General features: G+C 42.0%; 3 protein-coding genes and 1 long non-coding RNA gene across 8 annotated transcripts; 3 read left to right on the forward strand and 1 right to left on the reverse strand.

Moving 5' to 3' along the window:
* Window positions 1–1,313: 1,313 nt before the first annotated feature.
* On the reverse strand, window positions 1,314–11,568 carry LOC116043646 (transmembrane and death domain protein 1-like). Of its 2 annotated transcripts, none has more exons than XM_031290475.2 (5): window positions 8,942–9,027; window positions 7,285–7,476; window positions 3,203–3,322; window positions 2,189–2,347; window positions 1,314–1,674 (listed from the first exon to the last, which is right to left on the reverse strand). In XM_031290475.2, exons 1-5 carry the CDS (start codon window positions 9,012–9,014, stop codon window positions 1,385–1,387), a joined length of 834 nt encoding a protein of 277 aa, XP_031146335.1. In that variant the 5' UTR covers window positions 9,015–9,027; the 3' UTR covers window positions 1,314–1,384. The 2 variants fall into 2 exon arrangements, with proteins under 2 accessions (XP_031146335.1, XP_031146336.1); XM_031290476.2 differs by lacking the exon at window positions 8,942–9,027 and adding an exon at window positions 11,446–11,568 and having other exon boundaries at window positions 1,316–1,674.
* Window positions 11,569–183,934: 172,366 nt separating this feature from the next.
* On the forward strand, window positions 183,935–393,486 carry plxna2 (plexin A2). Its single transcript, XM_031290478.2, has 32 exons — window positions 183,935–184,915; window positions 217,388–218,721; window positions 226,135–226,317; window positions 268,125–268,259; window positions 294,281–294,381; window positions 308,091–308,214; window positions 312,336–312,489; window positions 315,547–315,643; window positions 318,683–318,797; window positions 320,545–320,745; window positions 322,820–322,916; window positions 323,220–323,419; window positions 331,066–331,217; window positions 334,849–334,966; window positions 336,800–336,936; window positions 338,933–339,100; window positions 341,399–341,492; window positions 348,444–348,683; window positions 350,068–350,211; window positions 351,073–351,307; window positions 353,961–354,103; window positions 356,406–356,674; window positions 367,357–367,423; window positions 367,663–367,809; window positions 370,325–370,484; window positions 372,555–372,658; window positions 378,371–378,470; window positions 382,659–382,849; window positions 384,008–384,177; window positions 384,303–384,515; window positions 384,824–384,974; window positions 390,719–393,486. Exons 2-32 carry the CDS (start codon window positions 217,522–217,524, stop codon window positions 390,812–390,814), a joined length of 5,706 nt encoding a protein of 1,901 aa, XP_031146338.1. The 5' UTR covers window positions 183,935–184,915; window positions 217,388–217,521; the 3' UTR covers window positions 390,815–393,486.
* A 3,188-nt stretch (window positions 393,487–396,674) lies between these two features.
* Window positions 396,675–440,721, forward strand: si:dkey-261h17.1. Its single transcript, XM_031290480.2, has 9 exons — window positions 396,675–396,904; window positions 413,753–413,867; window positions 430,453–430,521; window positions 431,313–431,542; window positions 431,814–431,891; window positions 436,539–436,650; window positions 436,768–436,820; window positions 437,611–437,757; window positions 438,960–440,721. Exons 2-9 carry the CDS (start codon window positions 413,786–413,788, stop codon window positions 439,149–439,151), a joined length of 963 nt encoding a protein of 320 aa, XP_031146340.1. The 5' UTR covers window positions 396,675–396,904; window positions 413,753–413,785; the 3' UTR covers window positions 439,152–440,721.
* Window positions 440,722–443,583: 2,862 nt separating this feature from the next.
* Window positions 443,584–471,332, forward strand: LOC116043730. Of its 4 annotated transcripts, XR_004103531.2 has the most exons (7): window positions 449,465–450,178; window positions 451,060–451,161; window positions 451,311–451,347; window positions 451,716–451,801; window positions 455,385–455,430; window positions 466,401–466,539; window positions 468,314–468,785. It is a non-coding gene; the product is annotated as an uncharacterized LOC116043730 (long non-coding RNA). The 4 variants fall into 4 exon arrangements; XR_004898995.1 differs by lacking the exons at window positions 449,465–450,178; window positions 466,401–466,539; window positions 468,314–468,785 and adding exons at window positions 443,584–443,737; window positions 470,250–471,332; XR_004898993.1 differs by lacking the exons at window positions 466,401–466,539; window positions 468,314–468,785 and adding an exon at window positions 470,250–471,332 and having other exon boundaries at window positions 449,461–450,178.
* The last annotated feature ends 16,255 nt before the right edge of the window (window positions 471,333–487,587 follow it).

Here is a 487,587-nt window from a genome sequence, read left to right on the forward strand (position 1 = left end):
TTCTGTCTAGCTGTTATGAAAACATACTCAGCAGAGTATGTGAAAATAGCCTTGTTATTGCAAATTATTTTCTTAATTTAAGCTTGCACATGTTAACCAAAGTTATTTTGAATCTTCTAATACAGACATTTTTTATTCTGTCCTTTTCCAATGCCAATTTCTGGACCCACTTTGCTGCAGCATCTCGTATATCAAGTAATTTCAGCTTGCTAACAATCCTCGCTACTTCACACGTTCCAAAAAAAATACAGCTCTGTGTTTTCTAGTTGGCTTCTGTCACCCACCAGAAGCTGCCATCACAACCAAGAGTGCTCCATTGTCTGCTAGCGTTGTCATTGTTATTAGTCTTTTGGATTGCCTGTGGAGGTATCGGCAGGCTCCGAAGGAAGCAGGCGCCAGGCTGGATAATTAGTTGTTCTTCGATGCCAGACGGGCACATTGCCGTCACTTGGAGGGGAAATAGAGAGTGGCATCACTATCACAGTAACACCGGAACAACCTTTGGTATGAGGGCTGGGTTCCAGCGCATCTGTCACACCACTAGTCATCTACCCACTGGCACGACAATAATGCCTACCACTCTAGCAATACACAGCATGGATAATTACTTTATCTGAAACGGCATTATACTTGTCATATTTGTCATAATTAGTTGTGGTGTGGTGGAATCGATATTGAGTTTCTATGTTGGCTTTGTTGATTGTTGTGGACAAAGAGATTGAAAGATTTTGGCATTTTAAATCTTCCATAAAAGAGACATCTGTAAAACAAATAGAAAGTCTATTTTGCCTTTTATTTACGTGTGTCCAGCAGTTGTGCATGTATTAAAGGTCCCATGACATGCTGCTTTTTGGATTCTTTTATATAGGCCTTAGTGGTCCCCTAATACTGTATCTGAAGTCTCTTTCCTGAAATTCAGCCTTGGTGCAGAATTACAGCCACTAGAGCCGGTCCCACAATGAGCTTTCCTTAGTATGTGCAATTTCTGTGTCTGTAGCTTTAAATGCTATTGAGGAGGAGAGAGGGGGGGCAAGGTGGAGGGTGGGGGTGTGGTCTTGACCAACTGCCACTTTGCTCATTTGAAAGCCATGATGTCTCTCTCTTTCTCATGGGGGGGCTAAATTCTCTGGGCGGGCAAAGCATTCCAGATCGGCCCATCTAAGCTTTCATTTTCTCAAAGGCAGAGCAGGATACCCAGGGCTCGGTTTACACCTAACGCCATTTCTAGCCACTGGGGGACCATAGGCAGGCTGGGGGAATGCATATTAATGTTAAAAAACCTCATAAAGTGAAATTTTCATGCCATGGGACCTTTAAATGTTGGGCGTGATGCCGACTTTATTTTTAAGGCTCCTTAGACCATTTAGACCAACCCCTAAGATGCTTATTTTGCAGCCTCTGACCTCCCAGAAGCTGCATCTTTCAATATTACATTTCCAACCATGAGCTTGCTGCTGGGGGTCCCGGTGACCCTGTGGTGACAGCTCTGCTGCTTTCTACGGGAGATGTGTATGATGACAGCAAGTATAGAAAGGCCTGCGAGCAAGGTTCCTCCAAAGCCCAGCAGGATGCCATACAAGAGGGGTAGAGCTACATCCGAAGGCCCCTTCTGATACACAGCAACTGGGGCCCGCTCCACGATCAGATCCAGGTCACGCCATGTCAGATCCCTTACTAACACACACGCACACACACACACACACACACACACACACACACACACACACACACACACACACAACACAAACAGCACAAACAGGATGGATACACTTATCATCTCAAAGGACAGTGGGAGCATTTTTGTCAAGTTTTAGCTTGAATGAAGCACCTGGGAGAAAATGTAAAAAATGGACAGGTGATAATTACATTTTTGAATTTTTAGGTATCCTGGGAAATACTACTCATATCGTGAGAGTGTTGATGTTGAGAAGTAATGAGTTGGAAGCATGCCCACGGCCACCAAATCTGGCATCTCATCTAAACACTTAATAGATTCAGGGTTCAGCGGAACATTTTATCATTTGTCATTCAGACAGTCTCCAGAGGGATAACCCAAAAATCTCCTCTTGACATCAATAGCCAAAGATATTTGGGCTTATACATGTTAAAAGACTCAGTTCTCCATCACTAATTCTATTTTATAGTGTGCTAAACTAATGTGACTCCTTCAAGCTTTAGGATAAATTACCTCTTCGTGTTCGTGTTCTGGCCTTCTGTTCTTCATGCGGTTGGCCCATTGTGTCTAATTGTACCGGTGGGAAGTTTAAAGAGTTGACATATTTGTGATAGTCTTCAACGTAGCGTTTCAAGCTCAAGGCTTTGTCCTGGTTGATGTTCTTCCCCACTTCTGTAAAACAAACAAAAAACACACACAAGCACAGGGCCAATCTAAAAGTATCTCTATGTCACATCAAATGCTGAAAGTGTATGCATTTCATCCTTTAAAAGAGTGAACATTTGAATTTAATTGTTGTTTTCTCGCCCTGAACCTAATTAGTTCTGCCAGGAGAGCAACTGCCGTCCTTCGGTTCAGAAAAAATTAACCACTCAAGTTTGTACGTATGAGTAGATCTCTTCAGAACTGCAATCAAGTGAACGATAATTGCTGCATTTTGCATCTACACAGTCTTTCTCATCAAAGCCACCACTGCCCCCCCAATGTCATAACTCATCTCTTCCCATCCTCTCCTTGTCTTTTTTTTTTTACTCCAAAGCTGCTGATGAAAGGAGCAGATGGTTTGTTCTGTGGCTGGTGTCAGCTCCACTGAGTCCTCTGTCAGATCATTTACACCTCCTTCTATCCAACGCCACTCGGCTGTGGAGTTGTGTACACACTGGACTGCAACACATGCCAGAGACTGGCAGTCTGCAAAATATGCCACTTTTGAAGTTCCAATTAAAACAAATCTCAAAGTAATGAAGCAATTATGCATGGTTGTTAAAGTCTCAAGGAGGCCTTCTTGACCGAAATAAACCAATTTTGAAAATACACCGCAATGTAGCCAAATTAAGGCTTTGTTCCAATTTCTTTTTGTCAAGGGACATGCTGAGACAACACTGTACTGTACATACAAAGTGAACTATTTTATTATGAAACCCATTGCCTTAGTGGCACCACACATAATTATTCTATTAGATGAAGAGAAAAGATTCAATGCTAAAGGAGTCACATGGGTTCTTTCTGTCTCCATTTGTTTCTCACCAATGGCAATGTCTGTTCTGCCGATGTGCTGCAAGGCGCGAGAAAGCCTGTCGTAGTAGGTCTGATCGCCGTACCTCAGCATCCAGTCTGTCAGGGCCGTCCGGCACTGAGCCTCACTATCTAGTAAACACAAAACATATGGCTCTCAGACGGGCAGGTCTCTGACAGTCAGCCTGCTGCCAGACACTTCCCAAGCTGAGCTGGACGTGTGAGAAACAGACAGGTCTGAGGGTGGACTTCATTTCTACCTTATTACAGCCAATAGCCTGTAACTCTTAGAGGATATGTTCACATTTTGCCAAGTCTATCTTAAAAATCATCATACTTTCTTTGTTCTATGTTGTTTTATGCCCCGGTAAAGCACTTTGTGACTTATGTCTGTGAAAAGCACTTTATACATAAATTGTACTTTTTTTACTTGCTTACTGGCCGTGAAGAAAGCCCTTCCTAAAGCAATTTCAAAGTTCTGTTACAAAAATGCATTCTAGAGTTCAGCTGAAGTGAATATGAGGCGTTAGTAGTCTGTATCTTTGTCCTTTTTTTTTTTTTTTTTATAAATACTGTATGTTTATTGCTTTTTGAAAAAAGTGCTTGGAGAAATAATACAATTACACAACAAACAGAACATAGCACTTCAGAATTTGGTCAAATAAGGTTGCAAGTTGGAATAAGTAACAAAAGACAAACAAACAACAAAATGGTGTCATTTCAAAAGGACAAGAAGTGGACATTGAAGAGTGCAAGAAAATGGACCAAAAAAAAAAAGATATATACACATACCCATACACATAAATGCACAGTGGGACACTAAATAACATCTGCAGCCTGCCCCTCAAAGAATCTCAGTACAGGGTAAAGTTATGATCTTTTAAGTAAAACGTTTCCTCTCAAAGAGGAAGTTACGTACTAAAAATAAACTTAAAAAAAAAATGTAACACAGTAATGTTATGTTATAGTGAGGATAATAGCATTATTATCTGGCATTGGTTAATAAAAAGGGTGCATCTATGTTAATCATTGATTTAATGCACCACTCGACAAGCATGCTAACTGACCCAAATCAAACGCACCTAGGTGAGCAACAGGTGCATGCTGGGTCAAGCTAAAACACTAAATGCTAATATTTTCATGGTGGGTCTGCCGGCTGTAACTTTATTTGCTTTAGAAGTTCTACCTTCAGTGAGGTTTGTGAGGCCTTTCTGCTATTTGTGACAGTCACAGCTGTGACTGCAGAGCCTCCCTCAGCTCCAAACTTTTTGAATTTGAAGAGGACAGCAAGGCTGAGTTGAGAGGTTGAACCTAGGGCAGATTGTGAAGGACTTTGCGGTGCACAAAACTCAGACTAATGTTCAGACAGGTGACTACAACAACAAACGCATTGACCTTTGTTACCATACGCATTACGCGGTGTGTAAAAACCGTGAAAGCTCTCTTTATGCTTTAATGTGTGTGTTTTGGGGCTGCTGTAGAGTTTATACAGTATTGCCTTTTCGTCTCTGTTGATGGGTGCCTTGGTGATGTTTCATTCTGCTGTTACAGAGGCAGGACATTTCATTTCTGCAGCCTGTTAATGCTTGTGGCACCCACCGTGGTGTACATACTGTAGCTCTTTTTGTTTATTTGCGAACGCAATATCTCAGGGAATCTCTTAAACTTTGGCACAAACATCCACTTGGACTCAGGGATGAATTGATTATGTAGGTACACATTGGCCATAACTCAATAATTCATATGTTAATTATGACAACATTTCACACAAATTGGATAAAATGATGAAGTGATGACATTTTACATTGAAAAGGTCAAAGGTCACAAACATACTTTTCTGCCCATTATTCAATGGTATAACTCAGGAAGAGAAGGGGAGAGATTTGGTTTGATAGTGAATTGGTGACACTAATCTTGAAACTTTGGCGATTGTATAGATCTTCTGTGCTGCCGGGTCGAAGATGTGTGTGAAGCATCCATGTTTCACCAAAAAATACACTTAATACCTTTTATTAAATTGCTTCAAAGTCTTAACTACATATTATATATGTCTGGACATACATGGACGTAAACTGCAACTTGACTGGTTGGCCGAGGCATATTACCGCAAGGCAGTAATTCTAGTTGTGTAATTGTCTGAGTTTTGTCCTCTTCTGGTTAATTATATCAAGGCTACACCGAAGAAGGTGGTTGTTTCTCTCTAACTGATAATCAGTTGTATTCACAGGCTGCAAATGTCCGTCTATAGAAAAGGAATGTATTGTTGTTTTTGACAATAAGAGGTTGTTGGTGCGGTTCACACCCAGAGACGGTGTGATTTGAGAAGAAGAAGACGAGGAAGAAGAGGATGAAGAAGGAAGAAGAAGAACCAGAAGAACCAGAACCAGAACCTTCATTTATCTCGTGAGTGGAAATTCACAATTTACTGTTAGTACAGTTGCACACACATCAAACACAGGCCTGAATTACACACATGCTCAGGACCTATTACATGCTACACACACACTAATGGAGAGATGTCAGAGTGAAGGGGCTTCTCCTTGGAGGAGCACCCCGAGCAGTTGGGGGTTCGGCGCCTTGCTCAAAGGCACCTTGGTAGAGGTCGACCGATATGGTTTTTCTCTGACCGATGCCGATGCCGTTCTTTAGAAATCAGGGTCAGCCGATGGCCGATTAATGCTGCCGATTTATTTTGGCCGATATTTGGCTGATATGTGCTTGTTTTTAAACCTCTATTTGAAAGATAAAATGTAACACTAATATACACAGAATTTCTCAACAAAAACATTTATTTAACACTTAACCAATCTACACTGTATAGGCTACTTCAATTAAAAATGTATAATGTAAAAATATATGCCTACTGTATATTGTATAAATAATGTATGAAAAATATATTAAATAAACGAAACAGGTAAGAAGAAAATAAACTTTGTCAAATAAACCTTTCAACGAAAAATAAAGTTTAGTGCACTTAGCAGCATTTATTAAACTTCTGAAAATACAAATCTGCAAGCTTCACAGAAAGTGACATGTTATTATTAATCTCAACACTATTTCCTCCTAACTCCTGTTGAATCACATAAGACTAGGGCTATCTAAAGTCAGTTCTTGTTCACCTTGTTTGTTAGATCATTCAAGTGTTTTGGGGATCCTACTGTTACATGTCCTGTTGTTCTCATTAGGAGCTTATCTGAGCACATTTCTGTCATTCAAACAACTCTTACTTGTAATTTAAAACTCATACAGCCAATTTAATAAAATTAAGGGTTTTATTCGTGCTCGAGTCCATAGATGCAGTTAATGGATACAGGCACGGAGAACTGAAGGCTCTGTTAGCAACGATTAGCTCCGTTAGCGGTTATCTCCGTTAGCGGTTAGCTCCAGTTAGCTCCGTTATAGGAGTGGATGAGACTGCCACGGACAGGGTAACAACCAGACCCTGATAAATGATATTCGGGGAGCTTCCACAGCGGTGTGGCCGCGGTGTTTTGTACGGTTTTATTAGTACAGTTAATCCCAAGGCAAGAACACCAGCAATATGCTACTACTAACGGTAGCGTCTGAACCTGAAGTGACTCTGCAAGACACACTGCGCAAGAATTCACGAGGGGAGGAGCTGGAGGCAGCTAGTCTGGGCGCGCTGTAAAAAATGTCGCCTATTCATGTTTTTAACACTAGGATGCCCGCAGATGCGCCTGCTTATTAATCGGCTTGATATTGGCCGATGCCGATTATGTAAAAAAATGCCAAAAATCGGCCGATTAATCGGTCGACCTCTACACCTTGGTAGTATTTTTTTTCTTTTAGTCAATAGTTTTATCATGTAACATAACATCAGATACCCCTCCCCCACCTCCCTTCAAAAATGTAACACAGTAACGTTTACTCAGAGTACATTTAAACTGACCTACTTTTTACTTTCATCTGAGTACATCTTTACACAAGTACTGTTACTGTTAGTAAAAGGTCTCTATTGTAACCGTACTTTTACTTGAGGAAATATTCTAGTACTCTTTCCATTTCTGCCTATAATGCACTCATTAGACATCTATGATTTCTGTGGTCTGAAGTGCCGGAGTTGTGTTACTGACCTGCAGCATATGAGGTGTCTCTCTTGGCTCGAGGCTTAAGATCGAGTAGATTTTTTTGTGGTGAGAGGCGCTCAACGTGCTGGAAGATGTTTTCCTCTGGGTGAGAGAGGGCGAACAGAAGCTCCTCGCACTCCGTAGACGTCAGCATCTCCACTAACCGCTCCAGCTGATGGACACTGATGTCTTCTGCCACTAAACAGCCAAAACACGCACTAATTACCGTAAGTAAATATAATGATGTAAATACTTACTAAATACTCTAGGAAGAACACCAGTTTAGCCGATAGGCAATGGGACCAAGGCTTGTACTCAACCGTTACATAAAGGCATGACCATACTGTAACACTGTACATTCCAGGTAATCAGTGGTGGAAGGAGTACTCAGATCTTTTACTTAAGTAAAAGTACTAATACCACACTGTAAAAATACTCTGTTACAAGTACAATTCCTGCATTGAAAATGTTACTTAAGTAAAAGTATGTAAGTATCATCAGGAAAATGTACTCAAAGTATTAAAAGTAAAAGTACACAATGCAATGAAACTGGAAACGATCAACTAAGTGTTTAATGGTCTTATCATTTCAGCTGGTCTTGTAGGCCTGTATATTGTTGGGTAGTTTATTATTTAATAAAACATCGTATTTTATAAACTACATGTGTTTTGTGTGCAAAAATCTTAATTTGGAAAGTAACTAGTAACTAAAGCTGTCAGATGAACGTATTGGAGTAAAAAGTACAATATTTCTCTCTGAAATGTAGTGGAGTAGAAGAAAGTGGCATGAAAACAAAAGACTTAAATCCCCATTATGTAATGTTTTGAGTTGATTCTTAGAAAAAAACTCTTTGTTCTTTGATAAATATGTGCTCATTCATGTGTAATTACTTCCACCAACTAATCAAAGTATTCTCGTAAGCGTAGAATCTGCCATTCAGAATCATTCAGAATACATCTGAATGATGAATGAACTCGAGTCACTGACCTCGCCAGACTGTCCAACGGCCGATTATCGGCTTGGTGTGTCTCGGGCTTTACACTCGGTGTCACCGTGACGAATGCCAGGGGGAGATTACTCGCCAGGGAAGCGAAAAAGAGAATTAAAACGACAACGCGACAGGCAAAGCAACAAGACCAAAGTTAATATTGGAGTGGCTAGAACAGCTGCGTGTAAACGATGGAGATACTAAGAGCTAATTTCGGATTCGGCCACCGTAGGAGTTAAAACGCGATCAGAATGGGAGGGGCTAGAAAGTAATATTCAGTTGGTTGTCATATACAATTTCACCGCTAGATGGGAGAAATTCTTACACAATGTAGCTTTAAGTAAAGTGCAAGTAGCTCAAAATTATACTTAAGTACAGTACTTGACTAAATGTACTTAGTTACATTCTTCCACTGCAGTTAATGAATGTAATGCTGACACTTCACAACATTTCTGCGGCATGTTTGTGCTTTCAATTAGCAAGTGCTGCTTGTGTTGCATGAAACTGTCATATAACCCTCCGCAGCTGCTTAGAATAGAAACTGAATAATCATCATTTCCCAAACACTGAACAATCAGCAATTTCACTCTCTCTGTGAGTGTCTTCAGCTTCATTTTTTTTTAACATGCTGGCTGCTGATATAACTGCACCTGCCGTAGGAACATTTGCTCTCACCTGTGTCCTCTCCGAGTGTTGAACTCAGAAATAGAAAGAAGAAGAAGAGGGGAGATAATTTCCAGACTTTCATGTCAGCTGAAGTAGTATAGACTCAATGCTGCTAACAATATATGGAGTTTATTTTCAAAACTTACAAATGATCTAGAATTGTTTGAAGTGTAAACAGTGTAAGTAGCATTCTTTGTCTTTTTTCAGAAGAGCCAATCACCATGCAAGAGATATTAATGCCATTGGGAATATGTTTATGAGGAGAAGCATTAGAAAAGTTTGCACTATTGACTGGAGGGTTGTAACAATTCTTTTACTTATTTACTTTTTTTATTAGTAAAGAGATAGTTTAGTCTATAAAATTTCCAAAAATAGTATCAAAATCCCGTTAAAAGTTCAGATCCCAGATCTTTCAAAATGCTTATTTAGTCTATATTCAATTCAAAAGTATACAACACGGTCAAAAGCAACAATTGACATCACACTACAGGCATGGCATTGCAAAGTTTTAGTAATGTACTAATATTATTATTGTGAGATAAATAAATATCAGGTGATATGTATTGTAAATTATTACGTGTGTGTGACAGTTGTTTTTTGGGGGAACCATTCCATGCCATTGAAACCAGGAGGGTGCATTTATATGTATGTGAATGTGTACACACATGTATAACCATGAGCAAAAAATATGTTTCTCTGCTCTGTGGTGTTAATAATATTTCACATTTTAAAATGTCTCCAAAGGAGATTGATTGTCAGGAGCCAAAAACACAACAGACACAGCAGTGAATGGACATGCTCACAAACCTCCAGATGCTCTGTTTGATTTAAAATTCTATTGAACTTAGAGGTTTTATTGATAAACCCTGCAGTTAGCTTTATAAAAACTATAAAGTCTAACCTACGAACGGAATATGTAGCAGGTAACGCACGCATTGTGGAGTATTGTGTGAAACACTGAGGTATGGAAAAGTAAAACAGCAAAAACTATTAATGTTTAGTATGTCTTTCCCTTTGATGTGCACTACTGGGGAGACGTGTACTGGGAGTACTTTAGATGCATCTCTCTAGCAAGGAGAAACATGTTTAATGACATTGTTGTGTGGGCTACAGTGAGGGCATGTTTTAAATTGTTAATCAGCTTCATTTGCCAAACAGTAAAGGTTGTTTGTGTGGGCTGAGTCTCAAATTCTCCATGTTGGCTAATGAAAAAAAATAATGCTGTGGGGCTGAAAACCACAGAAAGTTGGGTGTGGGTGGTATAATGGCTCTGTAATCATTTGAGATGCTCAAAGAAAGAAAAACTATGTTCAGGATATTTATTTATATTACAGAGTTGCTCAGTACAGTATCTTATTGATGAAAATACATGCATAACATATTTTGCACTACATGCTGCAAGAGAAACACATACAATATACAGTTCCCTATTAACAGTACAATCTTCCATGTAATTTCCAACATTCAGCATGCCGTCAAAATGGAACAAATTGAGTTACTTCTTTGACTTTTGAATTGGATGCCTTCTGATATTGTGAGTGTTAGCTTGTGAAGCAGTATCCCCATGTCTCGTACACTTCACACCACTGAAATCTGGTTTAATACAGATACAGACTCCGGTGGAATGAAGGATAGAACACATGGAATATTCTTGCAGAATGTGTCTTAAATATGAAACGCACATTTACATAACACAGCCTTGTTCATTTCTAAAAATGATTTTTATTGCGATTCTGATTCATTACAGTTTTCCCAAAGTGATGATTTTTAATGTTAAGCTGGAGGCCAGATGGAGGCTGACCCTGGCACCTAGTGCAGAGCAGGCGATTGGGACTGTATGATTTATGAGGAAGCCTCCGAGGTTGAGGGGGTGGCAGTGAATGCAGCAGGGGTTGGAGGTTGGCCTCTCCCTTTTCTTGAGTTGGAGTTTGAGCCTGAGCCTGAGCCTGAGCCTGAGCGAGACCAGGCCTGCCCTGCTCTGTGGCTCCAGGGTTTCATGCTGCTGTTGAAATCCTGAGCCCTGGCACGTTATCACAGGCCTGAGCTGAATGACTGTTTAGTCATCAGTGATGCAACCCCACCACAGCCCTCCTCAAGCCCCCCGCTGCCACCAGACACCCCGGCCAGCCCCGCTATCTGTCCGCCTCAGAGTCCCGCTCCTGGGGGAAGACAACACCAACACCAACACCAACACCAACACATCTCTCACTCCCCACACCTGAAGCTTTCTCCCTCCTTCATGCACACCTTTTCACTAACTACTCCCCTCCTACACCCAAAGATCTTCATTCGTCCTGCTGAATCTTCCAGTACAAATGTTGCTTCCAAGCCTGTGATTTCTCCAGGTGATCTTAATCTTTTAATAAATTCCCCACAGGTACTTTTGTACCAGGGTATAAGTTATAGCTACAGCTCTAGACAAATCTACTGTCTTAAATATTTGCAAGATTAAACTTTAAGCTTTGTTCTGTGCATAGATGAATGCCTCACCTCGCTTAAAATGCATCACTCACCTCATTTGCTGCGTAAGTTCCCCAGTGACTCTGTGAATGCAATGCAAATCAAACAACCAAATTGCTCAAAGCCGTCTTCACGAGGGACTGAAGGTTCAGCTGACAACGTGCCATCTGTCTTCTCTCTGGCTTTTTTCCCTACCTGAATCAGGTACTGGTGTTTTAGAGGACTGCATCGACCAATAAGAATCAAGCACCTGAGTAGGACAACCCTTTTTCCAACCATAAAAAGCAGCCCCACCCTGCCATGTGGCGTGGTTTTATTGCCAAGAATTTAGAAAAAGAACTAATAGACACATGAACTGGAATCAAAGTAAAGGTAGTATTCCCCAAAGTGTTGTGACCATACAACAGTTTTATTAAAATCATCAATTTCTTTTAAATCTCTTATTAACATAACAGACACAACATTGTATCCACTTCAAAGGCTTTGAGAGAAGACTCCAAGGAAGGCATACACATTTACAAATGAAATAAAGGAGTTTCATGTAATATTCATCTAATAAGGGCCTGGCGTTCATTGTTTGATGAGTCTCTGCTGTAATTCGCTCCTTTTTGTCTCACTCTCTAGGGTAAATCACATTCTTCATTAGACCAGAGCATCTCTAAAGCATTTCAGAAGCCCTTTCAACCCATCTTCATACAAATATTTGAATGTTAATTTGCAACTGTGATGAGAAAAAAAAGCCTTTGCATTAAGATAAAGTCTATTGTACCTCCTGAGTATCAGTCAGCCCTAAAATCACTATAATCCACACTGTAATATATTATCAAAATACACTCGAAACATCTGTTCAATAGGTAGTGTACTTTGTTTTCAGGCAGAAAAAACTAGAAAAAATACATTTTAAAAAAATCACAAGAAACTTTGCAGCTCAGTTCTCTAGCTGCAAGTATATATCCTCCTTTCAGCCTTAAATGAAAAATGGGGCGACACCCGACATCCCTCAATGTGAAAGGACCGACTTTTTGAAAAGCATTCCTTCCCCTCACAATGGCAGGGATGGGGGTGGGGGGGGGGGGATGGGTGAGGAAGAACAGCGCCCATACATTCCTGAGAGGTAGAGTGCTGCACCGAGCCTCACCTGACAAGATATTTCTCTGGAGAGCACATTCATTTGAGCCCAATCTTCTTTAGATGCGATTTTACTGACAAGGACACCAATATCTTTGAGTTATGAGCTGTTGTTCTCTGGAGACAGACAGTGCTTTGCCTCGGTGTTCTGTGTGGGCCAGATAGCTCTGGACAGTGTGACTTGTTCACGGTAATCTTTTGGACCTCTGGAAGGTGACAGCTGAAAAACGAGCCTTTAAAAAAAACACTGCTCGGAGGCAGCCCCGCATCTGGCTTCCTAACCACAGCTGAGAAAGACTTCATCGCACTGTGAACTGTCTGAACCAATACTGTTCTGCTCGCTTTAAAACGTACTACCCAACAATATAACGGCCTACAAGTACACCTGAAATGATAAGCCGATTAAACACTTAGTTGATTGACAGAACTGTTTTGATTTATCATTTCCAGTTTCTAAAAAAGATAGTAAAAAAAAGGATTTGTCTGCATTGAGTATGTTCTATTTCTTAGGCCGATTTGTCAAATCAAAGAATCTTTAGGGAGATCGGAAGGTGCCATAATAGATTTAATTCAATTATTCAATCCAAAGACCCTGAGTCATTTTTTTTTTTGCAGCATTCGTTCCTTTTACACATAGGTGCAAAACTTTTACTTTTAATACTAAGTACATGTTCCTGATGATACTTCCATACTTTTACTTAAGTAACATTTTCATTGCGGGGCCTTTAACTCTAACAGAGTATTTGTACAGTGTGGTATTAGTACTTTTACTTAAGTAGAGGATCTGAATACTTCTCCCACTACTGCGTGTATGCAAATAAATACATCAAATCTTTTTTTTCACAGCTAGACTTAGGGACCATCCACACGGAAACGCTTTTTGGTGCAAATGCACAGGTTTTGCATCATTTTGGCCGATCGTCCAAAAGAATCCTGTAAACGCACTGCCTGAAGACGCACTTTTTTGAAACCTGGTCCCAGGGTGAAAAAATTCGAAAACCCCGCCCTTGCGTCTTCGTTTGGACGGCGAAGCCGCATACTTGCGTATCGATGATGTCATCGCCACACCCCTCGATCTCTAGCCTTCAGCCTCTTATCCCGTGACGACGTCTCATAACAACAACAATGGCGGACTACATGCTTGCGTAGTTTCTGGTTTCCTTGTACTAGCCATTTTTGTCGTCTTCTTCTTCTTGTGTTTGGTTTCTTCTTCTACTGTCTGTTTGTATATAGCGTGCAAGCTTTATGCGCATGCTCCGCCTTTTCTTCTCAGTTTTTGGTGAATTTCTGTAGCAGAAACAGCGCCACCTATAGGCCTGTAATATGAAGTAGCGTGTTGAGTCATTCACAAATGTATCCATTTGGACGCATACGTATATTCTTGAAACGATGCCAGGGAAGACGGGGAAAAAACAGATTGTTTTGGTACGTGTGGACGTGGCTTTGGCTAGACCATACCGGCAGCATGTATCAGTGGGCATCAAATGCATTTTCTGATGTCTCCGAAGCTCTGACAAAGGTGTGTGCTGTTTTTTTGGGAAGCTGCCTCAGAGGAGATTAAACGCCCTGGTGTTAAACAGTTGCTGCAATCTACAAAAAAGTTGTTGTTTTTTCGTGTTTTTATTGATATAACTGAAACAATATTGCAAAAGTGTGAACATCAAGCAGTCCACAAAGTGTTTGCCTGTTTGTTTAACTAGCTTTGCCGAGTAGATTTGATTGCTGCTGGTTTATGACTGCGAGTCAGATCCGATCCGGTCTTACATAATTTGCAGTTTCATATGTTTCATACACTTAATATCCATCAGGGTTTCTGGAAAATAATCTCTTTAATGTATCTCTGTTTGCTTAATGTTTCAGGCAGGTTGGAGAGTTATGTTGTTGAATAAAACAACTTAAAACTGCTGTTCTGTTGAGTTTTAACATGTATTTCTGTCTCAGTGAGAGACGTGCCTCCAGGATCACAGGTTGGCCAACAGTGCTTTCAGTCCTTAGGTTGCTGAACACCTGCACCTCGATCTTTTGCTGGAATGAAGGAGCAAGACACAGTCATTCAGAGATGTTTTGGGTTGAGCGTTGACCCTTAAGACAGAGAGATTTGTTGAATGAAGAGGTGCTGTATTTCAGCACTACACTCCCTGAAGGCAGCACACCGAGTGAGGGCTCCGTTGAAACACGTCACACATGTTAGGAATGTGAGCTTCAACACAGAATTCACATTTGTAGATTCACATGAACATGCTAGTGTGAATAAGTGTACCGTGAGCCTCCACAGATGGCTGAAACACTATTATTATTATTATTATTATTATTACAGATCTGAGATCGTATTTTATAAAAATAGAAACGTAACAGTGCCAACATGTGGGAAACAGGACTTTATTTGACATAATGCCTGACATTAACATGACTGTTTGGTATTAAATTCATACCTGAACAATAATCACTAAAAACAGCTTTGTTGTAGTAAACAACAAGTAAAACTTCAAAATAAAAGCGCTACAAAATAATTTGGGGTTAGTTATGGTGTTAGGTGCTAACCCTGGTAGTCTTTACTAAATTAGTTTGCGCTTGTGCCATTCAGTCAAATTGATTAAAAAAAAGTAACTTATAAACAAAACAGATATTTTGAATGAAAATGTTATCTCTAAAATGAATCGCAAAACTTCTGTATGCTGTAGGAGTGTACCATCACTGCCGAAATTTGCATCAATCTGCATCTACATCAAAATACAAATTACAGTATGTTAGGCTACAACACTAATTCAGAAATGTGTTCACTAAGACAAACGTACATGAACATGCCACAGCTGTACCACATGCTTATTGTTTATTCATGTACATAGCATGCCACATGCTGCGTTATGAGCACAGATTATTGTATGTGTTATCGTCAATCTTAATATTTATGTTCTGCATATTGTATTCCCATGCTTCAATGTAGTGAAGACGCATCGCAGAACAAACGTCCCACTTTTGAGTAATGAAACAAAATTGCTTTTTCATTTAAAAAAGATGGTATTTACTTTGGCTTTTGACATTTATTGCAATTTTAATGTTTTTGTGTGAGATTCCTGGATGTCAGCCACTATAGCCTGAAGCCGCCCAGGGGTTGTCTTTCCACTTTGATACACCCCCAGCTCTCTCTCTCTCTCTCTCTCTCTCTCTCTCTCTCTGATGCCTCATTGGCTCATTCTGTTCGGACTTGCCCAAGCAGGAATGCACCTACCTTCTAATGCACTTTCATGTTCAAGCAAATTGACAATGAAGAGTGCCATCATTTTTGCAGAATAAATATTGCATTCTCCATTTGGATGCAGATTCGCGATGTCACACCCAGAATACAAATGGGCTGTCTGTCTCTCTCACGGAAAGTAACAGAACTGTGTGAATATGATTTGTGTGAGCTCTAGACAAATACTGTATGGCACAATGTGATTAGGTCTTATTGAGAATCACTGTCATGAACAAACAAAATAAGAAATAATACAGTCTGAAGCATAATTAAAGTCCACGATTTCAACTACTGGTAGCAGCCAGGAGATGCTATTCCCCCGATTGTCCAATGTTTCTGCAATTCTTCAAAATCCCCTTTGAAGTTCTTCTTTTCACTTCAATCTTCATCAAAATTGATCAAACAGCACCACGTAAAGAGAGCTTGAAAGTCAGTTTCTGTGAACTCTCTAAGAGATGACTGTGGAGCATGGATCTTCAACAGGGGGTCCAGGACCCCTAGGGGGGTCCTCAGAGTCAATGCCCCCTGCATTGACTCTGAGGCCTCCAAATTATTGTAAAATTTTTCATAAAATTAAAAAGTCCTAAAATGAATCCAACATATTATTAGCAAATATAAATCCCCACTGATGATAGGCTTACTGGCCTATAGATAAGGTAGTCTCTAAGGCCATCCACAGATACACCCTATGTTGACACATTTAAACATGAGTTATAAACCCTGCCAACAATTACTAGACAATTTTAATAGGTTATTATTCTATGCAAAAAAGTTATGTATAAAGGCTTTAGGCCACCCTACACGTTATTGTAGGCCCAATTTAATATGCAACTTAATTTTATACAATATATGTAGTAGGGGGTCCCTGCTCCATTTCTCATTCAGTTAAGGGATCCTTGGCTTAAAAAAGGTTGAAGACCCCTGCCGTAGATAATTCCTAAGCAAGTCTTTTGTTGTCATTTGGACTGTCCTGTGCAATACTCAGTGATCCTGGGTCATGGTACTGATATTGTGAATAAATGGGTAGTTAGACATAGACATGCAGTCGTTTTGATCTTTCAGTGATCGACTTTCTAACTGTAACAGATTACATTTTGCATACTATCTGGATCTAGATCCATGTTATCAAACAGAGACGGAAAGTACCACGTACATTCACTTAATTACTGTACTAAGGCATATTTTGAGATCCTTGTACTGTACTTTACTGAGGTATTTCCGCTTTACTCATACTTCCACTTAACTACATTTCAATGTACAAGTTTATTGTACATAAGTCTGAGTCTTTGGCAATTAGACTCCATCGTATAAATAATATTTAAAAGGGGTAGAAGTAACAGGACATACAGCGGGGAAAATAAGTATTGAACGCGTCAACATTTTTCTCAGTAAAGATATTTCTGATGGGGCTATCGGCATGAAATTTTCACCAGATTTCAGTAACATCCCGAGTAATCCACACATACAAAGATGTCAAAAATAAATAAGTCCATACATTAAGTTGTGTGTAATAAAGTGAAATGACACAGGGAAAAAATATTGAACACACTTGCTGAAATTTATTTAATACTTAAGAAAAAGTACGTAGAAAAGCCTTTGTTGGTAATGACAGCTTCAAGACGCCTCCTGTACGAAGAAAGTAGTCTCACACATTGCTCAGCTGTGATTTTTGGCCATTCTTCCACACAAACTGTCTTCAAATCTTGAAGGTTCCAGGGGCATCTTCTATGAACCTCTTCTTTCCAGAGGTTTTCAATTTGATTCAAGTCGGGTGATTGACTGGGCCATTCTAACAGCTTGATTTTCTTTCTCTGAAACCAATTGAGAGTTTCCTTGGCTGTGTGTTTGGGATCATTGTCTTGCTGAAATGTCCACCCTCGTTTCATTTTCAGCATCTTGGTGGATGGCAGCAGAGTCTTATCAAGAATGTCATGGTACATTTCTCCATTCATCCTTCCTTCAATTATATGAAGTCTGCAAGTGCCAGATGCTGAAAAACAGCCCCACACCATGATGCACCTACCTCCAAACGTCACTGTTGGTATGGTGTTTTTAGGGTGATGTGCAGTGCCATTTCTCTTCCAAACATGGTGTATGCTATGACAGCCAAAGAGTTTGATTTTCGTCTCATCTGACCAGATTATATTCTCCCAGTATGTCATTGGCTTGTCTCGATGTTGTGAAGCAAACTTTAAGCGAGCTTCCATATCCGTTTTCTTGAGCAGTGGTGCCTTGCGTGGTTTGTGCATAGAGGCCATGGCGGTTGAGTGCATTACTAATTGTTTTCTTTGAAACAACTGTACCTGCTTCTTCCAGGTCTTTTTGAAGATCTCCGCGAGTGGTCCTTGGTTCTTCGACAACTCTTCTAAGTATTCTATGGAGTCCTCTGTCAGAAATCTTGCGAGGAGCACCTGGTCGTGGCAGGTTAATGGTGAAATGATGTTCTTTCCACTTCCGGATAATGGCCCCAACAGTGCTCACTGGAACTTTCACTTTCAAGTTTAGATATTCGTCTGTAACCAATGCCATCCGTATGTTTTTCTACAATAAACTTGTGAAGGTCTTGGGACAGCTCTTTGCTTTTACCCATCATGAAATGCTTCTTGAGTGACACCTTGGTAATGAGAAACATTTTTATAGGCCATCAATTAGGACTAATCCAGCTGATATTAATTTGCACTAATAGGGGGCAGGATTGCTTCCTAAATACTGACAGATTTCAGCTGGTTTATTGGCTTCCCATGCCTTTTTACACCCCTCTTTCTTCATGTGTTCAATATTTATTCCCATTATCATTTCACTTTATTACACATAACTTTTGTCATGAACATACATGTTTTGATTTCTTTGTATGTGTGGATTACTTGGGTTGTTACTGACATCTGGTGAAATTTTCATTCCAATAGCCCCATTGGAAATATATTTACTGGGAAAAATGTTGACGTGTTCAATACTTATTTTCCTCGCTGTATCCCCCGATGGAGTCTAGACACTGGTGATGGTGGAGAAGGAACCCGAAGACTGCTGTCTGCCGGAAGGGTGCCTTGGTTGACAAGAGGTAGAAGGGGAGGAGGAGGGTTGCGTGTTTGCCTGAAAAGACAGCTGACAGCAACGGAGAGAAAACATTTAAAGCAGGATGACATGCTGTGATTGGATCATGAATTTCGTGGCCAGTTCTGATTGGTTTACTGAAATGTGAACTCCTCTAACCAGCTGAAAAGTTTTAGGAAGAGAGAGAGGTGATTGAAGTTATTTAGTTATTAATTTACGCTTAGCTTCATTTCAGAGCAAAATTTTGTAGCTACGGCTGAAAACAACGCTATGAGAGCTGTGAAAGTGAATCAAACCAGTAAAGATTTCGAGTAGGGAAGCCAAAATAAGGAAGCTATAAAGCTCATGGGAATGGGGAATGGGAATTTTGTTTTTCTTCTTAAACACAAATTTAGGATAGAGGCCAGGGGCTCTCCAGTGCCATCGAGTGTCCACTTCTGAGTGACTGCACATAGTAAATGCCTAAAAATCTTTTAAATCTAGTTCTTAAATGGAGCTGTGTGTGTGTGTGTGTGTGTGTGTGTGTGTGCAACATGTCAAAAGTTGCCTCCCAAAATGAATGTGTTGGGGCAGGATGGAGCTGGATAATTCTCCCATTCATGTGTGAGACAGGGGGTCTGTCAGTACCCTATGTTTATGTACTTCTCTCACTGACATGGTGTAATGGAACGTGCAGTAATAACAGTGGAGGGATGGCCTCGCAGCGGGAATCATTGAAAACGCTTCGTTCTGCTGCAACATTGTGCCTTATCTGAATATTACTGGAGCGTGATCGGCTAGTCAGAGCCATTACTACGGAGCACGACACCACAGACACCACATCAGTACTTTTTTTTGGTGTCCAAACCATCAACAAAACACGTCACTCCCCACTGTTGCCATGGGGATTCAACACATTAAGTTGTAATAGGAGGCATTGTTTCATTATGTTTGGCTGCGGTCACATTTTGCAGCATTTGCAACATTTTCTCTGCCAAGACCGTGTTCTTTCAGTGAGACTACAGACAAAAAAGCTCCCCAAAACACTCCCATGTTTTTTTTTATAATGGTGCCTGCAGCCTCATCAGTGAATGAGTCTGGGCTTGTTTTCTGTTCAGAATACCTGTCTGGCTCTATACTTCTATAGAAACTGGGGACATTCCAGCTGGATGGGGGTTGGTTTTGAACGCGAGTGTATAGAGCTTCTATGTCTGCGTTGTGGGAGGGGACCAGGGGCAGTCATAGTTGAGAGGTCAACACCCATCTATTGACAAAGGTGAGACAGACATGACCAACACCCTTTGATTAACTAGTCCATTAGTTAACCTGGTCACACAACAGAACAGACATGGAGCACCTGGGTCAAATATCGCACTGCTGGAATTTCGTCTTCCAAAAGGTCTGATGGTGATTAGGGCACATATTCTGGCTTCTGTGTGTGTGTGTGTGTGTGTGTGTGTGTGTGTGTGTGTGCGTGCGTGTGCGTGTGCGTGTGCGTGTGCGAGTGTGGTGTGTGAGTGTGAGTGTGAGTGCGTGTGTTGTGCATATTGTTGTGATTTATACCAAGCATTGAACTGTGCTGTCTGGCTAATATGGAAATAACTTATATCTTACATTCATGTGCAGTCGCACTTATCAATTCAGCAGCAACTTGAAACCTGAATTCCCCACTCACATAATAAAGCAAACGTTATTCAAGGTGTATTTCTTGAATCCCTGTTTTCCAAATACACACATTCACAGATGGATTGATTTTTCTTTTCTTTTCCTGTTAACCTCAGAGCACAGGGTGTTGGTACCTTGACGCAGAAAGTCAATACATTGTCTAAGGGGACTGAAAGGGGTCACTGAGAGCCAATTTAGATTCTTCAGCCTCTGCAGTCAAAAGTTAATCCGGAAACAAAACAAGCAGCAGAAAAAGTAAGCAAGGTGTGAAGGGATGCTCACTGCACCGGTTTGTCTCTTTGTAAATGTTTATTTGGTCAAACTATGCAGGTAAAGAATATGACAGTGGTCCTTTCTTGCTTAATACTGCATCCAAGTGATATCTCGAAAGGATAGTAAACCGGTCCTTCAACAAAGCACCAGCTCTTAATTAGATTTAGATTAATGGCTGTTGACAGGTGGTAAAAGTAAAACAATCTTAAAGGAGTAGTTGTTATGTTGAGTGAGGAATAGTGGACCCAAACGCAGAGAGAGAGAGGCAGGCAGGAGCAGCGTTGAAACACAAAGATTTATTTCCTCAAAAATCAAAAAACCAAACAAGGAGTCCTGTGAGCTGTAGGCAAAAACTAATACCAGGAGGAAAAAAGGAGAGACTGACGAAGACGAAGACGCGCGCACACACACACACACACACACACACACACACACACACACACACACACACACACACACACACACACACACACACACACACACACACACACACACACACACACACACTGACACAGGGGAATACAAAACGATCTGACACAAGACAAAGGGAACACAGGGGTTAAATACAAGAGGTAATGAACAAATGAGGGACAGGTGACACGACAGGTGAAACACATCAGGGTGGGGCAGGACAATCAACAAAGGCAAAAAGTAAAACTAGACATGACATCAAAATAAAACAGGAAACAGGAACCACTGACAAAAACCAGAAATCAACTAAACACAGAAACTTGACCACACAGAACACAGAACACAGGAATAAACCACACAATACACAATAAACGAGGAGATAACTAAACAGAAATATACAGAATATACAAACACAGGAAACATGCACAAATAAACAATAAAGACAACAGAAATGAACAAACAGGTAACAGAAATAACCTAAAACCATAACAGTAGTTTGACATTTTGGCAAGAGTTGGATGAAAAGATTGATGCCACTCTTATAACTGTCAACTGTTAAATATATATAGCAACAGCCAGCATCCAGGCTAGCTGTTTCCCCATGGATGTATTATAAGACCTGGATACAACGTTCATGGCGGAGCCCCGTTCATTCCTAGAGTTGCTCAGTGGTGCATCCGCCAAAAACGTTTCTAGTCTTTAAAAGTCTCTACTTCCGAGATATGCGAAAATGCGCAATAGTGTTTCTCCCGCTGGCCCAATCCTCAAGTTCCAGATTGGTTTTTAAATCGCTTTTCTCGGCTCAAGGAAAGTTTTTAAAATATTAATAGTCCATGGAATAAAAATTCATAACTGACCTCGTTTGCAGTTGGAGGTGTCCTGGCAGCAGTTTTACAGATGTCTCTTTTACAATGGTGGCCTATGGAGAAAGTTCTTCTGGGTTGCCATCCATCTTCGTCCGCTTATCCGGTCTCGGGTCGCGGGGGTAGCAGCTCCAGCAGGGGACCCCAAACTTCCCTTTCCCGAGCCACATTAACCAGCTCCGACTGGGGGATCCCGAGGTATTCCCAGGCCAGGTTGGAGATATAATCCCTCCACCTAGTCCTGAGTCTTCCCCGAGGCCTCCTCCCAGCTGGACGTGCCTGGAACACCTCCCAAGGTACACACAAACCTCTCCAGCACGATAAGGTGATGGTTCCCGGAGAGGTTCTGGGTTGCAGGTTTTTTTTTTCTTTGCAATACGGCGAGTGACCACTGGACAACATCAGCTGAATGGATGCCCGCTGTTCCTGGGGGCCTGTTTCCAAACTTTATGCTAAGCTAAAAGCTAAGCATATTATCCTACAGACATGAGAGTGGCATCTTCTTGTCTAACTGTCAATGATGTAACTAAACAGATTGCATTTGTCATGGTTGGCCAGCCAGTGGGAAAGCTCACTTCTATATCACACGGAATGGCCATCGGCCTGCTGTGATCCAAAAGTATTTGTACAATTTTGATGAAATGTCCGCTCCTTTCATCATGTTGCCAAGTTATGATGTGCAGAATGCTAGTTTGTCAGACTTCTGCACTTGTTTGTGTTAAAGTGCTAATATTATGCTCATTTTCAGGTTCATAATTGTATTTAGAGGTTGTACCAGAATAGGTTTATGTGGTTTAATCTTCAGAAAACACCATATATTTGTTGTACTGCACATTGCTGCAGCTCCTCTTTTCACCCTGTGTGTTGAGCTCTCTGTTTTAGCTACAGAGTGAGGCATCACACTTCTGTTCCATCTTTGTTGGGAGTCGCACATGCGCAGTAAGTACTGCAAGCTTGTCAGTTGCAGAGCATGAGGGAGTGCCACGCTAGCAGCTAGGCGAGCTTTACTTCCGTGACGAACGTGCGTCACTTTGTAACACACGTTCGTCACGGAAGTAAAGGCTGGACTACAATAGAGCTGTTTGGAGCAGTTTGTGAACAGTGTTTTCTGTTGGAGATGGTAAGTTCCTTTGGGGTGGACTTTGGGCTTTTTCACTTTGTAAACCTATAATGTGCACAAAAAAGATATATAACACAATAAAGGAAAGGGAAAAAGCCAAAAAGCATAATATGAGCACTTTAAAGAGAAATAATGATAAGTGATAGATGCAGTGGTAGCTATTCATTTCTTAATTGAAACGACATGCACCACCATTTGTGTGAAATGTGTAGGAGGTGTGACTGTGAAGCCACACAAAACAACAATTCAGCGGCAAGATTTTCTTTTTCATAAGTGGTCTGACAGAACAGAAGTAAATAGCGCCAGACTTTTCTCAAACACACAGTACAATCTCACCTGGAGGCATTTAAAGCTTCCTCATAAAGCAGCAGGAAAAATACCATGTGATAAAGTGTTATTGTGGGCGGATTATATAGGCATAGATGTGAAAATAACAAAGTTATAATAACTCTTGTAGTACTCTCCACAGTATTACAATATGCTTGATTTGTAATTATCCTCAACAACAACCAGCCTCTGTATGTTCTAACCATTCTAATTAAACCGAAGAGCCATCTGTTTTAAGGGACAGTTGGTTTAAAAACTGCTCAGATTTCAGATTGGACAGTCTAGCTAGCTGTCTGGATTTACCCTGCAGACATCTGAGGAGAAGTTAACCATAGTCCTCATAAATCCACCAGAGCTTAGAAAGCGGAAGGTAACGGACATCCTACAATAAACGTGACTTCAAAAATAGTTATGTAAAAAAAACCCTGAGAAAGATGTTTTGGCAAAGGTCAGCAGCAGCTTGTAACAAAACATCCCTGCTGTCACTCTGAAGCTCATAATCTATGAAAGGATTGGTGGTGGACCTGGACAGCTTTTAGGGTGTCGAGGCTGAAACTAACCCTCAGTGAGCTGTTTTCCTCAAAATCTCCACATTTCAGTTCTATATAGAGTTACAGGATTATCTGAGCTAAGCCAGAAAGAGCACATTAGTGGTGACACCAAATTTCTAGAGGCGATCCAGTTAAGACGTGAAGAGAACACGGATTCTCTGTGGATGTTGGCTGTGGATGCTCCATAACTACCTTTAGAAAAGTGGGAACATATCATGCTTGCGAACCTTGTTAAGCTTTTGTCTCAGCTCTCTATTTGATTTGTCAGTATTCATTTAATCATCTGTATTGTAACAGCCAAAGTGTTTTAACTTCATGTTTTGTTCAAGACGTTCAGCCTGTGTTCCTGTCCAAAATTGTCCACCCTGATAAAAGAGTAATACTTTAACCAGTAAGATTTTGTAAACCATTAAAAATTGTATTCCTCTTAACAAGAAGTTCAACACACTTTATGTAATTTGTTCTTTACATGTCTCAGTTTGTTGAAATTGTAGCACTGTCTCATGAGTTCATATGTTTGGACCATAGTTACTACATTATTGTGATAAGTGATCATTTCTGAATCTAATATGCCAAAGTTTGAACACCTTACAATAAAAAAGACAGTTTTGAACTTTAGACTTTTAGACGATGGTGAAATTTGTTTCTTTTTGGTCAAAACTTAATTCCATACTGTTTTTTAATGTGAACATTATCATCACAATTGATTTTAAATCCATCCATCTCTGCAGTCAAAGTGTAACGTAAACATAGATGTGTATTGTATGCACTTTGTGCAAAACAAAGTCTGATTGATTTATAATGCTGAAATAGTCATTAGATAGTTGCATGCCTGTTCTCATTTCTGAAGGTTTGAAGTATGGACGCCACTGTAAAGCTACTCAAGATGGGTTTCTCTCATGGTCAATCCGTGGTTGATCACATGATGAATAAGTGTGGCCCTGATCTCATCAGAGATGGCTCTCCTTCTTTCTCTTCTTGCCTCCTCGTCCTCGTCGTCATCCTCCTCCTTGTCCTCGTCCTCGTCCTCTTCCTCCTCGTCGTCCTCCTCCTCGTCATCGTCCTCCTCGTCATTGTCCTCCTCCTCCTCCTCGTCCTCCTCCTCGTAGTCGTCCCCTGTCTCTCCTTCCTCCTCCCCTTGCTATTGTTGGCATCCATTGTTCAAAACAGGTAATCTGACCTTTGACCTATGTATAGGCCTATACTAAAGCAGTGATTGGTTAGTGTTTAGTTAAGCATAATGTGTTTGCACATGTGAGGAGTGTGTGTATGTGTGTGTGTGCCCTGGTAAATAAGTGTAGCATTTTGATTGGTTGTGTTTGGAAAAGGAAAGCAAGTCACTTCCTGTTAGATTTTTGTGTCGTAGGTAGAGAATTGTGTGTAGTGTTTTGAAAAAAATGTTTTATGCAATTGAAAACTGAGTGAAAGGCTGAGAAATAGCTTATGGTTTTGGAGATTTGGTGTGTAGTTTTGCACTTTGAGTGAGAGGTTTCAAAAATCGTGTGACATTAAAGGTTTTGTGTGTAAGCAGTTGGAAAAAACTGTAATGTATAGATTTAAGATCAGAAGGCTATCAGCAATACCCTTTCGTCTGTTTTTACTTGACTCCTATTTCTTCAGGTTTGATATTCTCATCCTTATCAAGGCAGTGATTCAAAAAGCAATCAAATGCCTCGGTCACTTTCTGTCACCACAGAATCACATGAAAAGCCTTATTTGTAGATCCAAACTACGAGAACTAATCAGGTGTTAAAGCTATAGTGCGTAGTTTCTGTCGCCCCCATGAGAAATTCTAAGTAATGACAACAAAACTGTCTGCGCGTCCACATGATACAAGCCTTATGTGATCATACAGCGCCCCCACCCCTCCTCCACACAGTTCCTAGTAGCCAAGGAGGATTTAAAAAACATGATGGACTCTTCAGAAGAGGTAATTATCTTCACTCGAGTTTCTGTGCGGGAAAGTCACCAGACGACACAATCTTCTGAACATAGCCACACTGACAAATACAGAGAGAGTTGTGTGGAGCTGATAGTCTTAATTAGCTTTGTAGCAACTCATTTGGCAATGGCTTGGATGTAACGGACGTTCATTAATATCAAAAAGTAACGCACAAGGTTACGCACTAAAGCTTTAATAATGTGTTTGTTCCCATTGCTAACAGGTGGGATGTTTGGTTCCCATATGAGCTATAGATGTGAATTGTTGTGGATGTGTGACAGAAAGTTTTTATTCAGAATATTTAGCTGGGGATGTTTGGTTCTCGTCAGAGGGAAAAGTGTAGTAAGAGGCGAGATTGGTGCGTGACACATTGCAGATGTGTGTGTGTGTGTGTCGCTGTATTTTGAGGTACTTTACTTTGGTACTTACAATTTATGCTACTTTATACTTTTACTCCACTACATTTATTTGACAGCTTTACTTTGCAGATTCAGACTAAACAAACAGACAAAATATAAATCAGCTAATCAATCGTGATATATTGTTAAAGATTAAGCTACCCAGCAGTTTTAGAAAGGAGTTGCATGAGCTCCAATTTTACCAGCTGCAACACGAGTGACGCTTACACATTAAAGCATCACTAATTGTAATCCAGAAATATGATATATTTTTTTCTGAAATAAGTAATTTTTCAATGAGTACTTTTCATTTTTGTACTTTAAGTACATTTTATATATATATATATATATATATATATTATATACTTTGTAAGATTTTAAATGCATTATTTCTACGCTGTGGTATTGCTACTTTTTCTTAAGTAAATACTTCTTCCACCACTGCATGCTGGTGTATGTGTTCCACTTTTTAAAATCTGTTTTACAAGCATTTATTTGCTATGTTTATAATGTAGGCCTTCAAAAAAAATGTACATTTGAGTGAATGGATCATTTTATGGATGTGAATATCTTTAAAACTTTGAAAAGAACCCAACAGGAAAGATAAGTCGGAAACTTAGAAAGTGACTTTTCTGACTACTGTAAGGATTTTGAATCATGAGGAAAAAAAACATCAACATTGTCCTGAATGACAAAAACAGTCAGAAGGTGGTTGATATTTAGCTCAGAGACGATTCCCACATCATTCTATTTCCAGAAGTCATTGGCACTAAATTGGAGAGTTTGTAATCTGCCGTTGGTTATTTTTTAGCCTCTGCTTATCTGAATAGAACATGAGAAACCAAATGTGTTTCTTACTTTTGAAAATAATAGCTGCAGCTGCTGGCTTTACATATTTATTTGGTAGCAAAGGTTGGATAACGCAGATGGGACACTAAATTATGTATCAACATCTAATGCTGATTCCTCTTCATAGGCCAAGCTCTCAGGATGAGGAGAGGGCAACAGAGGATGGCAGATGTATGGGTCTGCAAGTGCCTATTTATCCCACTCAAGTACGCAGAGCCAGAATAAATACTTCCTACTTTACATACGTGGATAAGAGTGTTCAGGGCTTGGGATTTGATTGAAAGCACTGCTATCTAATCTGTAATAAATATTCATCCCATGGCCTTTTTTTATTCAGTTGTTGTGGAGCCCAGAATAAATAGGAATTCATCTGGTCAGCTCCAAGATGCGCTGTAGATTCATGACATTTGGATGTCTCCTGTGTGGAGAAGCCATTGTAGTCGAGAAGGGCTTTGCATCCTATTGGGGCCAGCAGCAGCTCCAAACTGCGCATATTTTCTCTGAATGAAGTAAAACTTTTGAAGGAAGGATCTTTCTTACTGTTCTCCATCCCCCACTCCCCTCTCTTCTTTGCTATCTGTCTGGAAGGTGTTTCTGTAGAAACTGTGGAATGCTGACAGGATGGAGCATGTCTCTGGTTCTCACACTATCTGCATAATATATGTCATAGACGTGTCTGTGCAAACATGCTCAGACATAAACATACAACTTGGAAGCAGGTGGATACGTTGTATATTAAAACCAACATCAACAAATCAGGGATTGTATAGGCCCTGGTTTTAACCATTCATAATAAATTGTGACATTTAGGCTACGTTCACACCGCAAGTCTTAATGCTTAATTTGGATTTTTTGCTCAGATCCGATTTTTTGTTTTTTAAAATGTGGCCTATATCTGATTCCAGTGTGAACTGTTTGCGGTTTCGAACTGACCCGCATGCGCAAAAGAACAATAACAATGACATCGGATGCAGCACGCTGTTGCGCTAAAGTTAGGGAGGTTATGGAGGAAGTAAGTATTTTCGCTTTTATTTCAAAATGTTTGTGTAATGGCAGCCGTAACAATAATGAGCAGGTGCTGAGGAGGAGAAGAATGAAGAGAAAGCGAGCCAAATTGGCTATTTTGGCCTTTTGCAGGGTTATGGCTTCAAATTCACTACAGAGGTCTGTGTGGATGCAGAGACGAAGCCAGGAGTGTTCTCCATTTTGTAGGCCTAGTCAAGTTTTTAATTTTACTGTCTGTGTCTAGGGCTAACTCCCGTCGGCACATAATTGTGACAAATGTCGATGTAGATTAATGTAAAAGTCACATCAAATCCGCCTTGGTTGTTCACACTGCGGCCGCATTGAAAAAAATCTGATCTGGGTCTGATTCAGGACCACATATGGAAGTGGTCTAAATCTGATTTGAAAAAATCAGATCTGGGCAAGATTTGAGTGTTCACACTACTTCTGAAGAAGTCTGACCTGGTCACTTGTTCCCAAAAAAAAATCAGATTTGGGCCACTTTTGCCTGCAGTCTGAATGTAGCCTCTATGTAATGACGAAGGCATGATACAAAATACGGTATCATCTTCTGCTGTGCTGATTGGTTACCTCAAACCTCTGATATACTGTATTTCAGAGGACAAATGACAGACAGGACAGACTTCATGCCATGCCACAGTGGGAGAGGAAAAAGGAGTTGCAGACTGATGTTTTACCAAAGAAATCAGACAAAGCTCTACATGTGCTTTGGGCTGACTCACACATGAATGTTTTGCTTGCACCTCCTCCTCTACCTTCATTCCTCACACACTAAAGTATCCTACTGAGGTTACTGCAGGAATTTGACAGAGAGGAGGATGCCTTTATTTTCTTCCGAACGATGCTGACACAGAGCAACATGAGCTGCAGCTTTGTAAAGCTTCCCGTCCTCTGTGATCAGCTCGGGCTAAGTCACTGGACCTGCCTGTCTGTGAAACCTGATCCAGTGGTGAGATTTTCTTTGAAATGGAAAGGCAATACAGTTTGCCTGCCTCAAGCGTAGATAACAGTTTGGCGCTTCTTGTCTCTCTCTCTCTCTCTCTCTCTCTCTCTCTCTCTCTCTCTCTCTCTCTCTCTCTCTCTCTCTATTATGTGGGAGTACCATCAAAATGCATCAGTGCAACACATCCCCATTTAGATAATGGGATCTGAGTCCCTGATAATGGTGTACAATTTGAAACCTCATTTTGGCAGGGTAGTTAAGCCTTAACACCGGCGACGTTTGACCATTATCTGCCTGGATGCTGATAAAGATTAGGAGAGATTACTGAATTAGGCAAACATGACAGCCATGTCCTTTTATAAGAAAAATACTTAGTGAAGAGTCATCCCGGAGTTGCCCAATTTATTCCTCTGGAAAATGAAACCAAGTGAGATACAAAAGGACAATAACAATCTCTGCAGCAGAACTACACTGATGACCTGCAGGAGGATCATCAAGTGTTTGTTATTTTGGCTGGCCAAATGAGATTGAAAATGCACTTGTGCGCCATCTACTGAAGCAGAGAGGGAAGTATAAGGGGGCAAAAGCTTGAATACACATGAGGCCACTGTGTTTTCAGGCAATTGACAGAATCCCAATACTGTAGGCTACACGTGACATGCAAGAATACTGTAGTTATTTTTTTTACTTTATTTTGTGCAATAAACTGTCTTATACAAGAGGACAGAGCAAACCCAAAATAGCACCACACTTCAACAGTAGCATGATGAGGGTCCCTACATGTAAACCGAAGCATTGAGAGAACTGTAAGTGTACAGACAGTTTATTAAAAAGATAGATTATAAAGACAGTAGCGTTCATGTTTACATGAGGGCGCCATCTTGGAAAAGAGTCATGAGCAGTCGAATCACGAACGCTATGTTTGAGCTATGTTACTGGTTACTGGTTGCACGGTGTTCGTCGTTCGACTGCTCATGACTGTTTTCCAAGATGGCGCCCGCATGTATACATGAACAGCTACAGTTTTTATAAACTATCTTTTTAATAAACCGTCTGTACACTTACAAAGTTCTCAATGCTTCGTTTTACACGTAGGGACCCTCATTATGCTACCATTGAAGTGTGGTGCTATTTTGAGCCTTGTTAGTGGTATAAATAGCGATTTACCATCTGCCCCGAAAGCTGGTGTTAGCAGCTAACCACCGGTTTGCGGAGCTTGTTTAAAGCTAGAGACACATTCGATTAGCATGAAAACATATCCCAGAGAACGTTCGACTCGGTACACATATGTTATTAACCCCTAGGTTCATTTTGCGCCGGAATTGTCCTTTAACTCTTTTTCTCCTTTAACCCGCAAGTTAAAGCGGTGAAAGTACTCTAAATATAGCGTACACTTAAACTGATATTGATTTTCTCGTTTAGGCTTTTTTAGGTTGCTAAAATACGTTAAGCTGCTGGACCAATCCTCTGCAGTACATTGCTTAGCTTCTGTGTTGGGAGTGTGCCGTCTACCATCAGTACGTAATACACTGACTATGGATAGGTAGTTCATACAACCCCACTTCAAAAAATCTGAACTATCCCTTTAAGTACAGTGCTTGAGTAAATGTACTCAGTTACTTGCCATCACTAGATAAGCCACTGGAATTACAGCTTATTTAAAACTTGACAATCTGTGGAATTCACCCTTGTACTCTCTGATTTATTGTGAGAAAATATCTTGGACTTTCGTCTGAGGCCTCACTAGAACTTCCATTTGATTACCATAAAAATTCACTGGGTGTCCACAGTGTGTGGCTGGAGAAATGTGAAATGAGCAGCCTACCCTGCACAAGTTTAATAGGTTCCAACTTTTCCTTCCTTTTTTGACAGCTAATTTCACTTTGCTCTTTAACTCACCCTAATACAGTTGACACAGAGTGTGAACACAGTGTAAACCAGCCCTGTGATTTCACACCAAAAGCTACTGTAATTGTAAAATCTAATTTGTAGAGAGACCACAATGCTGCAGAATAGTTCAGAAAAATTCCTCCAAAACCCCCCCCAGATCATTTATGTTTGTAGTAATTATTTAGGGTCAGGAGCTGTTGAATACTCTGCACAGTATATTCCTACACTTTCTTTCCTACGTCTTTCTCAGTATGTAGCCTATTTTTTACTCCTGAAATCTTTCTTTTGCCTTTGGAACTCAGATACGGATTTTGGATAAATGTGCAGGAATGAAATTCTTGTAACTTTTGAAAGTTACAAATGGTTTGTGCAATCTTTTTTCTCCATATGAGAGTGGGCGAGAGTTACACGGTGGTATTTTCTTCTGCCGGGGGAGACACATAAAAAAGACTGTTGGCAATATTATTTCTGAAACCGAGTTGACGTTATTGCAGTTTTATGTGTCATGGGAAATCATTGTGTCCTGGGCTGCAGCAAATGATTATTGAGAGCTAATAGTGTGCGATGTTTAATATAAAGGAAAGAACAGACAAAATCACTCATATCACCTCAGGGAATAAATTAAGGGTGAGGGAGAGTGAGGGTATGAAGCATCTCTGCAGAAAGAGAATCTTTATTACCACCTGCCTGGCTCTGTGTTGTGTCATTACTGGGACACAAGAAATGTCATACAGTACAGCTGCTTGAGAACTCGATTCCCAGACTCTGCTGGAATGAGCGCTGTGTGTGGACTGCAGTGTTTACTGAGACCAATACATCTAGCAAATATTGACCTGTGTGAAACATAGTGGGAAGCCATAGTGCCTGCAAACTCCTGAGGCAATCTGCAGCATTACTTCAATTTCCTTTGCCATATGTTTGACTTAACAAGTCCACTCTCCTTTCACCAAACACCTCATATTATCAAGTGTACGAAGCCAAACAAGGATACATTTGCTGTCTGCAAACCAGATCATATATAATTTACTTCTTTAACTGTTTGGGCTTGTGCAGCCCACTGGCCTGTGGTGTCAGGTCATTGAGTCTCCTCTGCATCCTGGTCCCCAGGCAAGCAGAGGGAGATTTGTCTCTCACTGACCTTCTGCAGGGCAGACTACCGCTCGTGGGTTGTGTGGAGAAAAGCAGCGTGGTCTCAGGAGGCTCGCCTGCGCCTGGGTGTGCTTATCAGCAAGCGTTAGAGAGAAGCTATTTTCTCCTATCCTTCAATGAAGGGCACCTGGAGAGGCTTCAGCAAACGTAGGACTAACTAACTGGCTACGGAAAGAGAGGAGACATTGGAATACATGATTATGCAAAATGATCGAGAAACAAAAACATATAATTCAATTTTATTTATAGTGTCAAATCATAACAGAAGTTATCTCAGGACACTTTACAGATAGAGTAGGTCTAAACCACACTATAATTTACAAAGAGCCAACCGTTCCACCACAAGAGCAAGCATTTGGTGCGACAGTGGCGAGGAAAAACCTCCCAGGCAGAAACCTCGGACTGACCCAGGCTCTTGGTGGGCGGCCATCTGTGGGACGCAGAGACACAGATACAGGTATACATAAATATGATTCAGACTAATTATAGCAGTTGGTATGATGAAGAGTGACAACTGTTGTAACAATTACGATAATACAGACAAAACAGAATCAATCATGTTTTTTTACATGCCTAATAATGAAAACTCAACACTGAACCATAGCCAAGGTATATTGAGGAAATCTTTGTTTTTAATTATATGTTAAAAAAAAAAAAAAAAAAAGCCAGATAAAGTGACAGCTCGTCACCATCCTCAAGGGCTGGTACAAACAGGAGTCTTGGTATATGTGTAAAATGGACTTACAGCTGAGAAACGTCAGCACATGACGGTTACGATGTCAAACGAGTCTACTGTTCTCGTCCGTAGCTGTCCACGAAGGCTGGCTATTAGACTCTAATCGGGCCTTAAAAGACAGAATTTGGCCCGAGCCCGACAAGTACATTTTGATTGACAGCTTTTTAAAAGCTCAAACCCGTTTACAGTCCGACATTATTCAAATGTGCGCACGCACACAGCTCTTTTGCCTTTTGTCAAGAGTCATTCTATTTATACATTTTTAAACATAATTTATTCATGACTAACGTAGGCTATAGGCCACTTGGAAGTTGGAACAAAGAAATAAAATAAGTCCTCCAGAGGCCAGCCTCCATTTGATCTCCTCAGCATCCATTTTCACGCTAACTGAAACGTATCACCTGACCGCTCATTTACCGCGCAACCCGGAGCAAAGGGTTGCGGGCAAAGATCTTCAGCTCTACTGGCTATCACCCGGCCCTGACCTCTGACCTCTGACCTCTGACCCCTGACCCCTGACCTCTGTGCTTCCTATTACCTGGGCTGCCGACACACCTACTGTAGAAAGATCCTTCTGCTTGAGTAAACGCCGGACCACGTTGTGAGATAAATGCCATGTCTCTGAGCCCAGTGGTCTCTAGTGTTCTTTTTAGAATCCATTTTCCATCATCAAGGAGATTATGTTTTTAATTGTTCTGGATTGAGGTACCCGAATCCTGCCATGAAAGTGATTTCACTGCAGCTTTCTAAAAGTTGTCAGAAATGAACCACCCAGTACACTTTTATGGTAATATATAAAACAATATTTGAAATATTAATATAATTTGTTCCACCAAAAACAAGTTTCTTCCTGAGGCTATTTTACAGCGACACCGTGGCTCTGTCCGGCGCTTGTTATTGGTTTAAAGAAATGCCAATAAATGGATGGATGTTGGGACCTTCAGGTTCAGTCTTCTGGGACAAAATGACCACCATAGTGGTGATGGTGGGGGGAGGTGGTGGGTCGCTGACTGATTGATTCAAAGAGCTCGGGAAGAATGTTAATTGGCCAGATATGGTGACATATGAGGAGCTTTAACAGCGTGAAAAAATGGAATTGATTGAGAGGCTGCAATGTATGAAAGAGGATCAGAGTGGGAAGAGAACAATAAAAAAAAAAATTGAGAAACAATCTAAACATTTGCAAAAACTTCATTTAGTTTACTAATATAGAACCATCAAAGGGAATCAAGTAAGTGTGTTATTCATTACTGTCTTTAGTAATTCCATTAATTATATTGCTTGTCTTCTTTGCATAGTTTTTTTACACCAGCTAAGCATTGTGTTCACACACTAAAAAATCAGACTTATACAGTACATGTGTATAATTATGCCTGACTCTTAATATCATGTTTCTGATTCTCCCTATGCAATGAAGCGCATGGGAACATATGGGAAGCATGCACTTTACAGTGAAGGTTTATATGCATTTATTAAATAACTTCAAATATTTGCAAAATCTCTAAATGAAGGAAGGACATTATACTGCATTTATTTTTGGGGAATTTTATTTTATAATTTTAAAATGTTAAACTTACAAAATACATTTTTAGAATAACAGTATAATAGTGGAACTCAGATGTATTTTTTAACAATTAGAAATGCCTCAATGATAGAAAAATTACATTATAAACTAATGTTCAAGTGTTTACATGTGTACAGGTACATACACATACTATCCATAATATATTAGCTTATTATGTTTTTTAGTTAGTTTAAAAGTTAAAAGTTGTGTTTTAGACACATTTTATATATATAGAAATGAGAGGTAGTCTGTTTGGGGGACTTATTGGCTTAGACATTGCTCTTAAATGGATAAAAAATGCTTACTGTAGCTTTCTCCAGTGTCTTTCTGCTCACTGCAGGCCTTGCCCTCTACCTCATCTCACAGTGCTGGTGGTCTCAACAGAGCAGAAGTGGAGCGAGTGGTTATTAAGTTGGAAGGTCAGGTGGAATTGATTATTTTCCCCGCAGTACCTCCTTGCAGCATTTAGACTGGAGACGAGTGTCAATTTGTTTTGGGAGCATAGGATTATTTTTGGAGACGCTGATTCTCCTTCTTTCCTTCATTTCCCTCCTCTCTCTCCTGGGGTTTTCATCTGCTCTAACTGGCTCTCTGGTGTTGCCCCAATGGGACAGACAGTGGTCAGACATAGGGAGAACAAGGCAAGCCCTATAGAGATACGCTTAATTGAGCTCAATTACTTCATGAGATGGCATGCTCTAACCCGGAATGATCTCTTCTAATGATTCATTAGTGCATTAATCACCCATTTAGCTAATGGGAATAACCCTCTCTGTTTTAATAGCTGCTACAAACTAAAATCATTTGCCCTTGGTGTGTAAGGCTTTTCTCGCATTGCCAGACCTTCCTCCACAATGCTGCGGAGGAAGGTCTGGCCAGTCCACACAGCATTCCTGGATTGGAGAACAACGTGCTCTGGTTTATTGGCATTTCTTTAAACCAATCACAATCGTCATGGGTGGCTCTGAGGGCCGGAGGAGCAACGGTGCCGCTGCAAAATAGCCTCAGGAAGGAACTTGTTTGGGTGGAACATGTGTACATTCAAATGTTGTTTTAGTCGTGCAACAGAAAACTCAGACTGGACAGATAGTCTAACTAGCTGTCTGGATTTACCCTGCAGAGATCTGTGGAGCAGTTAACCATAGTCCTCATAAATCCACCGGAGTTTAGAATGCCAACACAAAGAAAGAGGAAGGTGACGGACATTCAGCCGAAATGAGGGACATCTGGCAGAATTTCCGGCGGCACCTGAACAATCTCGGAAATGAAACGTCGTCGATATAGGCTAGGCTTTTCCAGTCTGTGTTGGGCGTCAGCAGGGCAATCCAGTGATGAGACCACCTCACAACGTTTCAATAGCTGGATCAAGTAGTACAGCACCAGCTTCTGTTTACGATGGAGCAACATCATTTTTGATTAAGTTGTCACACAATGTTCTCGCGTCTTTTATTTAAATTTATTTTTTACATTAAGATGTGTGGTCTGCCTGGTGCATTACGGGGGAAGCAAAGGCAGCCGTCATGCGTTTCATGTCATGTACACAATATCTGAGCAGCGCGAGCTTCAATCTGACAACTTGTTCTGTTGTCTTAATGCCTCATCAAGCAGTGACATGCACGCTGTAATTGTGGACCGAGCTTCTTGTTTTGATAGAGCTGACTGACACAGGGCTGACAGCTCATACAGCTTCCATCAGTTACGAAGCCACCGACATTGTCTACATGTTTATTGGATTGAGCTGATTCAAAGACACCTGAAGTGTATCAGACAAAAGCACAGAAAAATAGGCATCTTTAGCCATGGTTGCTTAAAAGATTTTGTTAAAGTCACATGAAACCACGGGCATAAATAATATGTAAACTGGAATACATACGTACAGTAACCCTCCACTAAAAAATGGGTTTTTCTTATGTTTATGTCCCCTAGAATGTCAGACCGACTATACTGACTTATATTCGTGCACAGTTTGTCACTAAAGAGGTGTTTTCACATTCCTCTACTAAAAGCAGAGATGTCTGTCACTTACCGGAACTTTGAGATTGAAAACTATCCCGGGCAAGCTTACTTAGGTATGTCAGTGACATTACTAATGCATAAACCAATTGCTGTCTAATATGGGAAACATTATTTGACAGGGACAATGACTATGACAACAACACCGGCAAAGAAACCGTAAACCTCCAGCGCAGAGCGGACTGTCGGTACAGAGAGGGAAAACACGCCATCGCCGTCAGCCACTGCAAGTTACAAGCTAGCAAGCTAACAAACAACATAAACAAATTAAAGATGCTAACTACACTTACCATTCTGATATGTCTGCTAAATGCTGATTGTAGTGCATAACAAACTCCTGCACGTGTGTGTGTGTGTGTGTGTGTGTGTGTGTGTGTGTGTGTGTGTGTGTGCGTGTGCGTGTGTGTGTGCGTGTGTGTGTGTGTGTGTGTGTGTGTGTGTGTGTGTGTGTGTGTGTGTGTGTGTGTGTAAGAGAGAGAAAGCGGTCCACTGGGACTGTATGTTTTTCTTTTTACAATTCATCCCTTCCCCTACAGATTGCTGCGCCATAGCTGCAAGTCAGCCAGCTGTTCCACCCCCTGTAGTGGGTGGTGGATGGAGGCACTCTGACAGTGTAGAAGGGGTGTAAAACGTGCTACTGCTAAACGCCTCTCCACGTATCCCAAAGGAAATGCGCACACACTGCACTCTCCCTCACCTTGCTTGGTTACATCGGTGGGTGGGTGGGTGGGTTGGTTGGTTGAACGGAGGGTTGGCAGAGCAACAAATGCAATCATGACACAGGTAGTTGCTGCTTGGAATGGTAATGCTATTATAATAATTCTGAGGGAATGTCTTCATAAATGTCTGCTCTCTGGGGAGGCAGCGGGGAGACGCGGGGCCCTTTTTGCGCGGATGGGCTCTTTTCACCATGAATAAATTCATGTCCACTCCTGCTGCCTCTGTTTGCTCATCTCGTATGCAGCTGGCTGTGCGGCCCATCCCTAGAGATGGAAGTTTGTAAACATGAATAATAATTAGGAACAGGTCGACGGGCAGGTAATCTGCATGTGGGTTCCACAGGCGTACTTGCCCAGTATGCATCAATATGGGTGGCCTTCTATTAGCATTTTGTTTGCACAGAGACGCAGGTAAACGTTTGATCTCTTATCAAGGCAAACAGAATACATGTAATTTCTAATTGCTTTTAAAGGAGATTAGACCTTAAATAAAGAGGGGAATGACAAATAGATTCTATGACTTCTGGGCATCCTTGGTTTTTGACTATAGACTTTGTTAAACATTTATGTAAGTTAGTCACTACACACACACACACACACACACACACACACACACACACACACACACACATACATACAGGTTTTAATAGTTTAAATAGGAAACAAACAGTGAGTCTGTCTTATCAGTGGGGTGCATACACTGTAATTTTATGCAGCATCGTTTGTGCACTAACGCTTTGTTTACCAAACGACATAGCTGTCCCATTTGGTTATGATTTGCAAATGTTCTCTGACCTCAGTGTTGAAAATCTGTGAATTGCCGAAATAGCAGACTGGCACACGGAGCAGGCTGGCGAGCATCTAAATTAGAACTCATGGGTTTTATAGATTTGATAGAGAGCCTCTGGTGGCACCAGGTTCCTGACTTGTTAATATAATGACAGGATGCTAATGATTAATTAAGAGCCTGATTTTCATTATTACTGTGGCAAGAGAGAAGTTTGATCTTGGAGTGACTTTGGAGCAGGCAGGGAGAAAAATCAAGGCTTTGCTATTCTGCAGCCATACCTTCTCCTGGCACTAACAAGCCTCTGACAGCAAACAAATCTCTGACAAGTCCCCCTTATTGCCCGAGCCCCTTTTATAGATAGTCTTAAGACTTTAATCCAGATCCAGTGACAGGCTCATCCTCAGTCAATAGGGTAAGGAGAAGCTCGTACGAGGCTTTTTTTGCACTTGTCCAAAGGCCGGTTCAAGCACACATGCTCCGAATGTTAAACTGGAGCTCACCTCATCAAGGGTATTGAAAGAAAGATTGACATAATGTTTTGTCGCTTAGATTTTGTTTTTCAATTCACTGCAATTTCATTCAACTTATTGGAACAGAAACATGTGTCTCCAGAAGTTTCTGCTTAGGGTAAACTTGGTTGATTATGATTATTAAGTTCTGAATTGAAATTTACTAGCTGTCTTTAACATGCTTTTGTAGATTTTCAAATGTGTGTTTGTTTAAATGTGTCTTTAATGAGCCTTGTTGAAGGAAAATTTCTGTTACTGCTTGGGACAGACAGTAAAGCTATCTATCTATCTATATATCCATCTATCCATCCATCCATCCATCCATCCATCCATCCATCCATCTATCCATCTATCCATCTATCTATCTATCTATCTATCTATCTATCTATGTATCCATCCATCCATCATCCATCTATCCATCTATCCATCTATCCATATATCTATCTATCTATCTATCTATCTAATCATCAACCTTTTAACTCCTTGCTATGTAATCCTTCTGACCTTTTAAAAACATATATTTCCTTGGGTATGTCCCCTGTGTATTATGTGCGTGGTATCTCTGTCCTGTCAGCAGTGATCCATACACAGTCACATTTGAGAGCTTTAAACTGGAGTGTGTGAGAGGATCTGCTGGTTATTGCTACGTGCTCTGCAGGTCCCAATCTGTCTTTGTTAGGCTTGCTGCGCGGCCTATCGCACCTGCCTAGGCTAAGACTGATCACCACCATCTCCACCGGCCTGTGCACCTGCACCTAAAATAACAATTCGCATGCACTTTGTAATTGTCACAAGTGGCACTTTAACTCTGCCCTTGTATATAGTGACAAGCCCTACCTTCATAAAACAAGTGCAATTGAAACAATAAAGCAGATTTATACTGTTTGAGGTGTTTGAGTAACATTTACTCAGGAACGGTTGCCTTACATTAAGTACCGGTGATTCATTTCAATTCTATGTGACTTCATATTTTACTCCACTAGCCTTTTTCACAGCAGACATTTTGACATTTAGCAACTGTAGCTACACTGCTACTTTGCAGAATAACATTTTATATGCAAAATACCCACACCCACAGATAGTTATCAACTGACTGCCAAGCACCAAATGCCAGACAAAGTAAATGGTGAACATTGTGGAGCATTTAGCAGTTAAAGAGCCAAATATTTCCCAGGAGTTAATGCAGAGCAAAAACAACTAAAAGGAGAGTGATTTTTGGACTTCCGTTCTTCAGGTGGACAGAAATGTGACTCTAAATAAATATTGATGTTGCTCTGTGTCTGCTGGATGCATATACAGGCAACTGTTCAACTTTAAAGCTGATAATATGTCAGCATTGTGCTTACAGCTGCTGTCCCCAAGTGGCTAAAAATAATCTGGTATTGACATTTTTAATCATAAAGGGTTTATATACAACAATCAGAACCACCAGTTGTCACACCAGAGTGATTTTAGTATAATAAATTAGTAATGTATATTCAGCTTGGTAAGGAGCTATTTCTTCGATCTCCCGAGTGATCTAACTCTTTGGAACGGGAATTATAAGCTTGCTAGCTATCCTGCTAATGCTAGCTACCTTAAACCTTTTTAGGTTTTCCTCGGTGGATGAAAACCTGGAAGGTCGCCTTCAGCTGAACGCTTCGAACTGCACTGTGCCATCTCGCTTTTACAATTCTGTGTGGGAGGTCATTCTCATTCTCTTAGTGTCTTTATAAATGCAGGGAGGGGCAACAGTTTTAAAGGGAGGAACTGACGCAGCCGACTAGGCTACCAAAACAAAGAACAGAGAACCTCATATCACAACACACACAGAGGGAGTGTAACTTCATTCTCTGCAGGACGCCATTACTCCACTACAACTTTACATGGCAAATAGTTGTTCTTAGCTGCAACGTTAATGTTCAAAATCTCAGAACCTTTAATGAATGGTTTGCATTGACTTATTTGTAATATTTGTATTTGCAGTAATTTTCCACTGTTGTACTGAAATACTTTTTTCCCACCACTAGTCAAATCATGAATCATTTAAAAAAAAATTAAAAAAAATAAAGTAGACTACATCTTCAAAATACCAACTTACTTTTAGCTTAAACAAGGCATTAATACTATGTTTCTTTTAAACCAGGGGTCTTCAACCTTTTTTAAGCCAAGGACCCTTTAACTGAAAGAGAGATGGAGCAGGGACCCCCTATTACATATATTGTATAAAATGAAATAGAAGGCCAGAAGCTGATCCCCCGATGGAGTCTAGACACTGATGGCGGTGTGAGGAACCCAAATATTGAACAGAGGAGCCGACGCAGTCTGGTTGGAGGAGGAACCAGGAGCCGTGCAGGATGAAGGCCGGAGGATCAAGGGGAGGAGGAGGGTTGTGTTCTTAGCCTGAAATGACAACTGAGCAGCAGAGAGAGACAGGTTTAAAACAGGGGTGTCGTGCTGTGATTGGCTTGAGAAATTCAAGGCCTCTTCTGATTGGTTAGATACAAGTGAGCGCCTCTAACAGCTGTTCAGAAGAGAAGAGAGAGAAATGTGTTTAAGTTGCTGAGCTCCATGTAGGCAACCTAAAGCCTTTATATATATTTATATATATTTTATATATATTTTTGCATAGAATACCAAGCTATTAAAATAATAATTGTTAGCATGATTTGATAAATCTAAAATAATTGACAATAATTTGGTGGCCCCCCTGCAGTGACTCTGAGGACCTCCTAGGGGTCCCGGACCCCCTGTTGAAGATCTATGTCTTAACACCAAAAATATTTAAAACATAAAATAATTATTTTTTTTAATTCAAACTAAACTGGAGTTATAGTACGTTTTCACATAGCAGCAGTGATATGTCTTGGGCTCTGTTTTTTTTTTTATTGTAAAAGGCTGTGCATTAAATTAAACAATTGCATCTGGATGAATCATACGCCAGCTGCCCCTCATTGTTTAAACATAAAGCACCTCTATATTGACTGGTTGTTAACTTTATCACGATGTCAATAGTCATTATTGTTTATCTTGTCTTGATTATCCTCTAGGCTGTAAAATCAATTAAGCATAATCCAATCCCATTCTGCAGACCAAAGGTTCATACTGTATGATGATTCACAATGTCAACCCTCTTTAAAATGCATTTCTCTCATACATTTCTTCTGAAGAGCAGCCGATTTTCTGAGCACTTCAAGAATGAATCTCATTTACTAACTAATGGCATCGCTTCACCTGCTTCTCAGTGGGAGAGCGCAGGTCACACAATGCTGATCACAAGGATTATAATGTTGGATACAGTTATAAGAAGGAGCTATGCAGAATGGCAATGATCAATACAGATGAGCCGGTGTGAGCAGAGCGACGCAAAATATTCGGTGCAGAGCGCACAGGTTAGAGGTGGACAACATGACCTAGCCTGGTTTAGCAGCTCACATGGGATATTTGTGAATTTCCATATCCAAGGACAGGCTTCCCCGCTGATCCACACACTCCACACTCACCACCCCAACAGAACCATCTTCAGCTTGTTACTCTGTAAGCTCTGTGAACGACTCCATCTTTCCTTGCCTGATTACATGATCAAACACACGAGTGACGCACTGTACAGAAACAGAACACTGAAGTAGTAATAATCCCTTTATTTCCCCCCAGCAAATCCAATTTTAACAGCATATTGTGTCCGGATAGGTGTTCATCCTTGACTGAATTTGATGGAAACCTGCAATAACGTGGGCATGCCTGAGCTAATGCAAAGTGACATTGCCATGAGTGGCTTTGTTTTCCCACTTATTTCCTGATGTAATTTAATGACCCATTGCGGAGTTAGAAATCACTGTGATTAAGAAAAAACACAGAGTCTAACAGGACACGATAATTATGCGGCTAAATCTGTGAATCAATAACAAACTGAGTACTCGTGAGATTAAAAAAACAAAAGTAAAAACAAGTGAATGTCGCCTATTTTAATAACCTACAGACAGTGGCGTTCATGGGGTGCAGAAAAGCTGCAGGTTATTGAAGAATTGTCCCTGCTGCCGCCCTGGCCTATAAGCCCTCCACGTCTCTGGATCAGAGTACACTAATTTGATTTCACGGCATGCCGTTGAAGATGCATTCATCTTTCCCAGACCATCGCATGCCCCTGAGCAGCTGGAGAAAGAGGGAGAGTGAGACACAGAGAGGGAAGTGGGGTCGGAGCGACGTGCCCCCCATGCTAACAATGTTCTCCTGCCGACAGAAGCGCATCCCTCCAGGCAGGCCATGTAAACAGTGCACACCATCTCTAAATCACATTCACACCCTCGGAGACTTGCTCGGCTCTCTGTCCCTCCCTCCCTCGGTCTGAGGACTGAGGCAGTGTGGTCAGTTGGCTATTGTCTTTTTCATTTGGAGATTTTGTCAATTACTTTGTTTATTTCTTTGTTTTGGTTTTTTGGCATTCAGTGCTGTTTCACACTAGTATGCGCATAACAGTATTCACGTTTAATCCCTTGAAAATGAATAGGAAAAATGTCACACCTTAACAAATTTACAACACATCCCTCCATCTAGTTGATGTTTAAAAAGTGTGAGTTTTATTATTTCAACAAACAGTGACTACAGTGCAGATAACATTAGTATTCCATGCAATGCATCTTCCCATTATGCATAGTCTGGACCCTATAGTTGGCCCCCGAGACAGCTGTGTGACACTGATAACTTCTGTCACATAATCAAAGCTAATCCATAGCTGTGAGGCAACTCCTCATATCTTACTTTAGAGCAAAGTGGAAATAAAAAGATCCATCAATGAGCAAATGTCCCCAAGTCGATTCTGGTCAACAGAAACCAAAGAGAGAGAGAGAAGAAGAAGAGAGGGAGGAGATAAAGGGGACCACCACCGAATCTTTTTTGTTGTTAACCCCCACCCACCTCCTGTCCCATTGGCCTACCCAACTGTCATCTCACCCTGGGGTACAGCATGGCTCCGCCAACAGCTTTCTTGTCTTGTTCCATTGATCCATTTTAACACACAGTGGTGAACGCATCAAACGCTGCGTGCCATGCAGGATCCATACCCCACCCCCCCTCCCTTCACGCTTTTCAAAAGAAATGATGAATGCATGAAAATATGAAAATGCTCTTCACAGGGGTCTGTGAAGGAGGCAATTTTCATCGTGCCCATGTCTATTTCCTATGTAGAGGCAAAAAACACATTTCTCTGATGTTCCTCCACACAGAGCAACAGTGACTCTACTTCTGCTGAAGCTTACAGAGAGCGTAGAACAGATTGGGGCTGTATTAAATTACTGTGGAGGCTGACTTTTTTCTTTTTTTTTAAACTCTTTATTTGGTTTACACCCCTGGGGTATGTAATCATAGCCACAGCAAATCCTTGGATTGGCATATTAGCATATTCATATATCCCGAGTTATTTGTTCAAATAAAACTTTGTGGTTGTCCTTGATAAGCATTTTAACTGGTTGTTTGATTACAACACAGTGGTGGTATATACTGTACACAGCAGAGAGGCAACACACTATGTAGTAAATGTGTTTACATATAAAATGTTACCCTCACATTACACATAATGTTTACATAATAGGGCTAGATTTGTGTGTGTGTGTGTGTGTGTGTGTGTGTGTGTGTGTGTGTGTGTGTTTTTATTGAGTTAAAGCACAGGATGTATCCTGGATAATCACTTCAATAAAATGTGTTTACTCCACCAACTTTTTTCCATTCCTGCTCTGCTAATGTAGTTTTAGGTTGCCAGGCTTGAAACAATGGCAAATCCCTTCTGCATTCATCCAGGTTGATTAGTCCTTTTAAACAAACATAGGGCCAAAGAGGGATCATGGTATCACGCAGTGAAGTGAGGTTCCAGTAAGGAGCCATTTGCATGGAGGAGATGTGCTCATCTCAGAATGTGATGAGCTGCACTTGCTTGGTAAATAAATGAATTAATCCTGTCTATTGTGCTTGAGATTTATTCTGCTGGTGTTCTCACAGGAGAGGAGAAGTTAATTAAGATCATCGTGAGGGATGCGGTTCTGTGTAGCTACTCATAAAGAGATTGTGCTTGAGTGGAGTAGCAGTCCTTGGGCTGACTGCAGTGTACACAATTCACTTTTTATCAAAAGGATTTTATTCCGTTTTTTAGGATGTAGCAAAACAATTTTTCAATTATCACTTTTTTACTTCAAACTACTTTTTATAGAAAAACAAGTTCTTGGAAATGTTCTCTGATGATTGTTCTGGTCAAATTTAAAGCCAGGATTTTTAGAAGATTGAGCTTTGTATAGATCATAAGCAAACCTTTGGTGTAATTGAAGATATATAGAAAATACCTCCTGGGATTGGAGTCTATCTGTTTGCTGATATTCCTATTCAGTTCTGTGTCAATATTTGTTCTGCTTTATAAGAATAAGTCCACAGTTTGAGACACTAAAAATGACTCAATTTCAAACATTATTTAATGATTATTTTATTTATTGCCTAATACTGTGCAATTTAATTTGCATGGAACAGAAAATGCATTGGCATTTAGGTGCAGGTGCAAGGACTTGTGGTAGGAGTTAAACTATGATGTGATAATATTGCTCCCCCCGTGACCCGACAAGACCCGATAAGCGGACGAAGATGGATGGATGAATGGATGATAATATGTTTTCTTGACTGTAAAAATTAACATATAGTCCCTCTCAGTCACGTTTTCAGAATATAATTATCGCCATTTTTACATGTTTTTGCCTATGTACAGATTCCAGTCTTCGGCAACCTTTTTATTCCTTAAAATGACCACATTTAATTTTGTTTTACATTTTTCATGTTTTCTTATTGTCTTTCAAGAGTTTTTATGACAGACTGTGAACGCAACACACTATGCAACAAAGGGTCAAATGGAGGGGGTTCCCATAAGCACTTGAATGCACCAACAGGAGACGTCTGTCAAAGTAGTCCTGCTGTCAACTCCATTACAATGCAATGTTATTTACAGTAAATATGACATCCAGAAGGCAACATGATGTTCACTGTGATTGCCCCTCTGAAGCAGGTTTGTCATACTGTACTAACATGAACCAACAGCAAGTCGGAAAATATACATTTGGCATTCTAAAAACGCATGCTGCTTTGAAGCACGTTGGCAGTAATGTCGACATGATTTGTTGTAAATGGACTGAACATGCAAAGCATCAGTATGGCCCTTCAAATTACTTTCTGGCTTTAGACCTGCTCTGTCCCCCTCGGTGCCAAGTCAGTAATTGAAAATAAAAGACTCAAACCTGCTGAACAGTAAAACAGCTGCTCCAGGGAGCTGACACCTGAATATGTCACCAGCATTATCACACCCTGCAGCACATTCACTCAGTTTATGCCAATCCCACTAGCAGATACTGGACTTTAACTCAGCAGTTAGGGGTCACATTTGTTCCCTTTAAACATTTGGACGTGCTGTTTTATAACCAAGTGCACTGCAATTAATATTGATTAACACCGATAACTCCTTACAAAGGTGACATATGGATGCTTAATCTTCAGTTTGCAATGTTAATAAGATGTACAGTTTGTTTTAGGACTCTGTATATGAACTACTGCAGAGCCCATTTAAAATGGGCCTGTTTGTGTCTAACGTTTTTCCAACTTACTTTAGATGACACCACGCCCACTTCCGTAGGACGAAAGCCTCGATGGCTGCGTCCCACGAAATATGACAGCTACAGTAGCTTGGAAAAGGCAGAAAATAGGCTGTAGCAATTCATCTAATTAAGTCAGCACAAACTCCAGCATCGGGGGTCTGATCCCGGACCGCCTTGACTCCCTGCTGGATCAGCAAACTTTCTGTTTTTGCCGTTCCAAAGGTTTAGACCCACCCCTGGTCACCACCCCGCTGTGACCCCCGGCGCTGGGTTTGCGCAGGCTAAATTTCAGTTGTTACAGCTGCTAATTGAAGCTCCATCTCCGGAGCTGCCGCCCACTCTCCTCCCATCAATGACTCCTAGCATCAAGGAGGGAGGCGGACAGACCACTGGATGTGCTAGCTTGTTAATTCTTGTCTCATTTGTGGTCTGATAAACATGTACCCTGCTAAATTTGTTTATTTCTTTGATATGTTTTTCTGTTCAAAAATACAGTAGGCCTATATCTTGAAATAGCCTATGGGCTGGGTTAATTATCCCTGTGTGTAATAATATTTGCATTAATATAGAGAATACTCAATGCTGTATAGAGTTTGGTAAGATGTTGAAATGTCCTCTGTTGTAAGTAGCTCTTGAACATGTCTGGTCCTTTCCTTCTGTGGCCAGGTGTCATATTTTTTTTATTTAGCCAATCAGTGAGGAGTCTTACCTACCTGGTTCTTTTGGGGGGGGCGCGGCGGGACTGAAAAGAACGGAGAAAGAGCGAGTAAAGTGTATTACAAAAATAGAGAGAGCTGGTTGGTAAGTTAAGCATGACTGGTTAAATTACTGTTAACCTTATTAAAGATTACCATCAAAGTTAGGAGTTAGGGTTTTATGTCAGTGTCTTACCCTGTTGAAACTTCAGAGTGAGCTGTGTTTTGGTGCAGTTTCAATCAGTAATTCTGAAGGGGAGCTAACACCATAGCCAAGTGTGGACTGTTGCCAATTAGCTAACTAAGCTAGTTAACCATCGCCTTTGCTAGCTGGGAGAAGAGACTGAGTGAGAGTGCCTGCGGAAACCCACTTTGCCAACGACTTTCTATGTGAGTAACTGTTATGGACGTTGAGGACTGTAATGTCTTGGACATTTATAGTTAAGGTAGCTATAGTAAGCTCGTAGTGTTTGTGAATTTCTGGGTAGTGTAGGTCGGATGCTGCCACCCATGCTGCGCAGTAGAGGTGCTCAGGACTTGCCGCTGCACGACAGAGGATCAGGACAGGTTTCTTCATCGTACAGCTCCCTGCTGGACAGAGGCTTCGAAAAGACTGTTACAGCTTGCAGCTTTCTAAGTTACCAAGGAGTTGTGAGTACAGATAGTATTTTCCCTTAAGAAATTTTAATGAGCTCCAACAAGCGCGCCAATATTTGTTTTTATTTCTTTTGGATCATCAGGGAATTTTTAAGGGGTGAATCACCTGGTTCTGGAATAAATATTTTCCCTGTATAGCATTCAGTCATTTTTTTTATTCATGTCTGATAGTAAGTTGATTTATGTGTTAGAATATGGGTTATAGTGGCTAAGAATGATTGCATGGGGGTTTTAGCTCATAATAACAGTAGGCCTATAGCTATATAGTAAGCTAACTAGGCCTCTCTTCACCGGTATACGTGCAGTTTAGTGTCCCAAATTATTTTCCAAAAACTGAGTGTCTCAAATGATGAGGGTCTTATTTGAGACAGGTTAGTTTATTATTTTCCAAAAAAATGAGTGTCCCAAAGCTACCATAAAGCTACCATCTGCTGGATTATGACTGAACGCCTCTAAGGCAGAATCTCTCCCAGACGTAGCGATACCCATGCGCCTAAGTGCTTCGGTTGGTCTGGAGTAGCCGGGGCCCTCGGGTCCAGGTGAGCAGAGCCGTTCGTGACTGGGTCAGGGTGCGGCCGGAAAAGAGCCACAGTGTTTTTAAAACGGGTTTTGAGGGGTGGGGGTTAAGCAAGTCATGATTTCTTTAGGCTACACTGTAAATTGTGACAACTGTGTGCGCATTAGTGCCGGGAAAACATTTGGCCTCATTTGCCATTGTCATTTGCCGTTTTCCGAAGAACGGGGTCGCCGTGCCATTTTTTTCGCTTGTAAATAATGCACATTTGCAACAAAATGACTTAATAAATGACTTTTTGAGCGGCAAACTTGTCATGCGCACATTCATTACTATAAAACACCTGTTAAACAGCACAGGTGGTTTAGCAGGTTCATAATTAAGGACATTGTATGGGGGAATTTGGGACACTAAACTGCACCCTACTCAGTCATATGCCCAAATTTGTTAGTTACTGTAATTCAACCTAATTTTACATTGTATTAACCGTCACCAATTAATTTGTCACCAATTAATTTCTCATGCAAAGGATCTCTTGGTTTAATCCTAACAAATTTAGAATTGAGTGGGTGTGCTACCTTCAAACAGTGAATCCATTATATTAAGTGTTCCCCATATCGTTTTTTTTCAAGCTACTGTAGCTGGCATATTCCGCAGTTTCCTGAAGTAGGCGTGGTTTCATCTCAAGTAGGTTGGAAAAACGATAAGCGCTGCCTGTTCGGAAGGGTTCGATTGCTTGGTCTCAGGTATATTCACCCGCCAAGTGTGAAGTAGATTGGACGAACAGTTGTTGAGATATGCCAAGGACACGCATACATAAAGACAGACAGACAAGAATCCTTGCTTTATATACTGTATACTAACATGGACATCAATTGAACAAAAAGTATGAATCTTGAGTTTTTACAACTAAATCAATTTTAGGCTACTGCATGTTTGCTGACATGCAATTAATTCACTGTTAGCAGTATAATTATGCTAACCTGACTCCCCAGATGGATTGCTTCGCATTTGCTCGGCATATCCATCTGGGAACTTTCCGTTGGAGAACTTTTGGGAAGGGGCGAAAATACTGGTTAGCTGATTGGATAAACCATCTATCACCACCTATGTTGGTGATAGACGGGCCAAATCAACCAATCAGATCAACGATATATCAAACTCTTGCCGAAACCAGTCGGGAGAAGAGCAAAAACATCTTTCCTCCGAGAAAAGTCTCCAGTGCCGTTTTTTTGCTCTTCTTTCAATGAAGGAATACTTTCTAATTCAGATAAAACTTGCGCAATAGCTACGTTCATCTCATCCGTGGAAGCCGCCATGTTGTTTAGACTGAACAGTCGCTTCTCGTTGCGTCACACCTAAACCCGCCTCAAAACCAACGCTGATTGGTCGGACGTATGGCGAATGGCTCCAAATTTTCTCTGTCTCAAGATGCCAGACTGATCTGCGAGTGGAAAACTGGAGCTCGCGAGATCAGGACGGTCTCACGAGGCTATAATTATGCAGCCATCGCAACACTGTGGATGGATGTGATAATGCTGACTTGAAATATAACCAATGTGACACAATTATCTGGTAAAATAATGGACTGAAATCAGTGCTTTTCATTAGCTTGATTATATGTAACTGCACTGCACAAGCTCTCATTTTTCTTCAAGTGTATTCCAGTGTACAACACGTTCAAACGTGTGTATATATATATATATATATATATATATATATAGTTTTAAACACATTTCAATTTTTCACCTACTGATATGTGACTACTGTCACATGTGGCCTATACTGCTTTGAGATTTTCACCAAGTGTATACCTTCTTTTTGTTTTTAAATTGATGCCACTTACTGATACTTGCATCTGTACTTTTTTTCCTTTTTCTTTCTTTATTCCCATAAAAGATTTAGGGTTATAAATTCCCAATATCTAAAACCTAATGCTGCGTAGTCCCGTTAGTCCTCATTACTGCTGGAAATTTGTAGCAGTCTTGTTTTTTGTTTTGCAGAAAATACCAGGCCCAATATATGTGCCCCAGGGTGTTTCAGAACATTACAGTACATTTAAATCATTTTTATTTTTTTCCATTACCAATATCTGTTGGGGCCACTGTTGGCTATGTGCCCCCCCCCCCCCAGCAGCTATTTATGTGGCTTAATAGCCAGGCACTGCAGCTATACCTAACATATATTTATTTTCTGTGCACTTATAGAGACCTGCAGTGGAGGCACAGCAGTGATTGAAGTGAAGCCCTTAGCGGTGACAGTTCCGGCCTTGATATTAATGGAGGCCCACATAATTGTGCATGCCATTAAGGAAGTACAGATGCTATCAGGGAGTGCACACATCGTTATTTCTCAGTGTAACACCTCATTAATATTTGTTTTTAATTTTTCTCACCGCCTCCCTCCCACTTTGTGAGGAGGAGGGCTGGATTGGATGCTGTGCAGGATAGAAAATGACAGAGAGATGAATCTTCCTGACTCCAGGCAGATGTTTCCTGTTCAGCATTCAAATTAGAGGCGCACCCTCACAAGAGCCTCAACAGCACGCCCACAGGAAAAAAAGTGAAACATTTCCGAAGAGCATAAAGTAGATTTAGGCACCTCTGTCGCATGCCTGAAACTTCCCCGACTATTTAAAGGTCAGATGGCTGAGAGCGTGGTGTGATCTATTCAGAGAAGTGGACAGGAACTGCAGCATCCCTCTGTAACCTTTTACTGCTCGGGCCCTTGTTGGGTTTGTTGTGGCCTGAGGTTGTCACAGTCTGTGGAACATCTTTAGACCTGAAGTGTTGGAGTGGTAAACATTGTAACACTATCATTTCACCAGCTAAGCAACAACTGCCTGAACGTTTTTACTAGGCAGTGCGTCGCTCAGTTTGGCTGATGGATGAACTCATTGCTCATATTCATCATATCTCATATCCATAAGCAATTACAGGGATGCATAGATGATCTTCATTCCCTCTGTGGGGGAATCCATTTTTCACTCATTGAAAGGCTGCACCGTGCTGTTAAACACATTTAAGCACACAGTGAGTCATGTTGTGCTTATATGTTGGTCGCCAAACAAGCTAGAGGTCTGTGCCCAACACATGTCCGGTGAAGTATATCTTTTCATTTCAAGTATGCAGAATGTGAACATTTTCATGCAGCTCTGCACAAGGACATTTGCAATTTCTCTTTTTCTAGGGCTGATTCTTTTGTTTTCTTTGATTCTTGTCCCTGCCTTGCACCCGATACACTGTCTAAGATTTGGAGCTGGATCTTTCTTAATTCAAGCAATGCTCGGCTGGGTGTTTTCATCTTGGATTTTCTTTACTGCCGATTTGAGTAAAAAGCTACTAGCACCTTTGCTGCTCGTGAGCTGACCATGGTACTGAAGCAACAATGGCTGTCATGAATGCGTGTTGCATTTGCGATTTCTGTCTGTTGTATGCTATGTCATGTCTGTTTTTATTTTTAGTTGCCACTTTGTGCAGTAAAATGGTTAATTAACAAAAACCTGTTTTTTGTCTATACTGTTGTGTACAGCCTTTACAGACTGAGTTCTGTTGGTTGAGCATGTTGTATACACAGTGTTTTGCTGTTATTGCCTTTGTCATGCTGAATGTTGCAAAGTAAAATTGTCTGGGTTTTTTTCCTTCTTTTTTAAAAGTAGTGTTGTTTTTTTTTCCTGGGGAAAGACTCCCTTTCGTACTGGCCCACCCAAAATACAATTTCTGCCAATGCTGCTTTTAACCATCCAGCTAAATCTGAATGACTAAAAAAAATGGCAAATTAGTTTTCAAAATCGTCAAAAAATAAGCAGTTCTCTCTGCTCTGTGACGCTGGGGTCCGCTGAAGGCACTGAGCCGCTACCATGTGCCGCTGCGCATTGACCTCCCCTTGCAGCTTTGTTAATTTGCTAGCACATATACTAAAAATGTAGCACACAGAGTCTATAGCACAGTACACACCCCTGAGCCGAAGAACAGTGCCGCTTCACGGTGACAGACAGCACAAAGCACACACCCACAGCAGTGAGCAGGTTAGCCGATTCACGCTGAAAAGCTACTTTGATCTCTGCAGGGTAAATCCAGACAGCTAGCTAGACTATCTGTCCAATTCGAGTTTTCTGTTGTTCTAAAACAACTTTTGAACGTACACACATTCCACCAAAACAAGGTCCATCCCGAGGCTATTTTACAGAGGCACCGTGGCTCCGCTCGGCACTTAGCGCCGCCCAAGACGATTGTGATTGGTTTAAAGAAATGGCAATAAACCAGAGCATGTTTTTCTCCCATCCCGCATTGCTATTTGGACTAGCCAGACCTTCCTCCGCAGCGCTGTGGAGGTATGTCTGGTAATGCGAGACTAGTTTAGAATTAAATAGGCAGTCCCTCCAGGATTTCGCGATGTCGCGATCGCGCCAATTCACGCAAATTCAACCAATCACCGCGAATTTGGTGCAACTCTCAATTTTGACCAATCAGTGCAAGTTTTCCGCAAATTTGACAAATAACCTGAAGTTTCCCGCAACTTCAACCAATCCCAGCAGTCCCACGTGCCATCAGTATGTGACTCTGAGAGCCAATGACCAAGCGGGAGTGAGAACGGCCACGGGTTGATCATTTCCTTGTTTCTGATGAAGACAAGACGTGTGTGACTGACTCGAACATCTCACATTTACCAACAAAACGTACAGCGAAAGACCGTGCAAAGCATTTCAGACCGTCCTGCCAACCTGTATACATTTTAACATCAATGTACGCTGTAACATTTTTTCACTCTAAAGTCGCTGAAAGCTGTTGCTGTTTCAATCCTGTCAGCTCTCTGCACCGGGCGGGGCTGCTGCTCCGTTCCCCCCGCGACTGACGCACACACACACACAAACGCACACGGTGGATGCAGGAAAAAACGGAGATGAGACAGGATTACCTAAATTGAGTACAGCTACGCTCGTTATTGTAAGTGCAATGATAAGTTAAAGTCCATTAAGTAACGTTACTTTATCAAACCATATGAATGTGTGTCCCAGGCCAGGATAGGAAATTAAATAATGTAAAGATCAACAAGCCACTGACAGTGACAGATATGTTCAGATTTGATTCATTCAATAAATTATTATTTTTTGTCTTAAAGGTCCCATGACATGGTGCTCTTTGGATGCTTTTATATAGACCTTAGTGGTCCCCTTAGTGTGGCCTTGACCAACTGCCACTTTGCTCATTTGAAAGCCATGATGTCTCTCTCTCTCATGGGTGGGCCAAATTCTCTGGGCGGGCAAAGCAGAGAAAGGGGAGGTAACCTTGCTCCTTATGACCTCATAAGGAGCAGATTCCAGATCGGCCCATCTGAGCTTTCATTTTCTCAAAGACAGAGCAGGATACCCAGTGCTCGGTTTACACCTATCGCCATTTCTAGCCACTGGGCAGGCAGGGGGGATGCATATTAATGTTAAAAAACCTCATGAAGTGAAATTTTCATGCCATGGGACCTTTAAATCCACCAGCCATTTTCACTATATATATATAAAAAAAAAAAAAAAATCGCAACTTTCACTGTCTCCCGCAACTTCATTGCAACAGACAAAAGACATTGCAACTTTTATCGCAACTTTTTACAAAAGCTGCCGCGAAATCAGGCATTTTGGGCTGCAACAATCTAAAAAAAAGGCCGAAATCCTGGAGGGACTGAATAGGGCTGCACGATATGAGGAAAACATCTAATTGCGATTTATTGACTGATTTTCCAATATAATTTACCATATTGGAGGGAATGATCATTTTTGTGTCATGTATAATATTAAAATAAAAAAATAAGTGATTTTTGCAAGGATCTGTACCAGATTTTTTTAAGTCTGTAGTAGAGGTGTGACGAGATCTAGTCCCCACGAGATCTCGCGAGATTAAACGTGACGACATTTCTTGTTGAGGTAAAAAGTGTCTTGCGCAATATCAGTACACAAGTGCAGAGCAGCAGCCTTGAAATTAGCATAGAAAATCCCCCGGCCGTTCTTCAAAGTTGACTGAGTTTACTTTTGCAGAGGGATAGCAGAAGAAAAAAGCTGCCTGTAAAACCCAGCGTAAGAACGTTAGAGGTCTCTCTCTCTCTCTCTCTCTCTCTCTCTCTCTCTCTCTCTCTCTCTCTCTCTCTCTCTCTCTCTCTCTCTCGGCCGAGACACACGTCCGCAGTGTGCAGTTCACGGTCGCGCAGACCCCTCTCTTTCTCTGTTAAAAATGAGTTGGGAAGCAGACTAGCAACCTAACTTTACTTTTAATGATAACAAAGAGAAATGTTCTCCCTTCGTCCTATAATGGTCATAAATCGATACTAGAGTAGCCTACTTCCTTGTTTAATGCTGCAATTAATAAAATGCAGAGGAGAAATAGCACCTGTCTTCACAAACATTTTATTTTTATTAACTTTATATTTCTCTCTGTCTACTGTACTGACAAATTCAAGTACAAAACAACTGATCTCAACTACTGCCAGAAAACGCTTGGTTATGTTCTCTGAGTGAAGAGACTCTCCACCGTATGTATGGAATAAGTAACGGTGTAACTGTTAGTTATACAGGAGAGAAGCCAGTCATTTGAGTTTATGGCAAAAACCTTTCAGTGCTCGGTTTTCATTTAGTGACTTTTGATTGAATAAAGGACTATTTTTCTATTTTTTTTGTCTTATTTCATCATTGAAGTTGTCTGTAAAATAGTTTTAAAATGTTGTCTCGACCTCGTGAACCCAATCTCGTGTCTCGTCTTGTTAGCTGGATTTCTCATCACACCTAGTCGGTAGGATATGATTTGTAGGCTGGGGCGTCTCTGCAGCACCACAGTACTTTATTCACACAGATCTTGCAGATCTTTAGCACCCCGCGATTTGGATGAAATTGCGATTAATTGTGCAGCCCCAGAAATACCTGTTTTACCTGTCCATTAAACTTGTATTTAAAGACAGGATTTCTGGTAATATAATGCACGCCTTGATGTTGTCATTGACATGGAGGAGAGGATGTTCATTACAGCTAATAATAATAGCGCTGCTTGGTCGTTTTTGGTTGCAGGGTTCACTGCATCAGCAGTTCCTATAGGTGACAAAAGAGTTAAGCAGCACATTAAATGAGCTGCAGTCTGACCCTGTGGAGCTAGTTATGTTCATTGCACCTCCTCAGTTCCCACCGGCACTTGAGACGTATGTGGCAGTTGAAGCAAAAGTGACTGTAAAAGTCAGTGAAAGCCTGAATTCAGCAAATTGACCATGCAGCTCTCTGTGTCAAGATTATAGCCTCCTTGACAGCACAGTTAACTGTTTCACAGGAATAAAGAGCGAGGCTGCATGCTGTAGTTACTTTTATGGTACAGATATGTTTGTGACATCTCTCATCTTTACAGTGCATTTTCTAAACACCGTTTATCATCAGATAATAAATTCTTCCACAGACATTAACAAATGTAGTCAATTAACTAAGGGTGGGGGGAAAAAATCGATTCAAGTATCGTGTTTACCAATTATTGACCTAAATATTTTCTGTTTGTACGGTACCGGCGACTACATCATATCGGTTTCCAGCAAAAGCAGAAAATCCATGTTATGTACAGTCATGTGAAAAAATTAGGACACCCATGCTAAAGTTGACTAAAAAGAGGAATAAAAAAAATCTTTTGGAAAGTGATCTTAATGCCTTAATTAAAAAAAAATGAGGAAAAATCCAATCTTTAAGGACACCAATTTTCTTTGTGAATGAATAATGTAGCGTAAATAAATAAATGTTCGTCCTTAAAATACAGGGGGCATAAGTAAGTACACCCCTATGTTAAATTCCCATAGAGGAAGGCAGATTTTTATTTTTAAAGGCCAGTTATTTCATGGATCCAGGATACTATGCATCCTGATAAAGTTCCCTTGGCCTTTGGAATTAAAATAGCCCCACATTATCACATGCCCTTCACCATACCTAGAGATTGGCACGGGGTACTTTCCATAAAATCATCTCTCAATGCAAATCAACTAACTGAAATAAAACCATGCCAATCTCTAGGTATGGTGAAGGGTATGTGATGATGTGGGGCTATTTTAAAGCAGCCATATTATGCTCATTTTCAGGTTCATAATTGTATTTTAAGGTTGTACCAGAATAGGTTTACATGGTTTAATTCTCAAAAAACACCATATTTGTGTTGTACTGCACCGCTCTCTCTCACTGCTGCAGATGCTCTTTTCAGCTGGTCTCTGTTTTAGCTACAGAGTGAGACCTCTTTTCTTCTTCTTCTTCTGTACTATCTTTGATTGCACTGCACATGCCCAGTAGCTCAGATGTAGATCATGTCAGCTAGCTAGCTCCATAGACAGTAAAAGAAAGGCTGTTTCTACAACTTTGGTCAGTTACAAGGCAGGATTAGCTGGGAGACTTCTAAATGAAGGCGCACATGTAAGTAGTTCTTTTGTAGATTATGGTGAACTTGTGTGTGTTGTAGCAGTGCTTTGCTATTGAGAACGAGGTAGCATGCTAGTGTTAGCATGCTAGCGTTAGCCATAGCGTTAGCATGCTAACGCTACGAGCTAATGGTTGCGGTTAGCCTGCTCGTTTCGGCTTGTGACGTCACAAGCCGTGCCGATTTTGAACAGCTCACCCAGAGACTGAAGGCAGGACACAATCAGAAACCGTATCTCACTCTAAACAGCATGGGTGGATTTTTTTCAAAGTTTGTATGTGTGTGGAAGCACCAGAGACACAACATAACACCCCAAATCCCAGAAAAAGTGATTTTTTCATAATATGGGCACTTTAATAAAAGAATGCGAAATAATGCAAATGTGATGTGCATTATTTTTAGAAAACAATTAGTTTTTAGAAATGTCTCATGATATATTGTCTCTAGACTTGTCTTCTACTGTCTCTAGAAGTGTATCATTCAACTTTGACTTTTGTTAAAGAAGGAAAAGAAAGCAATTCTCAATACTATCGAATCACCGTACTTCTTCTAATCTCAATAAATGAAAACCGCAATACAAATCTAATCAGCACCCATGTGTCATGAAAGAATCAAATCGCGACAAAAGCATATCGTCCCAGCCCTACAATTACCATGAGGATTCTCGTGTTTTTTCAGCCAGGTGTTCATTATCAAGTCTCTTGTCTTTTCCCAGCACAAGAACCCAATGGTTAAATTGCATGTATTCACTTAAACAGAGACATCACCAATGACAAACAAACTATTAAATGTAATATACAACATGTAGACCACATGCTGCAAATAATTGTTTCCCCACTAATAACCAAGCTACAGAGGCAGAGACAAAACATTCACCCTTTAATAACCTCCGTTTGGGCATTCTCAGCTTGTGTGGCAATCCCACATGGTAACATTACTGTAATATATGGCTTTGTTTACAGTTGGAACCCTTAGTGCCACTACAGTTATTCATCTCCACCACCTTATTACTGTTATTTGCAATGAGGTAACATTTTCAAGGCAATTTTCCTGCATCTAACTAGACCAACTGGGAATATGTTTGTTGAAAATGATATGACTGGGACACATCACCATCACTCCTCCCCATATTACTGTCATGTTATGGCGCTCCAATATAATTACTGTATATGAATAATGCTATGCAATATCTCTCTCTAAACGAAGCAGGCCCTAAATTGGCCCCAGAAGGAAATCTAAGTCCTTCAAATTGAGAAAGTATTTGATGAACTGGTCTCTGTTTTATATTATTGCTACTTGGAAATTCATTTTCTTTGTGTATATGCTCCTTGACAGTAGTTCAACCCAGTACACAGTATTGTATGTGCACTTGACTGTAAACACTGTGAACCACCAAAATCGGATTAGAGTGAATCAATGCCTTGATGCCTAATCCTTTAATATAAAGTTCATCACTTTAGAAGAGTCTCTTTATACTGCATTTTTCATTCAAGTCATGCACACCCATTACTTTCAGTGATAGCAGGTGCATCTTATTTCATTTCTCATATTTCTCTCCTCGCTTACGTCTCTTACTTGCTCCTCTGAACAGCATTAAGAGAATTGAGATGTCTGTAGTAATGGAGGACCAGATCGATTTCCAGGTCAAGTGCAGGACGGAGGACAAAGAAGAAATGAAATGAGAGAAAATTAGATGCACCGATGGCGTGACTGAAGCTAAAAAGAAAGTGGGAAGCCAAGAGTTTGCGAAAGTTAGTGTATATTCAAGGGCCATTCTTATATCACATTTTTGTTCCATATCTCCTGGTTATTAGCTCGGTACATGAAGGTAACTCGGATTATCATCACAATATGATGTGGAAGTCTCACTTTGAAAATGTAGAGGCCTAGAGAGAGAGCGAGAGAGAGAAAACTGCCTTTAAGTATTGTGAGCATAAGCATAATGTCCCCAAGGATTTGCTAGACTGGCCTAATGGTGACTTTGGGATAATTATTGGCATTGCTATTCCAGCCCAAATATTTAAATAGTGTTATCTTATAACTTGCTTTTCCCTGAGGAGATCACACCACCTGTGTCTGCTCCTCACGCCTCAGTCCCCTGTGGGCTGAAGCCTTCCTCCAAACAGCCCGGCCAAATGCAAACAGACTAATGAGGGATTTATCTACTTCCCTCCTTTTGACTCGTACACCCCAGCTCCACTTCTGCCCCGTATTAGCATAGTTTTTTTTAGTCTACAGTGAGATCATAATCCATTTGTACGTCCTTGAATGTAGCACAAGGAAATGGCAAAGTCTGTAATTTTCTTGTCAACAGCACTGAAATCACCCCAGTGTTCAGTAATCCAATTAAAATGATTCTTCTGCCCGATTTAAATGAGGGTCCTTCCCTTAGCGCTACCACCACCACCAGATCAACGATGTGGGGGGGTTGTGCACTGTGTGTGGTTCGCCACAAAGAGACGACGAGACCCCCATCTGATGACATGTTATACTGTGGCTTCATTACCCTCTGTGGACCCGTAACATTTCCCACAGCTAATAAGAGAAAATACTTTTGGTTTGACACCAAAATGTTTTTGCTGGGACCCAGACATGAAATTTCTGGTGGTGACATGTTCTCCCTGTAGTTTACATTATTCCTTTTTTTTGTCACCATTACCAACAAAAAAAAAAAATTGCTGTTAGCGCTACTGTGGACCAAGTTAATCTTACAAGAAAACATCAATTACAATCTATAATGAACATCCTGAGAGGGGATGGAGAATTCTCTCCACAATCATCCTAAATATCACTGCACTCTTATCCACTCCCATTTCCTCTGTTTCTCTTCCCCTCCCTCTTCATGTTTCCCTTTTTTCAGAGATCCATTCTTTCTAATTGAAGTTGATGAGGATGGGGATTTCATTACTGGCTTGCTATGAGTTATTACGTGGTGTAATTGGCCCTCCAGTCCCATAGGAGGTGCCCTGCTCCAGCTGGTCTAACTGGAGGAGGCTTTTCTGGCCCAGGCGGAGGCCTTTACACAGCTGAGGTCTAACTTTAATTCAGCAGCAATCTCATTTATCTAGATGTTGGAAAGTAAAACAGGATTCGTACTGGAATCCTTGGATTATATGCATTATAAATTATGAAGTGTTTCCAACAGATGGCTCTAGAATTGCCCACATTTATAGTCCTACTATCAAAGCTGGTGTTGATTGAAATCTCTGTTCCATAATCATGAGTTAATTAACATGTGTTAATGACTTCTGAGATGCTAAATAAGAGCCAGTGTTTACACCACAATAAGCAATGCATTGAGGCAGCGGAGGCGAGGCCATGACTGATGTCTGGCTGGCGAATGCTGCAAGGCCCATCGCGCTCTAAGACGTCTATTTAATAAATCATGTCGTCTGATAATTACCCCAAAGATCACACACTGAAACATTTCTAAAGGATTCCCGAATGTTTTCCTCTTTCACTCATTACACTTAGCGCTGTCTCCTCTCTCATTCACGCAGATTAGCAAGTCTGAATGCGACGTTGGTCTCAGAAAAAAAAAGAAAGTTGATTGCTAATTGAAAAATTAGAAAGTCAATTAGAGGCTAGAGATCTAATTAAACTGGAATTGAATGGAAATCTTGCTCCAGACTCAATTTCTCTCTCCCAATTTATAATCTCCTCAAGGCTCTGATTTGCCTGGTGAGTGAATGCAGCGCTCCTCTGTGTGTTGCTAAAATGCAATTGGCTCTTCTACCGTAGCCATCGGACAGATTGATTCGGATTCAATCACAGTCCCATTCCTGGCAGTGAGAAAGATGAAAATAATAATGTAAAGTCATTACGTGGATGGGAAGTCTCTAAACAAAGTATCTGCCCCCCTCCCCTGAGAGGCACACGTGGAGTCGTTTTCTAATTCAGGCCTGAAGCTTACAGGATAGTGGAACCTGCTATGAGCTGGCATGCTTGAGCAGCGCCTCAAATGTCTCAGTTAAGGACATCACCGTTATTCTTTAAGGAATTGATGGCAAAATGAAGATGTCACTCATGACAAACTGGTCTGTGTGCCGCTCATCAGTTATGTTGTCACACTCGGAGGCTAGCTGTGTCTGTCTTAGATCTATTGCATCCCTCTGTAACACTGTAGCCTCCACTTACATCATTGTTTACCTCTCTGTTAGTCGAACTCATGGAAAGGTGCGGGCAAGATTAGTTAATTATAAGTAACAACAGCCTGGAGCATTGCCAGATAATGAATTGACATGCCCAGGTTCTGATGCATGGGAGCCCAACAACAGTTTGTGGCTTCCCAGTGGGAGATCTTTGACAATCTATGAGATCTATAGTTTTCTTCTGCTTCATTGTGTATTTTAACGTAATATATTATTACTTTTTATGGGGTTTTATGGGTACTGCTGACTGCTGCAGTTTTTTTCCCTCTGCCCTAAACATTTTTCCTGCCTCTTGGCAATGACTGTAGAGATCCATGAAAGTGATTGATTGAGCGTTGGGTTGGATATCTGAATAGATGGAAAACAAGACACTCATCAAACCCAGACATGCCATACCAAGGCTACAATGTCTTAGGGTTAATGCCGATTCTTATAAATATTGGACTAATATACATATTGCTGTTGTTGGTTGGAAACCTTGTATCTGCAAAATTTCAAACAGCCTTGTGTTGAGCTTGACAATATTACATTTTTGACAAAATCAAAAAAATGTTTTAGGAATGTTTGTGGCATGGCTCTATAAATGTCAGTGTCTATACAAAAAGGTTTTGGGGTATTCTGAAAATATAGGCTATCACAAGTAGAGTAATATTATTTAGACACTATCTAATCCCCAAATGGAGCACACAACTCTGTTCTTTATTATGTAAAAAGCAAACTCAATAGTCATTTGTTCAGTTTGGGGTTGGCTCCACTGAGCCATTTATCCCCTCTCATTATCTAAGGCAGCCTCTCTCACTAACAGGGAAGGCAAGGACAAACGTTCACCTTCTCTTCTCTGCTTGATCTAGTTTTTCTCTTAGGTTGACAGAGATTGCTTAAGCAGGACAGACTGGATTTTGTCTGCAGCATTTCTTTAAAATTCCACTTTGAAACATCCAGGATGATGAATCAGACTCTCTCTTTTTGAAAACAAGACTGCAGGTTCTTGCTGTAATAATTAAAAAATAAATCACATTTTGATTTGAGTGACTTCTCGGCTGCACATTCAACCTGAAGATACTTGAGTTTTATAGTCTAGATATTATTATATAGATAAATGATGGTTTTCCTTTTAGCAATTGTTATACGTTACAAGAACAGGTCTTGTAACTGGCTGTATACAGACACTTGTGATTGTGTTACTATACTAATAATACAAATTAGTTCTACTGCAGCATTAACAGAGTACTACAGAATAGGTGTAATATATGGGGGCATCTTTAAAACCCATTAATGTGGGGGTGGGGTCGCGTGCGCGATAACGGAAGGCTGTATCATGTAGACGCGCCGACAGTGTTGTTGTCATTACTTTGAATTTCTCATGGGGGTGACAGAAACTACGCACTATAGCTTTAAGTTACCAGCTAACGCTAGCGCTACCTAGCTTGGTGGACAGAACGCAGAAAAAGACATTTCTAGGCGACCAAAGTGTTCCAATTAGCTTTGACAAAGTGAAAACACAGTGAGAGGGCCAAGGTTTAAGATGAAAACATGGACAATACCCCAAAGAAAAAGTTCAGGTCTATTTTAATGTACACAGTGCCATGGTTAGCATTGCTAAGCCTCTGTCTAGCCACGCCCCTAAAACATCCCCTACTTGATTGTCTATTTTAAAATAAATGGGACCATAATTTACAAAAAATGAACATCATGCTGTATTTAAGAAGACTTGAAAGTAGCGTTTGAGACCATCAACTTGTTTTTGAAAATGTTTATTGAGGTAATTTATCAAGTGAGAAGAAGGGTCATTTCCCTTCCATCTTCTTTTTAGAGTCAATGGAGTCGCCCCCTGCTGGAAATTGGATAGAATGTAGGTTTAAAGCAGCCATATTATGCTCATTTTCAGGTTCATAATTGTATTTTAAGGTTGTACCAGAATAGGTTTACATGGTTTAATTTTCAAAAAACACCATATTTTTGTTGTACTGCACCGCTCTCTCTCACTGCTGCAGATCCTCTTTTCACCTGGTCTCTGTTTTAGCTACAGAGTGAGACCTCTTTTCTTCTTCTTCTTCTGTACTATCTTTGATTGCACTGCACATGCCCAGTAGCTCAGATGTAGATCATGTCAGCTAGCTAGCTCCATAGACCGTAAAAGAAAGGCTGTTTCTACAACTTGGGTCAGTTACAAGGCAGGATTAGCTGGGAGACTTCTAAATGAAGGCGCACATGTAAGTAGTTCTTTTGTAGATTATGGTGAACTTGTGTGTGTTGTAGCAGTGCTTTGCTACTGAGAACGAGGTAGCATGCTAGCGTTAGCATGCTAGCGTTAGCATTAGCGTTAGCATGCTAACGCTACGAGCTAATGGTTGTGGTTAGCCTGCTCGTTTCGGCTTGTGACGTCACAAGCCGTGCCGATTTTGAACAGCTCACCCAGAGACTGAAGGCAGGACACAATCAGAAACCGTATCTCACTCTAAACAGCATGGATGGATTTATTTCAAAGTTTGTATGTGTGTGGAAGCACCAGAGACACAAGATAACACCCCAAATCCCAGAAAAAGTGATTTTTTCATAATATGGGCACTTTAAGGCACTTCGCACACCCTTGGTCCAGCTATTGTGATTTTAGTGGTATTTTTCTCTTTTCCTGACAGGAACTGAGTCTGAAATGGACTTCTAAGAATATCTTATATTTGGCACTCCAGCCTCTTAAGTAGACTGACTTGTGGCTATTACAGAAAAAAAATAGCAAGGGCTTTCTGTAATAGTCCGTTAAGAAGCCATAAGGGAGTCAACAGTAATAAATTATGAACAATACTGTAATGAGCTTGCAAGAGAAGAGCCCCATAGAACTTATTAATAATGACTGGCCACCGACACTTAATTTGAAGCATTAACTCTGAGTCATTTGTTAATATTTATCAGAATAGGGGGAGCGTATGAAAAATTACTTGGAGGAGCCAAAATGTTATTAATCTTGGAGCTGAAATTACTTCTGCTGCCATTTTCATGGCACAGGCAAGTCCACAAATGAACTCCCCTGCTCGAGTGCCATTAGGAGTTTGACCTTATCCACAGCCTGGTACTGCACATGTGCTACTGTTAGCCTTAGAAATCAAATGAGAGCAAAAGAGAGTGAAATAGAACGAAAAATATCTCCAAGGTTGTGTGTGAGCGTGACTTCCACAACCTTGGCGAGGGGTAAAAGGCCACATAGACGACCTATGGACTGCCTGAGGCGAGGCATACAGCCCCGGCACCTCCAGCAGAGTTCCAGCACCTAGACATTCAAATCATTTATGGAGCATTGAGTAAGAGACAGCTGACAGGAGATAAACAGCAAGGGTCACACAGTCTTACTCCACTCTCCGGTGGCTCATCTCCCTGCATCTGTGTATCCTGTGGGTTGACCAGCCTGCCCCGCCCCCCCACACTCTCCCTGCTGCTTTGTCCCTGCAGCTGTCGGTGACAGGGCCTGGAGAGAAGGGTGGGGGAAAAGTCACTCCCATCTGGTACAGTCGGATCAGCGTGGTCTGAGATGGGGGCGTTGGGGGTCATGTGTCCCTCTGTATCAGTGACAAGACCGTTCTGCCAATGATGACACTCTATCCACTGGGGATAGCCTGTTTTCTTTCCTTTTTGGGGTATTTATTTTTTCACATAACAATGCAGTTCCTTAGCTGGTTCACTGGGGAGATGAACCCTTGATTGCAATAATAATTGCCTACTGGTTGTAGCAAATTGCTAGTTTCCGCCCGTAGTCCCTGGGCAGGTAGATGGCGCAATAAAATACAAAGTATTTACAGTATACAATACAGATACATAAAGTCATAAAAATCCACAGACATTATTGTCCCCCTATCTCCCCCCCCCATAAACACACAGTAATTTAGCACATCAATTCACTGGTGGGAGCAAGTCTGCTTTGTTAACAACCAATGCTTTGCTAAGCGTGAGAATGAGTGCAAGTTAGTGCATGAAATTAGCTCTGTAGGAAGAGTATTCCACTGATTTATAGCCACAAAGGAGAATGATGTCCTCCCAAATGCAGTTTTGCATTGTGGAAGACTACATTCACTTAAAATAATATTTTTTCTATAACTATTGGTATCCTGTCACTGCAAAATTCCTTGGTTTTTACCCTTTTAGACTATCAATTTCAAAATAAGGACTGGATATGTATTCATTTTTTTTTTTATTAGATCTTTAAATCCACAGATCGGCCATTAGGGGGCGCTATTATCAAGGTAGATACGTTTGGGCCTTTAACTCAATCAGTGTAAATGGAAAAATCTGCATTTGCAATTTACTACAGACCTTGCAGCTCACACATTGCGATATTTTGTTTGCCTTGCCGCCATTGTTTGCCTCGCGCTTTGGTTTCCGCTTTAGCGGACTCAGCGGGTCGTCGGGGGCAACTTGTGCCGGTGAGGCTTGGACCCCGTCATTACTGCTTGCAGTTCTTGTTTTTTATTAGATCGGTAAATCCACAGTGTCAACGTTTTCTCTACAATAAGTCAACATGAATTTGAAACATTGAATATTTTTTTAATCGTGTTAAAGTTCCAAGTAGGGCAGATTCCACACACTTTAAAGTACCAAATATCAACATTCCTTGCAGGCATTTGTATGAATTGCTCTCATCTGATACTCAGGCCCTAACCAGACCAGCGGACACACTAAATTAAAGACTGTTTTCTTGTTAAACCTGTCACAAACACAGGCAAGCATTTCTAGCCAATATTTCTGATAACCATAGCTAGCTGTGATTGCGGTGGTCATTTTACATCAACTGTTCATCCATCTGAATCTGAATGCGTCTTTCGTCCTACAAGCTTTTTTTTTCACCCACACAGAAATAATGTTCTGCAAGCGATGCATTCTGCCAGGAAAATTCTGCCACCCACTTTTGAAGATAATGGATGGGATGTGTTTGTTTCCTGTAAAAGTACAAAAATCCAACCATAAATAAAACTCTTTTAAAACCACTTTAGATGAAAGCACAGAGAAGAAAAATTAATGAAGCAGCATCAGTACATGTTAGTTATAATATACTGTATATAATGGTCCTTGAGCACAAACTCCTCTCTTTCATATAACAAAATCAATACATTTTCAGTCATATTTCAGACTTAACCTCTCACTAAATACACTCAAGTCAAAAAAGTTACTATTTTCTGAAAGCAAAATGTATCATTACTGGGTATGTTTGCAATCACAGCTTTCACTTTTTTGTTGATGATTGTTCTTGCAGTATTTGAGTTTTTTTATATAACAGGCCCGGTATATTGATGTATGTTTAGGGTCCATGTCCAGTTGGAAATTACATTAATTTCCAAGCACATTTAACAAGAGTTTTTTGATAGTTACCATCTCCAGAATTAGTTAAATATTTCCACATTTTAGCAGCAACCATTCCAGTTTTTAAGCTAACTGGATTTATGTGGCTATCATAATTATTGCTGGGATTTATAATTGTTAAATGAAATCTCTCTCAGGATTAATTTGGAAGATAAAATGTCAATGAGAGCTATATCAATGAGAGCTATATATTGTATCTTCTCAAAATTAGAGACACTGATATTCAGTCCTTTTTTTTCACCCAGCTCCTATTTGCCCTTCTCTTTTGGTTCACTTTACCTCTGTGTCTAATCCCCTTTCTTTTTGGTGATGAGCCAGTCAGTAATTGCTTGATGAGCAGTCAGGGAATGTGAGCTACAATTCCACCTTGTTTTCAGAGGGATCTCAGTGTGAAGGGTGCAGACAGAACCTATAAGGTGACTTAAATGACTAATTATGCCCTGTGCTTGTAAGCTGGAGGGTCAGTGGACCATGCCAACTGCCCTGCCCTTTGCCCCCCCCAACTACCTCAGCTGTTAATCACAATGTCACAGAGACTGATTACTTGGCAGCACTCAACTTCCAATTTCCATTTGAAAAGAAATGGAATAACAGCAGAATGTTCAATTTAATTAAAACGGATTTGTAAGATATAATACAAAAATGCCAATTCGTATGATATCCTATGAAACTAGGCGACCGCCAGCTGGTCACGTGACAGCGGCTACAGAGCTCCGTGACCGGCTACAGAACTAGCCGCTACAGAGCTCCGCACGCCGGTTACAGAGCTCCGTCGTGTCAGCGGCAGTTGGTAGTTGTGTTTAGCCGCTACAGAGCTCCGTCGTATCAGTGGCAGTTGCTAGTTGTGTTTAGCCGCTACAGAGCTCCGTCGTATCAGTGGCAGTTGCTAGTTGTGTTTAGCCGCTACAAATCTCCGCACGCTGGTTACAGAGTTCTGTTGTGTCAGCGGCAGTTGCTATAACTGTTGTGTTTAGCTGCTACAGTGCTCCATCGTATCAGCGGCAGTTGGTAGTTGTGTTCGGTTTATTGTGGGGCTTACAGAAAAGAATACGTGGAATGCTCACGAATTATAGTGCTTCGCATTTCAGTTATATGTATGAATGGTTCATGAGAACTTTGTATAGATATGCTGCACAAATTCTGCAAATAGATAGAGAACCTTTTTTAAGCAGTTATCCAGCATCTATCCAATAATATGCATACTGAAAATGTTCCTGAATCTTTATTTCCGAGAGTTTAAAAAAGTAACTACATAAGTACTTGATGACAGTGGTTTCTCGGTGCCATTTCAAATAGATGTCTAACTTCCATGCATGGCCATTCCAGGAAATCAAAGTGAATAACAGTGATGAAAATGAACAAATGAAATCAAATAAAACAGGGTCACACATCACTGGAAGGGCAACAAATGGGCACTGAAATGGAAGTAATTTTTTCCCCTTGTATCTCAACAAAAACAGGAAAAAAAGCCATCAGCTCTGGTCAAAAAGCAAGTCGTCATTTTGCCTAAAGCACCGCTAACCGCATCAACAAAAATATAGGTCTGTGTAGAACTTTATGACAGAGGAGGGTCACTCATTTTAATGTAAAAGGACAGTTCTTTTGTGAAAAAGCGCTGAGCGATCCAAAACCCAGGCGAGGTAAAAGCGGTTTAAATAACCTGAATCTTATTCAATTTGATTCCTTTTCTGTTCTGCTGTGGCAGAGGTATTTTAGCGGACCGGGTTTTTCTCAAATTTGATCTGCTGCATATGGAAGAATATCTTCTACAATGTTTGCATATATACATTTTAATCCACTGTTTATTCTATTAGAGATTACGCTGGTAGAATTCCATGAAAGTGAATGCTGTAATAACAAAGAGGAAAAATATTGTACCAGTAAACTTCTGCATGCTTAATAGTTTCTTGAAGTCGTAAAAATGAATTATTAAATGAATCTTTCTATGATAATACTATGTTTTTACTACCACTTCTACCAAATAATGATAAACAAAATGAGCTTTAGCATTAAAACACATTATAATTATACATTTATTGTTATTTTTCTACAGATAACTTTAATAGTTCAAAACTTTAGGGTAGGAGAAATAGGCCCTCCACTGCTGTAAATAACTACTTCTGACAGTTGGGATGGAGCAGCATTTTAAAATGGAACAAATCATAGATATTGAATCCAGGGAAACCACTGAGGGAATGACTTGTCCAAACAGAGCTGTTCTCTCTTAGCGTGCTGATGACATTGCAGTGTTCTGCCTGCAGCTGTGTGTGCACAATTTTTTTTTTTTTTATGGCCTATGTTATAAAATCTTTTCGCCATAATTAGTATGTCGTTTTAGAATTCAGATACTGCCAGTGTTGTTAATGTAAATCTGAGAGTGCAAAAATCCACGTCTTGCCAATGTTTGTGTACACTTTGTCCCATCTGAGTTTATTTAACACTTATGACAGTTTTGAACAGCTGGCCCAGAACCACATCTGCTCTGAGCGGACAAACAACTCCCCAGTCAACTCAAAATAAATGACTGAAAAATAATTCCCATCCCAACTGAAAAATAAACAGTGAAAAGTTCTATATGCTATCATAAGGAATAAGACTCATCTGACATAATATCCTTCGTGAAAATAAGTAGGAAGCATTTTTTTTTCTTCATTGTTAGTGGGGACACATGTTCCTCGCTCATATTTTTTCCCATGTTTTTTTGATTTAAAGAAGGAACCCTTGCCCTGAAGAAAGCACAGGGATGTACAGTTTGTCTGCCCTGGCAGGCAGCTTTCTCTCGGGGGGGGTATGCAACATGCTGGAGCCCATTAAGAGTCAATGGCCACCATGTTAAGCACGGGGAATGTGGCCTCACTTCCTCTCTAATGATGTAAATGCTTGCTGACAGCATCCCCGCACACAGCTTGCATGATGAATCACACGGACCGGTTAAACAGTAAGTATTACCTGTCTCACTGTTGACGTACAATTACATGTATGTGAGCGCCCGCGGACATGTGGTAACAGCCCATATTATTTTCATACTGCAGCTAGTAAAAAGTCATACCATAATATTGTTTGCTGTATTTGTGTGGCAACTTTTCCTCTGCCTTCACTTATCACCAAACTGAGTGACAGTGCAATAGTGAAAATGAGGTTTAGTGCATGCTGTTATATGTTAAAATGTCACTCTTTTCACTTTTTCCCCACTCTCCTTTCCCATTTTTTATTATTCCCACTTGTTTTCTAAGGTTTCTTTTGTTTTATCTGTATACTGACTGGCATGCAGTCCTGACAGTTTCTATATGAGTCATCTGTGTGAGAGAAACTGGAGCAATGGCAGCGGCTGAGGGCCATGGCCCTTTGGGGGAGCTGAAACCCTCAGCATTAACAGACTCTGCGTTCCTCTCTCCTCCCCGCTGCACACCTCCCCTTCTGCCCCTGCAGGCCTGGCACATGTGTGACATATAATTGATTCATTAATAATGTGAACAGATGTTTCTAGTCCAGTCTGGCATCATGCCAGCAAACTATTTTACTGCCAGACTGCATCCATTAAATGCACATTGACACAGAATGGAAAAAGGTGATGCATTTTTGAGATTACATAGATTTACCGTACCTTTTATGCATGAGCATGCCAGGGGGATGTGTGAACCACCAACAAAAAAACACTTTGTCTTGGCACTCATGGAAATTGTCAATTTCACTGCGAATGTAGAGCGTAGCAAGGTGATTCAATACCAAATTACTGACTAAGTGGGCTTTTCTTTATGTGATGCACACGCTCTAATAATACTCCAGTTTGTATTGTAGACAAACTCAGGTGTGGTGCATTTACCCATTTCATGAAAGAGCCATTTATACTTGCATGACTGCACAACTATAACGGCCCTTTGATTACTTACACTGTAGTCTGAATCGACGACTGCTCATTTCCAGGATAATCGCCTGAACATCCGGTGGCCGGCGATGTGTGTTGCCGTTGTCTAACTCTGTTCTCTTTGGGAAACAACAACAAACTTCGAGCTAGCAGGCTAACTGCTGAAAATGGCAAGTTTTGAAGAAAATTTGGATCGTGCAACAAGGCAGGCCTGCTTGGTTCTTTCTGGAAATGATTGTAAAGATTTACAAAGATTTACAAAGAATTTGTTTATGGCATTTACTCTCTAACTAGGACCGAATGGCGGGGATTTGCTGTGGACAAAATACACACTGCGATACACTGGTAGGAGCAAATTACGTTTAACGATGTATCCAGCTAATTTAAATAGCTCACATTACTATATTGTGCGAACACTTCATTTAATATTGTATGTGGCGTTTTCTTTTGTGGGGAGCAAATGTTCCACCAAAACACCGTTGCTGCGTCCGGAGCTTAGCGCCGCCAAGATGATTGTGATTGGTTTAAAGAAATGCAAACAACCCAGAGCGTTTTTTCCTTACTATCCCAGAATGTATGTGTGGTGTAGTCAGACCTTACTCCACAGCGCTGTGGAGATAGGTCTGGCAATGCGACACAACTTACACCGTAACAATAATGGGACTGATGGGACTAATGGGAATGATTTTTATAAAGTTAAATATTGCACAGTAGAGTTATTCTCTGATATTAGTGTATGTGAGTGAATTTGTGTTGTTTGGGCATTTCCATTTGTGTGTAGTGACCATCATCATTATCACTTACTGCTGTTGCGAACCGCTGGACTGTTAGCAGTGGCGGATCTAGAAAATTTTACATGGGGTGGCAAAGGGGTAGAGATCTTGGCAGGTTGGCAGGGGAAGACGGAATTGTTGGGTCTTTTAAATTCTAGAGTGTGGTCTAAGACCTACTCTATCTGTAAAGTGTCTTGAGAAGAGTGAACTCTTGTTACGATTTGATACTATAAATAAAATTGAATTTAGCTAAAATTTAATTAAATGGCTCGATCATATTTACTGATACAGACAAATAGAACAGAAAATAGAACAGAATGTGTCTTATTTGATCAGTAATTATGATCAAACAAAAGTTCAACAAATGCTATGATAGAGAAACTGTAAAACATCATTAGATAATCTGTACATATGTAAATCTTTACATATCTGACCCTATAACCTATACAACCGAATGGAAATAGACAAAAACTGAAAACATGATTTCACTGAGTGACATGACATGTTATGCTACTGTACTGTAATTTATATGGAAGGAAAATATAAACAAACCATATGGTCCAGGGGTAATTGCAGGCCTCTTCCTCCCTGTCATCTTCATCTGCCTCCTGCTGATCACGCTCTGCCTCTGTTCCCTCTCTCTGAATCTGCAGCCTCCTCCATCCCTCACAGTCAATTCTTCCTTTCCCTCTTCTCTTTCACTTATTTCTGCATCTCCTTCTGTGGTCTTCTCCTGCTCTTACCCGCCTGGTCTCTCCAGTTTACTGCCTTCTCCATTTCCCTCCTTCTCTTCCTCCTGTGCACTTCTCAGAATTTTCTTGGCTGGCAATATCCCCACTTTTACGCTTCAGCTAATATCTGGCCTGCAAAAGTCAAGATGTGAAAAGCTCTGGTAAACCTTGTATTACATTACACTGTAGGACCGTGTAGCTAATAAGTAGCCTAACGAACATAAAATCTGAAGAGATTTATTACATAGTACACACAACGGTTATGTTTAGACTAGCCTTCTTAATCCCATTGTATTTGTTGTTTTCCCAGTTTGGACAGTAAAGGATGTCACCTGGTTTAATTTGTGCAGCCTTATTGCCGTGATATGTGAGAGGAAGTGGATTTTGTAGTACTCCTTAACTAATCACATACAAATAATCGGTCTCAGCGAGCACTGCGTAGTGTGTTGTAACACGACTCCACCGAAACGGCGACCCTCTGTAAATGTTATGAATTCAAACATGCCAGTTTGTAATATTTTATATTATGCTGTTCTTGTCTTTACTGAAATCAAAACTAATCAAAGGGCAGAATGCTCTTACAAATCACGAGGGAGCAATTTGACTTTTGTCTAACGTAATAGACGCTGTTGTTGATGCTCGCCTTTAGCATACATTACATTCATTACAAATTTGACTTTAAATTAAACGTGTGTTTAAACTTCACCTGGGGAAACTGACAGGTCAGCTACTCCCCCTTGCCCCCCTATAGATCCGCCCCTGGCTGTCAGACATACTGTCCTTGCTCTCACTGGTAGAATATCAGCTCACTATTAATCAGAGGGGGCTGAGATTGAGAGAAAACACAGTGGTAGGATGTGCAGCGGGAAGTAAAACAAAATGTCATCTCTATCCATGGTGGCAACACAGTGCACTCACATCTTATCATCAGGCAATTGTGCATGCAGAGAATATCAGTTTCCACTACTCCGAAAGGATAATAAGTATTGTAGCCAAGATGTGGGGGCTTTTGTTGTAATGAGATGGAAAGGAGAGGCTTTGGAGCTCATGGTGAAGGTCTAATTAATCAGTCTCTGTGGCACACACAGCTATCCATTAGGGTTTCATTCAACAAGACACCGGAGCTTCAATCTCACTTTCATTGTAGGAAATGGCTCCGTAATAATAACATGATTGTGGATTGATCACTGGAAGGCTCTGAGGGGAAATGCATGTGGTGAAGAATAATGATGCCCCACATATATCTGTGTGGATAGCACTCAACAAAAGGATATTATACAAATTCAGGAGTCATAACTAATTTGAAATTGTTCCAAATCAATTATGTTTTTCCATCAACTTGAAACAGCTTGACAGCAGCCACAAAGCATTTTCACAAGGCGTACTGTCACACTGTGCCTATGAAGCACTAGGAGAGCATAAATTTTTGTATGAGGTGAGAACTACTGCTGAGAGCTTTCTGGGCCTTCAACATAAAGTCTGAGCTCCCTGTGGCCAATATAGCACTCTCGGCATGGGAAGAGTCTGCTATATATTAAAGACGAGTAATACAGTCTGTTAACATCGGCTGTCCTGCAGGGTCTCGCCAAGATGTGTGGGTATGGGGCCAAAGACCTGGTTTAAAGGAAGGCTATATGTGGACATGTTTAAGAACTCTGATGTTATATTCAAGAAGGCTAGGTCTAAACTATTCTTCTTGAGGAAGCTTAGATCCTTTCATATCAGCAAGAAGCTTGTTCATATTTTTTTAATCAGTGAATCTTCACTAGTGTCCTCTTTTATGTTGTGCTCTGCTGGGGGGGGGGGGGGTAATAAAAACAGGATCAATAAGGCTACGTTTAGACTGCAGACAAATCCGATTTGAGAAACAAATCCGATTTCTTTAAAACAGACTTTTAAATCAGATTTGTGTGTCCAGACATCACCATCCTATCTGTATAGATTGCTGTGGTAACGACGTAGGCGTCAGTGTAGCTACGCTGGTGATGCGGCTTCCCAACGAGGAAGCTTGAGAAATGGTCCATCATTTTGCATCATTTGATCATCACTTACATCACTCTGGGTTTGACATTGTACTTGTGTGTTGCGTTGCGAGTAATGTTTTTTTTTTTTTTTTTCCAAAAGTATTTCTATTGTTTTAGAGAAGATACAATATACAGTGAAACATTACACTGTCAATTATAACGAGACATCTTTCTATTAACCCCATCCCACCCACAACAAACCCTTGTGCCGAGGAAAGGAGGACAGATAAAGAAAGAAAGAAACAAAAAAAAAAAAAAGAAGAAAAGAAACAAAAAAAAAATAACCCCTTTCTTCTATTACTCATGATAGCAAAATAGTGTAATCAGTGTGCTTTACAATTCTTAGCAGTTATTAAGAGGGAAGTGTAGTAAGTCTTTCAAAGTAAGCCAGTAAAGGGTCCCAATTTTTATAAAATTTTTGGGTTGATCCTATAAGAAAGTATTTGATTTTTTTCTATTTTTAGAAACATCATAATATCAGAAAGCCATGTGGAGGGTTTTAGTGGTGTAGATTTACATTCCATAAGTATTCTCCGTCGTGCTATTATTATTATACACTTTCCTTACTATTGGGCATTACAAAATCACCCCCTTGTACATCAGACACAGCCATTGTAGGGCTAGGTTGTAGATCCAAATCAAAGGCTTCATTTAAGACCTTAGATATTGATGCCCAGAACTCTCAACCTGGAACATGACCAAAACGTGAAGTAAATCTGCTCTGTCCATTCTACATCTGTCACAGATGTCATCCATGTCAGAGTATATTTTGGCCAGCTTAACCTTACTATAGTGCATATGGTGAAGAACTTTAAACTGAATCAAATTCAAACGTGCACAAGAAGAGGTCCCCTTCATCAAGCTTAGAGCTCTGTCCCATACAGCATCTGATATATTTGTTTGAAAGTGTCATTCATTTTAGCAGCCGGAAAAAGATGATTATTACAGACAGGACTGAGTATGGAAAGATCAGAGAGATGGAACGTTTGCCTAAATTGTATCCAAAAGTGTTGAACTTACTACTGGGCTGGAGGAGAAGCGTGATGGGGAGAGAGCGAGTTTTGACGTAATCAGTGCAGCAAGTGACGCCAGTTTACAAAACTTGGCCTCTGCACTACACCAGTCTGCTTCAGGAGATTGAAACCAGTAAACAATTTTTTTGTAAATTTGCAGCCCAATAATAAATCATTACATTTGGGAGGGCAAGCCCACCCCTCTGTTTTGGTCTTTCAAGGCATTTTTTACGTAGCCTTGAAGTTTTACCTCCCCATAAAAAACTTGAAAGTAACTTATCTGTTGCTCAGAAGATAGACTTTGGAAGGAAAACTGGAAAACTTTGAAATAAGTATAAAAATCGAGGCAACACATTCATTTTAACGCAGTTAACTCTTCCGGCTAAAGATAAATAAATGGTGCTCCATCGCTGGAGGTCAGATTTTAGTTTCTCAAGTATTGGAGTGAAGTTCGCATTAAACAAACCAGAAAAAGAGGGTGTGATGCATTCCTAGATACCCTGACTTTGATATATACGAAAGGGCAAGTCTGTATCTTGTATTTGATGCGCCTTCTCATTGATAGGGAAACACATGCTTTTTGAATAATTAATTTTATACCCTGAAAAGCTACTAAAGTCTCCTAGAATCTTTACAGGTGTAGAAGACAATGGGTCTGTTATATAAATTAAGAGATCATCAGCATACAAACATTTTCCATTCCCATCCTGCTAATACCGTGTATGGACTGTGCTAGAACGAACAGCAATGGACAGAGGGCAAAACTGACGCGTTCCTCTGGATAAAGAAAAATATTGTGAACATAATTTATTAGTGACTACTGCAGCCTTAGGAGAAGAATACAATAGTCGAACCCAAGAAACAAATTTTGGACCAAACCCGAACCTACCCAGCACGGAAAAGAGATGGCCCCATTCAAACCTGTCGAAAGCCTTCTCCGCGTCAAGGGACACCACCATTTCTGGTGCGACCCCAGACACTGGAGAATGCACCACATTTAAAAGTCTGCGGATGTTGATGAATGAATGACGCCCTCTCATAAAACCTGTCTGATCAATTGAAATTATATTGGCCTATAAGAGCTTCAGTCCATCGCATCTTTACCTTGCTTCAGTAAAACTGTGATAAGAGCCTCTGTGAGGCTCCGTGGGAGGGATGACTGTTCAAAAGAGTGGTTAAACATGTTAAGAAGCAGAGGTGTCAGCTGTGAAGAAAACTTTTTGAAAAACTCAATTGGATAGCCGTCCGGTCCAGGGGTCTTTCCGCTGTGAATATCTTTAATTAAGCTCTCTACTGCCTGTTTATCTAGAGGTCTTTCCAGGCTTTCACTTTGGTCTTGTGTAATTGTTGGAATATTCAAGTTTTCTAAAAATTCTGTCATATGAGAGGTATCATGAGGAAATTCTGATGAGTATAATTCTGAGTAATATTTTTTGAAAGTGCTGTTGATTTCTTGGTGTATTGTCACTTCTTGAGGTGCTTTCCTAATAATAGATATACGTCTGGGTGCAGATTTTTATCTTATGGAGTTTTGCTATATTACATATTACATGATTTTTGTCTGCTCCTAAAAACATCTAAAATGTGCTCCACGTGCTTTTCCCCTCACACTTAGTCAAGAACATTTACTAATAATACTAGACCGTCATCAAGACACTCTCCTTCAAACGTCCTCTTCCTCAGATCCTCCTGTGCTCAGTCTGGCTAAATGCTTGTGTCAGTAAAAGTTTGTGGCTTATTTTTGCAGGAGCTGGTGATTCGACCAAAAGCCACCCCTCAGGCTTAACACTGCAGGCCTCATTAATGCAAATCTAGCTTTAACAGACTGATGGGAAATTGGCTCCCTCCACTCCATAGCGAGGTCGTTGAAAAGGCAGGAACAAGGTGAGAACACCGAGAGGTTAAGTAGCCTGGGCACAGGCTTTCAAAGCAAAGGTTTGCATCAATCAACTGCTGCGCACATGGAAACCCAAACCTGTGAAAGCCTGAAATAATAAATATGGCGTATAAGTCCATTTTCAAGCAAGTTACTTGTAGGCTAAATTTGGAGACTAAATCTATTCCAGCATGTGAGACTGAAGCAGAGTGAACCAAACAATTAAAGTGACTCTGCTCACAAGATGCCTGTGCTGTTGTCTTGAGTGGAAGAAGAATGAAGAGAATAATCGTTTTAACAAAGGCAATGTTTCTATGTTACTAAAATTAGAAAATGTTAGTCAGTACGGTTGTTGTTTTTTTGGTTCTTGTCACTTCAAGGCACTAGGATGTTGTCCTGTCATGCTATTCAGATAAAGCTCACACGTACCAATTAAATTGACATGGCCCAAGAGTTTTGCCATCAGTTGGAGTATTTTATAATGAGAAGAACACGCTGTGCGCTGCCTGTTCAGTTTGGCTATTCACAACATCATTGAGCAGATACTATTCTAACAATATGTGCGGTAACATGTTTTTTTGAATGCATTGCACATATTAAAAGTTATATTTTTCTAAGCAAAGGACAGTAAAACCTAAATTTCAAGGATTCAGGGGAAGAGAGGTTTAGCACACTGCAATATTTTCCAACACAAAATTGTTCTATTTCTAAGGTTTAATTGCATCATGAGTTATCTGATTCTAACTACAACAACTAAGACATTACACCATGCAATATCTTGTTTTCAAACCATTTAAATATGTGTTAATAGTTGGTTTTATTGGTTACGCCCACCTTCAATAATTATTGCCATGTGATAGGCTAAAACCAGGTGAAGTTAGATATTGGCAGAAAATTAGATTGAGGACATGTTCACGGTTACAGCAGCATTACACTGGATAACAAAGATGAGCACAGAAAGCAGTAAATTACCTTTTACACTTACTATGTCAAAAGCTCACACTTTCAATGCATTATATTATCATAAAACACTGCAGATATAAACTGAATATTACAGAAAAGGGCGTTTTTGTTTGTCACCTAATGTTATAATATTGAAGCAATCACACAACAGCATAATATGGCCAGGAAAGTGAAGCCTCATCACTCATACAAATGAGTCATGATGTCACTTCAGGCACTTCAGTGTGGAATGCACTCTTTGTGTTTTTAACACATGGATAAACTAGTTCCTTTGGCGTGCTTAGACAGTGACATAAAGTAAAGACGAGCAGTCACATGATTTGTTTTCGGCGGGACGGGGGAGGCACTCACTTGGCCAGCCTGTGTCGATCGGTCACTGCCACTGTGTAATGAGGGGACACAGCAGCACTGCAGGTTAACATTCTGCCCATCTCCTGGAGACGCCATGTCAATATGGATTAGGGAACCGAAGTAGCCCTGGAGGCAAAAAAAAACCTCTCCCATCTTCTCTTCAATTACAATAAGCAAACGGCTCGTAGAAATGAAAGGGGGAGAGAGGGAGGAGATGCACTTCAGCAGCACTGGGTCCAACCCACACAAGACAAAGTAAACATTATTAGCGTAATAACATTTTCAATTAGCTGTAACCCGCATAACCGCAAGCTAATGGAACACGAAGCCCAAAATTAATTAGAAAAAAATCATTTGTAATTACAATGTGGTTTAAAGGCCTTCACAGGTCCCAGTTTGAATGATGGTACGGAGAATTTGGCCTAACTCTCTGCAGTCATCCACGCATGAATACTGTGAGTAACTATCCCTGTGCCATGCAGGACACTGCAACACCGCGCTCTTTCTTAGATAATAGTCCCATTACCAGTTCTTCTTTTACTTTCTTACCAATATGTCATGGGCTGTTACCACTGCCATATTGAAAACTGTGCCCCTATGATGTGTTTATAGCACATTACAGTGCAGATACACTTGTTTGAACAATAACTGTCTCCCCTCCAGTGTTCTAAATGACAAAAGGAGATTGAAGCCGTTTTATGATGAAGTGGAGTCCAGGTGCTGTATCTGCTGCATCACTTACCATCTGCTTCTACGAGCCTCATCTGCGTCTTTGTTGTTTTTTTTTCCTGTTCAGTTATAAAACGCTGAACATTTTCAACAAATGTTAATGCAAAAGAAAAGGTAATATCTTTGATTATCAGGACAAGATGTTTCGTGGTGTTTTCTTTCTCCCTGAATGAGCTTTCCATAGCTCATCTCCCACAGACTCGATCATTTCATGTTTCTCCCTTTTGAGTAATTCTCATTCTCAAGTCTAGTATTTGTTCAGTCGGCCGGCTGGCTGTTTTTTTTTCACAAGATGGAGGAGTTCCACGAAGCCGGCGAATGTGCTAATGGATTGGCTGCTGCTGTGCCGTGATGTATAATGAGCGCTAGTGGAAAGACATCACACTCATTTCCTTTTGTGTGTTTAAGGGCGGGGAGGATCTCACCACCTCAATGTCTGAGCTGTAGCCCAAGCTTAGCGTCCAGCACCAGCCACAGAATAGCTGTCCGGATTCTCTCAGCTGCTCATGCTGAGCGCCCGTCACAGCTGGCTGGAGCACGCCAAAACTCAATAGAACAATGTGGAAGCCCATTCATTCCCAAATGATGCAATTTAGTCCTCCAATTGAAAGCACGCTTCCATTCAGCAGTTTGGCATTACAATGCCTTATACAATGACATTTCCTAAACTTCTTTAGGCTTCATCTTCTTAAAAGTCTGTTCTCAGTGGCTTAGCTTTTATTTAGTCAATACCTGTATTTTTAGGAATCGCAAAGGCACACTTAGCAAGGTCGGTTTTTAAAGCAGGAGACAGCTGAGCTGTCTGGTGTGCTCAGCAGGGGGGGGAAGATGTTTGGGCTCCCATCTCTTCTGGGACTTGTTTTAAATGTTTTTAACTGAAGAGTCATTAATATTTTACAGAGCGTAATAGGCCCCAAGCCTTGGGACTGGCTTTGCACCACGATTACAGCACACATACCTATTAAAACTGATTAGCTCTCATGTGGGGGGGGAAAGCCTGTGTCCACAAAGTGCTTTGATTATAATTTAGTTCTAAGTATTAAATGTTGGGGCCTTTTGAGTCAAGTGTACAAACACAGCCTCATCATAGTCTGTGGAAGTGAAAACCCCATCCCCCGGTTACTAAACAACTTCCATCAAAGCTTGACAAATTATTTCACCACCTCTTTATTATGCATGCCATAACAGTAGGGAAAGAGAAGTGACTGCGTTTAAATTTGCCTGAGCACCGTGAAATGATAATACTGATACACAACGAGCCAGTTGTTCTGCTTCACAAATGTTCTGTTCAAGCATGTTGCATGGTTTGTTTCTCCGTATCACCTATCTTTAAATGTGTATAATCGGGCAGAAATGTTGTGGAGCAATAACCCCGTTGACTCATATTTCTGTATTGATGATTGAATTTTTGACTCTTGTTTTTGGTTGGTAAATTTAAAAGTAAAAATGACCTGAGTAAAACGGTGGTTACAAATAGATCTCAAACGCACAGGCGCAGTATTAACGGGAACCAGAGACTGCTACACAACAAATTTTAGATTTTATAAACATCACAGTATCAGTGAATGAATCTTGTGAATACAGACCATAAAGAGTGATGGCATCAAATATATAGCCACTACAATAAACAAGAGGGACAAGTTGATTTTGTTACCAAATATGAAGGCAATATATAGATTAACACGAGACACAAACCAATTCAAACCGTTCTACACAATCAAATTGCCTATTTATGGCACACTAAGGTGGCTTAAAGGGCAACTATTATATAGCATTTTCAGTTTAATCTATCAAGGTATTTGGTCAAAAATATCGTGGTATTTGATTTTCTCCATATTAGCCAGCTCTATAATGTAGCACCAGTCAACATGAGAGATGTGGTTCTATCCGCAGTATGTGCAAGTGCTTTGTTAATTCTGGTGAGTTGCTGTTTTTGCTTTGCACGACGAATGTGTGTTGTTTCCCGCAGCTGTATGGAGACCATGCTGCACTGCAAGCTGCGGGGCGGATTCCTGAGAGCTGGACACCATGTGGCAAAGACATGGCCATTACTGTCAGCAATCCCTCCAGTGCTGGAACAGGCCACATCAGTGTTTGGGCTCTGGGTCCTTGTTAACATTATTGGCAGGTGGTGCGTGAAGCCGGCTGTCCTTGTTGGGACCCTGAAGGCAACTTCTCACACTTAACTGGAACCCCTGTCAACTTCTTTTCAACCATAAGCAGGAGTGCCACGATGGATCAGGGGAGGTGATATTTAAAAAAAAAAAAAAAAAAAACACAAAAATATAAAATAGTATCTATTTAGGGCAGGGGTCTTCAACCTTTTTTAAGCCAAGGACCCCTTAACTGAATGAGAGATGGAGCAGGGACCCCCTACTACATATATTGTATAAAATGAAGTTGCATATTAAATTGGGCCTACAATAACGTGTAGGGTGGCCTAAAGCCTTTATACATAACTTTTTTGCATAGAATAATAAGCTATTAAAATCGTCTAGTAATTGTTGGCATGGTTTTATAAATCATGTTTAAATGTTAAACATACAGTCAATCCTTAGGATGAACTGTATCTGTGGATGGCCTTAGAGACTACCTTATCTATAGGCCAGTAATGTTGGATTCATTTTAGGACTTTTTAATTTCATGAAAAATTTTACAATAATTTGGAGGCCCCCCTGCATTGACTCTGAGAACCCCCTAGGGGTCCCGGACCCCCTGTTGAAGATCCATGATTTAGGGGAAACTAAACTTTATGCTCTGAAACTTGTCAAAACTCTATGATTCAGATGGTATTGAAATATGTGTGCAGCTAGTGTTATATCTCCTCATAAAGTACAGTGACTACTATGCTGTAACACGAGCAGGTGGTCTACAAACTTTCTATGAAATAGATTTAAAAACATTTCACATAAGGATGTTTCCCAGGACAGTGTATTACAGTATAACATCACTCAACTGACACAACAGTTTTGTGCTACTGTCATAACACTGCATACTTAACAATTCAAAATACACTACTGCAGCAAAATATGTAAGAATTAAGGTTTTAAAATCTTAGGATTGCATTCCCCATGAATGATGGTTGTGATAAGAAGGCTGTGAGAAGGGCTAAAGGGACATATAGTTCTGTCTGTTTCTCTGTCTTGCACACACACACACACACACATTAGCACACGCACAAGCTCTCACACACGGCTCGGTTTCTTTGTTCCTCAATCAGCCCTTACCTACACAAGGTTAAACTGTGCAAACATTTGCAGCTTCTAATTTAATGGCTGTTCAAACACGTGCCGATGTTCTTGCCACATCAGACAGATCACAGGAACGGGCTGTGATGGAGGTCAGTGTTGACAAAGCTGTGGGTGTGTGTGTGTTTGTGCGCGCGCTGTCTGCAAAAATCCATGTTATTCGACCTAGAGCCTTTAGTTGTTTTTTTTTTTTTTTTTTTTTTTTTTTAAATAATTGAAAGAGATTGTTTCAATATAGGGAGTCTTGTTTCTGGAAAATTCTGAGACGACTGAAAAAAGTGCAATAATTTATTTCCATGGTCACTTTTCACATTTTCTTGGTAGTAACAGAAAATAAATGCTCTTTAGGCAGTCTTTGGCAGAACAAAGAGAAACGTTTTATTTAAAAAAGAAAAGAAAAAAGCCCTTTAATAATAATCTGACACACTGATTGAAATGCCCACTAGTTTAGACCTTACAGCATCTTCATCAGTGCAAAGATAGTCTCGCTTTATTTGCCAGACCCTCCTCCAAAGCATGCTGAAGGAGGGTCTGGCTAGTCCACACAGCATTCGGGGATGGGAGGAAAACGTGCTCTGGTTTAGTGGCATTTCTTTAAACCAATCACAATCGTCTTGGGCGGTGCTAAATTCCGCAAAGAGCCGCAGCAAAATAGTCATGCGAGAGAAAACTCAGATTGGACAGATAGTCTAGCCAGCTGTCTGGATTTACCCTGCAGAGATCTGAGGAGCAGTTAACCATAGTCCTCATAAATCCACCGAATTTAAAATTCCAACACAAAGAAAGCGGAAGATAGCAGAAACTTAAAGTATGGAGTATGTTCGCATCTTTTTTCAATTTCATTTTTTTTTTTTCCTACTTTTTATTGATCCCCAGTGGGGAAATTGCACACACGCACATGCTCTTTGTTTGTGTGGGTGTGAGCTTGGTGGGAGATTGTGAATATGTCTCATCAGTTTTGTTTAATTAATAAATTGAATTAATTAATACAATAAAAAAAAAAAAAAAAATACAATAATGCATAAATCTATATCTTCAGCGGTTCAATGACACACCTACTTACTAAGTATGCTATATGTAATTATTTCTGTAGTGGAGGGACATTTTCCTGCCAGGATTTGGACAGAAAAGATTCTTTGTCAAAAGCCGTCATATATTTCATCAAATGTGCATCAAATGTTCACTTGAATTGAAAGTGCAAATAATTATTTGCCTCCCACTTACACCATGATGATTTGGCTTATTTGTCAAAAACAGTCCCTTCAGCCAACCTTCAGAAAAGAAAAAAAAAACCATCCCCACCAACTGTTGGACAAAATAAAAAAATCTCCAACAAGAGTTTGTCTCTCCCATTCTACTGACAGCCCATATGTTTGCTCCTAGATCTTCACTCCAGGGGCTTCTGAAGCTGTCAACGTGTCTTGGAGTCCAGGTGAAACCGAGAAAAAGACAGACGAACTGAGAACATCTCAGCAGATGACGTGCTTTAATGCTGGCTCAGAATCAAATCCAGATCCTCAGCCAGTGCGCCTCACACTCATTAGGGCGGAGGCTTGGATATACTGTATAAATATACATGCAGATGTTTATTTGCTCTCTTCCTCTGGCAGCTTATCTTGAACAGATTGTGTCTCCTTAGCGCTGACATAGGTGCTGACACAGACGGATGTGTTGCCGGTTGCTCCCTTGGTCTCCTGATGGCGTCTACGAGGATGGATGGGCTTATTTTTTAAGGTACAATTGGTCATCTCACATCCTGCTGTGTATTTAATCAGACATGTACTTGCATTGATCTTGTTTGCTCTTGGTAAATAACTTCTAATCATGAGCACATGCCGTGCTTACGGCAGAAGCCAAATAAATCCTGTTTGTGCATAGATGCACACGTATTGGAAGAAAAAAAAAAAAGGACGTGGCAGTGCACATAAAGACATTGTTTGGCCATTTGAGTGCTGTATTTTTACAACATGCTGGGATGCTTAACGTCTCTGCCACATGACACAGCTGTTCACACTTGATGCCAGTTAGAAACGACAATACAGAAAGTAGAAGCAAGCAGCTTTCTAAAGATGCTACTTTGCATTTCTGAGCTGCAGTATGGTGAGGCCAGTGTGTGTGTGTGTGCATGCGTCTGTCTGGCTGTCTGGCTGCTGTGCCAGGCTAGAGAGGGAGTCAGGAACAGTTCCACAGATCTAGGCATTAAACTAATGTGCTGGGATCAGGGGCCAGCGCCTCGCAAGCTGTCTCTTTGGCTGAAGGCTATAATACGAATGGGCGGTGGGTGAGCACTGGCGCCAGCGATGGCACAGAAACCAAACACCTGCCAAAGTCCTGTCCCAGGCCCCATAAACACATATATTTCCATCTATCCAATGTCTCCTCCGGTTGTGATTAGTGTGATCAACAATGGACCCAGGTGATGAGATTAATGCCCCCGCTTTGATGACCAGAGGGGCTGTTGAGAACCCACGACTGGTGGCAGCCATGGGTTGAATCATACAGCAACAATGGGCAACTCTGTTATACTTAAGCAAGCACATGGTGCCACTTATTAAATGTACATCTGTCACTATTTAGCTCTGATTTAGCTCTCACTGACCACAGCTGGGGAAATGTATAGTGTTCAATGACAACCAATCCATCGTTCTTTGTTACAAATCATTAATGTACTACTTACGAATGTATGAGAGAATTCTACCGGTAAACTGAAGAGTTTCTATCACATAAAAAACAGATTCATCTTAGAAAGAGCTCTGGACCTTTATTTTTTTTAAGATATAATATGAACTAGATGCTGTATTTTATCAGCAAGAATAACCGCTGCAGGAAGACTGAGCCTTTTATAACTCAATATAAAAAGGAGCTTTATTTTTTACTCCCAGTGATGAATTCCTTTTGACACGCTCACTGGCAAAGGAAGTTTCCTAACTGTGCTCCGGAGTGAAGCCATTTTCTTCAGTTCAAGTGTTTTTTTTTGTTTTTTTTTTCCAACATTTGAGTCACCTTTATGTCTCTCTAATTTCATCTCTGATCCGCCTCTGCCACAGCATTGGGCAGAAGCATTGCAGGAATGAAACAGGAGGAATGGATTTGTTGTCACATCGCCATCAACTTTTCAGCCCCTTGACACCAAGAGTAAGGTAAAGAAAATGAAACCCGGATCCCTCTGAGACCGAAAGTATTGTGTCTTTTCAAAAGGCTATGATGCAGAGTTTAGTTTCATTATATCAGCTGAGGTATGTTGCTCTTGCAGCATGGTGAAGTCTGCGGATAGATTCTTTTTCACTTCAAATTGTGACTTGCTGTGTATTTCTTTCCTAAGCTCGCTCCCAACGTCACAGGGTCCGTTCTCAGCGTTGCGTCTCGTAAGAGACTAACATTCTCTTCTCGTCTGGCATTAGCAATTACCGCCGCCGTGGAAAAAGGTCAGGACGTGTTTTTAAAATGCGACCCAGGCCTTTTCCTGACTGCTCCGCTGAATCGTCATGCATTTATTGGGTATCAAATGAGGCCTTTGCACATAGGGCCAAGTAGAAAGCCTTGACATTCTGACATTTTATAACCAAGGTGAAGGCCTGTCAGAAGATTCTCCCTCTCTCTCCGTCCTTTGTCTCTTATAGTGTAAACCTCAAAAATTAATTTGCAAGTGAACTGTGAGCATTTTAGAATATTTTACTATGAGAACTTAACGCGATGACTAGAATACAGACATAAAAAAAGAAGTTTTGATGTAGATTCAGCTTCTGTTTATATTCTTAATGTACTTTTTAATTTCTGCCATTGGTGACGGATTTATTAGATATGAATCTAATTGACTGCGCTCTATTTTAGAGATAATTATACAGACCTGGAGAGACAACACCATGTTCGGCAAGCTTGAAAAACATGTTTCATTTACTTTGAGGTTGATAACATAATTGTCAAATATGTGAAGTCAGCACATTACATTATCATAATTAGTCATTTCCACATTTCATACCAGATTACACACTCGTATTGTACAGAATATTACACACGTGCGTACAAATGCACACACATATATTTCAGGTAACCTATATTTTAGATAACCCTTCGCATTCTTATCTAAGTTTTTAATTGCTCTTAGTTTCATTCAAAGTTTTAATGTTATTTCAGCTGAGTCTGTGCTGCATTGCGTGGGCTTGCTCTGCAAAGGGATAATGCTCGCCCGCTTTCCTCCATTTTGATTGTAATGGTAAAGTGTAAACCCTAATGTGGGCCTAATTCACTTCACCCCTCAGCAGTTTAGGCTTTGCCTCATCCATCTCACTTAGAAACTGCACAGCTAGCCAGATCCCCGCTGTATAAAGACATCAGCTTTATTACACTCCCTAACACAAGGATGCTAAATTATTTATCATATTTAGCTATATGGCATTGCAAATAACTGCTAGAGTAGTGGGATTCCAGTTATAGTCTGTCCTGTCCACTATTCGGCTTTTCTGCTGGATTGTGAGGGAGGTGCTTGAATAATAAAGATAAAGAGAGAACCTTTTTCAAAGGTCACATCTGTATATATCACACATTTTGTTCATTTTGCATTGTGCTTGTCCATAAACACCGTGCTAACTGTAATTTAGCTGTCATGTTTTGGCAACCTGTTCTTTGTTTTTTTTTGTAAGTGAAATAATTCAGAAATGTATTCATGTATTAAAAAATCTAAAGAGATGTGACAGCAAAACAGGTGCTCTATTCACATCAGCAACTTGATAGGAATATTTAAAAGCAAGGATAAAGAGCACACACACACACACACACACACACACACACACACACACCACATAGGCTTACAAATGAGACGAGCCAGTCTTTGTAGCAAGAAAAGATGAATACAGCCCCATGTATAATGCCAAATGCATGCAGGGATCCAGATTAGCTCCAAGCTAAATAGAACACAAGATGGATCATGGCCTTTTGATGAATATGTTTTCCATGTCAAAACCATGAGAAAGCAGTTGATGCATCACATAGCAAAACTCTGTAGCTACAGCGTGTGGTTGCAGTTTTACATGCAATATGCATATGCATCACGTGTTGCTACTCATTAGGTAACCTTTTTGCGGCTTCACTGCAATATTTGAAATATTCAGATTATATTGTGAATGAATGCCTTTTAATAGAGCTTTTTTTCTGTAATAAATGAACTAATTGTAAGAAAGTAATTAGGTTAGATAGGTGTGTGGCTGAGAATGCAGAAATCCATAATTGTATGGATTGTCTGGATCATTATCATCTGGTCTGCTTAGGCTTCTCTCTGCTGGCTTTGTTTTCAGACTCTCTTGTTCCACCTCCTTGCAGCCAGGAAAAGATAAGGGCACAAGAACAATGGGAGAGCCAAGGTGCATCATTTGTTTAGTTGATAAATTATGGATAGCATTTCTGATAGGAGACCATGGCCTTTACTTGAGCGTGACACCCACCCTATGCCTTTATACTGCCATATTCGTCCTCTAGCATAACCACAATACTAATAAATAATGATAAGAGGGCCAACTCTAGTGGGTGGGGGGGTCCAAGGTTTGAAGAAGGAAACTAAATTCAAATGCCTTTATGATTTCTCTGTATACAGTGCTGATGTGCTGTAAGAATGCCGCAATGGACAGAGAGAGAATTCAGCTGTGTTTTTTTTTAAAATTATAATTCAGTGTCTGTCTTGTTTGAGTGCAGCCAGATTTTCAATTTGGTTGTGGATCTTTTGTTCCTTCCAATTCTCAGTTCAATCTTGGCTACTACTGCACCAGTTTCCCTTCCATACCGTTCTCATCTTGCAACACCTCATCCTGCTGTAATTGGCTTGGTTTTTTTCTATTTTGCTTTTTTACACCTCCTTAAGAGCCAATCTGAGCACTTGCAGCCACACACAGAGCTTCACCAAAGATAAATACACAAACTCTGTCCTCTACCAAGCTTGTTTGAGAGCTTTCGAACAATTAAGTTATGATAGTAACAGTAATAATTTGGGAAACGGGGGCTATGTGGGGTTTCTGTGAAAGAGTTATGAATCAAATGCCATTAAAAGGGTTGCTCTTTGAGAATGATAAAGAATGGTGCCCTAGCAGCAAGGACGTATGTATTAAAAAAAAAACAACAGCAAACACACTCCGAGGCATTTAGTACAATATTACCTTGAGTTTGTATGTGTTCACAATTTGGGGAGATGTGGGAAATCTACTTTTTAACAAGCATATCAACAAAACCCTGTGTGTGTGAAATAATATTAATAATATTACCCTGTGTGATACTAATATTTAAAGAAGTAGATAACATGATAAGTTCGTAAGACGAAAGACAAACAAAACCAAGTTAAATTTCACTTCATGATATTATACTTGCTACTTGATATTATGTCTTATTTGTATATTTGTATATTAAGTTGATATGTGCCTATATGTATATTGTTGTCTCTATTGTACAGTATGTGTCTATGTTCTATTTGTCTACTGAATGTTTACTACCTCATGTCTATTGGTTGAATGAATAGAGAGTTAACACCTACCAAAGTCAAATTCCTTGTGTATGTAAGTATACTTGGCCAATAAAACAGATTCTGATTCTGATACATGTCATGCAAACAAACAAACAACAAGAACTGGCCTCAAACAAGAGGCACATATCACTGGGGAAAAGTAATCAAAGCTCCCACACAGAAAATGGCAAAATAACACCTTAATTTACCGTGTGAGCAACAGCTACACCCCGTGAAAGCCATCCCTCTGAAAAGTATTTTTGGGAGTAACATGGACAAATGTGCAATTTCAGAGACTCAGTCAGAAGACAGACAGAGGGAGAAGAGGAAGCTTTTTTTCACTGTCACCCTGTTCCTTGTATTTTTATCTGCCTCTCAGTGTGATTAATGCCAGCTAAAAGCCCCTCTGACCTTTCTGATAGATTTATGGACTTCACGGTACAATAACTTAGTGTTTCTGTGTGCATTCATTTTCCCTACATTGATATTTGTCATTTACAGGGTTCAGAGATTGGCCTTTTGCCTCCTACACACAGTGTTTGCTTCCTAAGTTGATTGGCTCACAATCCCTCAGGCTTGTCACTGGAAGGTATGAGTGGCCTGGTGTCAGTATCCACAGATACAGCACAATTCACTGAAAAGGTTGTTAAGATTATGTGAACCACTGATCTTTAATGCAGCCAGTGTTGTAATGTACTTAAGTAGAATTTCCACGTATCTGTACTTGACTTCGTTATTTTTAGTTCCTTTTACTCCACTACATTTCCCCTAAGCATCTTCGTTACTCATTACTTGCAAGTAATGTTTCCGCACGTTGGAGTGAAAGATTCTTTTTCGCAAAAAATTAAAATTCTGTTCAAGAAGGATATGGAAACCTAGCCCTGCTTCGCCCTCCTACGTACTTCCGCTCAATTTTCATTTTCCTTCAGCACTACGTCTGGGTTTGCGGTATATTCTTGGGTTTTCTCCGGCCAAATTTTTTATTTATTTTATTTTATTTATTTATTTAATTGTTTATTTAGATAGGGACAGTGCATATTAATGGACATTAGTACAAGTACACAATGTAAATATGCTAGAGTTAGCACCATAGCTAATTTTCATCTATTGTCCCTAGGCAGATACATAAAAAGTAAAACATAAAAACAATAACAAGCATGCAACACCCTCATAGTTTGAGAGGCAAGACAAACACTAACAACAACAGACAAGACAACGGAACATGTCCAATCAGCGAACAGAGGGAGTGGCTGAGAACGATGACGTTGAGGTCGTGACCTGCGCTAGCTTGAGTTATAGTTCCGTAATGGCGGCGGAGAAAGATGCGGTCCGTTGTGGCAACGCTGCCGAATATCCAGAAGTTAAAGCCCGAGCCCTGAGCAACAATCTTTGCTGAGTTTTGTTGGTGGCCATGATGTTGTGGCCCTCCTCCCACGGGGTTCGGGAAAAGTTTGATTTTCCAGCTCGCTCCGTTAGTGGTGAAGGAGTTGGCTAAGGCTAACGCTAGCGATGCTAAGCCGATAGTTGTTGTTGTCTCCCCTCTTGTTAGCCTGATCCTACCCAAGGGGGTAAGCTTTGCTTCAGAGCTCGAACCTCCTATGGCGCCATTTTGATGCTACAAAGCGATCACCCGACGTTAGCATTCCCTTGACTGCCATTCATTTTGACGTCACTTTGACAGCGAATGACTTTACATCTGAAGCGTTTAAAGACTTTATTTGTCCATTGTTTATTTCTAAAGAAACACGACAATGTATAAAAGGCTCCATTACTTTGTACCTCACGTTATGACTCCGTAGCAGACGTTTTTGTAAAAATAGGCTAACGATTGTGTCATAACCACGCGACTTACTGTCGCATAGTAGAGGAATTACCGTATAGTACAGGAGAAGCTCGCAGGCAGTTTCGACTTACATTAGCTGTTTAAGTTTAATTACTAATGTTAACTAGCATTTTAGTTAGCAATAATTAGCCTGTGTCCATGTTATCTCCTTACATATACCTACGCTCTCCGTCTCTGCAAGATTGGGAATGATTGAGATTTCTCTTGGCACAGCTACCAGAAGACTTACAACTTTCAGACAGGTTGCTCACGTCACATCTACGTTGTCTCTCTCAGTTGGAGGCTGCGCAGTAACGCTCAGCGCTCACCAGAAAAGTGCTTCTAATATCCTTCACTGGTCTCCGTCCAGAGCAACGGGATCTGTTGGTCCATTCTTATATACTGTCTATGGTCCTACCAGACAGTACGTAGGAGGGCGGAGCCAGGCTACCAGAGTGGCTCTGGTACTTTTGATACTTAAGTACAGTAAATATCAGATACTTTAAGGGCTTCTGCACACTGCCTGCGTGGCGTGAGCGTGTCAGCTGCGTGGCGTGTCCGTTTTTATTTCGGCTCCCATGTTAACAGGTTAGAGCTTGCACACTGCCTGCCTGACACGCACGTCTCAGGCACGGCTCGAGCTAGAAATAGGACCGAACGACGCCTATTTTTCACACGACACGCAAGCGTGTTGGAAGTGTTTCCATTCAAAATAGAATAGGAAAAGATGTTTATGTCATTTTGACACAAATACATATTAATAAATGACATGTTGATGTTTGAAAGTCTCTAGGTTTCGACATAAATGCAGATATAAATGTAATTTAAAAAAATAATAATAAATAATTATCGATTTTCAAATATTGCACCTGTCAATACAGAACGAAATATTCTGTAGCCTATTTTGCCGTCAATACTGCCAACGTTGTCTTTGCTGTAATCAAATCAGTATATATTTATGTTTAACATGAAGTATACTACTGCTTGAGTGCAGTAAATTTCCACAACTCTCTCCCCATATGTCGAACAAGGGTGATCCAAATCACGTGACATAGAGTACATGTGTATAGACAAGGCTAGCAGCAGCAGCGCCGCGTCAGACACGTTTCTGGTGTGCAAAGACATAGAAAAATTCACGCACCCAACTGACACGCAACAGAAACGCCACGCAGCCAGTGTGCAGGGGCCCTAAGACTTTTACTCAAGTAATATTCAAAAAGGTGACTTTAACTTCTGCCAAAGTCATTTTCTGGTAATATACTTTTATTGTAGTAGGCTACTGCTTTCAAATACTTTATACTGAATACTTTAGACTGAATGCAGCTTGGTTCATATGTTCGTATTCTGAATCAGTGACTTGATTGTTTTGAGTATTGTTGTAAAGAATGTGCCATTTATAATGCATCTGTGTAGCTTTTTGCAGACTACAAACACATGCCATGTCATTTTTAGGCCCTAACATAATGTCAGTGGAATACTTGGATTGTGACATCACAGTTCTCACACATTACACTCAATCATATCCTGTACAGCATATTGGTATTCATGTATTTTGTGCTGAAAAGACTGAGGATCAAACAATACTGGATTTTGGAATGTTAATGTAAACTTTGTTTAAATGCATTAAGCAATTATTGAACAAATTAGAAACTTTCAACATAATACAGAGTAAAAGATAGTCAGATAGTGTTGTGAGCGGGACATTAAGTCAGACTCAGTGGAGAGTGAAACCAAAGCAGAGGGACAGACACAGAGCTGTAGCGGAGCCAAAGTAGCGCACTTTGTAATTAATTAACTTTATCGGTTATCAGGCAAATAAAATCGCCGATTCAGATCATCTGCAAACGGCCCGATAATAGGCCAGGGCCGATAATCGGTCTATCCCTAAAAAGACATATACTGTATCATCCCAAAGATCACACACGACATGTGTTAACGTTACATCATGTTTAAGAGTGTATGTACAGTATAGAAAGGGTCACATTTTTGATGGCCTTTAAGTATCCCTGTGATTGTCATCTCTTTGAGCATCATGGGTTTTCACCCCTCAGAACACTGTTGACCTGTGTAATGATTGATATCATATCTGAGTACTTCTCTTTCTCTCCTTAAAGCAAGATACGCTTCACTAAAGAAGTCCTGTGATTGGGAATTATTAGCATGACCAGCGTATATTCTTATAAATTCAAAAAAATATTCAAAGTTTGTGAAGAGAAAGAAGAAAAAAAACAAACAACTAAACACATGAATTGCCTGCATCACGGCACTGGGTAAGTACTGTATGTGGTCCTTACTGTACATGGCAGTAGTAGTCATTTACACATATTCATAAACTATTAATATTGAACTAAAATAAAATACAAATCAATTTGTGCTAATAAGTCAATATCCTTGGTGTTAGCTTATTTTTTGGTCCATGGCCAATGTAGACAGAAATAAATGACTTAATAAATACATCTAAATAAATAATCGTTTTGAAAATGTCATATTAAATTGTAAAATAAAACCATTAGGCGTAAGATGTTCACTGTTTTAATAAAGTTATTTGAAATACAAATATTTTTTCGCTCTGCATATAAAAGCATGTGCCTATTTCACATTCTAACCTCACTGATTCTAACCAATATGATAGAAAACAACCTACTGTTGTCTGTCTTTACATTTCTTTAATTGTATTGGTTGTCATAGGGAGCTTTCAGCCCAATGACCTGTCATTGCACAGGTGCACGTGAAGCAAGTAGGCCCTACGTGAGCCTCTTACTGTAATACGTCCATGCGTAAGAGGCGGGTTGTAGCAGCTAGCTAGTCAGGTTACGGCGCAGAGCAAAGCCACAGGTCAGTCAGACACATTGTTGATATCAGCTGAGAGTGAATACGCCACTTATTTCGGTTAACGCAGAATGATACCAACTGGTTGAGGATTTAATGCAATTCACGTAAGGTAAACACACAGTATACCAATTCTCTGCGGTTTGTAAAAATGGATGCTAATCGCGATTAGCGCGTGGGCATGCTAGCGACGTTAGCAGAGCTGCCAACTTTAGTTTGGAGTGAGATTTGGTATCGGTGAACTCGGTGCATATTATGTATGACTTTGAGCCTTCTGTGGCATTACCCACCGCAGAGGTTATCAGATAAGATAAGAATCTTTATTGTCATTGCAAATCAGGTTTACAATGAAATTGCTGTGCTTCTTCGGGCCAGTGCATAATAAATATAAAATATAAAAGACATAATAAATATAAAAGCGTAAGCAATATATACATCATCATTTACACATCATAGCACACACACACTTTATGAATTCAGGGACCTGATGGCCCAGGGAAAGAAACTAAAAACGAAAGTTTTTGAGTATGTTATAGTCCTGCTCTTGACGCACCTGCACTCCAGAGGGCAGGAGGTACAGGTGCTGTCCTGGGTGACTGCAGGGTGCGAACTACGGGGGAGCTAGGGGGAGCTCGGCTCCCCTTAACCCTTGTGTTGACTTTGGGTCAAATTGACCCGTTTTAAATTTTTGTTTTATATCAGAAAATATGGGACGTAGAAATAAGCGCTGAAAATGTGTAGAAGAAAAATTTTTAAATTTAAAATGTTGGAAAAAGCAAAAACAAACTGAAAAAGGCATCAAAAACGTTGAAAGGAAGACAACACAAGGGTAAGACATGGGCTCCCCTGAAAACGTGATTTGTGAAATTTTGGGGGGGTCTCAATATACTGACAATGTGTCATTTTGACGTGCAATTTCAGTTTTGTGTAATGTGATCATTGTGGATTATTGTGTGAAATTGCAAAAATATTCATTCATGCATGTCGGCGATTTAAACCTAATTCACTTCAATAAAGACATGCTAATCTTGTCATGAGCATCAAGGCGTGGCGGCACTGCCGTGCAAATTAGGCCTGGCAAACTCGATTCCTTTTAAGGATTCGGGTTATTCTGAGTCACTCACTAAACTGATCCGGGTTGTGCGAGTCACTTGAGTCAGTATTGTATGCTACATCCAAGGCGAGCTTTTGATTTGGATAAAATGCCATGTTTTCATTTAGAATCTTTTAATTTTATTTGGAAAACGTTATATCCATAAATCTAAATGGTCTGAAAGAAAACCAAATATTCATTTAAAAATGACATGAAATTATATTTTGAAACTTTAATAGGACTGACAAATAAGAAAGCCATCTGGACTCTGAACATTCACAATGACTTACAACCTCTTTAATGTAAATTCCACGTGCCCCTTTTTCATGTAGGTATGTATGTATGCATTTAATGTTTTCAATGTGTATATCTGTACTTGAATAATAAAGTTTTTTGAAGACAAAAAAAAAAACATGAGTTGTCGGCAAGGTGAGCTTAGTCTGCTCGCCCTAATTACATTTTAATATACTACATTTATACACCAAACCTACAGTAGGCCTAGCTAGGCTACGTGCAGAACATTGTATGTTATTTCAGAAGTGAAAGAATGGCTTTTGTTGTTGATTTGCTTTACCCTGAGCTCGAGGAGAGACTTCACTCACTTGCTATGCTCACTCGTCTGAATCAGATTCACTCATAACAACGTAGCCGGCTGATTCGGCTGCATCGGGGGAGTCAGTCAATCCCGCTTATCAGCCGAACAGACAACTCACGAGTCAACAACTCATGAGTCATCGAGGACTTGTGAGTTGTCGGCAACTCATGAGTTGTCTGCGAGCCGAGCAGAGACGAGCTTGTAATGTTTCGGACTGTCTGCTCAACCTAATTGCATTTAACGTACTACATTTATACACCGAAACCTACAGTAGGCCTAGCTAGGCTATGTGCAGAACATTGTATGTTATTTCAGAAGTGAAAGAATGGCTGTTGTGGATTTGCTTTACTCTGAGCTCAAGGAGAGACTTCACTCGCTCGTCTGAATCAGATCCACTCATATAGCCGGCTGATTCGCGCGACAACTCATGAATCACCGAGAACTCATGAGCCCTCGTTGACTCGTGAGTTCTCGAGTGAATCCCATGGTCTGCGAGCTTCCGGCTCTGATTCTGCAAGTCAGGACTGTCTCTCTGCTCACTCAGGCGCTTGAGTTGACTTGTGGAGTTGCTGTTGCCTACGAAATTGTAAGTTATAAAGCTTTTTGCAGCTAAGATGGCTAGCATAGCAGAAGCTAATGTTGCAAGAGGTTTGTGTGTGGCGCTGTTATCATTTTAGATTGAATTGTAGTAGGACTCAACTGAACCGGGTTAATGATACTAGAGACAAACGATTCGTGAGTCAGTTTAAAGACTCGGGTTAAAGATCCGAGTGAATCACGACTCGAACAGGTCTAGTGCAAATTGAACTCATGTTTAGTACATGTTAACTCAAAGATTCGTAGAAAAAATATAAACATTGGAGGCCATTAATTGGCACGCGAAGTCCTTGAAATCCATTCTGCAGTAAGCATCATATAGCCATGGCAAAAAGAAAACAAGGCAGTTTAATTTAATTTTTTTTTTTTAAAGAAATCGTGTAGCGATGACGTTAACAGCACGACCGATTCACCTGCTGCAAGCCCTGTTAGCACACCTCCTGCTGGAGTGACAACGCAAGAAGAAGCTGAAGAAATAACGTCCTCTCTGGCTGAAGATGGTGGTGGTAACAGCTCGTCACTTTCGTTTTTCACTTTCGTTTAAAAGCAGAATTAGGACGGAAACGCCACTTTTGAGATTTACCGTATTTTCGTTTTTCGGTCAAATGGCCTTTTGAATGGGAGAGCTCCAAGTATCACAGGGGCTCTACACATGAACTCCAGCATTGAGAACATTGTTTGTGTACACAGAGTTTACTAAAAAGAAAGGTTTTTGAACAACTCACTGTAGCTGTTGTTGTTTCCGGCCGCCACCATTTTGTCAGTCAAAAATAGTTGATCTCCGATGAATGGATGATGCAAAGGTATATACCTACCTGGAGTGGATAAGGCGCATGAGATCTCGCTGCGTAACTCCACAGCGCACCTTGTGCCACAGGTGTATGGTGCAATAGATGTGATTCACGTCCCGAGTAGACCCCTTGCCGAAGGCTGCAGGGATTTTGTCAATAGAAAGGGCTGGCCATCAATCGTATTACTACAGGCTGTAGTAGACGATCGTTGCATGATAAGGGATATTTGCGTTGGCACTCCCGGCAGTGCACATTGGGCACGCGGTCTTCACCACTTCTGACCCGAACAGGTGCGTCTGTTAAACCATAAAATGACCTAAAACTTAATCGCAATTCATGATTTATTCAGCAAATAACGTTTCCATCAGTGTTTATCGCGTAAGCCGGAAATCGATCAAGAGAAAATCCGATGAGCGTATAAACTTTGAGTCGATATCCATGAAATTCAATCGAATTTTACTGTTTCCATAAGCCATTTTTTTTAATTTGATATCACTTAATTTGCATAAAAACGTGTGGATGGAAACATAGCTATTTATTGGTAATCAGCCCATACTTATCTGTATGTTTGTCTGATATTTTTTGTTCGTTTAAGTATCCCTGATAATATGGATCATATTGTTTATCCTGCTGCTTTCAACACAAATTTCAGCTTTGTCAGCTGTTTAATTCTAAACATTAACATGCACACACACACACGCACAAGACGTCGCACACATGTAGTTATACAGGGGGCCGCCCAAGTAATCAGCTGTACTGTTTTTTTGTTTTTCTCTGCGTGAGAAAATGGACGTGTGGCATGAGAACGTGTGAAAAGTGTCACAAAAATGTGTGTGATACTTAGGGTCAATTCGTGAGAGTTGGCAGCCCCGGCAAAGGGCTCAATGCGGTAGCAGCCCATGTAACTTCTATTGTTACTGTGTGTTACTAATGTCAGCTAAGCTAAAACTAACTCAGTGTGAAATAGCACATTGTTGATTATGGTGACTAAGGAGACGGATATTTGTACTTATTAGACAGAGAGGACCAGGAGCCTTTCCTTGGACCCTGTGAGGAGAGGATGTGTCCCGCGTCCGCCTGCTGCTGCTCTGGACTCTCCCTGTTTCAGAGGTCAGCCTGGAATCCACCCACAGCCTCTTCCTCGCCATTCCCTCCTCCACTGTGCACCTTGCCCATGCTGCAGGTAGTACTTTATGGATTTGTGAGTACCAGCCAGTATTACACCTGTGTTTTATTTTGGACTTGCACTAGCAAGTAATTAGGTTCACAATGCTCCCAAGCCTCGACTCAGGCCTGCAATGTTTTATTTTATCTTAATGCAGGGGTTTTCAAAATTATTGTGTGTGTGTGTGGACCACTATTTGTAAACAAGAATTTACGTACCACCTCATAGTACACATAATAAAATATGTCTACACACAGTCCTACCTGAATTAATCCGCACCTCTTAATAGGCCTACTAGCACTAAAACTATAACTGGTCATCGCATGAGTACAACAAGCTTGTTAAAAGAAAGTTTACTGCACACAACGGCTGCCACATATTTTATTTATTTATTTATTTACTCAAGTGCCCGAGGGCATAATCAGGTTCTTTTGAACAACAGGCTTATTTCCATAGCAATGGATTATTACATCTATACAGTAATAAGAACACTTGGATATAGTCAAAATTTCAAAACCTTTGGCGATTTTAGGTTTAGGGTTAGGGGAGTGCCACTAGCCTATTTTAGTAATCACACAATAACTTGACAGTTTAATTTCAATATACATATTCTTAATTTCTATGGGAATTTCCTGATAAAATGAAGGTTAAAAAACTATTATTTTATATTTTATTTTGCTTTTCCACGGACCACCTGCAGTACCCTCACGGACCACTCTTGGTCCACGGACCACAGTTTGGGAATGACAGTCTTAATGGACAGTTAAGTAAGTTAGTTAGTTAGTTAGTTAGTTAGTTAGTTGAGTGTTTGGATGTGACAGTGCGGGCCCATTAGATGAGTGGGCTATTGGAAATTTGGTAAATAATTAGGGCTGTGCAATTAATTGAATTTCAGTTTCGATTTTGATTTTGGCTCCCAACGATCACCAAAATAGTACAATCGAGAAAAAACGATTATTTTTGCCATGTTCTGTTTTTGCAAGAACACTCTTATTTTGTCTTGTGTTCTGAATGACACATCCGCACGTGCACAGCCGCCCCTCCCGAAGCCATAAAGTCTCTCAGCCTATACAGCCCATACAGTCAGGGAGTCAAGATGGCAGAAGGAGGGCAGCCACAGCAGTGTTTGGTGAGCAAAAAAAGTTAACGTTAGCTAACCCTGCGGTCCCTCTAACTTTGCCTCCCCACTGTAGTAGTCGTCGTATTCCCCCGACACGCTGTATTCACTTACTGTTTAAAACTTTTTCCAGCTTAGTGACATGAAAATACATAGTGATGTTCCCTCAGCATTTTGTTTTGTTGTTAAACTGTATGTAAAATGAGCAGGGACGTTAAATCCCCTGTTTCACGTAACGTTATTCTAAGGTACCGTCTATGTGCTGGATTTTTCCTTAGGTTAGCTAGCAAATAAGCCCACTGACGGCGACATCATTGTTCATATTTTGGCACAATGTTTAGTAATGACAGTAGTAGTGGTCATAGTGAGTGAAAATGTGATGTGAGATGCACATTGTGTTATGTATCTGGAATTGTTCATTAGCTGTGTAACGTTATGTGTGATATCTGTAAAGCTGAACAGATTTTATTCCGATCCAAAGACTCTTTCTGTGAGATAAAGGACACTAACATTATACCCTGGACACTATCCATTATATCCAAAGGTTAATGAGTAATCATGTTAAATAATCGTGATTTCAATATTGACCAAAAATAATCTGGATTATTATTTTTTCCATAATCGAGCAGCCCTATAAATAATTTAATTTAGCGGATCATTCCTAAGACACGGTATATTGAAACTTTTGGGGGTACACATAGAACTACAACACCCTTTAGCCAGCAAACTAGGACTAATCTAGCACCATGGGTTGGGTGCTACACCAAACAGAAGAGAAAAGTTTTTAAAAAATATTTTTGCAGTGACAGCACCCCCCTACAGTGTTAGCAACTGACGGTGTTTGTAATAGCACTTAATTTCCAACACACTTATACACAGGCAGTTAATGAGGATTGCTCCCTGCATTACTCTGCGACTCTGTACATTAGTTATTCTGTGTTGTGATTTGAAATTAGAGTAGTGTGCAGTGTTTTACTGAAGCATAAAGTGAAGATCAGATGGCAAGACTTCAGACTTTTCCCAATGAGAGCAGTTAAGAGTAATTGACTAATCTGCTTACCATACTGGCAGAAAGCTGCTCTCATCATCAAAGATGGGGCGTAATGCATATTAACACACATTAGGAAGAGTATTCACACAATATGTGGTTTTGTTATTCAAAAATGTCCAATAGCACATCAGAAGAGATCATTGTACTGTGAGTCATTTACTTAATAATAAAGTGTTTTATCGCCCCATGGTAGAGAAGAGACAGTTTATATTAACATTATACATTTATGTTGGAGTGACATTAACACAAGGATATCATTAATGAGGGATTCTGTCCTGCTGTGTTATTACATAAAGGATGATGAAGCTTTTTCCTCAGGATGCCAAAGGGCTCTACTAGTCCTAGTAATCTTGTCTTGACTCCATATTGTTGGGGGGGAGGGGGGGACTTTTCCAAAGCGGAAAACGAGGGTTGACAACTAAATGTGCAACCAGTGTTTTCCCTAGGTTTGTAGAAGACTTACATGTAGGTGCACGTATTTGGCAGGGGGCTTAGGGGTCCTCCTTTAAACGTTTTTCACACAAAAAAAACAAAAAACAAAAAAAAATTGCAATTTCACATCATTTTGGACTATTATTATTTCCATATCTGTGTCTAAAACATTGGAAAAGCTAGAGCAGATAATGCATAAATAAAACTCAAAAAGCTTAAAGACAAAAAGTCCACTGGGGACCGACTACAATCATTAGATCTGAGAAAAGTAATTTAGTTACTTTTGATGCTCACATTGAATTTACATTTGGCTTAAGCCTGGTTCACACGGGACGATTTTAAAATTGTCGGCCGATTTTCCAATCCTGAGAGACCCCACACACGGCGATAAAAAATCACGGGTCTAACAGTTTTGGTCGTACAGTGTGTGGTGCGCGGCACACGGCAAAATCAACACATCACACACGAACCGATTTAACTCCCGAGCATTCCCAGGTCAGACGGGAAATCTCGCAAAATCCCTCGAGATCAAACGTGACTTCAGAGTAAACAATCATGGCGGACGAAGAGGATGCAGTGCCGATAGTTTGTAGTTTGTTTTTAACCGAAAAAAAACGTTGTCAAAAGAAAAGGCGATGGTCAAAGAAGTGGAGACAACGCGAGCATGGACTATAGTAGAGTTGGTCCTCCATCTCCGACGTCCACCGGACGTTCTGGTGCGCCATGCCGCCGGCTGTTTTGATTTTGGTTCCCGGTGCTTTCCTCGCCGCCTCGTCAACTCGCTTTCTGATTGGCTGCATGCCACAGTCCACAGGCTGCGTGCTCGTTTGTCCCCGACATCCGACATGTTGGATATTCCCGATTTGAGATCGGAGTGGTCCCGACGTCCTTCCGAGCAGACGAGAGCAGTCTTAACACACCACACACGGCAGGAATATCTGATCAGATTATTTTACGATAATCGGAGCATCCTTAAGATTAGGGCTGCAACAACGAATCGATAAAATCGATAAAATTCGATTATTAAAAAAGTTGGCAACGAATTTCATTATCGATTCGTTGTGTCACGCGACACGCCACTCAGTCGCGGAGATAAAAGCAATTGAGTTGAGGCAGAGAAATCAGTACGACCTAAGTCATCCAAGGTGTGGGAGCATTCACACTACATAAATCGAAAACGTGTTAATTGCAAGATAAGCAAAAGCGACACGGCATGGCACAGGCGCACCACGGTGACGATTCAGCACCTAAAACGTAAACATGTTGGAGTCCTTGATGAGGAGGAAGGGAGTTCAACAGCAGGGTAAAGTCACTACAGAATCCTACTTTTGTTCCGTTTTGAAGTGAGGAACGTAACGTCCCTCCAGTGGTGCTGGTGTGGTATTTACTCGTTATCCAGCTGACTAGCATGACAAGCTAGCGTAAGCTCGTTAATAACAGTAGTAAAGCAGGACTAAAGACACGTTTTTATTCACTCGCCTTTTTTGGCCCATTAATTTTTCAATCTGTTGTCATGTATATATTATGTGCTTTGTCCCATATCAGTTATTGTTGACAAATATATTTGTGTGTGTTGTACTTTTTAATTTCATTTTAAAGTTCTTTTATAGCACTTGGTCATCTTAAGCTGTGTTTAAATGTGGTGTACAAATGAACTTAACTTGCACTTACTACAATGATGGTAATAATTTAATGAATAAGCTTCAAGTGAGCGTGTGTGTGTGTGTGTGTGTGTGTGTGTGTGTGTGTGTGTGTGTGTGTGTGTGTGTGTGTGTGTGTGTGTGTCTGCTCTTTGGGTTACTTACCTTTACACAACTATTAACTAAAACAACAAGTATGTATGTAAGTATGTATTGAGTTGATGTAAATTTATGTTTTTTTGTTGATTGTTTTTTATCCGATTCATCGATAATAATAAATAATCGACAGATTAATCAATTATTAAAATAATCGTTAGTTGCAGCCCTACTTAAGATTGTCGGAAGGGGTGAATCGGGGCCAAAATCGGCCTAATTATCCTGCCGTATGAACCAGGCTTTAGGTGCTGCCCAAACAGCTTGGGTGCTGCGCCTAAGGTCTCCTGCACACTGGCTGCATGGCGTGAGTGTTGCGGCTGCGTGGATTTTTCTGTCTTTGCACACCAGAAACGTGTCTGACACGGCTTTGCTGCTGCTAGCCTTGTCTGTACACATGTATGTTTCCCATATGGGAAGAGAGTTGTGGAAATTTACTGCACTCAAGCAGTAGTATACTTCATGTTAAACATAAATATATACTGATTTGATTACAGCAAAGACAACGTCGGCAGTATTGACGGCAAAATAGGCTACAAAATATTTCGTTCTTTATTGACAGGTGCAATATTTAAAAAATCTATAATTATTTATTATTGTTTTTTTTAAATTGCATTTATGTCAAAACCTAGAGACTTTCAAACATCATGTCATTTATCATGTCGCGTGAAAAATAGGCGTCTGTTAACATGGGAGCCGAAATATAAACGGACACACCACGCAGCTGACACGCTCATGCCACGCAGACAGTGTGCAGGAGCCCTAAGCCTTATAAAAGTAGGGAAAAACCAGGCAACATTGTGTTCTAATGTGAGGCCTCACACACAACACGATCAAGTTGACTGCCACTGACGTCTGACCTCTCCCTCCTTCAGCTGAATCTTTCTATCGGCCATTAACAGTAGAAGAAGGCTTGCTCAGCTTTCTGCACTCGTCAGCTGTCGTCAGTGTCATCGTGAGTTTGTTAGGATCAGAGGCACTGCTTCAGGCGTCAATGAGACATTGCTTGATTTACACCCATTATTTTCTTGTATTTTCAAGTGGGATATGAAAGAAGAAAAAACAACTCTTGCTGCACAGAATATCTAACTGATGGAAGAGCAACACAGTTTACACAGCATTGTATTTGTTACACTTATAGGAGAAACTGTAAAAACAAACTATTTGATTGAAAACAATGTTGATAGTCATACTTAAAAATACATACTTATAAAAATTGTGTCAGTTAAATTATTAATTGAGAGAAAATAAATCAAGGACAATTGGGTTATTCAGATTATAATGTATGCCTTGGAACACTTGCTGATGACAGTGTTTTTTTCTTTTCCTGATTTATATCTCTGGCACATTAAATCATTTATTTAGACAAAATTAATGATAAGACTTTATTTTGGTTTTGTTTTGGAATTTGTCATTAAGTTTGTCATATCACAGGCCTAATGATTAATTGACTAAGATAAAATCATACACAGTGGAGCTGCAAAGATGGGTTTATTCTATTAGTTGTCAACTATCAAAGAATCGGCAATTATTTTGATTATCGATTAATTCAATTTTATTTATAGTATCAAATCATAACAAGAGTTATCTCGAGACACTTTACAGATAGAGTAGGTCTAGACCACACTCTATAATTTACAAAGCCCCAACAATTCCAATAGTTCCCCCAAGAGCAAGCATTAGCAGTGGCTATTGCGACAGTGGCGAGGAAAAACTCCCTTTTAGGAAGAAACCTCGGCAGACCCAGACTCTTGGTGGGCGGTGTCTGACGGTTGGGGTTACGACGGTACAGGATGTAGCGTGGCACAGCAGAGCATGGGTGGACGCGGTGGACGCAGCAGGACGTAGCCGGGCGTTGCAGGGAATCGCAGAGCGTAGCAGGGTGTAGCAGGTCCATAGCCACAGCTGCACCCAAGACCCAGGTCTTGGTGTCGCCCTAATCCGAGGCGATGTTCTGGGCGAAGAAGAAACATAAGGACTCCGGGGAGTAAACTCCCCAGAGCTAGGGGAGTAACAAGCACTTCTGAGACAGGATGTGCATAAAAGGAAACAAAAGAAAAGAGCGTGTCATAAGAAGGAACTTCCTCGGCAGTCTAGAATTATAACAGCATAACTAGGAGAGGCACTATATTATTGATTATACGATAGGTAAATCTGATGACTGTAAAGAGAAGCAAAGAAAAGCAGGGGTGCTGTGTCTGCAGCTATACACCCTGCCCCGCCGGTCTAGGCGTTCACTGCAACTCCTCACTCCCTAACTATAAGCTTTATCAAAGAGGAGAGTTTTCAGTTTAGTCTTAAATGTAGCGACGGTGTCTGCCCCCCGAACCCAGATTGATTAAAGGGGCGCTATGCAGTTTGGGCCATTTCTGTGCTGTTTTCTCGCTTTTTGTTCGCAGTTTCTCTATAGAGCTCCCCTTACAGTTTCGGAATAGATATTTGGCAGCTCCTATGTTTACTCGTGTCTGACCCCTCGCTCGGTCAGTCTGCTGTTTCCTCTTTCTTTGTTCCTCCGACAATGCTTTCCTGGCTTTCTGCTTCTTTTTTGCTGGCCGAAAGTTGCAACGGTGGTTTGTCCGCTCACAGGCGCTAGGGGGAAGAGAGACGACCACCATTCAACTCGAAAAAAGTCATATAACCATTCCATTGACTCCGAAGCTGTTCAGTTAAGGTAAATTAAGCAAAAAAAAAACCCCGGCGTAGTTCACCTTTAATTGGTTTTAGTAATTTTTTTATGAAGGAAAAGTATAAATGATCTGATTCCAGCTTCTTAAATGTGAATAGTTTCTAGTTTCTTCTCTCCTCTGTGACAGTAAACGGAATATCTTTGAGTTGTGGACAAAACAAGACCTTTCAGAACGTGATTTTCTGACATTTTATAGACAAAACAAATAATCGATCAATCAAGAAAATAATCGACAATGAAAATAATCGCTAGTTGCAGCCCTAATTAACAGATTTTAATTGTTTTTTATTATTATCAACAAATTGAATAAAAAAGACCCAAACCAACAATGAATTTGTCCTGCTAACAAGTACAGTGTTGTCTGACTACCCACAGTCTGATGTAGTTTATCCCTCTGTGAACCTCGTTATTGTCCAAAAACAATTAAAAACCCATGAACTACATTAATATATGAATACTGTATATAAATGACTATGTATAAATATGCATTTAATTAATCTTTTGTACATTTGTTATAATCAAATTTGGCGAATAAAGGGTGAAATGGGTGGTGGCCACCAAGCTATCAATAGCCCCAGCTGTCTGGGCGTGTGAGCAGAAGACGGTGAGATGGGCCAAAGTGTTCGAGGCTCAGTGAAGACAGATATCCCTTTTGCAAAGCTGTGTCAGTCGTCTCATAACTTAACAGGTACAAACAGCTTCCTTCTTTTGTCTCCCAATGATTGTCGCGGCACCTCAGACAAACCCTTCTTGAAATTTGGGCTCCTGCACGAAGCTCTCCATCTCAGTGAGGAAGTGCCGCGAGGTCCCAGGCAGACACCGTGAAATGGGCACGGCTCTGGATCACAGAGCAGGCCAAGTCAGCCTATTCTACCATTTACCATGGCCCATTAGTAGCATCATGCTTTCTGGCTCCACAACCCTGCCATTCATTCATCCTGCTGTGCTGAGGGTGTTTGACCACACTAATGTTCAGGGTACTCTGCTCAGCTCACTAGGTAGCTCTGGCGCTAATAGCCTCGGGCTCTGCAGGCAGGTAATGACTACAGACCAGGCTAGACATGCAGGATTGATAGTTTTGATTAGATGGGGTATCTTAGGGAATGCAATGCTTAGGCTTATTGATTTGTTTTGTGTGCAATATCAATCATGACACCGATCACATATTGCAACATTAGTCAATATTGGCGTGTTAAAATTCTTATCAACTACCAGACTTTTGTCTTTTAATTGACAAAACAGATGAAACTGTATCATACACAATAACAAATGAAGATGATGAATGATGGGGACTCGTCATTATGATGATATTAATAAAGGAACCTCTGTGTCCAATGGTACATCAATTGTTACAGTGCAAAGTGAAATTGTGTGTTAGTGTAATGTAGTGTATGACACTAGTGCACTATATGTGTTGTGCGACTGTCCTAATGTAAAGGCCACTATTCCTGTCATCGCAGTGATTTATCACCCAGCTAGGAGCCCTTTGGCCTGGCCGTGCCAATCTCCCCAGGCCACAGGAGTCACATCACATCGACAAAATTGCCCTGCTACGCTTCACTGATGCCAGCTGACACATGGATCTGTCTGTTGACACCGTGGTGTTATGTTGGAAACCTTGCAGGTCAAGTTTCTGAGCAACGGGTTAATGCGAAAATAGATTAAAACCCATGAGAGTAAAGTGGGATTGTGTTTCACACCTCGTTCCAAGTATGAAGCCGTGCCTTATATGAGGTGCAGGCTCAGGATAGCTGTCCACCATAAGTTACACCGTCACTGCGCACATACTCAACTCCCAGCAACACTCAGACTCGGATCAGCATCTTGGAAATGTAGCAAATTTAGCTTGGAAAAGTTTAGTGTTTTTTCTAGGTTTGTGGAAGACGTAAGGCCCTGACACACCAACCAGACGGGCCGACCGTCGGCAGAAAAGTCTGACTGATCAGTCGGGTCCCCGAGGTCCAAAAAATGCCTCAGAACACACTGAGGCGACGCCGACTTGAGCGTACGCGAAACGTAATACGACGTGGTGTCAGGTTACAGCTTATTGATACAAACGCGTTACTATGGAAAGAACCTCGGCAAATCGTTTTTTTTTTTGTGGAAAAAATAAATTTTGGAATATTGGATTGTATGAGATCGGCATTCGACTAGTGTGGGCTTCACCATACACCAGGAAATAAACAGGTATGGATTAACACAACTTTTATGGCTTTCTGTCACATCTACTGCAGTCAAATTCGCTGTGTTCCCTTGGAAGGAATAACTGCACATGGCTAAGCACTTGTAATGGCATTTCGAGCATGTTTAGAGGCTAAAAACACGTTTAAAACTTGCCCTGTTTAAGGCCTTTTTAGGCCTTTTGGGTGCTAACGCTAGCAGGAGGATAACTCGGTGTAGGCAGCACCGATTGGTTTCGTTTTTCTCGCTACTGACAGTACTCCTAATTTACAAACAACTGAGCTACGGGTTGGAATCGACCGGAATTCTCCTTTAATTCGCCCCATGTCTGCAAATAGCTGTGTCTGGAATGCACAAGTTAGAGGTCTCATTAAGCCAGAGCTCTCTCTGCTATTCAGTGTTGCATGAAGTGGACAAGGCGTGATCTCCGTTACATCTCTTGACTCTCTCTGACGTAAAAATATCACAGTTCTGTCATGGCATTTGCGTGGTACATGCACAGCAGTGCTGAAAATCAATCTGTCACTTCCAGTGGCCAGAGTTACAGAGACAAACAAGGTGGAAAGCTACATAGATCAGTTTTAAGGGTGGCTCTTGAGCTGTTAGTAAAGCTGTGTGATAAACCAGAAATATAGTGACATTAGAAGTTACTCACCGCCTATTTTGTCATGTTGGTACGTTCAGATAAATGTTTAGCACTGTGGTTTTGAGTGCTGTCTCTGGAAACTACAACACATTTATGTACGTCTGCCTGTCTGGCCTTTGCTTCACATCTTCTGTCAAAACAGATACGAGATGAACACTAATGCTTTATTATTACAGCATATTTGAAACATTTTCAGCATTTATACTCCAGGCATGTAGTCAGGGAGTCCAATAATCAGGCTTCAAAAGGCTTCAACACAATTGCTACTGAAATAAAGTGTCAGACTAGATAACCCTTACACTTGCCAGTGGCCCAAACATTTTCTCTTTAAATTGACACTTGGATATTAAAGCTATTGATTTGGTTCTCCCCCCATTTTTTTATTTCAGTGAGCAATAAATTCCTGAAATAGCAAAAGGAATATTCATGGCATGCTTGCAGCATGGTCTGTCAGTCAGTCAGTCCACCTTTTTTTTTCTCCAGACGGCAAAACTGCCATGATATTTTGTATAAGTTTACTACAAGGTGAACATAATGGGCAAAATGTGTCTCTCCAGTCGCCCACAATGAATGACCCCTCATGTTGAGCCAGCCATTTTAGGTTGATACGTTAAAACGACTATTCAGTATTTTAGGAATTTGTATCTCGTCCTGTGTATGTTATTTGTATTGGATCATGAATCTTGCTGAGACATTTGAACCGAGTTTGTTTAAGGGCACCAGGATCCGGATCTGCTGGCAAAAAAAAGAAGGCAGACATCCATCTTCTCGAGCTGTGATTTAAACCATATGTCCTGTAAAAAGGCTAAGGAGAGGCCCCGTTGGCGGAGGCTTGTTAATGTCACTGTCACGTTGTTGATTGCTGTGCCTTGAAATGAAGGGCATGAAGGGGTAGGGCACAGAGGGGCGATGGGAAAGGGAGGGTCTCTCATCATTACGTTGGTCCTGCATCCCCCTCCCCTAAACGAGAACATTTGACACGCACCCTAATTGCCCTGTGAATTATTAACCTTAATAGAAAGACGACGCTGGGTCGTCCTGTCTGATGCGTCTGGAGGTCTTATTCAAGTCCTTCAGCACCTTGAGCAGACGTGTACATATTTTATCATGTGCAGAGAGACTCTCTGTCTCTCGTCACACACAAATTACACTCTCTGGTTTCTCGGATGACACACACTTAAAATAAGTCCAGTGTAAATATATGTAAAGAGTGTGTGGCTATAATTACTGCTTGCCTGGCTACTGTTCTTTGTGCAAATCTGTTTTCCTCATAGTTTATTTCCAAAACTACAGCAGGAATACAAGAAACCATGCAATATGTCTTTAGTCATCACCCTTTTCCACTTCACTTGCCATTCTAAGCGCTGCCCTCCAGCACGGGAAGAAAATAGGATTTATTTGGTGACTCAACACTTAACGCTATGATCTCAGATAACATACTCTATATTTAATAATTTAACATCTTTTGAATTAATAATATATATTCTGCTGTCTCAGTAAGTATAAATGTCACACTGTGCATTTGAATGACTTATTTGATCAGAGTTTGACGCAGCGCCTTGCGTACAGTATAAAGACATCAGCAAAGAGACATTACTGTGTACTGAGGGGTGGAGGTAATTGGATTGTTATTGACAACTATTCTTGGTGAACCTTTCCTCTTGTTCCAGGGTACACTGGGTAAAATGTAAGCAAGGATCCAGAGGATATGCAAGGATGTGTTTCACCTTTCGACACTCCTTGTGCCTTTTTAGCTTAGATCCTGGTACCCACAGTGTTCAGTAAAGCCAGTGTTTGGTTGTCCTAGCTGGAAGCAGGCCAGTTAGGAATGCCATTTTATAAATGGGCCACCTCTGTGATAAATGTTCTCCTGTCTTAAGACCAGGACCCTGACACTGTAATGCTGTGAGATAAGGCTAAACATAGAGAAAACAGTCCCATACAGCAGCAGTATAGAAACTTTCCTACCAGCGCTTTTCCAGAGTGGATATTTACCTCTGAACAGTTAGAGTCATGGGCCCCTGGAAAGTTCACCCAATTGTAACATGTAGCAGTTTCATGTGGGGGTCAAATTCTGTGAATCTGGATGCAACACATGGAAGACCCGGGTGCAGGCAGATGTAGGAATGTCTAGCCCAGCATCCTGGAATTCTGTTCATATTGGGCAATTCTGCACCCTAATGCTTTCTGCCCGATGCAAATGGATACACTTTTGGTTTTTGTATGACGGAATATATCTTGTTAATTAGTAAGCTAGAGGTGCTGGTACGCGTATCAGAACCAGGCTTGCTGTTTCCTGCTGCTTCCAGTCTTTATACTAAGCATTACGATAACTGGCTGTTGGATTTAGCTTTATTGTTAATAGACAGATATGAGAATGATATCAATCTTCTCATCTAACTCTCAAAAAGAAAGAGATTATATATACTATATACCAAAATATGATATAAATAGGATTGACTAAATCAACACTCTCCCAGGGAGTTTTCATAACCTTCATGAAGGTAGGTCTTATTTCAGGGCTGTTGCTGAATTTTGTCTTGACAAAACAGGCCACAGTGACCAGTTACTGATGATGTGCTTTTGTTGATCATCATTAAAGGCCGTCCCTGCTGCCTGGTCTGCTCTTTAAACTGGACGAGAACAGAATGGCCTGCGGACAGTAGGGCCCGGTACCCATCTTCAGTGGTGGAGGAAATACTGAATCTCAGTACTTAAGTAAAAGTACAAATAACCAGAAACATATTTACTTTATTAAAAGTAGAAGTACCACAATGACAACGCTACTTAAGTTAAAGTAAAAAGTATTTTAAATGTACTTTAAGTATTAAAAGTAAAAGGACTTGCATTACAATTTATTCTCTTAATCTTATTTGCATATTACCATAAGAAAAAAAGTTGGTTAGTTGGTTAGTCTGCACCTCAGTCAGTGAGGGCACTGTGTCTAGCGACCTGTGATTTACAAAAGGGTGATTCAGTTATTTTGATGCTGAGCTTCGACAGTATCCATACTGTCCACTACCACAAACAAGGCCTGGCTTTTAAAAAAAGTTCCTATCCTAACCAGCATAAAACAGAAATATGTTATTAGCCAACCTCCATCCTTTCATACTACTCGCTACGGCGATAATCCACATGTAACGTAGGTCAATGGAGGCCAAACGGCGTTTATAAACACGCTAAAAAATGATTATGCATCTTGATAACACGCCAAAATGGCATACAGATTGGCATGTCATACATACGCCACTTAGTGAGATCAGTCTGTTCCTTTAACCATTGGAGCGTAAGCAAATAAAGTGTGTGTGTGAAGCAGCAGACATGGGGAGCTAAATAAATAAGATATGAACGCGTCTTACGCAGCCTGGCGGAGAAGTAAACGACGCTGTGGAGAGAAATAGATGGCAACTATGATTTAAAAACGGGAATAATAAAACACAAACATTTTCATTTTCACTTTTACCGGAGGCTGTATTACCGAGGGTCAGCGGCACTGCGCAGGCTTGGAAGCCGATGAAGGATCGGCGGTGCCCCATATATATCTATGGCAACCAAACTTCACTGGTGAGACAAACGTGTGACGGTCAGGAAGACGTTTTGGCAGGGGGAAAAACTGAACAGAAAATATAACGAAAATGTCACGGAACGTTGTAGAAATGTAGTGGAGTAGAAAGTATAGAGAATTGCTGTAAAATGTAACGAAGTAAAAGTCAAAAGTATGCACTATTGATTCTATATAAGTAAAGTACAGATACGTGAAAAATGTACTTAAGTACAGTAACGAAGTATTTGTACTTCGCTACATTCCGCCACTGCCGATCTTCTATACTTTTTATGCACCCACCGAATTGCCTCTATAGTATTAAGTATTGAAAAATGTCTTGTCATTCAATACCAAATTTCAATACCTAAAGGAGTAAATCTCATCAGCATCAGTGAGCCAATAAGCATGCAGCATGCTTCTAGCAAAGTCTAATAATGCTGGTGATTGGCTGTCTACACGTCGTAGAGGCGGGTTTCACGGGTGTGGTGTTGTATTTTTAACAGGCTTGACTACAGTGTGCGTCACATATATAAATTAACTAAAAAATAAAAAGATTTGTACCATAATGTTGTAATTTTTTTTTTTGTTGTTGTTAAAATGGATTTCATGAAATTGGTATTGAAAAAGTATTGTTCAGGAACCGGCATTGAAGTCACAGGTATCGAACATTTTTAAACCATACCCAGCCCTAGCGGACAGTAAATGTAAAACTAATCTATATTCTTGGTTCATGCTTTTTCAGTGAATTGGTGAGCTACATGTGAACCTAGCCACAGTATAACAAGCTTTTTCTTGGTATCAGCCATGCACCGCACAACACTGGGTAGTGGACAAGATGTATTGGATGAAGTAAACTGTGAGAAAGAGAGTGTTGAGCACAGGACAGGTGGAATGAATGCAGTTACTTCCTGCTGCTAACACTCATGCTGCTCCTTCCTAACTGATCAAAGTAGCTACCACAGCCTATAACTTCAGTTCTTACTGCTAGACTAACTTCACAATATAATAACCTAATTAAGTGGGTTTAATTAATAATTGTAAGGTGCAATACAGTAATTTGTGAACACACATTATTTATTGGAGAAAGGTAATTTGAGGGTATGAATTATTAAATTATGGGAACAAATTACTCATGAATGTCTAAAAATGCTGGCTTGCATTTTTTTTTTTTTTTTTTTATATTTGCTGCATTTTGTTTTGAGAGTGGATTCACAGCTAACATGATTTATCCACATTTGGCATCTTCAGTGTCCAGTGCCATAATAACAGATCACACACTAAACTGCTTTGTTTTTCTATGTCGTTGCTTTTTAAGCTCTATTCACCGGTTGTACATTGTGTCTATCCCATGGTTCCTAGATGCCTAATAGAGCACTTATCTAATATTAAAGGATGGGGAGCCAGGGAGAGAGGAGCTCACGACACTCAAAGCACACAAGTACTATTTGTTTTGACGAGGTAAATAGTTATACTGTATATTTGATCAGCAACTGTGTAAATTTGATAAGAATTCCTGCACTCAATGGTCGTAAAATGCGTTTGGTCGCAGTCAAAGATCCTCTATACTAAAGATTTCAAGCAGCGCCAATGGTATGAAACGGTACACACTTCCTGTCTCCTTAAGGGGCGTGGCCTCGTTTGAACGTGTAGTGAACGTCATGTGGATGGATAAAGAGTTATATTTAAATCATTTATTAATATGTTCTTTTGCTAACGTTAGATATTTACACAGCTAAAAGACATATTTAGCATCACGGAGATTAGTTTTGTTAGGGCGTTCACGAACGTTAGCTGACGAGAGTTTGGTTCTGAGACAGAAACAGGTCTCAAACAAAGTAAATTTTCCCCTGATGTGTCTGTCTGAAAAATGTAATTTTAGTGTCAGAATGTTCTGGAGATATGTTGCTTGTGAAAAATGGGTCCAATATATACTTTGGTGACTATGGGGCGAAAGAATCGGTCATAATCTGTGTTCACGTTCACTTCTCCCATTGGAATCAATACACTCAGGACCTCCTGAAGAGGCGTGGCCCGTGGCGGAGCCCACGTGACACAGATGCAGGAAACTACTCTGAGTTGGGGCAGCTCAGTTCTAAACCGCCTCTGTCGCAGTGTATTCTTCGAAACACTTTAAAGCTTTAGTGCGTAACTTTTTGATATTAATAAACGTCCGTTACATTCAAGCCATTGCCAAATGAGTTGCTACAAAGCTAATTAAGACTAACAGCTCCACACAACTCTCTCTGTATTTCCCAGTACGACTATGTTCAGAAGATTGTCGTCCGGTGACTTTCCCGCGCAGAAACTCAAGTGAAGATAATTACCTTCCATCATTTTTTTTTAATCCTCCGTGTCCTCCTTGGCTACTAGCAACTGCGTGGAGGAGGAAGGGGGGGGTGCGGTCATGGAAGGCTTGTATCATGTGGACGCGCCAACAGTGTTGTTGTCATTATTTAGAATTCCTCATGAGCGTGGCAGAAACTATGCACTATAGCTTTAACCAGGGTTTCCGCGGGGTCTTAAAAAGTCTAACATTTCAGAATAAAAATTTTAGGCCTTAAAAAGTCTGAAATTCTTAAAAGTATTGTGTTCTACGTCTTAAATAATTTTAAACAGGTCTTAAATTTCCTACGTCCTTCTAGCGTTACATACGCTACATCTAATGCTCACTGAAAGGTTGTTTTTTTTAAATTCCGTGGTGTTGTAGCTCTTTCTTTCGCTAGTCGCTAATATAATTTGCTTTATATGTACAGATCATTATTACTCTGTCGCTTTTATTCAATTTTATTAATTTTATTTACTTTGCAAGTACTTTTGTGACTCTGTATTTCGTTCTACTTTTATGTCGTGATATAGGTCTTAAATTTCATTCATAAAGGTCTTAAAAGTCTTAAATTTGACTTGTTGAAACCTGCAGAAACACTTTAACCCTTAGAGATCAAAGCCCGCCGATGGCCGTGGGAGATCCTTGTTTACATGATCCTGTTTAAATCGATCTAAAATAAACACCGAAACTAGAGCATGTGTTCTTTTAGTCTTTCGTGTTTTTTTACGTTTTACGCTTGTAATGACATCATCACATTACGTGACGTCCGGTGCAAAACCGTGTGACACCATTCTATTATCTCAAAAACTAAAACATGTACAAATAACTCGTAGAGAGTTAAGACATATTTTGTTCATGTTTCTACATTTAGAATTTTGGATCAACATGTTTTGTGTGTTTATTTCGGAAAATCAGATGAAAACACAATTTCAATACTTTAATTATTATGGTTTATTGACTTACATAACCTTTTAGCTTAGGCTCTACTGATTTTAGGGATATGACGCGTTTGAAAATACTCCAAGAAATGACATCACAAGCAAAAATACCAATGTCCGCCAAGGCACTTGCGGACTATTTCTATTGCAGAGTTCGAAGGGTTAAAGCCTTGAAAAGGTAGGCTAATGTTTTTGTCCCCATGCAATCTGTCTCAAAACACAAAGCACCTCCAATACGTACTCGAGCCATCCTAATGATGTCTTTACTATTATTGCCTTCATTATTGTTTGATAAACAACACAAATTTGTACGATATATCTGCTTGCTTTTCAATTATCTGTTATTTGCTGAATTGTTGCAGCTGCTGTGAAAAGACAGATGTGGATTTGCGCTTGGCTTAGTAAACATCCTACACTCGAACAGAGCTGTGTGTGTGTGTGTGTGTGTGTGTGTGTGTGTGTGTGTTTTTTTATACCTTCCTCTGCTTTGTCGTACTTAACACGTTGGACTCATCTGGGCCATTGTTTCATCAGGGGGTTTGAGTAACTTTGTTATTTTGAGCTGACTCTGCATACTGTAGGTCAGCTGCCTCTGCTGAGCCCCGTTCTGGAGCCTACAGCTCCCCAGTGTCCCCCGCAGCCCAACAGCCACACTAGCCGCCAGGACCGCATAGCTCCTGCTGCTGACAACTCACAGAGACATCTTTGTAATTTAAGACGTAATTCCCTTTTCCTGGGAGCTGTATAAAATCTATATTGCAACCATAAACAATCCGTGCTTTCCTGTGAGCCTCCCCATCCTCCTTTTTATGTATGCAGAGATATTATTGGAGATGTGCAAATGCAAGCAGTTCTCTTTCCTGAAAGGCCAAGCCGCCTTAAAGTGGAATGCCTGTGGTCATCCTGATGGAGCTGTTTTTTTTTTTTTAGTCTATCCTCCTTTTTTGACTGTGATGTGAATCTTGATTTCTTTCTAGGCCTGTCAAAATTAACGCGTTAATAAGAAGTTAACACAAATTTCTTTTAAAGCCACTCATTTTTTTAAAAGGGCGATTAATGCACGCAGGTTCTGTGATTTCGCTCCGTAGTTTGGGAAATCAGGAGGCTGCAGCAGTAATGTTGTGGACGGTGCTGCCAACGTGGCGACTTTCTCTCTAGATTTAACGACTTTTCAGACCCTCTTAGCGACTTTTAAATATATTCAAATTATGGCTGTCAAACGATTACATTTTCTTAATCACGATTAATCGTTAAATTTCTATAGTTAATCGCGATTAATCGCATGTTTTATCACATAATTAAAATTCTATTATTTTGCATTTCAGAACTGTTTTTAAGTACATATTAACAATGGAAAGCCATTCTTACCAGTGTATCTTGATTGGGAATCAAATGAATGCAACAAAAGTGACTTTATGAACTTGATTTTAAGATTTGTATTTGTTTATTATATATTTAATCTAGTCACACATTTGAATTTAACAACAACTTTGAATGCACCACGAGGCTGTAAATTACCAGTTTCATTGAACGCACCGTCTGTGTGTTTCCGACAACAGCAGCTGCAGGTTGTTACATCCCGGTGTCGGAATCCTCTACAGTGAAATACAGACACACTTTACACCGTTTAGCGTTAGCTGTCAGCATTGTAACCGTGTTTAATCCAGCTACTAGCTAGCGGTAGGCTAACGTTAGCTGCTGTCGAGTATAGTGTTAACTAGCGTCACGTGCAGCAATGTTTCTGTTGCCTGTAACGTCTGTTTCAGAGAGAAGTGCAGACATATCAGTGGCACCAGAATGAAATGAGGCACCGAAATCCACGTTGCTATTCCTGCAGCAGCAGGATGTGTTACGAGGAAGTACGGCGAAATAGTAGTCTGTTAGGCACGACGCAAAGCCAAGTGAAGTGAAAATAAATTAATAAATGGCGGCATGCGATTAATACAATTTTAAAAAAATTAACGCATTATGCTCAGCCCTTAATCGCATCGCGATTAACGCGTTAATGCTGACAGCCCTAATTCAAATATTTTTCTGGTTTATTCCCATGCGTCGGGGAGCAACAGGAGTGGATGGCTAGCAGAAACAAAGCTCCTTGAGCAGAAATAAATAAAAGTTCCAAAGCCCTTCCAGACGGTTCTCTCCACAAGAATAAAGTTATTTACATGTACTGTCGATATGAATTGAGTTACCACCGGAGTAGTCGAGTTCTCAAATACCACTTGAGCATTAAAAACTTGAAAGAATGTCTCTTTTAAAGTACATTTAGATAAAAAAGCGTGATTAATGTGCGATTAATCCCACATAAATTAATTAATTAGTTAAAAGGCTCACGGAGACATATGGAGATATACACCCACTTAATTCTGGAGCTGTATCTCAGTGGCGTCACGTATATATATTTTTTTTAGATTACGGCTACTCGTTTTCCCCGCTGAGGATGCTCAAGTTCACAGCGTTATGAATACTTTTGTACATGATGGCTGGGGTCCTCATTATTCCACCACTGAGTCATTGTCCCATTGTTGAAACATGTCTCTCTTTTTTTTCTTTTTTCTTTTTCCCCCCAGTGTGCATCCATTTAGAGCAGTGGATACTGATTCATGACAAATATGTGAAATAATCATCATTATTATTTTTTCTGGTTATTTATCATTTTCCTGACAGAATGTCAAAAGCACTGAATTTCAATTTTGTATTGTTCTGCAGTGAAGCTAATTATGCATGTCTAAGTCTCCAGCTACCGTAACGATTTGTGCTTATGAGGCTGCTCATTGTGGCAGTTCCATGTGTCTGCTGCTGCACAGGCTCCAGGCATTATTCCACTTCAGCCTGACACCAGTGTCTCCTCCAATTCCATCTCATTGCATTAGTCATTAAGCTCGGCACTGACACCACCCATCATATCATCGCCTTAATCACATCTGTGCTCCACTGTGTACATATGACCATATCATTAACACAGACTTCCATCCCTTCTCTACCCCTCCATCCATCCTTGCCCTTCCATCCTGCTCTCCATTTTTTTTTTTTTTTTTTTTTTTTTTTATCTACTCACAGATTTGACCCTGTGTTTCATCCATCACAAGCAGTTGTCCAGTATCGGTATAGTGACAAATGACATTTGCTTCACAATGATTCATTCAGTGATCATTTCCACTACCTCATATGCAAAATTATTCATCCTCAGGGCAGGTTTTTGGGGCGGTGGGGGTAACTAACAGTGATGGAGTGCTATGTGGGTACCCAACCTTGTGCAGAATGAAAAAAATAGATAAAAAAAATCTCACCATTAGCCATCCGCCAGAGCAGGGAGATATGGTATTGGTGGGATTTTTCTATCTCCTGTCTCCAGGGGTAATGATGAGGGAAGTGTGGCCAGCCACACTGATTATAGAAGGCTGTGTGTGTGTGTGTGTGTGTGTGTGTGTGTGTGTGTGTGTGTGTGTGTCTAGGTAATAGTCTGTCTGAACTTTGCTGAGGTGGTGATTACAGACACCCTGTCACCTGTCTAATAGACAACTCCCGGTCGGTGAGGCCTGGGCTGTGGTCGAAAAGTCAAGAAATGACGACCTAAGTCCTTTTCCTAACCACTTTTCCTCATCCACGATGGTAGACATCATGAGGTCAAGGAAAGGTGTGAAGGAGAATTCGAAAGGAATTAGGAAAACACAACCGCGGTGCGAGGATAATCCGACTGCCCTTACACTCGACTGTCATCATGCCACGGCGGATGTTATTGACTTGGGTCTGCCAGCGCATCTGGATACTTCACCCTGTGCGTTCTCACACTGTTGTTTCATGCAGGCTTAATAAACATGGACTTCATCACCATTTTTCCCCCTTCTTATTCTGCATTGATTATGTCGTTCAGTCCCTCCAGGATTTTGCAGCCTTTTTTTGAGATTGTTGCGGCCCAAAATGCCTGATTTCGCGGGAGCTTTTGTAAAAAATTGCGATAAAAGTTGCAATGTCCTTTGTATAAAGGTGTTGAAATTAATCAAATAATCGACGCATCGAATCGTGGACATGGACGATGCTGCGATAATCGGCCGGGCCATAATCGATTATTAGGGCCCGAACGCCGACAGCAGCGAAGGCCGTATTGAAACTGAAGGAATTATTATTCTTTTTCCCGGCAAATGAATTGGCTTTTTGAGGGGCTTAACATATTCAAAAACTCACCAAAATTGGCAGTCGCATCAAGTCTGGCAAAAGGTTATGTATTTTAAGGGTTTCGGGAATAGGTGCACAAAAATGGCTCGCTAGCGCCCCCTACAAAGTTAAAATAATTGAGCCCCTGCAGTGCGTTTAACGGAGACTCACGAAAGTTGGTACACATATGTAACATGTCAAGATGTACAAAAAACGTCATTGGAGCCTTGCAGCTTTAATTTCTGTTTACAATTTAATGTAGGCCAAACAACATTTCTGTTTACATATTCTGTTAATGTTTTGCACATTCAGGAAGTGCCATGTGCTCAGTGCTGTAGTTTTATGTATCAAATTTATTTAGTATTAGAGCACTGCAAAATGTTTTGTTTTTGTAGCTTGAAAATCTATGAATTAAATATCCTGTATGGATTTAATAGAAAAATGTATTTGACGCATCGTGATGCATCGTGATGCATTGTGATGCATCGAGATATCGAATCGAATCGCTGACATAATAATCGTAATCGAATCGGGAGATCAGTGAAGATTCACACCTCTACTTTTGTATTGTTTGTTGCAATGAAGTTGTGGGAGACAGTGAAAGTTGCAAAAAAGTAGCTACAGAAAGCCGACAGGATTGAAACAGCAGCGACTTTATAGTGAAAAAAAGTTACAGCGTACATTGATGTTAAAATGTATACAGGTTGGCAGGACGGTCTGAAATGTCTTTGGCTGTACGTTTTGTTAGTAAATGTGAGATGTTCGAGTCACACTTGTCTCGTCTTCATGTCAGAAACAAGGAAATGAATTTGACCCGTTCTCACTCCCGCTTGGTCATTGGCTCTCAGAGTGCACGTGGGACTGCTGGTTATTGGTCAAATTTGCGGAAAAGTTGCGGTGATTCGTCAAAATTGCGAGTCACACCAAATTCACAGGGATTGGTTGAATTCGCGTGAATTGGCACGATCGCGACATCGCGAAATCCTGGAGGGACTGGTCGTTTCACGTGAGGCATTCACTGCATGTCATTTAGTTGTTATAAAACACTGGGCTGTAGGCCGTTTCTTGTATGAAAGGTGTTCAGCAAATAAAGTTTATTTTCATTATTGGTTGCCCACGCTCACCCTCCTGCCTACTCATTTTTATCCACATGAATCCCGATTAGGATGATTGTATGAAAATAATTGTTAAATGTATGCAAGATAAGCAGAACTGTTAGGCCTATGGATCTAGGCTACATAGTCTATGTTATAAGAGTTAGATGGTAGCGGGTGGGTGACAGCAATACATTATTAATGAGGACAATATTCTCTACACTGTAAATACAGCAGAGCTGTAGCCGCTATAGCCTACTGTGCGCATTTACGCACGAGGACAGCAGTCAACAGCGCAACTCCATTGATTATTTCATAAGCTTTAAGTCGAGTTATATTTTCGCTGTCAACTTTATAACTACCGATCTTAGTGTTGCTGTTTAAATGTGGGGTATTTCAGATAATTCATTTGAATGCCGTCAAAGCCGATCCGCGAAATTGTCACATAATAGTCCTACTTTTACACATGGTCATAATAATGTAGTCATATCTGTAGTGACTTTTTAACAAAACATATATATATATTGTAACAGTGTCTGGTGCAATGTTTGACTTTGGATTCAGCAATCCATTCATTCACAGTTCTGTAAACACATGCTGACTGTCCTTTTACGGGTTAGAGAGGAGAGTAAAGTTCTTGCATTAACCGCTTTATTAAACCACTCAAACAGTGCCATAAAGTATATTATCATTATTAGGCCTGTTAGATGTGTTGCAATGTCTCGCGGAAAATAAAATGTACGCCCGGTGCGTACAGGATTACGGCGCCACTGCGCACTTATATTGATTATGAACGGCGAAATGGCGATGCGTCACTTTAAATTTTGATGCTGCAAGGACTTGTGGGACGGCATTATCTCCTTTCCTTTCGTAAAGGATGGTCCAGTGTATCCTATGCTCAAAGGAGGTAACAAATGAAGGAATGAAGCACCTTTCCTTATCACTTAGACAATTCGAACGGCTCTTATCATGGCAGCCACTTAACTACTTCCGGGTCATTTCACTCTGTTAGGAACCTTCCTAAGCAAAATTGACTATTTGACCGCAGCCCAGGTCCTGGATTCACTTGCGCACACACACACACACACACACACACACACACACACGCACACACACACACACACATGCATGCTTCCAGCCACAATTACAACCACTGGGAATATTTGTGTAGAAAAAACGTTTGCCCAATCGTAATACATGTTTTCTTTTCTTTAAAAAATGCAAAAAGTCAGTTCAATAATGAATTTGTCTGGGTGCCTGGGTAGCTCACCTGGTATATACAGAGGCTCAGTCCTCGCCGCAGCAGCCGCGTGTTCGGTTCCGAACCTGTGGCCCTTTGCTGCATGTCATTCCCTTAATTTCCCCTTTCATGTCTAAGCTGTCCGAAGGCCTACAAAAATGCCAACAGAGAATCTAAAAAAATAATGAATTTGTCAGAAACAATACCATGGAACTTTCTTTTAGAGAGAAAAGCTAAATGACGCCTGTGGTATTTTTGTTTACTATATAGAACCACCTATACGATGCGTCAGGCCATCCATCTTTTTTCTTTTAATTTTAATTTTGCTCCAGTTCGCTTGCTCTGACTAAGTGATTGCAATACGTGAAATGACTAATCTAATTCAGGAGCGCCATGGTGCACTGAAATTTGCAGTTTTATTTTCTACCGCGCGCTCCCTCCGCACATAACAGCATCCACCTCTCTCAATATGTTGTGTATCTAACTATTTTTAGCCCTGAGTGGAAACCTGCAGACAGCGTCGTTTCTGGACATGGATGCATAAAACAGCTTTCATCTGCTGGATGACTGCATATATACATAGTAACCTCATAAAAGTGACAGTGGGGCAAAGTGTGATTTTATTTGGTCGTCACCTCATAATGTATTCATAGTAGAGTTTCACAGTGCTGCCCATATTTCCTTGTTAACATGTTTCGGCTATATTATAGTTTGATGCCAAAAAGATGAGCTACGCTCTCATCTCCTTTCTGATGGATATATGCAGTTCGCTCTGCAATCCCTTGTATGATGTCATCTTCATTTTAGGGCACGTTAGGATGAGCCCCAGTGGTCACGTCATGGTTGAGGGTTTTTTTGAGGAAGGGGGGAGGGGTTGTTTGATGGATTAAAAGCACAGAAGCCATGGCATTTTATCACTCAAGTGCAACAGAGGTCATTGCATGAAACCGTTCACTTGCACACCTCTCTCTCTCTCTCTCAGCGTTGTGTTCTAACCTGTTCTGAAAGATTTTGAGATAAACGGGAAAGTTAGGGGCTATTATTCTGTGAACTGTCTTTGATTTATCTTTTAACATTGCGGTGGCAATAACACAACCACATCTCCTGGATAGGCGAGCTGAGCTGTTCCTCAACCTGCATTTACTGTAGATTTAATACACCAGATCTTTCTAGTACACAGTATACAGAGTGGGTTACCACAACAGGCCGGATTATTGGGATGCCTAAAGTCTGTTTTTACTAGAGCTGCAAAGATTATTCAATGAATCGATTAGCTGTCAACTATTAAATTAATCGTTAACTATTTTGATAATATATTAATATTAATATAAAAATCTCTCAATCCAGCTTCTTAAATGTGAGTATTTTCTAGTTTATTCACCCCTCTGTGACAGTAAACTGAATATCTTTGAGTTGTGGACAAAACAAGACATTTGAGGACTTCATCTTTGGCTTCAAATAAAAGACTGATCGACAGTTTTCACCATCTTATAGACCAAACAACTAATCGATTAATCAAAACAATAATCAACAGATTAATCGACAATGACAATAATCGTTAGTTACAGCCCTAGTTTTTGCTATGTGGTTAAATACTAGCCCATGTGCTGCAGGGGCCCACAGTATCTATGACAACAGGGATCTTGGCACATCCTCTGGCTATGGTGGATTAACCCTATCTTTAATATGCCCCCATTTTAAGGCCTGACTGATGGTTGTCACAGCCCAGGTCCTCAGGAGACCCTGCAGTCTGCTCCAAGCAGAGGTTTATTTGGAATTAACACAGCTGGAGTTGATGGTGAATGACAGCTGCCGAGTCCCACCAGAGACCCACCTTAGCAGGATAAAGGTATTTCTGCTCGCTCTTTCTTCAGCGCATGGGAGTCCCTGTAATGAGCTTTGCCTGCCCACTCATGTCCTCTGAGAGATTGGAGATCTGCTGCTGGCTCTCCACACCACACTGACAAGATATTACTGCAGAATCAAACGTAATTACAGGAACATGTCAGCACCATCTGTGCTAGAGCACCATGGCTGTGACTGGGGCTGCAGCTAACGACTATTTTCCTTGTCGATTACTCTGTTAGCCGTTACAAGTTTGGAAAAGTACAAAAGTAGAGTTTGAAACCTAAGACTGGATGGCATTTCATTACCATCCTCTTTTCTCCATAGGCACTGAATGACTGCAGGCAATGGTCCTTTTCAAATGACTTTTAAGTGGACCTATTACAACATGTTAGAGGATTTAGGCGAGAATAATTAACAAAGAGATGGAGTAGATTAGGGCTGTCCCGGATATCATTTTTTGTGCTTCAAAGCTTCGGTGCTAATCAATCGCGAATATTCAAGGCTTCTGATCAGCCAGTGGCCTCACCAGAGCGCAGTGGCATTATGCTCGGCCATACTATTTCTACCATCATAAAATCGCCTGAACGACAGCAGGCTGCTGCAGTATAAACATACACATCAGACTGCTCGGTTATAATCCCGACATTTCTCCGTTCTCGGCAGAGATCAAGAGACGGAATAGCGCTGTATGCGTTATAGCCAGCGGCTAGCAGAGATTAGCTGCTTAACAAAACACCCCGGGGAATTTCAACCCACATTAGGGCTTTGACGCCGAACTTCGATATTCGAATATAATTCGAATATTAAAAAAAATATTGATATTCGAACGAATATTAGGCAGCCCTTAATATTCGAATTTCGAACCTGTTATGGGCATTATTTTTTTGTTAATGTGTTTGCTTGTAAACCTTGTTTTCAATTCAGATTCCGAGGCTTTTTCACGCATTTCAAAATGTAAACACGTTGCGGCGACGCACGTCGCTCGGCCGCGGCTTGGTAGCGCATTTCCCCCGACTCATTTCCTGGTTCTCTTTCTCCATAAACAACGTAAAATCAAGGAGAGGGTTAACTTCTCCTGCTCCAGATTTCCCACCATGGTCAGAAAGAACAGAGGAGACACTTTGTTTCTCTCACTAAGACTATAGAGTCGCTACTCGCTCTGAAGCTACCGGTAATCACCGTCACTCTCTCACAACACACACTCCCCAGACACACACACACACACACCCACACACACGCGGCTCGACGCACACACCAGCGCAAAAGTATGAACATCAGACCACTTACATAGGCTACGGTGAAATATCCGACCTTCCTGTTGAAAGCATATTGTTTGTGTTTAATCCAGGGTCTGACTTTTAATTTTAAAAAAAAAACAGTGGTGGCAGTGTGTTTTTCTTCTAACAACATCATTGCACGCCTACTGACTGATACACTGCCCTCTGGTGGACAGAACATATACGAAGTTTGATACCAATATAAGCCTTACTGAAGGCATTTAATGGTCAAAATATTATTAATAAATATTCGAATATATTCGAATATTAATATTCATAAACAAACAAACTTTGAATATGATTTTTGGGCAAAAGTCAAAGCCCTAACCCACATGCACATTTTTTTCACGGTTCATTTTATTTATTTTTTTTTTCCCCATTTGTTGAGGACTCTGTTATTACAGTATTGAAGGAATAAGAAAACGAACAAAAAAAACGAATATTCGAATCCCAAGCACTGGCCGAGCCTTTGTTTTCCAACGCCAGCAGCATTGGCGCCCATCTCTCCCCAGTATTACTCACAATTTGCTCCGCTAAAACATAACTGTCAAGCTCAAAGTTCAACTTTAATTTTGAACCTTTTCTCCAATGGCTTATTGAAGGTAAGAGTGTGAGATTAAATATGGTACTTTCACAGCAGACATTTATTTCACGCTTAGGTGAGTTTCCAGAATTATTCACTACATCCTTTAAAATTCTATTATCATTTTAAAATATTACCATTATAAAAAGGAGCTTTGGTTGCCATTTTCAGCTGGAAGTATGAACTCTTTTGGGATCGTGGTTCCTTCAAAGATAATATAAGATAAACTCTATTGTCCCGAGGGAAATTTGTCTTGGGCAAAGAGAAGTGCTGGCAACAGCTGCAAACACACATACACCAGACGTTAACAGACAGTAAGTACACAAGACAACAATGTGCTCTAGGACGAGCAAAGAATAAGATCATATTGCCCAGGCCCTGATACATTAAAGTATTGCACTGCCCCAGTAAAGTATTGCCTTATGTAAGTCAAAAGCTGTGATTTATGATTAGCATGAAATAATCTTCTCTTCTCAAGCTATTCCTAACCTGGAGACTACAGGGCTCAACGCTAACTTTTTTTCCCCAAGGAGCATGTGTGCTCCCAAGTTGAAAAATGTAGGAGCACATAAAGTATTTTAGGGCCACAATGAAAGTGTATTTATTGTCTTTTTTTTTTTTTTTTTTTTTTTTTTTTACAAATCTATTTAGATAGAAAATGATTTCTGCTTCAAATTATTTTTTTTTATAATTATGTAATTATTTATACTTTAAACTGCAGGGTTCAAGGTACATTTATTGTCATTGTACAACAAGTGTCCCACTGAATCCATACAGACCTTTGGAGAATTCACTCCAGTCAGCTATAGAGCAACTCACATAAGGTAACTGCTGTTACTGTTTGTGATGTATGTAATGTTACAGTGATACTTGGAGCTATTTTTTTTACAATATTACAATCGTGTTATGAATACAAAACCTTAAGAAGTGTAATGTTTTCTATTTGAAAATATGTTTTCTATTCATCAATAAAGTCAGTGATGTTGAATATACACTAGTGGTGTAACAGTTCGGCGTGCATGTGAACCGTGGATTAATTGCAAGGTTTAACCATTATAGTGTGAAATACAGTTGTACTGCCGCTGTTAAGCCACTTACACACGATCAGAGGTCAAACCGCAAGGTACAGTAGGGTGCCAACGTAAACAAGGTAAAAGTTTAAATAATATGAACTTTAAATGCAGCGCTCGGCGGCAATTCTGAGTGGCGCACGATGCCAAGGGTAGCCCTTCCTCTGTCTCCACCGCTCTCCCTCCCCATAGGATAAAAATGGCACAACCAGCGCAGAGCGGTTTTACCGCAGATCACGTGTAGGTGGCTTCACATGTACGGGGGACGGCAGAGAGACATCTCCTCTGCAGTTTGTTTAGTTAACAGGGATAGCAATACCGATAAAGCGGTTGCAACTGTGGTTAGTTTTCAAAACCCCACGTAGACAACGTTGCAGTTGCAGGCTCGCTGCAAATAGTAGCCTATAATGACGAGCAGGAAGCGGCCGCTCCGAGACACGCTATATGTGCTCCAGTAACAAAGACGGAAAGACAAGAAATTAAAACTAAAATGTCGCTAAGTTGATGGGAGCTACTGGCCGCCGCGTTTGTAAAAAAAAAAAACGACCCTGACGTTAGGTTATTCGCATACGTGCTCCTAAATATATTGTACAGTTCGCAGACATCTATTTTTAGTCAAAATGCGAGTGAAACGCTCACACTGTGGAGCCCTGGACTACAGATAATCTCACTTCATTAAAAAAAAAAATCTCCATCAGAACATTCAGAGTTACTCCTGGTCAGTGAGTGGTGTAGCCTAGTTTTTTGTAGTGAGTATACTGTATTATTTTTCCCTCCCAGTTTCAGACTCGCAGACCCATCCCAGAGCGACGCGTCCCAGAGCGACAACCCCATGCGTTTTTTGTAACATTACCGCGAAGAGCATCTGCCTCATCTGGCTCACTTTCTGTAGTTTCTGTAACGTTAGAGTTCGCTGCAGTGTCACCCAAAGTGGCAGTAAAGCTTCAGGGGCAGGTTTACCAAAACACTGAAAGAGTGTAGTGAAAAGTTTGCTTTTGTTTCATAAATGTCCTTTACGGTTGCGCAGAGAAATACCGTCAAGCAACTGTGTTGTTGTTCCTACGCGACATGCAACACAGACGGAGGGAATTCATGAACAGAAGTGTGAACGTTCTGTCACAAAACAATCGTCGTTACGCAATGTTATCCTGGCGCTTTTGTAAGTGGGTATATGGAAATCCTTTACCTTTCCTAGTGAGGGTACCGCGTATTCCTGCGTCTCACGTAGACTACACCATTGCTCCTGGTCTTCTGCAAAGGTTTTGGGATTTATATTTGCTGATGCAGTTTTGAAGCCTTTACTGTTTTCTTTCTCTATGCTTTGCCAAAAAAAAGTAGTCTCCCAAGTCAATACTGTCGGTCCTATTTGATATTTAATATTGTTTATAACCCAGAAAACAAAAGTAATTTCATCTGCTTCTGATGAAACCTTCTCTCGCCAGTAATAGCACTGCAGGCTTACTCCACAGATACAATTATCCAATTAGAAACGTGAACCTAACAGCTTCTTCTGCAGTTTTATTCTATAGAAAAAGACTGCTTTGTAAGAAACCGAATAGTAAGTGTAGAGTATTGCATCTTTTCTTGTACTCAGCTGGTCTTTGTTAATGTGATTTTGTACATCCCCCTAAGAGTTTCTTCTTGAGTTGAATTAATGTATGATTTTAATAAGTTGTCTGTAGGAACAGTTTGTATATTTACCAAACCTGGGTTAGGGTATAGTCACTCCAATCTATTTTGTATTCTACAAGGTAAAATGCCAGCGTGATTGTCTGAATGCTAATGACTGCATCTTTTGAATTTGTTTTAATCATGACTTGAATACAGGATCTAAAAAGGCAGTGAGAGGATGCTACATTTGTTACATTATAATATCCAGACATATCAGAGCTGGTTCACATCGAAGTACCAAACAAACCAAAGCAGTCCTGAACAAACAAGGCATCTGTCCAGTAAATGCAAGTTCTAAAGTAAATGACCTCAATGCAAGTGGCAGGTCTGTCCTATTAAAAGGTCTCTCGTCCCTGTCTTTGTCTCTGTGTAAACAGATCTTTAAAAGGCGATGAGGTTGCTTGGCCTGTGCCGCGTTATCTGCAGAGTTACGATTGTCTGGAGAAGATGACCCCAAGCTATTGATTTGTGATCCCTCACACACACACACACACACACACACACACACACACACACACACACACACACACACACACACACACACACACACACACACACACACACACCCCGTTTGGTTTACTTTCACTCTTCCGTTGGCCTTCTAAAAGGTTATTTCTGGCGAGCTTATGAGGGTTGCAGAGACATGAAATCAGACTTTGAGAACTTTGTGCATCAATATCCACATCAAGGAAATGTCTCAACAAGTACAAAACAGGTCGGAGGAAAAAATAAAAAATGACATGAAAAGCCATCTGGACAATTACCTCGGCACTACTTCTTTTCCTCCACTACCTTGCTATTTCTTGTCACTTAGCAGAGGCCTGACTGTGTCAAATCAATGTCAAATTTGAATGTTAATAGAATCTTAAATTATTCAGCATGCAGTTTAGCCCATTTGAACTATTCCCTGGCTCCAAATGACCCCCCCCCCATATAAATATATGATGAAGTAAGGATCTGGCCTAACTCCAAGGTGTGTTCAATGGAAGGGGTACAGGATTTAATTTGAGGGCTGATTCAATTGTCAGGACATTTTCCTAACTTTATTATGATGATGAAAATAATAATCAACATTATTATTATCTTTATTTTGTTAAAGCTATAGTGCGTAGTTTCTGTCTCCCCCATCATGAGGAATTCTAAGTACACTGCCTGATACAAGCCTTCTGTGATCACGCACGGGCCCCCACCCCTCCCCCACGCAGTTGCTAGTAGTCGAGGAGGACATGGATTAAAAAAACATGATGGACTCTTCAGAAGAGGTAATTATCTTCACTCGAGTTTCTGCACAGGAAAGTCGCCCGACGGCACAATCTTCTGAACACAATACTGAGAAATACAGAGAGAATTGTGTGGAGCTGATAGTCTTAGTTAGCTTTGTGGCAACTCATTTGGCAATGGCTTGAATGTAATGGACGTTCATTAACATAAAAAAAAAGTTACGCACTAAAGCTTTAAATTGTTATTGTAAATTGTTTGATTGTTAATTGATTACCTAAAACTAAAGCTGAGCGAAAATGAGAAAATCAAATATCAGAATAGTTTTGACCAAATACATCGATATCGATATTGCAGCGATATTGTAAGCTTGACAGTTGGTGCTTTAACAAAATATTAACACAATGGGATTTTTGATAAATAATCATCAGTAATGTGGATATAATGACTAAGTGGGTAAAGCCAAATAATATAATACAGCTAGAACAGTCTGGTAAGTGCAGAAAATGACTTCACTTAACTGTAATGCAGCCTTTAAAACCAGGAAAAGACAACACTTGTGACACATTACGATATCCGCTCATATATGGATATAATATCGATATTTCAGCCCTACTTGAAACTCTAGAATAGAATAATAGTTATAGCAGTTATATGATAGATAGCATCGTTGAACGAGAAGATTAGTTTAAATGTAAAGCTCTGCTTATATATTGTTTGAAGGTCATATAGAGAGACGATTAGTTCATAAGATGAGGCTGATGAAGATACTTTCACAGAAATCCATGTCAATCCAGACCATAATAACTCTGCTTCTATGGGTCCTCTGGCCTGCTGGTTTCAGAAGCTGGAACCTGTGAGCTACAGGAGGAATTACTGCCAGGATGGTGATTAGTGATTGTGTCCTGAGCAATGTTATAATCAGTGTTGGGCAAGTTACTCCGGAAGTTTAATATTTTACTCTTTACTTATTACTTAGTCCATCCATCCATCCATCTTCGTTCGCTTATCCGGTCTCGGGTCGTGGGGGTAGCAGCTCCAGCAGGGGACCCCAAACTTCTCTTTCCCGAGCCACATTAACCAGCTCCGACTGGGGGATCCCGAGGTGTTCCCAGGCCAGGTTGGAGATATAATCCCTCCACCTAGTCCTGGGTCTTCCCCGAGGCCTCCTCCCAGCTGGACGTGCCTGGAACACCTCCCTAGGGAGGCGCCCAGGGGGCATCCTTACCAGATGCCCAAAGGAGGACGCAAAGGAGCAGCGGCTCTACTCCAAGCTCCTCCCGGATGACTGAGCTTCTCACCCTATCTCTAAGGGAGACACCAGCCACCCTCCTGAGGAAACCCATTTCGGCCGCTTGTACCCTGGATCTCGTTCTTTCGGTCATGACCCAGCCTTCATGACCATAGGTGAGGGTAGGAACGAAAACTGACCGGTAGATCAATAGCTTTGCCTTCTGGCTCAGATAAATTGAATGTAATACCGCCCCCGCTGCGCCGATTCTCCGACTTATTACTTAGTATCAAAAGTAATTGGTTATGTTACTCGTTATATTACTATATTACTTTTCCCCCCATCCCCCCCAACAAACACACAAAACAAACGCACAACCTGCCAGCTCCTTTATAACTCATTCTACTTTATTGAAACAATGATGAACCTTACAGGAGGAGTCTACAACCAGCCACACTGCAGAACTTGTTGGCTGTTACTGTATGTTGCGAAGACTATCGCACATTTACATAGGCCTATTAAGTGTTTCGTCGAGATTCACATAGGCTTACGTTATGAAAAGGACGCGGCGACGCAGAATCCCATCACCATAGTAACTCGCTCTGCCTGTGTGCACAAGGCGAGAGAGGAGAGGGACGCTGCTCTGCTGCCTTTATGTAATAACAATACTTCCAGCTGTTGAAAGTAGATAGTAGATAGTTCTACTAGATGGCGCCGCAGAATGGCGACACGGTGTGTTGGTGCGCTCTGTTTTTGTTTTGTTTTGTGTTTTAACTTTGTTTCTTGCGATGGTACCCGTATCTCTTTCACAAGTGAAAAGCTCGTGAACTTCAGGGGAACAACATCATCAGACTTATTTCCCACTTTTCTTCTCCCTTCACTGGAAATTTTGGACATTCTGGTCAAAAGTGCACTCACCTTTGCTCACGCAGCGAAACGCCGGAGGAGAGGGAAACGGGCCGGTGCGCTGGTGCGTCTCCGCCAGCGAGGATCACGCACACCATTACCTGGAATATTCCTCTCTAACGTGCGCTCTCTGCCCAACAAAGTGGAGGAATTACAACTGCTGTTGGGGGGAAACAGAGACTTTTCTTCATCTGCTGTTTTGTGCTTCACGGAGACGTGGCTCTGTGGAATAATACCGGACTCTGCCAGTCGGACTGATCAGTCGGGTCCCGAGGTCCAAAAAATTCCTCAGAACACACTGAGGCGACGCCGACTTGAGCGTACGCTCTGCGTGTGCGCGAAACGTAATACGTCTCCATAGCAGCAGGCGGCGCTGCTCTGTATTGTTTCCATTAACAGTCTGATTATTTACCAGAAAATGAAGACCGGCAGCTGATTGGACGAACGCGTCACGTGGTTCTTTTTTCTCCGGAAATTCACAGACAGACTGTCATGGCGGCTTGTTCAGAATACGATCTCATATTGTACTAAAATAGTTCACCGAAATGTGTTTCTGAAAACATTTTAAGCGAGAAATAGGCCATGCATTTGCTGAATCTGTCTTCATTTCAGATTGACAAAGGTCAGTTTAAAAGATTTTCGTCAGATTTTGAGCGGCTCATCCGCTCCCCATTTCCGGGTGAGTCCCGACTGCCCTGTCCCCGACTGAACATGTTGGGTCGGCCCAAATGAATGCCGACGGCTCCTCGGACGGCCGACGGCACGGGACACATGGAACAGACTCGAGTCACGGACCTCGCCAGACGGCCCGACGCCCGATTATCGAGCTGGTGTGTCTTCTCTCTTAGGCAGATCACCAACTACAAGCCTAAAACCCCCCACTCCTTCAATGACCGACACCTAGCCAACGACCTGAACGAGTTCTACTGTCGATTTGAAAGACAAAAGGACAGTCCTGACAGCATCCCCCACGACACCTCCCTACAGCTACAGCCACTGTGAATCACCTCCACCTCCCCCACCGCAACAGGGTCCTGGCCCCCCCCACCAATGCCCTCCTTAAAGGTCCCCTCCACCTCCACCCCCCCTCCCACCTCAGTGACGACTCTCTCCATTCACGAGAGAGTCGTGAATGACTTCAGACCCGTCGCCCTGACCTCTGTGGTTATGAAGTCCTTTGAGCGCCTTGTGCTTTCACACCTCAAAGCCATCACCGACCCCCTCCTGGACCCCCTGCAGTTTGCCTACAGAGCCAATAGGTCTGTAGATGATGCAGTCAATTTGGCCCTCCACTACATCCTCCGGCACCTGGACTCACAGCAGGAACCTACGCCAGGATCCTGTTTGTGGACTTCAGCTCTGCCTTCAACACCATCATCCCGGCTCCGCTTCAGGAGAAGCTCTCCCAGCTAGGCGTGCCTGACTCCACCTGCAGGTGGATCACTGACTTCCTGTCTGACAGGAAGCAGCATGTGAAGCTGGGGAAACATGTCTCCGACTCCCAGACCATCAGCACCGGATCCCCCCAGGGCTGCGTTCTTTCGCCTCTGCTCTTTTCCCTGTACACCAACAGCTGCACCTCCAGTCACCAGTCCGTCAAGCTTCTGAAGTTTGCGGACGACACCTCCTTCATCGGACTCATCTCTGATGGAGACGAGTCCGCCTACAGGTGGGAGGCTGACCACCTGGTGACCTGGTGCAACCAAAACAATCTAGAGCTCAACGCTCTAAAGACAGTGGAGATGGTTGTGGACTTCAGGAAGAACCCAGCCCCACCTGCCCCCATCAACCCTCTGTGGCTCCACAATTGACACTGTGGAGTCTTTCCCCTTCCTGGGAACTACCATCTCCCAGGACCTCAAGTGAGAGCTGAACATCAGCTCCCTCGTCAAGAAAGCACAACAGAGGATGTACTTCCTGCTGCAGCTGAAGAAATTCAACCTGCCAAAGACAATGATGGTGCACTTCTACACAGCCATCATAGAGTCCATCCTCACATCCTCCATCACCATCTGGTACGCTGCTGCCACTGCCAAGGGCAGGCTTCAGCGTGTCATTCGGTCAGCTGAGAAGGTGATTGGCTGCAATCTGCTGCCGCTCCAGGACCTATACGCCACCAGGACTCTGAAGCGTGCTGGAAAGATTGTGGCTGACCCCTCCCATCCCACACAAGCTCTTTGAGGAACTCCCCTCTGGCAGGAGGCTGAGGTCCATCAGGACCAAAACCTCACGCCACATAAACAGTTTTTTCCCCTCCGCCACTAGCCTTCTAAACAAGGCCCGGAAACCACCCTGACTCTCTCTAAACCACTCCTCTGGCTCCTCATGCCACTGTACCTACTCTGCTGTAGCGTTCCTTTTTACTACTGTTTAACTTATTTTACTATTTATCTAAATTTATTTTATCGTTATTAATACATACTGTGTGTATATGTTTATACTTATATTGTTTATGTTCTTTTTATCCTTCTTATATTTGAATGTGTGACATGCTCCAACAACACCATGACAAATTCCTTGTATGTGCAACGTACTTGGCAATAAAGCCTTTTCTGATTCTGATTCTAGTAGCCGACGTGACGTGCCGCGTGCTAAATTACGACAAGCGTACACGTCAACCTCCTCATATAAGAAAGCCTACCTGGGATACAAAAACAAATCACATTACGGGTAAACGCAGTAAAGCAGCGTTACTTGTTAATTGTAATAATTAATGTTTTGGAAATTGTAATCCCTTACACTACTCGTTGCACTGGAAAGTTATAATATTACAGTAATATTAGTGCTGTCAGTTAAACGCGTTATTAACGGTGTTAGCATAAACCCATTTTAACGGCATACATTTTTTTTCCGCAAGATTAACGTTCTTTTTGACCTAGCAAACTTTGTAGTTTTTTTCACATGCTGTTGCAACAACTAGTAAAGTTAAAAAAAACTACAACACCACACCGCAACCAATTTCCATTTTATATTATTTTTAGTTAGTATTTCAGAGTGTGTTTGCTAGTTTTAGTTCAGTTTCAGTTTTTCAAAATGTTTTAGTTTTTATATATTTAGTTTTTAGTTTTATAGTAACCAGTTTGTTTTTGTCAGGACCAGGTATTGTCTCAGAAGTATGTTGCTACACAAATATATAACATACATGGTTGGAGAATAGCCATGATGTTTACTGTTTAATCTTTGCCCTACTTTAGTGTCTGATGTGAAGTGATTGCGGCACAGTCTCATGTCAAGTCTGTTCAGTTTCTGTGGTTCAATGTCACGAGAGTTGACGCAAATTCATGCTCATTCTTTTCAGTAGTAATATATTAAAGTGCTCATATTATGCTTTTTGGCTTTTTCCCTGTCCTTTATTGTGTTATACTATATATCTTTTTTGTGCACGTTATAGGTTTACAAAGTGAAAAAGCCCAAAGTCCACCCCAAAGGAACTTACCATCTCCAACAGAAAACTCTGTTCACAAACTGCTCCAAACAGCTCTATTGTAGTCCAGCCTTTACTTCCGTGATGAACGTGCGTCACTTTGTAACACACGTTATAATGCTCGCCTAGCTGCTAGCGTGGCATGCCCTCATACTCTGCAACTGACAAGCTAGCAGTACTTACTGCGCATGTGCGACTCCCAACAAAGATGGAACAGAAGTGTGATGCCTCACTCTGTAGCTAAAACAGAGAGCTCAACACACAGGGTGAAAAGAGGAGCTGCAGCAATGTGCAGTACAACAAATATATGGTGTTTTCTGAAAATTAAACCACATAAACTTATTCTGGGACAACCTCTAAATACAATTATGAACCTGAGAGTTAGCCTAATATGAGCACTTTAAAGCTAAAAAACGAAAACTGAAATGATTTACGTTCATTTTATTTTGTATTAGTTTTTTAACCTGCCAATATAGTTTCTGTGTAGTTTTAGTTTTTCTTGAAGGTTTTAGTTTTTAATTTGGTATCGGTTTACTAAAAAGGGATAATGAAGTTGCTCATTATATTTTTTAACTGTAAAATGTTAGACAAATGTTAACGTAATTTTGAGAGATTATGATTTAAATACTTTCCAAATTATATTCACATTATTTTCAATAAAATGTCAAACATTCCTCAATTCACCTATGCCTCGCCCTTCCTCCTTTATCTCACTAAAACTGGCACAAAAAGAGTATATAGCTACTATTCTGTATGTTAGCTTCCTTTGAGCTTGTTAATGTACCTGAAACTTTCTTTGAGTGTGGTGTGATGACAGCGCTACAGGGCAGATAGCACTTTGCACACACCATTGTGACAGTCTTCAGTTAGATGACAAGGGCTTGAATCCCTATATCACAGTGACCTTTTGAAGACACGCCATAATCATTCCAGCGTTATTTCCAGGCCCCAGTGCTGTGTGTGTGCTGCTGCTACCCTGAGGTGTCCATGTCAGGTAGCATGTAAAATATAACCGCGCAGCTAATACTTTATCTGAAAGCCAGTATGGGTCAGAGCCACTAATGGACTGCAAAGCTTTTTTGTTGTTGTTGAATGTAATTTAAATGTTTCACACATGGAGGTAGTGGTATTTTAGATGGAAGGAGAATACCAATGACGAGTGGGGTGTTTTTATTCAGATGAAAGAGGATGAAATTTGATTAGCGAGGCACAGCGGCTGACTCGTGTGGACTGTGAATGGGCTAGGAGCGTCATTTCAGAATAGGATTTATTATTGCAGAGAAAAAGAGCTGAAACTTTCATCGAATCACAGAGAAATGATTTATCATTTTTTATTATTCTCAAGTATTTGGTTTGCTATTCAGCCTCAGGCCATCCAAATAAACACAGAGGAGGAAGTCGGCGACATTGGACCCCTAATGGCTGCGGCAGAGAGACGGACTCTGAAATGTTCCAGATGTTTTTATGATTAGATATAATGGCCTTCTTAAAATGGCAACTGAGGCTGTAGCCAGAAACTATTAAGCTGTCTAGTTGCAGCCATTTGAGAACAATGTACTGCCCCGGAGAATACTTAACATCTATCATGTGATTAGAAAGGCCTGCACACCATATGTAAAATCAAGTCTTTCCCGAAATCCTGAATATAAGAAAATGAGAGTGAATGGTAGTGGTAGGTGGCAGTTGTCATTATTCTTACATCCATCTGTCCACATCACACAATCACATCGATTGCCCGGGCCTCTAACAATAACACACAGACAACCACCTACTCACACCACCGTTATAGGCATCTGCCGGTTTGAGACACCAGAGTAGAAGTTTTACAGTTTTGGCCATGATTGCCAGACGTTCCATTGTTTTCCTTAAATCAAGCAACAGCTTAAATTCCACGGGGCACGACCATCACACCAGTGATCAGCTTTGAAGTGATGTTCCATTGAGACGCAAACAAATAATGACAAGTCCTTTGTGAATCATCAAACCTACGCTTTGACTTGGGATCTTTCAGCCAGCTGGTCTGAAAATGCCTCGGCACATGACTGCATCCCAGTGTTGTTTTTTTTCTTCTTTTTTTTTTTTTTTTTTCTTGACCTTGAAAGCATTTTCCTACTGTTCCATATGCATGCTTTTATGAAACCACGTGTCACTCTTAATGCTGTCGGTGCGCTGTCGTGTCAATTTGACGCTTTAAACTATGTGACAAGCTTTGTGAACAACAAAGCCCCCACACTTCAATCAAGGAAATAACCCCCACACACACACACACACACACACACACACACACACACACACACACACACAGAAAGGCAGACATGCACACACAAGCAGAAATTTACATACAGTACACGCCCATGCGTACAGTCTCGCAATCATGTGCAGACACACAGGATATGTAAAAAATAGAGAGGGGTGGGGTGTCAAACAAAAATTGTCCCATTTAGCTGGATGAGACACCTCAAGCAAAAGCCTGTGGTGTTTCTTCCCTCGAGCACAGTCAATTAATGGACGATACCCAACAGCAGACGGCCAAATATTAGTTTTCTCCATCTCCCTCAGTACATAACTAGAGGGGTTTACATTCCCTCCTCCTCCTCCTCCTCCTCCCTGTCTCCCTCCCGTATCCCCTAAATTGCTCCGGCGGTCATTACCTCTGCAGGATTGATGTTTTCTTTTCATAAAGCACCACGCTGATATCCCACGGATTCAGAATTAATAAAATATGAAGGACATTAATATTCCCAGCATTCACATTTTGCTATTATTGCAGAGGTGCTAGTGAAGCCTGTGGCTGGCCCAAGTCTGTCAATCACCCTCCAGGCATGCCGCTGCCTCTCTGCCCCGGTCAGGCTGGAGGTGAGCGCCGCTGACAGACTTCAAGCAGCTCCCTCAAGAGCATTAAAGGGCAGGTTATGACATAGGCAGCTCACGTCTCTGCATTTAGGACCTGCTTATTTTAAGGTAAACTGTGTTCAGAGGACAGATGATTTCTGTTGATATGAGTTTGTTTGAAAAGTCCCTGATCTCTCCGTTTTTGATTGTAGACCAGCAATATCATCAACTGTCCACTAGCATGAGCTCCACACCATCCCAGAGGTGTTACAATGGGTAGAAATTATTGTATACTCAGGGTTGCAGAATGTCACTTTTAGTTTTACAGTACATTACTTCCCAACAGCATATGGAGAAGCTCTGGTAGTAAGTGGAGGTTCAACTTCAACTTTATTGATATCGTCCCTGAGGGGCAATTTTGTGGTGCAGCAAGGCAAACATGTACTGTAAGACAATCAGACACAGCACAATAAAAGACAACTGAAATCCACATTAAGTGGAGCACTGGAAATCAGCAAATGGAATACATAAATCACATCATTTAAAGTAGTTAAGGTCCTATAATCCATAATTAGGGTGCCAGTTATTCCATCATAAAGTGCTAGTGCAATGCAATCATGATAACAAAGACATCTATAAAAACCAACCTAATCAAATCTGAGCAGCAAGTACCATCACAAATAAAACTACAACCAATCCCTACAAATCTATACCAGTAGAGTCAATAATAAGACTAAAACGGACCCTAATGGAGTCTGTCTACAGTTCTTTATATTCTCCCGGGGCTGCCCATGGCCAGTCCCGAACTGCTCCTCAGTATATACAAATTAATTTCCAAAGATAGGAGTGACTCATTCAAATAAGACAATATGAACCACACAAAGTGAACACAGCGACTGTGTTTTATTACTGCTAGGCAAGCGCGTTACTTTGGGTTCAACATTGGGGGGGGTTGAGAGCTCCACTTTTGAGCATATCAAACACAATTTGTGTCTTTTTTTTTGCATCAAGTTATGGTGCAAATGTGTTTATTTATGTAAAGGAAATTATTATTATATATGGGGGGGGGGGCACTGGCCAGTTTTGATTACACCTATGCTGCCAGGCTGCACAGAATATTATGATGGATTAGAGAATTGTCATGTGTCTCCTTGCAATTTAAATGTCTCTTAACTTTTCTTACAAAACAGAATGTTGTTTACTTAAAAACCTTTTTCTTTTCTGTCTTTGTTTGGTGTTAGCTAGCAGACTGGACAAAGGAGCATCCAGAGAGAACTATATGTGCACACATAGGCTAGTCTGATTGCCTGGTGTTCCTTTCTCTGTCATCGTAGCATAGATTGGCCAGCGCTGTGGCTCTAGGTGGGTTTGTCTGACAGTCTTTAAACATGACAGATAAGAGAGAATAATTAATTTATCAGAGCAGGCCAGGCTTTAATCCCTGGTGTCCTGGTGATAAGGGAAGGTTTCTTCTCCCCTGATCCCTCTGCCGATAGGGGCTTTTTCCTTGGCGCTTTCCCGTTAATAAGCCTGTCAAAGAGGCGCACAACTCTGGGCTCTGTCCTGTACAGGTTATCTCGCCACCACACGTTCCAATCTCCTCCCTGACAGCCGACAGCAACCGGGTCGCTGGGCCTTTGAAACCCTGGGAGAGCGGGGCCTGTGGGCGTCTCTCTGAGGCGGCCCTGTCATTTAAACCGGCTAATTCAAACATCAGGTGGGTCTGAATCCACAGGAGACGCAGGGAGAAAAGAGAACATAGTCCTGGCAGACCAATGGACAGACCACACTCTCGCCAAAAGCTAAATTTGAATAATTCTCTTTTAATACAATACAAATGCAGGTACTGTATGTTTAGTGCAGCTCCTTTCCCTTTATGCAGATCCTACCCCTCTCTCTCTCTCTCTCTCTCTCTCTCTCTCTCTCTCTCTCTCTCTCTCTCTCTCTCTCTCTCTCTCTCAACCCTTAGTGAAATTGACTGGTTGCTTGTGAGATGAAATGTGTGTGGACATTTTTCGCCCAGCTATAGTATGAAGTGTACTGCACGTCTTGATGGTAGAATGATGAGATCTGTGTTGAAGCTGTGTCTGGCAGGAAATGTGCTAATGGTGTGGCATAAACCTGTAGCCTTGGAAAGATGGAATTTACAGTATGTGCGCAGTAAGCGGCTTCAATTTGAATGACTCAAAGGAGATATTTCAGTATAAACTTTCTCTGAAAGTCTTGCCAGTCAACATAAATTGAACAGTATTTCTTTCACAAGGCTTAGCCATTCGGATGAGGAAAGATAAACAATTGAAGCTAAATCTTGAGGACATACTGTGAATATACACCGCATTACAGATGCAACAACGATATTTAGTTTTTAATTTGGGGGGTGAGTGGCCCGCAGAGTGAGTGAGGAGGACAGTGCGTATCTCAGGGGAGCAGCAGGATGTCTGCTAAGCAGCAGTGTGCATGGTGGCCTTCGCTGCACTGTGCTCCTTCATCATTTCCCTAAAGCCTCGCCTATTTCGCAGGCTGACTGCATGCATTATCATATTTCATGTGGGTCATGAAAAGCACAAAAAAAGTTGCACTTGATTTGGAGGATTTGTGTACATGTGTGTGTGTTTAAGTTCCAGTTGTATGTAGGGCTGCTCGATTATGGAAAAAAAAAATTAATCACAACTTTTTTGGTCAATATTGAAGTTGCAATTATTTACCCCAATTACTCATTGACTTTTGGAAAGGCGTTGCATTTGTTCGCAGTTGAACTCACCTTAAAAAAAAGTTATTAAATGATAAACACAAACTAAGATCAACTATTGTAGTGCACTTTCACAATCTTTTGAAAATGGGTAGGGAACAAAATACAAATAGAAGAAAAATAAATTAGGTCGAAACAAATTTGTCATAAATCTGTGTCACACAATACAAAATAATTTTGTTTAATAGAGTTAACTTGCAAAATGTAATGTTGCAAAAAAAATTGTTTTTCTCGATTACATTGCTTTTGCGATCGTGAGGAGCTGAAATCGAAATTGTGATCAAAATTCAATTATTTGCACAGCCCTAGTTGTACATACAGTACCATGTGCATAATATTTGCACTACAAGTACAGTTAGAACTAGAGCATTGGGTTTAGAATGAGGAAGGTATCACTACCTCAGACATCTTCACTTGTGCTACTTCTCTGACCATTAACACATATGACATATGATTTTTAAATCTACTCTTTGATACACTTTTATTTTTGATCTTGTGTACTCAGCTTTTTTTTTTTATCTTTAAACCGGCAGACCAGTTCACGCACAACAATCAAGTCAAGGTCAGTTCTGAATGATTCACTTTGTGTCCTCGCTCTGCCAGTCTGTCTCTGTCTATTTGTCTTTCTGGCTAACTGGAGCACTTCAGCTTTTTCGATCTGCCCAGCCCAGAAAAGAAGAAGAAGAAAAAAAAAACATTTAGCCAATGCCATTCCTTATCTCTCTCGTTCTTCTAATCTCCTGTGAGCTGCAAGAGTGGAGGCAGAGGGGGCTGTCATTGTCCAGGGATGTGAACCTGCAACCTTTTCAATTTCACCCCGCGCTTCAAAGCCCTTCCGCCTGGACGATCTCACGTCCTGGACAAAGGTGCCATTTGCTTTTCATTTCCTCCACGATAAGAGAGGAGAGAAAAAGTATTGTATATTGTAATGCTCTCTCACCTTTCCGACATCAGCAAAATTGAGGTGCAGGCGAAAGATCAATACAAATTAAAAGTAAATACAAAAAAAAGGCAGTGAAGAAGAGGAGATACATTACCATGTTTGGAAAATCCATTTGCTCTGGCTTCTCTCGGCCACAATGCTTTGATTGTTCAAGAACGGTTGAGGACAATGGGAAAGTTAGAAAGCTGAGATCTTAAGGCTGATTTATGCTTCTCCATACCCCCGCAGACCCCTCTGCGTCGCCGCGAACCCCCCTCCGAGCCCTCCGCCGTAGCTCGACGTGCACCTCCAAACATTTGTAACTTCGCGTCGAGGCGACGCAGACCGCAAGGACTGTGATTGGTCAACTCGTCCCGTGTGTTGACAGTCAGTGTTTCAAGCAGCTGAATGTGGGGAGTAGCAACATGCTAGTTCACTGACATAAGCTTTGCAAATAAACTCAGACATACTGTATTTTGGTTACAATGACGGGGTTATCCGTTTGTAAAGTGTCTATATGTCAGTAACGTTTTGAAATTAGCACTTCGCCAGCAAGCAGTACTTTGTGGGCAGTTGTGCTAAAGTTTGCTTGCTAACATAACATAAACTGGCTGGCAGACACCTCGCAAATAACCTCCCGACTTATCACCCCCTAGCGTTATAGCGGTGAAATGCACTGCCATGCAAAGCAACCCCGAAGACAGAACTCCGAAAGGGTCACAATGCCGTAGGAGCGACGGCGTAGCTACGGCGTGGAGTTGACGCAGAAGCATAAAACAGCCTTTACATTGATATCTTTTCGGAATTACATGTTGTTGTTTGTGGGCCGTTTTCCTTACGTAGATCCCACTCAGACTTCCAACTCCACATCTGCCACCATGCAGCAGCTGGTGTCACCAGTAGGCTGTGATGTCATTCCTCATCTGGTCATGTCAATGTGCCGGTGAAACAGTGTGCTTTTATTTTTGTGCAATGAGCCACGCTGCTACAGTTTTAGCTTCCAGTGTTGATTTATTGCATTCAACGTCCTTGCTTGTATTTTTCCAAACGGACATTTCACTTTTCACCATTTCACTTTACTCTACTGGCATGCTCTCTGCACTCCTCTGCTGCAATAGAGGAAACCAGCAACCTGATATTCTATCATTAGAGTGGCAATATATACACAACATTAAGCAAATTACATCTGGCTGGCAACACGTTCCAGCATCTAAGCACATCTCACGGCGTGGCAGGTGGCCTTGCATCGATCAAACGCAGGACTGCCAAGATCGCTCGGCAGAATGAGGAAGATGGCTGCTCGTGGTGATTGTGCTTCTCTTCCCACTATTCTGTTGCCCTAACAGTCCTGAATTTCCATAGGAATGGCTTGATGATGTTGCACCCATCCACGGGGGTGCATTAGTGTAGAGAAAATGAAGATGCAGTTTATTTTAACAGCTACACTTTGGTTATGTCTTCTCCAGGCGTAAATGTAGAGGTACAGCAGTGAAAGAGGATATAAAAAATGTTTAATCTGCACCAACACTGAAGTAACTGCATACATATACTCTATGTGGGGCTATTACCTATGGTGTAAAGCTAAATAAAAACTAGCCTTTAGAAAAAGTATGCCTCTGGATACATGAAGAAAAGGTCCAGGGTTTGCTCATCTCTTTTTATTTGGCATTTTATTTTTTTTTATTTTTTTACAAATACACCATGGTGTCCAAGGTACTGCACTTCAGTACAACACTAATGGCCAAGGTTTTGGGGGCCAAGGACAGAGACACAACGTAAGACTGGGTTATTCATTGGCGTCTACAACCCTTATCCATCAATGTGACTATAACTTATTCCCAGCCCAGTACCCCTGGCAATTATGTCCACTCCATATTGGATAAATCTGCACCTCACTTTTACATCCAATGCCAATTCTTGTCGGAGTATATTTGGGGAGGTGGATAGTATAGTTTGGAGATTAGGGTAGTGGATGGGCTTGTAGTAGGGCTACTCGATTATGAAAAAAAAATCATGATCACAGTTATTTTGGTCACTAATGAAATCACGATTATTTAACACGATTGATTACTCAGACCACGCCTTGTAGCACATCTTGCAGATGATGTGTTTGTGCTCCACGTCGGATTCCTCAAATCCAAACTGTTGGAATTTGCTCTCCCCTTTTTGCTCAGCAAATGCTGCTTCTCTCCCTCCGCCATCTTCACTCGCACTGATTTTTAAATGCCACCAGATACCACAAACAAAACCTCGCTGCAAAACGTAACGCAAAATAGCCGTTTTTGATGGATTACATTGTTTTTGTGATCGTGAGAAGCCAAAATCGAAATTGCAATCAAAATTCGATTCATTGCACAGCCCAAGCTTGTAGCATGTCTGATTTTTTTTTTTTATACAGTGGACCAGAGTTTGCTTCCCGTCATAGACCTGCAATTCATGTTTGTGGTTAATAAATGCAATCTTTCTCTAGCCTTAGTGTTTTAGTTGCCTAACACTTTACTTAAGGAATGGTAAGCTTCCATAATGTATTTTTGACTTCCTGTTCAAAAATATGATTTGTTTAATAGTTAAAATAAAAGTGTAATGATGACGCATGAATTGATGCAGTGGGCACTATCGGACAATTTGGTATATATTTGGCAATATTAGTTTCCACCTTCTCTCTAATTGAGTGGAAGCTATCTTGTTACCAATCGAGGAGCAATCAACAAATGCATTGTTAGTCTAGGTGTTCTTCCACTAACATGCCCACTCTACACTGTGAAAAGACATGCACACAGTGAGCAGGTGACAAACGCAGTGGGAGACGCAGTGACATTTCCACAGTTATTGCTTCTGTATATCTAAGCCGAGCTCTGGGATCACCATCAGTACAAATTAAAAACAAATAAAGGATGCAGCTGGAAACAGACGGCAACGATCTGGATCTATTATGCTCTGATTTATGGACCACTGATCCATAGCAGGTTGGGTCAGTGAGCTAGTGAGTGCATTCTAGCAGCCTCGTTGCCAACTCACCTGCCAGTCAATAACCTATTTAGTTTAATGTCACAGCCTATCCGGGCAAAGCATATTGACAAGCTGCAGAATACACCTTCAAGAGGCCCCCAGCTGCAAGTGCCAGATAAATTTCATTTGAAAAATTCATTCTTTCTTTGGCCCCTGAGTCCCTATAAATTATTAAAGCTCCCCTGCCAAATGAAGTATGGAGAGAAACTTATATAGTTGAGGAGCTAATGTCAGTGATTTGATCTTAAGTGATCAGTTGTTGCAAAGACAAGCCACTATTTTCACATCCAGCTAAGTCCACCCGCTCTCAGAGGTGACACAGTCACTGTGCTGGCCTTTATGAATCTTTCAGAGGAGAAAAGAAGAGTAAAAATGGCATTTTAACATTTAATAAAGTGCCATTCCTCAAGTGTACTGCCGGTTCCATGTATTTTGCTGTAGACTGACATTTTAAATATGGCCTCTTTTGCTTTTTGAAAACCTGATTCACCTTGAGGTAAATATTGAAGATGACAAATCAAAGTACATAATGAGACTTGCGGCAGCTCTGTTTGAACTCGCTTTCTGACTGGAAATAAAAATGTTGGCATACACAACATTCTGTTGGTTGGATGACATCTGAAGGTGACTCTCCCTACAAGTCTACATTTTTTATTTCTCTGTCCTGTCGCAGTCAATAAGCCATTTAATCTTGGTGCTCAGCCGAGTCGATGCGGCCGATGTCGTGTCCGGGGCTTATGGTAGACAAGACGAGGGTTCTGCCCAGGCCTGATAAACCATTCATTTCCTTGAGCTCCTTTGTCTTCCATTCGGTTCAGAGAAAAGAGCTCTTGGCCTATTTCAATCATGGATGTCTCTCTTTAATGAGCAGCTTTAATCCTTAGCAGTGAATGCAGTTTGCCTTTCGGCATTACAAGAATGTACTAGATTAGAGGATTACTCACATTTATGTATTCATGTTGTAATTTATGAACACAAGGCGTTCTAGGAATCCAATGCAAGAGAATGCAAGTGTATGTCTGTTTAATGTTCATATCAAAAGCTTGTGTTGCACAAATTGACATTGCTTATATGGATGATTCATCCCTTTGGGATTATTAGCAGCTGTAGCTTTTCATGTTTATTGTATTTGTTAAAACTAGTGCAGTGGCTGCTTGGAACGGGCCGATTGTTTGGCCTCTGGTATTGCTTCTTGTAGCTTTCTCCAGACCCATTGTACTCTGAAATAACTCACAGAAGGCCCCCAAAGCACTTAATATGCAACCCAACTATATACTACTGACTTACTGTGTACTTCTACTTCAAAGAAAAGCATTGTACTACTAAATTTACCTGACAGAGCAATGCTACTGGTTATGTTGCGAATTCTGATTTTACTCACAAAATATCACAATTAAAATATGACGCATTATCATTACATACACAGCGGAGGTATTAATCTCCAAATAGTCGCTGGTAGCCCTACTGCACTCACTCTCACTCACTCACTCACTCACTCGCTATCGTTAACTCAGTCAAATAAGACAGTAATAAAGATACACATTCATCACTTCTACGAGTCTTTAAAATACCTAAACTAGCCAAGTATGGAGAAAAGCAGTACATATGTATGCACATTCTGTCTGCTTGTTTGATTAGAAGCCAAGAAGTAAAACCCTCCCCCATCTCAAACATGGTGAGGAAACCATTAATGTTGCACAGTTGAGCTAACTTTCAATATGGACGTATATTTGCATGTCATTACAGCACACGGACTGGACCAGTGGCAATACATATTTGAAAGGTACTTATTGTAAATGAGTAACCCTTTCCCATTGGCCAAAAAAAAAAACCCACTAACACCCACTTACAGTACATCTGGATTTTGTCTTTATTGGGAAAGGTTACAATCGGCATTCATTCTCGGGACAAATATCTTTGTAGTAGTTACGGGTATTTATCGGCACCAGTTCCCATCGGCATTGATGGAAAGATGACACCCGGGTGGACATGCTAATTTTTTGTCCTTTTTCCGGCACAATTCTATGGTGCACACGCCGCCTTCGTCAATTACTTCTGTCGCATCTGCAAAGCTTGTGCATCGTTCCAAATTAGTCTTCACCAAGTTTGAAAGATAGACTGAATAGTAACTGATATAAAAAACAACCACCGTAACATGTCAATAGCCTCCATGCTGCTTTCTACAGTTTACTAACCCTGTTTTCTGGCGCATTTGTGACGTTGAACGTGACACACCAGAAAACAAATCAGAAAGGCATACTCGTCTACTGACAATGGGTAAAGAGTATATTGGTCATTTTTAGCAGGTTTACCAGCATTTAAAAACCCCACATATACAGGCTACTTTTGGTTGAGAAGGGTATTACAGTGCATGACATTTACATTTAGACTTTAGTCAAATAGTTTGCCAGCCTTCTTATTATTGTATGTTCATTGTTTCTTTTTCTTTCTTTCCCTTTTTTAAAAACTGGTGTTTTAGATTTACAACGCACTTTTGACTTTTCCAATAAGTGTATATCTATGGTTTCCTGCTGCTGTGCCTAGAAATATGAATAGGATTTAAAATCTACGATAACTTTCCAAAAGAAATACTATTGTGCGGCTTAAAGATCAAATCCATTGTAGGTTTTGTGGCAAACACTCAGTGTGAGGGGTGTTGGTGGGCAGACAAAGTGCAGTGGGACGCCTCCCAGCCTCCTCTGGATGTGGCCACAGAACATCTCGGTAAATGCGCTCAGACAGATGAGTCTCGCCTCGCAGCGCTGCCTCCCAAGGGCAGAGTGACATTTTCTGGGGACAATATGGGACTGCAGTGACATAGACAACCCCCCCCCCCCCCCCTTTCCTCCTCCACCCTCCTTTCCTCCATCTCTCTATCCTTCCCTCCATTTCCCGCTCCCTCCCTCTCTCTTCTAATTTTCCTGGTCCTAAGTGCTGCAGTAACTGCCTTCTGCCTTTTCATTCTGTTACAGGTCAAAAGACTTGACAAAGTTCCAAAAGCCTTGTGGCGCTACACCGGGGAACAAAATGGATGGAAATGTGACTGGTTTTAACAAAGGAAAATTATTACAGACAGGGAAGATACGCAGCATGAGCATATTTTGCTTTTGAAGATTTAAAGGTCCAGTGTGTAACGTGTTGTTCATTATCAAAATCTGCGTTGCCCGTTCAGAAACTTGTCCTTTTCATGAATATTTACCATCACCATCAATTCCTATTGGCTTGAAATTAAAATTTTTAGCATGAACTGGGCTAGACGCTCCATATTCGTGCGCCATCTTGAAATACGTTAGCCGGTAAGGGACATACAGGACATACTGCTCCGCCTTTCCTGTTTTCGCTGTCACATGATAAACTCACAGGTGCTGCTAATGCTGCTAATGCTGCTAATGGGTATCGTCGCTTCCCGGCCCCAGCAAGTTTGAAGAAGGAAACATGGAGGACCACACGTATTCAAAATCCTTCTTCGCCCAGAAAAAGAAAAAGGATATCGAAAAGAGCAAGAAACCGGCGTCATCAGAAAAAAGCGTGAAGGCTACCGTAGCTGTAATACGTAGTTTGAACTGCGCGGTGCGAGAGAGTTGATTGCGATATATGATCTCAACCCTAGATGGGAGAAATTCCTACACATTGGACCTTTAAGGTTTTTTTTCTTCTGCACTGCTTTGCAGAATACTTGCACTGTTCCCTCCTTGATTATTGTGAATAAAATGCTTATACTAATACTCATGCATTATAATTTTAAAATAATCATTAATCTACTTTTTGACACTAAACGGCAAATAATAAATATATTAATAAATGAATCACTCTACATACCTCAGTGTTCCACTTTGTGTATCCTGATTATATGATATATGATCACCATACATGTAGACCAACACGACATGCCAGCTGTTTGTCAGTGTCCCCACATGTATTTACTGTTTAGCCTCCTGTAATGTGCTGTCATCCGTTTGAGTCGGCCTGCACATCTGTCATTGTGGATTGGTACGGTGGTCTGTGTGACAGATGAGTCCCTTCCCTCTCAGCGGGGAGTCTCTCTGGAGAGGTGCAAATTTCTGCGCATCCAAGCATTGCCAATCACGCATAGCACCTTGATGAGAGACAGGCCCCCGCTACTTGATTGACTGGCATTCTAACGTGAGGCGATGGCTACGAACACCACACGCACAGAAACATAAAGACCGTAGGCGTGCAGCCCCGGCCTCGACACACAGAAATGCGCTTGGACACACAGAACGAATCACTGCACATTAAGAGCTCATCTTTCTCCCCCTCTCTTGTACTTAATAACGTGACTAGCTGATATCCATGGCTAATCTCATCAGGGTATGTCACAGAGCAGGGGACAGGTTTGCATCGAAGCTGCACTGACGAGGTATTACCCTTGATTACACAAATACAAGACACTCCATCGTGAAGGACAATGCTTTATTGTCCACTTCAGAGGGAGGATAATGCATTCAATCAAGGTTTGGAGAGTTTCTTGACATGGTCTGCAGAGGGTCAGAGACAATTAACTTTCAAGTGTCCGGCAAGTAATTTGCCTTCCCCCGTGTTGCACTGGTAAGCCAGTTAGTGGTCGATCCAATTAAGATTTTGGTTCAGACCCGTCGTCGTCCTGCAGTGGCACGTACAGAGTGCAGGAAGAGATCTCTGTGGAGGGCTGTCTGTCACACAGGGATTGTTTGACACTCGGCTTTGATTGCTCAATTTTTTCTGCGCTGGGTTCCGCTGTCGGAGGCTAACAGGCCCAGTTCAAATCCGTCTCTCTGTCTGTCCTCCCCAATGAGGACAAGCGTAGCTCCCGCTGGGTCAGCAGGACACTGATTGGGCGAGAGACGCTGCGCCTGCCGAGAGCGAGAGAGAGGATGGACCCGGCGGTCCTGCTGTTTGTTTAAGAGCAGGAAGCCATGTGGAAAGGCCTAATGTCTTAATTGGTGTGAGTGCCAACGGACGGTACCTGACGAGACTCATTAATCTGAGCGGGGTGAAAAGGCTAGAGGCTTGGATAGCACAGGGGAGAGACAGAGAAGTGGAGGGGGGGGGGAATATCATGCCAGTGCTGTGTGTCAAGCAGGGCCCCTTAGCTGCCTTGTCCTCCTGCCTCGCACCGATCCAAGACACCCACTGACACCCTCGCAGCTGTGTCTGTCACACTCGGCCACTCAACCACAGAGTGCGCAGTGAGGATGCAACAATAATTAGAATCTATTTACGCACACATACATGTCCTGCACACGCATGGCACAAACATAGCAACATGTTAAAAAAAAAAAAAAATCACTGTCATGTGCCACAGAGACAAGATCTTTGTTGTACAGAGTATGTTCCACTTTGGTTTTTTATCTCTGTTTGTCATGTCCAATGTGGCCTTTGCTTTTTTTGGGGGGGCGGGGGGGGCATTTCAAGCTCTGTCACACATCTCTGACAGCAAGCCTCAAAAGAACAACACACACATAATAGAAATAATCACACACATGTACACACATACACAATGTTTTCCCTTTGGACCAGTCCATTAGATAGAAGCTTTTGTGTAGGGATTGCACTGCACAAAGTGAAAACATTTTTTTTTTTTTCTTTTCTCTACTGTCTTTCTCGGTGTGTCTTTTCAGCTTGTTTGCCCCGATCTTGTCCAGGTCACTTCACCTAATGGAGTAAAATCAAGGCCCTGAGGCCAGGAGTTGTCCTCTGGTCACAAATATCCATGTTTCAAGATAAGAACTTTGTTTTTCACTCTTCTGCCCCTGTGTCTCTGCCCCAGGCTGAGAAAGAGAGAGAGGGAGAGGGAGAGGGGTCACTTAACTGCCTCTTACGTTGCCATTTTCTCTGGCTATTCATGGGCAAACTATAAAAGCAAGGCTAGCACTTTATGTTTGTGTCACTGCATTTGTTGTCTGCCTCGCTCAGCGTCCTCCATTTTCCTCGTCGACATAACAACCAGTTGAATATTACTGTAACTCTGCTATTGAAGCGCCCTACTCCAATCTAATTTATTTTTAGATATCTGCAATAGATGAATGTTTCTGTTGTCCAATAATGGTTTTGATTTATTGAAAAGTCAGTGTTACAGACAGTGGGCTTAAACTACTGTAATCTGAAGAAAAGTGCATTCATGTTGTTTTTTTATATACAGCTATGATCAAAGTGGACTCCGACTTTTTAGTTCTCTGTATATTGACAGCTGTCTCTTTTCCACACTGCCAGTTTTCCCCAGCTCTCATTTCCTACGCATGTATTCCTTTTTTTTTATTCTTTGTTTTGGATGTATATTTTTTAGTTGCACCACAGAAGGCGTGCACAATATTATGCAAATGTTTGCAAAATGTTATTCCCCCTGCTGGATTTTTCACAAAACATTTCAGCATGATGAACAAAGCACATACAGGCAGAGTGGGAAGAAATCAGTGGTGAATTTGCTGCTGTTGTGTAAATTGTGGAATGATGAAGTGAAATCACATCTTTTTTCCATATTAGTAGCTTCATTCCAGGTCTCAACCTAGCAAATTGTTTCATTTTTCTTCTGTTTTTGTGCTGCCATCAGTTGTTGGTATGCACGGAAACGGAAATGGCCAAGGTTCTCTTTATCACACAGGACTAGTCTCCTTAAAGCTGCTAACACACCAACCAGACGGCCGACCGTCGGCAGAAAAAGCAGTTGGGCTGATCAGTCTCCCCGAGTTGGTCAAAAAAATGCCTTGGAACACACCGAAGAGACGAGACGTAATATGTCTCCATAACAGCAGGCGGCGCTAATCTGTATTTTCAATCAAAAATGATAACCGGCAGCTGATTGGACGAACCCGTCACGTGGGTCTTGTTTCTCCAGAAATTCAAAGACAGACAGACTGTCATGGCGGCTTGTTCAGAATACGATCTCATATTGTACTAAAATAGTTCACCGAAACGTGTTTCTGAAAACATTTTAAGCGAGAAATAGACCATGCAGTTGCTGAATCTGTCTTCATTTCAGATCAACAAAGGTCAGTTTAAAAGATTTTCGTCAGATTTTGAGAGACTCTAGTCACGCTCATTCCGCTCCCCGTTTCCAGGTTAGCACTCTACCAATCAGATGGGTCATTTGAGTCTGACTGCCGGCAGTGCCCGCCCCGCCGATTATACATGTCAAATCGGCCAAAATGAAGGACGACGGCCCCTCAGACGGACGACGACACGGAACACACCGAACAGACTCGAGTCACTGACCTCGCCAGACTGTCCAACGGCCGATTATCGGCTCTGTGTGTCCGGGCCTTTAAAACGATCAATACACACCACCTGATCGGGCTCACTGTTCCAGTGTGAGGCAACAGCATAAGCGTCTTTACTCTACAGTATACTAGGGCTGCTCCATTGTGGAAAAAAATCACAATTATTTTCTTGAATGTTGTTATTTAACACGATTACTCATTTACTTTTGGAAAGATGTTGCATTTATTGAACTTTAAAAAACAAATCAAAAGTGAAAACACCTTGAACTGTGAAATCGCAATACTTTCCTCGTTTCACTTTCCGCTTAAAATAAATAATATATATTCAAATGTTTAAATAGTATTACATAATAGACACAAAATAAGATCAACTATTGTAGTGCACTTTCATAATATTTTGAAAACAGGTAATAAATAAAATCCACAGGAGCCGCAATCACGATCAAAATTTGATTATTTGGGTGTACAGAGACTCAGTCCTTGCCGCAGCGGCTGCAGGTTCGATTCCGACCTGCGGCCCTTTGCTGCATGTCATTCCCCCTCTCTCTCCTCTTTCATGTCTTCAATAAAAATAGGGCCTAAAAATGCCCCAAAAATAATCTTAAAAATAAATAAATAAATAATGTGATTACTTGCACAGCCCTACTGTATACACCACCTACGAATGCAATCCCACACAGCCCTTCCCATCAGGCAGTGCACACTGTAGCGGGGCAGTTTGCCTGGTGGGCATGGTTTTCTTCAACTGTCCGCCCACCAAAACTCATCTTAATTGTCCCTTCTGTTGATGTGAAATTCAATAAATGTGGCAGGGACCATTTTGAATTGATTGTGAATGGATGCCACTGCCTTGCTGTCTACATTCATGACAGCTCGAGGAGCGTTGACATACTGTATTAGACAAAGTGTGTGTGTGTGTGTGTGTGTGTGTGTGTGTCTGTGTACGTGTGCGCTCGTGTGTGCATATACGAGGGTAGGGGGCTTCTTTGTTATCTTGACTTAAAAAATTGGTTTGATCGTAAATGTGGCACATCAGTGACAAATTGTGTCTGCATTGCCCAAGTCTCTGTTTTTTACATAACCTTGCTGGTAGTGCAAAGCAAATCTGTCTCTTCACATTTGTACAGATATGTTCAATTGCTCGCGGGGCATGAATTCCTCATTGGGGCTGGAAAATAGGGAGGTAAAGATGAAAAACCATCAAGTCCTTACTTTTCACATGGCTGCTCTCAACTCATTGCTCTTTGATAGCATGGCCCTGCAACTTAAGATGTGAGTAATGACTTGTTGTTTTTTTTTGTCCTTTTGACCTTGCCTCATATATATAGAACCTCACAAATATTTAAAATGTTGCGTTTCCTACGCCTGCAGTCTCCCGGGACACCATCAGCACAATACTCCTGGAGCGTTAGAAGGGCAATGAAGGCAAAGCCTGTCAGTGTCACACTGAACTATGCCATGACAGGTGATCATCTGGAAAAAAGGGCATTCATCCATCTGGAGAGTTTAATACTGTAGCACAGGCTGGTGACTGTACTAGAGTGCTGGCAGATCAGTGAATAAGCTGGTAAAGTAATTTCGGGTGGAGAATGTCATAGAAAGTGTCATACAAATACAGCTAGAAACATATAAAAGGTGCACATGACTTAATTGGTGGAAGTCTTTACATGTGTCGAATGTTTTTCCTCCAGGAAAAGCATGAAATGCATTTGACTGCTACTTTTATTTATTTTTTATAAATCCGTATTGATCAGCAGAGCGTGCTCCTCTGCAGACAGCAATCAAGACATTGCAATGCTCTGCACCCATTTCCTCTCTCATCCTCAGGCTACATTGATTTTATGAAAGCGGGGCTCTTCTAAACCTAGTTGGTCCTTTAAAACTTCATCGTCCTCCAGCCCGTTATTATCCCGTACAGATGCATGAAACTGTAGATACATGACAGAAATATGCATATGCATTCTTTTTGTCAGTTTTATAAAGCCGGATGTACGCCTCGTTCTGTTTTATAAATCTCAGTCATTGTGGAACTGGGCACACGTGCACCAGTCTGATTTCCACTCCCACAGTTAAAATGCCATAAATGGATGTAGAAATGCCCTTTAAACTGAAACCCGAAACTACAAAGATGACCAAACTAAAAACAAAATTGCCATCTTTTTGTCCTTCGAGTCACCAAATGTGACTGTATTTTAAATGCACTCAGAGGTATATGATACATCAATTCTATGTCTCACATTTCATCACATTTGCTGAAGACAAAATGAAATAACTTAGACACTCCTGACTCACCTACAACCTTTACTGGTGCCTTTCCAGCTCACTCTCTCACTCTCTCCTGCTCTCTGTTTCTCCTCTTTGTTTCTCCCCTCTCTCTCTCTCTCTCTCTCTCTCTCTCTCTCTCTCTCTCTCTCTCTCTCTCTCTGTCTCTTCATTAATTATAGGCTCAGCATCAACAGTGCGTCTCGCAGCACGGGGTTAATGTAGAAGAAGATATGTCGCCTGGGGGGAGGCTGGTGCCTGATGCCAGTGAGTTCTCCACACCCCTCACATCCCACTGTGCCAACCAACATCCACACTCCTGCTACCCATGTGCAGCTAAGTGCACCACTTAGTCATCTTACAGAACTTTCCTAAATGCTGGGCATATTTCCATGAAAAATGTATTTACCTTCTAAAGTGGAATGGCTAACACTGCTGGTGTTAACACTGCTGTTTTTCTTTCTGATTCCCACTGACGGGAAGAAAGCATTATATTCGGACAAATGTTTCGGACGAATGCTTTTCAGGGTTGAAAGACTAGTCTAGATTTTTGGCTTCAGGCTTTTATTGCGGTGTAGGTAGCAATCTTAGACACAGACAAAACCTGGGAAAAGAAAAGAAAAGGCAAGTGAGAAAGTATATTTTTTTAAACCAATAAGACGTCTTCACAATTGCTCATTCTCTGCGTTAAAGGCTTCGTGGGTTTCCAGCTGAAGCTGCCCAGACGGACTAAAGTCCTCTCTCTATAGTTCTTATGTGTCCAAAGCATACTTCGTCATACTATGAAAAGCATTGCATTGCTCTTTGTAATTTCTAATGTGTGTGTTTTATCATTACTATATTGTACCGCATCGTGTCTGTGGAGTATGCAAGTGCCTTTGCTTGGATTAGATGCAGAATACATAAATAAAAGGATCAGAGCAACCAGTGTCAACCTCCAGAAAAGATTAATATTGCCTAAGGTGTACTTTTTCTTCTGAGACAAAGACAAGTCATGATTAATTAGTTACAAAACATTGCATGAATACAGTGACTTAGAAGATGCGGGAAAAAAATATCTTAAATTCGGAATATCAGCTCGCTCTGACGTATGATTTTTGAAGGTATGCTTGTAAAGTAAATCCCCTGCTCTGTTCAGTAAAATGCAACACTCACATCTCACCTGGGAAATACATTCTGTTCTTGCTTTGGATAAATAAATAAATTCACTTACATCCTATGCATCGAATAACGTGGCTCTCACACAGCCCGGCTTTGCCTATTTCAAAGTGATTAATGCTGCAGTAGGGAGCGGTAACTAAAACACGGGAGAGCCTTATTGACATTAAAGAAGAAGATCACCATACCGGCGCAGACTCTACCCTCAATGAAAGAGTCGCTCTCACGTCCGGGAGACGTGCAGATCAAGAAGTTTCAAATTTCAGCCAGGTTTATTGAGGCGTCAGATTGCACCTGCTGTGGGCTCACACTCCGATGGCCTTTCAGACCTTAACTTTCTGTCTCCATCAGGGGAAATGATTGCCTGGCTGGCTGCTACCTGCCTTCGTCATCCTGTAATTACACTTACTTCCATTTAGAGACACATAACGCCCAGCAGCTCTGACTGGTACTCCACAGCTCCCACTGAGGGACTAAGGGCTGGGTATCAACAAGGGCTCAGCTAGTGGTTGAGTGATGTTGTGCTTCCTTAGTTATTTAACAGTGAAACTACAGGGTTTTTTTCTGGCTCAGAATGGGCCTTTGGGGGTGGGGGGGACACGACACATTTTAAGCGGACGGTCTGGGGTTCAGCCCCCTGGAAATTCTGAGCGTCAAACACTTAATTTTCTGCGTTCTGATACATTTTTATGCACCAATTTATGGTGGAAACATCTTTATTTATGTGAAGGAAAGGAAGGATACAAACTTAAGGAGGCAGGTGACAATTCAAAATATAAAGGAATATAATGCAGTAAGGGGGCTTTAACTTCAGGGACCTGGGCCTGCATCTGAGTACACTTGACCCCAAAGTCTAGTTAATTTGTTGAGTGTAAACATTGCGTACCATACCCAGGTGCGGCTGGTCGATCCGTGCCCAAGTCCACATGAAAAGGTGGTCTTGAGTAGGCTACAGTATATGCGTTCTCCCGTCAGTTCGCATCAGATGTGAAAACCAACTCTTAACAAAACAGGAGTGCAAACGTGTTTTAATGCGAGCACGAAACCAGAGTTCCGGCGGTAGGCTGAGAGAGCAGGCCAGGAGCAGAGCTTCACCTGGCTGCGGCGCCCGCCCCTGCTAAAGACGGCCCCCAGGGCAGCAGAGTCACCGGGAGAGTCCGGTACAGCCTGACTCTGGACAGTAAAACTGAGATCCCATTAGCGCTAGCTTTACAGCGGAGCGTTCAGGTCCAGTCAAAACAACGCAGCAGCTGACTTACCAGAGCTAGTCGTATGTGTGAAATATAACGGTTGTGGATGAGAGGGGAGTTGACATTTTGGCGCTGGTGATTTTTCTTTGACGTTGGCTAAAACCTCCTATGCAGGAAAAACTTTGAACTACATATGTGACTGATTCTCTCCTTTTCATCATCTCTTTTCAACACAACTCCCTCCTTTTATAATGCAAAAAAACATAGTCCTGTTTTAACAAAAGGAAGGCCAGAATTATGCGATCGTTGAACAAAATCCAGAGAACTGCACATCAGAAGGCAGGAACGTAACAATAGAGCAGCACTGGCTCGTGTGATTATGCTCGCCTCTTTCAAACAAGGCCCTGAGCGGCCACGGGGGTGCCACCCAAACAGCTGCATCACTTCACAAGTTTGGCTCGGTTTCACAAAGCTTCTGTTGTGCCCAGTTTTGTTTGTTCTGTAAGTTCCACCAACGCAGTCCGTACTTAATGTGTAAAGCCAGCCCAGTTGTTAGTTAGTTAGGTAGACTCATGGCAGCATAGGCTGCGTTGCCATCTGTTTAGAGAAAGAGGCATGAAACACTCCTGTACACAAGTTTGTTATCTCTCTCCTTTATGAGTGGTACACATCTGTGCTGCCTCACAAAAAACCTGCTCACATCAGCATCAGATTATGGAAATCTTCTTGTTTTCCAATTGTTTAGGAGTAAAGATTGTTCACAGAATGTTACACCACTTTGTGTATGTTTACATCATTTTCTCAAGACGTTTCCAAAGGAAACTTCTTTGGAATAAATTGTCATTGAATGTTTATAATTTTAGAAATCAACGATTTATTACAAAAAATAACTCAATCACATTTAGCTAACCTTTACATACTTTTGTCACATTTTTTGTCAAACCTGACAGTTAAAATATGTCTGTTCAATACAAATACTACATCAAATAAATGAGATTATAGTAGCACCAAATACCCACTTGCTTCCATTATAGGCTATACTTTTAACAGTTTAATATGCACCATTTAAACACTGTCACTGTCAATATAAACCCTGCACGCTGTTTATGCAGTAGGTATAGACATCTATATGTGCACATACTGTCCATGCATATCCATTCAGTAGGGATTTCCTTGCATGTGTGTGGTTTACAACTCACAGGAACTTTAAAAAAAACTTTTTAATTTTAATGTTGTTGCTGGTCATTGGTGTTTTTATATATATATTTATTTATACACCTATTTTTTGGCATACTTTTGTATATAATATTCCTGTGTATTTTTTAGCTTTATTTGTTCAGCTTTGTGGTCCTTGTTCTTAGCTGTTGCTATTTTTGTGTAGGTACATTGAGAGCAGTGAAAAAACTGAGTTAAATTCCTTGTTTGTTCACACATATTTAGTCAATAAAGCTGATTCCTTTCCTTGTTTTAAGCTCCTATGGTACAAATGCAAACCCTTTTCACAAATACGTTGACAATTTACAATACTAAGGGAATGCTTCTGTATTGGAATGTTCTTTGTGTTGTATGTAATTACTAATCTCCTGGCCACTCCAGTAGTAAAGGCTTGGTTGGTTTTAGGTGTATTTTCTGGTTCAGTGTGTTCTGCATGACAAAGTACTGACACTAGATAACACATGACAGCATCTGCTGATCTGGTTGGCTTATTGAGTTCATAAAATTAAATTGCAATTTTGGCATGAAGTTAACCTTTTGGGCATATACTGTAGCTTTTTAATGGTATAGATCTTGTACTTGAAATACTGATAAAGAAAGTGGTCTAGCTGGCCGGCTTGGCTCAGTGGGTAGAGCAGGCGCACATATACTGAGAGGTTTATGCCTCGACGCAGAGGTCCAGGGTTCAAATTCGACCTGTGACGATTTCCTGCATGTCTTCCCCCTCTCTCCCCCCTTTCTCACCTAGCTGTCCTGTCAAGTTAAAAGCGGAAAAGCCCAAAAAAATAAAGAAAGTGGTCTGGGATTAGAGCTGTAATGGGGCTTTAAAAGTTAGGCCCGAAAAGGCCCGAGCCCGACAAGTACATTTTGATTGACAGCTTTTTAAAAGCCCAAACACGTTTACAACCCGACATTATTCAAATGTGCGCACGCACACAGCTCTTTTGCCTTTTGTCAAGAATGAGTCATTTATACATTTTTTAACATAATTTATTCATGACTAATGCTATAGGCCACTTGGAAGTTGGAACAAAGAAATAAAATAAGTCCTCCAGAGGCCAGCCTCCGTTTCACCTCCTCATTTTCGCGCAAATCGAATCGAAACACATCACTTGACCACTCATTTACCACGCAACCCGGAGCTCAAGCACAAGCCTGGCTCGAGCCTGTGTATAATGATAGAAATTAAGACCAAAGATCTTCAGCTCTATCTGGGATTGCCTCCACACAGCTCTCACAGACCGTTCCCCAACTCATCAAGCACCAACGCTTTGTCACAGCCTTCAGCGTCTGATAATAACCCACAAGGACCTCACATGGTTGTCTACCAATGGGAAGGTCAGTGGTTCGATCTCTGGCCCTGGTCCCTCGTCGAAGTGTCCTTGGTCAAGACACTGAACTCTGAGTTGCTCCCGATGCTGCACCGTTGGTGCGTGAATATGTGTCAATGTTTGGAAGTCGCTTTGGATAAAAGCTAAATGTAGTGTAACATGTACTGTACGTGCGACTGGACCGGCTATCAAAACAAAGAACGGCGTAGCTCTGATTATAACACTTGGAGGGAGTGTGATTTTATTCTTTGCTCAGGACGCCATTACTCCACTATATCTTCACATAGCAACTAATTGTTTACTGCTATATTAATGTTTTGAATGTTGAGTACAGCCTCTTTAAGAGTAGCATTAGCTATGCTGGAAAAGTGGTAGCAGTAAGATGTAGTTTGTAATAGTCCTAGTTTCGGAGACTGAAAGCGAATGCAGGATAAACATCAGCATGAAGACAGACCAAACCACAAACAAAACATTCAGCTCAGACAAATAGCACACAAGCCGCAAGTGACGCCACACAGCTGAATGCCTTGACAATGGCTAATTTATCTGTCATGTCCATGGCATATGCCTCAATTAGAAAGTCATTTTCTACAAATGTCATTGTTCAGCTTTGTGGTCTACTTTTCTTGCTTTCCGCAGTGGTCCAGCTGCAACGGTGCTATACATTAGGCGCATTATTAATGCCTCTAGGGGCTGTTTGATCACAAAACATTGTATCCAGGTTTCTAGGGGACTGCAAGAGAGAAATTTGGGGCAAGGGTTATATATTGCATCATGATGATGGGCCATTTTGCTGAATGAAACCTAATATGGAATGGCTTTCTTTAGGAACTGCAGAAAATGGCCATCAGAGCTGCGGTCCAGAACAAAGAGGCTTCATTATCGTCTGTGGCTCTCATTCTGTTACTCCTGGAGTAATGAGAAATCAAATAGAATTTGCAGAGAAAACTACAGAAAGCAGGAGTAAATGTTCATGGTTACACAACTGTTGGGAATGTGTTAAAGCCATACTTTCTTTCTGTTTTGCTTGTCAATAATTGGATTGACTTCTGGAGGTGGCCAAATCACATTTCACATGTCAACCTGCATGTGCTGTAATGAGCTTTTTGATTAAGAATGAAAATCCGCTGAGCTTTCCTGCATACATAGAGAGCATTTAATGGGCTGCTTTAGCCAAATGTCCTCATTCTCCTCCAGCCCAGTCTGCCCTGCCAGTAAGCCAAAAACAAGCACTTCTGTTTGACACGTATGCTTCTGTGTGCATTGTTATTTAAAATGAAATGGCTTGGTTGCAGCTATTTACCCTCCGAATGTTCCCATTAGAGCTGGCTTCAATCGGCCTCATTCAGGTTTGCACTTAAAGGATATGAATCCATGTCTCCGTGGAAAGTGAGCAGAATGGCCTGAAATGGAGACTATTGTTGCGAGAGCATTAAGGGTGTGTGTTCCTCTGTCACTCCTTGGATAAAGTCTCTGCCATCAGCCTTCGTGTTTAACGCTCTTTTTTTGTCACATCTCAGCCTCGTTATCTACTACCTCCCCCTTTCCATCTTCATTTCACAGCCTTTGTGTGCCTGTGCATCCTGCTCTGCTTCTGTCGAACGTTTGGCCTATGTGCAGAGTTCATTAGTCTCTTCCTCGCTTCATTACAGCCTAAAGATGGCCTGTCATCACCACCGACGGCTGTGCGTTAGTGTTCCCCCTCTCCCCCTACCAGTGTGACAGGACACCCAGTGCAATACAGCAGGGGGTGGTGGTTCTCATGTGGCATTAGGCAGTCCCTCCAGGATTTCGCGGCCTTTTTTTGAGATTGTTGCAGCCCAAAATGCCTGATTTCGCGTGAGCTTTTGTAAAAAAAGTTTTTCTGCATTTTCTGCTTTCGGTCTGTTTTGCTGTAAATGGATATGATGTAGTCGCCGTCGGCAATACCGTATAAACAGAAAATATTAAGGGGTGAATCATTGGTAAAAAAAAAAAAAAAAAATTGATTCTAGGGAAAAGAATTGATTTTAAAAATTGTCGCAAAAACAATACAAACATACACATTACATACATGAATCGATCCCTCCCCACCCCCTCCACCCCTATGAGGCATGTTTTTGTTGCCTCTGATTTGGCAGATGGAACTATTTCGGTGCACTCACAAGACCCCCCCCCAGAGCTGTTATCAGCAGAAAACAAAGTCACCTGCCTGCAAGAGATCCAAGCAAATCAAGCAAGAGAGTCCTGAAGGGAGGAAGAGAGAGTGCGAGGGATGCTTCTAATTAAAGCTCACGGTGATTTTGGCAGTGGCGGTGGGGTGGTGATGTCTGTCTGTTTTGCTGTTAAGCATCAGGGCTCTGGTAGACTTCCACTGGCCGTGTGTCGACGACATGCTGGGGCATCATGTGGAGATAATCAGGCTCTATTCAGATGAAGATCAGGCAGGTTTGTTTGCTGGAATCCTTAGCACCCTATCTATGCCATGTAAACATGAGGCATGCTACGCCTGGCGGGAGGCTGCTGCTGCTGCTGCTGCTAGGGGTGACACAGATGAGGCATAGTTGCTGATTAAATTACGGCTTTCATCAAGTGATTTTCTTTTGAGTTACTGGGTGAGTCACTGTAGCTTTATGTTCTCTCCCTTCGGTAAACAGGATGAACTTCTTCACTGAGCAGAGGAGCTCAGAAGAGTGTCTATGACAAGTCACTGGGTCTGAGTGAAGGCTACCGAGGCGCTCTGTAGGAAAATTGAACACTGACATATCAGTGATGGAGCCCTGCACTCTCGGTATGAATGCACAGAGATACTTTCTCGGAAATCTGTCAAGAGGGAGAAGTTAAAAGGAGATGACTTTTAGGTGAAGAAAGTAAAGGGTGCGATTTAGTGTGAAAATCATGCAATTTCTCATTTCAGTTCAATGAGAAGATGTACTGTATGGGCTGATGTGCACACATTACAGTTTTTATTTATATCTATTTATAGAGTTTTAAAAAGCACCAGAACATTCTCTAACGCCATTTCCTTTACAGTGCAGCTTCTGTCTTATGTTTATACTGACCTCAAGGGGGCAGTGTGGGAGTCTGATTGTTCAGAGGTGTCAGACAAATGGGTGTAATAATTGTGTACCTACATGCAACATGCCCTTTCATCCAGGGCATGTTGAAGAATACATGCTGCATTGATACATTTCCAGCAGTTGAATGATTTTTTTTTATTTTCATAAGAACATTTTTAAAAGACATATTTACCTTAAACCTTTTTAATGAATATGTAAATCAAGCATCTTATCTTTGCTGTCCCTCTTTTGGTCTCTCTCCCTCTCTGTGTGATGGCGCAGTCAACAAAGCTTTTTCAGACTGAGGCAGCCTCGGTGCACCCTCCCTCACCGTGTTATCTTTGGTGAAAAGCTGACAAGAATGGATGCGGGTTGTGGTGTGTGTGTGCGTGTGTGTGCATGTGTGTGTGTGTGGGGGGGGGGGTGTCTGGAGTCCATCTGTGGCAGAACAAGAAGGTTCCTGTGTGATTACCCACTCCACTGCACTAACATCTTCATTTAGCAGCAGCCAGATACTGATTACATGTTTTCAGGAGGTTGCTCTGCCTCTGTGACCGATCTCCTCATACTCTGCTGGGCTCCAAACTGCCAACAGAAAGCCAAGGTTGCACAGACAGGCAGTGAAAGCATACGTGTCTGAAGTACCTTTTCCACTGGTTCCCGCTGCTGCTCTTCCAGCCTGCAGGGGGAAAGAAAAGTAAATGTGACTTAGGAATTGGTGCATAATCACGTCTCCAGGTGTAAAGGAATTTGCAACGTGTTTTTCCCCTGGCTGCATATGGGGTGCATAATCAGTTAGCACTTGACCTTGACTTGTATCATTAATTCAGTGAGTAAACTGTCAGTGTCTCTCACCAGCTGGGCTCAGGATTGTAACCTTGGCTCACAAGAGTTCTTCTCTCTTCACATTTCTTTGAGGGTGGGGGTTGTGCAGCTGTCTGTCTTCATTACTTTTAGGGCTGGGATGATATGCTTTTGTCCCGATTCGATTCTTTCACGATACACGGGTGCCGATTGGAATTGTATTGCCATTTTCATTTATTGCGATTCTACAAGTATTGCGATTCAATAGTATTGAGTATTGCAATTTTCTTTTCCTGCTTTAACAAAAAAAAAGTTGAATAATACACTTCTAGAGACAATATATCATGAGGCATTTCTAAAAACTGTGAGAGCAATGAAGCAAATCCATGACAATCAAACAGAAAGTTAAAAAAAGTTTTTATTACACATCAAAGTAATAGTCTGATATTTATTTCATTTGTAAAGAAGTACATTAGGATTGTACAGTATTAGGACTACTTCCTCCTTATCTGAACGCTTACATCTTCCCGAGGTCTGCAGGAACATCACTTGCGTTCACAGGATCTGTTTTTATTGTCAGTCCCTAAAGCCCGCACTGAAAGAGATTTGTAATCTCAAGGAGTTTTTATCCTGGTTAAATACAGGTTTGAATGAATAAAAACATAACATTTTCTGCTTTCGCTGGAAACTGATATGATGTAGTTGCTGTCGGTGGTACCGTATAAACAGAAGATATTTAGGTGAATCATTGTTAAAAAAATAAATAAATGGGGCGACCTCTAGCTCACCTGGTAGAGGTGTTGAAATGAATCAAAATGGACATGGACGATGCTGCATCGATAATCAGCCGGGCCATAATTGATTATTTCTGTTTCCAGTTTAATGTAGGCCTAACAACCTTTCTGTTACATATTCTGTTATGTTTTGCACATTCAGGAAGTGCCATGTGCTCAGTGCTGTAGTTTTATGTATCACATTTATTTAGTATTAGAGCACTGCAGAATGTTTTGTTTTTGAAGCTTGAAAAGCTATGAATTAAATATCCTATATGGCTTTAATAGAAAAATGTATTTGACGCATCGTGATGCATTGAGATATCGAATCGAATCGCTGACATGATAATCGTAATCGAATCGGGAGATCAGTGAAGATTCACACCTCTATGGTAGAGTGTGCACCCCATGTAGGCTGGGGAGGCTGTAGGCACTGTGGTGATGGGTCTGGGAATGCAAGGCTACATACATTTTACCCCCCAAATTATGAAAAAAAAGCTGTGGGGGGATGGGGTTTGGGTGGTTATTGGGTTTATTGACTGCAATGTGTTATCCTGCTGTACTTACTGAAAAAAAGTAATCACAATGTATTACTCAGTAATGCCCAACACTGCTTAGATCTCATTGTTTTCAACCACTGTGGTAGTGTTGGCTTCATCAGGTTGAAAGGGGAGATGGAGGCAGCAGTAACTAGGCCAGTGAAGGTGCACTCTGTAGGGTAACAACGGTATAGTAGCAGGTGCGCAGCTGAGTTACCAAGCCTGGGAATTCAATTAGAGCCCAGTGCCTGGCTGCATTCAGTTTACTATGAAGGGGCTAACAAAGTCCTCCGGCTCAGTGTGATAAAGCCAAAGACTGCTGCCTTTTGTTGGATCCATCGGATGCTGCACTGATCAGCCCAAGATGCCTTGCAATTTGGCCTGCTGGAGGTGAACTTTAAAGCACTACGGTCCTTTGTGGAGTTTTACTTAAAATGATTTCTGCCCGTGTCTCCCCACCAACACCCCCACCTGCCTTCAAATTACATTAAAGGTCCTCTAGTACATTAACCACCGGACAAATCAAATTGGCATTTCAGGAGGAGGATCGGGGTTAAATGAGCCTTTCAAGGGATTTGGACCCAGGCTGACTTTTAAAAGCTCATCAAGTAAAACACTTATCCTTGGCGAGCCCTTTAGACCTCAGTGCCTTAGAGTAGTGTCTCCTCAGCTTCTGTTTACAAGGATACGCTGTCATCTGCTCCTCCTTGTTTGCAGTGCTACAGAACTCAATCAAATAAAGCGTCACTGATTGAGGCAGGGTCACATGCGGAGAAGTCCCCCGTCTTCCACGTGACGTGGCTATCTCAAGTGAAATGAGCTGGAACAGCTGCTGTCATGAAGTGGCAAAGGAGACCCGGAGCGAGGAGGGAAATGGATTGTAGTCGGAGCCAGATCTGACTTTTGATAACAGGCGAGGCGGCCTTTGTGTGAGCGGACACGCTGATGTGCAGTTAGCAGGGGCAGTCATCCTCGGAGTCGATATAAGTCCCATGAACCATGAAGGGCGGAGGTCAGCAGAGGGCGGACGCTCCCTCGCACATCAGCCACGTAGCAGTGAAACAAGATTGCTACATGCAAAATGGGAAAAGGTATCTGCAAATGTGATATCGATACATTTGGAGCACAGACATCTGTATATATATCTGTTTTCGCAGTAAAGTCACTTTATTATAGGTGAATTGTCTGACCTGGGGGATATGAGAGGCAACTGAGGTAGCATTGTATGTTAGGACTGCACGATATGAGGAAAATATGCGATAACGTTGATAAATATCGTGATAACGGTATTACTTGCGATGAATGGACAGACATTAAAGTGTACTCAGTTCTGCTGCTCTCAGTATTCTGCTAAAATACAACAAACTGCTTGTTAAACAAACAAAAGGAAATCATTTCCAACATTCTGACCTCTGCACATAGGCCAGAATGACATTGCATTTTAAAGTGCAGTTTTCTACCGATATTTTCTTTCAACTAACACAAAAAAAATGTGTGTCTTCCATGATACGTCGCAGCCTTTCGCGATGCGATTATTGCGCCAGTTGATATCGCGTTGACAATAAAAAAGCGATAAATTGTGCAGCCCTACTGTCTGTCGTTTCAGTTGTGGAGAGACCGGTGCACAGATTCATTGTCGCAAGAACAAGGATAGCGTCGCGTCGCCCCTCTTTTGAATTTTGTGCATTCATTTAAACAGTTGAACTTTCTAAAGTACTTCTTTGTTTTCAGATGCAAACTTCCTTGTATTTTTGGTTTCAAGAGGAAATCTGCATTAGATCATTACAATGCCAAAGCAAGTCTGCTATTTCCCCCGCGAGTCTGTGATGGGTTTTGCTACCAACCTGGGGACTTTCAGCAACGCGGCAACCGTCTGCTATATCAACACCAGATTCAGTTGTGACTAATAGAAGCTCCTCTTGTGGATTTTACTGCAGGGGCAAAAGAAAAGGCAGTCAACCGCAGGAAGAAAGAATAAGTATCCTACTACAATCATTCAACCATTTACAATCATCCCATCAAATTCAAGAAGATCCTTTACTGTAAATGGATATAGTTTTTTTCGTAAACAGCAGAAAATCAATTATACTATAGTATACAGGGACTGGCTGGAGGAGTATTATATACTTTGTGTAAATCCTTCGTTATTGGTTCCACAGGCCCTGAAACAACAGAGTCGGGGTGCAGCACACCCACCGTTATTATCGGGTTTGAAAACCTGATGGCCCAAAGTGTAATTGCTTTAATGGTGGAGAAGGTGAGGGCAGTTTAAAGGATTGATTAAGGGATTTGGTTTCACGCTGAACAAACCAAAGAGGGAGCCAGGGTCACAGCCAGGGGCCAAGATAAACAAATATACCTGTCAGCTGGCTCTCTCACCCATGGACCCATGCACATTTTGTACTCACAAACACTCCAAGAAACAAAAATACACCTCAAGTCATCTCACACCTCGCTGTGTTTTCAGCCAGGAAAACTCACCCACATCGTGTACACTCCCACGGAGCTGGAACCACTTACAAACCATAATTTACTAGCATTAGATTTTATTTGATTGGCCTATATGTCGCTTTAACTTCAATAGAATTTGACATTTGATTGCGTAATTGAGTCATATATTTAAGTAATCTTAGGCATCCAAATGTTATGCATTTTGAACAAAGCTTTGGGTGTCCCAAACATGCATTCAAACAAAATAGTTACATACATTACATTTAAGTAATTTGGGCCATAATTTAACAAAACTGCTATTCAGTGTGTAGCATATGTCAGAGTCTAAGGAGCCCAGAATGTCAGGAAATGTATATAATGGATGGAGTGTTTACCCTCCGGTTCTAATTTCATGACACCCTCTCCCACCCCCTTTCTCCCCAGTGAGTGGCTTGGCATAACACAGGGTCAATGCCACTGCTGAAGATAGTGGGCTATAACTGAATTAGCAGAATTCAATCTCCTAAAACAAGATCAAGCTTACTTTGAAAAAGACTCACTCCACACTTTTAGCGTAATTGCCCATACTATTATGCTAATTCAGAGGTTCTGTACTTAATGCACGGCCTGTTTGTTCTTAACCAAAACCCTATGCTAATTTGAAGGGAAAGATTCCTTCATTTGAGATAAAAGGCTCAGATAAATTGCATGTCCCTTTTTACATCTGCCTGTAAGTATTTGTCTCCTGGAAGTGTTTTGAGATAAGATGTTCAGTCACAGTAAGAGCAGATTTAGTCCTCCATTCCATATGAGCTATTAAAAATATTTCTAAAATTAAGTAAATGTCTGCAAATAGTGTTTTCTCTCTCTCTCTCTCTCTCTCTCTCTCTCTCTCTCTGGATCCTTAAAAGTTGCTAAAACATATACAGTCTACAGTCGGAAGACTGGGCCACACGCAGTGTTTCCTGTCTCTTAGAAATGTATTTGCCTCTGGCCTCTGCTCCTCCACAGCTGGTCACATCTGTGTGAACAAGCAGAACAGGCACAGCCGTGCGCCGTGTGTACAGCACTCATGAGCGGTTGTTGCTTGGCAACCTCAAAACTCTAGGCGGTTGGGGATGTCTAGCTGCTTGGCGGATGGGTAGGGTTGAATGTAGAGGGGATGAGTTTGAGTCAAAAGGGCTGCATTCATCTGAGGCAGACCAGCTTTTCCAGGTTGTGCTGCTGTCTTGATATACTGTGCTTTCACATAGTGAATACGTAGGTACAGTATTTTCTGCTATTGGGACATCTAGGCCGCAAACAACGATTTAAGGACGTTTAAAGTTTAAAGGCAGGGTTTGTAACTATTTCCAATATACACTTTTTATATCATGTTTGAAATGGTCTTGACATCAATAAATAACTTATGGACTCTGAAAAAGGAGTGAAAAAGATCTGTCATCTGCAGCTGCTGTGATCCTGTAAAAACGCCCACCAATCACTGCCTCGCGGTCTGCTTGGAAAGAACCAATGAAATGCCTCCTCGCCCCGCTGCGTGTACTCTACCCCTCCCGTGTACGAGTCTGAGCTCAATGTGCGTCATCGCCGCATTTCTAACAGTAGTCATGTTTGTTCTAAACATTCAGTATGATAATATTAGCTGTTTGCTTATCGGTGAGTGAGACATGAAGTCAAATGTCGGTCCTTTCTCCTCTCTGCTCTGAAGCAGCGACGCAGCGGTGCTCGTGCACGTCTGTGTGTGGGTCGGAGCCCCGAGGAGATGCTACTTTCAAATCCGGCTAGCTTTTCAACATTACCAACCCTGCCTTTAAGATCAACATCCATTGTACGAGTCAGTTCAGAGTCAAATGTATTCTCGATGAAAGGCTCTTGCAAAGAGCGGTCATCTCTAAATCCTACTGGTCTTGGTTTAAATGTTAGACTTTGAAAATGAAGAGATTATCCTTGTGTGTTGGAGCTATTGCATGTTTTGTGTTTGTGGTAGTAAGTGATGCACTGTGTTATCATGACACTCTCCTATTGTATAGCCAAGGGCATGCCATCATAATTGCTGCGAGTGATTCAGTTATGATCCAATTCTGTCTACTCCACAGGGGGCAGGAGGTGCAGTGGGACATTTGAAATGGATCATTTACTTCACTGTCAAGAGATGTACACTGCTCCGTCTTTTATCCAGCACCAAACACACATGATGCTATGCACCCTTTAACACACTGCAGAAAGCCCATCCACATACTGCATTGTACAGCTGTAGGTCTCAAACTGCAGTCTTTTTTCAAACAAAAGGAAATGTGTATTTCCCTTTTTTTTCTTCTTCTGTGATGTCTCATTGGGTCGTAACTCCATTAACTCTATAACTCTCAGAGGGAAGCTAGCTTCATGCTACATTAGGAATATGGCCATATGGATTTCACATTAAATGACTTTTCTGTAGCAAATCTCAAAGTTAATACATATTGGAGCCGAACAAACCACACTTAGACCCTTTGCAAATACACGCGAGCTGCAAAACCGTCTTGGGAAAATGCACTTGTGTCACAGTCGGGAGGGGTGTGCAGTAATCTTAATGTTTGCTGCTTTCCTATCTATGGTCATAATGTGATGAGGCCTGCGGTCTGGGCAGTCATGTGTAAACAGTAATCATGTGTTGTCAATCATGTGCCTGAAGCTTTCACTCAGGAATCAATCAGCCTTGTGCAGCTTACAGGCAAATCAACACTTTTGCAGGTGGACAGGATAGACTGGCAGCTTATTCTGTCTGTCAGCAGAGAATTGAGGAGAAATAGAACACTGCCGTCCTGCAAACTGGGCATAAGAGATTCTATGACTTTTTTTTTTTTAGAATGACTTCCCAGCACCAGCAAAAAGAAACACAAACTCTCTACTTTCCATATCATGAAAGCTTGATATCCCCCCTATGCTTCTGTCAAATATGTGAACAAAAGAAAAAAAACATATTTTAGTCTACTGGGAAACTAGATGATCTGTTTTAATGTTTGAAAAGAAATGGGATTTATAATAATCAAGGGTTAGGTGCAGGGTAGTCTCACATTGCCAGACCTTCCTCCACAGCGGGTCCGGCGAGTCCGCACAGCATTCTGGGATGGGAGAAAAACGTGCTCTGGTTTATTGGCATTTCTTTAAACCAATCACAATCGTCTTGGGCGGCGCTAAGCACGGGAAGGAACTTGTTTTGGTGGAACATGTGTACCTTTTAAAGGTTGTTTTAGTCGTGTAAGAGAAAACTCAGACTGGACAGATAGTCTAGCTAGCTGTCTGGATTTACCCTGCAGAGATCTGAGGAGCAGTTAACCATAGTCCTCAGAAATCCACCGGAGTTTAAAATTCCAACACAAAGAAAGCGGAAGGTAACGGACATCCGGCTGAAAAGAGGTGCATCCGGTGGAATTTACGGCGAGAAATCCCAGAAGTGGAACATCGTGGATATAGACTACTGTAAGTGCAGGACAGCAGATGATGGTTTCTAGCCTTTGCCAACTGATGCTATGATTTGAAACCCTTAGTGGGTTACACACTGGGACCCCAATATTTGGTTAAAAAGGATATTGAAGAATGGGATTTATTCCAACATGCCTCCACACAAAGACGTATTAAATATAACCAGTGCCTCAGATGGACCATGGATCAGGGGGATATTACAGTATGCTTTGATGGTCGGGTTCACCACATGGATTTACGCTGCAATTAAAAGGCCAATTAAATGGCCATTCTCTCTGTTTCCTGCTAATAGCGCTAAATAATATTAGTTGGGCCATGGAGAATGTGTAGGACTGCGCTGCCATCCAGCTGAACTTGGCCTTTGGTTCATATGCTGCTGCAGATCCAACCCCCTGTGTTGACGTGCTTCATAAACATTTAACTGCCATTTTACAGAGCTGTTACAAGTCACGCAGAGACACACTGGCTGTCCCTAACAACCTCCTTTTTTTTGTTTAAATTAATGACATTGTAATTTACCACTGAGAGTGCAGTTGGTAATTAGCCACAAGTATCAACAAAAAAAAAAGATAACGCAGAAAAGTAATGGTGCTTCCAGAGAGAGATAGACAATTATGTTGTTTTCAATCGCCGTGCATGTCTGGGGGTGTAATGCCCACCCTCCTGGGCACTGCAGCGATACCTTTGTACACATCATTCAAACAAGTATGAATTATATTTCATTTTTGCTGCAGAACTCATTGAACTTTCATTAGCCTTCTGGGCACAGAGGTGCACGATGGCAGTAGCAGAAACCAGTTGTGATTTAACATAGCCGGGTTCATCATTCACGTGGGCACATGACTAGGGTAGGGGGGTTGACGAGTGATTGTCGTGCGCACAAGCTCTCATGGCCCCTAAATGTGGGTGATTCATCATTACAGCATACATGGCTTGAACGCATGTCATAAATAAGCGTCACAGCACAGACTGGAGACACTGGGACAGTGAGGCGTTGCAGCAATTGTCTTGTATATATGGAGTTACTGTAAGTCTGCCAAAGCTTTATGGTAATTTGTGAAATTAGATCTTTTAAATATTTCATACTTTTTCTTGTATTACTGCGACACTGAAGACAAGAGAGACATTTCAAAGTCATCATCTTGCAATGAAAATTGGTTGTTTTTCTCCTTGTGTAAAGAAAAAAAAAAAAAAAATCAAGAAGAGACAAACAAAATAGAGAATGGAAAATACACCCTGGAATAAAAACAAACCCAGTGCCATGCAACCCAGACATTTTTTTAACACTATCATTTAGCATTAACAACAATAACATTTGGTTCCAATTTTAACTAAAGTCACACAGAAAGAGGCCTTGTTCTGCAATTTTCACACACCCTCCAGAAAGTGGCTACGACAGCTACTTTAGTTTTTTTTTTCTATTTGACATTTCCTGTGACCACAAAAATCTTGCAACAACATGTTTGCCTCATAGAGGGAAAAAAAAGAAATAAAAAAAGCCTGAAAACCGGAGCAAGGATCTGTGCTCTCGGGGTTGTCTTTGGAAATGTTTGGTGTGGAGCACAGGGCACATGCCAGGGCAGGCTGCACAGAAATAGTAGCATTACTTAGGATCTTGGGGCGGGGGGGAGGAAATCGTGATGTCCTCTCTTGCTGTCTCAAACACCTACATACACACACAGACAGAAAAAGGAGAAAACCAAAGGCTATGCTGTAGAGGGGGAGAGGAAAAGGAAAGCGAGAAAGACATATTAGACATAATGTGGGATTAGTTTTCTGTGTCTAGAGGCAGCAATGACAGAGCATAGGGTGCCCTGTGAGACACTGAGAGAGAGAGAGGGAGCACACAAGTCACGTTCAGGGACAGATGAGGTCCACAACTGCAGCACATCTGATGTTGCTGTCTTCTTTGTTGTGTTTTTTTGTTGCAACTGAGCAAAGCTATTTGAGGTGAGGCTTTAGAGACGTCAGCCAGGTATGGATGGCCATAAAAACAACTTTGTTGTTCTTGTTTTTAGCTGCATGTCTATATCCATCTATCTTCCTGGAAATTGTTCTTGGAACTGTGTTTAGAGCAACTTAAAACTGGAGTCAAAATTCCTTGTATGTGTACACATACTTGGCCAATAGGGCTGTGTATTGGCAAGAATCTGGCGATTCGATACGTATCACAATACATGGGTCACGATTCAATATATTGCAATATATTTTGATACTGTGCTTAAGGCGATATATTGGGATTTTTTTTAAGTATAATTTTAGAAAAACTAATATTTAAAAAAAGACATGATGTTCATAAAAGTCAAAGAAGTTTATTTTAGGTAAACAATTCAGTACACGGAAAATCAAAGTGCCAGTTTGAGATTGTGGTTCACAGGTTCTTAGTGAGCAAATTTTGATATGCTAAAGTAGGCCAAAGTTCAGCCATAGCTACATTGTTAGCTTCTAGCAAAAAGTCAGGCACTGCTGTCTTAAATGAATACTTTTGAACGTTTAAAAAACGTTTATTTTTTAAATTAAAAAAAAATTCCTTTTTGAAAATCCATACAGTATTGCAAAATAAAATATCGCAATACTCAAGTGTATTGATTTTTTGGCCAATAAAGCTGATTCTGATTCTCTTTTTCCAGGAAGATAACCGACTTGTAATCTATATTTTCCCACTCAATGGTAGGAGTGGGAATCACAAGGTACTTATACACGATACATGGCTCATGATACCGATAATATCAAGATACAACAATTCTGCGATAATCAATATATTGCTAGACAATCCTATAATGATACATAACAATATCGGTCTAACTAGGAATACAAAATGCTTGTGAAAAGGTTAAGTGCAGGTTTTCTCTATTTACTCACTGCAAGTTCAAAACAATAGAGCAACTATGGGTCCAGACTTTGGACTTAAATGTGCCTGGGCCATCTGTTATTTCCATCAAATTCCTGTCCGCCGGGCTCCCGGATAGCTCAGTTGGTAGAGCGGGCGCCCATATATAGAGGTTTACTCCTCGATGCAGCAGTGGCCTCATTTATAAACATGGCGTACGCACAAAAGAAAACATATGCCGCTCTCTATGCAAGAACTGGGATTTATAAAAAGCGAACTTGACGGGAAAATGTGCGGTCCTTTACGGACACTCTGACCCCGGCGTACGCACAGAAACGTGTAAAATGAGAAACGGCGACAACGACGACAGATGGATGAAACACGTAAAACTGAGAACATTGTGTTAAACAAATCAAAATATTGCCTCTCGTTGATGATATGAAGAATTCACAAAGCCATTCTTACAATTAATATCCTACACAAACACCTGTTTGATCGATCTGCGGCGAAAAACAGACAAAATAAAACAAGATACTATCGTAAATTCAAATGAAGATATATTTGCGAAAAAAATACTCACATGTTCTGTAATTATATTGGCATGTTATGGAATTTATTCTCATGAATATTAGATAAACAGGACAAATAATGTTTACACTGATGCTGTTTTTAATGCCTCCGTCTGGCGGAGCACATCGTTTTAATATGGTCATCATATACAGCATCAGTGTTTTATACAGTGTTTATTTTTATGGCTTTAGATCGTTTTATTTATGTTTTAAATGTTTGTTTTTATTGTAGGTCTAAAGCATGTTTTAACCATTGTGAAAGGTGCAATAGAACGTTTTACTAATTACATGCTCCTTGCACAGAACTATTTGTCATTTATAATTAGATTCATTCCGACACCTTTACCTTTTTTAGATACAATCAAACTGATGGGTATAACAAGGCATGCCAATGCGTAATGACGCACAATGGCTGGCACTGTGGGAAGATGTGGCAAATTAAGACAGACAGCAAGAAGACTTGCTGGCGAACGAGGACGAGTGGCCTCAGAGCCGGTTCCGACTGCCTCGAGCTGTCCTGTTAGATCTCTGTGCTGTTTTGGGCGCAGCGTTACAGAGAGGAGCACTCGGAGAAACCACGCCGTGCCGACACTTTTCCCACTTCAAGAGGGATCAGCTCCGGCGTCCTGTGGTAGAAACACTTTCTCTGTGTAGCGCTAGGCATTTTTTGCATCAACTTTAAAATCGGACCATTTCTTTTTAATTTGGGCCATGGTCCGACCTCTGAGGCTGTGCATTAACTGCGTCTGCAACATGTTGTCACTCTACACTTTTTTGGCATTAGTAATGCCCACACTGTGCCCTCCAAACATGATGTCGGTATGGATGAATATTAATTTGGGGCGTTTCACTGACTATTTAAGGGCAATTATGGGCGTGACATGGAGCCGCCAAAGCTGCTCTACATTTAGTCGATTGTAATTTATAAAGGGAAAACGGCGTAGGACGTGCGGGCGCACGGTTTTATAAATACAAATATTTCTGTCCGTACTCACATCGTATGTTTCGTCCGTACGCCACTTCTGATGCAAATTCGCGGCACAGTTTTATAAATGACGCCCCAGGCCCGGGTTCGACTCCGACCTGCGCCCCTTTGCTGCATGTCATTCCCCCGCTCTCTCTCCTTTCATGTCTTCAGCTGTCCTGTCGAAAATAAAGGCTGAAAATGCCCCAAAAAATAAACTTTAAACTGCTGTCTGCCATCCCGTTGAAAACCCCTTCCTAGGTTAGTTAACTTATGTCCAAGTATCCCTCATTCAAGTGTTGAGCGCCACCTCGAGCGCTAATGAATAATGCAACAAGGACGAAGCATGTAAACTGCGCTGTTTGTTTATTCAGAATGGAATGGATCGCAAATGGATCCGAATGAAGAAACGTAAAAAAAAAAACTCAACGCATTTCTCTGTGAGGGCTTGCCTCGCCCTCAGGCGTAGCCTATGCTTGGAGAAGTAACAAAAGAGGACATTGAAGGCTGACCATCATCTTTTCTGCCACGGCGAGCCTGCTTCATGTGTCTGTTCATCATCCAAGTCCCCGTTTTATTTGCTGTCATAGGCGAGCAGCGTGCCGCACTTAATGCAATCGACAAAGCCGACACATATGTTGTCACTGCCCACGACTTGTTTAAAATGGTTCCATACCTCCGAATTCCTCCACAAATGCTCAAAGGTAATTCTCCTGTTTTTCTTTTTTTCTTTACATCCTCAAGCGCCATGTCGCACTTAAGCTCAGCAGGCCCGGTGTGATGCGTGCGAGAGGAGGAGACTCTGCGCATGACACGTGTTACATTTTGTAACTGTAGTCCAACTTGTGTAACTTTTTGGACACATTTGTTACTTTGGCCTAAATATAGCCTATATAGATAATATTTCTGATTATGGCATAGCTTTCTTCCCACCCAATTAGGCTAATAAAGGAATGATTAAAAAAAAAAAAAACATGCTTGATCAAAGGCCCGGCCCAGCCCGCGGAAAATAACGGCCCGGCTCGGGTCGGGCTCTGGCTCGGGCAGAGAATCTAAACTCTAGTGTGTATGTATGTAGAGGATGTGAAAATACATGTGTGGCTCTGTAACAGAATAGGTATAAGAAAGTGAGATAAGCAATTGTGTAATTATGGGGAAAACAATGCACACATGTGCTGCTTTAAAATCGACACTAAGAGTAATTGCATTAGCAGTAATAGAGGGCAGGTTATGAGACAGTAAACGGGTATTGAATGGGCATAATCAGCAGAACAGTAAATACCATCAATTATTTAAATTGAAAGTTTGATTTAAAGTCTGCAATAGACAGTGTGTGTCATATTGTCATGTAAGCCTGTGGTGTTTAAATGCTGCTTATAACTGCTTGAGGCAGATAGGTTAGATGAAAAATTGGGGATGCAAATCCTCTGTCTTGCACAACCAGAAAACATTGGTCATCAAATCATTTGCAATGTATTCGATTTTTCCCTCAGAGAATAAGGAAGGGTAAGGGAGTGTAATATCCCAAATCCAAAAGGGTAAGGGAGTGTAATATTCCAAATCCAAATATGGAGATTTTGTATTTTCTTTCAGAGCAACCTTCATTCCAGAAAGTCATTTCTATTCTTGTTTATTATATTTTGAAAGCATCGCTTGAAAAGGTGTGAAGCTGGGTTTCTCTGTAGTCACAGAATCAATTCATTCTCAATTCATCAGTGTGTTTACTCATCGCATGTCTGAAATTGATGCACATTTCATTGCATTTATAGTTACAGTTACTCTTGCTTTGCATGCATTCTGTGAAAGTTGTTGCAAAGGCGATTTGTCCTCAGAAATGTCTTAGGGAGAACAGATGAGGAATTTTAAAGGGAGTCCTCAGGCAAAACCTACATTTTTAATATCGTTTTTATAGATAATAATAACCCAGCACTCCTCCTAGGATACATTTGGTGGCGCTTCAGAGCTATTTCATTGGTGAATAATTCATGATTAAGAAATGAAACTTTGAATTATTCTAATTTGAATTTTAATGTTTTGGCAAAGCGACGAATAATTGAAGGACCTGGTGTAAGTATCCAGATACTGTAGTAGATGCTGCTATATGGCTTCCCGCTCTACTTACAGGAAGTTGACACAGTACCTTCACTTCACACTGTAAAATATGAGGAACTCCAGCTGTGAAAAAAACATGGATTATTGTTAATGCAAATATCTCATGGATTACTGATGATGAATATGGACCATATGAACATATGGAGAAAATGATTAGCATATTACAGATTTGTTTTGTCTCTGTGTCTGTATCGGATTGTGTGCTATATAGACACATAAGAGCATGTTCGTGTGTGCAGGATTTTTGAGAGTGTATGTGTTTTTGCCATTGCCGGTAAAATTAGTGGACAGAGCATCTGTGACGTCTCCCATTGGTTTGTGTTTTTTTTTTTTTCAACCTGATGTGACTATTTTTGGCGAGATGGTGGAGCTGGGGAGGATGACGTGGCCAAGCCAGTGTTGTTTATGGTTGCAATGGTACTGTGCTAAGCTAAATGCTAAAGGGGGAAAGTTGGAGATTTACAACCCTTCTGAAGCGAGTCATCCAGTGGAGATTTACTGGCTGGTAAACGCGGACCTCCGATTACTGCCGCCATTCATCTACATGTACGGAAGTACAGAAAATCTGCAAATTGTCCCTCTAAGTTACCAGCTAATGCTAGCTAGCTTGCTTGGTTGGCATAACACTGAACAAGACCTTTTTAGGCCACTAAATGTTCCAATCAACTTTGAAGTGAAAACACACAGTGAGAGGGTCAATGTTTAAGACAAAAACATAGACAACACCTAAAAAAAAGTTCAGGTCTATTTTAATGTACACAGTGCCATGGTTAGCATTACTAAGCCTCTGTTATGATTGACAGGTCGGTGTGTAGCCACGCCCCTAAAGCATCCCAGACTTGAAAGTAGCGACTGAGACCATAAACCCATTATGAAAATGTTTATAGAGGTAATAAGCCAAGTGAGAAGTATGGTCGTTTTCCCATAGACTTCTATAGAAACGCAGTGTTTCCTCTAGAATTTTTTTCAGCAGCGGCGGGGGGGTGTTGAACGTCAAGAAGTACGGGCTTATCTGCTAATGTTAGCAACCGACCATTACCTTGAAACCTTCCGCTCATTTTACACAGTTTAACAACAAAACAAAACGCGGAGTGAACATTACTAGCTACGTTTTTCATGTTGGTTTTGAGCCGTATGCACCCCCACTAACCTGGAAAACGGTTTTAAAACAGTAATGTTAATACAGAGCGTCAGAGGAATACAGCGTCTCCTGCAACAGGAGTCAGAGGGAGAGGGACCGTCACCGCAGCGTTCGCTAACGTTAGCTTCTAAACAGTAAATTCATCAAATTTCGTGTCCACAATGCTATTTTCCAATAAACTGTAGCTGTCAAATTTCAAAGGACCCGCGTGAGTGCGGATTTCATGTCGCGGCTTTCGTCGCTGTTTGTCACTTTGCCTAAGATTGAGTGACAAGTAGTACTCGCCCTGTTGTTTATTTGGTTGCCATGACTTTGCGAGTGATAACGTCCTGTCACTGTTCCAGTGGCTCACCCTAAGGGGAGAGGGAGCGGATGACTGTTCGCTTGAGTTCAGTAGAGCAGAGTCGTGTAATTACGACTTTATGATTTTTCATAAACAGCTGAAGGAGCGGCGGTGCGCGGTGTACTGAGCGGAAACCCTGTTGTGCGTCTGCCCTATTTCTGATACCGTGGCGGCAGAACTTTTACCGTGGTGGGCCGCCGCGGTAACATAAAAATAGAGGAAACACTTGAAACGGACTTCTTTTTGCAACCGGTGGAGTCGCCCCCTGCTGGAAATTAGATAGAATGCAGGTTTAAGGCACTTTTCAGACCTGGAAGCTTTGTCCATTCTTTTTTACAGCCTATGGTTTTCGCATGTAAATTTAGTTCTTAAAGACTTAAAGTCTTTCTGAATTTATCTCACATATTCCTTGCGTCTGTCTTTCTTTCTGCCCTTTGCACTAAGAACAAAAATGAAGGAGTTAATCACTATGTCAGATTGTGATGCCGGCATTTACCTATTGACATCTTCAATCCCCCATTTACATTTTACATTTGGACGAGCCACTGGCTGGGGCCCCATGTGAAAGGCCAGGCTGGATTAAGGTATCATTGTGATTGTATGCTACCTTATGGACAGACAGGCAGGAAGAAGACCTAAATCCCTGTCTGGAGCAGAGCAGGTCTCAAGCTGCTGGTAAGCTCTCATCAGTCTCACCCTCTGCCTCACGCCTTTCCCTCGTCTCATACCTCGGAGATCAGGCGTGATGGCACGTAATGGTAGATATAATTGCTTTGTCCTCTCTCTATCTTTTTTTCCTCTTCTCCTCTCTTTGTTGGAAGTAACCAAAATGAAATGAAGTGACACATGAGCCCAATGATTTCTGTCTCACGTTCAGAAGCAAATGTCAGAGTGGCCGCAATCCGACAATATTTTGTTGGTATATCTGGCAGTGTTTTACCCTCACCCACATACATCTGGTATCTCAGTACAAATCAACTGTTTTTATATTGATGCGATACAGGAAGTAGCAGATGCTGCATGCTGACTGAATATGTTGTTCCCTCTCTGTTTTACAGGGCTCATAAGCCCTAAAATCATGTTTTAGTTATGCAAGCCTGCTCCCCGGGACTGTAAATAACCACTATGAAAAAGTGAGCTAAGGTAGAAAAGTAATCCCACCCAATGCAGCCAGTTGTCGGGATTTTCTTCCTCTCCTTTACAGATACAACGGATAAAGTGATTGTCTTATTTTCTCTGTAACACTCATGAGTCAGAAAATGTGTTTCTCATTGTTGCGGAACTATCTATCTCTATAACCGTGAAGGATAAGGATATCCAAGGTTCCTTGTTAGTATGCAAAACAATGCATCATTTTTTTCACCATGTCTCATTTCCAATTGCAAATGGGGAAGGAATGAAAAATATGCGGAAGATTACTGTGTTAAACAATTTGGTTCTGCTTAATAGTGACTCCTTTGATTTGGTCCCAGGCCCGCGAGATGAGCATGGATGAGAAATGATTGAGATGCACGGTGGAGCTGGTTCCTGGCTGCCTGCTCTGCTAAGCAGGCCCACTTCACCATAATAAGAGGTCATCCCTGGAGGAGTGTGGAAATGTGTCTAATTAAAACAAAATGCTTTATCAAGAGCTGAGGCAAAGTGAGCAGCCCTAGTAAAATAAATAGCCAGCAATTTCCTGAGATCCACATTCTGATAAGCATCTTATTAAAACAGCCACCTATCTAATGAAAGTGTTTTGCATTGTAAAAGGACTTTTGCTAATTTTCTCTCCGTTTTGCTTTTTTTTCTCGCTCATTTTCTAACCATCTGTGTGTGTGTGTGTGTGTGTGTGTGTGTGTGTGTGTGTGTGTGTGTGTGTGTGTGTGTGTGTGTGTGACATGAAGTGGTAAGCATCCATGTTGGTGGTTGTGTGCGTGCATGTCAGATAGGCTGTAAAACAAACTGGGAACAGGCTTTTCCCTGGTTGTTTAGACCGCTTAGGTGATATATATCAGTACATATTAGTGACGTCATCAGACAATTATTTGCATAAAGTTCAGTGCTTGTCAGTTGAAACTGTTGCAGTCTTTATATACAGTCTGTGGTTGCAGAGAGGGAGAGATCACTAAATGCATGTGTGTGCAGTAAACAACTAGGCTAAATTCGATGTAATATGCACACTAGGCGGCTAGGTGGTAGTGTGAAGCACTGCCACACAACACCACCAAGTCTGCGCGCCTGTGTAGAACCTTCCTTCTACTTCTCTCCCTAGTAGCGCGACGCGAACAACAAAAGCTGACAATTTCGACAGACGAGGAGGTGGCGTTATTGCTCCAAACAATGCACACACACACACACGCACACACACACACACACACACACACACACGCGGCACACACACACATACACACATGGCACACACACACGCGCGACACACACACGTGTTTTTACCCTTTAGACTTTGTGGGTGGTGGTGGCATAGTGGATATGAGACATTCCTTTGGTGTGGGAGATCCGGGTTCGATTCCCACTGTGATACATCAACCAATGTGTCCCTGAACAAGACACTTAACCCCTAGTTGCTCCAGAGGTGTGTGACCTCTGACACATATAGCAATGGTAATGTAGACGGGAACGCGACGGTGGGGCGTTTTTAAGATCTCCACTCTGGAGGGTGGTTTCACTTTTTTGTATTTTTAAGCCCCAAAAACGACGTCACCGTCTAAACGAAAGGCACATCTGATAAAATATTTTGTTGTTTTCACCCGCGAGCGTATTCGTGTAAACAGGGCCCTAGAAGATGCCCTTCCTGTGCGTCGGCTCATTGTCCAGATGCTCTCCACATTGGCAAAAACGCTAAAGGCGCGGGCCTCCGTAGATTGCGCGCAAGCTACGACCATGCACAGAGACGTTTATGCTCAACGCATTGTTCGTTGCCGTATTGTCTAAAACGCCAGGGGGCATGCAAACACAATCATTTGTAAATAAGCAAGAAGTAGTGGAGAAGAAGTAGAAAGCAGAAGTAAAGGAAAGCAGGCTGCCTGGCAACAGTAGTAAACACATCCACGATAAACAGACGTATGTCCAAATCAAAATTTCTCAATGTTATGAACACTATTTCTATGACGCCGTTTTTTTTTTTTTACTTTTGACGAAGCGATCTCGTGTTTTCCCACACCCTCCAAATGCCTTTTCTTTTCCCCAGTGTGTTGGCTCTCTCTTACCACATATTTACATAAGGCCCTTTAACTGCCTCTGTGGTCTCTACATGAAAAATCATACAGATGTTTGTACAGGCGAATCCCCCAGCCGACCATGTGGAAATGGAACACGCAGCGGGCGCCAAGTTACAAAAATTCAGAGGTGCACGGCCACGCGCTGCGACAGCTTTCGGAGCTGTTGCCCTGGACACGAAAGACATGATGACGTCATTTTTGTAGCTCGCACACTTCGCGCCGGGAACACCACGGCATCCATAAATCCATTTTTAGGTGCTGCACCTAAGCCGTGTGCGAGTCTTCCTATTTTGTTTGGCATTTTGGATTTTGTACTGTGGGCATAAAGTACTTAATTGTTTTTTTATATCATCATTATTCATCTTCTCTGACAGCTCAATTGGGGTACTGATGTGTTGAAAGATGGACCATCTGTACTGTTGCCACTTTCCCTCTCTCTCACTCTCTCTCTCTGTTGCTATTTTTGAGGGGCCATGTTTCCATACTGATGCCATCTGAGCCCATGATTTCCTGCCACAATTCTGATGTGTGAGCTTACAGCACAAGGCTGCAGCTCATGGAATGCCTCCGAGCAAGGACAAAATAATGATAAAAAAAAAAGAAGAAAACCAATCTAATACAATGCCTCTCTCAGCAAACATATCAGAGCAGCTTGCAATTACCACGTCTCCTGTGATTGCATCTCTGTGGAAATTAATTGCTATTTTAATTTTGTTTTTCCATTGACAGATCCTGACGAGCTTAGGAAATGCCTCCGATGAGAGACGTATGTTTGGGCCACAGATCAGGCATCATTCCGTTCAGTTGAACTTCAGGGTGGGCTACTTTCCCTGAAGAGGGGACGGAAAACAAAATCACAGCAATGAAACCTCTTTATACTCTCTCTGAGATCATCACTCTGATAAGACTGCCACTGTCCTCCATATAGTTCCAATTTGTTGACTAAAACGTGAACTGGGCATGATGGTGTTAGATTAAATTTGACTCCCCTCCCTCTTCTAATATTTTCCTGTGTGAAATATGCCTCCCCGGTGTAGAGCAGGAGAACTGGCCGATCATCACCACACGGTAGTGGGCTGCTGAGAGTCCGTCAGTGGGCCATTACTGATGTAATGGGCCACCTGTACGAATGTGGTTTCTGTTTGTAAGAGTGTGTATGTGTGCAATTGCTTATTGCATGGCAGTAGTCCCTAGAGCCTCTTGAGTGTGTATCCGGTACCCACTCTAACAGGTGGACAGTGGAGAGTAAGCAGCGGGGGTGGACTTCCATAATGGACCTGGTTCAAATGCCACATACATCCCAAGTCCCGAGACACATGCCACACATTCTGGACTCTGCTGCTTACAGCTCTGCAATGAGAAGTACAACTAATCCTACTGAAGGATGAAATGAGAACCTTCATGTTATGTTTGTTTGTATGAATCTATGTGCAATGTAATGTTGAACAAATCTATTTGAAGGTGTAATCTGCTACACGTCTTGTTAGGATGTTAAACATTTACATTAAAGGTACTATGTTAAGCAATTTACATAACTTGAAAGCTGAGCCCTTCCCCCGACTTTCTTCGGGAAACAACAACAAACTTTGAGCTAGCAGGCTACACGCTGAAAATGGCGAGTTTAGAAGAAAATTTGGACCGTGCAACAAGGCAGGCCTGCTTGGTATTTTCGGGGAATGGTTTTTTGAAGATTTACAAAGAATATGTTTACGGCATTTACTACCTAACTGGGACGTTTTAGGACCGATTGGTGGGATTGCTGTGGAGAAGGGTCACACGGCGATAAACTGGTAAGAGCTAGGTTTAACCATTTATCCAGGTAATTTAAATAGCTCACGTTACTGTATTGTGTGAACAGCTAACTTCATTTAATATTGTATGTGGAGTTTTCTTTTGTAGGGTGCCAATGTTGCTCGATGATGTTTTAAGCCCCCAACGTCTCCTTCCCAGAATGTATGTGTGGTGTAGCCAGACCTTACTCCACAGCGCTGTGGAGATAGGTCTGGCAATGCGAGACTACTTCTTTTTTACCCACAACAGCCAGTTCTTATTATACATCCATGAACAGAATGCTGACTGCAGTTCACTTAACTGTCACCGGTCTTATTAACAACAAGGATTTTCTGAAAATAGTACCTTTAATATAAATGTTTAAAAAAATGTAAGTAACTGACATGGTTTAACGTTGGAACAGACATTATTGGCAATCGTATGCGTAAGATTGACACTTAAGTTTTTCATGTAATTGTTTCCTGGTATTGTTTTTTTCTCTCCAGTCAGGCTGATTGCTTACACGGGTCAGGGAAAGAGGGAATGGAGTGTCAGTGGAGTCGACAGGATGCCACATTCCCTCGTGATATCTTCAAATATTGCTGCAGGGAGAAAGAATTAAAGGCATCACTAGAGGCCCCCTTTGAACCTTTCAACTTAGCATGAAATCGCTGGGAGCCTCATTCCCAGCACTGTGCACACCCTTCCACCTGACCACCATTTGATTTGCTCACTGAATTGATCTTCCAACAAATAAGCTTTGAGCTTTGCCACGAATTACCCCTCTCTATCTCCTGTCACACATGCCTTGCAGCATCACTCCCCTCTCTTTGCGTGCACCCAGCAGCCCTGTACATCCAAACAGTTGGTACTACACATCACACAATCATAATTCCAGCAATTAACCTTTTCACTTACTGTGGGCTTTGAATCCTGTTAGTTTCTTGGCTCACTCCTTACAGAATCAGTCTCTGTCTACCAGCTCAGATTCCAAATGTAAACATATAAAGTGACCAGCGGCTTGCGTATTTGACAACGCCCTAATGACCAATGATGTGTGCTTTGATTTCAGATTCAGGTTTGGGAAGGTGCCAAGGCTTAAAGTGGCTGCGTTGTACCACTGTGAACCTGGACCATCTTGACACAGTTCTCGGCTACTAAGAGACAGGGCTTTAATGAAGGTCTGTGACGAGGTGCATCTGTAAGTTATGAGCACATCAAGCGAACGCTGTATCTTTGCATCAAGTGAAGGTGCTTGAGGGAGCGAAGGCACAGAGCTGAGCATGATACACAGGCACGCAATATGGATGTTTTCCCGTTGGCTTGCCTGTCGCATCATATTTGTGCATGTTGATTGAAAAGAAAATCAAAATTTAAGGAAGTTCAAGACATAAATACGATATAAATTTTGCATATGATAGTTCAGAGACTAATTAAAGCTACAGTCCTTGCTTTTCTCATGTATCTTTTTCTAAACAACGTGACCAATTAAAGCTGCATATTTGTCCTATTTTGAACAATGTACTAGTCTTTTCTCTTTCACGGTACCAGCCTGCGTCAGTCGATATGTGTCCTAAAGTGAAACATGACTGATAGAATTGTACTGTATGTAATAACCAAGCTTCACCTCGCAAAAATGGCTTCATTTATCATTTCTCTCTTTTCACAAAACGGGCAGAACGTCTTCCGGGCAGTTCTGCGTTCTTTCAATATGAATTGAGTTATGTTCCAATCAAACAAATCACAGCTTGTTCCAAACAGGGCTGCTCCAAACAGGGCCGTGAGTAATGGATTTAAAAAAAGAATTCTGTATTTGATTACCCCTGCCGCCCAGGGTTGACTAAGATCCATTTGAGAGGCAGTGCGGTGGAATTCCAATATGGACACCCTCCAGCTATTGACCCTGTCTTTAAGTGGGCGCTGTGCTTTTAGTGTACTTATACTGGTTGTTCCACATCTTCTTCCTTCTGGCAGTTTTGCAATACTTTTGATGGCAGACACTGGCTCCCTTTCCCCCACTCTGCATTATTGATGCATCAGAGAATGTGGATAGCCTACTTTTTGTCATAACGCACTAAGGGCACAGATGCAGTCTCAGTTATGCAAAGAAAAGTAAAAGTCAAAACTTGGCAGTCAATATTGAGATCACTGATCAAAGATTTATGATGTATGAATAAAAATGAAAGGAGTAATAGGCAAGTACACTTCAATCAATCAATAGAATTGAATGATGTCTGCAGCACAAGTAACATCATAGTTCAAAGTAAGAGACGCAGAGATGGTTTAGGGCACTATGTTACTGATGCCGTGGCAAATTATAGGAAAAACTTTAAGGGTTGATTATTATCTCCAAAGTTGGAACACTCCGGAGCTGCTAAGTTCCTCTGGTGAGTGATGTAATAAATACATCTCTGAGCCCGAGAGAATGAGGGAGAGCAAAAGCAAAAGGTTTATCTAAAACTAGGGGGGAAAAGAGAAGCAGAAACGGAGAAATGAAGAAATCATGAGACAGAGACAGAGAGACAGAGCGAGAGAGATGTGAGCAGGTTGACAGTTTGGCCTATAGATGGCAGTGTTCTAACAGAAACCGAGTTGGATGGGAGAGTGCCACTGAGTGGGTTCAGTGTGTGCTGCGCAGACCAAACTGTGATGGGTAAGAACATTTTCTTTTCATACATGTGATGCACAATCCAAATGTCAATTATCAATAGGATATTCAATATAGTCGGTTATAATGATTTCCAAAGGTAATAATAGGGCCATTTAAATGTATATAATTATTTCTACAGCAAGTTATCCAAACTGTAAATTATACTTGGCATCTTAGAAACTTGAGACATCCCTTTGGTAGCCTACCCCCCTTTTTTTGTTATTAGTTGAGCGGATGGTGCATTGCAATTTACCATATGGATTCATGTTTACGACAAAGTGTTATTTGTTAGACAATATGGCTTACTCGTATAGTTCTTAATTTTCTAAGACTGCATTGCTGAATTCGACAACAAATGTTCCTTTAATGTATTCATTATGAATGTTTGTTTTCTGGGCGGAAACGGTTAACACCATAACGAGCAGGAGTGTGAGGGGGGCTGGCTTTAAACACGCAGTGTGCCAGTGGCAGGGCAGCGTACACACACTACTGTTACAGTACATTGATGGAGCCGCTAATGTGTGTCAGTCCGGCAGAGCCCCTGTGAAGAAGCGACGCTGCGGCTCTGAACCGACCGACCGACCGACCGACCGACGCTGCGAAATTCCCACCGCGGGACCATGGCAAGCCTGGCCGCGGCGTGTGTTCTGTAGAGCAGCCTGGACTGGACTGGAGGACGCTGTATCCCGAACTGAAGGAATGTGCCATTTTCATTGACACGGTCTAGCAAAGTAACATTAGGAGGTCAGCTCACACGCTGAATGCTCTGCTGCGAAGTTTACGCACTACATTTTCTACCTACTCGCCGTTATGAAGGTTTTTACTTGAATGAATGACGCCACCGCCGCAGCTTAACAGGTTCTGTAGGCAGATGCGGGCTATTTAAGGCTTCGGACGAACTAGTCAATGTACAATTATTGAAGCATCTTCGTAAAGAGAGGCTTTGTCCAGATAGAGCATTTGGAAACACATATTTTTTTTTTTTTCAATTTTTTTTTCTTCACTGTGGATGTGAGTCTGTAGCGCATCAGTTGAAACCCAGAAGACAGCAGCCGCGCTGGACGCTGGGAGGGAGCAGGATAACCGGGACATCCAGTTTAAATGAAGAGGTGAGTGACGACCAACGCTTGTTTAGGCTAAATGTGCTTCACGGTGTGTAAATATCCTATTTGTTTAAATCCCACAAGACAGCCACACTGTTCTGCAAAGGGATAATTTCCGACACTGCAGACAGACAACTGAAGAGATGCATTTTTCATGTTTAGGCTGCGGGCTCTGATAAGGTAGTTCGCCGGTTTCAACATTTCAGCTTTGCCACAGCTCACACTTTGACGCCAAAGTGAATGATGACGTGCGACCATAAGATATATAGCCTATAGCTTGTATGCATGTTTTACAGTTTGTGCATATAAGATCATTTCAACTACAGCTGGCTTCATGCACAGGTGTTGCTTTGCATCCTTTACTACCAGTTCTGCTGTAATGCCATTCATTTAGCTGCCTCCTTCTAACGAGTCTTCCATTTAGCATCTTTCCTGCTGATCAGCTGCTTCTGGCTGGTGTTGGTGAGATCTTTTTCTGGAGTATTTAATGAAGTTAGTTGAACAGCAGAGTTATTTTTAGAGCCTTGATGCTTGCAATCATCACAGTGGCAGACTGTCTAATGATTTGTATTTGTTGACCTTTATTGTGAGTGCAAATTCACACAGACATGCTCCTCTACACTGGCCACATAATTTGTATTTATAGCAAACTTAAACCCTATATATATATATATATATATATATATATATTTAATATAGAGACTGGTAGCAAGCTACAGAACTGCGTCACTGCAACAAGTGAACCTTATTTAGTCTTTATTTGGAGCTGATCATCAGCTAAATCTTACTTTTTATGTTCACACAACAATGTGAATTGGTTTTACCACGCCACTGATCTAGTTCACATCGTCTAAATGGTCTAAACATTTCCTGCTGGATTTGTTCTCTTCTCAAGTGGTAAAACCAAAAACCCAAATTGCAACAACAACAACAAGAAATTACCACCAACTATGTGATATACTGTCGCCTACTGGCATCAATTTAGGATTCCAGATCGACTCTAGACATCATCTGGCCCAATTCAGCAGATGCACCTACAAATCTTCATTCTCTGTCAGAGTGCCAGCGCTCCGGCAGGCACCCATGACAATGACTCTAAAGAAAATAAATGTTGTCTTAAGTAGAAAATTGCCTTCCATTTGCATGAGAATAACTTGCATCTGCCACGGCTGACGGGTAGCATATTAATCCCTCTGCTCATGCAATCAAAACCCGTTCCTTCTTGGTGAGATCACAGTTTTTGTGCATGTGAAGCGTGACCCACGCACATCATTATTGTAATATCCATCTCGAAGTGAAACAGCAGTTTGACCCCAAAGCAGCCACAAGGGTGGAAATTGCTGCCTTTGGAAGAACAAACCAGCACTCAGCATTGGTTTGATTATCACATGCTGATTACATTCACCTAATTAACAGTCTAATGGGGGAAAAAACACATTCGCTGATATAGTGTGGTGCTGCCGCTGAGCAGTCAGCCCCTCTGACCAGTTGGCTGTTCAGCAGCTGTTGTATCACAATTTTCTACACTTCTATTAGCTCTGCTTTGGTTCAAATTTAGTTCTTCTTAGTTCAGTATATTTATGAATCCTCAGTGACCTTATGTGACATAAGTTTATTGCTGCTAACTCGTTTCTTTGAAGTCAAGATCATACAAGACAATTGCTGTTGAAACTGTTTTCTTAGAGCTGTTGTTGATAGTGTCAATTTATTCTGAAAGCAATGGAAATCGCAGCCAGTTTTCTCTCTCTTTAAATAATAGAGGATATGAGCATAGATGTTAAGAATCCGGCTCAATTGAATCACTTTCAAGTGATGCCTTTTGAAGGCACGCCGTCCAAGAAAGCCTTTCGCGAAGCGCAACATCACACATTCATCCAATCAATATGGTTAACCCCACCAGGCTGGAGAGAAATTGCTTCGACTGGACAAACTTAGGTCGAGCTTTGTGGAGTAACGCTTGATGTTTCTCTGCCACCGCCTCTCCGCTTCACCTCTCTGTAAGGGGCTGCGATATTTTTGATTGGATAGTCGCTGCATCGCTGTGGTCAGCGAGGTATTCTTTGGAGTATTTCTGATCTTGGGAGTGATTTGCATAAGTCTGTGTTTTTTTTTTTGTTTTTTTTTTAAGACTACCACATTTCCCCAGGGAAAATATTCAGGTCTTGTGTTCTTTAATAGTGCTGTTTTCCTCTGTGCTCAAACACGAGATATTCCCGTCAGTATTGTGCAGGATCTCAAACATTTCATGGTAACTTTTGGAATAGCTGTTTCTGTGTACAGATAGTAAGTGACTCCCATGAGATGTGACTATCACATCTCATGTTCTTAAGAGGAACTGGTCCTCTGTTGCACCCTGTAGATTGTGTCTAAAGCATCTTCTGTGCAAGACTGCCTATCGCCATAGCTACCACCGCCACCATCAGCATCTTTCAGTATGTGCGGCGAACTCTGCTGATTGGCGGCATGGCTCAAGAGCGTCCTCCTCTGTCGATGAACAGCATAGTCTAAGAGTCTAAACGGCGAGCTGAGTTAATTATCCGGCCACAATGCGAGGACGCAGCCTCTTCCCCTTCAGTGCCTTCCACTTATACCGCTCAACAACTACCATGACATTACTAACTAATTTTTTGAACTGCATGATTTGCTCCTGAATGAGTTGTTACTGCCTTTTATGTGTGCTGTGTCACCACCAGCCGTCACACGGCACACTGCTGGCTCCTCTTTGGATTCCCCCCTGAAGGCAGCCAGACTCACCACAGTTTAGCTTGAGAGATTTTGACAAGTCGTTGCGCATGTAGGCAGAATCCTTGACCTATTTCTTAATGAGTGAATACTGCAAATGCGCTCAGCGGCTGAGTATTCTGAACCAGGCCCCCCTTTTCTTACAGCAACCCCCACCATCCCAACTGTCTTTTGCTTGCACACACACACACACACACACACACACACACACACACACACACACACACATGCAGATAATGGTGCTTTTGTGAGTTCACTGACTCATTCTCCCACAGATATAGGTCCTCCTTTTTCCTATCTGCTGGAGTGTACAAATAGCGAGTGAGTGTTTGTTTTAATGCAATTGGCCGCCCGTCTTCCCACACTCGAGGCTGTTTATCTGAACCTTTCAACTGTCCAGCTGTCACAACAGAGATCTCAATCTCCTTGACCCACACACGCTCCGCTCGCTCATCCTTGTTATGCGCATGTTTGTGTCTGGGATCCGCGTTTATGGCGAGCGAAGTACGTGCGAGGATTGACATAAGGGAGATCTGGATCTGCGGTGACATTGATCAAGTGTAGTGCAGCCAGGGAGAACATTTAGTCTGAGAGGGCTTTGGCTTCAGCGAAAAAAGCAGAAGATCACAACTGTCTCTTTCTCTTCATCCACGCAGCAGTCGGCTGCGTTCACAAATCCTCTGTGCTCGCCGTTTGTCCTTTGGTAAAGGCTAACAACATGAGTTTTTCTACCTGTCTCTTACGCTTCAAGCACCAGATTCAGCGGTAGACGCAGTCGCTCTAGGTGATGATTATCCTAAGGAACGTTCGTTTAGATGAGACGTTGATTCAGGAGTGTAGGAACTGGAAAGTCTGTCTCCCTGCCTCTTGTTTAAGATAACACTAAACTTTGTTGCATTGACACCGATTACGGGCAGGTATCGGGCTAAAATTGGAAACTGACGTTGGAGAGCTTCCACAATGTTACAACATGATAGCAACAGAACTTAATTTAGAAAGCAAAGCAAATTGATTTTCAGACTCTTGGATCTCTTTCATGGAAAAATATGATTTTTCATTCACTCTGGCCAAAAAGTCCTAGCTAACAGTCCAATACATTTGGTTAAAATATTGTTTTGATGCATTCCAACACTATTTGTCCCTCTGCTTTGTGCCAAAGAGTAAAATCTAGTGTTGCAATCCATACTATAAACATAAGAATATACCATAGATCTTAAGATACACCATTACTCTTTAATAATTCCCACACAATAGCAGATGTCAGAAAACACCACAGGACTACATTTAATGGTCTAGTCATGCTGCTGTAGCCATTTTCATCATCTTGAGTAGTTGTGCGTGTAGCCTTCAGTGACTTATTGAATCGTTGAAACCATTTTAAATTGATGACTACAGGCCTCTACACTGTTAAGTAGCAGCTTGCCCAGTATGAGCAGCACATAGCACAGAGAGCAAAAATCAATACCACTCCTTTGCATTTCATTTTTCACGATACACAGGGAGACTATACTTGTAAATTGTATTTTTTGTTTTATACTGCGAGTACTTGAGAGACCCTTTTTTCTGCCTTAGTGTTTTCCTTTGATAGGCCTGTTAAGAGTTTGTTTCCACATCTCTGTCAGGATGCTAGCTGCAAGAAGAAGGCTGTGTGTGTGTGTGTGTGTGTGTGTGTGTGTGTGTGTGTGTGTGTGTGTGTGTGTGTGTGTGTGTGTGTGTGTGTGTGTGTGTGTGTGTGTGTGTGTGTGTGTGTGTGTGTGTGTGTGTGTGTGTGTGTGTGTCCGCAGCTCCCAGACAGGCTCCAGTCAGTCTCATCAGAGGTCCAATCGTGGAACGGTTAACAGTCGTGCCTCTGCCAGGCGCAACCGTGGCCAGTCCAGATCCCGCTCTCTCTATTGATGGCAGCAAGTTAGCAATGAACCCCAGTGTGCACTCTGCTGTCCCAAATGCTTTCCAGCTTGCTGAAACAAAGCCTTTTGTAGGACTGCTGAATCCAACAGATGGAGAAATGGACAGTAAATGAGAGTAGAGGCAAAGGGGAATAAAGGAATTTAGTGGAGCATGTTTGCGGGTAGGCATTTAGGCTACTCCTTTGGGAAGCCTAACACCCTCACAATGCAATACTGGCAGGACTTAAATGTTCTCCCGTTGACATGCTGCGAAAGCGGCTTTGGGCCCCTATGTGAGTGGAGAAGGCAGCCTTCTCGCGAGGGCTCTCCAGGGCCTGGGAAGCCTTTATTAAGATGTTAATGGAACTGCCTTCATGACACATTTCCACGGGACAGAATCCCTCGTCTCTGCCATTCTTTAGTGCATCAATCTGCATGGCACAATCATCAGTCTCTCCCCCTCACACAACAGCCTGTTTAGGCATTCAGCCCCAGCTCCACATTCCCCTGCCCAGGCGCTCTCACTCTTTATCTGATCCCTGCTGTCACAAGCCATCCTATATTTTACCACGTGTAACAAAATTACGCGATGCCAGCGATAAGGACAGCAATCCTGGCGCAGGGACCCGTAGAATAACAAGTCTGGCTGTTTGTTTGTCACTGATCTTCGCACCGGTTGGAAGTCAGACTGTCACCCCAGCAAGCCATGAGGGCTGTTTTATGATTTTTTTTTCTTTTTTTTTTCTCTGCACACTGTCAGCCGGTAGTCTGTTTCCAGGACACTACTACCTACATTGCTTCCCCTCATTCGCCCTAGCCCTCAAACTGCTCCCAAGGCTGGCCACTGCAGCATGAGCAGCTTATCAAAGCAATAACAACAACAACAAAAAGAGGGGGGAAGAAAGACCTCGATCTTTACACACAAATGCCTTGACTTCATTTTCATGAAAGGCACTGGATTGCATTGTCTCAACCATTTTCTCTTTTCACATCCGTTTGAATATAAGTCAGTTTGGCCTGGCACCATCAATAATCAATTAGCCAGTGTCATGGGAGGATGTGCGTTTTTGTTTGGTGGAAACTTGACAAAAAGTGAGCAACAAAAAGGAGCGGGAGAGAGAGGCAGAGTGGGAGGGGGCTTGTGTTAGACGCCGGGGGCAGCTGTCAGGAGCAGATGATTGTGTGTGTGTGTGTGTGTGTGTGTGTGTGTGTGTCTGTGTGTGTGTGTGTGTGTGCGTGCGCGCGCGCGTCGGTGCATGGGTGATTTGTGCTTGGCTGCATTTGTTTGTGTCCATTTTAATTTATTGTTGTTTGACTGCATGGCACATGTGTCGTGTGTGTGTGTGTGTGTGTGTGTGTGTGTGTGTGTGTGTGTGTGTGTGCGTGCGTGCGTGTGTGTAACATGAGGCACCAGGGTAGGCAGAATGGGCAACGCCATGCTGTGCTGCCCACACTGCCCCCTGGTGATGAGGATGCCCCTGCTTGCCACTGTCGCCATGGTTACTGCAGGCAAAGGGGTGCAGACATTGCTTGTCTAGTGTGCTCATGAACCATAGAGGAGCCCGGCCAATGGCAGCTTTATCCTTCTACTATATACACCGTTACAATTACAACTAGGACCACTTTCAACTCAAAGGGGGCTATAACGGCCATTAGCTCTCAGCCATTTCAAAACAGTGTGTAATTTTCTTACAAGATTGACTCATACTAGCATTTGCCCTAGAATTGTAAAATCCAGCAGGTCACTGTATTTACACAAACGTAATTCTCTCTATGCTTATTGTATTGAAGGCAACACAACACTCAAAATCCCCTGTTATGCTCCGAGACTCAGTGACATGTAGATACCTGCACCTATGCTCTCTTCATTGTTACTATTTTGCAGTCAGCCATGGCCTTATCTGGGTGGATAGCTCCTCTCAGTGTGAGGCAGGAGCCTTAAGTCATCCTCGGCCCTTAGCAGAGAGGATAAGAAAAGAAAAGGAGAAATATGGCCTTCCAAATTCATTCTTGAGTGAGATAACAAACAAAAAAAAAAAACCCTGTCTGGAAAAGTCCTCCCCCCCTTCCTCTTCTATCTTGTTTCTCCTCTCTCTCTCACACACACACACACACACACACACACACACACCCCCTCTTGATAAATGTTTCCACTGTTGTAAACCAAAGTAAATTAGGCTAAATTGATGATGAAAGACCTCGAAATTCCACTTCAAAACACCGAATGTGGCCCACTGTGGCGTCTTATTTCCCTGCAATGATGATAGAAGCATAAAGGCTCCATATTGGTTGTTTTTTTTTTAACTTTGAATGCTTGGCCAGGTAGTAAGGAAGGATTTTGGATGTATCATGAAAAAAGTTTGGTTGAAAGCTGCTGCCGCCAGTTCTGTAACTCCAGACTCTTTACTTTGGCCCAAGGTGATTTATAGTGTCCAGGCCAGGGGAAATGAATTCTCCCCTGGGATAACAGTAATGTTTATGCATGAATGCATGACTCTGATCCACACACTGAAGCCAGTGGGAGAAAATGGATGAAAGGTACTTTAAAAAAAATTTTTAAAAAAATGAGGAAGGCAGCTTGTCATAAAGCCCACACAAAATCTGTTATGATGTGTAGGTGCTCTCCTTGCATGCTCGAGGCAAAACCGTTAATGACACTTTATGAACGTAATTGCTTTTGTTGTTGATTTTGACCTCGGCCCAACCTTTAAGATTATAGCTTTGTACAAGCGTAGGGCTTTGTGGAATGTGTGGGATACTGAGGGAAAAATAAATCCTGTTTCTCCTGGATGCATTTCTGGGAGCCCGTCTTATCAAAACGATAGCAACAAAATGGCCATTGTGAATCACGCTGTACAAACTAAATTGAGCTACAGTAACAGTGTGCTTGGCGAATGACCGGTATTTGTTCCTGCCAGCCAAACATTATCAAGATGAATACATCGTAGGGGAAGTTGGATGTTGTTGTTTTACTGCTCTTACTTCCTAGTGCCCCTTTGCTATCAAAGGGAAACACTGTATGTACTCAGTGGAACAGCGGGAGCTCGCCCAGACAGACGCATTATTCTGCCTCTGTCATAACCAATGAAATGGGAAACACGACGGCAGCGTCTTCATGAAACCTGCATTAGACAGAGTGGAAAATCATTAACATGGAGTAAGTGACATGATGTGATATCACGCCATGCAAAACGCATAATCAAAAAAAGATCACTACTTCCTCACACATCAGCTGCAATGTAGGTCAGACACATTGCCTTTTCTGTAGTGTTTAAGGAGAATGAATCAGGGTTTTCGAAGACAATTATTCAGAGTGTGACAGCCGAGCCGTTTGCAGCACAGGAGTTGAAATCCTTGTGCCCGTGAAGATGTTGATTAAATATGACTGCACTGAAACATTTGCCTGCCTGAGGGAGTCAGAGGTAGAAGAAGGGAGGGGAGTGGAGGGAGTGAAAAAAAAAAAGGCAGGGGACGGGGCAGGTTTGTACTTGAAAGCAACGAATGAGCATCCTTTCTTGTATTAATCTGCAACAGTTAGGGATTTACACTACGGGAGCTAATGCTGCCGACCAGCTGATCCACACAGAAGGTGCATTCAGTGGATATTTGCCATGTAACCACTGACAGTCATGCTTTTCACAGACACACCTTTATTGTCTCATTCATCTTGAATAGAGAGAGAGAGGGGGGGGGGGAAAGAAGATTTCTGCTCATTGCAGAAGGCATCTCCGAGCTTGTAGGTACAATGTTTACTGTTAAGTACTTTGCACAAGCCTCATTGCCTCTGCTGCTGCGAGCCCTTCCCCACATTTCGCAGGGAACATGTTCAACCTGACAGGGGTGAATAGGTGAGGTGAATTTGCATGTATTTACAGAGCATGCACAGTGTTTCAGGCATTATTTGTTTGGCAAACATAATGTTGCATTTCAACAATTTGCTTTTGCAAGGTTTTAATGAATGTTTTTACTCACAAACTAATTTCCCATATCACTGAAGAGAAGCACAATTAAGCATTCAGTTCAGTTCTTTTGTACTGTACAGTACAGTAAATCGCTTAGTCTTTGTTTTTGTTTTCAAAGCTGGTGGTTAACAGTGTACTGTGTAATCTCCTCCGCATCCACCCTCCTTTCTCTCAGCGTTGTCTCCTGTTTATTTTTTGGGTGGGGGGTGTAGAAGTGAGTGAGCTGGATGGAGGGATCCCCAAAGGGGACTGGCATGTGGCTTAGATGCTGGGAAATATCAGCACATTTTCACATTCACCTGCATTTTGGGACCTGAGTCCGCATTCTGCTGTGCATCCTCAGACAAAAAAAGGAAAATTAGAAAATAGAGGGAAGTGGCTGCTGGGCAACGTGTTACTGTTGAAAAGACCAAAGTAAAGTACACATTGGCACATTCTTACTTATTCAAAAGCACAAGCACACACACACACACACACACACACACACACACACACACACACACACACCTTCTTACCACACGGTAAATCCTTCATGGATTCCTTGTGTGCAGACATTGAGAAGCCTCATAAAGGACACCTTGCCTTTGTTTATCTTGACGAGGCTACAGTGTTCGAGGGTTGTGTCATACAAAGCATGAGTTGCTTCAAGGGCTTAGGGTCTGAAAAGCTGAAATGCTGTGTGTCTGCCTGCCTGGCTCCCTGAGGCGCTGAACATGTACAGTAGCTCTGTGTCAAGGTAAACAACCCCACCTTTCTTTGTACACTCTTCTTTGACGCAGCCAATCATAATAAGGAAAGCAGAGAAAAGGGAATAAATAAAATAAAAAATAAAACTGTTGACAGAAGGACAGCCAGGCTGATTTGACTGCGGGAGCCATTGTTCCATTATTTCAGTGTAATTTCTTCATAACAGTCCGAGCGCTACATACGGAACCTGTTTCTAACATTATGCGATATCTGAGCTGCTTGCAACATTATGGCAATAAAAGGGCCTTTACTAGGAAAGTCTTTAAATGAAAGGAAATGGAGAGGAATTGGCTGCAGAATAATGGCACTAGCTGAAGTGCATTAGTTAGACTTAATTCAACTGAAACATTGAGCACCACTGAGCGGTGTCATCCACAAGATGACTCTTTTCTTGAGGAGTATTCTACCATTGATCATTCATTTCAGTGAGATGGTAGACGGGAGGCAGATTTTCTGAACAATGTACATATTGGATGCATATGACCAACCTTTTAAAGAGAAAACTACAATCAGTGGCTGCAAAAGACAAACTGGCATATTGCTCCTGCGGGCCCATATGTTGACCTTATGACTGTTTTTACAGTGCACAGAGAGGAGCTGCCTCCAGCCCCTCCCCCTCGTGAAGTTGCGTGCTGCCGTGTGCACTTGTTCAGAGAGGCTATCGTTACGTTAGCTAGTTGCTGGTGTTCTTGCCATGGGATTAACTGTACTAATAAAACTGTTGAAACACCGCGGCCACGCTGCTGTGAAAGCTCCCCGAACGTCATTTATCAGAGTCTGATTGTTACCCCTCTCAGTGGCAGCTCCTCCACTCCATATCTTTATAACGGAGCTAACCGCTAACCGGAGCTAACCGCTAACTGGAGCTAATCGTTGCCAACCGAGCCCTGAGTTCTGTGTGCCTGTATCCATTAACTGCATGTATAGACTCAAGCCCGAATAAACCCCTTCATTTTATTGAAATGGCTGTAAACGTTTTAAACTACAACTCAGAGTTGTTTGAATGACAGAAATCAGCTCAAGGTACGGCGTAGCGTTAGTGTGCTAGTTGATGCTTTCTCTGCGGAGTGCAGACTGATTTGCTCTCGCGAGTCATGTGACCAAATCGCAGCCTTTGCGATTAGGAAATCGCGTTTTATCGCAAATGCAATTAATCGTTCAGCCCTATCTTTGCACACCAGAAACGTGTCGGACGCAGCGCTGCTGCTGCTAGCCTCGTCTGTACACGTGTATTTCCCATTGATAAAATGAAATAATAGCGTGTTCTTCAACCCTATATACTGATTTGATTACAGCAAAGACAATGTCGGCAGTGTTGACGGCAAAATAGGCTACAGAATATTTTGTTCTGTATTGACAGGTGCAATGTTTGAAAGTCGATAATTATTTATTATTATTTTTGAAATTACATTTATATCTGCATTTATGTCAAAACCTAGAGACTTTCAAACATCAAAATGTCATTTATTAAATGTATTCGTGTCAAAATGACACAAACATCTTTTCCTATTTTGCCTGGAAACGCTTCCAACACGCTTGCGTGTCGCATGAAAAATAGGCATCGGTCCTATTTCTAGCATGCACGCGTTTTCGGCGTGGCTCGAGCCGCGCCTGAGACGTGCGTGTCACGCAGGCAGTGTGAGAAATCTAACCTGTTAACATGGGAGTCGAAATAAAAACGGACACGCCATGCAGCTGACACGCTCACGCCACGCAGCCAGTGTGAAGGAGGCCTTAAAGGGCTGGCTGTAGGAAAGCACTATAATCCAGCATGTCTAGCTTCTGGTACAAAACAAAGGAAGAAACAGGGAGGTCTGTATTTTTATTTTTTTTTTAACTTGTGACGCTGAGTCAGACAGGAACCGGAGAGGAAACTGGAAGGGAGGTACGGAACAGGAAGGCAAAACTGTTTTCGTAGAAGTCAAGGGCACTGTGTGCCAGGCAGAGATGTACAGTTAGTTAAAGAAAACTTGAGAGCTTGGGAATAACTCACTGACTAGCCCTGCTTCGGCAATCTCACTGGATTTGCAGTACAGGCTTGTAAAATAGATGATCTAGTGTGTGTGTGTGTGTGTGTGTGTGTGTGTGTGTGTGGAAGAAGTCTCATTGACTCTGAGTCGGTCCCAGCCAGACTAAAACAGCAGCGAACCAACCACCAAGTGTCCTAATTAGCCCATTTCAGCATGTTAGTCTGCCCCAGCTGCTCCTATTTATGTTACTGATGAAATGCTGAATGGGCCTTCCCCCCCCCCCCCTCGTTACATTTTCTCGAGGGTAGCAAACAGTCGATTTTTATCGTTTTTCTCTTTCCTGTTATTGCAGTTTTTGTTTTTTTTGCTGGAGTATGATTATATGTTTTGCCAACTGCTGATGCAGTTTAAGAGGAACAACAGCAGCAGGGCACTTTTGTTTGGCTAAGAGGATGACTGCCAAGTACCCTACCTCATGTTTTGGCCCCCATCTCCCCCATCTAAGAAATGACAGAAAGTAGTGACAGGAGGAAATACTCAGGCTGCCCACCGCTGTGTTTATGCTGACTCTAACGTGAGCATCAATTTCATCCTATCCTCTGCCACAGCATACTTATCATCGAGAGGTTTCACTTAACATCTCTCAATTGGATGGAGAGGGGCCTGCTTGCATGCTTGCCCGAGCATCATTTTAAACCTGTAACTAAACCTGTGGCCGTATGATCGCTTTTAGAGCAGTCAAACCACAGCATCACTCCCTCAGCTTCATCATCTATGTGTGCGGTCTAAGGAAAAAGTTAATGCGAGGTAAAAGCTGCCACAGAGGAATACCGATCGCCCGGGTTTGGCATTGGACGTACCGACCAAGCATGGGAATAGTCTTTTCTTTGATTTATTTTCAGTTATTATTACTCTGTCTGTTCATGTTCTTTATTGCTCTCTTTTTTTCCTCTCTCTGTTGATATTGTGCTTTCCCTCTCTCCCCTCTCTATTGCTCTTCCTCTCGCCTCTCTCTTTTTGGCTGCCGGGAATCTTTTTTTGTCTCTCTCTCTCTCTCTCTCTTTTTACACTGTGGGATCTGGTCCCAGCCTGCCTCACTTCCTTAACAATGAAACAGATGCTAATTTGAGTCATCTTACTAGCAGAGATTAGTCTTTGATCAAACTTAATGCTCAGAAAGCAACTGCTGCATTCAGCTTCAGAGAGAGAGAGAGAGAGAGAGGTTGCGCTTGTAAGTGTGATCTGGTGACTAAGGCGACGCAGGATACTCCACTTGAGTGCTGTTACTGTACACTTAAGCCCTTTATACATGTATTTCTCTCGCCCAACATTTTACATGATGTGCAATCAAAGCATTGTAAGAATTACACTGCTATGAATGTCAGTGTCCCCCCCCCCCCCCCACCCCCACTGCAAGACCTACTTATGCCCATGCAAGTGTGTGCGATTACATCGATGACATGCTTTCCAGAGAGGCCTCTCCGCTGGGTGCTAACATCAAGATGTAGTACAAGAAAAACACTGACCGACAGTTGTATGAGGCTCAGTGGCCACATGTAATGGATGCTCTCCAGTGTCTGTCTGAAAGAATATGGATGGCCTGACTATTACGTCTACAGCAGAGCGTGGGGACAGATTCAGGAGCCTCTGGCCTGTGAAAATGAGTGTGAAGCACTTATTCCCAGGTTCACTGATGTAGCGGATGGACTGTAGTAGCTCTTCATACAGCTCTGACAGACTCAGAGCGGCTCTGACAGCCAGGAACCTTGTACAGTATAAGCATCCTACATGTGTGCTTCACCTCAGTCCCCTCAGTCACCTCTATCTCGTTTTCAGGCTGCTTTTCTTGGTTGGTCAAAAAAGTTGCACAGCCCCATCCCAGAGGTACGGCAGGTGGAATGACTGGAGAAAAAGAAGCAGGGATAAGGGCAACATGTTCTCCAAACCATATGACGACATGGGTCGTTTGTTACCCTAACCTCTAATACGACCCACAGGAACATTTCATAAATTAGCGTCCCTAGCGGTGGCAGGAAATATGACCTCATATCTAAACCAGAGAACGTATCGGTCGCGGTTTTGAAAGTAAAGGTTGCGATTTTAGACACACCTTTAACGTTGTGAAATGGTTGCAGTTTGATTATGTTCAGGCACCAAAACTACTTAGTTAAGTTTAGAGAAAGATGGTTGTTTGGGTACAAATCAGACGTTACTTCACTTCCCGAGGGTTACGCTTGTGACGCTGAATGTGACGTTCGTAAAGTTAGAAAGAAACTCGCCGTTTATTTATATTTTCAAACGGGACTCAAACCCCCTGCTCTTCTGGGTGAATGTCCTGGGTTTGTGTGTGTTTGTGTCTGTGAACCTCCCTCCGTAATGACAATTTGACGCTCTTAAATTTCGTCACCTCACTTCACGCTTTGCTCCCGTCATCATTCCTACGGCGACTAGATGGTGTCGCCACTAGGAACGTAAATATAGGTCCTAATCAGTGGTGGAATGTAACTAAGTACATTTACTCAAGTACTGTAATTAAGTACAAATTTGAGGTACTTTACTTGAGCCTTTTCTTTTCATGCTACTTTCTACTTCTACTCCAATACATTTCAGAGAGAAATATTGTACTTTTTACTCCACTACATTAATCTGACAGCTTTAGTTACTAGTTACTTTACAAATTAAGATTTTTGCACACAAAATACGTTTCATTATAAATTAAATTACCCAACAATATAACGGCCTAAAAGTCCAGCTGACATGATTAGCCGATTATAGACTTAGTTGATTGACAGAACTGTTTGGATCGTTTCCAGTTTCTAAAATGTGAGGATTTTTCTGCATTGAGTACTTTTACTTTTAATACTTTAAGTACATTTTCCTGATGAAACTTGCATACTTTTACTTAAGTAACATTTTCAATGCTGTACTTTTACTTGTAACAGAGTATTTTTACAGTGTGGTATTAGTACTTTTACTTAAAGTGCTCATATTATGCTTTTTGGCTTTTTCACTTTCTTTTATTGTGTTATATATCATTTTTGTGCACGTTATAGATTGACAAAGTGAAAAAGCCCAAAGTCCACCCCAAAGGGACCTACCATCTCCAACAGAAAACTCTGTTCACCAACTGCTCCAAACAGCTCTATTGTAGTCCAGCCTTTACTTCAGATACGAACGTGCGTCACTTTGTAACACACGTTATAATGCTCACCTAGCTGCTAGCGTGGCACGTCCTCATACTCTGCTTCTGACTGGCTAGTAGTCCTTACCTAGCTACTGCGCATGTGCGACTCCCAACAAAGATGGAACAGAAGTGCGATGCCTCACTCTGTAGCTAAAACAGAGAGCTCAACACACAGGGTGAAAAGAGGAGCTGCAGCAATGTGCAGTACAACAAATATATGGTGTTTTTTGAAAATTAAACCACATAAACCTATTCTGGTACAACCTCTAAATACAATTATGAACCTGGAAATGAGCATAATATAGGCACTTTAAGTAAAGCATCTAAATACTTCTTCCACCACTGGTCCTAATCGCTGCTTGAACAAACAAGCTCTGGGAGCGTTTATCCGGGGGAGGACAGTCTCGTTAAGGGAGGTTGGAGCAAGAAAAAAAGCACACAAGGCAAATAATATTCTGTGGCGTCCAAGGGTTTTCTGTGTTTCCTGGCTGTTTAAGGCCACAAAATAGAATCCCAAAAAATTTCCATAGGGCCATTTCCCTTTTCCCTCCTGTCCCCGTGACTTTGAACATAATGAGCTTTGGACCTTTTCCCATTCTGATCCTTTGCTGTTCTATGTGCTTCGTCTCTGTAATCATTGCACGTTATCGTCCACCGCTGTGGTGGACAATAATGCTCATACAAACGCTGCCTCCACCTCTCGTGTATTATACAGTACAATACTCAACCTTCACAGCTGTAGTGAATAATACCATGCATTTCTATCACGCTATTTTTCATCATAGACCTTCTAGGTCACCATGACATTCCTTCCTTCCACCTCCCGATTCCCCACTGCTCAGCCATCCTACTATGAGCAGGTGGGGAGCAGTTGTGCCACATGTGTAATAAATGTGCTCCACAGGATTTTGTGCATGCCTGTACTCCAGGGCACATGCTATACGTCACTGCTATCGCCTGTCTATGGATTTTTGCTGAGTTTCAAAAATGTTATGTGTGCTATTTTTATATATAAAGAAGAAAAATGTACGGAAGTGGATTAGGGCCACATGTGAAAAAATGTTTAAAGTCGGAACTGATTTTATGCTTAGAATTCTGAGAAAAAAAGTCAGAGAATAAAGTCGGAATTCTGAGTTTAAAGTCAGAATTCTAATAATAAAGTACTGACTTTATTCTCAGAATTCTGACTTTAAACTCAGAATTCTGACTTATAACTCAGAACTCAAATACACTTTTCACATGTGGCCCTAATCCTTTTCTGCAGCCATGTTAGAGCATCCTGGTAAAATTATTTTGTACTTGTGCAGTATCGTAGCACAGTATACTTGTGTAACTAGAGAAACATTACACACTAGTGTGTTGATAGAGAAGTGCTTGCTGTGTTGATATGCCCGCTCCACTCTCAGGACACTGGCTCACAGGAAACCAGCACAGTGCTGATTTTCCACCGTATCCCAGCCAGCACTGCATCCTGCGCCGGGTTCACACGGAACAGGCCGGAAGGCATGCATGTGCGCTTCAGCAATAATCCAGCAATTCACTCAGTCAGTCAGCCAGCTTGCTCTCTGCGCTCTGTCCCATCCTATTCTGTGCTGGCATGGCCTGGCCTGGCCTGTCCTGTCCTGGCAGCGTCTGCTGCACTCCGGAGGACGATCATGTGGATTTTTATACAGCAAGCATGCACAATGCTGAGCTAATGCTTACTGCAGTGCTCACTACTGTTTTATTATTCATATTCATTGCAACTCCTAGTTGGACTTGCGTACAAATGTAGCGTAAGCTTTTTTCTGAGCTGTGGTATGTGGCAGCAGTTTTGTAACTTTGCTTCCCTCCGTGCTAGACTTCAACCATTTCTCGAATTTTTCAGAAAGCATTCCAAACCAGTCTGTGCAAGTTGTTGGTGTTCACCCTATATTGCCCTATTGGTCTGATTCATCAGTCTTTAAGAGAACACGTAACCAATACATTATCTTCTGGTCAGTGAACCCACTGAATTCATTCATATATTTATTTAAAGGGGAACACCACCTAAATTATATTCCAATATGTTTGTTTTTTCTTCCATGGCCCAGGAAAGTTCAATCAATATTTGTGAACATGAGCTACTTTCTCTCTAAGCCAGAAACCAGAGAAGTAAGTCTCAAACTTGCAGTGTCATCAAGTACAAAGTCTGGAGCTGCTCCACAGATAATGAATAGGAGATTTTGTGGACCCACAGAATGTTGGTTATCTTTTTTTTTTTTTTTTTTTTTTTTATATACCCAAATGAGCTTTAGTCTATTGTGTTCAGTTGTTCTCAGTTGTGAAACTGTACACTCAGAACATTCCCCTGGATGTTCTCAGTGTATCTATCTGACTTTACTCTAGTTTTTTGGTATGTTTACTAACATTTTAGACTGTCTTGACCATATTTTAGATTGTCTTGACCATATAACATTTATTAGTATTCATTTTGAAAATGGGTGTAATTTCCCTTCAAGGCAAGATTAGCTAATTAACCCTTAGAGAACTGGGGCCTGTTACACAAAAGTAGAATGAAGAAATCCAGGATAACTGAAAAAGCGCAGCTTGACTAAGTGTGATCCGGTCATTGCGGCTTAATCGGTTGCACGTTTGCCGAGCCAGGATGAGAAGGTGAAGCTATGTCAAGCCAAGTGTTGATAGCTGGGATAAGTGCACGTCCACGGCTTTCTTAAATAGACCACGGCATCGATCACAGATTTACTGATGCAGAAATGGAAAAGACGCATGCGGAATATGTTTCACCCGTTGAGCAGCAGCTTTTAATGGAAAATTACGAGGAGGTGAAACATATAATATGCAAAAAGCGAAAACAACAGCCATATATACTGTTGTTATCAGACAGAGAGAAAAAGCCCGACACACAATACTGGACCGACTGAATCCGTATGGATTTAAAAAAATCTACTAGTCACTCCACGTTTTTACAAAGTTGTACATTCTGTTTTAATTGCTTTAATATGCTTGTTTTATGTGTTGGTTTTATTGCTGTATCTGTTTTTATGTGCTAAATGTGTTGGTTTTACTGTAAAGTGTCTTTGAGTAGCCTGTAAAGCACTATATAAATAAAATGTATTATTATTTAGCCTACTGTGCCTCAAAAGTGAGCAGAGGGAATTAATGTTCCTCGGGAAATTTACCCTAAGGACTAGGCTTAATTTCAAACCCTTATTCATAATGCGAGAATATGTTTTACAACCATATGCACCAATCTCTATAAGCTATGTCTTATTCTAAATATCTTTCTACAATTAATGTTCATACAGAACATACATGACTGGACAAAAACTAGAAAAATAAGTAAGTGACTTCAATACACACTGTAAGCATATCTGTAAAACAATGTAGCCTATAAGTCATATTTTTTATCTCACTCCCAAGCTCCAAGATGACAAGTGACAGCACCAAAATAAAATGCTTAAGAAGCTTTGTGGCGTTCCAACACATTCCCACTCCCATCTCGTAAAATACGGACGTTTGGTCAGGTGCCATTGTCGTCGTTATTGACGCTAAAAGTCTCCTTTAGAGTTCGCTACACGGTGTGGGAGGATCCCCCTGCCTCTCCACGTTGCACGGGGCAAATTCTCGGGGAGAGCAGCGGAGGAAAAGCCCATTTCCTCCGTATCGTCCCACTTTATCTCCGGCGCATGTGCAACCATTTCTTACCATGTATAGAACTGCAATAGTACGATTTAAATCAAACTCGTGACAGTAATAGTGACAAGTAGCCTAATACATGTTAATAAAAATAAAGTGGAACACATTCAGAAGACAACGGAATAACTGTTAAACACGTTTATTTATGATCAGAACAGCAGCTGATTTAACACATCAGACTCCAGGATTAATCTTAGCCTGCTCTGGAGCAGGCTAGCTGCAAAGAATAAATCTCCATGGTTACTTGGCTGGGTTTAATTCAACCTGCTTTTGTGCAACCAAGTCAAAGCTAAATTCATCCAGGATAACCTGAATATCCCGGCTTAATCCCTTACCCTGGTTTTGTGCAACAGGCCCCTGGTTGTTTTTTGATGATGATCCTAAACTAACCTGGACTACCATGGACTGGACTGATTGCACTATGATACCATTGCACCTTTCTGCATTTTTTCCACACCGTAGTATGTATGTGTGCGTTGATGTCATATTGTCCGTGTCATATTGTCTATGTACCTATGTGTATGCATGATGTGTATAAGATGTGTATAAGCTATTGGACACCTTTATTCCCTTCGGGATAAATAAAGTATATTTGAATCAGTCTAACATAAAAAAGAACAAGTAGAGCATTCATTCTTTTTGCAGTGGAAAGCTAACGCTTCTTTCTGTCCTTTGTGTCATTGCGTTGTATGTTACGTGACGTCCGGTGCAAACCCATGGGACACCATTCTGTTGCAGATGAAACTATCAAAACGCCTTTACGCTCTGCTCATAAAGATGAGCATATCTCAAAAACAACAAAAAATGGACATAGTTCAAATAAAGGAGGGTTAAGAAATATGTCATTCATGTTTCTACATTTAGAAAACTTTGGAACAATGTGTTTTGTGTGTATATGTAGTAAATGTGATGAAAACACATGCCCGATTTTATGTTTTTTTTAATTTATTTATGACACAATCTCAATATTTTTTTATTAATTATTATGATTTTAGGGATGTAAAGCATTTCAAGATACTCCAAGAAATGACATCACAATAAGCAAAAATACCAATGCAGGCACTGGCAGACCATTTTTATTGCAGAGTTCAAAGGGTTAATTATTAGGTTGTAGGCTGCTTAAAATTGTACTACAATTGTGTGGCACATATAGGCTCTATTCAAGCCCTTGCTGCCTGTGAAAACAACTATAAATTCGGCTGTACACAGATTGAGTACCATTGTTCAGTTCTGCGTTGCGTTGTGCATCGAGTCTTCACAGAAAATAGTGCATTCTGCTTGCTAGGCATGTATCCGTCTGTGTGAGTAAGCACCCAATTTCCTCAACCACATGCTGTTATTGCCTCTCATCCAAAGGGAGATTGGGCTAAGTAACTAGCCGCAGACTTGATTTTGTGGTGTTTTATCACCTCTGATGAAATTAGAGGGTCCTCTACCAGGCTGAGGTAGAGAGAAAAACAGACTGAGCAAAGCAGGAGAGAAGCTCAACCCTTTTGCTACTGCCTTATAATGCAGCTGTTGTGTGTGCCAGAGCAGAAAGGGCCTGACATAGTAGGGCTGCACAATATATCTTTTTTTTTAATCGTCATCGCAATATCAACTGCCTCAATATACACATCGCGAAAGGCTGCGGCATATCCTTTTCTTAGTGGCTTAAATATGTTCAATTTGTTCAATAAAACAATGTTGGAAATTATTTCCTTTCATTATTATTAGAAAAGCAATTTGTTGCATATTTTCCTCATATCGTGCAGCCCTACTTAAAGGTGCTGTAGGTAGGATTGTGAGGATCCAGGTCTTGAACATCGACAACTTCTCAGTCCCTCCCCCCCTTTCTGCTAAAGCCCAAACGGTCTTCTAAGCCCCTCCCCCCCCACAAGGGAGAATGAATGCGTGTGCATGAGCAGTTATTGACACGCAGTTAATGGCCCTGATTGGTGCATCTGAACAGGGAGCGGTGGATTTTTGCAAATCGCGCTACAGGCTGTAGGTGGTGCCAGAGGAGCCAGATTTTTTTTTTTAAATTACCTGCTTCATGTAGTTCTACTGGAACATAGGGTCAGTTTCAGCAAATATGACAGAAAGTTAGTTTTACCTACTGCACCTTTAATGGCCCTCAGACAGTGGTGCTCGGGGTCACGACACAACGAGGGAAGGTTTCCTTGCTCCTGTAAAAGTTTACATAACAAACAATACAACCAATATATTCACTAAAATGAATTTAATTGTATACTTTTTTATTGATCCCCAGTGGGGAAATTACAATTGTTTTCACTCTGTTAGAACACACTACACACAGGCCTGAAATACACACCTTCCGGTTCCTACGGACTGAGCTACTGCCACTTACTGTGTTCATTTACTGTATAGAAATGTTACCAGGTGATATGGGTGAAATGTTTTTAGCACTAATGTTCAGCCCTCACGTTTTTAAGTCTTGTTACCATTGCTACTGTGAACAGAGGCAGGCATCATAAACAGTTGGTTCTTTCTTCACTTTTCCACATGAAGCCTTATCTTTGTTATTATTTCACAGAGGCCGTCTGGCTTTGGTCAAACTCTCGTGGTTGGCCTTCTTTGACCCTTAATCGAGTTTAGTGAGAACAGTGAGTCAACAGACAATATGAGGACAAGGCATGATGTTTATAGTCTCGCACTCAGTCTGGAGGGAAGAAGAGCGGGTCATTGGGGTCAGGCGGTTTAACTCCTCACAAGTGCTTCCACTGCTATAAGTCACAGTTGTGAGTGTGAGATAAGCTAGCCGTGTGTGTGTGTGTGTGTGTGTGTGTGTCTGGAGCTACTGTTTGACCATGAGTGGACTGGGATTGTGAGTGGACTACGACCTGCGTTGGAGCTCGGACTGGAAGAGCAAGTCATAAACCTGGTGACAGCCATATTTCCTACCCCCCTTTTGTATGTGACAGCGGGAAATGCGTGTTTATTTATCCAGTCTTGCTGCGTTTGTTAAAATGTCCGTGAAGGAGCGTGGCTAGCTGTAAACATCACTAACCCAGCGGAGAGAGTCTTAGAGGAAACTGACTGCTGTCCTGCATGAGCGTGAAGAAGTGAATGTGCCACATGCACGCTGACACAGACCGAGAGACAGCGACTTGTGCACGCGCGCGCACACACACACACACACACACACACACACACACACACACACACACACACACACTAACTGCAGCTGTAGACATCTTCAAAACTATAACATGACAGCTAGGATTGGGCATCGAGAACCGGTTTCCAATTGAAACCCTTTCAAAAATGACTATTACTATTATTGGAAAATTTGGTTTCAAATCCGATCATCAGTTCCAAATATAACACGCGCAAGTTTTGGTTTCCGTAGCGGCCACCGTACTTCCAGGCGCTTGTTGCGTTGCAGCCTCGGAGCACAGTAAGCGGCGCTCTAAAGCGTGGTTTTATTTTACGTTGAAAAAGCCCGGCAAAACTGTCAATCACCATTGAATCAAAATATTTCCTCTGTGAAATAGGCATGTGATCTGTTTCAACTCCACCCCTCAAAGAATCGGAATCGAGAATCGATGAGAACCAGAATCGAAAGGAAGAATCGGAATTGGAATCGGAATCAGAATTGTTAAAATCAAAAACGATGCCCAACCCTAATGACAGCTGAGATGAACAAAAATGTCTATCTCCTGCTCGAAAATCGGGCTTTTACGCTCATAAGTTTCACGAAGGAGCAAAGGGTGTTTTATGTGTCTTTGCCTAGTGTATATCTTTTTCTTTCCATGCCATGCTGCCGGCTCACTGTTACAAGATTCAGAGCAGTGGAGGGATTAGAGATCACACATACTCTACTGTCAAGCTAATTGCACTGTCACAATTATCTGTCAGATAATTGATTTCATGGATAACAGCTGCCCCGGCAAGCGTTCATGGTCACACGTCTGTATTACATCATCATTCCCATTGTCACTGCTCAGGGTTGGATCACAACGCTGGTCCGTGGCTATCGTATGTCATCATACTGGAAAACAACACGCCATATACTATCTCACTCCGTCTATCCCCTTTTAAGCCATGTAGCAAGGCCCAGTGATCTTCTACAATGTGTTTGATGGAGGAGCTCAGTAGATGAGTGTGTTTCCTGCTGCGTTTCCAGTGCCTGGGTGTTAGCCAACCCAGAGTAGCCTCATCCTCTCAGCCAGCGTGTGATTACACAGCTATACCAGGATATATCATACAGTCCTGAGATGAAACAGTAGCGGGAGAAAATGAAGGGATTACTCTGACTGACAGGTTTCCCATCACCCCCCCCCCCCCCCACCACCACCACCACCACCACCAAAGCTCTTACATAACCGTTCCGGATTGTGGCTGGTGTCCTGAGTGAAATAACAGGTTTCATTGTCTAATGAGTAGATATAGTATACACTTAAAACAAAATAATAGTGTTATCTAGATGTTTGTTCACCTCCTTTTCTCAACATCTCTGCTTCTTTTCATTCCTCTCGCTCTTTGACCAGTAACACCCCATCCCTCCCGAGTGTGCCAGCCAGGCTGTGTAAATTTGCTCCAGATAATAGTGGACGTACCGTGCCAGCTTTTGGAGTTGTGGCTGCCGCTGTGGCTGTAACGGCTTGTTACCCAGCTGGAGTAATTGCTGCATGGCTCCGTCTCCTTCCTTCCTTCCTTCCTATTTCCCTCTTGTCTGCCCTGCTCTCCCTGTCTTTCTTTCCTCTATCTCTATCTCACACACTCACACTGGGGGTACTGTTTTGTACTTCTCTCTCACTTTCACGGGCCATCATTCACTGTTTCTGTCCCCTTATCTCATTTCCTCTCTCGCTGTATTTTACTGCTCTCCTTCCCCTTTTCCTCTTCCCTCCCTATCCTTCTCCCTTCTCTCAATCCCTCCAGCAGTAGTCTCCGTGGCCGCTGAGCCATGCTCCATCCTGACTCTGATCCCGATGAGACAAATGATGAAACAGGGGCTGGGGGAATGAGTGGGGGATATATGTGGCTACTGGAATCGAAGCCATTTTTTTTTATTTATTTTTTTTTATGCAATCTTAATTAGTCTGCCTCAACCGGCAATGTTTCAAACACACGCCATGGACCGATTGCTTAATCTCACACATTTCAGCCCACTTGCAGAGCGGTTTGTTGGTGCTTAACTGCGGATTTGGCATGATTATTTGACAGAAGGTTCGGTCCATTGGTGCGTCATTCTGATTGGGCAACTGCACACCAAAGGTCAGAGTCCACACTTTGTTTAGCAGAGTGCAGCTGCAGGCAGATAACACCTCTGCAGGGAGAGTCTGTTGATAAAGAAAGCAAATACACACCAGTGCACATAGACACACACTGTGCTGGTGCTTGCATGCACAAACGTACAAACACATGCACACAGAGGTCGTGCTGTGGCCTGCACTTGTTTGGGTTAAAGGTCCCATATTCTACAAAGTGAGATTTCCATGTCTTTTTTGATTATAAAGTAGGTTGAGGCGCTTTGTAATTACTTTGAAAGTATCAAAACGCTCAATCCACACACAGCCCCTATTCAGGAACTGTGCCCTTAAATGAGCCGTCAGGACTTCCATACGGTTGTGATGTCACAACTATACTATATGTAGGTAGAAAGTGCCGCTACATTGCTGTTAACAATCATTCCCCGGCTGCAATAACGGTGCAGAGACGCCGAGAGCATAGATGCGAAAGACCCAAAAAAAGCTCAGTCTGCTCCGATTGGTGAGCGTTTTTGATGGGGTCTTAAAGAGACAGGTGCTAAAACGGAGCGTTTCAGAAGTATATTTAGACAGAGAGCATGAGAAAAATAATGTGTGTTTTGAACATTAGAGCATGTAAACATATTCTGGTAGAAATGCAAAATACCAGTATGAACCTGAAAATGAGGATGGTATGGGTTTTGGCTTGGCTGCCCTCACCATAGCTGTTCCTCCTTTTTATGTTCAACTCTGTCGCACATTAATGACTGAGAGTTTATGTAATCTGATTGCAGCAAGGCCAGACAAACTGAGGGACACATTCATTTCATTCCAGTCCACTCCACACAGGACTGCACAATTGCCTGCTCATACAGACCGATGCCCCTCTGGCTGTCCTTTGCACCTGCTACCTGGTTCACCAGCCAAGTTCTTTAGTTTGCCAAGTCCATTTGTCTGCTTCAACAACTCTTAAATGTGCCATAAGACTTGGCCAGAGAAAAGCGGTCTAAGATATGAGAAATGTAATGTATCGTGCAAGTGCAAATTTGAAGCTTAGTTCACTATTAGAATGAGTGGCTTTACTAAACTGCCTGGAATTTTTCATTTAATTCAAGAGATCATCAGGTGAATTCATTTTCTTCTCGCATTTAATTCTTTCGACCTCACCACTTTGTATTTTATATATTTTATTTTATCAGTATTTTGTCAGGGACAATAAATATAGGCATTGTTACATCTAAAGTGCATCCGATGCAATTTATATGGGACTTCTAGCTGTAGGCTAATTTGCAGTCCTTGTCCCATATGAGGGGACACAATATTATGTACAGCTTAGTGCAAACTGATAAATTTCAACAAAGATGTCAAATTTAAAATTCCTTTTGGATTGCAGGAGATTCAGATTTCACAGGTGTTGAAGGATGATCTTGAGTGCTGTGTGTCTGTATATCTCCTGTGTTTAATAATTCATATAGACAGGATTCATTTTCAAATTCACCAACCACTGTAAAACACCATGCTACCTTTCATGTTATACGATTGCATCCTTCCACATCCAGCTTTCGATATACCACTATATTGACTCTCAAAGTGACAGCACCGGCAACATGCTTCAGGGATAGTTACGACTCAGCCGATTTAATAAAATGTGTATGGTGTCAATCAAAGAGCCGGATTCAGTTCCAATCTGTAAGTGAGCTGAGGTGAGCTATTTGATCCTGTGGCCTCCACTAACTTCCCGCTCTGTTTATTTTCTTCGCCCGCTGAGGATTCACTCTCTTCTCGCTGAGGCCCTTTTACAATTTAGATTTATGGAAATACCTCCTAATAGAAAGCTGCTTTTCCAGGATGACAGACAGCGATGAGGAGGCGTGCTCCACGTAGCTACTGGTAGTGGGACTCCCAGAGAAAGCACGCCGCAGGATTCAACCTCCAATTTATTAAGCGAAGTACATGCAGGCTGTTAGTTGTGTCAACGGAAACAGGGATTGAGAAGTGGGATGATTTATGTACATCTGCTGGATGTGTGTCTGTGTGGGCCCTGTCTATATGGGTACACTCCTTTGATTGTGGGTGTGTTTTTTTTGTCTGAGCTTGTACAAGAGCAGGAGAACACGTGAACGTGTGCACGTGTTTGGGGGAGGCGGCGGCTGTGGGAGGGGAAACAAAAATCATTAGAATGACAATGACTTTGTAATCTCTCTCATTGGATGTCCTATGTTTTGGGCTTAATGCCAGCGTGTGTTTGCTCAAACCGAGTTTGAAGTGTGTGAAGCGGGAGGGGGGGCTCAGCAGAGATGGGGTTAAAAGGAAAGATTAGATACACGTGCCAGTGTTTGCATTCAGGGCTATGCAGCTATGAGACTCAATTATTCTTGTGAACATGATGACTAGGCATGGGCCGGTATGAGGTTCTGATGGTATAACTTTCAGCAAAAATATTACGGTATTGCAATTACAGCTTTTATTTTTATTATTTTTTGAAATGTCTGGGTAAAAAAAACAACTTTTTTTTTCCATTGAACACAATGTATTTTATTTTGAAACACACTGCACACTGACAGGGAGAGGGATTTCTAAACTGCATGTTCTGTCCTTATGTCCATTCATATAAAACAGCTCATACCTTAGGAACGATATGACAGAAAATGTTTGAAACCTTGACTTTTTCAAACCTAACGATGACAGGCTTTTCAATTTTTTTTATTGTGAAACATTTCAAAATGTGTGTAGGGGGTGTGTTTAAATAATCATTTAAATGCATTCATTGGAGTAATAACTCTGAGAGGCTGGAGTGAAGTACTGTGACTGCTTTCAGTGGATGCAATTCAGTGAAAGACATCTAAAGGCCTCGCTGCTGGCCTTTAAACTCATAAGCAAGTGAACTGATATGGGTCACTAACAGAGATAGCGCTATTAAACACTGGACGCAAAGTGTTCTGTTAGAGTGCCTTTAGAGCACATGCTTAATTGTGGACAAGTGCGCATTCATTTACTACGCACCACTGAATTACAGCTCTTTTAGCAATAGCTCAGAGCCTAGCGTGCATCATGACCAAAGATAAACAAAACAGTTCATAAAAAGGCCACTTTAAAAAAGAGAAAGAAAAATTGAAACGATGGCTTTAATGCAACAGTAGTGATTGCGCTGCTCTGATTTTATGAGCAAGCCTCTGTGACTATTTCCTCCTTTAATGTGATGGAATTCTGTCACTAAAAGGAAATATTAGGCGTAATCAACTGTCTCCAACACCATAGCACAGGAAACCAGACGGGGTGAAATGATAGCACTTACTGGAGGGCTTGTGGTTTCTGGGGGGGGTGGGGGGTGTTATCCCCATACTTTGCTACTGTTGCTTTTCCTTGTGGTGGCTGGAAGGATACATGGATGGATGGATGGATGGATGGATGCAGAGTAGATGTGTTGAGTTTTCTTGGAAGCTGACAGATAGAGCTGGCACTGGAGCAGAGAAATCCATTTCCTATTGAGACAAAAGAACGTATGAATATAACTCCAGCTCAACAACTCAAGATGCCAGCAAGTCCTCATTATCCCTGCTCTTGATAGCTGCAAAGAGAGAAGACTAATGGACTAACCTCTGCTGCTAATCACTTTTTTATAGGCTCGTATAGAAGAAGATCTCCCTTTAGGGAAGATTAAAGTATTTTTACTGTTGGCCACATCAACTGAAAAGCGTACCAAACAATGAGCAAAATATTCTAAACCTTTTACTTTTCCTGACTAGCTGGTTTGTTGATTTTTGTTCCAAGCTGTCTCTTTAATTTGTGGTGTATCACTTTTACTTAAGCATTAGGATTTCACGCTTTACATTAATGATTCAGGGAATAACACATTAATCTGCGGCATGAAATTACAATCTCCCATTTTAGTCTTCCTATCCGACAACAATGGATTTAGCACCGTAAACGGATTTTGGTTTATGTTCTTTATCTCTCGCAATACAATTGCTGTAAATATGAATTTAGCAGATCAAGCAAATTTGGCTGCATTGTTAAGAAGCTTAGGATACAGGGACAAAAAGGGGGGGAAAAAAATCAAAAGGCACAAACGCAGAAAGACCTGCTGCCTATTCCAGGGTGACAGAGGTTTAGAGCTGCTCCCGCTCCAGAGGCCAGCTTCCCTGAAGCCTGTTCTGTCGTGATTCAGTTTGCTGGCTGCAGCACTGCCCTCAGGTTGTCGTGTCCACAACCTTCAGTTTTTGGTTTGCATAGCTTATAATTTCACATTCCTCATTTCTGGCTTTGCCTTTTCCTTCCTGCTGCTTCTTAGCATCTTTTCATGAGATAATCAGACACAATGCAGCTCCCTTTGACCACGGTTGCTGCGGCCACTGCGTATTGCCCAGTGGCAGGGGAAATTAGCAGCATTTCAGCACAGGGACCCACAACCAGACACCGTGACAGCCAGTGGGACCAGTTTGTTCAACAAGCGCTTAGAAGCTGCTTCTTCTGCTTTTGTGTGCCTCTCTATGCATTATGAATGGGAAGTTTTGCGAAAAACTGGCTTTTGTCCGAGCCATGATCACAGCTTGTGTGTGTGCTGGAATGCGAGTGCTTTTCTGTCTCTCTTGACTTGAGGCTCTTCTTTTTTTGCCTTGTATGTCTGCCAAAGAGATTGTCAGATGACTGTAAGAATGGGAATCTACTGACAATGACCATGATATTTTGAGTTGGCTTTATATTCTTATGTGATGTAACACACTGAAGCGGTTGACAGTTTGTCATCATGTCAGACCGTCTTTCTTCCTGCGACAACAAACTGATGTTTTTTCAGAACCAGGACTTGTCAGAGACAGACAACTGTTCATTGTGTGTTACAACGTTGCTGATATTGCAAATAGTCAGTTGTTAGTCCAAAAATTTTCTGGAATTGTGACTCGACTTGGGCTCGCACACTGATGAATTGGACTTAGACTCGAGGATTTATGAAATCGGAGCATTCATGAAATAGGACTTGAGTCGGACTCGACTTGAGTCACTCAAACTCAGGTAATGGTGTCTCGACTCGGACACTTGTTTGGTGACTTGGACTCGGACTAAACACTGGGGACTCGAGACTTGACCCGGGACTCGACAGTTGGTGACTCGACTACAACACTGGCTGACTTACGTATATTTGCAATTAAAAGCCTAAAATGCCGCTTTCGTTCTTCCTTAAACGTAATTCTACACACTGCCAACACAGTCATGCCCTCTTTGTTTCTAGGTCAGTAGGTAACTGCGTTTAAGCATGAATCATTCCCGGTTGCATTTATATGTTAATTCCCGTCTCGGTAATTCTGACTCCTCATAAACAACAGAAAGACATGGCTTTCAACTACAGAGCACGGGGTGATCCGGTGTTGTTCTTATTCTTTTAAAGTCTACTCCTCAGCTGCATAGTACAGAGAAGTCTGTGTGAAGTGCAACAAAGACGTGGTCATGCAATCAATTTAAACAAAGACTTCATTCCCTCTGTTACCCTAAGCAATATGAATGGCTAACCTTTGTGGAGCCTGTTATTTACACCATTCATTCAGTCACTCTCTTTCTCTGCATCTGCAGCTGTTGCCACAACATGAGGGAGTGATGCATATATCCCTCCTGTCTGTGGAGAAGTAGGGAAATAAAAAAGGCGAGGAAGAAAAGATGGATGAGAGTAAATGTTGTATACACATACGGTATACGATTAAGGGGCGGGGTTGTAGCAAGAGCTCTAAAGGGCAAAAGGCTGCGGGGCTTGAGCAAAAAGCTGGCTCAGCAGGAGGCTGATTATACCACCAAAGGGATCCACTTTGCACATCTAGCATGTACAAACTCAAACAAAGGAGCATGGCAGCGTGCAGGCAGCTGAAAGTGAGGGGTGGGGGTCTGGCCCTCGCTGCTTTTTTTAATAGCAATGGCACTTTTATGACCATGCTAATAAAGTGCTTCTGGGACAGAGCACCTCCCACACCTCCGCCTGCGCACACGCCAAGAACAGCTTGACTGGGCCTTAGGACCTGTGTTTATGGACACATGGATCAATACACTCCCTAAGGGTCTATATTTAAGTCTGAGCTGAGTAGCGTACCCGTTGATCACAGGGGGAAGGGAGGGACCCCAAGATGGCCATTACCAAATCTGGAACAAGGTCTATGAAAGGGCAGACACGGGTCAATGGGAATCCCAAATCTGCTCTGCAAATCAAACCTGCCTCGAACACAGTCTCTGTGGTAGCCTGGTTGTGCAGGATCTCTCCATACAACACGCCTGTCTTTCTTTTCCTATCTTCAGTTGCAAGTGCTTGTTAATTCAAGGAGTAGTCGCTGATTATTCCAGCCACATCTTTCACCCTTGATTCTCTGCACCCCTCTCTGCTGGAAATGCAAATCTGGAGCGTGACAAACGATGTAGGGCCGTCTCTGACACGTTGGAGCCCCTGGCGTCCGCATGTCGCTCCCCAGCTTACCTCCTCCAGCTCCGCAGTAATTACCCTTGTTGGATCGCTACGCCTAATCATACTTGATTTTGGGATGCACTGCCATTGTCTCCACTTGTTAGCCCCGCACACTGCTTGGTTCTGATAGAGTACACTGATAATACTGGGGGAATGAGGCACACACACACACACACACACACACACACACACACACACATATGTGTGTGTATACTGTTGGCTGGTGTACAGAACTAATACGGTAGCTGATTCATTTAAAGATGATTGTTGTGCCACCAGTGATTAATCCCTCTACGATCTGATCATATCAGCAGGAGATGAATAGAATGAAAAAGGATAAGAAACTTAACAGCAATGTTTGGAACAATAATTAATAGGTTCAGATTCTGTAAACCCACTTTAAGAGCAGAGAGCAAGGGGAGGGCTGTGTGGAAGTGGCTTCCAATTTGTTCTCACTTTGTTCCAGTAATAAGATCCAGGCCTTGCTTTTCCAATGGACAAGATAATTAACTCCTGGGGACAGACAGCACAGAGCGCCATAGCTTGGTTTATAGCACATGGAGAGAGATCTCTGCAGCCCAGGGTGAGCATGGTTGCATAAATTGCAGACTTTGCTTGATGTATGTTTTTACTGATAGATATGGAAAGGGGACAAATGATAGGGGTGTTAGTTGATGGGTTGTAGTCAGAGTAAAAGATGTGAGGGAGGGGGTGAATGTAGAAATGAAATGAGGAGGCTGAAAAGAGCACAGGGGTTTCAACTGTGGGCTTATGTATCTGGCATGAAACATCTATTGTGTGGTTTTCATCAAATTTCCATTCCTGTTTATGGTGTGGTCACAAATATTATTGCCATTATAATGTTTACAGGCCTTGAATTCATTATAGCTAGGGATGCACCGATTGGGAAATTCTGGGCTGATACCGATACCGAAGTTTAACATAACAACTTGGCCGATGGCCGATGCCGATGTTTTTTCTTTTTGTTATTTATTCCTTCTTTTGTGCCACGGAAACATACAAGTCTTTCGGCTCTTGATCACACTATCCTAGAATGAGCACAAATTCAATCAGACCAATTTATGAAACAAAAACAACCTTTAATGTCACTTTCTGGTTTACATTAGTTATAACCTTATTTATGACAAGTTCTTTTCTGAAAAATAACATTCAAAAACCTTTGACTGCTAACTAATCAATGAAAAGATTGTTTCAGTACATTGCCCAACAAAATTATTTGAGTGGTTTTAGCCTGATAAACAAAAACTTACTCAATGAGATTATTTTCATGGCCCAATAAAAAATATTTTTCTGATAAATAAAAAAAAATGCATCAAGTGTAAATGCAAAAACAAGTGAAATAAATAAATTATGTTATTAAAATAAATAAATGATGTTATTCATAAATACAAACATAAATAGGGCTATCTTTCACCTTGTGTATTTCTCATAAAGTGACGCCGGCTCGGCAGCGTGTAGCGTGGCTCCATAAACTTCATCAGACTCCGAAAACCCACGTCCTCCACTACAGAGACAGGCTGGTCATCTAAAGCGATGAACTCCATCACCTTGTTTGTTATTTGTTTCGCTTTGGCGCTGTCTGGAGGCAGCTGTTTGGCTTTCTCAAACGCCGTGTCAATTGAAGTTTGAGTCTTACCGGGGGTTTGCGCTTTCTTGGCGGCTTCATTTTTCCGTTTTTGGTCAGCTTGCAGATAATCGCTGTACACCGCCTCGTGCCTGCTTCTCAAATGTCCAATGGGATTTGTTGTGTTAAATGACTTTCTAACAGCACCCCCTCTTGAAATTTCAATGGAACACGTATTGCAAACTGCAAAACGCTGATCTTTCTCTGAAACTGTAAAATATTGCCACACGACCGCCATCTTCTTTGTTTAAGTTACTGAGGAGAGTGTGCGGGTGCCCTCTTCCGTCTCGGTCTCTCCCCCCGCCCAAATAAAAAGAGGGGAAAAAAAGTTTCTCCTGAGCACAGCGTTCATGACACATATAATCATCGGCGAATGTCATTTTTATTCCCCGATGGCCTATGGCAGTTAACGAGGCAAATATCGTCCGTTACCGATGTTCAGCCGATGCATCGGTGCATCCCTAATTATAGCTTTGTTTTATAGGTGAACATGCAACATCCCTATTTTATATCATAATAATATACTAATGTTAGTAAGATGTTCTTAAGAAAATAATGTTTCAAGTTGCAATTGCTTGAATACGTTTAAATACATTGTGAATCGACTTTAATTCTGCTGAGTCACCGTCAAGTGTCCATGGCTTTATGTGAATTGTGAGTCTGCGTCGCGATGTTGTTCTGTTCTTAGAAACCGCTTGCTCACTGTGTGACAGCAGCAGCGGTACAATGAGTCAGGTCAGGCTAATTTCCCTTGCTGTAACCTGCCTCTCTTTCCTGCATTGTGCCCCTTCCAGCAACTCCTTTGGAATGTGCACCATGATGGTTTCCGCTCATTGTTTCTTTAAAGCTCCACTCCTCTCCTCCACAGCTCATCGCCTTGCTGAGGATGAACTTTGATCTTTTCAAACAGTGAAAGCTCTTCTAATGATGAGCGTTTTCCATTTGGTCAGACGTGTTTCCTTTGTAGGATGTGTTATTCATACTGTGATATCTAACATTGTTTCTCTTTCTTTCTTGTTTTCTTTTCCAGAAACATGTGAAGACCCTTGTGAAGATTTGACCTGCAAGTTAGCCTTCGACAACAAAAAGGCCAAGGTCTCCTCCCGTCTTCCCCTCATTCATTCTCTCTGATTCCTCTGCAGTTTCCTTGCAGGCCCGTTAAACATGGAGGGCCAGCGGGCTATGCGCAGGACTTCATCACCTGACCCTAAAGTTGCAGCTATATCTACTTTGCTAGGCTTTTGGCTCTTAGTAATCCCTGCCTTGTGCAGTGGGCAGACATTCACTAGTTTCCACCCTGAACGTCGGGACTGGGTCTTCAACCACCTGACGGTTCACCAAACCACAGGGGCTTTGTATATTGGAGCAGTCAACCGTGTGTACAAGCTCTCCGGCAACCTGACCCTACTTGTTTCCCATGATACAGGCCCAGAAGATGACAACAAGGCCTGCTACCCCCCTCTGATTGTCCAACCCTGTACTGAGCCCCTTGTCTCTACCAATAATGTCAACAAGCTTCTCCTCATTGATTATTCCCAAAATCGGTTGCTGGCCTGTGGCAGCCTCTACCAGGGTGTCTGCAAACTCCTCAGATTGGATGACCTTTTTATCTTAGTGGAGCCCTCCCACAAGAAAGAGCACTACCTCTCCAGTGTCAACCAGACTGGGACCATGTATGGGGTCATTGTGCCTTCACAGGGCCAGGATGGCACCCTGTTTATCGGCACAGCAGTGGATGGAAAACAGGACTACTTTCCCACCATCTCCAGTCGAAAGCTGCCCCGTGACCCAGAATCTTCTGCCATGCTTGACTACGAATTGCACACTGACTTTGTGTCCTCCCTCATCAAGATCCCATCAGACACGCTGGCACTGGTCTCCCACTTTGACATCTACTATGTCTACGGCTTCGCCAGCGGCAGCTTTGTTTACTTCCTGACTGTGCAGCCCGAGACGCCGGAGAACAGCATGTCGTCGAGCGGATCCACCAGTGACCTGTTCTACACCTCTCGCATCGTCCGCCTCTGCAAAGATGATCGCAAGTTTCACTCCTATGTCTCGCTGCCCGTCGGCTGTGTGAAAAATGGCATCGAGTACCGGCTGCTGCAGGCCGCCTACCTCGGCAAGCCGGGCCGCTTTCTCGCTGCCTCGCTCAACATCAGCGCCCAAGATGACGTGCTCTTCACCATCTTCTCCAAGGGCCAGAAGCAGTTCCATCGGCCGCCGGATGACTCGGCGCTCTGCGTCTTCACCATCCGAGACATCAATGCACGAATCAAGGAGCGCCTGCAGTCCTGCTACCAGGGAGAAGGAAACCTTGAGCTCAACTGGCTGCTGGGGAAAGATGTGCAGTGCACCAAAGCGGTGAGTTAGATGCTGATGGTTTTACATGCACACATACACAGATGCACTATTCACACTGCATGCACTTTTTACGATTGTGACTGAAATATGCCTTTTGCATGTGGAGACACTTCCCTTATAGTACACAATGATAAACGGCCCAAAGCTGCTCTTATTGAGAAAAAGGACTGGGTTAAAATAAGCGATTCTCCAATTAAAAATCGATTTTTGTTTGAGCGATCTGACATCGGTTAATAAAATCCTGTAATCGATCTTTAAATATATGCCTTTTCACCATGGATGTATAAGTTAAAAGTACTTAAAAACAAAGTTTTTGAGGTTAATATAAACATTAACCTGATGCATTATAAAACATATTTGAGGGTTGGTTCTTGCTTGTACAGTTTACAGAAAGTTCTGGTATTGCAACTGAAACGTCCCTATCCTAATCGATATTGAATCTAATCAGAAATGTATCGAATCTGTACCTTGTGAATCAAAATCAAATTGATTCAGGAAATCTTTGACGATACCCAGCCCTATTGAGAAATGTATGTTATTATTTACACAGTTCGTTCTTGCACATCTGTAATTCAGAGTGAACAAGGATCTCATTGAAAATGCAGTAGAGCAGGGATCTTCAACAGGGGGTCCAGAACCCCTAGGGGGTCCTGAAATCAATGCAGGGGGGCCTTCCAATTATTGTTTTAAATCCCTACTGCTTACTGGCCTATATGTAAGGTAGTCTCTAAGGCCATCCACAGATACAGGTAATACTACGGATTCACTGTGTCACATGTATGTTTAACATTAAAACAATCATTTATAAAAGCATGGCAACAACTATTAGGCTATTTGAATAGCTTACTATTCTACGCAAAAAGGGGATGTATAAAGGCCCAGTTTAATATGCAACTTCATTTTATATAATGTATGTAGTAGGGGGTCCCTGCTCCATCTCTCTTTCAGTTAAGGGGTCCTTGGCTTAAAAAAGGTTGAAAACCTCTGCAGTAGAGGATTTGTTGTCTTTGTTGTTGTTTGTAATCAGCCCTCGACCAATGATGAGATGAAAGAATCATTAATGTACCGTACTTTTTAATGGTCAGAATTACACAATGGTGCAAACAACATCTAGGCTACATCTTATTTCCTCCCCCTAGAATAAGATCTTAAACAGTAGGGCCAATGACCAAAACTTCTCAATGAGCCCAGAAACCACAGCGTTCAAAGTTTGGAGGGCGTATACTGTAATGAAAACAAACACAGCAATTCTCATGACTGCCTTGCATAGCACACTCTCTGTTATCAAATGATTCACACACTACATGTAATTATGTCAAATTGTTTTGCAGCTCCGTTATCACAGAACAACCACTTTCAAGTATTTTTCAATGTGAGATATTCCTAATTTTTCCTGAGGAGCATCAAAGTGATAATATTCTCCTCGAGCACAATACAAATAAACACACTCTCCCCCCCTTTTCACAGCGAGTAATACAAAGCCATGTCTCTGCTGCATGTTGTTAAGTAGAATTAACTTCTTGATTTCCACTCATTCCCAGGAGGCTACAGTCCTCTGTGCTTTCATTCTGTAATTGCTAATAGGAATTTAAGATTTTTTTTAGACTTAATGACTAGTTAAGTGTAAGTAAGTAAGTGTAACTAGTCCATTACTGTGTGTGTGTGTGTGTGTGTGTGTGTGTGTGTGTGTGTGTGTGTGTGTGTGTGTGTGTGTGTGTGTGTGTGTGTGTGTGTGTGTGTCTGTGTGTGATATGAAAACATGAAAGGGTAGGTCTTAATGTATTTTGACGGTTTAATGATATCCCTACCCTCGCTATGATGGGAGCCACTGATCAGCTTCCTTTGTTGCTAATCCCCCCCCCCAGGTCACACAATTGACCACTCTTATTAAAATCAGTACATTCACCATTAGCACAATGTCAGAGGTGATTGTCAGGAGGAGGGAGACATTATCTGGAACGGGCGCTGTTGGGTTTTATTAGCTCTGCTGAGAAGGCGGGAGAAGAGGTTGGAAGAAGGAGAGTAGGCGGAAGAAGGAAAGATGGTTGTATGTACTGTAGCAGTGGTGTAGTACTCAAGATTGGTCTTGGTCTCAAGAGGACTTTTTGAAGGTCTCGGTCTCGTCTCGGAATCGACTGTATTTTTTGCTCTGTCTCTCAGATAAAGATTTATCATTTCTCATGATACACTTATGGCAATAGAAAAGGGTGGATAAAGAAGGGTCTTAAAGGGGCGCTACGCTGTTTTCTTGCTTTTTGCTCGCAGGTTTCTCTATAGAGCTCCCCGTACAGCTTCGGAATAGATGTTTGGCAACACTGTTGTAAAAACTCGTTGGCGACTCTCCCCCCTTCCATCTTCTCCCTCTGGTCATGTGCATTTGTTTTCATAGAAGCCGGCGATCGCACGGAGCCATGTCCACTGAGGTAGACAGCTAGTAAGCTAGCTAGTTAGCCCGTAACAGACAGTGTTCATTATAAAAACCTTTACAGACAGTAGCAAACATCCTGAGGTCACAATAACAAGAAATACAAAGATTAAACTGAGTTTATCCCAAAGATACTTACAAGTGCAACAGCAACAACGCCAGGTCAGCATCGGATTTGCAGGCTTCCGTTTGTCTCAGTTCTCGCCATTCTGAAAACGCAGCTCCTATGTTTACTCGTGTCTTACTCCTCGCTCGGTCAGTCTGCTGTTTCCTCTTTCTCTGTTCCTCCGACAATGCTTTCCTAGCTTTCTGCTTCTTTTTTGCCGGCTCAGCCATAATGATAGTGTGAAAAACTCAGTCACTACCTTGTTCTTATAGCTAGCCGGTTCCTGTATGTGTGCAGTGCCGTGAAGCAATTCGTTACATCGCGAGACCTGATATCACGCGATACTTCCTGACGCTGAGGCCAAAAGTTGCAAGGGTGGTTTTTTACACTCACAGGCGCTAGGGGGAAGCGAGACGACCACCAGTCAACCCGAAAAAAAGTCATATAACCATTCCAATAACACCGAAGCTGTTCAGTTAAGGTAAATTAAGCTAAAAAAACTGCATAGTTCCCCCTTTAATTTGTTTTCTGTGGGTCTTCTTTATGGGAATGTGGATCTTTCAGATCATTTTGAGGAGTGCCTGTGGTTAGTATTTAACACATTCTATCGTGACATGCAGTGTGGGACTCGCACTGGTCTGGTCCTGACTCGGTCTCAACCCCTCAAAGTCTCAGTCTTATTTCGGTCTCGATACACTCCTGGTGATGACTTGGTCTCACACATTGGGTTATGTGGTATGTAGCGATGGCAATGCTCAGGTTGGGAGGCTTTCTATCTGTGGGAGCTTAAATTAGAATTAGAATTTTTTTCCAGTTTCCTAGAAAAATCCGTGATCATCTCATTGCCAGCCATTACCTGCAAAGTTGCACCTCCCACTCCATTCTATAGGCATGCACTGCCGATAACGTTCTGCTCTCCTTTCACATTGTACACTAAGGACACACAAGCTACACAGAGATAAGACGATGCAAAATACAGTTCTTAAGACCACGTCCTCATCCTCAATGAGCTCCTAAGAAATCCATAGTATAATATGGATTATGCAGATAGATGTCAGTGGATGAGGAACTCTTAAAGCCTACACAAATTATATTTAACAACCGGATATGTCAAGCATGCTAACATTGTCTGCTTGCTGTTAAATCCCCCCCAACTCACGCAGTGTGGCTGCTTTAAAGTGCACATATGTTTCACATCTTGTGTTTCTTAAATAAATATGTTCCAGATTCCCCGCGGTGCGGTATTTTTAGAGTGCCCGTGTCTCCGATCCTTTAAAATATGAGGTGAATCAAGGTTAGCACATACCGAGAGACTGTATTTTTTGTTAACAATTCCTTGCTTGGTTTCTGAGAAAATTACACTTACCGTCCCGGTGCCTTTCCTCCGGTCCATTGCTAACAGCAGGTAGCCAGTGCGCTCAAAGCTTACATTCTCATTGCCGTCTTGCAGACGTTTCACTGTGTGTGCAGTGCGCTTACATGCAGGCCAAGGCTGAGGCTGGGAATGGAACTGAGGCTGAGCCAGGGGATTCAGACACAGCAGCCAATCAAAGATTTATCACCCAGCCGTCCACCCTTCTGCCATCTGGAGATTCACACCATCTTTGTAGTCACTCCCAAGGAAGGGAAGCCATGATGGAATTATTTCTGTATCAGGCTGTCTGTGTGTGTGTGTGTATGTCACTCTCTGACTAACACTAGTGTTGATATCACCGATATACCTTTGGAGGGAAACTCTGAGAGCAGATATCATGTCACATGTAATTCATCCATTCAAATTCCGCCACTTTGTGACATCGTTTCACATGATTATGTAGTCAACTGTTGAAGCAGACCAAAGTGTTTTCTCAGCATTGTATTTTACCGTATTGCGAGTCATTCGATAAGTATTAATCACACAGGGTTACAGTCTATTTCTGTCTCACCACGGCTCTGCTAAAGATAACCAACATAATCTGTATGAAACTGTTTGAGGCGTGGCAAATTTACATTTATTCACTGCTGGTGAGATTTGTGATAAGGCAGAGGAAAGCCAGGAGGAAAAAAACAAAATCTGCAAGAAGGTGTACAAGAAAACTCAACCACATGAAATCCAGGGGGATCAGGCTTGGCAGCCAAGTCTGCTAAGCATACATCATCTAAACAATCTAGATGTAATCAGAACCAAAAGGTCTGGATCCCCAAAGACCATAATGTGGAATAGCTGCATGCATTCGAGGCAGCAGCTATTGATAAGCCAAAGTCTGGAACTCACGGCTGTTTCTCAACATATCTGCTAGCTTTCCCATCTGATTCATTCTTTGTGTCCATGTCTAATCAGCATATGTTTAAATTGTATGCAGTACATTTGATTTTAGAACCATGAGAGAAAAGAATGAAGTAAGCTTACATGATTCCTCCCAATTTGAATACTGCAGTGGAGTACCCCATAGCACTCTGTGCTATTGTGGGCAAAGGAAATACAAGGAAATGCCATAACGTTGCGGGCGTGACTATGAGAGCGGAGGCGATCGTTCCTTGTCAGCATTATTGCCTTTGCTCCGCTCATAAAAGTCTGCGTAGTACTGAGAGGTTTTACAGCCATGGTGTGTGTAGTGAGAGGCTAGGAGCTGCCTCCCAGAGTGGGAAATGTCACTCAACATAGCCTGCCTGTACCACTCTGACATGGACAGAGACGGAGACAGATAGAGAGAGATAGATATAGGTGGCAGATAGAGAAATAATGAGTTGGGGTTGGAAAGATGGGGATATAAATTCAGAGGGAGAATAAGATAGAGTTTGTGAGCAAGTGAGTATAGGATGTATACATCGGAGGAGTGCTTGGCCTTAGCCTGTCTGGGCATCTGACTTTACTCCACGTGGCACTTTGAGGCCACTGGCACTGTGACTGTGTCAGCTGACTTGATTCAACACTAGAAAGACCACTGTCTTGCTCCTCATTCACCACCTTCTCCTATCTTATCTGAGATAGATTCCCAAACAGGGGTACTTGTACCCCAGTGGGTACTTCTGCTGTTGCCAGGGGGTACGTGGAAAGATTGTGAAGAAAAACTTGAAATTATGATTTGATTAAAGGAACTCATCAGCTGTAACACGTGAACACTACATGTTGCAGTTACGTAAGAGTGCGTGAAAACGGGTTGGCAAGCGAGCACAAAAGTTTAAACAGGTAACTAAAAGCAATGAATGAATGGTTGAAGTTGCTAAAAGTAGTGGATTAACGGTTAAACTATTTAGCTAAAAGTAATGAATCAATGGTAGAAATAAATAGCTAAAAGTAATGGATAAACAGTTTAAATAGTTAGCTTAAAGCAGCTAAAATGGTAGGCTAAAAGTGATGGATTAATAGTTGAAATATTCAGCTTCACTCCAAGTAGTAGTAGTAGTAGTAGTATTAGTAGTAGTAGTAGTATGCTTGCTGACTAAACCAATCTAAATATTGACCTTTTTATGAAAATAGTATGAAAAATGATATCCCTATCCAAAACAATATCCACTTTTATATAATAAATAGTGTTATACATTTGGAACACATTGGGAAATGATAAAGGGGTACAGTAGGTGAGTTCATCGGACTGGGCCGTGAGGGTACATCAGACCAAAAAAGGTTGGGAACCACTGGACTACAGGACTACAGAGTTAAGTCTTCACACTGAGCAATTCTTGTACAATATACAGTGTAATCACACCCAAATTTTCCAACTGAAGTCAAACTTAATGAGACTTTATGATAGTGATTATTTTCTAATGAATGGGTAAATACAGTTCATTGCAGCCTCTTGGCTTAGATGCATATCTCAGAGTTGCATGGTTATTACGCAGTGTGTTTGCCGGAGCACATAGTTATCATGCAGCATGTGTCTTCCTGCAAAGGTGTGATGATAGGCCAGGGTAATGAGCCACGGTGAGAGCAAGGTGGAGCTCAGTCAGGCGGAGCTGAAACATGTCTGCCAAGTGGAAACAGAAAGGCAAGCGCTTGTCTGGCTGGGATACTTCCCTGCACACCTCCACCTTGCTCTGATCTCCCTCCCTCCCTCTCTCTCTCTGTCGCTCTCTCTCTCTCTCTCTCAGGCTCACCTCTCTCAACCCCTCGTCCGTCTCAGACACTCTCTGACACTGCCACTGTTTCCAAGAACTTTGACCATCGCTCTCTCCTTCTGGCCCACTCTGTCACCTTCATCTTCCCTCCTTACCGAGCTGTCTTCTTTCATAATGTTCTGCGCCTCAGCCTCGCCACTCTCCTAATGTCTTATTCTCTTATTCTCTGTCTCCGCTGAGGTATTTTTGTCGCTCCCCCTCATACAGTTCATTTAATGTCGAGAGTTTCTATCTTTAATGTGACACATTTGTCTCACAGTCATGATCACCTTTTTTTCTTTTCTTACAATGCTTTTCTGCATTCCAGTTTATCTCTTGTCCTTCATTCATACTTCTATAACAGGGGTCTGCATCCTGTGGCTCCTTTGCCCCTCTCCAGTGGCTCCCTATAGCTTCAACAAAAAAAATGTATATGGAAATGAGTAACGGTTATTTTTTAACCTTTTCAACAACATTGTTGAAGGCCTAAAGTGATTTTTACATAATCAATTTCCATAACATTTCATTCAACTAAATCGTGCATACCACTACGGCCCAGCGCCTATCCTCAAAGACAGTGCCATAAAAATGGGAACAAACATCACTATATTAATGAATGCTCATTAAGAAATATGAGTATTGTTGATAGGCTATAGACTTAATACACTGTGTTATCTTCGTTATAAGGCTCAAATATTTTTTTGTGGCTCCAGACAGATTTAAAAAAAAAAAAAAAAAGTTTTTGCCAAAAATGGCTCTTTTGATAGTAAAGGTTGCTGACCCCTGTTCTCCTCTCTGTCTGCAGCCGGTGCCCATTGACGACTCTTTCTGTGGTCTGGACATCAACCAGCCACTCGGTGGTTCTCAGCTGGTGACCGGTCACACTCTGTACACCGAGACACGCGACCGCATGACTTCTGTCACCTCCTATGTCTACAATGGCTACTGTGTAGCCTTTGTGGGCACCAAGAGTGGACGCCTGAAGAAGGTGAGTACCAGCTTCTTTTCCGTCTTCCCACCCGGCAGTTAAATGCCTGTTGTAGGGGACTTCTGCTCCCTGCTCATCACTGTGATACATAAAGACACTGTCTGGTGGTCCATGGGGTACAGACACTGTGAAGTGGTCCTATTTCCGTACAGATGGATCATGGTCACAGGGAAACGTATTGCCTTAATATTTAATGCCTGCTGTCAAAGCGTCGGAGAGGCATAATGGCGATGGCTAGCTCTAGTGGTCATTACCAGTTCCTTGTTAAGTGAGCTCCAGTGTCGCAGTGTTGAATAACCTGCACTGGCCCATTAATTTTAATAGGCACCTTTCTGCCTGTGGCTCACTGAGAGGCAAAAGAGAGAGCAGGCCCATGCACTAAACCTCCTAGTCTTGGTTAGAGAATACAGACGCCACAGAGGGTTAAGGGCTGCTGGCCAGTTAATAATGATAGATTTTGCACCCCGGACACAGCAAAAAAAAGTTTTAGATGAGGTTGCTCACTGACAGGATTGAATGGTGAGGAAAGTGAGCGCTATGCTGGATTCAGGGTAATATGAGGAGTGAGATTGTCAATCCGAAATGTCTACGTTTTGCTGAATAATTTAGCACAGCTGTTGCACTTGTTTTGGCACCGATGCTGAGACTATTTGTCGAATGTTAAAGCAATGTAATGTTAATGCCCCGTTTTAATGTACATAATGTGTTTTTGTGCAGCTGCATTGTGTCACCATAGTTGTTTGTCGTGCATACTGATGGTGCTTTCTAGATTACATTTAGCCAGCGGTTTTGAAGGACTTGTCAGTGTTCCCCTTGGCTCCTCCGTCCATGGGGCTGCCTGTTTGAATGACAGCAGGAGTGTGCCACATGGCCATAACTGGCTTATACAGCCGTCCCTCCCCCCTACGACAACAGCTGCGTGCAGCTCAGAGGAAGAAATTGAAAAAAGGAAGAACGTTTTTTAAAACCGTTCAGAAACCCCCTTTTTTTTGTCAAGTTCTTTCTTATTTCAAGCATGGCAACGTAAAACAAACTGGACTGGTTTGAGTTATTTTGGTCTCCATCTATTCATAATAAATCAATACCAATCAGGCTGTGGTGGAGAGAATATTCATTGGATGTAATCCCCTGTTTGAGCGGTTAAATAATTTAGCACATTTTTCTTCTTGGTTAAATTAGATGAGACAGAAAAGAGTGTTTTCCCCACTGTGTTGCAGTTGCTTGCATATTGTTTTTATCTCCTCGCTTCCTGCCACACTGCCGCTTGCCTTCCCCCAGTCCTCTGTCTCTGTCTCCTGCTCCCTGTATGAAAATCCATGCAAAGTAGCCTTGCGTGCTGCTGTGTACTCCTCAGAGGGGCATGACTGTAACCACAGTAACGCTAACATGGGAGAGGAATTAACCAGGGTATAAGAAGGGCACCTAGAGAATGGGTACCAGGGTCTGTGGACAGAGCAGAAAAACTGGAGTGGAAGAACTCAACCACAGAGTTAAGGTTGTAATACAGCTTGTACTAGCAAAACACATTAGCAGTAACTTCCCAGTAATGAGTATCATCGGATTTATTGTCAATTGGGAAATTAGGTTGCAGCAGAAATCACATGGCATTTTTGGCAACGTATAACAAGAAAGCAGAGCAGCAATGAACACAATTTCAGACATACAGTATATACACAGACATCACTACACATAACATGTACCAAGGCACTTATACACCGGCAGGAAAAACCTTGTAACCGAAAAAGACCACAAAAGAGCACTTGGATCACTATGGGGTAGATATGAAAATGCAGGACTTTTACTTCAAATAGAAGTATTCTGAATACCTTGATTATACACCAGCAAAAGGTGCCATGGACATTATCTCTCAACAGGTTGTATATTGAAAGGTATGAGAGAAAGCAATCATTAATGTTAAGAGTAATGAAACATTGATTATTTCTCTCAGCGAGACCATTTGGATTCAAGGTTTTTAACCTCTGTTTTTGGTAAGTGTGTATTTTAGTGGAACAGTGCTGCTGAGTGGACTTTATCTGAACCCAATTTGTTTGAAATCATGCGATTAGATGAGCAAAGATTTGCATGCAGGTACGTTATTGGACAAGAACTGGTCTTGATTAGCAAGCAACGAGCACTGACTGTCCACCTAATGGGCATGAAAGAGAGAAGGGCCACAATTAGCCTACCCACTGTAGGGGTGTTCAGCAGCGTGGCGAAAGATAATGAATAATCAATAACGCTGCATGGTAGTGGTGGTAGGAAGAGGACTGCTTTGCCCACTGTCAATTGTTAAGGTGTGCGTGTGCGTTTTGGTCTCCCTGAAATATGCATGTGTTTACATTGAGAGTGTTATCCATTCACTCCCCCAGGTGTTGCAGGGAGGGCAGAGGGACAGGGTGACCTGATGAGCCCTGGCTGCAGCTGCTCTGCACAAGTCTGATAAGAGTTACGTGTAGACTGGGTTAGGATGCTGAAGGGGAGGGAGAGTGTGTGGCGATGCACGGTTAGAGGGTGTGAGTGTGAGCCATGATGAGAAAAAAATAAGAAAAAAAGTAGCAGGAAGACGCCGAGATAGAAAGAGAAGGTACTGGGGGAGGGAAGAAGAGACTGTTGAAATGTGAATTTAGTGCCGCCAAAGAAACCAGGGCTGCACCGCTGCCTGTAATTGGATTGGCTCCCTTCCCAAAGAATCCCCCCTCCCCTGCCCTCCATCTCCCGCTTCCCCATTCAATGCTGCTCCTAATCCCCCCCCAACACCACCAGCCTCTCGTTCTCCCCGCAGACCGGCGTCTGTATATGCTGCTGTTTCCTGGGCTTTGCTGGAGCATGGCAAAGCAGGAGGGATAGTGTTGGCGGATGCCACTGCCTCTGGCTGGCTTTTTCAAGGAGATTGATTGAGGAAGAGGGGTTAAGAGGGTGGGGGAGTAAGCAAACACTAAGATGAGGAGAATGCATATATCGTAGAAAACAATAACACTACAGATGTGAGCCTCAAAGGGTATATTAGCACTCACCGCGAGAAGTGCTTACATTTTACTGTCGTATAGGATCAAACAAACAAATCTATATTTCCTGAAAGTGGAGGTTTTTCATTCCCAACCATGAGTGAACACTAGTACTACCATACAATAGCAATGTGTTAAATGTGTAGCCTGAGTGTCATGAGGCTTTCAGAAACTGGTTGTGGACTTCTGGGTGGCACCGCTGGAGGCGATGATTGATTGTGGAGGGCAGTAGATGTTCACCTCAGCAGAAAGCTGCTAGGGGGCAATCAATATTGCTTTGTGCGCTTTTTCTAGCAACAGTGAAACCAGTTCCCAATCATTCCCGAAGCTAACACCAGATGATAGTCCAGTGAGCTCGTAGTCCTGCCCATGAGTTAATTTCCTATTTAAATTCTAGATCTGGATTTACATTGACGCTCACCAGGCTCCATCATCTACATTATCGCTCGTATGTACCCGGAGACCAAAAGACCGCTACAGGGCTCGGCGAGTCAGACTGTAGAGATAGGCGATCTGCTATGCAGTTTCTTCTGGATACACATTACCCAAGAATTGCATCATCTAAATTGGAATTGGCTGTGTGTGGTTCATTTTGGGTTTAAGCAGACATATCCCACATGAGGACTGGGATTGGTGGGAAGCAACGACAGCATTAAGGCGGAGAGGAGCTGCGGGGAGCACTGCCTTTGATATAGATGGAGATAGAGGGCACGGCTGCACATGTTAAATTGGATGTTAAAAGATATCCCAGCAATAGATGAATGGGGAGGTTAAAGCAAGCTCAGTAGAGGCACATTTATTATGATTCCCCTGTTCATCAGACACAATTCGCAGACAGTGAGAATAAACATCCTCCATCTCAGTTCTCTCATACAGAGCAGCAGGGGTTAAGTGCTGCTCAACCTGAGACCACAGGGATACATTCCCAGAAGGCATCCTCTCCTGTGTTCTACATGCAGCAGAGTTACTCAGGTCTATATAGGCTTATTTATTAAATTATATAAATATATTTGAGTCATGAAGCCTTGACATGAAAATATATCTATTTAGAAGAAATAGCCTTTTTTTCTGCAGTTTCAGGCTAGTTTTTCCTCAGTATTTGACCTGCGCTGCGTGCTTAGTTTTCTTTATTCAACCATAAATCATGGCGGTGGATGTGAGCATTGAATGTAAGTCAGCGGTTGATTAGTGCTGGGTTGTGTCAGCAGTAAACCATGAATGGAAAAAATGTCTTCTGGCTCTTTATCCCTCAAGCCTTCAACCATGATGTGCTGCTTTTGGCCTAATTAATTCTTCTCATCATGCACTGATGAGTAATCAGGAATTGGTTTGGATGATGCCCCTGGCAGCTGAAGGCGGCAACTTGAAAGGGTGGTTCAGGTGTTTAATTGGACAAGTCCTGTTGAACTGGTTAACGTGGCAGAGGGTGCATGTCTGACTGCACTGGCGCAAATAGCAGCAAGGATGTGTGTGATGTGCAGACATTGTGTACTGCTGGGGGTAGCAGCTGATCATAGGGCATAAAGTGTCAGGGACTTAAAAAGGCTTGTAAATGCAGGCAGCTGCTCCTACGGGGCCCTGGTGGACAAGTGGTAAACCCCTCCTTCACCCCTCAATGCTGTGTTCAGCCCCAATGAGCCTCAGAGAGTTAGTACTTGGATCCGTCGCCTTCACAGGGAATTTGATCTGAGAACCTTGCCAGCCTGTTGCCTGTCAACCTGGAGGCTGCTCACCTGCTACCCTTGTCCGGGTCCTGCTTTGGCGTAGCCTGGCCTAGATTTTGATGTGGAAGCGAGGGATCTAAGCAGAGTTGTTGTCACTCTGTTATCTAACCCTTGGGCTCCGTATTTGCTGGAGCCCACCTGGATTGCCAACTTGGTAGTCTCGCATTGCCAGACCTATCTCCACACGCACTGCAGAGTAAGGTCTGGCTACACCACAGATGCATTCTGGAATAAGAGAACAAAACGCTCTGGGTTGTTTGCATTTCTTTAAACCAATCACAATCGTTTTGGGTGACGCTAAGCCCCGGACGCAGCGACAGTGGCTCTGCAAAATAGTCTCTGGAAGGAACTTGTTTTGGTGGAATGTTTGCACCCCGCAAAAGAAAACGCCACATACAATATTAAATGAAGTACCATCATTTGCTCTGTCCAGTGTATCTTCCCAGTTAGAGAGTAAATGCCGTAAACATATTCTTTGTAAATCTTTACAATCATTCCCACGAAAGAACCAAGCAGGCCTGCCTTGTTGCACGATCCAAGTGGTCTTCATAACTTGCCCTTTTCAGCGTGTAGCCTGCTAGCTCGAAGTTTGTTGTTGTTTCCCTAAGCGAACAAAGTTTGAGAACAACAACACGCAGACAGCGGAAAGTGCTGTCAGGCAATTATCCTGGAAATGTACTTGTTGATCCAGACTATCAACCTGGTAATGGAGGAAGAAATTGGGATAGAGAGGAAGAGAGAGGTGGACAGGTGGACAGGTGGGGAGAGAGAGAGAGAGAGAGAGGGGGAGAGAGAGAGAGAGAGAGAGGGAGAGAGAGAGAGAGAGAGAGAGAGAGAGAGAGAGAGAGAGAGAGAGAGAGAGAGAGAGCTCTAACTAGCATTGAAGATGATGTCTCTATAGCAACAACTGAACAGAAGCCCATCCTGTGTCCTGTCATCTGCATCCTCAACACCATCCACATTGACATGCACACATATTCACTACTATGATAAATGAAGTATGATATGAACATGAATCCCGTTTATTTCACTTTATTAACAGCTTTCAGTGTTTGTTTCTAGTTGCTCATTGGTGCTTACATGTGGAATCGCAAATAAACACAAAGCACAAATAATTAAGCATTTTAATAGCTTTATTAAACATCTCCATTGTCACTGCATGACTTGCATTAACCTTGAGCCGACATGAAAAGAAATACAATTACAAGTAAAAAGCGTTGTCTACCTGTGGCAATTGCCACCAGGTAGAATTTGTTTCCAATCATCGTACTCATAAATAGTTATTTCTCACTGAATGCCTAGTATAATAGTCATAGCATCACTTTGTTTCAGATTGAATGGTGAGGTCCAATTAACCCCACACAGAACAAATAATTGCATCCCTTTGTTAAACCTTGTTTAAAATTCAATGAAAATCATCTTACTCAATGCACCTGTTTACGAAGCAGGCGACTAACATTTCGAACTTAATAGCAAAATAACAAATTGACAAGTGGCACAGAGACATAAGGAGCATTTTAGCTGGAATGAGAGCTGCCAATATGTATCTATTATAGCCATGTTCAGGACTCTCCCTGCTAGATTGCCTGCAACCTTTTTAATCACGTTGAACTGAACAATACAAACTCAGTTTGTCCACCGGCAGCAGCCAAGCATAGCCTGCAGAAAGTACTTTTGCTAGTTAAACAACATTTTTCTCTTCCAACACAACTTGGAGGACTTTCTCATAATGGCTGAATCAAATGTCCTACAGTAAAATCAGCACTATTTGGTGAAATGCAAAATAGAGATACACTTGGTATTACCTCAGGGCCTCAAGGTGTCTTTTGGGTGCTCGCAGAGAGACTGTCAACCGTAACTCCTAACCTCTACAGAAAAGGATGTACTTCCTGCGGCAGCTGAAGAAATTCAACCTGCCAAAGACAATGATGGTGCACTTTTACACAGCCATCATTGAGTCCATCAGGACCAAAACCTCACGCCACATGACCAGTTTTTTCCCCATCCGCCACTAGCCTTATTAACAAGGCCCGGAAACCACCCTGACTCTCCACCCCTGGCTCTTCAGGCCACTGTACTCTCTCTGCTGTAATGCTCTTTTTATTTCTATCTTTATTTTTAATTTAATACATACTGTGTACATATACTTATACTTATATTGTTTATACCTATACTTATATTGTTTAATATTCCATTTAGAGAATGTGTGACGTGCACCAACAACACCAAAACAAATTCCTTGTATGTGTTAAAAAACATACTTGGCAATGAAACCCTTTCTGATTCTGATTTTGATTCTGAAAGACAGGATGACCATAGTGCTGCATAGTCAGCTGGCGGTCTGAACTCTACTGAACATCAATGAGGAACTTCAGTAGAGCATGAGGCTTTCAGTCCTCCGTCTTATCTGTGTAAAAATTTTTTCCATAGTATACATTATGATTCATTGAGGCAATGCACATTACTGTGGCCTTCTTCGTCCGGCAGAATGACTGTTTGGGGCAGTGTGTATAAATTAGGGCTGCATGATATGAGGAAAATATGCAATAACGTTGTTGAATATCCCAATAACGACAGTCCTTGTGATTAATAATCAGATATTGAGGGTGCCCGGATAGCTCAGTTGGTAGAGCGGGCGCCCACATATAGAGGTTTTCTCCTCGACGCAGCGGACCCTGGCTCGACTCCCTCTCTCTCTCTCCCCTTTCATTTCTTCAGCTGTCCTGTCAATAAAGGCCTAAAAATGGCCAAAAAATAATCTTAAAAAAAAAGATATTGAAGTGTACTCAGATCGGCTGCTTTCAGTATTCTGCTAAAATGTGACAAAACAGCTTGTTGAATTAAAAAAAACCCTGAAAGGAAATCATTTCCAACATTCTTTGATTGTACAAATTGAATATTAAACTGAACACAAAAAGGCACCATTATAAACGAAGAATGATAGTTACATGTTAAAGTGCAGATTTCTACTGATACTCTACTTTCAACTAACTAACTAAAAATCTCGGAGTTTCTTTCGCGATATGTCGCAGCCTTTCGCCATGTGTTTATTGCGCAGTTTAATATCGCAATGACGATGTAAAAAAAAAAAAAATAAATAAAAAAAAAAGATTTATTGTGCAGCCCTGGTATAAATGTATGTATGGGTGTGGGCTGTGTGTGCTTGTGTGTGGAGGTGGTTGCCGTATGTGTTTAATTACCATAACCGTCTATAGTCTTGCTAATGACTAGCTTGTTCGTTGAGTTGGAAGGATGTCTGTTTGACCTTTTGGGAACCTGGCCTCCACTTGACTCCCTCCTGCTCAGTTCTGAACCCGGTGCCAGAGAAAGAGACGGCCGGCGGCAGTCCCAAGCTGCAGCAGCAGGCTGTGTCTTTCATGGCTGTCTTTTAGAGTACAAGCCTTTCTCTCTGTCAGACCTGGTCCAGGCTTCTCTAAACACTTCACTGTTAAAAGGCTAAAGGGAAAGCTGAGAGCCCCTGCCGTTCCATTCATCCAAGCCTTATATCTGCTTTTCCTTCTTCGTCTCTCTCGCTCTCTCTCTCTCTCTCTCTCTCTCTCTCTCTCTCTCTCTCTCTCTCTCTCTCTCTCTCTCTCATTCTCTCTGTCTTGCCATAGCAGTGAGTTAAACGTAGTTTGGTCAGACAACCGGCTGCCCCCTCTCATTTTCTTTCTCTTTTCTTATGCCCTTCGCATTCCTCTCTTTCTTCCTCTCCCTTTCTCTGTCTCAGTCCCTCACTCTTTCTCTCTGTCTTTTTCTCCTTCTCTTCCCCTGCTCAGACTGTTCCAGTGATACAACCTAACCTGCAGTGATCTCATTAATCTGTCCGCCTCTCCATTCTCTTCCTCTAATTGTTTGCTCTTTTCTCTGCCGAAGGTGTTTTCATTGTCTCAACAACAACAACAACAACAACAACAACAACAACAGCAGACAAACACTCATACATACATACATACATACTTTAATTCAGCCGATATTCAGCAGTATGCATCCATGCCACCGTAGCCAAATCCCAAAAGACGCAAAGACAAAATCCCATATGTGCATAAATATGTTGTGCACTAGTTATTTATTAATGTATCGCCACGATCACAGTTTTTGTTCTTAGCTTATTTATTAGATTTGTTATTGGCATTAGCGTCTCTTTTTTTTAAAGGAAACAAATTACCCTGTGGAGTGATTCCCATAATTGGACTTCATGAGCGAGATTAATTAACCCATTGTTGTTGGCGCCACTTTTCACCAGAGACTGTGTGTAGAAAGAGCATTGATGTAATCCAGTTTTTTTTTTTCAACATATTCTCTTGTTGATTGGGCTACAAATTAGGTTAATGGCAGCATTATTTACCTTGGCTGTGAACATTTTCTCATGTTTGTAAGTACTTGGGGCCTTGAAGGGGAAAGAAGACGTAGATCTCGGCTCTGCTTTTACACTGTTGCTCGCATACAGAGCCTGGGAGTCATACTATGGCTGTGGATTGTGTGGTTTTTACCAATGTTGGGAGCAGTAGCGTCATTAGGATTGGGAAGCCACATCAAACGTGGCTGACTTACCCAGATCCATGTCTTCCTGGTTGGGCAGAAAGATTAAACAAGGGCAAATAAGGCTGAATGTTCCTAAATGTTTCTTATTCATATTCTTATGAATATGATATTTCTAGCCCACACATCCTGGCAATCGAATACTTTATGTGCAATAGATATGTCCAAGACATTATGCAAGGGATCTGTGTTGGGAGGCAGGGCCTCAAAGCCTATCAATATTCCTGTTTAGTCTGCAGCCAATGTAGGCACCACAGGGAGAACATTTGAAATTCATAGAAATTCTTATCAGTTGTTGCGTCGCTGTTATTGATCTGTTACTGTGGAAACAGAATCGTGCTCTACACTAATCTAGTGTAGACCTTGTTATTTTTTCTTGCCCGAGGTATAAGTCTCAGAGCTCCAATGACTTCCAACGGTTCTAGCAATCAAAGAGAAAATGTCTCTCTCTGTCAAATGAACTTTAAGTACTCAGTGCTTGACTTTTGTCCTCTGAGTTGCCAGCTGGCATGGAATATTAGTTTTTTTCTTCTTCACTTTCCCTGCTGACCTTGCTAAAAGTACACAGAGAGAGAAAATGGACAGACAGAGACAGCGTAAACATCTCTAGGACAGAAAAAAGACAACAGAAATAGATTAGCGAGCAACGTCTCTCAAAGTGGATGGCTGGCTCAGTTCCAAGCTTTATTGATTTGCTTTACAAAGCACTTGAATAGACCAGATAACTGTGATTAGCCAATTCATTACTGCTGGCTCTAAGAGTGGTCCAAAATTAGATAAAAGGGGAATAGGAAGGACAGAAGGGGAGCGAGAGCAAACTATTACTTTGTAAACTCGCACAGAAACTTGAACAGTGGCTCACAACAGAGGGAATCAGAGGGGAATCTTTTTGAAGTTCTTGCTGAATTGTCCCTGCTTTACATGCATCGTAACGATCATCCTCATTAGAGGCAGTTACGAAAAGAAAAAAAACAAAACGAAAAGCAAGCATTGTTTATAGTGCTTGATAGCGTGCATAATGATTCTAGATTACTCAAGCAACCAAAACAGCATTCCTCTCATCTACTTTGCAAATGTGTGCCTCAATTTCAAGTGTCTCTCAAGTTGAACAGCACCATAGATCTCCGAAAAAAAAGAATTGTTTTGGCTTTGATGATATACTAAACTGTTGTCTGTGCGAAGGCAAACTGAGTGTGACAGCGACTAATGTTTCTGTCTGATAGTGAGACAGCTTTACTGCTCCTCTGTCTCCTACTTCATACAAGACAGCGGCAGTTATCAGGGCCCTTAGAGTTAAGCTTGTCTGGGTGACAGCCTTGTTTAATGCATTTCTGTGATCATACAATGTTTACAGGAAGCTTTTACAGGCTCTACACAAATCATTTCTTTGATACATGCTTTTTGACACCGTGCAGTCATCTGGTTCATCATGTATTATGGATGTTATGGCAATTAGAATTAGGAATTGTAGTAATAGGCCATGTTCCTTTCATGGTGGGGCATTAAATACCACATCTATCCTGATACTAGAGATACTCTTGTTTACCTCTGAAACCCTGGATGTTGAATCTCTGACAGTGAAGCATGAGACAAGCAGGCCTTCATCATTTCCCCCGATTTTCCTCTTGCTCCAATTTCCCTTCAACATTTCTTCGGTACAACACTTTATCTACTTATGTCTTTCTCACTGTCTCCATCTCTCGCGCTCTTACCGCAGGGCTGTCAAGTAACTCCGGCTAGCCATCAGCCTAATGAACAGTGATACAGTGCTAATAGCATGTGATAATATTTCAAGCCACTGGTAATCTCGGCTCACTCAGCCTTTACCTGCACTTCACTTCTGCGCCTTTAATACACACATACACACGCATGGGGCATCTCATTCTCTTGACAGCTGCGTGTCAGGTCTTGGCCTCATGCTGTCATGAAACAGAGCTGTCAGCCTAGACTCCCTCTTAATAGCACAGCCGGCCAGCAAGGATGGCTAGAGTATTAATGGGATTGGACAGTTCCTTCTGCATAGCTTGTAACACAGTGTACAGTGTGTTGTGTTCAATGGTATTTCTATACATATATCTTTATCCATGTAGAACATACAGTAAATACTCATTTACCATTCACGTTCTACTCCCTGAATATCAATGAGGAAGGTTGTAGCTCACTTTCAGCATGTTCCTTCCAGAGAACATAAGAAGACATGCTTCTTTATTGATCCCCAGGGGGGGAAATTACATGTTTTCACACACTGTTGGAGTTACACATTACACACAGGCTTGAAATACACACACGTGCCCTATAAATGCATTGATGGAGATATGGCAGAGAGTGAGGGGGCTGCCAATAAAGGCGTCCTGAGCATCCTTGCTCAAAGGCACCTCAGCAGTGCCCAGGAGGTGAACTGGCACCTCTCCATCTACCAGTCCACGCTCCGGTCGGGGACTTGAACCGCCGACCCTTCAATTCCAGAGCCAAGTCTCTACAGACTGAGCCACTGCTGCCCCTAGCAGTGCTATAAAGCACAATGTCACGGCCATATAATGCCATTACACACCACACATTGACTGGTGAGATTGAAACTTTGACAGATAGAGGAGGACAGTGTGTTAGAGGCCACAGACACCAGATATTGTTTGAATTGAGATACAGAACAGGGAAAAAAATAGAGTCCATGTAAATGTGATATGTCAGAATGTGTGGGTGGATAGCTTGACAAATTCTGTATCACAGAAAAAGAGCAGAAGTGCCGAGTTACAAACAGTGTCGGGACGGTTACTTTGGAAATGTGATTACAAGTTACCCCATTTAAAGTGTAATGGTAGTGTAACTATTTCAATTACTTTATCAAAGTAACGTTACTTGTTACATTTAATTACATTGCGATTACTTTTCTAAATTTCTAATGAATGTTCTCAACTGTTTTCATATATTTAAACCTGGCAGTTTTAACCTTACAGCAGTACTCAACACCGGCTACTGTCAAACTCCTGAAGAAGACACTGTGCACATAAAAAACATGCAAAAGCAACAAAATGAATATCATTCAGCATATAGCCTAGCTTTTCGCAGAAAATATTCACATGTAACCCCCAGTGTAATCATGAACATTTTCATAGGTAACTGTAATTTAATAAAAAAAAAAAGTTTCCCCCAGTAACTGTAACGAGTTACTGTTACCTTTATTTTGTAATTAAATTGTGTAACGCCGTTACATGTAACTAGTTACTCCCCAACACTGGTTGCGAGTGAATAACCGAGGGAGAGGAGGAAAATAGCATGGGCATGTGTGCGTTTGTGAACAGTGCAGCAGAAGAAAGCCAATGCCAGGCCACCGAGAGGGCATCAACGAGGTCACGATATCAGCGAACAGAGCCGGAGCTGGAGGCCTCTTTCAGCCACAGGTCAGCTCAGCCACCGCTGTTACTCATTAAACCCTAATGGTTAGCGGTTGGGAAAACATTATCTGGGCCTCTGGTAACTTGACTAAAGGTAAAGGTCAGGGCCGAAGGCAGGGCCGAAGGCAGGGCCGAGCCATCTCCACGCTTGGTGACATGGGCGCGCTGTGTCGGATTGGATTAGCAGTCGAGGCGGAGAGGTGATGATTTGATGGAATCACAACACAGCGGCAAACCATCAACATTCCTCCTTTTTTTACTCCGGTTTTAAAAGGGCAGTTAAACGTTTCTGTGGGGAATAACGTGTTACCGTCAGTCATAGTTAAGTGTTTTGGTGTATGCCACAGCCACAGTTTGGTGCCGCTGGAAGCAGCTGTTGGCTCAGTGGGGGGTATGCATTATAGAGGAGGTGTGTCTGGTGTTTGAGTGCGTGCAGGTTTGGCCTATATTAGCTGACTGTGGTAATGAGTTAGCAGAAAAACAGATAAACCACTTTTAGGTTAGTCCTGGGTCGCTTAAATTTGGAGTTTAGAGGGCGAATTTGCATGTTTCACCCCGAAGGTATTGTGCCTTTAGTGTGTAATGAATCTCTTTAACTTTTTAAAAGCGTGCACACAATTTATGCAGCCGCCGGTTTGTGTACCGTGTGTTTTATTACATGCACACATGGGCTTAGTATACTTTGGTGTGGTGCACATACAAATTTTACTCACTTATTTGTATGAGGGAGGTGTGCGAAACTCCCTTGATCATACATTCAAAAGACACTACGTGTTTCACTCTATTTCAAGATTCTTTCATCACACACACACACACACACACACACACACACACACACACACACACACACACACATACACATACTGGGTAGAAAGGGGGCTTTTGCCTTCCAACTGATTAGGAAACGGGAAAAACTTGTGTCATGCGTTTTCACCCTAACAAGCCCAGATTGTTGCGTTTGGGTGAAAATTTGGGTGCAGGTAGGTAAGGTTTAGGCTGCGAGCTGGATTGGAGGTGGGGGCGGTTGGATGGGAAGGTGTGGAGGATCAGATGACTGTGTCGGCTCCCCAGGATCCTCGGCTGAAAGGGGATAGGACGGTGTTTGGGTTACGCCATGCTGGGAGTGCTGTCCTCTTTAAATAAGACACACTTGAACAAAGTGCAGCTGATCAGATTAGTGTGGCTGATCAGGTTTCTCAGCAGGTTGTTGGCTCCCACTGTCTGAACATCTTGACTAGGAAATGCTGTTAGTACTAAGCACACTGCAGAACAAAGGAAATACAGTGAAGGGATATACTGTACCAACATAGTTGTTGTTGTCGAGCTTTAGTATTATAAAATAGATGATGACGGAACATGGATTTTATCAAATTCATCTGTGATCAGTACAGCCTTGGCTTTTAACATCCTTGCTTTTGTTCATTGAGTTTTGCTTTTCTGCATCTGTAGTCTTTCTCAAGGGCGACGTTATTCTTTCTGGCAGTAGAGAGAAAAAATCCTGCAATAAAGTGGACCTATGGGACTCCGACTGAAACAATGCTAGCAGGATGAATTGTACCAATCCAGTTGAGCTGGGTTCTATTGTTAAGTTTGCTATTGTGTGACGAGGAGGAAATTGTTTCTGTTCTCGGGGCCCTGATGGATCCACCCTTCAAAAACCTGAGATCATTGAAAGAGCATTAGAGGAGGAGAAAATCAAAAATATTATCAGAAAGGCAGCGTCTTGGTTTGATTGTCTGTTTCTATTCTCTTTCTTCCTCTCATTCTCGGCTGCTGTCTTAATCTATCCTCTATATCTCTTCTTCTCTCTCTTCCCTCCTTATACACTTTTCGGCATCTTTGTCTCTGGACGTCTTATGTTATTTTTCTCAAATGCTTGTTCTCTGCTCCTGCCTCTGCCCTTCTCTCTCTCTTTCTCTCTCTCTCTCTCTCTCTCTTTCATTCTCCATGGCTTCTCACCCTTGAGCCATCCAGGCCAAGCCACAATCCCTTATAAGGCCAGTGGAAGCCCCCATCTGGCCTCTTATTTCCATATCAGATCTGCAGTAACAGACAGGGTTTACACAGGCTCAAGCCTGGAATGTGAGGCTGCCTCTCCATCGGCTGTGCCACAAACCTTACTATGCTCTCTGCTCCTGGGCACAAACCTTGTCACACCTCCTCTCTTCTCTCTCTCCTTCTGCTCTTCTTGCAGCTTTACTGTATCTCCTCTCACCTCCATTTCCTCGCGTATCTCCCCAACACATCTTCTCATCTCCCTCCCCTTTATCCTTCCTCTTTTCCTTGTATTTCTTTCCTCCGTCCTGTTCTCTGCCGCACCTCTCTCATCTGTCGGTATTGTCTATTTCTAACCACCTCAACACCAAGCACACAAACATGCTCGCGCTTCTCTCGTCTTTTTGGCAGCGTCTTAGCAGAGCACACATTTACGCTGGGGGACAAAGACGCAGCATGCTCAGATGGTTGCTTGCTCTAAGTTCATAGCTTATACAGCGATGCAGCCACAGACAGCCAAACAATAGACTAAGCCACATCTGAGAGCGAGACAAAAAGAGGAACGCAGTAAAGCCATACAGTACAACTCCACAACAAACGCTCTTAACACAGGCTCAAAGGACATCTGCGGTTCGGGCTTACATTATATGTAAAAGCGCTCTTCCCTCCGTCATCATTACAGCTCTCTGTCTTTCTGTCTCTTCCTCACTATCCCGTATGCACTCACTGAGCCTGTTACTCATTACAATTTGATGTTTCCACAGGCTTTTTTTCACTCCCTGCTGAGCTTTAATATGAAAAGTGTCGACTTCCCTGTGTGTGTGTGTGTGTGTGTGTGTGTGTGTGTGTGGTTTGGTTTGTTGTCGTAGAGAATCTGTTTCTGATTAGGCCCGCTCTCGCTAAGCTTTTCCTTTACTGCCACATTTGGGCCTTGCTTGGCAGAGGAACCTTTTCTGAGTGAATCTCATCCAAACCCTTAATTGTTTTAAAGGGCTGCCTTTCTTTCTGTCTCTCTTTGTCGTCTCTTTTCTATCGCTTCACACTCTCTCTGTTCTCTCCCAGTCTCTCGGCAACCTCGACTTCCTCTCCACCACGTTCTCCTTTGTTCCTCCTTTCTCTCCCAGGGTCTGATACAAATGGAGGGATGAAGGGATGAGATGGGATCTCATATAGCCCTATAATGCTTATCTCCTTTGGGGCCTGCATAGCTCATTAACCTACGTTAGTCTCCACATGCCTCCATTAAAGAGAGACACCTGGCTCCCGAGGGCCCGACAGGGAAATGACAAGTCCAGTCTCCTTTCCTTTCCCTTCATCAGCATCCTAGACGCAGATAGGGGAAAAGGACTCATTACACTAGCCTTTGTAGCTACTCTTGTGGTCCTTTTATTGTGGCTACGGCGGTTATTGATGCGGATGTGTTGATTTCTCTGTCATGTCAGCTGTGCCGTAATGTGACATGTATACTACACATTGAAATAACGGCATCCACATTATGTGCAAGTGGCTTTTCCACGAAAAACAAGTAGCACTGCTTCTCGCTTAAAAGGAAATCAGAGGAGCACTGTATTGGATGTAATCAACAGAAAGCATTGGCTACACACAGCAGCTCTGATCAGCTGGAAGCGGACTATGAGCTCCTGGTACAGTGTCAAGTCTCATATTAGCCAAAGTCCTTTTCAGAGCCAGGGCAGCATCAGCTGCATGCGGGGTTACGCATTGAAATGTACACTGAGAGTAATTGCCAGTGAAAAGCCTAAATCTTGTATGGGCGATGCATCCCAAATCTGTGTTCTGGTCCCCTGGCTGGCTCTGGTTAATCTGCTTGCTCGGGACTTAGCCTTTCTAATGTTCCTGCCGTCCACTCTGCAATACAGAGGCATGCAGAGATAAGCAGAATCGCCCTGTGCCGTGCCACCTGGCCACAGAACAAATAAATGCTATCAACTGCTTTTATTCAATTTGGAGATGAAAAGATATGCAGATGGAAGATGGCTTTGTTTCATTTTCAGTGACTTCCTGTTCCTCTTTTCCTTTTTCCCCACTTTTTTTTCTCTTTCCCCTGTCTGTCCTTCCCACTCTCTGTTTTTTCATTTGTCTCCCTGTGCGTGTAGATCTCTCATCCATGTATTTCTGGCGCTAAAGCGAGTAAGCTGAACTGCATCACTTTAATGTCACACTCCATGTTTTCCACAACACTGACCTCTTTGTTTTCTGCGGCCTGCAGTTTCTCTATCCTCTGCTCTCCCCTTTTCTTTATTCTCCAGTGCTCCGTCTCACCCAGTGATGTGTGTGTGTGTGTGTGTGTGTGTGTGTGTGGCAGACAAGTGGATGTCAGGGAGTTACAGCGACCTGGAACAGTCTGCACATTCTCTTTTCACCATTTTCACATTTCTCTCTCGCCCTCTTCTCCCCTCAGTGTATTTCTCTTCTATTGCGTCGGGCTCTGCTCTCTCTTTCTTCAGTCCATCTCCTCCATATTAGCATATCTTTGCCGTAAGGATCTTCAAACTTCACAATTAATGGGTTTTTAATGGTTCCCCGGGCCTCACCATTATGTGGCCGGGCTTCTTAGGCTAATCCAGTGGGGACCATATGGGTAGCAGTCCGACTCTATACGCTGGACTCAGAGGTGTATTGAAACCAGTGGGGAAGTAGAGCCAGAATATATTTAAATCCAAATGGGCTCAGGGCTTTATTTAAAAACCAAAGAAAGTTTATTTGTGTGAGGCCCCTCAGAGATGGGAGCGAGTGCAGGAGGGCTGCCCTCCTTTTACAAGAGCTGGCTTAATGGTCACTTGGGTTCAAGGTGTGAACGTGTGCAAAATGTGTGTGCCTGTATGTGCATTTGGGCATGGACATGGCTTTTTCTGTAGTCTCGCATTGCCAGATCTATCTCAACAGCGCTGTGGAGTAAGGTCTGGCTACACCAAAGATGCATTCTGGGATTGGAGGAAAAAACTGCTCTGGGTTGTTCGCATTTCTTTAAACCATTCATAATCGTCTTGGGCGACGCTAAGATCCGGGCGCAGCGACGGTGGCTCTGCAAAATAGTCTCGGGAAGGAACTTCCCAAATCTTCCTTCCTTAATTTTAACAATCATTCGCCGAAAGAACCAAGCAGGCCAGTTCAAATATGTTTAAAACTTGACATTTTCAGCGTGTAGCTTACGAGTTAGAGTAGTTTCTTGTTGTTTCCCGAAGCGAACAGAGTTTGAGAACGGCAACACACAGCGAGCGGAAGGTGAGGGACACCCGGCACAAGGCAATTATCCTTTAAATGTACTCGTCGTTGATCCAGACTACTTTTTCTGTGACTTAGAGCTCCAGCCAAGGTGAGCATCAAAAGCAGCAGCTCATGGGCAGAATTTTAGAACACGCTCAAGAGACCACCAACGAGCCAGACTATCTCTTCCATGTGACGCGGTGGTCTGGACCCAAGCATCAGCGGAGTAAAATAAACACTTGACACACTGACAGTGTTGGCATATTTAAACCTATGAGGATTTACTGTTACATATTGCGTTTTTCAGCCTGCCTTGAAAAGGAAAGTGTCTGTGTTGTAGGTTTATGAGCTGCTGTCTGTTTGGATAAATGTGCCTTTAAGTAAATTCAGGACTAGATAGAGTTGACTCACTTTCACCGTCCTTGCACCTCCAGTTATTTCTTTTTATCCCTGAAATCTAACCATGGTCGTCTCTGCCCACGGGCAGATCATTATTCACTTGGTTAAACTCAAACGACTGAACATGCACAGTTTGTGTATGTGTGTCTTCAAAGGGCACTGACTTATTTATTTATTTATTTAATTTTTTTTTTAAGCGAGTAAATTGTCTTGATTCACTCAGCAAATACAAACATTATTTGCTCCACCGTCCACCGCCCGCACGCGACCGAACTTCGAACACCTTCAGATTTTGTCCTTGTTCACTCTTCAGTAAACTCAAAGTGATCCAATTTGGAAGTGCAATCCTTCTGGGTGGACTTGAGAATACATTTCCAAAGGTCGAACTAACTGGCCAAGCAGCTAACAAGCCAGCAGACCACGGTCAACACCTGAGTGGAAAGCGGCCAGAAAAGCTCTTTACTCATTACACTTCCTGTCAATGGAAAGAAGATTAAAAACGACTAAAGACTGTGCCTCCTCAGCTCACGTACTTTTTCCTCAACATGATCCACTTAGGCATTTAATGTAATGCATGTTATATAGAAGGATTGTGGTGTTGTGTTGCAGTATGCATACAGTTCTGTGTGTGTGTGTGTGTGTGTGTGTGTGTGTGTGTGTGTGTGTGTGTGTGTGTGTGTGTGTGTGTGTACGTGTGAGCCAGGCAGAAGTGCTGACGCAAGCGTTATGCGCGTTCCTGTCCAGGTAATGGCCTGTAGCAGTGCTGCAGCCTGGGGCTTGCCAGAGGAGGACTGACATTTACTGCCACCTTAACTAGCTCATTAGCCTGCTTCACAGTCTTTGTCTCTTTTCACTCCACAGAGGGTAATGAGAATAGGTTTTACTTTCCCAGTTGTTATTCTGCTCATGCCTATCAAGGCTATCACGATGGAACACTCACACTGTTTTGGGGGAAATGGCTCCTTGTTCTTTTGCTCTCAGTGCCGTTTTAGCACGGGTGTTCACGCTGTCTGTCTTTGAAGAAACAATTGATGAGCGTTTCGAATGTTTCGATGACTGCGATCCATTGTGCTCTCGGTGAGATATCCCAACCCACCTACAGTGAGCCCATCTTTTCATCAGGACTGATCCAGGAGACTGATTGGCCCTATTGTTCATTGTACAGGCTATTCAAATCTGCCTTTTATTTCCTTCTGAATAGACAAACGCACATTCATATTGACAGCCACACACACACTTAAACACACACACACACACACACACACACCTGCGTGCGTATACACCTGTGCGCACTGCTACCCAAACTCACATCTTCATTATACCACTTCTTGGGTTGATTGGAGGGTTGCTGTGTGTTGTTGAGATGGGACAGACGCAACACAATCCTTCCTCTCCTCTCTCGCTGCCTGACATTTCTCTGTTCATTAGGGACGAAGGGATTGAAAGAGAGAGGCGCACAAGTAATGGCAGCGGAATGAAATGCAAATAGCAAAGACGTAATTATAACATCAACATTCGACTCACAAGCCGGGCCTCCTTCGCTGTGGTAGCTGCAATTTGGCGTTCTGCTGCAGCTGTTGACTGACATGAGCACCCGCAAGATGAGAGGTGTTTGTTCAGTTGGCGTGTGAGCACAGTGGCTGTACAGTAAAACACACACACACACACACACACACACACTGACATACAGTACATACACACATACGAAAATACGAGCGACGTGCAGAGCACAGTTTGTCCAGTCAGGCTAGTGGAATGCCCCAGGCACATCCCAAGGCCTTTGTTCTGGCCATGTTTTCTTATTGATAAGTCCTTTAGAGACCGAAAAAAAAGTGTCGAGAGAGGAGATTGATTCAAAATACAGCACACTACAGTACATTTCCAAACTACACAAAAAGCTTAATAAAAATGTCATTGCATGGCCATTTGTGGACAATATCATTTGTCTTCCTGCCCTCCAGTTCCTGGTCTTGAGTCAGCTTGGTACTGTACAGTCAGTTATCTTGTGGCTTTAGTGCTGGTCAGCATTCCCCGTCTGACTAAAAACAGCCCAAGGCCTGTTCTTACAGTCTGATCCCCCTTTGTCTTCCTTTCACTAATTGACTGTATGTGTGCGTGCTTGTGTGTGGGAGTGGGTGCTACTTCACCTCAATCATCATATCCTGTGTTTACAATGTTAATGTTAAACGGTAGACTGTCTGTGACTCATAATGAGTTATTGTACCGCTCCTGGAAGAGCCATTCGGAGGCATGACCGCAGGCAAAGCGCAGAGGCCTCAGCGTGTCTGCAATCTTTACAGGTATCAGACAGTATTACAGGTTCCCACAAGAAGTGGATTAGACAGCACATACTCAGCTCCTCAAAGCAAACACGCCTTTCCCTTCTGTCCGTGTCAACGTCAGGCCAGCGTGTTCTGGTTCAGACTTTGTTGAGGATCACTGGGAATATGAAACACTCTGGGTGGCTGTGCCTTAAACTCTCATGTACTGTCAGTTTTGTTTGAGAAGTATTTCAGTCTGTTCTGGTCTTTTCACCCTGCTGTGGGGTAAAGAGAAATGAATCATGGTTGGCTCTCCTGTTTTTAGTATTTACTCTAAAGAAAGTAATGAAGCGACACTAAAACCCTGCTCAGGGACCAGTTGAATGAAGACGTTTCGGCTTCCCTTTTACTTCTCTGGCACGAGACTATGTTGAAACAGAGTTGGTTTTGGTGCCAAATGCGGTGCCCATTTGGCCAGCAACCTCCCACTCTACTTCTTTCTCTACAAAAACCAAAACCCATCGGAGAGGAAGTGTCCTCACCAAGCAAATATGCCAGCTGTGACCAATCACAGCGGGCCCCATACCTCTCTCCACTCCCAGCCACTTCATTCTGCTTTAACTGGTCTGGATGAGCTTTCGGGTCAAAACAAAAACAAAGTGACTGCACGCTGTGTCTTTTATTTCACACAGTCTTAGCTCATGGCCTCTCCATCATTAAATCAACTGCTCATTTCAGACAGCTAAAGTAAGCTGTCTTCTTTTTTTCCCCCCCCAACTGCTTTGCTAGCTCTCTGTCTGCTTGTATTTTCAGCCTACAGTCTACTCACTTAATGACAGCCTTGCTTTGACTTCACTTGTGTAAGTGATTGCGGGGTGCGTGCGTGTGTTTTGCTAGCTAGCGTGCATGCCTGCCTGTGTTTGCAAATGTCTGTGGTGTTATGTGACGAAAAGGCAGCTTTAGCTCTGGCAGGCTTGTTTTGGGGCTCTCATGGGGGTTTTGGGGGCCGTGTCGAACCGTACCAGGCTGTCTTAAGGCAGCTCAGCATGGGACTATCCAAGTGTAGTTAACATGTATGAGAGTGGATTAACATGAAGGGCCCTCTCCTCAGGCACACTCGTGTCACAGATCTGTCAGGCCTCTCGGCGACCCCTCACAGCACAGCTCTCATCTGTCAACAGGCAGTACCCTACTGACACACACGACCAAAGAGCACGTACATGCATGCTACACACAAACACACACACACACACACACACACACACACACACACACACACACACACACACACACACACACGCAGATGTATGGTTGTAGATGCACACATATAAATTCACAGAAAGCATATAAAGTCACACAAGTACTATACCAGTTGATGTGGCCTCGGGGACTATATCTGGCGTTTTTGTTTCATCACATGAATTTTGAAATATGTTGGACATTAAAAATGATGCCTTCATTTCCTTGGACTACCAGCTAAGAGTAAACCACAGCCTGTCAGAGGCAAATACTGTTGTTAAATTCATGAAAGACAGCTGTCCTGGGTTGTAGAATGATGCAAACAAACGTGTGACATTAATGAAATCATTTACTGTAGTATACTTTGTCCACATGTCTGTGAAGTCATCCAATAAACTAAACACGACCAATTCCAAGAGGCAAACATTGTTCCTCTTTTGTCATGGTACTTACAGTAACAGCTTTTTCATCGTAAAGAATATCAATATACATGAAATCTACTGAACGGCTGCTGTCAGACTTTCTGTAAATGCCGATTTCATTTGTTTAAATAACCAACGGAAGTATATTTTTACACTGAAATGTAAAACATTTTCCAGTTACACGGTATGTCTTTCCACACGCGCTGTTCATTAACCAGCAAATGAGCTGCCTCTGAGAGATCAAAGACGGAAGAGAAAGTCCCATGCTTTAATTAACTTACATTCTTATACCTTGGTTACTGTTTGCTGTCTGCTGTATCTAGGCTTTATGACGGCATCAGAGACAATTTGGTCTCGTCTAAGCCACTTACTGTATTATTTGTGTCATCGTATTTGAGTAACTCTAAAGGGCTTGCTGAGACAACGGTTGGCCAAGCAACCGAATGGATAGCCAAACAATACAGTGCAACACATGCAGCAGCAACTCTGATTGTCTTAATGCAAGTATAAACCAAGATGAGCTCTTAATGAAGTTACCGTCTCGCAGACAGTCACAGACAGAGAGACTAAACACACAAACATGCACACATCACGGCTGTATAATAACACATTTTGTGTCCTTGTGATATACTGATTATAAATAAGCCCAGACTTAGGACTAAAAGGGGGATGTGTGGAACATGACTGTCATTAATAATCATGCTATGGATTCCAGAGGTCAATCAGCTGTCATGCCGCATTAAAGCGCAGGTGATTGAATTGACCAAAACATGATCGATAGGTGACCCCTGCTGAGATACGCTTCTCTATACCCATAGCCTGTGTGTGTGTGTGTGTGTGTGTGTGTGTGTGTGTGTGTGTGTGTGTGTGTGTGTGTCTGTGTGTGTCGTGGGTTGCAGGCCAAGCTAGCGGTCATGGCCGCTCAGTCATCCAGGGAACTGTGGGAGGCAGCTGCACTCCTCGGATCTGTCTCCTGCTCGGTGGGGGGGCGGACCGGGGTGAGGTGGGCTGAGGGGATGGACAGGAGGGAGGGTGAGTAGATTAGAGAGGAGGGAGAGATAGACAGGATCTCTGTCTGCCTGGCTTCTGGCTGCAGGCGGCATGTCAGCTGGGTCTGTTCCCCAGACCCCCACTACCCCACTACCCCATCCCAGCCTCTCTCTCCAATCAGTGATGGACGGATGGTTTGGAGAAGGAGGAGGCTCACGGCCAGTTAGTTCCGCCCCACAGCGGCCTGCTTTATTGGGCCTTCATTGGGGATTATTGTTATTGAATTATGGAGGTTCCTCCCTTTAGAGGATCTCTGGCAGGAAGTAGGGACGGCTGGCCTTCACGCAACCGCTGATGTGTGACGCTCTTTCCCGCCCTCCTCACCCTCTACCCTCCATCCTCCAATTTCGCTCCAGCCTTTCAGCATCGGCCAGCGTCAGTTAGCATACGAGCCGTTTGGATCCCTTACATGTGCACACACAGACACGTGCAGGTACACACACTGAGGCACACACGTTCAGATGGCAAAGGAATGCACCATTTATAGTCATTTGCCTTTTGGCTGACATTAACCAAGCATTAAGAGAAGCGGAGAATAAATAAATGGAAAGTGTGAGGTATATGAAGGGGGTCATATGGGGAGAGATCTGGGGGGGTGGGTGGGGGGGTGTTTCCTGTCTTTCCATATCGCTGCCTGTCTGTTCACCCCAGTCCATCCCAGTCATTGCCCTCAGGACTCTGCATTCCTCACACCCATCCCTAAACCCCCCTACTGCTGTCTGGCCTCAACACCCCTCAGCCCGAACCCTCACACACGTGTTCAGTGGAGGGGCACAGACCAGGAGAAACCCAAGAGACTGAAAACCATTTATGCATGTATGAACGTTTACACACACACACACACACACACACACACACACACACACACACACACCCACGTCATCTGCTCAGCACCAGCTCCATGCCTTTGTAAGGAATTGAGATTATGATTCCCTATTGTGCTGCACCCAGAGGATTACAGTAGGTGATCCTGGCTTTGCTGATGTCTGGGACCTACGTATATACTGTAGATTAGACACTGTAATTTATATAGAATCACAGGATTGGTTGATGTCGTGAAACTATCATGGCTAGACACCAAACTGAATTCTTTGCAGTGATGTTCAGCCGATTATGGTGAGGTAATCTGGTTAAAGACACACTAAATCTGAGGGATTAACTTTATATCCAGCAGGAAATAGTTCATGATACCATGGCCATCTTATTTAATGTTTCCTCTTGAACCTCCCAACACACTCCATTCACTCTTTCACATGAGATAGCTTATGAAGGGATTTAGTGACCTTTGACCTCAAGTGGCCCCCCCCCCCCCCCCCCCCCCCCAACCCAACCCATGGTGGCTTTACACCTACATGAAAGAACATAAGACATCTGCGGCTCTGCATCAACACCCAGGACTCTTTATATATACAAATGATCCTCTTGGGACACCACACAATTTAAAAAAATCTGAACTGACTGAAATGACCGTTACTTTGCTGTTTACATAGTCAACGCTAAGCCTTAATTGAGCTTATGTACACGGTGCTAAACCTTACAGAAAGCAGATTGTTTTTCCATACCCCTCCCAGATACAGCGGGATATTCTGTACCCAGCCGAAACTGATCCTAACACTGTTTTTTCTGGCCCGTATGTTGTACCACAACAGTGTGTGATGATGAGTACACTATTCCTCCTGCCATCTGCACTTTTCTCTCTCTCTCTCTCTCTCTCTCTCTCTCTCTCTCTCTCTCTCTCTCTCTCTCTCTCTCTCTCTCTCTCTCTCTCAGACTCCAAGTGAGTTGGGACAGTGAATCAAGTGCCTAACTGTCCTCCACCTCCTTTTGAATGCACTTTGACCTTTCCTTTTTAACAATCCCTTCAGGGAGGGTGTGTGTGTCTGTGTGTGTCTCAAGGGGGTATCCACTGTCTGCTCCCTCTAAGACAGAGAAAATACCTCCCTGAGTCTGCCAAAAACCGTTAACCAAACCAAACACCCCATTTCTCCTCCTCCCTCCTCCTCTTCGTTACTTCCCACATATGGACACAGTTATTTTGCCTCTTGTTGTAGGGGAACAAAGAGAGTGTAAGCAGTGGTTGGGGGGTGGGAGGGGGGGGGAATGTAGACGCATTATATCAATGTGCTATGAATCCTTCCCACAAGGCCTCCACTCTTCCCATACCGCCTCCCCTTCCCTTCCAAGATGGAAAAACAAGCCTCTAGGTTTGTGTGTTGACCTAAACATTTATGTGGTTTTTACAGTAAGAAGAACAAGGAGGGGAGACGTGGAGAGAAAGGGGAAAAGAAAAGAGTTGTATTTTTCCAGAACGAGACAGAAAGCCCAGTTGTGGCATAACAGGAAGCCAGAGAGTTATTGGGGGATCTGGACTGTGGTACCCAAACATGGAGCCGTCTGGCCGGAGTCTGTGGTGAGCTCATGAAAGAGAGAAAATGGAGAAAGCGGGTATTGTCCGGTGTGGGTCTTATGGTATTGTTTCTTAATCTAATGAAAAAAAAAAAAAAGGCACCCTGTACCTGACCTGCCAGCTTAGCTCATATTTGAATGCTACATTCAAATCAAGGTATCAATTACATTCAGAATTGAAATTTTAATTTCAAAGCATTCATGTGTGAAAGTACATAAGAACATTTACTCTAAGGAGAATGATCTCATCCTCAATCCGGAGGATTCGAGATAGAGTAAGAGAAAACGACAGTGTACTGTAACATGCTTTCTTTTTGGATTTCACGGTAGTCTTGCATGCTTTTTGGCAGAAGATTTTTAGTGTAACAAAACCCTCTACGGCCCCCGCTGCTAATGCTAGACATTACCTCACAAAAGTGGATTTATACAGAGGAAATAGCTAATCCCTCAGGTAATATTGGCATGAATCAGTCAGGCCAGACAGCAGGAAAGATCGTGCTCGTTCCCTCTCTCAGCTCCAGACAGCAGAGATAGTCCCTCAGTGCTGTAGCTGTACTGTATATGTGGAGGAAGAGCTGTCACAAGCCTTTATACTTTCACTCTCACTGTAGCTCAAGGCTAGAGCATAGAGTGGTGTTTGTGTGTGTGTTGTGTGTTGTGTGTGTGTGTGGATAAAGCGTGCGGTTTGTTGGTTTAATTCCTTGCAGTTATATGCCTTGCCGGATAAAGCATAGACACCCATTTGCGCACGCTTAATGCATGCGCAGACAAACTCACAACCCACATTGAAGCATTGCACTTATACATGCTACAGTAATACACCCCAAGGTGCAATAACTGATAAGTTAGGGGGCACCTTGCTGCTTCCTGTCCAATTTTTTTTAGATCATTAAAATATGCACCAATCAAGCACAGCATCAGATTGTGTCTCCTCCTTCAGGGTGTTATTGCACATCTCCAATTTCTTCACTGCACACTCAGACACACAAACTGGCTGGCTGCTGACCGGCACTAATGCCCTAATGGTGCTGTCCTACATTCTTGGTACGCTATAGTGTCTGTTGGCAACCTCACTAACCCACCCTGAGCTGGAGGCGGATGGGGAGGAGAGGGGAACAAGATGGGAGGTGGGGCTGTCTTTAGGCTGCCACATACAACTCCACTCATTTCCCATGCTCTGCTCTGACTGTAATCCGCCACCGGAGCAGCTTTAAAGGAACACGCCGACTTATTGGGACTTTAGCTTATTCACCGTAACCCCCAGAGTTAAAGTCCATACATACCCTTCTCATCTCCGTGCGTGTTGTAACTCTGTCCGACGGTTCCACCGGTAGCTTAGCCTAGCACAGATCCTGAAGGTAATCGGTTCCAACTAGCCTACTGCTCCGAATAAGTGACAAAATAACGCTAACATGTTCCTATTTACATGTTGTGATTTGTATAGTCACAGCGTGTACACATAACAAGGTCACATGAGCCATCTTCTAACCGTATATAAACTGGGAACTATATTCTCAGAAAGGCGAAGCACTGCTACTTCTGCTACTTGGGCGGAGTGATATGCTTTGCAGCACCTGAGAAGCCCCGAGGAGATCAGCAATTTCCTTCAATAAATGATCTTAATGTTATAAGCATCAGCATTTATTTAGCAGTCATTTGGATAGAAGGAAAGAGAAAGAGAGAGTTTTTATAGTTGGTTACACCAGTAGTCAAGTAATAACCGCTTTTGTCCATTGTTACAATGATTATTGCACTAGCTGTGTTCTCTGTGAGCATGTGGGCAGTGTTCCTGCAATTGTAGTATATTGGCACATTTAATTTCCCTGCATTTCCAAAAAATGTCTCAAGTCTATCCCTTTAAAGGATTTTTTTTTGTCTCTCTCAATGCAACACTCACGTGATATATGTTGAATGTAAGATGGACGTGTTTAATTGCTCATAAATTCAAATCTTAATTTGTATGAAAATTAATGTCTTGCTTTTCATCAAACAATATACTGCATATGCTTTGAAATGAATACCATTTTTATAAACATAGCTTTCAAAAAGTGTTGGTGTGCCTAAACTTGAAGATGTTGGGCGACTGGGTAGCTCACCTGGTAGAGCGGGCGCCCATATGCAGAGGCTCAGTCCTCAACGCAGCGGCTCAAGGTTCGAGTCTGACCTGCTGCATGTCTTCCCCCTCTCTCTCGCCCCCCTTTCCTGTCTACAGCTGTCCTGTCTATTAAAGGCTAAAATGCCCAAAGAATTATCTTGAAAAACTTGAAGATGTTTACCCATTTCCCAAATGTGACTTGCAGACATACTGGAGACCTTGTATCCATTTCTGCACTTCCCCACTCCTTACCTGATTAGCCCATGGCACTGTGTGTCCGCCAGCATTAGTAACAGAGACAGAGATGGTCTGGCTGGTCATCTGCAGCCTGAGCAGGGGAAGTGCTAGTCTGGGCTTTTATTTACCCAGTCATCCCTGAAGCCTCCACTGCTCCCTGCTCGCTTTGCATATGGAAGAGGGAAGCAGAAGCTTTGCAGTGTGATGGAGGTGTGTATTGACCCAGCCAGGATATGAGGATGGAATACTAATAGGGTTAATAGAATTAATGGTGCTGTCACCCTTGGTTGGGGCGCAGTGCCAGGCTTCTCGCTGGCTGTTTGCAAGCTGATTGCTTCCTGCTTGCTGTAGCTTTACTCTAGCTCTGATTTGAACTGTATCTCTCTGTCTCTGACTTCTATTGTTATCTTCGTTTCTTTCTACATCTTCGTCTGTCGAGTTCTCTCTCCCGCTCTCTACACCAAATCTATCTATTTTTCACACTCATTCTCCCTTCAAATAGATTAAAGCTGCTGTAATAATGCACCTTTTGTTGCAAATGTCCTTTGTCCACTCAGATATTGATTTTATAAAGTGGTTGTGATCTATAAGTCTTTATATTCCTTGTGTCGTTGCAGGGGCCTGATTTGTGTGTGTGCGCATATGCAGTGTGTGTGTGTGTGTGTGTGTGTGTGTGTGTGTGTGTTTATGATTCTGTGCTGGTCCTGAGGCAGGCAGTGTGTGTGTAATAATGGAAGGTTGACATTTAAAGCAGTGTATTTAGTGTCACTGAATTAGCATACTTTAACTGGCTGGTCTATTCCTTCTGGAGAGAAGCAGGCATTAAATCCTGACGCAAGATTGGTGGGCAATTTTAAAGAGCTTTAGTGAAGATTCATAGACTACAAAATGTGCTGGCATCACACACACACACACAGAGACACACACTCCTCTCTACCTTCTCTGTCTCTGTCTCGCTCCTTTTTTCAACTTACTCTGACCCGCGTGTATGCCGCTCGCCTATTCTGCATACGTAGCATTTTCCTCTCCTGCCTCTTCAGAGCATGTGTATGAGTTATGAGGGGATGAGAGAGGATGGGGGAGAGTGTGTGTGGGTGTGGGTGTGTTTGTGGGATAAAGGAAGATACTCTGTCACCAACACATGTCTCTACTGATGAGTATCTCTGCTCCCCCGGTCTACAGGAAGACGCAGGCCTGTTGCTGTTTTGCATGTATAATGTGCAAATAGTGAGACACCGCTGCAGAGTATGGAGCCAGTACAGCAGAGCCCCTGTGTATACGAGCATCATGTGCCTTTCTGATTATGTGTTTGTGCTGCTTGTCGTAAAAGTCATAAATGTGCACAGACATGTTGAGAGCCCAAAATCATAAGTCATTCTTCACAGTGTTTTCTAATTAGCAGACGAATCAATCAAGGCCTTGTTTACTGCTCTCACTTACTGTAGAACGAATATGCCTGAAAGTCATTAGCCTGTTTTATGTGCAGACAGCATTACACATGCTTGCTTAGACATACTTTACAGAGTTGAATTATTTATGTACAGTAAAGCTATTTTTATTAATTCAATTAGTGATTTGCTGTCCATGTGCATTGCCCTCAAAAACATTGAATGCTAAGTACATTGATCTCATTGGCTGGGCAATTAGACCACACAGACCCAAACATACAGGCACGCACATTAATCATTAATAGGTATAGCATAGCATCAATTATACAGCACTGTGGTAATAAAATAAATCAAATAAAAGCTTACTCGTATTGCATTTCAAACAATGTAAGATATCGTGTTGCACAGGTTGCAGTAATAAGGAGGCTATTTCATCACCTTATAGTAGACAGTTTTTACTCACGTCTTTCAAAGGGTCGGAGAGTAAGTCTGAGAAAGTATTTGATTTCAAACAGGGTTTCTTTGTGAAATAAATAAGTGGGGTATAAATAATGTGTAATATGCACGCATGATGATGTATTTCTTTTAAATCATTCATAATTATTAATACTAATTTCTGATTTCATATTTCTATGTGTGTATGGTGCCGATCAAACTTAAATTGCATCAGTTGAAAGATTTCCTCAAATTCTGGAATAATTATGTAATTCCAAAATGGAAAATGTTAAAGAGCAAAATAAATGCGTGGGCAGATACCAACCTCACAATGTTGGTGTTGCAACTACACCAAAAAGCTGTTAACCTATGGAGATAAATCAGGTTTAATTAGAGTCATGACCTGACGTCCTGTTTGTATCCTAAGAGAGTGTTTGTGCTGGAATGCTGTTGTTTCCTGGCACGCTGATGTTACCGCGTGTTCCCACTGGGGGAAACCAACGGTGAAACAACCAAAAGTCCCTTGAAGGACAGAAACTAAAAATGATCAGCACACACTCTCTTAACCAGTTCATCCTGAGCTGAGCCAAAGATAGCCTCAACAATAGGGGTGACATAATGCATATCCACACACACACACACACACACACTCACACACACACACTTTCAGTTGATTCCCTGCTGATCTCGTGCCCAAGGGGAGAAAGGTTACTATGGCAACCCTTGTCCAGCACAGGGGTTTTGGCCTGCTTTTCTTGTGAGCATGCTGAATGGGGTCAGACAATCCAACCCCCCTACCCCGCCACCCCCAACTCATCAGTAGCACCACTGCCTCCCTGCTAAGGACTGATTGGATAACCCCCCCACCTCATAGTTCATCATCCCCCCCCCCCCCCCCCCTTACTCTGTTGGCCGTCAGAGGTTAAAGGTTCACAGTGTGGTGTCCATCTTATACCCTCGTCTCTTTGTGAAGGGCGCTCTAATTATTCAATGGCTGCTGGGAACTTGGTAGGTTAGAGGTAACAGGAGGTGAAAGGTGGTGGCATCCATCTCTATGGAGCTGTATGTGGTATGGGTTGGATTTATGGTGTTTGATGGCGTCACATGACCAATTACCAAGTACTGGTTTCTTACCTCAGTATCAGTCTTTTAAATTCACCTGATGTCTTAATTGATAAATGACAATTGTGGTGCTCTTTGTTCTGATTGAGATTATGATGTGTGGCGCGTAGGTTTTTTGTTTGAAAGAAATGTGGGATTAAATGGAATTCATAATTAAAAGAAAAAAAACAAGCTTTTATGGTAACTGAATTTAAGTAACAGGAAATCCAAGGAAGAAAAAACTACTCGCAATAGGCTGCAAGCAAGCACAGTACAAAAAAAGACAACAATGACTTATTGACTGATCAAGGGCTCGCAGATTGCCACTTTGACATAATTCTGCTCCAATGTATAGCCTAGTATATGTAAAGCCCAAAAAATAATCTTAAATAAAAATCATAATCACTATTATTTTGGTCAATATTGCAATTACAATTACTCATTGACTTTTGGAAAGACGTTGCATTTAATGAACTTAAAAAACAGTGACTTTGCTCTCCCCTTCTTGCTCACCAAACGCGCTTCTCTCCCTCCGCTATTTTCACTCGTGCTCATTTTTAAATGCTACCAGATACCACAAACAGGACCTCGCTGCCTATTGGCTGAGTGAGTTTAGCCTTCGGGAGGGGCGAAAGAACACAAGACAAAATAAGAGTTTACTTTCAAAACGTAATGTGCAAAATGATCGTTTTTCTCAATTTCATGGTTTTTGTGATCGGACCCGAAATCAAAATCGCCATCTATATATGGTTAATTGCTCAGCCCTAATTCTACCTCAGTGTTTCTCACCTTTCGTTATGTCCTCTGCTTCTCCCCCCACACTCATGTCTCATTACATGCTACATGAGTATCCATAATATGTCCAGCACATGTCATAGAGGGCCTGCATTAATGTGGCCTTGATGAAGACTTTAATGAGTGTCAAAGCCCCATAGCGATATACTACATTCATCAATAGCATGCTCACTCACCGCTGGCAAATACATCTCAGTTATATCAACCACAGCATGAAACCTATAGGGAGGTTACTCAAGCTGCACACACACACACACACACACACACACACACACACACATACATTACAGGTGTAAAAGAGGGGCTTGATTGAAGTGCTTTTATATTCCCATTTGCTGCGCGGATCCCGCTGGCGATAATTTCCCAGTATCTCAATTCTACCTGCCAATCTTGTACCACATTTAAATCTCACAAATCCTTTGGGAGAAATTGAAACAATTTCAGCTAATTTGCCCCTCACCTGAACCTTTTCTGAGCTACTTTTTGATTCGCATATCCTTGTGATCTACTTTGAAGTATGCCGAGGGAGAAAACAGGAGGTGTGATATTTCCTTCTGGTTCTGGCTGTTTGACATTCCTGTAATAGCTTTTGTCTAACCATCAGTGCATTGGCTCTGTGTGCTGCTTGTAATAGTCGTGTGATTGCTTTGTCCTTTGCTTATTTACTCATGTAAAATAAGTATACCTTTTCTTTCTTCCTTCAACACATACATCATAGAAGCAAAGAGCTCCACTTTTGAAGCATAATTTTCCCTGGATAGAAGGCTCCGTTATTAGAAGTCAGGCTTTTGTTAAGAGATTTTATATATATATATATATATATATATATATATATAATAACATGGAATTATTAAATATAAGTGTGTGTGTTAGCTTGTGACCTTTTTTTGAATAATCATTTAAGCACATGTTTTCTCTTGATGTCATATATCGTGAACATTAACCCTCCGCTAGGGCTAAGTAGTTATCATCACCAGGGTTGAAGTGTGAATGCTGCTGTGTCGCTGTCGGAAGCAGCCACAGGGCTGAGACCTTTTTCTAGCCTCCCCTTTACACTTTGCCAATTTTCATTCCTACTCTTCGAACATCCTTCTTTTCCATTCTGTATTTGTATAATCCACCGCACGTCTCTCTCTGTTAGCTCTCTCTGTTCCTCCATCCGTCTCTTTCTTCAGTCGGGTCAGCTAATAAAGGGGAACTCATCGTGGTGTCAGCTATTTTAGTTTGTGTATGCACACCATTTTTCTCTTAATGTTCAAGGGCCAGTTGAGTATAGGAAGAGTTGCTTCTCCCAACTGGCGAACTCTTTTTTCGAGGGCTAAGCAGAAAATCCCTCCCACACCACCACAATCCTTCCGCTTTTGCTCTCTCTGAACCTTCTTGGCCTGCGTCCATCACCGGCACGCTGGCCCTTGTTCAGTGTTTTAATGCAGAGCTAAATATAGGCCTCACATTGTGTGCTGCTGTACCTAATATATGTGTTTGGGCTGATTAGAGTTAAGGCCTGATCTCATCTTACCACAGACCCGTAATGCATGCCGCGGTCTCTGCTTTCTATTTGGACTCGGGGGGCAAACAGGGGAAAATGCTGATATAATCATGTTTAGGGTTGTAAGTTATGTGACCGAGAGAGATGGCAATATTGCAGAACTAAAACTGAATTGAACGAGACTTGGATAGAGCCATTATAGAGGCGGAAGATTGGTTGTTAGGACTCTGCTGGGATTCAGTTTAATAGGATGTTTGCTTTCAATATTCACTGACAATCGATGATATTTGAATGCTCATCATGTGTGATTTGTTGGGTACAGTCTCATTTTCTGTCCAATCAGATGAGGAAAGATGTAGTATAGGAGAGGGTTAACTGCTTTGTATGTGGAGCAGAGAGGCAAATCAATAGGCTTTATGGTGCCTGGCCAAAAATATGAAGTAATTGCCCCTTGTATTGACTAAGGGCTCAGTCATTTTAGAAGATATTGTGCCGCCAAATGAGCAGGTTAGGGGGAGAATTACACTTGCGTGAAGAGTGGAGTCTTTGTCTTGATCCCTGTGTCTTGTTTCTTTCATTTGCCCCTCTCTTGCCCCTCCATCCCTATGAATATCCCTTACATTTCCTCCAATCTTTACATCTGTCCATTTTCTTTTTCTCTCCTTTCTTCGCTCTCACCCTGTCTTTCCTCGTGGTCCCTTGCCTCCATCGCCACAGAGAGGCCTCTTGGACCTCAGTCTGTCCAATGGGAAGTGACACATAGCGCGTATAGGCAAGTAGGCTAACATACGCCTTATGGGAGCTTAGATTGAAAAACAGGAACAAAAGAGCTGGTGTGCTGGGATGGTGGGAGCCATCACACACACATATACACACAGCACATTTCTACGTGCCGCTCGCTACTGACACCGGAATTCTTCAGCCTGACACCGGTGATGGATTAGATGCGTTATCGAGGCGGAGAGAGGCTCCATGTTTTCTCCCAGTGCGCGGAGAAAGAAAGTGAGAGAAAGAGAGGAAGAGAGAGAAACACACACACACACACATACATAGACAGCTGAATATTGTGTACCCATTCCACCTGAAGTAAAGAAAGACAATAGCAGTCTGCTAAATTTCAAGCCGGGTTTTCAGGACAGACATGCGAAAAGATAGAGATAGTGAGCCTGGCTGGAACACAGTGTTCTGCCAACTGTCGAATACAGCCGGTTGATTTGTATCTGTGTGTGTGTGTGTGTGTGTGTGTGTGTGTGTGTGTGTGTGTGTGTGTGTGTGTGTGTGTGTGTGTGTTTGAATGCCATTTTTTGTTCATCCATGAGCCGTGCACTCGTGTGTATGGGCAGACATTCATGTGCGTGTGCCTCTATTCTCTTGTTAACAGAGGAAATAAGGATGAATTTGTGCCTCTCGCTGGTGTCTGACTTCTGGTGTGTGGGTGATAAATCCCTCTCGCGCCCTCCCCAGGGTGACTCATACTTCCAGTCCACTCACCCTGATGCAGCCCCAACTCACGCCCAAAGGGACTGACTTCATCCTAGTCTGGACATTATACTGTACATCCATCTCCAGGGGGATGGACAGTGCACCTCATACCATAGCGCCACCTGTCTCCCCCAACATGCAGTCACATACATGTGCAGAAAGGCTGTCACACACCAGAGAATGTTCACTTTGGGGCAGCTGTGGCTCAGGTAGTAGAGCGGTTGTCTACCAATCAAAAGGTTGGTGGTTCGATCCTTGGCCCTGCAGTCTACATGTTGAAGTGTCCTTTGGCAAGACTCTGAACCCCAAAATGCTCCCGATCCTGTGTGAATGTGCGTGAATCTTTATCTGATGAGCAGGAGGCACCTTGTATGGAAGCCTCGGCCACCACTGTATGAATGCGTTTGTGTGTGTGAATGATGGTGCCTGTACTGTGTAAAGCGCTTGGAGTAGTGGTTAAGACTAGAGAAAACGCTATATAAAAATGCAGTCCATTTACTTTGGAGGGGTTAAAAGCAAAGGACAACTTACAAGTATGTAGGAAAATGTCTTTTTTTTTCTTCCTCAAAGTTGTGCTTGCAATGCAAAAGCGATTTTGGTGAGAGCCCCCCGGCTGTCACAAAAGCTTTTCAAATCACGCATGCCTCCTGACAAGCTTCACTGGCTTTTAAAATGCTGTCAGCAGTCTGTCGCCTGTCATCTGGCCCAAGGTACAGACCAATCCCAACATCCAATTCAAGGCCATTTACTGAGGCTAAGATTGGTCCCATCAGCCACATTGGATTTGATTGAATAAGGTTTATCATGGTCTTTGTCAGATCCCTCTGACCTGTGTCTTTTTTCAATCTGCATGACCCCACTTCACCACAAAGCTCCATTTTTCCTCAGTCAAGCCTCTCGGTATGTAAAGGGTCATTGCATTGAGACGAAGAAAAACTGTGCGGCGGTGGTGTGCTTTCACAGAATCTAATCCAGTGCTTGGGATCAGCCAGATAAAGGCAATGCCTATCACTTCAACATCCAACACTGTTGAACTGGATTAGCGTAGATGCAGGAGATAGCTGCCAGATAGGTGATTTAGGGGAGTTCAACTTTCACTCCCCACTTTCTTTCTTCCGTTGAGCACAATGTGTAATTTCTGCCACAAAAGCACAATCTCCCTAAAATCAACTCCTATTATGCTATTCTGGTACATGGTGTAGGTGGAAGACCAACGATTTGACTTAATCCTATCCTGGTACAAGGTGTTGGAGTGTGCCGCACATTGTGGTTTGGTAAAGGTTCCCATGCGTAGGTTACAGTCTGCTCTGCCAGTGGTAAAATAATGTACACCTTCAGAAGGCTCTGTATTGGTGTTGGCAGGCAGCTGCCTGGATACATGTGCGTCCTGTTTCAGAGAGGCTAACCTCCCTCAAGGCTAAGGTTAGAAAATAGCTTTTTGTTTCCAAATCTGAAAAGAAAAGCAGCTCTCTAATAGTTAGCAGCTGTGGCCATTAACGGAGAAACATTCTTTGAAAATTGAGTGGTTAATGTTGAACAAACACTTAGAGACAAGCTGTAAAACAGAGACCAAATCAGCAAATCATCCCTCACAGTGTTTTGCTTTTACAGCTAAATTTAAACACTCGTTTTTATGTCTCAGTTGCTTCTCTTACAGTGTAGGATTATACAATTTGGAAACTGATCATTTTTGCATTTTGTTGCATAACGGCATCTATAGGGGGTACCTGCAGTTTTATCCTTTCCCTTTCTTTTTATCTCTAAACAGCAGCATCCACATTACAATGTGAACACACATTTGATGCACGTTTACCGTGGATTTATTCAGCACTTTTCACTCAACAAATTGCTTCACACAGACTCACACGGTTGGGGATCCCGTGTCTGGCATGATGTTCAAACCCAGTGAGACCAAGGGACAGAAGAGAAAGAGAAAAGAGGGAGAAGGGCAGTTTGAATTGGAGTTTGGTCAATCTTCAAACGTTTTTCCAGGGTGCTTACATGGTCTGATCAAAAGCTCCCCACTGGCACAGGCCCTTGTAGCCACAAGAGGAGGCCTCTGATGCCACAGCCACGGCTTCCCTGCTGGCCAAACCCAAAACAAAACAACAACTCAAATCAACTAAAGGTAACATAACACAGCCTACTCACAGCTGTACAGATGTCTTTCCCTCTCAACTGAGCAAGAACTCCCTTAAATAGCTCCTCCAATCTACTGCAGTCTGTTTAGGCAGACCCATATTTCTCTTGGGGGTGTCTCATTCTCTCATACCTAAAACAGGCAATGACAAAATGGCTCTTGTATCAGTAAACATTAGTAGGAACACCATTTAGGCTACCCCCTCTAACTTGCTAATGCTTCTTATCATATCATGACAAATAAAACAAATCATAATCAACAAATCATGCGTTTCCTGTTACGCTACGACTCTAGTGCCTCTCTTATACGTACACTGCTTGTAAATGTGTGATTGCTCTAATCAATGTTTATTTATTGCCCACATTAGAAATGTGACATCATGTCCTTTTTCAGGGCCAAATGCGAGGAAATGTTGTCGAACGAAAATATTATGTGTCTGTGCCTTAATTCCTGGAAAGCACGGTGAGTCAGAAGATTCAGAAGAAAGAAAACATTTAATTCAAGAAACCTAAAGATTAAATCAATGAACACAACAATACTTGTCTAAGTTTTAAGTTATACAAACAAACCTGGGATGATGATAATAATAATAATAATAATAATTTATACTTTATTAATCCGGCGAGGGAAATTATGTTGAAATGTTTTCACTCTGTTGTTAGAACACACAGGCCTGAAATACACACACATGCTCAGGTCCTATACACACACAAATGGAGAGTTGTCAGAGGGAGGGGGCTGCAGCTGTCGATGGACAGCAGTTGAGGGTTCGGTGCCTTGCTCAAGAGCACCTTGGCAGTGGCCACGAGGTGAACTGGCACCTCTCCAGCTACCAGCGACCCTCCGGTTCCCAACCCAACTCCCTACTGAGCTACTGCCACCTCCATATTTTGCAGTGCTACAGAATAAAGATGGAACTTTGGCTAAACAAACAAATGACTAGCACGGGAAGAAATGCATTCCTGGGACAAATGGTGATGGCTCACCCACTTTGTCACAGATAGCATTTAAAAAAAAAAAGAAAAAATCCAGTTAAGAAAATGCAGTCCAAAGTTATGTGAAAGTGGTTTGGATTTTGAAAACTAAACATGGTGTGCTCCAGGATTTATAGCTAGCAGATTATGAAGTCCTCCCACTCAGTGATGCCTGGGGACATTTATTTCTGTCCTCAGTTCTCCAGAGCTGTTTCACAATTGTTCTGTGCATGTCTGTTTGGATTTGTGTGTATTTGAAGGCTACTCTATGCCACATGTGAATATTGTGAATTTCTGATCATCATTTTTTGACATTAAAGACAGCACCGTTTTTTTTCTTTGCACAAATATGAACTACGCAGGCCGTGGTGCCCCTGGGGTACACTTAGAATGTTTTTTAACACTCTTATCCATCTTCATCTTTTTTCCCGCCCTCCTCACTTTACTCGGCTGCAGCTCCCCGACGCTGGTGATAGAGAGAGGCCAGCTAATGGCTGCGGTGTTGAAATGGGGGGGGAGCGTGTTAGACTAGGCTGAACCAAGGCCAGCTCTCTGGGGCACCGTGGGTTTGTTTCAGCGGATGGGTCCTCCTAAAATAGAGACGCAGTAATATTGTCAGAGGGGATTGTGGGTATGAATCCAACCTGTTAGCAGCCTTCTCACCTAGCCTGATAAATACTGCAGGGTCAAATGGGGCAGACAGGGGATAGCTTTAAGTACCTGAGAGAGCAGGCTAAAGTAAAGCGATGCTGAGGAAATGGATGTTTTGGGCCTGCGAGTCGTTTACTCAGGTGGTAGATACAGTACTGTAGGCCAGTAGAAAGGTGACGTGGGAGTGTGGTAAAGAGATGGAGATTTTGACAGAATTTATTTTTGGTCCAAGCGTTGGTTTCTCCATTTATTTGCCCAGGGTTTTCATTTTCCCTTCTTTTTTTTTCCCCCGCCGTCTCTTCCGCCCACCCAGAGGTGAGGCTGGCCTGCAAAGTCCCTCACATTCAACTAACCCACCTCACACACACGCACTCATTTCTTCACTTCCTTACAACGTTGTGGGTGTGTGTTTGTGTCTGCGTACGTGTGAATGTAACGCACTTTGCGAGATTTACTGCTGCTATAGAAAAGCAGCTTCTTAATGTGAAAAGCGACCAGCTGTGGGTGTGTTTGTGTGTTCACGGTGGGGTAGTGCAAGTGCTTCTGGAGTGCTCGAGTGTCAGTTATGTTGATTCCATTTTCTCTGTGTGAGCCATAAAGCCTAAGCTGTGCGAGGAATAAGGAACATTTTCATACAAAAGAAGCAGAGACTGAGAAACGGACAGTATTTCTGGGAAAAGGGAAAGTCATTTATTTTTATCTCTTTGTACACACCTCCGCACTCCTGTTTACATGTGTTTAACAAGAACAGTTAACTGTTTGGTAGCCTGGATCAACGGAAGTACATTCCCAGGATAATTGCCTTGACACATTCCTCACCTTCTGCTCTCTATTTGTTGCCGTTCTCAAACTCCTTCGCTTCGGGAAACCGCTGGAAACAGACTTCGAGCAAGCAGGCTTAACGCTGAACATGGCGAGTTTAGAAGAAAAACTGATCGTGCAACAAGACAGGCCTGCTTGGTTCTTTCGGGGAATTTATATTTACCATCTAACTGTGGTGTTTTGGGACAGATTGCTGGGGATTGTTATGGACAAAGTACACACGGCGATACACTGGTATATTAGTGTCTTGTGTGAACAGTTAACTTAATTAAAATTGTATATGGCGTTTTCTTTTGCTGTGTGCAAAACAAGTTTCTTCCCGAGACTATTTAGCAGAGCCACCGTCGCTGCGTTCGAAGCTTACCGCCAATTACAGACGATTGTGATTGGTTTAAAGAAATGCAAACAACCCAGAGCGTTTTTTTTTTCTCCTATCCCTGAATGTATGTGCCGTGTACCTTACTCCACAGCGCTGTGGAGATAGGTCTGGCAATGCGAGACCAACTGTTTAGTAATTGCTCGGCCTGGTAAGTGCTTTGGTTGTAGTGTGTAACAAAGTGTTATACCCCTGCCTGCAGAGTAGAGGTTTTGTCCTGGACACGCTCAAAGACAGCTGTTTGTGCGAGTGTGTGTTTCTGGCCAAATGAGAATTTAGGGGCCCCTGGACAGTGGTGAGACACTGTGTGTGTGTGATAGCGATCTAAATTCAGATGAACTGCAGGCGTGCAGGGAGGAAGGTCGGGTTATCTTGTGATCCCTAGTGGCGGCCTGCTTGGACACATATCACAGCATGACAGACTGCTCCTACGGGTGCAAACAAACACACACACACACACACACACACACACACACACACACACATACACACACACACACACGTACACACACAACACCCACACTTAAACAGTAGTGAAGAGAACAGCGCTGGTCTGGCCGTGTTTCAGCATGCTTTATGGATGAGCATATTTGCTGAGGTCTCCCTTCACACTGCAGTGTCAGTAACCAGATGAAGACTGGCACGGCCCCCACATCCTGCCTTTCTCCTCCTACATATGGTTTTCACATATGTCCTCTTTTTTCGATGTTTGGATTAGCCTGCCAGGGTCAGACGTAGGTCAGCCGTGGAACGCTCAACCACTTTTGAGCTCTGCCCCTTAACTGTGCCGCCTGCTGTCCTGTACTCGGCTAACCCTCAAGCTTTGAAGGCAAAGCTCTGGGGCTTAGTGTGAACTTGGATGCTGTTTCTTCCAATTTACCATCCAGCAGTTTTACTCACGCATACACAAAGCCGTGTGTGTGTGTGTGTGTGTGTGTGTGTGCGTGTGTACATCAGGGCTGCATGGTATGAGGAAAATATGCGATAAGCAATAACGTTGTTGAAAATCGCGATAACTATATTACTTGCGATACAAACAGATATTAAAGTGTACTCAGCTCTGCTTTTCTGCTGCTTTCGGTATTTGCTAAAATATAGCAATTGCTTGTTGATTAAAAAAAACTAAACGAGAACAAAAAAATAATTTCCAACATTCTTCTATTGAACATTGAATTGAATATAAAAGGCACCACTAAAAAAGAATGAGTTTCAAAGTTTCCTATTGATACTCCCTTTCAACCATTTCCTGATGCGTTTATTGTGCAACTTCATATGTCGACGGCGATAGAAAAACGATATATTATGTAGCCCTGGTGCACATTTGCTCGCCTACCCTCCCACCCTCCCAGTTGATCTCCTTTTGACAGACATATGGCCTTGACTTTCCCCTCTGTGATGTTTTATGGAGAGTCTGGCTGCTCTTTGGTGCTGTCACCATCTGAATAGATAGATGAATGTTTGGGTGGAGGGAGGGAGGCAGGCAGGCCGGGACGGACAGATGATAGAGCCATCAGCTTTCATGGGTGGAGGAGGGCCTAGTGACATCACAGAAACATCTCTCACGCCCAGCATTACGAAAAACCCATGCTGCCCCTCAAGATTTACTGTCCCGGTTATATATTTGTCCAACGAGGATCTGCTGAATAAAGAAGAAACAGGGCTGGCGGAGGACCATTTGGGTTAGGGAGGGGGGTCACGTACCTCGGATAAGTCATTAGAAGGCTTTTCCACTGTTTTTGTAGTAAGGTGGTCTTGGCCTCAAGTTGAAAGCTTTTCTGAGGGAATACATCACTCATCAGGAGACAGAGGAAAGGAAAACAGAGCTAAGGTTTCACCAAGGTCTAATAATATCTGCCCATCATTTTGAACAGTTGTTGTAACACCATCCTATATGGAATTAAAAAAGAAAGTATTTAAAAGTCAATCGATCAACCCTTTAATGCTTCTCTCTTTCACTATCCAAACAGTCACCGTCATGGCGTATCTCCACCCACCTGAATCTCCAATTGTAGCTAAATGATAACGATAGATTGTTTTGCAAATATTGTTTCACCCACGTCTGACATCCCTGTCAATCATCCTTCGTCTGTTTTCCCACCCCTGCTGTCGTACTGATATAAATAGCAATCATGGACCCGTTTGTGCTCTGTGTTTTCTCTCAGATTCGCGTCGACGGACCTCCTCACGGCGGTGTCCAGTACGAGACGATATCGGTCATCAAGGACGGCAGCCCTGTCCTGCGAGATATGGCCTTCTCTCTCGACCGCAACTACCTCTACGTCATGTCTGAGAGACAGGTAGGTGTTGGAAAGACGCATGCGTGCAAACCTCTGCCCGCTAGTTATACAAGTGCCCTCTTGCAAGAAAATGGATGGTTTTAAGTGTGTCTTTTGGGTGCGTGTGTGTGTGTGTGTGTGTGTGTGTGTGTGTGTGTGCATATGTTTAAATGTCAGGAAAAGTGTGTGGATGTGTGTGTGTGTGTGTGCTCCAGCAGGGCCCGAGATGGCCCACCTCTCAGCATCACCACCAACACCCCCCTCTGTTAGCTATATATAACCTGGGTGGCACAGCGGGGGACGCTGTGACAGCGTTTGATAATGAAGGAGAACAATGAGGGCAGGGAAAGAGAAAGAAATAGAAAGACAAGGAAAAGACAAGGTGTAGAGAGAGAGAGAGAGAGAGAGAGAGAGAGAGAGAGAGAGAGATAGATATGAAGGGCACTTGCCGGCTGGCTGGCTGAGGCAGAGTATAAGAGGAAGAGTGATGAGGGAAAGAGGGACAGCTGTAGTGTATGACTTAGAGTAAAGAGAGACACTGAGCCTGAGACAGTGTGCAAGGTCATCCTTTCCCACTTCTAATGAAGTGACACAGCATTGCGGGGCGGGAGGGAGGGAAGCAGCCGATGGCCATCAATGCAGCTGACATACTGAGTAGGGTTGTGAATCTTATATATGAACTCCCCTTTTCATTGTATCTGCCCTTAAAAAAAGACACTTCCTGAATGCAACCGGGTCTGTCACTGCATCGATGCCAAGTCGTCCACATCCGCATCGCGATGCATCGATGCAGTGATTAATATCCACACCCCTAATATTAATTAGGCAACAGGCGAGGGCATATACGGGTGGAAGGGGACACAAGGGCAGAGTAGGGGTGAGGAGATGAGAGGAGAGGAAAACACGGATGGATCGGTCGGATAGAAAGGAGATGAAAAGAGGAGGGAAAGTGATGGGAGGAGAGGAGGAGCGGCAGCTGCAGGGGAGTGTGGCAGCGCAGCGACTCCAGAGACAGACGACGTGCGAGGCTGTCAGTGTGAGGTGATAGATTGCCGTCCTCTCTCCTTATCTCCACTTTTAACACACTTAACAACTGGCTGGCTGGAGCTCACAGGTTAGGAACTGCGGTGGGCGGATGTGGTGTGAAGGAGGAGTTGTTTAGACGATGGTGTGCATTGCTGAGAGGAGGAGTAAACAGGTTTACTATAATCCCCCCCCCTCCCCCCCCCCCCTCCGCATCTGTGACTATCTGTGACACAGCTGGGCTGTGTGTGATTTGCTTTATTCCACTCTGAAAAACAACAACAGCAAAAGATGACTGAAAAGTTGCTCAGTTTGAGTCAGATACTTGCCTGCTGTGAGAATAAAAAAATATAACGATGTCAAATGCAATCCCATCACCAACAGTAGCTCCGTACTTTAACCAATATTACTGCTGAGATTTTTTTAGTAAGAAAGACATCTGAACAAATGGAAGGCCAAACTATTTTAAATCTCAATAATCGGGCTGATATTCGGTTCTATGTTTTTTCATACAAAAGGAGCTTTATGTACAACCGGATCAAAAGTGTGGCTAGCGAAACTAACTAACTTTGGAAAACCGCTAGCCGCTAGTGGCTGGTGAGAAAAAAAAAAAAAAAAAAAGTTAATGTCAAGCCCTGAAGGCATGACATAGATTCCACAAATAAAGACGAGATTGTACTGAATCTCAAGTTTGTTTCCCATATTTACTAAATCCTTTATTCCCGCTTATTCCGCAGATGAAACAAGCTTTTGATGTTGAGCTCATAAATGCTAGTCATCTGAATGAGAAGTGATGTTGGTGAATATTATTAGCATTCAGCATGTACACGCTTCTGTCTTGCTCTCCAGGGGTTGGGGAGGATTGAAGCAGACAGACACACACACACACACACACACACACACACACACACACACACACTGAAATGCTCTCAACTACTTTGGGGATGTTGCATGTTCAAGGATACCACTTGATAGTCACACCTGCCACAGTAACTGGATTGGGATTTAGAGTAGCCACACACACATCATTTTTCCATACATTTGGCAAATCCAACAGATGTGTTTTTACATGTGATTCTGGAGAGTAACATTTAATTGTTTATTTGAAAACAATTTGGTAACGCTTCATAATAACCATCACTAATAAATGGTAAATTAAAATGTTTACTAATTATTAGTAATGTTATAATTAATGTTACTTCTATCATTAGTTTAGTGGCATATAAAATAATAAGTTTATAACGTTAGGCAGTTAATACTTCAGTTAAGTCAGTGGTTAATAATTGTTTTGTAAGCCATCTATAAACATTATTTGGATGGCTATTATAAAATTGCAACTAATGCTTATAATCATACGTTAATGATTAATAAATGGTTTATAAAGCATCAATTAAGATTAATTTGGTCCCATTAAATCATTTTTTTGCGATCGATAAGAGATGATTGTTTGAGCACTGTTGAAAGCTATCTAAATGTTTATAGATGCTTTACAAAGTTTTTATTAACCACTAACAAGGCATTGTGTTCATCAGATGCAACTTTATAATAGCCATCCAAATGGTGGTTTATAAACAATTTCTTAATCATTAACTAAAAATTAATATAATGTAGAAAATGTTATGATGTGAGCAACACACATTATAGCATAACTAATAATTAGTCAACATTATTAATTATCATTTTGTTGTTAGATAACAGTAAAATAACCATTACACTTAGGTTTAATTAACTATGAATTTATTTATTAGTTTATTCAAGTGTTACCAAAAACTCTACCACAAAGCTGTTATCCAGAAAATGTTAATTTAACCTGCCTAGATGGAACTGTATCTAGTTTGACGTAACCTCTTTCCACACAGGGGGATGACTTTAGGATGTATAGTAATTTTAAAGTGCTCATATTATGCTCATTTTCAGGTTCATAATTGTATTTAGAGGTTATATCAGAATAGGTTTACATGGTTTAATTTTCAAAAAACACCATATTTTTGTTGTACTGCACATTGCTGCAGATCCCCTTTTCACCCTGTGTGTTGAGCTCTCTGTTTTAGCTACAGAGAGAGGCATCTCACTTCTGTTCCATCTTTGTTGGGAGTCACACATGCGCAGTAGCTAGGTAAGGACTACTAGCCAGTCAGAAGCAGAGTATGAGGGAGTGCCACGCTAGCAGCTAGGCGAGCATTATAACGTGTGTTACAAAGTGACGCACGTTCGTCTCTGAAGTAAAGGCTGGACTACAGTAGAGCTGTTTGGAGCAGTTGGTGAACAGAGTTTTCTGATGGAGATGGTAAGTCCCTTTGGGGTGGACTTTGGGCTTTTTCACTTTGTAAACCTATAATGTGCACAAAAAAGATATATAACACAATAAAGGAAAAGGAAAAAGTCAAAAAGCATAATATGAGCACTTTAATAAAGCATTATTCACTATAAAAAAAGACACAGCAGCCACCTTTAAACCAGCCCCTTCACACTAGCATTCAGTGGAAAACATCTATTTGACCTTTATCGTTGTCCTAAATGTCACCCCGAGTTATACTTGAAGTCAGACATACAGGACATCACGAGATCTATCTGGTCTGAGCGCCACTTGTTCCGATGTGTCTGTCTGAGGCCAAGCGCATCGTGATGGGAGACGGTTAGAACAAAGGAGGGATGATATCAAACAGAAAGCAGGCCAGATTTGGCTCCAGTTGCATTTCCTACTCTGAATAACAAAGAGGCCCTCTGTTTTTGGCACAGTGGGGAAAGAGAGAATACAGAGAGACTGATGGAGAGACAGACATTGAATGGGACAGAGAGCGAGAGAAACAGAGAGAGGGAGACAGAGAGAAATTGGGAGAGCGAGAGTAATATTTGCTCAGCGAGGCTATGCTCCACAATCTGGGCTCTCTCTCTCTCTCTCTCTCTCTCTCTCTCTCTCTCTCTCTCTCTCTCTCTCCGGTCCTCACACCTGTCCATGTGTGTTGTGGCAATGCCGAGAATCGTGGGATGTGCGAGGCCTTTGTAAACACAAACATGCAGACAGGCACCCACAGGGACACACTCGCACACAAAGCACATGCTCCCTCCATTCCCATTTGCATAGGTACCGACAAAATCCACTGGCTCTCACAGTCACATGTACACTCACAAAAAAAAAAATATATATATATAATGACAGACACGTGCGAGCACCAGTCTCCCATTCAGTATTCAAATGGAATCTCCGTAAAGCTTTTGGAGGCTTTTCATCAAGTCTTTTTTTTCTCACCCGTATATATATATATATATATATATATATATATATATATATATATATGCATATGTATAGCTATTCTTCAGTCTCTTACACATTCACTGCCCACCCCGAATTATCTTCCAGTGTGTGAAAGAACTTTCCGCTTTCTCTCTCTCTCTCGTTCTCATTTGTTTCTTTCTCACACTCCCACACCATCATTCACTCACCCCCCTCAAACATATTTAATAGCTCCCTGTTTCACATGCGATCCATGGTGCTGCCATGTTAAACGGTGCTTTTGTTTTGTAGATGTAATGACAACAGCATCCACCATATTAATGATGTGGTGAGATTGACCCAATGCGAGGCAGCGCAGTGGAACTGATGAAAAGACCTGGCTCACTGACTTTCTCTTCTCCAGGAGCTGTGTGTGTGTGTGTGTGTGTGTGTGTGTGTGTGTGTGTGTGTGTGTGTGTGTGTGTGTGTGTGTGTGTGCGTGCGTGCGTGTGCGTGCGTGCGCGTGTGCCTTCCTGTAGGGTGCTGTATCATTACTGACAGTCCTGAAATATAGAACAGCGGGTTTTCATATCAAGATTTATCTTCAGACATCTGTGTATATCCACCATGGTGCCTCTATTGAAAATAACTCCAAAAAATGCTCGTCATCTCTGGATTTTCACTGGACTCACACTCTGAGCTTTGTGTCTTCCAACTGTCCTTGTGCATCCTGTGATTCTGCAGATCCGTTGTATGGATTTCTGTCGCATCACATGCATGAGTCATGTTGTGTGAGTACTGTATGTGTGTGTGTGCTTCTATATTTAGACCAATAATCCAGAGATTTTGGTACTTGGCTGGGTAGTGATGGAGAGAAAAAGGTCATCGCTGTTTCGCGAGATTCAGCTGAGCTGCCTCCCAGACGCGTCCTCGACTTTTTCCTCCTCCTCTTTTTTTTTCCTGCCTTTTTCTTCTGTCAGCATCATACGAAATGCCCCTTGTAATGTCTTACATTCCTGAAACACCTCACTGCACTTAATATTGCATCAAAAGCTGTGGATTTCAAACTGAATACCACATCTTCCACTGCTGCAACAAAGCTCGCATGGGTGTGCGCTGCCTAAGTTTTACATGGTAAAGCACAGGGAGCTTCAACCCTTCATCAATAAACCCTACTTTGCATACAGACGGATACATTGTGCCTACAGCAATACTTTAAAGCCACAACAATTCCAGTGGAGGCTCTAATCAAACAGGTAGAAAGGGTATTCATGTGTGAATGGCAGCTGGAGCAGAGCTAAACCACTGGTGCTTTTGCCAGCTCATGCAAATTCAGTGCGTTGCATCTGCATGCGTGTTTGGCCTGGCCTCGTTCCCACCAACTGGAGCCTGTCTTTCTCTCCGTCTCTCATTTATCACCCAACACTCCTTTTTTGTTTCTCTTTGTCATGTTTCTTTATTTTTCCAAGAATGTGTAAGCATGTGAATGCAAAAGGCCCTCACCTGTTTCTGTGACCAGTCCTGTATTTATGGACGTTTGTGTGTGCTGTCATGCATTTTGGTAGTTCAAGCCAACAGAGGGATATACGTACAAGCATGCCTGACACTGTGGCCCGCATGAGGCCTCGAGCAGCATTCGTTCTCTTTGTTGTCGATTTATCAACACAATGCAGCGCGCTGGGATAAATGGCGACAACTACTCCAGTATCGAATGGGGTCTTTTGGGGCCTGGATTATCAACATTTTTATTAGGCCTTTTCATTTCCTTTTCCTTTGTGGTGTATTGTGCTGTTGTGGCCGCTGGCACCCAGCAGTAGGGAGAGCACTCATCACACACGCTCGAGAATCAGTGACTGCATTATGTCGGTGGCTTTGGTCAGCGGCCAGTACGCAGAGCCCGGGCTATAATGTATTATTCATGGGTAACAATCAAGATTTAACATCTGAAAGGGTTTTGAAGTGATACCTGTGGCGTGGCCTTAGTTCTGCCTGAAAAGCTTTTTGAAAACACCTTTTTGAAAACACGAAACATGAAAGTGGTTACGTGTTCATCGTGTCTTCTCAAGAAAAGAAAAAAATCTCAAGAAAAGAAGCAGGTGTTGACTTTGTAATGGAGCTCAATGGTTTTTTGTAACGTTTTATGGCTGTGGCACACAAGAGTACATAATAGACATGAACAGAACAAATAGTGTTCCTAGTGAAATAGTGGCCGTCTAATTACCAGCTCTTTATAAGGATAAGTGTGAAATTTTCGCTAGCATGACCAACTGAGGGATACTGAGCTGGCTTGTAATACAGACTCGTCTTTCATGGACAGACACGCAGTAGTCCTCCCCCTATAGAGGCGTTCAGCCATGTGATGCTGTCACTCTCCAATACACCCATGGCTCTTTAGCAAACATTAAACCCCCTCAGCCTCCAATCCTCGTTCGCCATCCTTCCTCCCTTACCCAGCTCCATGTATGGAACGGCAACATTACAGCTCGCAGATTATCAGAAAAGAAAAGAAGTCCTCTTTTTTTAAGCCTGCCAATTTCTTCCAGGTGCTCAGCTGTGAAATTTGAAATCCATGCATGGATTCTTTCTTCTTTTTTTTAAACATTTTTTTTTTTTTGTATGAGGCCTCTTCTTAACCTGTTCTTCCACCAAGATCCCTACCCTCCTTTCCCTAAGAGTTTTCTGGGTTTCCTCCCGCCTTCTCCTTAACCCCCAGAACCTTTGTTTGGCTGGCTTGGTTAGATTGGGAGGAAATGGGTTCAGTGGTTATCAAGACAGGAGGAAATAGGATTCATTCACACCTCGTCCAGGCTTAGATTAGCTGACATTCTACTGGCTCATCATTATGCAGGACTTCGGTGTGTATGACACGCTGATTTCATGTGTTAATGGCCATGGAACACATGATGGCTCATAGCCAGTCCTTCCGCTGTGCACTGTAAGTGTTACAGCTTGTGCAGACTTTTGGGAAAAAAAAGCGACTAGCAGCAGTGTTGGTGTAGAGCCTTTTGTTTCCCGGGGTTTACTGTTTACACCCTCCACAACAAGCAGATTGGACTGGCTTATGCCCAGACCACTCATTCAAAGACTTAAATATCTGTGCATGTTATTGTGTGTTTTTCCAGATTTTCTTTTTTTCCCCCTGAAAGCCCAACTTTTATTCTAACCATCTATTTCACAGCTTACTGTGATGCTTTATTCCTTATCTCATAGAAGAGGCACTGTAATCTGGCAGGGGAGGGCAAGCAGTCTGGCAACGGTTCAGGCCACAGTAGCGCATACAACAGTAGGGCAAACAAAGTCAAAATGGCACAGGTACAAAAAGATTAGCGCTTTGTGTGTACTTCTTCTGAGCCATTCCTTCCTTTCCACTGTTTGTTAGTTTGCAGTAAGGGCTGAGTAGCGAAGGGGTTTCCTGCGACTGCCACTGCCTCAACAAGTGTTGCCTTGCCGTCCCTTGACCCTGTGTCGGCCCCAGGGCAGTCTGGTTAGCTCGCAGCTGCCGGAGAGGGAACAAGACCAGGGGTTAGACCATTGACCTTTATCTCTGTGTTTCTCACCAATCTGTCCGTCAGTGACACTCGGACAAAGCGTCCCAATAACTCAACTACCCACCATTACAGCGCAGAGGACAATCAAGAGGCAGCTCTCAGGATGAAAGAGCAATCAGTTTAATGTGCAGTATTCCGTTCGCACTCTCTTCTCACTCCTTCCTAAGCCTTTTTCTGACAATCCCTTTTTTTCACACAGCTGAGGTTCAAAAAATGGAATTCTGAATTTTTTCTTCTCTTACCACAGAATGTGAAATGCTTTTCTGCATCCCGCAGGGTTTAAGAGATATCTTTCTCTCGCAAGTTCCTACTGTAAATGTTCCCAAATTCCCCTGTTGAATCCGTGGTTGGGTTTTAAGCCACATGAATGTGAGTGAAGAAGGATATGTTGTATCTAACTTAGGCCTTCGATTGAGTTCATAAGAGGTTTTTGGTTTATATGGCACAACTGACAATACAGGAGGTGCCATATATGCCAGGCGACCATAAAGTCTACACGAGTGATTATATGAGAGAAGTGACCTGAACAAAGGTCACTTCATCATGCATGAGGAAACTGTGATGCCGTGTGCCAACATATCGAGCACACATCTGCATCCCATTCCACCCTCATCAGGGCTGATCATGAGAGGGGAACCGTGGCCACAGCTTACTAGCATCTATCTGTTTTTCGACAGACCTCAACAAACAGACAAACATCTCCGGGACAGCCCGCTATCAGTCAGACAGCAGACACTGGCCTTGATGGATTGGCCGTCATGTTTTATCTGGGATATAAGCGTGACGGCGAGGGTCAGTTTGGCAACCGTAGGGGTGAGGGCCAGCAAATCAATCGCACGGCCGCTTCCTTACCCAGGTGCTCAGCAGCTGCAGCTTGGAACCTTGGGCTTAGATTCTTCCCTGCTTCCCTGACAGCTTCACTTGATATTGACACCTGGACAAATTAGGATAAATTCCCCTGTCAATATGCACATCCAATGTTATTGATGATGCCATTTAGCTTTTCATTCTGAGGCAACCACTTTCATCCCTGACCCACTTGTCAAGCTCCCTTAATCTTGAGCTTTATGTGTGTGCGCGTATTTGTCCATGTGTAGTTTGGCGTAAATAAACTACAGTAGTTTGAATGCACGTTGCTATTACTTGGTGGTAGCTTAACTTTATTGTAAATTTTTCTGTATTTATTGTATGCATTAATTGTTCTAACCATCTTTTTTTCTGCTCCTGCCTAGATTTAGTCTTGTTTGACTGCTCTTTTATTTTCAATTTGGAAATTAAAGGGTGGTTATCTCACTCGTTCTCCAGTCCCGTGCCCCAGTCCTATCACTTCACTGCCTGCTGATAAGTGTTTTTTTTTTTTTTTCAGTCATGCGATTTTGCATCATATGACATCGCAGCTGTTGAGTGAAGAGCTGTGTGTTTTGAACTATTTGTCAGAGAAAAATTCACTAATTAAATTCTATCTCTCTACATGGTAGTTAACATGCGTGTCCATGTTGTGGGCGCCCCATTTTAATGCCTGAATCAGACGTGTTGGAAGGTTTACGTGGATGTATGTTGACATGCATGTGTTTAGTTTAATGCATGTGCATGTTATCTGTTTATATGCTGTCCCTCGGTCAGGGGTTGTGGGAAGTTCAAGGGTTGACTGACTCTGTTCATCAAACCCAAGGGGTCACTCAGCACGTCAGCTAGAGCCGCCCCGTCATTGAATCATGTTTTTATAGCATCCATCTGCTTGACCACTGCTTGTCAGCTATTTCTTTCTCACGATGACCGATATAAGTATCCCTCCCCCGTTCTGCTATGTTCTAACCATGTTTTCCATGTCTGAATGTTGAGCCCTGTTTGCTCCCTCTGTGCTTGCCCACCTCACAAAGGCCCCTCATTTGCATGAGTCCCTGAGCAGGCATTGTTAATTGACTTAAGCCAGGATTAGTGTTAATCAGGTTTTGTGCCCTGGAACCATTGGCCAATCCTAACCTCATTATTTGATAGCAGCACACGTCCTGTCAGCCCCGATCAAGCTGTTAATTAATAGAAGCCTGTGCACCCAGGTGCCAGCCTGAACCCCCTTCTAACCTAACGTTTCCCCATCCATCCATCCACCCCCCCCACCCAAGTCCCCTGCTATATCAGCAGAGGTCAATACATAATAACGCGCTGTACAAGCTGTGAATTTGTGTGGCCATCTAGCTCGACGTCTCCAAATAAACTCAATAGTGTCGAGTCCAGTATGAATGGATTTCAAATAGGGCTGCAACTAACGATTGTTGTCATTGTTGATTAATCGGTCAATTATTATCTTGATTAATTGATTAGTTGTTTGGTCTATAAAATGTCAGAAAATGGTGAAAAATGCCAATCAGTGTTTCCCAAAGCCCAAGATGACGTCCTCAAATGTCTTATTTTGTCCACAACTCAAAGATATTCATTTTACTGACTTTGTTTCATAGAAAATAACTCAAACTGGTTAATCGATTATCAAAATAGTTGGCGATTAATTTAATAGATGACAACTAATCGATTCATCTTTGTATTCATCTTTCAAGACCCACATGAGAGACCCTATGGCGCGTTAGTTTGGGTCTCGCTTTATGATCACGTCTGCACATCTCCTCAATACCAGCTAACCCCCCGCCCCCCCGTGCAGGAGTCTCTCACTGGCTGCCTGACATAATATGAGATAACGAGGAAAAGGACACCTGATCCTTAGACTCTGACACCTCTGTCTCTGTCTGTCTGCAGTCTACCACAGTTTGCCATTAGCCCAGCTGACTGTTGCTACCACAAACGTAGCTCGCGAAAAGAACATACTGTGTTGTGTGCACTTTTGCTATGTTTTTTTTTTTAAACCGCAGGATAAATGCGTGTTTGAGTGGCAGAATGTGTGGGGTTGGGCAGTCAACGGTGTTTTATAAAGGCAACTAATTCAATTTTTTTTTTTCAAAGCAAACATTGAAAAAATTATCACTCTAAGCACCTTGCGTAGCAAACCTGTCCTTGAACTTGTGCAAAGCTCCTCATTAGATTCTAGAAAAGAGTGGTTTATCCCCGATTAAGCTCCAGTTTCAGCCTATACTTAATATCGTGTTGCTGTGTTTAGAGGCTGAATTCAAAACAACTTCCCTTTTGCTTCTTCCCTTTTATATGTGGGTGTATATATACTGTATGTGCTTTCAAATAGTCAGGTGTGTACGCTGTTCACATTTGTGCATGTAGTATATGTGTGTGTGCACACTTTGTCTATGTGAGCCAAAGAAACAGTCCAGGAGCCAACCTGCCAGAATAATCAGCTCTATAATTAAGAGCTGTGAGTATGTCAACTGTCGTCATGTACCCCCCTTCTCTCTTTCTGTCTCTTTCACTCTCACTGTCTGTCTGCCTCTATAATGGCACTGCATTTGTCTGTTTCCTCCCTGCGCCTATGCAGAATGCTCATGACATTTATTGTGAAAGTAATGGCGGTGCTTCACTCCTCCTAATTGTAGGCTTTAATTGCAATAATTATTTACAAGCCTAATTAGAGCCTAGAGAGTGTCAGGGAGAAACACGAGTGCTGGTTGAAGGAATCACGACAGGGTTTGTCAGGAGCCAGGCGAAGAGTAAAGTGAATAGAGTGGCAAGGTTTGGTCTATAATTGGGGGAGGCCATGTCTGCAACTCTCACTGCCTCTCTGGCTTTCGCTGTCTCTTTTTGTGTGTGTCGGTCGCCTTCCTCGGGCTGCAATCACCAAGTGAAGTGGAGTGTAGTAGGTTCTGAAGCTGAGCCCACACATCAGTGGATAGCAGCAGGCTCGGTCCCCAGCACTGTGGTGAAGGTGTTTATTTAGAGGTCTCAGGCTGACTCTGTGGACTGATCTTTCCTGTTTTAGAGGGGCTGACAGCTCACTTCACTACACCACCAGCTGCCTTCTAAAGGGGGGAATACGCGCGCGCACACACACACACACACACACACACACACACACACACACACGTACATGTACATCTTACATGCATTTGTCACTGAGTATATTTGTTGCTGTGTGGGTTCTTACCAGGGCCTTGGTTCATTTGCTACAGTTTGGCAGACCCTCAGGAGGTCTTTTGTGTGTGTGTGTGTGTGTGTGTGTGTGTGTGTGTGTGTTTTACTGTGTGATGCGGTCATGCTGCCAGGTCTGCAATATGCTCTTTGTCTGTCCTTCACAAGGCCAGTCTTAGTAAACAGGCTACAGCAGGGGAGCTGCTGGTTTTGATGGGCTACCCATGGCAGCTCTACCACTTCTTCTGCTCTCTCTCTCTCTCTCTCTCTCTCTCTCTCTCTCTCTCTCTCTCTCTCTCTCTCTCTCTCTCTCCCTCTCTCTCTCTCTCTCTCTCTCTCTCTCTCTCTCTCTCTCTCTCTCTCTCTCTCCATTTGCTAGCGTTGTGCAACATATTCCCTGATTTTTCCCCAGTTCTTTCCCCCCTTTCTCTTCTCTTCTTCCCCTTTCTTCTTTCCTGTCAGTGCAGCGTCCGATGGGAGGACTCAATCCCACAATGCCATTCTCTTCTCCCCTGCGGCTCGTTTTGACAAAGCTGTCAGCCTGAGCCCTAGTGATGGATGTAGTATTGTACAGCGCCCGTGCGTGTGTGTGTGTGTGTGTGTGTGTGTGTGTGTTTATGTGTTACTGCATTTGTAAATGTGTTTTTCAATGTAAGAATGAGTCAGGCATCCTATTTCTCGCTGTGCAGAAGAATCATCCTCTGTTTACTGTTTTAGTTGATGTTGAGAGAGAGTAGAGATTTGAACTTAGAGTTTATATGGGCCTGGGTCTGTGTTTTTCTTAAGGAGTAAATGATAACATCCACACGAGTACAAGACAAAATTAGAGAAAATGCTTACTGCCACTGTTTAAGATGGTGGGCAAAGCTGTCCTCACGTGCTAACACCACACACACACACACACACCCACACACACACACACACACACACACACTCACTCATTCATTCATGTCTGCTCGTACATATTCAGACACATTCGGCTAAAGGACGAAGATGAATTTGCAGGGATGGATAACATATCTCTAATGCAATATTTGAGAGAAAATATTAGAAGGAGCACAGGCTAGATAAGGCCGTTGATTTATACAGTGCATCTGCCGACAGCCTGTTGAAATATTACCCTTCTTGCCGACTTGTAAATCGGATATTTGGAGCCAGAAGGATCACATGGCAGTAATAGATAGGGCCACAGAGTTACGGATGGGGCTGTGTGGGGGATTTGGGATAGAAAAACTACACGACAGATTTGTGGTGGACAAATACTGTTACCTACACTTTGAATGTTTAAAGTTCATACGTGGAACTATAAATACTGTATCCCTCAGAGGCTAAATGCTTATTTTATTTCACACTTTTCAAAAGCAACTGGGGAGCAGTTAATTTGGCTGCACAGAAGCAGCTGTCTGAGTGTGGGATGAGATGGAGAAAGAGACGGAGGGGCGAGAGAAAAGAGAGACGAAGAGAGTGAGACACAAAGGCAGTTTGGGCTCATTATGTTGATTTTCCTCTTCTGCCAAACAAAAAACACCCAGGCACTTTCAGACACACCACCGGAGATCAGTCCCTGCCGTCTTTCTCGTTCACACCCCACAGAGTTTCTTTATTGTTAAATCTAATAATTCTCTCCACTGCAGGAGCGTGTTTGCCCATAGCCTCTGTCTCTATATATTTCTTATGGAATCAAACTGGATTAAATCATAGGCTCTATTGTGGGGTCTGAGGAGGTCTTTCAGCCTCAGTAGTGCTTGTAGACTCTCATTAACATATCACGACTGAAGTCCAGGTGAGGAATATTTTGTGCGTGATACAGATGCAAACTTGCACAGCACAAATGCATACATGTATTCTTGCAGGCATGCTGCTCACAAATAAACAGACACACGCACACACACGCACGCTCACACACACACACACACATACACACACACACACACACATAAATGTACACACCTAGTGTGTATCTCACCACCTGAGCCTAGTTCTCAATGCCCCTCCTCCCTATCTGTCTCTCTTTCTTATGTACACAGACTAACATTCATCCAGGCACACACACACACACACACACACACACACACACACACACACACACACACACACACACAACAAACATGCTTACACTCATGCACAAGCAACAGCCCTGAGAGCAGCAGGGTGTAACCAAACCCTTCATTTGTATGTACATCATGTACACTGGCAGAGACGCTGAGACAAAGAGAACAAACATCCTCACATGCATGCACGCACACACACACACTCTTACACACATGCGCAGACACACACACACACACACACACACGTGCTCACAAAAAAAACCTTACACACTCTGACATGCACTGCGGAGTCCCTCTGTGGATCAGAATTCATTTCTGTCTTCTGCCTTCCCCTCCAAATCAATACCCCCGTTGGTCGACAGACATCCGTAAGTGTGCCAGGGAGGCTCCCTAGCCTTCACACCCTCCCCAAACACACACACACACACACGCCTACTGTATGCCCGTTGATGTGTGATGGCCTCTGCTGCTTCCGTATTAACTCCTCACATGCTGACTGAACCATACACCTCATTACTGGCTGCATTGACAGTCTGGGATCCCGCTGAGAGACACACAGACACATTGGACTAAGACAGACAGGCAAGAGATGCATAGACAGACAAAGAGGTACAGTGAAGTGACGAACAACAAGAATGTCACATAGACAAGCAGTCCAGACAGGTGGGTAAAGAAATGGGTTAAGACAGGTAGATTGACAGACACGAAAATCAGTCAGAAGAGGCTCAATTGAATGCACACAGATAGGCTAAGACGTAAATAAACATTTTAAAGAGTGAGACAGGTTGACAGGCATTGTAACTTTGACCACCGTACGGTGGTCAAAGTTACAATGCCTGAACTTTGACTTTAACTTTAACTAACTTTGACTAACTTTGACCACCGTAGACATGGTCTGACCTAGAGATATGGAGTGACAGCAACGGAAGGCAGAGTAACTACAGGTTGTTAATGCAGTCTGTAAGTATCACTCATAGAAACAAACTCACCTATGTGAATTCCACTATATATGCATTAAATGTCCCTTTACTGAAGGTTAAGCACACTTGAACTCCATTCTTTCACTACTTCAACCTTTTTACCAAAAGTGACTAAAGATTTTCCAACCCACTGCTATTGTTAATGAGTCATATTAGGCTGAAGTGGCTGCTTTTCAAACACCCTTTACCATTAGCGCCCCGTTTGTTATGATGTCTGATGGTGGCTGAGTGGAGGCAGGTTGCCAGGTAGGAATTCAGCTTGACAGAAATAAATTACATCTTCTTTAGACAAATAAGACTCCTATCCGCAGGCTCCATTTGCAGTATGTTGCGAAAGTACTTGAGCCCACATAATACACATATTCAAAGTACTAAGACATATGTTTTAACATGCAATAAATTACAAAGAGAAGAGGCATTTACAGTGTTGACACAAGTCACGTCAGCTGAAATGAAACACTAAAATAAGGTTTAATCTAATATAAGCCTACTAAACCAGAATGTTTCATCACCATATGTCACTTTTCATAGCTGTCTTTGCACGAGTGGACATACTTACACACACACACACACACACACACACACATACACACACACACACACACACACACACACACACACACACACACACACACACACACACACACACACACACACATTTACACATCTAGGCACTTTCACAGCTCCCTGTTTCCATCTCTTAAATGTCAGTGTGGGCCTTTAAACCAGTTGCCAGTGCGCAAGCAGGGAAGAAGGAGGGGCTGAGAGTTCAAAGTGGTCAGGCAGCATGGATGTAATTTCCTCCTTTTAGCCCCCGACTGAATTACTGAGCAAAGAGGCCACCTCGACTGGGAGCCGCAAAAAAGAGAGCGAACACGGGAGCACAGGCGAGTGGGTTCAGGAGGGGGGGGGTAGTAGGGGAATAGATGGGGAGATAAGTGGAAAAGAAAGGTGAGAAAGGGCCAGGGAAACAGGGACTTTCCGATCTTATCACCAGTATCCATCTTAAGATCTTGTATAAGAGGTGCACATGAGATGTGGAAAGGAGTAAAGACTGTGGGGGTTACATTAGCTGTGTATTATGTGAAGCCTTAAGTCATGCATAAGAAAATTAATGTTTTTTTTCCCATGCGAGTTTTGCTACAGTAAGGTTAATAGTTGGCACAGCATTCCATTAAGGTTGGTTATTAGGAGTGAAAAATGCATGTCATGGACTGACAAAAAAAACCCACAGCGACATGTAGCTGAAATTCAGATATCTCACCACGCTTTTGTTTCTTATGAACATCGTTTTCGTTTTCGTTTTTGATTTTTGTTGGGAGTGTTTTAAAGCAGCCGGCACCCAAGGGCTTTAGTGGTCTGCGATATATACAAAAACACATTCCAAGCACATACACACACACAATCAAATCTCACCCAAACACACCCACTTTTTCAGTCTAACCTGCTCCCCCCCGTGCCTTGCCCAAAAAAAGAGGATTGAAGCCATACATAATTGATACACTCCTAGCTGTATTGACTGGTTGGATTTTTTTATCCTCCTCACTGGTCGATTCCCTCACTCCATTATTTCGACGCTGGCGCTACCTTCGCTGCCTCACATCCCCCTGTGACTCCTCCCTCTAGTCCTCTAGTCTGTAATAGCTAAACACACACAGACACACACACACACACACACACACACACACACACACACACACACAAACGCACAGATGAGGAGACAGCCCCCTCTCCCTCCTCCACCTTCCTCATTGCCCATTGCGCCACTTTGTTTTTAATCCATACAGTTGGCCATCAGTCTAGGGGACACATGCTGAAATTCAATGCCGGTTTGTGCAAGTGTGTGTCCTCTGTGTGGTGTGTTGCACAGGGTCGGGGGGGAGGGTTTCTTACCACCCAGAGCTGAGATACGGATCAATTATTTGTAGGTCCTAAAATGTGCATTTAAAGTTTTCAAAACAAATGCGACTTTCTGAAAATGTTGGCACACTGCTGCAGGCTGTTCTCATGAATCATTCGTACATATAGCTACCAAAAGTAAAGCACTGTAATTCGTATGTACTCTACATATCTATTGCTCCGGGCACCACATTGACTGCTGCTGTATAGGAGCGCTGTGGTCTGTGTCGGAAGGAGGTCGGGGTGGATGGGTAGTTCATAAAACACAGGGCAGGGCTTTCATGCGGGGGAGAGGAGTTAGTGTCAAGGGGAGAACACAAGACTTTCCCCAGAAAACGCATGTTTGAGTCGCAGGAGTACTACTCAAGGGGACCAGTGTTGTAATTCAAACCACCATTTTTTTCTAATCCTAACTAGTCGTTTTGGTGCCGAAACTTAACTGTCGTCGCCGTATGACCGCCAGCTTTTGTCGGCTAAACTCACAACAGCAATGGTCACTGAAAGGACCGTCACTTCGCTTACAGTCACCTTTTTTCAGCTAAATTTAACTGGAATGACCGCTAAACTTAACTGTCACGTGACCGTCTATCACTTGACCAGCTGGCAGTGGTCATTTTGTAGGATATCATACAAATTGTTGCGCATACATTTTCGAATGATATCATACGAACCCATTCATGAGATGGCGTTTACTGCTTTGCTATCTGAGATGAACAGAACAGAGGATCTCTGGTGAAAACGGATGAGGCAACTAGTATAATAGTATCTAAAACATATATGTTTGTGATGTGTATCCTATAACTGATCAGTGATCAGTAAATTGTTGTGTGAAAGGATAAATACTGGGTCTTTAGAGACAGATGTCCGGGATGGATTGAATAATGGAGGTGTGGATCAACCTAAATATCCCTACAGAAATGGTACGTTATGTTACAATCTGCCAGAATTTTAGGAATATTCCAGTAGCATATTTGTTCCGGCAGCACTTCCATGTCATTTGAAGTAAGCAGAAGAAGAGCTTGGATGTCTGCGAGCAACAAAAACCACCAGGACTGGACAGACAAACACACGAGCACCACCTACAGAAACTCACGTCCACAGAAAATCCTTCAAAAAAGACGCCAAGGTCTTGGCCACATGAATTCCACCACAGACACCACAACAATGACTGTTCATCACAAGAAGAAAACATTGAACCGTATTATTACCACTTTAGACAAAGTTATCGTTCCTGCGTCAGCGTTAACACATAATGGCCAGTCTGCTTCAGAGTTCAAACGGCGGTCAGGAGGCGCACGCCTGACCTGTTCTTCGCCTTCTTTTCCTGCCTGGCAGTTTGTCTCCGACCAGTCTGTTACTTCTGATGAGCTGCCAGGGACCAGGCCTGCCCAGGACCGACGGGGTACGGAGGGGGGAGGGGGTTTAAAGCCCTAAAATGGGGTTCAGGTGGGGGTGTTGTTGGGCTACCGATGCTGTTTGGCATGTGGATTTGGAAACGGCAGTTCTGCTTGATCAAAATGTGATAGCTAGATATCCACCATAGTCTAGCATCAATTCAAAGAGAGGTAGTGTAGCTGCCCCCCCCCCCTCTCATTCTGTCTTTAAACCCAGCCTGTGTGGTGCTACTGTGTCTTGATGTTTTCAATTGACCCAAATCTAGGAGCTCAGGCCAAATCCAATAAACAAAATGTATGTGTGTTTGTGTGTCTGTCTGTGTGTGTGTGTGTGTGTGTGTGTGTGTGTGTGTGTGTGTGTGTGTGTTTTGTCTCTTTGTGTGGGTGAATAGACAGAGAGAAACAGGGAAGAGATGGGGCTGAGAGAGCTAGCTGTGACAATAAAGGTTAAAAGCTCCCATTTTCACACCAAATAATTTTTGGAGTATGCAATATGGCTGTTTGTAGATGAGGCGAGCTGTATCATTTCATTTTGCTTCAGCCTTTTCTTTCTCCCAGGTTTAGCCTCTTAAAATCAATACATACTATCTACTCTGAATGCTATCTCCTGTGCTTTAAAATCAGTTATTCTGAAAACCACCCAATATAAAAAAGGGTCTGACCTTCAGAAAACGCACAATAGTAGTCTATGTCCCATTGAATTCTCCCTACTACCATTTATTACGGAATCTATCCTGCATCGGTGCTGTAGATAGTCATTTAATGAATGGTATACAGTAGAAGGAAGTCACAATTGCGTATTTCTACACAAAACTTGTTTCTCTCTCAAACGGCTTGTCAGGGAGCCCCCTGACATCTGTTACAAGAACAACAAAAACAAGTATTCTAAAAGAAATGCCTTTAAGCGTGGACCTGAGCGGTAGATAGCAACAGCACATTTCCAGGGTATAAAGGATGGAGTTTTTGGATGCGATGAGGAGGATGTTTATGTGTAGCCGTTAATGTGCCCACATGTGGTTGTAATTAATTACTTTTACACATTTGCTCTTGGAATGTGGGTTTTAAGCCGTCATCAAAACTCCCAGCTGTTGTGGTGTCTGTGCACAGTCAACTCAAGGCCTCCAAGGGATCAGCACCCGCGCACCCCCAACAACCACACAAATGCCTCTGCCCTGTCCTTAATCACGCTGGGTTTAATTGGTGTGAGTCTGGAGGCCTGATCCTCCTTGGACCAGCCACAACAATTCAACAGGACCCCACACCTCTCTTCTCAGGGTCAGCCAGGCTTAGGATGGATATTGATGATTGGGTTGAACCACTCACTAACCTTAACTCTCAGACTGCTAATAAAAAACACCTAGAAAAGTAATTCATTCTGATTTTAAACTGTTACAAATTCCTGTAACAAAGCCAAAAGGGTAAGATAGCCCTTGCTTTCAATGCAGAGTTGAGTTTGTGTTACTGTGAGAGAATGCTATTCTTTGGGGGTGGATGTCAACAAGCTGGACGAGACGTCTCTGCCACAACACTGCAGAGCGGATTTGTTTGGGTCGTAGAGTACAGTGGGAGGATTTTGTGAGTTGAGGAAAAGAGAGGACCAGAATGAGGAGGAGAGAGCGGGAAAGAGACGAGGGAGATGTGGCTGCTGTCCTTAGGAAGAGCCTCAGTGGGATTACTAGAGCAGATTAAAGAGTGGCCGCTCAGGCAAATGGCTCAGCCGTTCTTGTGTAGTTAGCCTGGACACAGGAAACACTGGCTGCCTGGTCACTGTGGGACTGAGAGACTCAGGGCATGCTGCTTTCATTGGTTTTCATTCATTCAGCAGCAAGTATTTGCTCTGCTTTTGTGCCTTTGTCATTAAGCCCCCTCAAACACACACACACACACACACACACACACTGATACTCCTCCTATGCTTTCCTTCTCTCTCTCTCTCTGCTGGAATGGGTATTGTGTTCATGATCGATGTGCCTCATTCCAGTGACGTGGTAGCCTGGCTAACTGTCATTAAAAATGGATAGGGTGTAGGGGAGTTTAGTGTGTGTGTGTGTGTGTGTGTGTGTGTGTGTGTGTGTGTGTGTGTGTGTATGTGTGTGTGTGTGTGTCTATACATGTTTAAAAGGAGGTGTAGGTGGCAGGAAGTCTCAGAGGTGCCAGCTGTTTACCGTGCACTGCTGAAGGTTTTGGAGGTTGGAGGGAGTGGTGGTGGATGTGGGGGTGTTCCTGAGGTCAGAGCCAGGCCTGTTGCCTTGGCAACAGCTTGCAAAATAGCTTCCTCTGAATTACTGGTGACGGTGGGATTTTTCTCTTTCTGCGGCTTTCTGTCTCGCTCAGCATGGCGAGGCACATCTGGCACCACAGAGACTAGGTCTCATCAGAACACAAAGCAATGGGCCATTTCCACTCTGCTCTGTCCTCCTTTTATCTCTCCCCCCCCCCCCAGTCTTTTTTTTTGTCTTCTTTTCCTGTCCTGCCCCTGTGCCCCCATCCATCACAGAGGTGCAGTGAGCATGGCTGGGTCTGAAGGCAGCAGGGCAGAGGAGCTGAAATGGAGCCACCATTCACAGGTGGCCAGAAATAACGGTGGAAAATATGTGCAGTTAGAATTTTATCCTCTGGCCTTTTTTTCTCTAAATGCTAGCATGGCAGTAGCAAGTTTATTATGCAATTCATGCATCTCTATTTCTCTGTGACATACTCTTAAGACGATACTCCTAAGCCCCTGATATATGTCGTTGTTGAAGTTGTTGTTCTCGACACACAACTGCAACGGAAATAAGCTACATCCATTATTATTGAAAATTACACAATGAAAGTTCTCATGTCGGTGGTCCCAAATGGCAGCAAGAGTTGCTGGATTGAATTTAGAAGACTTTATTACCCAATGTTACTCACATTAGGTTACATTAAAAAAAAGAAGTTTTTTTTAGCCAACTGCTGTTCTTGAATCTTGTAATTTAGCTTGATTTTAACTTTTGTATTTTTGCATTAAAATGTCACCCAGTGATGCGTTAAGGCTGGGATTTATTACTTGTGCCCAAATCCCTATAGGGTTCAGTACCAGAGAAGACACCCCTGGTTTAGTGAAGGCTTGGCAATAATAATAGAAACTGAAGCCTATTCAGCATGAGCCTTTGAAAGAGAGGAAGCTGTTGTTTTAACCCGTCAGTCAGTCACCCAGGTTGCTCCAGTCTGCAACTCCACTGTAGCCTCTCTGGTTGAATAACCCCCTGCTAAGGTCATCTTAAGCAGGAATTTTATTAGCATTCATTTACCAGAGTGCAGTACTTCTCACCGACAATGCTCAGGCTACCTCAGGTCAGCTGTGGGTATGAATGTGTTCTTGGGAAACAGAGACAGACAGCAGAGAAAGTCGGAGGCATTATCAGACTGCGCTTCTTTGTCTGCCTTGAAAAACACAGGAACAACAATCTGCACATCCGTTATGGCGCTGTGCATGTGTGCCTGCAAACACACACACACACACACACACACACACACACACACATACACACACATGCGCACACAGTGGGAGAAGGGGCTTCATTGTGCAGCCCTGCTGTGTTGAGTGACTGTAGCGTGTGCTGGGCAACAGCTGCTGTGATCCCCCGCAAACCCTCTCTCACACCTCACCTCCACAACTGGCCCATGCTGTTCTAAACATCAACGCACTCTCACACACACCAAGACACATACTGTATATACAGCAGCACAGAGATATACACGCTGTATCCCTTTTTCTGTGCTTTTTCAGTTCTCAGGTGTTTGTTTTCCTGTTTCCCTCGCTCTCCCTCTACCATATTAACCCCCTCCCCCCCCTCCCCCAGTCACCCCCATCTCCCCCCACTACTCCCTGACTTTCCCCCTGCTGACAGCTGTCTCCACACTGTAACCCTTTCATGGAGCTGGGCCTCTGTGAAAGTTATACTATATAAAGTTTCACCAGCCTGGCACATGTTTTTGGAAGGATCTAAAGGCCCATTTTTTGGGGGGTTAAGAGGGATTCACTTAGAGACTTTGAGATACATACATACACAGACTGAGTTGACTGTTTCCCCAGCCAAGTCTCGTTCCTGGTGGGCTTGTTTGTCATCAGTTGCAGCTTCTGCTGCTGATGTGACCCCGTCTGCAGCTCATTACAGCATGCCACCTGTTTGTCCTGAAGCTACGCGAAACACACACGCACACACACACACACACACACACACACACACACATACACAGACAAATAGAGTTTGTTGAGGTGACAGGGGGTTAATCTAACAGGGGTGTCCATGGCGGAGCTGCCACACAGTGCAGGGACTGTCAACGTCCCACTGTGTCAATGGCTTTCTTTGTCCCCTGGGCCTGTCTTTCTGTTGCCGCAGGGTTTAGGACCAGGCAGACAGGTGGAGGGTTATTGAGCTTTTGAAGAGCAAAGACAAAACAAAGAAGAAAAGATATAGGCTGGGACCCATATAGCTCAGAGTTTTCACAGCAACTGACAGTTTTTGCCAACCACGTTACAAATTTAGCTGTCAGCTGTTTTTCTTGTTGATACTTTGTAATAAAGAAAAGCCTTTGAGGGACACCCAGCTGTTATCTCTTTCCAGCTGACAGTTAATTTCAGCAATTAATATCACCAAGTTGTGGGCGATTTGCACAGGGTTCGAGAAACATTTAAAAGGTGATATTTGCACCCTTCATTCACTCCCCCACATTTTGCAGAGGAGCCACTTATTAGGCATTCATCTAAGCCTGAAGGTTTGGAGCTAAACGGGGCACACACTGTCAGAGTGTGCTGTCATTATCCAACCAGGCGATTGCCAGGAAATTGAAAGACAGACAGGAGTGAAAATGAATCTGTGTCAGACTCTGAAATTCAGACTCTTCTTGTGCCTCTGTTCATCATGCTGTGCTCCATGTGTGTATGTTTACTCCTGCTGACACAGGGAGATGCAGGTGTGACCGGGCCAACCCCATGGGACACATAAAGACACACACACACACACACACACACACACACACACACACACACACACACACACACACATATACATACACACTGATGTCCAGATCGCACAGACCTGTGTTCTGCACAAACAGACTGAGGGCCATGTGGCTGATCAGAGCATTGGCTGACAGACAGACAGATAGACAGACAGACAGACAGACACAGACACAGCTAGACTCTCACACACACACACACACACACACACACACACACACACACACACACACACACACACATTCATATGTAACTGACAGAAGGATGAGTGCATGTTAGGTAGCAGCTGAAGACAGGCCCAGCCTGTGGATCACACAACAACTCAGCTGACACACACTCAGTAGTTGGCTATCTGAGGAGATGTATGATTTCATTCAAGAGTCAACATTCAAAATACTTTATTAATCCCACAACGGGGAAATTCACAATGTTACAGCAGCAAGGTATAGTGCAAAAACGTACAAAAAAATATCACTCTGAAGATGAACAAAGAATAAATAAATATAAGTAAAGAGAAAGACTTTCAGTGCTTCTCCCCTGTGTTGTCGTTACATGCAGTATTTCAATTTTCAATTGTGTATTTTCATAAGTTTAATGTCAGTGGCGCATGCACAAGGATGTTTGTTCTTTATTCAAATGATTGTCCAACGGCCCTGTGTGGATTAGGGTGGATTCGTGGGTATGGAGTGTGTTTGCTTTAAGCTGAAAGTGCTTATTTAAATTATTTGCTGTTGACACTTTCAACATGTTTAGCTTTGAAATACCAACGTTCTACTCCATTCATTCACGTCTTTAAAAAACAACTTGCAGTACAACATTAATAATTACTTTTCAGTTTTACAATTATGCTGCTGTCATGTATTCGATAAACAAAATTGATCTTTACTTTGCTTGTGGGAAAAAGGTACCCCTAGTGTTCATAAACAAAATGTTTATATAGTTCTACTGTAATTATTAGGGCTGGGTTAAAATGATCCATTCTCCAATTAAAATCAGCCTTTGTTTAATCCAGGGTTTTAATATATGCCTTTTCATCATGGGTGTATAAGTAAAAAGTACTTTAAATAAACTTTTTGGGGGTAAATTTTAAATGAAATGAAATTAAAACATTAAATTGTTGCATTATAAAAAATATTTTAGGGTTGCTTCTTGCTTGTACAGTTTACAGTATAGGTTCTCTGAGAAACTCTTTTTATAGCCACACAAAATTGGTATTGTAGTTTCCCTAACCTAATTGATAGAGAATCGAATCGGAATCCAATCGATTCGGGAAATCATTGGTGATACCCAGCCCTAGTAGTTCTACTTTTCTAATAAAGTTGAACCTGACAGTAGCTGGTGAAAAACTGCCATGTCATTCTTAATAATAACTTTTCCATTTTGTAATCAAGTTGGACTTGAGCAAAGCTGTCTGTCCCTCCTCCTCCATGTGTAGGTGTGTTTGCACAGACTCTCCCCAGGTGGACAGGTGCCCTGGTGCAGACAAGAGCCTATTGATGGCAGAGAAACAGCTCCCTCTGGCCAACTGATCCCACCTGCTCACCACTATTTCTCTGGCTTAAGATAAAGGCAACAGTTGCCTGTGCAGTTGACGTCTCACGCGCTGACACGTAGGGGCACAAGTGCACCCAAACATTTTAGTCCCATCATCCCCTACTGTACAATGGGTCAACATAAAACATTACCATTGTTGTAATAACATAGAATTATCATATTTAAATGCTGCCAATGGAGAGGCGAATTCCCTACTCTTCCGGTGGACCTCATTATGATTTCTTTATTTCGGGAAAAAAAATATGTACTGTAGTGAACAGGGAGAGACAAATTATTTTTGGATCCTGTTTGAATTGAGCCATGAATTACACATATGATGTTCGTCAATTTAAAAGAGAATTTTGCAACTGAAGAAAGTCTCAGTTAATTGTAGTGCCACTTAGTTTTGTGTGAAACCGCTCAGTGAACTACATGTCTTGTCTCCACAATATACCACACCTTGCTCGCCCCCCCCTCGCTAGCTTAGCTCTGTTCCGCAACACATGTAACGTTATCTTACCTGATGTGTTTTATCCAGCGTCTTCTATCAGCCGGGAAGAGAAAGAACGAGCGAGATCCGTTGCCGGTGTGAGTAACTTTACATCCCGCTACAAAACACCCAAACGCGGTAGCTTCAGAGAGACGTCACCCAATGCGTCTGTGAAGTTTGTAGTCTTTTTTTATTACGTATATTATTATACTTCAACAGTTTTACAACAAACTAAGACTTTGTTGCATCAGAAAATTATCTTTTAAATTGACAAACAAACAAATCATATGTGTAATTCATGGCTCAATTCAAATGGGATCAAAAACAATCAAATCATCAACTACCATACTGTACATGATTTTTCTGAAATAAGGTCCTATGGTGGTCCACAGGAATGGGGAAGGACTTCGGCTCTCTATAAATGAAGAGGTTTGGTTTTGTTTCATATATCTGAAGTAATATAGTATGTAAGTAAATACTTGTCCAATACTACTTGTTAGTGTGTGACTGTCTGAGCATTCCTTTAGTGCACACAAACACACACACATACCCAGAGGCTTCTTTTTGTGCATCTTATGATATGTGTTGTGTTGCACTTTGACCCAGGGGCGGGGCTAGAAGGGGGGCACGGGGTGCAGACTGAGCCCATAGAAAATGTGTATTGTATTCGGATATACAATTTGTTTAAAATGAAAACAAGTGAAACTAATAATGAATGTGATGTTTTATGTAGCAGAATTATATTTTGTTGTTTTATCCTATTCAATATTTCCTATATTTCTGAGCAGATTTTCTATACTATATTCTGATAATATACTGATTATTGATCATTGGTCGCCCCTGTGCCACGGCACTTAAAAAATCCTCTGCTTTAACCCTGGCCCTTTCATGTGCTTTCAGGTTACCCAAGTTCCGATCGAGTCATGCGAGCAGTACGGGACCTGTGGAGAGTGTTTGAGCTCCGGGGACCCACACTGCGGTTGGTGTGTCCTGCATAATATGTGAGTATGCCTCAATCATCTTCCAGTGAGTTTGCAGATACATTACATACAGATTTTGTTAGACATCTTCCTAAGTGGCCCTCTCACAAAGGCAGGCAGGTTTTTTCCTCATGTTCCTTTATATCAAAATGGAGTATGAGGATAGGAGACATGAGATAGGTGTCTGTCTGGATATGGATAGTTGTGCCTCAGAGGTGCAGAGCCGGTTCAGAGCGACTTGCCGCTGCCATAGTGACTACTGCCCTGTCCTGACATGACTTGATATTAACAGGAAATGACACCATTCAACCGGTGTATGACTTACTGGAATTTGAAAAGACACACAGGAACAGACCAAAAAGTCTCATCATTTGACAAGTTCTCCTGCTTACAACTATCATATATGCATGTTGCTGTGTCTCTGCATGTTAAATGAACATCTGGTGAAGCCGAAATATATTTGTGGTGCCTGTTCCGAGCAAGTCAGGGGATATTTACCTGTCACTGAAAAAAAAAAAAAACAGCAGTCATAAGAATTAGCATAGAAGCCATGAGTGACACCTGCTGGAGCTGAAACATTACTGCAACAAAACTAACTTCTAGAAAGCCAGACTGGAGGAAAAAACAGACAGATGAAATGAATGAGCTTGAAAAACATGTATGTATTTGTTGTATTTTGGGTATGAGTCATTCATCTTTAAATTTAACTTGTTAGATGAAATGGTGGAGAGGGTATACTGGGACACAACATGAATACAACTCACTACTAAAGAAGCTGAATGACATACTGCTCTGTCTCCATCTTCCCCTCTTTGTTTCTTAAGCACACACATACTCTCATCAGTCTCATTTTCTTTTCAGCATCTATGTCTTGAATTCCCCACTTACAGCCCCTCCTGAATGCAGCCCCTCTCTCTAAAGGTATAGCTGAATATTTGTGTGTGTCAGAGCCCCGCCGCAATCATCATTATCGTGATGGCGGGCCCGGCAAAGTGCACTTAAAGTAATTTACATCACTCCAAAGCTGGGACAGGGCAAATAATTGCCTAGCGACAAGGTAATTCAGCATGTGCCTGCCGAGGTACAGGAGGGGCCAGCTAAAGCTCCGTATTCTCTGCAGTCTGCGTGCCTTCACACAGGGATCATTTACCACAACATTAGCCTCCGTGCTAGGCTGTTAATCATATGCCTTTGTGTAGGTGTAATAGGGAATGAAGTAATTCAGGTTAGTGGGAATATGAATCCACAGCATGATGCTAAAAGGTGATTTTTTTTTTTTTAAGCTGTTCTGGTGAAAGCAGCTGTGAGGCGGGAACAGCTGTTTGGTGTGTAAATGCCTTCTTGAGTCAGTGCGCTGGGGCTTGTGTCTGAACGTGTGTTTGGTGTGTGTGTGTGTGTGTGTGTGTGTGTGTGTGTGTGTGTGTGTGTGTGTGTGTGTGTGTGTGTGTGTGTGCGTGCGCGCGCGTGCGTGCGCGTGCACGTGGGTTCGATTTTTGTGTACAAGCACAAACACTTGTGTGGACCGCTGTACTGTACCGCGGGGAGAAAAGGTCAACACCCCGATTCACGTCAGATCAGCCATCTGTTCTCTCAGCACAGCGGACCCTCGTGCCACCTGTCTCTGGCCCTAATACCCCTTTCTCTGTCCTGACCCTGCAATGAGTGTGGCAGGACCCCTGTCAGCTCTGGCTGAGTTACTCGCAGAGAGGAGAAGAAGTTAAAGGAGGAATAGTTGGCTCTTCTGTCTGCTGCTCGTGTGGACTTCTGTGGACTTGCATGTGCATTTCCGCATAATAAACAGAGGGCAAATGCCAGGAATTAAATAAAAAACGATACGAAAATATGCGAAAAAGTCTGACAGAAACAGATTGCTTGAATGCACCTTCACCTCGCAGTACCTGATTGAGCTTCTTCTTCTGTAGACAAAGCATTCATGTCATGCTGCCACTCACAATTACATGTCACTCCACCAAAAAATTAAAATGCATAAGTGGGGTGTTTGGGGTGTACGTACGGTAACTGCTTTGTCCCCAGTTTGAATCCAGACACACCTCACTTTCTATAGTAGGGACTGAAAAAAAACATCACAGATCAAAAAAGACAAATTCAGTAATTTCAAAAAAAAAAAAAAACATCTCATCGTGCCATCTTATGTGGGAAGCAGCAATGAAATGTAATGGAGTTGCAGGTGCTCAATTAATTATGTAATCTTGTCAAGTCCTCTTGAACTACTCGTAAGAGAGTTGATTGGAAACGTTTAGACATTTGCACAGGATTTTAATGGAAACACAACTAATGACATGGCAAAGTAAAATGAGATAATACCTGTGGATCTGACAGGGGTTTGCTACATGGGTTTAGTTAGCATTAGGACTGCAAGAATGTGCAACATAACCAAGAGTAGAAGGAAGTATCTGTCAAATACCGCTGGAGAAAAGCAGCTGCGCCCTTCTGGTAAAGAGCTCCTCTCATCCCACACAACCAAAATTACATTTCTTGCCAGCCGTGGTGCCATCCACAGCTGTGATCCTTACCGCTTCCTTCTGCCCCCCCCTTTCCTTCAATTTCTCCAGTTCTTCATCATCTATCCCTGAGCCACTGTTGATTTTATAAAATTATCTTTCTCTCCTTTCCCATGTTTGCGTGCACCTCCCTTACAGCAAAGCTAGCGTCTAAGCTATGCCACTCATCTCCTCTCAGCTCACTACTGCGCTGTCTCCCATTTAGACACTCTTCCATCTGGAATAAGCTCTTCCTCACTCCAGAGATGGTCGGCTTGCCACACACCAACACCCATCGCTTTGATCACCCCCCCCACCCTCCTCCCTCCTTCTACAGCTGCCATCCACAATATCCATCCTCTTTTCTCCTCCTGCGTCTCCCCCCCTCCCCTTTTTTTCTTTATGTTTGTGCGCGGACGCTCATTGAAGTGCAGCATTCTAAGGTGGCTAATTAGGAACACAGGAGGACATTAGCTTGGTTTGCGATGATGAGGAGAAGGAGAGAATGCGAGGGAGGCTTTGGGCTGGCCAGGAGTGGCGTCTCTGTCTTCCCTGTCTTTCTGCTCTCTTTCTTCTTCCTCTGATTCAGTGTGGTGTGAGACTCTAAAGTCCTTTAATTACCAGCAGCTGCTAGGCATCCACTGAATGCACGAAGAATAGGAGGGGGGAAAAGAATGAGGGGAAGAGAATGAGAGCGGGAGAGAGTGTTTGGTGCCGCACACTCATCGGCCGACAAAACCGAGCAGCGTTTTGATTGCAGCTCAAAGGGAGCTCATCATCTCGAGCGCTCTCCAGTCGCAGTCCTGTGAATGGGTGGTTCAGCCTCCGTCTGACCACAATCCAAAAACACGGAGCTGCGGCGGTGCTTTCTCTCCGTCGCTCCCTGCTTCTCATCCCCGTTCGATTAGCTCTCTAATCATCATGCCCAAAAAGAGGCTTTTCCATCTCAAAAATGTCCCGCATCACTCTGTTCTCCCTCCATCCACTCAGCTCGCTCACACATTCCTGGAGAAGGTTTTGTTGAGATTTGTCAGGATTAGTCTGGACACTCTGTCTTAAGGGCTGAGATCCAGTGACAAGGTCAGCAGTTGACCAGTATAGCGAGTTTTGCTATAATACTATTCATTATAAGAATTACATCTCGACTGAAGTAGTGAATGATTATGTAGTCTGGATCAACACTTCCAGGATAATTGCCTGATGCATGTCCCTCACCTACTGCTCTCTGCGTGTTGCCGTTCTCAAACTCTGTTCGCTTTGGGAAACAACAAAAAACTTTGAGATAGCAAGCTTCACGCTGAAAAATGGCAGGTTTTGAAGAAAATGTGGTTCGTGCAACAAGGCAGGCCTGCGTGGCTCTTTCGGGGAACGATTGTAAAGATTTACAAAGAATATGTTTACGGCATTTCCTCTCTAACTGGGATGTTTCAGGACGGATTGGTGGGATTGCTGTGGACGAAGTACACACGGCGATACACTGGTAAGAGCAAATGAGGTTTAACCATGTATCAGCTAATTTAAATCGCTCACATTACTGTATTGTGTGAACAGCTAACTTCATTTAATATTGTATGTGGCGTTTTCTTTAGCTGGGTGCAAATGTTCCACCAAAACAAGTTCCTTCCCGAGACTATTTAGCAGAGCCGCCGTCGCTGCGTCCGGAGCTTAGCGCCGCCCAAGACGATTGTGATTGGTTTAAAGAAATGCAAACAACCCAGAGCGTTTTTTTCTCCTATCCCAGAATGCATGTGTGGTGTAGCCAGACCTTACTCCGCAGCGCTGTGGAGATCGGTCTGGCAATGCGAGACTAATGATCATGTGATATGTGCCGAGGAAATTCTGCTCAGTATATGTCGAAATCAGCGCTAGTTTTGTTGTGTGGATGACAGCTTAGGGCTATTGGTGTAGTAGGCCCCAGCAGACAGTGAGTCAGCATTTGAAGGTTGCTCTAAGCAGAATAACATATTACTACTACACTGTGATACTGCATTGCATTGTACTGTCAGTCTGCATGTGGCTGAACTGCTCAGATCTGTTTCAGCAACAACCCACACAGCAGCCTGAACGGCACAGCTGTCCACTTGTCTCAAATTGGTGTTATGAGCTTAAACGCTGTCAAACCCTTTGTTTAGCATCCTGGTTCGGAGCACATTATATGGGTACACTTTGTCAACTGCAAGAGATGGGGTTTGGGACACGGGCAATTCTTTAACAGAGTAGTATTATTTTATAATGTGGGTGGTGATGGCACAGTGGATATGACCCATGCCTTTGGTGTGGGAGATCTGGGTTCCACTGCGATACATCAACTAATGTGTCCCTGAGCAAGACAGTTAACCCCTAGTTGCTGCAGAGTTGTGCAGCCTCTGATATATATAGCAATTGTAAGTCGCTTTGGATAAAAGCCTCTGCTAAATGACATGTAATGTAATGTAATAATGTGACCCATGGTTTTAAGAGAAAGGAGGTAGGGATTTGAGACAGGAAGACATTTATCAACTTAAAACCAGACGCCACAGCCCTATTTTTATAACTACAAGCGTTTTTTTTTGTTTTTTTTTCATGCAATCATTACACTCCTACGGATGACGTCAAGCAGCGGCCATAAAATCTCCTCTAATTTACCAGTGGCAACAACAATTAGCCCAGCAATGAAAAGCCCGGCCGCTTCAGCCCATTGTGGATGTCAGACTGAGTGTCTAATGGCCGTCTCATCAGCTACAGCCACAGTTAGCAGTCAGAGCAAGGCTGCATCCATCTTACCAATTGGGCCTAATGAGATATCGATCACGAACATGTAGGTCTATCATTATTTCCATAGATTCCTAGCACACAGAGCCAGTACACGATGGCTACATGATGGCTGAAATACTGCACCAGTATGTACAGTACATATAATAAGGGCTGCTCGATTGTGAGAAGAAAAAAAAAAAAATCACAATTACGTTGGTCAATATTGAAATCCCGATTATTGAACACGATCACTCATTGACTTTTGGAAAGATGTTGCGTTTATTGAACTTAGAAACAGTTAAAAACAAATCAACAGTGAAAACACCTTGAACTGTGAAATTGCCCTGAATACTTTAACCGTTTGAGCTTTTTGAATTCCCCTTCAGAACACAAGACAAAATTAGAGTTTACTTGCAAAATGTAACGTGCAAAATAATCAATGACATTGTTTTTGTGATCGCGAGGAGCCGAAATCGCGATCAAAATTTGATTCATTGCACAGCCCTGCATATAATACAGTTAATGATCCTATAAACCCCAGTGTGTCTGTATCTCTTGCTTGCTCACTCATTTTCTTTTTGAGATGCTTCCATCCCCGCGCTGCTTTTTCTCTCTACTCAGCCCACGCAAGTGAAGCTGTAGCTTGATGCAGAGCACTGAGAAATGGTCTCTCCTCTCCACTTTGTCCTTTTCCTTCCCCTCGCTCGATATCTTTAACAGAGTCTGACACACTAGGTTTGCATAAACCATACGTGTGTGTGTGTGTGTGTGTGTGTGTGTGTGTGTGTGTGTGTGTGTCCATGCAGGTGTCTGTCATGTGTGGACAGTGGCTTCCGCGGCCACTGGTGCAAGTACCGCAACTTGTGTACCCATGACCCCTCCAGGTGGCACGCATGTGCCTGTGAGTGTGTTTTTATACGAGTCGACTCAAGTTTACACCACAATAGCTTCCCGATCTATGAGAAGATGAAGTGAATGGGTTGTGGTCGTACTGTGATCTGTGTCCTGTGGGCGCTGTCCTGCAGTGACATTATCAGTCGCCACAGGAGACAGACCGTGAGCTGCAGTGGTTGCTTTGACCCCTGACATGAACTGTACACAACGTTAGCTTTCAAACTGTGCCCTCACATGTTAGCCTCAGCCCACACAGCAACATGAGCTGGTGCAGTTTACCATCTCTGCAGTGGTTTGGAATTGGAAAAAAAAAAACACATTTTATTATTATTCCTCCTTTACTTTCCTTCTTACCTCCTGTGGTATGTGTTTGAAATGGATGTTCTCACGGTTAGGGCTGCTCGATTATGGAAGAAATCACAATTATTCTGGTCAATGTTAAAGTGCTCATATTATGCTTTTTGGCTTTTTCCCTTTCCTTTATTGTGTTATACTGTATATCTTTTTTTGTGCATGTTATAGGTTTACAAAGTGAAAAAGCCCAAAGTCCACCCCAAAGGGACCTACCATCTCCAACAGAAAACACTGTTCACAAACTGCTCCAAACAGCTATATTGTAGTCCAGTCTTTACTTCAGAGACAAACGTGCGTCACTCTGTAACATGTTATAATGCTCGCCTAGCTGCTAGCGTGGCACGCCCTCATACTCTGCTTCTGACTGGCTAGTAGTCCTTATCTAGCTACTGTCAAGGCACGCCCTGATTCTCTGCTTCTGACTGGCTAGTAGTCCTTACCTAGCTACTGCGCATGTGCGACTCCCAAAAAAGATGGAACAGAAGTGCAATGTCTCACTCTGTAGCTAAAACAGAGAGCTCAACACACAGGGTGAAAAGAGGAGCTGCAGCAATGTGCAGTATGACAAAAAGATGGTGTTTTCTGAAAATTAAACCGTGTAAACCTATTCTGGTACAACCTCTAAATACAATTATGAACCTGAAAATGAGCAAAATATGAGCACTTTAAAATCATGATTATTTAACACGATTACTCATTGACTTTTGGAAAGATGTTGCATTTATTGAACTTTAAAAAACAGTGGAACAATTAAACAAATCAACAGTGAAAACTTGAACTTGAACTGTGAAATTTCCAAAACGTAACGTGCAAAATAACCGTTTGTCTCCATAACATTGCTTTTGTGATCGTTAGAAGCCTGAAATCGAAGTGGCGATCAAAATTTGATTAATTGCACACCCCTACTCACAGTTTAAGGATGCAGCAGTTAGAAACAAATGCCTGGAATAACTCAGAATGAGCATAAAACACTGACGGACGGAGGTAGTGTGTGTAGGCAGCACAGCCCTGCACATCACTGCTCACCTAGTCTCGCATTGCCAGACCTTCCTCCACAGCGCTGCGGAGGAGGGTCTGGCTAGTCCACACAACATTCCTGAATAGGATATAAACGTGCTCTTGTTTATTGGCATTTCTTCACAATTGTCTTGGGCGCTGGACTCTATGATGATGATTTTCTAACATAATGGCTTACCACTTAAGACTAGTAAAGCTTTGTCAAGCACCATCAAATATTCAATATACATCTAGTTTCTTCCTCTCTGTGCCTCCGTCTTCCCACCCTACTTCTTTTCAGCCCTCCACTCCGCCCACCAAAGCGTCTGTGCTCGGCTCTCATTTTCCTTTCTGTGTGGCGTTTGTGTTCTGGCTCTAGTGAGGGAAAGAAAGGTGATTTTAAAATGGCTCCCCCTCTGTTCTCTCTCTTTAAACATGGTACTTGCAGCTAGAGCTGCAATCAGACAGGCCTTCGCACTTTCATTGAAGTCCTTAGATGTGGTAAGAGAAGGGGAGGAGGGATAGAAGAACAGGAATCTTTTCTGTTCGCCTGCCTCTCCTGCTCTGCTGTCAAGGCCAGGGTGTGCGTGTGTGTGTGTGTGTGTGTGTGTGTGTGTAAAGGTGTGCATACATGTATGAAGGATTTAGTGCATGGGACTGTATGTTATTATCAGACCCAAACGGAATCTGCTGATTTCAGTTGTCAGCGTTGATCCAGAATGAAAATCTGTGGAATTTAGCGAGTTGTTTTTCGGCTTGTGGTGAAGATGTGTTAACTTTCTGAATTTTATTTACAAAAAAAAAAAAAATTATCTGCGGAAAATCTGCAGAAAACTCTACAGATTCTGTGTGGGTCTGGTAATTACTGTATGGCTATTAGTGTTATTATGTACGTGTTTGTGCATGTTTGAATGTATACATTATTTGTCTGTGTGACTATGGTCTGTGTCCATGTGTTATATGTGAATGGGTGTGTGTATATTCATACATCTGGGTGTCTGTCAAAGCTTGGTCCAGCAGCAGAGATGACTGTCCAGGGCAACAGAATAAGATTTAGTAATTGGTGGAACAAACCCTGAGGTCTAACCTATGCTCTGCTCACCCTCCCACGATGTCAAAAGTACATACAGTATGTGTGTCTCAAGGCTTTATTTTTTACCTCAGAGCTCCAACTCTGACAGTGCAGACAATATGCTCTCTGTAGGAGCCTGTAAGTTAACTCAAAATAACTTAGAGTTGAGTTTGTATTTGCTTATGTTTAAATGTCTATATAATTACGTTCTTTGCTGTTAATGTACAGTGTATTCAACAAAGGGTATTGGATAGGCCTTTATTGTGACAAATCTAATTTACTCCGTTTCTATGTTTTGTGAGCTACTGTGCAGTGTCTGTTCTGGTCAGATAGAAGAAAACAGTTGTTTAGTGGGTCAGCGGTAGCTGTGGAGCAAAACGATTTTTGACAGTTATGTAATGTAACATCAAAGAAAAGTTGGAAAGAACAACAAGTTAGACATTTTCAATGTGGATTCCTGTCGGGTAGAAACTCTGAGAAAAGTTTGGATGAAAATCGAAGACTTTGCTGAACAGGAAAGTTTGCCATTAAATTCATAAAACCCAACAAGTTGATGTGACGTCAATCCCAATCCTGCCTACTGCTAAAATACTGAAGTGGATTTAATACTAAGTTGAATTTTGCCACTACACTCTCCTTTGCTTTTTTATATGGATGTTTTAGTTTTCCTACTCGCCTTACATGACTGCATGAAATGCGACTGCCACTACAACTGCATTCATACAGTGCAGTGGAGTTGTAGCTGTCAGAGAGTAGTCATGATGGAAGAGGAAGCAGCTACTTCAGCACCATGGACAGGGCTTAGGAAGCCCAAGACCCAGCAGCTGCTGGAGGGAAAATAGCTGCTTATTCCAAAAGATGGGCTGAACGAAATGCATGCATTTCTACTGCCAATCTGTGCATATACAAAACATAGAGGCAAAAGTGTTCATGTTTGTGGGTATGTGTGTTTCTTCAATGTGCGTATCACCTTTTAAAACCTTATTTCTCCATGTGAGCCACCCCCCTTAAGGAGGATTGTGAGTGATGGAACACAAAGCATCGGCGAACTACTGAGTGACAGGCCTGGGCCCGACAGGAGGATAAGGGGGGTGTAGGGGGAAGGGGGTCAGGAGGGGGGGGATATGAGGAAGGCAGGATTCTAGTCAACACCCAGTGGCATGCACTTCAGCTAATGAGAGAGGCAAAAGGGTCAGCTTCTAACTACACAGAGATAATGGCCATCTCCTGAAACCATGGCAACAGCAGCCATCCTGCACCCCTCCCATCCGCGCTGCCACACCCCCTCGCAGAGCTTTCATCTTACTTCACCCCACCGAAATGATTTCTTTTTTTTTTTCTTTTTTTTTTTTTAAATCACGGTGAGGAAAATCAATGCGGGACTTTTTGTCAGTTAATGACCGCCCAGGTTTTTGCATCTGTACCCGTACAGCTTGGAGACATGCATTAAACATTGTGCTGCAGTCCACGCCTGAAAGCACATTAGGTATCATTTTCTGCTGCCATGGTGGATGTAAAAGACTTGTTAAATTGCAGACGGAGTAACACGTTGCCTTCGAAAGGTGCACTAATTTCAACTTGTGAACGCGTGAGACAAAAAGGAGAGACATGGACAGAGAGTGAAGAGAGAGAGAGAGAGAGATTTTTTCATTTTTACAAAAGCACTTTATTTACATACTGAGTGTATAATATGTAGTTCAAATGAAACGGTGACACAGTTATTAAATAAGTGGCAATGCATTGAAATCCCAGTTTTTGTTAAAAACTAATCTATCTTGTAAAAACTCAACTCAACAAAAAAAAATCTTCAATCAACAGAACAGACGATATTATTAAAACACCAACGCTGTTTAAAAGCATTCAAATCCCCAAAGTGTCTTTGTAAAATGAAAAGGTAGGAGAATTCATATCAAGAGTAACAATGAAAATGTCACATTTAAAATGTAGAAACAGAGTTTCTGAAGTGGTGATGGGGGAAACCAGGTGATCATTTTGGAAAATTGTAAATAAAAAAATTAAAAATCCTGCCCCAGTGGGCCCCCTTTCCCAGTGAGAGATTCACACTACTACAGTTATTCTACACTTCCCTGCTCTCTAAAATCTGTAGGGAGTACTGTGTGTGTGTGTGTGTGTGTGTGTGTGTGTGTGTGCGCGCGCGCACCTGTTCATGTGAGTCTGCTGGATATGGCTTGAACTTCTGACAACATAATTACACACAGAGGCTGTAGATGAAGATGTAGCTCAGAGTCAGTATGTGTGAGAGTATGTGGTTAAGAAGCATGATATAGGCCCTAACGCACGCACGCACGCACACACACAGGGTAGGGAGAATGGACAGGGTTTGTAGTGCCACATCAGCACCACGGACAGCGGCTGACCCATCGGAGTCCAATTAGAGCTGCTGCGACCAGACAGCCAGTTAGCCAGACACTTAGACTGCTGGGTTGGATGAGGATAGAGAGCCTTTGGTGTAATAGTGTGGAGGGAACACACAGTTTTAATAAGAGGGAGGAGGCGGTGTCTGAGTTTTAATGAGGGATGTGGTGGATTGTGGGGGTGTCACCTGGTACTTGAGACACTGTCTGACCATTAAGATCTCTTATGAGTGAACGGTGTGTAATTTGCCCTAGTTATGTCTCCAAAATTACGTGATGATTGAAAGATATAATTTGGGTGTGTGGTGCTTAGTGCTGTGGCTTCCTAGTTTATGTTAGTATGGTGTTATAAATGACCCACTGGAGGCAGTGGTTCCACTTCTGGTGCCACCACTCATTTCTGTGCTTTATTAGTAATTAGTCTCGCATTGCCGGTCTATCTCTAAAGTGCTGTGGAGAAAAGTCTGACTACACCACACATACATTCTGGGATAGGAGAAAAAACACTCTGGGTTGTTTGCATTTCTTTAAACCAATCACAATCATATAGGGCTGTGCTAAGCTCCGGACGCGGCGGCAGTAGCTCTGCAAAATAGTCACAGGAAGGAACTTGTTTTGGTGGAACATTTGCACCCCGCAAAAGAAAAACGGCACATGCAATATTTAAATGTACTCTTACCAGTGTAAAGCCGTGTGTATTTTGTCCATAATCCCAGTTAGAGAGTAAATGCAAATCTTTACAATCATTCCCCGAAAGAACCAAGCAGGCCTACCTTGTTGCACAATCCAAATTTTCTTCTAAACTCACCATTTTCAGCCTGCAGCTTGCTAGCTCGAAGTCTGTTGTTGTTTCCCGAAGAGAACGGAGTTAGACGCAATGGCAAAACACGTCGCCGGAACATCCGGCAGCGGCGATTATCCTGAAAATGAAATGTACTGCCGTTGATCCAGACTAATTAGGAATGCATAGCTTCCTGGAGGCCATTATCACAGACTATTTTATAACACTTTTAGAGCTACATGTCCTAGAAGCCAGCTGCTATTGATGACAGAAGTGTCGTGAAATGCACATTTGTACATGAGTGAGCTTTTTTTTTTGTAATTGATGTTTTTAAGCAATCCAACAGACCGGTTTCCTATTAAGTCTTCGATATGCCATATGTTTTGCAAAACAAGAGAAAAACAGTCTGGTAACAAAACCATAACTCAGCCAGACTTTAGAGCTTGGGACATTTACAGCTTTTTTATCAAAACATAAACAGAGAGAGAAAGAGAAGAGAAGCCCGAAGCATCTGGTGGAGTTCTCTCAGTAGTTAATGATGATGATTCCAGATGTCTTAAGACAACGGTGGAGGATCAAGAGGTGGACGAAATGCACTGCACTTCTATTAATTATAATGAGTCCATACCAGGGATGGAGTAATCGTGTCCTGGACTATTCTCTGGACTCGTGAATTGACTTGGACTCGCGCACTGACTTGGTCTTGGACTCTGACTTAAGTATTTACGTAATTGGACATGAGCATTCATGACATAGGACTCGAAAGACGTTTCTGACTACTTTTGTGTAAAAGGCAGTGAAGGAGTTAGGCATGGGCTGGTTACCGGTTTCAAGGTGTACCACGGTTTGAAAAAGTCACGGTTTAAAAACCACTAACATGTTCCGTCATACCGTTCCTAAGGTATGAGCTGTTTTTTATGAGTCTTCAAGGACAGAAAGTGCAGTTTAGTAATCCGTCTCCCTGCCAGTGTGCAGTGTGTTTAAAAATAAAATACACTGTGTTCAATGGAAAAAACTTCTTTTGTTTTCATTTTTTTTTCATAAAAAATACATTTTAAAGCTGTAATTGCAATAACGTGAAACCGTGAAATTTTTGCTGAAGGTTATCATACCGTCAGAATCGTATACCGGCCCATGCCTAGATGGAGTACTCGAGTCCTGGGCTCGGAGTTGAGTCCGACTCAAGCCGCTCTGGACTCATGACTTGGACTCTAACTCAAGTAATGTTGACTCGACTTGGACTTGACTCAGATACTTCTTTGGTGGCTCGGACTTGGACTCGAAAACTGGGGACTCGAAACTTGACTTTGACTCAACAGTTGACTCGACTACAACACTGGTCCATACAATGTGTCAAGTATAAGTAAGGGTGATTAATCGTGCTATTTACGTATATGATCTGTCGTGTAAAATATAGGTGGTCATTCCTGTCATATATTCTGTAGACAAAGGTGAGCCGTTAACATCAGCTCGAGAAGACATTGACACAGCATTATTTGCTCCTCACATTTTTTTAATGCTTATTACAACAAAGTTTAATGTTACCTTTTTTTTAAAGGTTTCCTGTTAGAGTTTTTGACATTTTCAATCTTCATCTTTCCCTCCCCTTCCTTCTGTTGTTGGATAGGGTTTTTAAATGTATGTTAACACTGGCAATTTGTCTTTTTTCCCCCCAACTTCAATTGTCACTTCACTGTAGTATTTCCATTGCAGCATTTATTGTAACACAAGCATTTATTTCTATCACTGTTGTTGTTATTGTTTCACTTTTTTCATACCTTTTCTATACTTTTAATTTTTCGTATTTTCCCTCATATTATAAGTTTGGCAGCAGCTCTTTTTCTTGTAATTTATTCGTTGATTGGGTTGCTTATGTTTTAGTTTGGTAACAATCAAGTCTAATGAAAGTTTTCTCTATATAGAAGCCTCTGTTTTTCTTTTTCTTTATGTTCCTTTTGAAAAAAAAACTGATATCAGTAATCTCTTCCTTTCTGTCTTTGTCCCTCCTTCTCGTCTCTGTTCAGCTGCTCTCAGAGGAACCGGTGTGAGCGTGCAGATGAGCCGTACCGCTTCGCTGCCTCTCTCAACCAGTGTGTGAAGGCCAGTGTGTACCCAGACAGCATTGCGGTGTCAGAGCCCAGCGTACCTGTAAGTTCACACACACACACACACACACACACACACACACACACTCACATACAAAATGCCAAACACCTGCAATCTCAACCACTACTTGCACGCATCACGATGAAAAATTAGCCCTCATTTCCATATCCCCTACCCACGAGCAGAGGCAGAACATTTAAAAAGATCCCACATAGCAGTTTGCTTAGTCTTGATTGTGGTTGATGCATAAACATTAGATGGGAAGGTTCATAAGAGCTCTCCGTGGGCGTTTTAGCGTGCATATGCTCACTTGGTACAAAGCAGTCAATATGTGTGCCAAGACATGTTTGTGTGGGTGGGTGTGTAGGTGTTAAAGTTGTCCAAAAGCAGCTAAGTACAGTGCAGTATTTCCACATGGACTTAGCAAAAACAGGCAAATAGAGCATCAATGAAAGGCTCTGCCTGTGCACGTTCTGCTGCACATGTATACGCGTGGACACGCACTTTGGGTCTTTAGATACCCACGCTGTGGAAGGGTCAGTTTATCCAAAACACAAAAGAGAACACATTTTTCTTTCTATCCAGAGTTATTTCCTTAGGGTTTGACATGTCAGAATGGCAAATGTCTAATCCTGTGGTGCTCAGCAGCGTTTGGTTTTGGTTATTTAACAGTTTACAGTTGTGTCAATTGTGTGCGCTTTTGGTGTAACAAGAGAAAATGTAGGTATAAGCATGCCGTGTAGTATTTAGCTGAGCTATTGTTTAGTGGTGCTTTCTGAGCTCTGTATTTATATCTACAGTACAAGCGTGCACTCTGTTTATACAGAGATAGATATTTGTTAGCAGAGATAGTATATTTATTATATCAGAGTATAAGGCATACCTTTATTGCATGATCCCACAAAAAGGTCTCAGGTGTAGCATTTGGTCCTATGGACCAAATTCTACAAAGCTCTATGGAATGATGACAGACATTACAGCCGACTGCTCCAGACCTCTTGAAAGTGCACATCAATTCCCTGGATTGATAATCCGCACAGGCACATTGATATATTTTCTTGTATTTTGGGTTAGATGCCTCTTTAATCTAACTGATAAACATCACAAAAATCCTGCTAAATGTGCCAGTGGCTCTGGCAGTGACTCACCCTGCATCGCATGATATCTTCTCCTCAAACTAGCCCTCAGTAGACTTGGCCCTGTTTGCCCCGGTTTACAAACAGCAGTTTACCAGGAAACATGTTAGCAGTTGTTTCCGTGTCAGCTGTACCAGCAACAGGGTCATCTCGCCAAACCGTGCACAAAACCACTCACAAATTTCACAGGGGCAGACGGCTATCTCCATGACAACACAGCCTCTTCATGTGGGCACTAGGATAGATAGAGAAACAGAGAAAACAATCAAATTACCTTTTAAAAATGATTAAAACTCTGCCACCAATTAGGCTGGTTGTTGCTGCCAAGCTGTACAAACACCCACCGCTGCCATCTTTAGGGAGGACAGGAGAACAAAAAGCGCGAAGGCTTAACAGTCTGAGACAAACTCACTTTCTGTAGCTGTGTGTGTGTGTGTGTGTGTGTGTGTGTGTGCGTGTGTGTGTGTGTGTGTGTGTGTGTGTGTGCGTGTGTGTGTGTGTGCGTGCGTGCGTGTGTGTACACATGCGCAAATTTTGAGTGTTTATCTGTATGTGTATGTGTGTGTCTTGACATAACGATGAGAGCTAATTAATGTGAGAGGTTACTCAGGGAATTCTACGTTGAACAAAAGACATTGATTGCTGTGATTGCTGTAATCAAGGATCTCGCTGACACACCTCGGGGTGAAGCAACACAAACACGGTGAAAGTAAAACAGGGGAAGACAAGAGGTCCTCGGAAAAAAAAAATCACCATTCCTCTCAATGGGTACCAGAGTTAGCTAGCTAACGAGGGAGGCTGTGTAGTCAGCTACTGAGACAGTCAGCATCTCTTGAAAGGCCTACAGTTAAGCTGCTCAGCTGCCTCGCCTGTCCCAGTAGCCCTGCGGTGTTTAGTGAGAGGCAGATAAAACAAAGAGAAACTTCAAACGGTATGGCCCAAAAATAACAGCTAATGGAACAAAGCTGTGAAATGCCATGGTGATAATTATCCAGGCTGCCTCTCTTGGCTGGAGAGCCAGATCACACACCCCGTGCGCAGAATACATTTATTTATAGGCAGAGCAGCTGATTGCTCCAGCCCCGGTGTCAATGCTCTCCAGAGAATGACTTCAAACGCCTCTATGTACATCTGCATGTGTGTGCTACAGTATATCGCACATGTACTGCACATTGTGTGCAAGTTTTTTTTCCTTCTTTTTTTTTCTTGTTTTCCATGTATCTTTGTGTCCTTGTAAACTTTGGAGAAAGAGGAAACACAAATAGAAATTTCCAATGTCCTTTATGCAGCTAAGTATTGACCACCGTCCAAATCACAATGTCTGTCTCTGTCTCTGAAATGATATCCTCCGCACTCAAATGGAACATTAAAGCTATAGTGCGTAGTTTCTGTCGCCCCCCATGAGGAATTCTAAGTATTGACAACAACACTGTCGGCGCGTCCACATGATACAAGCCTACGTGATTGCGCACAATTGCTAGTGGACACAATGGTAGCCAAGGAGGACACGGAGGATTACAAAAACATGATGGACTCTTCAGAAGAGGTCATTAACTTCACTCGCGTTTCTGCGCGCGAAAGTCACCGGACAACGAAAATCTTCTGAACATAGCCATACTGAGAAATACAGAGAGAGTTGTGTGGGAGCTGATAGTCTTAATTAGCTTTGTAGCAACTCATTTGACAATGGCTTGGATGTAATGGACGTTCATTAAAATCAAAAGGTTTCCTACTTAAGCTTTAAGATCTAAACACAGCCTTATTTTCTTTATTATGGTGTTGATGACATTTTTAAGACACATCAGCATTTCTTAGCAGAGTGGATGGACATCTTTGCCAGTAGCAGTGTGTTCTTTTTTCATTCTGTTTGGAGCTTATTACACTGTTGCATTCAATTCGCGGTGTGTTTTTTACATTCGTCCCGAGCATAAATATATATCATATCTCATGCTTACCAAAGATGCAAGTGCTAATGCCATTAGGGATATGTCATAAGAATGGTTTCCCAGTTTATTTGCTAAAATAACTGAGGCATCATCAGTCTGTTGTATTTAGGGCTGCAACTAGCGATTATTTTCATTCTCGATTAATCTGCTGATTATTTTCTCGATTAATCAGACAGTTAAAGGGGCGCTATGAAGTTTTGGCCATTTCTTCGCTGTTCCGCTTTTTGCTCGCAGGTTTCTCTATAGAGCTCCCCCTAAATCTTTGGAATAGATAATTGGCAGCTCCTGTTTACTTGTGTCTGAGTCCTCGCTCGGTCAGTCTGCCGTTTCCCTCTTTCTCTGTTCTTCCGACAATGCTTTCCTAGCTTTCTGCTTCTTTTTTGCCGGCTCAGCCATGACGATAGTGTAAAAAACTCCATCGCTACCTTGTTAGCCGGTTCCTGAATGGGCATATGTGTGCAGTGCTGTGAAGCAATTTGTTACATCGCGAGACCTGATATCACGCGGTACTTCCAACTTTCAGCTCGCCGGCCAAAAGTTGCGAGGGTGGTTTTTGCGCTCACAGGCGCTAGGGGGAAGCAAGACGACCACCATTCAACCCGAAAAAAGTCATATAACCATTCCAATGACTCCGAAGCTCTTCAGTTAAGGTAAATTAAGCTAAAAAAAACTGCATAGTTCCCCTTTAAAAATGTCCATCCTAGTTCCTCAAAGTCCAAGGTGATGTTTTTAAATCTCTTGTTTTGTCCAAAACCCAAAGATGTTCAGTTTAATATGATATAAAACAGAAAAGAGCTGCAAATCGCCATATTTGAAGGGCTAAAAACGTCATTTTCTGCCATTTTTGCATGTAAAATTACTTTAACGATTAATCGATTATCAAAATAGTTGCCGATTATTTTGTTTTTCTCGACTAATGGATAAGTCAACTAATCGTTGCAGGTCTAGTTGTATCATCATATCTGTATTTAGCTGTGACCCAATCTGAGTAGGAAAAGTTGACATGTTGTGATGACTGTGTATATCTACTTTGCCACATTACATAAACATTGTTGTCATGTGCCCCCCACCCCTTATACAGCTGCTGGTGAAGGTGAGCCACGTTCCAGATCTTTCTGCGGGCATCACCTGCTCCTTCGGCAACCTGACGGAGGTGGAGGGGCAGGTCAATGGCAACCAGATACTCTGTGTGTCTCCTGCTGCCAAGGACGTCCCCCTCATCCCCATCGACCAAGGTAGATACAACACACACATAACCATCCATTCATAAACTCGAGGATAGATAGATAGATAGATAGATAGACAGATGGATGGATGGATGGATGGATGGATGGATGGATGGATGGATAGATAGAGAGATGATAGATGGATGGATGGATGGATGGATGGATGGATAGATAGATAGATAGATACTGTAGATAGATAGATACTGTAGATAGATAGATACTGTAGATAGATAGATACTGTAGATAGATAGATAGGTGGCTCGATTATAGATAGATAGGATGTATGGATAAATCATAGATAGATAGATATATAGCCTTTATTGTCATTATACATGGTTACATACAACAATATTTGGAGAGCTGTTCTGTCCAGTGAAAGACAGTTTTAACCATATAAACAAAACAAGACAGCACATGATCATGGCCATTAGATAGAATCTTTACACGTCTAAACTCAGCCTTTGTAGGATTCCCACGTGTCCCTCTCTTTTCGCTACTTATGCTTCACTGAGCCAACTGTTCATCTGCACACACTCTGAAACATCTTTATTGATTCAACACTCTTGGTTTAAGCATGCACCGTCTACATTAATAAGCTCCCGCAGATCCAGGATCAGATTCCTGGCTGTGAAGTGCATGCTACACACAAGGCCAGGCCCTATTAGAGCTGATGGAGGATCAGACTGAGATCCCCTGGCCTGTGGCTGGGCTGCAGCAGGCAGTGGTCTAACGAGCCAGTCCAATCAGCCAGGGGACCATGTAGTCGAGGGGACGACGGGGGGGGGGGAAGTTGATGTGATGGATTAGTGTCTTAGCACAGCCAAGGCACAGGGAGCTGGTCTGCCATTTGCTTCTGAGAAAAGTGATACCTGAAGAACACACAAAGAACAAACATAAAATAAATAATTATTATAATTCATTATAGTAATTCATTGTATTGTTTAAAAGGTCAGCACAGTGGCCGGGTTGGTTCAGTGGGTAGAGCAGGCGCACATATATAGGGGTTTACTCCTCGACGCAGCGGCCGCGGGTTCGACTCCGACCTGCGGCCCTTTGCTGCTGTCGTTTCCCCCCCTCTCTCTCCCCTTTCATGTCTTTATCTGTCCTATGAAAAATAAAAAATGCCCAAAAAAATAATCTTTAAAAGGTCAGCTCAGCCATTTTAATCTCATCTCACAGCATATGTATAGCTGACTAGAACAATCTAAACACATCCTTTAGGTCACAGTTAAAGATGTTTCTAATTTCGTCTTAAACCTTATGTTGAGAATTCTGTTGATTGTACAATATCTGACTCTATGGCTTTTATTTTTTTCTTTTTTCTTTTATTATTTTTGATATGTATACATTTTGTTTACCTATTTGTTGTTTCGCTTGGTTTACTTTTTATTCTTTGCTGAGGAATTATCATGTTTTAGCTTTTTTCTTTTCTCTTTTGCATAAAAGGAGGACTCTGAATAAACTTTATAGGCATCTTTCCTCTCCTGCACTAAAATTGCTTGTTTGTTTGTTTTTAATATATTGTATGTACTTTATATCTTAGTGCAAATAAACTAAATTAAACATATCCAAACACCAGGAATAAGCATATGCTAATCACCTCTAATATACTATTCATAGAAATAAAAAAATGACCTTTCAGGAATTCCTCCAGCATATTGCCATGAATAAACCATAGCAGGTCTGGCAACCATTTATTTGCAAACATATATATGATTATGAATACTAACACCTGTTTTTTGACGATAAAATACCTGTTGTTTGCCAGCCAAGATGGCTGCAGGGCGGCAAAAGCAAACACCCTGAATAATATATTATGTGCAGTGTGTGGAAATGACTGTGTGTTTTGGGGGTTTGGTAATCCTCCTCCCTGTGAGTAAATGACAGCCCTGTTTGCCCAGAGCTCCCATGGGGAGTGGTGCATCAGGCACTAATATGAATGTTCTCCCCTAGGTAAATGTCAGCCAATCCCCCAAGCCCTTCCTCCATCCATCTAGCTTTCCATCCATCCTACCATTCCTCTATTTGACCACCTTCCCCGTTCCTCCCTCCTCTTTCGTCGCCTCCCCCGGCTGTTTATACCTCCATTTTGTTTTTCTCCGCATTCATTCCCCTGAGGCCACTTCCTCCTGACCTCCCCAGTATCCTCCTCCATCTCCTGTCCCCGAGCAAGCCTTTCCTATCTGTTGCACATCAACATCGATCGTGCCGTGGCAATGACCTGAGGAGAGTAGTGGAGAAGACAGGAGAGGAGACAATTAGATAAGATATTGAAGGTGGAGAAGAAGGGAAAATAAATGAGAAATTAAAACGAAGAGCAACGGGGTGGAAGGTGGAAGGAGGTTAGGATAAAACTGTGAGGACAGAGGACTGATGTTGAGCTTGAAATAAAAGGAAATAGCTGGTACCCTTCTCCTACTAAAGAAAACAAAATCCTAGTGGAGGTTTGGTGTGGACAGGAACTCTGTACCACTTTGTTCATAGATCCTGTGAGACAAATGTGAAACGGTAGAAGAGAAGTCAGCTATGAGCCGAGCCCGCCTGCTACACAGACTGGTGTGAAACAGAGCCTGATTCCCAACAGGTGCTGTGGAGAGAACGGGGCACGGAGGGTCATTCAAGCCTCCTACACACTGAATGTCATCTGAAATACACACACACGCACACACACACACTCACTCACACATTTATGGAGTCTGTATTCTCGTGGGGAGGGATAAGAGGCTGTTTTTACAGAGAACAGAAGCTCAGCCAGAACTTTGTCCAGCAAAATGCAAGAAAATAACTATACTGTATGTACAGAGCCATTTTGCCAGATTACATGTTATTTTCCTGCATTTTGCTGTGATTGAAATGTGCAAATTGTATGTAAATATATATTCAAAGGAAATGTTTCTCTTAATTTGCATTGCATATATACAGTACCATGGAAGAAATGCTACCTTTCTAGAGCTCCTATACCTTTATCCTGTAACTAATTAGCACACGATTTTGTGATCTCTGCTGTTTACAACTATGCAAAATAGTGCATACAATAAACGATCTCCTCCTCCTTTCCTCTCTCAGATTGGTCAGGCGTCGAGCTGAGGCTTAACTCTAAGGAGACTGGTCAGATGCTTATCAGCACAGAGGTCAAATTCTACAACTGCAGCGTCCACCAACTGTGAGTATCTCTCTCAGAGCCAATTCATTTCTTTTTCATTTACAAAAACAATGCCAGACCCAGACCTGCTGCCCATAAACCACCGGATCAATGCTCTGGGAATTAGTTACAATTTGTCCTTAAACCTTAGCCGGCCCCAGTCCCCCTAAAAATATCCCCTGTAAAGACTAATGTAATCTGATAGCTGACTGCTCCCTGAGCACCGTAACAGGAAGTTTCTGTGCTGTTGAGCTAATGAAGCCTTCTTCGCAGACGCGCTGCGGTACAAAACACGCAGCTTTTTGCCTAACAGGTCTTCAGTAGGGATTTCATGCTCGTTTTCATGCCATGTCTGTCCCTGATCGAGTGATGTTGAATTGAATCCCTGGATTGGAGATCTCAGTGTTGGCGGTGCGTTTGCAATTGCTCGCTTCATTCCAGTGTGGCAGATTCTTTTTGTGCTCGATCCAAAGTCCTTGCCGACTTGGGAGAATCACTGAATGGAGAGAAGGGATATCACACTGACGCTAGCAGGGGTGCAGGAATCGTAGCATGTCATATTATCACCCTTTCACCATCTCCTCGACATTAACACAAAATGTTGTAGCCGCTGTGTCCTTTGTTATTCTGCATCTCTCGCTCACACACACACACACACACACACACACACACACACACACACACACACACACAAAGAAGGATGCATACACTTGAAAAGGCCATACGCTCTCCCTTGCACGCTCTGATGCCAACTCGTGCTCTTGCTTTCTCTCCCTCTTACACACACACACACACACACACACACACACACACACTGTACACTCTATTTGCCAGAAGGTGAATCAGCCCTTTTCTTCTGAATCTTCTGAATCCCTCCCATGCTTTTGCAGCGATGAAAACTTCACAATAAGCAAGTGTGCATAACTCAACCTTTTTTTTAAGAGAGAGAGAAAGAGAGAGGGAGAGCCAAGTGTGACTACAATACGCTCTACGAACAACTGCCCATGAATACATAGTGTAGTAAATGCCATCACAATCTATTCTTTGCTATGGCAACATAGAGAGATAATCACGTCTTGTAGCCTCAGGCTTTTACTGACTCCTTCCCGTTTTTCTTGTCCATGCTTGCGTTTAGGGCTGCAACTAACGATTATTTTCATTGTCGATTAGTCTGTCAGTTGTTTTCTCGATTAATCGCCTATACCTCCGTCAAGCCTTTATAGGCGACGGAAGAGGAGCAATGCCAGCCGTTTGGAGATTTTTGGCTGTGAAAAAATATCTAGGCTCTTGCCCAATGCATGATTGTACTTGCCGACCAGCTATTGTCAGGCGTTAATGATAGTGGGTTTTGACGTCTTCTCAGTGTACTGGAGCCGAGAGATTCCCAGCCGTCACCACATCACAGAAACCGTGTTTCCAAAGCTGCTTTGTGAAAAAGCACATCAGCAGCCTGTTGCCCGTAAACTTCACCACTGATATTTGGAGTAGTGGTGTTAGCCTAATGTCTCTCATCAGCTTAACGGGCATAAACGTGAAAAAAAGCGATATTTCAATCTGCTCTGTCTGCATGCGGTTTCTACACAGCGCTGTTTTAACAACCACACAGTGCTACTCTATAAATAGCGATTTTTTTCACAACCAAGCTGAAACAAAAGCTCTCGGTGTATAGTCTTAACTGTTTTAACTGTTATAGTTTGCCACAAGTCTTTAAATTTGGACAAAATCTTGTGAATTGCTGCTGGCGTAAACAACCCATTCTCTCCGCTGGAGCGGTAAATCCACATGGCTACTTAATATGCACGTGAATGAAGTCATCAGACTTTGTTCTTCATTCTTTCTAAACTTCACTCAGTACTTTGATATTAGGAATTTTATGATTTCTTTTTTTATTGACACTAGCCCGGGGAAATGTCAGGGCCCAGGCACTGAGCTTTGAATAGAAAAAAGGCATGGTACTTATAATACTGCTTTGTTCTAATTGACAACAATATCAGAGAAGGCCAAAAATCATCTGTGCGTCTGAAAACACCCTCGGACCCCAGAGGGATTATTTAGTACTCGTATCGGTACTCTGTATCGGCAATTACCCAAATGTAAGTACTTGTACTTGTACTTGATCTTATCTCATCGCTAGCCAAAAGCCCAAGATGACGTCCTCAAACGTCTTGTTTTGTCCGCAATTTAAAAAATATTCAGTTTACTGTCACAGAGGAGTGAAGAAACTAGAAAATATTAATATTTAAGAAGCTGGAGTCAGATAATTTTGTCTCAAACCGATTAAACGACTATCAAAAGTTAGCAGTTAATTTAATAGTTGACAACTAGTCGATTAAAATTACGGCTCTACTTGCATTTGCTCATCCTCCATCCATTTGTCCATGTAACCAGTACACAGTTATTTACTCACATGTACTGAAGTAGTATTCTTAGGTCACTTGCTAGTAATAATACATAGGCATGAATGCAGGATTTTTACTTGTAATGGAGTATTTTTGCATTATGGTATTGATGCTTTTACAGTAGGAAGGGACCTGAATACTTCTTCCACCGCTGGCAGTACAGTATATACCCCTATAGTGACACATACACACTTACATATTGTACATGCAGAAATGCTAACACACACACCTAACAGCTGTTAATTACAGCAACACTCCAACAATGCTGGGCTAATGGTAATTGCAGGATCAAGCTGCGCCAATGTCTTATTTGTCCTCATTACTCAACGTTCCTCCACACTCTCTGTCTCTCTTCCTCCATCTGATTCAGGCTACGACAGCTAATATGGAGCCTACCGTTCACACATGACACGCGGTATGAATATATGGCAGTGGAAAATATATGCAGGGAGAACTTGGCCCAGCAGATATTAGGTACTGTGCCAACTACAAGGGCACAACAACAGCAGGTGCCCACTTGGGATCTGAACTCATTTCCTCTGTGGCACTTCCCCCACTTTCCTTGACTGCACTGCTTTTTTTCTGACTCTCGTGTGTGTGTGTGTGTGTGTGTGTGTGTCTGTCTGTCTGTCTGTCTGTCTGTCTGTCTGTCTCCATGCAGGTGTCTGTCATGTGTGAACAGTGCCTTCCGCTGCCACTGGTGCAAGTACCGCAACTTGTGTACCCATGACCCCTCCAGCTGTTCCTTCCAGGAGGGACGAGTCAACGCCTCAGAGGTTGGTGGAACACACACGTGCACAAGCGCACACATGCATATAAGCAAGCTTTGCTAGCACAGGTTTCTCTTTCTTTCCTCTCTTTCTCTCTCCTGCACTATCCATCTTTCTCTGTTTCCTTCTGCCTGCATCCTGCTCTGTGTTCCAGCTCTGTGTCGGCCTCGGGGCATGTCTTCAGAAAGACAGCCATCTAAGCTCTTCTATTTCTGAATTGGCGTTTCTCATTCGGGGCTCTTGTTCTTTTCAGTGGCAATTAACACTCTATTATCTCTGGAGTTATTGAGCTTAGCGTGTCTTAACAATGACACAGGATCACTCTGACCTAATCAATCATATGCGCTAGATACAAAGTGCTTGAATTATGCCTGTTTGTGTATGTTGCTTTCCATGTGTCTCTGGCTATGCAAATAGATAGTTCTTGGGTATTTGCTTGGCGGGCTGTTATGTGTGTTTTTATCTTACTTCCATAAACTCATTTACTTGTACCAAAGGACAACAAAGTGTTTGTATTGCTCTTTTTGGTGTTACAGGACATGTGGATCTACAGGCGACATCACAGAAGGGATCACTCCTTCAGTCTTTTAATTGATACATATTTGCAGTGGAACTCGCACACCACTTTATTAATTAAATCAGATGCTTTACTCCATGTCAGTATTATAAATAAAGGCCGGCCTCGCCCTGTCTCCAAGCACCAAAAGCATATAGCAGTAGTGTTTGAAAGGTATGGGATCAGTATATGATGTCATGTCTAAGATCAGAGACGACTCAAGATTTATGGAAGTGAAAGGCTTAAGGCCACCAAGACCAAAACATCAGTGTGTGTTGCTGCTGTGATAGTTTGTCTTGGTGCAAATGTTGCTTTCACATCATTTTGATAACAGAGTTGACCTCAAAATTGCTGCCTTGTTTGTTAAGCACTGATTTAATCATTCTCTTCACCAACCGAGCAGTTTAAAAATTCCTCTCTTAATAATGAGTCATTCAACGCTCAGACTTCAGCTCAGAGCTCTCCTAGGTCACAGGAGTCACTTTGAAATTCTTTCGATGCATTTCCATTTCAGCTGCACTCATCACACTTCATAATCACCTAAACACCAAAAAAAACCCGCCATTTTATTTTTTTCTGTTTCGTTGGCACTGACTACTGTATGCTTCCTGTGGTGGAATTTCCAGAAACACCATGTTGTGATATGATGAGAAAAAGGGAAATCTTAGACAATCTCAGGTCATTCATAGGCTACAGGTCAGGGGACGAGAATATTTGGCCAGTCTCTAATAACCACATCTGTTCATGTATAATTAGGGTTGTCTCTATGCAGATTCAAGGAGTGTAGACAGCTGTATGATAAGGGAATGTTTTGTTTCAGTCTTCTTTTGGAGGTCGGTGGGCCAGCAACACTTTTGCCTACTTCCCAGAGAGAGCGATAGGCTGAACTAGGCTTAAGCATCTATGTTTAGGTGCCTAAAATATCTTTATTCACCTCAAAGGTTCAGCTAAATGTAACGCCTCCAGCATGAGTTTAAATACACCTTCAGTAGGACAGGAACTTGAGAGAGTTTGGACGGCACTGCAAAATAACACATCGTGGTTAAACTGTACTGCCTGCTTAATTGTCTGCTCAGTGGAGTGTTCATTAAATGCTCCCGTGTAAGTCATCGAAGTTTCCTGAACATTCTTCACGTGTGTGAAATGAGTTGTGCTGCTCCTGAGTTTTTCCTTAACACTTCCTGCCCTGTCCTCCAGGACTGTCCGCAGCTGGTGCGCTCTGAGGAGATTCTGATCCCAGCGGGGGAGGTGAAGCCTATCACCCTGAAGGCCAGGAACCTGCCCCAGCCCCAGTCTGGCCAGCGAGGTTACGAGTGCGTCCTCCACATCCAGGGTGTCAGCCACAGAGTCACCGCCCTCCGCTTCAATAGCTCCAGCGTGCAGTGCCAGAACAGCTCGGTAGGTCGGGGGGGACGCCTGCCCACATTGTGCCAGATGAGGTGTAACTGGTGATGCATGATTTGTTTGCGTGTGTGTGTGTGTGTGTGTGTGTGTGTGTGTGTGTGTGTGTTACAAGGCTAAGCTAACCTGGCCTGGTATAACAAAGAATTACAGCTACTAAAGGCTAACGTAGCATGTAACATTAAAGCGTAACTCTCGCCAAAATGCAACCTAGGGTCTTTTTGTGAATGTACCCGAATCAAACTTTCGTTTAAAAGCATATTTAGGACGGAAGCGTCAATTTTAAGATTTACCGTATTCACGTTTTTCAGTCAAATGGCCTTTTCAATGGGAGTGCTAGGGGCACTTTTATGCTAGCCTCAAAATAGCTATTTTTAAAACACTAAGAAGGCTCGACACAACATGAAACTTTGCTCGAAGTATCACCAGGGGCTCTACACACGAACGCAAGCATTGAGAACATTGTTTGTGTACACAGAGTTTACTAAAAAGAAAGGTTTTGAGCAACTCACGTTAGCAGTTGTTTACGCTATCCGCCATTTTCCCAGTCCAAAATAGGCAATCTCCGAATGCGAATGAACGGAATCCATAGGAGGAAATGTCATTCTTATATGAGGCTCCTTTTTGAACTACAAGGTCAATATTGTGTTTCACTGATGACAAAACAACAAATTATCCGTGCATTTATATGGAACTAAACTTTAGGAGCTTTCCATCTTTACTCTCCTCCCTCGACTATTTCTGACTGGCTCGATGGACGGCGACCGGAAGAACAACAGCTACAGTGAGTTGCTCAAAACCTTTCTTTTTAGTAAACTCTGGGTACACAAACAATGTTCTCAATGTTTGCGTTCATATGTAGACCCCCTGGTGATACTTCGAGCAAAGTTTCATGTTGGGTCGAGCCTTCTTAGTGTTTTAAAAATAGCTATTTTGAGGCTAGCATAAAAGTGCCCCTAGCACTCCCATTCCAAAGGCCATTTGACCGAAAAACGAGAATACGGTAAATCTTAAAAGTGACGCTTCCGTCCTAAATATGCTTTTAAACGAAAGTTTGACTCGGGTACATTCACAAAAAGACCCTAGGTTGCATTTTGGCGAGAGTTACGCTTTAACAGGATTGTCTCCTCTCCCTGCGTGATGCATTTAACGTGAGAGTGAGACCTAAACTGGCCTGGATGAGTGTATACTTTTCTACCTGAGGGGTTGTGCTGTGTTAAACTGATTCACCCAGCCGCTGTTTCAGTTCTCGTCTGAAGATGGTTGCTCTCTCAACGAATCCTTCCCCACCCGCTGCTTGGGCTGGGTTAAATCAGCTTCACACCAACATGCCCACTCATGTGTCATATGTCATCAGTTCTGACCCCTACTAAAACCAACCACATAACTTCTGATATCATAACAGTGTGTTTTTTGTAGTTATTTGAGTACACATTGTACATTCTATATACAGAAAAAATATACTGCACATTGGTAATTATGGTTGGGATTGTAGTGCTTTCTGTAGAAGACGAGTGCCATACCACATTGCCACAGTTTGTGGGTGTGTGTTTGTATTTGTGTGTTTGTGTACATGTGTGTGTTATTTAGTTAGCGGAGACACAGTAGATGCAGCCTCGGTAATTACACTGGAGAAGACTGCAGTGTGGCTCAGCCCTGGAGTCAAGCACAAACGGACTTCTGTAGTATATTCCCAGAGGAAGCACACACATACACACTTACTCTCCCCCCTCAGTCTCACTCTCTCTCTCGCCCACACACACCCACACTTGCAAAATGAAAGTCAGGCTGGAATTAAGGGCATATGAGGCAGTAAAGGACAGCATATCCAAAGGCCAGAAGGGAAGCTCAAGCTTCTGCTCAGCTGTCCGATTCCTCGTGGCTTCTCACTTTGTCAGCTCTGATGATGAGATGACGAAACTTGGGGGTAACTTTGGAAGGACATAGTGCTGCATCTACAAGGGCTCGTGGGGATTTCAATTCCCAAACCGCCCATTGAAATCCTCCTCTCTTTTTGTCTCTGTTCTTTTCTCTTCTCCCATCTCTCTTTCTCGCTATCCTCGGCCTCTAGTATCTGTACGAGGGAATGAAAATCAGTGAGCTGCCTGTGGATTTCTCGGTGGTGTGGAACGGCAACTTCATTATCGATAACCCGGAGAATATCCAAGGTAAGAACATGAGATGCTGTTGTCACCATGTGCTGGCAAGCAGGATGAAGATGGATAAATCTAACACCCTTCATCATTTTTTTCCTAATCTCTCTGCATTCAAGTATAGTGTGAGTATATAAAAATAAAAAAATTTATTATTGTAGATAGAAACACAGAACAGATAGCCTGGCGGGATATTTCACTCACAGCAGACCTGCTGTCTCTTTTCTTTAAATAAAAAAATACATTCCAAAGACAAGTGTAGGTTTCTCAGTTGTTGTGTGTTCACTGTATATCCATTCTGCCTCCCGTATCCCACAGTGCACCTGTACAAGTGTGCAGCCCAGCGGGACAGCTGTGGCACATGTCTGAAGGCAGAGAGGAAGTTCCAGTGCGGCTGGTGCAGTGGAGAGGGAAGGTGTACCCTGCTGCACCACTGCCCTCCCATCAATCCTTACACCACCCGCTGGCTAAACCTGTCCAGTAAGAATGTCAAGTGCACCAACCCACGCATCACTGAGGTCAGTACCCATAATCCTCTGTCTGTCTGTCCTTCCTGCCCACACACATCCAATCAATGTGCAAGAATCATCTACTACGTCGCTGCATCTCGTTGTAGAGGATCACGAGGCACTCGGCTGATATTGTAGGACTTTACTTGCAATTCAAAAGCTGACAGCTATGACATCTTGTAACTAGGGGTGGGACAAAAGTATCGACACGGTAATATATAGCTGTCCGTTGTGCTATACGAGAATCGATACGCTGGTGCCAAATATCGACATTTTAATAAATGAAATAAGGCGCTCTGAATAGATTTCCCTGCTCCCAGCGTCACTACTTCATGGCTCCTCGAGGTGGCGCTTAACACATGAATGAGGGAAATTTGGACATAAGTTAACCGAAGAGGAAGAGGTTTTCAATGGGATGGCAGACAGCAGTTTGAGGAAAATAACAGATGCCCCAGGCACAGTTAAAGTCCAAAGTTAGGACCCATAGTTGCTCTATGATTGTGTCATTTTAATTCACAGACTGAAAAAGTTGTGCTGCGGAATTGTGTTGTTTTCTAACAGAGGTTCCCTGTGATTCCCAATCCCACCCGTACTTGTAACAGCTTGATAAGACGTTGTCATTGGTGACAGTGGTGATGCTATTACTTAGCTAAAGACTTGCTTTGTATTATTTAAAGCCCGTCATAACCACTATAGCAGTAAACCCTAGATTACACTTGATACTGGCATGCTCGATTTTGTGAAACAGCTATACAAAATGTCTTGTTAAGAGATGGGTAGGACTCTTGACAATGAAATGTCCGATTTGCTTTGAGAGGTATTGACACAGCTTTGCCACTGTGCTCTGTTTTCCTTTGGACCCAGGAAGAATGGGAATAAGCCTTAAATAAGCTTCTCAGAGTGCTGTGTTCAACTAATACCTGCAGATGTGTCAATGTACGGTGTCGGGTGTCTTCCTGTCTTGTCGTCTTGTATGTCTTTTTCTAAGAGCATTTGTTGTTTGTTTTTGATCAAGAGCACAAACAGCATATGCTCCACTTTGTTTATGTGTATGATTGTGTATTTACCTGTATGGCTGTGTGGGTTATGCTCACAGATGCGCATTCATGTGAGAGTTCTTCTCACCTTCAGGGTTTCCCGAGGGGCTCTGACACACACACACACACACACACACACACACATACACACACACAGGGCCAGAGATATTCAGCTTTACAGGTCTGTCTCTTTGACATCTGCCTTCTCTTTGTGCAGTATGCGCAGATGCCTCCTCATATATTTTAATGTATTTTGTCTTTTCACAAGGTTATTCCAGCTCTTTGAAAGTAACTTTGGCACCAAAGTTAAAAAGGGAACCATATAAAAGAACCACACAAACAAAAGAAACACAACACTACTTACTAAGTAAGTAGTTATTCCTATTGTAGCTATCTAACAGTTATAGTTCTTTTTTTAATATATTACTGTTCATAAAGACAACAAGGAGTTGTATGTGTGGTTCTCTGTTTCCTCGCACTCGCTGAGTCTTCTCAGACATTGCAACCAACCAAGCCAATGTTCGGATGCCCTCCACCTCAGCAACGTCGGGGCCATGACCTGGAAGTGCTTATTTGTTTTCCCATAAGTAGGCCTTTGCTCGCTCTGGCCACATTCTCATCCCCGTTGGTGGGTTGGCTGTCAGAGGGGAGTCAGGCCAGGAGGACATACTATTTAATTAGGCCTGGTAATGCACCAGTGCATTGTGGTTAACCCAGCAGACCCCTCTACCTCCACATTGATTAATTTGGCCTCTCATTCCTCCGCCGCATATTCACATCTAACTCCAGCCAATTAAAAAGTGAAGTTAACCACTTGGTTAATTGATTTGCTATACTGTATGCAGATAAGACAGAAAAAGAAGAAAGCCATCCTAACTTTTTTTTTTTAACTCTGCCTCTCTATCGCTATCCCTGTTTCTGTCTGTCTGTATTCCTCTCTCTCTCTCTCTCTCTCTCTCTCTCTCTCTCTCTCTCTCTCTCTGGGTCTTCTTCCCTCCCAGTGTGTGTCTCTCTGAATCACTATCTCCGACTCATCCTGGCGAATTACATTATGCTCTCGTGTAACTCCATTATTCTTTGAGTCTGTCATTCTGTGGCACATGCTCATTGCCATCCAGTGGGACGTACCTCATTCCCCTCTGTGTTTTCATTAGTGTTATGATCACAGTATATGATTACCAAGGCCACCACAAGCCAAGAACTTCATCTGTTACTCTGCAAGCATTAAAAGCAGGAAGAAAATGGACGATTTACCTGATATTCAGCAAGAGCTTTACATTTGTAACACTGGGAGGAGAGTATGTGATGGTGCCGGTGTGGAAAATGGCAAAGCAGAAGTATGAAATGAACAATATGAGGAAGAATACAGTCAAACATTAAGCAGCTGTAGGTACGGTATACGTTAAATTATTGGATCCTTCTGTTGTTCAGTAGTTTATCGATCATTACTGCTGGCCTGTTTTAGCTGACAAGCTACCACCTCAAGATATTTCCAGGAGAGCTGTCTGGAACATCAGGTTCATGTGTCGGTTTGTCAGAATAAGGGCTTACAGACTTGCTCATGGTCAGTAGTCAGGCAGAAATCCATCATATATCGAAGGCAAAGACACACCATTTGTCCATCTACAGCAGCTGCAAGGCGTTATATTCTGAGCTTCTGAGATGGCACCTTGAGTGGAAAAAACATATTGCCAAAGCTCTTTCCAATACATACAGAGTGTATGCCAAGGATCGATGCAACAAGTTTAAGTTTGCGGGGGAGCTGTCAATAGGCATTCTGAGAAAAGAGGGTATTCCAAAAAAAGTTATTTACATAGAAATCTAGTAAAGTAATGCCTGACTGACTCATGATAAATCACAGATTCAGAGTGCTGCAGGGTGAGTCTTTACCTTTACGTTCAGGAGATGGATAAAGTTACAATTGTGAAAGAGCAAGGAGAGTTTGAAGGGTTTGAGTATGGTGAAGAGAGGCAACAGAGAACAAAAGACGGAGCAGGGGAACTGAACCAAGGAAAGGTGGGAAGAACGATGGGGGGAGGGGGAAATAGAGCCCCTGTGGGCTGTCTGAACTCATGTCTGTTTACAACTGTAGGTGGCAAAACCAACTCTGCATTAATTTAGACGATGCGCATGAGCGCGTACTTCACATGCACACAGACACGCCAGTATTCCTCCAGCTTACTGCCGATGAAGGCGCCGTTCGTTTGTGCCCGCCCCACCCCCTTTTCGTCTCTCAGTGATTACAGTTTCTTTAACAAGCAGACATCCCCTGGTGGGCTGAATTTATTAAATAATTTGGTTTTTAATGTATGCACCAAAGCCCCCATCATGAGCTGATTTGTATACATACTAGCACATTAGTAGATGTGCCTACCACAAGATAGGCCTTGTGAATAATTAACGTTTCTATTAAGTGCCATGGTGCCTCCCACCCTGGGCCATTAATATTGAAGAGATGTAAGCCCCGGCTAACAGCAGAGGGAACGACATCAATTGAAGCTGGGAGTTAGATGGGCATATGAAAGGCATCTCCTCAATAGGCTTTGGCCATGGCTTCTGTACGAGTTTACAGTGTAGCAAAGATGCTTCCCTGCGTCCTAGTGACAGCGAATATAAACATCTTGCTGTTGCCTTAGGATAGAAAAAAATATTGGATTCCTCTCTTTCTTTCTCCCTCACAGGGTGTATGCAAGCTTATTGTTGATATTTGGCCACCAGAGGGATTGTGGGCCTGTCAGTCAGTATCATAGTACAACTGAACTCTCACCGCTGTAAATCTAAGAGAGTTGCTGTACTGCGTGCTACCCTTCATTAAACCAGTCAATAGGAGGAAAAACATGTTGGACAGTAAAGTGAGTCTTTAGCCAGACAACATGTAGTATAATGCTAGCACACATCTACACAAGATAAGTAAAAGTAGTCTGTTTAAACACACAGCATCAGTATACTCACTGAGGAAAGCTCAATCATCCATAAATACACTTGTTATCCCATCATTCTGTCTCTTCTTTTCTCCTCTTTACGCACTAAAAACTCATTTTCATCACGCCCCGTATCTCTTGGCTGACTACAAGACATTTAAGGCCCCATAAAGTATTTAGGATGTAGTTTGTTAGGGAACAAGTGATCACTGGGGTTTTATCATGCCCGTTAAATGCTACTCACAATTAAATGCGACATGCTCGGAATTAGCCTGAGCAGAGTCCAAAGACAAAGAGATTAGCTGCAAGCTCCTTTTTAAATTGTATCAAGGGCTTAATTCATTTAAAAAATAATGGAATCTACTATGTAGAGCTTCAATGATTCAGTTGTAATAAATGTGTATGTTGAAGGTTGGTCATAAAGAAATATACATTAAAAATGCTGATGTACATTTTACGTTGAATGGAGTGATAAAACATTATTAGCTCTGAGTTGTCTTGTGCCATTCGGCTCGGTCAGCTACTGTTGTTACAGTGACACGCCAGGCTTGCATAGCCCCGAAGGCACCTGTATTGCTCTCTGCTGTATGTATTGAGTTTAGCCTTGGCTGCATCAGGACATCTTTCCCCACCATTACTTCAGCTGAATAAGTCAACACCACACTGACAGACTTCCCCAGGCTGCTCACATTGAAGGCCATTTCTCCGCAGTTTTTCCATTTGCTCAAACTAGCAGATTATCTCCTCAAAGGAGACACGTTATTATGGCCTGCTTCACAATTTAGGTCATCATACCCCTCTTTAGTCTTTCTATGGTTGATGCCAAAACCCTGCAGAATGTCTAAGGAAGTAGTGGTGCTAAGTGGCCAATGCTCTGATTCCCTAAGCTGGAAAAAAATAGATTATGCTACAGAAAGCGCAAGAGAGAGAGCGGGATAGTGCGATGTGCAAGCTGACTGGCTGTTTGTTAGGAATTACCCTCTATTGACAGTGTGACTATGCCAGGCGGGCAGCAGCACTGCTCCTAAAAGGATTACACAGGGAGCATGGCATGGCAGCACTGGGTGGGAATAAGGGGGAGGAAAAGGGCGGCAGGGTGTGCATGCATGTCCAATGAGGTTTCCTCTTCCTCTTCCCTCTAAAAGGTCTGTATGTTAAGACAAACAAGCACGCTGGTGGGGCTTAGAGGAGGAGGATGTGTCACCTAGCCTGAGGGAGACGGCGTGATGAGAGACCGAAAGCAACAGAAAGAACAGAGAAGAGGCTGTTGAAATGTATAGACAAACTCCACCCTTCTAAAGATTATCTTCAGTACATGACTGCACTGAGATTCCTCTGTTCTAAAAAAAAACCAAAAAAAGGTCATTAGGATCTGGTTTACAGGCAATAAAACCACAGCCTCATGTACAAGGAGGCTCCTTTTTTTTAAGATTTTGTTCCTTTGTTTGTGTAAGAAATACAGACGACACAGAGACAAAGAGCAGCACTTCTCTCACGCCTCCCAGCCTGGAGACATCGGTGGCAGCGTGAGTCTTTAAAGTGGTGGTGGTTTTTCTATGATCTGCTGATGAATCAAGACTCTGACTGTCTGCCAATGGGGAGCTCAGTCAAATGGGTTTCATGCATGGATTAGACTGTCTTCCTGTGCTTGGTCCACCGTGGGAAGGGTTCCATTTCAGCTCCAAGGGTAGAAGGAGGAGGTCTCCCAAGCTTTTAGCATGCCCATCTGTGATACAGCACTGCTGTCCTGTCACCATCTCTGCCTCACCTGTCAGCCATCACGGCTGATAGGACTGAACAGAGTGGCATCCACATTCCCTCTGCTGCTCATCCCATTTTCTCTGCCCTCTTCTTTCTTCCAATCTCTTTTCTCTACTCTCTAATTTTTGCCTCTCTCTCTCTCTCTCTCTCTCTCTCTCTCTCTCTCTCTCTCAGTCTCCTATGCCCTCTCTCCTCTCTCTCAGGCCCCTACATTGCTTATGTAACCATCACTAAGTCTACTCGAATAGCTGCTGCCATCGCCTGACATGGATATATTTAGCCGTTATGTCCCCCCCCCCGCCCCCCCATACCCTGCATGCCCAAGCAGTGCTAAAAGATTCATGTATTCAGACCCCTCAGGCGGTGCAGTGACACACTTACTTTACATCCAGAGCAATTAATGTCCACTGAATCTAGATTACAAAGCCGCCGTCCCAAAGGGAAGCCGCAATGCCCTAGTGGGTGTCGGAGGGGCGTACAACAGCACTCCAAGGGTCGCCGTCACGTGGCGCTTTGCGGCTCAGTAAGCGGGCACAACTGACTCTTGGTTTTTTGTCTTTCTGCTTGCATGGCCAGTAATAGCATATTGATTGTGTACATAGCACTCACAGCTCCACACAGCAAAGTGACAGTCATCTCCTCCCCACTGCCCTCCTCTTTCTTAGTCTCCTTTATCTCTACTTTTACTTCTCTGTCCACCAAAACACTATTGTCTACTCTCTTGGATTTTCTTTATCTCCTTCCTCTTTTTTTCTCTCTCCCTACTCATACTCTTTTCTTTCCTCCTCCTCCTCCTCCTCCTCCTCCTCCTCCTCCTCCTCCTCCTCTTCTCCTCTCTTGTTTAGAGGGCTGGATGATGGCCAGGTCGGAGCCTCTACAGGGCTCTGCAGCACTGAAGGCTGTCTGCCACCCTGTGCCAAGGGCATGCTGGGCAGCCATATTGTATTTTATGAGTAGGTGATCTGAACTAAGCATTAATATGGCCCCATGTTAGATTTATCATCCATGCAACAAAATAATAGATTCTGAGCAGGAGCCTAACCAGAATGTTAACAATCCATCACATTTTTTTAAGGTGTGATTTTATCGGATTTACCATTATATGTTCTAAAGCTGGGGTCTTCATTGTTTTTTAAGCCAAAGAGGACCCCTTAGCTGAAAGAGTGATGGAGCACGGACCTCCTTGTGTATAAAATATTTTGCTTAGTTGCATATTAAACCGGATGGATGAAAATGGATGGGTGGATATTCATATATATTGTACAAAACATCATGTTTTAATGTTAAACATTCATACATGTGGAAGGCTACCATAGTGGCAACTTTACCTTTAGGCTGTCATAAATATTGTGTTGTTTTTCAGGAATATGCTGTGATACATTGCTAATAGCTAATAGCTAGCTAATTGCTAATAATGTGCTGGATTCATGTTCATTTATATTATCAGCCATATGTTTTTTAAATGTATAAAAGAAACGTATTAAACAACTACTTTTACCCCCGTAGTAACTCTGAGCACCCCATGTTGAAGATCTCTGTTCTAAAGGAAAGAGTTGTTAAAGTAGTTTAAAAGTGTGGTCTCAGTGTGTGATGGTGTGTGTGTGAATGGGATGCCATATTTAGGAATGAATGGGATGCCAACAGGAAGAGCTACAAGACGCGTGCCATTAGCTACTGTTGTGATTAGAGCACGCTCTCGGCACAATGACTCATGGCATGTTGTTCTGTGGATGCAGGCGTGGGGAGTGCGCTTAATTGCTTTTACAGCCACCTGGACCGTAAGAGCATATTTAGCCTTGAGCATCCGTGGAAACTTGGGCCCATTTATGATTTCAAGACGGGTCCAGAAATGAAGAGAAAACATCTTTCCATTTTTCACCAAAAGCATCCTCAAACCGTTCTCGCTGACTTTGGCTTTTTACCGTATGTCCTGTAGGTGACTCCAGTGGCTGGACCTCCAGAGGGAGGCACACGGGTGACCATCCATGGCATGAACCTTGGTCTGGCCTTCTCAGACATGGTTGAAAACGTGGAGGTGGCAGGGGTCAGGTGTACCCCTGTAGAGGAAGGCTACATCATCGCTGAACAGTAAGTCACACGAACAAGACAACCACAAGCACGCTATTTTAAAACTGTTGTTATTAGTCATATGCTGATTGAAAACTACACACAATGCAACTAATGCTTAAAGACTTCTTTTAAGTTAACTGAAAGCCATATATTGTTAACAATGCAGCATGGACATTTTTAAACGAGTATTAACCCTTTAAACTCTGCAATAGAAATGGTCTGCCGGTTCCTACATTGGTATTTTTGCTTATTGTGATGTCATTCTTCAAAGTATCTTCAAATGTTTGATAGCCCTAAAATCAGTACAACCTAAGCTTAAAGGTTATGTAAGTCACTAAACCACAATAACTAATAATAGCATTGAAATTGTCATAAATAAATAAAAATTAAAAAAAATATACATGCGTTTTTATCAAATTTGACTAAATAAACACACCAAACATTTTGATACAAAAGATTCCTAAATAAAGAAATACGAACAAAATATTTCTTAATACTCCAGAAGTTATTAGAACTCTTTTTTTTTGTTTTTGAGTGTAAAGGTGTTTTGGTAGTTTCATTTGCAATAGAAATGGTGTCTCGCGGTTTTGGACCGGACGTCACGTAGCGTGATAAGGTCATCACGAGCGCCTAACGTAATGACGTGAAAGACAGAAACCTTAGCTTTCTGCTGCAAAAAGAATGCTGTTATGTTATGTTTATTTTTTTTATTTAAGGTTGATTAAACAGCATCATGGAAACAACAATCCCCCGATACAGAGCTATAAGATAAACATACATTAAATCAGTCATTAACACTCAGACTGGGGTTTGGATATGTTATGGATGGAGTGCAAAAGCTAACAAACTCTGGTAAATATATGTGTTTTTTAATGAAAAGCTGTTTCCTCTGCTTCACCTCTGCTTTAATGAAGACTGGAGCAGGTCCAGACAGTCTTGGCCCTGACATTGCTGTTCTCGCCCTGCAGCACACTAGCCCAGTTCTCTCTCCCTTTGTAGCGCATGTAGTCAGCAACAATCCCACAACAGCTGTGTGTGTTTACTTGTGTTTACCTTCCTAATTGTCCCATGCTGCGCATACATCACGTTAAAGCCTGTCCCGTTCACCCTGAACTAATGAAACGTTGCCCATGCTTCACAACTTGCCCATCTCCCCCTTAGCTAGACACACACAGACGTGTGTAGAGTAAGAAACCCAGTGCCTTATGGTTGTTTAACCTCCCCAGGAGATGTAGACCCCGCAAGGGAAAGGCAAGGACACACACACACACACACACACACACACACACACACACACACACACATTGTGCGGATGCTTTACCCTGAACCATTTGGATTAGGTCCAATTCGGTATTGAGCGTCATTAGTGAAGGAAATGCAATTCTTTATGAAAAATCTAATCCTATTTTAGTGTTTGATGGATGAGCACAGAAAATACTCATTATGCAGCGACTATAGGTTAAATAATTACACCGTGCAAAATCATTACATCATGAGGAAAGAGAAAATAGAAAAATAAAATATGTATAAAGATATATGTGTAGTACAACATGGCCACTGTGAACCCATTATTCGGTACCACAGGCATCACATATTCCTATCAAAATGTTGAAGTAATATTTTTGACAGATGCTCCGAAATAATCAACCTAGCTGATTTCAGTTAGGAAGAATGTCTCCTTCTTCCACGGACTCGGAGTTAGTTGGAGTACAGTGTAAAGTTTTAAATGTATTGCTGCGCATTGAGGCACAGCTGGCACCCTTACACTTACGTACCCACGTACACTCACACACACACACACACATACACACACACACACACACACACACACACGCTCAAAAGCTATCACAGACATGGCTCTCAGAGGAGCCTTTAACCCTAATTCTGTCTTTGGCCTACTTCTGCCCTCAGAAAGGGAACAGCTTAGCACTGCACCATTGCTGTAACTTACACACATTCAGTCTTATGGTGCTGTTACAATACACATGTCACACACATACATGTGCTTGTATAGTTGCCATTTAACTTACTGGTGAACTTGATAATTAAATTGGGATGTTTTCCAGGTTTGGTGGTATTTGAAAAAGAATGAGCAGTGTGGGTGACTTACAGTATGTCTGTGGTTCCTAGCTCTTTACTCGGCAGTTGTAATTAAAATTCACTATGTGCCTCTTGGCTTTAGGGGACAATTTGTCAGGAGTGCACTGATCTGACAGCACTTTAATCCAATTGGGGACAAGCTAGGGAATTCATTTATATGGCATGTAAAAAAAAAAAGAAAAAAAAGAAAAAGAAAAAAAAAGACTGAGCGAAATTAAAAAAGTAACCTATGACCCCTTTAGTCTAACTTCGATGGAGTTGGAGTCTTTGTAATAATATTCTGAGCTGGACTTTTATTCAGAGCCTTTCGGTGTCATATTGGCTGTAGGTTCATTATATGCATGTCCTTATCCTTATCTGACTGTTGCCGTTTGTTTTGACTCTTAATTCAGTCCCCAGGATGGCCTGCATTGGACAAAAAACGGGGGAAAAGCATACATATTTATGTGTCTTTTATGGCGCTACTTCAGAAGAGTGTGTGAAAGCCACTCCTGCTTTGAAGAAAAAGTCTCAACTTTTGTGTTTTCCAGCAGTCAGAAAGTACATTTTTCTGAGGGCTGATACTACTCTGCTGTATTTTTATAGCAGCCATATTGAGTCCTCATTAGTAGGAATTCAGTTTAAAAGTAACCCTCGGCTTATACTGAATGAGCAGGCTTCTTGATGGACACCGACAAGATTTGCAGTTTTGAAAAGCCAAACATATTCCCGTAATAAATACGCCGTTACACAAAGGACCGGTATAGTAGGCCTTCAGGTGGGGAAAGAAGTGAGTGTCTGTTTCTCCGAGGCATTGTAAGAAGAAAATATCACTTATGTCAGTGAGTAAATCCTCCTTTAGCCACTCTCTTCCACATACTTCATCCAACAAAGCTCTCCGAGTCATTTGTTGTAATTCATATGATCAGCGCTGGAGAAACAGTACGTCTGCTGTGCTTCTGCCCCTGCCATCTGCCTGCGCCACATATTCTATAATCTCTTTGCGCACTGTGATTGCGTCTTGTGCTTTACTACTCCCTGGCACCACTGATCAATAGACGTCCTCATTTTATTATGTAATTTGATCTAGTCACCTGCAGCGCCTGTATTGATCCCCGCTGCGTGATTTACGTTAGACGTGCCACGCTGGCAGAGCACCAGCGCTGTCGGGGGGCCGGGATGTTGGTGGGAAATTGTCTTCGCTCAGTGCTGGGTGTATTGGAGTGCCAAGGGAGGAGGAGCACTGGTTTCATTTAAAGACTGTCATCTAAGGGAGGGGGTCCTGGTCGATGTCTGGATGTGTCACGTAATGAAATGAGTGAGACAACAAAAGAAGATTGCATTCAGAGTGGACGATAAATCGATATCAAGCTGAGAAGTGTTTTGATTACTTTCTCTCAACTTCGCTGAAGCATTTAAACATATAACTTTATTTTTTTTTTTTTTAAAGAAAGATTGAGTTCTCACCACAGTCCAGCGGAAATCTTACAAATAGCTTGTGTTTTTTGTTGTTGCTTTTCATTATTATTATCTACAGTGACGTTAATGAATTCTTGTGTGTCTTTTGTAGGATTGTATGTGAGATGGATGCAGCTCCTGCCGACAGTAGACCAGGTCCGGTCCAGCTGTGCGTTGCAGAGTGCAGACCAGAGCTCAGGGCTCGCTCCTCGCAACTCTACTCCTTTGTGGTATGACTGCCATTACACCTTGCTCTGTATCCTCATATAATATAATGTTCATTAGTAAAGTGTGCTGTAGTCCCAATGAGACAAACTGCAAGAGCCGCATTAAAGTGATGCAAAACATAAAATGAATTCAATTAAAAGTGATTTGCACCTTCTTGCAAAGTAATTGTTTATGTGCCACAGGCAAATAACTATCTGTGAGTCGCCATGCTTACCGACGCAGTAATTAAGCAGCTCTGTGTACAGTATGCTTACTTGTTATTTGGGAAATAACCTTCCTCCATAAACAGCACCTGGTTTTCAGTAATGATCTCGGCAGCTCTCTGGCTGTATATGCTGTTAGCCTTTATTGAGATAGGATCATGAAGCTTAATTAATATAGCCTCATATTTGCAGATGTACTGTATTTCTTATAATTCACCAGCTGAGCTGCATTAAGTTAGGCGTTGCTCAATGGATGGGAAAAGATTATAATTTATTCTAAGATTTCTTGGAGCTCTTGCTGTGCTTTTAGGTAAATTCTGTAGGCTATAGCTCGTACAAAGTGGGAAACGAAAATACTAGATCAGAAGTGATTGGATGGTTGGACAGGGTCATAAGAGAGAGAGGACAAAAAAAGGCAAATGAAGAATCAACTTGCTAAAATGGAAAGCAGCGCTGCACCCGGCAGGTGAACATTATCTCCTCCCCATTCTCGTTGCACGTTCACGCACACGTTTCCCCATCTCTGTCGCTTGCTGTCTGCTCAGCCTGCAGCGAACAGATAATCTACTTTTCCATTTGCGCTCTCTCACACCTTCACAATTAGCACTCCCATAACAATTAACAGCAGTCGGTAATTACTACTGTTGTTTTCAGGGTACCTGCTTTAGCCTGCATCCTGGAAGTCACAAGTCAGTCTGACAGTTTTGATGATCTCGGCTCTGTAGTAAATGCTCGGCTGCTTTTTCTCACCGATGTTGCAATTGCTACAGCAGTGGAATTCCTCAAAGAACACTTAGCAGACACTAGAATTGCCACCACTTGCGATTTACTCTTATTGCAGGCCACCTTCAAAAAATAAATTAAAAAAATACGTTCACAGAAGCGTTCTTCAATTTTCACTATAAGACACATCTCTTTCAGCCAGCAATACTTTAACACTTGGCAAAAGGGCAGCGTAAATGACACCGAGTGCATTTAGTTGTTTTTAAATTGTTTTATGTTTGTGCACACAGCACACAGCGTGTGTGCTTGTCTGTGTACGTGTGTGTGTGCCTGCGTATGCGCATGTGTTCACATTACGACAGGCTGTCTGCTTGGATATTTCTCCATTTGTCTGTGTGAAGGCGGGCTAGCTGCCTGCAGCTGTAAACACTAGTTATTTTCAGACTGTCTTTAAAAAGCTTCACTCAGACACAACCCAGCATGCGCGCTCACGCACACACACACACACACACACACACACACACACACACACACACAGGAGGAGGATCTCTCAGGGAATCTAAGAGCTCCTGGTTTTATCCTCTTTTCTTCCACCAGCGCTGCACTCTACTGCCATCGGCCTTGCAATATGGATAACTGTAATTTGCTGGGGATCTGTGATATTACACGTGAAGGTTTCAAGAGGTACCACAGAGCAGGGAAGGAGCAGAATGAAAGAACAAAGCAAAGGACCAAAAGGCAGACTAAAAGATGCAGAACTGTTAACTGTGTTACCTGAGAAAATACCCATCTTTTAGTCTGCCTTTTGGTCCTTTGCTTTGTTCTTTCATTCTGCTCCTTCCCTTTTCCTTTGTTGTGCTCTCACAGCCCCTGTTAACCTCTCTTTCTTTGCATCTCTCTGTTGTGTAGACTCCCACAGTCACAGGTCTGTCCCCGAGCAGAGGTCCAGAGTCTGGGGGCACCAAAGTAACCATAATGGGAGAAAACCTTGGCGCCGGCAGCAGTGTCAACGTTCAGTTTGGAAACCAGACATGCGAGTACTTTGGGTGAGACTTTCCTCTTGCACACATTTAAACCATAAAAGTGCTATTAGTAGCCCATAAAGTTTAATTTGCTAAAACAGACTGCATGATCAGGCTTTTGTTTAACACAGACTATTCATGGAGAAAGGCTTTTTATCGTACTTGCACATTAAGATGAGGTGGAAACTAATTGAGTAAAGTGCAAATGAAAGACACAAATTCTAATTTCACAGTTAACAGTTCCATCATTACAGTATACTGTGGATTTTAGGAGGTGAAACTGATCCACTCACTGTGAATGTTAAGTTGTCCCCTACATTAAGTGATTTAAACGTGACATGTTGTAAAAAGTTTTTTTTTTTTTTTATTATAAAGCAGGTTTAGGTGCTATATAAATACTGTGAAAGTATCAAAAACACAGATAAATTCTATTCAGAAACTGTGCCTTTAAACTAGCCATCAGGACTTCCGTACGGTTGTGATGTCACAACTATACTGTATATAGGTATATAGGTAGAAAGTGCCGTTACAGTCATTCCCCGGCTGCAATGAGGGTGCAGAGATGTAGAGAGCATAGATGTGAAATAACCGGAAACACCGACTATTTAGATCAGACTGGGCTCTTTTTTTTTTTTTTTTTTTGGGGGGGGGTTGTCGAAGAGACAGGTGCTAAAATAGAGCGTTTAGGGTGAATACAAGTATTGAAAAAAAAATGTTTTGAACATTAAAGCCCATAAACATGCTATAGTATAAACCCTAAATACAAGTATGAACCTGAAAATGAGCATTATATGTCCCCTTTAAAAAAGTGTAAAAACAAAAAAGTAAAGAGCAACAGTAACATTTCATTATTATTCATATGTCATTATTATTAAATAATTTTTGTTTGCATATTTACATTTTTAAAACACCTACAACATTTGAACGATGTTATTATATAGCCTGCTTTGAGAAAATGAAGAAGAAAAAAAAGTATTCCCAAGATAATGTGTATTACTCCCATTAAAGAAGCTGCTATATTGCACGACTTTCTTGTATTTTTTTCCCCCCCTCTTGATATTACTGAGAAATCCCCGAGGGGAAAGCCTCCCTCGCTCCCTCTCTCAGAAAGTTGTGTAAATCTTAATAAGGTTTTGATGACCTACTGCATTAAACCATGTAATAATAGCTTCCAGAAAGCCTGGTTCTCCTATGGCTCTTTCTTCTTTTTCATGCCTCCCCCCCCCCACACACACACTAAAATTCTATCTTTCTATCATTTTGTCCATCTTGTCTCACTCCCCTGTTTCTTTTCTATTCTCTTGTCTCTCACTCTGTTTTCTTCCATCTCACTCCACCCGTCCCTCCTTCCCTCTCTGAGTTGCTCTCACACACCCTCCCTCTACTTTCCACTCCTGTATGGATCTATTTTAAGTAGTCTTGCTGTAATGTTCTAAAGGTTGAGGAGTCAAGCCAGCTTTAATGAGATATGGGGCTAATTACTGGTTTGTGTTTCTCCACTGTATTCCTGGCTCGGGAGGGAGAGAAGGATAGTGGGGGCCGTTCTCCTCTGCTAATGAATTGGGACAAATTCAGGGGGTGGGCAGGTAGCGCATGGAGCCGTGGAGAGGGGAGGGGAAAGCACAGTAGGACATAACATAGGTGGAGGTAAACTCTGAATAAACTCTGAACTCTGAATAATGTACCATGTTTAAGGGTTTGTATTACAAATGCCCCCCCATGCAGTTATCAGAGCTCTTAGTTATTTTTACCATGGAATAACAGGTTTACTTGTTTATTGCCGTGTTCTAACTAATTATAATACAGAGATAATTACAGAACAGGACTAGAAGTACAAAACACATAATATATGCTGTTCTTGTAGGGGGTGTTTTTTGCTCTGATAAATCATGTATAAAGTGTACCTTCAGTTTGACTTTTGAAAACATGCAGATACTTTCTGCACTCACATGTTGCTTTTCATACAGACGCCCATTGCTTTATACAGATGTAAATAATTCCTATTATGCTTTACTTGTAGACGGACCATGACGGAGATAGTGTGCTACTCTGCCCCTTCACTGTCTGGGGTCGGCCAAGTGCAGATCAGTGTGAGCGTGGACCACGCTCAAATCAGGGAGAGCCTCACCTTCGAGTACATAGAAGACCCCACCGTCCAGCGCATCGAACCAGACTGGAGCATTGCAAGGTAAAGTCACAACACTTTTCTTATGTGTATTGCACCATATACACTCCACTAGCCTCGCATTGCCAGACCTATCTCCACAGCGCTGTGGAGTAAGGTCTGGCTACACCGCACATACATTTGAAGATAGATGCATTTCTTTAAACCAATCACAATCGTCTTGGGCGGCACTAAGCTCCGGACGCAGCGACGGTGGCTCTGCTAAATAGTCTCAATAAGGAAATGGTTTTGGTGCATTTGCACATTTGCACCCCGCAAAATAAAACGCCACATACAATATTAAGTTAACTGTTCACACAAAACAGTAACGTAAGCTATTTGAATTAGCTGGATACATGGTTAAACGTGATTTGCTGCTACCATTGTATCGCCGTGTGTACTTCGTCCACAGCAATCCCACCATTTGATCCCAAAACGTCTCAGTTATATTCTTTGTAAATCTTTATAATCATTCCCCGAAAGAACCAAGAAGGCCTGCCTTATTGCACGATCCAAATTTTCTTCTGAACCTGCCATTTTCAGCGTGTAGCTTGCTAGCTCGAAGTTTGTTGTTATTTCCCGAAGCGAACAGAGTTTGAGAACGGCAACAAACAGAGAGCCAAAGGTGAGGGAGATCCGGCATGTGGATGTCAGGCAATTCCCCTGGAAATATACTTCTGTTGATCCAGACTTACACTGTGAGATGTTATTTTATCCACATCCTCACCAACCAACACTGAGCTTCTGTCACCCAGACTAAGGATTTCCTCCCCCCCATCCAGAGCTTTAGAGCCAGCCAGTCCAAGCCAGTCCTGGCCAGTGGCAATAAGCAGACACAAGTCAATATTGCACTTTCAATTACTGAGCAGTTCTCTTCCAATTAGTCTGAATCTGATAGAAGTGCAACAGCTCACAGATTGGAGAGGATAGTTACTGTTGAGACTGAGATTCTCCTATCGAACTCAATGTTGATCCATCTGTTGAACGTCTTTGGCAGATAGATACACACACACACACACACACACACACACACACACACACACCATACCATACCATACACTACTAATTAAAAGGAAGAGAGGGATAAAGACGAAACAGCGACTTAGTAGAACAATGTGCTATCGTGGGGTGTGAGTCTACAGCAGATGGCTCGGGCTTAGAGACAGTGTGATGGCACAGAGGGAAAAGAGATGAAGGGAGGCAGAGAGGGAAGGACATGATATTGTCATCTTTCTTTGCTTTAAAAAAAAGATAGATAGATAGATAGATAAATAGATAGTAGGGCTGCACAAAATATCAGGGTATCAACTGGGGCAATAAACACATTGTGAAACGCATAGTGAAAAGACACTCGGAGATCTTTAATATCAGTAGAAAACTGCACTTTAAAATATAACTGTCATGACATTTTTTTAGTGGTGCCGTTTCAGTTCAATGTTCAAAAAAGAATGCTGGAGATGATTTTCTTTCATTTGTTTTGAATTCAACAAGCAATGTGTTGTATTTTAGAAGAATACTTGAAGCAGCAGAAATGCTGAAAACATAGATAGATAGATCGATAGGTAGGTAGGTAGGTAGGTAGGTAGGTGGGTGGGTGGGTGGGTAGGTAGGATGGATAGCTAGATGGATAGCTAGATGGATAGATAGCATTCAGTGTGTGAGTAGCTGAATATATCATTTAATGAGCTTTGACAGAACAATGTCCATTTGCAGTAACTCATTATCCACAGTGTTAGAGTGAACCCAGAGCCTAATACCACGGAGACATCTGACATTTATTATTGCAACAGCTCTTGCCTGATATCATCTTTATTCTGCACGCCACAAAAACAACAAACCGACAACCCAAACAGGAGCTGCCGGGAGAGCTAGCACATCCAGCAGTGCTGCTTTGTAAGCCCAGGACCACCACTGCATCCTTATAAGCTTGAGCTGCTTTGGTATTTCAAACACAAATCTGCACCAATTGATTGTAGCCGGCGAAGTCAGTTAAAAAGCATCTCTAATCATCCCCCAGCTCCAAAGGCTGTTATCTCCTAAAAGAAACGGGAGGATGAAAGATGGTTTGATGCGCTTATTTAACGACTGATGGTGAATATTCTGAACAGGTAGATCAGGGTAAGAAAGTTTAGTTGGATTGGCTTTCTTTTTGTTTTTTTTCTCACTTACTTTATTTGTTTTCCTGTTTCTAAAATCTATCTTTCTTTTTCTCTTGAATTGGAAAAAAAAAAAAGATAAGGTAGAGAAATGAGACGGCAATCGACAAACATGGTTATTTAATACCTGTGGAGTAAATTGTGTCTACTTGTGTTTTTTCCTCAGTGGCCACACCCCCCTGATGGTGACAGGGACCAATCTGGACGTGGTTCAGGAGCCCAGGATCCGAGTCAAATACGCCGGCCGAGAGTCTGTCAATGTAAGAACCACTATAATCTTAACCATGGGGCGAGTACAGAATGTACTCCCTGAATACACCTACTACTACTTACACATCATGCTGGAAAATGTAACAAGGTCCTGCTTGACTCACCAAATACTGTTTTACAAGCAAGCTAAGGGATGTTTAGCTTAGGTGGGGAAAAAAAGTACTATCTTTCCTAAGAGCCCCTGCAGCTTTCTACGCTTTCCTAACTTCTGCTTCAACCCAGTCTTCTCAAGCACTCCAACGAGCGTCTGAATAATGCAGCTGGCACTGAAAGTGGTCTGCATGCAGTATTTAATTAAGAGTTTACCCTAAATTGTCTAAATCTCCGCTCCACACCCCAGCCCCCACCTGCTAAGCCCTGGTGGGTTTTACTGTCGCACTAGTCCTCCTGAACAACATTTTTTCAAAAGATCAAAAAAGGTCCAAGGCACTCTTCTTGCAAAAAAAATTAAAAAGCCTTAATTTAAATGGCTATTTCATATTGAAGTCTTAGTACATTAAAGCATAGAACTGGGCAGCAACCCACGTGTATCGGCACAAACGGCCTTCTTCAGGGTTTTTCACTTGTTTAAGGAAAAATAATTTTTTTTTAAGAATACTTTTGCAGGTAATGGAGCTGGATGGAGGATGGGTAGAGTTTGAGGGAAAAGGGTGTGGGTGGGTCAGTGTGGGGGAATGTTGGAGGTGTGCGTGATTGTGGGCAAGGAGACTCCTAATGGGTTTCAATGGAAGATTAACTGCGGTCAGAAGGCTTTGGTCAGCATAAAGAGCCTGTGTATAATCAAAGTCTTGGCTGTGGGAAATCGTTACAAATTGCATTGGAGGGAGGGCAGACGAATGGACCAAAGGTGAGTGGGAAGGATAGAGTGTGAGAGGTGGGCAGAAGGAGGAGAATATGTAAAAGAAAAGTGCTCTGTTGGCACATACTGTAGCCAGTCTTACACATTACACTTTTGTATATAGCTGCCTAAATCTCATGCCTCATTTATAGAATCTTAGGACAGGTTAGTACACATGCATGCGTACACAAAAAACTCCTCAATGCCATGTCAGACTTGTAGAATTCCACACAGATTTGTCCCAAACGTACCTCCTCCGCCTCTGCAATTCCAACCTCCCATCCCTGACATTAGTATTCTAAAATTGGCCTTAAATGTCTAACTTGCTTAGGGAATGTTCCTTTACTAAAAATCCTAATTCTGCCGTAAGCCTTTTGTGCTTCTTCTTGTAAGGACACAGTTTCCCTCAAAGACCTTTGTGAGTTATGAAACAGTAGTAATTACTAGAGATGTTCCGAATACCGATACCAGTATCGGAAAACCCTCCGGTACTGCCTAAAATGCTGGTATCAGGATCGGCGAGTACTGGAGTTTATGCACCGATCCGATACCACGTAATGTAGCCCTAAAGAAAATCTACTTTAAAGTTGTTTTTTTATGTTCTTTTTCCGTTATGTCTCACTGTCAAAAAAAGGTTCTGTGACGTTCATTGTTCGTGTTTGTTCATGTTTTATAAAGAGTTTAAGCTGAGCCAGGCCCGACAACAATCATATCACATCCATACAAGGATTGTAGTTTAGGGCTGTTAAAACATAATATATGTCACACTGGTGTCGGATCTATACTCGGTATCGGCCGAACGCAAGTTCAAGTATCAGAATTGGTATTCAGAAGCAAATAATGGTATCGGCCCATCTATAGTAATTACAAGTAGAAGATGGATCCGTGCCGTTTTATGTTTAGAGAAGACTAAAGTGACTTGGTGAGCGAGAGACTTCTGGAGACCTGGCGAAATGGGATTTGACTCATGTGTGTGGGTGCCGCGCTGTCTGATTTGTCAGTTCCCGAGGCTTTGAAAAAAGAGTTGTTCATCTCCACCCTGCCTCGTCTCTTCCAGCTCCCCACCTAGCGCCTCGCAAAAGAAGCCCGTGTCACTGTGTTGATTGGCCCTACAGCTACAGAGAATGAATTTCTATTAAATGCTGAGGTTACAATTACCCATCCTTCATCCCGAACCCCCCACCCCCGTCTACCGTTTTCCCCTTTTGTCACTGGAGGAAGGCAAACAGCAGAGCAGCCTATAGCAATAAGAGCTGCTGTCTGTCAGCCAGCCTTGAAATGATCACCTGTCTGCCTGTAAATTGCCTCTCTACTCTCCCTCCATCGTGTCACCTGCAAAGATTCACAAAGAAACCGGGAGAGGGAAGGGAAAAAAAAGAGACAATTTTCTTTGTGAAATGCTGTGTGTCTGCCACAGGATTCACAATTGAAACATTTATCATAATCTTCATCAAAGCTAAAAGGGTTATTTTCCCTGCTCAGGAACATTTTCCTGTCCCAGAAAGATTACATCCACCATATTTGTAACACTTGAGGTGCATTTGCAGCTGCTGCTGATCATAGAAAGTGTTCAGCATGGATGTGTGAGGCTCCTATCACGTCTCGGCCAATCAAGCTGATTGTCTAATACCCTGACCACTTAAGGCGCCAACTATTACTATAGGCAATGGTAATGGACACTCAGAACTTACAACTTACATGTTCACAGAGGTTTTGTATTTTACGCTGCATGCATGTGTTTTACAATGACATCTCAACAGTATCAGCATCATGAGTGGCTCATTGAATCATCATGGCATCTTGACAGCCACAGTGTAAAGGGCTACCACCACAGTTCCCTCTTTGACATCTGTGTTGTGTGGCTTCGATGTTGACTTTAAGAGAAGAAGAGCCACTTGTTAATGCATCAAGCAGTGCTTACAGAGGATGTTTGAAATGAGTCACACCCTCACCCTCATGATTTCTTTTACTTCCAGCGTGGCACACATCTTAGAGGAAAATGAAACCACTGACTTTGGCTTTGTACTAGCTTAACTTAAATACCACACAACATTTATGGACGGATCTAAGCCCAAGTAAGAATTACGGGCAGGGTTGGTAATGTTGAAAAGCTAGCAAGATTTGAAAGTAGCATCTCCTCGGGGCTCCGTCTAACCCCTCCCGTCGCTACTTCAGAGCAGAGCGGAGAAAGGACCGCAATTTGACTTCATGGCTCATTCACCGGTAAGCAAACAGCTAATATTATCACACCCAATGTTTAGAACAAACATGACTACTGTTAGCAATGCGCTACAACGTACATTGAGCTCAGACTCGTACACAGGAGGGTTAGAGTACACGCAGCGGGGCGAGGAGGCATTTCATTGGTTCTTTCCAAGTGGACTGCAAGGCTGTGATTAGTGGGCGTTTTTACAGGATTACAGCAGCTGCAGATGGCGGATCTTTTTCACGCCTTTTTTCAGAGCCCATAAGTTATTTATTGCTGTCGAGGTGTAAAGACCATTTCAAACAATATATCTGAAAAGTGTATATTGGAAATAGTTACCAACCCTGCCTTTTAATGCCAGTATAAGCGGTTAGTTATTTGGAGCAGCAGGAAGGCAGGGAAATAGAAAGTGTAGGAGTAATAAGTACAGGAACAACGAAATAGCCAGTGACTAGCTAGCCTCCAGATGACATTTGGCTCTGCAACCCCTCACATTTCTCCTACGTGCATCTCCACGGCCAGATAATCTTATCCCTTATTCCTCTCTCTCTCTCTCTCTCTCTCTCTCTCTCTTTCTCTTTCTCTTTCTCTCTCTCCCTCTGTCTCTCTGATTCCTACCCTGGCCAGAGACCTTTGGATGGTTGAGTGGGCTGTAGCAGCAGAGTAGATCATGGTAATGTATTCAGCCAGAGGGGTTGGAGTTTTAACTGCCTTAAAACACCCAGGCTCCATCCAACACTAGAGAAAAGAAGACAGATGAGGCCAAGATTCCAATTATTTTCTCTATCTGTTGACATCAGTTCACTTTATCAATGCTGAACAATGTGTAGCTTCCTTCTTCACATGGCCTGAAGGAATGGATGTTTTATTGTACACTCTGAATTGGGTAATATACAGGATTTTGTTTTTATTCAGAAAGAGAGCAAAACAGCATGTTGTGGAATCAAAGCAGTGTAATGTCATACATTGTAGCATCCTGCTGAGAAGTAAATGAAGGGGTGAAAACTAGTCTTGTCATTCAGTAGAGTGTTTGGAAATGCAGTAAGCTCTATAAATAATTTTGTAGAGTATGCAGAATGTGCTATACATTAATACAAAATACCTAAAATCCACTTATTGAAGGCCAGAAAAGTCATGCACAGGTGTCGTGATATTCTGAAATATAGCCCTTTAGCGCCCCAGCCACAGAGGAACCTCAAACGCCCCATTTTCTTTATCAAATCCCACAATGACCCATTTACCCATCACTATTTTACCCGCTCATCGCTTTGTATTGACACGTCACACTCACTGCCTGAAAGACATCTTACATGGCAGTTTTCTATCCTGACAGGATTCGGCGAAGGGAAGGATTTACTTAAGTAAAGAGAGAGAGAGAGAAAGTGAGGACAGTGTCGGAAGAAGAAAAAAAAACCTCACAGTATCCATCTCCAGCAGAGCAGATGGTACTGTAGTCAGAGCTGTAGTTGACTTGCAAATGCCTCGCTGTTCCATCGTGACAGTCACGAGGATGCTGTCGGAGCATCTGGGCCTGTCTACGTAACATGTCACCATGCCAACAGTAAGAAAGCAGCCCATGTCAAACTTAACATTGAACCCTTTAATCCGTTAAACCTTTTAATTCCTGTATACTGATACTGAAGATACTGTACTAGTGGGTAAAGAAATTCACATGATCTATTCCTAAATGCTGTTGAGGCAGTGTTAAACTGTAAACCAGTGATCTTTTAAAGGTACTTTATTTTCACATACACATACATGTAGCGGAATTCATTCTCATTCTCAAGGGAGCAGTGGGCAGTCATTTACAGCGCCCGGGGACCAACTCCAGATCTGTGCCTTTATCAAGGGCACTGACTGGAGAACTTAGTACATGTTTTTTGATGGTGGGGGAAACCGTAGCACCCGGAGGAAACCCAAACAAACATGGGGACAACATACAAACTGAAAAACAGAAAGGCCTGGAATGACCTGGATTCGAACCTAGAACCTTCTTGCTGTGAGGCCACAGTGCTAACCATTTGGCCACTCATGCTGCATCTTCAACAGGAGGTTCGCGACCCCTAGGAGCTCCTCAGAGTCACTGGAAGTTGAAAGTTTTTTCCCCCATAAAAATAAATGATGTTGGAAACTACAGTATACATTAACATGAATCCAGCATATTATTAGCAAAGATAAATCGGCCTATTCGTAAAATCAACAACAACCTCAACAACATTCTTGGTAAGCTTGCTGGCCTATGCAGTAGGTAAGATAGCCATCCACAGATATAGTTAACCCCTGTGTTGTCTTCCCGTCGACCATGAACACGTTGTCTTTCTGGGTCAAAATTGAAAATGAACTTTTTTTTGCCCTTTTTTCAAAGTTTTTGGCGCTTTTTTTCAACGCTTTTGAAGCTTTTTTAAACGTTTTTGTCACTTTTTTCAACACTTTTTTTTTTTTAACTCATGGTCAATAAACCTAATTTATATGATATTATACCTAACTTTTGAGTTTAAAAAAAGCAGAAATTATAATTTATTTTGACTAATAGTTAATATCAGAGGATGTTGAGTGGATCACAGACTGGTACATGTCAAAGTTTAGTCACGATACTGTTTTGAAACCATTTAAACAATTCTTTTTGGGGCAATTTGGTTGAAAGTAAATGATTGTTTAGGTCAATATTTAAGCAGAAATGCCAAACATTCTCTTGTTTCATTTTCTCAAAAATTGAGGATTTGTGATTTTTCTCTGTTTTTATATGACTGCAAACTGAATAACTTTGGTTTTGGACTGTTGTTTGAGCAAAACAAGACATTGGAAGATATCACATTTGGCTTTAGGACATTTTAACAGACATTTTCAGTGTTTCCTGCATTTAAAAAGCCAAACAATTAGTGGACTTATTGAGAAAATAATGATGATGGTAATAACCAACAGAAAAATCAATGATTAAAATAATCGTTAGTTGCAGCCTAAAGTCATACACAGGCACTGGTGAATAAAGTGTGCTGATCTTGTACTTAAGTAAAAGTAGCAACACCACGGTGTTGGTGTGTAAGCAGCTTTACACTCACCTTGCACCATGCTGGCTACACACAATGAGTTTGCATTGATCTCCCTGGCTTGCTCCCGAGCAGCAGAGAACAGGTAGGAGGCGTGGTAGTCGCTAGCATTCACCAGCTTTGATGATATTTACCTCTAATTAAGTTTCTTCCCCAGAGAGAGTGAGCTGGGAGCGAGCGAAAGGAGATAAAAACCTTTCCGAGCAGAGTCGTTGTGCAGCAATCAATCCTCTCTCCCCCTTCCCTCTAGAGCTGAGCCGGGGAGGATGGATGGAAGACAGGTCTCTCATCTGGGAAAACTGGAGAAAATTAATAAAAGAGCCATAGCTCAAATTCTACCTGAGGAGACAGAGGCGCAATGCCTCCATCCTTTGTGCTTGTTGTCCTCCAGTGTTTTTCAGCGAAGCAGTAGCTGCAATTTATTTCCGATTTTACGGAGGCTTCCTCTACAATGAAGGTGCATTTAATGACAGACAATAAATCCTTTTCTCTAAAAAGAATGAGGGTTTTTATATGCCTATTATTAGGTTGGGGAGCTCCCTGCAGTGTGTGTTGATACCAATGTGTTTCAGTTAAGATTACGCTTTAGTTTAAAACAAACAAAAGGCTTTACAACGGATCAGCTTGAAACTTGGTGTTTTACTTTGGAGCCAGAGGAAAAAAGGAAACCAAACATCTTGGCTTTGCTGAACTGTCTTAAGTTTATCCTGGATGACTGAATCACATTTCTTGTTTCATTTCAGGGGGCTCGGACTATCATAGCATGATGCGTAGACTGTTTGAGTACATTATTTCCCCAATAGCATCTTAAAAAGTGGGTTTTTCTCCCGTCTTTATTCATTCTCCCTAGGTGTGTAAAGGAATAAACACCACCTGTATGAGTTGCTTCGCCCCCTCCCTGATGGCAGAGTACAATCCAGGTTTGGACACAGTAAAGCACGCAGACGAGTTTGGGTTCATCTTTAACAACGTCCAGGCGCTGCTGGTCTACAACAACACCAACCTCCTCTACTACCCAAACCCTTACTTTGAGCCCCTCAGCGCCACCGGTGTGCTGGAGCAAAAACCTGGCTCACCCATCATTCTCAAGGTACAGGAAGTACAGATTACTATGCATTTAAATCTACACAACATGGGCGCCTGGGTAGCTCACCTGGTAGAGCGTGTGCCCATATATAGAGGTTTACTCGTCGACACAGCGGCGGCGGGTTAGACTCCGACCTGCGGCCCTTTGCTGCACGTCGTTCCCCCTCTCTCTCCCCTTTTATGTCTTCAGCAGTCATATACAAATAAAGGCCTAAAATGGCCAAAAAAATCTATAATAAAATATAAATCTACAGAACATTTCCTGGTTTAACCCATAGACTGTATGTAAAGAATGGACTTAGCGTCAGTGAAGCCAGGAGTTTGCATTTCAGTTGTCACCACCTTGGTATTTGGAAGCCAGAAGTGACTACATTTGGACAAAAGGGCGGACCTCGGGGTACCAGTGCCGTTCGTCAGCATGTACGGCAGTACACACAGCTGTTTGAAAATCGGCAGATTTTTCTTAAGTTACCACTAACCAGCTAGCGCTAGCTAGCTAGCTAGGTTGACAGAACACGGAGAAAAACATTTCTAGGCGCCCACAAGTGTTCCAATCAACTTTGACGAAGTGAAAACACACAGTAAGAGGGTCAAAGTTTAAGATGAAAACATGGACAACACCAAAAAACAAGTTCAGGTCTATTGTAATGTACACAGTGCCATGGTTAGCATTGCTAAGCCTATGTTCTGATTGACAGGTCAGTGTGTAGCCACGCCCCTAAAGCATCCCCTGCTTTATTGTCTATTTTAAAATAAACGGGACCATAATTTACAAAAATTAACATCTTGCTGCATTCAAGAAGACTTGAAACTAGCGATTGAGGCCATAAAGTCATTATTAAAAAGTTTATTGAAGTAATAAACCAAGGCATGACATGGGTCACTTCCCCATAGTCTTCTATAGAATCACACTTTTTTTTGGTGCCAGTGGACTTCCGCATTGGCTTCACTTTTCACATATGGAAGTTTCCGCTTGGTTCAACCCCCACAGCAGACTTATCACAGTATTCTTACTTTCTCTGGATATCACCATCAGCTAAATAAATATATTCTATTAGATTATTTCTCTCATTATATTGGTTGTAAGAAGTCTTGCAACTGACAGACGTAGAATTCGTTGAGGAATATATTTCATTTTTTTGTCCTGATTGCCAGCTGTCCCCACTTACCGCCCCTGTGAAATATATTACCTTGTTTGATCTCAGTATGGAGTCACATTGGGCCGCAGCTGTGCCCCAAACCCAGGGATGTAATTTACAGTGTGTTTAGGAGACATATTGGCTTTGTGGGTTTTTAAAATTGCCTTCATCTTCAATGAGCCATGTGTTTGTGTGTCTGAGTTTTCCCCCTAATTTCGTACCCCTGTGTCCATCTCTGCATGCCCACAGGGCAGGAACCTGGTTCCCCCAGCATCAGGAGGGGTGAAGCTTAACTACACTGTGCTGATTGGTGAGACTCCCTGCTCGGTCACTGTGTCTGAGAACCAGCTGCTGTGTGAGCCGCCCAACCTCACCGGACAATACAAAGTGATGGTCAGTATGGAAGATGTGTTTGTTAGTGTCTGTCTTCCTAACTTTTCCCTCCACTCTATTTCCTGTAATTGTAATTTCTTCTTCATAATAGCTGGCCTCTAAACTCCATTATTCGTGCTCTCATCATTGCTCATTCAGCTGAAGGAAAGAGGTCAAAGGGAGACCAGCATGAGTGTGCTTTAGCTGTCAAAAGGTTCTGCTAGAATCCACTGCAATTATTTTTAGTTGCCTGTTCACTTATTGAGTGCAAGCCCCAGACTATTTCCCTCTCAACATCAGTGTGGCGGTGGCCGCATGTGTTTGCACTGAGTATCAATTTCAGCAGGCAATATTTAACTATGTTCTGGCAGGATTTGGCTCATGCATTGCTGGGAATCAGTTATCATGTGATATAAAGATCTCAAGACCAGAATTTTGTTGAAACATGATGCGTCGTCCCTCTGTGTTTTTACTCTTAACCCTTGTGTTGTCTTCCTGTCGACCATGCAACCTTTTGTTTTTTCTGGGTCAAAATTTAAAATTCAAAACAACAAATTCTTCATCTGACATTTTTGTCACTTTTTCCGACGTCTTTGTCACTTTTTCCGATGTTTTTTTGTTGTTCTTTCATCAACTTTTTTAAATGCTATAAAATTTTATAAAACCCCCAAATTCAATGAAAGGAGTGAACTGATCATTTATTTCACTTATGAAGAGTGTTGTATGGAACCATCCACTTTCTTTTTTTTGACAGTTTGGTTGATAGAAACCCAAATTTCTCATATAGAAACGTTTTGAAAATGGGTCAAATTTGACCCGAGGACAACTACTACAACTACTTAAATATTAATTGCGATGATGTGTGTTTGTGTTTCTCCACAGGTTCAGGTAGGTGGTCTCCACGTCTCTCCTGGTGCGGTCCACATCATGTCTGACAGCCTGCTGACCCTCCCAGCCATCGTCAGCATCGCCGCCGGTGGAGGCCTCCTCCTCATCATCGTCATCCTCGTCCTCATTGCATACAAGCGAAAGTCACGCGAAAATGACCTCACTCTGAAGCGCTTGCAGATGCAAATGGACAACCTGGAGTCACGAGTTGCCCTAGAGTGCAAAGAAGGTTAGTATTGGAACAGTATAGTCGGCAGACAGACCAAGTGTAGAGCTGTGTAGCAGCCTACTGTTAAACTTTAGGGTGACTATGGGTCTACTTTGCTCTAGTCTCACATTGCCAGACCTATCTCCACAGCGCTGCGGAGTAAGGTCTGGCTACACCACACATACATTCTGGTATAGGAGAAAAAAACGCTCTGGGTTGTTTGCATTTCTTTAAACCAATCACACACGTCTTGGGCAGCGCTAAGCTCCGGACGCAGCGACGCTGGCTCTGCAAACTAGTCTCGGGAACGAACTTATTTTGGTGGAACATTTGCAACCCACAAAAGAAAATGCCACATACAATATTAAATGAAGTTAACTGTTGACACAATACAGTAACGTGAGCTATTTAAACTAGCTGGATACATGGTTAAAATTAATTTGTTCTTAACAGTGTATCGCCCACAGCAATCCCACCAATCGGTCCCGAAACATCCTAGTTGGATAGTAAATGCTGTAAATATATTCTTTGTAAATCTTTATAATCATTGCCCGAAAGAACCAGCCTGCCTTAGGCTATTGCATTATCCAAATTTTCTTCAAAACTTGCCATTTTTAGTATGTAGCCTGCTAGCTCGAAGTTTGTTGTTGTTTCCCGAAGCGAACAGAGTTTGAGAACGTCAGCACACATAGAGAGGAAAGTGAGGGACATGTCAGGCAATTATTCTGGAAAGGTACTTCCATTGATCCAGACTAACTGTGCTCCATTTAAAGCCAGTCTTTTCAGAGACTGCTCCATCACTCATGTGGTTGAATGGGGCTGGTGAATGCATTTCACTCGTGCAGACTGTAATCACATGACAGGCATAAATTCTGCATATAGTACAGAAAGTAAATAACTGGTTGTCTGTGTTACCGTAAATAATGCGTTCAACTTTCATCAAATTTGGGTCAGTAAGTCATCCTGGTTGTATATCACAACACATATGTTTAGTCAGTTAGGCCTACGTGCGTCCCGTCTCGACATGTTGTGAGTCCTTGCAGTTCTTACTGCTTTCTAGTTTGCATGCTGGATACAGACTCACACACAAACTGACACATGAATACAGAGTTTCTCATTAGAGTAACCCCAACCTCCTCCCAGCGAGAGGCACATTATGCTTATTACATCTTACTCACGTCTTAACCGGAGGGGTGATTCCACATTTATCTAATGCATCTAGTGCGTGTCTTTATACCTGTGTGTGTGTGTGTGTGTGTGTGTGTGTGTGTGTGTGTGTGTGTGTGTGCGTTTGCATGCCTGTGTTTTGTTCCCATGAACGCTGTTAAGCGACAGTGACATTGCAACAGTATTGAACAAAGAGCTGCTCTGAAACACACTTCTCCCTTGTGGCTCGAGGTTAAGAGAGGGCACAGTAGTCCATCTGACCTTTGACCTGCTAGCCAATAGGAGGACCACATCTTTATCTTTATTTTATTTGACAGGGACGGTGTATATTTAATAAATATTTCTGTGAATATAGTTTCATCTGCGGTCCCTGGCCAGATGTTACAAGAGGCTCCCTAAAAAAGCAAATGAACTAAACAAGAGGGGTTGAGGAAAAACACCCATTAACTAAGATAAAAGCAACACTTTGTGATCAAAGAAAATCACAATTCACCAAGAGTCAGTTTTACATGGATGCTTTCAGATAAAAACTGCTGATTGGCCGCTGTTGTCATCATCGGAGGTCATTATAGCCAATCACTGAGATGGTACTTTTGCTTTTTTTGCTTTTGCTTTTATAGGACCTTATTATGTATCCCCTCCAGCCACCCCTGATCGGCTTTCCCAGTGTTATCACACAGTGGGGAAAAAAGCACCCGATTGCAGCAAACTTTCAGAATGGTCTAATAACAGAGAGATGCTGTTGTCAGACAGGCAGGCAGATAGACAGAGCAGGCAAACAGGGGGAAACAGTCCCACACAGGCAGCCTTGGGAAAGGGAAGATTAATGTTTTAACCATTAGCAGTGGCCAGGAGTGCTCTGCCCTGGGGGTTGGATTTAGATGGGTACCTGGGTTCCTCCTTATGAGTATATACACTCCATGTGTACCCATGTGTTGGTGTGCAAACCCAGGAGTCTCAGGGGGCCAGGAGGTGAGGGCTAAGACTGGTTGGAGATGGCGGAGTTTTGAGGAGGGTGTTAGGGGACTGCTGCTGCTCCTGTGATAGGCTGCAGACAGGGAGCCTCCCCACAGGCGGCGAAGCTGAGCAACAGAGCCGTGGGCCCAAACAGGAGTCAGTCAGGATGGAGCCAATTAACTAGTGCTCACCTGCAGCCTCACACTGAGATGACACACACTCTTATGGGGCCTTAGCTACAGCCAATTTACCGGCTGGTAGATAAAATTGAGTGAGAAAGGGGAGCGTGTGTGTGTGTGTGTGTGAGAGAGGGTGAGGTCTGTGTTTTTTTAAAGGAGAGATGTGAAATATTGAGTTTCCCTGACATGAAGACTATCTTGGGCTTTAACTGTCAGCTTCATGATAATGATAGTAAACACCAGGAAGATAAGAAGAATTCACGTATTTTGGTCCCTGGGGATTAAAGAATGCTTTAATTCTCATGCTGCATGTCTCAAGGATTCCCTCCAACCGGTCTCTCTCTCTCTTTCTTGTCTCCCTTCTCTCCCAGCCTTCGCCGAGCTGCAAACAGACATCAATGAGCTGACCAGTGACCTGGACAGAGCTGGTATCCCCCATCTGGACTACAGGACATACGCTATGAGGGTCCTCTTCCCCGGCATAGAGGATCATCCTGTCCTCAGAGAACTGGAGGTAACCAGAGAAAGACAGACAGCAAGAAAGAGAGGGATTGAAAGAAAGATGACTGAGACATCTAGGCAGCAAATGCCAGTGGTGGAAGAAGTATTCAGATCCTTTACTTAAAGTAAAAGTACAGATACCACACTGTTAAAATACTCAAGTACAACTACAAGTAAAAGTCTGTATTGAAAATGTTACTAAAGGTATCTAAGTATCATCAGGAAAATGTATTTAAATTATTAAAAGTACTCAATGCAGAAAAATCCTCACATTTTAGAAAATGGAAATGATGCAAACAGTTCTGTGTTTAATGGTCTAATCCAGGGATCTTCAACAGGGGGTCCGGGGCCCCTAGGGGGTCCTCAGCATCACAGCAGGGGGGTCTCCAAATTAAAAACTAAAATGAATCTAACATATTATTAGCAAATATAAATCCCCACTGATGATAGGCTTACTGGCCTATAGATAAGGTAGTCTCTAAGGCCATCCACAGATGCAGTTCATCCTAAGGATTGACTGTACCACATGTATGTTTAACATTTAAACATGATTTATAAAACCATGCCAACAATTACTAGACGATTTTAAAAGCTTAGTATTGTATGCACCATAAAAAGTTATGTATAAAGGCTTTAGGCCACCCTACATGTTATTGTAGGCCCAATTTAATCATTTTTAATCATTTTATACAATGTACAGTATGTAGTAGGGGATCCCTGCTCCATCTCTCTTTCAGTTAAGGGATCCTTGGCTTAAAAAAGGTAACCTGGTCTAATCCTTTCAGCTGGACTTGTAGGCCGTTATATTGTTGGGTAGTTTAATTTATAATAAAACATCGTATTTCATAAACTACATGTGTTTTGTTTGCAAAAGTCCTAATTTGTAAATTAACTAATAACTAAAGCTCAAGGTAGTAGTATCTTTTTTTTTTTTTTTTTTTAGATTATGTTTTTGGCATTTAGGCCTTTATTGTGACTGCTTAGACACGAAAGTGGAGAGAGAGTGGGAATGACATGCAGGAATGTGCCACAGGTCGGAATTGAACCTGTGGCCTCTGCCAGGCACCCACTAGTAACTAAATCTTAATGTAGTGGAGTAAAAAGTACAATATTTTCCTCTGAAGTGTAGCGGAGTGGAAGTAGAAAGTTGCATGAAAAGAAAAGACTCAAGTAAAGTACAAGTACCTCAAATGTGTACTTAAGTACAGTACTTGAGTAAATGCACTTAGTTACATCCCACCATAAAGAAATGCAAATGCATAAAGAATAGGCAAGAGAAAGTCAAACTGAGGTTAAAAAGAGAGATAGGGACTCTGCCCTTACCTCTCTCCCTGCAGGGTAACCTTCATAAGCGGCAAAGTGCTTGAGGGGAAAAGGATGCCACTCATACTTTCTACCCTCTGGTGTCACACACACACGGACACACATATACCCAATAATACTGGGCAGCATACACACACATATATATACACCTCACATGCAAGCTCCCTCATGGAAATCAGGGTCCCAACACATGGCTATTTCATCCACCAGTGGCTGCAGTATGAGGGGTAATGAACTGAGTAATTCCCAATCCTCAAGCAGGACTGTGGGTTCCTCCACTGGGGGAAAAACTGGCTGGTTAACACTTTTCACTCCTCTTCATGGGGCCAGTGTGGTGCTGTGAAATGAGTTTATTTTATGTGGAACACACACAGTGGAATCTAGAGGATGAAGCTATCAGGGATAAAGAGATTCATCGTGATAGGGGTCCACCATTCTATTTGTTGATTGTGTGTTATGCAGGGTGGGATTGGGATTTACCAGGAAGAAGTTGCCTGGTACAATTGTCTGCATAAGCTAGGCATTTTGTGAGCAAAAGGACTCAAATAAGATATCCAAACTTTTTGACAAACAGCGACGTACACTCAAGTAAAGCGAGTTTTGTCACCTTGGGATTGTCTTACTCTGGCAAGTTATTTGACATTTTGACTTGAAAGTGAAATGGCAGCTAACTCAGTGTACACTTCTTTTTTTTCCAACAGACCCGGGTCAATAATTGATTAAGATCTTCTCATTTACTCCCTGTGAGTGGGAACTTATGTCTGCCTGGAGTGAAACATGAGTGAGGGGTTGTGGTGCCTTTGAAAAAGAAATCTTTATTTTGTGCGAGACAAAGTCAAGATGAAAGTTAAAGAGCAACAATCCTTTTTCAAAACACATTCAGCTCATTACTATGGACATTTTTTACTGTGCGTTTAATATTGAAATTAGTAGTGGTAACGTATTAGCACTACTAACTAACGCATTGTTCTCCCTCGCCCTCTCCTGTCCAGGTGTCAGGGAACGGCCAGATGAATGTGGAGAAGGCCCTGAAGCTGTTTGGCCAGCTCATCAACAACAAGGTGTTCCTGCTCACCTTCATCCGAACACTGGAAATGCAGCGCTCGTTCTCCATGAGGGACCGCGGCAACGTGGCCTCACTTATCATGACGGCCCTGCAGGGGCGGCTGGAGTACGCCACCGACGTCCTCAAACACCTGCTGTCGGACCTCATCGACCGCAACCTGGAGAGCAAGAACCACCCCAAACTGCTGCTGCGCAGGTAACACAGCACACGCTCAAACATGAGGGCTTGGATCAGCTACCGGCGGCTACATTTCAAATGTATTTATGCAACAGCAGTCTGTATATATCGACGTTGTTTCATATATCCCGGATTGTTCAGGTGCCACCGGATAGTCAGCCGGATGTCCCTAATTTTCGGCCAGATGTCCGTTACCTTCCGCTTTCTTTGTGTTGGCATTCTAAACTCAGGTCGATTTATGAGGACTACACTCAAAGAAATACCTGTGTATTAACAGTTGTTGGACTGTATTTTTTTTTTTTTTAGATTCTTTTTTGGGCATTTTTAGGCCTTTATTGACAGGACAACTGAAGAAATGAGGGGGGGGGGATGACATGCAGCAAAGGGCCGCAGGTCGGAGTCGACTGCTCCGACTGTTAACTGCTCCTCAGATCTCTGCAGTGTAAATCCAGACAGCTAGCTAGACTATCTGTCCAATCGGAGTTTTCTGTTGCACGAGCACATGTTCCACCAACGCAAGTTCCTTCCCGAGACTATTTTGCAGCGGCACCGTTGCTCCATCTTGCTTTTAGCGTCACCCATGACGATTGTGATTGGTTTAAAGAAATGCCGCAATGCACAATACAGCAAAGTCAACAAAGAAAAAGTTGTCAGTAGCTAATTAGTTTCGACGTCCCTGCTTTGACTTTGAAATGATTAAAAAGTAGAAGGAAAGATGAATTAACATAAAGTAATATAAACAAACAAATTATACATGATCATATTCAGAGAAATCCCTTAATCCTCAGTAGCACTGCGTGCTCTACAAAACAGTTCTAGTTATTTGATTTAATTCATTTCAGTCGGAAAGAATAAGAACAGACTGTATATCCATAAATATGTGATCCTGTGCTCAGAGGATAGTCAAGTATCCCTCATTTAAAAACATGTAAAGAAGTGCAAGGCTGTAGGAGGGAGGATGCCGATACATACAGTATAGACAGATGCATGGGGATTGATTTAGAGCTGTATGTTCTTCCCTCTTTTTCTTGTGGGTGGATGCCCCACACACACACACACACACACACACACTTGTGTTCTTGTGTAGACGCTTCATAGAATCGGGCTTGTAATGAGTGCTACAGTACATCTCCAGTATGCTGAGATAAACGCCAAGCACTCTTCACATCATAAGAAACATCTGAATGCGCCGCATAATTCCCGACTATCTCAAGCACTCAGTCTCCCCCCTGCTCTCTTTCAATGCCAATGTCAGTCTCGCTTATCCTCCGGGCTCGGGGGTCCCTATAAAACATTCAGAAGCGATTACAACGTTAAAAAAAAAAAAGTCTTCTTCCTCTCTGTGTTTCCAGCGTACATTGTTTTTTTCCAGGGCAGTTTGGGACGATGTGCTCAAACTTTAAACACTTGCCAAGTCCTCTCCCAAGTGTCCTCAGCTGCCTCGGTGGCTCTGTGGGCATAGAAATGTGTTAAAGGACTGAATACTCAGCTCAAAAGATACAGAATGTACAAAGCACGGTTCTGTGAACAGTCTCTCTGAAAGCCTGACTGCTCTGTACACGATTTTGATTATGTTTACAAGACTAATAAGCGGAGACAGTAAGAGCAGGCAGCTGCTATACCTTCGAACAACACCTTCATTCTCATGTTAATATTCCCCCAGTGCCTCTATTTAAAAGAGCCACATTAATAGTCTGAGTAAATAACTGCCCGACAGAAAAGAGCAGAGAAGCAAACGAGAAAGAGGTTGAAAGAGAGAGAAGTGGACTTAAGCGACACAGCGTCAAATGGACCTGGATTAAGCTGATATTTCACATGACAGCAGGGCCCCACGTCACCTCTAAGTTTTCATTATCCTCTCTTATTAGCAACACAGTGGCACGCACGTAATCCCGCGGTCCTGCCGTTGCAGCCTGGAGGGCTAAATGTCCTTTAGTTTTTACATTTCACTCCACGTTATTCTGAAGAATTTAAGGGATTATCAATTTGACATGGCTCTTTGCTGTTGTTGTCTTCCTCATCGCCTATTTAGAGAAAAAGCCGACAGTCAAGCCAGCGGGCTGACTCACACACACCGCACAAACAAACGCACACATACACACACACATACACACACACATGCCTCGAAGCAGTAATTGTGTTTGCGCAGGGCGTAGAGTGAGGCTGCTGGGCTGTGCTTTGTTGCCATTTTCCCGTTCAGTTGTCTTTTCTGTCGGCTGTCCTCTGCCTATTACCGCGTATAATGGGATAGTGAAATTCTTGCTGTTCTTTTCTGGCATTAGTGAATCAGCAGCATGTAAACAGATCCTTGTGCCTTTTTTATGGTGTTTACATGTGTCTGTTTGCATGTTGGGTGTCTTTGAAAAAAAGTATCCTAATATACTGATGCAATAAATAAAGTTGTGTTGGCTGAATTGGAATCCAGTGCGCTTTTCAGGAGTTTAGTAGAAGTAGGGGTCACTCTAGTATGAATCGACGACAGGTCATTTACTGGATAATCACCGGAATGTGGGTCAGGTTTACATGGCTACAGGAGAGAGCCACCATGCAGGAAGAACATCCAGGTCAACCAACCCACTTCCTGTTCTCATTTATATTACAGTGGGTTGAAAGTACATCCCATGACATGTTTGAGTCGTAGCAAAGAGCTTTGCTTCTCTCGTCGCTCAGCTGTCATTGCATGCTTTTCCCTAGAGGGGAATATGTTCACAAACTAGCATGCCAGACCTTTTAAAAAAAAAAAAAAATCATCTCACAAGCATTACAGACGATAGTACAAAAATAGTTCTATCTGTCATGATGTTTTAGCATGTTGTCCTCATGATCCCTCAGTGACCTGCAATAGTAATCAAAGTTTAATGTGTACAATGGATCCAAATCGTTGTTTATTTAAAGGCAGGGTTGGTAACTATTTCCAATATACACTTTTTTTTATATATTGTTTGAAAAGGTCTTTACACCCCAACAGCAGTAAATAACTTATGGGCTCTGAAAAAGGAGTGAAAAAGATCTGTCATCTGTAGCTGCTGTGATCCTGTAACAACGCCCACCAATCACTGTCTCACGGTCCGCTTGGAAAGAACCAATGAAATGCCTCCTCGCCCCGCTGCGTGTACTCTACCCCTCCCGTGTACGAGCCTGAGCTCAATGCGCGTTGTAGTGCATTTCTAACAGTAGTCATATATGTTTTAAACATTCAGTATGATAATATTAGCTGTTTGTTTACCGGTGAATGAGACATGAAGTCAAATGTCGGTCCTTTCTCCGCTCTGCTCTGAAGCAGCGACGCAGCGGTGTGTGGGCGGAGCCCCGAGGAGATGCTACTTTCAAATCTTGCTTGCTTTTCTACATTACCAACCTTGCCTTCAAGGATAAGGCTGGCGATATTTTATATGTCTGGTATTGTCAACAAAAGCCATAAAAAGACCAAAACCAACAAAGCGTTAGTGTTTCTCTCAGTAATGTCTTGTCTGTGGCCCCAAACACATTAATTCTCACCTAAGGCACACATCTTTAAAAAGAGCTCACAAACATATACTTTCATTTTGTTTTTTTAAAGTAAATAAATGACTTCCTAAAACACTTTGCCGACATCCTGCACATTGTCACAGCTGCTCTAGGGTTTGCGTAGCGGCCCGCACATTCTCACAGCAAGTTCATTTATGTACATCACACCGTGTGTGTGAAAACCAGCATACATAACCTTTTCATGAGGCCCCTGGGATCTTCTGTTTTCAGCAAGCGTTACTCAAACAGAAGCAAATAGTCTATTTACTGCTTTTAACTGCAGATGCGGTGCTCTTGTTAGTTACAGCAGCAGGACGGTGAATGAGGAGGCAACTCTAAACAGACTGTGCCGATGTTCATCATAATTAGGGAACATGTCAGCGTAGCGGTGGAGCTCATTGGTGTGGTTTTAATCGTTTAGGGTCAACAATAGATTTCTATGGCGCAGAGCAATAAGCAGGCTTTGGCTCAAACAGGCAATACTTGTTAGTATGGTAAAAGAATGGTTGGTTCAGGCCTTCCTCTGGAATTTGTCTGGTAAGAAACGTGTAGAATATTACCAGACTTGTTCTTTAAAGAGACATTTTGTTTTTAATCTTTTGTTTCTATTAATATGACAAAGGATTCAAACCTGCTGTTATTCACAGGCATTTTGAAATGAGCACTGACACTAGACAACAACCTTAACCATGTTTGTTCACAGTAAAAAAAAAAACTCCATAGCGAACAACCCTTAAAGCTTTACCGTAAGTGGTGTTCGGAGAACGTGTGCTACAGTATACAGCGCATGTGTTTAGTATAGAGTGTAGGTACAGCATGTGCACATGATGCAGAGGGAAGCTATGGCACAGCAGCGGTGTGGTACAATGTGGTTTGCTCCAGGAAAAGCAAGGCGGCCTTAATAATTTAGCCCCCGTTCTCTGCGGTGAGCTCCAGTCAGAAGATGGAGTGCTGTGCCATCACTAGCCACGGCACAGAGGGAAAAGCGGAGGACAAGAGGGACGGCAAGAGGAAAAACGAGGGGAAAGGTTGAGAACGTGGAGGAGTAGGATTCAACAACGGAATTACAGTTTAAGCAACTAATGAACGTATTAATTCAGCAAATTAAATGGAGGATGTGAATGCTTCCCAGAGTATTTTCTTAAGTTACGTGGGCAGCACATTGAAGACGCTGCATGTAAAGTTGTTCTCTGATTATTATTATTAGCTGCCTGCCTCTCACCGTCTCTGTATGCCTCCAACATGCCCATTTTCTGTATTCCTCTCACACGTACTCTGTCTCTCACACAGGCAGATTATCTCCTGATAGTATTTTCTTCATATTTGAGTGTTTAATTGCTGATGTACTATCTATACTTTATTGGAAATGATAATATTTGATTAATTTATATCACTCTGCAGTCGCCACAATCTTAGCTTAATATAGAGTCCTTACTATAGATATGGCTATAATAATTTCAGACTAGATAAAAAAGCAATGTGGCTCTCTCACCTAGTGCAGGGTTTAAGGTAGATTGAATAAAATGTTAAGTGTCCGCCAAGATCCGATACATCCGGTTCATTTGCAGAGAGTAGATTTGACTTTGTAGCACCTAATACAGTAGGTCATAAATACGCATTTCACAGGATGCTTCATGAATTTCCATTCATTTGAGTCTCATTTGTTCTTTTCCTGAAAGAATTTGAATGTGCTGAAGTAGTATATCATAGAACAAAAATGCAATGAAATGCATGGGATTAAGCAGAATGTAAAGGATCCTTATAGAGATAGACCTTTTTGTTAAAGAGTAAAATCCTTTTTGTTTAACCAGAAACAGCTCAGAAATCTAAATAAGCAATACTTTTAGCATGTAAACACCCAGCATATGTTAAGGGATAAATTAATGGGTTATTTCAACCAAACCAGAGTGGTGATTGTTGGAACAGTGGAAAAACAAACCAAGACGGCTTTTGATTTTGATTTGTTTCTGTTGACTTTGAATAAAGTGTATTTTTTTCAATGAGAAAATGAGAAAACATTTTTTTTTAAATAGAGTCTGGTGGGTTTGGCGACAGTGAGTTAGGGGATGTTTAATGTTAAACAAAAAGTTTAATCAAACAGTGAAAACACGTATAGTGCGTATATATAGCGTATATATTCGCTCGCGTCTCGTGCAAGAAATAGAGGAGACCCCGAAACGATCGCTGCAGTGCGCGGGCCCACGTGCCTGCTCCACGCACCGGTATGAACGGACAGATTGGATAACGTGAGCGGCGAAATGAAAATAGCTTACGCGCCTGGTGTGTTTTCACTGTTACTCTACACAAAAAAGGTGGACCTCTGTAGAGATCCTTTCCATAATGTTGTCAGACACTTTGAACAATAATCTTTTGGGGACGTAAATTGAAGGTGCGCAATTGCCCAATAACTTACATTGTAGCTTGTTTTGCCGATGCCGACTGCAGCGGTCTTGTTTAATTTTGGACCACTTTCAAAGATTGTTGTTCCCATCAGTTACTTAGACACAAAAACATAGGAAAATAGGGTCCAGGTTGAAAAAAAACTAAGTTACCCTTTAACCACATAATAGTTACTGAGACCACAACAAATACAGCAGCCATTGGTGCATGTCATTCAGTGGTTTGATGTGTTTGAATGCCAGAGGGCAGTATTTATATGTTATTCTGTAGTTGTCTGTGGCACAGACTATTTTTTTCTATTATGCCTGTTTTAAGTGCTTGATCCCATTTCACCATCCATCTTACCTGTCCAGTGAAAACACATTATGGCATGTAACTGGCATGTGCCTTTATGTAGCAGAGATATAATATCCCCAGTCAGTTACGTTTCTGGAACCACGTTTGAAGGGTGCACTCTGCTCTTCTGAGGCGTGTTTTTTAAAAGAAACTCTGGTCTCTTTGGTGTTTAAAAAAATTTGAGGTGCCTTCTGCTTTCTTTGTCTTGATAGAGAAAGATTTTTTAGCTCGCAGACACTCGCAGTCTCCTAAAAGCTTTTTGAAAGCAATATCTAAGCTTTGGCAATGTGTTTGATTTCCTCACTCTCCAGTGCGCTAAGTGGAACTGATGCTGCACCTCATGGTATTTGGATTGTATTTTGCTACATTAGCGAAATACGTTCACGCGCTCTTTTTCTCTCGGTGTCCATACCTCCGACCCAACCTTCCTCATGTCTGTTGTGTTGCCATTTCACAGTCTCTCTCTCTGCCTGTCTATTATTGCTGAAACTCTTCTAATGCTTGAGGACCCCCACCAGAACATTCTATAAACAGCCAGCCACTTCTTTTTTTCACATTAAACTCCATTCTCTATTCTCTCCGTCTTCTTCTTAAGCTTTGCCACAGCCGCTCTCTTTACCCAGTTTCTTTCCTTCTTTTCTTCATAATGTTCTTTTAATGGAATCACAGAACATTGCCTCTATCACCTTGAGACTTTTCAATCTTGTATTATTTTTCTCCTCAGCATTTTTGTAATGAGATTTCCGCCCATGCAGAGCAATGGAGTACAGAGTTATTAAGAGAGCGTGTATTGTGTTTGGCATTAGTTTCATTGAAAGACATTCCACAGCCTGTTAATATAGGCCTCCTCCCCCTCCCCTCCACCCTAGCTGCCATTAGGAGACCAGAGATAGGGAGGATGCAAGGCCCCTCTTAAACACTATGTGGGATAATGAAATCCTGATGTTCATTAATGAAACTCAATTAATGGAAAGACGGAAGTGGAGGCAGGTGAGGAGGAGGACAAGAAGGAAAGGAGAAGGAGGAGAACAAAGTGCCCCCCCCCCCCCCCCGACATTCAAAAGGAGAGATATTAAGGGGGAGTCAGCACAGCCCCCACAAAAAAAGAGGCTTTATTTGACTTCCTTCTTCGGGACTTGCTGAGCTTATTAAAATGCTTAATAGGTTCCATTAACTTCTAACACACTCAAGTCTCATACAAGCAGGGGGGGGGGATGCATGGTACAGCAAGCATGGGGTGGGGGGTGGGGATAAGAGGTGAATTCTTGTAGAAGAAGGAGGGCAATTAGAGAGGGATTTGGGGTATTGTCCACACAAAAAAATCCACAATATATTTAGGTTTATTCAGCGTGGAACTCCAGCCTCAGGCACTCACAGTGCCGCCTTATTATGTTTTCGAATTAAGTTTTTTGTTGTTGTGCAGCATTGCAAGGTTTAGCTTGTGAATACTGCATGTGTATTCCTTTCTTTGTGTACGTACACCCTCACCTGTGTGTTTGCATGTCAGAATGACAAAGAAGCATAGACCTTGTGTGTGCGCCACCAAAGAGGATGCAGCCAGTCACACATGCACAAGAGCGTGCACTTCTTCAGCTCTTCAGCAATGTTTACTCTGTCATCCCGTCGCTGAAACTGGCTGAACTAATCTACATCTACACCCCCCCCACCCCCGCTGGCACATCACACTTCAAATAGGCTGTCACCCAGCTCTCCATCCTCTCAACGAGCTGCCAATAGACTGGCCAGCAGTCTCGCTCTCAGAGGAATAGCCTAGGCGTTGGAGACAACATCACAGCTCGGCCGCACGTCATTCAAAACAAAACACAACCTCTGCTCCCACTGTCCTGCTACTGTTGGAGAGCTTTTTTTTATTATTATTTGCAGGTGAAAGAGCGAGAGAGAGAAGTCTCACTCTATCTTAATTTTTGAGACTGAAAGAATCACTTTTTCTTGTCTCAGTGACTAAAATGTTGCAACCTTCCCTGGCTCCGACAATCCTCCAGGGACTTGTGCTTTCCCAGACCGTGGCTTATAGCCCTCAAACACGACTTTACGCAATTATCTCCATAATAGTCATAATTTCCCTTTAGGTCCATTCGGAGCCTGAATAGGTATAATCATCCCTAGCACTATTTAGCTCTGAGGAGACGAAAGCCTTCTAGCTTGCCTTAAATACCTGGCTGCTTCGATTCCTGCTAATCCCCTGTTCAGCACATTTCGCTGTAAGGTCCCTCTATCGCACACAGCAGAGTAATCACAGTCATTTCCTGCAACATTAAGAGGGTCAGTTTTTTTTTATAATGCGTTGCCTGTGCAATCTGCAGCCAGATGACAATCGCATGCTACAACACTTGCAAACAGCAGTGCGGTCACATGTGGGACACTTGATCATGGCATCTTAACATGTGATTAGTGTGTGAATCAGCTATGTAAGAGCACCAAAAGATGGCTGGTAGGGCTGCAACTAACGACGACTTCCATTGTCAATTCGTCTGTCGATTATTTCCTCGATTAATCATTACGTAGTATAGTTGTTTGGTCTATAAAATGTCCAAAAAAAAATGGCGAAAAATGGCGATCAGTGTTTACCGAAGTCCCAAGATGACGTCCTCAACTTTTTGAAAAAAAGATATTCACTTCACTGTCACAGAGGAGTGAAGAAACTAGAAACAATTCACATAAGAAGCTTGAATCAGAGAATGTTTACATTTTTTCTTAAAGGTATACACAAGGTATACAGGTGTAGTGTTTTAAGTATTTTATTAGCTAAAATCAATGTCTTCATTCATAAATATGTCCTCATTGGTGTAAAATGACCTCTGCCCATGATCTGACTTATCCTCGTAAGCGAAGAATTTCTTATCTGTATTAACATTAGACGGGCAAGTCCAAGGAGGCTTCCGTGTCGTTCTGCCATTTTGAAAAACTATAATCGCTGAGAGGGACATAAAGCACTAGCCTACCTGTCTAGTTAATCCACATCGCGTTTTCGTTCAGAGCCAGCGTCACGTGACTGAAACCAGCTGAAACGGAGAAGGAGATCAGTGAGAGGCGCTTGTCACTGCCCCGGCAAATTTGAAAGCCTGCACTGCACTTTAGTTCATAATGGAGGATCATACTTATGCCGAGCCACAGGAGTAGGAATCCTCGTCGGCGAAAATTGGAAGACATGTTGTCATAGCTTCTTGGTACATAACGGCTACCGTAGTTGCAACACGCATTTGAAAAAGCGAGGCGCTAGAGAGCACTATTCGTTTGAATGCAAAATACAATTTCACCGCTAGATGGGAGAAATTCCTACACTGTGTAACTTTTAAGAAATGACTCAAACCGATTAATTGGTTATCAAAATAGTTGGCGATTAATAGTAGACAACTAATCGATTAATCTTTGCAGCTCTACTGGCTGGTAAAATCCATTTCCAATCCAAAGTAGTTTGGTTATTGGTGTTTTTTTAGGCAGCATTTTTACTTCTGCCTGCATGCGGGCTTGCGCAGTAGTCAAACGACGAAGGCAAAAGCGCAGGGCAGAAGCGTTTTAAAAAAAAAAAAAAAAAAATTTAAGATGAGGTGGAAGCTTGTTGTTGTTGCTCTTCACCTCAGGTGCTTGTCCACATGAGGTGCACAGACAAACTCTTTCATCTGTGCTTCATGCTCATTAACCATGCCCACCTGGCTGTTTGGTATTCTGTCTCTTTTAAAAAAAATCCAACCTCTGTTTTTCTTATGTTCCATGATGGTTCTAATAAGGCAGAGGGGGGGTGTTTGTCTGGCATTCAGAGAAAGAAATGAGCGGGAATCATGAAAGAGGTACGCACGGTCCTCTCATGTGCTCTGCGGAAGAAACAGTCGAGAGGTCAATGCACACTTGTGTGTTTTCATGCCCAATCGAGCCCAGCAGCAAGCTGCACCTCCATGCGTGATTGACTAGGAAGGAAGAGGAGGCAGGAGGGGGAGAGGAAGAGAGGGACATGAGAGGAGATGGTTTTGGCTGTGATCAGGCGTTACCTGGCTGTGACAGCACTCGTCTCTCTCAACAGCTGAGGCTTGTCACAGCTGCTGATGTCCCGCTGTGTTCAACCACACGTGAATACGCACACTTGCACACGCGCGCGCACATTCGCTCGCGCTCACATCCTCGCAGACTCAATCACACACTCTTTTGAACGTGTGCACACACACAAACCATGCACACACAGATGCCCTCTCTCGGCTCGGCTCGGCTCTGCTCACTCACTGTGACCGCAGTGTTGCAGACAGTTACAAGCAAAACCAAACAGGCAGGAGGCACCCACCCAGGATGCAAAGATAATGTCCCTAAAGTCTTGCACATAACCTCATGAATTATGCAACTATTGTGTTATCCAAAGATTTTGGAATATCATGAGAAAGCATGGAGTTACATTTTTTTTAAGTTTTTTTTTTTTTTTTTTTTCTGTTTTCTTTATGTAATTTCAGAACGGAGTCGGTTGCAGAGAAGATGCTTACAAACTGGTTCGCCTTCCTCCTTCACAAATTCCTCAAGGTTAGTACACTAAGCAACACATGTGGTGTGTGTTGGTATCTGATTACGCATTAAACCTATCTATCTGTATCTTATTACGTTTTCTAAATTAAACGTGTGATTGCACGTTGTCAGATATTTACAGTATGTGGACTGGTAGGTGTTTTCAGTGTAATGAATTTTTGTGTTTATGCTGTGATGTTCTCTCATGTGTGAATCTGTGTGTGTGTGTGTGTGTGTGTGTGTGTGTGTGTTCACAGGAGTGTGCCGGGGAGCCTCTGTTCATGCTGTACTGCGCCATCAAGCAGCAGATGGAAAAGGGGCCCATCGATGCTATCACTGGAGAGGCCCGCTACTCCCTTAGTGAAGACAAGCTCATCCGCCAGCAGATCGAGTACAAAACCTTGGTACGTCACACTCCACGAGGCGCACGAGAAGTTTGCACAGAGGCTCACAGACATACAAAAACACACAGGTAGATACCAGGGGTTAAAGTGGAATCTGGCAGGCGGTCAGTTAGATCAGGGTGGGGTGGTGCTAACACAACACCAAATGCCGTTCTCAAATTTAACACTTTAAATTTCTTACTCCTTTAAGTCTCTATGCACTACACAGCACTTTAAAAGCTGGTTCACGGGGCGCCTGGATAGCTTTGTTTTTTTTTCTTTGTTTAGTTTGATTCCGACCTGCGGCCCTTTGCTGCATGTCATTCCCCTTCTCTCTCTCCTTTCACATCTGCAGCTGTCCTGTATAATAAAGGCCTAAAATGCCCAAAAAATAATCTTAACCCTTGTCATGTTGTTGTCAAATTTGTCCCAAGTTGTACGGACCCACAATGTTCTTCGCAGATAAAGTTCATGATTACTGTCACTGAATTTTGGTTTCTTCAATTTCAAAAACCAGTCTGTGAGCCACTCAACGTCCTCTGATCTTAACTATTAGTCAAAATATTTCATAATTTCAGTTTTTTCTAAACTCAACAATCGAGGTGTGATGTCATATAAATTAGGTTTGTTGACCATGAATAAAAAAGCATTGAAAAAATTGAATCAATTTTTTTTTTTTAAAAAGCACCAAAAACACCAGAAAAAGCGCCGAAAAAAGTTCATTTTCAATTTTGACACGGAAGGACAAGTTCATGGTCGACGGGAAGATAACACAAGGGTAAAAAAAAAATTTTGTTCACCTTTTACTCTCGTTATTTCCTACTTTCAAAACAGTGGTGAAGAACAACAGAAGCATTTGCCACGAGTTTTCATAAAAAAAAAATGTTCTTCTTCTATATATATATATATATATATATATATATATATATATATATATATATATATATATATATTATACACACACACATATATATACTTATACATAAACATATACATACCATACACACATACATAACTGCACGTACATGTAAAAAAAATAAAGGGAAGAAAAAAAGAAGAAGAAAAAAGGAAAGGAAAAAATTTATAAAAATAAGTATTAAAACAAATTCATGACGTGTTTGGTGTGTTACCTGCATGCCAAATTAATCAGAGCACACAAGGCACAATTGCCTCCTAAGTCACCATATGACATGACAAGAATTTTTATTTAAGTGTCCAACGCAGTATACACATCGGGGCTATATTCACTTTCAACTCACTTCACTGAGAACAGTGAGGGCAAAACCGCAACACCAATCTTTTTTAACCAAATTTTCTCTGTCTAGCTCAGCTAAAAACACCGGCTGTTCGCTACCGAGCCTGTTTGTAACCGGTAGGCTACCAACAACATGATCTTCACCCTGTTTGATCTTCTGACTTTACCCATTTAGACACACATAGATGTGAACTAACCACAGACACTTGCCTCATTCATGGACTCACTTCTGAAGATGAATAGGGAAAACACTGGAATGGATATTTGCCGTTATTTTAAACAAACGGAAAATGCCGATGTATGAAACTGCCGATTAAATGAATCGAAGGTGGCTAAACGCCGTTCCAGATCCTTCTGGCCCACTTTAAAGCAACACCAAAGCATTTGTCCTCTTCGGTCCCCCTACCGGTTGGAAGCGAAATTGTCCATTACCGCTGTCTCATTCGAACTACAGATCCACTACCCAATCTGGCAAACTTGCGTAGTGCGGTTTTAGCCGATAGAGGGCCGCAAAGCGAATGCAAAAGTGCCGTTCACCCTGTTACGAGTTGATAAAACCACTGAAACTATTTTGGAAACATTATTTTAAGGTACAAAAGAATCTTTGGTGTTGCTTTAACCCCTGGGTAGAACCGTAACATGTGCCGTCCAATATAAGCAGCTCTGAGATACACACACTGATACAAAAGCCCACGCTCATTTGTTTTGCCATAATAACATGCACACATACAGTTTATATATTAACTCTACTTTTTTTTTTTACCACAAACTGTTTTTAAGATGACATAGCTGTGCTGAGTTTCTTCCTCCCTGTATGGGAAGAAAATTAACTAATGATACCACAGGCTTCAGTGTTGGTCCAACATCAGGGTAGGTGGCAGTGGAGATTGCAACACATCAAACAGCCCCCTCTACACACACATGCACACACGGAAAAAAAAACACTCATGCAGCCAGCATGTGACATGACAATGCTCTGATTGCTCCGACTGGGAATTTGGCTCATTACGTGCTAATACCCCAGCAGAGCTGGAAATTGGTGTCCCACCGAAGGTGTGAAATTAGATTTTGGGATGCCAGTGAGAGCGGAAATGGTTTCTCGAAGCTCCTGCCATGCTCCAAGGAGACGCTAATGAGGGATAAGCCTCAAGCTGGACCCAAGTCCAAGCAGTAACAGGACACCTCTAGCCTCTTCCTCTGCTTCCTCATTTCCTTCTGTGATTTTTTTTTTTTTCTTTTGTCTTCTCTCTCTCCTATTCTCCCCCCGTCTGTACAATCCAGATCCTAAACTGTGTGAACCCAGACAATGAGAACAGTCCAGAGATTCCAGTAAAGGTGCTCAACTGTGACACCATCACCCAAGTGAAGGAGAAGATACTGGACGCTGTTTACAAGAACATGCCCTATTCTCAGCGGCCACGTGCTGTCGACATGGACCTTGGTACGTCACAAACACACACACACACACACACACACACACACACACACACACACACACACACACAATCGAGACGCTCACAGATGCAGTTGGCAGGTGTAAAGTCCTTCACACCCACAGATTAATGTATCAGTGAGATAAAAGCTAGCCATGTGTACAGATTATCAGTGCATTAGTGCGATAAAAGCTGTGTTCCAGCAGCCCAGCCAGCCAGCCAGCTAGCCAGCCAGCCAGCCAGCCAGCCTCAGTGTGCTGCTGCCAGGCCCTTCTATCAAACTGACTGACAGTGTGTGCTGCATCCCCTCCATCTGGCTGCTTTCGCTACATGGTAGTGCCAATAAGACACAGTAGATGGAGATAGAGAAGTGTGCATGTCTTTATACTGGTGTGTGTTTTTGCGTCTGTGACGTGGCTGTCTGGCTGACCCAGGTAAGAGCTGACAGGCGTGCGCGCCAGCCTCACGCTGGGCTCCACTCCCACGCAGCCTGCCACTTCCATCCACGCCTGTCCGTACCTTGCCTCCCATTTTCCCCTGTTCCTCTCATTTTCTCTCACTTCACACGGCCGGGGAAACCAAAAGCCAAATCATAACAGAAGTTATCTCGGGACCATTTACAGATAGAGTAGGTCTGGATTACACTCTCTAATTTACAAAGACCCCACGACAGGTGCGACAGTGGCGAGGAAAAACCTCATTTTAACAGGCAGAAACCTCAGGTGGTGGGCGGCCATCTGCCTCGACAGGTTGGGGGAGAGAGAGAGAGAGAGAGAGAGAGAAATACGGCCGTCTATCCACTGTCCTCTCTCTCGTTCTCAGCTGTCCATTTCTCACCCTGTCACTGATGCCTTAACAGTAAAAAATGTTGTGCATCTGTGTGAGTCTGTGTATGTCTGTATGTGCTTTATGTGTGCTTTTTTGTTGTTGTTTTGTTTCTGTAGAGCGTAGTTTAGACGGTTTAGGGTGAAAGTTGTGCCAGGCAGGGATATCATGTGGTCACCTGGCAAGAAGCACAAAGTAATAAAACCCAGTCAACAGAGGAGAAAATCAATGATCGCTCCCAGCATGAGAGCCACAATGGCTGTCCACTTCCCCCGTCAACACCCTTATTATCATTTCATTACCGCGCTACGAGCCGTCAGCCCCTGCCCCTGCCCCTGCCCCTCCACTAGCACTGCTTACAGCTTCCACCTGTCCCCCCCCCCGCTTCCAATTTTTCTCTTTTGAAAGGAGGTTTTCCCATAGATCGCTTTTTCATCCTTTCTTGTCTGCTCCACTCTTCTCTCCTTTCTGACCCTGACGGGCTGACTGTTGCGTATGCTAATAGCGTTCCATTTCCACGACACAAGTACCAATTAAAGCGTGCAGCCTGCCTGCACATACATCTTGAAAATGTTCGAGTGTAATGTTTTTTGGAAGGTACTAAAGATGCGTGTCAATCCAAGTCAGTGAAAGGAGTATACGCGTGCCGAGAGCCGTACAAGACCGCCCGGCTGCTGATATCTACTCATTTGGGTAATGTGTGAAGAGAGCTCTTTTTGGGAGTCATGTAGTGTGACGTTCCACCGACTGAAAGGCAAATGAGGTTTGAAAGGGAAGTGTTTTTAAGAGTTTGTTTTGTGTCGTGAGGAAGTTGTGGGTTTATTTTAGCACACTTAACAATTGCCTTGCAAGGTAACTGGTTCTGAAAGCATTGAATATAGCACACACCACATTATTACGCTTTACCCGCAAGTTCATTCAAAGCAGATGTGCGTTTTGAACACATGGTGGTTTTCAGTTGTATATGTTTAACACATGGGACCAAACCTCTCCCGTGAAACCAAGACAAATGACATTCTTTGTGGCTCACTACGATATAAGCATAGTTGGCAAAGGCAGTTGTGTAAAAGTCACACAAAATCAGCATCCCCTGTGGTCACCGCCGCAGCCTTAACACTCTACCCACATTCAAATAAATAGAGGACTGGCATTTTCGCCGCAACGCCTGATGTGTGAATGCAGCCTAATTAAGTTTGTGTGTGTGTGTGTGTGTGTGTGTGTGTGTGTGTGTGTGTGTGTGTGTGTCTCCTCAGAGTGGCGCCAGGGGCGAATGGCTCGTGTGGTGTTGCAGGATGAAGACATCACCACCAAGATAGAAAATGACTGGAAGAGACTCAACACTCTCATGCACTATCAGGTAAATATACACAAAGGCTTCAGTGCAATCTTTTCCTTAATAAACTCTCAAATGGCTTTTTTTTTTTTTTTTTAAATCAAGAAAAGGTTCGTTTCAGTTCAGTTTCTGCTGCGGCTTTTATTATGGAAATTGTACCACATACCTTGCCAAACTTTGATGTTTCCTGCTCTTGACTTTAAGGAAGCCAATTTTCAGCTCCTCATTTGCATGCCCTCGCCTGGTGTAATCCAAGTGACAGAATAGAGGACAATTACTGTACAGGTGGCAGGAGAGATGAACCCTCAACACCTCAGCCGACACTTCTCCCTCCTCCCGGGAGAGATGAAGGCAGAATCTCTCTCTCTCTCTCTCTCTCTCTCTCTCTCTCTCTCTCTCTCTCTCTCTCTCTCTCTTTGTCCCGTTGACTTCTATGCTGGCAACAATTAGTCCTGCTGTGACTGCCTGCTTCTGTCTCTTTGCATGTATAACCTCGATTCACACCCTCCAATTCTAGGGCCCATGGGCTTACCTGTTGCACCCTGTTAACCAGAGAGGAAAGTACAGAGCTAAAGAAGAGAAAAGCTGAGAACAAGAGCAGTTCTGCATTTTTTCTGAAGAACTTATAGCTGTTGAAGTTGTAAATGAAAAAAAAAAAAAAAAGGAAACCGGGAGGGAGTGAGAGGAAGCCAGGGTGAGATAATAACGAGGAATAAAAGGAATAAAAAAAAAAAAGAGAGAGAGAGGCAAGGCAGAATGAGAAGGCAGCCTTCTCGGCAGGTCATGAATCTTTCGCAGCACATGCTCAGCCAGCTCTCATTAGTCAACCAAGGGGACCATCTGCTTAAAGACTGCATGAGGCTCCATTCTGGGCTACCTGGACCAGAGCAGAAGCTGGGGCTGAGATGCAGCTGGGGTTGGAGACCTGGGCAGGGGGGGGGGCAGGAGATGCAGCTCCATCTAGGAGCAGGAAATAGGGACGAGGCTCAAGCCTTCATGCTGGGGGGGGGGGGGGCATTGTGAACTCTTGCCCACCAGAGTAAGCAGAATAATTTAACAGATGTAGGAGTCATTAGAAGAAGGGACACATCATAGTGTCCTTCACCCAGGACTTGGCACCATGCAGCTTCCCCCCCCCCCCCTTTTGTCTTCCCTCCCTCGTCACCCTCCTCTCTGTCCTCACCTTCACTGTCTGTGTTCTCTTTACGTTTTTGTCTTACCCCATTTCCCATCTTTTTTCCGTTCTCGCCCACTGACTCCCTACCCTCTTTGCCTACATTTCCTCTTTTCTCCCTCTCTTGGTATGAGCACCTCTTCTTCTTCGCTCTCAGCAGGGCTTTAATCCTTGATGAAGCAGTGCAGTATGTTTTCATCTGCACCATAATGGGCTCCTCTGTTGTTGTTGTTTTTTGTTGCGTTCCTTGCGTCACAGTCTGTCTGCCGTCGTTAGCCAATGGAGATGCTTTCCATGAGAGAGAGGGAGAGAGAGAGAGCACAAAGGAATAGGGCAGTTGGTGGTAGGAGAGATGAGAGTGGGATGGGATAACAGAGACACTTGTGCATCGTTACGGTTTTGATGCGCTGGCAATGGCCCCTGTGTGTGAGCTTCTGTGTGTTTCCGTCACACACCAAGCCATTGCATTGGCAGCGGCGACAGCACATCTGGCTGCCTATCACACCGAGGGAGCACAGCTCATTAGGCCCCAGAGTGAGGGAAAGGCTGGAAGAGAAAAAAAAAATGGGAAGAGGAAATATTGAAAGGGGCTCTGAAATATGCAGCGTGAGACCAACCGTCACCTTGAGTCTTTGCTAATTCTCCCTTAGCAGAGACACAGGGACCAGGCATAGACATTCAAATTCATAGGGCTCACAGCCTCCTAAGAAACCCTATTGGCTATTTACCCTGCCACATGGGAAATAATGGTTTACATAACCTGGATATGGAAAAGCACACCTTCCCAGCTCCCCAGCAATTACACCAAAATTAAAAAACATAAATGCACACATATTAAAGTGAGTTCAGAATCTTTATTCAACACTTCATTCACAGTCAGGGGACTAAACTCCTATCATCCCACTCTTCTCTATCAATTTCAGTATATATTTCTTTCTTGCATGAATAAAGACAGAAGAAGATAAAAGCACACTCAGATATGCACACAGTGCATGTGCACACCTCACATTGCACATGCTTATACTCAGACAAACACAGGAGTTGAGATAACGGATTTATGAAATTGGAGAGCCAACAGGCAGATTGCTGATGTGTCTCTTTTTGTTGTTTTAATCTTCCACCCCGACAAAGGAAAGTGTTCCCTCACACCTTCTTTCTTCTCCACCTCCCCCGTCTCTGTTGTCTTGAGACATGTTGGTGCTAACCTTGTTCATGCTGGATAGTATCACAGCCACATCCACATGAATCCAACATTAGCATTAACAGCTCTCATAAACAGGATATTGTTATGGAGTGAAGTTGTCAGACCGCTTAGGTTATTTATGAGGATTCAAATTGCAGAACAGGCCCACGCCGTATTCACCAGGGCGCTGTGTGGGTAATTACATTGATGATGTTTGACAAAGTGTTGATTTATGACAGGTGGGCTGTGGCTTTTCCAGCATATTAATATTTGTTAGCCACATCCATTTGTGGGGACACATGGGCAGTGTGTGTTTTGTCTAGGAATATCATTCCTAATGTGCAAATAAGCGACAGTAAACGGCAGAATGCTCCCTCTTTCACTTTGGCTGAGACTGCGTCAAAATATAAAGTCAGTTTGGAAACTTCCATCCCCTGCTGCTGCCTGGTAACCTCTGTCTGTCCTCGTCTCTGCGGTGAAGGAACAGGGAGAGCAGACACTGATGGCCATACCAGGAGAGCCTGCCAGATAGATCCTGTTACCCACCCTGCAGACTTCACTTGGGGGGAATATTGGGCTATTTTCATCTGCCCCAGACAAAATAGATACTACTACATTGATATCTGTTCATGAATCCAATGCTGTCTGTCTCGGCTCGCTGGTTCCCATTGTAAATCTGGATAAAAAATGTCGGACAAGTGGGAATATGAAGGTTTTTAGGAGGAAGAATATTGAGTAAATAGTTTAACAAATAGTATATTCCATAGAGCTCAACAGTGTGGAGTAAAAATCCAAATTCAAATAAATTTCTAAACCATCCAAGGTAGACTGACCACGAGCTACGAGGTTGTAAAAGTCTGTATGAAATCAACCTTGTTTTGAGAAAAACGCGTTTTATTCGCCATCTTAGAGAGAAATACTACACTAACCACAACAATCCTAAGCGCAACAGCAACGTCTCTGATTGGTGGAACTCGCTGTTACCATGGAAATGTTTACCGCACCCGCAAACCCGCGAACGGCTAGAGCGAGCTGCTACCACTAAAGACTATGATCATTTCTGTACACAGTCTTGCCTTTTTTGAATCAGTTGTCAAATGTTCTTTTGTGCCGAATCAAATGTTTTATGGTCACGATTCATCTCGGTGCTAAGCATTTAATGAAACGTCAATGGAGATACTGAACGGGGAAAAGGACTTCCGGAACCAGAGCTGTTAAAAAAGTGGGCGGTCACTGTTGAGCTCTATAGAAAAGAAGAGGCATATTTGATTAGTCCTGCACTACTGCTTCACCCTAAAGTCACATATCCAATATTTGTAAAAACTCACACTGATTCTTCAATTAAACACATTTCATTGTTTAAAGCCCAACTTAAACTTAAATCCCATTAGAAAGACCAGCAGATTGGCATATAACTCTTCAGAAGATTCCCTGGGACACCTAAGAGAGAGTTATATTCATACACAATGGCCAATCTCACATTTCGTTACGACAGGAGGGCACATATGCACAGGTTGTGTGTTTCCAAGCTACTGGGCAGAGTCGACAGGTATGATAAGCGTTGTGATCTTAAGGGCATGAGTCCAGGAGAGACGGGACACCAAGGGGAAACGGGCTAAGGCCAGGGCTGAGGGGTTGTGTCCGGAGGGCTGAGAAAAGAAAGATAGAGGCTGACCGCACTCTGCTGTGGTCGGCTCTGCACTGTCTAATGGAAGGTCTTATCACAGGCAGGGCCCACAGCCCTTATCACACCTGGCCACTATCAGCCCCACACTGGATTATCCCCGAAGGGCGAATCTGCACGCCTTCAATCATTTACTCTATCACAAGGACCCATCTCTGCTGTAGCCTCTCTGTCAGCCATAAAAAGCAGAGAGAAAGAGAGAGAGATGGAGGGAGGGAGGCGTAATGGGAAAGGGGGGAGACAGAGAAGCTATTTCATGCTCCCCAGAGAAAATGTATCACTGGAATAGCAATGGAAACTTCACTGAAGTCCACGCTGCTGGTGTATTAGAGTTGGTCCGTGCATCGTCAGCCAAGAGGAGGCTGTTGGACAGAGAGGCCGTAGAAATTTGGTTTAGGAAAGCGGGAGACAAATGAGCAGGACGTGAGAGATAGAAGGGTCAAAGATGCCGGGTGGGGTTAAGGAAGAGCATTTTTAATTTCCCTCCAAGACGCCACGGAGCCAGAGCTGTGTCTTTAAGAGGATTTCATCCCCAGTTTCAAGTGTCTCTCCAGCGAGGCCAGTAGAGGCCAGATGGTAACGCCAACTAATAGCACAGCCGAGATTAGTTTGGGAAGCGTGGAAGAAAGAAGTATGGGCAAGATTTGAGGGAGGATGAGAGGCACATGGCTCTCGAGGGCAAGGAGGAACTCTGTAAATGCCCATGCCAACATTCAGTAGCTTATTCTCAAACAAGGGATGGAAAGCAGCCCATTGCCGCAACATTTTCTGTTGTTCTGTAGATTCTTTTGAGGTATGTCTTTTGGAGCCTGGCATTTGCCTTTTGTTTACGTCTCCACTGGAGGCTCCTCAGTTTGTCTTCGCTGGGTCTGAAAGAGAGAAATCCCTCCTTGGGGTGGGCTGTAAATGCCAGCCAACAAGCTGTTTTGTTGTTTTGGCTTTCAGAAAAGAACCACAAGTTTTGTTTGCCGTGTTTAGCTTTTTTCTTAAATGGGATGTTATGGTGTACTAACAGAAGTAGCATGTTAAAAATGAATGATACAAAAAAAAAGCTTATCTGATGTGACTGAAGCACATCACACACAGGCCAGGAGCCCTTTGTAAAAAGAAAACGCTGAGAGGAAAAAAGGATGAACCTCAGTGTCTGTCTCTCATTCACGACACGCCATCTTTTACACAGCTTCTTCTCTCCGTCTTTCACTTTGACTCTGGCTCTGGGCTGTTCTAATGCTATTATTAAACCTGCGTACCCCGTTTTCTTTTAGGGTGCGAAGTACACGAGATGAGACATTCCGCATTCTAGTCTCTGTCTCTCTTTCTGACAGTGTCTCTTTCCCTTTTCCTCTCTCTCTCTTTCTCTCTCTCGCTTTCTCTTTCACTCCCTGTTAGCATCTCATCCCAGTGCCAAAGCTTACATCATGTCTCTAATGTTTGTGAAAGGGGATGACAATGACAGTCATGTTGAGTACAGCCACCATCCTCTGCAGAAAGAAAGCCACGGGGCTGTGGTAGAGAACAGCAGGGAACAGAGATATGACAGGAAGGGCTGGGTTGCGTAGGGGGTTTGGGATATGTTTTGTTTATGGGAATATACAACATTTTTCAGGGGGAAAAGAAACTCTGTTCTAATTAAAATATGGAAATCACCATTATGGTACCAGCAGATTCATGTTATATGTGTCTCTCTTCTCACAGGTGTCAGACCGCTGCGTTGTGGCTTTGGTGCCCAAACAGACCTCATCATACAACATCCCCTCGTCAGCCAGCATAACCCGCTCCTCCATCAGCAGATACGGTGAGTCAGTAGACCACATTGCTCTTTTCATTCCCCTGTCGTGACATCGGTGATGGAGTACGCGAGTCCGACTCGAGTCGCTGTTTTCTGGACTCGACATGGACTTGCGCACTGATGACTTGGACTAGGACTCAGACTTTCATGAAATAGGTAGTTGGATGAAGTTTCTGACTGCTTTTATGTGTAATAGGTAGTGATGGAGTACTCGAGTCCGACTCAAGTCACTATTCTCTGGACTCGTGACTCGGACTCAAACTCAGTTAATGGTGACTCGACTCGGACACTTCTTTGGTGACTCGGACTTGGACTCGAACACTGGCGACTCAAGACTTGACTCGACAGTTGGCGACTGGACCCTACATATATATATATATATATATATATAAGGCAATTACATACATATTTGCAGGTTTATTCAAAAGTTAATCAGCAGTTAATTCCATGCAAATGTTATATTGTTGTTCTTGTTGCTCCACAGACACATCAAAATGTTTTTTTATATTAGTTGTTTCAGATATCAACAAAGCCAAATCCACTCTCCCCAAAGCCATGGTCATGGACTCAAGTCCGAGTCCATGGTTTGGAGCTGCTCTGCTTTCTGCTGCAGAGGGTTTCTCTCCAACTGTGTGTGTGCTGCAGTTTGCTCTACAGTTCAGGTCCAAACTCTGTTGGATGATACAATAATGAAAAGACTAGAGAGGTAAAAAAAACAGATGAAGAAGAGGGGATAGTAAGACATATAGCCACTGTTTGATTTAAAAGCTGTGATATTATTATAATGAAGATGCATTCTGTGCGGGACACAACGGGCCTGCACACTTGCACCCACACACATGCATGCAAACACACAACATACTTCAGATGTGCTTGTAGTTTGTGCTGCTGGGTGCCAAAATTGGTCCCATGCCAGACACGCACAGCAGTACCAGGCAACTTATTATGATTGCTAATTATTCTGTGTGAATGATACTTCACACAAACACAAAAAGATAAGTGAGCATGGCCAATTACCAGGATTGGGCACAGAAAGTGAACACTGCCTTTAAACCGCCTAACAAAGAAAAAGCGCTATCTGCGTCCTTATCCCTCCAGCAATTACAAGTCTTATTCAGGATTGGATACCTGTGGATACTTTGTGTGTAACCTTTATCTTCAGTGTTGTGCAGTCATGTGGAGTGACATTCGCAACACACCTGATGACATAACTGATATCTGTGATGACCTTTAGAAGATTACAGTGCAGGTGGCCCGGTTGACTCAGTGGGTAGAGCAGGCGCACATATGTACTGAGAGGTTTATGCCTCGACGCAGAGGTCCAGGGTTCGAATCCGACCTGTGACGATTTCCTTCATGTCTTCCCCATCTCTCTCCCCTTTCTCACCTAGCTGTCCTGTCAAAAATGAAAGGTGGAAAAGTCCCAATCTTAAAAAAAGATTACAGTGCAGGCTCTGTCATCAATCTCTTTTAAACAAATGATGCAGGACCAAAGTAATGTAAAGAAGTATAACTACCAGTGTAACAAAAGAAAAGAACCTTTATCTGCATTATGTTGTTGTTGTTTTAATAACATAGCTTAATTTGCTCTCTTCTTCTGGAGCTTTACACCTACATAGTCATTACTCTCAAACATCTTAGTCACAAGGGATATTAAAGGGATATTAAAGCCATTATGAAATTGCAACGTGCGGTGGAAAGGCTCTGTACTCTCTCGCATTCATTCTCTTGCTTTTTTACTTTGTGTGTGCGAGTGCTCGAGCACTGGAGTTGGACGTGCACGGCATAAAAAGCGGAGGCTCTGCTGGCGTGTGCCACGTCCCTCATCAATCATGGGTTGGCACAGCAGGCACAGCTGCAGCTCGACACCTGCTGATGGATTCATACCAATTTCACGTTCAACACTTAGCATCTTGACTCAATTTGCACTGCCGGTACCACCACCACCACCCCCTCCTTGAGCTTTAACAGTCAGCCACAACACACTCCCCTACTGGCTGGCTGTGTCCAGGAGCTGGGGGCTGCAGCAGAAGAGGGCTCCAGGTAACTGCTTAGTGTTATGCAGGGGCGGAGCCAGACGTTGTAAACATTTGGGGCTCTGCCCAAACTTAGGGGGTGGGGGGTCTGGGGGAATGATCCCCCGGGAAGATTGGTTTCCCAATTACGGCAGCTATATGCACTATTTTTTAAAGCCACTTGAGATAACAGAATGCCTAAAAATCTGTACATCATTTGATAGTTGCCAAGGAAAAGAATCTTCCTGTAGAGCCTACATCCTGTTCTGTATCTAATTGGTCACCAACTGCCTTTGGCATTCTGAAACCAAAACACAACAAATGTTGGGGATGACTCATTTGCACTCCACAAAAATTGTCAGATGTTACTATTTTGAAGTTAAGTATTTCCCCAGTAATAGAACTTTTGTTCCATTGATTTGCCGGTCCAGTCAGAGAGTCTGAAGGGGAAATGACCCAAAGTTGAAGTTATTTTAAAACCCCTCAAAGATTCGGGGCTTTTGAGAAAACATTCGGGGCTGGAGCTCCAGAAGCCACCTCTCCCAGCTCCGCCCCTGGTGTTAGGGGAGTTGTAGTCTATATCCACGACGTTTCACTTCCGGGATTGCTCTCTTGTTCCGTCGAATGTCACTCTTTTCGGATGTCCGTTTTCGGATGTCACGTTACCTTCCGCTTTCTTTGTGTTGTAATTCTAAACTCCGGTGGATTTCTGAGGACTATGGTTAACTGCTCCTCAGATCTCTGCAGGGTAAATCCAGACAGCTAGCTAGACTATCTGTCCAATCTGAGTTTTCTGTTACACGACTAAAACAACTTTTGAATGTACACACCTTCCACCAAAACAAGATCCTTCCCGAGGCTATTTTGCAGCGGCTCCGCTCTGCGCTTAGCAATCGCCCAAGACGATTGTGATTGGTTTAAAGAAATGCCAGTAAATGAGAGCACATTTTTCTCCCTTCCGGATTACTGTGTGGACTAGCCAGACTCTCCTCCGCAGCGCTGTGGAGGAAGATCTGGCAAAGACTAGTAAAGTTGGGGGAAAGGCTGAGGGTGTCGGAAGGATGATGGGAACGAGGAAATATCAGCGCAGTAAAAACCAGTGACTGGATTAAGATGGGATTTGGTACCTCAATCCACCCTATACACACTTACACAGGCACATATATTCAAACCCCTCTCCCCCTACTCAGGCCCTGGTCCCTAGTGGCCACTGCAGAGGCACAGGTTGGTCTTATTTGAAAGGTGTAAGTGGATGGACTGGCAGCAAAAAGCTTGGCCTCGGCCTTTGATGCCAGGTCAGAGAGATCCTCATTGAGATCCTCATTGAGATCCTCATTGAGATCCTCAGATCCCGAATCTCTAGTGAGCCCGCTGGCAGGCGTAGACGCCGGCTAATTAGGGAAACTGAAACCAGCATCATTCAGACTGAGGCAGGAACACAAGAGCAGAGACGAGGAGGATGTATGGATGAAGGGTGGTGGCTACAGCGCTTAACAAATTAGGGATCTTTTGATGCATTGATGAGAGTGTGACAGGGATGTTTTCAGCATGGCGTTGGTACAGTGTGGCAGGGAAGAGCCAATTACGAGTGCTTTTAAGAGGAGCCAGGGACAAAACTAGTTTCAGTCAGTGAGGCAGGGATTATATAAAGAGGCAAAAGGAAGAGAAAATGAATGAGTGTAGGAAGGGGAAAAAAGAAAACAACGTTCAAAGTATTCATGACGCAGGGAGAAGACAGAAACAGAGAATGAATATGTAGCTTTGTGTAAATACGTCTTTCCTGCACACTGTATGTAATAAGATAAATGGGTGGCAAGGGCTTGTGTGTCATTTGGGATTCTGGTTTCAAGAGGGCCACTGCTAATCAATGCGATGCCAGGGACCACTACTTCCCCTCCCTTTCATTACTTTGCTGTTCTATGAAATTATCCACCACTGCAATTTCCTTTACAGCACGGCTTAGAGCGGGAGGGGAACACAGAAGATTTGTCTTTGTCATGAATTACAAAGAGAGATGGAAATGAGAGAGAGGCTATGTGTATACGTACTGTATGCTTGTGTGTGGGCGTGTTTAATTTGCATGATGCTGCACCTAAGGGAAGCTTTTGTAATCACGGTCATTTAGGATTACTGATCATTCTGTATCTCTGTCTCTATTGTTTGTTTTTTTTCTGGACAGACTCTTCATTCCGCTACACGGGCAGTCCCGACAGCCTCCGTTCACGTGCTCCCATGATCACCCCTGATCTAGAAAGTGGTGTGAAGGTGTGGCACCTGGTGAAGAACCACGAACACGGAGACCAGAAGGAAGGGGACCGCGGTAGCAAGATGGTCTCTGAGATTTATCTGACCAGGCTGCTAGCTACCAAGGTACATTCATATTCCCCCATATACAGTATGTGTCAACATTTTCGATAGTCTGGATCAACGGAAGTACATTTCTGGGATAATTGCCTGACATCCGGCAAGTGAGCCACGTTGCCGGATGTCCCTCACCTTCCGCTCTGTTTGTGTTGCTGTTCTCAATCTCCCTTCGCTTCGGGAAACAAACTTGCAAACAAGCTAGCAAGCTACACGCTGAAAATGGCAAGTTTAGAGAGAATTTGGATCGTGCAACAAGGCAGGCATGCTTGGTTCTTTCGGGGAATAATCGTAAAAAAGATTTACAAAGAATATGTTTGCGGCATTTCCTCTCTAACTGGGACGTTTTGGGACAGATTGGTGGGATTGCTGTGGACAAAATACCCACGGCTATACACTGGTAAGAGCAAATTTCGTTCAACCATGTATCCAGCTGATCTAAATAGCTCACGTTACTGTATTGTGTCAACAGTTAACTTCATTTAAAGGTGCACTATGAGTTCCTGCATGGTTTCAGCGAGATTTCATTTTTGTCTCAAATCGTAGGCATCTCTCCTTGATCCGCTAGCTGCCTGCCCCCTGAACACACCGTGAAAAAGCCCAGACTCGGGAGACAACACAGGGGTCGTAAACGTCAAACAAACACTAGGGGCACAGGCTGTGCACCAAAATACAACAAACCACGTTCCAGCCAATCACTGACAAGATGGTTGGGGGAGGGGGTGGGGGTTAGTGACAGTTAGTCAGTTAGTCATATGACAGTTACGGAAACATGGGGGGAGGGGCAAGGTTGCTCTGTTTTGTTTGGTATTTACTTGGAACGTCAACAGAAGTGATGTCATGCAGGAACTCATAGTGCACCTTTAATATTGTATGTGGCGTTTTCTTTTGCGGGGTGCAAGTGTTCCACCAAAACAAGTTTCTTCCCGAGACTATTTTGCAGAGCCACCGTCGCTGCGTCCGGAGCTTAGCGCCACCCAAGACGATTGTGATTGGTTTAAAGAAATGCGAACAACTCAGAGCGTATTTTTCTCCTATCCCTGAATGTATGTGTGGAGGAGCCTGTCCTTACACCACAGCGCTGAGGAGATAAGTCAGGCAATGGGAGACTACATTTTCACTGACATTTAGACTGCATTTAGAGTGCATGTTCTCTCCTTTTCACAGGGTACCCTACAAAAATTTGTCGACGACCTATTCGAGACGTTGTTCAGTACAGTTCACCGAGGGAGCACTCTTCCCCTCGCCATCAAATACATGTTTGACTTCCTGGATGAGCAGGCAGACAAGCATGGCATTCATGACACAGACGTGCGACACACGTGGAAAAGCAACTGGTAAGGGCCTTTTTTTGCTAAGGAAATATCACATGGCATAGCTGCTCTAATGTCACATGATGAATTCAGTGTGCCAGATAACGTCTTTCTGTCTCTTACTTATTCTCTTTGACTCCATCTTTCAGCCTTCCATTGCGTTTCTGGGTGAACGTGATCAAGAACCCGCAGTTCGTGTTTGACATCCATAAGAGCAGCATCACGGATGCCTGTCTGTCCGTGGTAGCTCAGACCTTTATGGATTCTTGCTCCACTTCAGAGCACCGTCTGGGCAAAGACTCCCCATCCAATAAGCTGCTCTACGCTAAAGATATCCCCAATTACAAGAGCTGGGTAGAGAGGTACGAGCTGATACACTCACTTAACACACAATTCTGATCCCCTCTGTCACATCCTTTTTATATCCTCTTACAATAAAAACTGGGATCTTTTAGGAAATTGATTTATAATTCTCTTTCTTCCTGCTTACACTTCTCAACCAGATTGTGTAAAAAGCCTTTTGTGAGCGACTGTTACCAGGCATTCATTGTTCATGAAAGTGATTTATTACGGCTAAAAAAAGTTTACTAGGTCTCAGCAGAGCTATTACATCAACTCAGTGATTCTCTGCGAGTGATGCAAAGTGCTGCCCCCTTGTCTGCGTCCTCAGGTACTACGCTGACATCAACCGGCTGCCGGCCATTAGTGACCAGGACATGAATGCCTATTTGGCAGAACAGGCCCGACTCCACTCCACAGAGTTTAACATGCTCAGCGCTCTCAATGAGATCTACTCTTACGTCAGCAAGTACAGTGAGGAGGTAAGTGATACTTGCCTACACACATGTTCTAGCCAACAAGTCCTCTAAACCATACAATGATATGGGCCGTTTGTTACCCTACCCTCTAATACGACCCACAGGAGAGTTTCATAAAATAGCGCCCCTAGCGGTGGCAGGAAATACGACCTCATATTTAAACCAGAGAATAAATCGGTTGCGATTTTAAACACATCTTTAAAGAAGAAATCCGGCGCAAAATGAACCTAGGGGTTAATAACACATGATTACAGAGTCGACCGTTCTCTGGGATTTGTTTTCATGCTAATCAAATGTGACCAGTTTTATCCCAAGCCATTACCTTATAACGCTAGTCGTCGGGGCACGGGTAAAGTAAAAAGAAATCGCTATTTCTATACCACTAACAAGACTCAAAATAGCACCACACTTCCACGGTAGCATAATGAGGGTCTCTACATGTAAACCCAAGCATTGAGAACTTTGAAGTGTACAGACAGTTTATTAAAAAGATATTATATTATTTATAAAGACAATACCGTTCACGCATGTATTCCATCTTGGGATCCTGATTTGATCTGATGATTTCTTTTTACTTTCGCTTGGGCCCGACGACTAGCGTTATAAGCTAATTAGCGGTTTGGGCTAAAACTGGTCACATTCGATTAGCATGAAAACAAATCCCAGAGAATGGTCGACTCTGTAATCATGTGTTATTAACCCTTAGGTTCATTTTGCGCCGGATTTCTCCTTTAACGTTGTGAAATGGTCGCAGTTTGGTTATGTTCAGGCACCAAAACTACTTAGGTTTGGGTTCAAATCAGACGTTACTTCACTTGCCGAGGGTTACGCTGAACATGATGTTCGTGAAGTAAAAAAAAACCTCACAATTTACTTTTATTTTAAAACAGAAGTCAAACCCCCGCTGTCCCGGGTGAACAGTTTTGTGTTTGTTTGACACATCCACACACACGCCCCCCACGATATTTCACACTCTTATATTTCATCACATTATAGTGCAGTCCATTTGTTCTCGGAAGTTGGGTTTTCCGAGGTCAAAATCGGAAACACGCCCCCTGAACCGTTATTTCCGAGCTCGGAATCCAACATGGATGCCCTGTGCATCAACAGTTTTGAAAGCTGTTGTAACATGATGTTATTAGCACTTAATCTGTGGACTTGTTATGCAGTTTGTATGCACAAAACAGTAATTAAGCGTTGTTATTAACTGGTATTGCTAACAATGGCTAACCTGGCAAGTTGTAAATGTCAGTCCCAGCTCCGGCTTCCGAGTACCGAGGTAAATGGAACGCACTTTGACTTCTTTCTTTGCTCCCGTCATTATTACTCCGGTCAGAGACATTGAGCACTGCCACTATAAACGTAAATATAGGTCGTAATTGCTGCTTGAACAAACCACCTCTGGGAGCGTTTTTTCGGGGGAGGACAGTCTCGTTCTAGCATGTGCATGCCTAACGTGAGCGCCGTTCTTTTTGATGCAGAAGGTTCGTGCGATTTACGAGGGCCAGTTTTGTACAAACAAAATCCTGAGCAGGTACAAATGGCACAGGAGTATCTAAAAGAAAAGGTCATGGTGGGGAAAAAAATGTAACGTGAATCATCTCAGTGACTGCAACTAAACAAATCGAAGACAGAGAACTGACTGACTGTGCACTGACTGGATTATAAATTCCTACAAATAAGTTAGAGTATAATTTCCTCAGGTTGAGTTGAACTCTGCCCTTATTAAATGTTTCAAAATGTTTTTGTTTTTACTGTATTTCTGCGCAGCATAATTTCTGAGCTTGGTGATCTCAGATAAATCCCTCTGCATACTGAGCTCCTTCACGTGCACATTTTTACCTGGAGGGCAGTCCCAGGCGCTGATTGTGTAATGAGCTGCTGCCTTGGCAAATCAGCCGCTAATTACAGGCAGATGGAACAAAAGGCGTGCCGCAAATTCGCCCCGCGCTTTTTAATGCACGTTCATTTTGCCCTCGGTGCTCCCAGGCTATTCATAACTGGAAAAGGTTAGTGAGGTCAGCTCCGAGTCTTCAGTAGACTTCCCCAAAGCCCAGAGGTCTAGTGAGACCTGCGCTCAACAAGGCAGCGTGTCTGATCTGCGCAGTAGAAAGTGGATGTCTACAAGCTCTCAGCATGCTGCCCTGTCTTTTCGTCTGTGCCGAGTTAGAGTGGACTATCTGTTATATAGGGCTCTCATGAGCTGATTCATAGGCACACACACACGCTGTCAGATCACAGGTAGTGTAAAAAAAGAAGGGAGGAAGATAGAGAAGGAAGAGAAAGAAAGAAAGTGCATTTATGGAGACATTCTGCTTCTAATGTCAGCTCCTCCTCTGGGACGCATTAGCCTGACCTTTATGTTGGACCACAGTATCTCTCTCTCGCTTTCTCTCTCTCTCTGTCTCGTATTTTATCTCTCTTCCTCCCTCCTGTACATTCCTTCTCTTTCTACCCATTATCCAGTCAGCGTCCCCTTTGCTCTCCATGAATCTCATACACGTAACTTTTGCTGCCTCTGCAGTTGTAACCATGTGATGCGCACATGCATAGAAACAAATGTAAACGCACACTCATGTTGCACACACACACACTCACATACACATGTGCCTCATCACTCCTGTAGTACGTGCTGTCTCCCAGCAGTGCAGTGTATAAAAACCTCACCTAGCATTAACAGCTCTTCATTCTTACTCAGCCCTTCACAAAGGGGTCGTTTGTCAGGCTAACCAGGCCAGAGCTGCAGCCTACTTAAATGGATTTGGGAGATGGCAGTGGGAGCTGCACCTGCATACAGTGCTACAGATTAATAATAGATTGCTATCGGGCCCGACGAGGAGGAGGAAATGCTCGGTCTGTAGCTGCCAGCCTTTAAGAGCACTTAAGGCAGATGAGTGGAAGATGGTAGGTGGGCAGACAGAGACTGTGTTCTGACACAGGACAGGCAGCAAACAAAGGTTTGCCATGCTATGCGGAAAAAAAGAGAAGATGAGTGTTGCTAAGATGTTTTCCAGACAACAGTCAGTCAACATTTTCTGCATAAAAGGTGGAAGGGACCGACCGAAACCAATCCGCTAAAACAGGGATCTTCAACAGGGGGGTCCGGGGCCCTTAGGGGGTCCTCAGCATCACAGCAGGGGGGTCTCCAAATTAAAAAGTCCTAAAAATGAATCTAACATATTATTAGCAAATATAAATCCCCACTGATGATAGGCTTACTGGCCTATAGATAAGGTAGTCTCTAAGGCCATCCACAGATACAGTTCACCCTAAGGATTCACTGTATCACATGTATATTTAACATTTATTACAATTACTAGACGATTTTAATAGCTTAGTATTGTATGCACCATAAAAAGTTATGTATAAAGGCTTTAGGCCACCCTAAACGTTATTGTAGGCCCAATTTAATATGCAACTTCTTTTTCTACAATGTACAGTATGTAGTAGCGGGTCCCTGCTCCATCTCTCTTTCATTTAAGGGGTCCTTGGCTTAAAAAAGGTTGAAGACCCCTGCGCTAAAAACTAAAAATGTGGTTCTGATTGATTGAAGGACATAAAAGCTCTCGGGCCCTATCTTACACCCGGCGCAGCGCAAAGCCCGACGCAAGTGTCTTTGCTAGTTTAAGACCGACGGAGTTGTCAATTTCCCGTCCAGCGCCCACGTTGTTTAAATAGCAAATGCACCTGCACCCATCTGTGCATGGGTGTGCTGGTCTTACAGGGAGGTGTGTTCAGGTGCATTCTGGGTGTGTTGCTATCTTGAGGCAGCGGGAAGTGATTGCGCCATTGACCAACAAAAACCTGGTCTAAAGTCAATAACGCAGCATTTCATTGTTATTTTAACAACGCATTAGTAAAATGGGCCTAGGCTTATGCACAGCGAGCGCACACTATGCTTGTTACACACACAGGGACACACAGCAGCACACAAACATGCAAAAGATTACAAACAATATTACGGTGCAAATCTGCCATCATAATAGCAATGCGCCAAGGTACAAACGCGCCTGGCTTTTAAAGGGAATGGGAGATGGCACTCTGATTGGTTTATTGCATGTTACGCCCAAAACACAACTATGAATTAATGAAGACACTAAGTACAACCCTTTTGAACCATGCGCCCGACGCACAGACCCTTTTTTCCGCCGTCAAACTAGCAAAAGTGGATTTGGTCACGCCCTAAACGCACCTGCGGCGTGCGCTTAGATCGTTAAAATAGGGCCCGTTGTTCTTTGACGCGACACACCTTGTAAAATGTTTGAAAGCACAAAAAGTACTGTGTGTGGTTTTTTTTTTTTTGATTGACAAAACACTGGTACAAACCTGATATTTTATCAGAATTTATGATTGAAAACATAAGTCCCTAAGTGACCCGGAGTATGAATAAATGGACAAAGACCGTGAATGAGTAATGGAAAAAATAAGTTTTACTCTCGTGTGAATAATGAATAAATGGTACACTGTGGGTGACAGTTTTTTCTCCCATATTCATTTATTATTTATTCATCTCTCACCTCAGAATATTTGAAATCACGCATTGCATAAGCGGGGTCAATTAATTATGTTGTTGGAATAATCAATTATTGAGTGAAACACTGCATTCCAGTCTAGTTTAGTTGGATAGGAAATAGATCAACGGTAGCAAACAGATACACAGTAGCAAACCTGAAACCATATGTTGAAATAAAAGCTGCGGCATTTGGATACAGATATCCATATCAAAGGTGACATGGCCCATATTTTTGTGTTGCTGTTTTATGTTCATATTAAAGGCCTTTGCCGTGTGTGTTGCTGCCACTCTGACATAGATTCATCCTGACAAGGCAGACACTAGACGAGAGAACGAAGGAGAGTACCTGTCTGAATTCCTTTTGAACCCGACATGACAAATGCCAAATTTCCAAGAAATGGGCTCAGAAGATGAAAACGGGGAAAGGCTAATACACAAATATTTCTCCGTGTGTTGTCAAAGACAAAGGCAGTGATGTAATTCTTTTCTTTCTATTTCATGTGATGTCTGTATACAAACCTAACAAAAAACAGGCAGTGGTGGAATGTAACTAAGTACATTAAGTCAAGTACTGTACTTAAGTACAATTTTGAGGTACTTGTACTTTACTTGAGTCTTTTCTTTTCATGCCACTTTCTAATTCTACTCCGCTACATTTCAGAGAGAAATATTGTATTTTTTACTCCACTACATTCATCTGACAGCTTTAGTTACTTTACACATTAAGATTTTTGCACACAAAACACATGTAGTTTATAAAATACAATGTTTTATTATAAATTAAACTACCCAACAATATAACGGCCTACAAGTCCAGCTGAAATTACTAGACCATTAAACACAGTTTGGATCTGTTTCCAATTTCTAAAATGTAAGGGTTTTTCTGCATTGAGTACTTTTACTTTTAATACTTTAAGTACATTTTCCTGATGATACTTAAATACTTTTACGTAAGTAGTGTTTTCAATGCAGGACTTTTACTTGTGACAGAGTATTTTTTTTTTTTACAGTGTGGTATTAGTACTTTTACTTAAGTAAAGGATCTAAATATTTCTTCCACCACTGAAAACAGGCTCTGCTCCATAAAGAAATACGCAATTCTCTACGAAATGTTGTCAGATCTAATTCTATAAATGTATCACAACCACCAAGGATGCAGTCGGAATATGTATTTTTTTATTTTTATTTTTTTTATGGCTGGTATTTGACCAAAGTTTTTCCTTGTCCTGTACAGATCACAGCCGCCCTGGAGCAGGATGAACAGGCGAGGAAGCAGAGGTTGTCCTACAAGGTGGAGCAGCTGATCTCGGCCATGTCCCTGGAGAGCTGAGAGCGACCGCCACTCAAAGAGAGAGCCAACAACGAGAGAGACAGGACCACAAGTCTCTACAGGGCCCTCGCTAAGAAGGTTCCGCATTACTTACCTCTCATCGTGGGAGCTACCGCCACGAAAACCAGACCTGGGACCTCTCTGCATTCACTGTCGGACAGACATACAACAGCTTTAGTTTGTAATTCTTTCCCCTCCTTCCATGATGGCACCAGCTAAGGGCCCACAGACTGAGATAGAGGCCCTGCAGCTGGAGCTGATAATGGCATAAGGAAGGACCATCAGCAGAGAAGGCAAGAACATGGCGTGTATTTATTTATTTTTGTTCGTTCCTTTTTTTCCGCAAAGTATATTTTCTCTCAGTTTGACAGGAAATTGTGTGTGTGTGTGTGTGTGTGTGTGTGTGTGTGTGTGTGTGTGTGTGTGTGTGTGTGTGTGTGTGTGTGTGTGTGTGTGTGTGTGTGCGTGTGTGCGTTTGTGTCTGAGTAAGACTCTGCCAAACCGTGAGAGCAAACGGAGGAACAGATTTTATCCTCCACTCAGTCAGAAACTGACACCTGAGTGTGAAATGGAGACAAAAAAAAACAAAAAAAATAACAGCGAGAAGCAGAGGAGCAGATCTCACGTCGGACTGCTGCTGAGTTTGCGTTCAGATTTCCCAGATTTTTATTTTTTTACTTGTACATTTGAATATTATCAGTTGCAGTTGAAAACATCCGCCTCTCAGTCTCAGTCAAGTGTTGTTGTGCAAAGACGTAAAGAGACGGGCAGTGTGGTAGCGAAACAGGCCACGGTCCATGTCTTCTCTCACTCCTTTCCCTCCTCGGACTGATGCTTCACATGACACGGACAAAACCTCTGCTCTTCCTCCAATCAGAAGTGTACAGGAAAACATAAAAGAAAAACTTATGCTCGTCATCTAAGAGTCAATGGATGGTCACAGTTCAGCCAGCACGCTTGCACCTAAACTGAGGACGAGAGGAAGTCTATAGTGTATTTAGGAGATTACCATAAATCAGCATCAATCTGGTGTCCAAGGTTGTTGTTTTTTTCAGCAGTTAAGTCATCTGTGTATGTACCGTTGCCAATCTGTTTATGTGAATGTACAAATGTTTTTCATTTGTTTGTCCGTTTGTATGTCTATTTGAGTTTTGCAAACAGAAAAGGGGCTCAGTTGAACTGCAGTAGCTTGTCAAGTGAACAACTCCATTGGTCCGTCCTGGCCCAAGCCCGTCCAACTACGTCCCAAACATTATTTACCCTAAATCACTTTTTTCTTCTGCTAGAGGAGAGCACGTATCGTCTGCATTGTGGCTGCTCATACATACACAGTGTACCAAACGAGAGCAATTGGTCTCAAAGCTAAGAATCTCCACTATATAACCACAGTTTGTATCTATTTGGGAACTTGATCCACTTTGTGTGTACTTTGCATGCATGCTATCACACATCAGAAGTGCTCTAAGGGTCCATCTTTGATTCTATCAAGTGCCAATGAGTCACGCCAGCTTTTGTTGACCAGTTGAGATGTTAGCTGATGGGGGATCTCCTTCCCCCCCCCCCCCCCCCCTTCCTGCGCACAGACAACAAGAAGCCTAGCTCCGTGGGTTCAGTTTCAACAAGTGCCAAAAGATCCTGTTGGGTTTAAATTGTTCGCTCATGTGTCAAAAATCGGTTCACGCTTTACAGAGGGAAGCAAAGCTCTCATATTGGAGTGTAGAGCCGGCTGAAGTTGAAGCTTATAAATTCTAACTGGAATGGTTGAGTTTTGAAACTCGTAAAAAAAAGGTACGAAACATAAGCGGGAGAAAAGAGATCTGGGAATGAGGAACACAACATATGAAACACATAGACAGAAAAAAAAAAAAAAGAAGTATGTTGCATGTCGCGTTGATGCGTCTCCTGACTTAAGCCAAAACGTCACATGTTGAAAGGCTAATGTTACCTTCCGACCTTCTACTTGGATGACAACAAACTGTAGATTCCATCCTCTGGATAGGTCCTTTCTGTTTCTTCCGGGATATATGTTTGCTTGTTGTTTACATTTAGTACTTGAAAATAGGTATTATTATAGGTTTGCACAGTATACTGCAATGGTGTGTTGTTGAGAGCATGATAAACAGCAGTAGTGGGGTGAAAGGTGCTTCTTTCTTCTCTGTGGCCTTAGATACCCGCCTGCTTTAGTGTTCTTAGTGATCTTATTAGTCTTCGACTTGGGCACGGTCCTTTTTAGTGCTTCGGAGCCCAATGGTTTCTCTGTGATACCCAGAGCTGGCACTCTGCTGAGAACTGTCTTGGCGAGATAAAGGAAAAGGTGAAGAGGGTATGGCTGGGCTCAGACAGACGTTTCCTCGCTCAGCGCTCGGGATCGCCCGAGCTGTTTGAAGAGAGGGTGTTGAGAAATGAGGAGAGAGAGGGAGAGTTAGAAAGAGAGAGAGAGAACCCCTTTAGCTCTAGTTTCCTGCTCCGGCTTTGAAGCCTCTCTTTGATCTGAGTCCGTTGTGTGTGCACAGTGTGATCAGGAGATGGAAAGAAGAAGAAGAAAAAAAAACATCAAACTAACAGGCAAGGAGAAATGTAGGATGGTGTGATGATTGACATGCTATTACTGTGTCCGGCCAGTGGGGGCACATGTGGGAAAGATTAGATTTTATAATTTGTTCCCTCATCTGAAAAAAAAGGCACCTTCTCGCTCTCTAAGGGCCCTGACACACCAACCCGACGGCCGACCTTCGGCAGAAAAGGCAGTCGGACTGACTGCCTCCCTGAGTTGGCCAAAAAAAGTGCCTCGGAATACACCGAAGTGATGCCGACTGCCGATGGCAGCTGATTGGACGAACGCGTCACGTGGGTCTGGTTTCTCCGGAAATTCAAAGACAGACTGTCATGGCGGCTTGTTCAGAATGTGATCTTATATTTTACTAAAATAGTTCACCGAAACGTGTTTCTGAAAACATTTTAAGCGAGAAATAGGCCGTGCAGTTTCTGAATCTGTCTTCATTTCAGATCAACAACGGTCAGTTTAAAAGATTTTCGTCAGATTTTGAGAGGCGTTAGTCACGCTAATCCCGCTCGTCATTTCCGGGTTAGCACTCCACCAATCAGATTGGTCATTGAGTCCAACTGCCGGCAGTGCCCACCTTCTGACCGAGCATGTCAGGTCGGCCAAAAGGAAGGCCATCGGCCCCTCCGAAGGACGACGGCACGGAACACACCGAACAGACTCGAGTCACTGACCTCGCCAGACTGTCCGACGGCCGATTATCGGGTTGGTGTGTCAGGGCCTTAACTAGAGCTGGGCGATATGGAGAAAATCAAATACCACAATACTTTTGACCAAATACTTCAATGTCGATATTGCGGCGATATTGTAGGGCTGACTATTGGTGCTTCCACAAAATATTAACACAATGAGATTTTTGATAAATAATCATCAGTAATGTGGATATAATGACTAGGTGGGTAAAGGCAAATAATAAAACGGCTAGAACAGTCTGGTAAGTTCAGGAAATGACATCACTTTACTGTAATGCAGCCTTTAAAACCAGGAAAAGACAACACTTGTGTCATATGCGATATCCCAAATTTAAGACGTTATATCTAGCCTCATACATCAATATCAATATAATATCGATATATTGCCCAGCCCTATCGCTAACCCCCTAATAAACATCTGTAGGTACACAATGGCGCACATATACAGTACATAAACATAAAGCTTCTTCCTTTTGATTAAGGTGTCTTCCCAATTTCAGCAAATAGAATTGTATCCTCCTCATACCTCACATTGCTTGTATGGAGTAATGCTTTTTATCATTTTAACAGGACCTAAATGCCTTTTCCTTTTTGCAAGGGATTAAACAAATGTATGTTTAATAGTCTTTCCCACTCTTAGATGAGCTCCCCTGTGTTCAGAATTGTGACGAACGTAATCAGAGGCACACAAATTGGTTGAGAGTGGCTTTGATTTTTTCTCTCCGCTCTCCGAGATCATTTATATCAGGATGTTTCCTCTTGTCTTGTGTGAGATTTTTGCATGCGTTTTAATTCATGCTTCAGTTCTGCCTTTTATTCCATATCGATCCACGCTGTCATTAGAGTCTAACTGCAAATTCTTACAAGAAGCCCATGTGTACATGTCTTACATCACAGCTGAATGCACCTTTTTTTTTTTTTTTTTTTTTGGTGAAAGACATTTTTTTTTTCTTCTGTTCCTAGATATAGCTTGTTTCCATGTACACTCGTTTCCAGGATCGTTTTAATTCAGTTTGAACTGAGAAAAGAAAAGTTTGTTTACTCGCATTCTGCAGCGCAGAATCTCATTTGACTGTCAGTCGTGTGAGATATGGATAGACGCTCATAAACACAACCTCATTTCAGCTCAAGCTGATTGCTAATTGAAGGCGCTTTGTGCACTTTCTTTGATCTCGGTGTAACGCGTTGCCGAAGAGACGGGGGTTGTGGTTTTGACTGGCACGTGTCATCATTCCTTATACAAAACAAAGCATTTAATCAGCATTTTTGTTTGCTTCATGGCATCAGACGGATGAATTGAAACCCTGAGGGATCCAATATACTATTCTCAAGTCAAAATATCACAAAGTATGTAATGAGTATACTTCCATTTTAAACACATTGTAAACAAACCCTTTGTAGACACTGGAGTTCTGTAAAATAGTAATTACTGGCAATGACGATGATAACGATGATGATGATAATAATAATGGCTGTCTGTTCTTGTTTTATAAAAGTGTTGTGAAAATTGTAAGAAACTTAAAGTATTTAAAAAAGGGTTGTTCTCTTGTTTTTTTTTATTTGCTTTGATTTTGTTATGATAATATATTATTGTGTACCTATTGTAAATATGAAGCACACCTATTTTGCAAGCCAATGATTCACTTTGTACTGTTGTTATATATAAATAAACTTTGCTGGTTAAAAATTGCATAGAGCTAAATTCTGTATTTGTGTCTTTTTGTTGAGCGACCTCCCAATTTGGGCAAAGCCATAAACAACCCAGCCCCCCAAAACTACACTGCAAAATGCTTTGGGGGATGTACATAAGTAAACAGGAAGTAGTAGGCTATAACGTTTAGATTCAGTAGTTACAAATGTCTCTGAGGGCAAAAGCAGCAACGACGTTTCTACACCAGTGGGAGGCAGCAACGTACTAAACGGTGCTTAGTCTGCCGGAAAGAATAAGAATAAGATACTTGTTGGCAAGAAATGAGATTTTTTTGTCAAACTGGCACCATTAAAGTGGCCATATTATGCTCATTTTCAGGCTCACAATTGTATTTTAAGGTTGTACCAGAATAGGTGGTTTCATTTTCAAAAAACACCATATTTTTGTTGCTGCAGCTCCTCTTTTCACCCTGTGTTCAGGTCTCTGTTTTAGCTACAGAGTGAGACCTTGCACTGCTGTAACATCTTTGTTGGCAGTCGCACATGCGCAGTAGCTAGGTAAGATCACATCATCTAGCTAGCCGGGAGACTTCTAAATGAGGGCACACTTCCAACTTTGCGTGGAATACCTGAAGAACAGGGACATGTAAGTAGTTCTTTTGTAGATTATGGTGAACTAGTGTGTGTTGTAGCAGTGTTTTGCCATTCAGAACGAGCTAGCATGCTAGCGTTAGCATGCTACGGTTAGCCACCTCGTTTCGGCTAGTGACGTAAAAAGCCCTGAGGATTTTGACCAGCTCACCCGGAGACTGAAGGCAGGACACATTCAGAAACCGTATCTCACTCTAAACAGCATGGATGTTTTTTTTTCCAAGTTTGTATGCGTGTGGAAGCACCAGAGACACAAAATAACATCCCAAATCCCAGAAAAAGTGATTTTTTTCATAATATGGGCACTTTAAAAGTATGCCGAATTGGCTAGTACCAGTTCTTGTTTGCAATGTGACCATGGATGTACAGACAACTATCACTGGATTACTTCGAAACTGAAGAAAACTTAAATATGTGGTAATTCTCAGGCAAGATCTGTTGTTATACGGAGCGTCTTTTTTTCAGTGAATTCTAAGCAGATTTACGGACGTTTGTATGCGACGGAAGTCGAAGATGAAGATATCCTCGGTAAGTGTAAGTCAACATTAACATCTGTGTATTATATCTGAGGGTTTAGATTTGACTGAATTAAGACTCCCAAGAAGGAGCGCGGTTTTGACGCAAATTGTAGAAATCGGGCTTTAAGGGTTTTTAAAGTGGCTGAATATGCTTCTAGCTGTGTACCGCTGCTGCTGAATAGGGCTGGGACGATATGCTTTTGTCCTGATTCGATTCTTTCAGGATACATGGGCGCCGATACTATTTTCATTTAACTGCAGTTCGATAGTAGGCCTATTGAGTATTGCGATTCTCTCTCCCTTCTTTAACAAAAACTAAAGTTGAATAGGACACTTCTAGAGACAGTAGCATCATGAGACATTTCTAAAAACGAATGTTTTCTAAAAAGAATGCACATCACGTTTTAGACAGTCAGTCAGTCTGACATTTATTTCAGAAGTAGCCTACATTAGGCCCACATGTATTTTCTGCTTCTGCGTCGCCATCGGTGGTACCGTATAAACGGAAAATATTTTGGTAAATCATTGGTAAAAAAACTATATATTGATTCTGAAAAGAAAAGAATCAATTTTAAAAATCGTCACAAAAAAAATCACGATACATACATGGATCAATTTCCTTCCCACCCCTACTGCTGATTGTGTTGATCACCCCGCCAAACCACAATAACTAAATTCCTGTTGTTTCCAGAACTGCACACACCTGTCCCTTTCATCTCTCACTGTATATTTGCCTCATGTCTATCTTTCCCCTTCCCACAGTTTGAAAACCTCCAACCTAAGGCGATGCCAATTTTGGCCTCTTTCAGGCACATCCCCAAAACCCCACCCCACAGTGTGCATACCTCAGGGAGACACAGGCCATACCTCTCTCACCTCCTGTATCTGTGACTCAATCTGAGATCTTGCATTTCCCACTCCCTTCCTGGCTAGCAGCTAACAGAATAACCCATGGCTGTAACATGCTGAATTGCGGTCGTTTGTCTTCATGTGAGTCTGTTAGCTCAGACTGAGCTCAGCTTCTCTGCGCCACCACAGGGGCTCCAATCACATTAGGTTGCTAATGGAAGTGTGGGTTAGTGTGTTTAGCTGGAATGAAATGGCCCTGAGGGTCAGTGATTCCACAGAGGATGCTTGTGGATGACCAGGCAAAAAGCTCATACGTTTGTCCACTTTCTGGATGCACTTGTCTTTTATTAGAGAGGAAACAGTAGAAAATAGCAGATAAGTGGGCAGAAAGAGAAGCAGGAAGGAGGTCCAGGTGCCCATGAAAGCGTTAAGTGAAGTCTTTGAGCAAAACAAACAAATTATGGCAACCATACCACCACTTTAATACCTAAGAGTTACCTGGGGCAAAAGCAGATTTAACTGATTACGTGTAGACTGGTCTAGGCTAGTCCATACAGCATTCTGGGATAGGAGAAAAACGTGCTCTGGTTTATTGGCTGGTTTATTTCTTTAAAACCATCACAATCGTCTTGGGTGGCGCTAAGCGCCGGACAGAGCCACGGTGCCTCTGCAAAATAGCCTCTGGAAGGATCTTGTTTTGGTGGAACGTGTACGTTCAAAAGTTCTTTTAGTCGTGCAACAGAAAACTCAGACTGGACAGATAGTCTAGCTAGCTGTCTGGATTTACCCTGCAGAGATCTGAGGAGCAGTTAACCATAGTCCTCATAAATCCACCGGAGTTTAGAATGCCGACACAAAGAAAGAAGAAGGTAACGGACATCCGGCAGAAAAGATGGCAATGCAGCGGAATTACCGGCGGCACCGGAGAAATCCCAGAAGTGGAACATTGTGGATATAGTGTATAAACAGACAGAGGAGTGGTCATTCATTCATTCTACATGACTAATAAGAAAGTGCAGTTTGACACTGTTTACTGAGGTGGAGTAATGGTATAAACTACAGCTGCACAATATATCGTTTTTTTTATCATCATCGCAATATGAACTGGGGCATTATACACTTCGCGAAAGGCTGCCACGTATCGCGAAAGAAACTCAGAGATTTTTTGAGTAAGTTGAAAGAAAATATCAGTAAAAATTACACACTTTAAAAAGAAACCGTCAAAACTGTCTTTTTTTTAGTAGTGCCTTTTATATTCAATTACATGTTCAATTTGTTCAACAAAAGAATGTCGGAAATGATTCTCTTTCATTTGTTTTAAACTCAACAAGCAATTTGTTATATTTTAGCAGAATGTTGAAAGCAGCATAAATGCAGAACTGAGTACACTTTAATATCTGTTTATTTATCACAAGCAGGGCATGAAATTGGCACCCGCCAAATGCGGGTAACTTTTGTGATTGGCGGGTGAAACTGTCAATCTACCTGCCACATTGGCGGGTAGCCAATGAGATTTGAGTGATGCAAAACATTTCAGACCGTCCTGCCAACATGTATACATTTTAACATCAATGTACGCTGTCACTGAACCTGCTGCTGTTTCAATACTGTCGGCTCTCTGCAGCGGGCAGGGCTGCTCCGTTTCCCCCGCGACTGACGCGCACACACAATCACACACAATCACACACAAACACACACACACACACACACACACACACACACACAATCACACGCAGACACACGCACAGACACACACACAATCACACACAAACGCACACGGTGGATGCAGGAAAAAACGCAGATGAGACCTACACGATGACCTAAATTGAGGACAGCTACTCTCGTTATTGTAAGTGCAATGATAAGTTAAAGTCCAACAAGTACTTTATCAAACCGTATGAATGTGTGTCCCAGGCCAGGATAGGAAATTAACTAACAATGTAAAGATTAACAAGCCACTGACAATGACAGATATGTTCATATTTGATTCATTCTTATTTTGTGTCTTAAATCCACCAGCCTTTTTCATATTTTACCAACATTTGCAGCATCCTGAGCCTTTTTGGTAAGGTTCCTAGGAAATCTCAGCCCAGAGTAATGAATTAATAGTAATAAGTATTATTCTCCCCAAAACAAGTTTCCTTTTTATTTATTTTTTTATTTTTAAGAACTATACAAAAAAAATTCTTGTGTTATGGTGCGCATTCACCAGTGTTTTGTTGTTGTTTTGGTGCGCATAGGCTACTCCTGATTTTGTCATCTCATCTCTTATATGCAGTGGCGTAACGAGCCAACACCGGGCCCCTATGCAGGATGGCCCCCATACTACAGCACATGATGACAGCACAATGTCCACAAGTAGGCTACCATCAATAGGCCAGGATAGGATCATAGAGACACAGCAATTCCTGTTTTTCACCTTTATGACAAAAAAAGTGGCTGGTAAAAAGTCCCTGTGGCAGGTGGATTTAAAAATCCACCTGCCACAGTGGCTGGTGGTCAAAAAAGTTAACTTCATGCCCTGATCACAAGTAATATCGTTTTCAGGATATGTTCTTCATATTGTGAAGCTTAGTATAAACAATGCTTCTTACAGTAGTTTCCTGTTGCAGCCAGTTTATCAAGCAATATGTATTCTATATCTTGAGTCCCTTGGCCACCCCTGCTTCTGTATTTCCTCCAGGGAAGGTCTAATCCCCGCTGCTTCTAATCCTGTACTGCTGAGACCAATTCAAATCCACGCGGGACTTAACGCCCTATAATGCCTTTACAAGTAGTTGCGTAAAGCTGACATCCCATTCGTTCTGGGTAGGATTCTCAGCCTGGATTACAAGGCAAATTCTGAAATAATTACAGTAATGTGAGTTGGCAAAAGAGGATGCCAGGGATGATTTCAGCCCCATATTGAAGAATGGCTGAGTATTAATTTCACAGTGAAACAAACCCTGACACCTTGTTGGACCTCAGTGCTTCTCAATTCTGATCCTGATGGTTGTTCAAATGTCTTTGGTTTTCCCTTTTGCCACTGTTTACCACTGATCATCTTGAGGCAAATTGCTGCAATAGGGACTTTGTAGCCATGTATTTGATCATAACAAAAAGTTTTGTATTATCACGCATTGGGGTGTTGGCAGAGTTGAACTTCTGTAGACAAAAAGCAGTCATACTGTAGGTTCGATTTTGGGGTGTCACGATTCGATTTGACTTTCGACTTTCAAATTTAAATTTAGATTTGATTTGATTGAAACATTTCATTTTCAGCAGTGATGGCAATGTCACAATAAAGAGCCACTAAGTGTACTTATGAGTTTTTCGTTAGTTTACCGAGACGCACATGAACGCACCGTGTAGTCCCTTCGAGCCCACGTGCGTTACCTTCCTTGTTTGTTTACATAACAGACTCACTGACTTCCGGGAAGCAGGAGGATTTTTCAGTTCTGTTGTTTCTCCATTATCTCCGACTCCGGCTCTGACCATGGTGTCTGGAAAAGGTCAGCTGCAGCTGCAGCTACCGGTAAGCTAATGTTACCCTGTGTCTTCAGCTGCATGCTACCAGCCGGTAAGCTACACTGTGCGTCTGCTGTTTATTTCTTCGGACATGCGCAAGTAGGGTGGAGAGCAGTGACGGACTGGTAATCTGGCATTTGGGCAGATGCCAGAGGGGCCCTCATGCGGCCACTTAATTGTAAACAGCAGCCCATATAATTTCTCTCGGCCCCCTTTCAGGCATCAATTAAAAAGTTCTTTGGCCAAACGATAACCAAATTTGCCAAAATCCTTCACACCTAGTAATAATGTAATCTGATCAGTATATATACCACATATGAGTCTCTTAATATCACAGTCATGGTTACCCTCTACAGTCACAAACTTTTACATTAGCCTCTATTATTTTGTAGCAAAATTACTTATTCAGATCAGATGTTCAAAAACGTAAACGTGCATGGTTTGAAATAAAACAAATAGACCTGCATATCTTTTATTTGATTATTTGTTTGCAAAAGTTAAAATGAAGCAATGCCTTCTGGGAATTTCAAGACAGAATCAAGTAGACCGCGTCTGCCTCAGAGTGGTTGTTGGAAGTTGAAAATTGGAAGTTGGAAGCTATACTGTTGACAAAAAAATTAATCGAGGAATCAAGCGACACAAGGGGGGGGCAGAGAAAAAGAGAGAGAAATATAAGAGAGCACTGTTGGCTGACGTTGAAAAATGCTGCAATTTGTTTTTAAAATCAAGTGCAGCTTCAGCTAGCATTAGCGCTAATACTGCTAGCATGTTAGCGACACATCTGAGCCAGCACACCAGGGAGAAAGACAGGACAGTGAGGAATATGAGGAAGAGGAAGAACAAAACGAGCAAGAGGAGGATGAAGAGATAGACATGGATAAGAAATCTATAGAACTAACCAACACAGAACAAGCCTGCTGTGGGTATGAATGTGGATTACCTGAAGCAACAGAGATGGAGACCAATGCTGCAGGAGGGAGTGTAGGTACTGTAAGTTTGGCTAATTCAGAATATTATATTATTATGGAGCGGCTGGCTCTGATGATTTATTCATTTTTTTTTATTTTTTTTTATATGTCTATGTTTTGGTGCAGTTGTTTATAGCATGGGAGTTTACGTTCACCATCACTGGGGCTATCAAAAGTGTGTGTTCTTTCATGCGTCAAAAGTTTTATCTGCGCTCATATTTCCCCATTGTAAATCTGTGAAAACGGGTCATAAATACAGTAAATATTCTATGATTTCTTTTAAAGCCTAAATAGTGGGCACTAGCAAGCGTATGAAAGTAAATCTGTTTAATCGCATTTTGAAGTAAAATTTGAATTTAGGAAGTTGAAAATGTATTAGTTGAATTTTAAACATTGTATTTTACATCTGAATTTGTTATATTGATTTTTTTTTTAGGTTGAATTTTTGATTCTGAATGTATGAACTTAGAAAAATAAAGGTGAGAATTAGTTGATTTGAAGAGTAAAAAACAATTCAGATACACAATTTCAATGCATAAATATTCAGTGCTAGAAATTCAATGGCTTTTTAATTTCAAAATCCGATGAAACAGATTTACTTCCATACAAGCGTTACACAAACAGGAGTAAATAGTGAATTTGTGGGGGGCTTTTTTCAGCTGCATATTAATACACATTAAATCATTATCAACAGTGCTGGCAATGTATGCACAGAGCAGCCAATATGACATGTTTTGCCCAACAATGCCAAAAATAAAGTGCTTACCACAGCTTCAAGTAAGTAAAGAAAGAAATAAATAACTTTTGAAAGTGAGAAAGCACAAAAAGCAGCACTGAGGCTGAACAGAACACAAGAGAGTGATGTGGGTGGTAGTGGAAGTTGGTCGGAGGGAAATTGCTAACGAATGTGAATCCAGGTGTCATAAACTCTCAGCACAGGCTCTATTTATAGCCTGGCTTCCCGCTGTTGGAGCTGTCATTCCCGGTGTGCTCTGCAGCCCGTCTCACCTGCCGCCCGCTAGCCTCTCTCTCATTAGAACTCCACAGCACAACACACGCCGGGCCACGTAAGTGGGCGCTCTGCATAATTCACAGGTCAGAGACTCATTCGGCAGTATGTGTTAGCCTCACACACACACACACACACACACACACACACAGGCACAGGTCGCAAGTTGCACTTACAGGCTCGGAGTATGATGTTCGAAAACAGCACACGCATGAAAAAACAGGTGCATAAATGAGACCTGGGAATCATGCAAACATGCATGTTTGAATGAAAAGGGAAACAGCCAAGCTATTAAACTGCTTCACTCATGCGTACATATACAACATAAAAATATAGAAAGTGCCGTCTCTGCCACTTTCTGACAACAAGTTCTTCCAGTTTTCTGAGCGCTGTGACTGTCCCTATCAGCAGGCGAGGCTGGCGATCAGTGTCTTTCTTTGGACGCGATTTGTCCCTGCTCCCTGAAATGGTAATGAGGCTCCCCCAGCAGGCCCACTGACAGCCTCCTGTTGGGTGGCCTCATCTCTTTTAGCACTGCACAGCAAAAACAAAGAGGTGGGAGGATGGCGTCCATTCGACCCAGTGCCCCCGGTCCACCCATACCAACTGTGCTTCCAAAAAGTGCAGGCGTAAGTATTTTTCAGCTATGCAAATGCACAGAGACATTCAAATACACAAGTGCACCCTGGAACAGGCTTGTGCTATGAATATAAAGTCACAGAACACGCATAATTTGATTTTGTGTACGTGTGTCTGCACCCCTGTGTACCCACACACACTTAGACATACACACAGTGACACAAACTCAACCACCCTGCTGCTCTCAGGCACAGGGTGCAGGTGAGAAACGCCTGCCAAATTTCCCTAGCTGGAGCACTCGTTTGCATATGCAGATGTTAATTACCATTGGTGCTTGTATGGGCCAATCAGCATGCTGCTGGAACAGCTTGTGCATCCCCCCCCCACACACACACACAGGTCGCCGTTTCCACAGCTACTCCCCTGGCTGATAATAAAGATAATCACCTCCGATTTCCTTCATGGCTCATTTTCTCCCGCTCGCTTCTGAAAGGCCAGAGCGCCGCTGTCTGATTTTCCACGCTGAGCTCTTATCAGCGCGCCAGGGCCGAAAGACTGGGCCGGGGGGCCAAGTCGACGCGCCACCTGCCACACACTCACCAAAGGGGGGACAGATTTGTTCAGTCAGGGTCTCCGATACGGAGGGGGCAATGAGTGCGAGATCATCCATCCGGTATGGTGTAATTGTTGTTGGAATAAAGTCCTGGCTGAGAGCAGGGTCAGATCAGATGAGATCGGCTGATGGTTGTTATCACACAGACTGACAGGCTTGAGCCTGGCCTGTTCAGTGTTCGGTTAGAATGAAAGTAGGTTTTCAAAAACCTTGAAATTAAGACTTAGTCCACTAAATCAATAGATGATATCCATCAGATATTTCAGAGTGCATTATCCTAAGCCCTTCATGGTAGTTAAAATGTCCAAAAGGTGATCAATCAGGATATTAAAACATAAGCTTCCATGCAGGGCCGGGCGATATATCGATATTATATCGACATCGATATATGAGACTCGATACTGTCTTAAATTTTGGATACTGTAATATGACACAAGTGTTGTCTTTTCCTGGTTTTAAAGGCTGCATTACAGTAAAGTGATGTCATTTTCTTTACTTACCAGACTGTTCTAGCTGTTCTATTATTTGCCGTTACCATGACTTAGTCGTTATATCCACATAATAATACATTTTATTTGTGGGTGCCTTTCATAGCACTCAAGGACACCTTACATTACTGATGATTATTTATCAACAGTCTCATTGTATATTTTGTGAAAGCACAGATAGTCAACCCTACAATATCGCCGCAATATCTATGTATTTGGTGAAAAATATTGTGATATTTGATTTCCTCCATATTGCCCAGCTCTACTTCCATGATCTTTATTTGGCATTCGGAAGCAACATGTTAAAAAATGTTACCCTACTTTTAATGTCCTTTAACATAACCTGTTGTCATTAAACATGTTGCGCACTGTATATTCACTCGATACGTCTTAAAGCAACCCAATCTGTCATGGGCCCACACAATAGATCCAATTCCCCCCCCCTTCTCTCTCTCTCTCTCTCTGCCGCCCCCCCCCCTTCTTTCTGTCTCCCTCCTCGTGCTCCCTTGAATCCATTGTCCAGATAGAAACGTGCCTAGGATTGCAAGGGCTCGCTTTCGGCACACTTCTTTGAGAATTATTTAAGGCTTAGGAGTTTCTCTGAAATGAATATTTGATGTGGAGGACGTCAGCCTCTCCCGGCGAGCCCAGAGCAACACTTCAGAGAATGACTGGGGTGAGGTGTATAGCTCCTTGCTTCAAAACACACACACACACACACACACACAAACACACACACACACACACACACACACACACACACACACACACACACACACACACACACACACCACCTCATCCACTCGCCATATCCCAAAAAACACTTCAGATGTTTTATGTTGGGTTATTGAATCAAGCGGTCTGAATTGTAAAGTCTGGAGGCGATCTGATCTGATCTTGGATGCGTGCTGAAGGAGATTGTTCTTTTATTTGCCCTCTTCCTTTACCTATTGGTTTAGTTCAGCTTTCTTCGAGGTCCCGCACAATATGGGTGATTTTCCTTATCTTTTAGGCATGCATTGGACATGTTGTCATACTTTCCAATGTATGACATGCTGACAGGCTTGGCGTTATCCATCTCCATATGTTTTCTATGGCAAGATTTGGGGGAGATTTAACATAAGAGGACATCTTTATTTTTATACTGTTGCCACAAGAGTGCAGAGTTGAGTCATTCAGAAATCTCTCTTCTGTCTGTGACCGGCATGAGATGCTTTTAAAAGCCTGGTCCTGTAGTGCCATCTCAAGGTTTGCTGCTGAAATAGCTTTGGGGGGTCATATTTCCTTGTAAAATGAAGCACACCACTCAAAAAAACAGAAAGTTAAATTAGGAGCTTGCAACATGTTTATTTTGTGTAAACAGCTGCATTCAACAGTCAAGTCGGAGTGATTTAAAAAATAAGAATAGTCCGTATTGTGGTGAAAAAGATGAATAATAAAAATTATAAACATCTGTTTCAGCAAAGCTGTATTTAAACTTTGTGTAGATTTTAATGGGGCCCCTAGAGACCATAATATCGGTCAATACAACTGGCTAGAATTACCAAGTTCTTCCTTCACTGAAAGACCACTGTTAACTGCAGACAGTTTGACTGATGTGAAAGTACTTCAGAGATGAATCGAACAGATACATGTAATGAGAGCCATCTGGGCAGCCAGCACTCTAATGAATTAATCCCACAGACCTTATCTGGCCATGTGCCGCCAGAACACACACAGTTTATTATGTACTTACAAGATGCCAATAGCATGGTGGGGTGCTCGCTTCTGCTGTTGTGCAAACAGCAGGGTTTCATTTTCTGTGGTCCCTCTTAGTTGTGATGGATGAAAGAAAGTTATCCATTTCAAAATCAAGATATTAATTTGGCATCAAAACAGGGACTGTTTTTTCAAAAAGCATGAATAGCGCTAATGAAAATGATATGGTAACGTTCTTTCATTTCTTGTCCTTGTACTTCTCCCTCTTCGCTTTTTGTGGCAAATAACAATCAGTATAGTTACATAACTTGGACATTAAGGACAAATAAATGATTGCTCAATATAATTGCTAAAGCTGTAATTACAAAATCCAAAATATGAGGCGGTGAAATACGAGTTGTGAAGTGCCTTTTGAAGTACTTGATGGTTTGCTCTCAATCTCTGCAAGTGCTTTCTTCCGCATCAATATGCACAGACCCTCAATAGACACACTCCAAAGAAAATCCGGATCGGGGATTTAAAGCTCCTGAGGTTATGATTGAAAATCTCTGAGACCCCAAAGCACTCCCAACTTTCACAACCCTCTCAACCTTGAGCATAAATCACTTCAAGATGTCTACCCAGCCACCCAATCAGAGCCAATTAGGTCTAGTTACAGGCCTGTAGAGTTTGCCTTTTTCAAAAACGCAAGGGAAAGGACATGAGGAAGCTGGGGACAAAGAGGAGACTCAAAAGGAGGTTGTGGAGAGACAGACACAGAGAGAGAGAGAGGGACAGAGAGAGAGAGAGAGAGAGAGAGAGAGACAGAGAGAGGGGGTATATTGAGAGGATATTGCGTTTTGTTATTAACATGCTCTCTTCTGACTGAGCTGGGATTTTCCAAAAAACTGTTGCCACTGTTGCAATTTGTTGACTAACTTTCCGTGCTGTGTTATGTATCTGATCATACGAGTCCAAGGGCTAAGTATGCATGCACGATCGTCTGCTCATGAAACTGTACGTGCGTGCTTTGTGCGTTGGGCTGGCTCGGCCAGCACAATGGGATTGATTTTTATGAACAATAGGAGTAGTTTCCCTCCAGAGGCGAGTGCTAAAAAAGAACATCTGTATGGGATCAAGGCAACGGAGAGAACGGAGGAGAGTTAAAGGTGGGAGGAGAAGGAAAGGGAGGATTTTTGGCCATTGGGCTCTGTTTTTTGGAAAAGTACAACAACGCAGACCTCTAAATCAATAAAGCGATCAGGTCATGCATATCGAAACTAAACGAATAAGAGAGGGGATGTTTCTCCAGCTCTACACAAGATTAGCGAGACTGTGTATCAAATATTTGATTTATTGTTTCTGCGGGGCATATTCAACAGCATTGTGTGTGTGAATTGTGTTTACACAGCAACATTCTTTGGGTTTCCCAGAACATGATGTAATAACAAAAGCGGTTGAGGCCTCTGTTATATTAACTGTTTGCTTCTGTCTCTCCCTGGCAGTCTGTTTTTCTCAATAGGACTTGTCGAGATAATGTTATGGTGACGTCATCAAGCTGTCTTTGTGGCTTCAGGTTTCGCTCTTCTTTTTTTTTTTTGGTGAAGTGGGGTCAAATGAATTGGCTGAAATGCTCTAGTTGATCCCAGCACCATTAGATTTCCTCTTGACAACGATATATCTTCATTGTTCACACATTTGTGCTACCCCAGACATGAGACTGAGGGGTATGCTCTACAAAGATTAGCTCTCCAGAGCAGGGGTACGCAACCTTTGGAATATAAGTTATACGTGCCATTTTAAAATGTTCTTGTAAATCAGTGTGCCATATCAGCATTACGCCAGCCATCATCCACCGAGCTCGCTCAGGCAGTGTTCACGTCGCATTCTTTGAAGAAGTCAACAAATATACAAGCCAATCAGAGGCAGAGTAAAGGCCGATATATGCTTCTGCGTTAAATCGACGTCGTGGCTACATACGTACGTAGGTACATGGGGACACAGACCCTACGCCGTCGTAGCCTGATGTGCATCTATCGAAAAATGTAACTACATGTCGCGGTGACGCACGTCGCGGTGACGCACGTCACTCGGCCGCGGCTTGGAAGAGTTGCATTTCCCCCGACTCATTTCCTGGTTGTCCAACATGAAATCAAGGACAGGGTTAACTTTTCCTACTCCGGTTTTTTGACCATGGTCAGAAAGCACAGGGGGGAGACACTTTGTTTCTCCCACTATGCCTCTAGAGTTGGCACTCTCTCACTCGCTCTACCACACACTCCCCACACACACATGCCGGCCCCGCTATTCTCTTAAAGAGATCGACACGCACACCAACGCACAAGTATAAACTTCAGGCCACTTATGTAGGCTACGGCGAAATCTCTGCGTGGAGCCTGCACAGAAGCATAAATCAAGCTTAAGGCGGGTTTTTCGGGAATGCAGAGGATGAAAAAGTAGATCGAACTACCGTAAAAAAAATAGGCTGTGCTCTTGCTAATGTCTGTGAAAGTGTTCATTTGGCATGCAAATTACAACATTTCCAAAAAACTCTTTTTGTTATTATTATTATTATTTAATATTATTTATTGCTAGTGTGCCATTGGTTGAGCTACCGCGTGCCAATGGTGGCACCTGCTCCAGAGTATTCTGCAGAGGTCTAACAGTTGTATGTTGTTACCTCCATTTTTGTCTTCCTGTATCGCTCTTTCCACCCGGCTCTCTTGGTGAGAAACTGGACTCTGGCGCTGCCCCGCCATTATGGTGCAGAAACACTTGTTCCTGTCTGTCCCGTTTATCGCCGGGTCTGTCTTCACACTTCTGAACTCGCAAGGCAGCGGGATTCCTGGCTTTTAGGAAACATCACGCACAGGAATGGCAGGAAACAGAAGAGAAATTTAGATGTGGGAGTGGCGATAGATGGGTAGGTCAGCAGGATGATGAGGGGAGAGGAGAGGAGCCCATCAGACTGAATGGAGAAGCACCGGCAGTGTCATTACACAGAGAGGGTGGATTTTTCATTGTTTTCTCCTCTCCACTGGTCAAATCATTACTGATATCCGTGCCTGGGAAGTCTTTCCAAACAGAGTCACTCTGCATTCACTCTCCAAGCCCACTGATGAAAAGGAAAGCAGGAAAGCCTCTCAACTTCCAGGAATGTTTGTTTTATTTAACAAATTGATTTAAGTATTGTGGCACATTGAGCTCTTTAAACGGCATGGTGTTCTCATCAGCTTCTTCATAATTACCAGTTAAAAACAATGGATGAATTAACACCATAAACAAAACGGTTGCAAGCAGGTGTTAAGTAAAAAGCAGAATGACTGTTAATTCATAAAAGGCAGGTTCACAAAAAACTCCATTCAATTATTTTCAGGTTTTAGTGCTGTCTTCAGGAAAGACAATGTCTTAGTATTCAGCATGGGATATTGTGACACATGCCACAGTACTTTCTTTTTAGACTTTATTGTCCCCAAGGGGAAATAATTTGTCACAAACACCGTACGTTATGTACACAGCACGCTTACAGAGAAACAAAAGTACAAACATAACAGAATGACATGCAGAGAAATAACACAGACCGATAACACAGACAAAGTGGCAGTGATTGATCTCGGTCTCTTGTTTAGGGCTGCTATGGCTGCAGGCACCAGGCTTTTGCCATAGCGAGCTCTCTAGCACCTCAGGGTCCTGTACCTGCGTCCAGAGGGCAGAATGGTGAAAGGGCTGTTGAGTGGGTGTGCGTGTGTTGTCCTGTGCTTTTGTGGTTGTGATGCGTGCATGTGATGGCCTTAAAATTGAGATCTGAGAGTGTGGGTGTGGGGAGATTGATTAATCTGGCAGCAATGTTGGAGAGAGAAGTATAACGTGCTGGGCAGAGGGACAGATAAGGGAAAATAAGGCCACCACCTGGACTCTTATTGGGAACAGCAACTTAGCCACCGGATCTCTTCCAAAACATGAACTTTTAATGTAACCAATATCCAACCCCCTCCCCCGTATTTATGCCTGTCAGCCTGTACGGTCACATGTCTTGTCATGCTCCTATGATGGCTCCATCCAGCTGGCTTAAAGACTCACAAAATGCCAAAACCTCCTAAAAAGAACCAAATGGAAATGGGTCCCTGAGGGTCAGATTCTCTGCTACCATGTGCCAATCCTTGTGATGTCCTGGCAATGCCCCACCCACCCCCCCCAAACCCCCCCCCGCCCCCTCCCCTCCCTTACTGCACAGAGATTCTTTGTGCATTTAAACCAAGGAAGGAAGGGAGAAAGGGAGAAAGGGAGAAAGAGATAAAGGACTAAAGGGAAGGAAGGGAGAAAGAAAGATATATATGTATATATAAATATATATATATATATATATATATATATATATATATATATATATATATATATATGACTGTACCGTACAACCGACAGTTGACTGTACTGTGCAAAGATAATCTCTTAATAATCTTAATAGATGTGAAAACATGGTGAATATATCCACATATTGATATTACTCTGTCCAGTTTACTGGCCTATTGATGTTTTCCATTGTATATACTGTACGTGTATGATGATATGAGAAAATATTACTAGAGATAAGCAGTTTAACTATTATACTAACTGTGTTTGTTTGCTAGGGGTGTGCAAAAAAATTGATTCATATTCGAATCGCGATTCAAGCTCTACCGATTCAAAAATCGATTCAATTTTTTTTTTTTTATTGTATGTCTACTGCAATCACATGGGAAAAGTAACTACATTTACATGCTGTGAATCGTTTTTTTAATCGAGAATCGTTTTTGAATCGAAAATCGATTTTGAATCGAATCTTGAGCCTGAAAATCAATATCGAATTGTGACATTTTCTGAATCGTGCGCCCCTATTGTTTGCTTTAACTTCTTTTGAGATCTAAAGATCAGCATAGGGATGTTTTTTTTAATTAATTCAATGAGTACTTTTCTGACTGTCACGTAACACAATTTGTTCCTGCCCATTCTGGTTTAAGTTGTTGCTGCTGAGCTGCCCCCCCCCCCCGAAAAAGCACACTTAAATCACTGAAAAAAGTAAATTTAGATTTTCACAGTGAGGTATGTTCAAAACATCTTAAAGTTTTGGACTTAAATGTTTTTAATATTGCAAATATATAAATGCAAACATATTTAAAACACAGTTTTTACAGAAATGTCCCCACTTTGTAAATCATAGCTTCAGTTGTATTAATTGTGAATGGGATTTCAAGGCCCCCTTAACAAACTTTAACAAGTATCTGGTCTGAAACATACAGGGTGACCAGCAGGAGCGCCCGTTCCCAGACACCAGCCTGTTCTTGGCTCAAGCCAGACCCATATGGCTGCATTGTTTGAAAACCACGTCTCCAGGCAGTCCTCAAAAACCCGCGGTGGGATTGCAGTGCTTCCAGATGTGGCCTGCCTGGATTCTCTATGCATGTAGAACAGCACATCTCTGTGTGAACATGAATGGTGAACACCCAGCATCACACTCCCACAACACGCCGCACCGCGGTGCAACAGTTTGTCGCTTTCTGCTGATGTGGTGTAATTAGGAAATAGCACGTGTGTTTTGTCTGTGATGTCGGTGCGCTTGTGTTAACGGCGTTTTTAAAAAGCACGTGTGCACGGTACATGGAAGCGCGCATGTGTACTTCTGCGGTTCAATGGATGACTCACTGTAGGCTGTTAGTCATCTGTCCAGGGACGCACAAAAAGCGGGGCCAAGCGTTTTGTGTGACGCCATGTGCTTTTACAGGCCTCTCAACTATGTACACAACATGGAGGCTGCAGGATAAGAGCTTCCTGTTTACCAGGAGCATCTTCAAAAAAACCACTCAGCTTCTTTAACGCCTTTCTACAAATCCTGTCTCAAGTCAAGCCGAAGCCTGTTGTGTTGTAGATATTTCAAATGTGTGCTCACATAGCAGCGCTTAATCCATAAATTGAGCTGGTGTATTTTTTATTTTTTTTTTTAGAACATTTGTCTCAGAACTCTGTGTATGTAAACTGCAGATCCACACGGGTAGAACTGAGCTCCACAAATGCCTTTTCCATTCACGGATAACAACTGGATTCACAAGTATCCATTTGAAAGTTGCAAATGTTAGGAAGATGTTCACAAATGCTTTTCATTTATTTGTAGATGTGTGCAGTGGTGGAATGTAACAAAGTACATTTTAGAGAGAAATATTGTGCTTTTTACTTCACTACATTCATCTGACAGCTTTAGTTACTTTACAAATTAGGATTGTGGATTGGATTTTGCACACAAAACACATGTATTTTATAAAATATGATGGTAAGTACTTTTACTTTTAATATTTTAAGTACATTTTCCTGATGATACTTACATACTTTTACTTCGCTAACATTTTCAAAGCAGGACTTTTACTCGTAACAGAGTATTTCTACAGTGTGGTATTAGTACTTTTACTTAAGTAAAGGATCTGCATACTACTACTCCCACCACTGACTGTATTTGCAGATCCGCTTGATATTTGCAAATCATTTTTGTGAGTTTACAAACCTTATTTTTGTATTTGTGAAATGTGTTTTATATTTACAGATTGCACATTTGCACACAGATTGCAAATTTGTTTACACAAACTTAATGAGACATATCTCATCCCATACAGACCACTGGAAATGGCTTGCACTTGGAACTTATCTACTAAAGCAGCACCTGAAACTCTCCTGAAGTGCAACCACAGCGCCCAACATTGCAGAAACGGTTACACCGCTGGCGCACAAACTGTGCAAACTTGAGTTCCTAACATTTTCACCAGGAAACAAAACAGCAATAAAGATAAAGCTCAACAGGATGTCACCCACTATACCATCTCGTTCTGGTGCTTGCTGTATACACACACACACACACACACACACACACACACACACACACACACACACAGGGACAAGGGAGGAGGCAGGGGCGGTTGCATTGGGGGAAACGGGTTAACAGCAGGCAGTTAGAAAAGGGGTGTGGAAAGAGCAGAAAGAGAGAGAGAGAGGCCAAAGGAGTGGGGCCGTATAAAGAGCAACAGAACACAAGCCAGGCTTTATCCTGCTTGACTGTCCTGCTCACTTAGACCTCACAGGAAACTCCCGACTCCACCGGCCCTCACACACTCACTCATTATCACCCACTGCACTTTTTTTTACTCTCACACAGTCCCACCAACTGCGCTGAGTCTGACCAGAGAGGATGGCTGCGTCCATGTGGAGGATGAATGGGCTCTGGAGAAGGATGGCTGGACTTCTGGTGCTCTGCGCTCTGTTGCTCAGCAGTGAGTACTCTTATTGATTAAAGTATCTTATTTTGCAGCTTTGGTTCACTCCAATGTTCCCTCTCTTCTATCTACAGTACACAGAGTCTTATGTTATGTGTGAGGTCAAACTTTTTGCCCTTCTTTTGTTTTTGTCTGTAAGAGTCTCTAACATTATAGTGGGCAAAAATTGCCTTTCACGTCGTGCAGTATGTGTACATCAACAGTGGCTTTCTACACACTTGTTGTGGGGGTTTGCTTTGATGTGTTCTACCATGAGGTTGCACACAGATGCAGAGAGGCATGGTTAGCAGTGGGGTGGCTGCAGACACAAAGGGTCTGCTCAGTAGTGGAAAGTTGCAGTTGAGAATAATCACGCTTTACATCCTGCAGTGCATCTGGGTGGAGCTAACCATGTGTTTGAATGTGTGTAAAATGATTAGACAAAACAAGCACACAAACACAGCATCAGACCAGATACGGGTATTTTTCTGTTGCATATATGCCTGACTGTGATTTCAGGGAGTTCTAAAGATATTTAATTTATAAGTGAGTGTGTGTGGGAGCTGCATGCATGCAACATATTACAACGTGACCACATTTAACATGGATTCAACAGAGAGCAAAAATAGTTCCCTTAACTGTGTTCCCTGCAGATCTGCAAACAGTACTGTGTGTCATGTGTGACATGTGTGTGTGTCTGTCTGTCTGTCTCTCTGTCTGTCTGTCTGTCTGTCTTTTTGTGTGTGTGTGTGCGTGTGTGCGTGTGTGCGTGCGCATGCGTGAGAACGTGTGGACTCACTGGGCAGTCCACTCCAAATCAGTCTCAGGGCCGATGCTAATTGCAGGGTGATGTATGGCTTGGATGGTGCTGCTGCCTCGCCGGTTGTAAAGCAGGACTAGTTCTGGTTCAGCCCAAAGTAACGACTTCTGCAGAGCCATTAGGCTCCATCTATGGCCACAGGGGCGGGGAACATTTGGGGGGGACCTTGAGTGGACTTGGAGGAATATTCCAGACTGATGACAATAACTAAAGGGTTTACTTTAAAAGGGAAAAGATGATATGATAACATGATAAGAAGATCATATGATGGCGGAACATGTTTGTAGTTTGCATAGTAAAAAAAAAAAGGCACACCGCATACTGTCTGCATCAGCAGCTTAACAGATGGTAATTAGATTTACATGGAAATCTAATTACTCTGGGCACACCCCACCAAGAAATCAAACAGCGTCGACGATTTAGACACAACTTACAACCAAGCATGTATTTTTTGTTTGTTACTGTTGATTGGAAAACAGACATTCTGCTATCTTATTATCTCTATAATTAGGATGTTGTTTTAGTGTTTTTAGTGATGGTGATTAACTGTTAAGAAAATAGGAATAGTAATAGGATCTTACATGAACGGATGGCACAAATGTCTTGCTTCTGTTTTAGGTTTTAGCAGACAGCTTCTGACTTCTACTTTTAACAATATCACCAGGGTGTTGTCTCAAGTCTGCTGACCCATCCTCCTATTCTTCACCACATCCAACAGCAGTCCTCTGATCACATGGACCTGCTACATTGTGGACACTTGTGTCCAACTGGCATTTTGGTGCGAATTTTCAGAGGCATGGCCCCATATGGCTCCAAAAAAACAGATACGGAAAACCTCACGCTTAAAAACATGCAATGGTTTATCACTTTTACAAACTATTTTAACTATGATCTACATCCCTCCAGTTCTACCGTTCTGTGTCGATCATGTTTGTGGCTATTTCTGTTTTGTTTTGATGACATTTTAAACAGCCAGCCGAGTCACAAGAGACTGATCTGTCTCCTCATTAGCTCTTTTTCACAATGTAGGACCGCGTGGCTGCAGCCGTATATATGGGTCAGAGGTCTAGCCCCCGATGATGTCGTTATTCATTCAAAGACATTTTAATGTTTCTCGCTTCTTAAATCTACATGAAAAGGACTCTTTGTTAAGTATATACTGAGATATGCGGAGGCGTTCCACTGCACAACTCTTGTCGTGTCTTGTTCTCAGTGGGGAATCGTTGTGTGTCGGGAGGTTAAATCGATGCCACATCCGATTCAGTTGCAATGATGTCATTAGCCACAGAAGGAGCGAATGGGTGTGGCAGCTGATCCTCGGCCTGTCTTGCTTGCTTCCTTGTTTGCATGCTTTGTAGTACAGAACAGAAGGTTTAGAGGCTCTAAAACTCCGGCGTAAACATAAGAAAAGATATTCATTTTTAAACCAAAACGCAGCAGTGCAAATGTAGCCGGAGAAGAGGCTGACCATTAACTTATCTTTCTGTCTCGTATTTAGAATAAAGCTTAGATCGGGCCCAAAAAAATCAAGCCCGACCCTACCCGAGCCCGTGCACGTTTTGTCCGAGCCCGGCCCGGCCCGACACATTTACTGTAAATATGAGCCCGAGCCCGATTTAAACCCGACAATTTTCAAGACGTTCTCAACTACAATTCCTTTTACCTGTGGGTAACAGATCAAGGCAGCAACATAATCAAAGCCCTGGAATCATATAGGAGACTTTCTTGTCTCGATCACCTAATTAATACTGTCCTTCGGCACGGTCTGCATGCCGACGCACTGGCCGACAACGTGCCGGATATAGGAGAGACCATATCTGCTACTAAAGCATATCTGAAACAATCTGGCCTGGTTGCGCAATTATCGAAGACAGTGCTACAGATGGGGGAGACACGATGTAGCACAGTTTACCTCACACTCAAGTAGAGCTTAGATCGGCCTAAAAAATCAATCCCGAACCTACCCGAGCCCAAGCACGTTGCGTCCGAGACCGGCCCGGCCCGACACATTAACTGTAATTATGAGCCCGAGCCCGATTTAACCCCGACACTTTTTTAATACGTGGGCCGTTATAACTGACGTTCTCAACTACAATTCCGTGTTGTTTGAACTGCAGAAATCTGTTTAGGATAACGCAACAAGGACGAAGCATGTCAACTGCGCTGTTTGTTTATTCAGAACGGAACGGATCGCAAATGGATCTGAATGAAGAAACGTAAAAAAAAGAAACAATGATGAACAACATATTGTTATCACTGCCCACGACTTGTTTAAACTGCTTCCATACCTCCGACTTTCCTCCACACTTGCTCAAAAGTAATTCTCCTGTTTTTCTTTTTTTCTTTACATCTTCAAGCTCCATGTTGCACTTAAGATACATAATACAGCCCAGCATGCCCGGTGTGATGCGTGCGAGAGGAGGAGACTCCGCCCGTAAAGTGCTGCATTTTGTAACTGCAGCCTAAATTTTGTACACATTTGTTACTTTTATATAGCTTATATATATATATATATTTTATAATATTTCTGATTATGGCATAGCTTTCTCCCCACCCAATTAGGCCAAATAGGTAATGGATAAAAAAAAAAAAAAAATTGCTTGATCAAGGGTCTGGCCCGGGCCCGGCCTGAGGATAGTGGCGGAAAATAACGTGTCGTGTCGGGCTCAGGTCGGGCTCGGGTCGGGCTTGGGCTCAGGCCGAGAATCTAAACTCTACACTCAAGTCAGTGCAGGACATATACCCAGAGCTACGGGAGAAGTTGGAGAGGCATAGCTTTCTCCTCACCCAATTACACTAATAAGGTAATGATTAAAAAACACAAATGCTTGATGAAGGGCCCGGACAGAGGATAGTGGCGGAACATATCGGCTCGGGCAGAGAATCTAAACTCTAATTTAGAAACCAGCAAACTCACTTTGCATAGGCCTTGGACTTACCACTCATCCAGCAACATGTTTTATGGAATCAGAAAAGTAAATTTTTAAGCCTCAGGCTGAGTCAAAGACAATGTGCCATCACAATATTAGCTTTGGCAGAATATATGTTGGACTGGTGTACTGAAGGCTGCAGCTGAAAAGTGCAATTAATTGTGCTTATCTAAGACTCAGTTAATAACATTTGCAGCCGGAAAACCATCTTAGTTTGGATTTGTAGTCTAGAAACACTGATTCAGGCACACAGGAGTAAAAGGATGAGTGGATGGAGGGCGGGATGCAAGAGAGACAGGATGAGAGCCTTTGATGCACTTGATAAGTGAATGTGTTTAACTTTGCTAATCAGAGCAAACATCCGTGTCATGTATCAACAGGCCAATCACCTCGCTTCTCCGACAAACAGGTTTAGTTTCTGCTCCCACTTCCCATGGCTGTCATTCAGTAGTTATGCAGGCGTGCAAATATGTAGCACCAAAATGGGCATGGACTGCAATGTTGGATGATGTCATTCAACGCCTCATGGAGTATGTTATAAGCTGACGCTCTCTCCAAGATTTTGGGGGAAAAGCTCAAACTTCAAGTCTACTGTGGAGAAAGGGGAAAACATTGCGTCTTTCTTATTTCAGCTTAGCGTCTAGAATGATGCTTCTGTTGCTAAGTCAGGGCCTCAGGCAGCGCTGAATGAGCTGTGACAATTGCTATTTGAAACCAAGATATTCACTCGTGGTTGGGAGATTCCAAATTTGGCATTCATGTGTTCTTGTGTGAATATGCGCGAAGCCATCAATGCTAAGTGGAAATCCTTTGTATGACACGCATTTAAGTGGCCTTCAATGGAAGAGAGATACACAAAAACTCAGATACTGCCAGTGGTGGAATGTAACTAAGTGCATTTACTCAAGTACAGTACTTAAGTACAAGTTTGAGGTACTTTACTTGAGTCTTTTCTTTTCATGCCACTTTCTACTTCTACTCCAATACATTTCAGAGAGAAACATTGTACTTTTTACTCCACTACATTAATCTGACAGCTTTAGTTACTAGTACACAAAGCATATAAAATACCATGTTTCATTATAAATTAATGACCCCACAGTATAACGGCCTACAAGTCTAGCTGAAATGATTAGACCATTAAACACTTAGTTAATTGACAGAACATTATTTTTACAGTGTTGTATTAGTATTTTTACTTAAGTAAAGGATCTGAATACTTCTTCCACCACTGCATACTGCAGAATTTTTTAAATGTAAGAAAACATGTCCGGATCCAAACTTTAAAAAGAGGACAGCACACGCTTTCCAGAGAGTAGAAATCAGCATCCATATCTTTCTGCACGGACGTGTACAAGACTTTGTTTCTCATATAGAAGCTTCGCCCTGCCAACGTAAACTTGGGCAGAATATTGCCACTCTCTTTCTCATGGCCCTTGGCTATTGACCAGCATTCTTTCAGTCCTGCGTTGTGATGAAGTCTGATTCACGTCATCTGCTGGAGGGTGTGGGTCTTTTCTTACATAAGCCTTGGCAGATAGTGGTCTGATGTCAGTCTAGGGTGTGTGTCCACTTGGGCCCAAAGTTATGGCTGAGGAGCCACGTGAGCTCGTGGAGTAATTAAACCTGGAGCCTGTGTTGTGTCAAACTGCCAATTTGCTTCAGTGATTCCTACATGTGAGAGAGCCAGGTCAGGCTACAGCTTAAACCGTTAAAATATTCTTACAAACTGCCTGACATCAATGTCCGTTCTGTTACCTCCTCTGCTAGCCGCCACCAGACGATCACCATAACAAAGGGAGGACATTTAAAAAATGCATTTTCTCTCTCTGAATTACTGTATCTTCCTTTGTAGCCAACTTTTTTTCTCTAAAGAAAACGTATTAATGATAAGAAAACAAAAAACATGTCACCACACCGACTAAATGATCATCCAGGGGAAAAAGGGAGTTAACTTGGGGAAGTAGATCATCTAGCAACAATATTTACCTAGTGAAACAAACTTAATGAAAAGCAGACGCCGTGCTAGCATTCAAATCTTCCTTTTCCAATTACTGCTGTTCTGGTGAGCTTATTGTTCCTTGTTCCCCTGGCACCCTGCTGCAATTTTACAGCTGTTGGTTTTTACCAGCATAAAGGAGGGGGGTTGCCCTCTCCTTCTGTTTCACCTTCATTTTCAGCCCAGATCATTTTGGCAGGACAAGGCCGATAGAGAAACTCCAGATATCACTGCAGCGCTCAGATCTAAATCGCCTGTATGTGCAGCTAATGAGCAGCCCCGAGATTATAGTGTGAATTCTAAAAGCAAGAACTTGGAAGCACTCTCTGCTTCTTGTGTCATCCCTGGCTTTTCATGCTGGCTCAAAACGAAAACCTCAGCAACAGCTCAGTGATCCTCCTCACACTGATTGATTGATCCAAGGTGAAGTCATGCTAAACACCAGTGGAAAGCAATGGGCACGTATAACACATAGTGTATTTTGGATAGCCAGTCAGGGCCGTCTTTAAGGAGGGGTATAGTGTTTACCCTGGGGAATAAAAGCACTTAATGAGCCTTGGCTGAGGCCTTTTGACTGCCAGAATAATTGCTCCTGGTAATTAATGTTTAGTAAAAGGCATGTCGTTGAAGCCACGCTTTATACTTTGTAACTGATATCACAAGACTGAATGTTTCCATCCACTTGTCAATTGAATTATCTGAAGTTCGCTTAAAACCATTCATGCGAATAAAGCCGGTGAAAGTGTGTGTTCCATCCAACGGCTTTAAAGCGAATAAAAACCTGTGCATGATGATGTCACATGCTGTTTTGCGATGAAATTGGTATATCGAATTGATTTGAGACACTTCAAGGTGTTTCCATTCCTTTTCGCACTGAATCGCACAACATTCAAGCAAACATTTGCGAACAAAGTTTGCTAGCCAAAATGGGCCGCGACTTCTACCTACAAATGACTAATATTGCACAAGTTGTAATAGTGCTTATGTGCCAGCTGATAGCAACATATCGAGCTATAATAAGACAACGACGACGCTATCAAAACATTGCAATGATGGTGCAGATGCACGTAAATGCCAGACAAAGATTTTTGCTATCTTAAATAGCCTTTATATTTCGCTCGTAAATTAAATTTAAATTTAAAAAGTCTCTCGTCTCGTCGTTCGTTCACTCATATCTGTCTTTGTTGACACCTGCCATGTCTGCAAAGAAAGCAGAAATACGTGGCGGAAATGAATAAAACTTTTTCTTTGTTTTATGGCGGGTTGCAACCATAAAACGACCTAAAATGTAATCACAATTTATTATTTATTTGGCAAATAACACATAAGCCGTTTACCAATTAAGAGAAAATCCGATGAGATTGAACGTACAAACTTTGTGTCGATATTCTAGCCTGGATGCCAGCCAAACTTAACCCCGCCCCCACAACATTTGAGGTCGGGAAGTTCGGTCTGGACTTGATCCGTTGTGGAGCAACTCTGCTCAAACCAGAGCTGTTCGGACCAATCAAATTGTCAGGGCGGGCTTTATACGATGATGGACAGATGATCAACAGTAACATAATCAACCACATCACCAAAGAGCGCTTGGGTTGAATTTGTTTACAACAAAGATGGCTGCTGCTGGATTGAAATGTGTAGATTCCGCCATCGTGTCTGTTATAGAAGATATCGACAGCGCATTCATTTTAAAAGAGGAACAGAGAACCGCGATCACATATGTATAAACATTGCCACACCTGTCCGCACGACACGGAAACTGCCACCTCTGCCTTTGCTCTGTCGAAGCCTGCCATTGACTTGCAGCTTCTGTGACGTCTGTCTCCGTTGCTGTGATTGGTTGTAGGTCTACCCAATTGAGTGCAGAGGCATTTTCTTTCCTGGTTCGGTTGAAACACGCCCCATAATCACAGTCCAATGGAGCAGTATCAGACTCATATTCTGACTAGAATCTGAGCATGATGACGTCAGGCTATCGATATTCATGAAATTCAATCAAATTTTACTGTTTCCATAAGGCATTTTCTTCAATATTACTTAATTCGCATAAAAAAACATGTAGATGGAAACATGGCTTGTGTCCTTTGCTGAAGGTCCTGAGTTTGGTCTTTTCATTTGTACTGTGTGTGTGTGTGTGTGTGTGTGTGTGTGTGTGTGTGTGTGTGTGTGTGTGTGTGTGTGTGTGTGTGTGTGTGTGTGTGTGTGCATGTATTAAACAGTATGCGTGATATCTGGAAGGCTATAACATTATTACTATTATTTCTCAATCTCCCTCTCCTACTTTAGCTCCTTAGCCTCAATCACTGTGGAGCCAGATTGTTTAGGGCCATAGGTTCCGATATCTTTTTACAACCTCTCCCCACACAGGCTCATGTAAAAACAGCAGCTGGAATGGGTCCATGGACATCTGCTGACACAAAGTAGAGAGCAGCTGGTGTTTCCAGTTTCTAACAAAACGGATGAACTGTTTTGGACACAGGTTTTAAGTTTCACTGTCCTGCTGAAACTATTTTAATGAGTGAATTAAGGGTTGAATAAAAACAATGGTTAGTAGCTGCCATCAATCCTAATGTTGCCTTTTCATTCTTCGCTTTGGTCCCTCTAAAGTTTTCTGCCTTTACTTTCAGCAACCCAGTATCACATGAAGGCAAAGGCGAATGTATAAGTTAGAGTAACATTTTGAATAAATGATCACATCAAGCCACTGTAACGCAGAAGACGGCCGCTGCGCTGTTCCCTCCGTGATAACAGTTAGTGTGTATGCAGTCTATATCCACAACCTTCCACTTCCGGGATTGATCCGTTGCCGTCAGAAATTCTGCCGGATGTCCTGTTACCTCCCGCTTTATTTGGTTGTAATCCTAAACTCTGGTGGATTTCTGAGGACTATGGTTAACTGCTCCTCAGATCTCTGCAGGGTAAATCCAGACAGCTAGCTAGACTATCTGTCCAATCTGAGTTTTCTGGTTCACGACTAAAACAACACGTGTTCCACCAAAACAAGTTCCTTCCCGAGGCTATTTTGCAGAGGCGCCGTGGCTTAGCACCGCCCAAGACGATTGTGATTGGTTTAAAGAAATTCCAATAAACCAGAGCACATTGTTCTCCCATCCAGGAATGCTGTGTGGACTAGCCAGACCCTCCTGCGCATTGTTGTGGAGGAAAGTCTGGCAAAGGGAGACTAGTGCATATGTGATCCCACTCCAGGAGTGTGTCTCTGTATTCCAGAGTGTTATCTGTAACCCCCAGTATGTTCACCTCTTGAAGAGGTCAGTGCATGCCGTGTGCTGTGACAGCCACATCCTGTCCTAGGATGTGCACTGATAACATTCCGAAACAGTTGTCAATTCCTTTTCAATTTTTCCTTTTGTCAAAACTATCTTGTGTTTTGTTTAAAAGCACCAGGGGTGTGGGCAGGGTGGAAGAGTCAACCTATACCACTCGTCTGTGCAGAAACAAAAATAGTTCTCACGTTCAGGGGCCCGAGCGGTGTATTCCTGGGATGTATTTTCTTTCTGTTTGTCACTGCAGTAGCAAGTAGGAGTAAAGCCGACTGTGTTTTCATGGCTACACTTTTTATTTTTCGTACAGCCAGAGAAGTTAGACAATGTAATATTTGTGGCGTACTATGAGACCACATCATTACCTAGAGGATAGCTTTTATATGATTGCAGAAGCTGTTATTCTAGCCTATAGGCAGACAAAAGATTGTCTCTCATCTAGTGCTGAAACAATTTGTTGACTAATTTGTTACTTAGGGCTGTGCAATTCATCGAAATTTTAATCAAGATTACGATTTTGGCTACTATTGATCACAAAAAGAGAGTAATCGAGATGAACAATTATTTTGCACATTAAGTTTTGCAGATAAACTCTCATTTTGTCTTGTGTTCTGAATGATTAAAAAAAAGTTCAAACTGGAAACGTATTAAGGGAAATTTCACAGTTCTAGGTGTTTCGTCTCTTGATTTGTTTACCTGTTTCACTGTTTTTTAAGTTAAATAATTGCAACATCTTTCCAAAAGTCAATGAGTAATAGTGTTAAATAATCGTGATTTCAATATTGACCAAAATAATCGAGCAGCCCTAAATTGACAACAATTCAAGCAAAAATGCCAAGTATTAAGTGGTTCCGCCTCGTCAAATGTGAGGATTTGATTCCAATGTAAAAACAAATAATTTCTTCATTCCTCGATCTTGGTTGGCCACAAATATGTCCACCCTCTCGTAGCATTTCTTAGTCCCAGAATTCCCTTGAGGATCTGTGAGACTGAAAGAATTCCTGAGTTAAGCTGTAGTGACATTTCTCCTGGTAGGGAATAAAAAGAAAGGAGTGAGGGGAAACTTCAGTGGACATCTGGAAGCCGAGGACATGGATAAGTAAGGAGAGGAGGGTGTGGCACATTATGACAGCCAAGGTGTTGTCTCTGCGGTCTGGGTGGAGGTCAAATGCAAGATTTAGAGCCCCCATTGCTCATGATGTCAGATACTTCTCATCTCTCTGACAGTACAGCACATATGCAGGGAGGGGAAGAGCTCCCTAAGGAGGACTTTCTGCAGCAGCTGTCCCCTGCTCATACACTGACTGCACCCGTTTAATCAGGTGTGACTATGTTTGTTTCTGCTGCAATCCCCTCGCTCTCTCTCTTCCCCACCCTAAATCTGAGCTCTGGAATGGCAGGAAGGGTGAAAGATGGCAGTCACAATGGCAGCATCACGTCAGGGAGAGAATGGGCAGGGCTGTGACAGATGAGTGAGGTGGGGACATGCGAAAGGAAAGCAACTATTGAGCAGCAGAGCGGCAAGAGTGCAGCATGCTGAAATCAAGCTGTGTGTAGATTTTAAAATGAACACACTAGGATCAGCAAAGTTAAAGTATTTGGTGTGTGTGTGTGTGTGTGTGTGTGTGTGTGTGTGTGTGTGTGTGTGTGTGTGTGTTGTGTTTCCCTTATTTAGTTAGCCTTATTAGGGCTGGGTTCAAATAATCGATTCTCCTATTAAAATCGATCTTTGTTTGAGTGATCTGATATCTATTAATAAAATCCCGAAATCAATTTTTTAATACATGCCTTTTCATCATGGATGTGGTAATGGAAATGGAAATCCTCGGCGATACCCAGCTCTAACCCTTATTATTAGTATCAGCATGTTAGAGTGATGTCTACACTCACTCCAGAGAAAAGTTATGCACTATACGTGCTGTGTGATTAGGTCTGTCATCATGAACTTATGTCACTGTGTCTGTTAGAGTATAAGGGGGAGTTGGGAAGCTTTCCCCCAGGGAGGAGGAGAGTTGAAAAGAGGTTGGCTGACAGGAAACAGAACCAAATGTAAAAACATAGGATCTGGCTTTCAAAATAACTCCATTATATAAAGTGATGATGAGACACAGTCTCCCCCTCTACTTCTCTACCTTATCATCGCTCTCCCCTGAGTCCTCTAGAGTTTGAATGCCTAGGAAATATATAGTTAGACACAGAAACTTCTCAACACTCACATCTGCATTTAGCTCATCACTGTTCATCATGTATGCATCGAGTGCTCCACGTTTTTATGCGTTTGTGTCTACCTCAGCCTTGTAGTATGATTTATTTTGAGCGTGGACTAGATCCTGGAATTCAAGCAATAAGTGATGATGTTCAAATACACGGTTTGTCAACTCAGTATTGACTGTTCTTAATCCATTTCTCCGTTTATAATTCACTACAGTCAGTTGTGAAAAGTCTTGACAAACTTCCAAAGGGTTAGGCTCTAACATGCACCTGATAGCTAATATTTTTTTAGGAGCTGCTTATGTTCCCTTGGTGTTTAATCGGAAAATAGAAGTACATGAAGTACAGTTGGGACAGACCAGCAACACGTTCCAGCAGCATGTCAGCAATAACGATTGTGGTGTTGTAAATCTTCATAGGCAGGGCAGGAAACTTGCCAGGGGCTTCGTATGCTAAATATGTAAGCAGGCATGGTGCTGTAGTCCAGTGGTTCCCAACCTTTTCTGTCCGAAGTGCCCACACAGACCTGTCACTTGAACTCATGTACCCCGTCGTTGATTCCTGATGTATGTTCCAAATGTAAAACTCCTAATATAAATTATTTAAAAGTGGATATTGTTATTTTTTTCATAATTGTCATCAATGTAAAAGTCAGTTTGGTTAGTTAATCATACCAATGCTAGCGTACTAGGCTACTGCTACTTGGAGTGAAGCTGAAAGTTTCAACCATTCATCCATTAAAGTTACCTTTAGCTAACTATTTTGACCATTACCCAAATGTTAACTAATCATTTGAACTGTTAAGTCATTACGTTTGGCTACCTGTTTAAACTCCTGTGCTCGCTTGCCAACTAGTTTTCACATTCTTACATAACAACACGTAGCATTTAATTAAATTTGTTTTTATTTATAGTATCAAATCATAACGAGTTATCTCGCGACACTTTCCAGATAGAGTAGGTCTAGACCACACACTATAATTTACGAATTCCAGTAATTCAGGTGTTCCAGTTGACCTAATGTTAATATGTGGATATATATATATATATATACATATATATATATATATATATATATAATATATATATATATATATATATATATATATATATATAGTTATAGTATTTATAGTATTTTATAGTATATGGTATTTATTTTTTAAATTAGCTACTCTCCAACTTTTCTACATACCCCCTGGCAACTACAGAAGTACCCCCAGGGGATACACATACCCCTGGTTGGGAATCACTGCTGTAACTTGAAGCATGCACCAAATTACCTTTGTCATTTGCTGGTGAAAAATCCGCCTTTTTGTTGCCTTACAATTGCTGTTGATTTGTCCAACCACAGGCAAAAAAATGCAGCATTTGAACTGACACTCAGCATCATAGGCCCATATCGTATCCTCTCTTTAAGCCTATAATTTAATTCTTTACATCTGGCATGGCTACACACCACACACCACGTCAAAGACTGGAACACCCACACTGAAAGCTTTAAGGAGGACAGCCAGGGCAGGAACTCCACTTGATGTAGCCCAGTAGTGAAGATCAGAATTGAACCCAGAGGTTACATAGTCTGCAGCCTTGGCCTTGTGCTTTCTGAGCCCATTAAAAACTCTCTGGAGAGACACCAAGGTTGTGTTTATGGAGTAGGAGTGTTATGTATGTTTCTCTGAGTTTGTGTTGAGACTGGAGGTCCTAAGGCTTCATATTGATGCTGAGGGGCCTGGCTGGAAACACAGTGAGATTTCTCACACAGCTGTCCGATGCCTCTGTGTCCACAGTGGTGCAGTGTTTTCAGCATGTGACAGTTTAAAGGGAGTAGATGTGGGTGTATGTATGCATTATGCATACATGTGCATTATGAGCATTTATTTGCTTTATATATCTGTATGTGTGCAGAGTCTGTGAGTTGAAACAAGAAAACTTTTTTATACAATTATTTATACTTTCTAAGAAACTACAGAGGTAAAACACTTCCATCATAAAACATAAATAATCATGCTCCCCAACTAACTGGTTATACAGTATAGTGCTTTAAAAACATTCCATAGATACCTTTTGCCAAAATAATATAATTATATACCTAAGAGGCATAAACTGAGGTACTAGGTGGATTTACTGCTGTGGAGACTAAACATTTTTGTCCCACATCACTCTTTTACACATAGCAGCTCAAGCCGAAGGCAATTAGCTGAAGGCTCTAATAGCACAGTTAAACATTAGTTAAACATTTATGCCCACTTACACCAGTTAAAATGGAGCACATGACCAGATTTGGATAGCGTTCAGCCAGTTGACGCCACTGTCAAGATAAAACACACTACAGGAGGGAGCTATATATTACAGAGCCCCGTCCACAGTGCTGTACACATACTATCATGGTGGCCACTCGACCAGCTGTGAAAAAAATGATGTAACACTATCTTTTATTTGAGGTTCTAACATTCCCACAAGGAACTTGGATTTTGTTCCAGAGTGTGTTAAAATTCGGTCATGTTTACAGGATTGCAAACACACACAAAGCATCTAAATTTGCCTCATTTGTATAAATATATCTGGTGATTAACTAAATAACTGTAGTGGTGCACCAAACACATTTTTCCTCTGATTGCAGCATAGTTTTGGTTACATGTGAAACTGTTTACACGTTGGTTTCCTTCCATGCGGATGGGAGTGTAAAGAAATGATGTTGCAAGATGAATTGGATTACAATGCTGTCCTTGTTCGCCTCCGATTTATACCCCAAAGTTAGTTCTCTTGTTTTGATTGATCAATTCCTGATTGATGTTCATTCATGTTTTCCTCAACATTATCAAGCTTGCTATCAACAGTATAGTTGAAAGTTAAAAAGAGAGACTTTGCCGTTATCTGTACATATAAATCAACATATTGTTAAGGATATTTACATGTCTTAAAGGGGTGGTTCAGAATTTTGGACATAGGACCTCATTTCCAAGTTAGCCAGTGTGTTATTAATCAGTGGAGAACGTTTTCAACACTTTTCATCCAGTCCTTCCAGTTGCAGAGTTCGCTGGTGCTAGGCTAGCGCAAGTCAACGGTATCTGCTAGCTTGCCACTCTTACCCACTCCACAGTACACCCGAGACAAATAAATTATAACGCCAGACTATCTATGTAAATGTCTGTGTTGCTAGAATAATCTTAGAAATAAAACTACCCTTGCATCGCATTGCAATAGTTATACTTTGTTCCCTGTAGTTGGTAGCATAGGCTACAGCAGCAACGGAGTGATATTACCTAGGCTACTGAGAAAGCCAGTTTCCATGACAATCACACAAGTTTATTTACCTGCCGCTGCAATTTGCATGTAAACTGTCTGAGCTTACATGACTTTTCTGTCAGCAATTACCTAAAGTTAGCGGTTAGCCCAGCCAGGTATCTACCAAGAGTGTAGCTATACCGTTGTGGTGCCCATCTGTGTGGTTTATTTTTACAATTTCTAAATGCACGCTGAAACACCATGTTGCCTAGTCCTTAGTTTCCAATCCAATGCTTGAATACCAATGTACTAGGCTACTACTAGGTGTCCCGACTGTAGTGCGCTTCTCTGTTTACTTTTCGGCACAGTACTACTAACCGGGGCAAAGTAAAATGCCGCCGCGTCTGAGAAACTACTCCCTCAAAATGTAATGCGATCAATGAGATTCAAGGGTAGTTTTATTTCTAACATTATTCTATCAACACAGACATTTATATCGATAGTCTGGCATTATAATTTATTTGCCTTGGGTGTACTGTGGAGTGGGTAAGACTGTTTTTAGTGGCAGGCTAGCAGATACTGTTGACTTACGCTAGCCTAGCACCAGCGAACTCTGCAACTGGAAGGACTGGACGAAAAGTGTTGAAAACGGTTTCCACTAATAACACACTGGCTAACTTGGAAATGAGGTCTTATGTCCAAAATTCTGAACCACCCCTTTAATATTAATCTAACATTGGACTTTAGAAAGTCAAAAGGTAATTCAACCTAGGGAAGCCATTTTTGCAATTACCTTAATCATCCCTCACATGAACTTGGGAAATGCTTTCCTACTTTTCTTAACCTTCCTATGTCAGAAAGGTTTTAGCACCACCCAACCTAATCCCAAGATTATTACAGAAACATGATCTCTCCCAGGGGTTGGATGTGTAGTCAGGAGGTCATGACTTCTGACTGAACTGTTTATTTGCATAGGCTGCAGACAGTAAGAATTGGTCCATATGTGACTCCTAATTAGTAAGAGCCCCTGAGAACACATGCCAAATTGGTTTGGCATCTTTGGGTTGGGCATGAGGTTTGCTTCACCAGGCCAAGCTGTTCAAACCAACCCTCTGCCCTGACCTCATTCACACTATCATAACTAACATTCCACTAAGCTTGTGCTTTACAAATTTCATCCCAAGATACCACGCATCTGATGCAATGATGATCTATAGTTCCAGATTTAACCTTTTATGGTACAAAACATCATCAAATCACTACAACAGAGAGAGGCCCCTTCCTAAACTGTATCTCCCAAAATGCCCCACTCTGCTATCGGGGTTAGAGCTTAGGTCAGGTTATGGTTTGGCGTAGCAGAGATAATTGGTTGGGTTTAGGGTAATGTTGAGGTGTGGTTAAGCATCTCAGAAGAAGCCTGGTTGGTGCATATCGAAAGGGTAACAGATTTTGACACAACACTGCTGGTTCTGCTGATTTGGCCCATACCAACAGGCCCAGCACTTGGAGCTGAAGTAGAGGCTGTGACCGCTCAGAGAGGCCATTAAGGTATTTTAAAACCCTTAGCACCCAATTGCAACCATTTGAGTCAAAACTCCTTATCAAAGTCATAACTCAGTACAACCTCAACACACAGACAAATCCCAGAAAAAGACGCTACTTACTCCAGGTTTTACCTAAGAATCATCAGGTTTTTACGTTTTCTTCCGCATCAAAGTAATCCATTAATAGTTGTCCATGATTACATTGCAAACAAGTACTGCTAAAGCTAATTTGTCATTTTTTAATGGTGCCAGTTGTAACCATAGATATATAACTATATCTATGGTTGTAACCCACAACTAACAAACTGTATCCATGGCAATGTTGTACTTCCTGTTTGCATTCCCAAAGCCACAGATGTCTCAATTTTGTCTGATGGTGGGCCCACAATGTGTCAGACTGGTACAACAAGATTCAATAAACGTAGCAAAGGCTAAAATTGCCTGTTCTAATCATGCAATCTGTATCTGCTTACCTTACCTGGATAATGATGTTAAACTAGCCATCAAAGAGCATTGATTCATCTGATGAAAGTCAATGTGTTTAAGTTGCTGTCTCTCTCTCTCTGTGTCTAACTTGCCCTCCTTTTCTTGCAGATGAGGTGATGTGTCAGGATGATGCAACAGTAGATCCCACAGATCCACCTGCTGCAGCCACCAGTGCAGGTAGGAGCCTTCATAAACGTGCAATGAGACTTTAAGTCATCATGGGGTCAGGGCAAGTTCAGCAGGACTTTTGAGAAATGATTCCATTTTCTTAAGTTATATCGCTCAACGTCTTAACTTCTAATGGTACGTGTCCACTGTGGCATTTTGGAGCCATCTAAGTACAGTTTTACCTTTCACCGTTAACTCCTTTTTTGACAGCAGGGATCGCCCCGCTTTCCACCCATTAGTTAGACGCTTGGTGGGCTTGCCACTAGCAGTTATCAATTTCTCTTCAGTGAACACTGACAAGCAAAGAAAACAGGCTACACCCTCCTTCCACTGTGATGGCTTTACCTGAATGGACAAACGCTTCACTCGTGGGCTGTCTGCTCCCGGATTTCAAAACAGGTCCAACATGGCGGCTCGTTTGGAAACTTTTGCTTATTTTATGAAAATAGTTCACGGAAAATTTCATTTTAGATCAACAACAGTCAATTTAAAAGATTTTCGGGAGTTTTTAAGAGGCGGCGAGTTGAGCTAGACTTGCCTCTGACTTGCATAAAATAGCCTGGACCTCAACTTTATGCAAATGAGGAGCGGGCAACACCCCAGCTTTTTGAAAGTCGCCACAGCGCTACCAAAATGCATTGCCCGGCGCTGCTTACATAGATAATGAATGGGAAGCGTGGAAATGACACGTATTGACCATAACAGAGCCTATAATGTCGTACGACACGACAAGTGACAAACCTTGATACATCCACTGTGTGCCTGTGTATAAAAGCATTGTCCTTGGATTGTGTTCTTAGTGACGGACGCTGCAGCTCCAGGTGCCATAGCTTCAGATACTACAGCTCCAGATGCCATAGCTCCATCTACTACAGCTCCAGCTCTACATGCTACAGATTCTCCCACTGTTGGAGGATCTGCTAATTCCGCTGCCTCTGTAGATGATCGAATCCAAGCAACCGTTGTAAACATTGTACTCGGCAACTTACCGTCTATTGCTGTCGTCACGGAAGGCCCCCGCACTGTAGTGGTGAGTACCATGTTCCTGGTGCTTCTCTACTTTTGTACTTTTCAACATCTGGAGTTAGTATTGGCATCAATATAAAATAAAACTTAAATAAATACTATACATTTTTATGCTTTTAACAGTTTCACAGACATTTTTGTAAAATATACCACTTTTGTTTTAAAGGAAGATTGTTTTGATAAAGACTGATGTTGTGGTTGCAACCATATTTGTAAAGTGTGCTGTCTTCTCCTGACCTCCAATGTCTCTGTGACCTGGCTTCCTGTCTCCACAGCCTGAAGTGATGTGTGTTGGAAAAGAGGACGTTCTAGAAAGTAATGCTGTCAAGGTTGAGTTGGCAACAGATGATTGTGTGAGTATGAGTTTATCTCTTTATATAGATATTCAGGTCAATATCGATGCTATGCCATGACGTATTTATAGGTCATATTGTCTTGCTTAATGTCAAGTTGTCGTAACACAAACATCTCAGACAATGCTAACTTAGCATCAAAAGTTTCATAATTTACCGAATGACACTAAATGACAACATTCAGAAACATTCATAAAGACTCCTTCATGTTCATGACCGGTGTCATGTCATGGTTATTCAACTTTCAACTTTATTGATATTGTCCCCGAGGGGCAATCTGCAATCAGACACACAGCATAACAAAAGACAACAAAAGGAAATCCACATTAAGTGGAGCACTGAAAATAAGCAAATGGAATACATAAATCACATCATTTAAAGTAGTTATCCTATAATCCATCATTAAGGTGCCAGCCATTCCCTCATAAAGTGCTAGTGCAATAAAATCCAGATAAATGAACACAGACATCTATAAAAACCAACCTAATAATAAAATCTGAGCAGCAAGTACCATCACAAATGAAACTACAACCAATCCATACAAATCTAAACCAGTACAATCAATGATAAAACTAAAACGGACCCTAATGCCCTATATACACACACACACACACAGTAAGAAATACCATAGAAATAACAAGTCAGTATGACAGTGTCACGTCAGTCTTATGCACACCCCTAAAAACAAAGTGTTACTGATATTCTCACTAGATCAATCCACCAGCACCAAATCTACATCCTATCACTTGTATGTCATTCAGCTTGTACCAAAAGCCCTCCTCTACTCCCTGAAAACAGGCAGAATCGAGCTACCAACAGTTGTCAGGTTTGCTGTAGTAAAACCCAAATGCAGATCGGACCAGGAGAGTAAGTCACACAGTTTATTTTCAGACCAGGGGAGGAGGAGTCCAGGTGGGTTCCGAAACAGAGAGCAGCTGGCTGGTGGACTTGAACTTGAACGGTAGGCGATGGGGTCTTCAGGACCGAGATCAGAGAATCCTTTACTATGACAGGGAGCTCAATAGTCAGTTGCAGGCTAGTCTCGCATTAACAGACCCTCCTCCACAGCATTCTGGGATGGGAGAGGAACGTGCTCTGGTTTATTGGCATTTCTTTAAACCAATCACATTTGTCATGGGCCGCGCTAAGCTCCGCACGGAGCAGCTGCAAAATAGCCTTGGGAAGAAACTTGTTTTGGTGGAACATGTGTACGTTCAAAAGTTGTTTTAGTCGTGCGAGAGAAAACTCAGATTGGACAGATAGTCTAGCTATCTGTCTGGATTTAATTTCCTTCGGCACTGGAGCAATCACAGAAGTGGAACGTCGTGGATATAGACTAGTTGCAGGCTAAAATCACAGGCAAAAAATTGAGAACTAACGCTATACTGGTAGCTGTGAAACAAGAGAAGAGAGCTGAGCCCAGTTACCTTCTAGTGACACGTTCCTTTTACCAAAAGCTTATCTGGCCCCCTACACCTTGGGTGTAGAGGAAGTGGCTTACTCTACTTAGAGGAAGAAGATGAATGTGTTTTTGAAGGGCTACAGTTGGAAATATGGCCCTGATAAAGGCAGATCCTTTCGCAGACATTCCTCAGGCGTTGGAAATCTTGAGACTGTGTTCCTGGAGGGAGACAAATGAAGAGGAGGGCTAATGTTTCTTCTCTTGCTCTGGGGTCCTTAAGAAAAAAGGGAGGAAGAATAGCAAGGGTGTGGCTTCTTTTTCTGTTTTTTTTATTTAGTTTCTCTTTTTTTTTTTTACAGCCTTTAATAATACACAGATTTCTTTTTACATCAGGAACGAGTGAGATATATGTCATATTTGAAGCCATCTAAGTACAGTTTTACCTTTCACTGTTAACTCCTAATTGTGTGCGCAGTGGTTAGATAATGCCTCAAAGCACAAGTCATTGTTACATTGTACAGTATGCCAGTCCAGGTGCACCTAGCTGAGGCAGCAAGTCAGATCCCAGTCCGCATACTTAAGTTAGCCTCTATCTGGGTCAATACTATAATACATTTTATTTAAAGGCGCCTTTCTCGGCACTCAAGGACACCGTACAGTGATACATAAGACATTTAAAAACAGCAAAAAATAAGAATACAACAACGATAATAACAACAGAAAGAGGCAGAGCAATCGACATTAAGTGGAATAGGCAGTTTTAAACAGATGTTTTTTGAGTTGCAATTTGAAATAGGGGAATGAATCGATGTTTCTAAGTTGGGGTGGTAATGAATTCCAGAGACGGGGAGCAGAGTGGCTGAATGCTCTGCTCCCCATGGTGGTGAGACGGGCGGAGGGGACAGACAGGTGTATGGAGGAAGAGGATCTGAGAGAGCGGGAGGGAGTGGGACGCTGGAGGAGATCAGACAGATATGGGGGGGCGAGGTTGTGGATGGCCTTGAATGTAAACAGGAGGACTTTGAATTGGATATGGAGCCAGTGGAGCTGTTGGAGGACAGGAGTGATGTGGTGGATGGAGGGGGTGAAGTTTATGGAGGGATTTGTGAGGGAGGCCGAAGAGGAGAGAGTTACAGTAATCCAGACGGGAAATGACAAGACTGTGGACAAGGATGGCGGCAGTGTGGGGGGGTAAGGGAGGGGCGGAGGCGATTGATGTTTCGTGGGTGGAAGTAGGCAGACCGGGTAATGTTATTGATGTGGGGTTGAAAGGATAGTGTGCTGTCAAGGATGACACCCAGACTCTTAACCTGGGGGAAGGGTGAAACGGAGGAGTTCTCAATAGTGAGAGAGAAACTGTCGGTTTTGGATAAAGTGGATTTGGTGCCAATGAGGAGAACCTCGGTTTTATTACTGTTTAATTTGAGAAAGTTTTGGGTGAACCAGGTTTTTATTTCAGAGATGCAATCAGTAAGGGAGGTGGGTGGGAGAGGGACTATGTCATCCACAGAGCCAGGGCCATCTGCAGAAGTCATATGTCCACCTCAACCTGAAACTAAACATGTACACTACAGTGCCAGAAGCCTTGGCCAGCTGATGATTAATTTAAAATGCATTTAGGAAAAAAATACAGGATTGAGTGAATGGCATGAAAGACCTTGATAAAGGAACAGCCTGTATCAATGGAACAAATTTAATAAAGCTATGACGCTCTGAATTAGTTGAAAATAAGAAAAGTCTTTTTCAAACCTCTCTAAATCCCAAAGTCATAACCGGTCACTAAAAAAAGGCAGTATTTAACGCTCAGCATTATTTCAGTATCAAATGAAAGAGAGTGTGTGTGTGTGTGTGTGTGTGTGTGTGTGTGTGTGTGTGTGTGTGTGTGAATGCAAACCAATTGCAACTCATCTGAACTCCAGCCACGGGTGCAGGAAGTTGTGATGGGTCACAAGTGACAACAGACAGATGGAGAAGAGAATGGGTTCAAATAAGTACATGATTTAGCCATTAAAGTTCCTCCCTCCAGAGTTCCTTCCTCCGTGCCTCAAAGATCTGGGTGTTTCAGCAGAGTCCAGCTGTGGGCCCACTCCCAACTAACTGAGGATTCAGGGTTTGCTCACAGTGGTCTTCTGGGAACACCGAGAGCTGTCTGGATCACATTACAGAAAGTGAAGCGTGTTCCCAAGTCGCAAAGCTTAAAGTTGTGCAATGAGGTGATATCATAGTTCAGGGTTAAAGGTGGGAAAAAGAAGGTGTGGTCAGCACATTTTCTATCCAACTGCATTTTGTCTCCACGACTCACACAAAGGCCTGCGTGCGCTGATGGTCAACGGGGAAAATTCAGGAACATACATTGGATTGTTGGCCCCAATGATCATCCAAAAGAGATACAATTGTTGTGAGGAGCAGGGAATTGTGGACCCAAATGCAGAGATGAGGGAGGAAGGCAGGAGAAGGTTTGAGCTCAGGGGTTTATTTTACCAAAGAACAAGGGCAATGCCAACAGAGAGAGTCCCAACAGCCAAGGGCAAAAACTTCCGTCTGAAAATACAAAACACAAGGACAGGAAAACCAAAAACCAAAAGGGAGTACAGACCTTGACGAGACTGACACAGGGAGATAATACATACCGACACGCTGACAGGGAAAAAACACAAAACAATCTGACAAGAGACAAAGGGAACACAGAGGCTAAATACACTAGGTAATGAGCAAACACGGGACAGGTGACACCAGGGCTGGGGAACAGGTGGAGCACATTAGACAATCACACAGGTGGGAAAACACAAGACAGGAAGTAAGACTAGACAACACAAGGGAGAAAACATAGAACAGGAAACGGAAACATACAGGAACACATCAATCAATATACAAAACAGGAAACCGCAACAGAAATATACAAACAGGCAACAGAAATATAAACAACCCCAACAGAAATATCCATAACCACAACAACAATGTCTATAATCTGGGTATGTAGGAAGCTACACCGAAAATGTGAAATTTGTTCAGGCTTTTGCAGGTTTTGAGCTAAGTTCATGCTTAATTTGCCCCAATCACAAATATACACTGTGGACTACTATAAATACTATTTTTATCATACTATGTGATGCACTTTGAGAGGCATGATTTCATAAAACGTGCTGCACAAAATGGTTCAAACTAAGTTTAGAGTCTGCATTAAGTTTTTTTCAGACAGCTATTGTGAATTAGTACTGCACTGACACAGAAATCCTTTCTTATAGGAAGCATCTAAACGCATTTTAACGGAGAACCCTGCAGGCTGGTGCGCCGGGGAAAAGTGTACTCTAAAAATCTTTCAAGAAAGCAACACTATGCTTGTGACCAGTGATGATGGTTGGTATTAAAGGTGTCCTTCAAAATAGAATAACTTGTACATGCACAGTTTTCATTTATTTGTGACACTGTCATACATTATTGTGCTATTATGTTGTATATTCACTTCCCCTGCAGCTCCGTTGGCGTCTTTGGCTAGAACACTCGAGAGTGACAATTTGAAAGGCAAGGTAAGAGCACTAGATGCTACCAGCTTGAGTATGATGGTGTAGAGGTAAAATAACCAAACTTCCTTTACTGCAAGGCCTGCAACTGAAATTAAGTTTAAAATTGAAATTATGTCCTAAATCCATACTTCTGTTAGGGCTGGGCAATATATCGATATAATATCGATAAATGAGACTAGATATCCTATTCAATTTTGGATATTGTAATATCGTGATATGACACAAGTGTTGTCTTTTCCTGGTTTTAAAGGCTGCATTACAGTTAAGTGAAGTCATTTTCTGAACTTACCAGACTGTTCTAGCTGTTTTATTATTTGCCTTTACCCACTTAGTCATTATATCCACATTACTGATGAATATTTTTTCAAAAATCTCATTGTGTAAGTGTTTTGTGAAAGCACCAATAGTAACCTCTACAATATCGCCGTAATATCGATATGGTATTTGGTCAAAAATATCGTGATATTTGATTTTCTCCACATGACCCAGCTCTACATTCTAATTCTATATAGTATGCATCAAATATTCGTCATAGTATACAGTTTTTTCAACATACTTTACCATGTTAACAGGAAATTATGAATACATGTTACAGCAACTTTGGAAAGAAAAAAAAAGTATCTTTCTTAAGATTTAATGCTTTTTGTTGTGGCTGTGAGCAGCTTCTCCATTTCTTTTGTGCATTGCATTGTGGAAGAATAGTGTCCATCAACAGACGATCGATTTTGCATGGTTACAAATCCACACACATACTTCTTTTGAACAAAACCCTATCTCTTTAACCTGTTTGCAGCTGGGTGTGACAAATACTGAGACCCCATCATCATCAGGCTCCTCTGTCTTTGTGGGAATCCTGGTTACTGGTCTGCTTGCCGCCCTCGCAATCGTTGTAGGTTACCTCAAATGCCCACGCAGGTCCGACACCAAGGGAGTGAGGCTGGTGAGCACATTTTTCTGAATAAATCTACAATATAGGGCACTGTATTTTTCCACTGTGGACCTTATTTACTTGCTTTCTGGTTTACGCGTTCATGCAGTCTCTACGGGAGTTGCCTTTCAGTGGTGCATTATTCAGCACAGAGCCCATAAATAGAAAATCATTGCATAGATTTTGCCTTTCCCTCTGCAGATCCTGCATAACGTTTGTTTGATCAGGTTTGCAATGATTCTAACTTGTTCATTGGAAATGTTTCTTTCTCCTAATTTTTAACACTGATCCGAGCAACTTCGCACAGTGACCTGTAGGGGTGTTTTATCGTATATATGTCATTTTTTTAAAATGTGTTATGCAGGTTTTTGCCGTCACATCCCTCAGTATAGATTCAGTAACACTATGCATCGTTCTTCTCAAGCAATGTTTCATCTTTTATACTGCATTTGAAATCACAACAGCACTATTTCCTTCCAATTGGAATCCATTGGCGCCAATGTTTTAATTAGGGAACGTTGCTGGCCAGCTATCAGAGGGAATACGCAGAGAATGAGTGAGTTTGGGTTATCCAAATACCCACACCCTGCTCTCTGCTGCCTTATTCATCTGCAGAGCTCACCGTTTCATCTACTAGCCAGACACAGCTGTTTCTCTGTACTACTCGCAGGATCACATAATAGCGACCACATTAGAGGATGTGTTTTGGTGTGTGTGTTTGGTAGTGGAAGGGTGTGGGATGCATCTGTGTACTTGTGTGTCTTCATATGCATGACAGAACTGTGTCTGATCATCAAATCATCATCACACACAGGATTTCTTTTTTATCCCTGCATAACACATCAGCACACTTAACCTGTTGGTAACACAATACGCAACATGATAGCGCATTGTAAGTATGTTTATAGTGCATTATAGACATTATAGACACCAGCAATTATAAAGTATAATAGTACTTGACCTTAGAAGTCATTATAAAATGCATTATAATGTGTTATGATTATTGTTAAAAACAACATTATGAATTTTCATGAGTGCTTATAACTATACTTATACAGCACTATAAGTCCAATGTACACGTTCATAGAAAAGAGGGGGCAGCTGCAGAGTGTGCACTCTTCCTTAAAGCAATAAGTACCCTGACACCCAGCTGTTGTTGAAATGTTCTATCTAGCCGTCCCATGATGAGTTGTTTATTTGTGCTTCATTTGCAGGCGGAGGAGGCCTATCCAGCAGATCAGGAAAACCAGGGGAACACTCTTGTATCTGTGGCCCCCCTCAACCCCCCTCTGGAAACTCCGGAGAAACCCAGTGTAAACGGAGAGTCCCCAGAGGAAGCCAAGACCCAGCCTCCTCCTCCCACCAACGGCCACTCCACCACCAAGACAGCCGACACCGAGCTGTAAAATAGTCCACACATAATTGCAGCCCAGGAACTACCCCCACAAACAAACACACACACACACACACAGGCCTATGCAAACTCCCCTTCTGCATCCACTCCTGCCTCCTAACCACAGAGAGTCCACAGCAAAGTGGACATCAGGGACTAGAACTATTTCCTACATCAACGCTCCTCTTGTTATAGTCCCCTTGCCTCCTTCTCTTTGGCTATGTGCCGCAATAAACATCAGGAAAACTAGTCTGACGATGATGGCGCTGATGTTGGTGATGACAAAGGCTCGGTCCCTGAGTTGTTGACGGCAGTCAGGCTGGAGACAAGAGACAGGAGATGGGCAGCTCTGGGTGGGAAGAGAGTGCATTTTAGCATTAATCACCAACTGGTTCTTATGATGACTGCAGCCTCTGGATTCACAGCCATATGTTGTCAACACACAGCAAGGGTCTCTGCATGTCATCAGGTTCAAAGCTCCAAGCAACCCGCCACTAGTAAATCCAGCATAAGCACATCAATGAAATTGTTCTTTAGTTTATTGTAAAGCCATGACAGACAGAGAGGAAATAAATCACTCTGCCTTTTAAATCTGTATACAAACTCAGAGAGAAAATCCATTGGGCTCTCATCTTGTTCGTGTTATTGAGTTATTGATCAGCGTGTGAATGTGCGTGCTGCTTTCAAATCCTGCGTGTGTGTGTGTGTCTGTTAGCATATACTTGCATCTGTACTGTGTAATCGGCTGTAGGTATATCCATACATGCCTCTAAGCTTCCTTTGCTTACTGTATGTATGTATGTTGATAACAAGTGGTTGATTTTGATCAAGTATGTGAGTGAATGAGCAGTCCGAATGTGCATGTGACATTAGCCAGTGTACAATTTTGTAAAATGAGTTGGTCCACCGAGATTCCCCATGGTGAGACAAAGTACTAAAGTTTTTTTATCACACCATTTTCTAGAAATGGGGTTGGCGCAAGGAATTCTCCAAGCTATCACTGCAAACTGTACTGAAATCAATCCCAAAGCCAACAGGCCTCTTTACAGTGGATTTATAGTCACTGCTGAAAATCATCCAACCAACCAACAGAGGCCTCGGCGCCGAGCCTTGTACTGTCAACTGTTACTTTATCAGTGTTACTCTCTTTTTAATATCCTGTGTATGCTATTTTTTCTATCCGTATTCTATTGTGCAGTGTGTATAGTATGATGACTTACTTTGTCTTGTTTTTATTTTGTGTACCAACACCTTTTTATGTGCCAAAGAATTTAATTTCATATCTTATGGTTTAATAAAATATGTACTTCTGTGGCACCCCAAATCTGTGATTTTTTTTTTTTTTTTTTTTTTTTTTTTTTTTACTGACATACCTGAGATCGAATACAAAAGGAAACTGCAATATCCCGTAGTCAACCTGGCACAAAGCAAAAATATTCTGCTATATTTCGCATTGATTTCTCCTTTTCGATCCATTTTGTATCTTTTCATTGCTAACATTCCAATGTGATGTTTCATTCTACTAGCACCCTGTAGTTAATAATTGGATTAAATATCAAAAAATAAAAAGCGAAGGATGAATAACTTTTTTACGAATTGTCATGTTTTTAGCCTCTAAGAGTGAGTGAGAAGAGCAATGGGGGGGGGGGGGGGGGTTAACTACAGAAACATGTGCACATGCACCCACATACATCTGTGTTCTATCACACATTGAATTTAAATCCCATGCAGCCCATAAGGTCACACAGCTGGTTTGCATATGCGGTAGTAATGACATCACTTCACACTGTTATGTCTTTCACAGTTTGGGTGGGGCAGCGAAAACATCCACCAGCTGTCTTTTCTAAATGCCACAGGACATGTTCATGAGCACCATTACAGTCCAGAATCTACACACCATCCATCATCATGTTCATATACGTATTTCTAATTCATTATCTGTCGCCATGCACTGTATATGACGGTGTGACTTGTTTATTTCCTATCCACTCGCGCCCGTCTTTCATCACAAGATCGAGCTCCATGTGCATTCCTCCCCTGCCCTGTCCCCTTCTGCACCCTACAAGGAAAATATTTCCTCAAGGCCATTGAGCAGTGCTGTAGAACAGTCCTGTTGTCACAATGTGCCACAACAAAAAGCACACACTATAGAAAGATATATTGGTGTTAAATGTGATCATCTATAATCTGAGACTGCAACAACTGCTGCGCGGTGCAAATTTAAGAGGTGTAAATCCCAGTATGTACACTGAGACATCTCTGTTATTTGTAACCTATGTGAACTTGAACTCTGTGAGGTGAAAGCCAAGATATTTGACACACCAACAGACTCGACCCGTGTGAGAATATTGAGTTCACGTCTCTTTTGACTGCTCTATGTTTACTTACTCTTCGGGCTCTCCTGTCTGTCAAACTTAAAGAGTCGGTTTCTATAGAAATCTATATTTTCTCACTTTCCCCTAATAGCATCTTGCCATGCAGATTTTGTTTGCCCAGGTTTTTGCTGAGATATGAATCTCTGGGTTTTTTCTGCCAAAGCCCTTATATATCTTTTCTTTTTCCTTATTTGAATCATTTACTATATTTTTGAAAGATATGTTTGCTGAGGATTTTGTCTTTGTTGGTTTTCTTGCCTGTACTGAAATGTACATGATCTTATTTATTTTCTTCTTCTTTTTTAACATGTTCAAAATAAACTAAACTAAAACGCCCAGATGAATGGAATTTGCTTTGTGCTGCTCACAGCATTTCAAAAAGCAACAGCAACATCTTTTTATCTATTCACAACAAGGCCTTTATACTGTATTATGGAGTGACCTCGTTGTGAACATTTTTCAATGGAACTCCATTAAACTCTGTTATATTGAGGTTTGTGGTGGAACAAATAAAACCAATACAATCTATGTGGCCAGATACCAGAAGTAAGTGAATAAAAATGTTTTATTTGTAATCTGGGTGACCTGACCCTTTATATTTTCCACCCATCGGCCCCTGTACCCCCACAGTATATAACTCTAAATCTTCTCTCTTCTCTTCCACAGCTTTCCTTCTATGTCACACAAGTCCCCCAGCTCCAGCATGCTCCCCTCCCATCCTTCATCCCATCCAGCTCTCAGTTCCTCCACCCCTCTATCCCTCCATCCAGCCAAGAGTGGTGTATGTGCAGTGGAATCTGGGATTACGAAAAGACCTCAGCCGGTTGTTTTTATTGTGGGGTGGCTCCCCCCTCAGCGTAGTTACAGCTGCCATATACGTCATGTTTTCCTTCTCCGTGCCAAAGCATGCCCCTTCTAAACTCATTGATGGTAAGATAATATTGGGTGGAATGGAAGGCTTCCATTCCACCCAAAAAAGGCGAGCACACAAGAGAATTAGCGGGACCCTGAGGTCAAGAGGTGGGGTCTGCAGGCTGAGCCTGTGATGAAAATGAAAAGCTGATCAACCTTCAGGTTCATGAAAAGTTTACAGGAATGCCAGAAAGCAGTTTAAGCAAAGGAGTCCATGAAGTTTTTGATCTTGCATTAAAATGGGTTTGAAACCTACAATTTTAAAACTCCTCATAATTGTCTGTGACATCATGTCTCTCATCTTGCTGAGTTTCCTGCTCCAGCAGGGAAATATACAATAAGGAATGTTCACCAACTTCTTTCCTCTCTGGAACATCATGTATGGTGCTGATACTGACTGGAAAACTGTGAAGACAACATGACCTCTCTGAAGCTTAGGCAAGAGAATCTCCGTTGACATTTACGACTGTATAATTACATTATATACAGTGTTTTTTATGGGCATTATTACCAGAGCAATTAAGTACAAGATAGATACAAAGGTCCACATGCTGGGAAGTCTTGACATTCTCCTTTTGTTTGTCAATCCATGATGGAAAAGGAAGAAAGCCTCTACCAGGTTAAGCAGTATAATATTTAAATAAGTGAAGCAAAAATATTTTTTTTTATCATATCTAAAATAGTGATGGCTTAAACGTGCAGTAGCTAATTCTGACCACTTGGGGGCAACAGAAACAAGCTGTGAACAAATCGTATCTTTAATTTGATATGGCAATCTTCAGCCATCATTAGCCAACAGTCGCCTGTTGGCACATCCAGCAGATATGGAGCAACATTAGCATTCGTTTGAAGTATGGGGTCTGGCTACCTGGTGAATATGTAAGTCCAATATTGTCTCTTCTTTTAGCTCTGCTTTTGGCCTCTACTACTTTTGATGGAAATATTAAAATAGGTTACCCAATCGGTCTTTAGGATAATTAGACTAACTGGTGATATTTGAAAAACATGAAAAACAATGTATTTCCATAATTCCAAGACTCTTCTAATAATCTTTATGGGGAAAAAAAATAAAACCGTCGGCTGAATGATGAAAACCCTTTTTAACGGTTTCCCGACTTGCGCCTCTGCTTGCCAATCAAAACAAAGATGGCAGCCAGTCAGATAGCCTACCATGCACCTGGAAAGCCAAACTGAGTCGCCACTTTGAAAACGGGTTAACGTTAAACATCTATTTTACTTTGCAGCGGGCGGTAGGGTTTCATCCCAGTGGTTAGAGTCTGCTATGAATTCAGAAAATACCGTCAGAACAGCGGTAAGTGCTTTTAAACGGCCTTTCTGGAGTTTTCAAACATTGCTAATTACTGATGGTTACCTCTGTGACGTAAATGTATGCTAATACATGAGAGGCATGGCACTGCTAAGAGCTCCACGGTGCTCCACTATGTTCACCAGCTAACTTTGTCTACTGTTTGGTGCTGGTGGGTAGGTAGCGTACATTGGGTTTAATGTAGCTTTTTTGTTGCCTGCTGCGGCTTGAAAACAGTAAAGTTGCAGAAATAAAACCAGAACAACGAGCTGAAAGATCCTAAACACTCTAGAGCTGAGGGGAACTGCAGAGTTTGGTGATCAACTTTATGGTTAATTGACCTTTTTCACTACAGACATTTTGGTTTGTCATAGTAGGAAATGCACATGTGTAATTGATTACATTAATATAGACTGCATTCCATTTAGGTGATAGTTCCAGGTTGCTGGTAGGCTATAGACCCTCTTCACAGCAGACATTTTGACTTGTCATAGTAGGAAAAGCACAGCTGAAATTGATAACCTTAAAGGTCCAATGTGTAGGAATTTCTCCCATCTAGGGTTGAGATCATGTATCGCAATCAACTCTCTTGCACCGCGCAGTTCAAAGTACGTATTACAGCTACGGTAGCCTTCACACTTCAAAAAGCCGGTCTCTTGCTCTTTTCAATATCCTTTTTCTTTTTCTGGGTGAAGAAGACTCCTGTTTCTGAAATTTGAATTTTGAATATGTGTGGTCCTCCATGTTTCCTTCTTCAAACTTGCCGGGGCCGGGAAGCAACGATACCCATTAGCAGCATTAGCAGCACCTGTGAGTTTATCATGTGACAGCGAAAACACAAAAGGCGGAGCTCTCCTTAGATATACCTACGCTCTCCGTCTTTGCAAGATTCGGAATGATTGAGATTTCTCTTGGCACAGCTACCAGAAGACTTACAACTTTCAGACAGGTTGCTCACGTCACATTTACGTCGTCTCTCTCAGTTGGAGGCTGCGCAGTAACACTCAGCACTCACCGGAAAAGTGCTTCTAATATCCTTCACTGGTCTCTGTCCAGAGCAACGGGATCTGTTGGTCCAGTTTATATACTGTCTATGGCAGTATATCCTGTATGTCCCTTACCGGCTAACATATTTCAAGATGGCGCATGAATATGGAGTGTCCACCCCAGTTCATGCAAACGCAAATGTAAAATTTCAAGCCAAAAGGAATACTTGGAATTGATGGTGGTGGTAAATATTCATGAAAAAGGACAAGTTTGTGAACGGGCAATACAGATTTTGATAATGAACAACTAAACACGTTACACACTGGACCTTTAACGATGGCTCAATTCCATAAGCTATTTCAGTGAGTCAGCATGCACAATACCAGGGCCTCTCCTAAGTGGAATGCAGCCATCATTAATGGTTTTGAATACACCTGTGCTTTTCCTACTATGACATGTCAACATGTCTGCCGTGAAAAAGGTCTATTGTGCGTGCTGGCTAACTGTCCCTTTCACTGGGACACTTGATGGAACTGAGCCATTGTTAACAATATTAGTTTCACCTGTGTTTTTACTACTTTTATACGAGTAGTGTGCTACATCATTTACATAAACAAAATGGGGTTTACAGCCACTAAAAATGAAGAGGTAGCACATTTATAGAGGCCACACACTGGCTGCGTGGCGTGTCTGTTTTTATTTCGGCTCCCATGTTAACAGGTTAGAGCTTGCACACTGCCTGCGTGACCCGCACGTCTCAGGCCGAAAATGCGTGCATGCGTGAAAAATCATGTCGTGTTGGAAGTGTTTCCAGGCAAAATAGAATAGGAAAAGATGTTTGTCATTTTGACACGAATACATATTAATAAATGACATGTTGATGTTTGAAAGTCTCTAGGTTTTGACATAAATGCAGATATAAATATCTAAAAAAAATAATAAATAATTATCGATTTTCAAATATTGCACCTGTCAATACAGAACGAAATATTCTGTAGCCTATTTTTCCGTCAATACTGCCGATGTTGTCTTTATATATTGTATATATTTATGTTTAACATGAAGTATACTGCTTGAGTGCAGTAAATCAATGGGAAACATACATGTGTACAGACAAGGCTAGCAGCAGCAGCGCCGCGTCAGACACGTTTCTGGTGTGCAAAGACATAGAAAAATCAACACAGCCGCCACACAGCTGACACGCAACAGAAACGCCAAGGAAACGCCACGCTCACGCCACGCAGCCAGTGTGTGGCCGTCCTTAGTCTCCAGACGTCCACAAATACTTAGTAAAGATAAGTGCTAATATAATAGCTTAATGCAGTCTTAAATATCATCAGATAGAGCTGAATGACTGGATAACTGGCTGCATGCTCAGATCTTAGCCTGGAAAGAAAGTTATACTACATACATCTGTAAGGATACTGTTACTGTAGAGAAGAGTAAACAAAACAATTGTCAGAATTAATTGCGGTGGACAATTTAATCACTTAGTGGTCTGTGAAATAGCTAAACAAATGACTGTGTGATTCTACACAGGCTGAAATACACACGGTATCAAAGCAGGAAGGTCAAACAGGGATAAATATCTGAATCAGCACACAAGCTAACAAAATATCCCTTCCAAGATCTGTGTTCAAAATGCTGACCTGGAATCAATTAACACAACTCTAGCTGTTTGGCCTGTTTTAGGTTTTTAAGACTTAATGAACCAACCAATCCACTAATTCATAAACGAACCAACACAGTTATGTAGAGTTTCAGAGGAAGAGGAAGTGGAAGTTTCAGAAGTGCACTCCACTTGAACTTGATGAAATGATTTATGTTTCTGACACTTTGGCAGCAGTGAAAGTTTTTTTTTTTTTTTTTTTTCTCGTGCAACAACACCCTTGCATGAACACAACAGTATGCATCCACCCAGACTCACATAGACATTCTCTCAAAATCCAAAATGCGTGACATCTGGTGAGAAATGTAATGTACTTTCACATACTTTGAAAAAAAAATAAAAGCATGCATCATGGGAAATGTACTATGCAATTTCAAAGCTGGGATCCACATTAAGGGAGGGGCCCACTGTAAGACAAATATGGGGCCCCACTGACGCATGAGGGAGTGACCAGACACATCCTACTTGTAACTATCAGACAGATGTGTCAAAGGCCAGTGGGTTTTTAAACATTATGTAATGACACTTTCAACCCTTATAAAAAATCACCACAAAACGTGTTTGTTGTTAATAAACTGCAGTCTATTGTCATGTGTGGTATGAGGCAATACTTTATATTATGTTTGTTTTTTGTTTTTTTTTATTTATAAGGAGTCTTTCTGGACTATCTAAAATGGCAAAAATCACTGTTAAAATTAAGGGACTAAGGGATTAAGGGCTGCATTATCAAAGAAATGAATATTCTAATGAATGAATGATGGAAATCGAAAAGCTCAAATTAAATATTTTGTTTCCATAGACACCTAAATGGCAAACAACAACGGAAACTTAAATTGATATCCCGTCTGTTTCCTGCACGTTGCTCCTTGCTGTCGTTGTCTATTACCAACATCTGCTGGAAACAATCTGGAAGGCATTGTCTCTTTTTTTTTTTTTTCCAGTGATGCAACACTGGTCCACACATCACACCCTGTAGTAAACTGTAGACCATGCAGTTGATTGTATACTAATGATAATTTACTAAAGCTGACTTAGTACATTATATAATATAAATTACCAGGTTGATTAAAAAAAAAAAAGTGATAGTAGCCTCTCAATACTTAAACTGAAATGTTTATTAAAAATGTACACACTTTGAAACGAGCACACACACAACATTCTGCAAATGATTCACATCAGCCCACATTGAAATAATCCAAACCTTAGATAGAGTGACGCATACAGAGGAAAATGAAGTTTGAATATGATTGTTGGGTTAGGATGCCCCCTGCTGTGGCCTTAGGGCCAAACTAGAGGCAAACTAAAAACAGCAAAGTCAAAGTGAAATGAAACAAATAAAAAGCAAACTGAAAACAATTTGTATAATAAGTAGTATGATTTACGTATCCCAACCACAGTTTTTATTTTTAAAGTGCTATATGAATGAAGTTTAGTGTATTTTATTATGTGCAATTGAAAATAGCCAGTGATGAAATAAAATGTAAGTAAAGGGAGATCAGAAAAAAAGATGAGATAAACTCAACTTAATTGAGCACATGCAGGGAAACAGAATAGTTACAGCAACAAAAAGAAGTACAAGAACAGATCCAAAGTAAATGTAATAACCTTAAAAAACTGGAATACTATACATATTATGAGAATCTACTGTGTTCAAAATGACGCTGTGAAATGACTAAATACTATGTACACCATACATTAATAGCGACTGTATTAGGAAACAAATAATTAAGTTAGGAAATCACAATTATTAATTACATAAATTTGAACAAAAACCGCACTTGAGGTAATGAAATTGGGTGGTGGGTAAATAAAAGATTTGAAATTACTTTTACATACTTCCAGAGTTACTTTATTATTGTATGTGCCCAAAGCTAAATGAAGGGTACATAATGGCTTAAGAGGATACATTTCCAGTTGCAGACATTTAGTACACGTGAGATTGTTTTCCATGTTAGTAGTCCTGTAGGTGGGTATACCCCTGCTGTTGGCTGCTGGGGTACAAACTCCAATTACATAGGATTCTGTTCTCCATCAGCTTCTCTCTATGGGGTCCTACATGAAGACACCATTTTCTGCCAAAGTTAGAACTGTGTGGGCTATTTCAAATTAGACATTTCTGTAGGCTATTTGTGTTTTTGTCCTTGCTTTTATTGGTGTTCTGAAGTGGGCAGGTTTCAGCTGGAAAAGGTGATGACATAATGTTTCTGAGATCGCCCAAGCCTTTACCCACAGAATGTTTGTTTTCTTTTTTTTTTTTTTATACCCAAATGATTTATTCTATTGTATTCTCAGTTCTGGAATTGTACTAGCCTGGATGCCAGCCGAACTTAGCCCCGCCTTTGTCTATGTTTAATAATATGATGTCTTTGACCACAGGAATAGCATGTCTAAAATGGGTGTAGTTCCCTGTTTACGTGTGATTATTGCTTATTTAGTAATACATATCGAATTGTATAGACATACTTTGAATAGTACTTTTGAAACCAGGTCTTCAGTGCCTTTTTGTGCATTTTAATTTAGGTGCCTACGGGTGCAAATGTACCATTAAGATGCGTACAGCTGTCATACCCTATTAGTTAGCATATCCTGTAATTGAACTAATCTGATTGAGATTTAGACACTTTATCTCTATACACTTCCACATTAAGAGAGTACAGATTTTACTTTTCTGTTGATGGAAACAGCATAAGCCCACAAAATCAACTGCTCTTCTTTGTTCATCTCCCTGCGGTCGACTTATTTGAAAGGAAATGTAATCTAGCAGGTTATTTTGCTATTATAGGCAGGATCAATAACTGCAAGTAATTAGCATTTTCAAGAATACAGGTGAGAGATAGATAGATAGAATCACTTGTATGAGCTTGACATAATACATTTGTTTTCCTTAATTATACAAACAACATGCGCTTCTTAAAAGAAGGAAAGAAACGGAATTTCAGCGTAAACCGGAAGTACAGAGAAGTGGATCCTCTTGTTTCGACCGACTGTGCGCCCTTTGTAAACCTGCGTAAAAAGCACGTGATCCTGTTGACGCCTTTCGAAGCGACGTCCAATCAGGAAACGGGGGTGTGTGTTGGTGGGCGTGGCTTGTTTGTGTTGCTGTGAATATGTCGATGGCCAGTGTTTTTCATTAGAGCAAGGATCCACTCTGGATTCGATAATGGGAGGTTAATGGGAGCTAATGACAGCTAATGACGGAGTAGAAATAGTTTGAAATAGTTTCAGCACGGACGACCTGTTGCGAAGAAAGAGGCGCTGTCGGTAAGTCATCGCCCTTTCCAGGAGAGAGTGTTTATTTACGCTATCAGCTATGACGTGATTTGCTCCAGTGAATAAAATACGTTACCATCATGTATATGGATTCAGGTGGATGGGTTAGTAGTGTAGTAGTGCTTCTATAGTGCTCGGTCGGCTGTATTAGTTACGTGCGTCCTTTGTTTTCTGTTCTTGTACCGTATGATATTTCTATAATGTTACAATTTTCACGCTTTATTTTTTTTAATTGCATAATTTGTTTTGAAACTGTTCAAACGTATTTTATGAAGGCGAGTTAGAAATGCGCATGGCCATGATTTGATCAGCCTATTGCGACGTAGTGCGCAGTTTCCAGCGTTGTTTCCAACGTTACCCGGAAACAAGCAAGGCATTTGCTCTCAGCTGCTTCCTTATAAAAACATGTCTGGGGGATTTGTGCCTCATTTTTCTTCGGAGCCCGAGCAGCAGGGTGGGATGGAGAGGTGTGCTGGATGCTTGCTGCAGGAGGATGTTGCGCACTTCAGTTTACCTCAGGAGTGAGTGCTCTTTGCATCCATGCGGTACTGCGTAATGATTTAATTGATGTGGTAGATGTTGTTATTAATGTTGGTCTGTTAGACTTGGAATATAATTGATTCAACTTGTTAGATCCCTTAATGTCAAAAGTAATACGTAGCAGGTTACTAAGTTTAAAGTTACAGAGGAGGGACATTTCTTTAAACTAGTGTTCTCTCAAAAAAAAAAAAAAAAAAAGAAAATCATAAGAAAAACTATATTGTAGCTACTTTCTCAGGAAATTTAAATTATAGTGCACTGACTTTGATTGTGTTGTTGCACTGTTGAACCTGCCAGTGTGTCGTACTCTGCGTAGTGCCATTTCCAGCTGATACTGTATTTAAATTGTAACATAAAGGAATGTAAAACTAGTTATCACTTCATTTAACAGCATTGTGCTGCATATATGCCTGAAGTTAAAAATGATCTAATATTGTTTTTTCCCATTGTTCATTTGCAGAAATAGATTTTCCTTCAAAAAGTTTATTTAAAAAAAAAAATGTTATTGATTCTTTCTAAAGACAAATTTGTGTTAATTGTAAAGCCAAAGTGCGTGCGCCTGCTGTGCCAGTGCCTTGACTCAGCTCCATCCATCCAGAGGTTTCTATGTCATACGCACTTTTTATTCCTGATGTAAACAAACCCTCCAAAAAGCAATACTCTTACTTAACACAGGGTGGTGTATTTGTGCAGGCTAAGATCTTTTACAGAGCACGAAGTTATCAGAAACAGTGTTCTTGGAATGAGTCCGATATTACAGGTGAACACTACAGAGTGAGGGTGAATACAGCAGTAACTACACGAGAGCGAGTGGAATGCATGTTTATATTCATCTTGTGCTTTGTGTCAACATTGTTGACAGGAGGACTGGCACATCCATCGGCTGTGCTTTGGCCTGACATCAAAACATCAAACCCGCTGCAGTCGGTTGACCGATTGATTTGCTGACTGCTTCAGTGGCACAGTAAGAGAAAATGTTGTTAGTTAATAGTGTGATAGACTGGCCTCTAAGGACATAAATATATTGGTGAATAGAACAAAACAATAAACGTAAGCTTTGAAAATTGATATTGCTTGCCTTCCAGATAAATATTGCTATTTCTCTTTTCACAGAGATAAAGCAGGTATTACGTTCAACTTCTTGTGAAAGGTAAGAGCCAGTACACTTCCCAGCAATCGCAGCCAGCAACATCTAGGACGAATGGTACAACAGGGAGCTGCTCACTGTTTATATCAATCATTGTCAAAAAGTTATAGGTGAATTACAGTTGGCCAGTTCCATATTAGTTGGGCCAGTAGCCAGCAGTCATACATACATACAACCAAAATTACAATTGCACAGCATCAAAGTGTCACATAATGTACACAATATGGACCTTTCTCTGACTTTGTCCAACACTGCGATGCCAGAAATGGCTGGGCTTAGGGGAAACATTTTAATTCACTTGGTAGCGTAGTGGGATTTTCTCAGGACCTGCTGACGATAAAGCTTTCAGTAACTTGTTTTTCATTATACAGTGAATGATGCTGCAACACGTGCTGACATCCCCAGAGAGAGCCTGTTTGCATTCTTCTGAGTGGTAACTGCAGAACCACTGAACCAGGTAATACCAGAAAAAGATTACACTGTTTACTTTCAATTAAACACTTTAAGAAGGTTATAGCTTTTTTTTTTTTGCCTAAAGGTACGTGTGGGTGCATTTAGGAGCTATGCCCATTGTTCCCAATACAGCCAAAAACAATGTCAATGGAGCTGACTAGGCACCTTTTCAAAGGGAGAGATTAAGGTTTAGGAAGTGGAACAGGCATGGCTGATAGATGACATAGCTAAAATTAACACACTACCCACTGGATGAGAAGCATAAATAGCAGACAGGAAGGACCGGCACTTGAATGTATCTTTAAAGCTGTAGCGTGTCTCTGTCAGCATAAGCACAAACCACTATCACAGTAAAACCTCCTATTCTTGTTAAAGGCTACAGGGTGCAGTATGTTGGGAAAAGCAATAATTCCCAAGTTATCAACGACACTTGAATATCTGTAGTGATTGGATATGGATATAGTAGTACTGTCACGGGCATATGACAGAATTGAATATAAGATACACATTAAATGTGCCAGTTATTTTATATAGCGTGCAAAGCAATGCGTTTTTTAAAATGTAAATCTTTCATCCAATCTTCGTAGCAGGAAATGGAGCACCAAACCAAGTGCTCAACTTGCATTCATATTCCTAAGTGTTACTGTAGTTATCTTGCATAGGATGCACATACAGTGCCGTGAAAAAGTATTTTCCCCTTCCTGATTCCTTCTATTTTTCCAACTGTCATACTTAACTTTTTCAGATCTTCAAACACAATTAAATATAAGACAAAGGCAACCTTAGTCAACACAATATACCGTTTTTTTAATGATCATTTATTGAAGGAAAAAAGTAATCCAACACCTATATCATTTAAGTCAGGACTTTGACTTGGCCAAAATAGGGATGCGCCGATCCCATACTAATTTCGGCTTTAGGGCCAATACTGACTCAGATAGCTAGAAAAGCAATGTTTAAATCAAGCTTGTTGTTGTCTTACTCATAAAAGAGTGATCCCAGCCCAGTGAGGCTTACAGCTTATTAATTAAACACTGGTACCAGATCGGTACTCTGTATCGGCCAATAGCCAAAGCCCAGGTTTCAGTATCGGGACTGAGAAAAAAAAATCATGCTTAATTTTGTTTATTTTGAGCTATTCAGAGGTAGACTTGCTCTTGTTGCTGTCTTGTTGTCTTGCTGCATAACACGGTTAGGCTTGAGCTTCAGGTCACAGACCGATGACCAGACACTCAGAATTTTCTGTTGGAGAGCAGAGTTGATGCTTCCACCAATTATGGCAAGTTGCCCAGGTCCTGAAGCAGCAAAGCATCTCTACACCATCAAACTACCACCACCATGTTTGGTATGATGTTCTTATTGTGTAATGCATTGTTAACTTTACGCCAGATGTAACGGGAGCCATGTCGTTCAAAAAGTTCTACTTTGGACCCATCGGTCCACAGAACATTATCCCAAAATGCTTGCGGGTCATCACTGTGTTTTTTGGCAAATGCGAGACAAGCCTTTATGTTCCTCTTGGTAAGCAGTGGTTTTCGCCTTGCAACTCTCCCATTGGTACCATTTTTGCGCAGATTTTTTGTCAAGGCGGAATCATGATTGCTGACATTAACTGAGGCGAGCGAGGCCTGCAGTTCCTTAGATGTTTGTCTAGGTTCTTGTGTGACTTCCTGTTCCTGTCAATGTACTCTTGAAGGATTTTTTTGTAGGCCAGTCACTGCTGGGAAGATCCATCACTGTTCCAAGTTTTCTCCATTTGGAGATAATGGCTCTCACTGTGGTTCGCTGGCGGAGTCCCAGAGCCTTAGAAAGGACTTTGATATAGACTTTCTTTCTCATCTCGCCTGGAATTTCTTTTGATCGCATGCGTCATACTGTGCTGCTTGTTTAGACCTTTTAGCCAACTTCACATTGCTATTTTAGTGATGTTTAGATTCACCAGGGCTGGCGGTAATCAAGCCTGATTGTGTCTAGTCTAATTGAACCCAGTTATCAATTAAATTTGGTTCATTGGTTGAATGAGTAACTAAGTGGGTGATTACATTTTCACGCAGGGCAAATTGGTGTTGGATTTTCTTTTTTTCTTTAATAAATGAAATGATAATTTTTTTCTTTACTCAGGTTATTTTTGTATGATCTTCAATTTTGTTTGTCAAGTGTGACAAATGTGCAAAAATAGGACATCTTCATCCTAGAGGAGAACATAGACCTGAATCCTCAAATCAATACCATCAAACATGCCTTGATCCCTGAGATCCCTTAGATTTCCCATATAGCTCGAGGGTGAAAGCTGATTCTTTTGCCGATGCTCTCTCCTTTCTCAGTCTTGTAAGGTGAAGCTGTGGGCTCCATATCCTCCGGTTCCAGTGGGGAATTAGGACATCAGAAGTTACAAGTGCTTTAGGGGAGAACATGTACAGCCACATGAAAAGCCAAATGAATGGTGAGACCTGTAACTGGAGGATACTGAAACATTTAATACATCAAAATAGAGGGATGATGCATGTGTGCCTCGTGTAAACTACAAGGTTTAGGTGGTCAGTGAGTCAGCACTGCAGCATAGTAAATCTTCTCAAAACGTAGTTTACTGTCATTCCCTTGAGTTCGAGCCAATAGTTATGATGTTTGGATACACATTGTCCCCTCTGGAAGTGTTGTTCCAAGTTTAAAAAAAAAATAAAAAAAAAACTCTGAATCATTTATGAACCCACTAGGTGAAGTGGTAAGTTGGCACAAATGGGAACTTTGTTTACCTTTTTGTTAACTGAGACAAAGCTTTTATTTCAACATAGCACATAAAGGGGACTTTATGCTTCAGCAATGCAGACAAACCTAATAGGCACAGCCTTGTTTAGAACAGACAAGCTCATAAAAGAGACAGAACCAAGCTTGTTCCTCTTATTTGCAGTATTGCAGCAGAAGCTACTCTAACACAAAATGGCTAATTTGGCACTTTTAAGACCAACTACCATAACAGAAACAAACATTACTTTTCACTGGATTGACCTTTCCCCAGACTAATTATGGATGTTGATAGTGGGGAAACCATTCATAGTGGTCATGTTTCCTGATTTGAACTTCAGCCAAAGTTTGTCTAATGGAGTGTTCCACATTTGTCATGCCTCATATTCATGTTATAAGTCAAATTTGGATCATTCCTAGGGTTGCAAAGGGGCTGCAATTTTCCGGTAAATTTCTGGAAACTTTCCAGAAACTTTCCATGGAAAGTTAAGCTGGGGAATTTTGGAAACATTCCAGTTTGGAAACTTTGATGGGAATTAATGGAGATTATGGGAGTTAACTGGAAATGTTGGGTAATTCATACAAACTCCATCTTATACAAACATAAGTATGAACATTTTGTTTTGTAATAAGCAGACAGGCATATAGAGTGAATACAAATGTTGAGTTATTCGTCAGTAGAACTTTGATATTCTTTCATTGAACAACACAAAAAACATGAATGTTGAATAAAATTAACATATCCCCTATGCCCCCTTTTGCAACCCTAATCATTCCAATGTTTTTGTTTAGGATATTATGTTTTGGTTTTGCGTTCTAAAAAGTTTTTTTTTATCTTCCCACAGCTTCATCAGTCTGATTTTTATATAAATGAAGAATCATCTGATCAAGGTATGTAAACAATCACTCATGTCTCTCTGCCAAAACTCAGCTAATGTTTGACCTAACCAAAACAGACTATTTATAAAGCTGGAACACAGTCCTTTTAAAGGAACCGCTAAATTCCTGGCTTGCATAGATAATATACTATTTTTTATACTACGGTACTTCTTTTTTATCTTGCCTTTTTACAAGATTCATGATACGTTTAACTGAATAACAGTATTATTTGAACAGAAGCAGAGGATACAACTGTTCTCTGTGTTTCCTCTAGGCCAGAGCTGTGGTAGGAAGCGCCAGGAACTGAAAGAGGAAGTACACGTGGTAGTGAGTGTGATTGTGACAGTCAATCCCCTCACACTATATACAATTCTTTTGTATGTATAAACGCTTGCTCCACTCTGGAAGTCAAAAGTAGTAACATTGAATAAGGAACAGCATGTATTCTGCATCAGAAATCACTGTAGTAACCAATATATGGGTATTACACATCACAACGTAAATAGAGCACCATGTAAATATTCCCTTTGGTGCAGATTCAGAGATAAATAGTATCCCTCATTAGACTGTATTTTTTTTTTAAAAGAGCCAAAAGACAATCTGAGTGCTTATGCAACTGATACACATGCTGGTGTTGTGCCTTTAAAAGCAGTGGCTTGTCAGGTGATCGAGGAGGCTCAGTCAGCTCAGTCTCACAGACAGAGGAGCCGGTGCGTCTCTAGCCGAGAGCAGAGAGGAGTGCGCCAGAGAGGAGGGCAGCGGAGAGTGAGAGAGACCCAATTATATGGGAGGATGGGGGAAATGGGGACACAGCAACGTCACAGAGTGGGGGACAGGGAGCCATGGTGGTAGGGTTCCCTTTAACTGGAGTCTGCTCATGCTCACTTGCCTTGTGTGGCAGCTAGCAAGTGTGTTTCAGCTTGATCAAGAAGTTGCGTTGTGTATCCACAACAGTTGTATGAAAGCACAGAGAATTAAGTGCTGCGTCACACTCAGAAAGAGGGATGGCGTGATCCTACGCGCATGTGCACGGCTGTGCGTGCATTGGCACGTACATATGCATTTGTGTGGGTTCTGCTCTGTATATGTGTTTGCTTGTAGTAGCAGTGTAATAGCAGTGTTGCCGTTGAAACAAGATGAAAATAAAGAGTGCGTGTGTTTGAGAGGCAGGCAGAAAAGGAGAGAGAGGGAGATACAGAGAGGGAGGGAGAGCAAGTCGGCGAGTGAGAGAGAGAGAGATTTTGGATTAGTTGCTACGTCACTTTTTCATGTCAGGAGAAACAGAAGCTGAGATAACAGAAGCCCAGAGTCATCGAGTTTTTTCACCTGAAGTCGACACAATGGTTTCGGACAACCTCGTCTTTCCCCTCCTCTTCCTCCTTGGTAGTTTTGATCTGCTCTGCCTGTCGCTACTATATGTATGTTTGTGTGTGTGTCTGTGTGTGTCTGTGTGTGCTGTGTAGGTCCTGTGGGCTGGTATCGGGAGTTTCAACATGGATGCTGTCTGACATAGTTTCTCTAGGTCTTGTGATAGCATGGTAAGGTGTGTGGTTTGTGTGGGCAGAGGTGCGACACAGGGGTTAACAAAAGAATATTCTGGAGTGTTCTTAATATCACAGCGAAGCTCGGTCAGGAATGTTTTGGCCGAGAATGATCAAGGTAGTCGAACATCGCTTTTTTTCCCCCACCTTAAGAAATATGATTGGATGATTACATTGGTGTGAATACAATCATGCATGGTGGTGTCTCGCCTATTATGAAACAGTATTAGACGTTTAATACACCAATATATGGGAGTGTGCGCAGATGCAGCCAGGTGGACATTACAGCAGCCTTCAAAAAAACGACAGCATAAGTTCGTTGTTGAATTCAAGTCAAGAAGTTAATAATTTATATGTCACTACATACGTACGTACGTACATATAAGTGTGTGTGTTCGAACTGTTGATTGCTGGCCTACTTTGTGGTTAACTCTTGATGGAGTCGAAGGAAAGCATACGCATGGAGAGGCAGGCATGTTTGAAGGCAAAGACTGGTTGGGATCCAGCTGTATGTTCCTATCAGACAACAGATCAGATCGGTGCGTGTGTGTGTGTGTGTGTGTGTGTGTGGCTAGTGGCTCTTGTGTCATGTGATTTGTTTTCACCCTCCAAGGCCACTGGGATTTGCCGAAACCCTTCCCAAGAAACGTTTGTTTCTGCGTAGTTAGGAGAGACAGAGATGGTGACGCAGTCATTTCTGGGCTGGCCTTCTCTTTATCCAGTACACAGCTTGTAACTCTCCCTTTCTCTCTCTATCTGTTATGTATCTATCTATATATCTATCTATCTATCTATCTATCTATCTATATGTCTCTCTTGGAGAAAGGGAGCAACAGAAGGGGTCTAAATGCCATGGCTTATGATCAGAGAGAGAGAGAAAAGGAGGAGAGAGGAAAATAGATAGACAAAGAGAGAGAACTTGTTTACCTTGCTCTCTTGGTGACTCTGCTTTGGCTTCTCTCCAGTTCACATGCACTGGACTTCCTAAAGCTGCTGCATCACAGGCCATCGTGTCAAAGCGGGATTTTCATTGGGTGGGAGGAGCTCCCCTGGCTCCACAAGCTGCACAGCAGTGCTTTATTGGCTTAGTACAAGCAAGCTGCTGGAGTTCAACATCTGATTGGTTAAAAAAAGCACTGTTCTCTTATACGAAGGCTTTGCAGTTGCAGAAACACTTTTCCATGGATACATTAGAACCATCTATGTTTATATGGGTTGGCCTGTTAATATATTGATAAAAAAGCTTTTTGTAAAAATGGTAACATTTGTTTCCCATGTGGGAGAAAGCTGGTGTGAAAGTGATGAATCAGATCATTGACTGTGTTTCGTTTGTGAAGTGATTATCCTACATTTATCATATAGCCAATGCTATCCTTACCTGCCACTTATGATGCAGTGGGCCTACCTCAGGCCTTGGAAACACATTGTCTTACAGATAGCGTAATTGTTCTTTACGTATTATTCTGACCTTTTTTTTCTTCTGTAGGTTTTTGGGCTGACTATTACTTCTGCATTCCTATTTCTACCTTTTCTAGTTTCTACTAAAATATTAGACTTTTCTCACTTTTTTTTTTTACAATGCAAGTCAATGGGAGATATCTTCCAGTCCTCTTAAACCCACTCCACTCCACAAATGCTAAATCCTTCCGCATACTTTCAGCTTCAGACTTCATTTAAACTTTCAACGGGTTACAAGACTTTGAACTGGCATTCAACTTTTTGACCACAACCTTCACTTGTCATGCACAATTGATACAGAAAAGTCTTGAGCAAAAACACAAATGCGTCTATCCACACACATTACATGTCTACATCTTCAGCCAAGTCTTGAGATGCTCAAAGGGAAGAGATTTCAGCGATCCAACTTTTCACAAGATGCAAGTTTTTTTTTGTCAAGTAGTCCCTTTCTGTGTTTTTTCCCTCTTTATTGTCGAACAAATTTTACAAACAACAAGCCAGGTTGAACACTATAAATAATAAATAATAACATTTCTAAAATAAAACAATAACAAATAAGCAAATAAATTAAAGTGCATAAATTGTAAATAATAAAATATATATATGTGTAATAAATACATATAAATGGTCTTCAATTTAAATTATTCAAACTATTGAATTCTACAACGTCTTAGCAGTTCAATATATTTCAGGGATTATCTCTGTGGGTTGTCGCCAGTTCTACTCAACAATGACACAGCACTTTCCCCAGATACAGAGACACACAGCAGATTGTGATTGGCTGATTAGACCTCCGTCAGTTCTTGCCCGTTTCTGATTGCTGCATCACTTTTAAGCTATTTTTTGGTAACTCTCTCTCTACTTTTTTTAATTGTTAAAGGGACGGTTCACCCCAAAATCAAAAATACATATTTTTCCTTTTACCTGTAGTGCTATTTATCAATCCAGATAGTTTTGGTGTAAGTTGCCCAGTGTCGGCCGTAGAGATCGTCTGCCTTCTCTCCCATATAATGGAACTAGATGGCACTCGGCTTGTAGTGCTCGTAGTGCCAAAAGAATCCATTTGAAAAACTCAATATCAATGTCTCTTTCCAGAAATCACTCAATGTAATCCACAGGCCTGGTTGTGAGCAGTTTCATGTAGGAACTATTGTCTTTCTACCGAATTACACCCGCCGACCGTATCACCACGCAGGAGGAGGCATACTCATGGACGAGAAGCTCTGGTTTTTGGTTTTTAGTTGATTCTTTCCAAAAAGCCCTTCTTGCCTTTTCTCTCGCTCTCTCGTTCACAGCTTTTGTCGAAGTTACCTTCAACTTCAGAGGTAGATATGGCTAATTTTTGTCTGGGTCAGAGTCACTATCAAGGCCTAGGTCTGGGAGAAATTGTGCAGAAGATCAAGGTGCTGTTGTCTTTGTCTGTCTGTCTGCCTGCCTGCCTGTGGGCCTGTGTGCGTGTGTCCCTCTCTATGTCTGTCTATCCCTCTTTCTGTCTCTATTTGTTGTCTAGCTCTCTCCATTTTGAAGTTCTTTACTTTTTTTCTACATTTATTTATTTATTTATTTATTTATATATATATATATATATATATATATATATATATATATATATATATATATATATATAAAATATTAAGCTGTTTTCATTTCTTTTTTGTAATATAAGTGAATAGGAGAAATCTTCAAATCCTCTTCAATCTACTCCAATTTGAACTTCTGCATACTTTCAGCTAGACTTCATTTAAGCAGTTTGACAGTATTACAGTTTAGCTTCCAGCTTTTCTATTTGTGTGTATTAAAGCTCTTAGCTCCTTTTAGATAATGCAGTTCAGGTTCCAACTCTATCACTTTTACATTTCAACTATCATGTTTGTTAGCACTGCATTTGGGCGTTTTTCAGGCAATTAATTTTACATTTCTGCATTTTCAGCAATGCTTTGCAGTTTATTTTATCTTTGAGTATTCATCTGCATTTTCTGCAGGAAATGCGTTTTCTATTTTTCCTATAATTTCCTTCGTAGTTTCCTTTTTAAAAGCTACAAAATGTGTACTAATGACAGGGAAAATGGAGACAATCGTCTAAGACATTTCAATTTAGTTTAGGTCCATAAAAGACCTGCTAAAATATTAATTACTAGAAAAAAGAGATTCATTTAAACCAAAGTAAACATGTTTATTTGATAACATTTTATTCTCCATATTAGGGTTAGAAACAGTTCACAAAATTCACGGTTCGGTTCACATCACAGTTTGGGGGTCATGGTTTTCAGTTCAGTTCGTTTTTGGTACAGATGAAATTCTGGCTGAGAACATAAGGAACATAAACACTTCTTCATTGTGAAATCTTTATCAAAAGAATAGAGATACACCGATTACAACTTTCTAGGCCGATTCCAATTTCCGATTTTTCATTGAGTTTGACCAGCCGATACCGATTTTAGCCGATTCCGATTTCATTTTTTCTAACCACTTTACAGCACACACAAATATTTATTTTCTATCTTTTCTTTAATAGAACATTTTACATAGAACATTTTTTGAACAGATAATCGATCACTATAAAATAGAACTATATAAGGGAAATTCACACACATCTAAAGTGCAATGTTATGGAAGAACCATTTCCTCTTTTTCACATCCAATATCCAGCTAAAAAAAAAAGTATATATTTAGCAACTAAACTTCTGTATGTATGAAAACAGGGCAAACAGGTAATGGCAATAAAATAATATATAAATATCAAATAAAAATAAATATAGCCTTGCAGTATCAATATTTCTCAAAACACACACACAGGCCTGTTTGAACGTCAACATTAACATTACCTGAAAACAGCGTGTAGTTCCTTTTTTAGCAAGTTTGCTTTATTTGTCATTGTGCATAAATATGAACAATACCAACGGGCTTATCTGCTAACGTTAGCTACTGACAGTTACCTCGGAACAATCCAGCAAATAGACGGTACCTTAGGGTGCTGTTACCTGAAACAGATGATTTAACGTCACCGCTCATTTTACACACAGTTTAGCAACAAAACTAACCGCTGAGGGAAGATAACTACGTTTTTAATGTTGGTTTTGAGTGGTATGCATCCCCACTAACCTGGAAAGCGTTTTAAACAGTAACGTTAATACAGCGTGTCGGAGGAATACAGCATCTCCTGCAGTGGGGCATCAGAGACAGAGGGACCGTCACCGCAGGGTTCGCTAACGTTAGCTTCTTGTCTCATCAGATGATAAACAGTACATTTATCAAATTCAATGTGCCCAACACTGTTTTCCGATAAACTGTAGCTGTCATATTTCACAGGACCTGTGTGAGTGCGGTTTTCATGTTCCAGTTGTTCAGCCTCAGAGGGGAGAGAGAGAGCGGTTGACCGTTCGCCTGAGCAGACTGCTCTGCAGAGCCGTGTATAGTTACGACTTTATGACATTTCATAAACAGCTGATGGAGCGGCGGTGCATGTGCATGTGTGATGCTGATGTTACATGCGGTGCCCGAGTGCATTTGACCGGCATAAAATCAGCATATGTCAGACTGACCTGCCGGTCGCCGGTCATGGCCGATCATGTTCATCTCAACCGGCCGGTCAGTCGGTGCATCTCTACAAAAGAATAGATTTTATAATTAGTGCAAACAAAAATGCAGCTTGCATGGCTTTTTTAATCAAAAGGAAAAGTGCCACTGTGTTATTAAAAACAACACAATAAGTATAACATAACCCAAACACACATTGTTCACTGTTTTCAAAACAACACTGCTCTGTTCATTCTATTTTCATGTTCATCGGCAAGAAAATACATTTCGGGATTAACTTGTGTTGCTGAAATGTCGGTGAGAGGGGATATTATAGCGCACCTCAAGTAACATTAAAATGCTTAAGTTATGGATTGGATTGCCCTGTCTGAATCTGCATGGAGAGGCGGTTTTAATGCTGCGGGCAGAAGGAGTTGCTCTGTCTTGCTCGGTTTCCTCCTTGCGCTGTCAACAGCACACTGTTGTGGTGTCTCCGTAAATGCCGCTAGCATAAGCCCCATGTGTTGCACAGTGCATGCACACAGTTGCTGCTTTATCCACCACTTTCCCTGTCATTGTAGCACTAAATCCGTAATGCTCCCACATGGCAGACCGAGGCTGACTGGCAGCTGCACTCGGCACCTCAAACGATGGTTTCACTGCAGCACAAGGCTTTTTTTCCCCCATGACTTCATTTCAAGTTTTCTTTCTGCACTTTTGGACTAAAATCTGTGAGGCTAAAATGAACCGAACAATACGTACGCGCCCCGAACCGTGACTAGCGAACCGAACAGTTCAGATTTTTTACTTGGTTTGAGTGATTTTTTATTTTTTATTTTTTTTTATTTAAAAAAAGTAAAACTTCCTGGATTCCAGCTTCTTAAATGTGAATATTTTCTAGTGTCTTCAATACTCTATGACGGTAAACTATATATCTTTGAGTTGTAGACAGAACAAAACATTTGAGGACGTCGTCTTGGACTTTTAGAAATACTGATCAACATTTTTCTCCATTATCTGGCATTTTATAGACCGAACAGTTGTTTGGTCTATAAAATCGATTAATCGAGAAAATAATCAACAGAATAATCAACAATGAGAATAATTCTAAGTTGCCGTAAGTTTGCATGTGACCTGCTGTGCACTGTCAGAGTTTCTAGGCTGCACCAGCAATTAATCAGTGTTAATTAATTCGAAGTGTACCAATAGACGCTGAATTTATACTAAATGACATAGTCCCTTTCTACAAATTTACAGTGACATATTATCTCCTACCATTGAGATTATGGGAAACTGTGGAGCTTGTAAAATAAAGCCTTACCTAGGACTTCCTGTTCACTCTTAACTGTCATTTAAAGAGAGCTGCTCAGCATCTTTTGCACAGTGTGCATGCCTGACACTCTCTGATACCTGTGATGAGGAAGAATTTAAATCCCTAGACAAAAGAAGGTCTTCTCGCTCTCCTGGCTCAAATTCCAACATGCAAAAAATGCCACATTTAGATGATGCAAGAGTGTGTTTGGCTGCCCATGGTCTGCATTGCAGCTGCAGCCTCTACAGTCAGCGTCTTTCTCTCCTCCAAATGTGCTGATGGTATAACATACTGTATACAATCGCTGCCTATTTATTTTTCCTTTATGAAGAAGTCGTAAAGAAGTTGATTCTTAGCATCAGTGCTGAAGCTGGTACTCTCCCAGTCACCTCACCACTATGGGGGGGGGTCCTACCTTATCAATGAGTTAACATCACGGTTAGTCACTTAGTCCAGCAGTCTGTGGCTATACCGTATATTAACACAAGGTATACTCATACGCATACAAAAGTACACTATTCCAGCTTCCCTGCAGACAGCTGATCTATGTTATCTGTATTTTTTTCACAATAAGCTATTTTAACTTGATAGTATTTTGTAGATGTGTTGAAAAGTACAACTGTAAGCCAACAAATTGCTTAAAATGCATGGTACATTGCAGTTTACTCACTCAGCAATTTACTGTTGGGTATTATATTCCTATTACTGTGGAAATAAGGACCGCTGTGAATATTTCCCTACTATGGGCTTCCCTAGGGTGCTTCACAGTTCCATTCTGATTTTGTCGTTGAATGCTCACTAAAGACCTCCTGTCCCTTTAAATCTTGTATAAGCATTACACAACAGGTCCAGTGGCACACAAGCAACAAACAACCCGAAAAAGAAAACTGACAGGGTTGGGTTGAGCCAGCCAGATGAAGGAATCGGACATCTACGGACAGACAGGCCCTCTGATCAGAGCCCTCACTGTGGCTACAGTGCAAACACACATACATAGCCTTACACACCCTTTAACACATAAACAGCCCCTACAAAAAACAAGGCTTGGCCAGGGGTCTCATTTATAAAACTGCGTAGGATCCTTACTATAAGTGTACGTACGCCCAAAAGCAAAAAATCGGATTTATAAAACCATGCGTACGCACATCTGTAAGCAATGTTCCCTTTATAAATCACAGATTACCGACAAGTGTGCGTACGTGAATCAGCCTCTTATCCCGCCCTGCCCATTTTTAACCATGAATAGTCAATGCAAAGCACCTCATGAATGCTGATCAGTATGTTAATGACCCTGGCAGTTGTTCTTTAGTTACGCCGAATCATGACGAGAAAAGAAAAAAGAAAAAACTTCTCAGACACTGGTGAATTGCTGCAAATTGAATTATAATTTCGGCCTGTTTTCGCGTAGTGTAGGGAAACCTGATCTATAGACTACCTATATTAATAATACCATCCAAAACAGCAGGCGCTACGGCATTCGGGGACAGCTTCGATATACCAGACCTATATGATAATATTTAACAGAACTATATGTTATATCCAAACAAGCCTTAGTGATAAAGTTGAAGATTATAATATTTATATAAAACACTTGGCTGTCTGCCATTTCACTCAGGAAACAGCCGGTTTCCCCCAGAGTGGCGAGGACCTGTATTTGGACCGGGATGGCACGGTTCCGGTGCGTTGCCCTCTCTACTGGACCCAATTCAGTACAAAGATCCAAGAGCACAGCTTTAGGGAATTTAAATTGTTTTGTTTGGTCACGAATAGTATTAAAGTTCAGACCGATAACGAGGACATTAAGTGTAACGATTGCGTGAGAGCTTAACGTCTGTATTTTCAGACTTTGACATTTGATGATATATGCACAGTTTTAAAGACAAATATTTAGTTATTTACACTGTATTCTGCAGTTATCTAATGCTAGGGTATTTGATGCTATCCTGTATTCCATGCAGTCGGGCCATCTCATCCTCCCGCGCTCCGTAGCGGAAATTTTTATTTAAGATTTGAGTTGGATTTTACAAGGTGTTTATGGAACAATTATCACTCAGTACAAGCGCAAATAACACTGCTGGATTTAATCTTCATGATAACGTGGATGATATGGAGTGAAAAAATGTGCGTGAGGCATCAATACTTGAACATATTACGAGGAAACGTTATTCCCACATTTACTTTCTGCAGTCTGACTTCAGTTCACCACCTCACCATCTGCGTCGCCAATTCCCATTGTCTCCAAAATGTGCACTACGCATGGGTCAGAGTTTGCGTGGAAGACCGCACATTCTCCCGTCAAGTTTTTTATAAATCACAACCTTTGCGTGGGAAGTGGTGCACGCACATTTTCAGCCCCGTTTTGTGTGTACGCCACGTTAATAAATGAGACCCCTGGTCTATCTGAATCCTGTGAGTTATTGTGAAAATAAGAGGAAAGCAAAGTAAATTGCATCTGATATTTAGAGGCTGTGATTAGGCTTCTCTGATTTTGCTTTAGTCATTTTTCGAGACAAGTAGTATTTGTGGGAGTTGTCATTGTAAACATGAAGAAATGAAAGCAGACTGTGTGTGGGTGTTTGTTCTGGAGAGACAGAGGAGTTTGAAGCAAGACAATGATTTGTTAGTGGTCCTTTCACTTGCATGCAAAGAGTAAAAGCAGCAGGGGAAAAAAAAGGATATTAGAAATGGTTGGGTAGCTTTGTACTTTGTTGAAGCACTTGGCAACAAGTCAGTGAACTGGCCACTACCTATCCTTGCCCCACCCTCTCAGTGTATTGTAGCTGCGTGTCTGCGTCATGGCTCTCAATGCCAGCGATTTACTGCCACTTCCTTGCTTTTTCCCCAGTAGTGGCCAGAGAGCAATGCACTATCATCCTTACTATTCTACCAAGAAACAGAGAGAAGAGGACTTATCGAGATCTGTATGCAAAGAGCTGCAGGTTAGCCTAAAAGATATGCAGTGGCAGTGTTTTGTGTGTCTGTTCTTGTTTGGCCCTTCACACATCCGCGAAGCTTGGATCAAGTATCAGAGAGAGAGAGAGAGAGAGAGAGAGAGAGAGAGAGGGAGGTTCTGGTGCTTTCTCAGTGGTTTTCCATTTCATCTCTCACTCTGCCTTCATCTGCTTCCCTCCTCTCTGCTTTCTGTCCTGAACCAGGGCGGTGACTCAAACTTCTTTTTGGGCATGAGCATGAGCCTAAACCATTCCAGAGTGCATCACATTTGAGGTCTCTGACAGTCTCCCAAGATGCGGTCAAACTTTCTTGGAACATCATTTTGGTCCACTCAAAAACAAGGTAGAGACAGACACAATTCAAAGCTTACTGTGCCTACACTATTACTAATTTGTCAGTGTAATGGAGACCAATAAGGCATTGTTTAAAAATTGAATTGTTCTACTCGGAAATGGAAATACTTCACACGACAAAACATCCAACAGCTGTTACCTCTCACGAATCTTATTTAAGTGAACTTTTCCTAGACTATTGTGATTAAATGTCATGTAGAGCTGTGCAATTAATCAAAATTTAATTGTGATTATGATTTTGGCTCCCAATGATCACAAAAACAGAATAATCGAGAAAAACAATTATTTAGCTCATTACGTTTTGCAAGTAAACTCTTATTTTCTCTTGTGTTCTGAATGAAAAAATAAAGTTTAAACAGAGTATAGAGTATAGAATAGAGTATTAAGGCAAATTTCACAGTTATGTTTTTTTACTGTTGATTTGTTTAACTTTTTTCCACTGTTTTTTTAAGTTCAATAATTGCAACATCTTTCCAGAAGTCAACGAGTAATTGTGTTAAATTATCGTGATTTCAATATTGACCGAAATAATCGTGATTATATTTTTTTCCATAATCGAGCAGCCCTAATGTCGTGCATATTTGTGTCATATTATTGTGGGTTTTGGGTTGCATAATTCACATCTGCAAAAAGTAATCTGTGATGGGTAGTTTCTGCATTTCATACGATTACTGTATGTATAATCAGCTGCTCCTTAAGAGATGTATTTCCCTTTTGGATGTTACTGAGTACCACTCCTATCCTTCTACGACTTCAGGTAATGAGTGATAAAAGTCAAGTACCTGAGGAGAAATAGATGTCTAACTGTACTTAACGGTAATTAGTCATTTTAGGGAATATGTTGTGTGGGCCACTGGGCCTAAACTATGGGGGGGGTACAAGTTGTTTCAATCTCTGCTTCCATAACATGTGTCATGGAAGCAGAGATTGTCATGGGAGTTTGCCCAACCAGTTTACATGTGTTTTGTGAACAGATTTAATACGATTCTGTTTGTGATTTTAATAAACGCCCCACAGCTCGAGTGAAAATAGACCTGGTGCGTATCTTTAGAGGCGCGGAGAGCCACTTCACGCACGCTGGAATACGTGGTAGAATATCAGGCATTGACTTGAATGGCCGTGATTGCCTCGCGGTGAAAAATAGGGGTCAGAATTGCATCTCTGCAGATGATGTGGTTCTGTTGGCTTCATCACTTACTTACTTGGTTTGTGAAGCGGTCTGGATGACCTTCAAGTCTGAGGCCATGGTTCCCTGCCGGAAAGCGGTGGATTTCTCCCTCCGGGTCGGGAGTGAGTTACTGCCCCAAGCGAAGGAGTTCAAGTATCTTATATCTTGTTTACAAGTCAGGGTAAATGGTCAATGGCATTGGGTACTGACCGAAAGAATGAAATCACGTATACAAGTGGCCTCCTCCGTTGGGGGGGCTGGGCTCAGCCTTAGAGATAGGCTGAGGAGCTCGGACATCTGGAGGGAGCTCGGAGTAGAGCTGCTGCTCACTCGCGTCAAAAGGGGCCAGTTGAGGTGGTTTGGGATGGTCAGGATGCCTCTTGGGCACTTCCAGTTAGAACTGGACATCTAGAATACTTCCAATCCATATAGGCGGATACAAAATGAATGCGAGGATGGAGTTCTGCTCGTATATTTTCTATTATAATGGATAATGACTTGGTCTTGTTTCTTGTGTCAAGCTAACAACTAATTTGACTAATTGTTTTTCACTATTTTCTGCTACTACAATGTTATTTTTAATTATTCTCTTTAGAGTCAAGGGTGTTTTACGCCACAGAAGGATGCCTTTTGTCAAGAGTACCCTCCTTGGAAGCTGGTTTCAGATGGTGGCTTAGAGTATTGTCATCGATCTAGCACCATTTGAAATCAGTGTTCTTGGGGTGGGAAGTGTATTTCCCCTGCCAGCAACACGCAGCTGTGACGTGTCACGAGAGGTGTCCGGAGATAAAGGTATTACTCCCTGAAGAACTACTCGGGGGCCTACAAACCACCGGTCTCTGGTGATGTTCTGACAGCTCAAGCTCTTTGTCCTCTCTCCAAGGTTGACCGATTTCTTTTGGTGTTCAGAGCTGCTTTTGTTTCTAGCACCATTTGAAATCGGTTACAGTGAAGGACAGATCATCTCATCTTACCTTGAGGAGGATTTTGCAAGTAAGCTGTGCACTTTATTTTGCGGATTTTGGATTGACTGTAGTGAAATTACAAATTAAACAAAAGTACTCTCATCCTGGATCTCTCATTGTTTGCAGTGGAGAAAGTATTCAGATTCTTCACTTAAGTAAAACTCTGTAGAAAATACTCTTTACATTGTGAGTTAAAGTCCTGCATAATTACTTAAGTAAAAGCACCTAAGTATTATCAGCTAAATGGGTTATTTGTTAAGTAAAACTTTAATCTGTACAGTAACGAAGCTGTCAAGTAAATGTAGTCATGTAAAACATAAAATATTTTACTTGAAATGTAGTGAAGAAAGGACCCCCTCGAAAACGAGATGCTTCATCTCAAGGGGTTATCCTCTTAACAATTTCAATAAATTTCAATAAAGTATAAAGAAGCATTACATGAAAATACCAGTAGGAAAGTACAAGTACCTTAGAATTGTACTTGGGTGCTGTACTTGAGTAAATGCACGCCATCACTGGATGTGCGTCTTGTCAACTTCATCAAGGCAGGATTTGAACAATTTTCAGTTAAATCCACAAGGTGGCACTGTTATATAAAATATTAGATGAGTTATGTGCCATCCAACATGTTCTGGGTTTAACCCTGCTGAGGTGACAGTGCTAACCACTGCACCACCGTGCCGCCCTTTAAACCATGTTTAATTTTCAGCATATATGGACATTAAAGTGAGTATTTGTTCTATTGCTCATACTAAATATATAGCAAAGGTATTGTAGATTACTACTCTATATTATACAGTAGCTCATTCAAGGATAGCCACACCTGTATACAATATTAAAGGTGCGTAAACTGTGTTCCAAATTGAAATGCAGTCCATTTACACCATTAAATCAAATGGTCTGTTATTGTTTTTCTTATATTTTAGTTATATTAATTGATTACAAAAGGTAGTGCCAAAATGAAAGCTTGTCTCAAAATAATACAAACCCTCACTGAGATTTTCTGAAACACATTTTTGTTTAATAAATACAGATAAGAAGCCAGGCAAGTGCATTTTTTTTTCCCAGATCCCAGTCTATACATCTGTATGTATACCTGTGCCCTAATACTCTTAGTATGCGTATTCTTCTTCTGAGTATTGTGGGGAAATATTAACATGACGCTCTGGAAGTCTACAAACCCAATAATTAGGAGAACAAAAAATGTTTGATTTATTTTTCTTTAACAGGGTAAACTGTTGTGAAGCTAGGCACAAAACAATCTGCCAAAAATGGCTTAGTATTATTTAGCATAAACATCAAGCTAAGGTAGGCCTACAATTAAGCCTTCATTACCAAACATACAATAACTTTTATTTTTCATAATTTTTTTGATTCAACAGTGTTTTACACCACAGAAGGATGCCTTTTGACAGCAGTGCCCCGCTTGGAAGCCGACTGAGTTCTGCTCATATATTCTCCATTATAATGGAGAATGACTTTTGTCTTGTACCAAGCTAACGACCGATTTTACTAATTGGGTTTCGCTGTGTTCTGCTACCATAATGTTAATGTCATTATTTATAGATTCAAGGGAGTTTTACGCCACAGAAGGATGCCTTTTGTCAAGAGTACCCTCCTTGGAAGCTGGTTTCAGATGGTGGCTTAGAGTATTGTCATCGATCTAGCACCATTTGAAATCAGTGTTCTTGGGGTGGGAAGTGTATTTCCCCTGCCAGCAACACGCAGCTGTGACGTGTCACGAGAGGTGTCCGGAGATAAAGGTATTACTCCCTGAAGAACTACTCAGTGGGCTACAAACCACCGGTCTCTGGTGATGTTCTGACCGCTCAAGCTCTTTGTCCTCTCTCCAAGGTTGATCGATTTCTTTTGGTGTTCAGAGTCTGCTTTTGTTTCTAGCACCATTTGAAATCGGTTACAGTGAAGGACAGATTATCTTTATTTTAGGGACTGTGGATTGACTGCAGTGAAATTACAAATGACTGTTTAATTAATTACAAATGAACCGAAATACTTTTATACTGGCTCTCTGATTGATATCTAGATTGGTGTTTGCAGTGGAGGTAGTATTCAGATCCTTGACTTAAGCACACAATTACAAATACATTGTGAGTAAAAGTCACGTTTATTTATTTAAGTAAATGTACATACGTATTATCAGCTAAATGTGTTTTGTATGTAAAACTTAATTTGCAAAGTAACAAAACGGTCATAAATGTAGTCGTGTAAAAAGTACTCTCCCTTTAAAATATAGCTATAAGTGTAAAGAAGCATTACAATTACAAGTACCTTATAATTGTACTTAATGTAAATAGTTGTACTTGTGACATTTAACCACTGAACGTGTCTTTCAACTTGATCAAGAGATAATTTAAACTACTTTCTAGTCAAATCCACAAGGGGGCACTATAATATAAAATATTAGGGGATTTTTTTTCTCTGTACCCACAGTTGGTCAATTATGTTTAGAATCGCTATAGACATTTTAATTATTTCTTATAACTCTTAAAATATTTAGGATGTCTCAGACCCCAGGCAGGTCACTAGTCAAACTTTTAAAATTACATATTTTATGTCATACTATATTACGTTATTTGAATACTGTTCTCTAGTATTATGTTGTAAATAAATGCTTATTTTCCACTTGAACATTCATCTTGTCTCCCATTTCTGTTGCAACCAATGAGCAGGCTGTGCCTCATGCTGTCTTATGACGTTTTGAGATTTTTGACATACTAGGACTATCGCTCACATTTTTATTACATACTATGTTTATTAATTTTCATGACATGCCATACTATGACTTTTTAATCACATTTTTACGACATACTATACTATTACTTTTCGACGCTATACTAGATTTTTTTCAACATACTATGTTTTTGTGACTTTTTTTTATATTTTATTTTAACTTTATTTTAAACTTTTACAAAAAATAGAAAAAACCTGATGGGTATACAGCATCTGACATTGTTACATGAAGTAATAAAAGAAAGACAGAGGCTATATGAGAGTATATACAATAACCATAGTAGTCCAGCGCTTCCTGTCTCATGATACCGTCAGGAGTATAAATACAAAACAAAAAGAACAATTACACACACACACTCAAAAAAAAAAAAAAAGGCCCAGAGAGGAGAATCAAACCCTTCGTCAGTGCTGAAAAAAATACATAAAAGCCTGTTTTATATTTTGGTCATTTAGGTCTAATCAAGTAAAGCCAAAAATGGTTTCCATGCTTTCTCATAATAGTTTGGTGCATCCCCTCTGCTAAGGCGACTCTGTTCCATCCTAGAAACACAAACCATTTCGTTGAGACACCTCTTAAAGCAAGGAGATGATGGAGACTTCCAGTTGAGTAAAATCAATTTCTTGGCCGCTACCATGCCTGTTTTAAGTACCTGCTTACAGTGGGAAGGGAGGGTCGATGTCTTTTCAGAGGAGCTAAAGATTGCCAGGTTACAGTCTGATTGAATGTTTATTTTATATTGCTTAGAGAACCAATTAAATATGTCACTCCAAAAGTTGTCCAGTACTGGGCAGTACCAGAATAAATGTGAAAGTGAACCTTCGGCTCCGCCACATCTATCACACATGGGAGACACTGATTCAAATATTCTATTAAGTTTAGTTTTGGAATAATGCAGTCTATATATGACTTTAAATTGAATTAACCGATATCTAGAGTTTATAGAACACTTCTGTATACCGGACAGGCCCTCCTTCCAAAATTCCTCTGACAGTGGAACTCCCAGTTCTTTTGCCCATGCCTCCCTGAGATGACTGGTACCCCCTGGTGTCTCAAAGGCAGTGATAAAGTGGGAAATCAAGTGTTTGGAGTTTGGTTGTAAGAGAAGTGTATCATAAAAATTATAATTGTGTGGTCTATTTGGGAAATTAGAAACATGTTCCCTAACAAAATGTCTCACCTGTAAATATCTAGGGAGGTGATATCTAGCCTGGAGCATAGGGAAAGAAGCAAAATTGTTATCTATGTAAAAATCTGAAATGTAACGTAGGCCCCTCTCCCTCCAGTCCAAAAAAACCCCATCCGTCAATCCTGGTTTGAACTAGTGATTGCCTGTTATTGGGGCATTTACCGAAACATTTGGTAATCCAAGGAATTTTCTTATTTGATTCAATATCTTCAAAGAATTACTAAGTACATAATTGTAGCTAAATAACTTGTGAGACGGTTGTGCCTTTGAAAAGAGCAACGCTGGGAGTGAGGTTTGCGACACAGACGTGGATTCAATCTTTAGCCAGAGCGGAGAGGAACAGTCATCGTAAGGAGGACCCCACTGCCAGAAAATGAGAGCCCTTGCATTTGCAGCCCAGTAATAATGCCTAAAAACAGGGAGGCCGAGACCCCCACTTTTTAAATCCTTCTGCAGATGGGCTTTAGAAATACAAGGGGGTTTATCTGCCCAGACAAATGACAGGACGGCTAAATCCAGTTGTTTAAAAAAAGATAATGGCAAATAAATAGGTAGGTTTTGAAAAAGATACAAGAATCTTGGAAGTGCAACCATTTTAACAGCATTGATGCAGCCGATCATTGACAGAGGGAGCAACTTCCAGTTCCTAATATTAGCTTTTAGTTTATCCATCATATTCAAAAAATTCAATTTCAGTAAAAGTTTGGGGTTTCTGGAGATCTTGAGGCCAAGATACGTAATGTGGGTAGTAACTAATTTAAATGGCAAAGATTTCAAGAAAGTAGGACACATGTTTGTCAATGGCATGAACTCACATTTGTCCCAGTTTATTGTATACCCAGACAATTTACTAAATGATTTTATATAATTCAGAAGGTTGGGAACTGAGACCACTGGGTCTGATAAACAGATCAATAAATCATCAGCATACAGATTAACAAGGCTTTCCACATTACCAAACTTTACCCCATTAATACCTGGGTGACTCCTTATGCCTATTGCAAGTGGTTCCAAGGTAATATCAAAAAGAAGAGGAGAAAGAGGGTCGCCCTGCCTTACACCCCGCTTCAACTCAAAAGACTGGGATCTATCTGAATTAGTGAGAATAGAGGATACCGGTTTAAGATAAATTATGTTCACCCATTCAATGAAATTTTCCCCAAATCCAAATTGTTTTAGTGTCTTTAGCATGTAAGGCCATTCAATCTGATCGAATGCCTTCTGGGCATCAAGGGATAAAACAGCAGCCTGTGTATTCTTCCCATGCAATGAATTTAATGTATTTAAAAGCAAACGGACATTACTAAAAGAAAACCGACCCGGGATAAATCCAGTCTGATTAGGGTGTACAATTGTGGAAATGTGCCTACCTAATTTTGTCGCCAAGACTTTAGTTAGTATTTTTAAGTCACAGTTTAAGAGAGCAACAGGTCTGTAACTTGCCGGATCAACCTCTTCCCTTCCCCTTTGAAAAGCAAGCAGATATTCGCTTCATATAATGAACTGGGAAGCGTCTTATTTCTCATAGAATCGTTCACCATTCTCAGCATGAGCGGAACTATTTTGTCATGAAATGATTTATAAAATTCACAGCCAAAGCCATCTGGACCGGATGTTTTTCCCGAAGGAAAGGCTTGAATAGCATTCAAAAGGTCAGTTTTAGAAATTGGGGCCTTTTGGGGAACATTTAAATAAAAAAAAAGAGTTACAGAAATCTGCTTCAGTGGCCTTTCCTTATAGAAGTCCCTGAAGCAAACATTTATCTCTCTCGGAGTGGTTAGGAGTCTGCCTGATTTGGACTTTATCCTGTGAATGGCCTGTTTAGCCCTTTCGCCTCTAAGTTGGCTAGCTAACAGTTTCTCCGGTTTATCTCCAAGTTCAAAATATTTCTGTTTAATTTTCAATAAAAGACTACCAACACACTTATTAAGAATGGTATTGTACTCATATTTTAATTATAAGATCTTATTGTAATCAGTGGTTGAGAGGGAAGATCTATAGGCCTCTTCCAGTACTGGAAGCAATTTTTTCAATGTCCTTGAGGTGGCTGTTAAGTTCTCTTTTCTTGGCTGATTCAAATGAAATAATGTGGCCCCTCATAAATACTTTGAAGGCCTCTCCGTTATCATTTGTAACAAGAAATTCGTCTATACGTGCATTCATGTGCTCAATAAAAGACTGGTCTTCAAGAAGAAGAGGGTTGAGGCGCCAGCTATGTTTTGGAGAAGACTCGACCCGTTTTAACCACATGACCCAGCCCCTTTACATTCCATGAGACCAATGTAAGTTTATCATTTATACATGCTATCATCATCATTATCATTTATACATGCTATCGGATACTGACATCATCTCTGGGATAAAAGCAATCTGGTATCCTCTCAAAAGTGCACAAAACACTGGGGTGGTTTCTAGCTCACCCAGTTAGAGCGTTCACCCCATGTTGGCTGAGTCCTGCAGTGGCCCGGGTTCGAATCCGACCTGTGCCCCTTTGCTGCGTGTCTTCCCCCATCTCTCTCCCCCTTTCATGTCTATCCACTGTCACTGTCAATAAAGGGAAAAGCCACAAAAAATAATTCTTTAAAAGTGCACAATAAAACAAGACACATAAAGAACCTACCTTCTAACCTGAGGTAACACACTCAAACAAACCCATGAACCTGAACATGTCCCCTGTCCGCCCACAACATCTTCCCCAAACGAAGCACAGACATCCCTTCATTCCCGGGACCGCTACACGCACGGCTAAAACTTAGCCCGGCTCCTTTGCCTAGCATACCTGACCGAAGTCAGAGAAATCAAATTGACAGTCTCTCAAAATGTTGAACACATTTATCTAAATGAGAAAAGCAGCATCAAAATAGTACTATTAGCAGGGCCGGATTTACCACCGGGCCGATTGGGCCGGTGCCCGGGGGCCTCCGACCTCCGACACACTAACTGTGTGGCCTCATCCTTTTTTTCTTCTTTTTTTTTCTATTTAAAATGAAATTAAAATTAAATTAATTAATTAGTGTGTGTTTGTTGTTTTAGTTGCACACAAAAAAGTATCATGATCAGTTTTTTGGCTGTGACTGATGACTACGAGTCAGGTTACCGCGGAAACTGTTGATAACGGCAAGACAGGCGGTGGAGGATAGAGTGAAAGAGAGTAGAGGACATTGACAAAACAAACAACATGGATAAAAGACGGTGGAGCAGTGGAGCCACAAAACGGAAAGCTAAAAGGGAGAAGGATAGCAGAGAGGATTTAATTAGGAGTAATATTCCAACCATCGACTTTTTTCAAAAGTCGTCTCAATGCTAATAAAGAGCCTGGCGGCGCCTGCGGTGATGCTAGCAATGAGGAGTTTAGCACAACATCCAGCCTTGCTATTTCAGATCATAGACTGTATATTGACAGTCTATGTTTCAGATGAACAACATCACCACCCTGAGCATCAGCAGCACGACATGACAGAAAACCACAGCCCAGCTGGAGTGACAAACACCTGTTTAAACGGTCTCCGACTCCGCAGGCGCTTCGGAAGGGGCTGAAGGCGGCAGAGACCCGGCGGTACGTAGCTACATTACCACTTTGACAGCCTCAAAATGTAGGTCTATCTACTACTTTTTCCACTTATTAAAAACCCTGATTATTAAAGATACCCCGATCGGCGCCAAAGCCTTCCGAATCACCAACCCACCTAAATATTTTTTCAGATTTAGCTAGAGCCCAGCACCTCTGCTCTGTCCCCGTATGATATGTTGCTTTTTAAATCATGTAACGTTGTTGTATTAATAGACTGTTCATTTTTATGACCAGATACGCGGTCTAGGCGTATCAATGCATCATATGTGGGAGTCATTCTCTAGTTGAGGGTACTTTCACGTCATATTTCACATAATATTTTAAAAGTAGCCTATATCTTTTGTCTTTTTCCGTCAGTTCACTCCAGAGAATCGGTGAAGTATAGCTTTGTTGTTTTTAATGTTTTTAGAACCTTCCGCTGATTAAATCACTTAGGCCTATTCACAAGATGGTATGTTTTTTTTATTTGAATGTTATTACAGTATGTTGGTCTTTTTAGTTTGCTGTGTAAGACAGAATGTGGTCATTCATATCAGACAATCGGACAGGCATCTCTGCAACGCCAAAATCACCTAACTGTAGGTCTACATATTTAATACGGGTTTTGTCACCACCAAATATAATAATTTCTGCAGATAATGTAATACAAAAATGATAAACAAATAAAGTAGGCTATACTTCTTTCTCTAAAATGTAAAGTGTGCAAATATACATAAACCATAAGATAATACTGATACTGATACAGATTTTAAGGTGGAAGAAAGCAGTTCTGGTGATTTTGATGACATGCTTTTCGAAGAAGAGGTTGCTGTCAGAAATAACTCCTGATGTTGTGGATGTGTGAGGAGGGAGACAGTGCAGTTATAGATGGTGAAGCAAAAGTTGTGCGATGTTTTGAAGAGGAATTTGGGACCGATGATGATTGTGTCTGATTTGTCACAGCTAAGTTTGAGAAAGTTGGTTTGCATCCATGATTTAATTTCACTGAGGCCAATGGTCAAAGTGGAGTGAGTTGCAGTGGTGATGGATTTGGTGGAGATGTAGAGCTGAACAACATCGGTAATGGCGTTACATTGTCAGGTGTCATTACATATCAGGAAATTATGACATAGAATAAAATAGTTGCCATACATTAAGTTGTGCAACTTAACTTTGAGAACTACATTTCATGCTGAGAGTGAGCTGTATAGGCCTATGTATATATAAGTTATACGCAACCTATTTTCATTCATATATTTGAAACACAGCTCTGTTACACTTTAGGCTAGTTGATGTTGATCATCTGTTTCTCCGTGAACGGGAGAGACAGTGAGAGAGAGTAAAAGAGGTGCTCAATAATCAGCTGTTTTTCCGAAGTCAGCTCTTTAGGCTGTATTTACATAGATTTTAATCTGCTTTATTGCAATAAATTCTGTTGATTTTGTTCTGTGATAGTTTCAATTTTGTACTTTGTTTTATAGATATTTATAGAGTCACAATTAACATCACAAGAAATGAAGTTGGAGAAAGTGGTTTTGTTTTAAACTAAAGAAATACCCACAGCTTACTTTTACTGTTTCTAAAAATTTAGATGCTGTGCGAGTTTGGGCCATAAGTTCTGAGAGGGGGGGGGCCTCCAAGATTTTGTGCCCAGGGGCCTCTGCATTCTAAATCCGTGCCTGGCTATTAGCGCTCTGTGTATCCTTAGTGTATACGTATACACTAAGGGACCACAACAGCCTTAGGATCAATTATTTAAGTCAGTGTTCATAAAAGTCATTGCCTCACTCGGTGTGCTGAAAACCTTAAACCGATCCTTGTGTTTTATCCGGAGCCTCGCTGGGAAGAGTAGGGTGTGCTCCACCTTCAGCTCCCGTAGCATCCTCAGGACCTCGGTGTATTCACACCGCTGCCGCATCACCTCTGGTGTGTAGTCCGGGAAAATAAGCACCTTGTTGCCTTTGTACTCCAGTTGTCGTTCCCTCCGGAGGCGAAGTATGAGCTCCTTCTCCCGATAAAAGCGGACCCTGGCGATGATGGCGCGAGGCTTAGCTCCGACTGTGGGCGGCGGTCGCAGGGTCCGGTGCGCCCGGTCGATAACCACCGGTGACTGAAACCCGTCGTCGCCGAAAAGCTTCGGAATCAATGCCTCGATGAATTCTGTTGGCTTGCCCCCTTCTTCCTGCTCAGGTATGCCGATAATCTTAATATTACTGCGACACGACCGGCCTTCGAGGTCGTCCACTTTTAGTTTGAGCGCATCGTTCTCGTCTTTCAGGCTAGCGACCGTCTTCTCCAAGCAGGTCATGCGGTTCTCATGGACCAGCACTTGCTCTTCCACCGACTCTACCTTCTCCAATAGCTCCCTTTGAGAGCTTTGCACCTCCTGAAGTGTCTGCTCCAATTTATCAAACCTGCCGTTGATGTGGTCAAGGATCTTGCCGGAAACTTTCTCCCAGATTAACGGCAGCTGCTCTGTGTCGCTGTCGCTGTCGTCATGGCCTGGCGGGCTACCGTTAGGCTACTGTTAGCATTAGCGTTAGCAGAAGCTGAGGATGGTCGACTCGACGTTTTTGAACGGCTTCTTCGGCATATCGTTGCATACACTTAACTGGTTAAGCTCCTCGTGTGTAAAGTTATTCCCGAGGCTGATAAAATTAAATACGAGACTGTCAAAATAACAATTTTAAATATTGGCACGGAGGAGCCCCTGAAAGCACATCTACTCCATGCGCTGCTCACTAGCCGACCCCCATGTTTTTGTGACTTTTTAGACATACTATTGACTTTTGGTGACTACTATACTATGACATTTTATGACTTTCTTCGACATACTTTTATACTATGACTTTTGTGACTTTCTTCGACATACTAGACTAAGACTTTTTTCGACACACTATACTATACCTTTTCTCGACATACTATTGTCACAAAGTAGACATTTTAGGTCCTTTAAAGCCCCAGGCTTGATACACACACAGAGACGTTGCTTTTAGTTTTAAAAATGTTTTGTCATTGTTTGATAAGGAGATCCGCCTCTGGTGCGTTTGGAGATGTCATCAGTGTCTGTGTCAGGCAAGCATAGAAAACAACCAAAAGCAAAACATCACATATAAAGAAAACTAGCTGCCTGGCCACACTTTACACTTTATACTATGACGTTTTTAGACATACTATAGGATGACATTTTTGTGACTTTCTTTGATATGCTATACTATGATTTTTTTTGTGTGACTTTTTTTAACATAATATACTATGACTTTCTTTGACATACTAAACTATGACTTTTTTCGACATACTATTCTATGACTTTTTTGACAGACTATACTATGACTTTTTGGACATGCTATAATATCACTTTTTTCGACATGCTTTACTATCACGTTTTCGTGACTTTCTTCGACATACTATACTAAGTCTTTCTTCGTCATACTATACTATGTCTCTGTATGACTTTTCTCGACATACTATGCTGTGATTTTTTTGTGACACTTTTCGACATACTATACTATGACTTTTTATGACTATCTTCAACATACTATATGATTTTTTTCCGACATACTATGACTTTTTTCGACGTACTATACTATGACTTTTGACTTTTTGACATACTATACTAAGTCTTTTTTCGACATACTGTTATGCAACGTTTTTGTGACTTTTTCAAACAACATACACTATGACTTTTTTTGACATACTATATGATGATTTTTTTCCGACATACTATACAATTACTTTTTCATCCCTTTTTCGACATACCATAACATGACTTTTTTATCACTTTTTTCGACATACTGTAACATGACTTTTTTATCACTTTTTTCGACATATTATGACATTTTTTAGACATACTATACTATGACGTTTTTATCACTTTTTTCGACATACTACACTATGACGTTTTCATAACTTTTTTTTCGACATACTGTACTATACTATTACTTTTTTATCACTTTTTTTCAACATACTATGGTATGACTTTTATCACTTTTTTCGACATACTATGAACTTTTTATAACTTTTTTTGACATACTATAACATGACTTTTTCATCACTTTTTTGACATACTGTACTATGACTTTTTTATCACTTTTTTCGACATACTATTCTTTCTTTTTTATCACTTTTTTTCGACATACTATGACTTTTTACGACATACTATACTATCACTTTTTTATCACTTTTTTCGACATACTATACTATGTCTTTTTTATCGCTTTTTTCGACATACTATACTATGACTTTTTATCACTTTTTTCGACATACTATACTATGACTATTCTGTCACTTTTATCGACATACTATACTATGACTTTTTTTCAACATACTATGCTATGACTTTTTTATCACTTTTTTCGACATACTATAGTATAGTATGTCGAAAAAAAGTGATAAAAATGTCATAGTGTAGTTTGTAGAAAAAAGTCATAGTATAGTTACTATACTATGACTTTTTTAGACATACTTATACGATGACATTTTCATCACTTTTTCGACATACTATACTATGACTTTTTTATCACTTTTTTCGACATACTATACTATGACTTTTTATCAGTTTTTTCGACATACTATACTATGACTTTTTATCACATTTTTCGACATACTATACTATGACTTTTTAATCACTTTTTTCAACATACTATACTATGACTTTTCTGTCAATTTTTTCGACATACTATACTATGACTTTTTTCAACATACTATGCTAAGACTTTTTTATCACTTTTTTTCGACATACTATACTATGACTTTTTTTCGACATACTACAACTATGACATTTTTATCACTTTTTTCGACATACTATTCTTTGTCTTTTTTATCACTTTTTTCGACATATGACTTTTTTTCGACATACTATACTATGACTTTTTTTGACATACTTATACTATGTCTTTTTTATCACTTTTTCGACATACTGTGTCTTTTTTATCACTTTTTCGACATACTATACTATGACTTTTTTCAACATACTATGCTAAGACTTTTTTATCACTTTTTTTCGACATACTACACTATGACATTTTTATAAAAATTTTTTCGATGTACTCTACTATACTATTATTTTTTATCACTTTTTTCGACATACTATTCTTTGTCTTTTTTATCACTTTTTTCGACATACTATACTATGACTTTTTACGACATACTTACACTATGACTTTTTTGGACATACTACACTATTCAATTCAATTCAATTTTTCAATTCAATTTTATTTATAGTATCAAATCATAACAAGAGATATCTCGAGACACTTTACAGATAGAGTAGGTCTAGACCAAACTCTGTACTTTACGAAGCCCCAACTATTACAGTGGTTGCCTCAAGAGCAAGCATTAGCAGTAGCTATTGCGACAGTGGCAAGGAAAAACTCCCTTTTTTTGTTAGGAAGAAACCTCGGACAGACCCAGACTCTTGGTAGGCGGTGTCTGACGGCACCAGTTGGGGGAGTGGTGAATGGTGGCAATAATAGTCATAATAAAGATAGTGAAGCAGTGATCACAATGGTAGTCATAGTAGTTCATGTCATAGTAGGGCACAGCAGGGCGTTACGGGGTGTAGTGTGGCACAGCAGCCTGGGTGGACGCGGTTGGACGCGGCAGGACGCAGTCGGACACTGCGGGGAAACGCAGAGCGTAGCAGGGTGTAGTAAGTCCATAGCGTCAGCTGCACCCAGGACCCCGGTGTAGGTGCCACCCAATTCCAAGGCGATGTTCTGGGTGAAGAAGAAGCAAAGGGACTCCGGGGAGAAAACTCCCCAGAGCTAGGTTAGTAACAGGCATTTCTGGGACTAAGATGCACACAAAAGGAGACAAGTGAAAAGAGAGAAGAGGGAGCGGCTCATTGTGTCCTTGGAAAGAGCTTCCCACAGCAGTCTAGAGTTATAATAGTATAACTAAGAGAGGCAGGCTAAAGAGAGGGGCCCTGGACCGGGCTCGTACTCTCCCCTGCCGGAACGGGCTTGTACTTCCTGCCTCCCTCTACTCTACTCTACTATGCTGCAACTCCTCACTCCCTAACTATAAGCTTTATCAAAGATGATGGTTTTCAGTTTATTCTTAAATGTGGCGACGGTGTCAGCCCCCCGAACCCAAGTTGGGAGCTGGTTCCACAGGAGAGGAGCCTGGTAGCTGAAGGCTCTGGCTCCCATTCTACTTTTAGAGACTCTAGGAACCACAAGTAGCTCTGAGTTCTGGGAGCGCAGTGCTCTAGTGGGACAATAAGGTACTAAAAGCTCTTCTATGTATGATGGTGCTTGACCATTTAGTGCTTTGTAGGTCAGGAGAAGGATTTTAAATTCAATCCTGGATTTTACAGGAAGCCAATGCAGAGAAGCTAATACAGGAGAAATGTGATCTCTTTTGTTAGTTCTTGTCAGAACACGTGCTGCAGCATTCTGGATCAGTTGGAGGGTCTTGAGGGACTTATTTGAGCAGCCTGATAGTAAAGAATTACAGTAGTCCAGCCGGGAAGTTACGAATGCATGGACTAGTTTTTCAGCATCGTTTTGAGACAGGATGTTCCTGATTTTGGCAATGTTACGAAGATGGAAAAAGGCTGTTCTTGAGGTTTGTTTTAAGTGGGCGTTAAAGGATAGATCCTGGTCAAAAATGACTCCTAGATTTCTGACAGTAGTGCTGGAGGCCAGGGCAATACCATCTAGGGTAGCTATATATTTAGATAATGAAGTTCGGTGGTGCTTGGGTCCCAGCACAATAACTTCCGTTTTGTTTGAGTTCAACATCAGAAAATTGTGGGTCATCCAGGATTTTATATCTTTAATGCACGCTTGAAGTTTAGCTAACTGACCGCTTTCGTCTGGCTTGATTGACAGATATAATTGGGTGTCGTCTGCGTAACAGTGGAAGTTAATTGAGTGTTTCCTAATAATATTGCCTAGAGGAAGCATATATAAAGAGAATAGAATTGGTCCAAGCACTGAGCCTTGAGGAACGCCATGGCTAACTTTAGCGTATTTGGATGGTTTATCGTTAATATTAACAAATTGGGATCGCTCAGAAAAATAGGACTTAAACAACTATGACTTTTTATCACTTTTTTCGACATACTATACTATGACTTTTTATCACTTTTTCCGACATACTATACTATGACTTTTTTTCGACATACTTTTTATCACTTTTTTCGACATACTATACTATGTCTTTTCTGTCACTTTTTTCGACATACTTTTTTTCAATATACTTTTTAACACTTTTTTAGACATACTATACTATGACTTTTCTGTCACTTTTTTCGACATACTATACTATGACTTTTCTGTCACTTTTTTCGACATACTATACTATGACTTTTTTCAACATACTATGCTATAACTTTTTATCACTTTTTTCGACATACTATACTATGACTTTTTTCGACATACTACACTATGACATTTTTATCACTTTTTTTCGACATACTGTACTATACGATTATTTTTTATCACTTTTTTTCGACATACTGACTTTTTACGACATACTATACTATGACTTTTTTATCACTTTTTTCGACATACTATACTATGTCTTTTTTATCGCTTTTTTCGACATACTATACTATGACTTTTTATCACTTTTTTCGACATACTATACAATGACTTTTTTTCGACATACTTTTTATCACTTTTTTAGACATACTATACTATGACTTTTCTGTCACTTTTTTCGACATACTATACTATGACTTTTTTCAACATACTATGCTATAACTTTTTATCACTTTTTTCGACATACTATACTATGACTTTTTTCGACATACTACACTATGACATTTTTATCACTTTTTTTCGACATACTGTACTATACGATTATTTTTTATCACTTTTTTTCGACATACTATGACTTTTTACGACATACTATACTATGACTTTTTTATCACTTTTTTCGACATACTATACTATGTCTTTTTTATCGCTTTTTTCGACATACTATACTATGACTTTTTATCACTTTTTTTGACATACTATACAATGACTATTCTGTCACTTTTATCGACATACTATACTATGACTTTTTTTCAACATACTATGCTATGACTTTTTTATCACTTTTTTCGACATACTATACTATGACTTTTTTCTACAAACTACACTATGACATTTTTATCACTTTTTTTTGACATACTGTACTATACTATTATTTTTTATCACTTTTTTTCGCCATACTATACATTGTCTTTTTTATCACTTTTTTCGACATACTATACTATGACTTTTTTTCGACATACTATACTATGACTTTTTACGACATACTTACACTATGACTTTTTTCGACATACTACACTATGACTTTTTTTCACTCTTTTCGACGCACTATACTATGACTTTTTTTCGACATACTATACTATGACTTTTTTTCGACATACTATACTATGACATTTTTGTCACTTTTTTTCAACATACTATGCTATGACTTTTATCACTTTTTCGACATACTATAACAGTACTTTTTTAGACATACTTATACGATGACTTTTTTATCACTTTTTCGACATACTATACTGACTTTTTTATCACTTTTTTCGACATACTCTGCTGTCTTTTTTATCACTTTTTTCAACATACTATACTATGACTTTTTTTCGACATACTACACTATGACATTTTTATCAATTTTTTTTCAACATACTGTACTACGCTATTATTTTTTATCACTTTTTTCGACATACTATTCTTTGTCTTTTTTATCACTTTTTTCGACATACTATGACTTTTTTTCGACATACTATACTATGACTTTTTACGACATACTTACACTATGACTTTTTTCGACATACTATACTATGACTTTTTTTCGACATACTATACTTTGTCTTTTTTATCACTTTTTTCGACATACTATACTATGACTTTTTTAGACATACTTATACGATGACTTTTTTATCACTTTTTCGACATACTATACTGACTTTTTTATCACTTTTTTCGACATACTATACTATGTCTTTTTTATCACTTTTTTCGACATACTATACTATGACTTTTTATCACTTTTTTCGACATACTATACTATGACTTTTTATCACTTTTTTCGACATACTGTACTATGACTTTTTTTCGACATACTATACTATGACTTTTTATCACTTTTTTCGACATACTATACTATGACTATTCTGTCACTTTTATTGACATACTATACTATGACTTTTTTTCAACATACTATGCTATGACTTTTTTATCACTTTTTTCGACATACTATACTATGACTTTTTTCGACATACTACACTATGACATTTTTATCACGTTTTTTCGACATACTGTACTATACTATTATTTTTTATCACTTTTTTTCCCCATACTATACATTGTCTTTTTTATCACTTTTTTCGACATACTATACTATGTCTTTTTTATCACTTTTTTTGACATACTATACTATGACTTTTTATCACTTTTTTCGACATACTATACTATGACTTTTTATCACTTTTTTCGACATACTGTACTATGACTTTTTTTCGACATACTATACTATGACTTTTTATCACTTTTTTCGACATACTATACTATGACTATTCTGTCACTTTTATCGACATACTATACTATGACTTTTTTTCAACATACTATGCTATGACTTTTTTATCACTTTTTTCGACATACTATACTATGACTTTTTTCGACATACTACACTATGACATTTTTATCACGTTTTTTCGACATACTGTACTATACTATTATTTTTTATCACTTTTTTCGACATACTATTCTTTGTCTTTTTTATCACTTTTTTCGACATACTATGACTTTTTTTCGACATACTATACTATGACTTTTTACGACATACTTACACTATGACTTTTTTCGACATACTATACTATGACTTTTTTTCGACATACTATACTTTGTCTTTTTTATCACTTTTTTCGACATACTATACTATGACTTTTTTAGACATACTTATACGATGACTTTTTTATCACTTTTTCGACATACTATACTGACTTTTTTATCACTTTTTTCGACATACTATACTATGTCTTTTTTATCACTTTTTTCGACATACTATACTATGACTTTTTATCACTTTTTTCGACATACTATACTATGACTTTTTATCACTTTTTTCGACATACTGTACTATGACTTTTTTTCGACATACTATACTATGACTTTTTATCACTTTTTTCGACATACTATACTATGACTATTCTGTCACTTTTATTGACATACTATACTATGACTTTTTTTCAACATACTATGCTATGACTTTTTTATCACTTTTTTCGACATACTATACTATGACTTTTTTCGACATACTACACTATGACATTTTTATCACGTTTTTTCGACATACTGTACTATACTATTATTTTTTATCACTTTTTTTCGCCATACTATACATTGTCTTTTTTATCACTTTTTTCGACATACTATACTATGACTTTTTTTCAACATACTATACTATGTCTTTTTTATCACTTTTTTTGACATACTATACTATGACTTTTTATCACTTTTTTCGACATACTATACTATGACTTTTTATCACTTTTTTCGACATACTGTACTATGACTTTTTTTCGACATACTATACTATGACTTTTTATCACTTTTTTCGACATACTATACTATGACTATTCTGTCACTTTTATCGACATACTATACTATGACTTTTTTTCAACATACTATGCTATGACTTTTTTATCACTTTTTTCGACATACTATACTATGACTTTTTTCGACATACTACACTATGACATTTTTATCACGTTTTTTCGACATACTGTACTATACTATTATTTTTTATCACTTTTTTTCGCCATACTATACATTGTCTTTATCACTTTTTTCGACATACTATACTATGACTTTTTTTCGACATACTATACTTTGTTTTTTTTATCACTTTTTTCGACATACTATACTATGACTTTTTTTCGACATACTATACTTTGTCTTTTTTATCACTTTTTTCGACATACTATACAATGACTTTTTATCACTTTTTTTGACATACTATACTATGACTTTTTATCACATTTTTCGACATACTATACTATGACTTTTTATCACTTTTTCCGACATACTATACTATGACTTTTTTTCGACATACTATACTATGACTTTTTTTCGACATACTATACTATGACATTTTTATCAATTTTTTTTCGACATACTGTACTATACTATTATTTTTTATCACTTTTTTCGACATGATGGTCCCCTCTCCGGGAACCATCACCTTATCGTGGTGAAGAGGTTTGTGTGTCCCTATGAACCTGAGGGCTGTGTTGTCTGGAGCTTTGTGCTCCTGGTAGGGTCTCCCAAGGCAAAGTGGTCTCAGGTGAGGGGCCAGACAAAGAATGGTTCAAAAACCCTATGAAAAAACGAGGTAGAGATGATGTGACCCTGCCCGGAGGAAGCCCGGGGTCCTCCGTTCGGCCTGCTTGGAGACCTTGAATGGAGTCCTG

Source organism: Sander lucioperca, chromosome 12 (assembly GCF_008315115.2).
Source record: "Sander lucioperca isolate FBNREF2018 chromosome 12, SLUC_FBN_1.2, whole genome shotgun sequence".
NCBI lineage: Eukaryota > Metazoa > Chordata > Actinopteri > Perciformes > Percidae > Sander > Sander lucioperca.

Bases quoted from the DNA above. Each gene is read 5' to 3' on its own strand.
- LOC116043646 (XM_031290475.2), bottom strand. From the start codon at position 9,014: ATGAAAGTCTGGAAATTATCTCCCCTCTTCTTCTTCTTTCTATTTCTG. The intron at 7,477-8,941 runs GTGAGAGCAAAT...TTGGCTGTTTAG, and splicing joins AACACTCGGAGAGGACACAG to TGGCAGAAGACATCAGTGTC. The intron at 2,348-3,202 runs GTGAGAAACAAA...TTTGTTTTACAG, and splicing joins CAGAACAGACATTGCCATTG to AAGTGGGGAAGAACATCAAC.
- plxna2 (XM_031290478.2), top strand. From the start codon at position 217,522: ATGGAGGGCCAGCGGGCTATGCGCAGGACTTCATCACCTGACCCTAAA. The intron at 315,644-318,682 runs GTGAGTATCTCT...GTCTCCATGCAG, and splicing joins AACTGCAGCGTCCACCAACT to GTGTCTGTCATGTGTGAACA. The intron at 356,675-367,356 runs GTAACACAGCAC...ATGTAATTTCAG, and splicing joins CCCAAACTGCTGCTGCGCAG to AACGGAGTCGGTTGCAGAGA.
- si:dkey-261h17.1 (XM_031290480.2), top strand. From the start codon at position 413,786: ATGGCTGCGTCCATGTGGAGGATGAATGGGCTCTGGAGAAGGATGGCT. The intron at 436,651-436,767 runs GTTGGTATTAAA...CTTCCCCTGCAG, and splicing joins GCTTGTGACCAGTGATGATG to CTCCGTTGGCGTCTTTGGCT. The intron at 437,758-438,959 runs GTGAGCACATTT...CTTCATTTGCAG, and splicing joins ACACCAAGGGAGTGAGGCTG to GCGGAGGAGGCCTATCCAGC.